General features: G+C 45.6%; 4 protein-coding genes and 1 non-coding gene across 5 annotated transcripts; 3 read left to right on the top strand and 2 right to left on the bottom strand.

The window, feature by feature from the left end:
- Positions 1–101688: 101688 nt before the first annotated feature.
- ABTB3 (ankyrin repeat and BTB domain containing 3) lies at positions 101689–417288 on the top strand. Its single transcript, XM_047066948.1, has 17 exons — positions 101689–103294; positions 283924–284073; positions 300196–300400; positions 338171–338323; positions 365650–365815; positions 368478–368567; positions 370502–370603; positions 372556–372649; positions 372766–372901; positions 373622–373842; positions 375402–375580; positions 390578–390683; positions 395506–395608; positions 398156–398237; positions 405202–405270; positions 407042–407155; positions 415137–417288. Exons 1-17 carry the CDS (start codon positions 102157–102159, stop codon positions 415344–415346), a joined length of 3318 nt encoding a protein of 1105 aa, XP_046922904.1. The 5' UTR covers positions 101689–102156; the 3' UTR covers positions 415347–417288.
- LOC124502758 (U6 spliceosomal RNA) lies at positions 126464–126569 on the bottom strand. Its single transcript, XR_006960019.1, has one exon. It is a non-coding gene; the product is annotated as a U6 spliceosomal RNA (small nuclear RNA).
- A 20392-nt stretch (positions 417289–437680) lies between the features above and the next one.
- PWP1 (PWP1 homolog, endonuclein) lies at positions 437681–460605 on the top strand. The gene is made up of 15 exons (XM_047066668.1): positions 437681–437844; positions 440319–440377; positions 440746–440930; positions 442519–442604; positions 442705–442801; positions 448245–448355; positions 449204–449334; positions 449954–450015; positions 453232–453328; positions 453991–454052; positions 455488–455599; positions 457163–457253; positions 457344–457465; positions 458464–458569; positions 459342–460605. The coding sequence occupies exons 1-15, from the start codon at positions 437773–437775 to the stop codon at positions 459449–459451; spliced, it is 1503 nt and encodes a 500-aa protein (XP_046922624.1). The 5' UTR covers positions 437681–437772; the 3' UTR covers positions 459452–460605.
- An 18395-nt stretch (positions 460606–479000) lies between these two features.
- PRDM4 (PR/SET domain 4) lies at positions 479001–504872 on the bottom strand. Its single transcript, XM_047066500.1, has 12 exons — positions 504741–504872; positions 504274–504540; positions 502013–502146; positions 499348–499533; positions 496471–497265; positions 492200–492349; positions 491128–491246; positions 490045–490130; positions 489307–489434; positions 488138–488452; positions 486598–486766; positions 479001–480684 (listed from the first exon to the last, which is right to left on the bottom strand). The coding sequence occupies exons 2-12, from the start codon at positions 504282–504284 to the stop codon at positions 480372–480374; spliced, it is 2406 nt and encodes an 801-aa protein (XP_046922456.1). The 5' UTR covers positions 504285–504540; positions 504741–504872; the 3' UTR covers positions 479001–480371.
- A 16580-nt stretch (positions 504873–521452) lies between these two features.
- On the top strand, positions 521453–521974 carry ASCL4 (achaete-scute family bHLH transcription factor 4). Its single transcript, XM_047065495.1, has one exon. It carries the CDS (start codon positions 521453–521455, stop codon positions 521972–521974), a length of 522 nt encoding a protein of 173 aa, XP_046921451.1.
- The last annotated feature ends 21124 nt before the right edge of the window (positions 521975–543098 follow it).

Raw genomic sequence — 543098 nt, forward strand, 5'->3', positions numbered from 1 at the left:
TCTTTCTCTGACTGACTTATTTCACTTAGCATAATACCCTCGAGTTTCATCCACATTGTTGCAAATGGCAAGATTTCATTCTTTCTCACTGCCAAGTAGTATTCCATTATATATAGAAACCACATCTTCTCTATCCATTCATCAGTTGATGGGCATTTGGGCTTTTTCCATAATCTGGCTGTTGTTGATAGCACTGCTATAAACATTGGGGTATATGTGCCCCTATGAATCAGCACTCCTGTATCCTTTGGATAAATTCCTAGTAGTGCTATTGCTGGGTTGTAGGATAGTTCTATTTTTATTTTTTTGAGGAACCTCCACACTATTTTCCAGAGTGGCTGTACCAGGTTGCATTCCCACCAACAGCTCAAGAGGGCTCCCATTTTTCCACATCCTTGCCAAACTTGTTTCTTGTGTTTTTGTTTTTAGCCATTTTGACAGGTGTGAGGCGATATGTCATTGTGGTTTTGATTCTATTTCCCTGATATGAGCAATGTTAAGCATCTTTCCATGTGTCTGTTGGCCATCTGAATGTCTTCTTTGGAAAAGTGTCTATTCATGTCTTCTGCCCATTTCGTCACTGGATTATTTGATTTTTGGGTGTTGAGTTTGATAAGTTCTTTATAGATTTGGGATACTAACCCTTTATCCGATATGCCATTTGCAAATATCTTCTCCCATTCTGTCGGTTGTCTTTTAGTTTCATTAATTGTTTCTTTATCTTGATGAGGTCCCAATAGTTCAATTTTGCTTTAATTTCCCTTGCCTTTGGAGACGTGTTGAGCAAGAAGTTGCTGTGGCTGAGGTCAAAGAGGAAATTCCCTGTTTTCTCCTCTAGGGTTTTGATGGTCTCCTGTCTCATATTTAGGTCTTTCATCCATTTTGAGTTTATTTTTCTGTGTGGTATAAGAAAGTTGTCCAGTTTCATTCTTCTATATGCTGCTATCCAGTTTTCCCAGCACCATTTGCTAAAGAGACTTTTTTCCATTAGATACTCTTTCCTGCTTTGTCAAAGATTAGTTGGCCCTACATTTGTGGGTGATTTGAACTCAGCAGTCTGGCTCCAGAATCCTTGCTCTTGCCAAATGATGCTTGGACACCTTCTGTTCTGGTAGCTTCACTTAATTCTAATCATCTTGGTGACTTATGCAATGGATTTCCCTTTCTATCACCTCCCCTATTCCTAAAAGCACTTCTGTACTTCTATTCCCTAAAATCAGTCAAGGCCAAGTGCAGCAATATTCCCTACTGTGGTATGTGGCGTGGAGGGAAGAACAATGGTTTCTGGTCATACAGAATCCTGCAAATATGCCCTTGAGAAAAAAAAATTAGGAACTGCTAAATCCTTTACGCTAGAAGAGGAAAAATTAAATCGTTTAAAAAATGAAAATTATTCCCATAATGTATTTCAGCCAAATAATTAAAGTGTACTCATACATTAGTTACACTTCAAGGCTCTCCTTGCCCTGCTTTGCGGGGCTCTCTTTTTTTCTCCAGAGTTAAGTGAGGACAAGGTTTTTGAGGTAGAACTAAATTCCATTTCAAGAAAAGTCTCACAAGGCTGGTTAGGCAAAGATTCCCATCCAAAAGAATTGCCTAGCCAAGCAATTAAGTCACCTTCAGAAGTTACTAACTTCCAGTTGACCTTTGTGGAAGCCAGAGCCACAGTTATAACACACAGGTTTGATTTTTAAAAAAAAATCAAACTCCCCCTCCAGAAAAAAAAAAAATGTATCCAGCACTTAAACTTGGAAACAGTACTAAGCTAGGTCCCTCTTTTTAGAATTGCTGCAAATGTTTTCATATCCTGTTGACCTTAACGGTGTCCCATCTTTCAAAACTGAAGCCTGGATAATTTCCTCAAAGCTGTTTGCTTTGTCCTTGATTAGCTTCCCAGGATAATTGTCTTCACCTTCTATAATATGTTTTGGAAACATGGACTTCCCTAGGTCGTCAAGCATTGGCTACTGCTAGAAGGAGGTTTACTTAGCAGGACATGTCACACCTCCAACAGTTCCAAAGACTTCTAAAGCAGAGAGGAATCTCAAAGACCATCAGATCATTCTCCTTACCTTTACAGATGAGGAAATGGAAGCTCAGAGTTTTTGTGGGAAGACACCAAAGGATTTTAAATAGGGATGGGCCAACAGGGCTCCCCTGCCGAGATCACTTATTAAGTCTATGGGTGATATAAAGCAAAGAATCAGACTGCTACATGTTGGAACAATGGGCCCAAACCAGCATGATGAAATCCAACAAATAGTAATAATAAAGCACTGCTTCTAGTCACAGAACCAGCAAAGTTCCCCAACGTGGGACAGATGAGGTTTGGCTGACCCCAATCTCTGGATGAGCTTGCAGAGACAAAGGTCAGCCAGATGTTAAAAATCTGAATTAAATTCTGATAATGGAATAATCACATTGTGTTAGTATATGGATAAAGGCTAGAAGGACATGTAAAAAAGCTCATGGTAGTTATTTTTCAGCAGTGGAAGTAGGAGGAAGAGAGGACTATATTTTTCACTTTATATACACTGTATTACCTGACTTATTTTATAATGAGCATTGTATTAATTTTGGAATAAGCAAATCTTAAAGGCTTAAAAAAATAGTGATTAACAAAAACTGAGGCTGAAGGAGAGTTTCCAGAGGAAGAACAGGAATGTCCTAGATAGATTGTATGGGATGTCTATTGTCTAGCCTTGGACATCACAGGGATATAATAAATTAAAAGTACTATATTCAGGGGGCACTAGGGTGGTTCCGTTGGTTGAAACTCTGACTTTGGCTCAGGTTATGATCTCACCGTTGGTGAGTTCGAGCCCCACGTCGGGCTTCTTGCTGACAGGGTGGAGTTTGCTTGGGATTCTCTCTCTCCTTTCTCTCTGCCCCTCACTGATTCGTGCTTTTCCTCTCTCTCAAGATAAATAAACTTAAAAACTTTTTTAAAGTACTATATTGAGAAGGAGAGCAATCAAAATAGTGGAGGGGGCTGGGAATCTTAGGTCACAAAGGAGATTACTGAACAAATTTAACTACAAACGTTGGAAACAATGGGGAGTTATTGTGTATTTCATTCTGCAGAGACAGTATAGCAAAATCCATTCGTCCATTCATTCATTCAATACCATAAACAAAGTGTATCTTCCTTAAAAAAAGCATTTGAGAAAGTATTTCCCCTGGCAAAGAAACAGACTACTTTAAGAAGGATAAGTTGCTTATTCTGGAACATATTCATAGAGCAGTTGGCTGATCAATTCTCAGAGACAGACACCTGCATTTTTAAGGAAGATGGACTAGGACATTTCTAATGATTCTTACCAGTTTATATTTGTATCATTTTCCTGCTCAAAAATACTGTGAAGGCTCCACATTGCCAGCCCTGCAAAGGAAGGTCAAATTATTCACCGTGACATTCAAGGCCCTTCAGAATGTTGCTCTGACAGCCTTTCCCAGTGTGTTTCCTACTCTCCCCATTAGGTACCCACTTCCTAGCATCCCTGGCCCATTGGTCAGGCACCTTCTGGCCTCCTTGCCTTTCTTTTGTTCATACTGTTCTTTTGTAAAATGCCCTTTTGGCTTTTCTTAACCTAGTGAAATACAACTCATTTTTCAATTTGAATCATTGACTACTACCTTGCTTTAGGCGTTCCCTTTCTTCCATACATCACTTTTCAAAGCTGACATTTCCTAGAAGGAGTTCACAGTCACACCAGTAGTCTACAGGTGGGGTCCAAACTTCCTGGTTGATCAGTGCCTACATTTGTTAGAGGTTAAAAATATAAAACACTATGCTGATGTCACTATAACACCTCTAATACGGTGTGACAGTTAGTTTTCGGTGCTCATATATCTACTACTACACATGGACTCCTTGAAGTCAGGACTGTGTACGGTCAAATCCAGATACTCTGGGCTTCAAAAAAAGGCCTGTCACCTCCATAGTCACCTGGAAATCTGAGCTGAATGAATTAATGGACTTTAAGTATCTCTCATTCTAGGGGTGCCTGGGTGGCTCAGTTGGTTGGGCATTTGACTTCAGCTGAGGTCATGATCTCATGGTCTGTGGGTTCAAGCCCAGCTTTGGGCTCTGTGCTGACAGCCTGGAGCTCAGAGCCTGAAGCCTTCTACGGATTCTGTGTCTCCCTCTCAATCTGTCCCTCTGTCTCTCTCTGTCTCTCAAAAATGAATAAACATTTAAAAATTTTAACTATCTCTCATTCTATTCCTTACCAGCTAATTAAAATTTCCAACTTCAGGAAGTAGTTATCTCCTTCGTGCTTAGAGACTTTCGTTGAAATTGGTATAATGTACGAATGTGGTATTTCTTACTACTTTAGGGGTCTTCAGGAACATTCTGAGAATACACCTAGTTGATGCAAAGAGGAGGGGTACCTGTGACTGCCATTCTCAGAGGGGGCAGTATAAGGTCCAATGAATAAGAGTCTACTTTAGAGCACAGTCCAAAGTAAGAGTCCAACAGATCTGGCTTTGAGTTCTATCTATGCCAAGTATTAGCCATGTGGCCTTGAGTAAGTTACTACTGTAGCTAAGCCTCAGTGTCCTCATAAAAAGAGAATAAAAATGGTACCTTCCTGGGGGTACCTGGGTGGCTTAATCAGTTGAGCATCTGACTTTGGCTCAGGTCATGATCCCCTGGTTTGGGAGTTTGAGCCCTGCATTGGGCTCTGTGCTGACAGCTCAGAGCCTGGAGCCTGCTTCTGATTCTGTGTCGCCTTCTCTCTCTGCCATTCCCCTGCTTGTGCTCTGTCTCTCAAACATAAATAAACGTTAAAAAAAAAAATTAAAAACGGTACCTTCCTCATGGGGTTGTTGGAAGGAAAATTTTGTAAGATCCTGCATAGAAAGCACTAAGCCCAATGCCTGCCACACAGTAAGCACTCCATAAAAATAGATATTATTATTCCTGAGTGTTGGCAGCTGTAAAAACAACCCTGGATTCATGAGCAACTACTACCTGTTCTCACTTCTCCTGACTGCTCACAACACTACATGCACATATTTATAGTGCCTGGTTCCTAAAAGGCATTATAAGATGTTGAATCCACTCAAACACGTGTTTTAATATTCGGAGCATCGGCTTCCAAAAAGAATGTGCTTTTACATTCGTTATGTTTAACATTGCAGTTTTTGCCTTAAATCCATCACCAAACTGACTTGACCCATTTGTATTAAGCCCTTTATATGAGCAGAACATTGTGGCTTGTGCTTACTCAAATCCAAATGAAGGTCTAAATCTGAAGAAAGAAAATCACCTTTTTAAAGACCCAAACTCCATGAAGAGAGAAAGTAGGCCAAACACCTACTGGACAACCGGTTGGAAAGGATCCACCATTTCTTTCAACTTTTGTTACTTGCTACTGGCACTAAAATAAATCCGTTTGTGCCAACGCCTGTTATTTTCCCACTTTCAAAGAAGGTCAGCATTCAAACAATACAGAAGATTCTGGGTAGGACCTCATAATGGTGATCACTTCTTATGGAAAGGTTAAGTCCTGGTTCTCTATCTTTCTGGCTGTGTGATTTTGCCATACGTCAACCTTTCTGAAGCCCATTCTTGTTTTCCAATCTCTGAAGTGGGGATGATAATGTAACTTTGCCAGCCCCTTAACAGTGACCCAGTTTTCTTTCCAAGCTACACAATGGGAATAATTATACCTACCTCAGAGTTTGTTATAAGGACTAAATGAAAAATGTATATGTATATATAAATACATATTAATTATACTATATACTACATGTATATAGTATATACTACATGTATATACTATAAATACATACTAATTATTAGTATATACATGTAATATATACATACTGGTGTATATTATATTAATTATTTTATTTATATATGCACATGCATGTATACTCTTCCTCATTGCTTATGGGGTTATTGTAAGGACAGAAGGAATTATGGAGTGTGACATGTCATGAAAGCATGCTGTGACCTACAAAATATTAGACAAGTCTGAAGTGTAATAATTAATGATATAGATGGTATAATGGAAGGGATTTTTATGAGGCAGTTCACTTGTTGAGGTGGTGAACCAGGAGACCTATGTGGGCAATTGATCGCACTTATTTGCTGTACTGATTGGCCATCCCTACTTTGCAGAACTTTCCTTTAAATCTTACTTTGTTCTTGTTTCATAAATACTCGTATTGTATAAAATTATAAGATGCAGGTAAGCAAAGACAAAAAAGAACTAGAAAAGTCACCCAGAATCCTGTCATCCGGATACAATTTTAGTGTAACCCTTCCAGACTTATTTCCATGCAGGCATGTATTTGCATTCATTTTATATTTATTTTATTTTATCTATTTATTATTAGTTTTAAGAGAGACAGAGAGTGCACAAATGGGGGGAAGGGGCAGAGGCAGAGAGAGAGAATCTTAAGTAGGCTCCACACTCAGTGTAGAGCCCAACATGGGGCTCAATCTCACAACCGTAAGATCATGACCTGAGCTGAAATCAAGAATCAGATGCTCAGCGAACTGAGCCACCCAGGTGCTCCTATTTTATTTTCTGTATGCTTCTGCTTGTGTTTATTTTTTAAATGAAATCATCCCATACTGTTTTATGATCTCATTTTTTTTTGGCTTAACAGAATGTCTTGAGTATCTTTTATTGTTAATAAATATGTTTCCATACTTTTTAAAAACGTATAATATTGTATTATTGTATAGCATAATAGCTGTAAAGCTATACCACATTCTATTTAATCACTGTTGAGTGTTGAACCGTGTAATTTATTTCAAATTGTTTACTATTTATAATTGAGGCTATTTATGATAGGGCTAAGGCTTTGATCACGTCAATGGTTATGATTGTAAAAGTAAGTTGAAGTAGAATTACTGACTAAAATATACATACCTTTTTAACAGCTTTATTGAGGTATAACTTACATACCATAAAATATACCAAAAGGGTACAATTCAATGGTTTTTAAGTAAATTTATAGAGTCATACAATCATCACCATGATTCAATTTTGAAATGTTCCTGTCAACCCCCCCCCAAAAGTTCCTTCATGCCAAATTTTCAGACAATCCTCACTCCTATTCCAACTCCAGGCAAATACTGATTTGTTCTATGGATTTGCCCTTTGTGGAAATTTCATATAAGTGGAATCATACAATATTTAGATTTTTGTGTCTGGCTGCCTTTCATTTAGGATAATGTTTTTGAGGCTCATCTAGTAGCATATATCAGTTACTTCATTCCTTTTTATTGCCGAATATATTCCATTGTATGGATACCCCACAATTTGTTTATCCATTTGTCAGTTGATGGACATTTGAGTTGTCTCAACTTTTTGGCTATTGTGAAAAATGTTGCTCTGAATATCCACGTACAAGTCTTTGTGTGGACATGGGCATATGTTCCATATCTCCAGTAAATACCTAACTGTGGAATTACTAGGCTATAAGATAAGCTTGTTTTTAATAAGAAACTACACATTGTTTTCCAAAGTGGCTGTACCATCTTACATTCCTATCAGCAATGTATGAGGGCGTTGGTTTCTTCACATCCTTGCCAACACTTGATATTACCAATCTTTTGGATTGTAGCTATTCTAGGGATGTGTAGTGGCATTTCACTAGAGTCTTAGTTTGCATTTTCATAATTATTAGTGATGTTGAACATCTTTTCAGATGCATATCAGCCATTTGTATATCTCCTTTGTAATGTGCCTGTTTGAATATTTTGCCAGTTTTCAGGGTTTTTTTTTTAGAGTTGCGGGAATTATTTATGTATTCTGGATACAAGTCCTTTATCAGATATGGGATTTGCAGATATTTTTTTTTTAATTTTTGTTTTTCAACGTTTTTTATTTATTTTGGGACAGAGAGAGACAGAGCATGAATGGGGGAGGGGCAGAGAGAGAGGGAGACACAGAATCGGAAACAGGCTCCAGGCTCCGAGCCATCAGCCCAGAGCCTGATGCGGGGCTCGAACTCACGGACCGCGAGATCGTGACCTGGCTGAAGTCGGACGCCCAACCGACTGCGCCACCCAGGCGCCCGGGATTTGCAGATATTTTTTATCTCAGTCTATAGCTTACCTTTTCATTGTCCTTCGGTGTTTTGTTCTTTTTTTTTTTTTTTTTTTAAACTTTTTTTTTTCAACGTTTATTTATTTTTGGGACAGAGAGAGACAGAGCATGAACGGGGGAGGGGCAGAGAGAGAAGGAGACACAGAATCGGAAACAGGCTCCAGGCTCTGAGCCATCAGCCCAGAGCCTGACGCGGGGCTCGAACTCACAGACTGCGAGATCGTGACCTGGCTGAAGTCGGACGCTTAACCGACTGCGCCACCCAGGCGCCCCCTTCGGTGTTTTGTTCTTGATGGTGTGGTTAATGGAGTTGTTTTCTTTCTTTTTTTTTTCTAAGTTTATTTATTTATTTTGAGAGAGAGAGAGCATGAGTGCACATGAGCAGGGGAGGAGCAGAGAGAGAGAGAGAGAGAGAGAGAGAGAATCCCAAGCAGGCTCTGTGCTGTCAGCACAGAGTCTGATGTGGGGCTCAGTCAGACACTTAATCTACTGGGCCACCTAGGCGCCCCAATGGAGTTCTTTTCTCTTTTTTTGTTAAAATTTTTTTAATGTTTATTTATTTTTGAGAGAGACAGAGTCAGAGTTGGGGAAGGGCAGAGAAAGAGGGAGACAGAGAATCCAAAGCAGGCTCCAGGCTCGGACCTGTCAGCACAGAGCCTCACGTGGGGCTCCAACACGTGAACCGCGAGATCATGACTTGAGATGAAGTCAGATGCTTGACTGCTTAACCGACTAAGCCACCCAGACGCCTCAATTTTCTTTTCTTTAATGTTTATTTATTTTTGAGAGAGTGCAAGCAGGGGAGGGGCAGAAAGAGGGGGACAAAGGATCCAATCCGAAGTGGGATTTGCACTCACCACAGTGAGCCTGACACAGGGCTCAAACTCAGGAACCATGAGATCATGACCTGAGCTGAAGTTGAATGCTCAACTGACTGAGCCAGACTGGTGCCCCATGGAGTTGTTTTCTTAGTTTCATGTTTGAATTGTTTGCTTCCGTATACAGAAATACAGTTGGTTTTCGCGTTTGATTTTATTTCCTGCAAACTTGCTAAAATCACATATTACTTCTAGTAGGGTTTTTTAAAAATGTTGGTAGATTTCTTAGGATTTCCTTTTTTTTTTTAATGTTTATTTATTTTTGAGAGAGAGAGAGACCGAGTGTGAGTGGCGGAGGGGCAGAGAGAGAGGGAGACACAGAATCCGAAGCAGGCTCCAGGCTCTGAGCTGTCAGCACAGAGCCCCACACGGGGCTCGAACTGAGGAACAGTGAGATCATGATCTGAGCTGAAGTTGGACACTTACCACATGAGCCATCCAAGAGGCCCAGATTTCTTAGGATTTTCTACATGTAGGATTTATATTTTTTTCAACTGAGGCAAAATTAAATAATATAAAATCAACCATTTTAGAGTGTACAGTTAGGTGTCATTTAGTATATTCACGTTGTTGTACAACCACCAACTCCATTTACTTTTAAACATAACACCCTAAAAGAAAACCCCATGCCCATTAAGCAGTCATTCCCCCTTTCCCCCTCCAAACCCTGGGCTCTGACAACCATTTACTCTCTGTGGATTTACCTCTTCTGTCTTCCATATAAATGGAATCATACAAGATGTGGCCTTTTGTACTTGACTTCTTTCACTTCACATGTTTTCTAGATCAATCTGCGTTATAGTATGTATGAGTACTTCATTCCTTCTTAAGGCCGAGTAATATACTGTATATACACATCACATTTTGTTTATCCATCAGTCATTGATGGACATATGGGTTGTTTCCATCTTAGGACAATTGCAAATAGTGCTGCTGTTAGCATTTGTGTACAAGTATCTCTTTGAATCCCTGTTTGAGGATATACCTTTTGTGTATATACCTAGCAGTGAAATTGATGTATTCTACGATAATTCTATTTAGCTTCTTGAGGAACCACCAAACTGTTTTCCACAGCATTTGTACCTTTTTACACTCTCACCTGGAATTTATGAGAGTTCCAATTTTTCAATCTGTACCAACACTTACTATTTTCTTTCTTTCTTTCTTTCTTTCTTTCTTTCTTTCTTTCTTTCTTTCTTTCTTTCTTTCTTATTATAACCACCCTAGTGGGTGTGAAGCAATATCTCATTGTGGTTTTGATTTGTATTTCCCTAACGAGATCATGTTTTGTAACTATATTTTTAGCTGTTTTCTTAGTGATTGCTTTAGGAATTACAATAATGTATCTTAACTTATCACATTTTAATTGAGGTTATTCCTGATTTAATTTGAGTGAAACATAGCAACTTTGCTCAAATATATATTCGTTTTATTAGCCCTTATTTGTGCCATTGTCATATGTACTGCATCTACATATATTGTAAACCAGATAATACAGTGTTATAATTATTGCTTTATATAATCTTCTGTCTTTTAAAGACATTAAGGGAAGAGAATATGCTTATATGCTTATACAGTCTTTTCTATTTACCCACATGCTTACCATTGACTTCTTTCTGTCATTCATGTTATCACCTGGTGCCCTTCTCTGTGAGCCTATACTTATGCTTATACAGTCTTTTCTATTTACCCACATGCTTACCATTGACTTCTTTCTGTCATTCATGTTATCACCTGGTGCCCTTCTCTGTGAGCCTAATGGACTTCAGCATTTCCTCTAGGACAGGTCTCCTAGCAACACACTCCTTCAATCTTTGTTTATTTGAAAGTATCGTTATTTCCCCCTTCAGTTTTGAAGGATAGCTTTGCTGGATATAGAACTCTTTTTCAGCAGTTTATTCTTTCAGCACTTTGAGTGTGCCATTCCCCTCCCTGTTGCCCTTTGTTGTTTATTTCTTTTTTTTTTTAAGTTTATTTATTTATTTTGAGAGAGAGAGAGAGTGTAAACAGGGGAAGGGGCAGAGAGAGAATCCCAAGCAGGCTGTCAGTATGAAGCCCAACTCGGGGCTTGATCCCATGAACCATGAAATCATGACCCGAGCTGAAATCATGAGTCTGATGCTTAGCCAACTGAGCCACCAAAGGTACCCTAGTTTCCCATTCTAATGATTTTATCCTGTGGATCATCGACTGAAGGCTTAAGTCCTCAGCCTTCCAGGACACTCATCTGAGCATCTATTGTGTCATGACGATTATGCCAGATTTCTGAGGAACCAAGAAAATGAACTTCTCTCTCTCCCTGATCATCTGTTTTTAATTACCTTCAGCTGAATAATCCCTAATAAAACTCATGGTTATCTCCACAACCTTCCTCCAAACTCCTAATTATGTTTATTCTAAGCACAGCACTTATACACCATTTTAGATGCCTAATAGGGGCGCCCCTGCCCTTTGTTGTTTCTGAAAAGAAGTTAGCCATTAATCAAATGGTGTTTTCCCATAGGTGATGTAATTTCCCTCTTGCTGCTTTTAAGGTTTTGTTTCTGTTTTTGGCATTCAATAGCTTTGACTATTAAGTGTCTAGGTTAGACTGTCTTTGTGTTTATCCATCCGACATAGGGGTTGTTGAACTCTTCAGGCCTACAGATTAAAGCATGCAGGCTCCTAAGTAGATAGACATGCATGGACTACTCACCTAGCTCCTAGGACTCGCTCATGTCCAGTATCTCCCTATTAAATTTCTGGCTACTCCTCCATTCTGCCACTCACCCCAACCAGCAGTGTGACTTCAAACTCTCATAACTGTAGATTTTTCCTGTTTGTTTTCTACCAAGTTTGTTACTTTTATTGACAATACTGCTGGGCACGGGTTTTCCTGCATCCACTCCAAGTCAAGACCCCTCCAATAGCAAAGCTACTGCTATTCACAGATTGCCCTGCCCTGAAAGCACTTCTGTGCCACGAGCTAGGTGGAGGGATGGGAGTAGTTCCAGGCAAGAATGCCATAGACTCTTTCTGTAAGACTGATTCTTAACCGAAGTTTAGCAGTTTCTCATGAGTAAATAGGTTTCAATTTTGTGTTTTCCTTTGCTCAATTTCCACAGTTCTGAAGCTATCATTTTTTAACAATTTTGTCCAATTTTATAGTGGGGAGGGGGGCAAAAGAATTTGCCTACATCTTCTGTCTGCCCTAGCAAGAAGTTCTGCACATGCATTTTTTATACTTTTGATACAGAGAAATAAATTGCCCTCCAGAAAGATTATACCAATTCATGCTCCTGTAAGTAGTATATGAGAGTACCAATTTCCCCATAATTTTTCAGGATTGGATAATAGCATTAAATAAATCTATCAAAATTTATAGGTAAAAATTTTACCACACTGTGGGCTTAATTTAAACCTCTCTAATTATCATTACTTCAAGGATCTTACTTGAGAAAAGGATGAGATGATATTGTAAGTGTTAAAATCCTTTGGATGTAAAAAAAAATTTTTATAGAAATGCAAGCCATGTATTACTGTCTTGCAATGCTTAAAGTTTGACTGCAAACCAAAATAGTTCTCACAAATCCTTGTGTTCAAAATGCTTGTGATAAGCCCAGTAAGATCCCTGCCTTATATATGGAGAACTCAGGGTTTAGTGCAGGTATCATACCCACTTTGGGGGAATATTAGCAATGATGTTCCAGAAGACCAAAGTCAGAATAATTTCTCAGTAAATGCAGGAACTACAGGATTTGGTAGGAAATTGGGGAAGACAGAGCACAACTCCACCCGGAAAGTAGGTGTTTGCAGACAGTTCTGACATGGACTTAATATCTGAGAGTGTCAAGACAACAGTTCTATGACAGCGTCCTAATACTTTCCAGGAATGATGTGTGCAATGCTGAAGTTCATTCAGCATTTCCTCTGAAGGAAACAAGGGAATAAGTAGGAAAATCCACAGAAAGTCCATGAAACCCTGGAGATGGAAGACATGGACTTTTCTCCTTATAGCAAAGTATACAGTCATTGTAGAAAATACAGGAAATTCAGATACGCAAAAGAACACACTTCTACCTACGGTCTCATCACCCAAAGACAACTGAGTTTGTACATATACCAATTGGTTTTATGTACGGGAAGGGGAAAAGAGGAAGAGCTATGTTGTAATCCAGGTGGGTTTGTTTGTTTTAAACTCCGATAATCTTTTAGTCCCTCAGCTGGGACAGGAGGCTGCTAAGGAGAAGTCAGAACAGCAGAACCTGAGCAAAGACATCAGAATCAATTTTCAAAAGCCAGAAGGTAAGAAGCCGGGGAAGAATCCATCTATATTAGATAATGGGACTTTCCATGCCTGGGAAAGTTCCTGTTGTGTGAACAGAGAGGTGTAGAACAAAGAACCATGAAAGTAGACTAAAGCAGCTCAAACAATCTGTGGTTATGGACCAATCTTAAATTTCTGATCTACCTTAGACTGATGCTTTTGTGAAATAGAAAAATTACACATGTGGATGTCACAGCAATTTCAAATTGCTATAAACTACTCTAAATTTCTGTATTTATTGCAGGCTGATAATACACAGCTGGAAGACCAGCATAGTTCCATGGGTAGGACTGTACTAAACTACTGTCTCGTTAGAGTGACAATTTAGATATCAATAGGGATAAAGACAGTTGCATGGTAGTAAATGCTTAACTACTGGCTCTTGGTGGGGGCAGAGGAAGTGATTTGTAACATTTGACAGTTTTCATGGTGTAAATACTCCCACCATGATAGATTTCAAGCTACCAAGGTGAAGCCAATGAATGAAGAGAGTAGATGTGCATAAGATGTAGGCAGCATACTATGATATAAAGAAAACAACAAAACGGTGTTAACAGCAGTCATCACTACAAAAATAAAATCCATAACCTTTAAACCTGCAGAAGAAAAGCCACCCAGTCCAATGGAAAGCAAGAAAAGAAGATAGAAATCTCCTCCTTTTCTTGGAATATTTCTCACATTATATAACCTGCCCCTTAAGACAAACCACAAGTCATTCTGCAGGCTTCTACTGCAGCTTAGATGTGACCTAGGCTCAGCCAATCAGATGGCCTTCCTCTAGACTTCTTTTCAGGGGAGACCATCGTGAGAAAGCTATGTGTAAACCTCGGTGAAAAAGATGCCCAGATCTCGGCAAGTAACAGCGAGGGGAAACTAACATCAGTTCCTAACCTCATCAGTGCAAGCTCTGTGTAGACTCTATGGTGAATGGTGGCTTACACTGGAGGAATCCCCAACGTATGGTTTGGAGACTGACATCCTGACCCTCCTGGAGAGACTATGAGATTCCTAATAAGATTAATACATTGCCTTTTCTCCTGAAACCATTAATAGATTTATTTGTCTGCAACCAAGAGCAACGATTGATTCAACATCTCCGCTCCATTTTGAAAATAACATCTTTGTTGAGATATCATTCACATACAACTCACCTACTTAAAATGTATGAGTCCATGGTTTTTAGTATATTCACAAAATTGCACCATTATCACTGCAATCGGTTTTTAAATTTTTTTCTACATTTATTTATTTTTGAGAGATAGAACACAAGTGGGGGAGGGGCAGAGAGAGAAGGAGACACAGCATCCAAAGCAGGCTCCAGGCTCTGAGCGGTGAGCACAGAGCCCGACTTGGGGCTGGGGCTCACAAACTGGGAGAGCATGACCTGAGCTAAAGTTGGACGTTTAACTGACTGAGCTACCCGGGCGCCCCTCACCACCATGTTTTTACATTTTCCTCACTCTCTAAAGAAATCCCCTACCCATGAGCAGTCACTCCCTACAGGTGCAGCTACACTTGCACCTCCACCCCTAAGTCCTGGACACCACTAACCTACTCTCGGTCTGTGTGTTTGCCCATAGAGAGCATTGCATACAGATGGGATCCTGTATTATGTAGTTTCTTGTGATTGGCTTTTTTCACTTAGTTTCAAGTTTTTAGGGTTCATCCATGCTGTATGGTTTTTTACTTCATCCTTTTTATTGCTGAATAACATTTCAATGTGTAAATATACCTCATTTTACTTATCCATTTATCAGTTGATGGACATTTGGGTTGTTTCCACAATTACGAATAACGCTGCTATGAACATTTGTGTCAGAGTTTTTTTGTTTTTTTTTTTTTTGAGTGTAGACATATGTTCTGGGTATACACCTTGACGTAGAATTGCTGGGTCATACGATAAATCTATGTATAACCTTTTAAGGACTTGCCAAACTGTTTTTCAAAGGGGCTGCATCATTTTACGTTTCTCAGTAATTAGAATATAAGGATTCCTCTTTACCTCTGTGTCAACACTTGTTATTGTCTAATCTTTTTTATGACAACCATCCTAGTGGTTGTGAAGTGGTATCTCATTGCGGGCTTAATTTGCATTTCCCTAAGGGCTAATGATATTGAACATCCTTTTATGTGCTTATTGGCCATTTGTAGATCTTCTTTGGAGAAATGTCATTCAGATCCTTTCTCAATTTTTAAATTGGGTTATGCGTCTTTTCATTGTTAAGTTTTTTAAAAAAAATTTTAATGTTTATTATTTTTGAGAGAGAGAGAGAAACAGAGAGCAAGCAGGGAAAGGGCAGAGAGAGAGGGAGACCCAGAATCGGAATCAGGCTCCAGGCTCTGAGCTGTCAGCACAGAGCCCAATGCAGGGCTCAAACTCTCAGACTGCGAGATCATGACCTGAGCTGTAGATGGCCACCCAACCGACTGAGCCACCCAGGCGCGCCTCATTGTTAAGTTTTAAAGTTCCTTATGTATTCTAGATACAGATCCCTGAGCAGGTATATGATGTGCAAATATTTTCTTCCACTCCGTGGGTCATCTTTTCACTTCCTTGGCATACATCTCATTTTTATTTACAAAACAGAACTAGTTAAGCCTACTGGCAAAATCACAAACACAGATGGTTTATGAGTATTTAGAAATTAAAGCTAATATGGGTTCATTGAGAATAAGTACTAACATCATTTCATTTTGTTCTTATACCCTTACTGTCCTTCTGTTGCCTTTTTCTTACTAAAAAATTTACCTCCTCTTGCTATGAATATTAATTTTACTTCCTATTTGGAAGCAGATGTCAACTCTCCATAAACCGCGATATTCTAATAAAACTGGAGTGGGTTATCTTATCAGGTGGTGAACTTCTAATCACTGCAAAATCAAGATGAGGCACTTGGACTGACCATCTGTTAAGATGTTACAGAGGAAACACCTGAATTGAATTACATGGTTTCTAAGATCCTCTCCTAATTTGAGATTCTAGTCATTAATTCACTCTTGTATCCATCCATCCGTTCACTCTTTGTTCCAAGGAAAACTTTACAGGTCTTCTAGGAATTCATAAAATACCACAAGAGAACACAAATTGGAAAAAGCAAGAGAGAGAAATAATAAGCCAGGTTACAGATAGCAAATGAAGTCAAGAGTTAGGCAAATACAAAAGGGCCTGTCTTCCCAGCCTGTTTGTTGTTAGATGGAAAGCCACATGTTTGGCTTCCAGTTTTCTAGCAGTCAGGGCTGGGAGTAAGACTTGATCAGCTACACAATTTACAGTGCCTTTTAGGCACAATTCTTGGTTCTAGGACCAGAAAGAAATGTCTCCTGATCCCAGCCCCACAAAATTGGCACTTTATATTACAGTATTTCTTTTTCCAGGTCCCCTTTGGGCTCTTAATCATTTTGCTAACTGCCGTCTCTCTCACATTAGGCGACACTTGGGAATACTGACAACCCCGAAGCTGAGAGCTATTGCCCCACAAATGAAAATAATAAAAAGCCTTTCCTCCTTAGAGTTCAACGTATATGCCCTCTTTGCTTGGCTCTTATAATGATGCCTTTTGAATAATAACCTCAACTACCATTTATTGAGCATACAGGCACTTCCCTATCTTGACCTCAAGTCTTCATAATAACCCTAAACAAGATAGCATTTGCCTGTTTTATTGAGATGGGGAAACAGAGTCAAGGGAAATTATCTGTCCAAGGTCACTCAGCTGGTAAGTAACAGAGCCGGATTCAAACCCGGGTGTGTCAGTCTCTCTAGACGGTCTTCCTTCAATTGAGTATAATCCCATTGCTGTTTCTTTTTTCCTGATGGCATTTTTAATCACTTCCTAAGTTTTTTGACCTTTATCTGAAGACCTCCATGTTGGTCAGGCTAAAGGTGAATCTGCAGTAAGGAGTTTTTTTGTTTTCTTTGTTTTTTGTTTTTTTCTCTCATGTGAAGTCCAGAGTTGAGTGAACTTTACTGGTTCGGAAGTAGAGATGTAGGAGTTGCATTAGTCACCACGGCTCATATATCATTGTGTGCAATGGACCTTTAGCTCGCATTCTTCAGTGGCTGCAAGGGACCCTGGCAAATTTTAGCTCTGGCTGGGTGATTAGGTGCCCAGCTAAAATTCCATGTGCTTGTTTGGATGGGGGTGAGGTTCCATTACTTAAAAAGGAAGAAGACAGGGGCGCCTGGGTGGCTCAGTTGGTTAAGCCTCCAACTTCCACTCAGTTCATGATCTCATGCTTTGTGAGTTCCAGCCCCGCGTCAGGCTCAGTGCTGACAGCTCAGAGCCTGGAGCCTGCTTCGGATTCTGTGACTCCCTCTCACTCTCTGCTCCTACCCACTTGCGCTCTGTCTGTCTCTCTCTCTCTCTCAAAAATAAATAAATTAAAAAAAAAAATTTTTAAGGAGAAGATGGTCTCGAGGGAATGATTACAGACTTCATCACAGTTCCCCAGGAATATTTCTTGTCTTTCTGATACTGAGTTTTATTATGAGTCAGCATTCACCCACCAGTGGCCAGACTGTCTTTTTGCCATTTGCTTTATATGTGGCTGAGAAATGGATGCTGTCTCTTGGGTTTCACAAGTTCTCTTCACTTTCATTTCTTCTCTGCCCACCAAAGGAAAAGTCATTATGCACACAGAAATATTGAGCTGAAAATGATTTTCTGATTTTACAGATGGGGAAATTGGGGTGCAAAGTAAATGACTTGTGTAGGGTTACTGGGATATTAAGAAAGGTGGGACTTGAACCCGGGTGTCCTTCTTCCATCCCACCCCATGAATATAAGTCCCTCCTCACCTAAGCCCCTTCCTTGGCCATTTTCCTGCTGGAGGGCAATGCCAAGAAAACGAACAACACATTTGGAAAGATTCAGAAGCTCTGAAGTTTTTCCTTAGAAAATCATTAAAGGTGAGGCAAATCAAAATACAGACAAATCCTTCCACCTAGATAAAGCACAGTAATGCTCATTTGAAAACCGGTAGAAGCACTCCAAAATCACTCCTCGTTATTTCCATGCTTCCTATAAATCTTCCTGACACCCCTGAAGACATTCCCCTTCACCAGGATTGCTGTCTGGTCTGCTCATTGACATGAAAGGGTTACTCCATGCCTCGGAAATTCCCATATCCATTAGCACCATGAGGACCCAGGATGACATTGCTTTTTGTCCTTTCTTCTTTTCTTAGCTCAAATTCAATGTACTTGAGGGGCTGGAGGAATTCCATGAGCTCTAGAGTCTGGGTGAAACAGCCCCTCAACAGCATAGCAATCAGACAGGCAGGCTGTCAATAGGTCTGCTCAGCCTGGTTTTTCTTCACTGAGGAGAGATGAAGAACAGAGGAGGGACACAGAGGGCCCTCGTTTATGTGTCGTAGGTGCTCCTTTTAGGAGTATGTGTCTGAGAGGGTGTGTGTCTTGGGGGGATTGGAAGGGGATGTGGGTATGATTTGGGTGTGTGTTTTGTCTGAGACAGAGGAAAAGAAATAAAAGGAGAGAACGAAAAAGAATTCTAGAATGTGTGTCAGAAGTAAAATTGAAGAGGGGGCAAGAGGGGTACAGAAGGACTTAAAATGAGTGTGAGAGAGGGAAGGTGAATAAAGCACAAGGTGGAGGAGAACTCTTGATGGGAGAGAAGTGACTTAAGTGTCAGTCCATCCATCCTGCAGTCAGTCAGTCACTGGCAGTGTTGTAAAGGCTGTAGGAATCTCAGATGTCTAGAGGTCATGGTCCCACCCACAAGGAGCTTATAAGGAGTTGGGAAGGGAAGCCTGGGTGGCTCAGTGGTTAAGCGGTTAAGCGTCTGACTTCAGCTCAGGTCATGATCTAAATTTGTGAGTTCAAGCTCCAAGTCAGTATCTGTGCTGACAACTCAGAGCCTAGAGACTGCTTCGGAGAGTGTGTGTGTGTGTGTGTGTGTGTGTGTGTGTGTGTGTGCGCGCCCACTTCCCTGGCTCATACTCTGTCTCTCTCAAAAAAACCCAAAACTTAGGGGCGCCTGGGTGGCGCAGTCGGTTAAGCGTCCGACTTCAGCCAGGTCACGATCTCGCGGTCCGTGAGTTCAAGCCCCACATCAGGCTCTGGGCTGACGGCTCGGAGCCTGGAGCCTGTTTCCGATTCTGTGTCTCCCTCTCTCTCTGCCCGTTCCCTGTTCATGCACTGTCTCTCTCTGTCACAAAAATAAATAAAAAAACGTTGAAAAAAAAATTAAAAAAAAAAAAACCCAAAACTTAAACATTAAAAAAAAAAACTTAAAAAAAAGGAGTGGGGGAGACACAGGAGAAAGACCCAAGATTTCCCAAGAGCCCCAAGGCAGGGGGGAAAGTGAGAGCCAGTAAGGCTGTGGGGAGAGACTAGCTCAAAGAGTTTGCCTGGAGGCAGGATGGGGAGGAAGGCGGATCCTGCTCCAGCGCTGAGTTCAACAAGAGGCCACCATTAAATAAATTATAATAGTCTACCATATAATGTACCACCAGGAACAATGATGTAGATGCGCACTGATAAACACTGAAAGAGATCCACAACTTATTATGAGGTGGGAAAAAAGCAGGAAACAGTACGTTATGGTATGGGGCAATTTTATTTTTAAAATTGTGTATTTAGATACATGAAAAAATAGCTGGGAGGAGATACATAAAGTTGATAACTGGTTATTTTTGGATGGGAGGATCTTGATTTCCTCATTTTTCCCCCCAGTGAGCATGTATTTCTTTTACGTTCAGGAAAAGAGGAAAGAGAATGTGTGTAAGAAGGAGAGTGCCAGGGTGTGAGATAAGAGCAAGCGCTTATCAGTTCTCTTTTGGAGAGTGCAAAAGGCTCTGCCTGGAAGCCAGAAACTAAGAATGACCACCCTGGCTGTTCCCCTGTGGCTCCCCTCTCCTCCACTTCCCTCCTCTTCCCTCCTCCCCTTTTCCTCTTCCCCCTCCGCCCTGCCCCCACCCCAGCTGACCCTTGGGAAGGTTGCCTCCCTCACCCTAGGCAAAGCTGCACTCTGCTGGAATGTGCCCTTGACCCCCGGGGGAGGAGGAGAAGAAGGGAGGAGCAGTGGGGTTTCCATTCAGGATTTCCCCCTCCGGTCCCCAGGCAGCAGAACTGAGTCAGGTCTGGGGAACAAGAACACACACGTTCTCTTGCTCAGATGGACTTGGAAGAGGACTTTGTCTTGCGTGACACTCAGACTGGGAATTCTTACGGGGAAAACCTGAGGAGCTCGGTCTTGGCAGCTGACTAATGTGAAATTCATGCCCTGATGGACTCTTTTAAAGTATGGGTTTGAAGTTTGCTCACACTGCTGAGGCCACCTGCCACATGGGCAGGGGCAACTCAAAAAGCAGTCAGCCGTGGGGCTGGCAGAAAGGGAGACAGTGATAAATACCCTTCGGATTTAGCACAGGTCCCAGAAGGTGGACTTAACATGGACTTTCTTATTCACGTCCATCTTGCTCCCGCCATTACTGGACTTGCTTCTCCGTGCAAGTGAGTTTTTATACATTATGCACATCAACAAATCTATTTAAATCACTATTTAAGACACAATTGCTGACAGCTGCTCTGCTCACAAACGGTGGTATAATTTCTGTCTAGAGGAGACGGCTTTTTGTTTAGTACAATTCAATTTAATTAGGTGTTCAAGCAAGCACCCCTCCCTGTGCCCCCTCGCACCCCCCACCAAGGATGGTTGAGAAAGTGAGGAGAAAGCAGAGAGAGCTAAACTCTCTGACAGCAAAATGAATAGAAATTCTGGGGCTTGGAGAAAGGAAGGGTTTTTGAAAAGTAAGTGAAATTTGGGGCACCTGGGTGGCTCAGTTGGTTAAGTTTCTGACTTTGGCTCAGGTCATGGTCTCCCAGTTCGTGGGTTCAAGCCCCACGTTGGGCTCTGTGCTGACAGCTCAGAGCCTGGAGTCTGCTTCAGATTGTCTCCCTCTCTCTCTCTGCCCCTCCCCCACTTGTTCTTTTTCTCTCTCTCTCTCTCAAAAATAAATAATAAAAAAAAATTAAATAAATACATAAAAGTAAGTGAAGTGGTGGCAAGTGTAGATGATCTAGAAAAAGGCGGGTGGAAGGTCCCAGTGTCTGTGGTGGCTTAAGGACACCTAGAATAGTTTTTATATTCAGTATTTTTTTTTTTAAGTAGGTTCCATACCCAATGTGGGGCTTGAACTCACAACCATGAGATCAAGAGTTGCCATGTTCTACCAGACAGAGCCAGCCAGGCCCCTGTTACTGTTTTTAAAATCAGTTCTGACACTCTGTGGCCCCCTCAGTGACCCCCATTATAAAGACCATTATTCAAGAGAAAGAGTGTGGCACCAGTGGCTGGAAATTGGACTCTGGGTCCAGGCTGCCCAGTGTGAGACACAGCTGTGTCACTTGGCACAACCAGAACTTGGAATAAGTTCCCTGACTTCTTGAAGCCTCAGTTCCTTCCCCTGGAAAATGAAAGGAATGGTATTTGTGGGGATTAAATTTGTAAGGATTAAATGAGATCAGCTGTATAAAGTACTTAGGACAGGGCTCGGCTCCCAGTAAATGCTCAGCAAGTGGCATTGATGGTAATGGAGAAGATAAAGATGATAGTGATGATGGTGGCTGTGACAACACAGTGGTTCCAGCTGGGTTATGCAGTATTTCATCTGCCAGTATGTAATATCAACTGAGAAACCATAGAAAGGAAGACCTAGCCGAATGCTGGACTTAGACAAATCAGTGGACTGGTTATCAAAGTGCGGTCCATGGACCTTCAGCATCAGCATACCTGGGAACTTGTTACAGGTGCAGGTTCTAAGCCCCCAACTCCAGATCTGCTGAATGGGAAACTCTGGGTGTTGACCCAGTAATCAGTAGTGGGACAAGCCTTCCAGATGATTCTAATGCATGCTTTAAATTTGACAACTACTGGATTCGTGAATGCTGTTTTAGGGTCTTTCATGAAAGGTGCCACGTTGCTGGAGGGTTAGTATTTTCACCCTCGTTCAGATGCGAGTAGTGTACAATCATCATAATTTCACTGCATATGATTATAAATAAAGATATGGTGGAGTCAAAATTTACCCAGGTGTGAAAAATAGTGCTTTAGTCTTCTTTTTTTAAATGTTTACTTATTTATTTTGAGAAAGAGAGAGCATGAACAGGGGATGGGTAGAGAGAGAGGGAGAAAGAGAATACCAAGCAGGCTCCACGTTCAGACCGACAAGGGATTTGATCCCACGACTGTGAGATCATGACTTGAGCTGAAATCAAGAGTCAGATGTTTAACTGACCGAGCCCCAGTACTTTAGTTTTCTACAACTGATCTCTTGCTCTGCAGTTCCCATTCTCGGGGTGGGGGGAAGTCTCTTTCAGTTTATCTCATCAGCTTATCAATTCTGAGTTCACACTCCTTTGGGGGATTTTTTTTTTCTTCTCCCACCACCCCTTGCAGAAGATGACATCTGGGTGTAAGGGGGAACTGAGGCAGCCCCGTGGATAAGGGAGAGGTCTCTGTGCAGGCGTGGTGTCCTCACTCTGTGGCTATGGCTCATGCCCTAGGCTCACAGCCCTGACTCTGCTCTGAGGCTCTGTGCTCTGGCACTTGGGCTGGGTACCTGGTGATGGTGCTGAAAGCTGTGGTCCCTGGTTCCCCATGGCAGCCTAGTCATTCCAGTCCTACTGCCTAGACCTTAGAATGCTAGCAACTTGGACAGCAGACAAGAGCCTAGACCAACCACCTCAAACCAGGGAGAAATCAAGGGAAGAAATGCCGTTAGTAAGAAAGGACAGGCACCAATTTATCCCATAGCTATTTGCTATACTTCCTTTTTTTTTCATGAAAAGCCAAAAGGGAAGACATCTGTCTTGGAAATTGAGATTTAATAAAAGCAGGTAACACTTTGGGAGCCCCTGGTTGTTATAATTGCTTAAATATTCGATTCAAGATTCTTCCCAGAACTCAAGGTCTAGGGTATATGACAAGACACATCAGGAATTAAACTACTTTTTACTTTAGCTAGAACAAAAATTAAAGTCTCAGTAAACGTGGATTTAATATAAACCAGACCTTTTCTATGATTGTAGGCCACAGTCTCATTCTCTTTACTATTTTCTAGAATATGTACTAGATTGAAATTTTTCATTTATTTAGCCTTTGTTATAGGCAGTGAAAACTTAAAATTTAATATTTCATTTTTCTTTTTTTTAATGTTTATTTTTAAGAGAGAGAAAGAGACAGAGTGTGAGCGAGGGAGAGGCAGAAAGAGGGAGACACAGAATCTGAAGCAGGCTCCAGGCTCTGAGCTCTCAGGACAGAGTCTGACGTGGGGCTCAAACTCAAGAACCGCGAGATCACGACCTGAGCTGAAGTCAGACACCCAACTGACTAAACCACCCAGGCATCCCTAACATTTCATTTTTCTTGATTCTTCTGTTCTACATGAGTTGTAAGCCACTCAAGGACAATAATTATAATAATCATAGCTGATAATTTGAAAGGCTACTGTGTAGCAAGAGGGTTTGTCAGGCAGGGAGGACTAGGTTGTGCTGCAATTACAAATGACCTCAGATTCTCAGTGGCTTAACCAAACAAAAGTTTTCTCCTTGCTCAGTGTGCTCGTCCTTTGGGATCATTGGGCAGCCTCTGCTCCAATGGGCTCTCAGGATCCAGATTGTCAAAGGGACCTGTGCCCCCACAGTCTTCCCAGCAGAGCAAAGAGGATGTGGCCGATTGTACGGCATCTCTTAAAACTTCTGCCAGAAGTGACCTATCAGTTCTGTTTACATCCCATTGGCCGAAGCAAGTCACATGGTCATATTTAACTTTAAATTGGGAAGGTGCAATCCTACCCTGTGCTGGGAAGGAGGAGAAATATTTGGGGAGCAGCACTAATGATTATACCAAGCATTGTGTTAAGTTCTTGACTCATGTTGTCTCCATCTTAACAAGTCCCTGATGGAGGAGCTGTGTTAGACCCATTTTTTTTCAAATAGTGTGAGAAACCAAGGTATCACACTTTGTTTTGTTTTGTTTTTTAGAGAGACAGCACATGCAAGTGGGGAAGAGAGAGAGAGAGAGAGAGAGAGAGAGAGGGAGGGAGAGGGAATGAATCTTAAGCAGGCTCTACACTCACTGCAGAGCCCAACACAGGATCTCATGACCGTGAGATTATGACTTGAGCTGAAATCAAGAGTCAACCCTTAACTGACTGAGCCGCTCAGGTGCCCCAAGGTCTCACACTTTGTAAATGGTGGAATGGGATGGGAGACCAGATGCGTTGCATTCCAGTATCTGTGCTTATACCCCCAAAGCTAAATTGCTACTTCAAGAATAGTTGACTTCACTTTTGTTGAGCCTCACAGACTATCAAGGCACAAAGTTTAAGTGTTTCATCCACTTTTTCTCATTTAACTCCCACAAGTTTGTGAGGTGGATTCACTCATCAGCTGATGCTGAGGGAAACCAAAGCTTAGAGAGGTTCTCACGAGGAAACTTGACTCTTGTCCAAATCCAAGGACAATTCTCTTAATGTGCACTATGCTTCAGTGTGAATGTTCTTCATGAGAGTCACTTGTGGTGCTATTCAGATGCCAGCTCCTGGACCCCATCTGACCTACTGAGTCAACTTGCCGGGGAGGGCCTTGGGCATGACAGCTCCAGTACTCATGAGAGTTTGGGATCCACAAGCCTGTCGTCACTCTCACTGATGGCTGACCCATTGCCCCTGGCTTAGCACCTTGTTTCTCTGGTGGCAACTCAGTCAAAAACAACAAGACTCCAGCTCACCACCAGACCCAAAAAGGTGATGATTTCTTTGTCACTTTGCCAGCACTTACACGAAAAGGTGAATAAATGAATACATTCAGTACCAGGTTCCTGAGCAAAATCCTTGCCATCAACATTTTTTAAGACTTAAGGCAATAGGGAGGGGAAAAAAAATCAAGATTATTTCTCACTGAAATTAACTCCACAATTTAAGTCATAATTATAGAACCCATTTCTTACCTAAAGCGAAATCCAAAGACATTAAGATTCCGTGAGCGTAGACAGTAGGTCCCTTTTCCCCCTCCATAGCCCACAGGACAGCAGCTTGATCCTGATGCTCAGAACACAGGGGAGGGCAGATCTACTATACCCAACTGTTAGGTTGAGCAGGTGCAAAGTGAGAATGCCACTCACATAGCCTGTCATGTACCTGCTATGAGGAGGGGTCACAGATATGAGTCAAGAGACCTGAGTTTTGAGCCAGTCTCAAGCTTGTGTGGCTTGGGCATGTCTCTTAACCTTTCTGGACCTCTAAAATGTCACGATTTTGTGAGGTGAGATATAAGATTTTACAGATTATTACATTTATTGAACACTTTATATGCCACGAGCCCTATTCTAAATGCTTTAAGTCATGTTAATTTCAAAATAACTCTATGAAGTAAGTGCTACTTTTTTTTTCAGAAGGGAGACCATTTTGTTGCCTGCCCTGGACTGATGCCTGGTGTGGGTGGGGCAGGAGGGGTTAGGACCTGTTCTGGACAATAAAGGTACCCTCAGCGGATGGGGGCCATGTCACCAAGCAAGGGCGTCTTCAGGCAGCCAGTGCAAAGCTGGTCCATCCAGAGTAGCACCTCCTTTGCTGGGGCGTGCAGTGTGCGTAGAAGGTGACGTCCACACCATAGTTGACAGACACCGGAGGGAGGCCATGTAGATGTCAGAGAAGCGCACAAGGCACCTTGGGAAGTAGGTGGGGCTATGGAAGGTGCAGAAGATGCTCCCACACAGAGCGTTGAACAGGGCCTGGGTGATGCACCTCAGCTCCTGACTCTCATATTTATTCATTTTTGAGAGAGAGAGAGAGAGAGACAGAGAGAGAGAGAGAGAGAGAATGTGAGATGTGAGTCGGGGAGAGGCAGAGAGAGAGGGAGACAGAATCTGAAGCAGGCTCCATGCTCCAATCTTTCAGCACAGAGCGCGATGCAGGGCTCAAACCCATGAATCGTGAGATCATGACCTGAGCCCAAGTCAGATGCTTAACTGACTGAACCACCAGATGCCCCCAAAGTAGGTACTAGTCTTATCTCATTTTTACAGATTAGTAAATAGGCACAGACGGGTTAAAGTACTTGCGCCAGGCCTCCCAGCTGCAGCGTTACAGGGACAGGATTCAAATGTAGGCAGTCTGGCTCCCTAGCTTAATACTTACCCCATGTGCAACATACTCTGTTCTACGGTACTTGAAGACAGCAGGTATAACAGGGGGCCTCCAGAAGGAACTTAGTCCAATTTACTCAGGCTGGCCAGACCACAGTCAGTGGTAGTTCTTGGCTCTGGGTGATTAAAAGGAGCATAGGCAAATTAGAGGCATTTCAGAGAAGGCTGGTTTGTACAACAAGGGGGCTAGAGCCCTGTCAGCAATAATAAAGTCATACTTATTTTGTGCCTGACAATCCAGTGCTTTACCTGGATTGTTTTATTTAAGCCTGTATAACATCCCTATGCAATAGTCTTAAAATCATTCCCATTGGATAGAAAAAGAAGCTGAGGCACAGAGAGGCTTAATAATCTGCCTCCACACAACTAATAAGCATGAGGGCCAGAGTACAAACCCTGGCTGTGTGAATCCAGTCTGTACTTTAAACCAGCGTGGTGCACAAATCACCAGGAGATCTTGCTAAATAAAACTCACACTCTGATTCAGTAGATCTGGGGTAAATTTGAGATTTTGCATTTCTCACAGCTCCCAGGTGATGTTGCAGGTCCTTAAGCCACTTTGAGTAGCAAGGATTCCCAGCACTCAACTTGACTGCCCCCAAAGTGAGTGGTGTTGGGAGGAACTAAGAGCGTCTGGCCTCCAGGCAGCTCAGCGGGGTGGAGTTGAAGAATGTCATGACTGTCCCCAAGTATTTAAGGGGCCTCCATGTGAAAAACAAATCAGATTTGACTTGTAGAGCTCCAAGGGACAGAATGACATGGACATGTCTCTATTCCCTGCCATGACATTTCCCCTGAGCTTCAGACTTCTATATCTAACCGCCTACTGGACCAGTCACTTGCATGTGTCCTTCAGGCAACTCAACCTCCAAAGTCCAAGTACACCCATTGTCTTCCCCATAATTTTCGACCTCAATCTCTCACATGAGGAACTTGGAGCCATCCTATACCACAGTCAGTTACCCCAACATCTGGTCAGTCCTCAAGACCTGCCCATTTTACCCTCTATTTATTTTTTTCAAAAATTAAAAAAAATGGAGATATAACTGACAAATAACATTATATTAGTTTAAGGTATATGACATAATGATTTTGTGTGTATTTTGTGCAATGTTCACCACAGTAAGTTTAAATTCCATCACCACACATAGTTACACATTTGTTTTCTTGCGATGAGAACTTTTAAGATCTACTCTGTTCTCAACCTACAAATCTATCACACAGCGTCGTTAACTGTAGTCACCATGCTGTACGTGACACCCCCAGGACTTCTTTGTCTTGTAACTGGAAGTTTGCACCTTTTGACCACCTTCACCCATTTCCCGTTTTTGCCCACCCCCAGCCCCACATTTGGTGACCACCAATATGTTCTCTGTATCTATGAGTTTGTTTTTATTTTTGTTTTTAAAGATCCCACATATGAGATCATACAGGGGTGCAAGGGTGGCTTTGTTGGTTGAGCGTCTCACTTCTGCTCAGGTCATGATCTCACAGTTTATGAGTTCAAGTCTCACATTGGGCTCTGAACTGTCATCACAGAGCCTAGAGCCTGCTTCAGATTCTGTATCGCTCTCTCTTTCTCTCTCTTCCTCCCCCCTGCTTGTGCTCTCTCTTCTCTCTCTCAAAAATAAATAAGTAAACATTTAATAAAATAAGTGAGAGTGTACAATATTTGTCTTTCTCTGACTTATTTCACTTAGCATAATGCTTCTGTTTCCTTAATACATCTTCCCTCTGTTTTCTCTGCCTTTATCAACTATTAGCATTATTATCTCCTGGCATTTCTTCCCTGAACTAGTCTTCCAGCATTCACCTTGGCCTCCTGGCCTCCAGTCTGATCTTGACTCCTTCCTCCACACTTTGGTTGCCAGAATCATCTTTCTGAGGCCCACGTCTTACCAAAGATCTCTTTGGTTTCACACCTATCTGTGGCCCTAACTGTCCTCAGGATAAAAACCAAGGTCCTTAGAATGACCATGATCCTTCTCAGTTTGACCTCTGCAGATTTTTCCATCCTGAGTTCCTTCCATGTCCTATCTTGCATGCTAACCTCTAGTGACACCCGGTGCTTGGTGTGTTCCTCAATACCTCCCTGAGTTGCCTGCTTGCAGGTGTCAGGCAGGCTGGTCCCACCCCTGGAAAGATCTTCACCTGTCCATGCTTAGTCATCTAAGTCTTAGAGAGGCACTTCTCCCCCTGGAAGCCCTTATTGATCCTTTTCTGGGTTCCTGGGTATATTCATTTTAACATTATCCTAACTACAATGTCCTTAATATATTAGTATCTAATATATTAAACTGCCCTGGGAAGGTGTCTGTCTCTCTTTCTGGGGAGCGTGCAAACCAATCATAGGTATATCTCTTCCATCTTACACAAATATTTATTGAGGCAATGCTGCTTGTTTAAAAGAAACTTGGCAGGGCACCTGGGTGGTTCAGTCGGTTAAGTGTCCAACTTGGGCTCAGGTCATGATCTCACATTTAGTGAGTTTGAGCCCTGCATTGGGCTCTGCGCTGACAGGGTGGAAACTGCTTGGGATTCTCTCTCTCTATCTCTCTCTCCCTCCCTCCCTCCCTCTCTCTCTGTCCCTCCCCCACTCTCTCTCTCAAAATAAATAAACTTTAAAAAATAAATAAGGAAACTTGGAGCTGTCTTAGACTTTCCTTTCACTTCACACCTACATGTAATCCAACAAGTCCTGCTGGTTCTACCTTTAAAATATATCCAGAATCCAATCACTTCTAACCCATTCGCTGGCTGGCCTAGTGCATCAACCTCCCAACTGGTCTCCCTTCTCTCCCTCTTCTCCGCCATTTTTCTGTTCCCACACAAAAGCCAGGTGATGCTTTGAAAACATCAATTAGCTCACATCACTCCTCTGCTTGAAAGCCTCCAGTGGGTTCCCATTACACTTAGAGTGACATCCAAGGTCCTTGGCATGGCCCTCAATATCTCTACTGTCTGCCTTCACATTCTTCCCGGATCTTGCTCTCCAGCCTTTCTCTCCTGTACTCACCACTCACCAGCCACCCCCACCTTCGTGCTGTTACTCAGATATGCCAGGCAGGCATCTGCTTCAGGACTCCATCCTTGATGCTCCTCTTTCTAGAATGTCCTTCCCTCATTCACAAGGTGCCCTCACTCCAGTCAGGCCTCATGGTCCCTTCCTCATGGTGACCTTGCTTGACTTCCTTGCTTGACCAACCTTTTTAAATTGTACTCTTCTCACTCCCCTCACCTTGATTTAGTTTCTCCATAGCACTTAGTACTGTCTTTATATTTGAGTGTGTATGTGTGTGTGTGTGCATGTATATATACACATCATAGTAATTGTGCACCTCTCTCACCAGAATCTAAGCTCCCTGGGAATAAGGACTTTGTTTTGTTTTCTGTTGTATTCTAGGACCTAGAACAATGCATGGCCCATGGTAGGTGCTTTAGGAACTTCATGAATATTTCCTGAGTAAGGCCAGTGAGTGGAAACTCCAGAGAGACACTTTTCAGTTCATTAGAAGGAAAGACTTCCTGTCATTGGAACCTGAAGGTGGAAATAACTAGCTCTGTGTCGGATAAATCTCTTGTCATGGAGGAACATTTAATTCACAGAAAAGCTGAACAATAGTTGTCTCATGGGCATGCATACTGGAGGCTTAGAGCAGCTGGGGGATTGGATGAGATGGTCTCTAGTATCCCTCAAGGCTTTGGCTGTATTTGATTTCATGCACCTGCACCCGTTCCTCCAGAAACCCTGGTGGGAACCCTTGAAATTGGTTGAAGGAGACTGGATGCCAAAAAAAAAAAAAAAAAAAAAAAAGCTCACAGTGAAATGCTTTTCAACATAAAATTTATTTTTTTGTTTTTCAAGGAAATATATGATCATTCAAAAAATTCAGAAAGTAGGAGAAGAAAACACACACACATAATCCCACCAGATGATCACTGTTAATATTTTGTGGTGTTTTTTTAAATATATTTTTTGTGTTACTCTATATAGTTATATATTTTACATATATGTGTGTATATGTGTGTGTGTGTGTGTGTGTGCAATCTATTACTGCGTAAGAAATCACACCAAAACTTCGTGCCATAAAATGGCAATTTTATCATTCATGGGTCGGGAATTCAGGAGTAGCTCAGCTGGGAGTTTGGGCTGGGTGGTTCATGTGATTGCTGTCAGGCTGGGGCTAGACTCTTGTCAGTGGCTTCTACACTTGGGTCTGGTGCCTGGGCTTGAGGATTCAAGTAGATGGGACTTCTCAGGTATCTTTCTCTCTCTCGTTGTGGTCTGCCCACGTAGTCTTCAACGTTTATTTATTTTTGGGACAGAGAGAGACAGAGCATGAACGGGGGAGGGGCAGAGAGAGAGGGAGACACAGAATCGGAAGCAGGCTCCAGGCTCTGAGCCATCAGCCCAGAGCCTGACGCGGGGCTCGAACTCACGGACCGTGAGATCGTGACCTGGCTGAAGTCGGACGCTTAACCGACTGCGCCACCCAGGCGCCCCTAGAGAGAATACTCTAATGAAGTTCCATGTACCCAGCATCCAGCTTCATGACATCCAACCCACGGATGGATGGATTTCATCTATAACTTGCTTACTCTGCCTCTCGCATTAGATTAAGTAAATCCCAGGTATCACATCATTTCCCCCATAAATATTTTAGTATGCATCTATAAAAAATAAACATTGTTATAAAACATAGCATAAAATCACTATAAGACCTAAAATATTCTTTACTATTGAATATCCAGTCAATGTTCATTTTCCCACTTGTCTCATAATGTTTTCTTTTAATTTTTTTAATGCTTATTTATTTTTGAGAGGAAGAGCATGAGCAGGGGAGGGGCAGAGAGATACAGAGACACAGAATCTGAAGCAGGCTCCAGGCTCTGAGCTGCCAGCACAGAGAGCAATGTGGGGCTCGAACTCCTGGACCACGAGATCAGAACCTGAGCTGCAGTCGGATGCTTAATTGACTGAGCCACCCAGGCGCCCCACTCATAATGTTTTTTTTTAATTGGTTTGTTTGAAGTAGAATCCGAAGGACTATAAATGGAATTTGCTTGATGTGTATCTTAAGCCCCTTTTAATCTATAGATTTATCCTCCCTTTTTTTAGTTTTTGTAATTTTTTTTTTGAGGAAACTAGGCCACTTGTCATACATAATTTGCCATTTCCTGAATTTTGCTGATTGCGTCCCTTTGTTGCTCAACACGTTCCTCTGTCCCATATATTTTCTGTGAATTATTAGTTAGATCTAGAGAACTGGTCTGATTCAGGTTTGAGTTTTGGCAAAAAGTAATTGACAGATGACAATGTATATTTCCATTAGGAGCCTTGCTATCTAGTTGTCTCTTTTTGTGATGATCACTGCTATTGATGACCACTGCCTAGAACCATTGTATCTTTACAGGGTTTGCAAATTAGTGATTTTAAAAAAATTATCTCGGGGCGCCTGGGTGGCTTGGTCGGTTAAGCGTCCGACTTCGGCTCAGGTCATGATCTCACGGTCCGTGGGTTCGAGCCCCGCGTCGGGCTCTGTGCTGACAGCTCAGAGCCTGGAGCCTGCTTCGGATTCTGTGTCTCCCTCTCTCTCTGCTCCGCCCCTGTTCATGCTCTGTCTCTCTCTGTCTTAAAAATAAATAAACATTAAAAAAATTTAAAAAAATTATCTCATCCCTTCTTTATTAGACGGAATATATTCCATAAAGAGAAACTTGTCCTCATCAACTGTTTGGTTACCCTGAAGAATGTCTTTCCCTTTACTTACAAATTTCAGAACGATGAGCTGGTGTACCAGTTTGCTGGGGCTGCCACAAGTACCATAGACTGTGTGACTTGAACAACAGAAATTAACTTTCTTGTAGTTCTGGAAGCTGGAAGCCCAAGGTCAATGTGTCGGCAGGACTGCTTTCTGCTAAGACCTCTCTTCTTGGCTTGCGGATGGCTGTCTTCTCCCTGTGTCTTCACATAGTCTTCCCTTTGTGTGTGTCTGTGTCCTAATCTCCTCTTCTCATAAGGATATGAGTCGTACTGGATTAGGATTCACCCCATTTAATGTTAATTACTTCCTTAAAGGCCCTATCTCCAAATTCAGTCACATTCTGAGATAGTGGGGGTTAGAACTTCCACATGAAATTTAGGGGTACACAAGTCAGCCTGTAACAATTGGTTTCCAGGCATTCTCCAAAGACAACCAATGAGGGATTTTTTTTTGCCCCTTAGTATCCATATGAATTTATGGATTTTAACAGATTTGATATATTTAGCCTATCATAGTTTTTATTTTTTATTCTTATTGATGCTTAAATTGTCCCATCTTTAACTAGTGGGAGGCTCTTAAAGTTGGCTTCCGACCCTTTTAGACATGGTTTTTGATTTGGGTAGATTTCTTGCTTTCTGGCATTACAAAATGTTCCAGACTCGTCTATATATCTCTTGCCTCAGACATAGAATCAGCCGTGTCTCCAAATAGCCTTGTTCCTTTCCTGGGAAGTAACAATTAGTGCCCACAATAGAGGTGTGAGGCATGCTCAATACTACCGGGTTTGGCTATGAAATATTCATGGTTTTTGAAGTAAGATGTCAAGATATTGATGGGAGGTGGTGATGATGGTGCAGTAACCACAAAACGCAAACTCGTAGCAAGGATGGGAGATACTCTTCTACTTACTACAGACTCACTTCACTGATTCATACTTTCCTCTCTCACAATTTCATCTAGGTTCACAAATATGAACCAAGGGATCACTGTGGGTAAGGTACTCACAATGTGCAGAGAACCAAAAGATGAGTAAGACATGGTTCCTCCCCTCAATTTGGTTTCAATCTAGCAGAGGCACCCACATGCCATTATTTTCATTGGGTTGCTTTAATAACATTCAAGTACTTCAGTATAGGTCTAACATTTATTTTGGCACTTCAAACCCTGGTTCTGAGAGTTAGTCACAGTTTTAAATGAATTAATCCTTATTAAGCCCTCAGCCCAGTGCCGTATTCATGGTAGGGCTCAGTATGTGTCAGCATTTGCTGGTTTACTGCCTGTTTGCACTCCCACCCATCCCTGTCCTTCCTGTGCTCTACTCTGTATTTGAGGGAACTATGTTTCCTGGACTCCTTGACCCTATAGCTCCCAGGAAGCTTCAGCCATGGGAAGCTCTGGTGGGTTTGGGGAAAGGCCAGAGTATTTATTCCTCTTTTTTCTGCATCCTGTGGCATCTCCTCTATGGCTCCAGCTCAAATCCTACTATAATTTCAGCTCCTGCAGGACAGCCCCTGCTGTCTTTCCAACCCTAACAGCATCCTTATGGGCGTCTGTTTGGTGTCTTAGCTCTATTATCTCCTGTATAACCTGTTTCCTATATTGAATTCCTTTTGATTGAAAGACTCAGGTGGTCTATGTTTCCTGGATGGAAGAGTTGGCCACTGATATTAATATTACTATCTCATTTAACTGTATCTCAACTCTATCAGGCAGATGCTATTATCATCCTCACTTTATGGATGAGGAAACTGAGGTAGAGGAAGGTTAAATAACTTGTCTCTGGTCACATACTTAGTAAGTGGTGGGGCTGGGACATGAACCTGACTCTTGATGTGCACAATTAGGTAAGACAACCATCTACCCACTTGCTGTGCTTCCAGGAGCCTCTTCTGACACTTTGTAGCTAGTTCCTAAGCTGAGGAGTAGCACCTCTGGATATCTTGGGGTTATTTTACCCATGGGAGTTTTTTTGGGCCATTTTCTTGCAAAATTCCTCTCTTTGGGAACTCATGAATGAATAAAATGTCTGTGGTTCAGTTCTGCATTGCTCTGTTTTAGTGATTTATTGATAATTTGGAAGGCTTTACTGTCTAATGTGCAGGCATATAATGGACAGTTGATTAAGTGCAGGGTTTGTGGTCGTGTCTATAAAACACTGAGTATCGGCTCTCAGAAGGAATGTAATTCTGCATGATAACACAATTTCTCTGGTGTATCCAGAGTTAAGTGACAATACCCTTTTCTAAAAATCCATTCATAATAGTTCTAGGAATCCCCGTGTTACACAAAAGATGCTCAAAATTTAGAACACCTGCCTTTGAGTGGGATGAAAAGTGAGAGAAATCTTTACAAAGTGGAAAATTACTATTGTTCCCTAGAGCCTGGTATGAGAAATGGAACATCAGATTAATCTCACACATGAAATACAAAGTATTAAAAATCCCTATCATCCCAGAAAGGCATTAAACATGGACACTGATGAAAGATTACTTTGGTTCAGAGAACTGGGGCTTTTTCCGTACAACAGATTTCATTGTTATTACCAACAAGATATTTTCTCTCTCCCCCACCCCCAACTCCTTTTTGTTGTTGTTGTTGTTGATATTTTGCCTTTTTCATCATGAAGCCACTCTCAGGTTTTGCCAGCCAGTTAGGTAAGGGCCCACGTCACCTTGGCAAGTCTGGTTAAGCTGATTATATGACGGGGTTGCTGGCTTTGTGGATTCTGCCTTTTGTAGGCCCCAGCCATGAAAAACATTTCTGTCTAGCACCTTGGGTGATTTGAAGATTGGTAACACATTCCCCAGTTTGGTGTTTCTACTGTAAACCATACTGAAATGAGATTCTTTCGCCAGGACTTTCGAAACAGGATACAGTTTCAACAGAATGCTAGAGAAATGTCAGGAGAAAGACATCCTATGGCCCTCCTCACTGCCTCAGGAAACTAGTGAATCCTTTCTTTATGGTCTTTTCCTGTTTCTCAATTCAAGGCATCCTCTGTCCACAAGTATACCAAAGCTGATGGGGCTCAAGGCCACATCTAGTTAGTAAGTGTAGAGAAATCATCCTGTAGTGTTAATTCCTTAGCAATTTCTTTCCTGACCACTATGCGTGAATGCAAGACACTGTAGCCAATTAACTTGCATTCTATTCAGAGACAACTCACCTGATAAGTCTGTTAAATTCTTTTCTGTGGGAATTCGAAAGGAACAAATCAAAACCAGCTCAAACCCATGAGTCTTATTAAATCCCAAACTCACTAAACTAGAATCATGAGGCCAGGTGTGGTGTGCAAGCCCATGCTTGAATGAGGTATTAGAAACAGGCTGTGTTGACCTTTCAGATTCTCTGCCTCCTTATCAATAATGCAAACCACAGCCCTCACAGCTTAGAGCAGGCATGGAGCAGAGAACTCCTAGGGATCAGGATACATCTCTACTCCTATTCCATAAATATATATATATATATATTCCATAAATAAATATGGAGAAAGGGGCCTCATCTCGACCAAGGGTCCAGGCCCTGACAAGGGCTGAGGAATAATTAGTGGGGAACAAAAGGAAATTATCAGCCTATTTGCACACTTCAGAGTATGATACCATATCAGTTTTTAGCATGAAGCTGAGAACTTTTCCAACTTACGATCATCAAATTCAGAAGAGTCTCCAGGTTTCCAGGCTTCCAGCCTTATCATATCCAGTGAGCAGAATTCTTGAGGCCATTGTGGAAATAAGACTTTGCTGTAACAGTCAATGATTTACAGTTAATAACTGTGAATCTCCTCCTTTCAAGAGATGAATTCAAAATGAATTAGAATCTTCTAGTACCAATTCCAAACACCCAGGATATGGATTCTCATTGGCTCAGCATGAGTCATATGTTTATAGTCAGCCAATCAATGTTGGGTAAGGTGACAGAGCCCTCATAGAACATACATGGCTTCCTGGGACTCATTGCTGTGCGTGAGGAGGCAGACTAGGGTCCTTATGAATTGAGCATAAGCTTCAGGTAGTACATACTATGATTGTCTTGCAAAAAAAGGTCTGGGTGGCAATTCCTGTTCTTAGAATAACATGTCACTAACACAATACCTTCCTTGAAATTCCCCACTTTCTGGTTTAATTGTACTTTGAAAATTAAGGACATCTACTGTGCTAAGGGTCCTAGATCTTAGTTTTTGAATTTTGCAATATGGCTGCGCATTTCTCTGTATCTGTCGCTAGGTTCAATATGAACTAGATTCCACCAAAATGATAGCTACATTAGACAAATCGCCAAGCTGTAATGCATAGTTACTGAGATACTCCAGACATTTTCAATCTCTCATCCTTTGTTCTTGCTGTCTTCTCAGCCTGGAATAGCCTTAATAAATCCAGCTATTGAAATCCTATTCGTTATCCCTTAAGGCACAATTCAAGTGCCAATTCCACCCTGAAGTCTCCCTTGATCCTCTCAAGTTTAGAGTTGCCAGATTTAGCAAATAAGAATATAGGATATTGGATTAAATTTGAATTTCAGATACACAATGAATAATTTATAATACTCAAATATTTCACTGGACATACTTAAAATTCATTTGTTGTTTATCTGAAAGTCAAATTTATTTGGATAGGGGCGCCTGGTGCTCAGTCTGTTAAGTATCTGATTCTTGATTTCAGCTCAGGTCATGATCTCATAGTTCCTGGGATAGAGCCCCACATCAGGCTTTTCACTGACAGTGAGGAGCCTGCTTGGGATTTTCTCTCTTTCTGCACCTCCCCTGTGTGCGTGCTCTCTGTGTCTCTTTCTCAAAATAAATGAATAAACTTTAAATTATTTTAAAAATGTATTTGGATATTCTGTATTAAAAATTTTTTAATGTTTATTTATTTTTGAGAGAGAGAGAGACAGACTGTGAGAGGAGGAGGGGCAGAGAGAGAAGGAGACCCAGAATCCGAAGCAGGCTCCAGGCTCTGAGCTGTCAGCACAGAGCCTGACGTGGGGCTCGAACTGGGGCTTGAACTCACAAACCATGAGATATAAGCTGAGCTGAAGTCAGACACTTAACGGACTGAACCACCCAGGCGCTCCTGGATATTTTGTATTTTTATCCAGTAACTCTACTCCCATTGGAGCAGAATTGTTCCCAGCATTTTGCCTACACTCTTTTTTTTTTTTACATTTATTTTCTTCTGTCATGGATTAGTTGGATGTCCCTGTTTCCTTCTTTTTTCACTAAATTGTAAGATACTTGAGTGCAATACTGAATACTTGAGTATTGTTCCTTTTTCAAAAAGACTTTTTTGGGGGTGGGCAGTTTTAGGCTTACATTAAAATAAGGAGTGAACTACAGAGATTTCTGGTATAACTCATGCCCTCACACAAGCATAGTCTCCCCCACTATCAACATCACTCACCAGAATGGTACATTTTTCACCAAGGATGAACCTACATTGACACATCGTAATCTCCTGAAGTCCATAATTTACATTATGGTTCCTCTTGGCATTGTGTATTCTGTGGGTTTGGACAAATGTTTAATGACGTGTATCTTTCATTATAATATCAAAAAGTGTATTTTTACTGCATTAAAAATCCTCTGTGCTCTGCCTGTTCATCCCTACCCTCCTTCTGATCTTTTTATTGTCTCCATAGTTTTGCCTTTTCCAGAATATTATATGATTGGAATCATTTGGTATGTAGCCTTTTCAGATCTTTCGCTTAGTAACATGCATTCAAGATTCTTTCTTGTTTCTCATAGCTTGATAGGTCACTTCTTTTTAGCACTGAATAATATTCCATAGTCTAGATATACCACAGTCTTTCCATTCACTTACTGAAGAACATCTTGGTTGCTTCCAAGTTTTGGCAATTATTTATAAAGCTCTATAGACAACTAAATGCAGGTTTCTGTGTGGACATAAACTTTCAAACATTTAGGTAAATTCCAAGTGGTGAGATTGCTGGAACATATGGTAAGAGTATATTTAATTTTGTAAAAAACCCACCAAAGCGTCTTCCAAGGTAGCTATACCGTCTTGCATTCCTGCCAGCAATGTATGAGAGTTCTTGTTGCTCCACATCCTCCCCAGCATTTGGTGGTGTCATCAGTACTCTGGATTTGGGCCATTCTAGTAGGTGTACGGTAGTGTCTCATTGTTTTACTTTGCATTTCTCTGATGACATATGATGTGAAGCATCTTTTCATGTGCTTATTTGCCATCTGTCTATATTTTTTGGTACGGTGTCTGTTAAGGTCTTTGACCCATTTCTTAGGCAGACAGTGTGTTTGCTTATTGTTGAGTTTTAAGAGTTCTTTGTGGGGCACCTGTGGCTCAGTTAGTTGAACATCCAACTCTTGTTTTAGCTCAGGTCATGATTCTAGAGTCATGGGATTGAGCCCTGTGTCAGGCTCTGCACTGAGCATAGAGCCTGCTTAAGATTCTCTCTCCCTCCCTCTCTGTCCCTCTCCCCCACTCACACACTCTCTCTCAAAAAAAAAAGTTAAAAAATCTTGTATATTTTGAATAACAGTCCTTTATCATATGTATCTCTCACATATATTTTCTCCAAGTCTGTGGCTTGTCTTCTAATTCTCTTGAGATTGTGTTGCGGCGTAGAACTTTTTAATTTTAATGAAGTCCAACTGATCAATTATTTCTTTCATGGATCACGTCTTTGATGTTGTATCTAAAAATGCATCACCATACCCAATATCATCTAGGCTTTTCCCTATATTATCTTCTAGGAATTATATATTTTTGCATTTTACGTTTAGGTCTTGGATCCATTTTTGAGTTGTTTTTTGTGAAGGGTGTAAATTCTGTATCTAGATTCACTGTTTTGCAATGTGGATGACCCAGCATCACTTGTTGAAAAGGCTATCTTTACTCCACTGTATTGATTTTGTTCCTTTGTCAAATATCAGTTAACTGTATTTATGGGAGTCTATATCTGGGTTCTCTATTTTGTTATATTGATATATTTGTGTATTCTTTCACCAATACCAGACTGTCTTGATTACTCTAGCTTTATAGTAAGCCTTGAAGTCTGGTGGCATCAGTGCTTTACTTTGTTTTTCTCCTTTACTTTTGTGTTGGCTATTCTGGGTCTTTTGCCTCTCCACAAAAACTTTTGAATCAGTTTGTTGATATCCATAAAATAACTTGCTGATATTTTTATTTGGGTGTCACTGTATCTGTAGATCAAGTTGGGAATGACTGACATCTTGACAATTATTGAGTCTCCCTTTCCATGAACATGGAATATTTCTCCAGTTATTTAATCTTTGATATCATTCATGAGAATTATATAATCTTCCTCATACATAACTTATATATATTTTGTTAAATTTATACCTAAGTATTTAATGTTTTGTGGTGATAGCGGTATTGTGTTTTTAACTTTAAATTCTATCTGTTCTTGTTGTATTATTCTTTATTTAACTCTGTACTTCCCACATTATATAGGAGAATGTCTTATACACAGCAGAAATTAATAACGATTTGAGAAAGTAAGTGAAAAATTTGTTGAAATAGGCTTTTGGCTGTCACATGTATGAGTTATATGTTGCAACCAAAGTCCAAACTCTACTCTCAAGTAATAGGAATACTTGCTAGTACTAAGTTAGTATAACTTAGTACAGTTATATGCCAGCCACTGTACTAAGCCACTATATGAAGCTGGTATAAAGATGGTATAACCCTATCTCACAGATAAAAATACTGAGGATCGAGAGGTTGAGATAAAAAATATTTTTTGAGGTAATATGCCAAAAGTCACAAAGTTAGTAATTGGCAAAGTCAGGATTCAAATCCCAGGTATGCCTAAATCCAAAGCCCATGTCTTATCTACTCTTCTAAAAAATCTACTTTTACACAAAAGAGAGACTGAGTGGGTTTCTGTTTTTGTTAGAGTATTGATTCAGCTTTTCTTTAGAGAGATCAAAATTACAATGGATTAAATGAATAGAAGTTAATTGTCCTCTCACGTATAAATCAGAGCTGTTCGTCCAGGGAGATAGGCAGTCTGCTCCACAAGGTCACTCAGAGACTTGGTTCCTTCTATTTGCTGCTCTGCCATCCCTTCTGCTGCTGCCTTTCCTGCACAATTGATGTCAGATCACCGCATTGACATTCCAGTCTATGGGATGGGGAAAATACGAAGTGAAGGGCAAGCAACTTCCTCTTAAGGACGTGATCCAGCTGTTGTTCATGCATCTCTTCCACACATATCCATTGGCCAGAGCTTAGGCAAAAGGCCATAACTTGCTTCAGGAAAAGCTGGGGAATGTAGTCTTCAGGTAAGTGTCCTTTACAGGACAGGGTTTCTCTACTGGAAAGAAGAAGGGGGGAATGGGTATTGTGCAGAAACAGCAGTTTCTGTGATAGTCATCTGAGTAAAGGAGGCAGAGCAGTTAGAGTGAGAAAATTTGAATTCAGAGAGCTGGAGAGTCAGGGAGATGAGAGCATGTAAGTAAGGAAAGTTGTAGAAGGATCACTTAGTTAAGGGCTGTGCTGCATTTTCACATCTCCCTGAACTCCCTAAGGTCAACTGTGAGGGTGGGTGCAGTAGACATTTGCCATTCTTTCTGGCCACCCAATACCTTGAAAACCCTTCCTATGTTTGAGAAGTGCTCCTCTTAATGAATCAATTTCCCCATCTACATTCTAACTGAAGCCAGAAACTTGCTTTTCTAGACTTTTTGGTAGCCAGGATACAGTCAATGGGATGCACCTGCTCTAGAAAATGAGCTGGAAACTAGTGAAGCAGAAAAGCAGTTTCTGGGTAGAATCCATTCTGAGGAAGATGCTGGCAAACACTTCCGTTTACAAGAAGTAGAGATAGAGGCTCCAGCAGTAGCATCTAGTGCCCAACATTAGTGTTGTCAACTGAAGGGGCTGTGTGTAGGAGTAGCAGCAGTAGGGGCATGTAGACTAAATAACTGTCTTTACTCTTCACTTTCTCCCTACAATGGAAGCCATGCTTTTGGACATGTGATTTCCAGTGCCTCCCATGACAGTAGACAGAGTCTGCATTCCAGACCCATTGACCTTGAGCTTGGCTGTATAATTTATTTTGAGACATAGAAAGTAGATGGAAGGGACAGTGTCTAAGTTTTATCTAGACAGAGGGTCTAAGAAGCATGGCAACATTTCCATGAGCCCACTGGAGTCTCGACACTCACTATGAGAACATGTGACACATAGCCATTGTCCCTTCAACCTGGGCCTTAGAATGAAGATTCCTGAAATAGACCTGAACCTAGCCTAAATTCTGGACCCAAACCTCAACTAAGCTCAGCTGAGCCCTGGTAAGATGAGCCAAACCACAACCGACCCATGAAGATAAAATAAAATGTTTGTTGTTGAGGTTGGAGATAATTTGTTGTTATGTGGCTTATCAAAGAGGAAACGTGATTAATATAGTATTCCTACTGGAGTGCTTCCAAGATATGATTTGGGTAGGGCTGATATTCAGCGAATCTGTCCCAGAACAGCTGTAGAGGTTATTTGCCATTTTACACTATTCTGATTAATTGAAGCCCGTGTCACATGGTTGTCAAATATTTGACAATCACCACTAGGTCTGGTTGTCTCTGGCCACATGGCCATCAAACATGTTTCTGTAGCCTTTCTGGAGATTCTGTGAGGTACCTAATATCCTCAGATAATTTTTCTGCATAAAATAGGAGTAAGTATGTTTCAACTCATAAATTAAAACCCTAACTAAAAGAGATGAGAATGCCAAGGTCAGGGCCAAGAGGGGGTCTCTCTCTTCCTTCAGTGACCACAGCACATTTTCAGATTTGCTTTGTAAAAGCATTTCAGTACTTTCTATCTTTGGACTTTGGGTAAAAATGTAAATAACCTAAGAACTCTGATCCTACATTTTATGAATTTGGCACCAGTACTGAAGACTCTTCTTCCTTGGTACCCCTGGGGCAGATTCTTTTTTCAGTCCAGTGGAAAGAAGCCTTGGCCATGATCCAAGAGACCTGTGCTCCAATCCCAGTTGTGCCAGAAATATGTGTGACCTTGAGAAAGTGACTTTATTTCTTTGGGTCTTAGCTTTCCTGGATGCTGAATCCCAGGACACTAACATCTGCTTTCCTTTTGGTGATGGTGGCCTGGGGAAAAGAAATGATGGGAACATATCAGAGAAAGCCATGAGATCTAAATATATGCAAACTGTATGGCATACATCTCTGTTTAATACATAGTCTGGCATTAATTATATACAAATGTATATGTAAGCATACACAATAGTCTGGAAGGAGATGTGCAAAAATGCTCTTTGTGGTTTTCTCAGGGCTCTGAGATTATGGGTGATTTAAATATTCTTTTAAAAATGCTCCTGCATTTTCCACATTTTCTATAATAAGCATTTATTATTTCTATAATAGGAAGATTATTTTTAAAAGAAAAAAAGACTCTAATGTACTAAGTTAATGTAGAGTATTTTTTATGAGCAGTTCTCTCAAAAGCACTTTGGCTCCAAGTAGGGCTTCTCCTCAAGTAAAGTAAACATAAGGAGAGGCGGGAGAAATGGGGAAAAAACGGTAGAAAGGAGGCGCCCACACCACAGTCAGGGCACTAACCCCTTGAGGGAGGGAGATGAGGAGAGGGGTGTGGAATAGGGATCCCCCTTCTAAGCCCAGGGAGCCCCATTGTAATGTGCACCCTGAGTCATGGGATCATTCATCACCAGTTAAGCCACGATCGCCAAATGCACAGGAAGTCAAGAAGAAACCTGAGCCCCAGTATTAGCCTGTCGGTGAACGTTGTTCCTGTCTCCCAGCACAGGGCAATCAAGGATCTGATTACACACATCCTCAGGAAATCCTCAGGAAATAATCTGGGGCACATGACCCTGGTGAAGAGGGGCCAAAAACTTTCTCTGGGCTTTGGGGTTTTTTGAGGTGTCTGCAGCAACCATCTTTCAACAAGATTTTCCCAATATAGATTCGATGCCTAAGGAGATGAGGGAAACTGAGGCTGTAGACTGAGGGTGGGCACAGAGGCCACAGGGTTTGGTTGGGCTATTTGCCACCTCATTCCATCCCATCTTTACTATTTCAACCCCCAACAAGACAACCTGGCCCTGCCAAAAACGACAAAAATGAGACAGAAAAATCAGTTTTGATCCTATTGCTTCTCAAGCCTGAATAGAGACATCTCTCTCCTCCCCTCCCTCAATGCATATGCTTCCTAAAAGTTGACAGATTCATTCCACAAACCTTTTTGGAGCACACAGTATTTCAAGGCCTAGCGCAAGGCTAGGGATATGAGGTGATGTCCCCACGGTTTTGGTCCAGTGAGGGAGATAAGCGGACACACAGGTTTCAATCCTGACTGGAGGTTCTCTAGAATTCATAACACTAGTTGCTATTATTTATTGAAGGTTCAATACACACCAGGCATGTGCTGGATGCTTTACATATGTTATCCCATTTAAGCTTCACTCCAACACTATGAAGTAGGTACTATTATTGTCCCCATTTTATAGATGAGAAAACTGCAGCTTGGGGAGCTTAAGTCTGATGTCACACAGGATTACCAGCAGAGAAGCAAATTGTGTGAATCTAACTTGCCTGGCTCCAGCCCCACCTGCTTAACCCCTCATCTCTATAGCACAGAGGGGGGAGCCAGAGGGAGGGCAGTCCACACCACCTGGGGAAGATCAGAGAAGGTGACTCTCAAACTGGGTCTTGAAGGATGAGCAGGAGTTTGATAGGCGACAAGCAGGCAGGAAGGGAATTCTAGGCAGTGGAGCAGAATATTCTGAGGCAAAGGGTAGAGATGCAGCCTGTCTTCTTCTCGAAATACCAAATATTCTGATGCAGCTAGAAGGCAGGGGGGCAGCAAAGGCAGGCTACGAAGGATAGGAGCCTGTTGAGACCATTGGATCAGCAACTCCCTTACCTGGTGGCTTAGAATCATCACTGACATGTGGAGACACCAGCAGGCAGGGTGTGAGCCAGCAGTGGTCCCTCAGGGCCTGACGATCCCAGCACAGCTGGGGCTCCTTTCCAAGGAGCTGAGTTGGGTTTTTTCCCAAGATACTCCCTGGTGGATCTGAAGGCAGCCTGTCTCAGGGCCAGATCAGCAGCTGTAGCTGGAATGCAAGAACGTTCTGGCAAGGAAGGACAGGAGAGTCTTTTACCTGAAATTCATGGTGGTCAAGACTGCCGGCTTTGTCTACAGAATGGTGGATTCAAAGCCTCCTCCGTTCACCTACTGTGTGACCTTGAGCACATCACTTAGCTGCTCTGCCCCTCATGCATGTCTTATTTAAATCTGGGACCCATTATACCTATTTCTTAGGCTATTTGTGAAGAAGAAACGAAGCCATTTACATCAAGTACTTAGCACAATGTCTTGCACAGAGTAAACACTCAGTTTATGATGGTCTTTATTATAAGCAGTTATGGCTATTACTCAGTCGATGATCATTCAGCAAAGAATCATTTACCATTTTCTTAAACCCAGCACCAGATTATAGCCATGAACAAGGAATACAAAGTTCTTACCTACCTAGAGCTTATATTCTAGGGAGGGGGACAGACAATAAACAACAAACACATGTAATAATTTCAGATAGTAATGAGCAAACAATAAAAGGTTAAAGAGTGAAATGTTTGTGTGTGTGCATGCGTGCGTGCATGTGAGCTTTAGATAAGATAATTAGGTACATTCTCCTTGGTAAGGTGACCTTTGGGCAAAGACCTGAATCAAAGGAAAGTGAATCTCACGAAAATCACATGAAATCTCATGACAACCTCATGAAAATGTAGAGCAAAAATGATTCAGGCAGAGGACACAGCAAGTGTAAACGCCTGGGGGCAGGACAGAGCTTGACATATTCAAGAAATTGCCAGAAAACCATTAACCTGGGAGGAAAGAGTGATAGGAGATGAAGGAGATGATGGTAATGGTAACAACATTAACAATAACAACAACTCGTATTGGACACTGGCTTAGATAGATGATTCCTACTCATCTTCACAACCACTCTATGAGGAAGGGGCTATTGGAGTTCCCATTTTACAACTGGGAAATCAAGGCTCAGCCAAGCAAAACGATTGCCCAAGGACACGCAGCCAATATAGAGCTGCAGAGCCCATTCACATCACTGCCTCCTCCAGCTTCCCCAGGAAGGCACTCGACTGTGAATCCAGCTCTGTATGTGTGAGGGATACCCAAGTGCGTGTGAGTGCATGTGAGTGTGTGTGTGTGTGTGCATGCATGTGGGATCAGAGGAGGAGGACAGTGAGAATTACACGTGTATCTCAGCTGTTAGTTTGGACTAACACACAAGCGTGATGATTAATGCATGACAGCATGTGGTTATGTGACAAGTTGTGTGGCACTGACACTGGTGCCTTAGGAATTGTCTAGAGAAGAAAGAATTGCTACAGGGAGAAGAGAGGGAAGGATGAAAAGTAAGGACCCCAGACTACACTGCTGGGGCTCATACCCCAACTGTGCCACCTACCAGCAATGGGATTTGGGAGCAAGTTACTTAAGCTCTCTGTGCCAGTTTCCTCATTTCTAAAATGAGAATACTATAATAACAATACCTACCTCTCAGAGTCGTTCTGAAGATTAAATGAGTTAATGCACATAAAGCACTTAGAATAGTGCCCAACAGAGTGTTGGCCATTATTAAGATTTTTTTTTTGTCTTTTGCTATTTTGGTTCTAGACTTTTTAAATGCCTTCACCAATAAAACACACATGTTCATGGGGTGCCTGGGTGGCTCAGTCGGTTAGACGTCCAACTCTTGGTTTTGGCTCAGGTCATGATTTCACGGTTGTGAGATCAAGCCCTGCATCAGGCTCTGCAGCTGAAAGCATGGAGTCTGCTTGGGATTCTCTCTCTCCCTCTCTCTCTCTGCCTCTGCCCCATGCTCGCTCTCTCTCTCTCTCTCTCTCTCTCTCTCAAAATAAATAAAAAACATTAACATACACGTATTCGCTAATGGCCTCCTTATTTATAACCTATCAGTGTAGTCCTACTATCTCTCAATGTTACAATTTCAATATAGGTGATCCACCCCCCTCCCCACCACCTGACGCCTTGGTGTTCAGTTTCTTGAACTTCTTCCTTCAATGACCTTCTCTTCCACCATCTCTCCATTATTGTACCCCATAGCCACATCCATCCCTAATCTTGATTTCTTATGTCCACTCTCTAGCTACTAGTGTCTTTCTCTAAAGTACCCCAACTGCAACAATCCTGTCCCCACTGGGACCTCCAGTTTATGGATCTTACCATGTCACTATCCATGGCCAACCATTATAGGACTATAATAGATACATAATAGTATATATATACTGTATACCACATATGTATACCATATATGTTTATGCTATACACATATATACTATGTATATTACATACTCTTATATGTACTACAGCCTTTATAGCATACAGTATACATTGCCTTAAGAATATCCTCAACACCTTTGTCCCCTCTAGCTATGTCATCCTCTCTTGGCAAAAAGAAGCCCTAGTTAAATCCAGCACCACTGACTCCATGTCCAAATTTGAGCAACTAAACATGGCTGGGGAAAAATCACACACACACTTCTTTCTGGTTTCACTAGAAATTCGTGACCACAGACTTCACATGATATTTCTCCAGTAAATGCATCTCTCACTGTGCAGATGAACTGCGCTTCTATCTGAAGGCAAGCCCTCCTTCTGCACATGGGATTGCATTCCCTCTACCAAACGGCATCACTTCAGCAGGTCTCTCCTCTCTGTCCTGGATTTCCCCCCTCTGCAGGGCCATTCATAACAGCATGCAAACCTGTTTTCTTTCTTTCTTCTTAATAAAACTGTATCTAGCCTCACTGTGTTAGTTATCTATTGCTACATAACAAATCGCTCTCAAAACTCAGCAGCTTAAGACAACAAACACTTATTATCTCACAGGTGTTGTGGGTCAGAAATCTGTACATTGTTTCACTGGGTGTCTCTGGTTCAAACTCCCTCACAGGGCTGCAGTCAAGTTGTCTTCTGGGAAGGCAATCATTACAAAACTCCATGGGAACGTGGTCCATTTCCGAGCACATACACGTGGCTGTTGGCAGGCCTCACGTGTTTTGTCAGCTGTTGGGTAGACACATCAGTTCCTTGCCACATGTACCTCTCCATGGAGAAGCTCACAACATGGTAGTTTGCTTCCCTTAGAGCCACCAAACCAAGAGGATAAGCCTTTTTACAACCTAATGTTGGAAGTGACATTCCATCACTTCTGTCTTATTCTAGTTGTTAGAAGCAAATCAAGAAGTCAGCCTAGGAGAAATTATACACCACTGGTGGAAATGTAAATTGGTACGGTCATTGTGGAAAACAGTATGGTGTTTCCTCAAGACATGAAAAATAGAATCGCTATAGGATCCAGAAATTCCACTTCTGGGTATATACACAAAGGAATTGAAAGCAGGGACTCAAACACAGATTTATACATCTATGTTCATAGCAACACTATTCACAATAGCCAAAATATGAAAACAACCCAAATGTCCATTGATGGATGAACAGATAAACAAAATGTGGCATACACATACAGTGAAATATTATTCAGCCTTAAAAAAGGAACGAAATTCTGATACCTGCTATAACATGGATGAACCTTGAAGATACTATGCTAAATGAAATAAGCCAGTCACAAAAGGACAAATATTGTGTGATTCCATTTATAAAAGGTACTTGGAATAATCAAATTCATAGGGACAGAAAGAAAGTAGAACAGTGGTTGCCAGGGGCTGATGGGGAAGGAGGATTGGGGAGTTAGTTTTTAATGGGTACAGAGTTTCATTTTGAGAAGATGAGAAAGTTCTAGAAATAGTGTTGATGGTTGCACAACAATGTGAATACACTTAATGGCACTGAACTGTACACTTAAATTGATGAATTTTATGTTAAGTGTAGTTTACCACAATTTAAAAAAATTTTTTTAATGTTTTATTTATTTTTGAGACAGAGAGAGACAGAGCGTGAGGAGGGGAGGGGCAGAGAGAGAGAGAGGGAGACATAGAATCTGAAGTAGGCTCCAGGCTCTGAGCTGTCAGCACAGAGACCGATGCGGGGCTTGAACTCACAAACTGCGAGATCATGACCTGAGCTGAAATCCGACGCTCAATGGACTGAGCCACCCAGGCGCCCCACCACAATTTTTTTTTAAATGAAAGGAAAAAGTCAGTCTACACTTAAAAGAGGGCATGAATATATGAACACAAGGGCATGAATACCAGGACACAACTCTGATGGGTGGGTAGTTAGGGCTATGGTGTGTATCCTCGTTGGAGGCAGTACACCCTCAACCAGATGAAAATGGATTCTTGGTAGGAGGGAGGACCGAAAATATCTTACCTGTATTTTATGCATAAAGCACAGATATACACACAGCACATAAGTAGATGGATAGTATATCCATATTATTAACATTTCATAGGGAATCTATGAGGGGAAAAAATGTTTTAAATTCTTCCTAGATAGGCCCGTAATAACACTGGGGTAGGGCATAAAGCTGATCACTTCTGGCCATAGTGAGATGAGGTGGGTTTGAGGCAACCCAAGATCAATGATAAGAATCCTTTACACTGATCTTCCTTTATAGAATTTACCAAGGGCTTTCATATACGGGAGGTGTTCTTAGCTCTAGATCTGTGGACTTTTAAGTGATAGTGAATGAGCTTTGGGTGAAGGAATCTGGGACCCTTCTGAATTGTAGGCACAAACTAGGTACGCTTGTATGAAGAACAGTGAAGCATAGCCATTAAATCACTGAGTTTGAGTCAGATTACCTGGGTTCCAGTTCTGCCCTTGCTGCTTCCTAGGTGACTTGGGTAAGTTGCTGAACCTAAGTTCATACCTACCTAGGTTTGCTGTGATGATTAAATAAATAAAGCTTCTAGATCAGTGACTGGAACATAGTAAGTGTTTAGGAAATGTTAGTTATAGTTATTATGCGTGTTAATATTTCTGAGAAGAGAGTATATAGATTTCATAAAACTCTCTGAAGGGATCCATGACTACCAAAATGTTGAGTATCTCAGAAGTGTAAGAGCTATTCTCATCAGAAACAATCTTCACTTTGCTGATCCACATCCAAAGAACCACCATGATCTGTCTATTCAATTGCTATATCTATGACCTTAGGCTTCTCATACCTGGACCACTTCAAGAACCACCTCCCCGACACCTCCTTCCCACTACTCCATCTCTTTGTCTCCCATATTGACCTCTTTCAATTGTCTGGAATTGTTTTTGTTGTTTATTGGTTGGATTTTTAAAATTTTCAAGTCCTATCCCATCTCTCATACTGAAAATCCTTCAGTGGCTCACCCTGACTTTTAGAACCAAGACCAAAATACTTTGCATGACATAGTTCATGACCTGGCCCTGTTCAACTGTCCTGACTTATGGAGGCACACTCCCCACCTCACACTCTGTGCTAGAGTCATCCTGTTCCTACTCCTCTCCTGCCTTCGTGACTTTGAGGGTGCTCTTCTCTGTCTGGAATGCCCTTGTCTCTGGCAGCAACTCTCAAGCTCAAAGCATTGCTTGATATTTCCAGACAGACTTATGTGCTTTCTCTATGTGCCCCTTGAATTTTAAAACAATTTTTCATTGTTTTTGTAGTTATTTTTTCCCCAATTTTTGTCTTCCCAGAAGACTGTGAGCTCCTTAAAGACAAGGATCAAATAATTCCATCTTTCATCCTTGAATGCCAAGTTCAGGGTCTCCCACTTGAGTAAGTGAATGAGTGAATACATGAAAGAATGAATAGACAGTTTAATAATTTACCCAGGCTTAAATGTTGTAAGTGAAACAGCCAAATCTAGAATCCTGTGCATTCAGACTCTGATCATATGTGACAATAAAAACAATATTTTCTCATATGAGAATAAAAACAAGTTGGCCTAGCTTAGTCAAAGAGAGAAAAATATGGCCCCATCTTGGAAGTCCAAGGGGTGGGTTTCAGTCTAGGTACAGCTGGCCTCAGGAGGTCCAGCATTCTGTCTCTGTCTCTCTTCCCCTCAGCTCTGTTTGCTTCTCAGCTCGTCATTCTTCTGTAGGCTTCATCCATTAAGGATGGACTCTATCAGCAATAGGCTAGCCCATCCTTAGAGCTCCATGATTCTAGAAATAACAGAGAACAACTACCTCTCCTAGCAACCGTAGAGCAAATTACTTGGAGGAGGTCTGATTGGCCTGCTTTGGTCGTGTGTCTCTCCCCTTCCCCCATTATACCAGTTGTTGTAGCAAGATGGGGTGTCATTGTTGGCTGAGATTGAATCGCATGTCCATTCTTGTAATCAGAAAGAAAGTAAGGCAATGTGACTGACAGTCTACTGGCATCAGAAGAGATGGAGTCTGTACAGTGACAATGGACAACAGGGTGCAGGGAGGACAGAAGCTGTGTATCTTCATTTTAACCAGTATTCTCACTGTTACTTCATGGAGGCTCTTCAGCCAAAGGCAGGCAGAGCAAAAAACATTTGTTTTTATTTGCATGGGTTCATTAAGGGTGTGGCTGAAAGGAATTATGGTTGTTCCTTTCAGTCAGTTTTGTTTAAATGTGACTGATTTGAGGAGTCTCAGCTGTTTGGGGGAATAAGCACATAACAATTTTATTTATTCTGTTCACTGTCCCCAGCCATACTGTGTTAAATCTTTTTTCCCTACTGGGTAGTAGATCCCTCATCAAGTGCATGAGCTGATCCAATAATTTCCTTGACACATCAGATGATTGAAATTCAGTTCAGTCCAATTTAAAACTCTTGCTCTGAATGTCCATTTCAAATTCCCTGGCTGCCCTTTCCCAAACAGGGCATTGTGAGCTGCTACTCTTCCTTTTTTGTTTTTTGTTTGTTTTTGTTTGTTTGTTTGTTTGTTTTGCATTTGGGAGTTGTGGGGTGGGTTGGGGGAAAGGGGAGGAGGGCTTGAGCAGCATCTGGTTCACTTCCTTCCCCTTCCTTTTCTTGGGACGATTCCTTATAGGATATTAAGGATCAGGAAAAGGAGATGAGCTGGTGGGGGTGGGGAAATGCCCTTGGTCTCCTCTATTTGATGAGGTGCTCTCTGTGTAGATGACATGTATGGTTTTCTGGGGGCAATATTGAGCTTCATCCAGACCCCTGCTGTCCATGACCCTTTAATCCCCTGCCAGTGGCTCCTCACTTTGTGGGACGGAACATCCCATCTCTTGGCAGACTTGGACTACCCATGTCTCCTGCCTCTTCCTCTAACCCCCTGCTCCATGACATGGAGCCTTGGAAATCTCTGACTTCCTCTTTGACATTCTCAAATGGTTGCAGGGAACTGGGCTAGGGTGGAAGATGCATCATTTTCTTCCTAAGCACATTATCCATGATCCTTCTCTCCCTCTGGTCAAAACTATTGCAACAAGGGGCCCCGGGGTGGCTCAGTTGGTTAAGCGTCTGACTTCAGCTCAGGTCATGATCTCACGGTTCATGGGTTCGAGCCCTGCGTCGGGCTCTGTGCTGACCGCTCAGAGCCTGGAGCCTGCTTCGGACTCTGTGTCTCCCTCTCTCTCTCTGTCCCTCCACCATTTGCACTCTCTCTCTCTCTCTCAAAAATAAATAAACTTCTAAAAAAATTTTTTAAAAAGACTATTCCAACAAGACTCTTGACTTTACAAGCCTCCAGGTGAGAGGCCTCTGGGTGCATGCATACCCCAAAACAGAGCTGCCACTAAGTACACACTGCCTTTTGCAGACCATTAAAAGGCACTTCCTCTGAGTGGACAAATTACCAAAAAGTTCCCCTTTCTCATTGCTCCTCGGCCCCTATTCACCCCCTCCACCAGGCATCCTAATGCATGACAAAGATGTACAATCCTGTGCTGCGGCTTTCCCAAATTCTGGGGTACACATGTCAAGTTCGGCCAAGAATCCCCTCAGGGTATGAATACTGGCTGCAATTCCATAAGCATCCAGAGAGAGAGAGAGAACAGGTCTCCTCTTCTTGCAGGCACCCCCTTTTTTTTTAGTTTTACCTCCCCTCAATTTTCTAGGATAGCTGTTCTCATAGTGTGATCTATGGATTCATGGGGTGTTTAAGACCCTTTCAAGGAATCACAAGGTCAAAAATATTTTCACAATAAATTATTATTTGCTTTTTTCACTGTGTTGACACTTGCACTGATGGTACAGAAGTAATTGGTGGGTAGAAATGCTGGCACCTGAGCATGAATTAAAGTGGTGGCACCTGAGGGTACTAGCAGTCATTGGATCCTTCACCACCGCACACTCACCAGGACAAAAAAAAGTTCTAGTGTCACTTAAGAAAGTCTGGATGAAATAGTAAAAATGATTACATTTAGTAATCTCCAATCCTTGATATATGTCTTTATAATAATATTCTGTGCAGCAAAGTGGGAAGTACACACAAAGCACTTCTCTACAAGCTGAAGGATGACGGTTGTCTTCAGAAAACACATTCGCAGCTGAGTCATAGGTTGAACTTAGTCACTTCTTTCATGGGACACCATTTTTACTCAAAAGAATGACTGGCATGCAAACACTTGCTATCCCAACTTGGGTATCTGACAGCTCTTGAAAGTGTACCAAGCCTGCCGCTTCCAGGAAAAATAGCTGATGGGATTTGTTGCCATTGATAAAAGTTGAGTTTTCAAACAGAAGTTGGCATTTTGCAAGACTTGCATTCGAAACCGTGAGCTTGATAGCTTCTTATATTTGAAGACTTTCCTGATGGCACCATGGGTGCTGATAACAAATGTGATTTTTGACTAGTATTATGAAGTATGTTAACTTAAATAGCTGCTTAACTCCGTGAACTAATGTTTCCAAATGACTGATCAATGAATGATGTGATAAGATGTGGGTAAAAGATCTGTTCTGAATACAAGACAGACTGACGGGTTTTAATATAACAAAGTACAAAAGACATTTAAAAAGACTAGTTTGGTTTCAGATTCCACATTGCAAATAACCCTTTGAAGTTACTATTTGCTTTTTGTTTGTTTTTTACAAATTACCACTTGTTGGGGCGCCTGGGTGGCGCAGTCGGTTAAGCGTCCGACTTCAGCCAGGTCACGATCTCGCGGTCCGTGAGTTCGAGCCCCGCGTCAGGCTCTGGGCTGATGGCTCAGAGCCTGGAGCCTGTTTCCCATTCTGTGTCTCCCTCTCTCTCTGGCCCTCCCCCGTTCATGCTCTGTCTCTCTCTCTGTCCCAAAAATAAAAATAAACGTTGAAAAAAAAAAAAATTTTTAAAAAAAAAACAAATTACCACTTGTTGACTTTTGGTATAATATCAAAGAAGAATATTTCCAGTTATGTAAAAAGCTATTAGAATATTCCTCTTTTCTGAATGCATAATTGTGTGAGGCCAGATTTTCTTCATATTCTTTGATCAAAGCAACCTAATGTAACAGAATTCAGAAGCAGACCTGAGAATCTAGCTGTCTTCTATTAAAATGGACATTAAGGAAATTTTCAAAAGTGTAAAACAAATATGTTAACTAACTTGAACTTAAAAAAAAAAAAAGAGAAAGAAAAATGACTTGAATTATCTAAATGTCCAGCAGTAGGTATTTGGTATATCAAATCATAGGATACTATACTATAAAAAAGTATGCTTTATCATGAGAAAATGTTGCTGAATCAGAAACACACAAACACAAATATAAAACAATGGTACTCTTATCATAAATTTTTTGTTTTGGGAAAATATATTTTTCATTAAAATTTTATTTATGCTAGCATGTCATGGGTTTATTATTATTTTTAAATGCATTAATAAGTAAATAATTTAAATATTTCTAGTTTTAATTTCTGATACTGTGGATGTTCCTAGATAGAGCTTACATAAGCATAAGCTCTTTGGGGTTATCAAAAAATTTTAAGAATATAAAGGGGTCTTGAAACTAAAAATTTTGAGAACTACTATGCTAAGAAGTAGGGAAGCATCCCTCCCATCCACTATAGAAGAAAAAGGCTCTGACCCCAAGTGCAGTAGGACCCACTAGGCTTGTGATTACCCAGACCCCCCACAACCTCTCTCCTCCTGATATGGAACCAGTCCTTCTGCTGCTCTTGTGAAGTTCCAGATGGTTATGTGGCCCAGTTGTTTGTGGCTCTATTTAGAAGGTTGGGTATTGGGAACATTTCTTCGCTCTTAGTTGTCAATTCTTGTCAATGATCGTTAATAGTTTGAAAGTATTTATTTTGTTTTTCTGTGGGAGAATAGTTACTTGGTTGTAATGCAGATTCAATCTCATTTTTCAATATTCATTACCATTTTGGTGTGACAGTCAAGCAAAGCTGGAAGATAGGGTGATGTTTTGAAAAGAGCATAGGCTTTAGTTTAGGATCCCAGTTTCGCCATTTACAGAGTATTTGTGGCAAATTACTTAACTTTTCCAATCTCTTTTTCTCATCTGTAAAATTAGAAGAAAAAGCCCTGCCTTCCAAATTGCTTAGAGATAATATGTACAAATCATCTGATACATAACAGCCAATCAAATGAACTACCATCATCATCACCACCACCATCATCATCACACTAGGACAGGAGTTGGGAGAATTTCTGTTGGAATCATGAGACAAGCAGCCTAAATTCTTTTTGGTGCACTTGCTAAATTCTTACTGGCCTCTTACTTCCTTTCTCCCAGGAAACTCAGGTTTATTTCTGAATACCAGGGAACGGCAGATCCATTGGACAAGATGAATACCTGTCACTCTCTTCCTTGTTCTGTCTTGACACAGAGGAATTGATTCCACCCTGGGTGCAGGGTCATTCTCCCTACAGAGACTTTTCTTCTTGCCTCCAATTCCCTCCCAGGCAGACACCTTTCTACAGCCTTTTCCTGAAGTCTAGGCCCCAGTGTGGACTACTAGAATGGACCAAAAGGACCCACCACTGGATACTATGTTTGGCCAAGAGAGGAAAAAGTAACAACTAGATAAATTTTGTGAGGTGAGATTTGCTAAATAAAGACCTCTGTGTAACTGCAGAGACTGATTCCTCAGTATTTTTATTTTTATTTTTATTTTTTTAGGTAAGTGCTCCAGGGGGGGATTTTTATGGAATGGTGCATGAAAATGGTGCACTTCCTCATGCTGCTGCAATAGAAGCCCTGGGTCCCTTTCCTAGCTGAGGGAGGCAGATTAATGAGTTGGGGAATGTGGCTGCTGCTTCTCAGCAGCTGGCTCAATTACCTCTCCTGTTCAAACTGTGCTTTGGGCTTTGGAACGCAAGCCTGGTGGAGTTCTGACCTTGTTAGAAGACTTTGTTCCTTCACCGACGCTGCCTACTTTTAACCAGAATATGCCCTTGACTTCTCATAGGTAGGTTTGCTGGAACCGTCGTTGTGAAGGAGTTGTCCAGGGAGTTTATTAAAAAAAAGAAGAAAAAAGAAAGGAAATAGGTGAGATTATGAGGATGTTAACAAATGAGAAGCTCTGGGAGGAAAAACTATAATTAGCTGGGGAAAAGATACTAGTGCACTGTATTCTAATGAAGCATGTTGGTGGGAGTGGTGGCTTGTCCAAAGAGCTTGGTCAGAAATCATTTGATTCCAAGTGACAGAAACCCACTCCGGTTAGTTCAAGTAAAATGTGAATGTAATGTAAGGCATTAGGCACAACTAAAAGACTCCTAACCTGAATAGTAGCAAATCAAATCCAGCCACATAGTAAAAGGATATTATGGTGCATCCAAGATAGATTTACTCCAGGAAGGAAAGCTAGATTTAACATTAGGAAAGTAATCAATGTAATTTACTACATTCACAGAATAAAGGGGGAAAATCATAGGAGCATCAAATAGATATTGAGGGAATCTTTGCTAAAATATCTAGAAGCGCATCAAGGTTTTGTGAGGCATGAAGCTGATACAATTTCTAATTCATTAATTAAAATTATGCAAAATTTTCAATGCAAAATACAAAAGGCACAGAAGTGTTTATTCAGTATAAGAAATTCCAACAAATTACAAGTTGTAAAAATCTGATAAATTCCACAGGGTTCTAAAGCCCAAAATAATAACAAATTATTTTTATTATTTAATTGTCTGACCTAACTCTGTAATATTTTTCCTTACATTTTTTTTTTTTTTTTTTTTTTGCTGAATAAACCTTCAGTCACTATTTTTTTCTGGCAATTATTTTTGTAATATTTTCTATAGAGAAAATGAAAAGATAATTTGGTCTTTTTTCTAGCATGATTTGTTTTTAAAATTTTATTAAATATTTAGACATACATTAGAAAAATATATTTTATCTTCACAGCTTGTTATTGGTAATGAAATGTAAATCAGATTGTTTTCAATTTGGAGAAAAATCTATCAAATTTCTTTCATATGTGAGCTCTAACATTTCAAAGCATATAAAATTTTCTTGTAGCTATTTTTAAGTACTCTTTGAATTTTGATGACACTCATTAATCAATAGGAGTATTCATGGAAGTCATTCCTACAATAGGACAGCAAGCAATAACTCAACTACTCATGGACATGATTGAAAAGTACATAAGTATCTCCTACTGAACACAAAACCAACTGTATTCACAATTTAGTTTCTCCTTTATTAGATCCCTCAAAATTCTCATGGCCATTTAAATGCTATATAACATAAAAAGAAGTAAAATCACAGTAAGCTGGGGTAGAAAAACACAGTGATTTTAACTGATTGTAGTAAGTATATCTTTTTCACGTTTCGCAAAGTATCTGTTCATGTAAACACATTGCTAGGGCCTCTCTCAGAGCCTTGAAGAGCGTCCTTGGAAGTGAGGTATCCTGAAGCTGAAGTCTTATTAGCTGTATTATAAATCTGCTTCTATACACTTATTCATGTTAAAAACTCTTAGCAAACTAGGGATAGAAGATGTTTCAGCCAACTATTATTAGATAACAACCTACCATAAAATACTAGTGATATAAAACAATAAGCACTTATTTCTTTTTTTTTTTTTTTTAAATTTTTTTTTTTTTCAACGTTTATTTATTTTTGGGACAGAGAGAGACAGAGCATGAACGGGGGAGGGGCAGAGAGAGAGGGAGACACAGAATCAGAAACAGGCTCCAGGCTCTGAGCCATCAGCCCAGAGCCTGACGCGGGGCTCGAACTCACAGACCGCGAGATCGTGACCTGGCTGAAGTCGGACGCTTAACCGACTGCGCCACCCAGGCGCCCCAATAAGCACTTATTTCTTGTCCATACATTGAACAAGAACTTGAGGGTTGACTGGAGCAGCTATGATTAAATTTATGGGTCTGTGCATTAGCTGAGGTGTCTCTTCCTGTCTTGTCACATTCTATGGCTCAGGATACCCAGGTATGTTCTCCTCATGGTGATGGCAGAGGTTTAGAAGTACAAGCTCACAGCACAAGCACATTTTAAGTCTCTGACTATGTCACATTCACTAACATCCTTTTTGTCAAGGCATCCCACATGGCCAACCCCAAGCATATCACACGGTCAGCCCCAAATCCAAGGGAGGTGGGGAATGCACTCTGCTTTCCTTGCAACAGTAGCAAAGGTAAGGATTCTACCACATTCATTTACCACAGGAGTAATAATTGGTACTATGTATCATGGAAGTTAACATCCTAAATCTGATAAAGATATCTATTAAAAAAATTCTACGCAAGCATCATACTTAATGATGAAATATTGAAAGCCTTTCTCTGAGATCAGGAATGAAACAAGGATGTTCCCTATCACTACTCCTATTCAACACAAACTACAAGTCTAGAAAAAGAAAAAATAAAGACAAAAAAATAAAGAAAAAATATACATAGCAGTATAAGAATTGGAAAGAAAGAAACTGTCATAGTCATAGATGACAAGATTATGAACATAGAAAGTCTGAAAGAAGCTACAGATAAGCTCCTAGAATTAACAAAAGAATTTTGAAAAAAACACCAAAAAAATGAATTTAGCAAGTTCATTGAACATAATACATATAAATATAATATAGTATAAATTGTATTTCTATATATTTTACTACAGATAAAAATTACTTTTTAAAATTCCATTTACAATGGAACCAAAATATATCCAATACTAAGGATAAGTGAAATGAAAGGAGTTCAAGACCTCTATGCTATAAAGTACAAACTACTATTGAAAGAAAGTAAACAATGCCCCAATAGAAGGATATTCCCTTTTCATGAAGCGGTAAACTCATTCTTCTAAAGATGCCAATTCTCTGAAAGTCGATCGATGCAGTCCCAATCAAAATCTCAGCAGGGTATTTTTTTCTTTCTGGAATTTGAGAAGCTGACTCTGAAATGTATGTGGAAATGTAAAGTGCTCGGTATGGCCAAGGCAATCTTGACAAAGAACAACAACATTGATATTCAGGCTTGTTATAAAGCTACAGTAGTTAAGACAGTAAGTAATTGGCACAGAGATAGACAAATGGACTAATGAAAGAGACAAAAATGATCCAGAAACACACCCACACTTGTGTGGGCATTTGATTTATGATAAAGGTGGCACTGCAGTTCAGTAGAGAAAAGAAGGGCTTTTCAATAAATGGTTAAGCTATGTCAAGGAGTTATGCATATAAAAAATCTTGGCTTCCACCTCACATGAAAATCAATTACAGGTGGGTTATATAAAAGATAAACCAAAGCTTTTAGGGAATAACATTTGAGAATATTTTCAGACCTTAATGGTCTTTATGGACAAAGGTTTTTTGTTGTTGTTGTTCTTCAGGGGTTTTTTGGACAAAGGTTTTTTTGAACAGTGTGCAAAAGGCACTAACCATAAAAGAAAAGATTAATAAACTGAACTATATTGAAATAAAGAATTTTTGTTTATCTAAAGATTTTTCTAATTAAATTTTCTAAATTGTTGTTTATCTCTTTTGTTAAGGGAGTGAAATGCAAGCCAACGAGTAGTAAATGATATTTGTATTAGATACGACCAACAACACACTTGTATCTGGAATACATAAGGAACTACAAATCAAAAAGAAAAGGCACAGAACCCAAATGTTTAAACTGAAACTTTAAAAAAGAGAAGGATCTCCAAATAGCTACTGAATATACAAAAACATTATTATTTCATATTAATTAATATTAATAGCATTCACAAAGGAAATGCTAATTAAAACCACAACAAAATATCCCTATATACCCACCAAAATGCCTAAAATGAAAAAGGCTGATTGTATCAAGTCCTTGTCAAGGTTATGGAGAAATCGGAACTCTCATACATTGCTGGTAGGGATGGAAATTGGTACAACTTCTTTGGGAAAACTTTCTGCCATATCTAGTAAAGCTGAATGTATACATACCCTAAGACCCTGCAACCCTTCTCCTAGGAGTGTGTACTCAACATAAATGAGTCTACATGGACACCAAAAGACATGAACAAAAATGGTCATAGCAGCATTATTCTTAGCTTTTCCAAGTGACGATAATCCAGATGTCCATCAGCAATGGGATGAGTACATGAGAGGGGTATATTCACTCAATGGAAATCTAGAGAACAAGGAAAATAAGCGAACAGGTTCTACATGCAGTAACATGGATGAATAGCATGAAGATAATATTGAGGGAAAGAAGGCAGACATAAAAGAATACATATGATATGATTCCATTGATATAAAGTTCAATACTAGGCAAAAGTATGACAGAACATTGGTTACCTTTGGGAAGGATGGAGGGAGTAGTCATCGGAAGGGGACATAGATGCTGGTAATGTTCCGTGTCTTGACCCAGTTGGTTGTTACAAGGGTGTTTACCCTATGATTGTCCATTTCTATGTATATGTTGGTTACGCTTCAATAAGAATTGTATGTCTGTATGTTACATTTCAGTAAGAATTTTATTTTTTTATTGAAGTATAGTTAACATACAATGTTACATAAGTTTAACAATTTTACTGTTAAAATGTTAACTATCATCATCATCATCATCACCATTATTATAAGGGACTGGTGAAGGAAGGCCATGAGAAACCAAAGTGGCTTGGGTGGATTCATACCATATATGTGTTTCCTCAAACCTCCCCTAACATTTCAGGGGCCTGGGACAAGGATACATATAGAGGCCCAAATACCATTTACATAAATATTTAAAAGTTAGGGTGCCTGGGTTGTTCAGTCAGTTAAGCATCCAACTCTTTTTTTTTTTTAATATATGAAGTTTATTGTCAAATTGGTTTCCATACAACACCCAGTGCTCATCCCAAAAGGTGCCCTCCTCAATACCCATCACCCACCCTCCCCTCCCTCCCACCCCCATCAACCCTCAGTTTGTTCTCAGTTTTTAAGAGTCTCTTATAAGCATCCAACTCTTGATTTCAGTTCAGGTCATGATCCCAGGGTCATGGGATCAAACCCTACATAGGACTCCTCACTGAGCATGGAGCCTGCTTAAGATTCTTTCTCTCTCTTCCTCTGCCCCTCTCTCCTGCTTGCTTGTGCGCACGCTCTCTCTCTCAAAGAAATACTTTAAAAGTTATAAATTAAGTTAAGAGACTATTAACTAGAATATGTTCTATTTTCTACTCTGAGAAATATGCCTTTATACTGCCTGGAAGGCCAGGTTAGAATTTAGAATTCTCAGTCCTCTCCAAGTTTAGAATTATCAAGGGACAGCCTGGAGAAAGCAGTCCCCAGCCCATAACTCACCCTACCTCTCTTACCATCTCCAGATCTCTGCAGGGGGCCTCACACATTCCCGTGAATATGCTAGTCTGCACATGCTAGCTTCTTCCACACCCCAGCAAACAGCTTCCCTGGGGCCACCCAGGGTGTAGTCCAGCTTTGGGTCTAGAGAAGAATGCGGCAAAGCCCTGGGAACAGATTCAGGGACATTACTGTAGGGGATATAGGTCATGGGTAATAAGAGCATGGTGTAGGAGGATGGCATGAAGCCTCTGAGTAAATATGTATCCTTAGCCTCATGGACTCCTCACTCTGTGTAGAGGGGCAGGGGCAGAGGAAGCTCAGAATGGGACCCACAAAAGTTGGGGTCAAGGGTAGAGACTCTTGTCCAGTTTTAAGGAAAATATTGCCTTTTCTTACAAAAAGCCACCTATGTATTTTTCAGTCATTAGAGAGAGAGAGACAGAGACATACTTTTAAGTAGGGTGAGCAATTCCACTCAATGAACGTATGAACTTGTACAAATCCCCATCAGGATATAAATACCATGAATCTATTTTGTTTTCCTCACCACCATACCCCTAGAACCTGGTGCCTAGTAGGTCTCAATGACTATGTGACCAAAAATGGGCTCTGCCGTTCCTTCTGTTGTCATCAGAAACTGTACACTGCCCCTTCTGTGAGCGTCCTGCTGAGGCTGGTGTTGATACAGATGTGTGTTTTGAACCACTGTGGAAAGGGAGTGAGGTGGGGCTGGCCCACTGCTCCTACCTAGTAAGAGTTGAAGAATTTGGAATTATGGGCTGGATAAATGGTTGTTTAGGCCAGTGTTTCAGGGGGTCCAAGCTCCCCAGAAGCTGTATGCAAATATATGAGTGTGGGCGAATGGTCATTTTCCTGGGGAGATGTCTGTGGTTTTCAATGAAAATTTCAAAGGTGTCCATTATTTCCAGAATGCTAAAAGCTGAGCTCTCAGTAAAACTTCTTATTTTACAGATGGTGGGTGTGTGGACAGGAGGTACAGGAAATCAAGGTCACTCAGAGCTCTACTTAAATCTACTGATTCGTGAAGCTTTATTTTACTGCCTCATAGCAGAACTCAGTCAGGGAGGGTGAAAGAAATTGTTCAACTCTTCTTTGCAGTGGTTTTCAAATTTACTTATTTTTTAAAAAAATATTTTGGGAAAATGCAAGTAGGGGAGGGACAGAGAGATGGGATCAGAGGACCCAAAGCAGGCTCTACACTGACAGGCTGACAGCAGAGAATCTGACGTGGAGCTCAAATTCACCAATCGTGAGATCATGACCTGAGCCAAAGTTGGACACTCAACCAACCGAGCCACCGATGTGCCCCACAATGGTTCTCAAATTTAGCTGCACATTAGAATCAGGAATTCATGGTGGGCAAGGTCGGTTTTCCTGGCTGCACACCCAGGGTTGAAAGTCACTGGACTAGAATATTTCATGAAGAAGAGTGTTGCAGGGGTGGTGGGGTGAGATGTTAGTGCCAAGCCTTGCTCTGTGAGTCTTCTAGTCCCAGAATTCTGACTCCAAGAGTCTAGAATTTATACGAGGGAAAAGACGTAAATCAAAAACAAAGTTGACTTCATTAATGGATGACCAGGTGTCCAATTACCCCACCACCACTCATGCAAATTAGGGCTTCCCTGGAAGCAGAGCTGGATCAATGGACTTCAGCTGGGAAACCCCAGTAGGGCTTCCTGTTTCTTTTCCCCTAAAAAGACAGCATAGCCCACAGAGCACACCCCACTCAGCTTACCTACATGGGCACAGGTTGGGGCACTGGCAGAGAGAAGAGAGGATGGTTGGCCCAAGGGTAGCGCCGCCTGGTCTCTGCCATACCCATGTTTGTGTATTCTCTTACTTTGCCAGAACTTTCCAAAGAGAAGAAGTGGAAGAAAAAGAAGGTTGCCCGAGTCACTTCCCAGACCCTCTGTTGATGGCAGGGGAAGCCCAGGAAAATCCTAACCCTGCTGACCACCTATAAAATGGTCTTGACCATGGCAACCTCACTCACTAATGACATGTGGCCCAATCAACTTCTCAGGTGCATCAGATTAGCAATTACTTTCCCATTAGGTGGAGGATGGGGCGGGGGGAGGAAGGAATTGGAAAGGAAAGAGAGGTGCTCTGATATTGTAACTGAACCTAGATCTGTCTGCCCAGTGTGCAGCAAAGGTAATTCCTGAGACATCAGGTATGCAGCAAGGAAGGGGTTTATTTGAGAGGCAGCCAAATGAGGTGACAGGAGGGAAAGCCTCAAATCTGCCTCCTTGCAGGAGTAAAGAACAAGGTGTTTTGTTTTTTTTTTTAAATAATCATAGAGGTTGAGATTACATACATTTTTTTAAGTAGGCTTCAGGCCCAGCATGGAGCCTAATGCAGGGCTTGAACTCATGACCCTGAGATCACGACCTGAGCTGAGATCAAGAGTTGAACATTTAACCAACTGAACCCCAAGATTACATACATATTGATGAAAAGTGCAGGGAAACATAACTGCTCATGAGGAAGGATGGAGCATGAACATTGAACAAACATATATGTGACATACATCCCATGTTCACTTTGGGGTGGAGACTTAACGTCAGAATGAGGCAAGATTCAGCCCCCTGACATCAGGAAGTTATCTTAGGACAAGGGGAGGGGACTATGAGCATGCGCCAAGAGCCACTATAAACTGGATGGGGTCTTGGGCTCATTATCCTCAGTAAAGAATGTAGGGCCTTGCTTGTTCACAGGCTGGAACCATATCAGTTGATCTTAAATCCAGGCTTCTGCAGAGACAGCTAGTGCATTTCTTAGTAGGGTTTGAAAAGACACAATAGGTGATTATGGAAATACAGTTCTCTGAAAAACAAGCTTTAATTTTTCTGCTAGTTTCAAACTTACTAACCCTAAGGGGCATGGTTTCAGCCTGGGAGGGAGAAAATCTCCCTTCATCAGCAAAGAGACAATGACAACATAGAAGGATGAGAGTTAAGGTCAGAGTTTCCTGGGGCATAGAGGAAACATCTGACCTGCATGGGGCAGAGAGTTAGTGGCCAAGGACAGCTCAGTGGAGGAGGTGACTCTTTAGCTGAATCCTGAAGGAAGAATGGATATTTTCCAGATGGACAGGAAGAAGGAAATGAATTTTCACACATGTTATGGCATAGAGGTTGGAGTAATATGGTATTTGAGAGGATTAGAAGAGTTGAGTCTGACTAGAATGTAGACTGAATGAAGAAGGTGTATTTGTAATGGGTCATTAAAATATAAGAATTAGGCATGGCTACCATGGAATTTGCTTAGAATGAATGACCCCCCAAATTAAGGAAATTCTTAATCTTCTTGGTTTGGAAAAATTCCACTAATTTTAACCAGCTTCTCTTTATTCACTAGACTCTGGATATTATCAGAGAACAAGATTGCTTTGAATTTGACTCCATAAGAGTCACAAATAACAGTGTCTGACTTTTCATAAGTTCTGAATTAGTGTATTTCAAATAGGCTTTCTAGGCCACCACAGGAGAATCTCAGAATTATGGAAAGTTATTGAACTGGCCTGTGAGTAAACACAGCATACTCCTCAAAGTGGAGATGTTTTGTGCAGGTTACAGAGAGAGTGTTCTTGAGATCCTGTGTTGATTCTGATACTGTGAAATGTCCCTCAGGACAGCGTGTGGTGAAGTAGAAGGACTTTGGAGGCTGACAGGCCTGGGTTCAGATCCCAGTTTAATTACTTACTAAGCTGAGCGCTTAAGCAGGTGATGTTGCCTCTCTAAGCCTTGATAACCACATTAATAATGTGGAAATAATACCTATCTCATTAAATTGTTGGGAGGATTAAGTGGGAAAAACGTTTGTGGACAGACTGTCATAGTCAAGGCTCTTTTCATTATAAGGAATAGGAAGCCACTTAAACTGGTTCAGCTGAAATGAAGGAACAGGAAATACAGTACAGAATTTTCAGGAAGAGGAACTAGGAACTGGATTTTCAGAATCCAGGCACATCCCTCATCCCCAGGGGCCACCAAATCGGTTTATGATGTCCCAATTTTTCCTCTGTGCATGTTCTCCCCTCTTTGTTCTCTTCAGCCTGGCGTCCTTAGCTTTCCTGGGTTCCCTTCCATCTCTCACTCTTTACCCTTTCTCTAGAACTTTCTATACCCCAGTCTTGCCACAGAAAGTGCTGTTCAGTTTCCTTGTGTCCAATGCCGTATTTCTGGGAGAAGAATTGGATTGACTGAGTTCAGGCCCAGTGTCCCATCCCATAGTATAAACATAGCCCTCTGTAGGCACACCCCCTCAGCTCTGGATGGGGGTGATTCCTAGTGAGAGGGCCTGTGGAGTGCAGACACCAGACATCTCAGCTACAAGCACCCAGCATACAGTAGAAGCACAAGCAATATTATCTTCCATCACTTTTCCTTGTTCTTACTCTAGCAGGTTTCCATAGTGAGCCCCACGCAAATTCATGATCATCTTTAAGTTCTTGCTTTTCCTTGCCTCTTAAGAATGTCCTCCATCCTCCATCCACCCATCATCCATTCATTCATCCATCTGTCTGTCTTGATCCCCCCTTGTCCTATCTATGTCTTCTTCACCTTTGCAGGCAACTTCCTCCAGGAAATCTTCCCTGATATCTTCAAACCCTCTTGATCCTTTTCATTTCTGTTAATTCCTTGGAGTCTTTAACACATAATTTAGCATTAAATTATAAAAGGGATTTTTGGATTTTTCTCTTAATCTTTTGAAGATGTTAATCTTGTTATTTCTTTTTTTTTTAATTTTTTTCTTTTTTTAACATTTATTTATTTATTTTTGAGACAGAGAGAGACAGAGCATGAATGGGGGGAGGGCCAGAGAGAGAGGGAGACACAGAATCTGAAGCAGGCTCCAGGCTCTGAGCTGTCAGCACAGAGCCTGATGCGGGGCTCGAACTCACAGACCATGAGATCGTGACCTGAGCAAAGTCGGACGCTCAACCGACTGAGCCACCCAGGTGCCCCTAATCTTGTTGTTTCAACTAGATTATAAATTCATTCAGAACAGAGAGTATCATAGTGCTAAGCACAGAGAAGAACAAGAAGTATGCACTCAATGAATGGAGAAAATTATAGCACAGTAAATGTTTTATAGTAATGTTTATAGTTGAATTGAAATAATTCAGTCTAATCTTGATTTCAGAACTGAGATCAAAATACAGGTAGTACTTTTGGTTGATTGAATATAAAAGATAACATGGTGACTAAATATTATTTATGTAATAGAGGAATCCTCTGCAATCATACTATGGAATAGTATTTGAAGAATCACAATACATTTGACCTGGAAGAGAAGAGAGAAGTGATCTAGGACACGCTATTCAGGTCCATAGATGAGGAAATTCTTTCATAGGAAAAGGAAGTGATTTGTCCAAGCTCACCTGAGTATTTTGTGGCACAGCTAGGACCAGGCTCCACATTCTTCTGCTGTTATGATTTTCCCTTGCACTCCACTGTCCAATTCTTACCTGCGATCTTAGGGGTTTCTATCCCTTCCCTTGACCATGCACCTGGCACCATGTAATAGATGAGTACCAGGCTCGTTTGTCCTTCACAGCCTTAGTTATGTACTCCTTGCCCTCGTCCATTCCTTGTACTGCATCCCTTTTCAGCCTCTTCTTCCACCTGTCTGTTTTTACTTCTGTTCACTTTGTCATTTTTTGCTTTGCCTTGCCCTGAGGACTAAATGGTTGGCCTTGTCTCCTTGGCTATAACTTTCATTCTGCTCCTGACCTCTGACTGGTATAGATACACTTCCCAGTTCTGCCTAGCCTCAGGAATGGGTATTACCCACTATTGGCGAGTTTATGCATCAATTTAACACACATTTACCATGCATGTCTTCTGCAAAAGGTTCTGAATTCTGAGGGATTCAGAGATGAATAATAAGGTCGTAGTCACCTCAATAAGCTCATAATCTAGCAGTGAGAGATTGACATTTTAAAACAATATGGCAGATGTATTCATCAAAATGAGCCTGGAGTGGTGGGAAGGTGCCAGCCAGGGAAGACTTCCTGGGTGAGGTGTTCCTTGAGACGAGATATTATGGACAGATAATGGATAAGCATTAGCTGATGAGGCCGTGGGGTGGGGGTAAGAAGATATGCCAGCAGAAGGAATAATACAAGCAAAGGCATAAAAGCATGAAATAGCAAGAAGATGAAAGAAATGACAAGCACCCTAATAGTTTTTGGAGGATTAAAAGGAGGGCAGGGGGTAGTGTGGAATGAGGCCAACAAGGTGGGTGGGACTCATCTACAAGTAAGAGAATTCTGTTGGGATTTAAGGAATAGATGACACCCCTGTTCCCTACCCAAATTCCTAATTAATTGAGAAAAACCCCAAAGAGTCAGGCATATGGAGATAAAAATGTCAGCTTTACTGCTGATAAAACAATAAGCATGGCTTAGATCCGGCCAAATTGCTTGCTGATGCTTCCCAGTACTGAACTTAATTCCCAAAACGTAGGCCTCTCCTGTGGGGACAGATCTGCTTAGAGCTGATGAGAATGTTCTGTGAGCCTCTGGCCCCCAAAGAGAGAGAGGGAGAAAGATGAAACTGACGATGTTGACTTCAGCTTAAATCCTCCAATCAGGTAAGGCACTCCTCCTCTGGTGAAAGAGGGCAAAAGTGTTACTCTAATGGCAGTCCCTCCACTTGGAAACTTGAAGCAATGGGGAAAGGAGGTTCCCACATAACACTTATCCACCATTTCATTATTCACCCATTGTGTACTGCCATGCAGAATACCTTCATTCCATAAGTTGGGACTGGACAGAATCAGAATTGGTTTGGGAATATTCTCTAATGGAAAGGGTAAAGGACATGGAAACCTCCACCCTAGAATGTTGTGATTGAAATAAACCCTAAAACTCATTGAATCTGGTTCTCCACCAATGATTGAAAATATCTGTAGCATCTTTCTCCTGCCAGATGGCCATTCACTCTCTGCCTGGATATCCACTGAAAAGAAACTTGCTGTCTCCTACAGCACAGGCATAGCAAAGAAAATGGCTGGGGCTGACTTAGGTGATATAGAGCTCTCTACAAGATTTTGCTGATACTCTTTGTGTTTATTTTTTATTTTTATATCTTCTCAAATTAGTAGGCCCTTGATAGATATTTTTTGAATGATCACATGAATAAATGAATCTTTCAGTGCTAATATCTGATATGGCTACAGATATCAGGGTCATGGCTTAATTAATCTGTATTGGTCACAAATCTTTCCCTGAAAGTAACATAAACTCAATTCAAACTCATTAAAAAAAATTTTTTTAAAGCATGGGGTGGGGAAGGGATATGGAATTTTTGGCCCCACATAATCAAGGAGATGGATGGACAGGTTGGCTTCCAGGATGTCTGTCACAGGGGATCTCAAATGCTGTTATGTCTCTCTACTCCTTGTTCTGCTATCTCTCCTTGTCTGGGCTTTATTCACCCTCTGGTGGGGTAGATGGCCACCAGCAACTCCAGGTTCATTCAAATCCATGACTAGAATAGAAGAAGCTGAGCAGTGATTGGTTCAGCTGAGGCCACATGGTCATCATTGAACCAATCACTATGACCAGCAGTAATTGACCCTCTTATTGGTCCATCTTGTGTGACCATGGCAACCCCAGAGGCTATAGTATGGAACATGACTGGTAACATATACCAAAGGATTGTTCCCCAAAACATAGGAGGGACAGTTATCAGTTGAAGAAGGGGAGCTGTGGAGGCCCCCAAATACCCATCAGATGCCAGCTACAGAACTCAGTCTCCAATGTCTAAGTGTCTTTGCTGTAAGGCATCCCTTCCAATTATGAGAGCTTCTTCTTATCATGGAGGCAGTGGCTCAAAAATTGAGTAGCTAATTTTTTTTCAGGAACAGAAGTTGACATAGTGCATGTTAAAGACACACAATATGTAAAGACACACAATATGTAAAGACATACACAGTATGTAAAGGCATACATACATTTACATACACACAATGTATGTAAAGACACACAATATGTGCTGGGGCCTGATTCAAAGAGTCCAAAGCGAGGTGGAGAATTCTGAAGGAAGGCAACAGCTGAGTCAGCCTTGATAAGAAGCCTAAGGAAAATGCCAGAAGGGAGACAATGAACTGGTTTAGTAAGAGAGCGGAAAGACCGGATAGCTGTGATCTTGCTTTTATTCACAAAACTCATCAAGCACTAGTAAATCATCAGCTTGTGAGCAGGTTAAAGTACAGTGGAGGTGGCCTCTGTTTGTACTTGTGCAGGTTTTCAATGTGTGCAAGTCTTCTGGAATCATTAATTCTCCCTCTAAGAAGTCATTAAGCATTCCTTAAGTCCAACTCCCACCCTACCTCCAAGTAGAAGCCCAAAGATCTTGAACAATTAGACCAAGGCCATATAGGATGTGCCTTTGATTTTAGGCAATTATTCAAATATCTGTGGCTCCAACAGTGGTTCTTAATGGGGGCAACTTTGCCCCCTCAGTGGTGAGCCCCTTCAGGCCTTGTCCCAGCTACAGTGCCACCTTTCCTAGGTAACACACATGCAGTGACAGATCCATGTGGGGGCGGGGTACAAAGTTCCGGTTGTCTTGACCTATCTTGGTATAGCTCTGAAGGGCTAGTCTATATTTAGTACTCCCCAGAGGTTCAACAGAGGCTGCTGTTGAGCCTGCATCACAGCTCAGCTTATCTGTGCTCAATCTGCTTCTTTTCCTCCCTCTCTCTCACACTTGAAAGGTCCCAAGGTACTCCTTAATAAACATCCTTGCATGTAAAACTTCTGGGTTCCTGCTTTCTAGGAGTCCAACCTGCCACATCCTGCCTATAAAGCTATGATCCAGCACCTGCCTCCCCCTCTGGTGTCCTATCTCATAAATCTCCCTCTCACTGAGTCCACTTTGGCCACATGGACCTTCTTTTGATGTCTCAGGGTCTGCTCACTTCTGTTCCTTTTGTCTGTGAAGCCTTCACTCCCTCATCCTTCAGGATTAGCTTAAACATCACTAATCTGGAGATGATTTTCCATGACTACCTCCACCCCTGTCCAAAGAAGATGATATTCCCCTTTACATAATCCCTTTCGCTATCCTCCACTTTTCCTTTATGGTGCTTAGATCCATTAAGATGCTTTAGCTGTAATAAACAGAACACCTGACTAAAAGTAACTTAAATAATAGAGGTTTATGAGTCTCATTTAATAAGAGGATTGAAGGCAAATCTAGAATTGGTGCAGTGGCTCAGCTCTGTGGTTGGGGTGAGAGAGGGCAGCTTTGTGCTCCCTGAAGTTTCCTTCCATGTGGAGGAAGTTCAATCATTGTAACTCCTGGCCTCTTTATTCTCCTTTACTGTCTCTGTCCCTGGGGTGGAAGAGTGGCTTCTCTGGTAGATTTGGGCAAGCTCCTCTTGTGGCAGAGCCTGCCACATGCAGCACTCATTCTCTGCTGCTCTGGGTGTGATCTGTAGTGCCAAGTCTGCCTAACTTGGGGGCTCAAACCTAACTGGTTCTCCCATTAAATTATATCCCATACCTAGCACTTATCAGCAGCCAAAGATGATATTTTCCCCTTCATCCTTCTCCATTATCTGATTTCTCAATCTGTTCAGAACTCAGAATGGGAAAAGGGAAGCTATTCATTGGGCTTCTTTAGAGACTCCAATGATGCCATCAGGAACCCAACTATGGCTGCTCTGCCATCATCCGTGTGTGTGACCAGAATGTCCCTTAGTGTCACAAGATGGCTGCCACAGCTGCAAATATCACGCTATCACATGACTGCATCCCAAGCAGGAAGGACAGGAAAAGGGACAAAAGGGCTATTCTTTTATCAGGGAGGAAAATATTTCCCAGAAGCCACCAGTAGACTCCCCCTCATGGCCTATTGGCCAGAACTGGGTCACATGTCCACTCCATTCCAGTGACTGGCAGAGCAAAATGGAAGTATGTTGACAGTTTAGTTCAACTTACCTAAATTTTGTTGAGTCACTTGGAACTAGGGATATGGCCCCAACCAAATTCAGGGTTGTGTTAGCAAAAGAAAGAAGGGGGATGGTCTTCAATAGGCAGCTACTAGTGTTTGTTTTGATGCATTACTTGCTACTCACAATTTGCCGTTGAGTCTTTCTTGGTTTGGTGATTCATTAATAATCTGACTTCTCCTTTCCACCTTTCTAATTTACATCACACGAGTCAGGATGGGTGGCTGTGTTGTTCAGTGCTGCGCCCTCAGTACCTATTACAGAGCCTTCCTCAGGGTAGGCACTCAATTAGTATTTGTGGAAATGTATGAACAATTGCATGTGCAGAATCACTGTGCATTGTAGTAAATCAGAAGAAATGTCAGACACACCCCTTGTTTTCAAAGAGTTTACGGTGCGGATAAGGCAAGACTAACACATTTAAGTCATTTTCTATAACTATGAGACAATATGTCGTCCTTTCTTCTTCCATTGAATGTAGACTTATTGAATGTCTACTATGTGCAGACACAATGGTAGGTGCTGAGGATGGGACCAAGACTTGATCCTGTCCCTAACGGTGAAAGGGTAGTGGAGACATGAAAGGGAAAACCACCATAATAAAGGTAAGTAGGAAGGCTGGTGGGGCAGGGAACAGGAGGTGCTGTGTTGCTCTATACCCTCAAATCCAAAGGATCCAGTCCAGGGCCTGGCACCTTGTAAGCCCTCAAAAAATAATGGCTCTTGTCTCAGGGAAAAAAATATCCTCTCTCCCTCCCTCCCTCTCTCTCTCTCTCTCTCTCTCTCTCACACACACACACACACACACACCTTACCAAACATCCAGAGCAGGCATTGTTGGTTCCACTTTGCAGATCAGGAAATTGAGACCCAGAGAAACAAACGACCTTCGTACAAACGACAAGGAACAGAGCCGGGATAAGAACTCAGCTCTGCTGATGGCTTGCTCCTTGTTTCTGCTCCTCCCTCCCTTCCTGGTGAGGTGACCAGCTGACATCAGATTCTTAGTCTTGGGAATTGTTCTGTGTCTGGTGTCCTCACTTGACCCACAAACATTTAAATCCATCTCCTCACATGTAGTACAGAAGCCAACATTTCCCTCCTGTCCTTCAGCTAGCAATCCCAGCATAAGCGAATGAAAAGAGCCAGTGCTGGGAGACCAGGATCTAAACATGTAAGATTTATTTTCTCCTTTTCTTTTAATGATGGTATGTCTTTTGTATTTAAGCACTAATTATAATTAGTCACTTCCTAGAAAGTGTGCAAACAGCACAGCACAGCTGGGAGCCTGCATAATTTAAACATTATTGCTAATCTAACTTCACAGTCTGGGATTGTGTGGGTTTTTACAAAAGAGCCCTCAAACGCTGCAAGGTAGGGGAAAAGGTCCTTTAGTTTATTATCAGCATCTCTCCCCTAGTTCTCTGCAGGCCTTTGTATGGATCTGTAAGATTTCATAGGAAAATGGTAACCAATGTCCTCAAAATATTGAAATACTATTATTACATTAAGCTTTCAAAGAGCCTTGGTTTGCCGTCTCCCAGCTACAATTTTCATCGTTTAATGAGTGTGAATAATTCTTCTCTAAATCACGTGTATAGGAAATAGCATTTTCTTTATTTTCTTTAAATCACCTTAATTATGACACTGGGCCCTTATTCCACTGGGTTGTGGGAAATTTAGTCTCAGATTGTACTGTGGATTCCTTTAGGTCCCAGGGTTTTAATAGAATCTGGGAGGGGCTCCTGGGTGGCTCAGTCAATTGAGCATCTGACTCTTGATTTCAGCTCAGATCATGATCTCACAGTTCATGAGTTCGAACCTCCATCAGGCTCTGTGCTGACAGTGTGGAGCCTGCTGGGGACTCCCTCTCTCCCTCCGTCTCTACACACCCTCCCTCAAAAATAAATGAACAAACAAACAAACAAACAAATGAACAAACTTTAACAGGATCTGGGAAGCTCAAGTGGTCAGGTGTTCTCACTGTCCTAGTCTGAGGGTAAATACTTGCCTCTGGGCCATTCACAGGGTTTGGGGATCTTGCTGGATGGGCCCAAAGTCTCAGGGTCTCTGTCTCAGGAACACTGATCAGCTGTCCTCCCAGAAGCTCTTGCATGTTCTCAGAATTGGCCACGGAGCAGTTTGTGGGTCTCTGCCACATTCCGTGGTCAGTGCTCCTCTTCCTGTCTGGTTAAGTCCTCCTCTCTCAAAAGTCTCTCTACCCTCCCTTCTTTTAGGAGGAGACTGACATTTTCTCTTCAAATGGCTGATACTTGAACAAAAGATGGAAAAAACTGGTTCCAGGTTCTTCAACTCTTCCTCCCTGGAAGCAGGCACTGAAGTCTTCCCAGCTCCCTGCTTGAACTGCAGGAAGGGAAAAATTGGGGAGGAACAAATACAAATCAATCTTTTAACATATTATCCTTCTACAGTCTTTACCAACCAGTAGGACTCAACCCAGAGAGATTTACAGGAATGCTCTCTACATTTATTGAGCAACATTTATTTCACATTTCTGATATACAATGCAGTGTGCCTGCTACTGCGGATACAGCCATGTGAAACACTGCATTATTGACCCTAGGTCTTCACCCATCCCTGTATTTGCACCCTCTGCAGTGTGACTTTGCAGTTGCCCCTGCTAAAGGCAGAGTGTATGTTCCCACTCCACTGAGATCAGTCTTGGCCATGTGGCTCACTTTAGTCAATGGAGTGTAGACAGAATGGCCAATTCTAAGACTAGGCCTTAAGCAACTTTGCTTTCACTGCCCCTTGCACTTCTGTCATTGCCACGAGAAAAACATGCCAGTGGCTCTAAAGAATAAGAAACACTGTCAGCTTGGAGTTAAGTTCAGTGAAGAACAGCCTCAGTCAGTCAAACCCCAGCTGACCTGTGGATATGTAAGTGATAATAAATCATTGTTGTAAGTTACTAAGTTTGGGTATTGTTTATCACACAGCATTAGCTGACCGATACAAGTGAATGAAAAAGACATGATTTTTACCTTCATGGAATTTATAGTCTAGAGAAAAAGACAGACATTAAACCTGTGATTACACAAGCAACTTTAATAATTGTAATTGTGATGATGTCATGAGAATACAGAGTGATGGGAGAGTATGTAACAGGAGCACCTGGTCTAGTTGTTTTTGTTTTGTTTTTGTTTTTGTTTTTGATAAGAGTAACACTCAGCCTCCCTATCTGTAGCTGATTAATTTTACTCTTGAATTCTGTCACATAATTAACACTGTCACGTTTGTATGAGCCTTTAAGCTACCTTAACTCTGAGAAATTAAGCAACAAAAATACATGAATAGGTACTGATAAGTATGGAAATATGAGATTCAATGTGCTCTCAAGCCACTGGGGGCAGGGGAAGCAATATACAGGCAAACTAACAATATGAAATGGCACATCATTAGTCTAAGAGTGTCTTGGGGGGCGCCTGGGTGGCGCAGTCGGTTAAGCGTCCGACTTCAGCCAGGTCACGATCTCGCGGTCCGGGAGTTCGAGCCCCGCGTCAGGCTCTGGGCTGATGGCTCAGAGCCTGGAGCCTGTTTCCGATTCTGTGTCTCCCTCTCTCTCTGCCCCTCCCCCGTTCATGCTCTGTCTCTCTCTGTCCCAAAAATAAATAAACGTTGAAAAAAAAAATTAAAAAAAAAAAAAAGAGTGTCTTGGGTAAACCCTGATGGACAGGTGAGGTGCACATCACTTGTGGCCCACACCTTATATTTTTCTATCCTAGAAGAAAGGAGTCTGCCTCTTTAGGAAAGCTCAAAATCCCACAGGGATATGCCAACAAGACATTCCCCAGATGCAAGTGGTCTTATGGGAGTATGTCACATTCATTAATACCAGCAGTACAAGATGGAATGGGAGATGCAAAGAGGACCAAGTGGAGCAGTGAAAAAAGGACATCGGTGCCAGGCCAGCCCAGATTGAGGCCCAGCTCTGCCATGCAGTGGTCTGGCACCTTAGGCAAATGATGTAACTTCTTGGAATCTTGTTTTTCTCAGCAGGGAAATAGGGATGACCACTATGGTTGGGGAGCTCACCAATATCTGGTTCCCCTCTTCTTCCTGAGCACAGAGCCTGACTATATTTGCAGTTAGGTATGGCCCATGACTGAGTTCTGGTCCATAGAATGGGAGAAGAAATGATGGAAGCCTTTTCTAGAACCAATTGACAAAAATCTCCCATGTGCAATCCTTATTCTCTTTCCACATCTTCCAGCTGAATAGAGAGAATCCTGGGAACCCAGAGGAGGGTCCAGCCACAAGGTGGAAGGATTCTGGGTCCCCAAATAACTGGATGGAGCAGAGCTCCCCACTGCCTAACCCAAACCACATTGATCGTGAAGTGAGCAAGAAATAAACTTTCCTTGTGTTCAAGGACTGGGATTTGGGTATTGTCTTGTTATAGCCATTAACTTTCCTGATTCATGCAATTATCTACTTTGCAAGATTGTTGTGACAGTTCAGCAAGCTTATCAAATGCTTAGCTTAGGGGCTCAATACATAGTCATTGTTACCATCAAGATTATTGATAATTCCTGGGGCGCCTGAGTGGCTCAGTTAGTTAGGCGACCGACTTCGGCTCAGGTCATGATCTCACAGTTCGTGAGTTCGAGCCCCAGGTCGGGATCTGTGCTGACAGCTCAGAGCCTGGAGCCTACTTCAGATTCTGTGTCTCCCCTTCTCTACCCCTCCCCTGCTCACACTCTGTGTCTCTCAATAATAAATAAATGTAAAAAAAAAAAAAAGATTATTGACAATTCCTATAAGAATGCTGCTATACAGATGATCTGGGGCTTTGGGGGCATGGTGGTTTCCTGATTGACCCTCAGTACCTGACTGTGGGCCCTGCCAAGTCACTGAGGTTATATGAAGTCTGAAGTTCTGGGAGACCTGGTCTTGGAGCTCTCTGATACCTGCCCAGAGGCCAGGAGACGATTGGCCAGTGCAGGAGACTGAGGGGAAATGAGAACAGGCTTGCAAATAGATGCAGTCATAAAAAAGCAATGCAGTTGTCTCTAGAATACAGACAAACAGAGGATTTAAGTTCCCAGAAAGCTCTGTTTTCCTTGATGATGACTGATGTTGGAAATGAGATGCCTAGACATGGCAAAGCCACAAAGTGCCTTCTGAATCAACCATGGAGCCAGCCTTAAATGCATTGTAGGGATGCTCTGATTCTCAGAGAGCCATCCATCTTTGGGTATATTGTATCTGGTAAGTCAATTAACTAGTGTTTTCATTTAAACAGAATATAGCATTCTCCAACCCAGAACTTGCAAATTGGCAGCCCAGCTGTTAAAAAATTGAGCTAGTTGCCAACTTTTAAAAACTGGAAGATTTTAGGGGCGCCTGGGTGGCTCAGTCGGTTGAGCCTCCAACTCGGCTCAGGTCATGATCTCACGGTTGACAAGTTCGAGCCCCGCTTCGAGCTCTGTGCTAACAGTTCAGAGCCTGGAGCCTGCTTCAGATCTGTGTCTCCCTCTCTCTCTGCCCCTCCCCACTCATGCTCTGTCTCTCTCTCAAAAATAAACGTTAAAAAAAATCTTTAAAAAAAGATTCATTAAAAAAAAATGCGGCGGGGGGGGCGCCTGGGTGGCTCAGTCGGTTAAGCGTCCGACTTCAGCTCGGGTCACAATCTCGCGGTCCCTGAGTTCGAGCCCCGCGTCGTGGCTCTGGGCTGATGGCTCAGAGCCTGGAGCCTGTTTCCGATTCTGTGTCTCCCTCTCTCTCTGCCCCTCCCCCGTTCATGCTATGTCTCTCTCTGTCTCAAAAATAAATAAACGTTAAAAAAAATGGGGTGCCTGGGTGGCTCAGTCGTTTGAGCGTCCAACTTCGGCTCAGGTCATGATCTCGCGGTTTGTGAGTTTGAGCCCCGCGTCGCTGGGAGCCTGGAGCCTGCTTCGAATCCTGTGTCTCCCTCTCGCTCTGCCCCTCCCCCACTTGTGCCCTGTCTATAAAATTTAAATAAAATGTAAAAACTGGAAGATTTTATATTTGAATATACATATTTTTATTTCTACTATCTCTGTAATAATCAAATGACCTGTAATGCTGGGCCCATATTTCCAACTGCCCATGATTTTCTGGTGCTGAGTATCAGCTGCCCCCATTAGATGTGACAGACACTATAACATTTGCCTCTGTACTTACCCAAGCCTGTTTTACCATCTACACGACTTGCCTGGCCCTAGTAGTCTTTTAAGTTTGCAACCCCTGCCTTAACTAGCATGATAAACATGACTTTGGTACATGGTATAATTGTTGGTGGTTATGATTTATGGCTACCATCTTCATGCCAATGATATTTTGAAATGTACTTGTTTATTTGTTCAAAAATGCTAATTGGGTAGTTGCTGTGTGCAATGCACTGTGCTGGGCATTTATGGTGACACAAAAATGAATGGTGTTCTCAAAAAGTCCTCAGTACAATAAGGGAGATATAATATATACAAAAATTCTATGAAAAGTCCCTAAAATATCAATTTCCAGGGAAGGACAAGAGGAAGATTTATTTCCTCTGAGAAGATAAAATAAAGCTTCTTGGAGGAGGAAGTATTTATGCTGGGCTTTGAAGGTTTGGTATGATTTAGGTGTATAGAAATTGTGGGGATGGACTAGGAAGGGGGAACAGCATAGGCAAAGGAATGAAGGTATTAAAGTACTCAATATGTACAATGAATGACCAATAATTAAGTCTCATGGGAGCGTAGGATTCATGAATGAGATTGGTAGGAAATAGAAGTGGAAAGTTGGATGAGACCAAAGCATGAAGGTTTGTGAAGCACTTGAGAGAGTTTAAACTATTTCTGTGGACAATGGGGAACCACTGAGAGATCTGGAGCCAGAGAGGGCCAGGCTCAGAGCTATGATTCAGCGAGAAGAGTCCAGAAATGATCTGGAATGCAAAGAGAGAGACCAGAGATTGCTGTAATTTTCTAAATCAAAAGTAATAGATATCAAAACAAGGTCATAGCCATCAGAACAACAAGGAGACAATGGAAGTGGGTGATACCAAGGATGTAAAGTCTCTGGGATTTTATAAGCAGTTCATTGCTGGGGGCCAAGAAACAACTTGAACTGAATGCTTCTGGAAGTGACGGCATAAATGGAGAGTGAGGGAGTGGGAAGTGTAGACAACTGTGAAGAAGGGTGGCTGCAAAGGAAGGAAGGGGGAGAGCCTGGCAGGGGAAAGAGGACTTTAGAATAGGGAGGCTTGAGCACATCTGTACCGCACTTTGTATTCTAAGGAGGATGCGGTGTCAGGCAGGGCTTTAAGGGGCAGGAAGAGGAATCAATGAGGGAGGGCCTCCTAGGAAGGAGAAGGTGGGACCAGAACACAGGAAAGGGAAATACTCTCAAGTGTTGCCTGACCAGGGAGAGGGATCTTTACCCAAATCAGCCACTGTTGGCCTCAGGACCGTGTTTAACAGGTAGGACACCTTGACCATTTATATCTGCCAAAAGCAACACCCCTGGGAAGTGCCAGCCAGGAGGCTCCCTCTGGGCCTCTGGTAACACTAGCCTGACAGTTTTGTAACTTCTGGTTATCCTTTTTAATGCACCACCTGAAAAGTGATTTACAATCAAAATATGTTGTGCCCCAGATAACCCTGTCCTCTGGTCCTTCCTTATAGCTGATTCAACTTACTAACCATAGCGGCTCTCAACTCAAGGCTCTATGAAAGCTCTTATACGCCTTCCCCATGCCGTGCTTTCCATAGCTGCTTCTATTTCCTTTTCACTTTAATTTTTTAAATGTATTTATTTGAGAGAGAGAGAGAGAGCAGAGGAGGAGCAGAGAGAGAAAGGGAGGGAGGGAGAGAGAGAGAGAGAGAGAGAGAGAGAGAGAGAGAATCCCAAGCAGGCTCTGCACTATTAGTGCAGAGCGAGATGCGGAGCTCGATCTCACAAACCATGAGATAGATCATGACGTGAGCTGAAATCAAGAGTCAGATGCTTAACCAGCTGAGCCCACCCAGGTGCTCCTTTTTTTCGCTTTTATTCTCTCTTCTCCATACATATAGATGATGATTCCACCTCATAGTTGCAGAGAGAGTATTTAATATCTACAAAATGTTTTTTTCCTTGATTCTTCTAACAGCCTTACGGGGTGGGAAACCCCACCCATGGGGATTAAAACCCATCCCACAGATAAGGAAACTGAAACTCAGAGAAGTGGACAATCTTGTGCAAGCACTGACAGGCAATACATTGCAGAGCTGAGATGTGAATCCAAGATTCTGAGACTCCAGAGTTCTTGCTAGAAGGAACTAAGCCATTCAAACATTCCATCTCAACTATGGATTTTGAGGTTTCAGGAGTTTAGATTTAAGCACTTTGAGCTTGAATGTATATCAGTTATCTACTGCCACTGTAATGCTGTGTAACAAACAGCCACAAAACCTCAGCAGCATAGAAAAATAAACATTTATTAGCTCCCAAGTCTGCATGGTCCATCTGTTCTGGACTGGGCTGATCTTGGCGGGGCTCACCCCTGTGCCTGTGATCAGGTGTATTTTGGATAATCAGCTTAGCTGATTTACCTGCACTCACTCACAGGTGTGGGAGTTGGCTTGCTGTTTGCTGATCCAGAATGGCCTTGAATGAGACAGCTGGGTCTCAGCTCTGGTCTGTGTGTTTATTCTTCCAGCTAGGCCAGATATGTTTTACGGTGATGACAGAGGAAGTAGAAACCTGCAAGTGTTTTTTCAACTCCCTGCTTGTATGACATTTGCTCACAGTCCTTTGGCCAAAGTAAAGTCACACATCCAGTCCATATTCTTTTTTTCTTTTTTTCTTTTTTTTTGTTGTTGTTGTAAATTGAGGTAAAATTTTATTTTATTTTTTTCAATATATGAAATTTATTGTCTAACTGGTTTCCATACAATACCCAGTGCTCATCCCAAAGGGTGCCCTCCTCAATACCCATCACCCACCCTCCCCTTCCTCCCACCCCCCATCAACCCTCAGTTTGTTCAATTTTTAAGAGTCTCTTATGCTTTACATCCAGTCCATATTCTAAGTGAATCTTTATTGAGAAGAATTGGAAAGTCACATGGCAAAGGGAATGAATAGAGAGAGGGGAGAATAGGGACCACTAACATAGTCAGCCTACCATTTGGAGATGAACGTCCAGATTGAGATTTTCTTATTTCTACAGATTGACTAATCCACTGACTATTGCAGCTAGAAGACAATGTTTTTCAACTTCAGTGGCTTCCCATGGCAGAGTAAAACCCAAGCTTGTTCCCATGACTACAAGGCTGTCCACTGCCTGGCCCCTGACAACTTCTCCAAAACTCAACTCTGACCATTCTCTCCAGCTATCTCCATGCTCCAGCCACACTAGCCTCCAACAGGCCCAACTTTCCTGTCTCAGGACATGGCACATGCTGTTTTCTTCTCCTGGAAAGCTTCCTCACCCCAACCTACTCTTCACCCTTTGTTTGGTTGCCCCCTCCTCATCCTTTAGGAGTCGGATTCAGTGTCACCTCCTCAGAGGGGACTCTCTATGACTCCTGACCCAAAGTTTTGGTCTCTACCTCAACTTTGGACTCCTACTTAGCCCTTATCCCCTTTTGCAGTAATATTCTTTATTTGTTTACCTGTCTTCTCTACTGTAATGTAAGGTCCAGAAAGCAAGGAACCATATCTGTCCATTCACCATTATTTCCCTGCACCCAGCACAGCACTTGACACATAGTGTATCCTCAACTGACACATGAATGAATGAATGAGGATCTTTGATAGAGGGTTTTCTTTTTTTTTAATGTTTAATGTTTATTTTTGAGAGAGAGAGAGAAAGAGAGAGAGAGAGCATGAGCAGGAGTGGGGCAGAGAGAGGGAGACACAGAATCCGAAGCAGGCTTCAGGCTCTGAGCTGTCAGCACAGAGCCCAATGTGGGGCTCGAACCCACAAACTGTGAGCTCATGACCTGAGCTGAAGTCAGACGCTCAACCAATTGAACCCCCTAGGCACCCAGGGGTAGAGTTTTTCTTGCAGATAAACTAAAAATAGAACTCTCTGGACTTGGAATTCTTGGTCTGGCATCCCCAGAGGCATCTCCATGACCTTAGAATTTCTAGATGCTTGGCTTATCGGTAAGAGCAACATTACAGAATGTCCTTCCACTTGCTTGGTGGGCGGTGGGCGGTAGGAGCAGAGCAGGATGAGCAAGCCATCCCAAAGTTTTGGGAGAGCCATGGAATCTGTGATGGGGAAGGAGTAAGTGCCACAGACCACAAGAGATGGATTCAAGGAATTGGGGCTCTCGACCTACGCTGCCACTATCCTGCTGTGTATTCTTGGGCAAGTTCCCTGGAATCTGTGTGCCCCAGATTCCTGATCTGTGAAAGGGAGTAATGATCTCCAGCTTATAGAATTGATATGAAGGTGAAATGTACACGGTTGAGCACATCTCTCAGAGGACCAAGTTCAGGCCAGTTCAATAAGGACAGGTTCTCCATTATTACCTCTTTCCTAAACGGTTTCCAGGTGCTTGTCTTTCTTTTCACACTCCTCTGGAGTGCACATCACTCCGGGCCAATTCCTAGCAGCACAGGGTGGCCAGAGACTCTCATTTCAGACCACGGGTCTGCATCTACTGCCAAGGGCTGAAATCATTTCTGAACAAGTGTAGGATGTTACTCAGCAATATCCCTAAGCCGATGGCCAGACTGGGAAATGGTGCAGACATTGGCAAACACTGGCGAACAAGGCCTTCCACATTGCGTAACTTATCACTCCATGTCCAACAAACTGGTGGGGGAAAGAGACCTCAATGTATTAGCCCTCACTGGAGCCTGACCCTCTGCCAGTCACGTTCACAAACATTTCCTAATGGAGGTCTCACAGTGATCATGGTATCATCCCCATTTTACAGATCAAGAAACTAAGGCTCAGGGACATGAAGTGTCCTTAGTGTCTGACTTTTATACAAATGAGCTACTGAAAATGTGTGTGTAAGTCAAATGTTATAAGAGACAAAAGAGGGGAGGCTTCTTTGTTACAAACACTGGAATTCCTACTTATGCATCGTCTTTGATGATATGATTCCTGTACTTGGTACATGTTCTTTCATTTGGTCTTTTCCTTCGCAAATGAATATGATTGGCCAGATTATATCAGTAGGTGTCCAATTCAAGCTAAAAGTGGGCTGATTTGTCTACTCCGTGTTCTCCCTGTTGGTTCTTAATAGTGTTACATTTCTGAGAGTTATATTTCTTAGTGCTGATATCAATGTCATCAATTTTCTGTTTTCCACTCATTTTTAAAGAACAATGAAGGGAAAATGAAATAAAATAGCTAACATTCTTTAAATGCCTTACTATTTTGTGCAGGACTCATAAAAATGTGTAGTTCGTTCATAATCATGTATGCGGCATAATCAAGTATTTTCCTGAAAAGAGAGAAATTCTGTTTTGATTAGGCATGGATGAGAACCCAATCCTCCACTTAGGAATTTACATGTCTGAGGCTGAAAGGAATTTTCCACAGACAGGATTCTGTTTCCCTACATTTTAAGCCTTGTTTCTCCCTCAGCACCCACTCCCTTCCAGTACCAGGCTCTGTGGGACAGTTTCATAGTACTGTGCCATCACCAGCCGTGCACCTTCAGGTCACGAGGGATGAGTGTCACAGTGTGTTGGAGGAATGCTCTGGAAGCCATTTCCACAATGGGGCGGCAAGCAATAGCTTAACCATACGCATCACTGACTGTGAACAGCCTAACATTCCACTCGATCCAAACTAAATGGTTCTTCTTAGACCACATCTCCAAAATGCCCATGACCATGTCAATGCCATCTGATACGAAGGAAAATAGGAGAGAGAGAGGGAATATTATTAAAAGATCTTCCTTGGGGTGCCTGGGTGGCTCAGTCGGTTAAGCGTCTGACTCTTGATTTTGCCTCAGGTCATGAGCTCACAGTTTGTGAGGTCGAACCCTGAGTCAGGCTCTGCGCTGACAGTGTGGAGACTGCTTGGGATTCTCTCTCTCTCTCTCTCTCTCTCTCTCTCTCTCTCAAAATAAATAAATAAACTTTAAAAATGCCTTCCTTAGGCAAATTAAATATTTCTTTATTCATTCATTCATTCATATGCAGTCCCATTGCTAGGGGCTCACCCAGAGCCTTAGAAGAAACCTGTACATGTGTACCTACATAGCTGAAGCCTCAGCAAATTCACGGTAACCCACCTGTGCTGTCACAGCCAAAATGGAGCAGCTGGACTCTGTATGTTAGTAGCAATGAGCACTGCAGATCATGGGTGGGAGAAGCATGGGAATGCTAAGAGAATTAAGTGAGTGATAACATGGTACAGGGATCAGCAATCATGACCCACAGGCCAAGCCAGGTCCACTGCCTGTTTTTGCAAATAAAGTTTTATTGGAACAGAGATACCCTCACTCATTTACGTACTGTCTGGGTGGGTTTTGCGTGGCAACGGCAGCATGGAATAGTAGTTGCAACAGCAACTCTCTAGCCTACAAAGCTGAAAATATTGACAATCTGGCATTTTATATAAAAAATCTGGGGAGGGGCGCCTGGGTGGCTCAGTTGGTTAAGTGTCAGACTCTTGGTTTCAGCTCAGGTCATGATTTCACGGTTTGTGAGATGGAATCCTACATCAGGCTCTGTGCTGACAGCATGGAGCCTGCTTGGGGTTCTCTCTCTCCCTCTCTCCCTATCCCTCTCTCTCTCTCTCTCTGCCCCTCCCCTGCTCATACACTCTCTCTCTCTCTCGCTCTCTCTCTCTCTCTCACTCTGTGTGTGTGTGTGTGTGTGTGTGTCTCAAAATAAATAAGTAAACTTAAAAAAAAGTTTGGAGAGGGGCGCCTGGGTGGCTCAGTCAGTTAAGCGGCTGGCTTCGGCTCAGGTCATGATCTTGCAGTCCGTGGGTTCGAGCCCCGCGTCGGGCTCTGTGCTGACAGCTCAGAGCCTGGAGCCTGTTTCAGATTCTGTGTCTCCCTCTCTCTGACCCTCCCCTGTTCATGCTCTGTCTCTCCCTGTCTTAAAAATAAATAAAACGTTAAAAAATTTTTTAAAAAGAAAAAAAAGTTTGGAGAAAACTGTGAAGGTCTTGAAGATGAGAAAAATGAGGTAAGAAAAACCTAGTGCTAGATCTACACTATTAAGATTTAATTCTGGTTCCATCGTTTCCTGACTGTGTGCCTTTGGGCAAGTTACTCAACTTTTCTGATCCTCAATTTCCTCATCTGTTAATGGGGATACTAGTTCTTCTATCATAAAATTTGTTATAAGGATTAAATGAAACGTTCTATGTAAAGTGCTGGTACAGTGCCTGACATAAAGCCAGGGCTCAATACATGGCTGTCATTAGGTGACGGCTACAAAGATACCAGTTTTTTGGTTAAAATATTGTTGGCTTAGGTAGAAGTATTTTACATGCGCTGTGAAACTCCATGGTTCAGTGCTGGTGCTTTGCCCCTTTAGAAGTTCTCATTGTATTTCACAGTGATACAGCTGGGGCAGCTCAGGGGTTTTGATGTGATTAAGTACTCCCCTTTGTCTCTCCAGTGACTCAATTCCATACCACAACCAAGGTCTAGAACGTTTTCCTGTTTGTCAGGACACTCACCATTTCCCTACAGTCAAGTGTATTCTCTAATTCTAACATTCATTCACAGTGTCTGCTTAGAAAAATTTCTCTATTTTCTAAGGACACATCAGCCATGGGGACCCCATTGCTATGCAGTTGCCACCTTACCTCTCCTTTCTTTTCTCATACCACATCACTCCTCACCATCTAGTACATAACCTGGGATGGGGCTGGCAGAAGAAACCTTTTCAGAATAAACCTGAGATCAGTCAAAGTGCTTTGGGCTGCAAATAAAAGAAAATCCAACTAAGTTTGGCTTAAAGAGTAGGATATTTATTCATTCATTGGCTCTCATAAGCCTAAATCCAGAAGTAGGACGGTTCCAGAGTAGGGTACTTGGGTAGCTCAGCAACATTTATAAGGACAGCTTCCTTCCAGTGTGTTGGCTCATGACCCCAGGATAGCTGCCCCAGCTTCAGTCATCACATGCTGCTGGCAACATCAAAAACAGAGGAAGATTTCCATGAAGCTAATGAAACTTGAGCTTGAAGGTCTCTCACTTTCCCAGGTCCCTTCAAAGCCCAGCAATGTCCTCGGGTGACCATATACCTTTGCGAAATTTTTGGAAAGAAACTGTATGTGCATTCTTTTACTTGAAGAAGTTACTTCAAATTATATAAGCTTTATGTCCCACAAAATATGGACCCATCCCTGGTCCTGAGACAGCAAAAAAAAAAAAAAAAAAAAAAAAAAAAAAAAAAAAAAAAAAAAAAAAAGCAAAGCAAAACAAAACAAAACACACCAAAGACAAAACAATAACAACAACAACAAAAACCTGTCCTAACTTGTGTCCCTTTTCTAAGAATAAAGACAAGCTTCCTAAAAGCTCCCCTCCCAACACTCCCCTTTGCATCTCATTGGCCAAACTGTATCACATGCTCGTGCTGTAATTATTACTTGGTGTGTTGGCCCAGGTCCTCTAAGAAGCAGATGCTGGGGTAGGATAAAGCATGCTAGAAATGCAACAGGGGGGACGTCTGTGAGACAAAATGGGGTGGGAGCTGGAAGGCACAGGGGAACCAGCAGACAGTAACGTGGGTCTGACCCTGGGTTAAGGAGAGAGAGCAAGAGGAAGGTTGGGTGAAAGCACCTTGCACTGCAGTGTAGCCTAAGGAATGTTCAGCAAGGTCCTCCTGTGGGAGGAGCCCTGTGTCTCCCAGAAACAAGCCTGCCTGAGTATCCCTGCCACACTCTGTCATTGGCTGAGAGCAGCCCAAGGGAAATGTGAGTCATGGTCAAAGCAGGGATGGATTTTTGAGCATGGCAGACAGGCTGATGTCCAATTACACTACCTACAGTAGGGGAATCTCAGAGGCATATTCTCATGGCCACTGCATTTAGCAAGGGGAATGAGAACCCCACAGCTGGCTGACAGAGACCAATAAGGATTCGTCCCTGGGGCAGGGAAGGGGCCTGCCTGGGGACTTGGCCACTCAGAGCAGGGAGAACAAAGTGAGGATTCCTCTGAGTGGAAGGAAGGAAGGAATGGTGATGGGGAGGCCTCAACAGTGTTTGCCGACCTCCCTCCACCCCACCCAGCATGGCTCTTGTACAAACAGGTGGCTGTTGAACATGTCCATCTCAGCTTTATCTGTATCAGACATGGCTGCTTTTTATCAAGAGGCTTCCCTGTGCCCAAGGCCAGCATAATGTGTGAAGTAGACAGGAGGAAAACACCTTCTCCATTATTGCTATCCAAATTTCAATGTTTGTCATGAGCCTGTTCTACCGTGAAGCCAACAAAATGCCCAGATCCCAGGTCTCATTCTCTGTAGATCACCTGAGCTGGGGGCTGGGCTGCTTTTGGTTTTGATTTTTGTGGGTGTGTGAACCTTGGTGTCCTGTGTCTCTTCCAATTTGGCTAATTGCTTGTTGCCTATTTAAAATCTCCCCCACTGTTTCAATTAGATAAAAAGTTCTGCTTGGCAAATCAGGTTGCAAAACACTTGGGGTCCTCCCCTCTGGAGGGAAGGTGGGTGTCATTAATTATGCACGGGGTATGGCAGGTTGAATAAATCATCTGAGGAACACTGTCATACTCTTGTCGATGATTTGGAAACCAAGGAAATATTTTATGTGACAGGAGCCTGGATTATTGCAGCCATCTCTGAACTGGTCTTCCTGCTTTCCCTCATGCCCTCTACCCCCTATTTTTATTCTCTACCCAATGCCCAGAGTGACGCTTACACTGATCTACAAGGCCCTGTATGAGGGTTCTGCAAACTATGGCCCTCCAGCCAAACCCAGCTGCCTGCTGCCTGTTATAAATAAAGGTTTGGAACTGCCGCACTTTTTGTTGACATGGTGTCTTCGGCTGCTTTCTTGAGCAGTTGAGCAGTTGCAGTGGAGACCACATGGCTTGCAAAGGCTCAGATCTATTGACCCTTTACAGGAAAAGCTTGCTGACCCCTGCCCTAATCCCCCTCAATTCCCCACTGCCACTGTCACCTGTCAGACCCCACCTCCTCCTACTCTCCTCCCTGCTCACTTTGTTCACTCCACACTCAGCCCTAAGCTATTCCTCTGACTGAGCACACATCCTTCCACCTTGGCTGTGGCACTGGCTGGTCCCTCTGTGAGAATATTCTTCCCCTTAGTATCTTTTTGGTCTGCTATATCCCTAGGGCCTAGAATTGTACCTTGTACATTGTATGTGCTCAATAAATGTTTGTCAAAGGATCGCACATAACGTTAAAGGCTCAGAATTCTGCTGCCTCACAGAAGACCCAAACAATGTTGGCTCATTCAGGCCAGTCGGTGGCTCACAAGGCCATCAGGGCCCCCTTGGCCCCTCCAGGTTTCCTCTCTGCCATCTTTGATGGGTGGCTTTCTTTTCCCCATGGTGACCTTGTGGGCATAGGATGTTCACTCCACCTCCGGCCTCCCTTTCATGTTCCAGGCTGGTGAAAGAAGGAAGTGATGGCGAGAAGGAGGTGATACTCACATCAAGAAAGCAAATCTTTCCCAGAAATACCTCACAGATCTCTGCTTACATCTCTTAGGCCAGAACTGAGCCCCACAGCCACTCTCAGCTGCCAGAAAGGTTAGAAACGTGGTCTTATAGCAGGACATGTGACTATCTTGAAGAAAATCAAGGTTCTAATGGTAGGAGAAAGGAGAGATGGATATTGTAGAGGTGACTTATAGCGTGTGCCACATCAGGCATTTGATTTTCACACTTAGATACATATACGTGAGCGTCTAAATGCCTATATTCCATTTATTGCAGGCTTCCTATATACCATCATATATATTCAATTCTGCCAACAATCCTGGGAAACCAATACTAGCATCTCCATTCTGTGGTGAGGATTATAGAAGTCTCTGTGTCCAGGCTTAGTGGCCTTAAGGAATGTGTTCTGCTCTACACCGCTAACAAGTAGTAGGGGCAAGACTTGAAAACTAGGTTGCTGGTTCTAAAGCCTAGGTGCTCCTGGCCACATTCATTCATTTAGTCATTCAACAAATACGTACTTGCTGCTTCCAGTGTACCAAGCACTGTTGTAATAATCGTATTTCTTATGTTGAGAAAATATTTTTCAAATTGAAACATGTATGGCCGCTGGACCAGTGAAGGGTAATACAAAGAGATTAAAATATATGTGCCTTATCTCTTTTTATTTGTGTGTTTCCTCTGAAAGTTTCTAGACAAAGAACTCACCCCTGTGCCTCCAGTGTCATGTGACTTATTTTAAATTTCTCAATGGATTTCATTCATGTGCATGTTATTTGTTTAACGAGATTATAAATTCCTGGAGGTTGAGGATGAAGGACTATGTCTTATTTATTACCGAGTTTCAGTCTTAAGCTTGCCTACAGTTAGGACAGTGATGGCCACACTTGGCTCAATAGATACCTTTTTGATGAAACAGAATTAGTATCAGGCAAGGTTTGGGGCTGAACGCAACAGAAACCTGCCCAGAGTGATTTATGCAGGAGAGGGATTTGTTGGTGGGAATTTGGGAGGGGATAGCTCAAAGACCCAGCTTCAGAGCATAGGCGGAACAAAAAGAGGTTGGAAAAAATATAGCGAAAGTCATGGCTTCTTAGGCTGATACCACTGGCACCACCTCAATTGGACACTCGATCTATTGGTGCTGAACATCGACTGCTATACCACACTGGAGTGATAAACAGCCCCAGCATCTCAATGTGTTAAATGACAAAGATTCATTTCTCATTTCTATTATATTTCTACAGTGGTGGACAGTGTGACTCTGCTCATCAGAGTCACTCAAGGGCCCAAGCCAATGGAGGCCTTGTGCTTCCATGATTCCAGAATCTGGAACAGAGAAGGATAATTGTAGCCCACCAACCTAATCAGCTCTTAGAGCTTTTTTGCAGTAGCGAGCTACATCCCCTCACATTCCCTGGCCAAAGCAAGACATATGACCATGCCCAATGTATTGGGGGTGGAGAGGGGAGGGTTGGGAAATGCAATTCTATGAAGTGCCGTGATTAAGAATTTTTTATATTTATGATCAGCTTTGATGATTTCACATGCTCCAATGCCACTTCCACCGTGAATGCTTGCTCGCTAGCTCTGCACTTTGTGCGACTCATTTAGAATTCAAAATCCTGGAGTGCCTGGCTGGCTTAGTCAGTAGAGCACGCGACTCTCGATTTCAGAGTTGTGAGTTCAAACCCCATGTTGGGTATAGAGGACACTTAAAAAAAAGTTCAAAATCCTGCTAGAAGCAATCCTCCAGCCAAGGTTAGGTCATGTCCAGTGAGTGCTCTGTCAAGGAGGGACATGAGGTAGGGCACATGTTGGTCAGTTGAAAGACCACAAACATGACAGAATGCTCCTCCTTCTTTTTTTGTTATAATCTGTACTGCGAATCAATTAAGCGTCCTTCTCCTAAGGTGATACCTCTAAAAGGGATTCTCAGATTTGGCCTAAACTCTAAGGTCTTCTTTTTTTTTTTTAACGTTTATTTTTATTTTTGAGACAGAGAGAGACAGAGTATGAACGGGGGAGGGTCAGAGAGAGGGAGACACAGAATCTGAAACAGGTTCCAGGCTCTGAGCTGTCAGCACAGAGCCCGACGCGGGGCTCGAACTCACAGACCGTGAGATGATGACCTGAGCCGAAGTCAGCCGCTTAACTGACTGAGCTACCCAGGCGCCCCAAACTCTAAGATATTCAAGGAGACAGTGCTAGGTACTCAAAATATATTTATTTTTTTAAATAATAAATTAATAAATTAATTGTGCCTTATTTATTTTTATGCCCTAGGACATAGCACTCAATACGTCTTAGTTCTACATGTTTCCTGAAGTGTTTTTCTAAATTAAAAGCTATTACTTGAAAAAAAAGTTAGGAGGCCAAATAAGAACAGATAATCCTGGGTTCATCCAGTCATTCTTTATGGTAGACAGGCTAAGTGGTCATGATCCTATCTCTCGGTAATCACACTGTTGGGTGTGGGTTGGGTTTACTGACTCACATCTAACAGACTGTAATGGAAGTGATGGGATGTCAATTCTGATATTAGGTTATTAAAAAAACTATGGCTTCCATCTTGGGTACCTTCTCTTGCCCTTTTGCTCAGAGGGAAACCCGCTGTCATTTTGTGAGCTACCCATGTGACAAGGAGCTGAAGTCCTCAGCCAATAATTCGTGAGGACCTGAGGCCACCAAGGGCCACATGAGTCATCTTGAAAGCGGGTCCTTTCCGAATGAGGCTTGAGATGACTGCAGCCCGTGAGATCTTGAGCCAGGACCCACATTAACTGCACCTGGATTCCTGACCCACAGAAATTGTGAGGTAGTCAGTGTTTGTTGTTTCAAACCACTGAGACTTGGGGTAATTCTTTTTTAAAAAAATATTGATTGATTGATTGATTGATTGAGACAGTGGGGACAGAAGCAGAGGGAGAGAGAGAGCTGAGAGAGAGAGACAGAGAGAGAGAGAGAGAGAGAGAGAGAGAGAGAGAGAGAGAGAGAGATCTTCAACAGGCTTCATGCTTAGCATGAAGCCTGACATGGGACTTGATCCTACAACCCTGGGATCGTGACATGAACTGAAATCAAGAGTTGGATGCTCAACTGACTGAGCCACCCAGGTGCCCCTGGGGTAATTCTTTATCAGCAATAGACATCTAGAACATTCTTCCATTTATTCAATAAATATCTAATAGCAGTATATGAAGCTCTTGGGACACATTAGTGAGCACAACAGAACTGACTTCTGCCCTTATGGGGTTTAAATTCATTTAAACATGTTTCTATGTTGTAGGAATAGACAGAGCTTTTAATATGCAAATGTTCATCATGAATCTTTAAGAGAGGGAGAATGGGTCTCTAGCTTTTCAACTCCTTTTCCTCTGCATTTTATAGGGCAAATGTTTTATGGAACACACATTGGAAAATTCTCTATTAGCTAAATGAGTAAATGAATTAAAGTTGTAATTTCAGAGGCTTAAGCTCCCCTGCAAAAATTTCAGAGTATGCCCCTTTTTGTTCATTATAGGCTTAATAGCTATTCTTTCCCTGGACCCCATGCACACTCTGCTAATTTGCTTAGCAAACATTGACTGATTATCTACTGTGTTGTAAGGCACTGAGAACACCAAATTGTTGCTTGGGTGATGGGGTTGCTGTATTTCTAATGAAGTATTTTTGGAAGTTCACTAATTGTTTCATTTTGTGAGTAATGGTTTCAGCCACAATATTTGGGCAAAGAGCAAAGGAAAGTAAGAATGGGATTGGCTAATGTTAAAATCAAAGGTTTGCTGAAAACACTAATGTGTATTGAAGCAAGGCATTGTCCTCAAGAAGAGGAGACATAATCGGTATTGAACTAGTGCCCGAAACACTTCATTGGACTGTATTTAAAGTGTTTAAAGAACTCTTGGAATAAATAAAGCCCTGAAAAGGTCTTTCAAAGTGAAATGAATTCTTGGCATGCTTTTCCCTCAACTACCACTGCTGTCCCCATACAGCCCACTTCAGAGAAGGCCAGGGAAACAGGGCTTGTCTCTTAACTGTCTAACATGGACCAAGTGTTTCATATTTGGGGTGGAAAGCAGGAGGGGTAGCTCATTTAGGAAAAAGATTGAAATGGAAATCCTCGTTTGTCTTTGGTGCACTGTCCCTTGGAATGCACGTGACATTTCCAGATTTAATAAAGTAGTAAATGTCCCGGGACCACCTCTCAGCAAACAATGTCCCATTTCTATCCCTGGAAGGTATTTGAGGTCTGGTCTAGAGCTAAAGCAATGCTGGTGTTGGCAAAGGTGCAGAGAAATGAGATTGAGGGTTTCAAAGTAAAATGTGAAGATATAAGATAAAATATAGGATAATATTTATCCACCAGAAAATAGGGCAGACTTTTTTCACTTGGCAAACTCAAACGGAAGAACTGACTAATGTAACTATGAGAAAAGAAAAATCTTATGCTAGATAGATAAACAGACAAGCAAATAAATAAACAAATGAATTTAAAGGGGGAAAATGTCAGGGTGCCTGGCTGGTTCAGTCAGAAGGGCAAGCGACTCTTGATCTCATGGTCATGAGTTCGAGCCCCACATTGGGTGTAGAGATTACTTAAGTGCATAAATGAATAAAAACTTTTTAAAAAATAAAGGGAAAATTCAAGCCACAAAGAAAATAAAAACGTTATGCTAGATAGACACATATATAAATACCTACATAAGTTTAAAAGGAAAAATGACAAGCAATGGAGAATTACCTGCATTACAGAGAAAGTTACATTTTTATTCTAGAAGTCATTCTTAAAAATTATTAAGAAAAAGACAAATATCTTAGGATCTACCTCACACCACCCCCTCCAAAAAGGAAATGATGTAAACAGGGTATTCTTACAAGCAAAGCTATAAAAGACAAATATGTGAAAAATATTCAGCTAAATGAAAAATTATTCAAATAAGTGTTAGATACTCTCTTGAGAGGTAATAGTGGAAGGTAGATCATGACAGTCTCTGGATTAGGGCTCCCTGGGTTGCTGCTCCCCAGCTGTGTGACCTTGGGCAAGCTGCTGAAGCTCTCTTTGCTCATCTGTAACAAGAAGGTTATAGAGTGATTGCAAGGGTGAGGCAAGGTGATGTATGTCATATGCTCGGAATAGCACCTTACACATTTGGAATGGCATATAAATGTTAGTTATTATTCCTCTTATTAAATTGATAAATATAGAAATGATAATAGCCGTGGTGTCAAAGGAGCGGTGATGCACTCTTGTACACTGTTAGTGGGTATAAAGTGGTACAATCTTCTCCGAGGGCAACTTAGCATCATGCATCAGGCTTTTCTAATGTTGCACTGCCTTGGACCAAATTCCACCGTAGGAAGTTTTCCCAAGGAAATAAGTCAAATATAGTTAAAAATAGCTGCAATGATTTTTTTTTAGAGCTGTGTACAATTAGGCAATCCTGGAAAGAACCTAAATGTCCAAAAATAATAGATTCATTGAACAAATTATTGGACATCCATTCAGAATTCTTTGTAGGCGTCAGATGAGCTAATGGAAAAAACAATACAAAGGATATTTGGGGGACAAGTGAAATATGAATTGTATGTCGGATACTGTTAATATATCAGTACTATTTCTTGGGTACGATAATGGTTCTCTTTGTAGGAGAATGTAGTGTATATACATGCGGTGGGAGGCATGCTGAAATGTGATGATCTTTGCAGCTTACTTTCAAAAGGTTCTGAAAAGAACCAACATATGACACACACACATACACCTTTCACAGAGAGAAAGAGCGAGAGAAAGCAAATGTTAGAAATAGTGAATCTGGGTGAAGGGTGGATTGGGTGTTTGCCTATTAACTTCTCTGATTAAAATTTTTCAAATTAAAAGTTGGGAAAATGTAAAAAACACCTAAGGACAGAGAAAAGTAATATGTTTTAGTGAAAAAGGAGCTTTCAAAGCAATATATACAATGTAATAATAATAATAATAATAATAATAATAGTAATATTACTATAGCAGTAGCTATTATATAACCCCTGATAAATACTTATTGGACGGAGCCTTTCTATGTGCCAGACATTGTGCTAAGTATTTAAACGCATTGTTTCATGTAGCTAAAACCCTATAAAGTTATGAGGCATTATGATTTTCCTGATAGAAAAAATTAGTAGTCAGAAACTCAGAAGTTAAAAACTTATCTAAAAACCACACAACCAGCCACTGGTAAACATGAATTTTTATGACCTCAAGTCCACACTCTTAACTACTAGTCTTCTGCACAGAGAAAAGAACAGAAGGCTGTTGCAGCTACTGACAATGGTATCAGTAGCTAATGATTTTCAATAAGGGTTAATGGAAGTACATGTTCAATGTTAAAGAAGCAGAGCAAAGAGAAAGACTAGTTCTACAGGGCAAGACAGGATGAGTGTGGTAGTTCTTACCAAGTGGTAACATTTGAGATGGGCTTTGAAGGATGCATAGGAGACCAATAGGAAAAAAAGGGGGGGGGGAACATTTAATACAGAGAGAATAGCATGAATGAGGAAGACACATAGTGAATTTAAGAAAGTATAATTAGTTTGTAGAGAGTGTGTAGGTAGGTAATGAGGGTAGATCGAAGTGAATGAGATTAGATTGGACAGAATCCAACACTACTCCTTTCTGATGGCAATGGAATTGTTTCAGAAAAATATCCCAGGCAGCAGAACAGAAGTGAGTGGAGGGGAAAATGAGAGTGGCATCAGGGAGACCAAGTGCGGGGCTCCTGGATGGTCCTAGCAGGAGGCGACAAATGACTTTACCGGGGTAAGGACAGTGGGAATGAAGAGGGGACAGAATTAAAGCTTCCACTTCTGAATGTCGGTAGCATTATGTTGGGACACTCCATAATAGATACGTGTCTTGAAATATATTTTTATCTGACTGAACTGGTCCTTTGCTTGTTTGTACTCATATCTACCCCTGCCCTTCTGATCGGCTTTGTCTACTTTGTATCTCAGGAACTACCTTTCCCAGAATTCCCTCACCCTCCAGCTTCTTGGTGGGTTTGGTACTGGCAGAAGATGGGGGATGAGGGTTCATGAAAAGCGCAGAGTTTTTTGGTTTTTGTTTTTGTTTTTAAATTGTTTGTTTGTTTATTTATTTATTTATTTATTTATTTTTAAATTTACATCCAAGTTGGTTAGCATATAGTGCAACAATGATTTCAGGAGTAGATTCCTTAATACCTCTTACCCCCATCCCCCTCCCTCAACTCCTCCACAGCAACCCTCTGTTTGTTCTCTATATTTAAGAGTCTCTTACGTTTTGTCCCCGTCCCTGTTTTTGGATTATTTTTGTTTTCCTTCCCTTATGTTCATCTGTTTGGTGTCTTAAAGTCCTCATGTGAGTGAAGCCATATGATATTTGTCTTTCTCTGATGGACTAATTTTGTTTAGCATAAGACCCTCCAGTTCCATCCACGTAGTTGCAAATGGCAAGATTTCATTCTTTTTGATTGCCGAGTAATACTCCATTTTATATACATATATATATACCACATCTTCTTTATCCATTCATCCATCGATGGACATTTGGAGCCCAGAGTTTTTTAATCCTTATCTGTCCACCTCAGGTTGTGTTCCTGGCAGCAGCTGTGTCTCATTCATGCGCCCAAACCCTGCCAGGTAGCCCCTCCCAACATGCAGCAACCTCTCCTGCTTTGCCTCCATTGTGGTTCTAGAGCGTGTCCAAAGGCTTGGTTTCTGAGTTCTGGTAACACTATCTCCCATTCCCTCCAGGGTTGAAGAGCACCTTCTTGCTGATGCTACTTTCCCGGTTGTCTCCTTCCTGTCCTGTTTAGCTACTCAGCTGTCCCATTTCCTCTGTAACTGATTCTTTGTATTAGATCCCCTCAGATGGAAACACGGTAGAGTGGTGTCTGTTTCCTGGCTGAATCCCCCACCTGGAGCAGAAGTTCCCAATGGACAAGGGCTGTACCTCTCCATTTTTAGAATTGCAGGAGGAGGGATACAGCAAGAAAGATTTGATTGATCTTGGCCTTGGATCCCAACGATAATCTTCATTAGCATCCTTGTGTGGAAATCTGAAAGAAGACACACAAGGAAGGGGAAGGAGCTGTCTTCCTGGTACTTTGTTTGGGTTACGGTGCAGTTTTCACACACCCATTCATCATTCATTCAACAACCATGTATTGAGTGCCAAGTAAGTGCTGGGCATATAGCAGCGATCCTTTCCTTGCAGAGCTTACATTTGAGCAGAGGACTTTGGTACAGCAACACGCCGCTGGTAAGAAAGGGTCTGCCCATTTTCCCTAGAGTTACTACCTGGAGACCCCCATCAGATAATCTGTCTAGGAGGTGGAGGCTTTCAGGTGGAAAATAACAACCGTATCGTTTGGGGGGCCAGACGCTGCTCTAACGATCCCATTCAATCATCACAGACCACCATTGAGGCATGTGCTATTATTATCCCCAATTAAAGATGGAAAACCGAGGGGCGCCTGGGGGTGGCTCGGTCGGTTAAGCGTCCGACTTCGGCTCAGGTCATGATCTCACCGTCCGTGAGTTCAAGCCCCGTGTCCGGCTCTGTGCTGACAGCTCGGAGCCTGGAGCCTGTTTCGGATTCTGTGTCTCCCTCTCTCTCTGCCCCTCCCCTGTTCATGCTCTGTCTCTCTCTGTCTCAAAAATGAATAAACGTTAAAAATAAAAAAATTTTTAAAAATAAAATAAAATAAAGATGAAAAACCGAGGCATGGAGAAGCTGAGGGATTTGCTAGAAGGTAGCAGAGCCAGCTTCAATCCTAGGTGGCGTTGCAGCTCATGCACAGTAGATGTGTAGGGAGCATGTGACAAGGCACCCAACATGTGTGAATCCAGCTGAATGAGGTTGGTTCACGTTATGGTTGTTGGGTCAGTTGCCGTGCTTGCTGTTTGGCTTCTAGAGTGCCGAAGGACAAAGGATTATGTTACTACATTGATTAACAGGTAGGCTTCAGAACAGTACGCAGAAAATACTTTAATTTTCTTTTGGAAATAGCTTTCTGGCTGTGGTATAAATGATATGTTTTTGTCATAAAAAGTTCAGAAGTACAAAGAAGAAAGTTAAAAATCATGGGGAAAAAAAAAGAAAAAGAAGGAAAAAATGGACAGAACTAGAGTAAATAAAACTCCTTTAAAAAAAAAAACACCAGAAATCCACCAAACTAGTTATAGCTATTATCTCCATCTTTTTAGGCAAATTTACATACTTATATACATATTTAGCTCTACGCAAAGCATTTTACACAAATGGGATCATATTACATATGCAATTCCAAAACCCATTTTCAAAAACTTCTTCACTCCAATACAGCGTGGCAATAAAGACCACCACCATTATTCTTTGCAAGTGTTTAGTGTTCCCATGTATGAATTACTATAATTCATTTCATCAGATCCAATTGAAGGACATTTAGATTGTTTCCCAAAGTCCTATGTGAAAAAAAAATTACCAAGAGCATCCTGGATACTTCTGAAAAATTCACAAGAATCACTTTGGGTAACATCAGAAGATACGATTTCTGGGAAATCACAAGGAATTCATATTGACATTTTGATATATATTGGCAAACTGCCTTCCCAAAAGATTGCCCCAGTTTATGCCCCACCGTGACACACATTCATCATGACTGAATTGATAAATCTTTTTTAATCTGATAGGCAAAATAATCCCAGCAATTTAATTTTGGGGGGCTTTTTTTGTTTATTCTTTAATCTTCAGTATATGTTTACTGTCTATTGGCATTTCTTAGAGGATAACATATGTAAGACTTCTGGTTTCAAAGAAGAGAGTTGTTTCTATGCAAAGAGGTCCATCAGAGCATTACTTATACTAGTTAGAAACAACCAAGAGAGGAATCAATACACCAATTAAGATACAAACATGTGTTGGAATATTTTGTAGCCACACAAAAAAGGATGTTTTGGATAAGTATCTAATAGCATGTGGAAATGATTATACTATAAAGTTTGAGGAGCTTTTTTTAAAGTTTATTTATTTTTGAGAGAGAGAGAGAGAGAGCAAAACAGTGTGCATGACCGGGGTTGAGGCAGAGAGAGAGGACACAGAGAATCCCAAGCAGGCTCTGCACTGCCAGCACAGAGCCCGATGTGGGGCTCGAATTCATGAACCGGGAGATCATGACCTGAGCTGAAATCAAGAGGCGGACGCTCAACTGACTGAGCCACCCAGGTGCTCTAAGGAAATTTTTTCAGGAAAAAAAAATCAAAATGCAAAATAATTTACAGAAAATTCCAACTCTATTGAAATACATATGTTTAGAAGAAGAAAAGATGGGGGAAAAATTAGACTAGAAAGGAAATGCAAGAAGTTGTTAATGTGGATGACCTATGTAAGGTGGAATTTTGGATTATTTAAATTTTCTTCCTTATACATTTTTGCAGACAGTGAATTTTCTAATATATGGAGCTAATATTTAACACTTGGTTGACGCATTCACTATTCTCACTGTCTAAAGGTCATTCACCCACAGATGTTTAACATTATCATTAAGGATTTATTTTAGTGTACAAAACGGACATATGCTTTGATTTATCCATAATACTAAGGAATACGCCCATTAGTGCTGGCACTGTATTAGAGGCCAGATCCTGTCTTTTGAGGAGTGTGCCCCTGGAAGGTGAGAGGAGGCATTGTGCGCAACATCTACAGCATAAGAGAGACGAGCACGTTTGCTGAGATACGGGAAAACCTTCTACAGGAGGCAGTATTTCAGCCCATCCTGGAAGAAGTTGGATTTTATATGTAACAGTTGTCATTCTCCCCTCTGACTTTATAAGACACAGGTGTTTATTTTTTTTTTAATTTTTTTTCTCCGTTTTTATTAATTTTTGGGACAGAGAGAGACAGAGCATGAACGGGCGAGGGGCAGAGAGAGAGGGAGACACAGAATCGGAAACAGGCTCCAGGCTCCGAGCCATCAGCCCAGAGCCTGACGCGGGGCTCGAACTCACGGAACGCGAGATCGTGACCTGGCTGAAGTCGGACGCTTAACCGACTGCGCCACCCAGGCGCCCCAAGACACAGGTGTTTATTGCAGAGGATCAGAAAATGTGGAAGATAACAGGAGACATTTACAGGGTTATTGTCACATGTGGGATACTGTGTTAATTTCTTATATGGAAAAAAATCTTACTTAACCCCCAGCAACCCTATAAAGCTGGATGTGATGACTTTGTGTATTTCAAAGGCAAGGAGAGGGAGCACAAAAGAGATTAAATGAGTGAACACTGGGTATGTGGTTGGGAAATTGGCAGAGGCAGCACTGGAACCCAAGTTGACCTGGTGCTACAGAAGAAAATAAATTAGTGTTAAGCTCATTCTTTCAGCTTCTTTTTCCCCCATGCATGAAGCTTTCTCTTGTCTTCTTGCGACCTGCACCACTGGGTGGGTCTCACTCAAGCATGATCAGCACATAGGTGCTAACTGAAGGCATATGAGTGGGTGAGATCACCAGGGAAACATGCAGAGGGGAAGAAAAAAGGACCTGAGAACAAATCCCAAGCAACAAAGATGGATATGCTTTCCCAGGTCTGGACAGGGTGGAGAGCAGGCAGCATGGGGAAATTTTCACAGTCATGGCAATCTTGGAGCTGGATCTTAGAGGATGAGAAGTTTGCTAGCTGGAGAACAGGGAGCCAAGTGTCCTGAGCAAAGGAAGGGAACAGCATCTGCAGAAACATATGGGATGCAAGGGATAACACGGTAATTTGGAAAACCAGCAAGTGATTTTAGTATGGCTGAGCATAGAGATTATGTGTGTGAGTGTGTCTGTATCTTTGCATGTCTATGTGTATGTGTGAGTGTATCTATACATATGTGTCTATATATATGTGTGAGTGTATCTGTGTGTCTACGTGAGTGTGAATATATGCTTAGGAAGTTAGCCTGATGATACAGAATCTGGAGAAAAAGGCAGGGGGCAGGGTTCAGCTCATTAAAGACTATGTATCCATGTGTTAGTTGGTTTTCCAGAGAATCAGATATATATATATATATATATATATATATATATATATACACATACATATGTATGTATGTACATATATACATATACATGTATACATATATACATATACTTCTATTGGTGTTCTGCTTCTTTGAAAAAACAGAGAAAAAAATAGAGAGATTTATTATGGGGAATTGAGTCATGTAAATTATAGAGGCTAAGAAGTCCCACAGCCTGACGTTTGTGAGCTAGAGACCCAGGAAAGCTGGTGGTGTTCAGTCCAAGTTCAAAGACCTGAGAACCAGGGGAGTCAATGGTGTAAATCCCTGTCTGAGGGCTGAAGAATGTACGTCCCAACTCAATCAAGGAGGTGGGGGGAAAAGTAGTGAATTCCTCTTTCCTCTACCTTTTCTTCTATTTGGATTGGACGATGCTCAACCACATTGGGGACAGCAATCTACTTTACTGAGTCCACAGATTCAAATTCTGATCTCATCTGGAAAGACCCTCAGAGACGTACCCAGCAACAATGTTTAAACTGGGCACCTGTGGCCGGCTCAGGTTGACAGACACATAAAATCATCACAATCCTTTATAGAAGGTTTGGAATTTTATGGAAAGAGAGTCTGGAAACAGAGTGGAGAGATCCCTGAAGGCCAGCTAATTGGTACAAACTTTATTTATCTGGAAGGCAATGGGGGAGCCTTTGAATTTTTTTTTTTCAAGAAAGGAATGACAAGGTCAGAAATGGGCTTTTGGAAGATCCTGGACTGGATGGTTTGGAGAAGAGGCAGGAGAGAAGAACAGGTGGTAGAATATTATAATAGTCAAAGTAAAAAGTGATGAGTATATGTACTCATGTACTCATGTACTCATGTACTCATGTAGCTACAGAGGGTAGTGGTTTGTTGGGGGTGAAGGGATGAGTGGATTGGGGATGATCGATAGGAGAAACATCAGACGATCTATGGGGTTATCTGGGAAAGTCCATTTGAACCAACAGTTTGAACGCATGTCCTTCCTTCCTTTATCCACCCATTTACAGCACACATTTACTGAGTGACTATTTTGTGACAGGCCTATGCACAGTGAACCCCTTGGCCAGTGTGCAATCTAGAAACATTATCATATTGTAACGACCTAGTGTTAAAAGGGCCCAGAAATCAACAGCTTCAGAATGGGGGTAGGCAGGTGAAGTCCCCAGGTGGGTACTGGGGGATCTGGACTACCTTTCTGTAGGAGGGGACTTCTAAGCTGAAGGAAGAGGGTCCCGAACCTCAGGCAGAGACATTGTGTGGGAGCTGGGAATCCCCTGGTGGGAAGGGTATCAATTCTGCCCTGGTGGGTGGAGACAAATAAACAAGCCCATGACATTTGATACAACTGCAGCTAAGTCATGCATACATGTGATATCTTTCTTTAGTCAAAAAACAAACCTCTCATCCGTGCAAATTTACCCTTTTAAGGCTGAGCTGTCTGGAACTACATGCACCATGATGGCAAAGTGGGACTGGAGCCTTCCCTCCAGCCCACCACCACCCGGGCCTTTGAAGGATGGGTGCAGGGTCGTCCTTCTGGCTATTGAAAAGAACCTACTTCATGTGCCCTGGTGGCAGGTGGCTCAGGTCCTGAGATTCAGCCTTCTAGTGGTATCCATCGCCCTGGCCTCTCAGCTAGCTGGCCTGGTTTCTAACCTTCCCTCCACGTTGAGGCGAACTAGGGCTGAAAGAGGGCCTCAATTGGTATGGGGACCCAAAGATGGGGGAAGGGTAGAGGAAGAAAAAACAGGCTTTGCGTATGAAAGAAAAAAAGTGAAATCCGAAACTCAGGGGCAGGAAGTGACCCCAGGCAGACACTTTGTGAACCACTGGCGGGTAGCACACCTCGGTGGGTGGGGGTCACCTGCCCAACCTACCACCCTCCCGTCCTGGTACCAAAGCAGGAGACTGAGGGGCAGGGACAGCAGCAGAGGGACAGTATCCGCGGCTGTTCGTTCCCACAGACCCCCCGTAATTGCCGTGCCGCTGCCCCCCACTTCCTGCAGCCTTGGTCACCGCCGGGGGCGTGTGTGAGGGGCGGGGCTACGTGGAGCAGAGGAATTTAAAAAAAAAAAAAGGCGAGATAATTAGCATCCTCTAATCCCATTGGCTCTCCGTCGGCCCTGCTTTACATACGCCCGCCCTGCTGGCTGCCAGGGTGTTGCGGGGTTCGGCAGGGTTTGCAGCCGCCGCGGTAACTGCTGCGCTTCAGTGCAGGGCGGGCTGGCGCTCTAGCGAACCTCGGGCCGGGAGCCCGAAGCCGGGAGCCGGGAACCGGGAGCCTGGACCCCGGAGCCAGCTGCCGGCAGAGCTGCTGCTGCGGCGGCATCTGAGTCCATTTCCGTCCTACGAACACTGAGGTCGGCGTCCGGCGGCTTCTGCGCTCAGCAGGGCCCAGGGAGGAGCGGGTCAGACACTTTTTATTTTATTTTGGAAGAAAGGGGCGAGTCCCGGCGTGAGCTTTCCTCCCGGCCTCGCTCGCTCCCCAGTGCGCCCCAGCTCCCGCCCGGGCTCTGGAAGATGACTTCGGGGTCTGCCCGGTGTCTACCAGCGGCGGCGGCGGCGGCCCGGGGAAGCAGCCGAAAGTAGTAACACTTGGTAGTAGCGGCTGGTGGAAAAGTGAACCGAAGCAGCGCGGACTCGGCTCTCCCCGCGCGCCGGCTCCCGCTGCTCTCGCTGCTCCTTCCCTGGCGGCCGCAGCATGAAGTGGCGCAGCGATGGCCAGGAGAGGTAAGAAGCCTGTGGTGCGGACCCTGGAGGATCTGACGCTGGACTCGGGTTATGGTGGCGCGGCGGACTCGGTGCGCTCCTCCAACTTGTCCCTGTGCTGTTCCGACTCGCACCCGGCGTCTCCGTATGGCGGGAGCTGCTGGCCGCCTCTAGCTGACTCCATGCACAGCCGGCACAACAGCTTTGACACCGTCAACACTGCCCTGGTGGAAGACTCCGAGGGGCTGGACTGCGCCGGCCAGCACTGTTCGCGGCTGCTGCCGGACCTCGACGAGGTCCCCTGGACCCTCCAGGAGCTGGAGACGCTGCTGCTGCGCTCGCGGGATCCCCGGGCAGGCCCGGCGGCCCCCGGCGGCCTGCCCAAAGACGCGCTGGCCAAGCTGTCGACGCTGGTGAGCCGGGCGCTGGTACGCATCGCCAAAGAGGCGCAGCGCCTGAGCCTGCGCTTCGCTAAGTGCACCAAGTACGAGATCCAGAGCGCCATGGAGATCGTGCTGTCCTGGGGCCTGGCGGCGCACTGCACGGCGGCCGCGCTGGCCGCGCTGTCCCTCTACAACATGAGCAGTGCCGGCGGCGATCGCCTGGGCCGCGGCAAGTCTGCGCGATGCGGCCTCACCTTCTCTGTGGGCCGCGTGTACCGCTGGATGGTGGACAGCCGCGTGGCGCTGCGCATCCACGAACACGCCGCCATCTACCTGACGGCCTGCATGGAGAGCCTCTTCCGGGACATCTACTCGAGGGTCGTGGCCTCCGGACTGCCCCGGAGCTGCAGCGGCCCTGGCCCGGGCTCCAGCTCCGGCCCAGGCCCGAGCTCGGGCCCCGGCACGGCCCCCGCGGCGGATAAGGAGCGGGAGGCGCCGGGAGGGGGAGCGGCGAGCGGCGGCGCCTGCAGCGCAGCCAGCAGCGCCAGCGGGGGCAGCAGCTGTTGCGCCCCGCCGGCCGCCGCTGCTGCCGCCGCAGCCCCACCGGCTGCAGCCGCCAACCACCACCATCACCACCACCACGCACTCCACGAGGCGCCCAGGTTCACCGTGGAAACGCTGGAGCACACAGTCAACAACGACTCCGAGATCTGGGGGCTCCTGCAGCCCTACCAGCACCTCATCTGCGGGAAGAATGCCAGCGGTAAGTGGCCGCGCGGGTGCCGCCTCCTCCCACCCAGCCCCTCCAACTCCGGTTGCAAGTTTGCCTCGCACCCTCCCCCCCGCGTCGTTCTGGCCACCCACTGCTGTCCCAGGCCTCTGAGAGGACCGCAGAGCTGGAGGCGGCCCGAAACTCGTCTGTTCACCCCCGCGCTAGGAATCCGCGTACTTTACGCGCGCGGCTCCTAAGGTTCCGAAGTCCCGGAGCGCACAGTTCTGCCCCTACTGCAGGGCGGGGCGGCGGCTGCCGCCTGCTGACTGTGGGAAGAACCCATCACCATGTGGGGGCACAGGTTTGATCATTTGCCCCTAGTACGTATTTCTGCCGTAGCCCTGTGCTTTGTTTTGTTTTGTTTTTGACCTTGAAGATGCCAAATTCTCGGGCGCAGGACTTTGGCTGCTTGGAATTACGGAAGAAGTGCATTCCTGCTACTGCCGCCCAGTTCTCATACTTCCCTGCGCCCTCCGGGACCCTATCTGTGCGCGGGTGTAGGAGAGGCCCCGCGGCCGTCAAGGCAGAACAGTGGAGAGATCGCTTGGCCTAGAAACTGTGGGGGAGAGGTGTGTGTGGTGAGAGGGTCGAGCGGGAAGACTTCTAGGTCCCAAGTTTTCCCGGGGCAGTTTTTGGAGGCTAGAGCGCACAGCTGGTGGGTGCTGCTCGACGGACACCCCCTTCCTCAATATCCGACCTTCCAGCTCCTGCCTCTCTCCGTTCCCCGTGGCAGGGAGCTGCAGCTGTCACTACTTGCCTTAAGGAGCGCCACTGGAGACCCGGGCAGGATGGGAGTGGGGCGGGGTTCTGGAGGGGGCTGTCAGTTTAGGGCGTCGTTTCCAGCAGGTTCTGTCATCCCCTCCCACAACCCCCGTTTTGGAGGCGGGAGCTGGGTGGGTTTGAACCTGCAGTTCTGGCGGTGGAGGGGGTGGGGCCGGGGGCTCTTGTTTTCGAGAGCTCGAGCTGGCGGTCCTGCCTGTCTGCGAAAGCCAGAGCTAGACACTTCAAAGCTTCAGTTTTCCACAGGAAATGGTAGAAGCGTAACTGGAGACTCTAAAAGCGAAATAAAACTTTGCTACATATTCGGTGGTTTGGCCGGAGATTGCGTGGTTGGAGCTGAAATGCAGTCTTTCTGGGTAGATTTCATTCATGTTGCTGCCTGTCGGTTTCCCGGGGGCTGAAGGAAAGATGCGGCGGGCGCGGCCCGGCCTCTGGGGGTGCCAAGTGTGTGCTTGTGAGTGTGTGCGTGTGTATGTTAAATGTGTCTGTGAGTGTGCGCAGGAGAGGGCAGGCGCGCGGGGCTCCAGCAAAAGCCCTTTGGAAACTGGCCCTCCAGCTCTCGGTCCTTTCACCTGGTTTTGATCATCGTTGGGGGAGGAGAAGGAAGGAGCAAAGTGGGCGTGGGGGTGGGGGAGGGGCGGGATCGCGACTTCCGCGTTGATCTGGAGACTCTCGAGGATCTCCTGGCCAGAGCCCTTCCCACTCTGCTGCCAGCCGAGGGCGCAGAGGCTCCCCCTTACCTCCCCCCCAAACACACATGAAATCCTGACCGAGGCGGAAACCTGCAGGAGAAGGTATTATTGATTGGTCTTTGTATAAGCTTCTTCAGAAGGGGGAGGATTCACCTGAAAACCCCGGGACCTGTGGACTGGACTGCTCTGTGTATGGAATCCTCCCCTCCCCCCCCCCCCCCAAAAAGCACAGAGGGCTTAATTTTCCTCCCACCAGGTGCGCCCACCTCCCCTGATCGTACCTCTCCCATTACAATCATCCTTAATTCTTACTGGCCCACCAAACCTTTAGCCTCCTGCTGGGACTGGACCTTCCTTTTAGTAATCTCTCACAGTGTTTCCTTCCGAGTAAGGAGCATTCCCCTTAGGGGGCGCCAGTCTTGGGATCTGGGAATCTGGGCAACCTGCTCCACCCGCGTCTTTGCCATTCTCTTGAAGTTAAGACTTTAGCTGACTCTCCTTCTTGGGCCTCAAGTTTCTTCATCTGTAAAATAAGGGCGTCCTGTAGCTCTGTCTGTATTAGTAACCTCTGAATTTTTTTCAAATTGGTTTTACTTTTATGATCTTTAACATCTTTTAAAGACAGTGTTTGTATTTATCCTTTTCGGAGTGAGTATAATTTAAGGAAGGAGAAGACCACAGAGTTGGTTTTGGGCAGGGTGAGTGTGTGGTGATTGGGGTTTGCAGCCATCCAAGCGTTTACCACACCACAGAGTTTAACTCCTGGGTGTCGGGGCCCCTTCAGCCATTTCTTAGTATGAGATATACTGTAATTTCACTGTGATCTATCTCTTTTCTTTGAGCTTGTCTAAAATGGCAGGTCATTTATGCAGAAGAGAAAGGAATGAGCAATTAATTTCTTAGGTATCTGAAACATACATTAAACATCAAACCTATTAAGCTGTTTTGCATGGCAGCCTTTCTGCTCTGCCGGCCTTATTAAGGAGCCCAGTCCTCACATGATCGATTTTTTCCCCCTTTAACTTCGCAGCATCACTTATTTCATTTGTGAATTCATTTATTCGTCAATATTTATTGAGCCGTTAGTAAATTTAAGGACTGCGCAAATATGCAGTACACAGGTAATAACGGCCAACATATATCCAGCGCTATTCAGATGACCCATTTGATCTTCAACATTCCCTTGAAAAGCTACTGCTGTTATCCCCATTATACAGAGGAGGAACTGAGGCACAAGGAACCTAACTGTTTTGCTCTTAGGCCATCCAACCCAGTTGAACAGAGACCCTTTACAGCCTGACAGTCTTTCTGTGCCAACACATTACTCTTGTTGTTTCTTTCAAACTGAACTGGGCCGTACTAGATTATTACATTTTTATAATCTCTACCAAAGTCTAAGGGAGCACCTGGTACACAGCTGGAGCTTATTAGATGTCTGTTAACACCTAGCATATAGCAGATGCTGAGTACTATTTGTTGAATGAATGTAAGAGGCCCATTAAATCTTTGGGATTTAAAATTTACCCATCAGCATCTATAATCAACTCTCTAAAGGCCTCTGAAGTCAGACTTCCTGGATTTGAATTTCAAGGCTGTCCTGTTCTAGCCGTGTGTTCTTAGGCATGTTACCTAACCTCTCTGAGCCCCATTTTCTTCAGCTGTAAAATAGAGGTGATTATTAGGATTAAATGAGATTACGTGTATAAAGGCATTACACTCTGGTGCCTGACACATGGTAGGGGCCAAAATGGTCATGGTAGTTGTGATAATCCAGGCACAGTGGTATCACACATCTTTATCTCATCCAAATGAACTCCTCTCTGGTGTGGAGAGAGCCAGCAAGGTACAGGATTTTACTTGGATCCCCCTTCCCAAAATTCCCAGAGTCAAATAATTCATTGCACCCATCTCACGGATTGGCTCCATGGGCTCAGCCCCCACTGCCAAGGTCACAAAAAGATTGTTTTGGTCAAAAGAAAGTAGCTTATTTTATTTGCTGAATTTTTTATTTTTTTAATGTTTGTTTATTATTTTGAGAGAGAGAGAGCGTGAGCAGGGGAGGGGCAGAGAGAGAGGAAGACACAGAATCCGAAGCAGGTTCCAGGCTCTGAGCTGTCAGCACAGAGCCCGATGCGAGGCTTGAACCCACAAATGGTGAGATTATGACCAGAGCCAAAGTCTGCTGCTTAACCAACTGAACCACCTAGGCGCCCCTTATTTTTAAATAAGCTGTATTATTTTTAAAAAGGCATGCTTAGTGAAGTGCTAGGGAACTTTCCAGGTAATAGAGTTCAGAGGTGTATGCATTTGTTGAAATGGTATTGCACTGTAAACTTAAGAATGTGTGTTTCACTATATTTTAAAATGTACTTTAGTAAAAACAAACAAACAAACAACAAAGACATTAGGAAAAAAAAGATAGACATCCTTGACTGAAATTTTGTTGTAATGCAGAGAGAGTTTGAAGGGAAGACTGAAAGAGGCAGTGTGGTGTGATGAAAGGGATAAGGACTTTATACTGGGAAAGACTTAGCCTCGTATATCAGCTCTGCTGCTTTCCAGCAAATGACTTAATTTTGCTGAATTTGGTTTTCTCATCTGCACAGTGAGGATTACCAAAACAAACAAAAAAGGCATTAAAAAAAAGGGAAGAAAATCCAAATCTACCACATACAGTGATTAAAGGATTAAATCAGATCAAGTATGTGAAAACACCTGTCACATAGTAGGCACTTAGCAATAATGGCTTCCTTAAAAAACTGATTATTCAGGCTGCTGATTTTGAATAGTCTCTTTCATTCAAGAATCCCAAATCACTTTATAAACATCAATTAACATGGGCCCCAGCCCCGGCAACACTGGCTTGGTGGGTAGGATGGTTTTCAGGTCTTTTTCTTCGCCGTTGCCCCCTTAGATTCTGTTGTGCACTGAATGGCTTACTCAGCAGTTTTCCTGTCCCCTATCTGGTCATGCTGTTCCATGGTGCAGTGTTGCTGTGCTGGACAAAAATGTCACAGAAGAAACCTAGCTTCTTCCAAAGAATAGCAAAACTATCTCAAGAGTCAGCCACGGCAGCGTCTGTGCTCACAGAGCACGTTTTTAATTAACTAGCTGAATGTAAATGAAAACTTGGAATTTGGGTCAGTGGAGGGTTATTTGGTTTCCTATGCAGACTTGCCAGTTCAGTGCTGGGGCATTTGCAAGTAGGGTGTTTCATGGAACAGAAAATAAAAATAACAGCAAAATAAAATGAGGAGGGATCAACCCGGAGACCTGGTGTCAGGAGCCTCATGCTGATGGCTTTTGAATAGGAGGAAGGCCTCCAATTCTGGGTCTATCATGATTAGTGACCTTGAGCCAGGCACCAAAATCACCTCTAAAGTTGGTCTGATTATCGTCTACCGAGAGGTCTGACTTCGAAGTCGGGCACACCCATAACTTGCAAGCTTTCCTATCAGTAAAATGGGTATTCTAATAATAGTTACAGGTATGTAGTGCTTATTACATGCCAGGCATGGTTTCTCTTTATTATAATCATTATAATCACATTCGCTGTTATAAAAGACAACCCCCAAATCTCAGGAATTTAACATAATAGAAGGTTGTTTCTTACTTGCTAAAGTCTGATTGGGAGAGGAGTGATGGGGGAGGAGAAGGAGGGTCAGTTAGGTACCAAGATTGATGGGTTTGGCTTTCTTTACCTTCAGTATGTGGCCTTCAGGGCCATACTTGGACATTCATCTAGCCAATAGGTAGAGAAAGGAGAGAGTAGAGATCTTACGAAAGGTGTTTCCGGCTAAGCCTGGAAGGGATCTCCATTGTTTGTGCTTGTATATCCTTGGTCAGATGTGCCAGGGTTTCTCCAGCCACCAAATATCTGCGTGTATCCTTCTTCTCTCACTTAAAACATGTTCCCCTTCCCGAGGGAGGACACTAATATTCTGTGCAGTCATTGCTTGCAGAGGAAAGTTGAGGATCTTTGGGTGAAGCTGAGTTCTAGCCATTGGATTGTATATGGCTTCTCATGGTCCAGGGAGCCATGAGCCAACAGAGACATGTTATCTGCCCCTCTGCAGCCATATCCCACATTGGAAAGGGCAGGGTAGCCGCAGTAAAACTCCCACTAGGAAAAAGCAGCAGTGGAAGACACACACAAGTCACTGGGTTAGTTCTTCTGAAACCTTGGCAAGCAGGCACTGTGTAGTTGTGCCCTGGAAATGGGTGATGTTCCTTGCTTAAGCCCTGAGTCTGCTCCTGGGAGAAATTTCCTGGTTTCTTGTTCTCCATGCTCCTGGCTCTGCCTTGTGGTGGGAGGATTGTCTTTGTCCATTTTTTTTTTTTCTTGGCCCTTCCTGAAGCAGGTCCTGAGGGGTATGACCAACCTGAAGCTCTAAATCTTCTGTAACCTAGTTCCTTCCTGCCCTTGAACTTCTAGGGGCCCAAGGATTGTTTTAATGCTGTAACAGTAAAAGATTTTTAAAATGCACGCTTAAGAGATTTTGCCAATGCAGTTCTCTTAACAACTTAGTAGGATTTTCATCAGTGACATCGAATGTGCCGATAGCCACACCCATAGTCATTTCCTAGAGCTAATTATCAAACTGGATTATTTCTTCACTTTCTTACCTGGATGCCTTTCTTTATCTCCCCTTAATGACAGCTACCTTGCAGCCACCAGGCTTATGCGGAAGCTTATACCCTTAATCTGATCATTTGTTTCACTTAAAAGTCTTCTCAGTCTTTACTCTTATTGTTTGGGGTCTAGAAGTCATTGTCTTTTTCAGCTCCTCTTTCTTACTAATGCCTTGCTAAACTCAGCCAGGAGCAATAAAGCAAACTATTACCATTTTTTTTTTCCTAAACATCTTTCTCTAGAGCCTATAGGCTCAGTTGGCCCAGTTTCTGCCTCTGAGTCGTCCTAGGTGACAGTTAACATTTTACCACTGTCCAACATGAGGCTGTCCAGTTTCCCAGACTCTACTATCTGACTTCCAAGCCAGGACCACATATTTAAGCACCCCACTTCTGGTACCAATTTCTTTAGTAGTCACGGTGATGGTAGCTGTTAGATCAGATCAACCATAACATCTTAGTGGCTAAACACAAGAAAAGTGGTCGTCTCATTCATGTTGAGAAAAGTTGATGCCAGGGCAGGGAAGTGCTTTGTTCCACAGAAGTTGACGGAGGTTCTGCCTTCTGGAACATTTGACTCCCCAGAACTTCCATGCTCGGGGACAACAGGAGTGTGGAAGAGTGTAGGAGGTTTTTATAGGACAGTCTGGATGTGAGTATATCAACTCCTTCCACATTCCAGTGACCAGAGCTCAGTCACATGGCCTCACCTAGAAACGAGGGGGCTGGGAATTATGGTCTCCGGCAGGGTAGCCATTCCCAACTACAATTCTAGATTAGAAAGTTGAGGAACAAAAAGTTTCAAGAATCTGTCTGAGGTGACACACCTCACAAATGGCTGGGTCAGATTTGAACCCAGGCAGTCTGGCTCTGGACTGCCCCTTAGGATATTTGTGAAGATTAAAATAATATAAAAGAAATGACACAGTGTATACAAAGTGTCTTTCCCAGTGTCTCATGGTAAGTAAATACTTTATACCTATCATGCTTTACGTTTATTATTATTGTTATTGTCATCCTAATCCGGAAGTGGGGTGTGGTGTGGATTCATGGTGAATCAGTATGAACCTTTTAGGCATGGGAAGAATATGAATCCAAAACGAGTGGGTGCCCTAGGAAAAGTGTATTATGTACCTGTCTTTTCCCCTCCAGCACCCCTTGCAGAGGGGCTAACACTTGCTGGGCCAGGTAGTGTACTAGCAGGGCGTTCCAGAATACTTCCCGCAGTCTTCACCCCATTCTTGTGAAGTGCGTGTTTCGTCTTCCCATTTTACTGGGGAGGAAACCCGGGCTCAGACAGGTTCAGTGGCTGGCTGAGTTGCCATAGGTACTGAGGGGTAGAATTGGGGTTTGGGCTTCAGAACCTGTGCTCTCTGAAGTGCTACAAGCACCGTGCTGAAGATGAGCCTCCGAGGGGATCCCAGCTCTTTTCTCAGCTCGTGCTGGTTTTCCCCATCCTGGCTGCCCTGTGAGGTTGCTGTGTAGCCTCTTCAGCCGAGGCCTCGGGGCGGTGGGTGGCTTTGTGGTCTCCAGGGGACAGCTCTGTCCATACCCTGCCTAGCTGGGTCAGTAGACTCAGTGCCAGAAGGAGGGTGGGCCTTCTCACTAGAACTGAGGGCAGAAATCTGTGGCATGATGGAGAATTTGTCCTGGCCCCCCTGAGAATCCCAGCGCTGGAGTTTTCTCAGACTTTAGAGTTAGTGGACCAAGGTGTAAACTCTGGTGACCTCGGGAAAGCCAGGTAACCTTTCTGAGCCTGGGTTTCCTCATCTGTTAAATGACGATAATGGTAGTACGTCCTTATGGTGTCATCGGGAGGATGAGTTAGTTCATGTAGAAGTCCCTAGAATAGGTAGTATTGGACGTATCACAAACACTTAATGTCTGGTAGCAATTATTATTATTATCAAATGTTTAAGAGGTGCCAGCTTCCTTGCTTAAAGATCTGCTTCCTGAACCCTGCTTCATGTATTGAGTAAAAACCTTCAAACACTCTGCCAGTAACCAGGCTCCCAGGGTTTGACCACTTAACTGGTTGTATGATATCAGACAAGTTACCTAACCTCCCTGTGACTCATTCTTCCCCTTTGTTAAGTGAGAATAATAATAAAAGTGAATTCTTAGGGAAGTGTCTGACATGTAGAAATTGCTTGATAAATGTTGGTGTTGTTTTATTATGTTCATTATGATTTTTTCTGCAGGCACTATGTTAGATGTTAAGTAACATGGTCCCTGACCTCATGGAGCTTGCAGGCCTGTAGTGAATTATTTTCATCATGAATAATCATGTAGGTATACAACTGTGATGGTTGCTACAAAGGAGAGATACCTGGGGTAGTCAGGAGTAAGGGAAGGCTTCGATGAGGATGTGAGGCTTGAGTGAAGTCGAAGAATGACCCATTTGGTTGAAAAGGTAGAAGATACTCCATGATGCAAGCAGAATGTGCAAAGGGCCTGTGGCAGAAGGGAGCATGGTAAGAAGGAGAGCAGCATGGCTGGAATGGGAGAACAAAGTGAGAAGAGCTGGGTGGAGGTTGGACCAAGCCATCTTCCAGATTAAAGAGTCTTCTTTTCCCAAGGACACTGGAAAACCTTTGAAAGGTTTTAAGGAGGGCAGCTCTATGATCAGATTTGTGGTCTAAGAAGCTCATGTAGGCTGCAGTACTGAGAACAGATAGGAAGGAAGGGGAAGGTGAATGTGGGAAGGCCAGTTAGATATTGTTATCAGCCCCATCCTACCCAAGAAGAATCTGAGGCTATGAGACATTTCGTAACTTGCCCAGAGTCTCTGAGGCAATGAATGCAGAGTGGGGATTTGAGCTCAAGTCTGAGGGACTTCAGATTCTCCCTTTCTCCCACCCATGTGGTAGCATTCCTGGGGAGCATTCCATTCAACCCTCACAATTTTACAGGTAGGGAAACTGAGGCTCAGAGTGAGACTCCCCTTGCCCAACGTCACAAGGTCTTACAGCAGAGCTGGAACCAGTACCCGGGCTTCTGGATTCTTAGCCCGTCTCCTATTCTCTGTGATGCATTGCTTCCTCCAGACCAGCTCACTCCTTGGGGGCAGAGAGGGCTGAGAAGCTGCGTTGTTGACAGCAGTTTTCGAGATTAATTTACAGCCAGGCTATACCATCTCTAGCTTTTACTCTGCGTATCACAGTAAAAGAAATGCTAGTCCAGGAGCATGGGGGAGGTTCCCCATTCGCTTGCGACTGAGCCAACGAAAGCAGTTACTTGCTATGAAGATCAGGCATGCTCCATGCGGAACCATATTAGCCGCTCCCCAGTGCGTTAACATCCAAAAGCAAATCAGAGAGGCAGTTTGATACCTTAAAAAACAATGCTCGTGTCAGAAGTTGAGGCTGCTTGGATTAACTGGGTTCTTTTGGGTGGCGTGTGTCATTGTTTCTTCCTAATCCCAGCCCATAGCACCACCCAGAAGTCAGGATGTGCATGCGTAGGCAGACACAAATTACCAATCTCTCTCTCTCTCTCTCTCTCTCTCTCTCTCTCTCTCAATGGCCTCGGAGAATTTCAAGTACTGGGGAACAGATACAGCGTTTCCTTTCCTCGGCCTCCCCTCTGGCCTCTTTTCTTGGCCTCCTGCCCCTCCTACCCCTTGCAGCCTTACCTTTGCTGAGTCTGAGGGCTAGGGCCTGGGCTCACCCTTGTGAGCAACAATGGACATGGTCCTGCCCTGAGAAGCTTGCAGACCTGAAGTAGGTTTAGTTTATCCACAGATAATCACCCAAATGTAAAACTGTGCCCGTGACCATAGCTCCTCGGCAGAGGTTCACAGGGTCGTAGGACAGAGTCTCCTCAGACTGTGGGGTGAAGTCTGGGGAGGCCCAGCTGGCCGTCCTGTGTGCCTCCAGGGGTGACTGGGGATACCAGACCTCCGGGGATCCTGGGTGGGATTGGGGGTTAAGATTCGTGGTTACCTTCCCACAGTCATGTCATCGGGGCCGGGAACGGAGCTGGGAATCTCCTCTCAATTCTGAATTCTGCGTGTGCCCCACTCTCTTTAGAAACCTACCCCACCCCTCCCCCCACTCTCTCCATTCTGCAGCTGCCATTTTCAAGGCCAGATGCTGAGTCTCCAGATGCTTGTTCTTCCCATTCCTGGGGCGGGAGGCTAAGCGAGTGGCCAGGTGTGGGGCGCCCCCTCTTTCTCTTCCCCTCTCCATCTCCCGGGCTCCTTCCCTCCTGGTCCTGCTGCTGCCGCTGACCCTCTTGCTGTTCCAGGTTTTCCTTTCCCTTAGCGTGAGAGCTGTGGAGGAAAGAGCGACAGACCAGGAGCAAGCTGGAGATTTTGCAGCCTCTGGTGGTCTCAGCATGTGGAACCCCTTGGGGCAGCTGGGAGCCTGCAGAGTGGGGGCTGGTGGTAGAAAAGGAGGGGGTGCAGGAAGGTGCCTGAACCCTCTAGCAAGTAGGAGGGCTTCTTCGGCTCAGGCCTAACCGGGTTTACATATGCTGTGTGGCCTGGGACAGGCCCCTGACCTCTCTGAACCTGTTTCTTCTTACAAGAATGGGAAATAATGATAATACTAGGTTCTGGTATTCATGCTGCCATAAGTGTCAAACAAGGCAACACTTTGGAAAACAGTAAAGCCTGGAATTTACTAATGGGAAAAGGTAACATTTACGGAGTGTTTATCACTGTATTAGGGCTTTCCTGAGAAACAGAACCAATAGGATATATAGAGATTATATATGAGGCGATTTGTTATGGGAATCAGCTCACACGGTTGTGGAAGCCAGAAGGTCCCACAATTTGCCAGAGCTAGATGGAGAACCAGAAAAGCAGGTGGTATAATTCAGTCTAAATCCTGAAGCCTGGGAACCAGGGGCCACTGGAGTCCGAAGGCCTGAGAACCAGGATTTGCTGCCCTTTAGCTTCCCAGTGGCCTGTGTGAAAAGAGCCATCGTGAGCAGATACACAATTCACAGTATGACGGATGAGACAGAAATAAACTAGCTGCTGTAACTTTTCCTGCAATTTAGGCCTGAACGAAATTTATCAGCAGGAGACTAGAAGCAGTTATTAAGTGGCACTTAGCAACCTCACATTTCAGCCCATAGTTGTTAAGAAAGAACAAAGAGAGCCTCCTCTTGATTGCAAAGGGTCTCTCTCCCCTGTCTGTCCCCCCCCCCCCATACCTTACCGAACATCCAGTTGTGGTATGTGAGTAAACAGAAGGCCAGGGATGGGGCAGCATATCAGTGTCCCTCCTGTGTTCTGGAGGAGGGTCTTAGGGTCAGAAGTTGGCCTGGAAGCTTCTATCTGTGTCACATGGTCCCTAGAGACAAGATATGCATTCATTTGAGTAAAAGTATATAAATGCTCCTCTGGGGAAAAATTAGCACCCTGTGCACTGTACCTGTAGATGTGGTCTTCAGCAAGCCTGGGTGCGAATTTGGGGAGGGCAGAGAGCGCTGGATGGGGTCTGGGCTTTGGAGAGATCAGCACCGGTGTGGTCAAATACCATCCTCTTAAGGGTTTAAAAACAGAAGAGGGGATGAAGCCCACTGTAGAACAAGCTGTGTGGTCTCAGGCAAGTGATTTAACCTCTCTGGACTTTTTTCCTTTTAATTTTTTTTTAATGTTTATTTATTTTTGAGACAGAGGGAGATACAGCATGAACAGGGGAGGGTCAGAGAGAGAGGGAAACAAAGAATCCAAAGCAGGCTCCAGGCTCTGAGCTGTTAGCACAGAGCCTGATGTGGGGCTTGAACTCACAGACTGTGAGATCATGACCTGAGCTGAGTTGGAGGCTCAACCGACTGAGCCACCCAGGTGCCCCTGGGCTTTTTTTTTTTTTTTAATTATTTATTTTGAGAGAGAGCAAGCTGGGGTGGGGCAGAGAGAGAGAGAAGGAGAGAGAGAGAGAATCCCAAGCAGGCTCTGTATTTATTGTCAGTGTGGAGCCCAACACAGGGCTCGAACCCAAGAACAATGAGATCATGACCTGGGCTTGAAACCAAGGGTCAGATGGACGTTTAACCTACTGAGCCACCCAGGAGCCCCTGGACTTGTTTTCTTGTCTAAAAAATCCCAAGAGTTTCAAGGCTCAAAGGATCATCAGTTGTGATAGCGATCTGTAAACTACAAAATAATCATTTGTCCATTCATTCATTCATTTGACAGATATTTGTTGAGGGCCTGTTGGGCAGGAGGCATGGTTCTGAGCACTTAGCATATATCAGTTCACAGACAAAGATCTTCATAGACCATGAATTCTAGTTGGGGGAGACCTTAAACAATAATTGTAAGTAAGCAAATATAGGATGTTAGAAAGCGATAACTGCCATAGAAAAGGTAAATCAGAGTGAGGGGGATTGGGAGGGCTGGGATGGTGAGTTGTAATTATAAATAGTGTGGTTAGGGTGGTCCCACTGAGAAGGTGACATTGGTGCAGACAGGTGAAGGAGGTGAGAACTTTGTGTGAGTATCGGGGCGCCTGGGTGGCCTAGTTGGTTAAGCATCTGACTTCATCAGGTCATGATCTCACGGTTCGTAAGTTTGAGCCCCACATCTGGCTCTCCTCTCAGCACAGAGCCAGCTTCAGATCCTCTGTCTCCCTCTTTTTCTGCCCCTCCCCAGCTTGTGTGCACTCTCTTTGTTAAAAATAAACAACAAAAAAATTTAAAAAATTAAAAAATGGTAATGCAAATACTAAAAAAAACAAAAAAACAAAACAAAACTGTGTGAGTACCTGAGGAAGGAGTGCTGTTGGCAGGGGAACAGCCAGTACAAAGGCCCTGAGGCAAGAGTAGCAAAGAAGCCCTTGTGGCAGAGAAGTGTAGGTGAGCCAAGAGGAATAAGAAGTGAAAGCAGAAAATTATAGAAAGCCAGGTTGGGCAGGTCCTCATAGGCTGTTGTAGGCTTTGGCTTTGACTTAGTGAACAGGAAGCCATTACAGGATTTTCGGTAAGGATTTGTAGGTCTGACTTATGATTTAAAAGGATCACTTTGGTTGCTGGTTGAAAACAGGATGTAGAAGAGGAAGAGTGAAATGAAGACCACCGGATAGAGGTTCTTAAAATAACCCAGGCAGGAGATGGTGGTGCACTAGACCAGGGTGTTAGTAGTGGAGGTGGCTAAGAAGTGGTTGGATTGGGGTCATAATGAAAAGGAAGAGTCATGGGGCGCCTGGGTGGCTCAGTCAGTTAGGCGTCCGACTTTGGCTCAGGTCATGATCTCACAGCTCGTGAGTTCAAGCCCCGTATCGGGCTCTGTGCTGACAGCTCAGAGCCTGGAGCCTGCTTCTCATCCTGCGTCTCCCTCTCTCTCTGCCCCTCCCCCGCTTGTGCTCTGTCTCTCTCTGTCTCTCAAAAGTGAATAAATTTTAGTTAAAAAAAAATTAAAGAAAAAAAAAAGGAAGAGTCACAAAGACGTTGTTGACACATTGGCGGGGGGGGGGGCGGGGGTGGAGGGTGCGGTCAGGAAAGGAGAGGAGTCAAGGATGACTGCAGGGTTTTTGGTCTGAACAACTGGAAGGATGGAATTGCATAAACTGAGCTGGGGAAGACTGGGGAATGAACAGGTTTGCAGACGGCAGAGAGATTGGGAGTCCAGTTTGGAACATGCGAAGCTTAAGGAGGCTTTGAGATCCTTAGGTAGAAATGTCAGCTAGGTGGTTGGATAATCATGGCTGCATTCAGGAAAGACTTTGGTTTGCAGGTATAAACTTAGGAGTCAGAAGCATATAGATGGTTTCTAAAGCCATGAGACATGACAAAGTCCCCTAGGGAATGAGTGTAGAAGAGATAGGTGGGCCAAGGGCTGGGCCTTTCCGTGGGCCAGGCCGAGGAGGAGCCAGCAAAGGACGCTGAGAAGCAGGAGCCAGTAAAAAGAACAGAAATGTCCTCATAGTCAATGGAAGAAAGCATCTAGGAGGAGGAAGGGCTCATCTGTGCCTTGTGGCCTGCGAGGTAGTCACCACCATCATGTCCTGAGCTGTGGGGGTATTTTCGCCTGCCACCCCAGGGACCACTTTGGGCCCGGGGAAAACAAGCAGGATCAAGGTGCCTGGTGGGGACCACACCAACTGCAATGAACTAGGAAGATGTTTGGTATGTTTTCTCAAAGGGATGGAGGCAAAATGGTCTCAGTGTGTCATCTATAAACTGAGGGGATTAGACCAAATCACTGACTTCAGACTGGACTCTCATGGTCTGAAAGTTCTATAAAGGGCATTCAGGTAGGGAGGCTTCCCGTCCCACCCTGCACACTCACTTCACCAGAGCTGCTACCCTTCCATCTGTTCTAGTATATTTGACTTTTGCATAAGATGCATTTGAGAAAGGGATTCTGTTTGTTGCCAAATAGAGTCTGCAAAGCACTGGTCTGGAAGATTAGCAAGTCCTTCCTGCTCTGACATCCTAGGAGGCTCAGCTACTCAGAGAGCAGGGATGCCACCATGTGCCTGTTTCTGTGCTTTGTTTGGCTTTGGCTGTGGAGACCAGGAGGGTGTGTCCCCCTGGGGCTGGGAGAAGCACTGAGCCAAGTGGAATAGGGAAGGGAGAGTTAGGTAGGTGCTGTGCTTGGAACCTTGTAGAGCTCCAGGATCCCAAGGGGATGGAAGAAAGAAGAAGAACCATTATTGGCAACAAACAGAACTGGTAGGATGCAGGGTCCAATTAGATGCTTCCAAGTCTAAGATGTCTCCTCTCTCCCCCTCCTCCTTATTGTTTGCAATTCTGCTTTTCTCCTAATGCAAAGCTCTTCTTTTTATCCCCCTTCACTGTTGCATCCTCACCTCCTGGGTGCCATTTTTGATACAAGGGAGCAAAGGTGGAACTCATCAAAGTCATCTCTGAACCAAAAATAACCCTGTCCAGCCAGACACGTCCCGACCTTCCAGGTCAAAGTGCTTGCTTTCATTTGTCAGTGCTGCTACATTCACCTATGGCTCTCAGGGGTCTGAGGTTTAAAGCTGGCTTGCCTCTGTATTAAAGAAATATGTATATTTTTTTCCTAATCAGTTCCGGGAGTAAATCAGTTTTACATCAACCAAAGGATCAGTCCTGAATTCCTAAACCCCAGTGTAGAAGATGGGGGCTTTGGGATGTTATGGCTTAAGTTGTTTGCTCATTAAAATGTCTAATCTGGCTGATGTTCTGGGGAGGAGTCTGTATGGCGTATCTTGCTATGTAGCCAAACGTCTGAGATCAGACAGCCTGGGTTCACAACGTGGCATCATCCCTTATTGGCTGGTGGCCTTGGGTGAGTTCTTCTCTCCCGGCCTTAGTTCCCCCCCGCCCCCCCCAGCGCATAGGAAGGTTTTGGGGCTGGGACGAAATGCCATGATACTTATGAGCACTTAGTGTGGGGCAGTGAGCGCTTGACACATGACAACTATTATTGCTGAAATTCTCAGTCCCTAGTCCCCTGAAACCTCTACTGTACCACCCATCAGGTTATACTGTGAACAGTCCACTTCCCTGTCCATCTTTATAGGCCAGGCGATTTCCTGTTCATTTCTGGGTCTCTAGTGGGCACATAGTTGGCACTTACACAGATTTGTTCAATGAATGAATGAGGCCATGGAACACAAGCTCCATGCGAGCAGGGTATTTGTATATTTCACTCCCCACCATCACCCCGAGACTTAGAACGGTGTCCACACATAGTGGGCACTGAGTAAATATTTTGTAGTCTGTGAAATGAGCCATGGATCAATGAAACTTCACTAACAGGCAAACCAAGAGCCTGGAGCTAACCACTGGCCAACGGGCTGGGAGTCTTCCCCTGTATTTCTAAATTCCCAGCCCTGAAAAACTCTCCTTTTCAAAGCTTGCCTCTCTCTTTGAAGAAGAGAAAAAGAATGGTTCCTCATTATTCCTTTATACCCACTTTCCTCCTGTGAGATGGCACCTTGCTCTCATTCAAAGCTGAAAGCTGTATCTGCATATAGACTCTTGGATCTTCGAACTGGAAGAAGCCACACAAGGCTCCTGGTATAGCCCTGCTGCCTTCAGATGGGTGTCTGATGGAGTTTGCAAACCAGACATCTGAGAGCCAGGGGGATTAAGAGATGTGCGTGGGGCCGCACCACCGTTGGCAGATGAGCGGGTCAGAGAAAGTGGAAGGTCCTCACTTCACGGCTGGACCTGGGCCTTAGCTCCCTGAATCCCAGCTTGGTGTCCATGCTGCCATACTGCCCCAGGGAAAAAGAAACAAGGCTTTGTTTCCTTTCCTCAACTGTGATTCAACCCTTTTTCTTGTTGATTGAGGTCCGCCTTGAGTCAGAATCAGTGTAGAGCACTCTCCAGACATTCTCTCAGCTCGGTCCCTCCAGCCCCACCGATGAGGTCAGTATCTTTAGTGTGCCCCGCACAGCCTGGGGAACTGAGTCAGAGAGGCTGAAGAGACCCACTGAGGGCCGTGCTGTCAGGGTGCAGGAGCTGGGAGTCCCGCCCTGGCCACCTGGTGGGCCATTGGCAGGCTGTCCTGTGACCCATGCTGGCCGTCGGCAACAAGGGTGCAGTGTGACCCGTGAGAACTCCTTAAATGTTCTAATAACACTAAGACTGTGTCTAGACCATGATAAGACAGCTGGTCAGTTCCACAGCGGAAAAAAAAAAAAAGAATCAGCGATTAGACGAATAATCAATTTAATCAGATTGGCAATGTGGAATTGTAAAGAGAAAGCAACCGTGTATCTATTCCCACCCCCAGTACCCCCCACCATGACTCAGTGTTTGTGGTTTTGTTGGTCTCTCTCCATCTCTCTTTGTCCTTCATTTGAGAAGTAGTTCAGCGTCTACTAAACACTAGGCACTGGTATAGGAGGAAAAGCACACGTCGCTACCAGTATATAGTCCAGTTTGGGGATTACAAAGACCAGGACCACTTTTTTCCCTGGAACAGTGTGACACTTATTGATTCAAATGCTTAAGCTGAGCCAGTTTAACCTGATGCTCCTATTGACTAACTCAGGTCTGTGTCGTCTTCCCCCTTCCTCAGGGAGCAAACTCATCTGCCAATTGAGTAGCCTTGAAGCAAGGGTCCCCTGGAAGAGAGGAGGAAACGTTTGCTGTTTCTCAGGTTGCACTAACTGTAATTGTGAACCCCACAGTGCTTGTTACTATTCATTCTTTAGGCCTCCACAGTTTACAAAATTCCATCAATTGTTTCTATCAGTATTCCTAACAGCCCTGCGTATTAGCATGGGTGGTAGGCATTAGTGGCCTATTCTGAGGGTGCCAGAGGTGACCTGTCTTGCTCAAGGTCTCTAAGTAAGTGACAGCATGGGGCAGCTGTTTGAATCCTAGTCCGGTGCTCTTTCTGTGCGTCCCAAGTCGGCCCTTTGTGCATTGTGGGTGCTCAAGAGTTGTTTTTTTTTTTTTAATTTTTTTTAATGTTTATTTATTTTTGAGACAGAGAGAGACAGAGCATGAACGGGGGAGGGTCAGAGAGAGGGGGAGACACAGAATCTGAAGCAGACTCCAGGCTCTGAGCTGTCAGCATAGAGCCCGACTCACGGACCATGAGATCATGACCTGAGCTGAAGTCGGACGCTTAACCGACTGAGCCACCCAGGCGCCCCTGTGGGTGCTCAAGAGTTTTGAGAAACTGGATTGAATATCCCAAGGCAGGGAGAAAGAGTACACAGGGGTCCCATCTGAAGACTAACCAGGATGTGGAGGTTACCCCAGCTTTTGGCCCTCCTAACCTTTGGAGATGTGGGGTTACTGTGCCCTTCCCCTGCAGCCTGTCAGGTCAAGGTTCAATGGAGCCTTGAATCTGACCTTGGCCCCTACCTTTACATCTTCAGCCATTGCAGGAGGCTTCTCATGGGCTTCAGATGCTGCTGCTTGAAGGTCACAAAGTCCATGGGATGTCCACGCAGAAAGGAGGAGGGTTCCTGCTGTGCTCTGCAGGACACAGCCCCTTAGCCAGCTTCCCACGGGCCCAGAAAGAATGGGCTATGAGAGCCTCTCCACTTGACTTTCTAGAGGAATCTATGGCCCAGCCTGAGCAAACTCTTTCTGAAAGAAAGCACAAGTTCAGAGGCTCTCGAAGGCTGGTGTGCCTTATCTCAGCTGTATAATCCATCCTGTTCTTGTATACAAGAAGTTGCTCCGTGTTGCACTGGGCACTTGAAAAGAGGGGGTGTGCCCAGTGGGAGACACGCTCCCGGACAGGTTTCTTGCCTTTGTTTTCAGTTTGCCAAAAGTTTTCCATTGCAAAGGCTTGTCACAACTAGAAATCCTTACGTATTCTGTGCACAGGGTCTCTGTTATGGATCTTAATCATTCATCATGTTTTCCTTAAAGTAAAATGAGTTTTCTGTGAAAGGAGAAGTAGGAGGTTATTGATAGAACATCATATATCAAGGAAAGCTTCAGTTTGTTTCCATTTGGAAGAAGTGAGGGCAAGTGTTTATTAACTTCAGCAGTACCAGGAAAACAGGCAGCCATTGTGTGTGTGTGTGTGTGTGTGTGTGTGTGTGCACGCACATGTGTGTGTGCATGTGTGTGTGTATGCGGGCCTACGTTAGTCCAGCAGACTTGTCAGAAATCGGGCATTTGCCAAGGCTTCTGATCTTAGTTGAGTTTTGATAGCTAAAATTGGCAGACTGTCACGTAGGTAGTTTTAACATCTTCCTTATTCCAGCCTCCCTGCCTTTGGAGGCACCGTCCCACATCACGCCCAGACATACCCCATCAAATTTATATTATGGCTGGAAAAAAAATTGTAATGATTTTGCTTTTGGAATTGTTTTGCCACACGTACACCTCATTTTTCGGTGGGCTCTGATTTCTTTGCTGTCATCATGTATCCTCAGGAATTCTTGCAAAATGAGAAAAATCTAACCAGCCCTTCCCGTCCCCCCCCCCCCCCCCCGCCGAATGTAATGAAATTGTAATGAATGTTGACGTCAGCAGTTCATGATGTTGACTTCATGTTACAGGTTTTAGCCGCTTAATTACACAGCTATTCATTATGGCTTTGCGGTTTTCTTTTCATGTTTTGGAGCTGACAATTTTCACTTTTAAGGCTTTGGGTATTTTTGTAGGCCCAAGAAGAGGCCCAGGAACTGAGTTGCCTAGTGGGAAAAAATGATCCCGTGCTGGTGACATTAAGAAACCGAGTTGAGATCAGCCTCAGGCCACTCTGAGAATTGCACTGCACATCTCACACGTATGTACACTCACTCACACCCAGTCTCACATACACACTCACATTCATACTATGATGCAGTTGTTGAGATAGTTAGAATCTAGCACAAAACCAAAGAGCGATTCCTCTCCAGCTTCTCCCTGCTCGCTGCTGATGGTGCCTTGCGTCGTCTACAAATCCGGACAGGACAGGCAATTTGGTCCATGGGTGTTTGGGCTTAGCGGTGTGGCCCTGCGGTGTGTTTCCTTCCTTGTACAATTCACCAGTCCCTTTTCCTACAGCTCCGCAGGCACTGACACAGCCCTTGGGGGGGCTGATTAAGCGGCCAACCTTCCCATTTTAGAAGAACAATTGAGCACCAGACAGAAAAAACACTCCTGGGAGGCTCACCAGAGACTTCCCAGGAATGAGCCCTTCCCTAGCTCAGTCACTATAACGGTCTGCACGTTCCCATGTGTGTCTTCGAAGACTTGCCCAGGGTTGTTTTCTTTCTTTCTTTCTTTTTTTAATCAGGAATTTGGTGAGGAGGAGAAGGGCAGTGCTGGGGGCTGGAAAGACAACCATGAATTTGACGCACTTGATGCCCCTGGGAAGCTCGTGCGATTCCTCAGGTGCAGGATGATATGAGCTGCAGTGGAGGCTGGAGACAGCCGGCCACATGGGGGGCAGGGAGGCAGACTCCCAAGCTACCAGTAGCTGGGAACTCTGTGAGCAGAGGAGCCGAGGATGCTGTTAGCACACGCCCGAGCTCAGCCCCTGCATAACTGGGCCACGCTGAGCCAAAGGCGTGATGGGGATTGAGTCACTGGGGCCCTGCCACTGAAAGCCACCTGTAACCACTTTCATTCATAGCTCTGTTTGGAAGGTGTTTCTAAAGCACTTGCCTTGTGGCTGGTCTTGTGCTGGGAGCTGAGGATCCCTCAGTGAATGGGAACAGCATTACCCTCATCTGTAAGATGAGGAAGGGAGTTGGGTTTTTGGTGGATTTCAGACTTGGTAGCAACCCTCATGTTTGGAATGCAGCCTTTCTGGGAACCTAAATATAGGAAACACAAAAAAGCAGATCTGTTTTTGTTTGATCACTATCCCCTTTGTGAATAGTGGACCCTACTCCAGTATGGAACCCAGTTTGAACACCAATGGGTGCGATTATCCCCAAGGAACCTTCCAGGAGCCCACGCTATTCTAGAATTCTGGGGTTTCCTGATGACAGGTGAGTTCCCTTCCACTCCCAGTCATCATGATCCTGTGTCTGGAATCCCGGACTATCCATCGGCTGAAGCTATCATCCTTCTTTGCCTATGGATGCCAGATTCATGTTCTGTTTTCCTTTGGGGGATGGGAGGAGTCTAAGTGCTGAAGCTTCCATCCGAGAAGCCTGCTTGCAGGAGAGGGGAGGAGGGATGACACGTGGTCAGTTGCTCTGTCTCTCTCACCATTCAGAGTGACTCTCAGCTACAAGGATTGTGGTCATACCATTGCCACCATCATTCCACCTGCCACATGGGCCAGAGCCACTGACCCCCATCTCCGACCAGAGTGTCTCAGGACCATACAGACCACAGTCAGCCTCCTTACTAGAGCCTCACCTTAGTCTTGCTCTTCCTGTTCAGTCCATCCCTCCTGGCACCCCAGCCGTGCTCTGAGTACTATTTCCCTATTGGCTACAGAGTCAAGTGCAAGCTTCTCATCCTGGTACATCCTAATACCTGCCTCAGTGGAACCTCTATAGCTTCCAGGCTACTCCCATCTTCCCCCAAACACTTCATTCCTAATTCCAAGCTTCTGCTCGAGCAATCTGTCCACCTGGAATGGCTCCTTCCTTCCCCTCCTCTCAGCTGCATGGCTGCAAGTCAAGCCCTACATCCTTCCTGGGGCTGTCCCAGAACAAGCAGATTTTCCCTTCTTTGAAATCCCACAGCCCTTGCCTTTGCTGTCTGAAATGCTTCATATGTGGATCACATGGGTCCTTTTGTTGGAAATCTTTTGCTGTGGCTTTGACCTGCATCTCCCATTACCCATAAGCTCTTCGAGGGCAGAGTCTGGACCTTTCAATTCTTTTGCTCCTTTCCCTGCCCTATGCTCAGTGAAGATATTACTTGATCAAAGCTTCCAGAATTAGAGCACAAACCTATGTAGTATCCAGTTAGAGCATTCCGATTGCTAAAGGTGGCCAGAATTGAAGGTGCCTTTCTTGACCAATAAGCTTGATTTTAATTGGCCAATCTGATGTCAGATTGTGTTTGGTAGCTAGTATCAGAGACCAAACTAACTGGCTTTAAACAAGGCAAGGAGTTGTTTTTCCTCTCTTATAAGAGCCCAAGGCAGGTTGGCAGTTCAAGGTCAGGTAGGTGATTCTACGGCATCTCAGGTTCCTTTGTCTTTCTGCCCTGTCATCTTTAGCACATGGTTTGCATTCTCAAGGTACCTCATGGCCCCAAGATGGCTGCTACAGCTCCAGTCATCATTTCTGCATTTTAAGCATGATAAAGAATGAGGAAGGGTGGAGAAAAGCCCTTCTTTTAAGGAGCCTCACTGTTGGCCCCATCTATTAATTCTGCTTATATCTCTTTAACCAACGCTTGGCCCCTCTGCAGCCACCATTTCTCCAAGGGAGGCTGAGAAATTCAGTTCTTTAGCTGGACATATTTTTCCCACCATGACTCCCCAATCAGAGTGCTCTTACTATGGAAGAGGACAGGAAGGGATATCGATTGGGTTGGCAGCCAGCAGTGCCCATTGTAGCTGGTGAATGGCACCTGTTGTTTTTCAGGCTGAAGAAGTGCCTGTCAAAAAAGGCAACAGATATTTCCAGTTCATGCTTGCAGCTTTTTGCCAGTGAATCCCAGGACTTCAGAGGTTGGGTTTCTCTGAGATCTCATCCTCAGACGAGTATTTCTTGAATGATTCACCCTGAGCCCCCAAAACCACTGGATGTAATTGGCCTCATAAAGGGGTGATGGCTGACACTCTTGTCGTGGCCAGCTCATCCTTTAGCACTGAGGAATGGTCCTGGTGTTCTGGGTCACTTTAAAGATTTGCTAAAGCGAACATGGAGACAGGCCATGCCTTCTGTGTTAAAGTCATTGTCCCTGTACTTGATAATGAACATAATCTTGATTCCACACAATTTTGAGCTTCAATACAGATTTAATATTTCTGTATGTTTTAATTGAACAACCTGATTATATTGATAAAAGTAAATTCTGATTTTCAAAAATGACTGATTTGCTTTTAAAGTCACTCTAGTACATGGGGCGCCTGGGTGGCGCAGTCGGTTAAGCGTCCGACTTCAGCCAGGTCACGATCTCGCGGTCCGTGAGTTCGAGCCCCACGTCAGGCTCTGGGCTGATGGCTCGGAGCCTGGAGCCTGTTTCCGATTCTGTGTCTCCCTCTCTCTCTGCCCCTCCCCCGTTCATGCTCTGTCTGTCTCTGTCCCAAAAATAAATAAAAAACGTTGAAAAAAAAAATTTAAAGTCACTCTAGTACATAAAAGGTCTCTAAAAGAAGTTGCAGTTGCTCTAGAAAGCACTCGTGATTTTATGGTCAGACCTTGTTTATTTCCAATGGAAGACAGTGGTCTTCCAGCCTGGTCATTTATCCTGGCTCACCAGAAGCTTCAGCTGGATACCTCTCTTGCTTTTACTGGCCCTCAGGAGGTTCTGTCTGTCTGGAAGGGGAGTCCCTTTTTACTTGCCTCTGTTTGCAGGATATTTAGTGTTTGGGGATGAGTGTGAAGTATCTTGTCGGTGAATCACCATGGACTGTCTCAGGGTTGAAAAGATGGGCAAAGTCAAGTGTGAAGGGGAACAGAGGGACCCTTTATAAATAAGTGGACACTTCAGTGGGCCTGAAAAATACATCTTTAAGGCCCAAGACCAAGAAGATGCTCCATTCTCTGATTTTATGTTATTTTACTTAAAAAAGTATGGAAGCTTCACGAATTGTGTGTCACCCCTGCACAGGGGCCACGCTAATCTTCTCTGTATCCTTCTAATTTTAGTATGTGTGCTGCCTAAGCGAGCCCCGTTTCTCTGATTTTAGAACTCTCCATGAAGGTAGACTTCTGTGAGAAACGATTTTTTCTGTGGAGAGAAAGGGCTTGGTATTAGTTTCAAGTGATAAAACATCCAACCCAGACTTCACGTAAACATAAAGAGAAGGGAAGTATTGGCCAGTGTAAATGAGGAGTCCAGGAACAGGATTGGCTGCACGAGCTGCTTGGTTGAGGACTCCCATCTTGACCTCAGACCTCAGCTGCCCCTTGCCCTTTTCAGCTGTAGCTTCCTCCCTGCGTGGGTTTATCTTCAGCTCAGCTTCTCGTGTGCCAGCCAGTTGGCTGTTGCTACCCCAGACTTGACTTCCTCCTGTTAAATCAGGACACGAGAAAGCACTTTCCTTTCCTCATAAACACGTCCTATGCGCTTTGATTCTGACCAGATGTTGGTGGAACCCATCCCTGACCCAGTCACTAAGGTGAAGGTTTGCCCGTGCCAGAATGAGGCTTCTTCCAGAAGCAGGGTGGTCCCAGAAAGCTGGAAACCATGCAGTTGCAACATCCAGAAGCTCCAGAGAATGAAGGTGGGATCTCGAATGTCAGAGAGGGGAGTTTTTATGGGGCTCCTGGGGCTGCAGCAAGAAAGCCATTATTTCAGGCCGAAGCTGATGGATGGTTAATACTGGTCTCAGTCCTCATCAGCAATGTTCATTCATTCCTTTGTTCACCCATTCATCTAGTTCTTTCATTCACAGCACACACATATCTCATGCAGTCCTCATGGGAGTCCCATGAGTGTCCTTGGCCTGATTAGACCCAGTGAGGTCATGTGACTTGTCTAAGGTCTCATTGTCTATAAATAGTGGAATCATGACTCACACCTGGCGCTTTTGAGGTGGTTTGTACCTATTCCCACTCAACTGCCCTGCACAGTGGAAGACAAAGGCCCTTGCTCTGGAGCAGGGATTTGACCGGGGCATGACATCGGTAACTCTGAGATCCCTTTTGGGTCTGAGTCTATGATTTTGGGAGAGATGGAAGGTCTAGAGTTAGGTGGGAGCAAGACAGAGAGGATTTTGGAGAAGCACTCCCACTGAGGAAAGCTAGGAGGTACATGAAGGGGCATCCCAGACCCGAGAATGGCCTTTGTGACAGTCCTATGAAGGTATCCTATAGCCAGATCTCAGTTACAGGAAATATCACAGAACAGAAAGTCCTTCAAACTGAGACTGCTCCTAAATTTCAGACAATACAAAGTAAATGCAATTTTTACTAAAGACGAAGATGCTGGCTTCCCAGACTCTATCCCCGGGTGCCTGAGAGTAAATAGCCAAGGCCACAGGATCACACCCCCATTCTGGTCCTGCAGGGAATGAAGAAAAATACATCAGGGCTCCCTGGCACCAGACACAAAACTGGAGTATTTTTATGCGATGTTTTTACAGTGACTGTCATAACCGGCAATATTCCTAAAACTTACTGGGGATAATCGTAGTTTTATTTCATCCCTGTAAAAGTCTTTTGTTTAGAGTAGCATGTAATATTCTATAAATTTCCATGTAAACTCTACCCTTCCGCTTTTCACATGGGCCAGGTAGTACCTTCAGCTGATGACTCAGGACATTTTGGCTTTATTTACTAAAGTAGTCCTTCTAAATTGGGGGAAATTAAATTCAATCTGAGCCAGTTCAACCCTGCAGAATTTTATTGAGCTGTGAGCCTCGCGCTGTTCTAGATTAGGGGATGTAAAACTAAATAAAATAGAGTTCCTGTCTTCAAGGGTGTTTCAATTAACTAGTGCTCAAGCCAAACTACCCCAACACTTAGTGGCTTAAAGCAACCCATTGATTTTGCTCTCAGCTTTGTGCATAGGGATCTGGAAAGGGCTCGGTCGGGCAGTTCATCTCCGATGCACACGTCTGGCTTGCACATCCCTGGGGTTGCCAAGAGGTGGGCTAGAGGAGTCACTCCCAAGATGGCTTCCTTACACACACGGTTTGGTGCCTTGATGCTTTTCCACCCATCTCCACACAGCATCTTGTCCTCTGGGGCCTCTCCACATGGCCCCACATGGGACTAAACGCAGCATGGAGGTCTTAGGGTAATTGCCCTTCTGCCATGGTGGCTGGCTTCCAAGAGTTGGAAGGTAGAAGCTTCCGGTTCAGTTAACGGCTACATCCCAAACTGGTGCGGAGTCACTTTCACAGTTGGCCAAAAGGCACAGCACACAGCCCGCTTCCAAGGGATGGGGAGGAGCCCCACATCCATGTCGGGGAGTGGCAAGGTCACGTTGCAGAGGAGCACGTGCCACGGGACAGATGACTGCAGCCATTTTGGTAAAATGCAATCTGCCACAAGGACAGCAAAACGTGCGATTTAACAAATTATAATGCGGGAACATAACCCCAACCGTAACAGCACCAGCGAGTCAAAAGAGAGGGTGGGGTAATGGGCTCTCTAGCGGGGTGGGAAGCAGGGGGAAATGGTCAGAGACATCCTCTGCGGGAAAGAGGCAACTGAGTTGGGCTGTGAAAGATGAATGGTTTGTGCATTTCAGAGAGAGGGAATAGTATATGTGTGAAGACGTGTGGTGGGGTCCTTGAAGGGCTTACCTAGAAATACCCCCCACCCCTGCACTTCATTACTTGTATTTAATTTTAGTTGGGTTTTTATGTTGTGTGTGTATGTGTGTGTGTGTGTGTGTGTGTGTGTGTGTGTGTGTGTATCTGTGCCCATATATATTTATTATTTTTCTTTTAAAAGAGACCTCTATTCAGTCTTTCACTCAGCAGGTATGTTCTGAGCACCTAATGTATGCCAGAGAGTGTTTTAGGCGCTATGGCTGTAGTAGTGAAGGAAACAAAAGCGCTAAACAAGAGGGACTGTTCATGAACTTCAGGTCTGTGATGGAGACCTGCAGTAAACAAATGAATGGTGATTCCAGGTAGAGACTGCAGGGGGTGCTCTTTTAGAGGGGGCAGCTGGGAGGCCTCTGGGGGTGGGGGCCCTCAAGCAGAAGTGAGGGGTTTGGGCCGAGAGTACCAGGCGGAGGGAGCAGCCAGGGTGTGAACCGCTTTGGTATTTGCCCTCTACCTTGCAGTGTGGCTCTCTGTGAGCCTGCCTTGCTGCCCTGTGAGCTTTCTGAGGTCACAGGGCTGGAGTGGAGGTAGGACCCCCGCCCTGTGCTCTCTGTCTGCTCTGAGCTCAGAGGAGGGCGGCTGCAGGTGCGGGTGGTCAGTGTCCAGGCCTTGAGCTCCAGCGCCATGGTTTCTCAGGATGGTGAGCAACCTGCTCTGTCCAGTCCCCTACCCCCGCCCCCCCGCTGTTCCTGGCACCAGGAGATTTGTTTTCACTTAGGGAGAACCTGGTCTCATCTACCGCATCAGTGTTGTTCCCAGGAAGCTGGCCCTTTCCCAAGAAGAAGAATGTGGGGCAGCAATCTCGCTAATAAGGAAGTGTGGCTGGGATTCCAGGGAGGGAGTGATGACTCAGAGTAAGGTGCATAGCGGGTTCCCTGGCCGCTCACCGTCTGCATGCATGCATGCCTTCTTTCATTCATTCCCCAACATGGATGGAGCACGTAGATGGAAAGGTAGAATTTCACAGTCAGATCTACCACCGCTAGCTGTGCAATCTCAGCAGGTTATTTAGCTTCCCTGAGCCTTTGTTTCTTCAACTATAAAATGGAAACATGGGTATGATTTTTCAGAGTCGTGAGGATGAATTGAGAAGAAACCCTGGGGTTAAGATTGCCATAGTTGGCAAATAAAAAGGGTGCCAATGAGAGGATGTGGGGAAAGGGGAACCTTCTTGCATTGCTGGTGGGAATGCAAACTGGTGCAGCCACTGTGGAGAACAGTATGGAGGTTCCTCGAAAAACTAAAATTAGAGATACCCTATGACCCAGCAATTGCACTATTAAGTATTTACCGAAAGGATACAAAAATACAGATTAGAAAGGGTACATGCACCCCAATGTTTATAGCAGTATTGTCAACAATAGCCAAACTATGGAGAGAACCTAACTGTCCATCAACTGATGAATGGATAGAGAAGATGTGTGTGTGTGTATGTATGTGTATGTATGTGTGTATATGTGTGTGTGTGTGTGTATATATATATATATATATATATATATAAATAAAACGTGTGTGTATATATATAATGGAATATTACCCAGCCATCAAAAAGAATGAAATCTTGCCATTTGCCACAACGTGGATGGAACTAGAGTGTATTATGCTAAGCAAAATAAGTCAGAGAAAGGCAAATGTCCTATGATTTTACTCATATATGGAATTTAAGAAACAAAACAGTTGAACATAGAGGAAGATATGGGGGGAAGAGAAGAGAGGGAAACAGACCATAAGAGACTCTAATGATAGAGAACAAACTGAGGGTTGATGGAGGGGGGTGGATGGGAGATGGGCTAGATGGGTGATGGGTACTAAGGAGGGCATTTGTTGTAATGGGCCCTGGGTGTTGTATGTATGTGATGAATCACTCAATTCTACTCCTGAAACCAACATTGCACAGTGTGATAACTAAAATTTAAATTAAATTTAATTTTTAAAAAAATGGTGCCAAAGAAATTTTGAATGTCAGATAAATAAGGATTATTTAAAGTTTATTTGAGAGAGAGAGAGAGAGAGAGAGCAAGCAGGTATGTGGGAGGGGCAGAGAGAGAGGGAGAGAGAGAATCCCAAACAGGCTCTGTGCTGTCAGCACAGAGCCCAAGGCAAGGCTCTGTCTCCTGAACTGTGAGGTCATCACCTGAGCGGAAATCAAGAGTCAGACACTTAACCGACTGAGCCACCCAGGTGCCCCAGGAATATTTTTTACTGTAAGTTATGTCCTGAATATTGCATGCGTATCTAACATTCAGGTTTAACGGTGCATTTGGTATTGTAGTTGGCAATCCTACCTGGGGATAAAGATGCAGGGGGAGATGCCTGACTTTGAGAAGCATATCCTAGTGGTGGGACAAGCATGAAGAACAGAATTGCAGTGCAGGGCAATGTGAGAGGTACCATGTCAGAGGTATAGACAGAGTGCTGTGGAAACACAGACAGCGCCCTTCAGGCTCTTAAGGAGAACATCCAGACTCACTCTTGCTGGCATGCTTGTTGACCATCCCCAGTGACCGTGGGATTAAAGCCATGAGAACACAAAATGCATACGCATTAGGTGAGGTAGAGTTCCTGTTTGCTTTCCATCCAGTAATCCAGGAAAATGAACTGTTTTCTTTCCTCTCAAAGCAAAGGGTGATCTTTGTTGATCAGGAAACAATCTATTTCTTCTACTCCTTTTCTATAGGCCATTTTAGAATAAAATGAAATTAATTTGGGGGAAAAATCACATTGTTCCCCGACTTTATGGGATGTGCATCCCTCAGATAAAATGCTAATAATTCATTATTCTGCTTCCCTGGAGATCTAGAGGTAAATTTGCGATGTGCCACCCAGAGATCTAAAAGGAGAAACACAATTGGAGCCTTTGGTTCCAAAATAAAACCTACCCAAAGCTGCAAGCATCAAGATACTGGGGGAACAGGTTGGGAATATTTTTAAAAAGGTGCTATCTGCCAGACGTTCTGGTCTTCCCTTGCAAATGAATGACCTGGTATGGAACATGGTCTGATCCGCATTATTAAAGCCTCCCTCTTCTTTCCCAGACATGGAAGGGGATATTTTAGATTGAGGGGGGTTGTTTGAAAGCCCTGAAAGTCCTCAGTTTGCTTTTAGTGAGATCTGAGTTGTGCCTTGCACAATAGCGAGGGATGGGAGGGAGCCAGAGGTAGGATTTGTGCTGAAGAGATTGGCAAAGGGGAAAGCCTGGGCCTGGGGCCCAATGGGGGCAGGGAGGGGAAGGAGGGTGCATCACGGAGATATGAAGCATTGTTCAGTTACAGGATTCACAGCTCATTTTAATTGATCAGCTAGTGCCAGGCCCTGTGCTAAGTACTTTCCATGCTGAGTCTCTTTCATCGCTACCCACACGTCATGCGGTATGTTCCCCCAGTTCCCATTTTACAGATTGGAGACCCAACGTGTTTGAATCACCCGCCCACGGCCACACAGCTAGTAAGTAGCCCTGGGCCTTCTGATTGCAATGCAAAGCCCTGGGCTTAACCGCTGTGTTCCACCGCATTTTGCCATCAGACTTTCTCCTAAAAGAGCATCCCTTTTGCTGCGGGTTTTTTTTTCTCTGCCTGCTGTAGCTGGTGGAGGGTTGGCCTGGCCTCTAATGACCGCATGCTTGTGAGCTGAGGAAAGTCATGGGCATCCGCCTCCTCCTCAGTAAAATGGTGGTCCAGCTGAGTGAGCAGGGGCCCTTTCCCGATCTGAAATTCTGTGTCCTACTCATTCACCTCTTCATTAGTTGATTGATTGATCCATTCATTCATTCATTCATTCATTCAATAAATATCTCCCTCATGCCAGATATGTGCTCCAGATACACTGGCGAAGAAGCAGCTGGCTCCTGCCCTTGCAGAACTTGGGGTCCAGGGGACAGACAGCTGAGTAAACAGGCTATTATGGTACAGGGCGAAGAAGGGTATCAGGAAGGAGGCATGTGTTTGGCATGGTGGGGTCAGGTGAGGCTCTGGTGAAGGGAGGGACATCTAAGGTGAGAGCTGAAAGAGGTGCAGGCGTTGCATAGTCTTAGAGGGAGCAGTTTGTGCAAAGAGAGGGCACACATGGAACCCTTAGGGAATCCAGAACAGTGCCGACTGTCTGGACAGAGGGTGGAGTGCGGGGGGGGGGGGGGGGTCGCAGCGAGGGGTGGGGCATAGCCCGGAAGAGGAAAGGCCTGCAGAAATAGACCAGGGTCATGTTGAGCAGGACCTTAGAGGCCCCTGGCAGGAGGTTAGTGTTTGCCCTCAGAGCAGTGGGCAGATAGTGAAGGTCAGGATTGCCCTGTACAGTTACCCAGGTTGTGTCCTGTACAAGGGTGCCAACTAAGGGGGTGCCTCAACTCACTAAGGCATGGGCCCCAGGACAGGGCCTATGCCTGCCTGGAGGAGGGCGCCTTTTTCTCATTTTCATCAAGGAGCCTTAAAGGCCGACGCTATGCTCGGTATCAGGAGAATGATGTGATCAGATTCCTGTTTTCAAGCCTTTTCTCTGATTGTGGGACTTTTTGGGTGAAGGATCAGGCCCGGGGAGGAGACTGGCAGAGGCTGTAGGCAGAAATGAGATGATGGTAGCCTGGGGAGACAGCTGAAATGGAGAGAAGGGAATGGGTTTGAGAGACACGGAGGAAGTCTGTGGCCTGTATGAACCACCTGGTTCTCATTGCCTCCTGTGAGTTAGTGAGATGAGGAAATTATTTCAGGAGCAGAAACACCGAATCTTGGAGGAATGCAGCCTGGAGGATAAGTGTTTTGCCTCCAGGCTATTGAGAGCGCCGGAGTTGAGGTGTGGTCTCCCTCTCTTCAGCTCCAGCTCAGATATTTGATCCTGGCCAGGCTGGAGGCCAAGAGTCAGGAGACCCAGGAATTCAGCTCATCTTAGGCTGCTCGTCTGCATTTCCAAATGGCTTTCTCCCTGCCTCTCTTTCATTATACCCTGATCCCCAAACATTTGTGGAGTGCCTGTTGAAGTGACTGGCTCTGAGCGATAGAGCACCCTAAGGCACAGTCTCAGCCCTCAAGCAACTCACCAGTGGGGCAGTAATGAGCAGACAGGTGACCATTGAAGACTGCCTGAGAGAGGTGCCCAGGGAATGTTCCAGATGATCAGTGTGTAGGGAGGCAGAGCACAGGGGTTACTGACATGGGATCTGGAGTCAGACAGAACTCGGTTCAAATTCGGAAAAACACTTCCTAACTGTGATCCCAGGCAAGTCACATAACCTCTCTGAGCCTCCGTTTGCCCAGAGTAAACTGGGGAAAGTAAAATGCGGAGAGGAATACTTAGTAGTTTGTCTTAAGGATTAAATAATTCAAGGCACGTACAGGGTTTAGCACAGTGTCTATGAGAGGGTAACCGTTTTTCATATTGATTGGGATGGGCCAGTTTATTTGCATCTTTGACGTATGGTCCTGTGAGTTTTGACAAATGCATGGTCAGGTAACCAATACTGCAGACAAGAGACTCTTCTAACCTCCCCCGCAAGGTCCCTCGTTTTATGCCTTTGTACTTAAGACTTCCCCATACATTGTTTTTAACTTGGGGTAATTTATTATCTCTTGGTTTTTGTAACAGCTTTTTTTTTTTTTAATGTTTTTATTTATTTTTGAAGAAGAAAGAGAGAGCACGAGCAGGGGAGGAACAGAGAGAGGGAGACACAGAATCTGAAGTAGGCTCCAGGCTCTGAGCTGTCAGCACAGAGACCGATGCGGGGCTCGAACCCATAAACTGTGACATCGTGACCTGAGCTGAAGTCGGACGCTCAACTGACTGAGCCACCCAGGTGCCCCATAACAGCTTTTTTGAGATATAATTCACATACCACACAATTTACCTGTGTAAGGTATACAATTCAATGGTTTTTAGCGCACATATTCACAGTTGCATGACCATCACCACAGTCTGTTTCGGGACGCCTTCATCCCCCCTGAAGGAAGCCCTACACACAGTCTGTTCCCTCTTCCTGTGTCCTCCTCCCCTGCCCCAGCCCTTGACAACCAGTCATGTACTTTCCGTCTCTAGGATTTGCCTATTCTGGGCATTTGGTACAGGTGGAATCCTATACAGTCTGGGCTTTTGTTGACTGGCCTCGTTCACTGACCAGCAAGTCAAGGTTCCTCTGTGTCGTAGCATTTATATGTACTTCATTCCTTCTTATGAATGAATAATGTTCCATTGTTTTGTTTTGAGAAACAGAGAGGGGTTGGTGAGGAGAGGGGGCGAGGGAGAGGGGAGGGTGAGAATCTTAAGCAGGCTGCACTCCCAGTGCGGAGCCTGACCCGGGGCTTGATCCCCCAGCAGGAAGTGAGATCATGATCTGAGCCGAAATCAAAGTCGGAACTTAACTGACTGAGTTAAGGCGCCCTATGAACAATCTTCCATTGTGTGGATGTGCTGTATTTGGTTATCCATCTGCCAGTTGATAGACATTTGGGTTGTTTCTGCTTTTTAGCTATTGTAAATAATGCAGCTACGAACACTGGCATACACGTTTTTGTGGGGACGTGTGTTTTCCTATGGAATTACTAGGTCACGGGGTGCCTTTCGAGGAACCGCCAGATTGTTTTCTGCAGTGGCAGCACCATTTTTCAAATCCACAGTGAGTGTCTGAGGACCCCTTTCCACATCCTCGCCAACATTTGTTACTATCTGTATTTTTTGATGACAGCCAGGCTTATGGTTATGAAGTGATGTCTCCACATACCGTCTCCACATCCTTACCTTTAACCCCAGGCAATCCCTGGCTTAGTCTCTGGCCCTCTGGTTTTGCCTTCTCTGGAACGTGAGAGCTGTAACCATACCTGGGGCTGCCTTTTGCTTCTGCTTCGCGCACCTCGCATAATCACTTGAGATTCATCCGTGTTGCTGTGTTAATCGCTGAGCTCCATTCCATTGCGTGGATGTTTCACCCTAGGAGCCCCTGCTCTTATGCACAGCAAAGTTGGAGGGACCCCCTTGCCCACCTGAATCAAAGACTTAAGTCTCTGCCCTTGCCAGGGGTGTTTGGAGTTTGGAGGTCTTTTCCGAGGCCCTCCTGCTGGGCCATCCGTGTTACAAGAGACCCAGCCTGTTAGAATTTCTGTGCTGTGGCTCTGACGTGCCGCTCAGGGCAAGGTGCGGTGCCTTCACGGGTGGGCTGCAGCCCAGTGAGATCGGTGGGGCTGGGGCCCCGGGAACAGCTGCTGCTTGGAAGCCTGGGCTTCTGCTGTCTGGCTGCCTCCTGTCTCATCAGGCCCCCCCCCACCCCCCCAGCTCCTTGGGCTCATAAATGAAGCCATCTTCTCATTCCCTTATCTGTTTTCATGGCTGGCTCTCCACTCAGGGCTTTGAGCACTTGCCACTTCCCTCCCCCCCCCAAACCAAAAGTGCAGCAGTTTTCCAACCGTCTATTACAGGCACAGGGAGAATAGGATGGCATGATAATAAAATGACAAGGAATCTGCACCTACAAGGTTAATTATCTACATCAGCATCCATGAGGTAGACATAATCACTTTATGCAGGAAGAAATCAAGGCCCCGGGTGAGTAAATAACTCATTCAGAGTCACCATGCTGGTAAGCAGCAGGACCGGGATTTGAACCCCCAGTGTTTCATTCACTACCAGTGTGTCTGAAACCTCAGTCATTTGCATGGCACCTCCATGAGTTCCTTCTACCCCCTGTGCTTTATCTCACATTTTTATTGTAATCAACGTCTCACGAACAGGTTTTATTTATCAAATACACATCTACTGCACAAATGCATGTGACACAGAGGGTTTGATGTGCTAGTTGTATTTTTTTAAATATATACGAAAATAAACACATAACCCAGAACAAAAGTGTTTATCTGCATATCACATAAAACCAGCTCATGTCCACCAGCGATAGGTGGGCCGCATTGGCAGAAGCGAACGGCATGGTGTGCAATGAGCTGTTTACAGGTCTTTTCTCCCTCGACGGGGAGTTACAAGTAGGCTGGGCCTGTGTTTTCTTTCTCGTGGCATCCTCAGCACCAGGCACTGTAACAGACCCATCACAGGGACTTGCCACATCATTAATGACTCAGCAACAGAAGGAAGGGAGGAAGAGGGGCACAGTGAAGAATGAGTGGCTTGTCCCCCTTGCTTCCTGAGAAGACTGGAAGGAAGCCTCTTTCCCTGAGCCTTCTTTCCCTGAGAAAGGAAGGCTGGCAGGGAGCTGGGTCCTGGCACCAGGGAGGTGGGGGGTGCGTAGAAGCACTGATGGCCTGAGCCATGGTGGAAATGTTGGGAAGCTGGCAACACATCCATCCAGCCCCCCTTGCTTGTGGCCTGTGGGACTGTGGGTACTCTCATCTCAACCACTGTCCTTCCTGCTTTGATCCCTGAATGTGGGGAAGTCAGCCAGTAGCTGGTTGTTTCTCAAGTCAAAGGTCTTCCTTCCCATCCTGTGTGCCACCTGCTGCTTTCCCCCCTGTGCTCGCCAAGTCCAACGACACTCCAGACAGATTCCACACCATCTCCTCTGAGGAGGGCACAAAGCAGCAGTCTCGGGAGCAGTCCACACCACAGAGCTGTGTTCCATATTTGGATAAGTCGGGAGATCTTGTAGTGAACCAACCAGTCGGCATTTATTGAGGACCTACTATGTGCCAAGCACTTGGCTTAGTGGCCCTGAATTCTCTCCTACTTTTTATTTTATTTTTTAGTGTTTATTTATTTTTGAGAGAGAGAGAGAGACAGGAAGGGGAGGGGCAAAGAGAGAGGGAGACGCAGAATCCGAGGCAGGCTCCAGGCTCTGAACTGTCAGCACAGAGCCTGACGTGGGGCTTGAACCCATGAACTGCGAGATCATGACCTGAGCCAAAGTCAGATGCTTAACTGACGGAGCCATCCAGGCTCTCATGAATTCTCTCGTACTTTAGAATCAGACCCTCTAGACATAGGCACTGAAGCCGGAACTTGATTTCTGAGCTTGAAAGGAAAAACGGGGATGCCTGGGTGGCTCATTCAGTTAAGTTGTCCAACTCGTGGTTTTGGCTTAGGTCATGATCTCACAGTTTGTGAGTTCAAACCCCGTATCGGGCTCCACACTGACAGTGCAGAGCCTTCTTGGGATTTTCTCTCTTCCTCTCTCTCTGCGCCTCCCCTGCACTCTGTCTGTCTCTCTCTCTCTGTTTCTCTCAGAAATGATAAATACATTAAAGAAAAAGGGGGGGGGGGCAAATATTTACTGAAGCCCAGCCGAGGTGGAATTTGAATTTATTCTTGAGAATACACAGATAATAAGTTCCTGCCCTCAAGGAGTTCAGGGGGTCCAAGGGAATCTTCCTGAGTTACAGCTTTGGGAAGTTGCATGTGCATTTGTCAGTGTCTTGAAATGTCATTGCATTTGTACCCTTAGACAGCCAGCATATTACAGGCAGGCAAATGTCGTCCATGAATTCAGCCAGTAGTTATGGAGCGTCTTTTGCAAGGACAGCAAATGTCTGGCACACCTGTGCTTCTGTCCCTACCAGCTACTCCATGGCAGGTGTCCTGGAGATGGCCTCAGCATCCTTCAATGTCCCAGGTATTCGAGTTGGTATCTGAAGGGAAATCTAAAGCCTCTGCTCTGTTACTTGAAAGGCAGTGGGGCTAAAATGTCCTTTGTTTCCCGAAACGGTGTTCAGAGCACCGTCTGGTGCCTTACAGGCTGCGTGTCATCCAACTCCAGGCCACCATTCACCCAGGCTGCCCTGTGCTCAGCAGCTTATGGTCCCCCTGCAGGGCCCTGATGGGGTGGGAGATGGTAATTGAAGTTTCCGAGATTAAAAAAAAAAAAAAAGTTTATTTAGAGAGAGAGCGAGTGAGCAGGGGAGATACAGAGAGAGAGGGAGGGAGCGAGAATCCCAAGCAGGCTCCACAGCACCAGTGCAGAGCCCGACGTGGGGCTTGAACCCATGAACCGTGAGATCACGACCTGAGCAGAAACCAAGAGCCAGAAGCTTAACTGACTGAGCCGTGCAGGCACGCCAAAGTTTCTGAGCTCTTAAAACTCTTACTTGGCAAAATAACAGAGTTGGCACCCGTGTTGTTGATCTACAACTATTGAAAGAATTTACTTGTCTGTAAAATCCCTTCCTTTGCTTCCTCTGCCTTCCCCATTCTCTCTGCTTCCTTTCCCCCCCATCTCTCCCTCCCTTCCCTCTATGCTTTTGTCATTCTCTCTCTTTCTTCCACAAATATTAGATTACCTACAGTATGCCAGATGCTATTCTGGGATGCAGCAGTAAATTCAAGAAAAATCCCTGCCCTCATGGAGCTTACAGTCTAGTCAGAGAGACAGAGACAAAACCAATGATGTAAATATATAGTATGCTATGTGAGGATAAGTCCTACAGAGAAAAATAAAGCAGGGAAAAAGCCTCACTGAGAGAGTGACAATTTAGTAAAGATTTTCAAAGAGGTTAGGGAAGAGCTATACAGATAACAGGGGAAGAGTCTTCTAGATAGTGGGGATAGTACGTGCAAAGGCCCTGAGGCAGGTATGTGCCTGGTATGTTTGAAGAATAGCAAGGAGCGTGTTGAGCAAGTGGAAAGTGTAGATGAGTTCGGACGAGTAATGGGGGTAGGGGCCAGACCTTGGAAGGTCTCAAATAATGGTTCTCAAAATTTAGTCTCAGAACCACCCCAGATCTGCTGAATCAGAAACCCTGGAGGTGGGATCCAAACCTTTGTTCAAACAAGCCCTCCTGCGGGGATTCTGATGTAAGATCCACTGTTATCAAACATCTAGGCTATTCCTAACCATCCCTCAGAGTCTGATGTTCCCTCTGGTGGGTGAGATTGACTTGACCTCCTGACCTCAAGAAATGCCATCATCTTAGTCTCTGGAAGTTGATATTCACACTAATAGAAAAGGTCAGATGCTGTGCCTACACTTAAACTGGAGGGGACAAAAGGCGAGAGGCAGGAGTGCACGGACTGATGCTCGGGAGGTAGGATCATTGTCAGAGTAGAGAGACCCTGAGGACACCCAATCCTGGCCTCAAATTTGTCAGAGAAGACCAAAGCCTACAAAGGGGGAAATGACTCCTAAGTAGATACACGTAGAGTCCCTGTGGGTCCTCTGGACTTCTAAGCACCTGCTCCTTTTCAGATTGTGCCCACAGGCTCAGAGCTTTGTAGTACCTAGAGAACACTGGTACTAGATAGAGGTAGGTGATGGTGGTGGTGTAGGCAGACATAGAGGGTGTTAGTGGTGTAGCTGGTGGTGGTGTAGGTAGCTGTAGAAGGTGTTGATGGTGGAGGCAGATGTTGGGGGTGTAGGTGGACGTAGGGGTGTGGGTGGCATCGGTGAACGTAGGGCATGTTGGTGGTGTAGGCGTAGGGGATGGTGGTGGGGTAAGTAGGCGTAGGGGACATTGGCAGTGCAAGCAGGTGTATGGGATGCTGGTGGTATAGGAGAGCATCACAAAGAGATGAGAGCTGGTTGGAGGAGGGTGGGGACAGGAGACACCTCATCAGGGGTTTTGAGGGACCAGGGCGTGGACCATTTGAAGAGTCACAAGAGTTTTGCTGGTGAGGAGCGGAGCCAGTGGGATAAGTATGAGAGCCAGATCAGAAAGCCCTCAAATGCTATGTCAAGCAGTTGGGACTTTAACCTTTGGCAGGGAAGCCCCCCAAGCCCCACGTGCCCACTTCCCGTTAGTTGTTTCCAGGCTGTTCCAGGCTCCTTGCTTGGGTCATCACCTCCCCTCGCCTGCCAGCACACCAGTCCTGCGGGGGCTCCTGGGCCCTGCAGAACCCTGACCTAACTTCTTTCAGGACAGAACGACCAGACCCTCAACTGCGAAGTCAGGGAAGACACGTGGTTGTAGGAATACAGTCATATTGACCTAATGGCTCTGTTTCCAAAGAAGCAGGAAGCAGAGGTCGAACCCTTCCGAGGAGTTCTCGCCATCAGCCACCATGCACCTGGCTTGTTGAGAAATGAAAAATACCCTTTAGAAGAAATACATGTCCATCAGGGAGAAATTGGAGCATTTTTACATAATCAATACATGAAAAATTTAAGTGACCCACCATCCCACCACCTGAAATGTTAACAACTTGTATATTTTTTCCAAATGTTTGTAGGCGCTTAATATTTTCCTTACAAAATAGTACATATTGTTCTGTGCTTGCCTTTTTCACTTTTCAGATTATGAACATCTGTATATGTCATGAATGTTCTTTGGCAACATCATTTTCAATTATTGTACTGTGTTCTATCTTATGGTCAGTTCCCTAATATTGAATACTTAGGTTGTATCCCATTCTTTTGATTCTATAAACAGCTCTGGAGTGAATTACCGTGTGATACAACTTTTCATATGTGATTGGTTATATCCTAAGGATAAATTGCTAAACGTGGGATTGCAGGGGTTGGACCAGCCAGCTCATAAAAGGCCTTGAACGCCTGCCAGTTAGACTGCTACAACAATCACTGAGGTTGGTGGCAGTCCAATAAATAACACCTCCTTTCTCTACCCCAGTTCTAATACAGCTGATGTACATAGGATATGCCAGGCAGATGGAGATGAAAATATCGCTTTTATACCTAATAAAGACTAGTTTGGAGAACATGGCTTCGATATGCAGAAACAATGCCCTTCCTAATACTGGACCCTGAAACCAATCAGCCGGAAGTACGTACTCGTGGGCCGTGCTGGAAAACAGCAGCCCTCCCCCCAGAAAGCTATGGCAATGCAGGAGTTCAGCAGAATGCTTGCTTCCTACAGGCAGCCGGCTTCCAAGGAGAAGGTGAGCTGATGGGCTGAGCTGTGCTTGCCCAGCTCTCCCCACAAACTCACCAGATGAATCACTCTGACTCCCCAGGGAAGGAGTGAGTAAGAGGGTAAGAAAAGCGAGGAGTGTTATACAAATGGATGTCCCCCTGCATGGCAGGAAACAACAGGAGAGGGCAATAAGTGTTCTCTAATAATTATTATTAAAATGACAGCTAATTTGTATGGCGCACTATGCTAGGCTTTTTTTGCATGCATTTATTCCTTTGATCCTTCTAACAATGAAATGGATATTTTGGCCATTCCTGTATTGTAAATGAGGCTTAGAGGATTAAGCAACCGTGTCCCAGATCTCCTAGCTGGACGAACACGAAGGAGCTGACTCCAGAGACCACTCTCTCTCAGTCGTTAGTAATGTTTCTCTCATCATCGGCATCCTCCCACTTTTGAAAGGTTTGACAAGCCCTAAACTTAAGGGAAGAGTCAGCTAAGAGCCAGACTGGCCAGCTTGTTGGGGCCCCTGGGGTGAAATGGCGTGCCCCTCGCAGCATTCCGCAGACCTTCCGACCAGCCCTGTTCCCATGAAATTCATTAATTGCTTTGGAAAGAACCACTTAACCAAGTATCCTAAATTGCAACCAGCAGCGATTATAACGGACTGCACACAACAGAGGGGACCTTGACAAGTGTCCTTGCTTCAAAGAGGGCCGAGAGAGACACACTCGCGTTCACAATGTGCAGTTTCTGATGGTTCCATGTTATCTTGAGGATCTCAGCAACTCATTAAAGATTTGCTTCGATTTAGGAAGAATATAATGAATCTGTTAAATATTTTTTTTAATTAGGAAAAAACATGTATGGGGGGGGTGGGTGAGAACACTAATTATACTTTTAATTGTGCCGATGGCCCTTTGGGGTAACCTCTAAGGGATTGGGTAAAGAAAGAGAAACTGAGTTTTTCTTTAAGTTGTTTTCCCCCATTCCAGGCAATTCTCCAAAGAACAGTCACCTCTGTTGTAACCCATTTTCAGTTTAACTGCTTTTACAAGCAGAAGCTAGGCTGGTTTTATTTTTTTCTTTTTTAAAGCAGGCAATTTTGGTGTTTCTTTAAGTATATGTTCTTATAATTCTCTTATTCTTTAATCATTGGCTAAGATGTATCAAGAAACTTACAGACCTCGATGTTTATGCATTAGTATATCTGATTAAAAATGTTAGTGAGGAAATACAGGGTACTGATAAAGAGCATGGATTCTGAAGTCTCCGCTGGTGAGGTTCACAGTTGGCTCTACCTTTTATTAGCTGTGTGATCTTTGTCCAGTTACCTAGCCCCTCTGTGCTGTAGGTTGTGTCTGTCAACCGGGGATAATAGCACGCACATCACAGAACTGATAGCAGGATTTGTTGACTGTTCGTCAAACCAGGCTAGCTTATGCTACTTACCCTGCAGTAACAGACAAATCCTAAATCTCAGAAGTTTGTTGCAACCAAAGTTTATTTCTTACTCTTGCAAAATCTTCCAAAGATCTGGATGACTTCCAGTGCAGTTGCCTTCCGTGTGTTGGCTCAACATCCCCCAGGCTGCTTCAGTTTTACAGCCCCTTCGTATCAATGTGCTTTCATGCTTGCTACAGCGAAGAAGACAGATGACGGGAAATTATGTACTGGCTTTCAAATGCTCAACAGCCAGTGACACGAATCACTCTGCTTGCATTTCATTGGCCAGAGCCAACTGCATGGCTGTGCATAAATTCAAGATGGCAGAAACGGTCCAGAAGCCTAGGAATATGGGTGAGCTGTGCTGTGTCCACCACCTTATGTGTGGTGTTTATTCGAACAGTGCATGGCATGTAGCGAGCATGAAACACGCGTAAGCTTTTATTGCTGAAGGCTCCTCCCGCCAAAATATAATTTTAATTGCTATTGAGGCTGCTTTGCTTTTCTTTTTAGATTGGGTCTAAAGAATAACTTGCACACACTTCAAGAGGTCCAAATAGACTCCCCTGGGTGGCAGTGGGGGTAGCTCACTGTCACGGCAGCTGCTGTGTAGCCCTCTGGCACTTGGTAGACGGCACACGTTTGAGAGTTCGTGTTAGCAGTGTTCGAGAACACGGGCGTAGAGTCGAGAACACGGGCGTAGAGATGGACTTGGGTTTGAATTCCAGACCAACACCTACTAAATGAGTGTGTCCTTGACTTAGGAAAGGTGATCGAACTGTTCCTTGACTCAGTGTCTTCACGGCTCAAGTGGTCATAATAATGCTCGTGGCACAGGGTTGCTGTGCTAATTGAGTGAGGTAATGGATATAAAGTGTTTGCAGAGCCTGATGCAAAATAAGTGTGCCTGCTGTGTGTGCTGTGATAGCAACGTGATGACTAAGAGACTCTCCTGCACCCTCAGCTTGCTCATCTGCAAAATAGGAATAATAATACTTACCTTTTAGAGCTTTTCACATCACATACGTGGACACTTAATACACAGAGTAAACACCAAAAAAAAAAATTTTTTTTCCCTTTCTCTCCACCTGCTTCTTCATTATGTCAGATTTTGGTCCTGAGCTAGCCAGAAGGGAGGCTTCTGCGTTATCTTCTTCACCCTTTCCCTGACTCCCAGTGTTGTTGAGGTAAATGAGTGGATGTAAACACCTACGTAGCAGTTACTATGTAACTAGTGAATGTTGGTTTCCATCACCCTCCCCCTGCCCCACCATGTCCTCTCCTTGCTAGAGCACTATTCACATGATGACATAGAATTCCAGACATCGGGGAGGGAGGTGTTTCACGACCTCAGGTGGGTCCAGCTGGGCACTGCACAAACCCCAACAGAGAACTGCCCGTTCTATCTGCTGCAGTGAACCTACCCACCACAAACTTAAAGGTACATTTCACTCACGGGAGAGTAGCTTTCCTCTCTCAAGGAACTCGACGACTTGCAAAGGGATGCTGGCAGCCAACAACCACCTCATGCTGGGATCCAGCGACAGTCAGCTATGGTGCCTGCGGGACATGATGAGCCATAGTAGGGATACTGCAACATGAGAACACGCCATACGTCCCTGATGATAACATCACTGCCACCAGTACCTTTCAAGCCGCACGCCCTCTTCCAGAAGGTGTCTGAGAATGTGCCACCTTCTCTTTGAGGCCTTTTCTTCCCCTTCCCAGCCCGTTGGCCATTCCTTGCTCTGCGCCCTTTGTGGACTTCTGTCAGTATCTGTTGGTACGTCTTCGGGAAGAGAACTGGACCTCGTTCATCTTGGCACCCAAGACACTAACACACAGTAGGCAGTTAACAGATGATGGTTGAATAAATAATGAAGGGAGGAAATCAGGGACCTTGGAAGCAACTGCTTTCCAGAGAAAACTTCTTACATAAGCTCTTTGGATGTGCGTCTCCTGGGAAGGGAAGAGTGCATATTTTTCTCTTCTAATGTCTTTAAAGAAAAAAATAAAGGAAAAGCAAAGGAAAAAAGGAAAACTCTACCACCAGGAAGCACTGCAGGGTACCATGTGAGTCTGCGGAAGAAGTTCAGGCTTAGGGGGAAAGCACACGGTGATTGATTAGTCATGCCTGCTGGGGAGAGGGCTGGGAGGAGGACAGCACTTTGCCTGACAGCTGCCATCTCTCCTAAACCCTTAACCAGCGGCCAAATTAGTGAAAATGCAGCTTAAACAGTGAAGTATGGCTTTTTCTTCAACTTTTAATTGGGACATTTAGCAAATGTGTTTTACTATTAAAATGAAAATGGGGTGGAAAATAGACTTCATTTTATAATCCATACTGAGTATATATTGGTTCTCTCTCAACAAAGTATTTTTTTTTTTTAATGAATGAGAAGAAAAGTAACCCCCTATATCTGAATGATCGATTATTCTTTCTGGCTCGAAAAGGAGTTGATGGCAGTCCTAGGGACAGGGACGAGGGACACTGCTTACACACCAGAAGCCTCCTAGAGGGGTGGGTCGTGGTCCTGGGTGATGCTTGGCTTTAAAATCAGAACACCTGTGTTTTCCTCCCAACTTTAATTGAAAATTTTTAAATTTTTTTTAATGTTTATTTATTATTTTGCAGAGAGAGAGACGGAGCATGAGCAGGGTAGGGGCAGAGAGAGAGGGAGACGCAGAATTGGAAGCAGGCTCCAGGCTCTGAGCTGTCAGCACAGAGCCCGATGCAAGGCTCGAATTCATGGACTGTGAGATCATGACCTGAGCTGAAGCTGGACGCTTAACTGACTGAGCCACCCAGCTGCTCCAATTGAAAAATTTTAAAGCTACAGAAAATTTGAAGGAATAGGAAAATGAATACCTGTGTACCCTTTGTCTTTACCTTGATTCACCAGCTGTTACTATTTTTTGTCTCATTTGCAAACTCTCCATGCCTTGCTCTCTCTTTACACACCCACATACTCTGGTTTTGCTGAACCGTTTACAAGTGAGTCTCAGCCATCATGATACTTTTACCCCCAGTCTTTTTTTTTATTTTCAATTTTTTTTTTCAACGTTTATTTTTGCGACAGAGAGAGACAGAGCATGAACGGGGGAGGGGCAGAGAGAGAGGGAGACACAGAATTGGAAACAGGCTCCAGGCTCTGAGCCATCAGCCCAGAGCCCGACGCGGGGCTCGAACTCCCGGACCGCGAGATCGTGACCTGGCTGAAGTCGGACGCTTAACCGACTGCGCCACCCAGGCGCCCCGTACCCCCAGTCTTTACTACAAATGCTTCAATTGCATTTCCTGAGAACATGGACATTCTCCTATATAATCCCAAAACCATTATCACAATCAAGAGATGTAGCATTGATAATATTATCACATCCCCCCAAATTAGTACTGATGCAATAATACCATCTAGTATTCAGTCCTTTTGTAATTTTCCTCAAATGTCCCAAGAATGACTTTTACAACTATTTAAGCATCTAGAAAGCAATGCATTACATTTGACTGCTTTATCTTTTTAGTCCCTTCTAATCTAGAACAGCTCCCCTGCCTTTCTACATTTTCATGACTGTTCTTGAAGAACGGACTACGTGTCTTGTAGAAAATCCCACGTTCTGGATTTGTCTGATGGCTTCCTCACGGTTATAGTACGTGAAAGATGCTTGGCAGGAATACCCACAGGTGTTGCTGTGTACTTATTCCTGCGTCCCATGGGAGCATTTAATAGCTGGCTGCCTCACAATTGGAAACACTGTTAGACGTCTTGGTTAAAGGTGATGACTATAAGATCTCTCCATTGTAAAGACTCGTTCTCCCTTTGTAGCTATTCAGTAATTTGTGAGTGATACTTTGAGAGCATGTGAACATCCTGTTCCCCAACTGTCCTTCTCCCAGAAAGAAGTCTTTTGCCTCTGTTGCTGATCCTTACCTGAGCTGATTATTATGCTGAGGACTGCAACATGGTGGTTTTCTAATTCTGTTGTTCCTTCCACATTGATTAGCTTGCATTCCAGAAAAACCGTGGGTTGATTACTTACCCTCTTTGAGCTTTAGCCTACTTATCTATATAATGAGCATCATAAGAGAATTGATATAAGGATTAATCTTGAATATGCAAGCACCTTGTATCACATGTTTGATAATTGAAAGGAATTACTATTATTTACATTCTGGGCAGGGGTGCCTCAAATAAAATGAATGTACTTATCGAAGTTGGTGGTTTCCTGAGGAAAAAGAGTAACTAAGAAGCACATAAACAGTTCAGTTCAACAGATATTTATAAGCTTCTGCTGTGTGCCTTATCCAATACCAGGCATGGAGATAAATAGCTCAGTGCCCTGAATTAATTCAATGCCGACGGGCAGGGACTCGGACTCAGGTCTGCCTGACTTCAGGCTCAGCCCTTTCGCACCACACCAAGGAGGGAAAATGATGGCAGTGAGCCTCTCCAATGAGCTGTTTGAGCTGAGCTGTTTGTCTTTCAGTGTGTTGTGCGTAGTCATTGCTGTGGTGTGGAGGGAGTGGATTTCCATCTCAGCCTCTTCCTCCTGAACCCTACGTCCTCCTGGGACCCAGCAAACTCAGACTGCCAGGAGCACTTGACTAAGAGCCTTGTATCATCTCCTGCTGCTGTGGGCCTGAGCTGGCCATTCGTTCTCAGCTCAGATCTTGTCAGGAGCCACGACTGCTCCCCACTAGGGAGAGGATACAGCTGATCAAAGCGATTGGCCTGGAGTTTGCCACTGTTGGTGTATTTCTGTTCTGTGTCTCCAGTCAGGTTGCTTGTTTCTCTGTTCCCTCAGGAGGCATCTTCCCCCAGATCACAGAGAAATGGGAGATTGGTGGTAGCTGGTGTGGCTGTAGTTTATCTCTTCGTACCAAGGAGGTGTGGGAACTACAGAGATTGTGAGGTGAAGCCTGTCTGGGTCAATGAACGCTTGGGGAAAAGTTCATTCTTTTTTTATGGCTGAATAATACTCCGTTGTATATATCTACACCACTCTTTATCCATTCATCCATCCGTGGACACTTGGGATGCTTGTATAATTTGGCCATTGTAAATAATGCTGCAGTCAACACAGGGGTTCATGTATCTTTTTGAATTAGTGTTTTCGTATTCTTTGGGTAAATACCCAGTAGTAGAATTACTGGATCCTATGATATTTCTACTTTCAAAATTTTGAGGGGTTTCCATACAGTTTTCCCCAGTGGCTGCACCAGTTTACATTCTCAGCAAAAGTGCATGAGGGTTCCCCAGCTATGCTTCAAAAATTAAAAAAACAAAAAACCCAAAAACACAAAACTTGGTGGGGAAAAGGGATACACTGTGCTAGTAGAAGACAGATTGGCATGCAGTATTTAAAATGCATACAAAGTCAGGGGCACCTGCTCAGTCGGTTAAGCGGCCAACTTCAGCTCAGGGCATGATCGTGTGGTTCAAGAATTCGAGCCCCGCGTCCGGCTCTGTGCTGACAGCTCAGAGCCTGGAGCCTGCTTCCAATTCTGTGCCTCCCTCTCTCTCTGCCCCTCCCCCTCTCATGCTCTGTTTCTCTCTCAAAAATAAATAAAAACATTAAAAAATTTTTTTCAAATGCATACTAAGTCAACCCAGAAGAGTTATTTATACTGTTTCCTCTTTCCTTTTCTTTTTGATCTTAGATAGAATAGAGAGTTGAGTTATTCATGCTCACAGATTCATGGAAGTTTCATCAACCTTAGTGCAAGGCGCTCTCCTGTTTTCGTTCTTAATTTTTTTCTTTTCCTCTATGATCTTCCCTCTCCTAAAGGGACCCCTCTAAGGTGTTTGAGACCCTCGAACAGGTATGTGTCTATAAAACGTGTTGTTGCTGTGTGTTTGTGTTTATGGAAATGATACTGCACCTGGGAGCTTCTTCTGTACTGACCGTTTTTCGCCATATTCTCACCATGGTTTTAAGATCTATCCCTGTTGTTGGCTGTACGTCTGCTTTATTGCCTCTCACAGCTGCATAGGTGCATCTTTCAAGGTAGGTTAAGTTATTCTGCAGCAATAGCACCAAAATCTTAGTGCCTTAAAATAATAAAGGTTTACTGTTTGGCCATACTCCATGTCTGTCCAGTTAGTAGAGCTTTGTTTCACATCTCACTCGGGGACTTTGGGTGACAGAGCCTCCTCCTTTTGCCACAGCAGCATGAGGAGAAGGTGGCCACCCACTGGCTTGTAAACAGAAGGTGGCAAACAGCACACTGGTCCCAGAAGTGGTCCAAATAGGTCCCATGGTCATTCCTACCTTCAAAAGGGCTGGGAACTGTAACTCTACCATGAATCTAGAAGGAGGAAGACTGAATAATTGATGAATGGTGCTAACAACTACCACATAGAAGGTACCCACCATATATTGTATTTATTCATTTAAGGATAGCTAGTTGCTTCCAGTTTTCCACTACCACACACGGTGCTGTCATGAATACCCTCTTACTTGTCCCCTTAGGAACCTGCACAGAATCTCTCTCTGGGCTTTATCTCTAAGTGTGGGTTTATTGGGTCATAGGATTTATATGTACTTGGTTTCAGTGATCACTACCAAATGAGTCCCTAGAACGGTTGCATAGATCTCAACCATCACCTGGAGTGCGTGTGGGTTCCCATATCCCTCCCCCAACACTTTATACAACTCAGCATTATCATTAAGCCATTCTAGTGTTGCAGCTACATTGCAAATCTCTTTCTCCACTCTGCCATTTCCCTGTTAACTTTGTCCACAGTGTCTTTTGCTGAAGAGAATCCCTTAATTTTGATGTAATCAAATCTATCAACTTACTTTGCTTTGTGGTTTGTGCTTTGCGAATTTTATTTAAGAAGCCCTCCCATACCCTAAGTTCAGAAAGATAGTCTCATACTTTATTCCGTTAGCCTTGGAGTTGTCTTTTCACATTTAGGTTTTTCATCTATTTGGAGTCTACCTTTATGGGTGGTGTACAGGAAGGATCCAAATTCATTTAGTGATCCAGTTTTCTCAACATTACTAGAGAATCATTCCTTTCTCCACTGATACAAGGAACAACCTTTATCATAAATCCATTTCTTCTCTGTACGGGTTTATTTCTGAGATTCTGATTCTCTAGTGAGTGCTCTGAACTTTACCATCCACAGGCAGAAGGAGGCTTTGTTTTGCAGAATTTGTGTGGTGTGTTTTGAGTGGTGGAGCCTTGATGATTTCCCATAATGCTGAGAGGTGGTGAGGCATAATGAAATAAACAGGAACCTTGGGGTCAGATGAACCTGCGTTCAGTCCTGGCTCTACGACTTACTGGTCATGTGAACTTGAGCATCTTCTTCAACCCCTCTGAGCCTCTGTTTCTTCATCTGTAAAACAGGGATGATAACATGTACCTCCTAGGAGTGTCCTAAGAATTAAATGCTGTAATATATGTGAATGCATACCACTTAATAAATGTTATTTCCTCTTTGATCATCATGTTCCAACAATAACGATAATGATACTTTAAGCTAATTCCCCAGGCCTCACCAAGCTGTAGGTATATATTACCCCAACTCCCCAGATGTCATTGCCTCTTACCTCTACCTGCCTTACCTCTGCCTCCATCACTTGCATTCACTTGTTTCTGGGTGTCCCCATGGTGGCCCATGTGGCCTCATGAAAGCTTCCCATTGGCCTTCCCACCAGCACAACCATGGCACTGCTGAGGTTTCCATGGGGCACCTGCTTTGTCGAGTGGTATGAGGCTTGGAGACAACGGCCTGGCCCATGGTAGGTGCTTAGCTCAGCATGTCGAATGAGTCATCAGAATCTTCCTGCTGCCTTGCAATTTCTGCACAGGGGCTTTAGAAACATATAGTATTTCTGCTTTGCTTTCCTTCCCCCACCCCTATCCCTTTTCCGTGACGTGAAAATAAAAATGAAAACAAAATAACGCCAAGTCTCTGGGCCACAAGGTGTAAAGGAAGTACCAGAGGCTTTACAACCAGGCTCTGGGATGGGCAGCCTGGTGGGGTTGCTCAGCCTATGATGCTGGTAGTACTTTGGTTTAAAGGCCACACAAAGCTGGCTCTGGAAAGACACATTTCTGGCTGTCTTTCAAAAACAAGCCTTGAAAAAAAATTTTGTGTGTAATTTAAGCTTTTGCTCCTTCGGTTGTGGTTCTGTTCTGTTACCTTCTTCCCTGAGTCTTGGAGGACTGTCATTCTAGGTGAGAGGACATAGCCGTTCCTCCTGACAGCACACTGGCCAGGAAGGGCCACCACCTCCTCCCGATATGGTGGCCCTCACAAGGTGTGAACCTCCCTGACCCACCTCCTCTTCTCCTCCCTAATCACTGTGCTTTGAAGCACTGCTTGCACAGCAAATCCAGAACACTCTTCCCCCCCCCCCCCCCACTTTGTGATATTAATAAAGCATTTCTATTCCTCTCTGGATTCTGAGACCTGTGTGCTCGTTTTGGCTCAACTGAAGCTTGACTAGCAAGTGGGAATATCATTCTGGAGCTTTGTTGTGTCAGACTGAGACTCAAGCCCTTCTCTGGGTTGCTTCTGCCTTGCCCACAGGGTTCTTCAAACAGCCTACAAAACGGTGGTGGGCAAGGTCCCCGCAAAAGGAGACAGGAAGTCTGCCCCAAAGCTGTTGCTGAACAGTCTCTTGAAGGACTGGGGTCTCTAGGGTCCCTCTCTAGGGTCCCAATTCTTAGGACACTCCAAGGAGGTACATGTTACCATCCCTGTTTTACAGTTGAAGAAACAGAGGCTCAGAGGGGTTGAAGAAGATGCTCAAGTTCACATGACCAGAAAGTCATAGAGCCTGGACTGAACGCAGGTTCATCTGACCCCAAGGTTCCTGTTTATTTCATTATGCCTATCCAGTCCCTGGGAAGGGAGAATTTGACTGGCAAATCCAGTTCTAGGGTGAGACTTTACCGCTCCCTTACCAGGTTCCCCAGGATGGCCTTGGTGGAGCTTTGGGGCAGGAGAGGGGCCCTTGGCCCAGAGTGCTGCCCTGATTCAGAGCCAGTCACCTTCTGATTTCCAGTGGTGGCACCTTGGCTGAGTCTCTTTCTCTTGCCTTTTAAATACTTCTAGAGTTAAGGAGGTAAATAAATACACACTTAACATTATGCAATTACATTTTTTACTTCTCTTCCATTTCCACTTTAATAGTGGAGCATAGCTGCTATATTTCTATGTTCAAGGTTAGAAGGAAGGACATAATTCACTCTTAAAGCTATATGTCTACTTAGTTGGTCTCTACTTAAGCTTGGATGACAAAGAGACTTGATATGTCTCTGAACCAAGAAACCTCTTGGTTTCATTGTTTATGGCAGACACAATTAATTGAATGTATGACATATTCTCACCGAGCTCAGATGGGACTTCAGAATCCTCAACACTCTTCTTGGCAACCACTGTTGATCAGAGTTGTCGTATGAAATGAAATCTTCATGCTGTCCTGCCTGACAAATAGTCATCCTCTTCACAGTCCTTTGTTAATTATCAACTGGTACTTTGTACCTTATGTTATTAATTAGGTATATGTTTGACTTCACTACTACACCGTACGTCTCTCGAGAAAAGAATCTGTACCTGACTCCTCTCTGCATCATCCCAGCTCTGCCCTATCGTCATCTCCAATGATTATTGGTTGGGTCAACGAATGACTGCCTTCCCACTGAGACTAAGAGGACAGTGTTGAAATTCTTCTCACAGTCAGCTCTAAGTCTTGCTGCCCTCTTCTTGGTGGTACTTATCCTGATGCCACAGCAGCGATACTGATATGCTTATAAGACCAAGGAAAGCATGGGTTCCCCAGTGGCCCAGTAAAGAGGTCCTTTCTGCAGACCCCCGACAGTCAGAGCGATTGTGAAACATCAGGGAGATGTTTCCTGACACGGCAGGAAGGGATATCAGCAATGCAAGGCCAGGGACCATAAGGCAGATATTTCACAGGCGGTGGGGATGGCAGATACTCATTTAGTAACAACATGGTAGCAGTTTGGCCCCATGAACCTGTGCCACCCCTGGCTTAGGTATTTACCCTGGGGGATGATACCGTATATGTTGCCCTTCATATCACCAGAGGGTGTGTCTACACTGTGCACAGGCATCTCGCTTGGCACCCGTACTAACAGCCCTAACAACACCAAGCATCAGAGATTCAGTTATCATTGTATACTCTTGCTCCTAAAATGAATGAAAGCCAACCAGTAATTATACGATAAAAGCTGACAGCACATTAAACCCATTTCCTGCCCAAAACCAGAACAAAGCGGGGACAATTTGTCTCATGTAAATTTTGCAGTACAGGAAACCGTCTCCCCTGAGCCAAAATGCAACTCAACTTGGCGTCTTCTTCCCCTTAGTTCCAGCAAATGTGTGGCGCTGAGAGGTTGCATACGAGGGCATGACTTGTGTCCTCAAGGTGTGTACCACCTCAAAGAGTGTCCACACGGCTAACTCAGTTGTCTGAGTAACTCTCTGACCTTGTCTCTGACCACTCAATCCATGCTCCCTGTATTCCAGCCACACAGACCTACCACTACACCTAAGGATGAGCCCGTGCCCTGCCCAGGGCCTTCTCTCATCATATCAGGCAGCCATTGGTTCACCCCCTCACTTCCCTGTGGTCTCTTCTCAAATGTCACCTTCTGTCCCCGGTGACTCCATCACTCTTTTCTCCTGTCCTACTTATTTTTCTCCTTAGGACTTAGCACCAACAGACATCTATCCATGTCCTTGGTATTTGTTCACTGTCCACTGTTCTGGAATGTGAGCTCCAGGGACATTGTCCATTTGCTGCATTGGTGGGTCCTCAGTCTTGGAGCAGGGTTGCTCGACCTCAGCACTACCGACAGTTTGGGCCAGATAATTCTCCATCGTGGGGGGCTGTCCTGTGTATTGTAAGCTGGTGAGAGGCATCTGTGGCCTCTCCTCACTTAGATGTCAGCACCACTGCCCCACCCCCACACACATTGCTAAATGTCCTCTGGGGAAGGGACAGAATCACCTCTGGTTGAGAACCACTGGCCTAGAAATGTTTAGCATGGAGTAAACACAGGTGTTAGCATTTATTCACACTCCCACCATGTGCCAGTCACTGGGCAAGGTTTGCATCTGTGTGCAGGTGGAACAGTTCTCACCTTGTGGGCTGGTTGTAAGGTTTAGTGATAATAGCCATAAAGCCTCTAAAGCAGTTCCAGACGCTTCGTACTGGCTGCTTAATAAATGGCAGTCATGATTATGCAGAGGCTCTGACCTGACCCCCATTTGCCCTCTTAGTGTTGTCACCCACACCCCCACACCCCCACACCCAAGCCCTTCCCTTTCGTAGATAAAGAGCTGAAGGTGAGACAGCAGGAGGAATTGCCCGAGAGGGTGGCATCAGCCTTGGGATCCCTACAGTCCTCGAGAGAGGGGAGATCTGACACAGCCCCCAGCCCAGTGCCTTATTTATGCTCAGTAAATATTGGTGGAAGAATTGAGTGCACAACCCAGCAAATAAAAGTCAGACAAGGATAAATGCTGGAGTGGAGTCCATGCAGAGAACTCAGGACGTGCCGCAGGGAGGCGTTCATTCTGGCAGAGAGGACGTTAGCGGAATTACCGGGAGTCTCCCGGGCAGAGGCCCGGTGAGCTCGAGGTCGGGTCTCCATGCATGAGTCCCCGCGGCGGCAAGGGGACTGTCTCACTCAGCCCCCACGTCCGCTGCAGGAGCGGGCAGAGCAGGGGGCTGCCGTCAGCTGTGCCCCTCCTCAGCCGGCCTCCCCAGAACGCCCCCCCTTCTGCTTCATCAGAGGGATTCTTTCTTCTCCCCCCTGTGCTCCTTTTCCAGATCGGAGGCTTTGAGGCTCGCTTGGTCCTTTGCCTTTTCTGCTTCCCACCCCGTGCCGCCCCTGCCTGACTTCCTGGCAGACACAGCCCCAGCTTCAGAAGTGCCCTAGATGTCTAACCTACATTTCCTTCCCCTGCTGCTCATGCTGGCCAGGCCCCTCCTGGAGCTGCAGAGATTTCTACCCTGCCCTACAGGGCGGGTGGGCTCTGAGACCTTGCTGGTGTCCTCTCTGCCTCCTCAACCTCCCAGACGGGGACCCTCCCCGCACCAAACCCAAGATCCCGCTTTCGCATCTCTGCGCTTTGGCGGGCCAGGGGGTGGCACTTTTCTCCAGCCACCGTTCTCCTTGACCTTTTCCAAAGGAGCTGCGTTCTTTGTCCCCAACAGATGCAGCCCCTCCCGAGCCTGCCAGGACAGGATTCTTGGCCTCCCCGCCCGCTGGTGATGCTTCGGGTACATAGAGCGAGCCCCAGGACAGCTTTTGCTTCCCGGGCCTTGGAGGAGTTTAAGACTCAAGCTGGTGGCCTCTTAGTTTATGGCCCTGAATTTTCCCATGTTTTTCTGTGGCCACCACCCAGGTGAAGGCTTTCGGAGTAGTTTCCCTTCATGGTGAGTGATCTGATTATCCCACACTCCCTGGTATCCAGACTCCTCGGAGAATGGCACTGATTTTCTCTCCTGGGCCCCGAGTAAGTGCTTTGGGATGGAGGACAGGTTCCTCTGGGGAGAGGTTAAGCCTTTTTGGCCTCCCCTGGTGTTTGGAACAGAAGAGGCTTCTAAGAGGACACAGAGAAACTGTTTAGCAACTGACACCTTGCTTGCCATGACCGAGGAACCTCCCGAAATGTTTCTATACACAACCTGTGTTAGGGTAGAGCTGAGAAACAGAAAGCTCACTGCGGTGGACTGAGGCAAGCCGTTTCCTCCTCTGTGCCCGGTGTGTAATAAAGACCACAGCTGCCTTCCACTGAGTGATTACCGGATGCCAGGCACGGGTGTTGTAGTCACGCCTATAGGAGCTGATGTGCGAGATACTATCAGTGGACCCATTTTACAGATGAAGGGCTTAGAGGGGTAAGGGACAGGTGCTCCACAGGAGCTCAGGCCAACATCTCAACCCCGGCCTTGTGTTTTCCTGCTCTGTTTTTTGTTTTTGTGTTTTTAGGTTATAAAAACTTTCTCTTTTTCTTCTCCCCGCTCTTCAATGGGGAAAAAGAGTCAAGGGCTATTACCTAGACTGTCTCAGACACCGAGAGGAGCTGTGGGGACCCCCTCAGGCCTGAAGATGCTCCATGTTGATGGTACAGCCCTTGGCTCCTGTCCTTTTTGGAAACGGCCTCACTTCAAGAGAGCACCTGGGGTGAAGTCATGCGCCCTTCCTAGGCAGCCCATACTCGTTGACCAATTGACGTAGGGATATAAAAGCCAGTCCCCACCCACCAATTTAGGACAGTTCTGAAGGGTCATCCTAGTTTCTCCCTCTGCTCTGTCCTGCCTCTCACCTTCCCCCTCACCCAGGGGTCAAGCCCAAGAGCACTCCTCTGCGTGTACATATAGTGTGTGTGTATGTATATACATATGATATCATATAGATGATATGTAGGAAATAGATATCCTCTATGTAGGTAAGTCTGCATGCTCATATCCGTCCCCTCTTCTGCTTCTCAGGGAACCCAGCCTGCCACATACCCTCCCCCCTGCATCCCGTTGGAAATGTCTTGGGCCTCGGAGGGCCAGCATGCGTTGGTTGAAGGTCTGGAACTGTTTTCTGGCAGTGATGACCAGAGGAAGGGGACTGGCCAGCATCAGGCTCCGTATGGTTCTCGCTGTGGTGCTGAGTTGTGATGTTCCACTGCTGAGATAAGTCTTTGCTGGGCCACTGTAAGCCCACACTGTGGCATTAGGCAAAGGCCTGCTGGGGACTGGATGGTCTGGAAAGGGAAAGACAGAATAGGATCGCCCTTTTCAGATTTCACCATAGCCCACCCAGGCAAGGGAAAGACCTTGTTTTGGGTAGGTGCTGGGATATTGGCCAAGCCTAATACATAATCTGTGTTCTGCCTGTTCACTGTTTATGTCTGGTTGCTTTAATTGCAGCCCTGCCCTGGACTTCTTTCAATACCCTCCTAGTTTCCAGAAGGACCATGAAATGTAGTAGATGGTCAAGAAGTGTGGAAGAAGATAAATGAATCATGGGGGGGGAGGGGCAGGAAGCAGGAGAAGGGAGGAAGTAGGGAGTATAATCTCATTAGAGACTTCAGGAGACTCAGCCACATGTAGCTTTCTCAGCCATCAGTGGGGTGCCCACCCTGTGCAGAGCTGATGCCAGGGGCTGGAATATCAGATGATTCAGCCTCGTCCCTGCCCAGAAAATGCTGTGACTCAGCCTTGGGCACGTCACTTAACCACTTTCTCTGGCTTGGCTGTACTCAGACGTGGTCTGTTAACGTTGCTCTACTAGGAGATATGGGTGATGTGATGGTCGCTCCTTACATCTTACCTGCTCATGCCTTGGACCCCCACCTCCCTTACTTTACACATCAGTCAGCCTGGCTGTGCTACCACCAGAGCGTTTCCCATCCACCAAGCCTTGTGCTCAAAGCAGTTTATATACACCATTCTATTTAATCCTTGCAACAGTTCTATAAGGCAGGTACTATTATTAACTTCATTTTATAGACGGAGGCTCTGGGAGGATCATTTGTCCAAGGTCTCGTAGAAGTAAATGGTGGAGCCAGGACTGTCTACCCACACAGCCCGTTCTCCTGGTGGCTCTCCACCTGGGGGTGCCCACCTTCCCATCATTTTGGCTTCCACCTTGGCACCTTGACATGCCCCATAGCGGGGCCCTCATTCCCCATGAGCTTCCCGGTTCTGCCTCCACATACTGGTCCTTCTTCCCTCTGTCTTCTTTCTCGTCCTCATCCTGACTGTTAATGCCCAAATCTACAACTGCACTGGCTCCTTCTGCCTTTGGGAACGAGAATGGATCTTCTGTCACTTGTGAAAATGCCCCATGACGGGGCTGTGGCTGCACACCCTGCCCTGTGGACAGGCATCCGGGTCCTCGGGAGGGTGTAAAATGGGAGTCACTAGGGTGCGGCATCCACTGATGTGAGGGTCACTCCTGCTTTACTGCACAGAGTAACAGAAGGTGCCAGAAAGAATTTAAGATGAGGGGCGCTTGGGTGGCTCAGTCGGTTGAGCGTCTGACTCCTGTTGTCAGCTCAGGTCATGATCTCAGGGCCATGGGATTGAGCCCCACGTTGGGCTCTGTGCTGAGTGTGGAGCCTGCTTAGGATTCTCTCTCTCCCTCTTTCTCTGCCCCTCCCCCATTTATGTGTGTGTGTGCATGTGTACTTTCTCTCCTTCTCTCGACATAAATAAACTTTTTGGGGCACCTGAGAGGCTCAGTCGGTTAAGCATATGTCTTCTGCTCAGGTCATGATCTCATGGTTAGTGAGTTCGAGCCCCACATCCGTCTCTGTGCTGACAGCTCGGAGCCTGGAGCCTTCTTCAGATTCTGTGTCTCCCTCCTTCTCTCTGCCCCCCCACCCATCCCCCGCTGCTTGCACTCTCTCTCTCTCTCAAAAATAAACATTTTTTAAAAAGCCCTTAAAAATAAAGGAATCTGTAAAAATAAATAAGCTTTTTTTTTTTTTTTAAGTTGATTTCTGTTCCCAGTGGCAGGCAGTGTGGGGTGGTGGTTAATTAAGTATCTGAGCTGTCAAAGTTGACATTCTGGATTTACCACCTACCTGCTGAGTGACCTTGGGCAAGTTAATGAATCTCTCAGAGCCTCCAATTCCTTTTCTATACAATGGGAATAACACCAGTGGCTTCCCCTATAGGTTGTTGGTTTGGAGAAGGTATGAGACATTGCATTTAAAGCGTGGGTTTCTCTAGCTGGTGCAGAGTAAGGGCTCTGTTAACAGTCTTTGTTCCAGCATTGTTTCAGTATTGGCAGACAAGCCATGAATTGAGTTCCCCACACTTGTCTCCCTGAATCCCTTCCTCTCTCACTCCCTTTCTTCCTTCCTCAGTGTCGGGCACAAAGCCTCGTGCCTGGGCAGCGGGAGACAGAGATTGACAAAGAAGGGCCCAACTTTGAGGAGTTCATAGAACCTTCCAGAAGAATGAGGATCATGGATCAGGCTGCCAGGAAGCTTTGGCTTGAGGCTGGGCTCCACTCCTAGCCTGCGACTCGGGGACGAGTCGATTTCTCTGAGCCCCGGGTTCCCTCACCAAGCAGCAGGCTCGCTCCCATCCGCACAAACGCCTGGTAGTGCTGTGTGTGTGGCTGCTGTGTCCAGAGGGGAAGCGTCCTCTCGCCATCCAGGTGCCTGTGGCCACAGAACCCTCAGGCCCCTTGCCGGGTCTTGCAGGATGCTGAGAGTCCTGTGTGACCCTAACGGACCTGCTCTAACTCCCGGCGTGCAGAACAACAGAATGGGTTCTCGGCACTGGCACGCGTGCTCCGAAGTGAGCACTAGTAAACGGACCTGGGATTTATGAATGGGTGTCACTGGCCTGCTGTTCTGCGTTTTATCACCAAAGATTATGGAAGATTGGGAGCTCTTATTTCAGCAAATGCTTTATGGTTTTCATTACTCTCTTGAATCTCTGCATAATTGGCTCGGGTAGGAGATGGAGTGCGTTTGTTTCCTTGTTTGCATTCTTTTTCCTTCTGTGTAAACCAGTGAAAATCACCAAAAGGCCAGCAAAGGAAAGCCCTGCCCACACCAGAGGTTGGCTGCACGTTACACTTCCACAGAGTTGGCTCCCTTCTTTTTTTTTTTTTTTAAAGTTAACTTATTTATTTTGAGAGAGAGAGAGAGAGCAAGCGTGAGTGGGGGAGGGGCAGAGAGAGAGAGGGGATCCCAAGCAAACTCCATGCTGTCAGCTCAGAACCCAACACAGGGCTGGATCCCATGAACCGTGAGATCATGACCTGAGCAGAAATCAAGAGTCGGACGCCTAACCAACTGAGCCACCCAGGCGACCCTGGGCCCCCTTCTCATTCAGGAAGCAGTGGCATGGCTTAGGCTGAGTGAATTGCAGCCTGGGTCTCTGTGCCTGTGTAGACTCACAGATACCATTGGCTATTTAGACCACACCCTCTATTTATAGATGGGGAAACTGAGACCAAGAATTAGGAAATGATCTGTCTGGGGCTGACTTAGCTAACACCTACTGAACACCATCCCCTGAGTCATTTGACAAATTATTTTTGGGTACCTGCTGTGTGTGATTAGCTAGGATCAGAGAGTAGCCTTGTTTCTTTGTTTGCACTTTTCCTCTTTAACACTAAGCGGAGCTGACATTCTGGCACAATGGTCTCTAAATCAGAGCGCATGCATGAGTGTGTAAGGTGATGCACCAGGGGGCAAGAAGAACATTCTAGAACATCCCTTCCTAGTAATTGTTTGCTCGTCTTTTTGGTATTTCTACATTTTGTATCTATCTTATAAATAACTATATGATAAAGGAGTGCAGCAGTGATTAGGTATAGTCTATAATTAAATGTAACTGTATATCCATATACTGGGAAGGTATGTGATTAAAAAACATTTGGACACTGTTGGTTTCGTGGATGCATAGCCATCCCTGACCACTCTGGCTAGGCTAGCCCTACCTCATTATCTTACCCCATTCCTCTGCCTCTTGTCGCCTTGAGTCTCCCTGACGTTACATTGTATTTCTGTTTGTTTCTTGTCTGCCTCCCCCACTAGAAAGCTCTGCATGGTTGGAGACTGATTTGCCTGCTGTGGCCTCTCTCCAGCACCTATAAGGCTGGCCGTACAGTGGGCTTGCAGTAAATATTTGCTGAAACAAATGAATGGGTGTGGACAGGTGTCACTGCAGGTGGGTGAATACACATGCGCATCACGGTGGGCTACATACAAGGTTAGGGCAAGTGCATGAGGCTAAAGGGACAGAGAGGGAGTGTCTGACCCAAGACTTAGGAGAGGCTTAGGCAGGAGCTGCCTGAGCTGGACCCTGATGGGTAAGAAAGGAGTTGGTCAAGAAAGAGGAGAGCTCCAAGTAGAGAACAGCAAGGCAAAGACAGGAGAGGGCAGGGTCTTCCAGAAGGGTCTGGAGGGCTGGAACTTGGTCTGTGCATCAGAGAGTGGTGCAAGAAAGGAGATTAGATTGGTCACCCGAGTCTTGCTCATTGTTTTCAGGAATTGAGGCTATATCCCGAGGGCAGGGAGGACAGGTTGGTCTTCAGTGTGGTGTGTGGAGTGAGGACCTAGCAGCCCGGCTGCCTGGATTTGCCTCCTGGCTCTGTCATTTCCGAATAGTGTTTAACCCCTTCTGCCTCAGCTCCCTCATCTGTAAAATGGGGATGGTAATGGGAGCAGCCTCAGCGGGGTGTTGTGAGGACTAAATGAGCTAATTTATGTAAATCACAGAGATTGTTCCTGGCGTGGGATAACTGCTCAGCAAGTGTTACTTATTATAATTCATTCAACAAATATTAATTGAGCATCATGCTGTTCTCCAGGCTGGGGATACAGTCGTGACCAAATCATACATAAACCACGCTGGCATGGAGCTTGCATTCTAATCAGGGGGAAAAATGATAAATGAATAAATAAGTTAACAAGAACAAATCATACGGTGAGAAGGCTAGGAAGAGAATTAGAGTAGGGATATGTAGAGGTGCCTGGGAGGGTGGGCATCCGGGAAGGGCCTCCTGGAGGAGGTCACTTACCTGTGGTGAGATTGGGAGTGTGCAAGGGCCCCAAAGAATCCGTGTGTTTGGGTGTAGCAGGGAAAGGGGAGGAAGGGGATGATTCGGGAGAGGTAGGTCAGGACCCGGTCTTGCCAAGGTCAGGGGTTTGGGTGGAAAGGCACTTAAGGGTTTAGGCAGTGATGGGATTTGGCTCCTTTTCAAAAGATCCCATGGGCACGGTCTGAACTCATGGCAGAATAGGAGGGAAAGGTGAGATGGAGAAAGAGATGGGCTTATCTCTTTCCTTGTTCTTCAGTTCCTTCACCCGCCCGCACCCCCCGCCCCCCCCCGCCCCCGGGTGGCACCTTCGCCTGCCATTGCTACCAGCGCCCTCATGTTGTCTCCCCAGCCCATGTCGTGCTCCGATGCTTAGTTGGGCAAAGTTCCAAAAGACTGCTGTAGATTACTTGGTGGCCCTTGGTTTGGGGGCGAGATCAGCTAGCAAGCATATGCCACATTTGGGGTGCAGACCCACTCCTGAAGTCGGGGTACGTGGGCCTTGCCCATTCTCCCGGCACGTTTATCGAGTCTAGGACTATCACCATCACTGAGATGCCTTCCTCCAACAGCTCGGACTTTTGCATTTGTCCCTCGCGCCTTGTTGACCCCGGGGTTTTGGGAGGCAGCTTGGTGTGGGGATTTTTTTTTTAAGTTTTATTTACTTATTTTGAAAGAGAGAGAGTGCAAGTGGGGAAGAGGCGGAGAAAGAGAGGGAGAGAGAGAGAATCCCAAGCAGCCTCCCCACCACCAGCGCAGAGCCCAATGTAGGGCTCGAACTCACAAACCGCGAGATCATGACCTGAGCCAAAGGCGGACGCTTAAGTGACTGAGCCACGCAGGCGCCCCGACTTGGTCTAGGGACTAAGCAGGCGGGCTCCAGGGGCAGGCTGCATGGGGTGCCATCCTGCTTCTTCTGCTCCTTTTCCGTTTTCTACATTCTAGTGTCCTCCTCTGTAAAATGAGGATAATAATAGTAATTACCTCACAGAGTTACAAGTGAGTTAATATTTATAAAGCACTTGAAATACGGCCCAGCGCAGAATAAAGGATCAATAAGTATTCACTGTTACTATCAGTATTATTTTCCTGCCTGTTCAAGGGGAGAGGCGCCTGTTCGCTGCCCGCCTCTCCGAGACGGCTGTAGTATTAACAGGAATAATGATTGTCGACTGTTTGGAACTTCGCAGAACAAAAGCACTGCATAAATACACATGATTATTATTGTCATCTTATGCTTTGCTGGGTGGGCCTATTGTGTGCTTGGTTGATTTATGGAAATGGTGTGTCCCTGGTTGATCTGAATTAGTGGCAAGCAAGTTTCAGACAGTTTAGATAATAACAGTGTCTTCCATCTGCTCAGGGTCCCTCATTCTGAAAGCTTCTAGAAGGCTAGGCAAGGTGGGAGAAAGGGAGCCCCCATCCAAGTGCAGACAGGCATGCCCCCATTTGCCCGTCCACCCAGCGATCCACATCGGGGCCAGGCTCTGCTGGGCTTGCTGGGCCGCAGACCTGCACACTGTGGTCCCCACGAGAGAGAGGACGAGTGTGCACCTTGTGAGATCAGCAGCGGCTGAGGGCTGATGGGGTCAGGGGCTCGTGCAGAGCGCAGGGTCGTGTTCTGAAGACTTCTGTGTATTGACGTCTGTGATACTCCACATCCTGGGAGACATTCCATTTTGGGAATGGAAATCCTGTCCAGAAAAGAAGCCTTGCTTGGGGCCCTGTAGCTAGGGAGAGTGGAGCTGGGATTTGAACTCCGGCAGCCCGGCTCGAGAGCCAGCAACATCCTTAACCAGCACATGGCCATTTCTAGCCAGGAACAAGAACGCTCTCCAAGTCTCAGTGAAACAGGTTGACTGGAAGCCAAGGACACTGACCCAAAATTGGGATCCCGGTTGGGTTTCCTTGGCTTCCAAGGTGCATCTTGGGAGGCATCTTGGGTTGGGCTTCCTGGAAAAGCAACTCTGAGATTTGCATGCAGGAGGATTATTGGAGGGAACTCCTGGGATCAGCTCTGAGAAGCAGCAGCAGACGGAGGGAGTGGCTGAATTGCAACAGAGGCCTCAGCCAGTGACACGGGGTGGGGGGTGGGGGTGGCTCTGAGTCTGGAATGTCCCTTCAGACCTGTCTTCAATTCAGGCAAGGGGGCCATGCCTTTGTAGCTCCACATGGACCCGCCATTAGACACAGCTGTCCCTGGGGGAGGGCGGTGTGCGACTTGGGGCAAGACCCTCCCTTAGGCTGAGCAGTTCCTAGGAAGGGACTCAGCTTCTGGGGGCAGAGTATCTTGAACCAGAGAGCCGTGGGAGGAAGCCCCACAGTCTCCACTACACAAGGCATTGCTGACTGTGACCAATTTTATGGGTTTTTTTTTAACCACTGTGGAGTCATTATGGAATCACTGTGGAATCAGGAGTCATAACCAGGAACCTAGGTGAGAGCTAGGACCTTGTTTCTCTCTCAGCCCCCACGTGGCGTCACCTGTCAGGCCGCTTCTCCTTCTGTGTATCTGTGATTGCCGTCCTGGTTTCAGCACCCCTTCCTGAACCGCATTTAGGCTCCGGAGCTCACGTGCTGGGCGATGGGAATGAGCCTGGCCTTTCAGGGAGGTGACAGAAGTTAGCAGGATGAAGAATAAAAGCTCCCAGCCCAGGCTCTGGCGCATTTAGAGACACCCCACTAGTTCCTTTTCCCTTCCTTGAAGGAGGTCATTCGTTCTTTTCATCGTTACTCACCCCCCCGCCCCCGCTACTTACTGAGTGAGTGCCAGCTTCTGAGATAGAGCAGTGAGAAGGTGGGCACGGACGGACTCCGTCCTCACGGGGTGTGCCGTCTTCTGGACAGACAGACAGACAGCAGACATGTTGCCACGTGGGATAATTTCCGGTGGTGACGAGCGCCGTGATGAAGACACAGCAAGGTGTTGAGAGAGCCACTGGGGGGCTTCCCGGTGGCACGAGCCAGTGACTGCCACATGTTCACGTCCCTTCTTAGAGCCTGACAAATACCAGCTGTGTGAACTGACAGTCTGGCTCAAATGCCCTGGTCAGGGCTGAGGAGCCTGTCTTTCCTCCCTGCTGGCTGGGGCGGGGTTCCACACGGCTCCTCCGGAGGTGTGCTGGCCTCTGCCTGGCAGGGTTGACCTGTTCTTTGGAAAACCACCCCTGTGGTGCTTGACCCAGTACCATAGAGGATCAGATCGACTCTGCCACCATGACAGCTCACGGGGCCTGATGGCTGACCACCTCCCCCAAGTCCAAGTTCATTGCCCCAACTTGGGCAATCACGTGGTGCCATTTCCTTGCAGGCCTGCAAGTCCTTGTGAGAACAGCCCTGCCCCCCACCCTCCTGCCGTCTCCACCCACATGCCCAGCCCAGCCTGAGCTAGACCCGTGGCAGGGGCTGGGAAGGGGACCCTGGGGGCTTTGAAGATTCCATCGAGTTTCACAAAGCCAGGGTTTAAGCTTTGTGACCAGAGCTCGGCCCAGTCCTGGTTCTGCCTTGTGGTTCTCTGGGTCTTAGTCCTTTTTCTATAAAGTGGGGATTAGGTGAATATATTCTTGTTTGCCTCTCCGGGTTCTCTCCTGCCTTAGGGCCTTTGTACAGACTCTTCCGTCTGATGGAATGTTCTTCTTCACCCCTTTCCCTTTAACCTAATGGACTCCATTTCTCTTTGAGGTCTTAGTCAGTCATCACACCTGCCGAACCAGGTCAGTTCCCCATTATCCACTCTCATCAGCCTATGTAGGGCTATATTCCATCCCTTTGTCACCGGTCGGTTGACATTTGTGGGAGTCTCGCACCAGTGACATCCTTATATGGCCGTAATGAGGGCAGGCATCTTGTCAGCTTGTCTGTGGCTATATCCCCAACATGCAGCACAGTGCTTGGTGTTTCACAGATGCTCAGTAAATTTTTGTTGCTGAACGACTATTCAAATGAGATGGTGCAAGTAAAGACCTTTATAAACGTAAAGCGCTAAATAAAAGGGACGTGTTTTAGGATCAGCGGGATGGTAGCATTCACCCAGGGGAAGCATCTCACCTTCTTCAGAGATTTGTGTTAACTCTTCTAGAACCCAAAAGAGCATTTGCCCGGCTCTATCTTGAGTCACACTGTGCCCAGGGAGCCAACAATCCTGACTGATCATTACTTGGCCTTTGTTGTAGCACAGGCGAGAGCAGGTGTTCCTGAGCCCCTGGCAGACTGACTTGCTCATCCTCTCCCTGAAGTTGCCACACACAGCTTTCTAATTGTGTCATGTCACAGTGATATCCTTGGTGTGTCACAGCAGCCTGGGCCTCCCCAGGTGGGTGGCTGAGAAGTCACAGGAAGTGGGAAGTGTGTGTGTGTGTGTGTGTGTGTGTGTGTGTGTGTGTGTGTATGAGAGAGAGAGAGAATGCAGAAGGGGATGGTGTGGATAAGACAGGCAGCTGCATTCCAAGCCCACTTTAAACATTCACAAGCCTGCTGTTGCAGACAGGTCCCTCCTGCTTCTCTTTGGCAGTAGGCAGGCTCTGTCCCTTGGTCAGTCTGTCCTGATGTCAGTATTTGTCAAACAACTACTGTGTGCCCAATGTCAGGCTAGGTGCTGAGGACTCAGTGGTGACACTGTAGGCAGGGTCCTTGCCAGCTTGCAAAGCAAGCTGTCCAGTGGGGAGACACGTGAAATGAACCAGCAGATGTAGTAATGACATGGCAACATGTGTTCTAGGTGCTGCAAAGATGGGGGACAAGATAGGTGTCTCACTTTAAAGTCCATTTATTTATTTGTTCAACAGTATCTTGAAGGACCTAGAAGCATCTGTGCCAGGCAGGGTGCTAGGTTAATGAGCGCGTTTCCTCGCTGGAACCTTCCTAGACCACCAGGCAGAAGTGACTTTCCTCTGAATGACCCACAACACCTGCCCCTCCCATCTGGGATTTGGGGGCTCTTGGCTTATTCCAATTGGTTTCAGTTTAGCGCCGATGCAATCACATATCAAGAATATTCAGTATATCAGGCCTTGGCTAAGTTATGGGCAGATGAAGACGAAAAAGATGCCTGCCTGCCCTGTAGCATCTCACTCGTACAGGAGCTTTGTTGCTTTTTTTTTTTTGTCCCCTGTGATTTAGGACCTTGTTTCACCAAATAGTTTGAGATTCCCCCTTCCTTCTCTTTCTCCTCCTATTCCTCCTTCCTCTCCTCTCCTGTGCTCCCCCTCCTGCCTGAGCCCTGGTTCAGCCTCCTTGCAGTCCTGGGCTGGGGACCGCGTGAGTGTCATCTGCATAGCACCAAAGTATCTCCTCTGTTGGGGCGTTCCTTATGCCCTAGCCTCCATACCTGGGCCCACCGAGGCTCTGGTGACAGCTGTAGAGTGCTAGTCAGTGCTCAGAAACAGAGGGTGCTCATGACCATGTTGGTGACAATGGGGAGGGTTATTAGGACCCATGCTTTTCCTTCCTTTTGTGGATACATTAATTTAACAAGGATCAGATGAGTTTGCTCAGATTTTGTGTTCCTTGGAGGAAGAGCGTTTAGAGTTTGTTTTTCCATATTGGAATGAATCAACATTGAACATCAGAGTTCAATTTTTTAAATTTCCTTTTTCAAAGGAGCAACGTGAGAGGCAGGGAACTGGCCTGTGGTAATTGGGACTATACCTGTGCCCCTGGGGGATCCCAAGCCAGCTTTGTAGAATGCTTGGGGTTGGAAACGGAGCCAGAGGCTAATGCGATTCACCTTGACACATTTGCAGCAATATTTGGGGGGAAAAATTAATTAAACAGAACTCTGTGAGGAAGCTGTATCACTCAGACTGTTCCAGTCTCTCCCCCGCAGTAGCTCAAAATGCTTAATTCTCATGTATTAGGCATTTCGTATCTTTCATCTCATTTAAGCTCACAACAACCCCTATAATCCCATTTCACAGATAAGAAAACAGGTATCAGCAGGAATATACCCAAGGATCACGTGGCTTATAATTGACAGAACCCAGATTCACAGCGAGGCCATTTGACATCCGAGGCCACGCACTGCCCCACAGTGACATCCTGCCCTCAACAAGAACTCCTTTACATTGCACTCTGACACTGGCGTGGTTACTCAAACTCCTGGGTTGGGTCTCCTCCCATACTCCGGCTCAGAGTGAATATATCGGTTATTAATTGCTATGTAACCAAGCACCCGAAGCATAGTGACTTAAAACAACAACCGTCATGGGGCGCCTGGGTGGCGCAGTCGGTTAAGCGTCCGACTTCAGCCAGATCACGATCTCGCGGTCCGTGAGTTCGAGCCCCGCGTCGGGCTCTGGGCTGATGGCTCGGAGCCTGGAGCCTGTTTCCGATTCTGTGTCTCCCTCTCTCTCTGCCCCTCCCCCGTTCATGCTCTGTCTCTCTCTGTCCCAAAATAAATAAAAAACGTTGAAAAAAAAATTTAAAAAATAAAAAAACAACAACCGTCTTATATCCTGGAATTCTGGGTAATGATGGAGCTCAGCTCAGTGGTTCTTGTCTCCAGTGATGTCAGCTGGGACTGGAGACAGCTCAGGCTCTCTTGGACTGGCACGTTGAGGATGGCTCACTGCCATGGCTGATGTCCTCATGGGAGAGGGTTGCCAAGTCTGAGGTCAGGCAGGACAGCGAGGCTCCTGGGAGCGTGTGTCTGTCCTCCTCCCCTGGTAGAAGGCTGCTTCCTTTTCACATGGCCTTTCCTATATATCTCTCCACGTGGTTTCCCCACGTGGTCTTCCCAACATGGTAGCTGGCCTTCTTACGTGGAGGTTCAGGGACCCCAAGAGCTCAGAAGCAGAAGCTGCCAAGCCAGAGTCCTGTCCAGACGCAACATGGGCAGAGACTAACCAAAGGCATGGCCCCAGGGGGATCAGAGCAGTCAGCGCCCCCTCTGGAGACCAGCCACCGCAGTGAAGCGGGTTCGTGCCGATATGGTTGGTTCTTCTGAGGATGGAGAGAGTCCACGGCTGGCAACCTCAGGTAGTGCTTCTTGGAGGGAGTGGGGCTTACAGTGGACCTTGAAAAGTGACTGGGATCTAGAAAAAAGTCTGAGTTCTGGGGCAGTAGTAGTTGAATTTGTATAATATATACCGTGTGCTACACAGGGCACTTACAGTTTTAATTTAACTCATTTAACCCTCAAACAACTCAAAGATCTGGGTGCCATCATTATTGCCACTTTACAGATGAGGAGACTGGGGCACAGAGAACTGAAGTAACTTGGTCAAGTTTACACAGCTCCTAAAGTCGCAGAGCTGGATTCAAACCCAGGCAGTCTGGCACCTCAGTGACTTTACCACCCTCAGAAGGAGGGCTGATTTTGAGGAGCTCTTCATGGGGTGGGGGTGGGGGGATATCAGGCAAAAAAGTTTGGCCAAAACCTTGGGTGCTTGTGGGGGAGGAATGAACAACATTCCTAGTTAACTAGTTAACATTCCACATTAACTAGTGCTTAAGTGGTGCCCGATTTGTTCCCAATTAGAGCCCGTCTCCTCTACGAGACTGTATGCCCCATGAGGATAGGAATCCTGTTCTTTCGATGAACCGGGCCCAGCGTCAAGTACACAGTAGGCACTGAATTGAAGTGAAAAGTGGAGGTCATGTTCATAGAGAAAAGGCACAGCCTTTTTTACGGGCTCAGAGCTTTCTCTGACTCACGAAAGCTCTACCTCCCTGTGGAAGCTCCTGACAGACTCACAGTGGACAGATCGCTAAAAGGCCAGAGGAAGTAGGCAGAGGGGGAACCAGGAGGCGTTTGGGCTCCTTCAGGGTGCAGTCTTCAGAGCAAGAACCGTTGGGGAGGCGACAGGGGAAGCAGGTGTGCTGGACGTGCCCATCCCGGGCCTCGGCAGTGCCTCTGCGGCAGCCGTCGAAGAAGCTGGTGATTGGCATGGGGGGGTGGGGGGGGGGACTCAGGAAATGCTTCCCTGAGGGGTGCCGGGCAGGGGGATCAGGCAGTGACAGGAGCTCCTGCTCTGCAAAATGCAATCATCAGCTCCCATCTTAAAAATAAATCTTTTGTGGTGTTCTAATGAGGTCACAGGAACAACACTGCTTTCTAGTAAGAAGAGGGAGCAGGGCTGAGGAGGCAATCTCTGGGTCTCATTTCACATCTCGGCAGAGGTGCGTAGGGTGCGGGGGCTGCCAGGGAGAGCCAGGGAAATGAGGATCCCTAAGCATCCGGAGTCTCCCTTTTGCCATTCTTGTGCTCCGTAGCAGTGTAGACAGGAGACAAAAAATAACGACGGGGCCCTGAGCTCTAGCACTTACGGTAGCTGCTCAATGGCAGTGACTGTGGCCAAGCACCGGGTGATGCCCTCCCCAGAGGTGATGCCATTTAATCCTCACAGCCCCCCTCCCTGGCCCCACTTTACAGAGTCATGCCTGTTGCCTGGGTCATAGTAGGCTCTCCATAAACGTTTGTTGAGTCAATGATTAAACCAAAGCGCAGAGAGGTGAATTCACTTCTCCAAAGTTGCACAGCTAAGCGGGGTCCAGATTCCCACCCAAGGTTGCCTGACTCCAAAGCCAGGGTTTTTAACCATTGCTTATTGAGCCCTTTTGCATAGAACTTACCCAGTGATGCTTCTCAAAGCCCTGCAAATAACCCCCAAAAGTGGGTCTTCTGCAGGCAGTTTGTACAGGGCATCTCACATAAGTCTTCCAGTAGATGTTGAACATGTCTCGTGTTGGCCCATTTCTCAAAGGGGGAGACTAAGGCTCAGAGGAGATGACCAACTTAGCTGGGGTCAGAGTGATAGATGACAGAGCTCTGGAGTCGAACTAAGAATTATAAAAGACATTTCATTAGGCAGTTTTGCATCCTGTTGGCTTAGTACTTCCTCTGGCACCGCCATCTCTGTCCGTTCTGGTCCCGGCCACCCTGATAACGAGGGTACAGCATCACTGCAGGTTCACCTGTGAGCTGGTCTGCACAGCCTGTTTGGGGATGGGCTTTAGAGCCGAACGACGGGGTTCACTTCCCGGCTCTGAGACCAGCCATGTTTCCTCACCTTGTTGTGCCTTACTTTCTTTCCCTGCAAGGTAACGCTTTCCTCATGGGGTGATCGTAATGCCGAAGGAACTTAATGCCTGTGAAGCATGTAGAACGGTGCCTGGCACAGAGCACGTTCTCAATACGTGGTAGCTGTCGTCATCACCACCAGGATGATCATCATCAAAAGCATTATTCCCCTAAATAGCGGCAGGCCAGGGACTTCCGTCGGGGTGGCCTGGGGACTCCCAGCAGAACCAGTGCAGCCCTGCGGCCAGCCCTGGAGGGCCACTCTGTGCAGAGGTCCTGGGGTTTTTACCAGGGTCCTTATTCTCCTCTCCGGCCTCTCTGTGGAGTTCTGAGCACCCCCACCTGCATACCTGTCCTCCCTTGCTGTCTGACCAAGGCAGCCGATGCATTTGCAGCCCACTGCCACCCTCATCAGCAGGTGGCTTCTGGAAGTGCTCTCATTGTCCTCACCTGTCAGACCCAAACACCTACCTGCACTCTTACTGAGCTTTATTCTCTGCCCTGCTGCCTCTGGGTTTGCTCCTTCTTAGGCTGGGGCTTAGGCTGGGGCTTGGTTTCCTGACCTGGCATTTAGGTTCCCTGCTCATGCTGTCTAGGGGTCCAGGCTGTTTGCCTCTGACCTTGGCACCCCCTCCCTCCAGTGCACACACCCATCTGGGCATTCACCTGTGCTGCCGGCACCCCAGCCAGTAGCTCCAAATGAGTTGTGTTAAACGTGTTGAGCGGTGCTCTGTGCACTGTTCCAGGTCAGCTTCCTGTGCCAAGTGTGTCTAAGCATTTTCTCCATTGCAAGCACCCCCACTCAACCCTGGTCAGGTGGGTGCTGCCACCCACCCCATCCGAGGATCTTTCTGGGTGTGTCCATGGCCTCCCAAGTTGGCCACACTCCCTAGGTGCTGTGAGAGTGTCACATCTCCCCCCCCCCCCCCCTTCACAAGCAGGGGCCAGCTTGGGTCACATCCCTTACTCTATGGCTGTTCATTCCTGGCTGCCTCCCCTCTCCCACCCACCGTCTCCCGAGTGCCCATTTCTGTACAGGATAAGTAATTCACAGAAGGGTGGACCAGAGACACTCGGAGCATGGTGTGATGTGCACCAGGAAGCTGGGCCTGGAAGGATGCCCGAGGTGATAGGACCAGGGCCTGGGCACCGTCCCACAGTGGGGATAAGCATTGAAGGTGTGGCCCTGGCTGGGACAAACACATGTTTCCTGTTAGCTCCTGACCCCTTCAGGTCCTCCTGGCACTGCCCTGCCTAAACCTGGGAGGTCCAGGGCCAAGTGTGCCCAGCCCTTGCACTGCAAACCCTATGCAACCCAGCCTAGTCCGCCTCTGTCTCTCCTCATTGTCTTCTGCACATTAATAATAATACATTCCTCATAAAGTGGCCGTGCTGTTTTAATGAGTTAATCCGCATGGAGAGTGGAAAACAATGCCTGCAACTCATGCACTCTGCCCCACCTTCTCCCGAAATTCCTGCTTCTCTCGTGTGCCCTGAACTTGCCCCACCCATGTCTGTAGACCCAGGTTCAAAATCTGCTAGCCTTGTGAGCCTGGGAAAGTCATTTAACCATTCCAAACCACAGTTTTCTCATCTGTACGATGGGGACACTTCTAAGAATGTTGTGAGGACTGAATGAGGTATAACACATTGGAAAGGTTCATTCGTTCAGCACAGATAGACTGTGGTGGGCGTGCAGAGCACTGGACAAGACAAAGTCCCAGGATCTGCCCGGGGGGGTGGATGTACTCCTGAAATCACTAGTGACTTGGATGATTTTTCTCATGTGATGAATTTTAATTTGGGGGATTAATTCTCTTTTCAGTAATTAAAAGTGCAGAGAATATAAAACCCCCTACTAGAATTAACAGTGGTTAAGAATTTCACATATTTGCATGATTTTCTGAAATGAAAGAAGGGAAACATTTTAGTTAAAGCTGAAATTCCTCGTTAGTCACCCTTGGTCCTTCCTTCCTTCCTTCCCTGGAGGCAGCCATCTTGAATTTGGGGCAAGTCTTACAGTCTGTCTTTATATTTTGCTTTCTCTGTGTGTTCATAAATGACAGATGGTCTTTAAAAATTTTTTTTTAATGTTTATTTATTTTTGAGAGAGAGAGAGAGAGAGAGAGATCGAGCCCAAGAGGGAGAGGGGCAGAGAGAGAGGGAGACACAAAATCCGAAGCAGGCTCCAGACTCTCTGCTGTGAGCACAGAGCCCCATGCAGGGCCTGAACTCACAAACCGGGAGATCGTGACCTGAGCTGAAGCCCAAAGCTTAACCGACTGAGCCACCCAGGCGCCCTTCAGATGGTCTATTTCGTGTTACATTTACATGTGTAACATGGAACTGTAGGTGGTATTCTGCAACTCTTTTTTTTTTTTTTTTACCCAGTATTGTTTTTCCAGTATATCCATGTTGAAACATGGAGTCTGCTCATTGATTTTGATCGCCACATGCTATTCTGTAAATTCCCAACCTTTGCTATCCCCCAGGGCTTCAGTGATCCAGCTGATAAGCCTCTCCTTGGGCTCCCATGGGAGGTATTCCTAGAAGTAGAATTGCTGAATCATAGGGTGTGCATGTCTGCAGCTTGGCTGGCCAGTGCTGACTTGTTTTCCAAAGTGTTTGTTCTGATTTACTGTAGCAACGTATGAGAGTTCTTGCTTCTCCACATTCTCACCAATGCTTGGTATTATTAGACTTTTTAATTTTTGCTAATCTGATTGGGTGTGGGATAGCATCTCATACTTGGCTTTACCTGCATATCTCTGATCACTAGTGAGTTGAATATTATTCCAAGTTTTCTGATATTTAGGTCTTCTGTTCAGTAAAATACCTATTCAAATTCCTTACCCATTTTTTTTCTACTGGGATGCTTCCCTTTTATTACCTGTGTGTGTGTGTGTGTGTGTGTGTGTGTGTGTGTGTGTGTGGAATCTTTTGATAAATCCTGGGGACTGATTATCCACTACGTATGTTACAAAAGCCTTTTCCCAGTGTACTGCTTATCATTGGGCTTTATACATTAGGGGTTTCTTTGTCATGGTCAAATTGGTCAACCTTTTCTTTTATGATTATAATTTTCCTATCTTGGTTAAGACCTAAGACCATAAAGAAACTCTCTTATATTTCCTTCTCATAATTTTGAAGTTTGTGTTTCAGTGTCACTTGTGGATGGTGAATTGATTTGGAACTTATTTTTGTGTGTGGTGTGAGGTAGGGGTCTCATTTAATTTTTTTCCCCTAAGGAAAGCCATTTGTCCCAATACCTTGGTTTAAACAGCCCATCTTTTCCATACTGTTCTGTAATGCAAGTTCTGTTCTATACTGATTTGACACGTATATGTGGGTCTTTTTCTAGGCTCATTGTTTTGTTTTGTCCGTGGATATAAATTATTACTGAATCCTAATTGTGGCAAATGCTATGATAGAAAAGCCTAGGATACTATGAGAACTTACAGCAGGGTCATTGGCCAGGACTTTCATTTCTTTGCTGTCTCTCTTCTGCTGCTTTCTTGGCTTTTATATGAATTATGGACTTCTTACTATCTAGCCTGGCTGCCTTGTGTGAACTGTCTGCCCTGGCACTGGGTTGGGGTTGGGGTGGGTCCCCACTTGGAGAAGAAAGCCTGGCTCATTGAGCAGTGACAGATGCCACACCACTGTGGGTGGCTGTGTGCAGGCAAGTCCCAAGTTTGTTTGTGGAAGCTGGTGTTTATGCACGCCTGCCTTCACTGGGATAGAGCCATTTTTCAGAGCAATTTCACGTGGCCGCAGGCCCATCCACACAGAGATTAGGTAATGCATGTGCACAACAGCACAAGTTGGCTCCCAGAAAAAAATTTAGAGTCTCCAAGCTCATTGGCAGGACCGATTAGCATTTTCCAACTGAAAGAGGAGGCTGGAGGTAGATTCCCAGGATGGGTTCTCTTCAGGCCAGGAGCAGAGCCCATCCATTGAAAAGCAAAGCACTCTGGTTGCCTGCGCCACTCCAAGGGACTGCATTTCATGTTGCCATCTCCCTGTGCAGCAGCATTTGCCTCTGCTCCAAGGCTTTCAGAAACGTCTCTTCATTCCCCGTTTCTGGTTCTTGCATTTCAGGATGTGGCTGAAAAGTTCCCATGCTGCTCAGTCTCTCTTTAAAATACAATGCGTGCATCTTGGGAGACCAATAAATCGGGGCTGGGGGAACTAGAACTAGGTGGTTGTTTACAGTTTATACAGAGGGTCTAAACTCACACAGCACAGAACTTATTTAACAGGGAGCTCCACACAGCTCTGTGCAATTTACAAAGCACAGTTTGGCTCCCCAGTACCTTCTAAGAATCAGTACACTCAGTAAAACCTTAACATGCTGGACTCTGCAGACCAGACTTGGCATTGACTTCTGTGATCCCAGACAAGTTACAGTGGAGACCTATATTATATGCGGTGGGGATGACGGAGATTAAGTCTAACATCAATGTATTAAGTGAGAGTCCGTTTTATCCTGGAAAAATCCCTTGCATTTGTCTGTAAAGTAAAATGTACAGATACAACATTCTCAAAACAGGTCCATCCCAGCTAGCTTTTTTTCCATCGCTGGAGCAGATTGCTGTTTCTTTGCTTGAGCACCAGATGAAGTAGGTGGGGTGTGTGTATAGAGGATGCATTTGAAAACCAGTTCTCTTTAAACAGAAGCGCAGCTGGCTGGGGAGGAGGGGTGCTGAGGTGCCCACTGAGCACGTGCTCTGAGAGTGACTTTTTTCAACAATATTTAAGTCACACGGTGGCCTGTTAAGACCATCAAGAAAGGAGCCATGTGGAAACAGGCTTCCCCAGCAGGGGCATGGCTCGCCACCCCCAAACCCATTCCCTCCAGTGTTAGAATCTGACTCTGCCTGTGTATTTGAACAGTGGACTCATACTCAGGGCCAAGAGAGGAGACTGTCTGAGCTGCTGGGATCCCTGGAGGAAGCAGCAGACTCAAGATGCCCATCTCCCCTGTACTCTGGGCATGAGCTCATCGACTGAAGACTGAGCAGAATCACCTGTGCCCAAAATGACAATAGTCATCATATCACTAGTATTCCAGCAGCTAACACTATGTGTCCGGCACCATTTTAAATGCTTTATATACATTAACTTACTTGCTAATATGTGTGTAATAAACACCTCAGTGTGCACCCCCAGATAAGATCTCCTGGGACACTTACTTAACCAGACAGGTTACCAGCCCCTCCACTGGAATTTCTGGTTGAGTAGATCTGGGTCAGGGCCCAGGACTCTGTGTGTGTGTGTGTGTGTGGTTTAAATTTATGTATTTATTTTGAGAGACAGCGCAAGTGGGAGAAGGACAGAAAGAGAGAGGGAGAGAGAGATAATCCCAAGCTGTGCAGACCCTGATGCGGGGCTTGAACCCATGAAACCGTGAGATCGTGACCAGAGCCAAAGTCGAGTTGGATGCTCAACCAGACTGAGCCACCCAGGCACCCTAGTACTCTGTGTTTTTAATAAGCACTCCAGGCACCCCTTATGTACAGATGGGTTTTGGACATGCGTAATCATTATTTCCCTGTCTTTGTTCGTTCCTTCGCTGAGCTGGTATGGTGAAATTTGTGTCAGTTTGCATGCATATGGCTACCCCACCGGACCAAACCTTTCTGAGCCTGAGTCTCCTCTTCTGTGAAAGGGGAATGGTCACAGGATCTACTTCCCAGGGTAGGTGAGAATTCAGTGAGATAAAGCGTTCAAAGCGGCATGTCTAGTACCTGGGAAGTGGCCAGTGCTCCCGCGTTTACTGTCGTTACTGTTACTTGGGGGTGCACAGAGCACACAGAGAGACTCACACCCCTGCACTGGTGTTACCTGGTGGAGTGGCCTTTACCCAGTTGACTGCTGGGAACGTGCTCAAGCCGATCTCCTTCCTCTGGTTCTTTACATGTAGATCCGGTGCCCAGAGGAAAATGGATTGGCAGAGAATGGATTACTTCCTGCCTCCCTCCGCAGCCCTGTTTCGAAAGGCCCTGGTCAAATTAAAATGCATTGACTGAGTTTGTCAAGGAGCCACCAGCCATCTGGGAAGGCCCATCCCCTGCCTCCTGCCTGCCGTGTGTCAGGCCGTGGCCGGCCATGCCACATTCACATGCCGGACCACGCAGAGCCAGGCCTTCTCTTGTGGCCACATCCCGGCTCCCATGGAAACCTGGGGTTTGGTTCTGAGCCTGAAGACAAATGAGGTGGCTGTCTGTACCATGTTCCCAAATGGGTTCTCTTTCATGTCCAATATTTTCTCTGCCTATTGTAGAGCCTCGGCCTCAGAAGGCAAAAGCAAAAGCACAAAAAAGGCCAAATGGAGAAATAGACCAACGGAAGGGGAGCCAAGGGGAGGTGATTACATAACCCCGGCAGCCAGGCTGTCTGCAAGCCCTATGACTTATTTAGCTGTCTGTCTTTGCGGGATGTTAGACTCCATCCTTTCCAGCTGGCTCTCCCCTTTGCTGATTACATTAACACTCAGTAATTAGAGGACATAGACACCTCTGTAGCCACCAGTATTCCCAGTGGCGGGATGAGGATATTCAACACCAGGAACGCCCCATCGCTGGCCTGCACACGGGTCCCTGCCCAAGGGTCTCAACCGTCTGTGACAAAATGAGACAGAAATAAGGTTAAAAAAAAAAACCCTGCAAAATCTGTACAGTTTGAAGGCTGGTGCTTGATCTTGAGCTGATGCGAACAATGTCCTTTAAAAAATCCAAAACGATGGTGATACTAATTAGTGGTTGCTTCTGTCATTTTGATATGATTCAAAGTTGGTCCCTAATACTGCTCTCTACTTTGGGGAGAAATTCCTGATCTCTGAAATCCGAGGGTCTGAGAACCACTGCTCTCTCTATAAAAGAATAACCTAATAAACAGAATAATGTGGTATAAAAGGATTCTTCTTTCCTTTTTTAATCCCACATGCATAGCGGTTTTAGCCTCGGCCTCTTCTCTTTACACAGTAGGTGATAGCCGCTCAGAGACGCCTGCCTGTGTTCCTCCTGCCTTACTTCCCCGTCTGCTCTCCAGGTCCTTGGGAGCCTTGGCTCGGCCCTGTCTTGAGTCTTAAGCCAGTCTTGGTGAGGATGAGAGTAAGAAAGTCACTATTAAACAGCCACCAACTGCAGCCTTCCTCTGACATCCTAACTACTTGACATACTTTACTGAGTCTCTGTAACAATACTGGGAGAGGGGTACTATGAATACCATCCCTGTTTTACAGTTGGGAAAAGTGCGGCTCAGAGAGGTTAAATCACTTACCCGAAGCCACACAGCTTTGAACGGCAGAGCTGGGGGGCAGACCCAGGCAGCCTGACGTGGAGCCCGTGTGCTTAACTACTAACTACACTCCCTCGTGATAAAGCATGGCCAGGGAGAAAGGTAGGCCTGGATTCCAAGCCCACCTTTACTACTTGACAGGCTACATCTTTACCTCTCCGAGCCTCTGCTCTCTCATCTGTAAAGTGGTCCTCGTAACAGCTGCCTCCCCCGGATGTGCTGAGGATAAAGTGAGGTAATGGAAGGCCCTCGGGATGGGTATCTCCTTGTCCTTCTCCTCCCCCGGCCACACCCGCTGGGCTCCGAATGGCCCCCTGGGACTTCTTCACCGCCATTCAGTCCTGCAGCTTGCTTCTCACAGTGATTCAGCCGAGCTTCAGCTTCCCCACACGTTGCTTTATTACCTCTCTCAAGTTCTGACCAGCACCCCGAGCTGCTGCCTCCTCCCCCAGGATTCTGATTGGTGAGAGGTGGGGGTGCCTGCTACCACCCCACCCCCACCCCTGCTTTACCTTACCCCAAGGCCTTGCAGACAGAATTCCTAACTAGTGACATCGTGTTCTCTCTACTAACCCCTAAATACCTCCTCTTTCTGGGTTTGCATCTTCATGGCCAGCCCCATGGATTGGAAATGTGGGGCCAACAGTTTCTAGGATGATAGCTGTGGCTCTTGAGTCTCTCATTTGCCACGTTTCACCCCTTCCCCAAGCTGTGTTGGGAGGGGAAGCAGGGTGGGTGGACCCCAGCCACAACATGCCTTAGGCATGGATCCTTGCCCCTTCGTCTCAATTTGTTCCAGGTTCCAGAGCCCCTGTGAGCCTTGGATGCAAATCACGTGTTCTGCTTACACGGATGACCTTCAGTGTGGCACCTGTAATGCCCCAGGCATGTCCCAGGCATGGTCTGTAGATCACAGATGTAAGCAAATCCTCCTGAATGCTTGTGAGGTGGGTCCCATTAACTTCCATTTGGTGGACGAGCAAAGCAAGGCTTGGTGAGGGTGGAGAGATGTGCACATCACCCATAGTCTGTTACTGACAGATCTGGACTTGCCGAAGCCTTCCTGGTTCTAGATATTTCCGTGCCTGGCACAACACAGGCCAGAAATGCGGTGGGTTGTTTAAGCAGGCTGTCTGTTTCCAGAATCCATATGGAAAGTTTGGGGGATGGGCACCACCTGCCTACCAGCTACCTCTGCCCAGATGTGCCTTCACCTGTCCAGTGGGCCTTGGTTTTCTCATTATTCAAATGGGCCTACTGATACCTACTAATACCTCCTAGGGCTGTAGGGAGAATAAATGAGGTCGTGTCTGCAAAATGCTCACCAGCAGTTGATCCTTAAAAACGTTATTCCCCTTACCCTTGACAAAACCCTCCATCAATGTAGCTACATTCTTGTTTAAAAAAAAAAAAAATACAGCTCTCTAGGGGCCCAGGCTGGGGTCTGTGAGGACTCATAGAGAGTCCTTTGTGATCCCAGATTCCCAGAGTGCAGAGACAGTGCCTAACAAGCATGTTTAGTAGGAACCCTAAGGATGTCAGCGAGAGAGGACCCTTTCCCGGCCCCCTCCCCAAGTCAGAAGTATGCAGACAGAGGGGGCCCAATAAAATGCCCGGAATCTTTGGAATCGGTGTAGAAAACAAATTCAGTGGCAACCAGATTTTATTTTAATGATCCGTGTCCCGTCTGCTGGAAAGAACTCGTTTCTACGGCAGAATCTTTCCATATTCTCGTGAGCAGAGGGAGAGTAACCAGCGATACCGCAGTTGGAATTGGCCCTGTGAAGACAGAGCTTCTCCTCAAGACGGTGTAGCAGCTGTGCCCGCGCCCCACTGCCTCTCGTGAGTTCCTCCCTGTCACTGCGCCAATCTCTTTAAAATGCATAATAGACACAGATCTGCTCAAGATTGCCTTTGAAAGCAACTCTAGCAGCTCACATAGTATCCTGAAAGATGGAGTGTTTTGTGAATAACTTGCTGGATTTCGGTTCTCCTGGGACTTCCTCTGGCTTCTAGGAATAATGCCTACCCAGTTTTTCTCCCGGTTTGGGGAGCACTGATTAATGGTGCTGTGACGCGCATCGGAGGCAGGCGCTTTTTCACTGCCACTGCCGGCCCTGATGGATGGCACCGCCTCTTCCCTGGCTGGGGCGACCTAGATCGGGGCGCCCTGTCCCCACTGCAAGCCTTATTCATCACAGTGGCTACAGTGTGCCAGATGCCCGCTGTGTTTGAGGAATCGTTTGTGTGTCTGAGCTCGTATAAACTTCACAGCCACCCACCCACAAGGAAGGCACTGGTATTACTTCCCCAGGCCTCACATTAGCATGAGATGGCAGATCCAACCAGGGTGCAAACCTAGGCTGGTGTGAAGCTGGGGCCCTGCTGTTTTGCCACAACACTGTGCTTTGGCGAGCAGATCTCGGGAGTGATGTTAGTAGTGGAAGTTAATGATGGGAGTAGATCACATGTTGATATGATTCATCAGCCTTAGGAGGCACCTCCGTCTGGGCCGTGGCATGCAGGTGGCCAGGTTGTGCACTGCACAACTCTAGAAGGTACCAGTCACAGTGTGATCTATGTGCATGGTGCCCTCTAGAATTGTGTAGTGCACAAGCTGCACAGCCATAATGTCTGCCCTGGGATCCTAGCTGTTTTCAGCTGTTTAGTCAGAGGGAGGGCTCAGGAGACTATACACTGCTTCATCAGCTCTGGGTTGGACAGCTGGCTCTGCCACTTTTCATTCATGTGACCTGGGACAAAATCCTTAACCTTTCTGTGCATCAGTTTTTTTCATCTATAAATCAGGGAATGAGAGCGTTGTCTTCCTCCGAGGGTTAGTGCAACGATTACAGTTCATCTATACACAGTGATTGTGACAATCACGGCCCACAGTAAGCACCCCATGAATGGTGGCTGCTCGTGTGTGTGCTGTTGTTTTTGTAACCTGCACAACCTGGCTTCCCGCTGTCTCTGTCACCCCCAACACCCTCTTGCCCAGTCAAATGGCTTTTCTTTCCCCATAGATTCCTCCTCCTTTCCGACCTTGGGGCCTCTGCTCGCCTAGAATACCGCAACATTTTTACTATGTCCAGATTCTACTTACAAGGTCTAGCTGGGGTACTGCCTCTTCCATGGGGTTTTCCCTGATTTCCCCAGGGGGAAGCTCCACCTCCTCTGCTCTGATCTCTCACAGCACATCACCCATGACTACATTTATGTGACAGCCATGGCACTGTATAAAGTGCCCCCCCCCACTAGACTCCGAGCTGGTTGAGGGCCCTCCAGGTGGTCTGACCTTGCCTCTCAGTCCGCTTTGCCCAAGGCTTGGCACATGGTAGAACTTTAATAAATGGTTTGTGTTTTTAGTTGAATTGGTAGATTAATGCCCTCCTAATGGTCACCTAACAGCAGGAGCTTTGCACCTGATGCACATAACCATGTTTCTTTTTTTTTGTTTGTTTTTGCTGTTGTTGCTTTTTTAATGTTTATTTTTGAGAGAGAGAGAGAGAGAGAGAGAGGGAGGGAGGGAGGGAGAGAGAGCATGAGTGGGGGAGGGGCAGAGAGAGAGGGAAACACAGAATCTGAAGCAGGCTCCAGGCTCTGAGCTGTCAGCACAGAGCCCGACGCAGGACTCGAACTCACGAGCTGTGAGATCATGACCTGAGCCGAAGTCAGGCGCTTAACCAACTGAGCCACCCAGGTGCCCCTCTTTTTTTTGTTGTTTTAAAATAGAAACTGTCATCATTTATTTGACCTCATTTTCTTCTTTTTGGTTTCTTTTTAATCGTTTAAGTTGTTTGTAGCATGTTCACAGCCATTGCTGTCCCATTCTAGAACATTTCTATAACCTCAGAAAGAAACCCCAGGCTCATTAGCGATCTTCGTCTCAAGTCTCCCCCAGCCTCTAGCAACCGCTAATCTACTTTCTGTCTCTCTAGATTTTCTTATTCTGCACATTTTGTGCAAGTGGGATCATAGAGCATGTTGCCTCTGGCTTCTGGCTTCTTTCTCCTGGCCCTTGTTTCTAAGGTTCATCCGTGTTGTAGCACGTATTGGGAACCTCACCCCTTTTTCTGGCTGAATAATATTCTTCTGTGTGGCTAGACCACTGCTTCGTTTTCCATTCACGAGCTGATGGACATTTGGGTTGTTTCACTTTTGGGCTGTTGGGAATAATGTTGTATATATAATCATGTACAAGTTACTGTGCATCTTCTCCTTTTCATGCTGCCCCTGATATTTCTGTGCATTCAGGCAAAGAGCATGAAAGGGATTGTTGCCAAGGGAGATGAGACAACTAGGGTTTATGATCTGATAGGGTCCACCAGGTGCCGGGCTCTGTCCCAGGGGCTAGATACCCATTATCCGCGATCTCTCTTAATCTTCCCAGGGCTCTGTGAGATTCTCAGAGAGGCCAAGTGCCGTGCTTAAGGACATGAAACCGATAGGTAGGGTTTGAACCCACATTTCTGTGACTTTAGAGCCTGTGTTCATACCACTGTCCAGTGGTGGCTGCCTCTGGGAGGGGAGTGAATCCACTTAATTAAAGATGCTCCTTTCTTCTTCCCAAAGAACACGTGCCTGACCAGCCTCGCCACAGACAGTCATGGAATAGGGGTGCTCTGAAGGGACCTTGTTTGTCCCTGGGCCACCCCAGCCAACATCGTGGGCCTCTCAGACCTGGGTCACCTAAAGCCTGACATTCAGTCCACGGATGCCTCGAGGAGGCTGCTACCCGCCAGTGTCCATGAGGATTGACATGGATGGAAGAAACCAAGTGTGTGTCCCAGGGTGGGGCTGGGCAGACCGGCCAGGAGCGCCAGCTGAGACCGGGCAAGCAGTGAACGTGCCATGCTCTGCTGTCCAGGAGCGCTGGGCAGGGAGGGCCCATCACACTCTGCACACACTGTGACAAGTTCATACGGCCCGCCCTTCTGAAGATGCACACAGCTGCTGCAGACCCTTCTGCCGGGGTGTGTGTGGAGCATTGCCAGTGCTGGTGACAACAGCTGAGCATCTGAAGGGGGCTCACTCTTCGCTTCTTTTCAAGGGAGGGGATACAGGACCAGAGGCTGGGGTGATAGCATACCGCTGTAAGGGCCTTCAGGGTCTCGAGGAGGAGTGAAGTGAGAGGACTGGCAAAATGGAAAACTGCGTGTGTCAGGGATATCAGAAGCCCCTGCAAAAAGACAGAGGCGAGGGCCACACTGCAGCCAGGTCTTTCAGCAGATGGGTGGGGCGGCAGGCCCCTTCCAGAATACTGATGATTCCTCTAGATAGAGCTAAGTCTCTTTGGCCCAGAAAGCTGAGGATCACAGCTTCCAAAGGATCCATTTGAAGCTGTGAAGGGGAAGCAGTCTCTTCCCCAGAGGGTGGGCTAAACTGGCCCACAGGGTTGTGTGTGTGTGTGTGTGTGTGTGTGTGTGTGTGTGCGCGCGAGAGAGAGAGAGACAGAGATCAAGACAGACCCTGAACTAACTGATGAGTGTACATGGGCTCCGTCCTGAGAGGCCTCATAAGGTCTGATGTTTCTTTTTTTTTTTTAAACGTTTATTTATTTTTGAGACAGAGAGAGACAGAGCATGAACGGGGGAGGGTCAGAGAGAGGGAGACACAGAATCTGAAACAGGCTCCAGGCTCTGAGCTGTCAGCACAGCGCCCGACGCGGGGCTCGAACTCACGGACCGCGAGATCGTGACCTGAGCCGAAGTCGGAAGCTCAACCGACTGAGCCACCCAGGCGCCCCATGGTCTGATGTTTCTTGAACCCCTGCTATGTAACAGTGTCTTGGGAAATGCTCTGTCTCATTCATTCCCTGAAAACAACCGTATGTGGTATTAATTTTATTTTACAACAGAGGAAAATGAAGCCCTGGGAATAACTCTTCTAAGGACGTACCACCGGAAGCGGTGGTGCTGTGATCTGGACCCAGGCTTGGGGTGCCAGAGCCCAGCTCCTTGGTCATTAGCCCCTCGTGCTTCCCCCTGGCTACATCTGGGGCTTTGCCAGCCTGCTCTTGGCCCCCCTGCCCAGGTGGTCCCGATCTGGTCCCCGCTGGGTTCCTCATTGCTGAGTGACCTTGGGCAAATCAGTTTTCCTCTCTGAACCTTGGTGTTCTTGTCTTTAAAGTGAGGGGTTGGCACAGAGCAAGGGTTTTCAAAGTGGGTTCCACAGACTCCTGGCATCCTATGATCCCACAACAGTGACCTTGTTATTTGTTCTGTTTATCAGATTTCTGTGGGAGACTTTGATTAAAGGCTTCTGGCGGTTATAAATAAACAAAAAAGTAAACACGAAAAAACGCTCCAACTAGATACTAGGCAGCCTCCCAGCTTCGGCTACCAAAGGTCTGGAGGAGTAGCCCTGAACTCCCCACCAGCAAGCCCCAGGAGAGTCTGGACCTGTGTGCTGGGGTTGTATTAGTGTTGGGGTGGAGGGTCCCCAAAGAAGTCAGCCATGAGTGGGCTGGGACAGAGCAGATCTCAGGATGACCCTGAGGAGGTGGGGTCACCAGAGTGGCCACAATGGACCAGGGCAGTGTTTCCCAAATTCTAGTAATCAGAGCACTAAGCCATGATTTTTGCCACATCCTGTGGTGCAAGAGGTAGGAGAGCCTGATGGTTAGGAATCAGGCTGCCTAGGTCTTCTACTTACTACCTGCTGCCTTGGGCAAGGTACTTAATCTCTCGGAGCTCAGGGTCCCTGTCTGGATGGTGGGGGTGACAGCGGGGTGTGTTTGTGGTGTTGTCATGACTTAATACATGCAGAGCATTTGGCCCAGTACCTGGCCCACACTAAGGGCTGATTATTACTTAAGCAGCGTGACTTCGGCTCTTCACGTCTGTTTAATGGGGATAATGATAATAGCAGCCTATCCGGGTCCTCGTAAGGATCCGATAGTAAGTAGCCATTAAAGGGTGGCAGTGGTCCCTATCGTATTTTCCTTTAAATCTAGGCACATCTCCTTTATTGAGCCTCATCCCTTCTTGGAGGCAGCCACCATCCAAGTGTCGGGGACTGGCCAGGGGTCAGTGCTGGCACAGTTGCCTGGCTCGTCCGGCCATGCGGCCGCAGGAGAGCAGTATTAACGGCAGACACGTGAAATCCTCCAGTCTGGGCCAGAGCCAAGGCGGGCGTCTGACCCGCCAGCTCACACCGGGAAGGGAAGCCAGTCCCTGGGGGGGGGGGGGGGGGCATGCTGTAAATAGACACACGCGCTGGCATGGACCCCGGCCAAGGAAGGCCTCCCCGCCTGCAGTTGGTGGAGCCGGCTTCCTCCGTCGCCCTGCTCTCCGCGGGCCTGCTCTCCGCACGTCCTGGGAAGCAGGGATTGAACTGGGCGGTTAGAGATCCAGGTGTGGGTCCAGCTCCCTGCCTTGGGCGTGATGCTTCCACTCTCTGACCACAGTTTCCCCATCTGTGAACGAGGGCATGTTCTGGATGACCTGGGAGTTCTCTTCTTTGCCCTCTCTGGTTTGTGTATGGCGGGGGGGGGGGGGGCAGGGTCAGGTAGTGGTTAAGTCGGGGTCGGGGGTGGGGGAAGGAGTCATACATACTCCCGGGTTCCAATACTGACTTTGCCACTTCTTAGCTGGGGGATAAGTTACTTAACCTCCCTGGGTATCAGTCTCATCGTCTGTAAAATGGGCTGGCCGTTGGGTTGTGATAGCACCTGTCCCAGGGTGTTGTGTCAAGGATTATGAGGTCATACATGCAGAGTGCTCAGTATGGTGCCTGGCACCAGCAGGACTCCACCAATGGAGCTGATGACTTACCCACCCGCTCTGTAACGTTGCCCATCACCCCAGGATTCGGGGTCTTGTTGCTGTTAAGCCCAGGAGCCTCCCCAGCCTAAAGTCAGCTCAGAGTGCCAGAGTCGCCTCAGCCAATCCACAGCCGCCGTTCACGGAGCGCTCCTTCATTTGCTCATTCAGCCTGCTTAGTGAGCACCTATGAGGAGCCAGGCACCGTTGCAGGCGCTGGACGTATGTGAGTGACCAAAACAGGTAGGACTCCCTGTCCTTAGAGAGTGTAGAGCCTAATGGGGGGAGACAGACACTGAACCAATAAACAAGCGGAGCGTACGCATGAATCTCCGGGCCTTGCTTTGGAACCACCATAGGTGACTTTCTGATGCCCACCACCCCCATTCCTGGCTGACACTCCCTGATCTTTAAAGTCCTGCTGTATTCCTGCAGGAGTTCTGAGTCGCACTCCCAGACTAGGCCCTCACTCCGTTACTCCAGTACTCGCGCTCTGGAATCAGTCGGGCGTGGGCTTTGAGTCCTACTCACACCAACTCTCTGGCTGCTTGACCTTGGGTAAGTCGCTTAGCCTTTCCCTTCCCGTTTCCTCCTCTTTAAAATAACATTGCCCACATCCTAGCACTGTCACGGGGATTAAAGGAGTTAATATATGCAAAGTAGGTGTGTTGGGCGGCTCAGCTGCTTAAGCTTCAGACTCTGGATCTCAGCTCCGGACTTGATCTCAGTCTCATGAGTTTAAGTTCCGTGTTGGGCTCCATGCTGGGTGTGAAGCCTACTTAAAAAAATAAAAATAAGTTAATGTAAAGCATTGAGAACAGTGTTCACCCCTGTATGACTTTGAACACGTTACTCTTTGAGCCTCAGTTTACTCGCCCGTAAAATGGGCATAAAATGGTACCTAATTCATACGGGCACTTGGAAGGCTGAAATGTGATGATGTATGTACAAGGCTTGGCTTAGCATGGATCAGATGCTCCTCCTCCTCTCTTGGATTGATTAATTATTGCTGAGTAACAAATTACCCTAAACTCGGTAGCTTAAAACAACAATTTATAATTGCTTCCGTATATGAGAGTCAGGGGAGGTAGCAGAACTACTCTAGGCTTGACTGTGCCACTGTGCGTTTTAAGCTGGGGGTCCAGCAGGATGTGGCTCCTTGCTGAGGTCTGGGCTTGGCTCTGCTTCCTCTGTCTTTGTCTTGGGACCTGTCTGAGAGAGCGGTAGCTCTCACTGCACTGCAGAGCTGCAGGAGGGCAAACATGCAAGACCTCTTAAGGCTTAGGCTGGGACAATACTGTCCCTTCCACCTCATTCTGTTGCTAGAGCAATCACATGGTCAAACCCAAAGTCAAGAAGTAGAGAAATAGACTCTGGTCCTTCAGTGGCGGGAACTGCAAAGTCACACGAAAGGGGGTGTGAGTAAAAGCAGGACTGAGAGAGAATCAGGGGCATTAATGGGGTCGGCTGGGCCTCCCGAGAAGCCCCAGGAGAGGGCCAGTGTAAGAACTGCAGTGAGGGGCAGTGATTTGCGTAGGTATCATTTTTCTGTTCTTTAAAAAAAAAATTTAATGTCTTATTCATTTTTTTGAGAGAGAGAGAGAGAGAGAGAGAGAGAGAGAGGGAGATTGGGGGAGGGGCCGAGAGAGAGGGAGGCACAGAATCCTAAGCAGGCTCCAGGCTCTGAGCTGTCAGCACAGAGTCCGACGCGGGGCTTGAACCCACGAACCACGAGATCATGACCTGAGCCGAAGTTAGGCACTTAACCAACCATGCCACCCAGGCACCCCTGGGTAGGTATTTTCGATTATATCATGGGGACAGTAGCCCCGAAACATTCATTGGGTTGCTGCTCCAGAAGATGTCTTCCTTTCTGCACCCGCATTGCCCCGGGGACATAGTAGGGGATCTTCTTCCCAGGAATGTTGTGGGAAAATGAAGGATGAGCGCAGGAGGGCTGGATGGCAAAGCCCAGGAATGCCTCTCCCCACCCCCGCCCCTCCATTAAATCTGTCCTTGCAATGGAATAAATAAAACTGTCAGCTGGAAAAATGAGGGGCAAGCCGACCAAATATGATAAACTGTCTCTTGCTGTGTATTGTACTCTCCACAATAAAACCCCAAGTGGATGCTAAAAATGTGTGCAGCTTTGTAAGGAGACAAGCGTGCTCTGTGTGGCCGAGATTTTCTGAGAAAGGTAATTTAACTGCAACATGCATAGAGGGGAGAGATGCAAAGAGCAGGAATTTGGAAACTGTACAGCAGGTGTTTTTTTTAAGAAATTGATATTGTTGGTTATTTTTCTTTTATTAAAATCTGGAGTCCAGCGGATTGCTGTCCCATCCTTATCTGGCTCATTCAAGGCATGTGTTGACATTTCTAATTTGCAAATTTAAAGATAGTCAGGAAATGGTTTAAACACTGGCAATGGTTGGGGAGCTCTTTGACTCTTAGTGACAGGGGCTCATCTCTGGGAAGATTGCGGGGGGGTGGGGGCGGGGGGACGGGAGCCAGACTGGATTTTAGGGAGACCTGGGAATAGCCAATATTTACTGAGCACTGAGTGATGGACACTGTTTCTAAGTGTTTTACACATGTATTTTATCTTACATTAAACCCGTGAGTTCCATTTTGCAGATGGGAGCAATGAGGCACTAGAAGGTTAAATAACTTGCCCAAGTTCATGCAGCTCCTGAGTGGCAAAGCCAGCCTTGGTCCCAGGCTCCTGCCTGAGCTTTGGTTTTTCAGTCTTGTGTAGATGTCCTGCCTACCTCGTGGGTGTATTACCTGGACTCAATGCTAGGACGCCTCGGCCCTCGCTTTTCTCATCTGTAGGACTGTGAGCCTTGGACCCGTCATCTCTGAGTCAAGGGTCCACTAGCCCAGGGGCCCCAGGGAGCTGTGCAGACTCCAGCCTCCTCTCACTGTGTTCCTCAGCCCCGCAGGACTGATCTGCTGTGCCTTGTGGGGCGAGATTGAATTCAATGAATGGATGGAGTGGTTTATGAACTTCTGAGCTCCATCCAGCCACGCTCGGCCAGTGGTTCTGAGGGCCGGGAGCAAGTTCCCTTGTGGCCTATTGTGCTGAGAGCTGAAGAGGCAGTGACTCAGTTTGTGCTCGCCTGGAGGATGTGAACTCTGACTCCTTGAGACAGATGAGCGACTTCAGTGTCGTTTGGGACCTATTGGCCTTATGACAACAGTTGGCAGTGTTTATAGGGCGGCCCTGTATTACTCTCCTTTACTGCCGCCATCAAAAGCAGACATTTATTGAACTCTCATTGGATGCCAGGCACGGCGCTAACACTGGATACAACGCCTCGTTGTATTCCTGCGACAGCCCGAGTGGTGGGCAGAATGACGTACCTCCCTACTTTGCAGATGAGGAAGCTGAGGTTTGGCAACTTCAAATAAGATGCTCCTGGCCACGTGGCTCATGGTCTGAGCTTTGCTCCGATGCCTGAGTCCACACACTTCCATTGGATATTATATATCCAAGCAGGAACACCTCAGTCTCGCAAGGTTGAAAGAGGCAGTGAAGGAGAGCCATTTGTGTTTTGTGTCTCCCGTGGCAATGTCAGTCGTGAAATTGCATTAGCAGAGGAGTACGGAGATGTAGAAGGTCTGGGCAGGGCCTCCGAGATCTCTTTGTTAGTTTGCAAATGAGAAAACCGAGGCCCAGAGAGATGCAAACCGTACTGGGGACACACCAATTAATGGTGTGGGCAACCAATGGTGGAGGGCAACGTGAAATTCGGCGGCCGGTAGAATTTTTGAATTCCAATGAGCATCAGTTTTTGTAAGACTCTTTTGAGTAATAGGGATAATATGGTATTTGGTAAGAGTCGTAACACATTTCAGGCTATGCAGACAGCCCTTCTGTAAGCAATAAAAACAGTGTTACAAGCATTATCTTAGCGGGGGCTCTAAGCACCCTGTGTGGGTCACATGGACCAGGGAAGTTAGCTTCATTCTGTAGGGGAGCGATACTTTCAAAATATCAACCAGCTCCTGTCGCCCTCCCAATTAGAGCTCCTTAAAATCTCACCATCCCACTGCTCACTCTTTACAAAGTCCTAAATTAGTGACATCTAAACTTTTTTTATTGTGTTCCCCCACGAAAATAATTTTAGCGTGTACCCTCATTCTGTGTATGTTCATTTAGAAATTAAATACCTTCACTAGTAGCAATAATATGGTGAGATTGAGTTTGATTTCCTTCTGCCTTTAGATTCAGAAGTAGATGTAACTAAAAGCTGTCACATTTTTTCCTGCACCTTATTGGTCATCCTGCACAGCCTGGTGCCTGCCTTTCTTCAGCATCATCTGTCACCGTCTTAAGCCACACACTATGCTCTGGTCACACGTTTTCCATCTGGATCTCCAGGCGTGGTTCAGCCTTTAGACCTTTGCATTAGCCCTTTCCTCTTCTTGGAATGCTTTTCCCCTTGCTTTTGCAAGGCTGGCTTCCTGACACTCGGGTCTTATTTTCTTTTTTTTTTTTTTTTTTTTAATTTTTTTTTTTTTCAACGTTTATTTATTTTTGGGACAGAGAGAGACAGAGCATGAACGGGGGAGGGGCAGAGAGAGAGGGAGACACAGAATCGGAAACAGGCTTCAGGCTCCGAGCCATCAGCCCAGAGCCCGACGCGGGGCTCGAACTCCCGGACCGCGAGATCGTGACCTGGCTGAAGCCGGACGCTTAACCGACTGCGCCACCCAGGCGCCCCATCGGGTCTTATTTTCAATGTCACCTCCTCCAAGAGGCTCTCCATGACCGCTCTATCTAAAGCTGCAATCGGCCATTGTCTCTGACACTGCCCATTTTAATGGTCTGAGTACCACTTATCACCATCTGATATTTTTTTTCTTGTTGGTAGGCTGCCTCCTTTGGCAGAAAAGCAGTGCTGGCCACAGTGGGAGAGCTCAGTAGCTAGTTACTGGGTGAACACACACACTGAGACTCAGAGGTTAGGGCACTTGGCGGGGCCATGCTGTCCATAAATGGCAGAGCTAGGATTTGATCTTTAACCCTTGTGACTTCAAGTTCAAGGGGCTTTGCATCATGCCCAGCTGCCTCTTGTCCTTTAGAGCCGGCCAAGAGGTGTTTGAATCCAGACTGACTGTTTGAGTTTGAAATCTGTTATGATGTCAGATGACTATGGAATTTGAAAGGAAAAAAAAAATGACTGGCATTTTACGCTCTGTTTCACAGCCAGCCAGTAATGGGAGTTTGGAAAAATTCCGGAGCCTGAAATAATTCAGGCAGGCCCAGCTGCAAATTGGAAAAGTCTGTGGTCAGGAACCGCAGTAGGTGAATGCAGCCTGGGGAAATGCTTGGCCCACATGTCCTAACGGAGCCCAGAATCTAAGCAGATCCACCAGAGTGGATGTGTTTATTGTAGTAAGAAAAAGGGTCCTTCAGCCCCCCTTCCATTACCTGTGTGGTTTTGAAGCGTGATGTCAAGAACTAATGCCTAGGGGCGCCTGGGAGGCTCAGTTGGTTAAGCGTCCGACTTTGGCTCAGGTCATGATCTCACGGTCCGTGACTTCGAGCCCCGCGTCGGGCTCTGTGCTGACAGCTCAGAGCCTGGAGCCTGCTTCGGATTCTGTGTCTCCCTCTCTCTCTGACCCTCCCCCGTTCATGCTCTGTCTCTCTCTGTCTCAAAAATAAATAAACATTAAAAAAAAATTAAAAGAAAAAAAGAGCTAACGCCTAGATAAAGAGATCTGGAATATCCAATTTCTTCCTGCCTTCTGTTGAGCACCTGTAGTGTGAGAACCTATTAGCAAATTCAGGAAATCCCACTAGCTGGCCCTTCCTCTGCCATGAAGGCACCACACCCATCCCTTGGGCCTGGGGAAGGAGGTAGGAGGGCAAGGAGTCCCCAGCAAAGAGGATGAACCCCTATGACCTTTTGAAGACTAAATCGTTCATTTTGCTGCATAGTTTGTTAAGGAACCAGCCACCTCCCTGTGTTACCTCTTGTTCTCTTTCCGGGAGTGACCCCCTTACATTAGAGCTGACAAGCAGCTAGTTGTCTGGCTCAGGCAGGTGTTTCCATCTTCATTTCACGGCATGGCTTCTTCATGCAAGGCCTGCTGGCCCCTTCTCCCCTTCCTATTGAGCACAGGACCCCTAATGACGAACGAACAGGCAGAATCAAGAGGGTCAACTGTGATACCTGATGGCAAAGAAATTAGCAATTGATTTTTCCTGCTGGATCTCCCTCTTCCCCATCCTGTCACTGAAACCGTATTGATATTCTGCTATAAGGAGATTTCCTGCATTCATCCATCCAGCCATGGGTCCATTCATTCATGGTTAAAAGTGCGGCCTTTGGGGTCAGACAGACCCACCCACCTTGGCCATCCCCCGGCCTTGTGACCTATATTAGTGTCCTTGGGCTGCTGGAACAAATTACTACAAACTCAGGACCTTGAAACCACAGAAATGTATGTATTGTCTCCTAGTTCTGGAGGCTAGATCTCCAAAATCAAAGCGTTGACAGGCTGTGTGCTCCCTCTGAAGGCTCTCTGGGAGAATCTTTCCTTGCCTCTTCCAGCTCCTGGTGGCTCCAGGCTTCTGACAGCAGACCTCTAATGTTTTATTTTTGAGAGAAAGAGACAGAGAATGAGTGGGCAAGGGGCAGAGAGAGAGGGAGACACAGAATCGGAAGCAGGCTCCAGGCTCTGAGCTGTCAGCACAGTGCCCAACACGGGGCTCAGACTCATGAACCACGAGATCGTGACCTGAGCCGAAGCCGGATGCTTAACCGACTGAGCCACCTAGGAGCCTCAACAGCAGACCTCTAATCTCTGCCTCTGTCTTCACATGGCCACTTCCTCTTCTGTCTCTTATGAGGACCCTTGTCATTTGGTTTAGTGTCCTCCCCCTGCAGATAATCCAGAATGCTCTTAAGATCCTTAACTTAATTACATCTGCAAAGACTCTTTCTACATTCATAGATTTCACCATTCAACTCACTGTATGACCTTAGACATATTATTAAGTCTCTATGAGCCTCAGTATCTTAGCCTGTGTAATGGAGATGCCTCTATTCTAAACCTCACAGGGGTAATATGTGGAAAACCCTATCAGTGCCCGTACAGAGCTCCTGTTCCATCAGTGGCAGTTACTCTTCCTCACCGAGTGTCCACCATGTGCTAAGACCCGGTGCTGAGCTCGCACGATAATCCCCTGAGAAGTGAGACCCCCTCCCCTTATGATACAGCTGGCAGAACCTGTGTTAATTCCTAGGCCCACCTGAGGCCTAACCAGCTATGCGAGTACCCAGCAGAACCTAGTTCTCCGGAATGTGTATGGAAGGACCCACCAGTGGGGAAAAGTTGTGAAAACACTTCTAGAAAGTTCCTCAGCTCATCCTAGGAGACCTTTCAGGGAAATAGAAGAAATCAGTGCCTGGCTATTGGAAAGCACTCTGGTCCCGCATCCTGTCCTCCCACCCCTGCCAGCCCACCTACCCTCGCCATCATGTTTTTTATTCTCAGGGTTTGGAATTGATGAGGACACTTCTCATCCCCCACAGAGTAGGTATTCCATGAGCGACAGGGGTGCAGACATTCTAAGGGCAGTGAACGGCATGTTGTGGCCTAGAAACCAGGCAGCCAGGAAGGGAGTTGGCGTGATGGAAAGCTGGCATTACAGAGAGCTAGCAGGAGTGTTCATCTCTGCCCTTCATTTCCCTCCTATGACCTTGGGCAAGACTTTGAGCTCCCTTAAGGCCCAGATACTCAGCTAGAGATCTGTGGGGTTGATTTTGAGCAGTAGTTTTCTAACTTAAAAAAAAATAAAAGGCAGTAAAGGTTTTAAAACCTTTCCTAGAGAGGCATGCCTGGGTGGCTCAGTCAGTTAACCATTTGACTTCAACTCAGGTCATGGTCTCATGGCTCAGGAGTTCGAGTCCTGTGTCTGGCTGTGTGCTGACAGCTCAGAGCCTGGAGCCTGCTTCAGATTCTGTGTCTCCCTCTCTCTCCACCTCTCATGCTCTGTCTTTCTCTCTCAAAAATAAATAAAACAACAAAAAAATTGAAACCTTTCCCAGAATCCCATTTTGTGTAGCCCAGTGTCCACGGAAAGCTGCTGTCCCCAGTCCTACCCCCGTTCAGGGTCAGTGGCTGCTCCGTGATTTTCTCCAAGTGTCTGCGTTTGCTTCCTCATTTGCCAATACCTCCTCGGTCTCAGGATCCAGAACCCACCCCCTTCTTTCTCTCTCAGGAACTCCCCTTCACTCCAGGAAGTTTTGTGGACTTTATGGTAGGTGTAAGGAAGCCACAAGAAGGGCGTCACATCCTGGCCCACGCTGGACTTCACTCCCGGGTCAGATGGTACCACCCGCACCTGTCCATAGGTTCCACAGCCTGTCAGGAGCAAGACTTCTGCTGGATGTGAGCCATGACCCACAAGTTATGGGTGTTGGGGTTCCTGGTGCTAATTTAGTTCTTTTCTTCTCATTTTTCCTTCAGACTATTTTCCCTACCACCACTAGAGTTGTCTTTTTCAAAGATAGATCTGATCATCCCCCCCAACCCCCCCGCCCACCTAACCAGGCTTAAACATCCCTGGTGTTCTCCCTAATGTTTACACAGCACGTTCCCAGATCTCAGGCATGGCCTCAAAGGCCCCCACTACTCTTCAACATCCTCTCCAGCATGTAACCTGCATGTACTATGTGGCCAAGTCCCCCGCTTGGTTTTCTAAACCCAACTGTACCTATTAGGCCTCTGTGCTTCTGTGTGCACAGTTCTTCCTGTCTGGAATGCCCTTCCCCATGGTAGTAGTTTTCTTTGGCTGCTGTAACCAATCACTGCAAACTCCGTGGCTTAAAATAACACAAATCTATCACCTTAACAATTCTGGAGGTCAGAAGTCTGAGGTGGGTCTTAATGGGCTAAAAGTGAGGGGCAGCAGGGCTGTGTTCCTTCTGCAGACTCCAGGGGGAAATCTGTTTCTTGCCTCTTCTAGCTTTCAGAGGCTCCTACATTCCTTGGCTGGTGGCACCTTCTTCCATCTTCAAAGCCAGCAATGATCCGTCTTTCCCAAGTGGCTTTGCTTTGACTGCTGCTTCCAACATCCTATCTCTCTCTCTTCCTAACTCTCCCCCTCCTGCCTTCCTGTTATAAGGACCCTTATGATTACACTGAACTCACCTGGATAATTTCCTCATCTTAGGATCCTTCATTTAATTACACCTGCAAAGTCTCTTCTGCCTTGTAAAGTCAGATATCCACAGGTTCCAGGGCTTAGACCATGGGTATCTTTAGAGGCCCATTATTGCACTTACCCGACCTGTCTTTTTTTTTTTTTAAGTTTATTTATTTTGAGAGAGAGAGAGAGAGAGCGCGCGTGCATGAGCAGGGAAGGGGCGGAGAGGGAGAAAGAGAATCCCAAGCAGACACTGCACTATCAGCACAGAGCCCGATGTGGGGCTCGAACTCAGAAACTGTTAGCCGAAATCGAGAGTCAGCCGCTTAACCGACTGAGCCACCCAGGTACCCCACCCCACCTGTCTTTTTACAGGGATTGGATTAGACCTTTGGGGGAAGTCAAATGTTTGCTCCTGTCTATAGCATCCCTTATGTTTCCCAGACAGAATTACTCTTTCATATCTCTTTCACTCCGTGGCATTTGGGCATCATTCTGTTAACAGATGTACTGCCGGCTCTTATGGTACTTGAACATGGTCCTGCTCCCTTGGCGGAATGTGAGCCCTTTGGAAGCAGCATGCTGAGACTTTATTATCTTTGGGACTCCGTGTCTTCCATAGTCAAATATTTGAGGAATTGGTTGCATTTGTCTTTCCTTCCAGAGGCATCTCAAGTGCCACCCCCCACCATGCTCTTCTGTTCCCTCTGAAACATGCTTTCCCTTCTAATGAAGCCCAGCACTGACCCCATCCCGGTGCAGCACAGGGGCTCAGTGGATACTGAGACACTGACCGTGTCTTGTGGCCTCCGATCTGCATAGTGAAGCCACACCTCACCCAGGTGTTGGATTGGAAAGTGGTTTCGTTGTCAGAACTACCCTGACGGAACAGAATCATACCCAGGGCTTGAAATACTCACCTCCAGGAGACAGCTGAGCCCATGGGAACTACAGGTTCCTATTTCTCATCTCATACCCATTCCCAGGTGTCTGCACATCAACCAGAATTGTCAGTAAACCTGCCCGCACTCTCCAGATTGTTTTTTTCTCTCCCTCCCTGTGCTGCTGGGCGGGAGCGATTGGATGTGCATAAGGAAGAATGCCTTTAGGAGGAGGTGCCTAGACCTCTCCTGGGGACTCTGCTTCCCCCAACCCAGGCTGTTTCTTTGCTCCTCTGTTCCCAGGTAGCAGATGGCCTGGTAATTTAATGCAGTTAAGGGGAGCAGGTTGCTGGAATTTAATTATAAAACAGAACCACTTTGAGAACGCTTGTTCTTAGAAGCAAATTGGAGGGCTGGATGAGCAGGGTCACTGGGTTACACAGCCTGAGGGGCTACGTTTACAACAGAGCCCTGGTGAACTGCTCCCGTGGAGTTGTGTGGAACACGGCCTCCATGGCTGTGTGCAGTGAGTGGCCTGTGTGCCAGGGAGAGATGTTTGTTCTGTGAACTTCTCTCTTACGCCACTCCTCCAGGCTCTGTCTTCCTTGGTCTCCTTGTAAGATTGGTGCAGGCCACTGGGGGGCACTTAGAATAAAATCCAGATCCTGTTTCCTGGCCGAAGAGGCCCTCCACGCTCTGCCCCGTGCCTGCCTCTCCAGACCCTCCCAGCACCAGCCTCCTTTGTTCACTGCACTTCTGTTTCTCCACTATGCAGGCACGGTTCCTGCCGCAGGATCTTTGCACTTGCTACTTCCTCTGCCTGGATTGGTCTCCCCACCACCAGGTATTCCTGTGACCACCCCCTGCAGGCCTCAGCTGAAAGATTACCCCGTTGGAAAGAACTGCCTGGAACACTCTGTTTTTCTTGCTCCCCAAATTAGTCAGCTTGGGCCACCATAATGAAAAGCCATAGCCTGGGTGGCTTAAACAACAGAAATTAATTTTTCCTTCACAGTTCTAGAGGATAGAAGTCCAAGATGAAGGCTTCAGCCAGTTTGGTGTTTGGTGAGAGCTCTCTTCCTGGGCATCAGATGGTGGAGGGGGTGGTCCGGGTAAGAGTGTGGCAGGGCATGGAGGAAGAGAGCCCACTGGTGTCTCTTCTCACAGGTACACTCATCCGGTCAGATCAGGACCCCATCTTTATGATCTCACTTAACCTTAATTACCTCTTTAAATGCCCAAATACACTGGGGTTAGGGCTTCAACACATTCAACATACGAGTTTTGAACACTTAGTCCCTAACACTCCCTGTGGCTACTCCACCGCTATCCTGTTACCCTCAGCTCCTTACCCCTTCTGTGCCTTGGCTTCTCTCCTGTGGGCTGACGTGGCCTTACCATATGGGATGGGAGGAGTGAGTTATTGCACGAGGAATACTTAGACCAGAGTCTAGCACAGAGGAGGTGCTGGGTAAATGTTAGTGAACTTCGTTATCACCCTCATTAACTTTCGGTCTAGATTTACTAGCACTTGAGGCCTCAGAGAACACTCATTTGCACGCTTGCGGCAAGAACAAGAGAGGACCCGATGAAGGAACAGAGTCTGGGGAGGATCTGGGGGAAGGGTGTTCGTGGCAGAGGGAGCCTCGGGGACAAAGGCAAGACACAGCATGGCGAGCAGAGAGAGCCGGGCAGAATGGCAGCAATAGAGCATCCGTTTGAGGAGGGAGGTGACAGTGGGCGGTCACAGGAGACCCTGTGGGCCAGATTGGAAGGCTGGCCAAGGGACACCAGTGAAGGGTTTCCAGCAGAGAAAGAGTGGTCAGATTTGCATGTCAGAGAAACCACCTTGCACTGTCTTCCCCACACAAGGGTCGAGCCCAAGGCAAGGGTCCCCTATCACTTCACTGAAAATGCCCTTGCAGGGGCCCCCAGTTTGCCAACCCAGTGGTGAGGTTTAAGGTGATGTCCTTCTTGATCTTTCTGCCACACCTGACCGTTGCCCACACCGTCCCTCCTGAGTCTCTTCATCCTTGGCTTCTCTGACTCTGACTAGAAGTCCTGAGAGGCAGTGCAGTGTGCTGGAGAGAACCTTCCTGAGTTGGAACCAGGGCTCCATTGAGGTCTCCATTGTGGAGTCTCAGCCAAGACTGCCTACTAACTCACCTTCAGAAGCTCCTTTGGACTCTGCAGATTAAAAGACCTGCCTGGGAATTGAGGTTAATTAAAGGCATCGAGGCCACTCCCCTGCCACACCCATTTCTTCTCTCTCCTGCCTTCCATCTCTCCTCCTGCCCCTACAGGTAGGAATCCTCCACTGGAGCTGCCTGAATCAGTATTGCTCAGATTACATAAGCCTTGGCTACCAATTTTTCTTGTCTCTTCTATCAACTTTCTAAGCGAGTTTTCAAAGAGAAGAGAGGTCTCAGAGCCCCTTTCCTGGGGAAGGTCCACTGGAGGGTTACTGTCTGAGGTTTTCTCTGAGCCTTTTTCTCCCCCAGGTGAATCTCTCAATATGCTGAGTCTACGGAGGAAAATTTTGCCTCCAAGAGAAGGTGCAAGAATAGGACAAAAGCACAGTCCTACTGAGAGCTTTTTTAATTAGCCTCATGCACGCATCGATTTTCCCTTCCTGTTAAAACTTAACATCTCCGTAGTTTTAGAGAAAATTTGCCAGTTTCTCTAAATTGCATGCGGTAAAAGAAAAAAGGAGAGATTTGTTGCCAAGTGAGGAGGAGGGAGGGGATTTCCCTTAAACATGCAGAGCATGGGGACCTCTCTGCTGGGGTCTTCCAGGGCAGTACTGACCAGATAATATATTGGTGCCAGAGGACAGTAACCCCTCCGTGCTTCTTTAATGAAGAGAAAGAGAATCTGCTCAGACTTTTCAGGATTTAAGGCAAAGGGAGAAAGACCACAAGGCTCTTCTGCTAAGAGTCAATGTGAAAAGTGCCAGAATGATGTGAGGGGGAGGAAAGTTGCCAGCTTAGCCTTGAAGTCACCCAGAAGACCATCGGAGCCACCTCTTAACAGCAGTATGCCTTTGCTTCTTCTGTGGAACCCCAGTGTCTAAAAATAAAAGTTGAGCTGCTCTATTGAAGCAGGGAGGCAGCTCCGAAGTGCCCCCCACCCCCACTCAGCCTGAAGATGAAATGTACTTTGGAAACCATACATCTTGTCCCGTCGCTTCCTTCACACATGGGAAAATGGATGAGCCAAAGAAGCTGTGCATCGCCCAAGCTCATTCGTTACCTGCTCAGCCCTCACTCGGACTCTCAACAAATGTTTACCCAGTGCCCGCGACATGCCTGGCACTGTGCTGGGCCCTGTCCTCATGAAACTTACAGTCCAGTGGGGGGGGAACACAGGCAGTGTACAAACGGAAATACATGTAATGTCAGGTGGTAGAAAAGGCGACAGGATAAAGTAAGGCCAGGGGGTAAGAGTGAGGGGGCTGTTTTAGATGGGATGGTAAAGGGTGGCCTTGAAGAGGTGGAATTTGAGCAAAGAGAGAGGCCGGAAAATATGGGAAGAAGAGGGTTGCAGACAGGGAGAGGCAGGTGCAAAGGCCCTGAGGTGAGAATGTCCTTGACGCAAGCAAGGACCAGCCAGGAGGCCAGCCTGCCCAGGGCTCAGGGAGCGAGGAGGGGGTAATGGGAGAGGAGTCAGACAGGGAGCCAGCCAGATGGAAGGCCTTTGGATTTTATCCAAAGTGGGGTGGGAGCCATTGAGTGGTTCTGAGAAGAGTGACCTGGTCTGAGTGAAACTGCAGAAAGATCTTTCTGCCTGCCTAAGTGGAGAATCAGCTATGAGGGATAAGAAGGGAAACGGTGACACCAGTAGTTTAAGTGAGAGGCCTTGGTGGCTTGCACCTTGATGGTAGCAGTGTAGGTGATGAGAAGTGGTAAGATTTGGGATATATTCTGAAGGCAGATCCAGCAAGATTTGCAAGTAGATTAAATGAGGGGCGCCTGGGTGGCTTAGTCAAGTGTCCGACTTTAGCTGAGGTCATCATCTCACGGCTTGTGGGTTCATGCCCTATGTTGGGCTCTCTGATGACAGCTCAGAGCCCTGGAGCCTGCTTCGGATTCTGTGTCTCCCTCTCCTTCTGCCCCTATTCCACTCATGCTCTGTCTTTCTCTCTCTGTCTCTCAAAAATAAGTAAACATTTAAAAAATGAAAAGAGAAATTCTGAAACCTCCTTTGTACAAAATATAGTGTCAGGTTACAGGAATCAAGATCCTTTTGCTTGTAAGTACAGAAACCCAACTCAGCATGGCTCCCGTAGCTAAACAGTATAGCCATACACAGGTTTCAGGTATGGCTGGTTCCAGGAGCACAGATCTTACCTTCAGGATTCAGTCACTTTTCTTTTCATATCTTAGTTTGGCTTCATTTCTCACATGGTAGCCCCCAGCAGCTCCAGCCTTAAATGAACCGTACAGCTAGCAATTGCCATAGGAAAAGGATAGGTCTTCCTTAAAGGATTCAATAAAATGGAGAATTCATCAACCTTACATCAGCTGGGTATACCTAACTGGATCACTGTGTCCAAGGAAATAGAATACACTGATTGGCAACACTTGCCATGTAACCAATCTGGAATCGGGAGAAACATACTTCCCCTCCCCCAGTCCAGAAAATAATTGTGCATTCCTAGGAGGATGGAAAATGGGTGCTGAGTAGGCAAAAATACCAGTTTATAGTACCTGGGAATAAGTAATGTTTTGTACTAAATGAGAATTTTTCCTTCTCGTTTTTTCTCGTGTCACAAAACGTGCTTTCCCAGAAACACAAAAAGTAATTGTCTGGATGAAAACTACAATGTTCTGGATACCGGTTTTGAAAGTACTTCCCCCCACATTATCCAGCTGCAGAACATGATATCTGCATGCCAAGAAAAGGAACCTGAGCCTGAAAAACTGGCAGTCACATGTTCTCTAGCCACCTGAGGAGCCCAGTGAAAGCAAAAAGAAGCACCATATTCCCTACATTCAGAAGGGACAGAACACTGTACGGAGCTATTGTGTGTGGAGAAGGGAGAATCATAATAGCAGGGAGGTGGGCTGAGTGCGGGGCGGGAGAGGAGGCGGCTCAGAGCACAGTGGGCCATCTCGGCACAGAGCTCCCAATTTCGAGCCAGTGATGTGTGATGACCTCTGCACATCAGGTTTTCTGTGAAAAAGAGTGGCTGGGTCGCACTGAATTACACAGACACAAGTTTTACGACAGCGTGGTACAGCTCCCAGCCTTGTCCTCAGCAGCTCAGGCGGTTTGGCCTTGAGAATGCAAGCTGGACTCGTTTAAAGAAACATTCTGAGAAGGTGCTGTTTTCGTTTCATTAAAATAACGGTTCCTCCATCGCCTCTCTTGCTTAGAATGACATCCGATCACATCCCCGAGTTACTTGCTTTGGGTAGTTTTTCTCTTGCCTGGATTTCATTTGCCTCTGGGGTTGGTTGATTCTTGCCAGTTAAGAAGCTCCCCAAAGCCCCAGATTTGCCCGGGAAATTGTTAACTTGCATCTTCCTCCCCACCGTGGCGCCATAAGCTGGGCCACGTGATGTGAGAGGGATCGGCTGATGCCATTACCTTGAGAGGCTGGAGGGGGCCCTTAAGTGTTGCCAAAAGACACACACGGTTCCAGCTCCCCGCCCTGGGGACAGCTCCCCCGCTACCTTACCTGAGGCCGCTGCACCCTGTGGATGCTGGGGTCTAATTCAGGTTCAGCAGCATCTCCAGGGCATCCTCAGGAATTTTAAGTGTTTACTTGGAAAACAGCGCCCCCCTCCCTCCCTCTCCCCTCTCGGCCCCCTGCCGTGGAACATCAGATGGCAGAATGGCTGCTCTGTGGCACGTTCAGGCCCATATTCCTTTTCCCATGGAAGTGCTGGGTGAATTTAGGATTTGGGGGGAGGGATAGGAGGTGCAAGGAAAGAATTTAAGCTGTTTGGCTTAACGGAAAGCTCCGAGGCTTTGGAACCAGCCAAGCACGGATTCAAACCCTGGCTCCGGAACTTAATCGGCTACGTGGCCTTAGGTGTGTGGCTTCATCTCTGGGAGTCTCCGTTTCTCCGTCTTTAGAATGGGCGCATGCCCATTCTCTGACGTAGACTGCTGTAAAAAATACATGAAGCAAGATTCCTAAACCTTCCTCTTCAGCCCAGACCCCTCTTCTGGCCTAGTCTGAGGTACCACCAGCTGCTGCTGGAGGGGCCCGCTTGAATGACCCACAGAACCCTAAAACTTAACTCACCCATCAGAGCTGATAGCCCATCTCCCCCATTTCCACCCTCAAGGCATCTCTTCCAGAACTTATCCAAGACTCCTATATATCCGTTACCCAAGGTGGGTGGGCCAAGCCTGTCGGGTTTCAGCTGCTCCCTCCTCTGTGTCCCTATGGCTCCAGAATTAGTCCTGACCCAAACACCTCCCAGGAGCATCCAGTTCATCTCTCTGCTGGTCCAAACGGCAGCCAGAACATCTTCTCTAAAATGCAGATCTAGTCATATGGCGCCCTGGTTTGCCTTCCGTGGCTCCCGTTACCCAAGCACAGAGCCCCCTTAACCTGCTAGGCCCTTCCTGGAGTCCAGTCTCATCTTTGGCTGCCCTGCAGCCCTCTGGCCATCCTGACCTCTGTGAGGTCCCCAGAGGAGACCTTGATGTTCCCTGCTTCCGTGCCTTTGCCAGCATCCCCCCCTCCCAGGAACACCATTCCGCCTTTGTCTCCCTGGCTTGCACACACCTGCTCATTCTTCAAGATCAGCTCAAGAATCACCTCTTCTATTATTCAGCCATAAAAAGGAATGAAGTATTGACACATGCATGCTACGATGCAGGGGAACCTCAAAAATACTACTCTAAGTGAATAGAAGCAAACACAAGCAGCCATATGCTGCATGGATTCCATTTACGTGGAATAGCCAGGAAAGGTAAATCCATAGAGACAAAAAGCAGATTGATGGCTTCCAGGGACTTAGGGGTAGGGGGAATGGGGGCCACCCAGTGGGTCTAAAACTTCCTTATGGGGTGATGAAACGTTTCGGAACTACATAGCGGTGGTGATTGTACAACATTAGGAATATACTAAATGCCATTGAATCGTTCACTTTAAGATGGTTAATTTTATGTTATGTGAATTTCACCTCAATTAAACAAACAAAAAGAATCGCCTGTTCAAGAAGACTTTCTGAATCATCCAGGTGGAACAGACCCCTCTGTCAGAGCGGCCCCAGTGCCCACCATATGCCATCTAGATTTTCATCAGATGTCCCCCAGGACTTCGCTGCACTCATTTATTTCCACATCTGTGCCCCCAGCGGCCTGTGAGCTCCTTGAGAGCATCCATCCGGCTCTATCCAGCCTGCACCCTCTGGAGCTTGCGCTGGTCCAGGCGTGCAGGGGCATCTCAGATGGTGTTAACCCTTCCACCCTGCCTTGTCTTCCTGGAAGGTTGTAAGCTTTCAAGTCCTCCTGGTCTAGAGATGGGGGGAGTCCTGTACCCACTTGGGTTTGACTTCCTATCATTGTGTAATGAGACTCTGGCAGTTCATTCTTCCCAGGGGGGACTATTCTGGGCTGCAGAAGGCCTTTGCATTTTCCCCCATGGCTTCCTGGCCCACCTCCCTCCCACCCCCAGTGAGGGGGGTGTTCACAGTTCTGGGCGTAGTTGTATAAATGCTGGTGTGTCTCCTTTTCGGCTCCTCTCCTGGGTGCTTCCTTTTTATTTACTATCCTCCAATTTTGTGTCATCAGCACTTCACAGCGGTGCCGCGTCCCTCTTTTGGAGCAGTTTCGACTGACGGAGGACAGAACTGGAGCCCAGTAGTGGCCGGCTGGCCCCGTTGTGTCTGCGCAGACTGTAGGTGGAGGGATAGGGACAAGGATGGGGGAGGGGTGACTCCAAACCTGCAGTGGTGGCTGCCAGCCTGTTGTGAGTCTGTGTGGATCCCAGCAGGTGGCCTTCCCCATCCCTGGCGGGACATGGACTTCAAATCCACAGGTGGAGTGGGCTCCTCCCCTGCTATGGCGGCACCAATTCCAAAGCTAGGAGGCAGGGGGCACTGCTGGCCTCTCTTCCTACCCACCTGCTGGATTTCCCTTCCTTCCCTGGTCACCAAGGCAACATCCAGATGGCCCCTACAGCCCCCTAGGTGGCTCTCTTGGCCCTCTTGACGAGGTGGGTTGTCCGGATTAGCTCACTGGCACACGCTAGCCTTGTTGAGGGTCAGCCCGGTGGAGAAAGGCAGCTGTCGTGGAGATGCAGGGTCAGCACTGCCTTGACCCTGGGAGGCAAGAGGGCCTGGAGCTCGGGCTTGCCTTCTCCCCCCATCATATTCTGCTCCATCACTCAAACCAGAAACCTGAGCAAAGCTTCGCCCCCTCCTCACTCCACTCCCGCCTCTGCCAAGTTCTGGGGGTTCTGACCTTGCAATTCCTCTTTAATCCATCACTCCCTCCTGCCTGCCGCTGTGGCCCCACCCTTAGGGCACCATCCCCTGTGACCTGGCAGTGGCCCTTTACTCTCCTGCTGCTCTCTCAGCGTCATCCATTTTCCCTGCTGTCCCCAGAGCCACTGTGGTGGTTTTCGTGTTGCCGTTGTAACTTCGTGGCTTAAAGCCGCACACACATACACATTCTCTCACAGTTGCAGATGGCAGAAATCCAGAGTGAGATTTACAGAGCTACAGACAAGGCTCAGCAGGGCTGGTTCCTTCTGGAAGCTCCATGGGAGAATCTGTTGCTTGCCTCTTCCAGCTTCTAGAAGCTGCTGGCATTCCTTGGCTTGTGGCTGTACCCCTCCAGTCTCTTCCTCCATCATCACATTGCCTTCTCTTCCATGACCTCTGACCCTCCTGCCTCCCTCCTCTAGGGATCTCCATGATTACATCAGCCCCACCCAGATAATCTAGGACCATCTCCCCATCCCTAGCTCCTGAGTTTAATCACCTGTGCAAAGTCCCTTTGTCCTGCAAGGTAACATATTCCCAAGATAAGGATGTAGGTATCCTTGGTGAGGCATCCTTATTCAGCCCACCACAGCGGCTTCCTCAAATACTCACCACGTCTCTCTTTAGAAGTTAAAGATGGCTCTCCATTGTTTACAGATCACAGTCTAATTCTAACCTTCACAATGGACTGAGTGTTGACCTTGCACCCAGCATGTTAGCGCCTTCCCACGAGAGTAGGAGTCCCCCAGGACACCCTTAACCCACTTGACGCTCCTTGTCTCCACCCCATTTTTTTCCCGAGGGTGCCAGGTCCAGCCAGGCCACCCCACTTCCTCCCTCCTCGGCACGACGAAGGTTCCCTCTCTCCCGGAGGAAGCTTGTGCTGGTCCCTTGAGTGCCTGGACTTCCCCTCCTGACCTTCTCTGCCTTTCAGACCAAACTCCTTCCTCTGACTCTTGCAGCATCTGGCACACAGCAGTCAGGAGGTGCTCCGTAGCTGCTTGGTGAATGGCTGAACAAGAGGTGGAAGAAATGAGCAAATTAATGTATTACTAAGGAAGACCAGCTTACCCAATAAGCCCTGAAATTCCTGGTAGATTTTAGCATAATCAACACTGCCCAACACCTCTCACTCCCGACGACAGGTGCCGTCAGTGACCTGGCCCTGTCCTTGGTCCCCTCCCACATACTCCTGCATATCTGCCCTGCATGTCCTCTGGCCATGGGGGCATTTCAGCCCGCAGCCAGCTGGACTGGTGGAAGTATTGGGAGTTAACACCCCAGGAGCAACCCTCTGCCAATGAAGGATGGGAATTGGTGGCTAAAACACCGTTGTCCTTGCCTCCTTGGTGGGACAGCTTTGGGGTGTGCTCAGAGCCTCTCAGAGGGTTCCCAGCAAGGCTGAGCCCCAATTACCCATAGTGTAACCCTCTTATCAAGGCTTCTTTGGGCTTTTCTCCCCGCTTCCTCACGGTGCCTCCCAGGATCACCTCCCGAATCATCAACTCCCACCTAAGTCCCTGCCTGAGGATCTGCTTTTGGAGAAGCCAAACGAAAACAGTACACACGGTGAAGAGGCAGCATCGGGTTAAAATAATACAGTCTAACATTACTGAGAGCTTGTTAGGTGCCAGGCACTGTAAAGCGGGTGCTACTGTCGGTCCTCCTTTATAGATGAGAGAACCAAGAGGGGATGAGATGGGTTCCCAGTCACGTAGCTGCCACGTTGCTTCCCTAATCCAAGCACCTAGGGCAGAGGGCACAGAGGTCCAGGGGAAAGAGAGGGAGGGGAGGCCATCGGTAAGGGAAGATTCGTTGCCAGAGTGAGGGCAGAAGGAGGTGTGGGGTTGTTTCTGTGGTTTAAAGCACAGGAAAAGCTCTGGTCTTTTCTCAGCCACAGCTGGCAGGCTCCACTGCCTTCTCTCTGCGTCAGAGTTGAGTCAGCTGCCCCAGCCTGGGTGGTGCCTAGGGGAGGGACCAGCTGAGCTGACCCTGGGCTGCACCCCACCTCCTCCCACCCACCACCGGACCCGCACCTGGACGCCCAGGTCCGTAGCCCCTCTGTCTCCTCCTTCCTCTGGGCTTGAGATGAGAACCACTCTGCCGTCAGCCTTGACAACTGGCCGACTACACTTGTCAGCCCACGCCAGTGGTTAAGTTTTCATTCTCACGCCTGTTCTGCCCTCTTCCCTGGGAGGTAGGGAAGTGGAGTGTGTGGTGAATCACAGCTGCCTCATCCGCTCACCTGGGCCGAACGCGTCCTTACCCTGTGGGCTGGGCTCTCTGAAGCTCTGGCCCTCACCTGCCAGGTTTGAACCACAAGGTCAGCTCCGGAAAAACTGCTCATTTCTCATTACTCCTCAAGCTGTTTCTCAGCGAATGAGGGTTTCTCAGAGATTCGGCCATTGAGTTAGGTTTTGTCCGGAGCTCAGGGCACAAAACAGTCTGTTTCATGGTTGTGTACATCTGGTTTCTCTTCACAGATATGCATGGTCCAAATCAGCCAGAGTACATAAAAAGCTGTTAGCCTGTCACTGGTCCACGCACGGGCCTTGCCGTTTCTGGCAGTGGGTACACGTGGCAGGTGCGGCCTTCTGAGATACAAGCATGTCCTTACCAAGTACGGCACACCACACTTACTGCTCATAAGTGTTGTGTCAAATTAATCTTTAAATAGCACATTGTATTTTTTAAACACTTTTCTACTTACTAATAAGCATGAAGAAAAGGGAAACTAAAACACCAAGATAGTAAGTTTCTACATTTGTGTGGGAGTCTTTCTAGTCTGTTCTATGCTTAGAGCTATTAGTTAGAAAATCTGGTTATACGGAGCATAACCATGTACCGTTCCCTTCTTCATTTAGTAGTGTGTGATGCCTTCTTTCTTGCCGTAAGTCTTGCTTATCTAAAATATCATCTTAAAGTACTGCTTTAGATTTTATCCAACTTTTAGGGAAGATTATTTATTTACTGGACATTTTGCTGGACATTTAAGTTGTTTCTCCTTTTGTACTTTTGTAAATAGCATAATGATGAGGGTGCTTGAACATGACATTTGCCCATGCATCTCAGATTATTTCCGGAAGACACATTTCTAGATGGGCAATTACTAGATTAAAAGGTGTGAAAAAGCCTTTTGCTTTTGATGTTTGTTGTTTAAATGCTACACGTGAAAATTCTGCACAACTTGTACTCTAATAATCAGTGTTCAGGAGCACCCATTTCCTCACAGTTTTGGCTTTCTGGATTGGATGGTCACCACCAGAGTAGACTCACAACTTGGGCCCCTTCTCTCCAATACTTGTCTTGCTTCCACCTATCTATCCGTTCATCCTTTTCTCATTGTGTTGGCTACAACTTCCAGGATAGTGTTGACAAGTAATGGTGCTGGGTCGCTTTTTCTTGTACTAGAATGTAGTGGGAATACCTCAACAGTTACATCATTAAGTATGATGTTGATGATTAGTTAGAGACATACTGCCCACAACAGTAAGAAAATGTCCTATGCTCTTGGGTTTTCAAATCTTAGAGCAAATTATGAAAATATCTTTTGTCATGTACAGAGAAAATCATTTGTTTATCTCCTAGGATCTATCAGTGTGATTGAACTATATTCTTTGCCTAATATTGAGCCATATTTTATTATTAGAATGAACTATCCCCTTAGTCAAGACTTATTGTAATTTTTAGGAGATATCACTGCATATGGTTTCTTTCTTTCTTTCTTTCTTTCTTTCTTTCTTTCTTTCTTTCTTTCTCTTTCTTTCTTTCCTTCTTTCCTTCCTTCTTTCCTTCTTTCTTTCCTTCTTTCTTTCTTTCCTTCTTTCTTTCTCTCTCTCTCTCTCTCTCTCTTTCTTTCTTTCTTTCAACTGAGTTGAGGGGCGCCTGGGTGGCGCAGTCGGTTAAGCGTCCGACTTCAGCCAGGTCACGATCTCGCGGTCCGTGAGTTCGAGCCCCGCGTCGGGCTCTGGGCTGATAGCTCGGAGCCTGGAGCCTGCTTCCGATTCTGTGTCTCCCTCTCTCTCTGCGCCTCCCCCGTTCATGCTCTGTCTCTCTCTGTCCCAAAAATAAATAAACGTTGAAGAAAAAAAAAAAAAAACTGAGTTGAATCCTCAGCAGCTTTTTTTTTTTTTAAGTTTATTTATTTTTGAGACAGAGAGAGACAGAGCATGAACGGGGGAGGGGCAGAGAGAGAGGGAGACACAGAATCGGAAGCAGGCTCCAGGCTCCGAGCCATCAGCCCAGAGCCCGACGCGGGGCTCGACCTCCCGGACCACGAGACCGTGACCTGAGCTGAAGTCGGACGCTCAACTGACTGCGCCACCCAGGCGCCCCTTGTTTTCTTTTTTTAAATGGTTCTTTATTTTGAGAGAGAGAGCACACAAGTGCACTCATGAGCAGGGGAGGGACAGAGAAAGAGGGAGAAAGAGAACCCCCAGCAGCCTCCTCACTGCCAGTGCTGAGCCCCACATGGGGCTGCATCTCAGGAACCGTGAGATCATGAGCCAAAATCAAGAGTCAGACACTTAACAGACTGAGCCTCTCAGGCGCCCCTCACTGCATATGGTTTAAGTTTGTGTTAACTTTATAAAATACACGGAGAAGCTTCCTGGCTCTCCGTTCTCAGAAACACACACCATAAACATGTGAACATGTAAGTGCTCGTGCTCCTGCTGGATATTTCTAGTAAATGAGTCAGGGTCTGTCTGACCTGGATGAATGGAAGGTGGAGGCTGCAATTCTGCGCTGAAAAATGACTCACTCGATTTGATTTCTGTTCTTGTTAAACACTGACCAGTGGGAGGAAAACGCTCATTCCGATTCATAAGTGGACTTATTAGCTTAGTCACTTCGGCACTCCTGAGAGTTTGGGCGCATAGTAGGCACTTTAAATAGTCAACCCAAAAAACTACACGTTGTGACTTTTTTTTCCCTGGACAAGTATGTAGGTCAGGTCCATGCAGCCGCAACTGAGGTTGTATTATGTCCCTCCACCCACTCCGTCCTCCCTTGTGTAGCCAGGTGGTACTGAGGGTGGAAAGCCCTAGAGGTCAGAGGTCACTCTCAGGCTTAGGAGGCTGACAGGGTTCGGGAGAGAGGGCCAGAACCTTTTTTGCTTGTGGGAAAAGGGTAAAGTGTAGGATACAAGTGGGCTGCACGCTGATTTTGTGTGTAAGACCCTGGGGTACATTTTAACCTCTTGGAGTCACCATCAAACTATGGGGTCCTCAATGAGGTGGCCCCTCAATTCCTGTGGAGGCATGAACCATCCGCCCCTTACATTAGGAAGGCCCTGGCGTTCTGTAAGTCTTCACAAAGGACCTACTGTGTGTTTAGAGCAGGCCTCCAAGGTGCTGAAAGTAGCAGGTAGGACCCTGCTCTCATTTCGCAAATCTTCATGGTGGCCCCGGTTCCCAGCTTTGTGTCTGGGACAGAGGTGTGCGCTGAGAGTTGCTGAATGGATGGGGGGGGGGTCACTCGGAGCCAAGCACTGGGCCAGTGAGGGTCATCGCAAGTAAGGAACAAAAGGACCAGGTGTTTCTGAGTGTGTGCTGTGGGGGATCCCTTTGGGGAAGTTGTTGAAATGCAATGCCTGAGCACTGTCCAGATTTCTGTATCAGAACCTCTGCAGGAAGGGCCTGGGAATATGCATTCCCAACAAGCTCCCCCACCCCCACCCTGCCAAAGGTTCTGACGCGCTCTTTAATTTGAGACCCGTGCGCTAGGTGATGATTCTTAATGAGATTCTGTTATGAAAAGCTTCCTTTTCACAGCCCACTCATTAACAAGCACACCTATTTGCCTGCCTCTTCTTCACGGCAGAGCAGGGTTAACACTTGTTCAAGACAAGAAGAGCAATGGAGGTTTCTTGAAGGTGGCTCTAATGGATTTATCCAAATCACAAAGATGAGTTATAATTAGAATCTGTAATTACCCAAACAGCTGTTGGGGAAATAGTAAAGCAGGACATAGGCAGCCTAGGAAGGCCCTACAGGGCTTGATGGGCAAGGCAGTGCTGGGAGCGGCCCCCGTGGAAGGACGTCCAATTTGCCAAGTGCCTACTGGGTGCCACTCTGGGTTTATGATACATACCTATTCTTGTCTTTAAATCCTCATAACAGCCATACAGAGGGTAGGTGTCTGACCTAACCTTGCCTTAGGTTGAGGCCCCCAGAAGCAGACTCTGAGCAAGAATTTGAGTGCTAGGGGCGCCCGGGTGGCTTGGTCGGTTGGGCATCCCACTTCGGTTCAGGTCATGATCTCTGTCTGTGCTGACAGCTCGGAGCCTGGAGCCTGCTTCAGATTCTGTGTCTCCCTCTCTCTCTGTCCCTCCCCTGCTTGTGTTCGTTCTCTCTCTCTCTCTCTCTCTCAAAAAAAAAAAAAAAAAATTTGAGTGCTAGAAATTTACATGGGAAGTGAAGGTAGAGGAGTGGAGACATGACTTAAGGAAGGGAAGAGAACCAATGAGGAATGTGTGAGCAAGCCAGCTACCAGTGGGTGACCACAGCTTATTTCCAGCCAGCACAGAACACACATCTCAGAATTATCCTACCTGTGGGGCAAGGCACAAGGGCTGGGGTATTTATATGCCAGCTTCCATCAGCCTCAGATACTCCATCCAAAAATACTTAAAGCAGACCCAGGATTCAGATGCTAACTATAATTCCATGTCCAGGAACCATTTCTGCATTAGGAATAAAAGCTGACAGAGACGTGGAAGAGAAAATAACTAATTCTGCTCAGGATGGGTAACCTAGGAGGTACAAGGTGGCTCTCGAGTGTGACCAGCACCATCCCTAGGTGGTCTCCTTGTCCCCCACAAATATATCCGTGTGCCCCTAACTTAGCTGAAGCTTCTTTTTTGAAAGCGTGAGCTTTGACTGTGTTACAAAAGCAAACAAACCAAAACCATACTTGCTGAATGTAGATGAAACACAAGGCCTCTAGATTCTCTTCTAACGTCTGTTGCTCCCCCCCCCCCCCACCTACAGGTGTTCTTATGGAAATGTCATCGGCCTACACCGGCCATTTCCCTGGCTGCTTCCACGAAACACTTGTGGGCGCATATTCCTGGGTCCTAACTTTAATCCAAATGCTCTGAGAGAAGCTAAGTTGTCTTCGCAGGGTTAGGGACCCCAGGCACATGAGAACCCTTTGTTGATAGCACCCTCCCCCCTCACCATCACCGTCTGTGGTTTCAGGATTTTTTATTTCTTTGATGATACTTAACACATTTCGCAATAATCTTCTTTATGCATTCGTGGACTTTTATCATCTGCCTCCCACGCTCTGGAATGAAAGAACCACAAAGACAGAGATCCTTTCTGCCTCATTTGGCCTGGTGCACAGTAGGTGCCCAGTAAATATTTGTTGACTGCGTACACAAACACAAATGTGAGGGGCCATTATTTTTCCCTTTGTTGTTAATATAGCTTTCACAGCCAGTCTCCTGTGTAAAAACATTTGGGATGTTTCCAGCCTTCCCTTGTTTTATTTTTAAATTTTTTTTCAACGTTTTTATTTATTTTTGGGACAGAGAGAGACAGAGCATGAACGGGGGAGGGGCAGAGAGAGAGGGAGACACAGAATCGGAAACAGGCTCCAGGCTCCGAGCCATCAGCCCAGAGCCTGACGCGGGGCTCGAACTCCCGGACCGCGAGATCGTGACCTGGCTGAAGTCGGACGCTTAACCGACTGCGCCACCCAGGCGCCCCAAGCCTTCCCTTGTTTTAAATGATGCCCTCTCTACGAGATACTTTGGTCTTCCTTTATTATTTCCTTAGAATATAATTCCTGAAGTGGAGATAGGGGGCCAGAGGGCATAGCCGTGGGCTGTCCAGAACTTCCTGCACTGATGATAATGTTTTATGGCTGTGCGTCTGCTATGACAGCCATTAGCCACGTATTAAGTACTTAAAACGTGGCTAGTGTGCCTGGGAAGTTGAATTTTTAACTTTAAAAATGTTTTAGTTCATTTGAATTTAAGTAGCCCCCTGTGGCGAGTGGGAGCCACACGGGACAGCGCAGGTACAGACCGTTTTAGATTCTTTCTCTGTATTTCCAGAGCATCTTCATCAAAATGCAGCCAACTGCTGTGCCGCAGCATGGCGCCCACGCACCCGTGTCCCCATGTCTGTCCACACGGAGTTTTCGTGATTTTTTTCTCAGCCACAGTGAAAGGAATGGGAACCTGGGACACATCACCGGCTCATTTTTTCATTCAGGAAATGCCTACTGAATGCTCTCCAAGGTGTCAGATGTGGTACTCAGAGAAGAGAATTCAAAAGTGACACTTGGGGTGCCTGGGTGGCTCAGTCATTAAGCATCTGACTCTTGATTTTGGCTCTCAGGTCGTGATCTCATTGTTTGTGGGTTCGAGCCCCGTGTCCAGCTCTCCTCTGACCATGTGGAGCCTGCTTGGGCTTCTCTTTTTCCCTCTTTCTCTGCCCTTCTCCCTCTCAAAATAAATGAAAAAAAAAATTTTTTTTTTTAATGATCACATCATTTCTAATATGCCTCTTTGGTTGTCATCTTTCTTTTTTTTTTTTTTTTAATTTCTTAATGTTTATTTTTGAGAGAGAGAGAGAGCGCATGAGCAGGGGAGGGGCAGAGAGAGAGGGAGACTCAGAAGCAGGCTCCAGGCTCTGAGCTGTCAGTGCAGAGCCTCGCGTGGGGCTTGAACCCAAGAGCAGGGAGATCATGACCTGAGCCAAAGTCGGACACTTAACCGACTGAGCCACCCAGGCGCCCCAGTAAACACTTTTAAAAAAGTAACACTCAACCTCTGCCCTCAAACAGCTTATTGATTCCTTTCAGGAATGATGTGGCAAATGCTAAGAGGCCTAATCAAAGGCCAATGGGAGTACTGAAGAGGGAGGGACAGGCTGGGCTTGGGGCTTTGAGCATAACCTGCAGTTAGCTCTGGGACTGTTTTCTACGCCACTAATGTGGTCACGTGGTCTAAACAAGGATTTGGGGCCACTTCTGGGCGAGATAGGCAGTCAGGAGTATGGTTGCCCTATTGGGATTTCTGGAACTTGCAAGGGTGTGAGGGCTTCCCATGGCAACACAGTCAAGCCGATGGCTGACTCAGGGCATCCAGGAGGCTTATCCTGCCTGCCACAGTCTTCCAGATGCAACAAGCAGGCAAGGCTTAAGGGAATTTGGACCTAGTGGGTAGAGACTCCGGGTGTTGAGCTTGTCTCTCTCTGTTTTTTTCACAGTGCATAGTGGGAAATCTACTAGTTCTGCTTATTTAGCACACAGCTGGGCTCCTGGCACATAGTAGTTGCTTGACAAATCTTTACAGAATGATTGCAAGAATAAATGAGTGAATGGGTGATGAGTTGTGTGACCCTGGACAGCTCTGGGCCTTCGTGGAGGTCTGTGGTGTTTGGTACTTTGGGGGTCCTTGTCCCTTTTGAGAGTCTGATGAAAGCTGATGAAAGCAGACACTTTCCCCCCCAAAATGCCCGAGTGCCCAGTCACAGAGATTTTTGTGTATGATTTCAGGGGTGGAAAGCCATCCCCTGATGAGCATCTAGGGGTCCATGGATCCTTCTTGAGAAAGCTTGGGCTCCAGGCAGTACCCCAGCTCCTCTGGGTAAGATCTTCTGATTATGTGTATTAGTTTCCTCCGGTTGCAGTAACACATTACTGCAAACTAGGTGGCTTAAAATACAGAAATTTGTTCTTTTACAGTTCCAGGGGCCAGGAGTTCAAAGTCAAGGCGTTGGTAGAGCGCAGTCATTCCAGAGGTTCTAGGGGAAAATCGGGTCTTTGCCTCGTCCAGCTTCTGGCAGCTGAGTCGTATGTCCATTTGCGGCCACATCCTCCAGCTTCTGCCTCCAGGGTCTCATTACCTCCTCCTCTTCTGTCTATCTCCAGTCTCCCCGCTGCTTTTCTCTTATCAGGACACTAATCATTGGATTTGAGGCCCACCTGGATAATCCAGGATGATCCCCTATCTCAAGATCCTTCATTTAATCACATCTCAAATAAGGTCACATTCACAGGTTCTAGGAATTAGGATGTGGACATATCTTTGTGTGTGGTGTGGGTGCAGCATTCAACTGACTACTGTCCCCTTTGGGGATGAGGGCTTGTTTTCCTTTTCTTACCCTTGTCCCAGTACTACCCCCAAACAGCCTTGACCTTGGTTGGAGCCACTCAGTGAGAACCACAGCTGGCCTCTCCGGAGGATATTCTTTAACGGGGAGGCCATTGAAAGGTGACCCAGAAACTCTGAGTTGCTCTGAGCTCAGGTCTAAGGTGGTACAACCAGGCCCCAAGGCACAGATTCTCTCTGGGTTACAGTGAACACCATGGAATGTTATTTTCTGGAAACGTGATGGGGGGGCTGGGGGGCAGGTTTCACACAGCACCCCCGTTTTCATGCATTACCAGGTGTAGAGGGGACTGTCTGAAAGCCATTCCACTGAGGACGGAGAGCCATCAAATTGTGCCTTTCCAGGCCACAGAAAAGAGTTTGCCTTAAAAAAAAAAAAAACAAAAGTCTTATCCCGACTCCGCAGAATCTCGTGATGGAGGCTGGAGTGTGGTGTTAATCTCCAATGGAGCTGTTTGAACCCTCACCTGGACCCTGCCCTTTTCCTGCTCTTCCCCTGTCTTAAGCCAGTCAGAAACTTGTGTGCTGCAGCCTTGAGAGACACGAGGATATTCTTTACATGCTCAGTGCTTTATCCTCAGGAAACGCAAAATACCTGTGCTTTCTGGAAACCTATCTTCCAACAGATAAAAGGCATCAGCCCTCTGAGAACATCTCCCTTTTTCTCTTTTTTGTTTTAACAATAAGCCATATCATTGCCCCCACTCCCCCTTGGGTTCTGGGAGCCATTTAATTTAGCGACCCCCAAGTTCTCACCAAAGATGAGACAAAATGGCACATTAGCACCAGGTCCTTTGTAATGATTATCTTGATGAAAAAATACATTTCAGCATCAGGGGGCTACAGCTGCTTGCCTCTCAGAGGGCAGTTGCTCTAGGTAAAATAGCTCTGAATGCCAATGAATCGCACCACCTTTCAAAAAAATTCTTATCTAATATCAGTTTAGCTGAAGAAAGCATTCCTACTTGTGCCAATATTAGGCAATTAGCAATGGTAATGTGTTTTGCAAACATAAGGCATCACACATTTTATTTTATTCTTGTGGTTGTTAACAGCCATATAAGTGTGGCTAACATTTGTCTCTTGAAGAACAAACTGTTTGTTACTTGAACATAGACAGTCACCCACACACACGAAGGGCTAATAATTGCACGTCTTTAATGGTGCTATAATTCGTAGATAATAGCACTTCAGATGTCTGCGTTTTTTTTTCTTTTTCCAGGATTTAACCTTAGCCAGGCATGCCTGGCTTAATAATAAGGTTGGCTGTCTCCATCTGACATGAGCTGGGTCTGAACTTTAGCTCTGGGAATGTTTGGAATGAGTAAGGAAGCATTCAGACCAATTAGCTTCTCATTTCTCAACTTGGTCCTCTTACTCCCAGAGAGGGATCTGCAGGTCAGAAATCTCACCTCTACCTGTCTGTGCGGTTGTTGGCTGGGATGCTTGGGCTACACATTCCCCTCTGGTGAGCCCTTAGAGATGCCTGGGGTCCCATCGGTGGGCTGGGCTCCCGTGTGCCTTGGGGACCACATAGGAGGGGCTAAGACCACCAACTGGCCCCACCTCTCCTCATCCTCTGCTTCTCCCTCCCCTCCCCCCATTCTCCTGGACCAGCACAGAGGTCTCCTCCCTGCCTCCCCTCACACTCTGGCCCCTCCCATTCATCTACACAGAGCAAACAGAATAGGTTTTTTAAATGTCATCCTGCTGCCGTTATTTCCCTATTGCTTTATCCATCAGTGGCTTCCCGTTGTGCCTAGAATAGAATCTAAATGCCCTTATATGACTTATTTGCTGGCATGATATTTAGCTGGTATTCATTGGGAGGGCCATATGGTTTATTAGAAGTCTTGTCTGGCTCATGACCTAGGAACCCCTCCACCCCACAGCTCCTCGTAATCCATCAGCAAAGGGTTAACACCTGGAGCATCTGGGGCCTTGGGGGCCCCTGCCTCAGCACCACGGTCAGCATCCATTTGGATGCTGTGTAGGCCTGTGAACTATTCTGACCATCACCAGCCTGTAAGGCTGTACCTCATCTGACCAGCTTTCCCCTCCAGCTTCAGCCCTTTGCCTCCTCCATTCAGCCACACTGATCTCCCTCAGTTCCCAAATACCTCAGGCTCACTATTGCTTTCCAGAAAATCCTCCATGTTATTCCCTCTGCCTGGGAGTTTCCAGTCTCCAAGCCTTTTTCATCCTTGCAGCTGCCACTTCAGAGATGACATCCTCACCATGCGTCCTAGTTAGGGTCCCTCCCTAAATCTCTATCTCTGTGCCTTCTTTATTTCATTCATAGAAATTGGTGCAGTCTTGGTTACTTTGTTTGCTCACATGTTATCATCAACTCTCCTGCATGGAGAATGTCTGCTCCATTGGGCCTGGATCCATGTCCGCGATGATCACATTTGAACTTCCCAACTGCTTAACACAGCGCTGGGAACCTACAAGTCACATGGTAACTATTTCTCAAATGGAGGAGAGAAAGAAGGGGGCAGGGAAAGGAAGAAGAGGAAAAAGAGACAGCATAAGAGAATGGAAGGGGTGGCCCCCAGCGGTATGAGAACAATAACGACGATAGCTACATTGAGTGGATGCTTACACCATGCTGGACCCTGCACCAAGGGCATGACATGTTTAGTCTCCTTTAAATTCTCACAATGACCTGTACGAGTTTTGAGTATGTCTCCCCTTTTACAGAAGAGGAGGATGACACTCTGAATTGGAAGCTGGGCGCTGGAGGAAGAGCCAGAACCAGCCTCTGATCTTGTGGGGATGATAAGCCAGTGGTTCTCAGACTTCAAGTTGAGATTCTTAAGAGCTTAAGAATCGCCTGTGGTATTTACTTAAAATGCAGAATTCTGATTTCACCCCAGAAGTTCTGATTTCAGTAGTTCTGGAATGGGAGCCCTGGAATCAATTTTTCTTTTTAACATCCTTGGTCTATAGTCTTGTTATTCTTGAGGACAGTGAGGGGTCATCCTTTCATTGCATTTGTAGGGTCCAGCATGGATTACATAACTGGTGCTCAGTAAACATGACCTAAACGGATAGACGAGTGAATGAATGAATGAGTGAAGGTTTTCAATTTGGATCCTTGTTTTCCAATTAAGGTAGAAATTTCTAAAGTAATTCAGGCCCTGTTAGAATTTAATAGAATGTTCTCTCCAGTCCCTTCCCTCCTTTCTGGTCTCTAACCTAATTTGTGTTTGAAAAGTAGAGAAGACTACAGATTTCACTTCATTTTTTGGGCCCTTTGGAAGCCAAACATTTTCTTAGTTGCCATTGAATTGATTTTGAAGGCTTATTATTTATTTTGCCAAATATCTTAACATCTGCTAGTGTCTTGTCACCAGGCTCCAAAATTTTAGGAAGTGGAGTAGTGGAAATTCAGTAGTGGAAGAGGTCTATGAGGTTTTTTTTTTTTTTTTCCCTTCCTCCCATTTTTCCTTCCTTTCTTTTCCTCCCAGCTGGTAATGGTTCCAGGATAGGTGGTAAGGGACTCATGAAAAGCATAAAGCATGTAAATCCTGTGACATAATTGTGCTTCCCAGAGGCCCGGGGGGACTCTTAAGTAAAGAGCTCAGAGGAAAGGGTTGGGGGCATTTGGCCTGCTTGCCGCCCTGGAGTCTCCTCTCCTCCACCTGATGTACATGATTCCCAGGGCAGCCATGTTTCTGTTACACGTCCACAAAAGGGTAGGATGCATTTGGTCGGAAGTTGGGAAAATGAATGGCATAACTTGTTCCCTTGGGTTCCTCAAGAGCAAGAGAGAAGCTTGGAAAGACCAAGCAGCAGGCCTGGCAGAGGGACTGGCCTCCGTGGGAGGCCATCAGGGAGAAACAGGCAGTGGGGACGCCAGAAACTGGAGGAGTCAACCAAGGAAGCATGTGATTAGAAGGACAAGCCACTCACTCATTCACTCATTATTAATGCACTAATTCCACAGCTGTTTATCAACCCTTGCATTGTTTTGTTGATTGCCCTTAGCCTTAGCATCTAGAAAAGAATACAAGCATGAACATGACAAAGTCCCTGCCCTCTTGGAGCTTACATTCTAGGGGAGGAGACAGAAGGTAAATGTATACATAAATACATAAATAGGTAGTTGGGTAAATAAGTAAATAAATGCAGAACATGTTGGATGGTGATGAGTTTTATGGAGAAAAAGCCAGAATAGGTGAGGCAGAGAGTTGCTGGGACCGGAGAAGTCCTTGAGAAGGTTTCATTTGAGCAAAGGCTTTGGTGGGGGGTTGGGTTCTTGAAAAGCCGACTCTGAGACAGAGATTCTCATGAAAAATCATCACAAATTTAATGGCTCAAAATAACACTAGTTTATGATTCTTACAGTTCTGGAGGTCAGAGGCCCTAAAGTCAAGGTAGAGCTGTGTGACTTCCAGATGCCTTAGGGGAGAATCTACTTCCTTGCCTTTTCCAGTTTCTGGAGGCCAGCTGTGTTCCTCAGCCTGCGGCCCCTTCCTACATCTTTAAGACTGATAGCATAGTGTCTTCAGATCTCTCTCTGCCCCTCTGCTTCTGTCATCCCATCTCTTTCTCTGTGCCTCATCCTCCTGCCTCCCTCTTACAAGGACCCACGTGATTATATTGGCCCCCCCCCCCAGGTAATCCAGGAGAATCACTCCATCCTAAGGTCCTTAATGTAACCGCATCTGCAGAGTCACTTCTGCCGTGTTAGGTGACATCCTCCCAGGCTCCAGCCCCATCTTTGGGGGCCATTATTCTACCTCCCACGGATGGGAGGGCATCCCAGACGGGAAAAAGTGCTTTAACTAAAGCAGAGCAGATGCAGTGTTGGTGATGTGTGAATGCATCCTCAGAAAGGCTCCCCTCCTAGGTGAGAAGTGGGTTTTGGCTCTCTGGAGTTCCTAGATGGAAGGGGCTGGGGGTTAGTCTGGGTAGAAAGGTGGGCTGGGGACTTGTTCCAAAGCTACCATATTCTGTCGGGTCTGCTGTCTTTACTTGAATGGTGTGTTTGTTAGTGGTGGTTCATGAGGGGCACAGTTTGGAGACAGGGGAGGGCCTTGCACCATGCAAACTGGGATGGGGAAGAGGCACATCTTGGGTCAGGTTTTAAAAATGACAGAGACTGGAAATCTAATGTGCACTAGAGCAGGGACACCAAACTCAATAAATGAGACACCTCAAAAGACCGGGATCATTTCCTCCTCTGGTGTCCCTCACTGTGTGGGCAGGGAGGCAAACTGCAGGTGACCATATGAAAGTCAGAGAAGCCCCTCTGTCCTTCTTGGGTTGAAAGAGCTTCATCCCAGGCTCCCTCAGCCTCTGTATCTGTCCCCAGAGTGACCCGTGACGCCGGTGAAGTCTCTAATCCCAGAGAAAAGAATTGCCTTCCAAATGCACTGTCCGATAGACTTGGGGTGGCAGGATAAGGCTGGACTCAAATTCTGAAGATTTGTGTCCAGATCCCAACTATCTTGCTGCCAAACTGACAGTGGCCCTGGGCAAGTTTACTTAACTTCTCAGCGCCTCAGTTTCCTCATCTGAAACATGGGGATAATAACTTGTGAGGAGATTGGATGATGTAATGCTTTGAAAAGTGCCTTCCAAATAAGAGCTTTGTAATTTTTGAAAGAGTAGACTTTTTAAAAAGCATAGTCTCATTCTTTGAAAGGTGGTCATCCACTCAGGATCTCGTAGCCCTCCTTAGTTAACTCTGTGTTCTGGAGCAGTCTGTTCCAGAACATTAGTGGTAATAGAATGTATGGTCCCAGGCTTCTGCTCCCTGGCTAAGAAGAGATGGAGACCATTAGGTTGACTTTTTAAACCTTGTCTCCACCTCCCTAAGGCCTGCCTGGTTCTTCGTGTTGGTGGTCACCTGAGAATCCGAGTCCCCCAGACCTGTACCCCAAGCCAGTGGTTGGGGGTAGGCATAGTGAGAGAGTGAAATGTACCCTGATCTGCACGCCAGGATGTTTCAGGCAGCCGGCCACATTTGAAATTTAAATAGCTGCTGCGCTTCCCCAGACTGCATTAACTTTCACAATGACCAGGGAGAAAGGTTCACGATGGAACTCATGGGTCAGCCCGTGTATGGGTTTTGTCCCTGTGAATTATGGGCCCGTCCCCAGTCTCCTCTGCCGAGAGAGAGAGAGGGAGATCAGAGGCACCAAGCACAGCCTCTTTGTTAAGTACTCCTGCAAGCTAAAAATTGTGATTTTGAACTTGCTTATTAGGGCCAAGAGAGAATGGAGCCTTGGCCTCTGACCCGCATCCATGTGGGCCCGGTGATGGTGGCCAGGGCACGCTCCAGGGGCCCCACGCTCCGCTTAGCCTTCGGATGTTGTTCTCTCCCAAGTATTCATGAAAGAGCTGATAACTAAACACGGGTGGAAGACTTTTCCAGAACTGTCTTCAATGTACTTCAGGGCAACCCTGTAAAAGTAAGTTCTGCAATCCCCATGTTGGAGATTGGAAGAACAAGGCCCGGATGGAAGCCAGAATCTGACTAACCCGAGCTGGCAACCATCTCCCAAGCCAGGCTCTGCCCCGCAGGGTGCGCCGTGTGACGGTGACTTGCACAGAATGCGACCCTCTCAACCTCCGTTCATCCACCTGCAAAAATGAGGACCGTTTACTGACGTCAGGGGTTGCTGTGAGGAGTAAATGAATGAAAGTGTGGAATGGTGGGAATCGCACTGAGTGACAGCTGTGTGCTTGGCTGATTTGCCTAAATCCCACCTGAGAAGCGTTCCGTGAAGCCAGTCTCGGACCTGTAGTTCCACGCTCTGCCCCCAGGAGGCGCCATTCGGAGTCGGAGCTCTAACCCAACTGCTTTCACTGTAGTTGGCAGCCAAAAGAGGGCGGTTTCCAAAGAAATTAGAAGAGGTGGGAACAAAATCATTTAAACTTAAAGCAGAACTCCAAACGGAGTCCAAGGCAGGGCCTGCAAAGCACCCACCGTCAGCTGCATCTGTGAACCGGGGCAGGGCCTACATTTATTCGTTGTGGGGCCTCGGGACCACACAGAGGAGGTTTCTTGAATCAATGCATGAATGAACGAATCCAAGCAGAATCTGGAGAATCGTGCAGAAGCCTAGTACTGATTGCTAAGAGGCAGGAGGAGGTGTACGAGGAAGCCTTGGCTTGAGCCAGGTGACCTGGGACCACTCTGGGGTTGCCATTTGCCACTTGTGTGGCTTTGGGCGAGGCACTCGTGTCTCTGGGCCTTTAGGTTTCCCACTGGTAAAGTTGTAAGTGGGGGCCGGCTAGACTCCAGAGCTTTTCAGCCAGTGTGCAAGGCTCCAGGAGGCCCAGGCCACGGAGAGGCTCTGCGGCTGGATTTCTCTTCCTCTGCTGGTGGGCCTGTCTCGGAGCACAGACAGGCCCGGTGCACTCCAGTGAAGCAGCACTCCTGATACCTAAGCTGCCCGCATCAGCATCCTGTCTCCACATGGCATGCGGGACAAGTAACAAATGGATGTCCCAAAGTATAGGCTGCAGAGAACCTCCTTTGCCTCTCATGGCACTGCCTACATCTTCCTCCCTGGCCCCGGGGGCACCGAGCCTCTCAAGGGATGGCCCCACCTTCCACTTCTTTGGAATCTCTCCAAGCGCCACCCTGTGTTGGCCATGGAGCCTAATAGCGTCAGCAGTCATGTGCTGTCTGCATACCCTTAGCCACATCACTTAATTTTTCAGTGTGCTGTTTTTGCGTCTGAACATAAGGGTAATAAGATAGTCATTTCCGAAGAAAAGATGTTAAGTTTAACCGAGATGGCAAGTGTAGCACCGTGCCTGGTATGCAGTAGGTGCTCAATAAATGTCAATGCTCTGTCTTCCCTTAATAGCAAACTTTTGCTGTCCAAATGACTAATGTACGGTTGCTGGATTTCTGAGTCATGACCAGCCCATCGGGATGGGTAGGAAGTGATTTGAAGCATTTCTTGGGAGTCACTATTCTGATCTATCTTATTCTTACAGATCTCTCTCTCTCTCTCTCTCTCTTTCTCTTTCTCCCTCTCTCCTTCCCTCCCTCTCTTCCTCCTCTCCTTCCTTCCTTTCCTCCCTCACTTTTTACTTCTCCTTCCTTTCTCCCTCACGCCCACCCTCTCTCCCTCCTCTTTCTCCTTTCTTTCTTTCTTTCTTTCTTTCTTCCTTCCTTCCTTCCTTCCTTCCTTCCTTCCTTCCTCCCTCCCTCCCTCCCTCCCTCCCTTCCTTCCTTCCTTCCTTCCGTCCCCATTTTCATCTATCCCCATAAGAAGGCAGAAGAAAATTCAAATTCCCCCACTGGGTTAAGATACATATCATTAAAAAAAAAGTATTGAAATAATTCTGAATATCCTCAGATCAAGGAATTCAACATTAGAAAAAAATGGTGCCCTTTTGCAGGGAGGATGGACTCTGGAGCAGCCCCCAAGATATTATGTGACTGTCATGTACAGCACACTTTGCTTTGATAGGTTTGAAAGAAGTGACATTAAAAAGAGAAGAATATGGCACCACAGAGGATGGATTTTTGTCCTCTTGCTCACGACTTAATTTGAGATGAGGTTGGTATGCTTTGATACCTCTTTTTGTCCTCTTCCTTGCAAAATGTGTGGTGGAAACTTCGTTTCTATTTCAGCTGGAGGCTGAGACTCCAAAGGTGAGCCCATTTACAGCATGTTGAAGGCAGGGTTGTCTGCGACACCCCATCACCCTCCCGCTGCTTTACGGGATGCTGAGCCCTTCGAAGGGCTGCGTGAGATGGAAGGATGTGCTCCCTGGAGTTCATAAATAACTGTCTTCACCTGGCCCCTTCTAATTCATCCTCCGCACACATGCCGCAATGCACTGTCAAAAACGGATCAAGTTTTGCTGCAAATTCCCCAGGGGCTTCCCACTGCCCCCAAAGTCTGGGCCCCTTAGCACGACTGACAAGGTCTTCAGGATCTGACCCCTGCCTGCTTCTCTAGATGCATCCTTCTGGGCTCTCTCCACCCACCCAGTGCTCCTCCCAGCCAGCCAGATGCACGTGTTCAGTCCTGCCTCCCTGCTTTCCACGACCTCTCAGCTGGGATGTCCACACTCTCTGTTTAATTCCCATTTGCCCCTTGAGACTCTGCTCAACTATCAACATATTGGGTAAGAATAATACTACTAGAATAACAATAGCCAACAACCAACAATAGGTATTAAGTGTTTACTGGATACCAGGCACAGAGCTAAGCATTTTATATACGTTTCTGCCTGTAGAGTATTCACGGCCAAACCATTATTAGCCTTTGATCCCTCATTTTGATAAAGATGTGCTTCTTTTGTGCTCCTGCAGCATCCCTGGTATAGACTGGATCATAATTATTGACTTACTTCTCTGCCTCCTGCACAGGACTGTGAGCTCATTCATTCATTCACCCATTCATTCATTTGGCAAGCAAACGAATTCATTCATTAGCGAGCACCGATTGTGTGACAGACACTATGTTGGGACTAGGGCTAAGAGTGACTCAGACAGATGAAAATATCCCTGCCCTCATGGAGCTTATAGAACTCTTCAGAGGTGGGTCATGGAGGGGAGATTCTTAAAAATTTAGAAAAATGTGTCAACAAAATAATCACCGGTTGTAATAAGTGGTGGTTGGAAAAAAAAAAACAAAACAAGATGGGATACAGGGTAATGGGGCAGGGCTGAAACACCTTTAGACAGAGTGTCATGGAAAGCTGCTTGGAAGATATGACATTTATATTCAGAACTAAAAGAAGAGAAAGGAACAGCATGGGGAAATTGGTCTTGGGAACAGCATGTGCAAAGGCCCTGTGGCAGGAAAGAGTTTGTCATACTCAGGGAACTGAGAGGAGGCCTGGTTGGCTAGATAATCACGAGCAAGGGGGAGCTGCATCAGGTGACATTAGGAGATACTGGGGCTTGAGACCAAGGTTAGGAGCAGGGATTTTATACTAAGAGCTTTAGGAAGTGATTGGAGGGCTTTGAACAAGAGAGTGATATGATTTATTTACATCTAATTCCTCTGGAAGGAGAGAGTGGATGGGATGGGGCAAGAATGGAGGTGGGAAGACCAGCTGAGAGTTGTTGGAGCCCCCAGATGAGAGGGGTTGGTGGCCTGGAGGAGGGGTACCAGTGGGGACAGAGACACGCACAGATTAGAGCTAAGTTTTGAAGGTAAAACCCATAGGACTTGCTGTGGTTCAGCATACAGGGGTGGGGGGTTGGAGGGATCATGAGGACTCCCAGATCTCCAGCTGGAGAGATTGAGGGATGGCAGCATTGTTCACGGAGTGGGAGGAGTACAGGGACAGGAGGAAGGGAAGTCAAGAGTGCAGGCAGAATGCACAGATTTCTTACAGGTAGCTATGCCTCACTCCCTGCACACGACCCCCAGCACTTAGCCCTGTGCCTGGCACAGCAGGTGCTCGGAAATGCTTGTTGAATGAGTACATATCGAAGTCCATCTGACCAGAGGGGGCTTCGGTTTTGATCCCTGCTGATGCAGATCTGACTGGGGATACGCAAAGGACTCACACTTGAATAGGCCACAAGCAGGAAAGTCTAAGTGATTTGCAGGCCATGGTGCAAAACGACAATGCAGGGTCCCTGGTTAAAAAGTATTAAGAAGTAAGGGGCGCCTGCATAGCTCAGTCGGTTAAGCATCTGACTTCAGCTCAGGTCACGATCTCACGGTTTGTGGGTTCAAACCCTGTGTTGGGCTCTGTGCTGACAGCTCAGAGCCTGGAGCCTGCTTCAGAGTCTGTGTCTCCCTCTCTCTCTGCCCCTCCCCTGCTCATGTTCTCTGTCTCTCTCTCTCTCACTCTCTCTCTCTCGCTGTCTCTCAAAAATAAATAAACATTAGGGGCGCCTGGGTGGCGCAGTCGGTTAAGCGTCCGACTTCAGCCAGGTCACGATCTCGCGGTCCGTGGGTTCGAGCCCCGCGTCAGGCTCTGGGCTGATGGCTCAGAGCCTGGAGCCTGTTTCCGATTCTGTGTCTCCCTCTCTCTCTGACCCTCCCCCGTTCATGCTCTGTCTCTCTCTGTCCCAAAAATAAATAAAAACGTTGAAAAAAAAAAATTAAAAAAAAAAAAAATAAATAAATAAACATTAAATTTTTTTAAAAATATTAAGAAATTCAAGTCGGTGTCGGCAGAGCATCAGCCAAGCACGAGGTGCTGTGGGACAGGAGCCGGTCCTGCCCCTAAGTAGGAGGCTCACCTCTTGCAGGCGAATGTGAATCCACCCAGGGTTTCTGAGATTAAGTCTGAAGAACTTTCCTTAGAGGCAGCAGGAGCCCAGATACGCGAGCAGCCCAGCCTGCGTGTCCTGGGGAACAGTTCAGCTGTGCATCTGTCCTGGGTGACGTGTCCTCACTGCCTCCCAGGGCAGGCCGTGCTGCAGCAGGCCGTAGATGGATTGGGGGTGGGAAGGCAGGCCGTCAAGGGGCTGGTGTCCTTCCTGGGGCAGGAGGAGGCAGTAGCCCTGACCTCTAAGCTCCAGGCCCCAAAGGCATGGAGACCCCAGGGCCCCCATGCTGGGGGAAGGGATGCATTTTCACTGCTTTCCTTTACTCCCCACTTTCCTCTAATATTTGTTAACATTCAATTCCTCCTCTGTTAAATTAGCTTACTTTGAATTATAATGAATAGTAATAGCAAATGTCCTGAGCTCTTGGCAAGTGTCACCTTATCCACAGGTGGGTCATATTTAGCCTGAGGTCACACAGCTAGTAAGGGGCAGGAAAACCCCCACAAAACCCAGTGAGTGGTTTGAACTGCTGTCCCTCTGCTTCCAAAGCTGGGGCAGGGGGCCGCATGGCTGGGAGAGGCTTAGGCAAGTCTCCTCACCTCTTTGAAAAACTCTTACCTCCTTCGGTTGTGGAGATGATTACGGGAGTCTCCTGTGTCTGACGTGGGGAAGGTTGTTTGGTTCATGTAATGCCTCCTGGTTCAGGGACGGCATATGCTCAGATCCCCTGCTCATCGGAGAATGGCAATAGGTGGGGAAGAAATACTTGAACGTCTGGGTTTGTGCCCAAACCCAGCGAAGAGTCAGATTCACGCTCCTTTTACACCTCCCGGCTTTTGCCCATGCTGGTCGTTCTGCCTGCAGTGCCCTTCTCCCGCTCAGTGGGTGACCCCGCAAGGCCCAGCTGTGATGGGATTATTTTTTGGTGTTGTTTCTTCCGCTGGACCTCGAACCCCTGGAGGTGTGAGCAGTATCGCACTCAGTTCTCAGTATGTTGTGTGTCCTGTGTCAGTTAGGTATTGCTGGAGAGCAAACCACCCCAAAACCCAAATCACGTAAACAATAAGGATTTATTAATACAAGTTTCGGGGGGGGCACAGCCGGATGGTTCTTCTGGTCTCCGCTGGGATTTCTCATGCATCCTCTGAGTCAGGTGTAGGTCAGGGAGTCAGTCCTGTTTTCTGGGCTGGGCTCTCCCCCACAGTCCGTCAGGCTGGAGCAGGCGAATCAGGTTCATTCACGTCGCCACGCTAGGGCCCCAAGAAAGGAATAGAACTCGACGAGATTTCTGTAGGTCTAGACTCAGAACTGGAGCACCGTCACATCCACTGCATTTTTGTGGCCAAATGAAGTCACCGGGTCCGGCCCAGAGTCAGCGTGGAAGGGCACTACCAGAGAGTATGGGTCAGAGAGGCCTGAGGCACTGGAGACACGGTCAGTGTACGATAAATGTTTAGTAAGTAAATAAATAGGCACTCGACACGTGGACCAGTCTAAGCCTTTGCCGTTGCTAGAGATTGTTTGTGTCCCCTGCAAAATTTATTTAGCCTGACCCCTAACGTGGTAGTGTTTGGAGGCAGGGCCTTGAGGAAGGGTGGAGTCCTCATGAATGGGATTAGTGCCCTCATAAAAGAAACCCCAGAGAGTTCCCTTGTTCCTTCTGCCATGTGAGGGTATACTGAAAAGCCAGCATTATGAACCTGGAAGCAGGCTGCCACCAGATACCGAATCTGTCAGTGCCTTGATCTTGAACCTCCCAGCTGCCAGAACTGTGAGCTTTGTTTTTATTGTTTGTAAGTCACCCAGTATAAAGCACTGAGTTACAGAAGCCCAAACTGAGACGTCGATATTAACACACTGGATCCTGATACTAACTGCCTGAAATAGTTACTAAGCTTTTTGTCCCCATTTTATACGTGAAGAAACAAGCACAGAGAGGTTATGTAATTTGCCCAGGTTCACACAGGTAGGAGGTGGTGGAGCCTGAACTTGAACTTGAGCAGTTTGGCTCTAGTCATCATGTCTAAGGCCACTGCGGTAATCTTACTGCCTCTCATTAATCCTGGGCAGCCCTTAAGACTGTTCAGAGCCACTTCTGCTGGCTGGGAATAATTGTTTGACAAGCTCATTTTTGATGGCAGTGGTTGTTTTAAATCTGAGGGTGTGGAACTTTGAGATATGGCACTCACAGCCTCATTTAAATACAGATGGTTTCAAAGGCTATCCCAAATGTTAATGCCCGCCAGCAGAGCTGGCTAACCGAAAGACAGACTCCGAAGTTTTATTAACTGTCACCATGGCAATTTCGAAGACATTGGTTATGCCGAGAGACTTCCTGATACTTCTTATTCATAATGGCGCTGGCGGGTCCCAGGCAAGCTGATCTATGGCTTTTAATCAACTAATGGATGGGGTCTCTGGGTACAGATACACAGTGTTCAATCTAGTTAGAGCACAAAGGATTCTGTGAGCAGAGCTGTCCCAGCTCCCAGCCTAGGAGCAGAGCCTTTCTGGGCAGACAGCGAGAACACGGCCCAAAGAACTTGATAAAAAGCTGCAGTGTCACCCACAGCCGTGGAGGCACGGCCTCAGCTGCCTGCTGTGTGCCGAGCCTCACACCCTGTTCCTCTGCCTGTACTTTCCTGCTTGGCCGGGTGGGCCAAGGGAGCCAGCGGCTCAGTGCTTGGCCGGGAGAGGCCGTCAGTGCATTGCAGTAACAACCAAGGCTTTGGCAACACAAAGAAATGGGTTTGAGTTCCTGCCCTGCCCATTAGCGTCTGTGTGACCTCGCGCAGCTTGCTTGACCTTGCCAAGCCCCAGTTTCTTCTCGTGTAAAATGGGAATAATAAGGTGGTGAAAATTGAAACAGGTGATGCATCTAACTCTGCACAACACTGGCTGCGAGAACGTGCTAACTGCTCCCTGCTGCCGTCTTCATTGCCTTCCTCCCCCTCATCTCCCCCTTCCTGCCGGCCGGATGAGAAGGGGGGTACAGTGTACTGAGCCCCTACTGTGTGCCAGGCACTGCTGTGGGGGTTTTATGCAGGCTCTGTTATTTCATGGTCACACCTCTCTGTGGGATGAAGGGGTTTTAACTGTGATTCGACAGATGAAGAGAATGGGTTCAGAGAAATTGAGTGGCTCACGTAAGGTCACGCAAGCAGGGGCAGAGCTGGAGCTGGAGCCCAGTCGGCACTAAGACCAAGATCCACACCCTTCAGGCACTTGGCAGTCCGGTTGGACCCCGAAGAGCAGCCCCATCGATGCTGGTCTGATGGGTCAGGACGGAATCTGGTGGGATGTGTCTCCCTCTGCAAGTCCTCAAGGTGGAAACCTGGCCTGGTCAGGCCCGTGGAGATAAAGACCCAAGAGCATCACCGCTAGAAGGGAGCTCTACTCCCTCATGCCTCTGATGGGGAGACCAAGACCCAGAATGGTCAAGTGACTTGTTCCAGAGCCATGCAACCAGCTGGGGACAGAGCCAGAACTTGAACTCCAGATGTCTGAGGGGGCCTCCGTGGCCGGGCAAAGGTGAGGGAAAGCCAGCAGACAGCCCAGTTCATCTGGGCACGCCCCACCCTCCCACCTCCCCTCTGCTGCCTCCCATGAATGAGGCCATGGAACATAGAACCATCCTTTGTCAGGGGCCCTGGAGAATGAGGCATTTGCCCTTTATCTGCTGCCCGCTCTGTGCCCCGCACTGGGATAGATGCTGGAGCTTGGTGGATGCCTTGGAATTCTTAAGAACCCTGAGGATAGGGGGCGTGTCTCCCTTACCTCATCTCCTGCAGAACTTTGCAGGGTTCTTTCCCAAATAATAATAACAATCCAATAATAATAATGACAGCTGATGTATACGTGAAAGGTTGGCAATGTGTCAGGCACTTCAGATTCACTCACTTGACCTCCTCACAACCGTATGGGATATGCACTGTTATTATCTATCCCCGTTTGACAGATGAAAAAAGTAAAGCCCAGCTACACTTAGGTAATAGGCCGAAGGTCCCACACCAGGCAGTGAGGAGGCAGATTCGATTCTAGAAAATCTGAATCCAGAGCCTCACGTTCCCATGCTGAATCTTGTAGTAAATTCACCCATTCATGTATTAATTTACCAAATATTTATTGAGGTCTGGGTAACATGGCAGACACTAGGGATTCAGCAGTGAACAAAACAGATGAAAATCCTTACTCTCTTGAACCTTACAATGTAGAGGGATAGGCTATAAAATGAAAACTAAAATACATAAGATGTTAGAGAAAATTGCAGGGAAGGAGCTAGGGAGTGCTGGGGGGTCAGATTTTAAGAGGCTGGTCAGAGACAACCTCAAAGATGAGGTGATTTTGAGCAAAGGCTTGAAGTGAGGCCCATGTGCCCTTCTTGGGGAAGAATGTTCTGGGCAGAGGGAACAGCAGGTGCGCGGCAGCCCCCAGGCGGATAGGCACAAAGAAGCCAGTTATCAAACTCTAGTTTATAGCCATTTATCAAACAGGCGAGGCTCTGCCTGCGCTTTCCCTCCACCCCCCCCCCCCCCCCCCGCCCCCAAGCGCTGAGATGTCCTTCCAGGCGGCCCGGCCCTCCGAGCGCCCCCTGCAGGCGGGCTGAGCTCCTCCCTCCCGTGCTCCAGCCGCCCAACCGCATCTCCCTTTCATCTCTCGCAGGGCCTGCGGTGAAGACGGAATTAGCGGAATTAGCGCCAGGAGTCTTCGGGAGGAGCCTGCAGGGAGCTTATGTGGGGGGACTGCAGGAAGAGGGACCCGACAAACTCAGGCTTCTCTTGATTTTTTGGGGAGAAAACAAGCTGGCTCCCTCCACCCTGCGGGGGCCCTGCACCTGTGTCCCGGGACACTCCCTTACTCCTTCTTACCGCCTTCAGCCGCAGTTTCTCCCCAAACCCCCAACAGGTTTCCAAGCCACCTGTTTTCTGTTGCAAACTCACCAGTCCCTGCCTTTTCCCTGGTAAGAAAATGGAAAGACAGAAAGAGCCTTGGATTTGGGGGAGAAGGCCTGGGATCTAGGCCCCACTCTCCACTGAGCAGCTGTGTGACCTTAGACAAGTGGCCTAACCTCTCTGAGCTGTTTTCTCATTGGAAGATGAGGAAACTCCGTCTCCCTCCATGGCCATTGTGAGATTACACTGACATACTGGCTGGGAAAATGGTTTGAAATCTCCAAGTGCTCCCAAATAGGGGCCACAGTGTTGCTTCCTTTTCCATGCTACATTGAGGGGACTGAGGGCTCCGTGAGGCACCACTGAGAGAGGGTCCCAGGGACGGGTTGGGGAGAAGTACTAAATAATTTAAGTCCTTGCCCCCTATACTGGGTTGAATACTGTCCCCACCCAAAATTCGTGTCCACTGGAGCCTCGGAAAGTGACCTTATTTGGAAAGAAGGGCTTTGCAGATATAATTAGTTAAGATGAGGTCATGCTGGACTAGGGTGGGCCTCTAATCTGGTGTCCTTATAAAAAGAAAAGAGGACACACAGAGAACAGACACCGGGGGAAGAGGCCATGTGAAGACGGAGGCAGAAACGAGGGATACAGCCATGAGCCAAGGAGCTCTACGGTTGCCGAAAGCCACCAGAAGCAGGACGAGGCCTGAGACGGATTCTCCCTCCGAGCCCCCAGAAGGAACAACTAGGGTGACACCTTAATTTCAGACTTCTGAGAACAGATTCTGTTATTTTAAGGCACCGAGTTTGGGGGGGGGGTTGTCACCACAGCCCTGGGAACCAAATACCCACCCCTCCCCTTTGGTTTTTAAGTCCTTGCCTCTTAAGGCTTCTGAATAATCAACTTCCTACTTTCCATTTGCCCTGAAAAAGAAAAGATGGTTTTGAGGGTAGGAAAGCTGGGGAGGTGAAGGACACCGATAAGCCTGGAGTCGGAAACCCAAACCTCAGAGATTCACAGCAGCCCTGAAGCCTCCAGAGGAAGAAAATAAACCAGGCCGGGAGCCGGGAAGCTCTTTGCCGAATCAAGTGTCCTCCTGCTGGCACGATTCCAACGTCGGCCAGACTTAAAGCTGCTAATGAATAAATAAGGAGGGCCAACCGGAGCCATGGTTCCTCTGGAGAGTTCCGTCTGATTTTGCATCTCGGGTTGGGGCAAAGAAGTGGGTGCCCCAAGAGAAGATGGTCTGAATGGGAGGAAGGAGTCCGAGCCCCTTTCTGTTTCCTGTTGCCCTCAGGATCCCTGGGAAAATTGCAAGGCTTAAATCAGCTTCCGTTTGGTGGGGCTCTGCAGATCCTGGGAATCTGTAAATTTTGCATTTTTTATTTGCAGAAAAGTTGAAGTCTCATTTTCATTAACACCTTTGAAAGAAGTGAGATTTTAATATTGGTTTAATATTCAATGACTACAACTGTCTGGAGTGCATTTTGGGGCCCTCCTGTGATTTCTCTTGTAGTTAGAACAGTTTTTGAGAGTTGAGAAATCCTCTGTTTTGGGAGAAGCAGAAGCTTCCCTGGGAACTAAGGGGTGGAAATGTGAAAGTCAATCAACACAGAAATTTGTGGAGCCCTCCTGTGGGCCTGGCATCGTGCCCCACTGCATGGGCAATTTGGAACAATGAGAACCTGATGGTGGTAGTACTGGGGACAGTGGCGGAGGCGATGACGGTGGCGATGGTCATTGTCACGGTCCTTGATGATGCTGGTGTTAGTAACCTTTAGTGAGTGAGCACCGGCTAGGTACTTGGCCACAGTGCTAAGCGCTTTGCATACATGAGTTCGTTTCATCCTTACAAGCTCCCTATGAGGGAGGTTCTGTGATTCCCCCCATTTTAGGCATGAGATGACTGAGGCACAGAAGGGTTAAATCACTTGCCCAGAATCACACAGCCAGTAAGCAACTGATCTGGGATTTGCACTAATACAGTCAGACTCCAAAGCCTGTGCCTAAGCCACATAAACTCGGTGTGCGATAAGGACTTGCAATAATAATGATAAGAACAGCAATAACAGGTGTGATCTGTTAAGCTGCTACTTTGCACCAGGCATGTGCTGGGTGCCTCATAAACATTCTCGTTTAATCTCCTCAACAACCCCACAAGGGGCTTACCCTCATTTTGCAGATAAAGAGCCTGCCCTAATGCTGTGTGAAGGGGCCTCAACCAGCCTCCCTTTCCGTTTCTGCTTCTAAAAAATGCCATCCCTGCCTGGCATCAGCAGAGATGGGGATTCTGGTCCCTACATTGCCACGCTGGGAAGATCCACCCCCATCTCTGGGCCTCTGCTGTTCCATCTGAAAATAAGGGAGAGACCAGGTGATGGCCACAGTTCATCTGAGTCTGCCCAGTGGGGGAAGCACAGGCTCAAGGGGCTGGTGGAGCCACATTTGGGGACAGTTGCAGTCGGGCTTTGCGTCTTACATTGTGTCGGACCCACAGCCTTCTGAGGGGGGCCAGTGCAAACTCTGGTCAGATGTAGTTAGCTACAGGGTGAAGGTTGAAAAGGAATTTGAGGGCCATGAAATGGGTATGTGGATTGTGTGTGTGTGTGTGTGTGTGTGTGTGTGTGTGTGTGCGCATTGCATGTTACAGTGTTCAGATAAGGCGTCTCTGATGAGGTAGTGTCGTTTGAGCAGAGATGCGAATAAAAGGGAGGATCTGAGCCATGTGGTTGCCTGAGGGAAGAGCACACCAGGTAGAGGGAACAGCAGGTGCTAAGACCCTGGGGTCTGAGTAGGCTTATCTGTTTGAGGAACAGCAAGGAGAGCAGTGTATTTAAAGTGGTGATTCTCAATCAGGGGCCATTTTACCTGCTCGGGGACATTTGGCAATGCCTGGAAATATTTGTAGATGACAGCTGGGTGAGGGGAGGGAGGTGGTAATGCTACTAAATGTCTACAGTGCACAGGACAGTCTCCCCCCCCACACACACACACACTAAAGATGATCTCTGATCACAAGTATCAGTCATGCTCAGATTGAGAAACCCTGATCTAGGGGTGGGGGGTGGGCAGGAGAGAGAGTGTTGAGAGTTGAGGTCAGAGAGGGGCTAGATGGGGCCCAAGGACCATGGCAAGGATTGCAGTAGCATTTGTCACAGTGTGACAGTAATGGCTATTATCATCAGTAGCGGTAGTATATCAAACTCACGCAGAATATGCTGCAAACCATATAGTGTTCTGAAGACTTGGTACATATTAACTCATTTAAAACTCATGACTCCCCCAGAGAGGTAGGCACCATTACTATCCACATGTTAGGGATGAAGGACCCAAGGCAAGGAGGTGCAGTGACCTTCACAAGGTCACATGTTTAGGTGATAGAGCCCAGGATCTGACTCGGCAGTCTGGCTCCAGAGCACAAACTCACGGTCACCAGGCTCTACTCTCTGTGTTAGGATCATCTGTGTATGTCTCTGTTCCTCCCCCACACCTGTGAGCCCCTTAATACCTTTGTATCCCCAGCACCCAGCATGGGAGCTGGCGCATAGTAGGGACTCAATAATGGCCTCTTATATGCAAACGGGCACGCAGATTTAAAAACAAATTCGGTCCCTTCATTCTGAAAGTGGAGGCATCCAGCTTAGGAGGCTTAGGAACGGAGAGGGCAGGAGGACAGACAGGTGAGGCCTACCCTCATGTACATGCCAGGGAGGAAAAGTTACAACCAGGAGCTCTGTGCTGAGGTCAAGCTCACCACTGTTGTCCCTTGATCACTAGGCTGCTCTTGGTGGCTCATGCCTCAGGCTCTGGGCTTGTCCACCTGATCTCATGGGCTTGTCTTGTCACTTCCTACCTTACGTATTCCCAGGCCTGACATCCATGATCCCCACTCCCAGAAAACACACATGTGCATGCATGTGCACACGCACACACACACACACACACACACTCCTCTGTTTATGTCTTCCCTGCTCTTGTAGGAAATAACTCTTCTCTGCATTTTGTACTGCCTCTCAGGGCTATTCGCTTATCATTCATTCATTCATTCATTCCACAAAATCACTTATCAAAGCCCTACTATGCATCCAGCATTGTGCTAGAGACAGAGGACACTGCTAGGCAAAACAGACAGCGCAGGGAAGACAGACAGTAAACAACTGTAATAAGCAGAGCCATTTTATACGAGGCTATTAAATAACCGATCCTCCAGAGGGATGCTGCCTGCTGTGGGGAAAAGTCTGGATGAGCAGCTTGCGGTAGAAGGTGGGAGCCTGAGGCCCAGGGGATGGGGTGGGGGGGTGATGGGAAGGGCCTGCACGAGGGAAAAGTGAAGGAAACAGGAGTCGGAGTTAGGTCTGCTCCTGTGAGGGTGGAACAGAAGCAAGAAGAAAACAGGGTGAGATGGTCGGAGGCTTGGGACCCCAAAGGGTAGAGGAGTAAGGCATCATCCCGTGGGGGACATTTAAGAACAGGACCCTCCCTTTAGTTTGAGATGGGCTGTATTTCTACAGTGGAAACATCACCTCCCTTCCAGCCACCCCAACTGCGCGTGTCTAGGATAGTCTGCTCTGCTGATGTGTGCTTTGTGAGCCGGATTGGTGGTGGGCCTTGAGAAGGTGCTGGTCCTTGTGTGAATGAGACAGCCCAGAGGAAGAAGACTGGAGGCTGCAGAGGCCCGCGGACTCTGCGATCTCCAGACAACTTGAGGGAGGCTTTGACTTCAGAAGGGCGTGGAACTGGGAGCTGGTGCCTGGCTTGTCCAGATCCCAAAGAACAGGCAGGGTCTGCTGGCATCTGGTCAAATGCTCAGTGGAAAGTGCCCCGAGAGAGTTAACCAGGAGCCTTGCAGCTCTGAGCAGGGCCAAGAGGGACACAGCAATTCATTCTGTGATCCCAGATCAGATCAGTACATGCCTCACCAAGGAAGGGCTTCTGTAGGATGGATACGAGTTGGCCAAACAGTAACAGGAATTGGGGGGCATTCAAGGCAGTAAGGAACAGTATTTGCAAAAGCCACAGGAACGAAAGCCCCCGGTGTGTTCAATAACCTGCATGGTTGGCTCTCGGGTGTGAACAAAAGCGTGTGAACACCACTAGGTCTGGGGAGGTGTGCTGGGAGCAGCCTCTGCAGGTCTTTGCATCCGTGGAGGTTAACTCTTCAGAAGTTCCCACATATGCATGCATTTGTTTTTCTTTCAGTAGAAAACCTTATTTTCATTGCTTTTTACGAGTAGGCAAACAAGTCTTAAAATATTATGAAAGCCAGATTTCCAAACTCAGCAAGCCAGTTTACATCCCAGTCCCAGACAGTAAAGCATAAGATGCATTTGGGATCGCAGGGTAGGAACACAACAACGGACTCAAAGGCTGTGTGATGTGCAGGGGCTGAGAGCCCAGTTCGGGAGGTGGTTGGCTTGGGGATAAAGCCTGCCTCTCTTCCCCGGCTCTACCTTTCCACATTTCACTCTTCTCTGCAGAGTAGGGCTTCATAGTCCATTATCTGCAACTCCAAAACCCAGAAAGCTCTGGAAACCAGAGGCGTTTTTTCCATACATTGGCAGAAATTAGTTCGGTGGCTCAAACTGGCCCATAGGACACAGGGCTCTTGTAGTCTTATTATTCCAAGTGAGGTTATCCCTACGAGTTGTTGCAGATGTGTGCAGGTGATTGACTACGGGCTTCTTTCTGGATCCTCTGTGTGTAATATACAGCAGTAATATACAGCAGTCCACTGTATCATCTTTCTGAAATGCAAACATTTCTTAATTCTGAACCGCATCTTGGCCCCAAGGGCTTATGGAAAAGGGATTGGGTGTCCATAGTGTCAATCTCGTAGGGCTGTGGAGGGAGATAAAAATCAAGTAAAGCACTTAGAACAGTGCCACACAGCACATGGTGGACATTCAGTAAAGGGCAGCTGTCCGTGCGGTTAGTTTTGTGAGCTAGAGTCTTAGCCAGAGCTCACTGTCTGCAGAGTTGGGGGGCCGCGAATGGAACAGCCAGGTGGGGTAGAGAAGCCATCTGCGTGACGGCCGGCCTCAGCTTAGCTGGGACCACATAAAAGTGGGTCTTTGTGCTGTGCAATTGCGGAGAGCAGCCATCATGCCCTCTTCTGGCCAGTGCTCCCTGTGGGCATGCTGTGCCCGCAGCAAGACCAGCCCAGCCTGGCGTGGTACAGACAGCCTACAAGCTCCTGGCAGCCTGAGCTGTCTTGTCACCCTCTCGTCCTCAGCGCCATCTGGGGCACTCGATAACTGTTCACTGAGTTGAATCCCATCTATTGACTCCTAAGCAGATGCTAACTCTAGACCTGCTTAAGATGCTGCATTCGTGCGCAGCCCTGAGACACACATGCTCACACACACACACACACACACACACACACACACACACACACACATGCACGCACACACACACCAAGATCCAGTCTGTATTTTGATGCACTCGGGGATCGGGAGAAACCAGCTTCTTGAAGTGGCACTCATTTTTCTCCTGCTTTTCTCTTTCAGAGAAAGGGACTTTAGGGAAAGGACAAGGAGAAAATGCTTTGTTTTACATCAAAGGTTACCCCACCTTTTGTGTACGAGAAGAACGGTTTCCCTTATGCATTTTTCCCCCTTTCTGGAGCCACTTTGCTGCCTGCCATCGGCTAGTAAACAAAGTGCAGAGGCGTGGCTGGCTTCAGAGGGCTCCAGATGTGGCCACCAGCCGATCCCTCCAGATGTGATCCACTTGAAGGACCAGGAGTCCCCAGCCACGTGCAGGAAGAGGCAAAAGGAGATGCCTGCAGAGACCCCCTGGTCTTTGCCTTGACTTGAAAAGTTCTTGGGCTTTGCCAAAACTTGCCCATGCTTTTTACAACCAGGACATGCCAGACCCATCCTTTGCCCCTGGATTTTCACATATGAGCCCTTCCTGCAGGAGCTGAGGTCAGCTGAATTAAAAGCAAAGCATGCCTCTCAGAAGGCTGGGCAGCAGGGAGCTGGCATTGTGTTAATCAAGCCAAAAAGGGGAAAATCTGAAGACCAAGGGCTCCCTGGAAGCAGTGAGGTAGAGCTGGAGTCAGCCAGCAGCGTGGGATATTTATTTTTCACTTCTGTGGGCCTGACAGGGAAAAGGGCTTCTTCCCCCTTTATGCTGAGAGAGAGGGAAGCTGGCCAGGCAGTGGCCTTGTGATCGGGTAGGGCTTAAGGGGGCTCTGCCTTCTGGCAGGGGCCACTGAGGCCATGGAAGTTGCAGAGAGCCAGGGATGTGAGTGTGAGCGACACATTGCTGGGGGCTGCAGGCAGGGGAGAGAGACCTTGAAGATGACCATGAAAATGAATGGTGCCTCTTCAAAGGTCCTCTGTGGGTGAGGCTGGGTGGGGAAGGACGAGCTATAAAGAGGAGCAGTCCCTGGGTTATGGGTTGTGGGCTGAGTGGTTCTTCCTACTCTGTGAAGGGAAAGAAGCCATCAGGTATTAATATACTAGGTTTTTCAGCAAGTATTTTATTGAGCATGTACGATGTGTTAGGCGCTGTTTTAGGCAAGGGAGATACAGCGATGAACAAGAGAATGAAGACAAGATAATGTAAGCTTCGTGGAGTTTACATTTTGGTTGGGGGGGGTGGGGGATAATAAGAAAGTCAACAAATACATAAATACTATCATTTCTGATTTGGATAAGTGCTAGGTAAAAAAAAAAAAAGCAGGATATGGGAGTAGGAAGGAGGTGGGTGTTCTCCCTGCTGCTCTTGACCTAATAGTTAACATGAACTGAGTGTTGACTCTGCACCACACATTTTTTTCTAGGAGTCTTAAACCTGTGGTTTATCACATTTAATCCTCATGGCCACTCTATGATCTGAATGGTGTTGTTCACCTGTGGCCACAGAGTGTGGCCACTCCGTGCTCTGTTTTTGTTGTGACACCTTCAGGATAGTTGAGGCTTGGAGCCACTAGACCCAGGTGACCTTGCTGAAACAGGGTCCAGCAGACATGAGCAGGGCTGTCTGACCTCAGAGAATTTCATCCAGGTCATCCAACCTTCCCATGCCTCAGCCTCCTCGTCTGTGAAATGGGGATGGTTCGTGTGGGGATCTTAGGGGTTCAATAAATAACACCTCTCTTCCCATACTCCCTCTCTCTCCGAGAGAGAGAGAGGGAGAGCGAGCCAACTAGGCAGGCAGACAAGGATAACGATATCGCCCTTCTGATGGGGGGAGGCTGGGTTGAAGGTGGCTTCCCTGTGGAGCCACAGGGGGCTTCGTAACGCCAGACCCTAGCCCTTGGCAGCTCCGGACAGATTTGACCGTCCCCCGGAGGCACAGAGCCTGCCCCTGTGAGGTTTTGCATAAAGGGATCCCACAGGCGGAATCTGTGTCTCCTGTAGCCACTCACTCCCAGAAACAGACAAGAAGGGAGAGAGGAAGGAGATGAGCTTCTTCACCACCAACATGGCATAGCCTGGGTTCCAGTGCTGGCTTTGCCCTTTACTAGTTATGATGACCTTGAACAAGCTGCTCGACATTTCTGGGACTCGAGTTTCTCATCTTTAAAATGGGAATGACACTGGCCCCCATCTCATAGGGCTCCTGTGAAGAGTAAATGAGGTGACACATGTCAGTCACTTAGGACAGGGCCTGGAACATACCGGGATGGAGACAGTGAGGTGACAGGCTGGCTATTGCCATCAAAGCCTTCTACTCTGAAGTACAAAGCCAGAGGGAGGAGGTCCTTCCACCAGCAAGAGTGAGCTTATAAAGACTCACCTGGTTAATATGAAGACAATGCCTGACACATAGAAAGTGCTCGATAGATAATAATAGTTTGAACCGTATGGGATTGTCAGTAATCAGTTCCTTTTTGACTTACAGAAATGGCAATTTCATATGGTCTGACCCAGTAGTTATTACTATTTCTTAGCAAGGTGCTTCTGGCAAGGACTCAATAAATGTTTCGTTCCTTCCTCCCAAAAATCTGGTCGGGCTAAGCCAATCTTGGAGGCCCAGGGAAAATGGAGATTCCCACCCTCCCTACCTCCACTTTGGCCCAATGTTCCTCTGGCTGCCCTGGGCGTTGGCCCTGGGCATTGAGGAGGGCCTGGGCCGGCCATGCTACCCCCCGAGCAGCAGGTGTGACAGGTGCAGTCACAGGAACCAGCATGGACACGGCCTTTCACAGAACTGGATACACCCAATTTATCACTCGCGGCCAAGCAGGCTACCATCTGTGGGGTCACCCCTGGGCCTTGTCACTTAGCGCATATGCTAATTAAAGGCAAGATTAACCGACCCCAGTCTGGTGGCACCTCTCCCAGTGCCTGCCTCTGACTGGCTGGACCTCAGCTGAGAGAGGCTGTCTCTGCTTCTTGGGATTGTGGCCAGAGAGGAGGAAACCCACCCAGAATGGAAACTCAGGGGAGAAGGCACTGAGCCATCTGGAAAGCTGGAGTTAGCTGGGTGCCTCACTGGCCATCTGGGTGAAATGAGAGCTTGGTCTAATGGGGGAGAGACGGGGGGGGGGTGAGGTGTGGCAGTCTTAATCCCCCTGGCATCCCCAGCACCTTAGAACAGTTGTTGAGAATTGTTGCTGTCAGAGAACAGATGTGAAGGACCCAGCGTGCAGACATGAAGGAGGCAGTCAATGAATAATAAATTGTTGAATGGCCAGATGCATAGGTGGATGGGACTGTATGTATACAGTTGGTGCTCAGTATGTTTTTTCACATACATTATAATTATATGTACATTATAATCATAATACAAATCCTTACGTGGTGCATTGAGTCAAGTACTACTCTGAGCATTTATATATATCGATATCGATATAGATATAGATGGCAACTCAATGGATTCTCATAAGAACTTTACGAAAGATTTTATCACCTTGTTTTATGAATGAGGAAACCAAGGCAAATTAAGTAACCAGAGTGAAGTCATAGGACTGAGGAGTATTAGGGATGAGAGAAGGATCACAAGATTTGGGACTAGAGGGGTTATCTGGGTGAACCTACAGGGTCTGCTCTCCATTTCCCTGGAATCTTAGGATTGGGAACAGAAGCAGGGGTGCCCACTGCAGGTCAAGGGGAGAAGAAAAAGGAGTGCAGGGGAGAGGATGGAGTTGTAGTAAAAGCAATACTGGTAGACACTGAGCCCTAGCTGTGTGCCAAGTTCTGTGCTGAGCCATTGAGGTGTGTCATCTTAGTTAATCCTTAGGGCAGTAGCACCGAGAGGTTTGTTCCAGTGTTGTTCCCAATGTGTAGTCTTTACAAATGGGACTCGTTGCAAATGGCCCTGGAGTCTGGGAGGGAAACGTAGCAGCAGCTTCTCTGTCAGCGATCCAGAAGCTCGGGCTTTAAGATGGGCCAGCGGGGCTCTGTGGGCTCATCCATCCTGAAGTCCGTGGTGGGGTGAACTCTCCGTGCCTCAGTAGCCTCATCTACAGAATGGGACTCAGAACGCCTCCCTCATGGAGCTGTGAGGCTCACCGGCGTGGCGGGTGCCAAACTCCCCCTCGTGCCTGGAGTTCTGAAATGTTGGCTCCCTTGCCTTAAGGCTTTCTTCCTAGACAACTGCACATGGGCTCCAATCATTGAGGCTCCCACACCTTCCTCTTGGACCTGGTTATAACCCTGCCCCCTGGAGTAGACAGAACAGCACGATCTCCCCGCTTTTTAGATCTCCCCGTTCTTTAGAACTAGTCACCCCGGCTCCTGGCCCAGCGGCGTTTGGGGGCTCCTCAACGCCTCCTAAACCTAGAAGTAGAGTAGCCAGTCATTACCAGGAAGGATACTGGGAACCAAAGAGAAAACACCACGGGGCTCTTGAACTTGTCTTGTGTGACAGAGCCCAGACTCTCCATCCATCCCTGTTGTTTCTACAGCAAAGGCAGATCCAGGCTGGAAAAGTCCAGAACAAGGCAGTTAAATTGACGAAGGGCTGTGAGTGGCCGCCGTGGATGTGAACAGATAAACCTCAAAGGCCTCTCCCATCCAGGAGGATTAAGGCCAAGAGAGGCTAAGGTGGCACCCTATAAAATGTCAAAGGGAAGAGGTAGTTAGAGCAAACACAGGATCGTAGATGCCCCTATCTTGCCAGAAGCCATCAAAGCTTCTTTAAATCAAGGCACATCTTTAGGGAGAGGGTAAAAACATGGATCCTGAGCCAGACCGCTCAGTTTGAACCCTGCCCTGCCACTTATTAGCTGTGTGACCTCAGGCAGATTACTTGGGCTCTCTGTTCTTCAGACTACAGCTGTAAAATGGGCTAGTGGATAGAACCTGCCTCGCAGTGCTGCTCTGATAATTAAATAAGATACTATCTGGAAAGGGCTTAGAACAAGGCTGGGCACAGACACAGGAAAGGTTGTACAAACATCGGCTCTTCCTGTTGTCGTTATTGCCCCTGGTGGGAACATCGGCTGTTCAGGTCAACAGAAGTTGATCTGTTCCTCTACTTGGGGCTGGGCGCTCACGGCAAAAAGAGGAGCGCTACCCGGAGGACCTCACGGGCTGGTGAGATAGGGCGTAATGACAAAATTGAGCGCTGAGAGAGGTCTAGCTGACTCTGGGGATGTTCCGTGGAGTTCTTTGAGGAAGTCAGAGATATTTGGATATGACCTTTGCCTCTGCATGTCCCTTAGCACCATCATCAGAGACAGGCCCCGCCAGATGACAGAGGCCATCCTACTCCAGTGCGTCCAGGGATCAAGGTGAGGCCACAGCAAGCCAGTAGCTGAATGAGGACAGAGGAGTCCCATGTGGCAGTTTTTTGGATCCCTCGTCTCGTACCTTTTTTTTTTTCTTTTTTCCGTTCATGGACATCTCTGGGGCAAGACTGTTTTTAACTTGAAGTGTAATATACGTACAAAAAGTGCACACATCAGAAGTATACAGCTCCACGAATTCTCACTGCTGGAACACACCTGTGTGATCAGCCCCCAGACCAAGACTCAGAGCATGACCGCTCCTCCCCTGTATCCTCTTCCCATCACTGCCCCTTCCCAGGGCAATGCCATCCTGACTCCTGCAGCATGGATTAGTGCACCTGTTTGTGAACTTCCCATAAATGGAAGCATGCAGGGTGTATACTCTTGTGACCGGCTTCTTTTGTTCAATATTATGTTCATTTGATGTAGCCACGTTGTTGCGTATAACTGTATTTTATCATGCTCCATGAAGAAACCCCACTTGGATCTATCCATCTGACTATTGATGGGCATTGGATTGTTTCCAGTTGGGGGCTACCGTATATGGTGCTGCTGTGAACATTCTAGAGCATGTTTTTGGTGATGGTTTGCCCACAGTCCTGTTGGGTATATTACTGTGGGTGGGATGGCTGATTTCTATGTGCTTGGACCTCCAGCATCAGGTTTGACAGGAGCCCCTCAGCTCGCTGTCTCTCTAATGCGGTTGTGACCCTGAGTCAGGCCCCTGGGAAGGAGCAGCGTGAGAGATTTATAACAAGATATCGACACATTTAAGGGAGAACTGCTCCGAACAGCAGGCCCTTTGTGAGTGATTAAAAGCCATGGGAAGCAGGGATGCTTGAGCAAAGATTAAGAAATCAGAGCCTGTCTCCTGAAATGGCTCAGCCTTGGGGCAGACAGGCTGGGACTGTGGGCCTGTCGCTGGACCAGTGATGTTGGGAAGGAGGTGGTTAGCCACACAGGGAGGCAGGGCATTAGAGAAATCGGAAAGGTTTGAGATTGGGATGCCCTTGGCGCTAGGACAGATAAGGAGGGGACAGCCAAATGTACATTGAATCAGGGTGAATAATATGATGAACCTGCCTTTGGTACCACATTTTACCAACCTTGAGCACAGTGCTTGGTTCCCAGCCCCCCAGGGCTGCAGAAGCGCCCCTGAGGTGAGTTTAACACAGAGATCTTATCCTTCCACTGAATCACATTCTCCCAGGCTGGGGCCACGGGAACAATACTTTTGTACCAACCCCAGTAGTGATTCTGATGCCCGGCCAGGTCTGGAAACTACTGTTGAAAAGCACCAGCCTCTTTGGCCCGCGCTGGGCCCCATCAAAAAGGGACTCAGCTTTCTTAACTCACAACTCCTAGCCTTGGCCCACTCCCTGACTTACCTGGCTCTCCCAACACCGGGCTTCTCAGGATCATTTTTTTCCCATGCTCCTTATCTGGCTGCAGCATTAACTTCACTCAGCAATGGATTTGCTGGAATGTCCATCCCAGCTTGGTTTTAAACAACACGCCTTCACACTGACCTCCCTCTGGTGCCTTTTGAGGGACAGCTTCACCCCAGGTCCCTGATCAGGAAGCAGTCTCTGTGTGCTAATGGGCTCAATGGAAGTCTGACTAGACCTTGACCTTTCCCAGCCTGTTTCCTTACCTGCAGCCTGGAAAATAATAATAAGGCCTCGATTCATTTGTTGTGATTACCGAAGGATATGGTGGACATAAGGGACCGAGCATGACTCAGCTGATGGGTTGGGTGCTCAGAGCACCAGTAACAGAAGGAACCCAAGGGTGAGTGCAAACCATTTCTGTTGCCCGGGGCTTATTGTCCCCAGCCTCCTGCCTGGGAGCCCTGCTGCAGTCTTGTCCCCTCCGGTCCTTCTGCACAGAGGGATCCTAGTAGAGCCCAGATCTGACCCAGACCCTCCTGCACTGTGACCCCTCAAGAGATCTACGGTGAATCGTCCGCATCTCTGTGCCAGACCCTGGGATGTAGGGACTTTACATGAGCAGTTTCACTTCCTCCACACAGCAAACCAGATGGCACTGTTGTTGTCCTCATTTTTAAAAGTGAGGAAACTGAGGCACAAAGAAGTCATGACGAAGCTGGGCCTTGCACTCAGGGCATCTTACACCAAAGCCCACGTTCATTCCTTTGTACCGATTTGTTCTCTGGCCTTGCCCCGGCCACCACGGGTAAATGTCTGACAGGACAGCATGCCATGCCAGCTGATGGTTGCACCATGCCTCAGGATAGGACTGTCTGGCCTGGCCAGAGAACATCTTTACAGTTCCCCAGGCCCCTGGAGCCACCGTGTTGGCATCGAGATGTTGGTTCTTGGTGGCTGGGGATTAAAGCGATAGATTGCATTTCTGCCGGATGGGGCAAGATGCAAACATTCCTCCAGCAGCTGGGGCCCTGATTTGCTTAGTTTGCAGAATCAAACCACCACTTCCTTCAGCAGACTGGGTGGGGAGAGAGACAAGCAAAGGAAGGGGCCCTGCTGGAGGAGGGGAAGGGCAGAGGGGGCGGGCTGGCTGGCCGGGGCCCCTGCTGTCCAGGTGGAGACGACTGTGCGCAGGGCTGACTCCAGCTGCTCAGCCCATTGCCTGCCCCTCCCTCGTGACGATTCCTGGCGAGCCAGGTGCCCAGGTGCGAGCCAGCAGCCACCAAGCTGTGTTCTACCACCCTACGCCCTCCTTCTAAACTGTAACCCAGAGACTTGAGCGTCCTGAAAAACCAAGGATCCTAACGCCGCCAGAGTGGAAAATGAGCACCTTGGAAATCACCTAACCATCTGTCCCTCATCTTCCCCTTTGGGTGTCAAGAGGCCTGGATTCATCCTGGCTCCTCCTTTGCCTGAAGGTGAAATCGAGACATGTCAGACAACCTCCTAGGGTCTCAGTTTTGCCATCTGAAAAATGGAGATAATGACAGTTCCTCCATCATTAAGGTTCTCGTAAGAAGTAAATAACATGTGAAACGCATCGAACACCATGCCTGACACACAGCAGCTGCTCAGAGTCGATAGTCCTGGTTCAGTTCACTGGGGAAAACAGCAACATCATCCACTTATTTATTCATTCACTCCCTCGCCCCCTCTTCCGTTCTGCAGATATTTATGTAGCACAGCCTGGGTGTTGTGAGTATCTCATAGCATCAGTACTGCTACTAGGCCTAGTAACACCCGGGACACCTGACCTGCCTGGGGAGACACAGGCTGGAGAGAGATCAGGACAGGCTTCTCAGAGGAGGTGATGCTTAAGCTACGTTGTAGAGTCTCCGTAGAAATTGGTGGAAGATAGCGAGCCAGGACTGTAGGCCAGCTGGACTTCACCCCCAGCTGGACTGTGAGCTCCTTGAAGGCAGGGAACATATACGTGTGAGGACATGCGTGAAGTTTGCGTGCGTGCATTTGCTTGCTTGCTAATTTGCTTATTTGTGCATGTATAAATGCACATACCTACTCCTTGTTCATTTCATGCCTGTATACTTGTGCCTGATATGCTGTTCACATAGTAGGTGCTCAATAAATACATGTTAAGTTGAATTAAAGGAAAGCAGTTTTGTTTTCCAGTTGGAGGGTCCAGCCTTCCGAGGAAATCCGCATCAGCTGTGTCCCCAGGACTGCCAGCGCTCTGTGCTGGCTCATGAGGGGCATTTAAATAGGTCTGTGCTCTGGCTCTGAGCGTGTTGGTTCTTTGTGCTTAAAACTCGAGGCACTGGTGTTCGCGCTTTGAAAGATGGCACAAGGCCACTTCCGTCTCTCACCTCTGACCGAAGCAGGGCCAAGGGGGCCTGTGGCCTGAGAGAGGCCTGCTGTTGCCTTTTGCACATGACCACGATACAAAGTTCAACAAATAGGTCAAGAGACATCACTATGAAAAGCAAAGGAATGGAAGGCTGACCACCTCTTAATACTTGTTAGTGGAAGGTGGCAGGGAAAGCGATTTTCTCTTGGGATGGGAAGGTCATTAGCAGACACACCGGCACTTAAATTTGTTTCTGCCAGATGCATCAGTTGGGATGGGAATATCAATCTATTTCCATTGGTAGGCCTTTGGAAAGATGATGCTAGAATGTACTCTTTGTATTTTAGTGTGAATGCTTATATATATGTCATCTTGGTATATGGGCAGACCTGGAATTTTTCGAAACTTCAAGCTCAAAACTGTTACTTTATTTCATTCTACTTTATTTTATTTCATTCCATTCTTAATTCTGTTTTATCTACCACCATGTTCCAAAATGGATTAAAGTTTGCTTTCAAGGTTATATAAAGATAAACTAAATGTGAACTCAGTGACAGAAATAAAAGAAAAACAGAGGTGAAGACACAAAAAAGAGCCAGAAATGAGATGAATTTAGAAATGAACCCTCTACCACTCTCTATATGCTTGCTCTGGTGAGCCGTAAACGGGCTCCGAGCTTCCTGGAAGGCATTAGGAAAAGGGGAACCTGGTCAGTTACACTGTCCCAGTGGCAATCAAACAAGACCGTTGATCAGAACAAGCAAAACTGTGGCTGAAATTGACCTGAAGGGATTTCTTCTGAACCCTTTGTGGAGAAGAAAAGCCTCCCTAGAAAAATCCTTACAGAGAGCCTGGCGTTGTGTCAAATAGCTCGTCCGCTGTGGTAATAACTCAGCATAGGCCTTCCCCAAAGCACAGATGCTGCTCCTGCTAATTATTTGGGTTGGTTTAGTATGGGGATTCTTGTCCCGGAGCTGAAACTATATGCAGTGACTTTAAATTGGTCTTTAGTTATATGCCATACATGTTTGCTTTTAAGAAGCCACGATCTTATTTGAGTTTTGAAAGCTGGGAGTGTTGGTTGGAGAGGAGCTGGAAGGGAATACAGGGGCTGGGATCCTGTTGACCAGGCCCCACGGTCAGGCATGAAGGGAGGGCCCCGTTGCTCTGTTTTCTTTTCTTTTCTTTTTTTTTTTTTAATGTTTATTTATTTTTGAGAGAGAGAGAGAGAGAGAGAGAGAACGAGCATGAGTCGGGGAGAGGCAGAGAGAGAGGGAGACAGAGGATCCAAAGCGGGTTCTGTGCTGACAGCAGCAAGCCCGATGCAGGGCTCAAACCCACGGACTGTGAGATCATGACCTGACCCGAAGTCGGATGCTCAACCGACTGAGCCACCCAGGTGCCCCCACATCACTCTGATTTACTGCTGTGCCTCCCATGCTTAGTTGGGTATTTGGCACACAGTAGGTGCTCACGGTAGGCGTTTGGTGAATGAATGGGGTGGGATGTGGCTTGAATAAGCAAATACATGAATGTTTAAAGAAAAGAATCAACCAATCCGTGTTAAGACAGTGAGAGTAGACACTGCCAAACCATTTTTCCTTTTCCATCATCTGAAGAGTTTGAATAACGAGACAATGACTTAAATCATCTCAGGTAAAAATTCAGTCTCATCCCTCCATTTTTATAGTTTATATAACTAGTGTGTTTTGGGGTACAGGGGCCTTGACACCCTTCTCATCTCATATCTTGGAGAGAGGACTGTAGTCTCATCATAATCTAGAATCCAAGAGTAGTCCGTGCCTTGGCTGTCCCAGATTCCCACCTTGTTAGCCCCCGACACCCCAGAATGGCCTCGGGCCCAACCAGCTCCTAAGTACGCCCTAATACACGCTAAACCAGGAGTGCTAGCCTTTGAACCCCTGAACCTGCAGACATTTGAAACTGATTGGGGAAATGGGATTTGTTTGAGACCCTTCCTCAGGGATGTTCTTTCTAACTCTGCCCCCCAACTTCTTCCCTGCTCCCTGCAAAGGATTTTAAAATATTTTGAGAACCAGCAAGCTTTGAAAATTGTGCATACGTTTTCTTGGCCCAGGGAATGGCAGACACATCTGGGCTCCAGATGTTTTCTGGGCCTGCAGTGTGGTAGCCAATCCCAGGTGGTTGCGGACGGAGCTCAGACTAAACAACAGATAACCCCGCATAAAGGCACCTTTTAGATTCCTGTGTGGGCTTTGCCACTGTCTTCTCCGGATCCAGGATGCCCCTTGAAGGACTACCCAGGGTCTCTGCCTTGAGAGACATCACAAACACACCCTGTTAGGGTAGAAGTGTAGAGGGGCTCAAGAGCCCGGTGGCCTGGGCTTGAGTCTCAGCTCAGCTCAGCTGTGTGATCTCAGGTGAGTTACTTGCCCTCTCTGCATTCAATGTGCACGTCTCTATAAGAGAGCTCATTGACTCCGCCTTCCAGGCTGCAGTGGGAATTATAGAGCAAATGCATGTAAAATGCTTAGGACAGTGCCTGGCACCTGCTGAGCACAAAGTAGGTGTTCGCTGTTATTATTTCTAATGAGCTCCTCCTCTGGAGGCCACTAAGGAATTAGAAGTTGGTCCATGGCCTGTAATTGGTCGTTATCAATTTGCCTCAGCCCTGTGGAAGTCTTTTTTCTTAATCTCTCCCCAGGGCCTGCTAATGATGGCAGTGATGATACTGAAATTTACTGAGCACCTCCTCTGTGCCAGGCACTGTGATATAAGCATTTGATATATATTTGACATATATAAGCCCATATGAGATCCTATAGCCTGGCTTAGTGCCTGACACTGTGTTTAATGCGTGCAATAATTCTTGGAAGGAGGCACTATTATTAGCTCCATTTTTCAGCTGAGGAAGAGAAGGCCCAGAGAGGAACTGAGGGAGCAAGTGGTGTCTAGGACTTGATCCAGGATAGTCAGCCTCAGCCGCGGAGGAACGCTCTCAACCGCTACGCAGAGGAATGTCCTTGGGTCCGAAGCCGCTGCTGTGGGATACAGACAGAACCTATGATGCCAGGTGCTACAGGAACTCAGGATGGGCACAGGTTGTGTCTCCCTCCAGAGGAGGGGGCCTTTGTGAGCCGGGCCTCAAAGAGGGTAAATAGAAGTGAGGATGGAGAAAGGCATTCCAGGTACAGGAACAGCATGAACAAAGCTTTGTAGGTAAAAACCTCAGAAAACGTGTAAGCACTGAAGTAGTTAGCTAGGGTGGAAAATTGAAACAGGACCTAGTCGTGAAGAGCACTGGGTGACCGAAAAAGGATGCAATCCTCGGGAAAATAGGGAGCCAAGGAATATTTTTGAGCAGAGGAGAACACGCGCATACCTGTGCCCTAGGAAAATTAACCTGGCAGAGGGAACGTCAGGTGGAATGAACAGTAGAGAGAATGGAGATCATTGGATCTGATGGTACCTTACTTTCCTTGCAGCCCTAAGGCAGTGAGGTCTCCCCAGTTTTCCAGAAGCGGGGCTCAGTGAGCTCAGATGGCTTGTCCAAAGTCACACGGCCAATTAAGTAATACAGCCCAAACTCCAGCCAGGTCTTCTGACCCCAAGTTCTGTGTTCATTCTGCTCAGACCCATGAGAAGGTCTGAAAGGGTTAAGCCCCATGAACCTGAAAGGATTGCCGCTCTAGCCATAAGGGGTCTGAGGATTCTGACATCGTAGACAGAATGGTGTGTACGTGTGTCCTTGTGCCCCGGTGGCATTTGATGCAGGAGATGGCCCACTCATCAGCATCTTAGATGAGTCTGTGACCGTGATGCATCGAGAATCACACCCAAAGGTGAAGGCCAGAATTCTGCAGGGGCAATCCCTGGAACCAAAAAACAAGACTAAAGAGAAACAGAGAAATCAATTGACTGATTTTGGTGGGAAGAGGGAAGGATAGAGGTAAAATGATCACTTCAGGTTTAGGAACGAAGAGTTGTCCCCTTGGCTAATCAGTATTTTAGAGCAGTTGTTCTCAATCACAGATGACTTTGCCCCCCAGTGACACGTGGCAGTGTCTGGACAGCTGTCATAACTGGGGGGGGGTGGGGGGTGATGCTATTGCCGTCTCATGCTTAGAGACCAGGGATGCTGCTAAACATTCTGAAATACACCGAACAGCCCCCCAACAGCAAGAATGATCTTGGGGCGCCTGGGTGGCGCAGTCGGTTAAGCGTCCGACTTCAGCCAGGTCACGATCTCACGGTCCGTGAGTTCGAGCCCCGCGTCAGGCTCTGGGCTGATGGCTCAGAGGCTGGAGCCTGTTTCCGATTCTGTGTCTCCCTCTCTCTCTGCCCCTCCCCCGTTCATGCTCTGTCTCTCTCTGTCCCAAAAATAAATAAAAAAAAAAAAAACGAAAAAAAAAAAAAAAAAAAAGAATGATCTGGCCCGTAATGTCAGTAGCGTTGAGGATGCAGAACCATGCTTTAGAGAACAAAGGAAGTCCCGCCTTATGGATGTGCACAGAGGCTGAGCAGGGCTACTGGCTGCATGCCTTCTATTGCTAAGCTTCCAGAAGAGGCTGAGGGCTAATTAGCATCCTATGGAGTCATAGAATTGTGTGTGGTGAGCAGGTGCATGGAAGGCTTCGTGATATCCCTTAACCCTCAGTACAAAAGGGACCATGAGGATCCAGGTCTGACCCAGGAAGCCCTGCCCGGCACTCACTTGGCCTGATTTTCTCTGGACACCAGGGTGCACCTCTTTCCCATTAGCAGGAATTCTGGAGTTGGCTGAAGGTGGTGGCCCTCAGTGCAGACTCACAGCACAGCACTGGAGGAGACCTGGGACCTCACTGAATCCTCCCCCCCCCCATGTTGAGCTAAGGCACTGAAACCCAGGGGGAGGAGCTGACTTGCCCAAGCCTGGGGGTGCGTATCCACGTGGGATCCTCTGGCAAGTGGAAAGCCTGCTCAGACTAGACTAAACCAAGTGTCTTCGTTCAGTAACGGGAACGTCCAGGTTTCAGCTCAGGCACAGCTGGATCGGGGGACACTGACAGTGTCATGAGATCCTGCCTCTGGCCACCTCTTGACTCTGCTCTGCTATCTTCAACTCTGCTCTCTCCTTGAGGCATTGCCTCCCTTCGTGCAGACAAGATAATCACTGGCTTTCCAGGCTGTACCTTCACAGCTTCAAGTAAGGAGGACATAAAGTACCTCTCTGCCCGTGGTCCCCGAGAAAGCACATTGTGGCTCTGAATTAGGGAACATGTCCACCGCTGATCCAGCCTCCGGGTGCTGGAAGGAATGACCAGCCCAGAACAGACAGAGAGTCCACACTGCCTCTCTGGCTGGACGGAGTAGGAAGGGGAAGGTCCTTCACAGGGAATTTGGGGGTGCTGCTGCCGGAAGCAGGGGGAGTAGACACTGGGTGGACCAGAAGGACACATGGCCACCACCCCTAGCTGGTAAGCATCCTGCCTTTTCCACTCTGCCACAGCCTCCTAAGGCAGAGCTGCTGCCTCTCAAGGTCCCACCCTGGTCTTGTCACCGGCCCAAGGGAACAAGAGGTGGGGGAGAGCTGGGAGACGGTGGCCCAGGGCTGAGAGCTCAGCCCAGTGACTGGCCAGTGACTCAGAGGTGGAGGACAGAAGAGCCTGGGTCCAGGACTTGGGAAATGACTTCATGCCCTTAGTGCCTTCCCTCTGGTAAATATGAATAGCATGCACATTGCCTTCGTTAGTTCCCACTCCAGGCCACGGGTCGAGTGTAGGGTATCTCCTCCCTGAGACTCCCCACGCACACACACCCCTTACCTCTCCACCCCCCCACCCCCACCCCGAGCTCCCTCTGATGCTTACTTTAATCCCATTTAATCGTAGGGCACATGGCGGGGGGTGTGGAGAGGATGGCTCTCACCATATGGATGCCTTGGCCCCTGCTTTTGCCAGGGACCAGCAGGTTGTCAGACCCTGCACAGCAGACACTCCCTGCCCCTTCCCAGGCACCCCCAGCCTCTCTCCCTGCAGTCTCCTTCTCTTCCCCAGCAGATCTCTGGAAACTCCTTTACTGGCATCAGCTAAAAGCTGAACAAGCTTGGTTGGTCTGATTCCAAACTGCTTTCCCAAAGCTCTTTCCAGATATAGACAAGATGGCTGGTTAGATGGACCCAGGCTGTTTCTTTTTAATCGAACACACACCGTGAATATCGAGTGTGCCTCTTGTAGAGAACTATCTGGAAGTCCTTCCGTGGGTGTCCACTGAGTGCTTTCTCTGTGCCATCCACTATTCTGGGTGCTGACGATGGCGAAGGAGACACAAGAGACAACCACCCCTGCCTTCACAGAGCTAACTGTGAATATGTAAGAAGTCAAGCAGATAGTATGTCAGATCAGAAAAGCTCACTGGGGAGAAAACAGCATGGGTTGGGGGACTGAGAATGCCAGGGGCAGGGGCTGTGGCTTCTGCCAGGAGTTCCAGAGCCTCCAAAAATGTGGCATTTGCAGGGACACCTGAAGGAGGGGAGGGAGAGAGCGGGAGATGTCCAGGGAGAGGCTCCAGGCAGAGGATGGGTCCAGGTCTCGCCGGAGGGTAAGCCGAAGGAGGAGTCTACCTGCACGTTCAAGGAGAAGTGAAGGGGCCGGGTCATGGTACATGGAAGTGGTCCAGCTGGGAGGGAGACGGCGGACGAGCCCCAGGGGTCGTGGACCCCCACACACCCAGGCATTGTGAGGACTTCAGCCTTTACCCCAGTGTGGCGGGGGCACTGGAGGCTTTTGAACAGAGAAGGGACCTGAGCAACTTTTTTTTAAGACAGAATCACCTCGCTGCTGCATTGAGAATAGAGCCGGGTGGGGGAGGGAGCAGGGATGGAAGCAGGGAGACCACTCCTGGGGCCATGGCAATAGTCCCAGTCAGAGATGGATGGCGACACCAGGGTGGTGGCAGTGGGGATTCTGAGCTTATTCTGAAGAAGAGGCAACAGACAGATTCGATGTGGATGTAAGAGGACCGAGGAGTTGAGGCTAGGCTCAGGGTTTGGGCTGGAGCACTGGAAGCACAAGGAAGACGCTGGAGGAGATTTGGGGCAGCCATAGGTCAACAGGTCAGTGTGGGACATGTTCAGTGTGAGATGCCTTTAACAGCAAGTGACGATGTCCGGTGCATATCCACCGAGGTGAGGAAGCCTGCAGGAGGCGTGCTCTAGGGGTTTCAGAAATACCTTCATACACGTTCTCTCCTTTAATGTGTACAAGAACCATAGGCTGGTAGATTAGATTATGCCCATTTCAGAGATGAGGAGACTGAGGATCACGGGGTAAGTAACTGGCCCAAAGTCACAGGATGTACCTATGGCAAAGCAGGCCCAGCCCCTCTGATTTCAAATCCATTTCCTCTTTCCTCTCCACATGCTGCTCCCCCAGGATTTCAAGAGATTTGAAAACTAGTGGACGGGGTGCCTGGGTGGCTCAGTCAGTTAAGCGTTTGACTTCAGCTCAGGTCATGATCTCATGGTTTGTGGGTTCGAGCCCTGCATCGGGCTCTGTGCTGACAGCTCAGAGCCTGGAGCCTGCCTCGGATTCCGTGTCTCCCTTTCTGTCTGCCCCTCCCCCCACTCAAGCTCTGTCTCTCTCTCTCTCATAAATAAAAAAAACATTAAAAATTTTTTAAAAAACTAGTGGAGAAACAGAAAACCAGTGAACGCTATCACCTTTGTCCCCACTAAGGGAGGAGAGTCCCCATCTGCAGCTCCAGACCCCAGTCCTAACCTTGCCACTGCTGTGTCCCAGGCAGACAGGGGCTGTGGGGGACAATGGCACAGGTACCACTCCCAAGATCAGAGCAACAGGGCCATCTGGTTCACGTGATGCTTTTTCTTTCGTGCCTCTTTCTGCTGGCTCTCTGCCCTTTGCTTCCTAAGAGGGACACTCTTTAGGGGACCCTGGGTGTATCTGTCTGTGTGTATCTGTGCGTGTTTCTGCACCTTGGAGGCCAGAACAATGAAAATAGGTGAATGTTTGGACTCGTAAGACGAATAACCCAACCTTGCAAATAAATCAGCTGTTCTACCAGCCCAAGGGGGGATCCACCTGCAGGGCAATAAATGAGATCATTGTTTTCTTTCTTCTTTTTTTCCCCCATGTTCTCTTGACATACAGCATAACTTTGTCTGGAAAGCGATGTTTCCAGGACTGCACAAAACTAGGGATGAAATTATTTTCATGAAAGAAAACTCTATCTCTGTGGTTAATCTGAAGAAATGACTTCATATATCCATTTGACTCCTTCAGTGTTTCTCTGATGCATGCCTAGTGGCAGAGTCTTTCTGATTTGAGTTCTCAATAGCAGAACACGTGAGCTGTGGAGGGGACAGATGTCCAAGCCTGGAGCAGGAAAACTACCTGGTTGGGAGTTTGTGCGGAGAGCAGAAAGGTACCCAAGATTCTTGGATGCTCAATAATGTGCTTGACATGGCTCCTTAGTATCCATTGCCTCATAAAATCCTTACAGCAACCCATTTTACAGGTAAGAAACTGAGGTTCAGGGTGGAGCCCCGGTCATGCTCCAAAGCCCATGTTCTTTTTAGTACCCCACATTTGTAAATTCCATCCTGGCCACACGGACAACATTTGAAAAGTCTACCCAGGTGTGGGGTCAGGGGACACAGTGAGGGCCCCGATGCTGACAGACATGGGCCTTAACACACCAGCCCAGCCTTTCCTGGTAGAACCCATGTAAGGGTCCGGTGACCCGACTGGGACATGAACGGCGGCGGAGGGGGGAGGAACATGAACGGGGCGGGGGGAGGGCAGGTTCAGAGCACCAGCATCTGTCCTACCTCCCTCCTCAAGGTGGCACGCATTGAGGACTTCTGGAAGAGGCTGGCTTTGTGCCATCCAGAGCTGCCTCTTCTTGAAATTCCTTGGCCCCCAGGAATGTCAGTCAGGAGGGGAAGATGCTGGAATGCTGTCTCTGACACGGGCTGGGATGTAGCTGTGCTGTCTCTGCCTCTTTGTCTCTCTGTCTCTCTATCTCTATGTCTCTCTCTCTCTCTCCCTCTCTCTCTGTCTCTCTCACACACACACACACACACACACACACACAGCTTTAATAAAGGGATGATTATCTGTGCATTAATTTTCCCTCTAGTTAGTTTTAAGAAGTTTTAAAAAAATGTTTACAACTTTGCTGTGGAAGAGCCTGAGGATCAGTTCTGCACCAAAACAACAACAACAACAACAACAACAACAAAACCCAAAAGCACTAATCTAAAGGACCATGGCATATTAAAAATATGACATATTTATCTGCCATAAATACAGGTTTGTGTCCCCTTAATCCTCTTAACTCAGAGGTTGGCAAACTATGGCCTGAGGCCTTGTTTTTGTAAATAAAGTTTTATTGGAACAGAGCCATACTCATTCAACAGCAGAACTGAGTAGTTACCACTGAGATTATATGGCCCACAAAACTGGAAGTATTTACTGTCTGGCCCTTTATAAAAAAAAGTTGGCTGATCTGTAAGACACAGACACACTCTCTCTCTCTCTCTCTCTCTCTCTCTCTCTCTCGCTCTCTAGCAAACTCCTATGAATCCTACAAGATCCAGCTTAAGTAGTCTGTCTGCCTAGAAACCTCTTAAACCACCCAGGCCCAAGACAAAGCTAATCATATCCTTCTCAGGCCCCGCAAGGGGCTCCAAAGAGCAAATAGACATTGTTCGTGGAACAATGCATGCCAGACATTGTTCTAAGCATGTCACGTGCTTTATGATCACTATTTTACAGATGAGGAAACCAAGGCACAGAGAGGTTAAGTGACTTTCCCACAGTCCCACAACTGTGAGTCGTAGTTTAGCCCCAGGAAGTGTGTCTTCGGAGGTCAGTTTGTTTACCATGTTGCCACAGGTAGTTATTATCCCCATTTTACAGATGGAAAACAGAGACTCTTACACAGCACACATTCCGTTGTGTTATGATAAAGTACATCCAAGTCTATCTCTTCGCAGTTTTTCCTCGAGGGCAGAAACGCTCTTCCTCACCCCACACCCTAGTGCCTGGCACATAGGAGATGCTCAGGGACTAAAGGTTAAGGTGGGAGCAACTTTCTGGAGCGTGAGCTCCTCGAGGCCAGGGAGGTCAGCTTATATACCACTGGAGCTCCAGTGCCCAGCACTGAATTTGCCTCAAAGAAGTGGGTTCAGCAAATGGGCGAGAGAGGGGAGAGTTTTTCTGGGAATAGGAAGCCCTCCTCTGACTGCCTCTGCTCTTCCTCACACTTCTTGGCTGGGAAAGGTTGGCCAAAGCTCTGTGCCAGGATCTGTTTAACTTGGCTGGAAGGCATTGCCAGGAGAAGGAAGGGATGTCACCTGCCGCGTTCACTGGTGTTCAGACTTGGCCACATTTTCAAAGGCCTCACTGATTGCTCATGAGGAGTATGTCTGCATGAAATTCTGCCGGCACCAGGAAATACGTCGGCAGATGTAATTTTACTCCTTTCATTCCAGTGGGGTTGATCTTTGAGGAAAACCACTGATTGACATAGACCCCGGCTACATTTTTGCAGTCACAAAATCCTGGTCATTGCCAGAAAGACTCAGGGATCATCTGGTCCATGAGAGGTAAAGGACAATTTTTGTTTAATCCCCAAAATAAAAATGGTATTTGATCACCATCAGTTGAGTATTTGAGCAGCACCCAAAGGGTTACACAGATTACAAGGTGATGGGCATTCAGGGGAGAGGGGGCCTGCCCTTGGGCTGGCTGGGGCAAGGCAGAAAGACTTCCTGGAGGAGAGAAATTAGAGGCAAGCTCCTAGGAAGGCATGCAATTCAGTCAAGGAGAGGAGGAGGGACAGCATCCCAGGGCAGAGGTGGGAGATCAATGGTATGGTTCAGGTACAGGGGGCTGCCATCAATGAGACGCGTCTGGGGAGTTATAACTGGAAAGTACTGGGAGATTCAAGGGGGACAGGGAGGCCAAGAGCGTGGTTCCAGAATCAGACCTGACTTCAATTCTCCGCCACTACGTTTGGTGGCTGTATATCCTTGTCTGGCAACCTAAATCTCTTCGTGCTTGGGGGATGGTGGACATGGGCTATGACTCGTTTGGGGTCTTTGCTACTATGCAAGTTGTAGCTGTGTCAGAACTCATCCAGCTGTATGCTTAAAATGGATGTTTTGTGGTCAGTAAATTATTCCACAATATAGCTGATCTTAAAAGGAAAAGACCTCTTTGTGCCCCGATTTCCTCATCTGGTCATCCATCTTTCATAGGAACAGTGTCAGGGTTGACCAGGACAATGCCTGTAAACCGCTTACCCCAGTATTGGCTCAGTGTCAGTTAGGAGTACTGTTATGTTATGGTTGTGTAGGACCTTAAAAGCAAAGCTGAACACTTTGAACTTGTGTCTGGTAGGCAGAGGGAGCCCCTAAAGCTTTCTGAGCAGGGAAGAAATCAAACGGTTTTTTGTTTAATTGCAGTAAAATAAACATAACATAGAATTTACCATCCTAACCATTTCTAAAGTATACAGATTAGTGGCATTAAGTACATTCACAATGCTGTTCAATCATCACCACCATCCAAAATTTTGTTTTTAAGAGAGGAATTAGGCGGGATGACCCAGAGGAGAGAGATACTCACGGGTGGCCCCTGGAGAGGTCTTTGGAACTGTGCATGCGGGGATGTTACAGGGATGGAAAAAATACATAAGAGAACTTAGCACAGAAGAAACCATATGATTTGGTGAATAATTGTATAAGGAAGAAGGAAGCATCAAAGATGACTGTAATTTCCAAGAAGAAATAAAAGGAGGGGCCCCTGGGTGGCTCAGTCAGTTAACCAACCAACTTCAGCTCAGGTCATGATCTCAAAGTTCATGAGTTTGAGCCCCGCATTGGGCTCTGTGCTGACAGCTCAGAGCCTGGAGCCTGCTTTGGATTCTGTCTCCCTCTCTCTCTGCCCCTCCCCCACTCATGCTCTGTCTCTGTCTCTCTCTCTCTCTCTCTCTCTCTCAAAAAAAAAAAAAAACATTAAAAAAAAAAGAAATAAAAGGACATATCAAGCTCTCTTTGAAATACTTTTATTTATAGCATATTATTTGGCTTAAGATTCTGGCGGTCCTGATAACACAGAGTGCTGGTAAAAGTATGCTGAAGTTGTCACTTACGTATATCACTTGGGGTACAACCTTTAGAAAACTAATTTGGCAATACATGTTAAAAGCCTTTTAAAAAAATGGTTCTTATCCTGATCCAGTGCTCTGAATTCCCGGAATCCATCCTCAGAATAATCCAGACTTCAGAGAAGCTGTGTGTGGGTTGATATCCATGAACTTAATGTTGTTGGATTTTGAGTAATAGCTCCCAAGTGGAAGCCACCTGACTGTCTGTCCCCACCTAACGAAACAGTTCAAGGCTTTGAACCCTTAAATTTTTTTTCCTTTAATGTGTTGCAGGGCTCCATTGCATAGGGAGGTACCCTGAGGCATTTAAGTTATGCTTTGACAAACTATATTTGTATGCAACAATTAGGGCATAATTGGCCCTTTGCAAAAGTCCCCTCATAGGTGGATGGAGCTGTGTCCACAGACTCCTAATATCCTAATCTTGCCCTGGCTGCCCTGACATGACTGAGGGAGTGACCCCCAGATTCCAGTGACTGCAAGAAGGGAGCTGTTCCTTAGCCCTCCTCCACCTTCCCTGGCTTACTGTGTGAAAGCAGGCCTGCCTAGGGAGAATTTCCAGTCCCCATGGCCAGTCTGTGCTCCTGAGAGGGCGGATATCGCGGGCAAATCGTGGACAATCCCATCCTGGGTGATAGCCCGACTGTCATCACTGAGACCAAAAGTGCTCCATGAAAAGGGTTGGAAGGAGCATCATCTATGCACTTGGGTAAGAATATTATTCCATCTGGACTGGGAAAATGGTGGCATAGCACTGCCTCCAGCTTTCTTAGGTGACAGGATCAGAAATGATAGTGTCAAGGGCAGAGGCATGTGGCTATTCACCAGGAGGAAGCCAGCCCAGGAAGCTCTCACGCCCTTAGGAATTGAATTGGAACAAATGCCCAATAGGAGTTAACTACAAAATAAAAGTCCTTTTCCCTTGGTACATTTATAAAGTTTATAGAGCACTTTTACTTTCTTCATCTCTTTACAACAGTCCTGTAAGGAGGCTGGGCAGATGTGACTGGCCCCACTTCACAGAGGGAGAAACTGAGGCACGGTTGGGCAAAGCAGTTTGCTTTTTTTTCTTTTTTAATGTTTATTTATTTTGGAGAGAGAGCAAGCAGGGGAGGGGCAGAGAGAGGGGGGACAGAGGATCTGAAGCAGGTTCCATGCTGAGAGCAGTGCGGGGCTTGAATTCACAAACCATGAGATCATGACCTGAGCCAAAGTCAGATGCTTAACCAACTGAGCCACCCAGGCGCCCCAGCAATTTGCTTTCTTGACCTACAACGAGGATCAGGGGAGAAAGAGTGCTGTCATATGTTAGCCACTCAGTGTTTCCGGGACTGGGCTAGGAGCTTTTAAATAACTGCCTCACTTAAATTCAGTCTTTACAGCCACACTTGGCTATTGATAGCCCCTTTTGTAGATGAGGAAAGAGGCGCAGAGAGGCTGAATCACTGGCCAAGGCCACACAGCTTGTGAGAGAGGCAGAGTTGGGATTAGAACTCAGATCTCCCTGGCTCCAAAGCCTGCTGGGGCCACACCTTTACAAGAGTCATTGACGCTTCTTAATAGAACTATACATCTGAGTAGGCAGGCCCCTGTGGCCAAGGAATCAGGTGCTCCCAAGACCGTGGAGAAGAAGACCAGCTCTCCACGCTTGTCATTTGTTCATAATGTAACACGAAGAATAACCCCTTGGCTACATGCCTCAGCATGTCAGTGTCCTGTTGATGAGAGCAGGTGCACAGTCCTTGTCTTCACACCCTGTTCTTCAGGTCTGCTCACAACATTACTAAACCGGAGGGACTGTGGTGACAGAAGTGGGCAGTTTCCGCAGTTTCCTTTTAAAGGCAGTCATTCTTTCTTTCACAGATTCGATCATTTATTCATTCAACAAACAGCAGCAAGATGTTTGGGTTTTTTCCCAGACCTTGAGCTAAGAACTGGAGCTGCAAATGGAATGGAACGCACTCCTTGCCCAACAGTGGAATAGAGGATTAACAGTGAAAAACCGTTTCATGCAATGATGGGATGAGTCGTGGTGCTGTTGACAGTTGGGGTCCAGGGGCTTTGGTGGGAGAGGGCTGTAAAAAGGAGCAATTTTCTGAGGAGACTTTGTTTCTAAAGCCCTTGGATGAGAAATGAGATTTTGAGAGTAGAAAGAATCCCTTGTCCCAGCCGCCCCTCCCCCCCCCCCCCCCCCCCCCCGCTTTCTGGAAGCTTCCTTTCATGTCCACCTGTTCACACCTGCTAATATAATTCATTGACCATGCACCATCTTCTCATCTGAGAAATGGGGGTGATGCTACCAATTATCATGTGCCAGCCCTCTCCGTCTTACAGATGGGGCGGCTGAAGATCAGAGACGAGAGGGCCTGGCCCAAGGTGCCCTCGGGAAGGCAGGCAAAAGGGCAGGATGTTCACTCGCCTCATCCAGGCTCCAGAGCTGGCCTCTTTCCCACCAGAGCCAGTACCTCTCACAAGGCCAGTGCACAGGTGCCCCCAGCCACAGTTTAGCCACAGTGGCCAAGCCCCACCCCCACCCACTTCCCCGTCCTGTGCATCAGGCCCTCAGACTGTCCCCTGCCTCCCTTGCTGTCCTCTCTTCTTCCTCCCTCCTAGATGCTTCCCTCTCCCCACCGTGAGGTCTGCCCAGTCCTTCTGGAAGAAGCCAACCAACCACCCTCAACACAACCAAAGGAAACAGTGTCGCAGTTCAAGCTAGCCCCATTTGGGGACAGCCGCAGGGAAAAACCTTGTGCTGACTTCTCCGTTTATTTATTAGCTTTGTGCCCTTGGGCTGCCATCCGCCTTCCAGGGGAGATAACCCAGCCGAGGTCGGCTGCTGGTGCAGAGTAAGCTGAGAATCCGGAAGCAACTCCACATTACTAAGTGCCAGCCAGCATCAGTGTTTAGTTGGTATTGTTTTCACAGTGCCGCTGTTAAGATCAAAATGATATTAGATAAACAGGAAGCACGTTAACCCCCAGGCAGTGCTGGAGAGAGGAGCTCTGCTTCCCCAGGGCCAAGCAGGAGAGAAAAGAATTCTCTTCCTGATAGAAAATAGAGGGAAACGGCCAAGCGCTAGCCCAGAGGGGTAACGTGGGGCTTGAGGCAGCTCTTTGGGCCTCTACACCCAGGGTCCCTGCAGGGAAGCCTGGACAGAAAGACGGAGGCGGGGCTGGCCTCACCCTGTCCCTTCCCTGTCTCAGGTGGGTGGAGCAATCATGCAGAGGACAGCCTCAGCCTGGAACAAGGAGGTGTTCTCCGGGCAGGACATCCCTAACGGGAAGGTCAGGCCAGAGCACGAAGGCAGACCCCTGGCACTTGTGGGTGGCATTTTCCCTCCAAGCGGAATCTGCATCCTCAGCCAAGGAGCCCCAGAATGCTGGAAACTTCTCTCAGCCCCTGAGGCTAGCTTCTGTTATGGGGAAGGAAAGGAGTCTGGCATTTCTTGAGAACTTACTCCAAGCTCGGTGTCTTTACATAGGGGTTATGGTTTGAATTGTGACCCCTCAAAAGCCCTAACCGCCCCCCCCCAACCAGTACTTCAGAACGTGACCTTATTTGGAGATGGGTTTGTTACAGAGGTAATTAGCTAAAGATGAGGTCATCCTGGAGTCGGGTGGGCTGCTAATCCAACATGACTGGGATCCTTACAAAAAAGGGAAACTTGAACACAGATGCACATGCACACAGGGAGAGCAGGAGGTGACGATGAAAGTGATATTTCTCCATTCCAAGAATGCCAAGAAACCAGCAAATCACCGGAAGCTCCGGGAGAAGCATGGGACAGATTCTCTGTCTTTGCTCTTAGAAGGTGGCTCGACCTGTTGAGTGTCTGACTCTTGATTTTGGCTCAGGTCATGATCCCCGGGTCGTGGGATCGAGCCCCATGTCGGGCTCTGCACTGAGTGTGGAGCCTGCTTGGGATTCTCTCTCTCTCTCTCTCTCTCTCTCTCTCTCTCTCTCTCTCCCTCCCTCCCTCCCTCCCTCTGCCCCTCTCCCCTGCTTGTACTCTCTCTCTCCCCTAAAATAATTTATAGATGCATACATACATTAATAAATAAGGAACCAACCTGCCAGCACTATGATCCCAGATGTTCAGCCTCTAGAACTGTGAGACAGTAAGTCTGTTGTTCAAGCCAGTAAGGTTGTGGTACTTTGTTATGACAGTCCCAGGACAGTAAAACCGTATCTTACCTTCTTAGACCTCACAGCAAGCCTGCAAAGGGAGGTATTGTTATGCACACTTTACAGATGTAGGAATTGAGGCTCAGAGGGGTCAAGTGACTTGTTCAGAGCCACACGGTAATTAAGGAAAGAGGGCAGATATGAGCCCAGCCCTGTTTGGTTACAAGCACACAGATGATAGGATCTTGAGCATTGAATTCTGGGTCTTGGTTGGAAGGAAAAGGGATCTGAGAAGCACTGTGAGATTCCCAGAAAGCACTAGGCATCTAGGCGTTCTGGGCCCTACGAATGAGTCCTGCCAAGTCCCTCCTTTCTCCCACGATAGTGGGGGCTGGGCAAGAAAAGGCAGGACTAGCCCCAAGGGTTTCGAGCTGAGTCGCTGGTGAAGTGTCTGGGAAAGTCAGAGGTAGGGAGTTGACCAGACATCAGAGGGAGCCCCACAGCCTGCTGACCGAAGGCCAGGGGCCAGAAGACTCTCCCAGCCCAGGCTGGGTGTGGCCAGGGAGCCGAGTGGCCCCAGCTCTAAGGCTTGACCTTGCAGGGGCCAAGAGCCAAGAGGTCATTGGAGTGTCCACCAGAGGCCTGGGGGAACCTTCCCCTCCCTCTCTTTAATGTTCTTCTCCTGCAGGCTTTCAAAGCCTGTGCCTCTCCCCCGCTGCTCTAGAATTGCCGAGTTATTCCCCATAGCCCTCCCGCTCCCCTTGCCCCCTCCCTCAAGCTTGAGCAGCTGTCCCCAGGCAGCACCCCCCTTTGCTCTGCACTGTCGCTCCCCCTTTCTTGTATCTGGTGCTGTCAGGGGAGTCTGCCTGTCCTACAGCAGGGCCCCAGGATCGTTCTTAATCAAGGCACGGAAAGATGGCATCACAGTCCCCCTGGAGTCTGCAGAACAGGCCTTTTAAGCTCTGTCTCCTGCAGGGGGATCGTGGAGGACACAGGGGAGCTGTCACTAACAGAGCCAGGGAAACGACTAGATAGGGAGCAGACTGGCAGTCGCTTCTTAGGACCCAGGGGAAGGCAGGGGGCAGCCAGGACCCCCACCTGCCCCAGGGTCCTCTCTCTGAGGCATTTGGAAACTGAGGCTTGCTGTCCACAGGAATGCCACCCCCTCTCCCTTGGTGACTGGGAAGGGGGAGTGGATGGGGGACGTGCCGTGTTTTGCCAGCAGCAGAGCTAAATTGCAGTTGGGGTAATTACATTTTGCCTTAGTCATGCCTCCCGCTGGACCACTTGGCCAGTGTCCGGCCTTCAGGGGGAAGGCAGGCCCACTTGTACTGGCTTAGCCACACTGTGGTGTTCCTCTGCTCCTGGGCTCTGCAGGTGCACCAGGCTCCAGGCAGGCAGCAGTGGGGCTCTGGGGCCCAGCTTGGACTCCACACCCTGGGGGTGATGGGCCCGGGCACGCCAGCCCCACCTGGTGAAAGGCCCGAAGAGGGCAGCTTCTCACTGTGCCTGAGTCCTGGGTGTCTGGGTTTCTGTGCGGTTTTGCCCCGGACACATCACGCTCCCCTGCCTCTGTTTTCTTATCTGTAAGATGGGGATAATACCAGTGGTGACCTCCTCTGGTTACCGTGCAGATCCCACGAGATAAGACTCAAAGTATTTAGAATGGCACAGAGTAAGTATGAAATGACAGTTAATTGTAGCAATGATGGTGCAGATGACTCAGTCCCCACAGTGCACCTGCTACTACAGCTGCTGTTACTACTATAGTACTAATGCTACTGCTGTTGTTATTATTGCTACTCTTAATTCCATTATTACTGCAGCCACTATCTGAGCTGGGACTAATACTCCCACTGGGATAAACACCACCCTGTAGGATATCCATTATGGCTACCAAGTTTATAAAGCTTTGGAAACGTCAATGGTCTCCCATTGAACTTCTAAAACGTTACTGTGGGGGTCAAGACTTTTCATATATAGTTCTGCATCTTGCCCCCCAGGCTCCTGTCTTCTCCTCGGGCACAGCCTCCTGCCCAGAATTTCCACCAGGAGTGTCCCCTCTACCCCGTTTCTCCCTCTACCTGGACCAGCTCCTTCCCCCTTTATTATTAATGCCCTTCCCTTTTTAAAATCGCACACTCCAAAAATCTCAGCTCAAATGTCACGTGAAGTCTTCCTTGGCTGGGGAGAGACCGAGATGCAAAATAGGAAACCATGTTTAATCAGAAATCAGGACTTTAGTGTCCAGGATGACAGCAAGAATGGAGGCAGGAAACACTCCCAGTTCGATGCTGAGAACTGGGGAGAAGCCAAATTAGGAACCTGAAGCAAGCTGCATCCTTCCTTCTCCTGGAAGTGGTTCATTCCCACCTCAACCCTCTGGCCCAGCGGGCAGGAGTGATTCCCCCTCCTCACGCTAGAACATGGAGCCTGGCCCTGCTCCGTGAGCCCCTCTTGTTTCCCTCCACGTCAGGAGGGCCTGGAATCTCAGGCACATCCCCAAAGCGGAAGTCAGTCTCCGTACAGAATCTGAGCCAGGGCCCACAAAAAATCCCTTCTTCGATGGGCTGCAAGGAACGAACACAAAGAGTGTTTCTAAAAATAAAATGACAGAGACCGTGATCTCGAGGCAAAGAGAGAAGTGTCTGGAAGAAGTGAGAAAGAAAACTATGAAAAATGGCATTCTTTGGTCATCTCTATTTCTGCATTAAACTCTGGAATTTACCTAGAGAGGAAAAAGTCAAGGCTGATGGAAGTTTCCTGACTGCAGACAGATCCTAAGATTTAAAGTGAGACTTGCTGTCTGGGCTTCTAGAAAGATAAGTGATGTTCACTTCAGAATGACTCCATCAGGCCCCCTGAGGAGCTTTGTAAGACTCAGCCTTAAAGTTATAGGGCGCATCGGTCTCCTGTAGATGCTGTAACAAATCACAAGCTTAGTGACCTAAAACAACATAAGTTATTCTCTTACTTTTCTGGAGATCAGGGTCCAAACTGAGTCTCACTGAGGTAAAATTGAGGTGTCGTCAGGGCTGTGTTCCCTTCTGGAGGGTGTAGGGGAGAATCCTCTTTCTTGCTTTTTCCAGTGTCTAGAGGCTGCCCCCATTCCTTGGGTGGTGGCCCCTTCCATCTTCCAGACCAGCTATGGTCAGCTCAGTCTGTCGAGCACTGCATAACTCAGACACTGCCTCTTTCCATGTGTAGGACTCACATGAGTACGTTGGGTCCACCTAGATAGCACAGGACAATCTCCCTATCTTAAAGTCAGCTGATTAACAACCTTAATTCCGTCTGCCACTTTAATCCCCCCTTCCCGTTCCCCCTCTCCCAGCCAGGTAATTTAACATGTTTGCAGGTTCAAGGGGATAGGATATGAACATCTTTGGGGACCATTATTTTGCCTACCACACAATGTTAGGAATATAGGATTGCATTCTGATTTTTTTTAAATCAGTAATTCATGCCTGGAATTGGAAGTGGCTTTCTATTACCCAGAAATGGGACTCAGCCAACTTAGTGTGACCTCAGGAAAGTCGCTTAACCTCTCTGGTTAAACCTTTGTTTTCTCATTTCCAAAACTAAGAGTTTAACTGTAAGCTCTCATGATGAGTGACCATGGCTTCACCATCTCTCCTGACAAGGGTCTGGCACATAACAGGTGCTCAGGAAATGTTTGTGCTGACTCGGGGGCAGGGGCTGGACCTAGGGCGTGTAAGCCCTCCCAGATTTCAAGGCTTTCATGACTCACAGTTCTAAACAAAAAACACGAATTTTCAAAATGGGTATTCATATCTCTCAAGAAACTCCTCCTAGGCAGAAAGCGTGTCAGTTTTCTATGTGGCACAAATCTTTGTACTACAGGGCATTTGATTACACACACACACACACACACACACACACACACGCACATTAAATGAATGGATGGACACTATAAATGTGTATGTGTGTGTATATATATGTATGTAAACATGTATATGTATATACACACACAGGGTGAAAAAGTGTGTGTGTACATATGCACACATGCTTGAGTCTAACCTTTAATAATAATAATGCCGAAGGGAAAGTGGGTGATGGGCATCTGTTGGGAGGAGCACTGGGTGTTGTATGGAAACCAATTTGACAATAAATTATATTTAATATAATAATAATAACAATTGTCAAATGCAAAGTGGTGTCGTAAGGATTAAAATAGTTAAGACGTGCATAATGCTTAGAATAGTGCCTGGCTGATGGCAAGTGCCACAAAACCTTAACTATTGTTTTTCATCATTGTTATTATTATCTTGACACGATGCTGAACGGATGTGGAATTTCCATAAGTCACCCTGCTGTGGGAAAAAGAGGGATCCTAGCCATCTGGGGAAATCTGGAGCAGCTTGCGGGAGGAAGTAGCATTTGAGCTGTGCCTTGAAGGGAAGTGGAAAAGCTCCCTGTAAGAGGCCAAGGGAAAGGCATTCTGGATGGAGGAATCTTGCGAGCAGAGGCATGCAAATAGAGAGCCATATCAAGGGAAGTGAGCCCCTCTGTCACTTTAAAAGTCGTGCGACATTTGCTTGGACAGCTAGGTAGGGTGAAGGTCATGGAGGTTTAAATGCCTGGCTGAGAAGTTTCCATCGTATCTTCCAGGCAGCGGGGAGCCACTGAAGGTTGTTGCAGTTGACAGGGTGGTCATGGGCTCTAAGTCTTTGCTCTAAGCAGAAGGGGAAATCAGTCCTATGGCTGTGCCAAACAAATCCCCACAAACTGGGAGGTTGGAAACAATAGAAATGTATTCTCTGGAGGCCAGAAGTCTGAAATCAAGGTGCTCGCAGGGTCAGTTCGTACTGGGGGCCTGAGGGTAAATCTGTGGGATGCGTCTCCCAGCTTCTGGCTGGTGTTCCTGGGCTTGTAGGCACATCACCACAGTTTCTGCTTCCTTCTTCTCTACCTGTCTCTGTGTCTCAGATCCTCCCCTGCCTTTCTCTAAGAGACACATGCCACTGGATTTAGGGTCCACTCTAATCCTTAGTTACATCTGTAAGACCCTTTGAACAAGTAAGATCACGTGCCAGGTGCTCCATGGTTAGGACACAGATGTGTCTTTTCAGGGCCATCATTCAACCTACTACAAGTGGCTATAACAATAGTCTGGCACGTTGTCTGCACTTGAACACCAAATTCTTGCAATCAGATGGGATAGAGCTTCCAGAAGTGTGCGAGTGGCGTGGAGCCCTGAGTCAGCTGTTTTTTTTTCCGTGGCTCTTCTCATCTGTAAAGGTAGATGGGGGCGTATGGGGGCCAGGCTCAGTGGAGGGGGGGGGCAGCAATTGTGAGTTGGGTTATAACTGAGAGGTTCTCAACCTGGATGCAGATTAGAATCACCCAGGAGAATGCTGAAAATACCAGTGTCTTGGCCCCGCCCCCAGAGGTTCTGGTTTAATTGGTCTGGGGTGAGGACCAGGTGTAGGCACTTTCTAAAACTCCCCAAGTTGTTCTCGCATGTAGGAAGGGTTTACTTAACTGCCAGGTTTTCAGCAAGGGCAATGTAGTGCCAAGGGGGTAAAAATTGGTTCGTGGGAAACAAATTAACCCTTAAGCACCACAGTGGTTTGTGACACTCCAAAGGACCAGTGTATCTATGGTATTAAAATTCCGTGGGGTGGGGTGTTTAAAAATGTAGTGTATTAATATGAAATCTGAGGTGCAGTAAGGCCAACAGATCAGGCAGATAGATAGTTTGAGAAGACAGTTTGTTACTCTTGGTCCCCAAGAGCATGTGTGTGGCACATCACACCCTGTGGGTGGGTAGGCAGGATGGGGTACACCAGGACAGGTCAGGAGGCAGAGGGGAAGGGGGAAATGTAGGGAAATGAGTCTTTCTTTTTTTTTTTAATATGAAATTTATCGTCAAATTGGTTTCCATACAACACCCAGTGCTCATCCCAACAGGTGCCCTCCTCAATGCCCATCACCCACCCACTGCTCCCTCCCACCCCCCATAAACCCTCAGTTTATTCTCAGTTTTTAAGCGTCTCTTATGGTTTACCTCCCTCCCTCTCTAACTTTTTTTTCCCTTCCCCTCCCCCATGGTCTTCTGTTAAGTTTCTCAGGATCCACATAAGAGTGAAAACATATGGTATCTGTCTTTCTCTGTATGACTTATTTCACTTAGCATAACACTCTGCAGTTCCATCCACGTTGCTACAAAAGGCCGTATTTCATTCTTTCTCATTGCCAGGTAGTATTCTATTGTGTATATGAGCCACAATTTATTCATCCATTCATCAGTTGATGGACATTTAGGCTCTTTCCATAATTTGGCTATTGTTGAAAGTGCTGCTATAAACATTGGGGTACAAGTGCCTGTATGCACTCCTGTATCCCTTGGGTTAATTCCTAGCAGTGCTATTGCTGGGTCATAGGGTAGATCTATTTTTAATTTTTTGAAATGAGTCTTTCTTGTGGTTCCCACTAGAAGGAGCTGGTGAGGCAGGGGAAGCAGATTTAGGATTGACTGGTTTAAAGAATTTCAGTGGGCTCTGGGGCATAGGGGCTGTGCCTGGCTGTCTGATACCTGGCCCTGGGATGATTAGGGCAGGGGGACAGTGACCTGGAGCTTGAGAGCCTAATGAAGGAGTGTGAGCTCTGGACTGGTTGGTTCACATTTGAAAATTACTCTCACTGGCAAGTAGTTTGCTGTCAGGAACTGGCTATCCAAGGGAGGGGCAGACCCTCTATGGTCCCTTAGGCCCCAGACGTCAGAGCATCAGAATACCAAAAATAAAAGTGGAGGTGGGGGACAGGGAGGGAAGAAAAGGTCCAAGAAGGCTTATTGAGGGGAAGGGAATAATAACAAATAATAATAATGATGATAATAATAATAATAATAATTAAAAGGGTGAGAAACCTTGAGTGACATCTGGGCTACTTCATATATTCCTCGATAGAACTCCCAGACCAGGCGCTGGGGGAGAACTCTCTCTGGAAGCATCCTTATCCAGATGTATAGCTGGATTTGGCCCCGCTTCGCCAACAAGAACCATGTGCTCACTTCCCCAGGGGTCCATGGCCTCTTCCAAAGTGCAATACCTTTTAATAGCAGCAACAAAGGAGAATTTAGAGTCCTCTTGTGGTTTATTTTGCTCAGCAATCAGCTGCTGAATTTAACCTAATGGGATTCTAATGTTTTTAAAAGCCAATTTAGTAATCTTTGTATTTTGGATGGATTGTGAAAGCCCTATTAGTTATTTATATCAATGTGTATGTGGAAGGCTGCGAATGGCAGATTTATGCTTTTATGTGCCATTAACATCTACACTATGTTAACAGCAGCATTTAGCCAGATCTCAGAATGTTGGCCTAATCTCCTCTGTGCCTGTAAACACACACACACACACACACACACACACACACACACACACACACCCCTCTGTCATTCTGTGTGGTCAGCCATAGGGTATTTCAACTGATTAAACATCCTAGTGAATAGTTCCTCACTATATCATATCAAATAAGTGATAAGTTTATAGTCACCAGGCTGTTTAATTAAAGATAATCAGTCTTGGAAGACTTAGAATACAATTAGATATACTTAACACTAGAGCTTGGTTGAACATGATTTAATCTTTCTTGGGTGATTCAGGATCTTACAGGCCTTGGGGGCCTTCGTTATGAATATAAATGATCTTCATGCTCTTACTTTGCAGAAGCTCCCTTGGAAAGAGATTTCTAGTTGAAAACCTGCCAAGCACATGGGCTTCCACCGTGGAAGGTACCCTCACAATTACCTGGAAGTGGTTTCTAGACATCCTGGGGATAACAAATCTGTGGATATTTGTCCTTGGCATAAAATGCTCTGGCAACTGGTACGAAATTCATTTTGCGGCCCCCTTTTATTTCTGTAACAGAGAGAAATCCTCAGTGGGGTGCTAATGTATCATTAACACCTTTCTTTACAACTTACCGTTCTTTTCCATCAAGAACTCTACCCAGGACTCACTTATTAATTCAATGCGTAAATGTTTATCAAGCAAGTCTGAGTGAAACACAGTAGAAGTGGGGAATTGGCAAGAGGTGGTAAAGCTAAATTTTTTTCAGGGTACATAATGCATATGCAAATAATGAATCCAGAAGTTTTTGTAAATAGATACACCTCCATACCACCTCTACCATTCATCATCTCCTTCCTTCGCTTTCTAGCGTGACCACCTTCACTAGTTGAATCATATTCAGATACTTGAGATTTAGAGTTAAAATTAAAATGGGAAAGAAACAGTTAAAATGGCCTCAACATACCTTTCAAAAACAAAAGGCAAGGGGTGCCTGGATGGCTCAGTCAGCTAAAGGTCTGACTCTTGATTTCGGCTCAGGTCATGATATCATGGTTCATGGGACTGAGCCCTACATCAGGCTCTGTGCTGACAATGCAGAGCCTAGTTAGGATTCTCTCTCCCTCTTTCTCTTCCCCTCCCCCCCCCCTCATTCTCTCTCTCTCTCTCTCTCTCTCTCTCTCTCTCTCTCAAATAAACTTTTTTTAAAAGGCAAAAACTGATAGAACTGCAAGGAGAAACGGATGAACCCACTATTATAGTTGGAGACTTTCACATCCCTCTATCAGCAATGAACAGATCCAGCAGTAAGGACACAGCTGAACTCAACTTGGAAGACTTAGAACACAATTAGATATACTTGACACTAAAGCTTGGTTGAACATGATTTAATCTTTCTTGGGTGATTCAGGATCTTACAGGCCTTGGGGGCCTTCGTTATGAATATAAATGATAAAAGTCTATCAATCAACTGGACAAAAATGGACATCTATGAACTACTTCATCCAACAACAGAATGCACATTCTTCTCAAGCTCACATGGAACACTCACCAGGTAAGAGCACACGCTGGGCCATGAAACACACCTTAACAAATGTAAAAGAATAAAAATCATATAATGGCTGTTCTCAGACTACAATGGAATCAAACTAGAAACAGAAAGCTGGAAAGTTCCAAATACTTGGGGGTTAAATAACACACTTCTAAATAACACATGGGTTAAAGAAGAAATCTCAAAAGAAATTTTAAAACTACTTTTAACTACATGAAAATGAAAACACAACTTATCAAAATGCGTGGGATGCAGAGAAAGCAGTGCTTAGAGGGAAATTTATTGCAGTGAATGCATATGTTAGAAAAGAAGAAAGATGTAAGATCAATAATCTAAGCTTTTGCATTAGGAAACTAGAAAAAGAAGAGCAAATTAATCCAAAGTAAGCAAAAGTAAAGACATAATAAGAATTAGAGCTGACGTAAATGAAATTAAAACCAGGAAATCAATAGAGAAAATCAATGAAACCAAAAGCTGTTTCTTTGAAAAAGATAGAATTGATAAGCCTCTGGTCAAGCTAATGGCTAACTAAGAAAAGAAGAAATTACTAATATTAGAAATGAAAGAGGGGACATCACGACAGATCCCATGGACATTAAAAGAAGAATAAAGGAATACTATGAATAACTCTATGCCCACAAATTTGATAACCTCAGTGAAATGGATCAATACCTTGAAAGATTCAGTCTACCAAATTCACACAAGAAGAAATAGACAATCTGAATAGGCCTATATCTATTAAAGAAATTGAGTCAGAATAGCCTTCCAAAACAGAAAGCACCAGACCCAGATGGATTCACTGATGAATTGTCCCAAACATTTAAAGAAGAAATTATACCAATTCTCTACAAGCTTTCTCAGAAAATAGAAGCAGAGGGAATACTTCCTAACTCATTCTGTGAGTCCAGCCTTACCCTAATACCCAAACCAGACAAAGATATTACAAGAAAACTACAGACAAATATCTCTCATGAATATAGATGCAAAGATCCTCAACAAAATAGTAGCAAATCAAACTCAATAATGTATAAAAATAATTATACACCAAGTAGGATGTATCCCAGGTATGCAAGGCTGATTCAACATTCAAAAGTCAATTAATGTAATCCATCACATCAACAGGCTAAAGAAGAAAAATCACATAACGACATCAATGGATACAGAATATCATTTGACAAAATCCAGCTCTCATTCATAACAAAAACTCAGTAAACTAGGGAAGCGCGGAATTTTCTCAACCTGATAAAACTCTCTATCGACAAAATATCTACAGAATCTACAGCTACATCATACTTCATGGTGAAAGGCTTGAATCTGTCCTACTAAGATCAGGAAGAAGGTGAGGATGTGCCCTCTCACCACTGATTTTCAGCACTGTATTGGAAGTCCTAGCTAATACCGTGAGACAAGAGAAGGAAATAAAAAGGTATGCAGATTGGGACGGAAGAAATAAAACTGTCTTCATTCACAGATAATGTGATTATCTATGTAGAAAATCCAAAAGAACCGACCAAAAACTCCTGGAAGTATTAAGCAGTAATGGCAAGGTTCCAAGATATAAGGTTAATATAGCATTGAGCTCCTTAGTATCTGTCCAAAGGAATAGAAAATGTATGTTCACATAAAACCTGTACATGGATATTTATAGCAGCTTTATTCATAATTGCCAAGACCTGGAAGCAACCAAGATTTTTTTCACTAGATAAATGGATAAATAAACTGTAGTACATCTAGACAGTGGCATATTACTCAGCGGTAAAAAAGAAATGAGTATCAAGCCATGAAAATACGTGAGGAACTAAGTGAAAGAAGACAATCTGAAGAAGCTAAATACTATATTATTCTGGAAAAGGCAAAACTATGGAGTCAGTTGAAAGATCAGTGATGGGCAGGGATTAAGAGGAGAGAGGGATGAATAGGTACAGCACTAATTTTATGAAGGAGGAGGAACAATTGAATAGCAGTGAAACTACTTTGTATGACATCATAGTGGTAGATGCATGTCATTCATTATGCATGTTTCCAAATGCATAGAATGTGCAACAGCAAGAGTGAAGCCTAATGTAAACTGTGGGCTTTGAATAATAGTGATGTGTCAGTGTAGCTTCTTCAATTGTAGCAAATGTGCCATTCTGATGGAGATATCGATAATGGGGGAGATTATGCATGAGTGGACATAGGGGACATGTGGGAAGTCTCTGTATTTTATGCTCAATCTGGCTGTGAATTAAAGCTGCTCTGGAAAATAAAGTCTATTAGAAGGGGAGGTGGTGAGAAAGAAGAAATGAATAGGGGCCACCTAAATTTAAAATACACCACTCCAAACCCAGAACTCAAAGAGAGTCAGACTAGTACATTTGCCTGTGTTGAACAAAAACAATCCTACTTGAAAAATACTCAAAGGCAGGTGACAAACTAAGAAAATGTGTGCATGGCGCATGTCAGACAAAGGGCAGATTTCCTTATTATAGAAAGAATTATACAAATCAGTAAGGATCTGATATTTCTATAGAACACTAGGCAAAAGTATGCAAAAGCACTTCCCAAACAAAGGAAAACAGATGCTAGTAGCTGTGAAAAAGTTGTCTTGCTCGTAATTACTTGAGATCAAATTAGACACAATTTTTCAGCTGTCACATTGGTTAGGGTATGGTGCACACACATGTACTTTTTCTTCATGGTACTTCACACAGTTGCACTTGTACATTTATTTGTGTGATTACCCAAGCCAGACTTTGTTGCCCGAGCCAGACTTTGAGCTCCATAAGGGTAGGGCTTGTGTGTTGTTTGTCTTGTCTGCAAATTGTACATTGTCTGGGCTCAGTAGCTATTTGTGAATGAATAAGTCAATAAATGAGAATGGACAGAAAATTCTGAAACCTTACACGACAGAGAACAGTGGTTACTGGTGGAGAGGAAAGGAGGTTGCTTTCAGTATACCATTTTATCCCCTTCTTTGCGTTGAAGTTTTTTAAATGGGCATGGATAGCTTTCTAATTAATGCTTTGAAATTAGCTAGCTTACATTTTTTTTAAATTTAAATTCAAGTTAGTTAACATAGCTTACATTTTTTTTTTTAATGAATGGCTAAGATGGGTGAAAGATGAAGAGTGGACAGAGGATATATGGAGGCAAGCTTCCAACTTCCTACATTATCTCAATATGTTGATAAGGAAGCAAAGAGTCAGCCTAGGCGGGATGCTGTCAACACAGTGTTGAGGGGTCAGGAAATCCAGCCACGTGCCCTGCTCAGCCACACCAAGGGGCTGGATAAGATCTTGAGGCTCGGACAGAGACGGAGAAGGATCAAGTGGGTATCAAGGGTCCAGGAAAGCCAGAGGTCAAATTTGAGACACCCACTGAGCCAGAAAAGACCCCCAGGCAGCACTCTGAGTCCAGGAGATCTGAGAGGCAAAGAATGGTATGGGGCAACGTGTTGATCTGGGTCTGGTGGCAGCCTGAGCAGGGTGCCATTCTCTGCCTCTGTCATATCTCCCACTGACTATGGACGAATCTGGGTGTTTGATGGTTATTTTGTCCAGAACACCAGCAATGAGTCCTGACCTCCTGGAGGCAACAAATGAGGCCAGAGGACTCAACTGTCCCCCTTCTCATGATGTACAAGCCCCTCAGCAAGGCACTCAAGCCCATCCATGATCCAGTCTCCACCTACCTCCCTAGATACCACCTCACTGTGATTTTCAGTCCAGTGCCCCAGCTGTAGGTGCTCCCTACAGTGCACCAGGAGTTTTCTTGCCTCTATGCCTTGGCTTTTGCTGCTTTGTCTGGTTTGCCCTTCTCTCCTTCACCCCCTAATCCAGTTCACCTAGTGAACATCAGCTCATCTATGAAACCTTTCCTGACACACCACCCAGGTGGGGAATATCCCGATTCTATTTGTGTCATCTGTGTAGCATGTATGGACTTCTCTTATAGCACCTGTGACACTCATGAGCATGTGTACTTACCTCATTAGATTATGAGTTTCTCATAACGTCTCAGGACAGGGTCTGTGTCTTACTTTTCATTGTAATCCAATCTGGCAGATTATATGGGAAGGAAGGAAGGAAGGAAGGAAGGAAGGAAGGAAGGAAGGAAGGAAGGAAAGAAGGAAAGAAGGAAAGGAAGGAGGAGAGGGAGGGAGGGAGGGCAGGCGGAAGGAGAGATAGATGGATGGGTGCATAGATAGATGAATAGAAATTAAGCTCCACAAGAGCTGCTACTTTGTTTTGTTTCCTGCTGAATCTCCATTGCTTAGCACAATGTGTAGCACATAGTAGATACTAAAAAAAAAAAAAAAGCTTAATTAATTAATTACCCTTTAATTGATTAAATGATGATCCATTACATAAACAGAAGTTTGAATGGATGGATAAGTGGATGGTTGAGCAGATAGATTGGTGGATGAATTTGCATTATAAGTACTCAAGAGCAAGATGCACCTTGATGTAAGACAAGAGAGTCTCCATTGTCCATAAAGCTGTCTCCTCATTATTTTACTCTGGCCTGTTGCCACGTGTTTATTGAAACATCAGAGACCAGTTTTTAACTCAAAACACTCTAACACACAACTTCCCTGTCAGTCACACCCAGAGCTGAGGTTTATCACTACCGTGTGACTCAATACCCATTAGTATCACTGCTGTATAGTGAGCAAGGGAGATGTTTTTCAGAGAACTTCCAGAAAGCCACAGTCCATGTCCTGGGAACCAGATGATCTCTAAAATCTGACCTCTGTCATTTCCACAGCTACCCAAGACCTAGCTGGAGGTCTAAAATGTCCTTTAGGAGGAGTCAGGGACTCCTGGGCTTGCTCACAAGCCCTGCAGGGACCCAGGCGTTCATCCCTACAGAGACAAGGACACTGGGAAGATGAGTCTCCTTCTCCTTCTAAGCCCCTATGAGATGCATGTAGCTCAGGACTCTATAGGAGAAGTTGCAAGGATAATGCGATAAAGGGAGAACGCTGGGAGAGGAGGGAGGACGAGGGGGCATCCAACAATCTTGTAAGGATATTTAATAATGCTCCCTAGGGACAGGGAAGAAGAAACATGGGGGGAAAGCTATAAGTCACCATGGGGCTTACATGATAAGGCTTTGCTTCATGGGAGGTGAGGAGAGACAGCAAGAAAGCCTGCCCAGCATCTCCTCTGGGGTGTCCAGCAGATATCTCAAATTGAACACAAGAAAGCCTGCCCAGCATCTCCTCTGGGGTGTCCAGCAGTTATCTCAAATTGAACAAAACTGAACTCTTGATCTTCTCCATAAGCCTGCCCCTCCCACGATGTTCCCATTTTGGTAAATGGCAAATCCATCCATTCAATTGTATAGACCAAAAACCCTGGAGCTGTTCTCAGCTGCTCTCTTTTTCTGACACCCTGCACCCGATTAGCAACTCCACTGGCTTTACCTTCACATTGTGTGGAGAATCACTTTTGCACCATCTTCACTGTTACTACTGTGGTTCTGCACTGGCCTTTCCCTACAACCTGTTCTCCACCCACCAGCCCTCCAGAAAGGTCAGGGCACATCGCTTCTCTACTTAGAATCCTCCAGTGGCTCCCATCCTCCTCAGAGTAAAAACCAAAGTCTAGAGTCGCCCACGAGGCTCAACCCAAACTGCCCTCAGCACTTCTCTGGCTCGATTGCCTACTACTTCCTCCCCTTCTGTTCCTTCCTCCAGCAAGAAAAGCTCACCCCTCTTGAGGTCTTTACCCTTATGATCCCCTCTGCTGGCTTGCTCTTCCCCCAAGATATCAGCCTGGCTCCCATGCTCACTTCCTTCATGTCTGTCTTCAAATGCCCCCTTCTTAGTAGGACAGACCTGCTCCTGGACCCAGCATTCCCCATCCTCCCGTTCTTCTCTTCTCCATGGCACTTACCAGCCAACCAGCTACATATTCTACTTACGTATTTGGAACACACGTACCAAGACAGCAAGGGCTTCCAGTATTTTGGTACGGGATTCCTAGTACCCGGAAGTGCACCCCAGCATCTAGTGGGTGCTGAACCAGTACTTGCTGAATGAATGGATGAATTAATGAATGAGCAGAATATTTTGCTTTTGTTTCTTCACAGTCCTGTAACAAGTTGATTTTCTTATTTATGCTCTTAGTGTCGCCTCACTGTCTTGGTGTGCCTCGTACCACACACAGTGCCTTAATGACAGCATGGCTGCCTCTGTGCCCTGCTCTCAAGGCTGACACACCCAAACTCAGATTCTAATTAGCTCCCTTGTTCCTGAGCTGACTGCTAGGGAAAGCTGGCTGCACCTGGCTCATATGGGGAGGGCAGGCTATGGTGTCACCTTGGGCCACTTCCTCCTTTGTGACCCTACCTTGTCCCTGACTCTCTCTGCCTCAGCATGCAGCAGGTACACCAGCTACAATAAGCTGTGGTTTCATCATTTCTCAGGATCTCCCTCTCTGGACTGGGAACTCCCTAAGAACAGGGTCTGTAGCTTTTTTGAGTCTTAGGATCTCAAAAGTGACATTTGAATTGGGCCTTGAAGGATGAATGTGAACTTGCTGGGCACTTAGCGGAAATGGCAATAACTAGGTCTAGGTCTGATCCTGAGGACCAGGAAGAAACGGAGATAGTTGGTGCAGACCACTCTTTCTAGGATTTTGTCTGTGAAAAGGAAGAGAGAGAAACACGGTAGCTGGAAGGTAAAGGTTTAGTTTTTAAATCTAGACCCTTTTTAACCCAGGGCCCTCTGTCCCTGTCTCCCAGTCCCTCCTTCTGCACACTCTGTTTCCATCTTGTTCCCTCTTCTCCAGCCAGTTACATGCAGAACACATGCCTCTGGGCCTTTTTTATTCCTTGGAATGTCCTTATCATCATCATCATCATCATCATCATCATCATCATCATCATCGTGAGCTATTATAGTGAGCTATTTACTGAGGTATTTATATGGCCAAGATTCACATGTGTTTACTTATTTGATCACCCAGTGGCCCTATGAGGATTGCACTATGACCATGCCTGTGTTATTCACAAGGAAACTGAGGTACAGGGAGGCTTGGGTGACATTGCTGTAAAGTGGCAGAGCTTCAATTCAACCTAAGTATTCATTTGGGGTCCAGATTCCACAGTCTCACTCCACAGCTATAGGGTGTCTGCTTCCCCAAGTCCCAGCCCCCATGTTAAGCTACCCTGGGAAACTTCCCTGAAACTCCTGGTCCAATGTGTGCTCACCTCACTGTGCTCCCTAGTGAGACCTCACACACGCCTCTGCCCTAATCCATCCCTCATAGTGTTTCCGTTGGTGCTGGGTCTGTCTCTCCTGCCAACCAGGAGCCTTTGAGGGCAGAAATGTGTCCTGTTGTCCTTGTGGGGCTCAATGTTTGTGGTTTATCCCTAAGTATCTTCATGTTCTTTCAAGGTCAGCATGTTTATTCCATTTAAGTACTTCAGGCTCCATTTATGGGCATGTTATTGAACCCGTTTCTGAAAATTCTCCATCTTTGTGTTTTCTACCTCGCATTTCTTTTGATGGTTTGACTTCAGAAGTCCTAAGAATTTTCCCTTTGAATGTAATTCATTATGAAGGAAAAATGAACCATGGTCTGGGTTTATTCTAATTGGAGTATGGCATGCCTGTCACACATGAATTGGTTCGCCAAGCCAGCCCTGAGTTTGTTTCCCACTGCCAAGTATCTTAAAGGAAAAAGGGGTTTTCAAGCCAGTTGTGCAAATATTTTTAAAAATCTGATAACTTCCTATCTTGCTCCTTAATAAGTTTAACGGTAAAAGAAAGCCTTCTGGCATCATGTTATTGAATTCCTAAATCTTTAGCTTCGAAGAACTTCACTTGGATTATTAGCAAACATTCATCGACCCCCTTTTCTGTGCCAGGTTGTCCATATATATTATCCCATTATGGCCTCCCAGCCATGCTAGGCAGTAGATAGCATCAGACTGCTTACAGAGGAAGAAACAGAAGCTCAGAAGAGCCAAGTCGCAAGCCCTGTGCCACACAGCTGGGGTTGGGCACCACAGAAATCTGAACCTGGCCAGGTCTCACTGGTACCCGTTCAAGGGTTGGTCTGCTGAACGCCAGCTGCTTCCTTCCTGTTTCTTAAAGCTGGTCCTGGTGCCAGGACCCTCCACTTTAAATTCTGGGTATAACTGAGCAGCAAACAAGGTCTAGCTTGGCAGGCGAGGCTTGGAGAGTTTGTTCTCTCCTCTTGCAGCCAGACAGACAAAGCAGAACCCAAGCCTGTGTACTGAGTGCCAAGACGTGCATAATCTCCTTGAACTCCTCCATCACTGTCGTCACCATCGTCATTGAGGGGAGAATGGCTGAGGGCTGGTGGCTGTCTTATTTGGTTTTCTCTTGGTGGGTAAATGGCATCCAGATCCAATAATAGAATGGAACTTGGAGAAGAGCTGAGACGAGAGAAGGGATGGGGGGAGGGGACTTTATATTTGCTGAGGGGCTTTCCTATGCATGTAGGAAGGTAGGCACGTAGGGAGGCAGAAATGCAGCCCTGATTGTCCCCATCGGAGACAGAATGCCCATGTGGTTGGCCCAGAGGAGGAGTTCTCATATTTTATGTTCTAAGCAACCTAACCAAAAGGTTGTCTGTCTCCAGTCCCACAAGATTTTGGAAAGATGATCCTCAAGACTGTTTGAATCCAGACATTAAATAAACAAAACTGCACATTTGTGGGAACAGGGTATTTAGCAGGAGCTTACTATAGGCCAGAGGCTTTAAGGATACGTATTATCTTGTGTAATCACTGCAATAAACCAATGAAGGAGATATTTTAACCCCTCTTTGCAGACATGGAATCTGGGGACCTGGGAAGTTCTTTGTCCAGGTTGCACAGAGGCTGCTGTGGGATTGGAGCTCATGGTTGTGCCAGACCACGGCACCCCACCTACAGCCAGTCCCAAAGCAGAGACACCTGGTTGTAGCTGGGAGGATGGACATTCAAAGGCCATCATCTTTTAGGACCCACAGACCCCTTTGAGAAAGTGAACGAACTTCTCCCCTTAGACAAATGTACAACCCACCCCAAGGTAAGAGAATTTCAGGGAGACCATGACCCCTTCACACTCATTGTTGACCATAGCTGATGATCACCTGCTCCCCAAGGAGGTTATTCCCTCCAGATCCAGAGAAGTCATGTTTGAATGTTGGTTCCCCTGTCTTTGAACTTGAGTCTCAAGCACCAGGCTGTGGCTATCCTTGGCTCCAGTAATGGAAATTGATGAGTAGTCCAAAGCTCTGGCCTGTACTAACTAAAATAACACTAAAATAACATGCTAGGACCTTCCTATTGACCCAGTTCATTTTTATACAAAAAACAAATAATTCCAGTTTATGTATATATCCCAGAGTCCTCCGAAAGAAAGAAAACCCTGGTGTATGATCTTTGCGTAATAGATCATTATAGATTTATTAAATCTTAGTAATCTAGGTTCCAAAGCTTCTTTGAATAATTCTATTTTCACATGTAAATTTGACAACCCTCTTTAAAAAAAGGAGGAAAACTTCCAAGGGAAATTATTTATTCTTATTATAAAGCCTAAAGTAGTCCAAAGCTGGGTTTATACACATTAACTGTGATTTTCATCACAGTTAACATATGTTGACCCCCTATTCTTTGCTCAGCACATGCAAAATGCTTTAATACACATTATCCCATTTCATTGCTTGCCCACAGCAGCCCCTTGAGGGAGACAAGGCCATCATTATGACCTCTGCGTCGCAGAAGAGGAAACTGAGGTCCAGAGAGGCTTTGTGACCTGGCCAAAGTTAAACACCGATAGGTAGTGGCAGAGCCAGGACTGAAGTTCTCTGGGTTCCAGACCACCCCAGTTGCTTATACCTCAAGCAGTGTGTGAAGCAATGTTTCACATGGATGTTTGAAATGAGAACTTGCTGCCTATAATGCAGATTCCAAGAAAGCAATCCTCTGAGTGCATGTAAGTGTCACTTGTACTATAAATTAGGAAACTTTTGTCCTCCCCGACACTCAGGGCTCACTTGTGGAGATGGGTCACCTTTGTTGTGAAGCCCTCTGACCACCACCTCATCCCCTGGAACCTTGAGCTACTTACCACACTAGGTCATGATCATCTGCAGTGAGCTCTCCACAGGTAGTAGTGTTCTGAATAAGAGTCAGGGACACTGGGGACATCCGATGAGGGATTGGACCAACATTCATTGCCATGGCAACGGCTACTCAACTTGGCCTCTGACCAAATGTCTCAGCAGGTGAGCAAGCAGGAAGAAGCAAGGATGACTCAGGGCATCCCAGCCTGGGGTGAACAGGAAGATGACTCATCTATTGAGGGAAGGGAGACAGGCAGGAGGCCCGCCTTGGATGTTGGGCATCTCCGTGAAGGTCTTATCTTCCCTACAAGGCTGAGAGTTTCTGAACTGCAGGGATCAGCTCTCCATCACGTCTCCATCCCACATGGAGCCCCGCACAGGACTAAAGAGTGCCCAGTGAATCTGTATTATCCACTTAATGCCGAGTTGTGTCCTACGACAGTCCACGGTGTTTTCCAAACTGCTCATCATGGCCCATTAGCGGGTCATGAGATCATTTTGGGGGCTGCAGACCAGCATTTTTATTAATAAGATAGAAGAGAAGTGAAAAGGGAAAAAATGACAGTGCGTCCTACGTAGTAAGGATCATGAGGTTTTTTGGGTTTTTTTTCATGGAAAACATGCAAAGTATGTATGGGGTGTGCGTGTGTGTGTGTGTGTGTATATATACACTGGGCTGTGATGTAAAAGGTTTTTTTATCCTGAGTCACAATCAAATGTCTGAAAAATATCAGAGAAAAATTTTAGAAAGACACTTATTTGATCAGTTTCCTGATTGTAAGAATATTACCAGTGACCGTTTATTTTCATTGTTCATCTACTTCTTCGGGATTCATCCAAAAATCACCTACTGGCATGGCCTTCTCCGCTGTGTCATCCTGTTAGGTGTGAATGGGAAACACCCAGGAACAAGTGACTGGCTCAGTGTGTCTAGAGTCACTAATTGGGCAACACGGGTCGGAACTGGTGTGTGACTGGTACCTCCTCACACCTGCCCATCTGCAAAGCAGGAGTCTTTGTTTGCTGAGCCTTTGTAGTTCAAGCAGGCTAAGCAGTGGGCTTGAACTGGTGACCTCTGCATTCTGTCTCCACTCCCCCTACCAGTTGGCTTAAGTCCCTCAGCACCTGTATATTATCACTTGTATCGTTCCCATGTTATTTTCCCATTGGCAGTCTTGTCTCCTTGGTTAGTTTATGCACTATTCAAATATGTCTTCTGCTGCTTTTGTAGCTCCAAAATGCAACCCTCTAACGGGGTTGGGAGTAGAGTAGGCACTCAATAAATGCTTCCTATTTATTGACAACTCCTCATTGTTCAGATCCCTGCTAAGACACCCCTTCATTCCTCCTGTTCTCCTACAGTGGAGCATGTACTATACAGCTTCATGGTTATGTGTGTTAACGGTCTTCTCCTTCGCTTAGACTATGAGCCCACCGAGAACAGAGAGTGTGTGTATTCTATCCATCACCGAATCCTCAATCCCTAGCACAGCACAATACCTGCCTGCCTTGCCCATTGTGTCCTCAATGATCTGCACTTGGTAGTTGTATCTGTTAGTTATCACCAAAGCAATGCTGAGTAAAAAAACCCCACTCTACCTCAAAGGCATACCAAATACATGTTTGTTTTTGTGGAGGAGCTCGAAGCTACAGGGAGGTACTAGATCTGTTCCATGTGTCTTCTCACCCCCCTTCGATTAGCAGACTAGCAAGGGAATGTTCCACTCACGATGATGGCGGAGGTACAAGAGAGCAAGTTTGGCCATACAAGCACTTTCAGGCCTTCGGTTCCATCATGTCCCTTCATATACTTTCTGCCAAAGTAAGTCAGTTCGTCAAGCCCAAAGTCAAGGAGCAAGAAAGCATGCTTTGCATAGGAACTTTTGGGTGGTGTAGGGAGAAGTGAATATTTCTAAATAAGAAACCGAATTAAGTTCTCAAGTTCTTGCTAAATGCTCATGGAATGGAAAAGAAGGGAAGAAATTATTCGATTCCAGGGATTTCCCATAGGTTTTCACCATAAAGTTATAAATGTCCATGGGGACTCTCCTACCTCCTGACATGTAACTCCACAGAGAAAGCCAGAGTTTTGTCTAGCAAATAACAGCCCAACCACCCAGAGTTAAGTTTTCTGGGCAAATAGCGACTGCCAGGAGGCTGCTCAGGGATGCTCAGGGATGGCAGCTGCCTCTGGGAGGGAGAATGGGACAGTGACTGCTGGCTTCTCAAAAGGCATCTCTGAGTGGATAGAAGCCAGGCTGGAGGGGGAAAGAGTGTTCTGTTTTGTGTCCCCTAGCAATGTGTGCACGCAGATGAATACCCACACGTTTGTTAAAATCAGCAGGTCAGGATTCTCAGGAAATCTTTTAAAATAACTAGTCATCACTTCTAAAAGGAGTTCAGAGCCCTGGTCCCCGTGTTGGCTTTGCAGTACCAACTCTGGTGTGGTTTGAGCTTGTGCAAGGCTTTCGCGCCCCTCCTCTGCTTAACTGAAAAATAACGGCCTGTTTTCTTTCGTTCTCTCTCCCCACCCACTGCAGGGGTGCTGTGCCTGCCAGACAGCCTGAACCTTCACAGAGACCCTCAGCGGACGAACAAGCCGGGGGAAATGCCCATGTTCAGCCAGTCGGAGTTGAGGACCATCGAGCAGTCCTTGCTGGCCACCCGTGTGGGCAGCATCGCAGAGCTGAGTAAGTGGATGCCGTTCTCTGGCTCTCTCCGTGCCCAACGTGCCACTGCCCTCAGGACAGTGCTTTGTAACCAACCAGGTGACACCTTTTATTGAGCACATGCTGTGTGCACAAAACGGTGCCATGATAGCCGTGGGGAAGGCAAGGGCTCGAGTCAGACAGGCCTGGTAAATTTCCTGGCTTTGTCACTGTCGTAAGTTTTCTGAGCCTCAGTTTCCTTTTCTATAAAATAAAGAAAATAGGGGTGCCTGGCTGTCTCAGTCGGTTAAGTGTCTGACTCTTGATTTCGGCTCAGGTTATGATCTCAGTTTGTGAGTTTGAGCCCCACATCAGGTTCTGCACTGACAGCCCGGAGCCTGCTTAGGATTCTCTCTCTGTCTCTCTCTCTCTCTCCCCACCCCCTCCACCTCTCCGTCTCTCTCTGCCCCTCCCCTGTTGGTGCTCTCCCTCTCAAAAGTAAATAAACTTAGAAAAATTTTTAATAAAAAGTAAAATAAAGAAAAAATAGTACCTAACTTAAAGTATAGTATAGTTGTGATGATTCAATGAGCTAATGTCCATAGAGAGGGTTTGCCATGGTGGCTGGCACACAGTAAATGGTCTATAAAGGGTGGCTGGTCACTGTCGATTTCCAGTGAGATCCATTTAAAGTGTACGTCCAGGGGGACGCCTGGGTGACTCAGTCGCATAAGCAGCTGACTTCGGCTTAGGTCATGATCTCGCGGTTCACTAGTTTGAGCCTTGCATCAGGCTGTCTGCTGTCAGTGCAGAGCCCTCTTCAGATCCTCTGTCTCCCTCTCTCTCTCTGCCCCCCCACCACACACATACACACTCTCTCTCTCTCTCAAAGATAAATAAGCATTAAAAAAAGAAATTTAAAAAATGTTTATACAAAGCATATGTCAGATCACATCTTTCCTGTTCAGAATCTTCCACTGACTTTCCATCAGACCCATAGGAAAAGTTAAAGTAAGCCCTTACAATTGCTTCCGAGCCACCCCACATATCCCTTCTATTCATCCACTCTCCCCCAAGGCCCACTCCAGCCATCCTGGCCCCTTGTTTTCCCGTGAATATAGCAGGCATGCCTCAGGACCTTTGCACTTACTATTCCCTCTTCCTCGACCACTCCCCCACCAGATAGCCATATGGCTGACTCCCTCATTACCTTCAAGTCTCACACAAAATTATGATACCCTGAAGACCCTTATCCTCCTGTATTTTTTGTTTTTTAACAAAAGTTTCACTGAGATAAGTTTGCCTCTTCAAAGTGTGCAATTCAGTGGGTTTTAATTACTCACTAAGGTATACCAACCATCACTACAATCAGTTTTAGAATACCAGTGTTTATCACCCCAACAAGAAACTTGATAACCATTAGCAATCATTGCCTTCTCCCTCCACCTAGCCACACTCTATATTTGTACTCATTTCCTTTTTTAAAATTATTTATCTCTGAATATATTCTTACAGAGAGTAAGTTGAGATATTTATTTTGTTCACTGATGTAATCCCAATGCCAAGAATACTGCCCGGCACATAGTACGCCTTCAAGAAATATGAAGGAGGAGGGATGGAGGGAAAGAGAGGAAGAGAGAGGGAGGGAGGGAAAGAGAGGGAGGGAGGGAGGGAGGGAGAGAGAGGAGCAGAAAGGCAGAGAGAAGGGAGGGATTGTCAGGAAGGTTGGGTGTCTCCAGTTTGAGCAGTGATTTGCCATGTTTATGCACCCTCTAATTCAGGGCTGTGCTCTTTGAGTCTGGCCATTCAGAACAAAATAATAAAACTGTATTTACTTACGATTCCGTTGATTGCCAAATTACTTGACTGTTATGTTCTTGATGGGACCGGAGCATTGATCTCAGAAATGCTGGATTATGTCGAAGTATGAGTTGGTGTGAAATTCTAGACAGTTCTGAACCATGAAAGATTCAGGGTCCAGAAGGCAACTTGCACCTCTTCCCAAAGGAATTCTTGTATACACAGGACAGGCACATAGCTTGCCCCTCCAGAAAGAGAAGTCGTAGCTGATTGAAGCCGTTGTGAGCCCTGTGGTCATTAGGGAGCTGATTTCCTTGCACCTGAATTTGGAAATTGTGCTTGATTCTTATCAGACCCAGAAGTCACAAGATGCCACCAGTCACAGGGTCTCCAGCTACCAGTTGGCTATTGTTCTTAAACTTCTGGGTGCCCCGGACCCTTTTGACAGTCTGGTGAAGCCTGTGGACCCTGCCTCAGAGTAATATTTTTAAATGCATGAAATAAGTGGACACATTTACAAAGGAGGCTGATTATATTAAAATTCAGCTACTGAGGGGTGCCTGAGTGGCTCAGTCGGTTAAGCAGCCGACTTCAGCTCAGGTCGTGATCTCACAGCTCGTGAGTTCAATCCCCACATCAGGCTCTGTGCTGACAGCTCAGAGCCTGGAGCCTGCTCCGGATTCTGTGTCTACCTCTCTCTCTCTCTGCCCCTCCCCTGCTCGTGCTCTGTCTCTCTTCTCAAAATAATAAACATTAAAAATGAATAAATAAAATTCAGCTCCTAAATCTTTTTAATCAAAATTGCGATGTAGTCATTCTACACTTTTATTAGCACATTATGTAACAGGATCTAACAACAGTTTTGATGACTCCATTATTTTGAAGCAGTGATGTGTGCAAATGATATTTTGAAATCTTCAATAATTGGAAAGGTATAAGAAAGTGTCTGCATTTTAACGGCTCCCCAGAGATTTGGTTGCAGCGGGTCCAAACAGCCCCCAGAGTGGGGTGGTGTCTGTGTGGACATAACCTGGGAAGAGCTCCCTCACTGACTCTGCACTGGCATCCCAAAGGTTTCTCCTGGGATACGTTAAGGATCCCTCTTGGAGTCTGGTTCCTGGGCTGGGGCCCTACCGACTTCTGGCACTCTTCTAAGAAAGGATTTGCTAAATAAATCTGTACTTCACCAAAGCAGGCAGCCTACAGGAGCGGCTGGCCGCATGAACTGTTTTTAAGGACAATTTGCTCTGTAAGCTAGACGCTGTCGTTCTCGTTGAATGTTGACTTTCACATACGAGTTGTTGGCATACAAATGGGGTGCTGCTAATTACAAAGGGGTTTTGTACATTCATTAAGTCAGCCCCACAGAACGTGTGTGCAGAAACACATTGATAAGCCACCTCAGCGACTGGAGGTAATAAAATTGCCTTCTTTTCTGATCTGACTGTAATTTAGAGTGGCTTGCTCTGTGGTCTGAATCAATACAAGCCTTGCTGTCTCTGTGTACATAGAGAGCCGTTCTTCATATTCAGAGATTACTCTACCAGTGTGGATTGTAGAAACTACTGTTTTTCTGCAAGGGCGAGATGCAGTGAGTTCGTTCCCAGACATCCCTGCTCTTCTGGAATCAGGCTGCCCAGGGTCAAGGGCAGAGCCCCTACCCATGGCCTTCTCAGTAGTCAGTAATAATAATAGCAGCAGCTGATGTTACTGAACCAGGGAACTATGATAAATCCACATGAGTTATTTCCAGTGTAATGACTGTTGTCCACACTGGCAGGAATGGAGGCAAGAGGAGAATGAGCAACTTGTCTAAGATCAACCATACCCATGAGCTGGAGGGCTTGGGACTGAGCTTTTCCGCCTCGCCTCTAGACTGCCCTCCCTCTGGGAGAAGCCCGTTGGATGTTTCTACATGTTACAGGTGCAGTGAGGGCTGTGTTCCAGCTCTGAGGATCTGCCATTTGCTCTGTAGGATGCATCGTGGATGCTCTCCTCTAAGCATAATCGGAGGTGCAAAAAGTCACAAAGGATTCTATCCAGATGGGGACCACCCTGCGGGCTGAGACTTCCCCCTATAGCTTCAGACCCTGCCTGTAGCTTCAGAGCATCACATTAAAATTCAGAACTTGGTCAATCAGGATGTCCAGAGCACTTATCTTTGTCCAGCCTATTATGGCTTGGGGCAAAAATACGTCCACTCTTTCTGGAGCACCTACCGTGTGCCAAGTGTCTGAAATAGATTAAAGGTATTCCCATTTCACAGATAAGAAACTGAGACTTGGAAGGATATGTGTCTTGCCCAAGGCCACATAGCTGGTAAGTGGCAGTGATAATTCAAACCCAGTTTTTTCTTTCTCTGCCTTGATTCACTGTGTTCCAATTCAGCTTCACATCACGAACACCTAACACATCACTCCTAGTGTGGGAAATCGCTGTCGCATGTCAGTGAATAACGGGATGGCACACAGCGAATGAGTCTGTGAGAAAAAGATCTGGAGAAAATGAGGGGAACTCCTGATGAAGGTCCACTCGAATATTAAATATTCTATGGAACTGGATTTTGATCTCAGAGACCTGGAACTAAACCTACGTGTGTCTAAAATATTTGAGCACAAAGCTAAATTAGGATGCTAAGAGACCCCCAAACTAACACAGGCTGGGATTTTTTTTTTAACCTTGAGCCCTAGAAAATTTACACGGTGATGCACTGAACATCACAGTTGACCTAGAGACTGGTGGGCAGTTCCTTCAGGCACTCCTTCCCTGAACCAGTGAGCAGATCTGAGGGAATTGGGTCCATCCGGTCTCTCCTAGTAAGGCCATGGGAAAAGCAGAAGTCCTGGATCTTCTTACTTTTGAATCAGCTTGACTCTGCATTTGGCTCCATTCAATGCCACATTTGTGTCCTCTGAGGTCTTACCTCATTTCTTCTGCCTGATGTCCCAGCCTTAGCCACAAGCTCTCAATGAAACCCCATTGGACAGTCATTAATTACAGTGTTTGCTTTCTGTGGTTTAAAGGGGAGAAAATGAGAGCCTCATTGTAAAATGCCTCTTTTTATTGTCTCTTCACACTAAACTGTGAACTTGTCGCTTCCACTCAATGAGGCAGTCAAAATGGGGCCATTAATTTACAACAGTGAGTAAAAAGAGTTTCTGGGTTATCTCTCCTCAGTATCACTAGAAAGAAAAAAAAGCTCAGTCCTTTTTGCTTGGACAAGAGGGTTTCTCTCCTTGTTTGGAATGTAGCTGGGCTCTTTTCAGAGAGTCGTGCTGCCTCTAGCCCCTGGGGTGCACCTGTGACCCTTTCAGGTAGCAAAGTGGCCAGTGGCCTCTTGGTATTTCTCAAATACTCCACTCCACCACAGGGCCTTTGCACTGCTGCCCCTTCAGCCTGTAAAGCTCTTCCCCTGATATTCACAAAGCTCCTCTGTCACTTTATTCAGGCCTCTGCTCAAATGTCACTTCCTCAGAGAGGTCCTCCTGTGACCACCCGCCTCCCCCTCCCCGACTGCTCTGTATACACTCTTCCCGCTTCAATTTTCTTCATGGCATTTATTACCACCTGACATACTGTATGTTTATTTATGTATTTTCTGTCCACGCCACTAAAACTGTAAACCCATGACAGCTGAGAGATTTTTGTTTTAATATCACTATATCCTTAGGGACTGGAACGATGCCTGGCACACAGTAGGACTCACTAAATATTTGATGGAATGAATGAGTGAATGAATGGTAAGTTTCCTGCTGAATCCAGAGTTCAGTCTTCTGTTGCATCTAATGACTTGGATTACACGTGGTCTTTTCATTCTTTCATTTTCAAGGGAAGGGGTTTTGGTGAGGCAGGTTAAACAGCAGTTTATGATGCTGGAGAATGCCTTTGTTTTCTCCTCCATGCTGTGTAACATAAGGCAAGTGACTTGGTCACTCTGATCTCTGGTTTTATCATCTATGGAAAAAGGGTGACGATACTTTCTCTCCCAGGGTTATAGGATGTTTTGAAAACATACTGTAGTAAGTGGCAGCTGAGTGTGGATGAGACAGAGCGGAAGGAAGAAGGTGAAGTTGCTGTCTCCATTGCTGTCTTCTGTTCAAAAGAAGCCTGCCATTGGAATGTATAGCCCTTTGTCCTGGGAGATCACATCTGGCATGCAGGGGGATGGCTAGTGGGAGCTTCTCTGATAACCTGAGTCTGGCAGGTTGCAGCAGCATTTCCCAAGGGTGGGACAGGAGATGATCATAGGTGATACACAAAACACTTTTTATTTTTAATTGCTATGAATTTTTCATGAGCACTAGAAAAATATTGGTTTTCCATTTATGGCACTGATATGAAGCTTCCTTTTACAATGAGTGAAAGAATGAGCTAATTTAAAGAAAAACATTAAGTAGATAAATTGTACCTGCAGCCCACAGATATGAGAGAAGTCCTGATGGTGTTCCCCCATGGCTGACATTTGAGAAACCTGGTTATAAGTGAATTCTATAAGGTTTCTGGAACCAACTGCAGCTGCCCAAACTTAGAGCAGCTAGTGACAAGTGTGTTTGTTATTTTCAGTTCCTGAAGCTGACAGGTGAAGCAGCAGATATGTGCTCTACATACGTGTAGGGTAGTGGTTGAGATGGGGCTAGCGATTGCAGAATACTTGTGCCAATTCCATCTCCCGTGGCCAGACCTCCTCAGAGATGACCTTAGGGCCTCCAGTCAGGAACTAGGCTGATGATGTGATGGTGATGATAATGATGACGATAATGATGGAAGTGATGGTGGTGGTGATGATGGCGATGATGGTAATGGTGATGATGGTGGTTGTGATTATGGTGGTGATGGTGGCGATGATGATGGTGGTGGTGATGATGGTGGTGGTGATGATGGTGGTTGTGATTATGGTGATGATGGTGACAATGATGATGGTAATGGTGATGATGGTGGTGGTGATGATGGTGGTGGTGGTGATGGTGATGATGGTGGTGGCGATGATGGTGGTGGTGGTGATGATGGTGGTGGTAATGATGGTGATGGTAGTGGTGATTATGGTGGTGATGATGGTGGTGGTGGTGATGGTGGTGGTGATGATGTGGTGGTGATGATGGTGATGGTAGTGGTGATTATGGTGGTGATGGTGGCGATGATGATGGTAATGGTGGTGTTATGGTGTGGTGATGGTGATGATGATGATGATGACATTAATGATGGAAGTGATGGTGGTGATGAAGATGATGGTAGTAAGGGTGATGGTAATGGTGGCGATGATGGTGGTGATGGTGATATGATGATGATGGCGATGGTGATGGTGATAAGAAAAAAGAAATAGTGCTGAATATTTATTAAGCACTTAGGATATGCTAGACTTCAAGTGTTTTAAGTGATTTATATGCACTACTTCATTTAATATTATAAGGTAGGTACTATTTTTATCCACCCAATAAATCCATTAGTTTATAAAAATCCCCATTTACAGAGAGGTTAAATAACTCACCCAAAGTCATGCAACTAGTTAGTGGCACATTGGAGGCTCAGACTCAGGCAGTCTGAGTCCAGACAGCATGTTTTTAGCCACCACACATCCTGCCCCTCCAGGAACAGGACAATGAATGAAGCACAGTCTCTGCTCTTGAGGCTCAGTAGGGAAAGCATACCGTGCAAACAATTAACCATGAAACATGACAGAAACAAGTAACATGTTAGACTTTATTAGCAGGTATTGTGGGTACACAGGGGGGATTCTGACTGGGTGCATCCTGGAGAGCTGCATGGAAGAAGTAATACTTGGTCACAGCTTAAAGGTCTTCAGTAGTTGAGAGAATGAGGGAAAGGGCACTCCAAGGTGAGAAAAGAGGAGCAAAAACAAGGAACCTGGAAGTGCAGGGCTAGCTAAATGATGCTCAGAGGAGACGGTTAGTCCAACCAAGGTCAGAGGTGCCCCAGCATCTTGGGGAACTAGAAGGGTGGTACAGGGGTCCAAATCATGGACCTTCTCTTCTTCATTCCCTTGTGAGTTTTCTTGTTCTGAACTTTTCATGAGAGCTTTTGAGAAAGATGTATGGAAAGATGATACTCCAGCCTGACGTAGATGGAAGGTATACGAAAGAAAACATATCACCTTGGTAAGCTTATTATCCTGATAATGCCAAGTCATGCATGCCGTAACTCAAAATTCAGAAACTATAGACAAGTCGGAAGGGAATGCCACCCACAATCCCACTAGACAGAGAAATCTTTGGTCAATATTTTGGAGGTTGTTTGGAGTGTTGGGTTTTTTTTCTTTTGATGTTTACTCAGTGCAGAGTTTTTAAATAACATAATCCATGGGGGAATGGAAGGGGAAAAAATAGTTTCAACCAGAGAGGGAGGCAAACCATAAGAGACTTGTGAATGCGGAGAACAAACTGAGGGTTGATGGAGGGCGGGGAAAATGGGTGATGGGCATTCAGGAGGGCACTTGTTGGGATGAACACTGGGTGATGTATGTCAGCGATCACGGGAATCTACCCCCAAAACCAAGAGCACACTGTATACACTGTATATTAGCTAACTTGACAATAAATTTAAAAAATAATAATAATAATGATAAATAAAATATAAATAAATAACATAATCCTGGTCTCACAGTATGCGATTGTGAATTTCATTTGTTTTTCAACTTTACTTAACAGGAGTATTTTTTTTGTGTTATTTCAGTTCTGTGTAAACATTTTTAATGACTGCATCCATTTATTATTTCATCACATGGATGTACCAGAGCTTATTTAACCATGCTGCTATTTTTAAACATACATTTCTTTGTCAAATTTTGGATCCCATAAAGAAGGTTGGGTGAAAATCCTTGTGCATAAAGATTTGCTGCATTTTGGGTTCTAACACTGGGAAGGATTCCCAGAAATGGAATTACTCAATCAGGGCATGGAGCATTCATTAACCGGATTGCCTCGGTATGGACTTGGAGCTGACCACAGCTGCATTGGGCCGTCTCTGGAAGAAGAGTAGGATGTAGGGTGAGGGCACAGGCATTAGAGTCAGATAGACCCAGATTGGACTCTTGTCTCTGCCTCAGTTTCCTTATGTGTAAAATAAGATTTCTGAACCTTGGCATTATTGACATTTGGAGCTAAGTTCTTTGTTGTGGGGACTGTCCTGTCCATTGTAGGATGTTTAGCAGCATCCCTGATCTCTATCCATAGGATACCAAGTGTCAGGCCCTTGGGTATGACAACCAAAAATGTCTCCAAACTTTGACAAGTGTCCTCTGGGAGGCAAAATCCCCCCAGCTGCAGATTAGTGCTGTAAAACTGGTCTAATATAACACATGCTTTGCAGAGCACATGAAGATTAGAAACAGTGCCTGTGAGGTGCTTACTCACTGTCCCTGGCCCAATGTAGGTGCTCAGTGAATGGCACCTGTTACTACTGTTCGTAACAATAGTGACAGTGACATTTCCCACGCTGGATGCTACAGAGATGACACCCAGGAGGACACCCAGGATCAGCTTGGAGGCCACACCCAACTCTCAGAGTCTCTGGGTCTTTGGTTCTTTGGCCAAGCACCCAGCAGTTTACTGTTCTCCTTCCAGAGGTTACCATGCATCCTACGATTTAGAAACAGAAATGCTCCTCAGATTTTCCTAATGGGGGCCTTTCTCCCTTCATTTCTCCCCCACCCCCCCCGGTTGTTTGCAGCTCAGCTTTCCTCCTGAAGGACTGTGACTGATGTGCTGAGTCAGTTATTGGGGAGCCCAAGTCCTTCCACCTGCACCCCCCCTGGGAGTGAGGGGGCCCTCAGACCCTGCCTCTTAAGTGCAAACTCACTGGAAATCCAGCATCTCTGAAAAGTTCACCCAATAGGTTTTTGTGGGTTTTTTAAAACTTTTTATTTAAATTTTAGTTAGTTAACATACAGTATAATATCGGTTTCAGAAGTAGAATTCAGTGGTTCATCACTTACATACAACACCCAGTGCTCCTCACAACAAGTGCCCTTCTTAATACCCATCACTCATCTAGCCCATATCCCACCCACCTCCCTCCATCAACCCTCAGTTTGTTCTGTATCATTAAGAGTCTCTTGTGGTTTGTTTCCCTCTCTCTTTTTTACCCCTTTCCATATGTTCATCTGTTTTGTTTCTTAAATTCCACATATGAGGGAAATCATATGGTATTTGTCTTTCTCTAACAGACATATTTTGCTTAGACTCTAGCTCCATCCATGTTGTTACAAATGGCAGGATTTCATTCTTTTTGATGGCTGGGTTATACTCCAGTGTATATACATACCACAGTCTTCTTTATCCATTCATCAGTCTATGGACATTTGGGCTCTCTCCATAGTTTGGCTATTGTTGATAGTGTTTCTATAAGCATTGGGGTGCATGTGCCCCTTCGAATCTGTATTTTTACATCCTTTGGGTAAATACCTAATAGTGCAATTGCTGTGTCATAAGATAGTTCTATTTTTAGCTTTTTGAGGAACTTCCATACTGTTTTCCAGAGTGGCTGCACCAGTTTGCATTCCCATCAACAGTGCAAGAGGGTTCCCCTTTCTCCACATCCTCACCAACACTCGTTTCTTGTGTTGTTAATTTTAGCCATTCTGACTGGTGTGAGGTGGTATCTCTTCATGGTTTTTATTTGTATTTCCCTGATGTTGAGTGATGCTTAGCATCTTTTCATGTGTCTGTTAGCCATCTGGATGTCTTCTTTGAAAACGTTGTCTATTCATGTCTTTTCCCCATTTCTTCACTGGATTCTTTGTTTTTTGGGGTGTTGAGTTTGATAAGTTCTTTATAGATTTTGGATCCTAACCCTTTACCAGATATGTCATTTGCAAATATCGTCTCCCGTTCTTAAGCTGCCTTTCAGTTTTGTTGTTCCCTTCACTATGCAGAAGACTTTTATCTTGATGAGGTCCCAATAGTTCATTTTTGCCTTTGTTTCCCTTTCCTCTGCCTAAATGTGAGACAGGAAGCCATCAAAGTCCTAGAGGAGAACACAGGCAGCAGCCTCTTTGACCTTGGCCATAACAACTTCTTACTAGACACATCACCAGAGGCAACAGAATCACCCAGCAGTTTTTGAGAGTCCCCAGGTAGCATCTCACATATAGCCATCCCTTCCTCTGGCCTTGCTGTGGCTCACTCTGAAATCTTGGCCTCCCATGAATCTGTGTGAAACCTCACACTGTGCCCCTGCCCACAGCTAGGGCCACCTTTAAGGACCCTGACATCACAGCCAAGGGCAGAACTGGGAAGTCTGCAATACTTTCCAAAGCTGCTGGCCATTGACCCTGTCTGCCATGGCCTCTGTGCTTGTCCTCACTCTGTGCCCACCAAGGATATGGTTACTGACAGATGCCAGTTAAACATGGGCTAAGCTTTTCTGCCAAAATTCTGGGTGTATCCAAGTCAGCCATGATCTCTGGAGCTCCTGATGAGCTACCAGTGAATGAAGACCCCTTCTCTCCTACCATCATGGAGGCAGTGTGATATAGTGGCTAAGAGGCCCAAATCACAGTGGTTTGAAGCTCAGTTCTTGCACTCAGTAGCAGTGTGACTTAGCCAAATGATTTCCCTGGACTCAGCTTCCTCAATTGTAAAATAGATACGCTATCAGGACCTACCTCATTGGGTTGTGTGGCACCTAAAGGGTATCATGTGTATAAAACTATCAGAAGTGTCATGCCCACAGGAGCACCAAATGTCTGTCTGCTATTGCCCATCAGAGCCTCATCTTCTGGCCCCAGAGCCCAGCTGCTTGGCTTCTACCCACTTTCACAGCTTTCCAAGAAAAGCTCTTTCAGCTCTGCCATCGCCTGGGCTGGAATTCTGATCTGAAAGACCAGGCTTCTGTTGGTTCCATAACCAGCTTCCTGCCTATACGTTGCTGGTTGCTTATGTGCCCCTCCAGGCTCTCTTCCCTTAGGGCAATTTATCTTCCAAGAGGCTGCGGGGTCATTTATGCGGATTGACCCATCAGCCCCCACACCCTCCTGCAGACCAGTCGGACTCTGAGACCCCTCAGCTGGAAGGTCTACTCTGTCAGCAGAGGCTGACCAATCTCCTGAGCCCCGGCCCATGGACTCCGCAATGGCATATGTTTTGGGAGACTTGGGATTTAGCCTTCAAACACTTCACCAGAGTTTTTCAAAGGCCACGCCCTGAGGTAGATTCTAGATAAGTGCCTTTATGGAGGGACTGTGGTGTAGTGACAAAGAACATGAGCCCTGGAGGCCTAGTTGGAGTCACAGCCTGCTACTTCCTGAGTGACACCTGGGCCAATTGCCCCTTGCCTTGATTTTCCCATCTCTGAAGTGGGTGTGTATCCCATATGGTTCTTATATAATTAAACTGGAAAGTGTATAAGTGGCCTGGTAGCAGGTTCTCAATGTATCGTGGTTCCCACTTCTGCTGCCACCTCCATCTACCTCATATCATCCTCCTCATCAGAAAAGTCAACACATTGTCATTGTGCCCAATCCCACCCTGGACCTGCCAATCTGTTGTTTTCTTTCAGACTCCTGCTCAGCATTGGCCGACTGGGCTCTTACATTGCCAGTGCTTAGAGCCGCCCCTTACGAGACAGACTGACATGACCAGCCTAGAAGCAGGCTCCTGGCTTCCTTTTTCCCTCCCTCCCGAGGAGCGTGTTTCTAAAAGATGAAAGGGTAGAGAGAAGAGGGAAGAAGAAGCAGTTAAGGACCTAACTGCACCCCAAACACATGCCTGGGGTGAGCAGCTTTGTAGCATTGATTCCTAATGATGTCAACCCCAGCATGAAGCTGCAAGTCAGGCACTGGGTCAGGGCATGGGCTGGACTGTCCCTGCATGTCCCAGGCACACACCTTCCCGGTCTCGCCATCCAGAGAGAAGGAAGAGCAGTGAGCCTAAGAGAGCTGTTTATTTGGTGCCAACAGTGTGCCAGGCATTTCCTCATTCTGCGTGTGACCCTCACAACCACCTGATGGGGGCGTATCACTTCCCACCAGAGAGGTTAAGCAACTTGCTGGGCTGTACACAGAGGAGTGGCAGAGCTGGGATTTGAATCCCTTCCCCTGCCTCCTACCTAACTTTGAGCACTGGTTCTCCATATTTTCCACCTGCAGGTCCCTTTGGGGTCTTCCCTGTCCACCTACTTCTAAAAGAGAATTTCCTTCTCTCTCTTTTTTTTTTTTTTTTTTCAGTTTCTTGGGCATATTTTCCTGCTGTGGGGAATGGATGGAGACAGGAGGGTCAGGCTCTGAGCTAGGCATGGTAAGATGCAGGGGAGAGTAAGGAAGCGACCCCCCCACTACTCTCTGTTCAACCCCTGCATCTGCTTGCTGTCCAGACATTAAGCGTAGTGGGTTGTACTCTGGTTAGGTTGACCTGCTAAGGCCTCAGGACTCTGACAACATGGAAGTTTCTTTTCCTCTGAAAACCCCTATAAGAAATAGTGGCCACTTGGAATCTTGTCTCAAGAAGGATTTAGAGGCTACATCTACACTTAGTGCATGAGAGCTCTGCAATTGATTAACCATGTCTGCCATGGACATGGAATGGAAAGGGGAATATTTGCCATTTCTACCCTTAGCTGAGACCTCATCTCCATAGTTGACTCCCCTAAGGGGGATAAATGGCCCTCTTGTCAATCTTTTGAGGGAGTGGCCTCACTTTCTTGGCTTTGGACTTTAGGTCGAAGTGTCATGTTAAAAGGTACAGCTGGATGACAAAGAAGTGATAGACTCTGCAGGCCTGGTTTCAACTGGGCAGTGAAGGATTGGGAATGGGGAAGACAGTCTCCTTCCCTCACTGGGGGTTCCTGGACAGAGTAGAGGGACAGTAAATTCCAGCAGGAGTTGATGTTTCAGTCTTGAGTGTGAGAGCAGAATTCCTTCTTCAACATCTTTTCTCTTAAGGTCTTCAGCTGATTAGATGAGGCTCGCCACCCACATTTTGGAAGATAGTCTGCTTTTCTCAGAACTTACTGATTTAAATGTTAAAGGTTAATGTGAAAAATACCTTCACTGCAACCTACAGATTACTGTTTAATCCAACAACTGGGTACCATAGGCTCACCCAGTTGACACATAAAATTAATCATCACAAATATATTAGTTGAGTGTTTCCCAAAGTGTGCAACACATGCTACTGGATGAGTGGAACAGAGAAGTACATTCAATAACATGGGTCATGGAGTGATCCTTTTAAATTCTATTTTATTCAGTCATATGTGGAATTTAAGAAACAAAACAGATGAACATATGGGCAGGGAAAAAAAGGAGAGAGAGAGAAGCAAACCCTAAGAGATTTTTTTTTCCCATGGGAGACTCTTAATGATAGAGAACAAACTAAGGGTTGATGGAGGGAGGTGGGTGGGGGATGGGCTAGATGGGGGATGGGTATTAAGGAGGGCACTTGTGAGGAGCACCAGGTGTTGTATGTAATTGATGAATCACTGAATTCTACTCCTGAAACCAATATTACACTATATGTTAACTAACTAGAATTTAAATAAAAATTTGGAGGAAAAAATAAAAAATGAAAAATTCTATTTTAATTCTCCTTGCTTCAAGAAGAAAGGCTCTATTTGGTAAGAACCCCTAACACTTCTTTAACGCTTGTTGTTTATAACAACAACAAAAAAAAAACAGTATGAGAATTCAGCTATAAATTAATTATATGGTTTTGTTTTCGTTGAATTAACTTTTATAGTGATCTTGTGTTTATGGCAAGTGATGCTGATCATCCATTTATAAGTGACAGAACATTTCCTTCAGACCCATACTTAAAAAAACTAAATGAATCCATTTAAAATTAAGTAAATGAGGGGCGCCTGGGTGGCGCAGTCGGTTAAGCGTCCGACTTCAGCCAGGTCACGATCTCGCGGTCCGTGAGTTCGAGCCCCGCGTCGGGCTCTGGGCTGATGGCTCAGAGCCTGGAGCCTGCTTCCGATTCTGTGTCTCCCTCTCTCTCTGCCCCTCCCCCGTTCATGCTCTGTCTCTCTCTGTCCCAAAAATAAATAAACGTTGAAAAAAATAAATAAATAAATAAATAAAATTAAGTAAATGATGGCACAGATGATGCTTGGATGTAGTTGCACTTGAGAAGGTGGTATAAAATGGCCCAAGTTTGGGGAACACCATCTCAGCCTAGAAAAGACAGGAATTCCAGACCCAGCCAGCCTCCCCACAGGAAGATCCTCCCTGTGCGGCCAGCCTGGAGGCATGCAGATTGGTCTGATGAAGGAGAAGACTCCTTCCCTTTGGAGAAAGCAGGGGAAAGACTAGAGTGTTCCCAGGACTTGCTAGTGCTGGGAAGAGTAAGACAAAGCCCCCCGCCCTCAAGGAGCATGGTTCAGTGCGTGGATTCTGGAACCAGACTACCTGAGTTCAAATCCTGGCTCTGCCATGTATGGCTGCCGTGTACCCTCGAAAAGTTGTTTGACCTCTTTGGGCCTCTGTTTCCTTATCTTTAAAATGGGTATATGAAGGTACCCACTTTAGGGTGCTGTGAGGATTAATTGAAGTACAATATAGTAAGTGGCATTTAAGACTGAGTTTCTATCACTGGGAAAGACTGACAAAGAAATGGCAATCCTAACACAGTGCTCTAAATGCTGTGATAAGAAAGTACAGTGTGATAAACACACAAGGGAGTGAGGGAGATTCCAGGAGGACTTCCTTGAGAAGTTAATACATAAGCTCATACCTGGATGATCAGTAGGAATTAGCCTGGAGAGGAGGAGGAAAAGAATATTCTAGATAGAGGAAATAGCATGTGCACAGGCTCAGAGGCAAGAGACAGTGTAGTCCATGACCATACTTGTGACTGCAGGGAAGACAGTACTGGCTACAGCAAAGGATGTGACAGAAGGTGTGTCCCAAGGTGATGTACACAAAGGGCTTCCTGTGCCTTGTTAGAAGCAGTGGGTTCCAGAAGGGCAGGACTCTAATTATCTTAGCAGCCCTCTGTGCTTCAAGTGCAGCCCAAACCTGGCAAGCAGGGACAGTCATGTGGTGACTGAACAGATGCTTTCCTCTCCACTCGATGTGAGACCTGGAGGTCCCAGAGGACCACTCCAGTTGAATGAGGGAGTCCCAGGATTAAGAATCTCTGCAGAGGGGCGCCTGGGTGGCTCAGTCAGTTAAGCATCTGGCTTTGGCTCATGGTGATCTGGCAGTTTGGGGGTTTGAGCCCTGCATCGGGCTCTGTGCTGACAGCTCAGGGCCTGGAGACTGTTTTGGATTCTGTCTCCCCCTCTCTCTCTCAAAAATAAACATTAAGAATTTTTTTTAATAAAAGGAATCTCTGCAGAGATGTTCAGCACATCTTCTCTGCAAGTCATGACTGCCTTGACAAGGATCTGAAATCTTACTTCTGTCCACAGGTGACCTGGTGTCCCGAGCAATGCATCACCTGCAGCCCCTCAATGCCAAGCACCATGGCAACGGCACCCCCCTGCACCACAAGCAGGGGGCGCTCTACTGGGAGCCAGAGGCCCTGTACACCCTTTGCTATTTCATGCACTGCCCGCAAATGGAATGGGAAAATCCCAACGTGGAGCCTTCCAAAGTCAACCTCCAGGTGGAAAGGTAAGATCTGCCTTGGCTCCGGATGGCCAAAGAGAGGAGCTCCTCTGGCCAACACCACCTTGCAGTGGGTGGGTGCTTTCTCCAGAGTGGCAGAGGGGTACAAGAGGGGAGCCATGCTGGTGGTCACAACTGCACAGTGCCCAGAAACTCGCTGGAGGGGTCCAGGTTGGAATCTTGTGCTCCAAGGGGTGTCTGAGACCCAGGTGGGGTCTTTGAAATGGGTTTGCATAAGGTTGATCCAGTTTGGGTTAAAAACGGCCTGGGTCAGAAAGGTGGATCTGCAGATTCTGAAGGCGTAAAGGACTCTGCTGTGCAGGGTGGCTCCCTTGTGAAGGCAGCTTTGGGGGAGACCAGCTCCTTGGGTGGGAGGTGTCTTCATTTCCTCCTGGCTGCCCTGGGGACTCCCTTGGAGAACCGTAAACACCTGCTCAGCTGAAGTGGGTCCTGAGGTGGCCAGGAGACTGGCTGGCTCAAGCAGAATTAAGGGAAAGGGAAGAAGGGAGGGTTTCCAGGGAGGGGACACTTCCTCAGACACAGCTTCTGACCCTCCCAAGCACAGTCCCTCCACTTCTCTGTGCCTCAACTTCCCTTTCTGTAAACCAGTGGCTGAACTAAGTTGTTTCCAGGTCCCCTTCTGTCTGGAAAGCCCCAGGACGGTTTCACCCTCTCAGAGGCAGAGTATCAGAAACCACACTGGGAACACCCCACAGAGCCCATCTCCCCACAGCGCCTCACAAGTCGGGCCCTGCTTCCACATGAGCCTGTTTGCTGCAACTACTCTGGTAGTGACCCCTTTATCAAAAGAGTGGTTAAGAGAGTGGGCTCAGTGATCCAGAGAGTGGGTTCAAATCCTGGCTCTTCCAGTTAAAAGTCAGAGGAGGGGGAGGGCCTTGGGAAAGCACCCTAACCTATCCATGCCTCAGTTTCTTCATCTGAAAAATGTGGCTACCAAAAGTAAATCCTTCATAAGGCTGTTGGAGGAGTGAGTGAATTGAACAGTGCCCAGCACACGGTAAATGCTCAGTAAAGGTTCACTTTTGCTTCTGTTGTAGATACTATCTGCATTTTGGTGGACTCAATGCAGTTTTCTTTTCTCTGTTAAATGGTTCCAAGCAATTTTGAAATGCTCATTGGCTGCTTTGCTGCTGCAGGAATGGACTGGGGCTTCCTTGGGCTTCCTTTTACAACCATGTCTCTTGGCTTTCATTTCAGGGAAGAGAATGGAGCACGAGTTAGACAAAAGTTGCTGAGTTTTTGTTCCTGTTTTGTTTTTAAGAATCTCAAGTTAGCATGAATATTTCAATCCAGTCTGGAGTTAGCTTCATCAGGCATCCCACGGTCTAGGCCAAATCAGTGGGTACCCTACGTGTATTTCCACATGCCGAAGATGCCCGAATTCAGGGGGCCAAATGCTCCTTGTCCCTGGGCAGAAAATAACTTCAGTCAGAGACACCAGGAGTGCTTTCTGTGAATGTGCAACCTTAGTGCTGAGAGAATGGGAGCCAGCAGCCTCGGCCTGTGGAGCATCTAGCTCTTAGGCATACCCCCCTGACAGCCTGTGGGACAGTGAGCATCTCTGACTTACCTCCTGCCAACATGCACTTGACCCCCAGATGACTCCCTTCCAACTCCAGCTAGACAGCACCTCCTCTGAGCTCCAGAACCTCCTCGTCCTAGTCAGCCTCAGTTTCCCCATCAAGTCTCACACTCTTAGACTGGTTCTTCTCATCACACCTTATTCTTTTCCACATAACACTTACTACAGTTGATAATCATAATTTCGTTACGTGTTCGTTTATTGCCCGTCAGCTTCATGAGGGCAGAGAACACATCTGTTCTGGTTGTCCCTCCACACCTAATGCCAAGCTCAACATCTGGTGCTAGGTGGGGAGTCAGTAAATTTTTGTAGAGAGAACGAATGAACCCATCGACCTAGCTGCCCGTGGAACATGTCCCTTTGTGCGTGCTCACAACTACCCCACATCTGAAGTTATCATCTTTTCTCTGAAACCAGCTGTCCTTCCTTTCTCCCTCATCTCTAAGGGTGGCATCACCAACAACCCAGAAAAGTGGGCCTCGCCCCACACTCTTTCCTCCCCCTCACCCCGTCCTGCAGCCACTGGTCAACGTGCGTTACTGATGCCGCACCTGCAACATCTCTCATTGCTCTCTCCCTTCCTTCCCAGATTGCTGCCACTGTGTGGTTGGGTACCTTGTTCCCTCTTACTTCTGTACTGCATTGGATTTCTAAATGGTCTCCCAGGATGTAAGGCTTAATATCCTCTGACCAGCTCCATCGTCCTCATAGCCATCAGACTGAAACTTCTAGAATAGGAGTCTCATCATGTGATGTACTCCCTGCCCCTACACAACACCCGTGCATGGCCCCATTACATCTTCCCTTACACGGCTTCCACCTTCTCTTCTGGAATCCCTTTCAGAATTCAGAGTGTAGCTGGAGTGGCTATAAGTCTGGGAGACCATCTGAGGTTTCCAGACTTTCTGGGACAAGATGTGAAGATGCGTGAACTTTGAGGGAGAACAGAGTAAAGAGAACATGGCCCAAAATGCTATGGAATCACTTCTGTCTCCGTCTTTCCCTTCTTTGGTTGGTTTTTCAGAGGTCATCACAAAATGCCGAGTGGAACTTGACATTTTTTGAGTTGTGTTACTTTGGTCCTCTGGAAAGAATATGGATTTGGAAACTAGGCTGACCTTTGGCTTTGGGATGCTTTGGCTTTGCATTCCAGCCCTGCTTCTTCTGGATCTGAGACCTTTTTTAAAAAAAAAAAATATGAAATTTATTGTCAAATTGGTTTCCATACAACACCCAGTACTCATCCCGACAGGTGCCCTCCTCAATGCCCATCACCCACTTTCCCCTCCTGCCCACCAAGAGCAACCTACCCCCCACCCCCAGTTTATTCTCAGTATTTAAGAGTCTCTTACGGTTTGCCTCCTTCTGTCTCTGTAACTTTTTTCCCCCTTCTTCTCCCCCATGGCCTTATGTTGAGTTTCTCAGGATCCACATAATGAGTGAAAACATATGGTATCTGTCTTTCTCTGCCTGACTTATTTCACATAGCATAACACTCTCCAGTTCCATCCATGTTGCTGCAAATGGCCAGATTTCATTCTTTCTCGTTGCCAAGTAGTATTCCATTGTATAAATAAACCACATCTTCTTTATCCATTAATCAGTTGATGGACATTTAGGCTCTTTCCATAATTTGGCTATTGTTGAAAGTGCTGCTATAAACATTGGGGTACAAGTGCCCCCTGTATCCCTTGGGTAAATTCCTAGCAGTGCTATTGCTGGGTCATAGGGTAGATCTATTTTTAATTTTTTGAGGAACCTCCACACTGTTTTCCAGGGCGGCTGCACCAGTTTGCATTCCCACCAACAGTGCAAGAGGGTTCCCGTTTCTCCACATCCTCGCCAGCATCTATAGTCTCCTGATTTGTTCATTTTAGCCACTCTGAGTGACGTGAGGTGATATCTCAGTGTGGTTTTGATTTGTGTTTCCCTGATGAGGAGTGACGTTGAGCATCTTTTCATATGCCTGTTGGCCATCTGAACGTCTTCTTTAGAGAAGTGTCTATTCATGTCTTCTGCCCATTTCTTCACTGGATTATCTGAGACCTTGAACAAGCCATTCTTCCTCATTGAACCTCATTGACTGTAAAATGAGAGTGACAGAAGTTTCATGGGACTGGTGTAAGCAGTGAATTCAAAATTGTAGCTAAGACTCTGGTGTCATGCCTGGCACAAAAGGAGCTCTCCTCTCACCCCCCAAAAGAGTAGCTGATACCATACATCTTTTTATTAGGGGGAGCCTCCAAAATGCTGTTACCATTGTCCCTGCAGAAACCTGTGTGTGTATTTCTTCTAGACAGAAAGCTATTTCTCCTGCTCCCTGATGGAATAGGCCTTGGCATTTAGCATCTGAAATCACACATGGAAGGGCTTCAGAGGAGAGATGACTTCTGTTCTCAGTGAAGGGTTTACACCAGCTCCATACCAAAACTTCTAAATAAGAAGTTTCCAGTGGGATATGGACTCTAATTTGGAGTTGTTTTTCTCTCTGTATTTCTCTCTCCTCACTCCCAAAATCAAACAACATTTCCTTAACTCTTTATTTTTATTCTGGCAATGTCAAGTAGGGCCATGGTGCTTATATGGTTTTTCACTAGACTATATTCTTCAGAAAAGGGACTGAATATTATTTGCTTTTGTCCATGCCCAGCAGAAAGCCAGAAACATTTGTTGACTGAAATATGGATTGTTTTATACCTCAAATCATCTCTGCTTGTCAAAAGAGCCTTCCTTGGCTGGAGTATTTGGAAGTAGGCCTACATGCACTATTTTACTCTTTCATGTGGGCATAGCTTTAGAGTTGCTACATTTGTTTTGGATAGTTTCATTTTTCACTGCGGGATTTTTGAAGGAGCTCAGTGCCAGTGTGAAATTTCTATAGTTTAAGTTTTTCCAGAACTTTGGCGACTAGTTTTTGAGCTTCTAAAATCTTTCCGAGCAGCTCTTTGGGTCACTGGAAGCATGTACCAGGAACAGGTCCTGTAAAGAGCTGGAGGTCCAGAGTGAGACAGACAGGCATGACCCAGACCACATGGAGTAGAGTCTAAGACTAAAAGGTCAGACTTAGAATTTTATTCAAGTCAAGTGTTGGCAAATTCAACATGGAGAAGGAAGAGGAGGAAAACATTCTGTATCAAGGAGAATCCAATCTTTGATATCACTGAATCTGATATGTGCCAAAGCCTGGTCACTGGAGATTTATGATGCTCTGTGAAATACAATGCTGACCTTCCAAGTGCCTCCAGGAAGACAGTAGCTTCAGATTCCATCGAAAAAAATAAATTGCTGTTAATTATGGTACCCAGCCTTAGTTTGTGACCTAATTTTTTTAATCCCTTAATTCAGTTTATAATAAAGCTCCCTGAGGGAAACAATCTGCCTCTTATATGTTTTTCTAGAACCCAACATAGTATTTTGGGACATTACACAGGCTTAACAAGTGTTTGTTAAGTTAGTTAAAAATAAATACAACCAGTGTCATCAACAAAGCCTGTTTTGTATTGGAGCATCAGATGTTTTACAAAGAAATCTTAGTTCAGATGTCATCTTTATTTCTGGCTTTCATTTATTCAATATTTATCCAATATTTTGAAGAATTTTCTAAGAAATAGGTAATTCTACTTAATTTTTTCCTAGGACAGAATCTTCAATAATTTAAATTCAATGTCAGAATAAACATATCATACTGTCAATCAATAAATAAAACCTTTCAGGTACCTCAGATATTTTTACTCAAAAAACCCAGATAAGTTTTGTAAGATTTATGATTAGGCAATATTTGTTTTATTATATGTTTATATATAATTATATACTTATGATAAGGCAATGTTTATTTTGTAAGATTTATGATTAGGCAATATTTATTTTAGTAATGATAAGTGTAAACATCTTAATGTAAATGTAAAAAACTCAGATCTGAGGCTACTGAATTTAAATAGAATCATCTTAAGTCTGGGACAAGGTTTTCCTCCCCTATATCATTACTGGAAATATCAGTGATTCCTAGATGTGTTTGGCCATGGATGATTTCAGTAATGGCCAAAAAATGAAAAAAAAAAAATAGCAGGATAAATTGGACTATTTTGTTGCCTGAGGTAGCTGGCAATGCCTGAGAGGTACAGAGATGTGTTTTAACCAGAAGACTAGACAATTAGGTAGTTCTGTCCTCCCCCAGTCTCACTGAAAGCAAACAAAAACATATACTTAGGCAATCCCTTTTGCAAGCAGAACTGTATAAACAGATGTGGTTCACTGTCTACCAGGGAAGCTGGACCTAAAACATGAGTATATAATCACCAATCACCAACTGTTTGAAAGAAATGAAACCATCATAACAAATGAAGAATTTACACTTGAAGAAACAGAGCTAATAAAGCAAACATAACAGACATTAGAAGTTAATGGTACCCGAATACATCTTCCAAGACACTCACCCTACCAAAGGATCACTCCAACACATCAGTTCTTGATGCTTTCTCATCTGTGGCATATATGACAGGTGATAGTCTAAGGTTAACATACTCCAGTGGACATACCAGGGTTGTGTAGAATTCCAAGCATTCTGTTGTAACTCTTCCTCATTCCTTCCCCCTAAGGAGTGTATATCAGAATGCAAGTGGACAGAGATATCCTTGACACAAACAGCATTATTAGTAAAAATACTGTGTTGCAAAGGTTAAACCTACTATGACTGCTTAAAGCAGAAAGATGACCTCTGGGAGGCCCAGTTTAGGTAGATCCTTTCCTCTTCCACATCAGAATTAGACGTTGTGTTAATTCTCTAGCTCTTTTCTCCTGGAAATATGATAAAAATTTCAGTATCAACTACATTACCAAGCAGCATTGCTTATGGTTAGAGTAACTCTTGATTGGTAAAATTGATCTTACCTGCTAGTACTATAAATATTTGATAAATCTCCAGAGCTTTGGGCTTCCCTGATTTCATTGGCTCTTGTCACTGGCAGTGTCCTTGCATGGACCTTGGAAACTATATCTGTGGAGTTGCTACAAGAGATAGTGGGGTTCATAAACCATGATAGTTCTCACAGTCACCCAAGTGGATCTCATCTACTTTCACCTGAGTGTCACCTGGGCAGAAGAGAGCTCTAGGATGGATGGGTGAATTGCTATAAGGACTCCTACTGAAAGGAACATCTGATGCTATCCTGCTGGGCCATGTGCTGGGTCATGTAGTCCCATGAGTCTAAATGTTTAGTAGAGCTTAAGAAGACTTCTGATGGGTGTTAAAGCCAGAAAAGCAGGCTTGGGCCTGCACAACCTAAAGCAGTGTCCAAGTTGTACCCCAGGACTGCTTCAGCAGATACCTCACACCACCAAGGCTGGGCATTGGACACTCCTGGCAGGATCTCTGTCACAGTTACCCATGAAAGCTGAATGTCTCTACCAACACCCTTGTCAGCTTCATGTTCTATCTATGTCATACTACTTGCTTCCAAATCAGTGGTGCCTGGGTTATATGCCTGCACCCTAGCTGCAAAGGAGTCTGGGAAGTTGAATTCCTACCTTGTTGAACCATGGACTAATAATATGGGAAATTCTCTAAACACAGTAAGGTCATCAGTGTTTCCAGGCAGCCGCAAAATTTGACAAAGTTTCACCACACTCTTCTAATTTATTTGTTTTTGTATAAATAACACACAAGTGAATCACGTGTTCAGTTGAGTACTTCTGACCATTGTTAGCCACACATCTCACAACTGATTGGCTTACACACCATAACTGAGAACCAAAATACTGCCTCAACATTAGGATTCCTTAGCCTAACACTCTGGGAACCTTGACAGCAAGGAGGAGAGAGAAGGACTGTTCCTGACATCCTAAGCAGGGATGCAGAATACATTTTCCCAGAGGAGGAATGCTACTTCCTCATCTTCCCAAGGCCAGTGATCATGTCCGGCACAAAAGTCCCATCAAATGCCCAGCCCAGTGCTGCTGAGTCCTGGAGAAATCCAGAGCCAATGGACAAATGGGGACACATGGAGAGGGGGAGACCTGTTTTCTGCAGCGCTGTATGTGGGCTTTGGTGGATTGGCCTGGAATCCCAACACCCATGTAAATGGTTCTAAGAGGGAAAACATGCATGTTGAATACTAAACAATTAACTGGAGAGACAAAGTTTTAAAACAGGATCCATTCGTAACTTGAGCATTGCTGCATCTGGCACAAGGTGAAAGCAACTCTAATCCCAATATTTTTCAAACTGTGGGTTACAGCCCGTTAATGGGCCATTAAATCAGTGCAGTGGAGAGATTGGCAAACTATGCCCCAAAGGCCAAATCTGGCCCACTGCCTGTTTTTATAAAGTTTTATTGGGACACAGCCATACCTATTTGTTTACATATTTTTTATGGCTGCTTTTGCATTTTTGATTAGCTGTGTCAGATGGCTCACACAGCTGAAAATATTCTTTGGCCCTTTCCAGTAAAAGTTTTTTTGACCCCTAATGTTGTGGGTTGTGACCTAAATTTTTAATAAATGAACTACAGTAGGAAAAAAAAAGTTTTCATGAGGTAAAGTAAGTATGTTTTGTGAAACTTTTTTTTTTTAAGTTATATGAATTTAACTAGAGTTGATTAGTTTGCTTAAGGTCATGTAACTAAAGTTGTAGAGCTAGTGTCTGAACCCTTGGAGTCAGGTGCTGGTCTGTGCTCACATTCATTAGGCTGTTCTGCTACCGATGGGGTTTGATTTAGAAGAAATAACATTTGGAAGCCTCATCCCTAATCCCTAGAATTTGTTTCATCATCTTCATGAATGTTTATACTATATAAAACTAATATGTATATGCATTAAATAAAACATGGTAACTACAAAAAAAATAAAGAAGACACTTTGAATCACCCATAAGCACCATGACCGTATAGGGTATATATTCTGTGTCTACATCCAAGTTGTTTGGTTATTTCACAAAATAAGGACCATATAGTACCTGCAGTTTTGTTGATCTGTGTCATTGAGTAGACTTCAAAAGCATGATTTTTCAAGGGACTCTTCCATCATTGGACATTTAAAGTTGAGAGAACTCCAAGAACAGGCATGTTGAACATGTTTTATGATGAAGAAGGTGAAACTGAGCCCCAGCGGGATGAGTGGACTTGTCTGGGGTCATAAATGCACTTGCAGTGGATTTGCAAGGCAGTGCCTCAGTGCCTTTGCACATGCTTTGCCTTCTTCCCAGAACACTGCCTCCCCTCTGTCATCTGGCTCACTGAGTCAGTTCATCCTTCAGGACTGATTTTAGGCATCACCTCCCCCAGGAATCCTTCCCTACCGCCTCAGGCCATGTAGGTGTTGAGGGCCTACCTCAGTGCATAGCATATAGTAAGTGCTCAATAAATGCTTACAGAACTGAACAGAACTGGGTCTGAAACCCATGTGTTCCAACTCCTGGCCCAGAGAGCTGTGGTGACAGTGTCAACTCAAGCAGCCCTCAGCTTGGCACCCGCTATACGCTTCACATGCTCCAGGCCTCAGTTTCCTCAGCTGCAAACAAATAATAATTCCTACTTCATGGGACTGTTTCGATGACTAATGAACTAACTTATGTCAGTGCCATACACACTCACTGGCCCATAGCAGAGAATCCATAAATGGTGGGGATTATTGCTCTCTTAATTCAGGTTGACGTCTTATAGATATGTTCATCTATATAAGGCACTTAAAGTCCAGCATACATTAGGCTCTTTATGGATAATGCCCATTATTATTCTGTCATGGTGCTTGTAACCTGAACATACAATGTAACAGGGCTTCTCAAACTGTAATCACTAATGTGCATTGGAATCCCCTGGGATCTCATTAAAATGCAGATTCTATCCATAGGTCTGGGGAGGGCCCAAGATGTTTCATTTCTAACAAGCTCCCAGGTGAGGTGATGCTGCTGGTCATGGGCCACGCTGTGAATAACAACACATTGTAGTTTTTGTGTGTTTGTCATTCATTTCCCCAACTTACTCCACCCCCCATTTTTAAGTTACATAAGGGCAAGAAATAAGCTTTTATGGCGATTTTTGTCTCTCTGGTCGAGCTTGGCGCACAATAGGCTTTGGGGGCTGCGTTGAGCCTCATGAGATGCTGGATCCCTCTGCCATTTGACGACATGAGCGGATCCCAGAGGTCAGACATGGCCAGCCTGCAGAACTTTGGGGCTGCAACAGCCAAGGAAAGACACTGAGTGTCTGAATATAATGATCATCTTCAGCCTAACAAGGTGGCTCCGCTAAGGTGGCTCAGGGATAGCAAATTAGCGACAAGCGTGCAAGGGAAAGGTGAGGCGGGATTTCACAGGTGTCCAGTCTGGAGAGAGGCAGCCGGGCAAATCTGAAAGCTCACCAGCTTAACACTGTTGAACACCTCTCGCCTCCAGGGCCTGTCAAATGGCTTCGACTCAGGAGTTTCCTGGTTGTTGTGGTGGTTTTAAGTTTATTTATTTATTTTGAGAGAGAGAGCATGAGCAGGGGAGGGGCAGAGAGAGAGAGAGAGAGAGAGAATCCCAAACAGGCTTTTGCCGGCAGCACAGAGCCCCAAGTGGGGCTCAAACTCACAAACCGTGAAATCATGACCTGAGCAGAAATCAAGAGTCGGAGGCTCAACTCACTGAGCCATCCAGGCGCCCCTCGACTCAGGAGTTTTTTCCAGCCAAGGAAGAGAGATTGCTCCTGACCACAGGTGACAAGCTGAGGGACTCGAGTTTAAGAACAACCTTCCCTCCCAACATGCAGGGTCAGTCTGATCAGATGCACGCACTGCACTTGTTCGTTTGAATATCCAGGCCATTTCTGAACCCCGGTTAACTGGCTGCCCCAGCAGTCCGCTCTGCTCTGACACACCTTCTCTTTGTTTTATTGGAAAAGAAGGAAAACCTCGCCGTCGCGCACAGAGACTGGGGAGCTAGCACCATACTATCCAGTGTAGTAACCACCAGCCACGTGTGGCTGTTTGAATGTAAATGAATAAAAATTAAAGAGAACTAAAGTTTCAGCTCCTCAGTACCCCTGTCCTCCTTTCAAATGCTCAATACTTGCCTGTGGCGAGCGGTCCCCGCTCTGGACGGAGCGCCCGGATAGGCTGTCTCCAGCATCACAGAAACTTCTCTTGGACAGCCCTGAACGGGAGACTCAAGGCTGGTAGCACTCCCCTTTTAGAAAAACAGCCCATGGGGGCGCCTGGGTGGCTCAGTCGGTTACGTGTCCGACTTCGGCTCAGGTCACGATCTCGCGGTCCGTGAGTTCGAGCCCCGCGTCGGGCTCTGGGCTGATGGCTCAGAGCCTGGAGCCTGCTTCAGATTCTGTGTCTCTCTCTCTGCCCCTCCTCCGTCCATGCTCTGTCTCAAAAATAAATAAACGTAAAAAAAAAAAATTAAGAAAAAGAAAAACAGCCCATGGAAACCCGCGCTCCCAAAGCAGTCCGGTCTCTGCGAGAGACCAGGGACCAGCTGACCTGCCGAAGCGCATTTTACATCCTCTTATTTTGATCACCTTGCAGCCAAGTGCTTCGAAGCAACCATCACCATCACCACCCCAAAGTTTACAAGGTGTTTGGGATGTGCAAGGCTCTCTTCTCAGCTCATTGGCTCACTGAGTCCTCGCAGAATGTCATGAGTGTGTTAGCACCCTTACACTATTGCTGTCTCTTCCTTCTCTTGAAGAAGGTCAAGCTCAGAGAGGTTGTGTAGCCCGCCCAGGTTACACAGCGAGTCAGGGGCAGACTCTTGCAGGAAGCTTGAGTCCAGAGTTCACGCTCTCAGCCGTGTGCCATGCCACAGGGACGGGAAGGACGGGGGGTTCCAGGGGGAGTGCACAGTGTCCCTCTGAAGGTTAAAAACCTGAAAAATCTCGAACCAGGGAATGTTCTTGTTTTAATATGCTTCCCCCTCCTCTTCCCTTTTCCTTCTGGTATTTTCCCTGGCTGAGGCCTCAATAAATATTGCTCATATAAGTGGAATAATGATAATCAAATCACTTCATTTGATTAGACAGCAGTTAAACATCTCTGAGAAACATGTTTATCTCCTGGAACCAATTGCTATAAACCCAGAACCTGCCTCTCCAGTCTTCATCTCAGTGCTACTTGAACTTTTCAGTTTTTATTTAATTTTTAAAACTTGTGGGCTTTTTTATTTTTTAGAAAGAGAGAGAGCAAGTGAGGGAGAGGGGCAGAGGAAGAGAGAGAGAGAATCTTAAGCAGGGCTCAATCCTGTGACCCTGGGATCACGACCTCAGCCAAAATCAAGAGGCAAATGCTCAACCGACTGAGCCACCCAGGCCCCCCAAAACTTACTCATTTATCACTGAACTTCTTATTCAGTTGTTCATCCTTCATCCATTTATTCAACGAACATGAATTGAGTGCCCGAGCATAGTAATAGGAAGAGCCAGTGTTGATTGAGTTTTTATATGTGCCAGGCACCATTTTAAGTACTTTACATGAATGAACTCATTTGTCCCTCGGGATGACCTCATGATGGTAGGTATTATTGTCATCCCCACTTTATAGATGGGGAAAATGAGTCAGAGAGGATAAGTACCTTGCCCGAGGTCTCAGGGCTCAGTAGTGGCCTCGTTGGGGATTCATGCCCAGCAGCCTGGCCACAGAGCTCACTCCCTTAACTCTACCCGTGGCTGCTGTGTGCCACGCCCTATGCCAGGGAGGGGGGCGACCCAGGGGACCTCACATGGCTCCTGCCCTATGCAGCTCATTTACCATCAGAGAAGGAAAGGGCAAAGGGTCAGAAGGGGCATGCAGATCAACGGCCGAAGGGGATCCGGGAAGGTAGTTTTGGGGCCAGACGGAGGCATGGATGAGATCAGGCAATCCAGGTGGCTCCGAGGTCAGAAGTCTCCAGAGTACCATAGAGCAGCGAGCGAGACCGCGGCAGGGGCTAGCTGACCTTCAGCTGGCTCACAGAGGTACAGCTGTTATGCCAGCTGTTCAAATGCGAATACTTCTCGATGCATTGGTAAAGAACCACCGCCCCAAACGCCCCCACCCCACGTCCCCACCGTCCAGCGCCTGCAGCTAGGCATCTAGGTCCACGGGGGTGGGGGAGGGGCCTGCCCGTATTAAGACCACAGGAGGTAGGCGGTGCCTGGGCCTTACTGATAGTTAAATAATACTTAGAGTGTCACTGCTGAGTTGGAAGTGTGTGGGAGCAAATTATGTCCTACAGGTGTTGGGCCTTTGTTCCCTCAATGGTGGGAACAAAGGGAGAAGGCTTAGCCAGATGCAACGTCCTGCTCAGCCTTCGGGACAGCTGCATCCTCACCGCTGCTGTGGAACCTGTGCCACACCCCACCCCCAGCAGGACAACCCCCCCTCCCCCCCCCCCCCCCCCCCCCGCGACTTGCTCTCTGTGAAGCCCTCTGTGAGTAATTATAACAACACCCGGAGCCATCGTGTGCCAGGCCCTGGGATGAGCGCCACTTCCGATTGCCCTACTTAAACGTCCCCATCACCCTCTGAGATGCTGCAGTTCTGCCTCGTTTCAGATCAGATGGGGAGAGTGAGGCCGACAGAGTTCAAGGACTTGCCCAAGGTCACACGGCTTAAGCTTGAGAGAAGCCGGGCTGGAAGTTAAGCCCACGCAGGGTGAGTCCCGAGCCCGTGTCCTCTTCATCACCTCCCGCGTGGGAGGCAAAGGCTGGGGCCATTGCCGCGGCGGCGTTCTTTTCTTCCCTGTCTGTCTCCACTGCCGGACTGGACTGGTCAGAGGCAGGGACTGGGCTTTGATCAGCTCGTGCTCTCTCTGGCAGGCAGCCAGGGCCTGGCACAGCCGGGTGGGGATAGAAAGACCAATCTGAGTGCAAGGCAGCAGGAACATGGAACCTGGCCTGATGCAGAGGGCTGGTTGGAAGGTTCCTGCAAGAGTCCCCGAGCGTGTGGCTTGACCGAGTGCCATGTCCCATGCCCCCCAGCAAGAGAGGTCACCAACCGGCCTCCTCCCTTTGCCTGAACAATCCCAGGGGAAGCTACATTAGCCTCCTTGGATTTTTTGATGCCTCCTCATTTGCCTGAAACTGCCAGCCTTCTGCATGCCCTATGTCTGGGACTTCAGACAGTGTGCATGAATGTTCTGCACTACAGGGAAAAAAACATTTTTTTTTTAAAGAACATTAGTGAAAATTAGCCCTTGAAGCTGCCCAGTGCAAACTGGGGGCTGGCCCAGCATGGCAAGGGCCAGTAGCAGCCGGGGTGCCTGGGAACAGAAAGGCCTGCCAAGAGGGAACGCTCCCCGAGTTCAGCCAGCTTTCAAACCATCTGCCCTGTGCCAAGTTTCCACTCTGTTTTATCCTTTCAGAAACAGTGATATTGACAGCTTCCAGCACATACCTGGGTTTCACACATTATGGAAAGGAGCAGGGCAGTAGAAATATGGTCATTCGCCTAGGAGACCTAGCATCTGAGTTGATCTTGCATTCTTCAAAGTCGGACTTCCCACATGAACCCCACACGTGTCTGCATGCCTCCTAGTGGAACTTCGTCCTAGGTTTTCATTGATTTAATCGTATTCTCTCCTCCTTCCATTTTGCTCTCCTCGCGGGCTGCGTCTTTTAACAACTGTAATACAAGGTGCTATAAAGTCAAATTTTTATATTATATTTTTTTTTACCAAAAAGTTCCTTTGCTCATTTTTTTTTAACTTTGGTAAATACAGAAAAACATAAGAAAGAAAATTAAAATTGTCTACAATTCTGCTACCGAAATGATTATTGGGTACCTGTTCTCATCTTTGTTTCCAATGCAGAGAGTGAGGCTTTTTAAAATAGTTGTACTGTGTATATATAATTTTATATCTGTTTTTATTTCACTTAATATGCCACAAGCCTTTTTCCTGGTACACTACAGAATGTTCATAAACATCACTTTTAATGACTGCGAGATATTCCATCTTGTGAATGCACTGTAATTTGCCTAACGGTTCCCAGGTTGCTGGTCATTTGGGTCTTTCCAGTTGGTGAATTGCTGTTCTTTTAAAACGACACACAGTAGCATGACTAAAACATCAATGGAGAGGGAATGGATGTAAAAAAAACAAAAGTAGTCTCTTTGGAGTAGAGCACCTAGGGGTTAATTCCTGAGGCTTCTGATGACTCCTCTGAGTGAGAAATTACAGAAAAGGAGAGCCTTGGATGGAAAGCTTACCCAGCCAGATCCCAGATCCCATGTCATTGTGTTTTCCAGGAGGAAACACCTTACGGGAAATGTGAGAAGTGGCCTCCACCTGGTCTGCAAGGTCTCTGGCCACAGTCATTATCAAGATCTCTTGAAACTTTGTGGTTTCCAGGGTCTTCCACACATACAGTCTCCCTAGATTCTGGAAGCGGGAAGACCAGACACAACTTTAAAGACACTGGCTCTAGTAAAGTCATGAGATTTTCCGAAAGCCACACAGTGTGTGACCATGTTGAGACCATAAGGGCTGCTCAGGGCAATCTCTGGTGAACCCCCACCCTGTGTCCTATACTGTTTCTAGAATGGGGCAGAGCATTAGGGCATCTGGATGGCTCGGTCGGTTAAGCATCTGACTCTCGATTTCAGCTCAGGTCACAATCTCACAGTCGGTCGTGAGATCGAGTGGTGAGTATGGAGCCTGCTTAAGATTCTCTCCCTCCCTCTCCCTCTGCCCCTCCTCCACTTGCACTCTGTACTCTCTCTCAAAAAAATTAAAAAATTTCAAAAAATAATAATAAACTAGAATGGGGGAAAGCCTTAACACAGCATCGTCAGAATGCAAGTTTTGAGCTGGCCCCATGCACAAAGTTCATTGTGTATGCCCTTGGCCATGTCCGTAGATTAGGAAGTCTCCATAATTCCAGGAGTCCCTTGTTTGGTGGTCGTGTTTGTTTATTATCCTGGATTTTAAACCACTCTGTTTTTGTTTTCCCTGTGTATAAGAAACATTGCCGATGAGGGCTTCTTCAGCTCTTTCAGATTGGCGTGAGGAATTCTTTCAAGATTCAGCCCGTCAGGTTCTGGCCTGCCCAGGAATTTAGGCAGAATATGCTAGAAAAGAAGGTGGATATTTTCCCAGGCTTCTGTTTCACTGGAAAGTTCAAACTCCCAGGCTGGAGTGAGCCTTTGTGTCAGTCTTCTGTCACACTGTCCCTTATTAGTTCCTTACGCAGAATCTGACCCCTTACTTGGAGACTCTATGGCAGCAGAGTGTGGAAAGAACATTCTGTGAAGAAAAAGGGAAACCAGTAAATAGGCAAAACCAAGGACCAACTTGTTGAAAACACCAACACTGATGGCATATTCCACTGCCTCCAAAATCCTTCCCTGGAGGCACCGTCCCTCTTTAGAGGACCTTATAAGACCGTCTCACAAGGCACTTTCCATGGTTGGCCTCGGATTATAGTTACCTGTCCTTCCTTGCCTGATGGCCGACCACTTTATGCTCCAGTCCACCAATCCAAAGACCAATCAAACAAATATACAAGGATAATTAAGGACAGTTAAACAGACTTTAGCATTCAAGGCTGCCTGGAAAATAGGAGTGTGTGCCCACACTAAACTCCTCTGCTAGATCCAACACCAGGGTCCAGGTTTTAAACCTTTATGTCTTCCACAAAACTCGGCACAGACCCTTGTTCCAAGAAGATGGCCAATAAACAGGGAACAGGTTAAGTGAGCAGCGTGCACAATATTGCCTACTCCCTTTTTCCTTCAGCTACTTCAGTCCACAGACTCCCCTGAACTTGTCCTGCATTTCTTCAACTAAGTTCCTCTGCCTCGATTCTTCTTCTGAACCATTCTCTCTCTCTCTCTCTGTCTCTCTGTCTCTCTCTCTCTCTCTCTCTGCTCCCAGGCTCAAGATGGCATTTCCCAACATACTCCCACCCCTTTAACTGCAGCTTATTCTGACTCATTCTCCCATACAACTTTGCACATAAAGCTTTTTAGGTAGCTTCCTTTCACATTTCTTTTGCATTAGACCAAGAGTTTGTTAAGGGCTGGGACTATTGCAGTATCACCAAGTGTACGAGTTGGTACATAGCGGGCACTCATTTATTTATTCATCTATTCAGCAATTACAGAACATCTACCATATGCCTGATGGGGAACAAATGCATAAATAATAAAGCACCAGTCACAGATAAGTAACATAAAGAAAAATAAAACTAGGTCCTCAAACTACATACGAGTCATATAAGTTGCTGTTTCAACTTATATGGTCTGGGGTGGTCTGGGAAAGTTCCTCTAAGGAGGTTGCATTTGAGGCAGTAAGCCATGTCAATATCTGAGCACAGATCTTGCCAGGCAGAGAGAATAGTAAGTGCAAAGGCCCCGGGACAGGAACATTCTTGGCACATGCAAGATAAGCAAGGGGGCCAGTGAGACTGAAACAGAATAAGTGAGCAGGGAGAGCGTAGGAGATGAAGTCATATGGACTCAAATCTTGCAGTCTTTTGGGCACGTGACGTAGTTTGGTTTCTATTCCATATGTGATGAGACGCTCCATAGATATCTAGAATTATTTGAGTTGAGTAAAGAATTGAACTGAACCGAATTGGGTTTTACTGAACTGAACAGAATTGGGTCTTATCTTAGTATGGACAGCATACAGTTTCTGAACAACGCAATATCCCAAGTCTGTCCTTGTTACCTACAGACGGGAAAGCACTATGAATAATCCCATTTAGCAACTTTAAAACCCGTTAGTGTGTGAGTTCACCTGTTCGGGAGCTGGCACGGCCTTGTATGTTGTGCCAAAAGCCTTGTGGACAGGGTCACATTTGCCAGCCCCTCCCACATACACTAGTTTCATTGTAGTGGCAGAGGGGGTACAGGGAACATCTAATCTCAAGACCCATGTGGTGCTAATGCCTGCCCATCGTTTCCGTTTCATTTCTGACTCTCCTAGAGTCTGAAGTCTTCAAGGGTCACTGGGATTTATTCTGGGCCCTTGGCCAGGGTTTTGGACCTGACTTTTAGCATAGTTTTTACCCAAGCCTGGTTCTCACTGAATCTTAATTATGTGGATTCCTACCCTCAACACAACTGAAAATAAACCACATTTAGCTATTTTTAGAATTTTGCTTGATTCTTATGAAAACATTCCAGTGAACCATCACCCACAATAAAGTGGGAAACCCACCAGAATTTAAGCTAAGCAAATAAACACTTGTGCATTCATTCAAAGAATGTTGAGAGCCTATGAACCAGGCACTATACTAAGTACTGGGGATATAGCAAAGCACTGGATAAGCCCCTGTTCCCATGAAGCTGATGATCTAATGGAGGAGACAGAAGAAACAAGTACACTAATAGAAAATGTCATCTCAAGTAGTGGCAAGCTCTACTATGTGCAAGTTTGGGGGGTACAAAGGTGAACAATTGATGCCTCCACAATGTGGTTGGGGTCATAATACCGTTTATAACATAGTATGCCAATAACAGGGTATTATGGAATGAGTGCTGTATGGAGGTTGACGAGAACAAGTAGCTAACTATATTGTGGGTATGGGGAGTTCTTGGGGAATACATCCCAGAGGAAGTGACGTTTGATCAGTCTCTTTGGGTTTAACTGGATGGAGAGGGTGGAAAGAAGGAGGAGACGAGAGCAGAGCTAAGGCAGGGAGATGTGAGCACGCACGGGTGTTCCAGAAAAGACTGGTCATTTCCTGTGGCTGGAGCACATGACGTTGGGCAGGCATGGAGTGGGAGCATGAGAGAATGAAAACATACATGGGTTGAGGCCAGTTCATAAACAGCCAGGCCAAGGAATTTATACTTTTATCAGATGACCAGATTTACATGTTAGCACATTTCATCTTAACAGCAACGTGAAAAGATTGGAGAGAACAACTAGAATGAGGAAATTGTTATGAAAACAATGCAGTGGTCCAATTCTAGAAAGAGTCTGTGTAGAGGTAGCCAACTGGCTAAATTTGGAGTGTGGGACTCATAGGGTATGGAGGACTGGGAGTCTCTAATCGAACCATCCCCCGGATGTTTGTGTCTCCTTCCTAACGTCCTCCCCACGGGATTGTCCAACCAAGGCACCAGCCCTAGAGACTTCCCTTCCATTCCAGCTTCAGATTGCTGAGACTCTTCTGAGGTCTTACTTATTTGGAGCTGAAATCTGCTCCCAGGAGCTACCACCACTACTTTGTTTGCTCCTTGGGGCTTCTAGAATCCGTCCAATTCCTAATTCAGATGGAACTTTTTGCCATTTAAAGACAGCTGTAATTTACTGAGCGCCTTCTGTGTGACAGGCAAGTTTGCAGGGCACGTATTCCCCCCATTTCCAGATTGGAACCAGGGCTCATGTGACTTGCTGGGGTTTGGCCACTGACCTAGTTAACTGGCAGCACCAGGATAAAAACCCAAAGCTGTCTGACTCCAGAGCCCTGCACTCTTGGAAATAGCTATCAGTTTAACTTGGCAAACATTTACTTAGCACCTGCTCCTATGAAAATCCCTGTCCTCAGGAACATAGAACGGGGAAACCTAATGTAGATAGAAATGGTTATTGATTTCCAGGGCTCCCCATTCTAGTGATTTGGACAATGGAGTCAACACCCAAGTGTTGTGGTCACGTGTACTTAGCTTGGGCTTGCAGTGTGGCTACTTCCGAAGAAGAAGCTAATGAGGTGTTTTACATTTGGTCCATTGCATGGGCCTGGTTTCTGCTGGTGGCACTGGGACAAGCCCAAAGCAGGAGCCACCACCACAAAGTCCATGCTGGGGAAAGAGGGCTATATCCTGGGAAGACACGAGAAGGAGATCTACTTAGAAAGGTGGAAGGCATGAGACCAGTGTGTATAATCAGATTTAAGGAAAGCAAAGCTTTCAACTTGGACACAACCCAGTGGTGAGCAGAGAGGAATACAGCAAGACTGAGAACCTGGAAACAAAATGAGGACAGGTGTAAGGAACCAATGAGAAAAACCATGAGTAGAACCTGTGCACGGAGCATGTGTGCAGGGGCTCCCCCTTTAGGCACTCTGTGGTATTGCTACAGTTTAGGCTGGAGGGCTTAAGGGAAAAGGACAAGACCCTGACAAAGTGAGGGTTTTGTTAGCCGACTTACCTTTCCAGTTGTGTTTTTCTGAACCTGATATTTAAATTGGTAACAACTCAGACTAAATGTGTTAGATGCGTGATGTACATGAAGATGCCTGATGTGTATGTATCTTCCGTATAATTGTACTTCCACACCTGTTGCCTGTTGTGCTCTGGGTGGCCCTACGAGGAAGGACCAGTGGGCATTAATGTCACTCTTCAGAGGAGAGAGAGATCTAAGGGCTAGATGACATCTTTGCCTCATCCATTCGCTGTGCACCCAGCTTCCATGCAGAACCAGCACCCACACCCCAGCCAAATCCAGACATCCTCCCCTGCTTGCCACCCTGCATTCCTCCAACTCAGAGAAAGGCAGCCCCCACATGCCTGGGCCTCCCTTCCTGGCCCAGGCTCATCCCTGGATTCGATGTGCTTTGGTTCCTCTGGTTGGTAATTTCTCTGCCTGCCCTGGGGCTGGCCCTAGAACTCAACCCCTTCACCTGCTGATTTAGAGAGACAGGCTGCAGGACCTCTCCTGAGGGGGGCTGGACAGGTTGTGGTAGGTAGGTAACAGACGCACCCAGTTTTCTTGCCACCTATGTGATTAGCATCCCTGAATGTTCTGCGAGTGTAGGCGGAGAGGGTCACCCTGGAGCACTGCCCTGTACAAGGAGTCCTTTCCTAAATAGTACCAGAGTCCAGCCTACGAAATAGCCCTTTTGCACTTCCTTTTGTTAAAATCAGAAGCTTCTTTTCTGGTTTCTGTCATCTCTCACTTCCAGATTCAGCAAAATGGAAAATTGGTAACGTTTAGTTAGAGAAGTAAATTGCACATATGTTTTCTTCTCATTATGTGGAGGTCCCATAAATCTGCTAAAAGGCCAAATGGTTGTTTTGTGTGGGCACCAAAAGTGCCTCTTTTTACCCTAGTCTCTTCCTTGATTTTTAAGGCTCTCTGGGAATTTCTCTTTTCTTTTCTTCCTTTCCCCATGTTCCTTTTCTATTTTCTTTTTACTGGGAAATTCCTATTTCCATCCCCTACCTTTTCAAAGGACCTCCCCATTCTACATGGTGACACTCTCTTTTTTTCTTTATTATTCCAGTTATTCCTGGGGCTTTGGTATAATCTGAGACAGATGATGTTCTATCTAATAATAATTTTTAAGTAATCTAACTCAGAAAAGGATTTGAGCTAGACTCACAGTGTGAGTTAGACATAACAGAACCACAAAACAAGGATAGCGATACAAAAAAAAATATATGTCGTTAACACTAAAGAACACCTCTATACTGGAAAATCTCTCCTAAGGTTTATTACTGTAATTGAGTGCAAAACTCAGCTTTGAGTTTCCTGGCCTCCAAGGCAAAAAAAGGAAACATGCATTATAAAGCTCTCATCATCTAATTTAAACACACACACACACACACACACACACACACACACACCATAATCTTTACCAAAAAAACTGTTCACAGAAGAATTATTTCTGACTTTAGCACATTCTATCCAAGGCTAATAATACTCTTAGATCTTTCTGGTGATCTGAGTCAGTCACCTGGGATTTTTTTTTAAACACTCTGTAACAAGGTCTACACCTAGGTTACATCTAGGGAAATTATTGACTCTTCTCAGGTCAGTCAGGGTCTTTTCGAGTCACATGGTCACATTTGTAAATAATAGCACTCATTATATAAAGTGCCCTCCACCCCACCCCAGAAAGCCAGTATGAAATCATGACCTTTTCCTTAAGGAAAAGGAGATCTTAGAGTTCATTTGGCCTAGCTTCTCCAGTTCCCAGATGAGGAACTGATGCTTCTCAATGTTCGGTAACTTAGTGCCTCACTGTTCTTTGGAGAACCCATATAATGACTAAGCTTGTGTACTTTGGATTCTTGCAGACTTGAGATCAAATCTCTGGCCCAGTAGCTACAGTATCCTATCTCCCATCTAAATATGCTATATAAGTTACTTAGCTTCTGAAGTTTCTAAGCCTCAGTTTGCTCCTCTGTAAATAGGGATGATAATAATAATTACCTTCCAAGGCTGTTTTGATAATTAAATGCAATAATATATGTTTAAGCTTTTTGCACAGAGCGTGACACATTGTAAACACTCAAGAAATGGTGGGTGCTGTAAAATCCTGAGAATGATGATGATGACGTAGACCATGATAATGGAAAACCTGGATCAAAACTTAGGTTGCCTAATATCTACTGTAGCCCTCTTTCCATTACCCCCTTATACCAGGATTCCTATCTGAAATTATATGCCGACCTGAACCACATCCCTTAGAACTGCACTACCCAACAGGGTAGCTGCTAACCATCAGTGGCTATTTACAGTTAGATTAATTAAAAATAAATATCATTAGGGGCGACTGGGTGGCTCAGTCAGTTAAGTTAATGACTTCGGCTCAGGTGATGATCTTGTGGTTTGTGAGTTTGAGCCCCACGTCGGGCTCTGTGCTGACAGCTCAAAGCCTGGAGCCTCTGCTTCGGATTCTCTGTCTCCCTCTCTGCCCCTCCTCCGCTCATGCTCTGTTGCCTCTCTCTCTCAAGAATAAATTAAAAATTAAAATATAAATACATACAGAAATAAATATCATTAGGATTTTAGCTGCTCAGTCACACCAGCCCCATTCCCAGTGTTCAGTAGCCATGTGTGGTCTGTGGCTATTGTATTGGACGATACAGATACAGGACATTTGCATCATAGCAGATAGTTCTGCTGGAAGCTGCCTTCACGGCTCCCCCCACCCCCCAGCAACTTCCTGATGTCGGTATTTTGTTATTTATGTATTTATTTCAAAATATTACACTATTCTTCTAAGCTACGTGAGAAGGTTCTCTTAACTCTACTGGTGAGTTCCCTGGAGGCCCACAGAGCCTCAAGGGGAGACAAGTCACAGCTGGTCCAAAACACGCTTCCGACTCAGTCACTCTATGGTGGCCCAGAAGACCCGCAGAATCAGCTGTCTTAAGTCTGTTTCCATAGGGTTCGGATTGATCAGGGCTGGAGTACGAATTTAATCCGTCTTGTCATACTGCCAAATGCAGGGTAATAGGAGTTCAAAGGGTTTATTACAAGAGCACAAGAATATCGTTTTCTCAGAGCCACAGCCCGGTGGCACAGACACCAAGGAGGGCATAGGGGAGCCTCTGGGCCATGCTCGGTCTCGCCCTTTTATCCTCCTTTTTTGTAAGGAAGAAAGAGATTCCGCGTGGTGTTTCAAAATTGATCTGTTATTGGAATATTGTTCAGCCATGAGAAAAATAAAGAAAATCCTTCCATTTACAACAACATGGATGGACCTTGAGGGCATTATCCTGAGTGAAATAAGTCAGACAGAGAAATACTGTATGATCTCGTATATATGTGGAACCTAAAAAAGCTGAACTGATAGAATAGAACGGTGGTTGTCAGGGGTGGGGAGGTGGGGGCACGTGGAGAAAGGCTGGTCAAAGGGTGCAAGCTTCAGCTAGAAGATGTGTAAGTTCTGAGAATCTCATAATGTACAACACAGCGACTATAGTTAACCATACTGTCTTACATATTTGAAGGTGGCTGAGAGAGTAGATCTGATATGTGAACTAACCCTACCCTGGTAATCACTTTGCAATACATATGTATCAAATCATCCCGCTGTACACCCCACATTGACACAATGTCACATGTCAATTACATCTCAATAAAGCTGGGGGGGGGAATAGCTAAAATAAAATAAACCTGATTTGTTAATTTTAAATGTGTGATGTTTCCTTGCCAGAGAACGTTTGCAAGGATAAAGACTTTGATATATGTTTCTGACTTCAAGAGCATCTGTGTTATTATTTTTATTGGTTACGTTAATTATAATGAGCTCAAAGCCATTGTCAGTATATTTTCACAAGGTTCATAAACTCAATTTCCTATGACATAGTTTACAGCTTTAAATGAACAAACAATTCATTGTAACAAGTATTTTGATACATGTGGTTTCTGGGAACAGATAGTTTCACGTTTCCAAGTTTGTAGTCTTCAGACGATAACTATTAAAAGGAAAAGTTGAAGTGCCCGAGTGGCTCAGTCGGTTAAGCATCTGATTGTTGATTTTGGCTCAGGTCATGATCTCACGGTTCATGGGCTCAAGCCCTGCATCAGGCTCTGTGCTGACAGCTCAGATCCTGGAGCCTGCTTCTGATTCTGTGTCTCCCTCTCTCTCTGCCCCTCCCCTGCTCTATCTGTCTCTCTCTCTCTCTCTCTCTCTCTCTCTCAAAAAATAAACATTAAACAGTATGGGAAATGATATTAGTGTCAGAATTAGATTTGGCTATGAGTGATAGAAAACCCACATAGCAGGCATTTAACAAGATAAGAGTTTATTTCTCATATAAAAAAGTCTGGAAGGAAGAATCCAGGACCAGGTGTGGCCACCTAAGCAAATGTCAGAAATCCAAGTGCTTCTAGGTTTTCTGCTCTGTCATCATCTACATGTGGCTTCCACCTCCTTGTCCAGTTTTTCTGATTTAGCAACAGCCATCGTGTCTATGTTCTTGCCAGCAGAATGGACATAGACCAGAGAACACTGGGCTTCCTCCTTTTAGGGACCTTTCTAGAAGTTTCACAAGAAACTTCTGGTTAGGGGCACCTGGGTGGCTCAGCAGGTTAAGCATCCGACTCGATCTCAGCTCAAGTCATGATCTCACAGTTTGTGGGATCAAATCCCACATCGGGCTCTGCGCTGACAGAATGGAACCTGCTTGGGATTCTCTCTCTCTCTCTCTCTCTCTCTCTCTCTGTCCCTCTCCCCCCCCCCCACTTGTGCGCACTCTTTCTCTCTCTCTCTCTCAAAATAAATAAATAAATAATTAAAAATAATCTTTATTCTTCCAAATCTTAACAAAAAGAAAGAAAGAAACTTCTGCTTATATTATCATAAGAACCAGTCCCCTAGCTACAAGGGAGACTGAAAAATGTGTGCCAGGTGGTTATGAGCCCAGTTAACTAGTGGGGGGTTTTATTACTAAGGAAGAAGAAGAAAACACATATGGAGGGATACCCAATGGTCTCTACCAGAGTATAAAAATATTCTCTGTTAACTTTGTGAACAGTTACAGCGAACCTTTCATTTTGCATTCTCAGAGGTGTTTTTGTCGATCCATTCTTGACATTTCTTTTCAAATACTTTTCTGATTTTGTGTTTTTCCACTGCAGTTCTGGGGAAAAAGTAAAGTATTGGGAGTTTATACTTTTATTTCAGAAGTTACGAGGCCCTAGGTGGTGTTTCCCCCCATCTCTCCAGTGTGATCCTACCATCCCTCCCCTGCATTACTCTCTCTCCTTCATCTCAGCTCCAGCCACACCAAGCTGAATTCCCCGAAAGCACTATGCCCCAGCCTGCCACTGGGCCTTTGCACATGCTGTATCCTCTGGCTGGAATGATAGTATGTGTGGCTACTAGCCCTGGCTCTGCGTCTAACTGCCTACATATACACCCCAGTACTGTTCCTTATACCTGTGTCCCCTTAGGCAAGCTGTATAACCTCTCTGTGCTTGTTTAAGTATCTGCAGAATGAGGATAATAATAGTACTTACTTTACAGTTCTTGTCCTTATCAAATGAGCCAATGAAAGACAAATGGTCAAAACCATGCCTCACATATGAGCCTTTAATAACAGCTGACTTTGTTGAGCATTTACTATGTGCTAAGCACCTTACAGAGATTCTCTTAATCTTCCACAACAATCCCGTGGAGTGGCCTTGCTATTTCTCCCATTTTACATACAAGGAAGCTGAGGCACAGAGAAGTTCAGTAACTTGCCCAAGTCCCACAGCTAGCTAGTGATGGAGCCTGGGCTCCAACATAGGGCGTTCTGTCTTTAGAACGGGTGCCCTTCCCACCACACCAGCGCCACATATAAAGGTCTCCCTCGTAAGGCTGTGTGCTTCCCTTTACAGATTTTCATGATAACCCTTTTGGAAGCAGGGGCAGGCCCAGGTGATCCCTGTGGGCCCATCCCTGGCCTTTGCCTCTCAGCCTGCCACAGCCCAAGGCCTGCCCTTTTAGGCTTCTGGAACCACTGCCCCTGGGATGTGAGTCCCTGTATCATTTGCCACCTCCCAAATGTTTATCTGTTGTGCCCAAAGCTGTGAGGAAGGTTCTGTGGCACCTCAAACAGCCTGTGGCTTCCCCTCTTCTGAAGCCCCGGCTCCCCTCCCAGGCCATTTATATCCCAGGCCCTGCCATCATCCCAGCCACTTGAGATCAGGTTCCCACCACAGAGGCTCTGCGCCCCTAAGCCAGGCCTGGCCTCGGTGCGGCCAGCAGCCCAGAGTGGGGAGGTCCAGGCTGGTCTGTTGGTCCCTGCGTGGTGTGTGAGGAAGGACTTCGGGGCTGCCATGCATCTTGCAGCTCAGAGCTGGCATCCTCTAGACCTGACGGTCTCCCTTTGAGCGGGCATCAGAACCCCTGCAGAGAACGAACCAGGCAGATGCCCAGGGTGCTTGTCTCAACAATGGCCCTCATCTCTGCAACCTGTATTTTACAAAGAAAAAGGGTCTTTGCAGATGTGATTTAGTCTTGGGTGCTAACAGTGGGGAAATAATCCTGGATTATCTGGGTGGGCCTTGAATCCAATCCCACGTGTCCTTAGAAGAGAGAGAGATTTGACACCCACCCCAGAGGAGGAGATGATGTAAACACAGAGGCAGAGATGGAGAGATATAGCCGCAAGCCACGAGTGCTGGGGACCGCCAAAAGCTGGAAGAGGCAAGGAATGAGCTTTCCCCTAGATCCTCTGGACGGAGCACAGTTGTGCTGGAACCTTGGTTTTAGACTTCTGGCCCCGGACACGGTGAGAGAATACACTTCTGTTGTTTAAGCCACCGAGTTTGTGGTACTCTGTTACAGCACCCCCAGGAAACCAACGCACCCTGCAATCAGGCAGGAAGGCAGGAATATGCATTTTAATCCGTTCCCCGGGTGATTTTGAGGCCCCCGCCACCACCGAGATGCAGCACTAGACGGAGAGTGCAGACTGAAATTCCGGAAGAGCTGTAATTCCTCCTCTCCCCCATTTTTGCTCCTCTCCTGTTCAAACGGTGGGAGACGGGAGCATGTTGGATGCTTAGATGCAGGTGGGAAAGTGCAGAGGAGTGGGGGGTGGCGCTGAGTTAGGGGGCAGGGAGGTACGTGATGGAGCTTCCTCCCCACGGGAAGCAGAGGGAGGCAGGCAGAGGAGAAAACTTCCTCCCCAGGATGGGAGGGGAGCTGAAAGCGGGGCGAGGGTGCAGGGAGGGGACAGTTGTTACTCATATATCATATTTGCTCTGCCTGAACCTGCTGGTACCTCAACCCTCCATTTGCAGCCCTCCAGCCCCCTACATCACCTGCTTCAGAATATGTGACAGGAAAGCCAAAGAAGGTTCCAAGGTCAGCCACAGGGGCCTGTTGGCATGATTAGCAGAGGTCAGCCTCCTCACTCAAGGACCCTTGGCCCTTGCCCCATGTCGGGGAATTTATATAATCACCCCTTGATGGGGCTGACTTCCACACTCAAAGGGCTTGTCCTTTGGGTGTGAAATGGCTTGCTCTTCCCGAAAAGCATAATCCTACCCATGATGCCTTTGTTTCACAGCCCCCAGGCAACGTGTCTACACACTCGGGTGTTGGGAAGCAGTCTTCTGTGGGACCCAGCACCCAAGCTTCCTCCCTGCCCTGGTGATGGTGGGTGACGGTGAAGGGGTTCCCCCATCAGCACAGAAGGAGGAGGCTGCAGGTCTGCTCAGGTCTGAAAGCAGTTAGCGGGCAGAACCCCCTGGTGGTCGGAGGTCAGCCTTTTTCTCTTAAGGCCTCCAGCCGATTGGATGAGGCCCACCCACTTTACAAGATAATCCGCTTTACTCAAAGTCCACCCATCTAAATGTTAATCTCGTCTTAAAAAAAAATACCTTCGTGGCAACATCCAGACTAGGCTTGACCACATATCGGGGTACTGTGACCTAGCCACGTTGACATGTAAAATTAATCATCATAAGATATATTCTTTTGAATAAGAATACACACATAGGATACATTCCCAGGATGATGATAAACACTGTCATGAATACAAAATTCCTATCAGACAGTGGGATGGGCATTTGGGTGAGAACAAACTCCCTGAGACTGAGAACTTTGGTTTAGTAAGACCGTTGGAAGACCAAAGGGGAATCCTGGTGGGAGGCAGAACCCACCTCCCAGGATAAGAGCAGAAATTGCCAGACACCTGCTCTCCCCGCCTCCCTGGCAGTTTGGCACAGGCTCATAAACTAGGCTCACACAGGCCTCAGGAGGTCTGGATCCAAAAGAGCTCCTTCTTCCCTTCCATTGTCTCCTGGGCCTCTACCCCCTTTTGCAAATGACTCACTTCTGGACTCACTTTCTCCTCCTTAAACATGATAAGAGAATTCACCTTCCCTGGTTTCTGGCTTGAGTCATAATACTTCCCTCGGGCCTGGTTACTCGAAATGTGGTCCATACGCTGGCAGGTGCATCATCGCCTGGGAGCTTGTTACAAATGCAGAATCTCAGGCTCTGCCCCAGACCCACTGAATCAGAATCTGCATTTTCACAAGATCCCAGGCGATTCATGTGCACGTTCATGTTCGAGAAGCACCGACCTAGAGCACCCCCTTGGCTTCTCCCACTCCAGACCCTCTGCCAGAACCACCCTCGGGGGCAGTGCAACTGTACTTTGCACAGTGGGACCCTGTCATTCTAGCAAATAAGCCATGGCCACCTCTGACCTCGGCGTCTTCCTAGCGTTCGTGCCCACAATACACGGAGATCACAGTGAATATTGCTATGGAAACCAACCTTGGATGTTGTCTGCTATCAATTTTGCTGCTTTTCCTTCACTCCCTGCATCTCTGGAATTATGAGCTCCTAAATCACACTCGAACACCTAAATTTCTCTGCAGCCTGAGACTTAACAAATAACAAAGATGTAGAGTCAAGGCCACACAATGTATAAAGGAAAGGCCTAGCAACTGCAGAGGTTCGCCTTGATTTAAAAAGCAAAGACAGGAGTGGTGTAGCAAGGCTCTCCCTCCGCCAGCCCAGAGAACACTCGAGTGATGCTAAAAACCACGCCAGTGATGCTGATGAGTGAAGATGCCACCTGCTGAACATTGGTGCCAGGCTGTATACACCAATCCATTCAATTCTGATAGTGCCCTCTGTCTTAGTTTCCTGTGGCTGCTGTTAAAAAAAAAATTGCCACGGACGTGAAGACTCCAGACAATACAGATTTATTGTCTTACGGTTCAGGAGGTCAGAAGTACGAAATCTGACTCACTGGGCTAAAGTGAAGGTGTCAGCAGGGCTGGTACCTTCCAGAGGCTCCAGGGGAGGATCACTTGGCCTGTTCTAGCTTCAGAAGGGCGCCTGCATTCCGTGGCTCATGGCCCCTTTCCTCCATTCATCCAGTAACTTCTCACGTCCTCACATCTCCTACTCCCTTCTAGTTTTTAAGAAACGTTTATTTATTTATTTTGAGAGAGAGAGAGAGAGTTAGAGCAGGGGAGGGGCAGAGAGATGGAGGCAGAGAATCCCAAGCAGGCTTCACATTGTCAGTGTGGAGCCGGACACGGAGTTTCAACTCGGGAACCGTGAGATCATGACCTGAGCCAAAACCAAGAAGAGTAGACGCATAACCCACCCAGGTGTCCTATTCTCCCTTCTTTGACCTTCTCTCCTCTCTCTGCTAAGGACTTGTGATTGCATTTAGGGCCCACCTGGATGATTCCAGGTAGCCTTTTCTTCTCAAAATCCTTAACTTACAATCACATGTGCAAAGACAATTTTGCCAGATAAGGTAACATTGACGAGTTCTAGGCATTAGGAGGGAGACATCTCTGGGGGGATTATGCAGCCCACCACACCCTGTTGAGCAGCTACTGTTATTATCCCCATTTTCCCATGAGAGAACTCAGGCACAACAATTGAAACACCTTGTTCAAGGTCACACAGCCAGAAGGTGGAGCTGGAATCCAGCTCTGGGTCAGCTTCTCTCCAAAGCCCGAGGTTCTAATCCCAACCTCTGCCCTGCACGGCCTCCTGATGACTTTGAACTCACCCGCTGTCGTCAGTACGTTCAAGGAAATGAACTGAAAACCGTCAGCTCTCTAAAGAGTTGGAGCTTCCAAGTGAAATTTGTCTACCACAGACCAAAACCTCAAGGGCAAGGCAGGACTTAAGTCAAACCACAGGTGTATTGGTCTTCTAGGGCTTCTGTAACAAATTAACACAGGCTAGGCGCCTTGAATAAAAGAAACTTATTTTCTCACAGTGCCGGAGGCTGGAAATCCAAGATCATGGTGTCAGCGGGTTTGATTTTTTTTCCCCAAGGCCTCTCTCCTTGGCTTGCAGATGGCTGTCTCTTGCTACCTTTTTCACATCGTGCCCTGCTGTGCACACACACCCTTGGTGCCTCTCTGTGTCCTAATCTCCTCTTCTTTTAATTTTAAATTTGCTTATTTATTTTTAGAGAGAGAGCGCGCATGTGAGCTGGGAGAGGCAGAGAGAGAGGGAGAGAGAGAATCCCAAGCAGGCCCCTCACTGCCAGCGTGGAGCCCGATGTGGGGCTCAAACCGATGAGCCATGAGATCATGCCCTGAGCCTAAATCAAGAGTTGGACACTTAACCAACTGAGCCACCCAGGTGTCCCCTAATCTCCTCCTCTTATGGGGATATCAGTCATACTGAATTAGGGCCCAGCCTAATGGCCTCATTTTAAAAATTGCATTCCGAGGTGCTGGGAATTAGGGCTTCAACATAAGCATTTGGAGGGGATACAGTGCAGCCCTTATGCAGAGGTATTCTCTGCCCTCAGAAACAAGGCAGTTTATGTGTCTGAGGTGAGTTCCAGAGCCCTGTGGACGCCTTCATTCTCAGCTTAAATGCTGGCGCTTCGTTCTTCATCACCCTGTTTCCACACTAACCCACTGCAACCCTATCGGTCCCCCGGCTTTGTGATCCTTGGTTTCCTATGGCTGCTGTAATGAGTCCCCACAAACCTGGTGGGTTAAAACAACACACATTTATTCTCCAGGTGTTAGCAGGGCTGTTCTCTTCTCGAAGCTCTGAGGGAAGAATCCATTTCCTCACCTTTCCGGCTTCTAGAGCTACACCTCTTGGCTTGTGCCCCCGTCCTCTATCTTCAAAGCCCACAACAGAGCATCTTGCTTCAGTATCACCTGTGCCAAATCTCCCTGTTTCTCTTTTATAAGGACCCCGATGACTGCACGTAGAGCCCACCTGGATAATCCAGGGTACTCTTCCCTTTTCACAATCTTAACTGAATTACATCAGCGGTCTCTTTTGCCGTCAACATTCACAGGTTCCAGGGGATAGGACTTGATGTCTTGGGGGCTCTTACTCAGCCTACCACTGCGAGCCTTCCTCATTCATGTCCTGGCCACCCCTGTCATCCCTGGAGGGCCAGTATAGGAGATGATGCATGAGTGAAAGCCCTTGGTGAGCTGCAAAGGTTTTTTCCACCTCAGGGCCTTTGCACAGTTAATGCTGCCTGGAACATCCATGTCTTTACACACTCATTCACAGATGCCACTTCCTTCTTGTCTTTGAGGTTTTGTTACCTCCTCAGAGAGGCCTTCACATTGCTCCACCTAAACCCTGTTTATTCTCTGTCCCAGCACTGACACTGATCACAGTTTGTAGTTGCTTTATTACGTGTTGGTTTATATGTTCCTTATCTGTGTTATCCCTGTTATACTGTTAGTTCTGTGAGATCAAGGACCTGACAAGTCCTGTTCTCTGCTCTGTCTCCGGCTCCTGGAAGCGTGCCTGCAGCATGGGTGCTCTCTAAAGGATTGTTGGATGAATGAGTGACGTTAACAGAGGACATTTCATCAGTTACACACCCATGACATGGTTTGGGTTGTATTCTTTTTTTTTTTTTTAATTTTTTTTTTCAACCTTTATTTATTTTTGGGACAGAGAGAACAGAGCATGAACGGGGGAGGGGCAGAGAGAGAGGGAGACACAGAATCGGAAACAGGCTCCAGGCTCCAAGCCATCAGCCCAGAGCCCGACGCGGGGCTCAAACTCACGGACCGCGAGATCGTGACCTGGCTGAAGTCGGACGCTTAACCGACTGCGCCACCCAGGCGCCCCGGTTTGGGTTGTATTCTTGACCTGATTCTTGAGGTACTGCCTCTGGGGATGCCTGTGGTTCAGTATTCCCCAAATGCAACCATGACCTCCTTGTGGGAGGGCCGTATTTTCTAATCTCTCCAAAGCTTTCTGTCCCCATCATTGAGATCTTCACGTGCTTCTGCCCATCTTCAGGGCGTCTTCCTCAGCCCCCAGGAAACTGGCTATATTTCAATATACTCCAAGAATTTTAGAGGAGGAAGGAACTGAATGAACAGACCCAGGGTCGGCCAACTATGACCCGCCATCTGATTTTGTGAAGAAAGTTTTCGTGGAACACAGCCAGGTTCTTTCACTGACGTATTGTCGGGGTCTGCTTTCACACTATAATGGCCGGGTTGAGTGGCTGAGTCGGAAACTCTATGGCCTACAAAGCCTAATATATTTCCTATCTGGCCTTGTGCAGAGAAGGTTTGCTGACTCCTGAAACAGACCATCTGATCCAAGCCCATCCGCTTTATCGATGAAAACACTGAGAACCTGTTTTCAGACCAGAGCCAGAATCCTGCCGTGGGCTTCTGGTAGATTCAGGGCTAGAATCTGGTTCTGCCGAACCCCAGACAAACCAGGCTCCTCCCACATACCCCACCATCCCCCTTAGTGCCCAGCCCCTCCCCGCCCAAACTCCCTTTCAAATCTCGGCGGTCACCCTCCTCACCAGCTTTCTCTTCAGTGTTTCAGAAAGGCCCCACCCATGTATCTTCTCCATCTCCCACCACTCGAATTGGGGCCCAACAACCTTCCTTAGCCGACTTGCTCTCTTGATGCTACAAGAAGCCCCCCCCTAGGCTTTCTCTTCCCTTCTAGAATCCCTGGTCCCAACCCCACAGACCTTCTCTTCGAACACCGCAGCAAAGATTTCAATGGCCACTGCCCTGGTTGAGTTGACCGTGCCCTCCCTCTGTTCACCTCAGGCCACCCAGTTGGAGTTATCAAACCCCAGAAGGAGCTTATTTAGAATGCACGTGCCCAGGGGCGCCTGGGTGGCGCAGTCGGTTAAGCGTCCGACTTCAGCCAGGTCACGATCTTGCGGTCCGTGAGTTCGAGCCCCGCGTCAGGCTCTGGGCTGATGGCTCAGAGCCTGGAGCCCGTTTCCGATTCTGTGTCTCCCTCTCTCTCTGCCCCTCCCCCGTTCATGCTCTGTCTCTCTCTGTCCCAAAAATAAATAAACGTTGAAAAAAAAAATTTAAAAAAAAAAAGAATGCACGTGCCCAAAGTTAGAGAGGGAGGGAGCCAAACCATAGAGACTCTTAAAAACTGAGAATAAAATGAGGGTTGATGGGGGGTAGGATGGAGGGGACGGTGGGTGATGGGCATTGAGGAGGGCACCTTTCGGGATGAGCGCTGGGTGTTGTATGGAAACCGATTTGACAATAAATTTCATATTAAAAACAATAGAATGCACGTGCCCTGGAGCACCTGGGTGGCTCAGTCAGTTGGGCGTCTGACTTCAGCTCAGGTCATGATCTCACGTGAGTTCGTGGGTTTGAGCCCCGCGTCAGGCTCTGTGCCGACAGCTCTGAGCCTGGAGCCTGCTTCAGATCCTGTGTCTCCCTCTCCCTCTGCCCCTCCCCTGCTCATGCTCTGTCTCACTCTGTCTCTCAAAAATAAATAAATGTTAAAAAAAAAAAAATTTAGAATGCACATGCCCAGACCCCACCCCAGACTTGTTAAACCAAAACTCTGGGGGTGAATCAGGGCCTGGGGAATTTTCAGACATACGCACAGTACCCCGTGATTCTGTTGTGGAGCACACAGTCTAAGATTAACCACTTCACTGAGCCATGGGCTTCACAAGCCTCCTGTAGGCTTTAGTCACTGGAGACAACTTCAGAACAAAGTCGGTAGTCAATGGAACACGGTTCTCTTCAAAAATACATCAGGAGAATGCAGCCTTTCTCCTTCCGTTACCTGCATCCTCTCCTTAACTCAAGGCCCTAGAATTCTTTCCCATCTCCAAACTCCTCCAAAAGAAACATCACAAAATAACACTTTTCCCCCCTCTGAGTAGACAGGATAAGAAGATTTTTAAATGAGTTGCTGGCAAAGAATTCATGTGCTTATAAACTATTGAGGTCAGGGTGACGGAGAGAGAGAAGGCAATGGTGAAAGGAGAATAGGTACAGAGAAAAGTCCAGAGCAGGCTGGAATCCTAGGGTTCAAGGTTTCTTCTTCTGGTGCTCGCCAGCTGTCTTGGTACAGGTGTTATTTTGAAGACAGCAGTGTCTCTTTCTCTCCTCTTCAGTATTCATCAGGAGCTGGCGGCGTGCCCTGGGCCTCGCACCTCACATAAAAGGCAGAAGCCGAAGGGCAGTCTGCAGTAGAGACGGGACGCAGCCCCCCAGGGGCTGAGAGTTCTGGGCTGCGCTTGGGGGGCACCGAGCAAAGGAAAGGCCAGATGGGATGGCGGCTGCCTTGGAAAAACAACCCAGAGGAGAGTTCTCTGAGCGCTCGGGGCTGGCTTCTACAGCGACGGAGACATGGTGACAAAAATAAGTCCGGCTCACCTGAGACAGTAGAATCCAATTCAATTCCAAGTCAGTGTGTGTTTATTGAGTGCCTGATTCAGTTTAGGTGATGGAGAGAACGAGAGAATGAGGGCGACAGCCTAAGCAGCGGGCTGACTCAGGCAGAAATTCCCTGGGAGACTGCCTCCCGGGTCCATGGGTCCAGAAACTCGATTGTATCCATTGTACCCGGTAGGAAATCGGTAAATCTTTGTCTGTCTGGTGAACAAGTATTTATTAAGTGCTTCCAGCCTGCCAGGGCCTTCCTGGGGCCGTGGCTGAATCAGTGAATCTAGCAGGCCCAGGTCCCTGCCCCCAATGGAGTTTACATTCTTCTACTGGGGCATCTGCAAGGCCAGTGGGTAAGGTCGGTGGAGTGGGGTCTATTATAGGAGGGGTCCACTGGGAGTGGATCGTCAGGAGGAATGTTTAGGGTAGGGTAGGATTTGCTCTGTAGTTGGAAGGGTAAGTGGGGTGTGGATTTTTAAAAAGCTGGAGGCCTTACAGACAGGGGACTGAGCTGCGTGGCCGGAAATGAAAATGGTGTGCCATGGAAATTCCGTAACCAGATCAGCTCGTTCTTCTGGGGCAACAGGTGCATGCTGGTAACAGAGCACATGCTGGGAAGTTAGACAAGAGAATGTCAGTACCACATGGGGTTATGGCACACAGGCTGTGTACTCAGACATCTTGGCTCTAACTCCTAGCTCTCACACTTGCTAACCTTGTAATCAAAAGCATGCTACTTACCCTCAATAAACGTCATTCTCCTGATGGAGAAAATAGGCGTAGTCACAACTAGCTTATAGGTTGGTCCTAAGCATTTCAACGAGATCATGAATGGGATTAATTGAGAACGACTGTAAAAAGCTTAGCTGTTGAATGTTAACATTGGATATACAGCTTGCTTTCTAGCAAACTGGAACTCGCCACCAAAAACTTGGTAGGGAGCTCAGGATGCCTGTATACAGTGAGCAGTTTGTTGCCTTGGCAACCCTCCATTTATGACCCTCTTTCCACCCCGTGGCAGCCATGCTGGACTGAATGGCAGCACTGGGGTCAAGGTGAGGCAGGAGAGGTGCCTAGAACATATTTGCATGACCTGGCCTCCTTCAATTTTGCACCCTGAGTGCCCTGCTTGCCTCAGCCTAACCATGGTTCTGCCGAATACAGGAAACATTTTTGGTCTGCACGTTTGTGTGAAATCTGCATTTCTCAAAGTGTGTTCTTTGGTCTACTTAAATCAGCATCATAAGGGCTGCTTATTAAAATTATATTTGTGGGGGATGCCTGGGTGGCTCAGTCAGTTAAGCGTCCGACTTCGGCTCAGGTGTGACGATCTCATGGTTCATGAGTTTGAGCCCCGCGTCGGGCTCTGTGCTGACAGCTCAGAGCCTGGAGCCTGCTTCAGATTCTGTGTCTCCCTCTCTCTCTCTTCCCCTCCCCCACTTGCACTCTGTCTCTCTCTCTCAAAAATAAAAAATAAAAATAAAAAAATAAAAAATTATATTGGTGGACCTGACAAAATCAGCATCTCTGGAGATGAGGTGGGTGGGGCGGGTGTGCATTTTAACACACACACACACGCACGCACACGCACATTCCCAGGCCCTCCACCAACCCTAGAGCAGAAGTTCTTTTTGTGTGTGTGTGTGATAATAATAGCATTATTTTATTTATTTTTTATTTTTTTATTTTTTAAAATTTACATCCAAATTAGTTAGCATATAGTGCAACAATGATTTCAGGAGTAGATTCCTTAATGCCCCTTACCCTCTTAGCCCATCCCCCCCTCCCACAACCCATCCAGCAACCCTCAGTTTGTTCTCCATATTTGAGTCTCTTCTGTTTTGTCCCCCTCCCTGTTTTTATGTTATTTTTGCTTCCCTTCCCTTGTGTTCATCTGTTCTGTGTCTTAAAGTCCTCATATGAGTGAAGTCCTATGATATTTGTCTTTCTCCGACTAATTTCACTTAGCATAATACCCTCCAGTTCCATCCATGTAGTTGCAAATGGCAAGATTTCATTCTTTTTGATTGCCGAGTAATACTCCATTGTGTGTGTGTGTGTGTGTGTGTGTGTGTGTGTGTGTGTGTGTGTGTGTGTATACCACATCTTCTTTATCCATTCATCCATCGATGGACATTTGGGCTCTTTCCATACTTTGGCTCTTGTTGATAGTGCTGCTATAAACATGGGGGTGCATGTGCCCCTTAGAAACAGCACACCTGTATCCCTTGGATAAATGCCTAGTAGTGCAATTGCTGGGTCATAGAGCAGTTCTATTTTTAGCTTTTTGAGGAACCTCCATACTGTTTTCCAGAGTGGCTGCACCAGCTTGCATTCCTATAGAGCAGAAGTTCTTTGAGTGTGACCCCAGACCAGCAGTATCTACATCACACAGAAACTCATTAGAAATGCAGATTCTTGTCTACCTCCCCAAGCTACTGGATCAGACACCTTGTGGGTGGGGCCCAGCAATCTGTATTTTAACAAGCCCTCCAGATAATTTTGATGTGCAATGAAGTCACCCCTTGGGTGTGGGGGGGGGGGGGGGGGGTAAAAACTGCCAGTATCCAGCCCCATCCTAGATGAATTCAATCAGAATCCCTGAGATAGGGCTCACCGGCCAACCCAGCGATCCTGATGGGAGGACAGAGTTTGTAATCATCACTGGAAGAAACAGGAAGTTGGCACAAATGTATTACACTTACAAAGTACGGTCAGCCTGGGGCAGGGTCTCAGTTAATTCTTGCAACAAGCTGGCCCCTGCTGTGGTCTCGTTAGCTGGTGAGGAACCTGAGACTCCCGGAGCTTCAGGGGGTGTGGCCAGGCCCCCAGGCGCCGGCAGTTGTGCTGGCTGTGCTGGGCAGAGCCACCGGGCTGCGGGAAGACTGCGTGGGGTCTTGGATCTTTGCTGTTGGAAGCGTGGTGCTCAGGCAGAGCTGGGGCTGGGAGAGCTCCACGAGGGGAGCCAGGGGAGATGGGAGGGGAGATTTGGAGGACACCTTAGGGCCGGATCCAGAATGGGGAGTCCCAAGTACCAATAACCCCAGGCGTTTTTTGGGTTTTCTACTAAGTGCCAGCCCCTGTGCTTGGTGCTTTAAGTGAGCCATCTCCTGTGTGTTCACATGATCTCTGAGGGAGATAACACTCGCAGGATAGTCACACGGTATCCCTGTTTTGCAGATGAGGAAACTGAGGCCCAAAGACTCCGGAGAGTCTGCCCCGGGGTCGCCGGTGCGGTCACCCGTGCGATCAGGATGTCTCCAAAGGTCCTCCCACCACACGGGGATTCAGAGTCAGGGTCCCCAGGGAAAGCGGGGTGGGGGTGGGGGGGCTCAGGGGCGGGGGTGGGGGGTGGGGGCCGGCGAGCAGGAGGTGGGGCTGAGCCGGCAGCCCCCGCCACCCGGCCGCCCTAACGCTCTCGCGTCCTCCCGCGCAGGCCCTTCCTCGTGCTGCCGCCGCTGATGGAGTGGATCCGGGTGGCCGTGGCGCACGCCGGCCACCGCCGCAGCTTCTCCATGGACAGCGACGACGTCCGCCAGGCGGCCCGGCTGCTGCTGCCCGGCGTGGACTGCGAGCCGCGCCAGCTCAGGTAGGGCCGGGTGGGGGCGCAGCGAGGGGCGTCCTCCCCGGGGGGGGGGGGGGGGGGGGCGGGACCGCCGGCCGAGCCCCGCCCGGCGCCCGCCGTGCGCCCCGCAGACGGTTGAAATGACAGACGCGGGCTTGAGGCTAAGCGGGTCCCCGCACTTCCAGGGATGGAGGAGGACGGGAGCAGGGCGTGTTGGGAACGCTCCGCTCTTGGATGACCAGTTATCGGCCTGCCTGTTTCTGTTCACATTCTTTGAGTCTCATTCTCCTCCTCTCCCTCCCTCCCTCCCTCTCTCTCCCTCTTCCCTCACTCCAAGAGAAAGAAATTATGGTCTTCCTGTAGTTTTCCAACAAAATCTTGCACAGTAAAATTGCTGGCTGGGTGAAAGCACATCTCTGCTTTTTCACATCCGTAGGGATGGCGGGAGCCCTCTATTTCCCGCGCCTGTAACCAGGTCTCTCCCCCATCAGGGTGGGAATTTTTCTTGGGCCACTCGGGGACCCCTCCCCCCCCCGTGCATGGGAACTCATTTTTATCCAAAGCAAAAGAAAGAAAAGAAACCACTCAGCTGAGTCAAAAGCTGGGTCTAAATGCAAAACAGCAGGAAGCTCAGAGGTGTGTATGCATGTGTGTGCTGTCGTCCGGGTGGTCATTGTCACTATTTTCTTTCTATTTTTCTTTCTTCATCCCCCCCGCCCCGACTTTATTAATACATAGTTGACATATAACATTGTGGACCTGTAAGGTGTACAAGGTGTTGGTTTGATACATTTATATATTGCAACATGATTACCACCTTTAAGAGTGTTGGCTAACACCTCCATTCCATCACATGATGACCATTTCCTTTTTGTGGTGAGACCATTTAAGACCCACTCTCTTAGCAATAGCAACTTTCAAGTATATGATACAGTATTATTGGCTATAATCACCATACTGTAGATTAGATCCCCAGAACTTAGTCATCTTATAACAGGAAGTTGGCACCCTTGGACCAACATGTCCCCATGTCTCCCACCCTCTTGCCCCCGGTAACCACCATTCTACTCTCTGTCTCTCTCAGCTTTATTTAGAGTCCACATATAAATGAGAGCACACAGTATTTGCCTTTCTCTGTCTGACTTATTTAACTTAGCATAATGCCCTCAAGATCCATCCAAGTTGATGGAAACGCTAGGGTTTCCTTTTTTCTTGTGGCTGAATAATATTCCATTATGTACGTATATATTTTTTTCGCATCTTCTTTCTCCATTCATCCATTGATACTTAGGTTGTTTCCATATCTTGGCTATTGTGGCTAATGCTGTATTTGAACGTGGGGGTACAGATGTCTCTTTGCAATCCTGTTTTCATTTCCTTTGGATATCAACCCACAAGTGGGATTACTGTATCACATGGTAGTTCTATTTTTAATTTTTTGAGGCACTTTCACACTGTTTTCTATCATGGAATGGTGGCTGTACCAATATACATTTCCACCAAGAGTGCCCAGGGGTTCCCTTTTCTCCACATCCTCACCAACACTTGTTATTTCTTAGCTTTTGGATAGCTAGCCATTCTAACAAGGGTGTGCTGATAACTCATTGTGATTTTGATTTGCATTCCTGAGCATGTGGGGTTTCTAAACAGTTTGGGGTTTTTTTTCCCCTTAGTGTGTGAGGTCTCTGAGTTCTTGGGTGTCTGTGTCCCTGAAGTGTAATGTTTCTGAGCTGTTGGGGGTCTGTATCCCAGATTTGGGGTCGCCCAGCCATTTAGTATGGTCCGCGCAGGATTGGAAGTCCCTCGATTCTTTGTGGGTTCCGCATCCTGGATGTGTGGACTCTGAACCCAGAGTGAGAGTTCTCTGAGCTGTTTAAAGGGTCTGTATCAATGTGTGAGATCTACTGGCTGGTTGGAGCCTTTGTTCTTGAGGGCCCTGAACTGGCTGGCTGTTTCCCCAGGTGTAAGGCCTCTGGCTATCTGGGAGTTTGTATTCTCGGTATATGATCTGCAAGGCAGCTTCAGGTATGTGTCCAAGATATGTCCATCTGTAGGTCTCTGTGCTGTTTCTGTATCTGTTTTCAGATTGTGAGGTCTCTGAAGTATTAGCCAGTTTGTACACAGAGTATAGCATTCTGAACACTTGGGTATGTGCGTCCGATAGAGTGAATCCCTTGAGCCATTTGATGGTCTTTGCAGATCTATGTTTATGAGCTGTGTGGGCATCTTCGTTCAGAGTATGAGAGCTCTGAGACGTTCGGGTGTCTTGTCCGAGGTGTGAGTTGTTGAGCAGTTTGAGGGTCTTCATGTCAGAGTTTGAGGTCTCTGAGTTGTTTGTTAAATGTTTCACATCCATCTGCTATTGGGGATTTGTGAGGAAGAGTGGAGTTTCTGAACCTTTTGGTGGTCTGTGTTTCAAGATACGAATCTAAAATATGTAAAGAACTCATACAAGTCAGTAACAAAAAAACAATCTGATTATAAAATGGGCAGAAGGTCTGAATAGGCATATTCCCAAAGAGGACGTCCAGATGGCCACCAAGCACATGAAGAGTTACTCAGCATTGCTCCTCATCCAGAAAATGCAAATCAGACCCACAGGGAGATATCCCCTGACACCAGTCAGAATGACTATTAGCAAAAAGACAAGAAACAGGTGTCGGCGAGGATGTGGAGGAAAAGGAACCCTCGTGCAGCGTTGGTGGAAATGCAGACTATGGCAGCCACCGTGGAAAACGGTAATGGAGGTGCCTCAAAAAATTAAAATTAGGGTTACCACAGGATGCGGCAATGCCACATTGCTGGGTATCCAGCCGAAGAAACAAAAACACGAATTGGAAAAAATACATTTGCATCCCTATGTTTACTGCACATTATTTGTAAGCTAAAACATGAAGACAACCTATGTCCATCGATGGATGAATGGATAAACAAGATGTGGTGTTTATACACAGTGGAATACAACGCAGCCATAAAAACCAATGAAATCTTGGTTTGCAACAACATGGACGGACCTTGAGGGTATTAGGCTAAGTGAAATGAGTCAAACAGAGAAAGACAAATACCACATGCTTTCACTTATGTGTGGAATCTAGGGAAGAAAAAAAAAAAAACAAACCCAGACTCATAGATACAAAAAACAGATTAGTGGCTTCCAGAGGAGGGTAATGAGCATCGGGCAAAATGGGTAAAGGGGATTAAAAAGTTCTGGGGCACCTGGATGGCTCAGCTGGTTAAGTCTCTGACCTCAGCTCAGGTCATGATCTCGAGGCCTGTGAGTTTGAGCCCCACGTCGGGCTCTGTGCTGACAGCTGGGATCCTGAAGCCTGCTTCGGGTTCTGGGTCTGCCTCTCAATCTGCCCCTTCCTCACTCACACTGTCTCAAAAATGAATTAATGTTTAAAAACAATTTTTTAAAAAAGTACAGGCTTCTAGTTATAAAATAAGTAAGTCACGGGGATGAAGAATATAGTCAGTTATATGTATTAACTGGGGCGCCTGAGTGGCTCAGTCGATTGAGTGTCCGACTTCGGCTCAGGTCATGATCTCACAGTTCGTGAGTTTGAGCCCCGCGTTGGGTTCTGGGCTGACAGCTCAGAGCCTGGAGCCTGCTTCGGATTCTGTGTTTCCCTCTCTCTCCGCCCCACCCCTGCTTGTGCTGTCTCTCTTTCAACAATGAATAAACATATAAAAAAATTTTTAATAATAATAATACGTATTAACTTTGTAAGATGACAGATGGTAACCACACTTATGGTGGTGACTATTTCACAATGTATAACAAGTGTTAAATCACTGTATTATGTACATCTGAAGCTAATATAATACATCGGTCATGCCTCAAAAAATAAAAATAAATTTAGAAAACACCTTAGGACAGACATCTTCAAAGATTTCAGAGGCCTCACACCCTGAACACATACTCGAGATACTTCAGAGGCAAACTTTGAAACCCACACCTTAATGAGTTTGCAGACATCATACCTTGAATACAGAAGCCCAGAGGCCACAGATTCAAACTTGGAACACAAACCCTCAAAGAGCTTAGAGACTTCACACACTGAACACACATTGTGAAAGACTTTGAACTCATACATAGTCACTATTTTCAAATCCCCACTGTGCACCCAATGAGAAACTGCCCTTCCTCTGAAATCCATCTGGCCCAATCGTGTGACCAGGCCACAGAGATTTCCACCCTTCTGATCTGATTGGGGTCTTCCAGGAAATAGAGGATTTACAGCATAAAACAGAGCCCGCCCCCACCCCGGAAACCCCAAAGATGCCCCTTGGCCCAGGAACATACGGGGGCTGATCAAGTCACCATTGCTGGCCTTTATTAAATGCTTTACCATATTCTGGGCACTGTTTGAAGTGCTTTACACAGATTCATTAATATCTAATATTCTCCAAACCTTACGAAGTGGATACTGTTATTATGTCCACTTTACAGATAAGGAAACTGAGGCACAGATAGGTTAAGTAACATGCCCCAGGTCATAGGACTCGTAAGTGGTGAAGCCAGGACATGGATTTAGGTGCCCCAGACCCCCAGGCCCGTAGTTCTAACCACTCAGGTTTCTGTCTAGGCAGCTCCTGCCTACACTGTCATCCCATAAGGGATGACCTTGTCACCTAGAATAACGACAGGTCTTGGGGAGATGCTAAGGGGCGGCCATTTATTTAGCACCTACTGTGTGCCAGTTCTCTCCCCACTTTACAGATTAGGAGGCTGTTGGTGGGACACTTTATAGATGGAGGTACCAGGGGTGGGATCCTTGTGGCTCATGCTCCAAAGCCCATCCTTTGCCCACTAGACTCCCCTGCTCCCTGTGTCCTCGGGGTGGCACCTTATCTGCCTGCTTTCTCCCACCACCCTTGCCTGCCATCACCAGCTCGAATCTGACTTGACCTTGAGGCTCCAGCTCTTCTCTTTGCAACAGTCCTGAGTCTGCTGGGTGTCAGGGAAAGTAAGGTTTTGGACACCTACTCTGTGCCAGGCACTGTCTTCGTGGCATGCAGTCGCCAACAATTGTGCAAGGCAGACTTTTTTATCCCATTTTACAGATAGGAAGGCTGAGGCTAATGGAGGTAATAGAACTTGCCTGAAGTCACACAGCTACTGTGAGGCAGATGAGTTCTAGAATGGAGGACCTGGCCAGTGGAGGTAACAACACTGTCTCCTTGGCTCTCTCCCCTCCCCCCACTCCCAGACATTCACCTTCCAAGTTGCCAGGTAGGCTCCAGGTTCTGAGCCCAGCTGAGCTGAGCCCGCTTCTCTAAGTAAACAGCCCTAGAAAAGTGCGGGTCATTGGGGCTTCTAACAAACGCAGGAACTTGGGATCTCGGTGCTTGGTGACTAGAGTGTCAGTGACTATTAGCACATATAATTACCTACCAGCTGGCCGAGGTTTCCTGGTGGGAGGCAGCCTGGATACCAGCTGGGACAGAGCAACCAGAGTCAAGGATTCTCAGGTCTGATGCTAGTACAGACATTGATTTTCAGAGTGACCTTGGCCAAATGCTGCTGGAGCTCTGCTTTTGTCTTTATTCAGCTACAGTAAAGCCTCACCATGGTGATGGGGTTTATTCAAAAGGAACACCATTTGATGCGGCTGCAGTTTGTAAGCTGACAGGGGTGACCCATTTATTCTTCCTTAATTAAAATATCAGATAATGTAAACCTGGGAAATTCAGCCTTTTATTTCTTCTCTTTTTCCTCTCCTTTGGGAGGTGGGGGAGGGGGCCTGTAGAATAAAAGAAAGAACAAATAATACATGCGGGCAGGGTTTTACATTTTCTTGTTAATAATTGGTCTTGAAACAGTTTAGAAGTACACAGAGTAAATCCTGTTTATTTCCCTGTATTTGTAAGAGGCAATTTTTCTGCTCCAGAGTGGGGCTGTGTTAAAATAATGATAATAAGGGATGTTTTCAAATCCTATCTTAGCTGATCAACAGCATCTACCAACAGGATTTAGGGGTTATTAGAACGATGAGCTCACTCCAGGAAACAGTTACTTTTTGCAAGTATTTCTTAAATTCAAACAGGTTTTGAGCTGTCCCAGAATGGATAAGTTTAGGGAGCGGTAAGGTGCGAAGGGTATCAGGATGGGATTCAGGAGACCAGGGTCGTTACGTTCTTTCCTTCCCTCTTTTGTTACATTTACTGAGAACTTACTAGGTGCCAAACGACACTCTCGATGCTCTCATCTGGGTCTGCTGCTGTGTAACAGGTGACTTCGCCCATCTCACAGGACAAGTTTGCTTCGTGGGGTGGGGAACCCCAGAAGGGAGCCGAATATGAATTTAATGAATTGAACCCTGCTTGACCTCTATTTAAAAAAAAAAAAAATTTTTTTTAAATTTTGAGAGACTGAGCACGAGTTGGGGATGTGCAGAGGCGGAGGGAGACCCAGAACCTGAAGCAGGCTCCAGGGTCTGAGCTGTCAGCACAGAGCCCGATGTAGGGCTCGAACTCCATGAACCTCGAGATCACAACCTGAGCCAAAGTCAGATGCTTAACCAACTGAGCCACCCAGGCGCCCCTGATCTGCTGCTTTTAACCCTTCTCAGGTCTCCCGGACACCTTTTGAGGTTAACAGGCTTTTGCCATTTGTCCAGTTTGGGTCAAACTGGGTTCTAAGGTGAAGGTTGCACCCCAGCAGTACCTGTCCTAAAATTCTGGTGCCTCCCACATAGCCTCTAATGACAGCTGGAGGTTCAGGTTTGTTTATCAACATGTATGGGGGTGCTGGTGGTCCGTGACGCCCTGTGGGGGGCATAGGGAGGCCACGTCAGGGCCATAGCATCTGGTGATCACCGAGTCACCTAGGAGACAGGCATTGTGCTGCTGGAGCTGTTGGCCCTCTTTCCCATGAACATCTGTGGCCCTTTAAGAAGAGTATCGCCCCGTGAGGGGACTTCCGGCCCTTGTGTCAGAAGGAGAGACGCTCTCCATCATTCTCCACCCATCTGTATGGAACCAGGCCTTGTTCTGGGCTTGGGGGGGGGGGGGACAAGGACCCCAGGACTTAGGCACCGCTGGGGAAATGCAGGCAATAAACAACAGTGACAAATGGGCAAGATGATCTCACATAGTCTGAGTGCTGCAAAGACAGGGAAGCAGTGTGGGGTAGATAGGGATTGAGGAGGGAGGGGCGGATGGTCGGTATTCAGAGAGCACCTTGGGCTCCCAAGGGGAAAGACAGTGCCACACTCCTGATTTAAAGGTACACTTGGTATCTTAGGCAGAAGACCGGGAAAAAAACTGGGGGGAAAGGGTTCCATCCGGAGCCACATCCACGCCAGCCATTTCCCTCGGTCATTTCCATATCCACCTCTGAATCCAGACCTGGAGGCCTCCCCATTCCCTCCCTCAGAAGGTCACCTGTGGAAGTGGAGCACCTGGGCCCTGGCATGGCTCTGTGGGCCCCGGAAGGCTCCCCAGCCTCTCACCGAGTCAAGAGCTGTTCTCTCTTCTTCCTTGGAGTGCCCTTGTCCTTGATTGGCTCTGGAAAATTCCTGCAGCTCCCCATGGCCTCTCCAGAGGGGCTGGCATTGGAAGGACAGCCACAGAATGCCAGTCCCTTCCTCACCTCCAGCGGACATTAAATCTATGCTTCAGGCTCCATGGTGACCTGGTGGAGCCACTGCTGTCCCCACACTGATGTCAGTGCATTAGCGCCTCCTGGAAGACCGGAAACTGCCCTCTCCCTGATCCCAGGAGAGTCATGGTGAGGCTAGCTGTTCTCCCCTAACAGTGTCAGGGACAGGCCATGAAGCCTGCTCCAAGAGCTAAGCTAGCAAGGCTGTCCTGCTCTCAGCAGGCACAGACCGGACACCTTCTGTGTGGCTGACATCCCATGTGTGTCCCCCATGGCCAGGCGGGGGGAGAGGCATGTCCCCAAGTAATTACAGAAAATTCTGGTAACTATTATAGGGCAGTAAAGATCTGGCTCCGGGACAGCTGGAAACATACGAGGTAGCTTCGATCTTAATGCTGACGAATGAACAGATTGATCAGGTGGAGAAAGTGAAGAGAGGAGAGGAAGGGAAGTCAGTCTACACGGAGGGGACCACACAGGGGTCCTCAGGGTGGGAGCTCGGGTTGGAGGAAACCTAAGGAATTCACACCATTCAAGCACCACCCCCCTGAGCACCTCCTGCGGGCCAGGCTCCGGACCAGGCACCAAAAATAGGGCTGAGCTCATCTGACTGTATATGCAGGACGTAGGAGCCGTCACAGACTTTTAAGCAGGGAGATGACATCAGATTTGTAGTTTAGAAGGAAGGGCTGGTGGCTGTGTGGATAATGGGCTGAGGCGCGCAGGGGTGGGACCAGAGTCCAGAAGCTGTTTCGGGAACCCAGGTGAGAGCCGCAGGCAGTCGGACTGAGAGGTGGGGAGGGCCGGAGACCCAGTGAAGGTGGAAGCAGCAGGACTTGGTGATGTATGTGGGGTGAGGGAGTGAGGGGTATCAGGCATGGCTCTGGCAGCCGTGGGCTGGGGTGTTTGGTGCTTCCTGGGGACAGAGATCCAGTTTGGGAAGATGAACAAGTCCCCAGGACGAACAGTGGTGATGGTGTCATGACAATAGGAAGGTACTTCATGCCACCGAATGCGCACACTTTAAAATGTTTAAAACGGTAAATCAGTGTTGTATATATTTGACCACAATTTCTTTCAATGGCTGTCGTGTGTTACCAAATGAAAGAGACGATGCAGGATAGTGTCTAAAGTGTCACCCTTGTGTGAAGTATGCACGTATATTTGCTATCCATGTTGGGCTGTCGCTGGAAGGGTAGATAACGAAGCCAGTAACCAGGGTCATATCCACACCCGCGGAGGAGAACTGGAAAATGAGTGTATGGGACTCCTGTGGCTGCTGTAACAAAATACCACAGATAGGATGTCTTAAAACAACAGACACATTGGTCTGGAGGCCAGAAGTCCAAAATCAAGGGCCATGTTCCTTCCAGATTGTCTGGAGGAGGATCCTTCCTTTCTTCTTCCAGCTTCTAGAAAAGCCAGCTATTCCTTGGCTTGTGGCAACACAACCCCAGTCTCTGCCTCCTCCTCACATGGCCTTCTCTCTGTCCAGATTTTCATCTTATAGGGACACCAGTCATGTTGGATTGGGACCCACCCCCGTGACCACATCTTGATTTGCTTACGTCTAGAAAGACCCTATTTCCAAGTAAAGTCACATTCACATGTAAAGGGGTGGAGGGTTAGGACATCAACATATTGAAAGGGGACATAATTCAACCCATCACACTGGGGGACAGAGACGGCAGGGAAACCCATGTGACTGTTGCATTCTGTAGCATGTGGTAACCTGTTCCCCTCACCAAATTTTTTACATTAAAGATTCACCCTGAGGTTTCTGTCTTGGGAGGGTGTGTAGCTTAGGGATGCTTTTAACAAATAGAGGACAAGGACAATATGAGCTAAGTAATAATGGATTCAGTTTTGAAAATGTCAAAGACAAGTTGCCATGCCAGCTGGTTGTCTGCAGAAATGAGAGAGTCCATGTAGGGCTTCTCCACCAGAGCAAGGTTGCCAGTGAGTCAGGTGCTCCCCGAGCATCTAACAGAGAGGAAGCAGAGCTCAGTGGTTAGGAGTGTAGGCCTTGCAGCCTGACTACCTGGGTTTGAGTCCTGGCTTGACCATTTACTCTCCATATGACCTTAGGCAAGTTGCTTACCTCTCTGGGCCTCAGTTTCTATATCTGCAAGATGGGGACAACCATATGCCCACCTCATGAAGTTGTAGGAAGGATCCAGTAAAATAATATGTATTTATTAGCACCATGTAGCATGTAAACCACATAGTATACTTGCGTCATAGTAAATGCACATCGGATATTAGCGATTATCTTTATTTCTCCACTCTGGACCCAGAAGGTTACCTCCTGGTTACCAAAAACAATAGCCTCAGCTTCCTCTGGTAGAGAGCGGAAATAAGTGTCTCAATGACATGTGGTGGTATACCATCTGGGATATGGTTTGTAGCCCAGGCTGAGGCCTCTGCCTTCCTCTCTCTGCTGGTGAGCCAGCCCCCGAGGGTGCAGGAAGAGATTCAACCCGGCCAACTGGCCAGGGGGCCACTCTCCCACCCCAGTGACAAGTAGGAGATTTTGAAGGCCATCAATGGTTAGACAACCACACTTCTTCAAAGCAGTCGAGCGCCCATCACCAGCTGCATTTGTGACCTGAGGTGGGGTCAGCAGTGAGAAGAGACAGCAGAAGGAAAGGAGAATGTGTGTGGACAAAGGCAGATATGGCTCCCCATTGGCAGGGCCTTGCCCCAAGTGAGCAGAAGTTAGGGAAGAGGTTAGGGGGCATAGAATATTCTAGAAGAAAGGGTCTTGCAGCATGGACTTTATCTCAGACAACTGGCTTACTTGGCTAGGGCAGATATCAGATACCTGAGGGGTGCCTGGGTGACTCAGTCAGTTAAGCATCCGACTTCGGCTCAGGTCACGATCTCACAGTTCATGGGTTCAAGCCCCGCATCGGGCTCTGTGCTGACAGCTCGGAGCCTGGAGCCTGGAGCCTGCTTCGGATTCTGTGTCTCCCTCTCTCTCTGCCCCTTCCCCACTCACACTCTGTCTCTCTGTCTCTCAAATACAAATAAACATTTTAAAAAAAGAAGAGGAAGAAGAAGAAATCAGATACCTGAATTCTGGGGCCTACCACAGAGCTTGACACTTAGTTGGGGCCCAGTAGAATGAATGAATGAACGAATGAATGATGCAGAAGGTTGTTACTATGCTGCTACTATACTAAATGACTAAGACTTTTCCTGGACTGACACAGATGAGAACAGGCTTCGACATGGGAGACGTGGGTAAGCAAGTGTGGAGCTCAAAGAGAGGTCGCACTAAGGAGGCCTTTGGGGGCAACGCTGGCAGATGGGTGGCAACTGATGTCACAGGTGCGGGTGAGAGCGTCCCAAGGAAGGGACTGAAGGAGAGGCCTCACCGTGACACGAGGGAAGAGAGGCCCTAGGCCAGAGAAGAGGCAGCGGTCACCAAGGGAACCGAGACGGAGAGGGCCCGCCGGAACCCCAGGTTGCTGTGCCAGCACAGAAGATGCAGACGAAAGGACGCCACCGGGCATGCCGGTGAGGGGAGCACAGCACCCTTTGCTTTCTGCAGCCTGGCGTGGGCGGAAACCATATTGCAGGCGACAGACAGTTTGCCAACACTTGGAATTTGTTCTGAGCTTTCCAAGTGTTAAAAGCAAAACAGAAACACAGTTGATGCTTCACGGCAACACAGAGAACTACATCTTAAATGGCATTTGGGGCTCGCTTCCAAATTGGAGCTTCCGATCCCAGCTGGCAGTTGTGAGGGTGTGTACTTTGCCATATGGGATTTGGCTTCCTGGGAACAGGGACCTTTTTTTGTTTTGTTTTGTTTGGCCTCCTCTTGAGTCTGTTAAATTTCTGTCCAGGGTGCTTTATTTACTTAGCTGCTAGCAAATCTCTCAAATTCTAGTTTAAAATAATACTTACACAGGAATATTCTCTTCGCTTAGCAATTAGGCAACCGTACTCATTCAAAGGCATGTACTTAGTACAAAGTACTTTGTTCAAAACCATGACAACAAAGGTGCTTTGGGTAAGAGCGAAGGAGCGGGTCCCAATCACTCAGCAAGTTTCTAGGCATCACGATGTTCTGTTGTCTGTGCCATTTTTCCAGAATGAACTTCCTTTTCATCAGCGCATTAAATTTCTCTATAAAACATTAAGAATCACCAGACTTGATGATCTCCAAAGGCCTGTCTAGCCCTGAAGATTATTCAGTCTTGTGGCCTAACATTAGGTGTGCGCATGGGAATGACACTTTTACCTGTGGGGGAAACTGAGGCATGCAGAAGGTGAAAGAAACGGGTAGAGCTTCAGCTCACCGTCTCTCCTGTATGTTAGCAGATGATAGAGGAACTAACAATCAAGAACCTGCCTGGGCCAGGCACTGTCCTGGGTGCTTCTCGTGCTCTGCTCCATTCAGCTCTATGAAAGGGCTCGATTTTCCTTTGCACATCTGAGAACACTGGGGCTCCAGGAGGTTCATAAACCTACCCACTATCACATGTAGAATGTGTCCTGTCTTGGATTTGAACCAAGTCTGTCTACAGACTCCAAAGCCCCATTCTCTCTGCTGAAGGGAGTAGCTCCAGTCAAAGAATCAACATCAGGAAGCGTGAAAGTAACTTTGAATGAGGCCCACCTCCTACAGTCTCCAGCCTTAGAATCTCTTAGAAATTTAGGTGCCGGGCGCCTGGGTGGCTCAGTCAGTTAAGCATCCGACTTCGGCCCAGGTCGTGATCTCAAGGTTTGTGAGTTCGAGTGCTGCATTGGGCTCTGTGCTGACAGCTCGGAGCCTGGAGCCTGCTTCGGATTCTGTGTCTCCCTCTCTGTCTCTGCCTCTCCCCGACTCATGCTCTGTCTGTCTCTCTCTCTCTCGCTCAAAAATAAACATTAAAAAAAAAGAAGAAGAAATTCAGGTGCATGGCAGCCTCTTGTGCAAATCTAACATAGCGTTGACCAGTGCCAAAGATGCCTGTGAAGGCTTAACGTGGAAATATGCTGCCACATGGCCAAGAAACCTATGAAGAGGGCTGAGCCTTACTTATAATCCTGAAGTGCATTCAAAACCACACCTAGGCATGCCTTTCACACCCATCAGGTCAGCAAAAAAGTGACAGTCTGATGATACCAGATTTGAGCAAAGATCTAGAACAGTCAGAACTCCAATACATCACTGAAGGGGACTCTGAGTCCACTTTCAAGGAAACTTGGAAACACATAATTCTACTCTTAGGTTTATACCCTAGAGAAACTCCTCCACATGGAAATCAGGTGTTCATTTTGTGTTTATAATTGCAAAATGAAGAAAAGGGAAAAGAAACAAGCTGTCTACAAGAGAAGGAGTAAATGTTCATTCAATGGCATACCGAGTAGCAAGGAAAGTAAATGAACCAGATCTACATGTTATTACACAGTCAAATCCCAGAAATGTAATATTGTGTTAAAAAAAAAAAAAGCAAATCGAGACAGGATTTGTGTAGTGTGCTAACATTTACATAAAGTTTACCAACATGCAAAACAGTCTATATATTATCAGGAATTTAATAAAAGCAGTAAAACATCTAAAGCATGCATGAGGATGATAAATTCAACCTGATGAGATAGGGTAATCTCAGGAAGTAGATGAAATGATGGAATCAGGAGGGGGGTCTAAGGGACTTTGTAATTATAATGCTTTATATATTTATAAATATAATTATAATGGTAAGCATATAGGTGGTCATTGTATTGCTTTTTCTTTTATGTGTGCCTAAATTAATTTATTAACAATAAAAGTTACTTAGCCAGTGTTTGCAACAGCATATTTAGAAGGCCAGTTATGGGATATTAATAAGCATTATTTAAAAAAAAGTGTTAAGCGGTTCAAATTTGGGGAACACTGGCAAAGTAAAATTAAATAGGCTTTAAAAAAAAAAACAAAACTTTCTCCATGCTTTTAACATGCTGTGTTTCTTGTAAATCCCAAAGAGAAGGTTATCCTGTTTAAATATTTTACCATAGAACAAGGGTTGGCAAACCAGAGCTGTCTGCCACCTATTTTTACAAATAAAATTGCCTGGACAAACAGCCATACCCATTTGCTTATTATATAGCCTGTGGCTGCTTTCACACTTTGCTTTCACACAGTGGCAGAGTTGAGTACTTATGACAGAGACCGTATGGCCCACAAAGCCTAAAATATTTCCTAGTCCGCCTTTTACAGAAATCATTTGTGCACCCATCATAGAGCATCCTATGGGGCTGTTGTCACTGGGAATGTTGGAATTGTAACACTCAAACTTTGCTCTCATACCACGGGAACAGGTGTGTGTGTGTGTGTGTGTGTGTGTGTGTGTGTGTGTGTGTTTGTGAAAACTGTTAAATAGAAGACCACTAGTTCTTTCTAGATTCCTTGGGGAATGGGGTGTGTGCTGGTCTCTTTGAATCTCCAGCACCTAACATAATAGGTAGTGGGTACTTAGCACTTGCTGTGTGCTTTCCTGAACTGATTTTAATTTAAAAACCGGTTGCGGAATGGATTCATTAGCATACAGATTCATTAGGTGTAACAGACATGCAAAATACCTGTAGTTTGGATAAGAGAGGAGTTTAAAATTCTCCCTCGTACAAGAATCCAGGCATAAGCAGTCGGGGCTGTTATGGCGTCTCCACCTCAGGGACTCAGGCACCTTCCCTCTTGTTGCTTCACCATTCCTTAGGTGCTACCTTCCTCTGCGTGGTGCCATATGGCTGGTTCCACCCACCGGGACTTCCTCTCTGCCTCTTGGGCAGAGGAAAAGTAGAAGGATAGAGCAGACCCCAGAGACTGCACACATCACTTCCCCTTACTTCCTTCCTGTTGGTCAGCACTTAGTCATTTGGCCACATCTGATCGTCAGGGAGCTGGGGAGTTACCATCTTTCTCTGGGCAGCTAAAAATTCAGGTCCTATAACAATACATGAAGGAGATAAAGAACTCTCTGGGGGACTATAACCAGTCTCTGCCAAAAAGGGATACGTTAAGGCCTTGCCAAAATTAGGGGTGACTCTTTTCTCTAAAGGATAGGCTTTATTTTCGACTCTTTTAAAATAAGCCATGATGCCAAAGCAAGAGATGTGTAATGATGCTTCGTCATTTTCTACTCAAAATCACATGACAGCACATTCAGAAATGAGCACACTAGGTTCATTCTCCTGGGTGTTTGTAGCCCTTGCATTTGAGAGACATCTTTTTTCACATATTTGAATGGACCCAGAATTTGTTTTGCAGGGAGGCAAACACAGTGGGTTTTGCCACTAACTGGCCATCTACTTCTAAAGAGAAGAAAGGTTCCAGGCCCCTTGGGATCTCTCCCAAGGCAGAAAAGATTAGCTGGGAGGAGCACATGGACTCACACTTTCTTTACCTTATCCGAGTCAGGTTAATGAGCCGGCCCTTCTCTGTACTTTGGTATAGCAGCATTAAACAGCAAGTAGACACCATTTTTGGACAAAGATTTCTCCTAGGAACTTTGCACTGTTACATGTTCCATTCGCTGCAATAATATATACTTTTTTTTCCTTAGAAAGGTGCACAGAGAACTTGGTGTGACTTACTTCAGCACAGAACAGTCTCAATTTGTTCATCTTTTTGCTACCCAAAAGAAAAGGAAAAACTCATCCACTAGGGGACTTGAAGCCTATGAAATGGAATGTGGCTTTTTTGGGAAAGTGTGTTGAGGAGGGGGGCCAGGGGCTGGTATCCAAGTCAGGCCTGTCGTCCTCTGAATTGTCATTTCACGATTCATTTCTGAAGCCACCATTTTATTGTCACGCTTACAGAATCCTGTAATGGGAACCGCTCGATATAGAAGAGACAATGCAAAAAAAAAAAAAAAAAAAAAAAAAAACGTTATTACCCTCTCCCAGGATTTCTCAACCTCAACCCGTCTCAACTGTGGACATTTGGGGCTGGATTATTCTTTGTTTGGGGAAGGGGGATGCTGTCCTATGCAATAGCATCAGTCTCCTGTACCTACGAGACACCAGGAGCACCTCATTATTCGTGACAACCCAGACTGTCTCCAGACATCGTCAGATGTCCCCTGGGTGACAAAAGCGCCCCTGATTGAGAATCGCCGCCCTACACAAGCCTACAGGTATCCATAGAGAGACTTGCTAAATGACCCTAGCCGAGGACATGCATTCTGCTCCTAAATGCATCTGTAACTGCTTCAGATTAGTTAACCCTTTTCAGGCTTCCAGTTTCCTGATCTTAGGAAGGTTAGGAGTTGGCCCCAGTGCTCTCTTTCAGCACCGACATTCTGGGATGCTGCAAGCCAAAAGCTGTTAGGTGGTACTTGTATCTGGAATAGGATTTGAAGGAAAGCAGGATACGGGGAGAGGATCTGAAGCGAGGGGCACACTGTGCATGCAGACCAGAAAGCAGCCGGGAGGCTTGTGTGCCGAGTGGGCGGCAGGCCATATTGGCTGGAAGGGCGAGAAAGAAGAAATGGGGGCGCCTGGGTGGCTCAGTCGGCTGAGCATCCGACTTTGGCTCAGGTCATGATCTCATGGTTCATAAGATCAAGCCCCGCACGGGGCTCGCTGCTGTCAGCGCAGGCCCCAGTTCAGATCCTCTGTCCCTTTCTCCCTGCCCCTCCCGCGCTGGCCCTCTCTCAAAACTAAAAAAAATAAATAAAAAATAAAAGAAGAAATGGTTGGGTGATGGGGACCTCTCGGGAGGGGCGGTTACAAGAGGGCCTCGAGTTTGAGGCCTGTGAGTGGGAATTTATGTTTCTTTGGCTTCCTGCACAGCACCTGACATCTAGCAGTGACCCAGGCAGCGTTAGCATAGAATCTATGTGTTTGTGGAAGACCTTTACTAGAACCGACAGGCAGTGGGCTGGGGCGAAAAGAGCTGGGCTCCAGCAACAGCCTTCCCAGTTCAAATCTCAGTCCTACCACCTGGTGGCTCTGTGACCTCGGTGAGTTTCTTAGCCTCTCTGTGCTGTAGTTTCTTCTTCTGAAAGGTGAAGATAAATTGTGTAGGGTTAAAGTAAGGATTAGGTAAGATCATATATATGAATGAGTATCTGTGTGTGTGTATACATACATATTTTACATGTATATACAGACACCCACTCATTCACAGGTGTGTGTAGGACATATATATATATATATATATATATATATATATATATATATATATATGGGTGTGTAAAATTAAAATAGTTCCTGGCACACAATAAATGATATGTGTTTGCTATTATTATTATTATTATTATTATTATTAGGGAACCAAAAAAATACTTTTTACGTTTACTTATTGTCAGGGACAACATGAGCAAGGTGGGGTCAGAGAGAGAGAGAGAGAGAGGAGAGAATCCCAAGTAGCCCCGCACTGTAGGTGCAGAGCCCGCTGTGGGGGGCTCAATCCTACAAACTGTGAGATCGTGACCTGAGCCAAAATCAAGAGTCAGACACTTAACCGACTGAGCCACCCAGGCACCCCAGGGAACCAATAAAATATTCTGAGTGTGGAAGCACTTAGTGCCTTGCACACTGCCTGACAAGTAATAGGTGATCAGAATGAATTAATGAAGAATTCTTAAATCTTAAATTCTTAATATCTGTAACTGACCGCATTCATCCTTAGCTAGGCCCGGGTCCAAACTCTGAGGCCGAGGCCAGGCAGGGCACACACACGAGTGGACCCAGCATGATGAAGGACCACAGAGAGGACTGGGCACGTGGGTGCCCCACATGTAAGTTTTCAGTCTGTTTCCAAACCCTGTGCCGGCCAGCAGCATGGGATTTAGGACTGCCCTGGCCTAGAGTTTGCCCCTCTGCACCCACACCCTGCACCTCTCCCTGCTTCCTGAAACTCTCTTCCAGTCAGACCTCCTGTGCCTTGCAGCAGGAACAGAACGTGGCTGTCTTCGTGGCTCTTTGAGAACCACAGGGCTGCTTTTCCATAGAAGTGTAAACCAGCCAATTCTTGGCTTTGTGCCCCCGTCCCCCACCTCCCCCAGGCTGACCTCCTCCAGGTAGGAGGTCAATAAACTGGGAAACCAGGGCCGGGCACCTGTGGCCCTGGTACACCCTCAGGATCCCCCCAGGCAGCCTGGCCAGTGCAGCCGCTGGCATACTGAGAGCACATTGTCTTGCTTTTATCCTGGGGGCCACCAGACCCTTATAAATGAAACCCAAGAACCTTATTCTCCTACATACTCTATAGCAGTAAACCCCTGCCTTGGACCTACAGACTCTCGTATTCTTATCTAGAGACACAGAAATTAGGAAATGGGAGAAAGCAGCCCAATCTGGCCCTTTAAATTCTAGGAAAGCTATTTTTCCATTCTGATGTATTCGGAGAGTAGCCATAAGGGGCAGTTACTTTCTTAGCTCCTGTATTAGTCAGACAAATGATAAGAGTATCTCAAAGTACAGTGACGTAACTATAATAGATGTTTATTTCTCCATCGTGTAGTAGATCAGCCAGTGCAAGCTCATGGGGCACCTCTGCTCCACAAGATCCCCCTGAAGACCCAAATTCCTTCCATCTTGTTGCTCTGCAATTCCTTTAGAGCAGGCATCGGCAAACTATGGCCCGTAAGTCAGCCTGGCTTTTTTCTTAACAAAAGTTTATGGGGACACAGTCACACCTATTTGTTTGCCTGTTGCCTCTGGCTGTCCTCGAGCCCCAACAGCAGACCTGAGTAGTCCCAACAGAGACCATCTATCCTAAAGCCTAAAATAGCGGCTACCTCATTCATTAAGAAAAACTTGGCCAACTTGGGGCACCTGGGTGGCTCAGCTGGTTAAGCAAGCATCCAACTCCTGGTTTTGGCTCAGGTCATGATATCACAGTTTCATGAGTTCAATCCCCACGTTGGGCTCTGTACTGGCAGCACAGAGCCTGCTTGGAATTCTGTGTCTCCCTCTCTCTCTCTCTGCCCCTCCCCCACTCACACTGTCTGTCCCTCTCAAAATAAATAAATAAACTTGGAAAAGAAAAACTTTGCCAGCCCTGCCTTAGTGCATTGGGCTCACCTGCACAGTCAGAGCTAGGACATGGGCAAGTCTGTTTATCAGCTGGGGAGGGGGAAGTGGAACTTAGTCAAATGGCTGTCACTGACCACAAGGGGAAATATAATTTCTAACCGGACAGCCATGTGCCATGCCAAAACTCAGTGAGGTCAGAAGATGCTGTATTACTATAAGGAGGGGGTGGAGAATGGATGCTGGAAGATGGTGGTCATTGTGACACATTCCTTTCCCAGACGATCCCCTTGGCCACGAATAAGTGTTCGCATGAAATAAGAGCAAAGACAGAGAAGCTAAAATGTTGGGATGAAGCCAGGGAGGAAAGCTGTTGCCTAGTAAGGGATAATACATGAGCACCAGAAAACATGGGATAAACTCAGAGAATGTCCATGCTTGGAGGCACCCAAGAGCTTGACCAGCCTAACACCCCCATTTTCTGGATAAGGAAACTGAGGCTGTTGAAGGAAATGGGATTCATCCAAGATCACACAGCTGATGGGTGGTGCAGCCACGACCTAAAGTCACATTCATCTGAGCCTTTATCTTGGCCATATTTCTGCCTTACCAGTTACTTTCAGAACTGTTCTGTTGGGTCCTACATGCCCCTCTTTCCTGGCAAAGCCTTGACATGGCCTCAGAATCTTCCTTAACACCACACCCCAACCAACCACAACACCATACTCCAACCAGCCGCACTAGTGAATCAGGGTTGGAGCCTGAGATTAACCCTGTTTTCCATGCCTAGTTTATATGTTGCTTCATAGCCAACATATTACCCTAGTTCCCATAGAGGTACTAGGGGCGCTGAGTGCCTGTAATGTGCGTGCTGCGTTTCAGGTGGCTGAAATATGTGCACATCTTCTAGAAATCCATAGTCTGTACCAGCGTTACACATCCCACATCCTCTAGCCACGTGTCTGTATTTGAACAGGGCTCCAGAATAGCCAAAATAGATTCGTATGCACTGTCTCACCTATTCCTCACAAAACCTGAACACGGGTACTGGTTCTCCCCAACTTATAAATGGGGAAAGGGAGGCCCAGAGAGAGATGGGGGAACTTGCCCAAGGTTATGCAGCCAGGAAATAGGCTATATTGGCATATACATCAACATCACTAGTTGTCTCCACCACCCTTCAGTGAGTTCCTGAAGATCCAGATAATGAAATCAGCACCTGTTGTCTCCTTCTCGACATCATAAATCTCTCTAGCATCCCCCCCGAGGAACAGGAAAGGCCAGGGACTCGATTCTCGGTTACTACTTTGAGTTAGGGTTCTGTTCTCATTTTTCTCCCAAGACACGTCCATTTTCAATTACGTGGTCACCAGTGGAGCCAACAACTTGCTCAGTATCCTTCTGTCCGTGTAGCCTGAGAAGGCAGGGCTTGATCTGGCTCGCTTGCTGTGGGACCCCAGCACCTAACCCTGTACCTGCCTGTTGCTGGTGTTCAGTGAACGGTATGTGGGAATGAATGAATCGTGGCATGTCCCCTAGCCTCCGAGTCTCTCGGGGCAGAAATCTCATCCAGGTGGGCTCTCTGGACCCCCCAGTGTGCGTGGCACACAGTAAGCATTCGTTAATGTCAGATTCTGTGGAATTCGGCTGACAGAGTGTGGGAGATCACACACAAACCCAAGTCTGACATTGAGATGAGACAGATCTGGGCTGAAATGGAGGTGGAAGGAGCCAAGTGACTTTAGGACAGGATGCTTAACTCCTCTTGGTCTCTGCTTCCTCGTCTGTAAAATGGGGGTACGGATGCTTGCTTTTGGGGCTCCTGTGAGGGTTTAAGCAGGATGCGAGCGTGGGCTCAGGAGTCGGACCAACGGGGTCGAAAGCCGGTTTCACCACCTATGCACTATGTGACCTTGGGCAAGTGACATAACCTCCATGCCTCAGGTTTTTCATCTGTAAAATAAAGAGAACAGTGCCCAGTCCATTGGGTTATCTTGAGGATGAGGTGAGCTATTACATGGGAAATGGTTAGCATAGGGAAAGCTACCTGTCAATGTCATTATTAGAATTAACTAGAATGTGTTAGGAAAACTGTAAATCTTCACTATTTCTCTGACTACTGTTAATATCTTTACTCTGTTCCAAGGCAACTTAGGTGATCTCAAGCCCTTGGGAACCGTACTATACGCCGAATCACAGGTCCTGGGGTCCAGGGGGCAGAGGGGGGCTGCACATTCCCAGGGTGATCCCCACAGCGGCCAAATACCTCCGCCTGCGCCCCACCATGGTGGGCACTGGTATCTTCCATGGGAGCCGAGCAAAGTGACTCCACCCCTCACATGGCCTCCCCTCCCAAGCTGACCTCTGGCCACAGCCTCTGAGAAAGGCCTGGGAAGTTGCTCTGTCCCGGGTTGCCAGCCTACTGGTAAGACCCAGATGAACAAGAACAAAAACCCTGAAGGGGAAGTGAGAAGCCATGGGAGCCATGGCAGGACTGTCTCAGGCTCTGTAAGCCGGGTCGCAGTGAGGGCCACGCTCAGAGGCAGTGGGCCCCACAGCAGCTGGAAAGGGCCTTGGGGGCAAGGAAAGGACTGGAGAAGTGCGGCGTTGGAGGATGGGGAGGTGGGGGACTTCCAGATGGCCTGATTAAATCCCTGGAAAGAGGACCTACAATTACAAAATGGTGCATTCTCCGTATCGGGCAGTTTTTGTCACGACTGTGCTGGGTGGTTCAAAAGTACGACCTCTGGATCCTTGTCACAGCTGCTGGGGACAGAAGTGCTGCTGTCAACCCTGCTTTGCAGATGGGAAAACAGGCCCACAGAGGTTAAGCCACCTGTCCCGGGTTTCAAGTATGAAGCACAAAGGGATATGAACTCTGGTCTTGAGCGCTGGGTTCCGTCTGCCCCATGGGAGACAGGCTTTGGGGTCGAGCACTCAGCCCTGTGCCTCAGTTTCCTTGTCAGTAGAAAGGGAATAATGATAAGACCTTCAAGGAGAGGTCAGTTGAAGTGGGAGGAATTGAGCACCTAGTATGCTGCCTGGCACACAGGGAGCTATGCAATAAAGGCTGGCTTCTTTATTACTGATGAGGGAAGGTCATGGTTGCGGGGACTGTTTGGGCCTTTGAGGTTCAGATCCCAGAGTCACGCATGGATGCCCTGTGATTGCCAGCACATTGCTAAAAACTGGGCTGTACAGAGTGGTTATTGGGACAGACTCTGGAGCCAGACTGCCTGGCTTTAAATCCTGACCCCTATTAGCTGTGTGACAATAAGCAAGTTAATTAACCTCTCTCTGCCCCATTTTTCCTTGTCTATAAAATAGGTAAATAACAATAATGCCTTCTTCACAGGGTTATTGTGAGCATTGAACATGTTCATATTTGTAAAAAAAAAAAATCTTATAATATGCCTGGTACACGGTAAGAACTAATAAATATTTATTAAATCAGTAAAATGTGTATAAATGTTAGTGTCCCCATTTTACAGGTGAGAAAATGGAATGAGTTTAAGTTACCTGTGCAGGGTTAGGTGCACAGCATAAGCAGTTGGTGAGGGTAGAGCCAGGTGTCAAACCCAGGCAGTCACACTTCGGAGCCCACACCCTTGGGGACAGGCTTCCCAGAGTTAGCCCAGAGTCAGCGCTCAGGGAGCCTGGGAACCGCCGGCACTTTCTAGCACCCATGGGATCAGGATTGGTCCAGGGCGTGGGAAAGAAAAGAGGGGCTGGGAGCCTGGCCGGGCAGGCCCACAGCACCTTGAGTGGCTCTGTCCTGCCATTTCCTGCTTGTTGAATTATTCCAGAAACTGGACTTTGATCAGGCATGACCCCCGTTCCCCCTTCCTTCCCTTACAGCTTGCTGGCAAAACCATGCTGGGGCATGGCAGTCTCTCTGGGGGCCAGGGTTTCCCCACTGGGAGAAGGACTGCCTTTATTCTGGTGAAAATGGTTAGATGTGGTGTCTATTTGAGACCTTAAGAAACACTGTTATTACAGTGTTCTTCAGTCTCCGAGTCTCTGTATTTGCTTCTTCCAAATTCAGTGTGTTCTCTCCAGTATGCACCTTGCTTGGTGATTTACAATAATGATCGTAATAGGAGATCTGTAACATTTAACGAGAGCCGTGTGCTAAACTCTGTTTCCTTCTAAGCACTGTACATGGTTTATCTCATTTCATCCACACCCAAAATCCTGTGAGGAAGGTATTATTACTAAACTCATTTTACCGATGAGAAGACAAAAACAGAGAGGTTAAGTGACTTGCCCCAAGATCACACAGCTGCTAAATAGCAGAACTGAGAATCAGAGTTCATGCTCACAACTACTATGTGTGCTAGCTTTAAAAATTCATACGTGAGTAAAATGTGTCTGAGGACTCACCAGCTCCCATTCGTCACTGGGAGTGCATCAAGAGACCAGCAGAATGCACCAACATCCCGCCTCAATGCCGACTCCTTCCTAGGGGAGAAAACCCGATTACTTGCCGTGTGTGTGTGCTCAGGCCTGCAGGCTTCCTGGAAAACGTCTTTCTGAAGGCACATTCTTGAAGTGGTGGAAACTACTGAGCCAATCTCTTGGGGCCAGGGCCCTTGAGAAATCAGAGAAATTGACTACCTCGGTAGCTGACCTCTTATTTAAATTGATCACATTTTTTCATGGCATCGTTGAAAGCCACTGGAAGGGAAACCACAAAGCTGATCACCTTCTGGTGAAGCCCCAGGGTGACCGGCTGAGTAGATTTCTGCATAAATAAGTCCCACACTTAGGCAGGCACAGGGGGACCTATTGGTCTTTGGTGGTAGATCCTTCCGAGGCTTTCCAGAGACAGTAAATCGAGCTCTGAGTCGTGTTTACAGGAATGCTGCAGGAATTTAAATTTGGCAGAGTTTAATTCTCTAACAAACCAGTTGAACAGAAACCTTTATAGATGTTTCTTACCTGCTTTAGCCAGTAAAATTCAGTAACCAGAATCGTTACTTACTTTGTATGACTGAGGAATTCTTGAAAAACAGGTGTTTCCTGGGGCCTGCTCTCACGAATAAAGGGCAGGCCGTGCATGGCTTACCTATCAGTTAATGCCACATGCTTTAAGCACATAACACAGGCATAAGATAGATGTGGTCCTGCCCGCAGGAGGCTGACATCCTCATGGAGAAAAGAAATAAGAAGATAGGTAGATGATAAATAGATAGATAGATAGATAGATAGATAGATAGAATGAATAGAGTAGTAACAGATTGTAAAAGGTGCTAACAAAAGGAAGGATGAAATTGTTATAGAAGGCCTCCTTTGGACGTGACATTCAAGCTCCTATTTGAGGGGTGAGAAGGGGCCAGGAGGGGGAAGGGCAAGAATAAAGTCCTCGAGTCAGGAGAGAGATTGGCCAGTGGAGAGTGGCCCCTGCCAAAGGAAGGGTGGGAGAGCAGGGCAGGCCCCACCCCTGCAGAGTCCTGTGGGCCATCCTGGGGGAGCTGGATTCTATTCTCAGTACATGGGAAGGCATTGGAAAGGTCTTATTTAAGCAGAGGCACAGCACAGTTTTATTTACAGTTTAAGCTCACTCTTGCCTTGTGTAAGAGACTGGTTTGGACAGCAAAAAGAATAGAAGTGACAGACCAGTGAGGAGGCCACTGCACTACTAGACGAGAGAGGCTGGGGTTTGGAACCAGTGTGTGGGCAGTGGAGCTGGAGGGCAGTGGACAGATTTGGGATTTGGGTGGCAAAATCAACGGCTGATGGAATGGACACAAGCGTGGGAGAAAGTTCTGGCCTTGAGCACCTGGGTGGACAATGGTGCCATTCATGGAGACAGGATGACTGGGGGACAGGTTGGGAGGGCAGGGGGTGGACGTGTTAAGAACAAGTTGCATTTTGGACATACTAAATGTGAGGGCCCTGGGAGACATCCAGGAGATGCGCTCAAGAAGGCAGTTGTATAGGGGCACCTGGGGGGGCTCAGTTGGATAAAATGTCTGACTTCAGCTCAGGTCGTCATGATCTTGCAGTTCATGGGTTTGAGCCCCACGCTGGGCTCTGCGCTGACAGCTCGGAGCCTGGAGCCTGCTTTGGATTCTGTGTCTCCCTCCCTCTCTGCCCCTCCCTCACTTGTGTTCTTGCTCTGTCTGTCTCTCTGTCTCTCAAAAATAAACACTTGGAAAAAAAAACAGAAGGCACCTCTATATGTGGGCACACCAGCACAATGGAAAAGTGCCAGGTCCCACCGAGCAAGGTCAGACTGGGGTGTCAGATCGCTGGTCAACGTTGGGCAGGTTCCTCACCTCTAGAATGGGGCCCCTATGTCATGGGCTTGTCGTGATGAACCTTGGGCAGGTTTCTCACCTCTAGAATGGGGCCCCTATGTCATGGGCTTGTCGTGAGGATTGTATGACCTAATACATGGAAAGAACTTAGATTTCAAAAGCAAGAATTCAGTAAACATTAGCTTCCTATAATAACAATTATCATCATCTTTGCTACAGTAATTTTCTTGCCATTTGTCTCTTTCTAATTAAAATCAAGGACCTCTGTAGCTGGTAAACACTTGTCCTGATGTTCTTGGAATTATTGGTTTATGAGTCTGGACGCTCGGGGAACACGGGGCGGGGTCTGTGTCTTCCACCTCCTAGCCCCCTGCCATGGTGCCCCCACACAGTAGGTGCCCAGTTACATTTAGCCAGTCACGTGGAATTCAGCTTGACTCCAGAGAAAAAACAAAATGCTTGTTTGAGAGAATTAGTCAAGCATGGAGGATAGCAGAAGGGACTTCGACGCAGACAGGAGAGAGGAGATTGCAAATTCACTGACAATGACGATTCATAGCATCTTTGCTCTTAAGAAGGAGGCTCTTGAGTTCACAAACCAACCTCTTCCTGAACTAGATAATGGTCTTTTCGAAGAAAAGTTTTCCTTACAATTAGTCAAATCTGATACCTCCCCAAGATCTGCACATGCACCTGACCCATTCAAGGCTCCAGACATGTCAACACAACACATGCAAACACCCACCTGTCCCCCTCCAGAAGCCTCTGCTGTATGCCCCAGCACCTTGCCCTCACCCGCTTTGCTCTGTCTTGTCCATTTGGCCTGAAGCTTCTTTCTTAACCACTTTTTTAGGGAACTCAGATGAAGCCTGCCACCCCACTTGGGGTTTCTCCTCTAACTCTGGAGATGCTGGGATCCATGGTCTCTCCTCAGACTCTTTTCATTTTTTTTTTAATATATGAAATTTATTGTCAAATTGGTTTCCATACAACACCCAGTGCTCATCCCAAAAGATGCCCTCTTCAATACCGATCGCCTACCCTCCCCTCCCTCCCACCCCCCATCAACCCTCAGTTTGTTCTGTTTTTAAGTCCTCAGACTCTTTTCAAATCATGACAGATGGCTCTGCCCTTTCCCAAGTCAAAAAAAAAAAAAAAAACAAAAAAACATTTACTTTCAATTTCAAATAAGCAGTGTTTTAGTGTAGATTTGTTCCACACCGCATTTGCTACGGCACACTTCGATTTGCTAAATCTAGCCACCCTCGCTGTAAGAGTCCCAAGTCCAAAGCCCCATGTACCATGCCTTATGGCATAGCTCCATTCTGTGCCCTAGGGGATTGCATCTTGGATGCTGAGGCCCAGGGTCCTTCAGTCCTCTCCCACCACCTGGGGAGCCCTCAGGCGTGCCCAGAAAGTCCTCCGACAGTGTTGGGTGGTCTTGGCTCCCCTGCCTGCCATGAAAAGGTCTTAACCCCGGAGTCCAGGGTCCTGGGCAACTGTGCTTGTACAGATAGGCTGTTGGAGACCTAGCCTGAGACACCCAGCTGCTCAGGCGGGCATGCAGATTAGACCCCACATCAACACCAAGCTTCCAGTCTTTTACTCTGGTTTCTATCTTCACTGTATCAGCTCCCCCTGGTGGCCAGAAGCAAATTCTTACGGTCTCCTGTCCAAGCCCTTGTATCTCCTACAGCTGGGTTTATATTTCAGGGTAGACTTCTGCCCAAGGTTCCTCTGCCAGAAGAGACGAATGATGTATCAGAAACTCAATGAAGAGTCAAGCACACACCTATCCCCCCCCCCCCACTTTCTGAGGCTCCCTTTGTGGTTCGGCCCTCAAATGCTCTCCCCCAGCTCCTAGCCTTACTGATGAACGGGAGCCTCGGTGCCATAAACTTTCTGGAACAATAGCCCCTCTCATTTCCTCCAACGATAAAAAAGAAGGTAGTTCCCTCACAAACGTAAGGGAGGGGCTTGTGCCCTCCCTTGTGCCACAAACTGGCTTAGGGAGAAGCAGAACCAGGAATTCTGAACACCTGGCTCCTTTCCTCAGTTTCTACTCTCTGAATTAGCAAGGGGAGGGGATGAGAGGAGGTTCTGGGACAGTGTTTACTCCAGCTTGTTGGCTTTGTGGCCCTGGGCAACTCCTTTATCTATGTCTGTCTCCCCAGGGTTTAAAGAGGGGTAGCGATAGTACTTGCCTTTTGAGGTTGTGTGGAGATTGAACAAACTGATTCGTGTGAAGAGTTTAGCAGAGGGCCTAGCCCACAGTAAACATTCAGTAAATATTAGCTGTCACCATGCTTAGCTCAGTATGCTGTGGAAGCAAAGAGGAAGACAGATCAGCAGCAGTTATAAAGGACAAAGGATGGAGACATCCAGATTTTAATTGGAGCCTAGGAACAGGCAGTTGACATGAAAAACAAAGGCAAAGGATCCTTGGTGCTTTCTAACTCTCACTGGTCCTCAAGGACCAGTTCCTGGCGAAGCCACTGCACCTCACTGATCGTCTCTCCCTTCCTTAGGGCCGACGACTGCTTTTGTGCTTCTCGGAAGCTGGACGCTGTGGCCATCGAAGCCAAGTTTAAACAGGACCTGGGTTTCCGGATGCTGAACTGTGGGCGGACGGACCTGGTGAAGCAGGCGGTGTCTCTCCTAGGGCCGGATGGGATCAACACCATGAGCGAACAGGTACAGGGCCCGAGTCTCTGAACAGGCAACCCCTCCAACCTCCGCCAGGTACGCTGCCCCACGACTTTGCCAACAGCAGGCGCTGGACACACACTCCCCCTGCTGGTGACTTAGGGTGATTTTTATTTATTTATTGAGTTAGTTTCGGTTTTTAAAATATAAAAATATCCTTGTTCATCTTTATAGAAATTGCACATGATCATTGCAGCTGAAATGGAAAATTGAGAAAAATAGGCCTATTCCAGAAAGGAAATAATGCCATCACCCAGATAGCCATCATTTATATTTAGTATGTGTCCCTCAAGTCCTTTTTTCAGCATGGTTAAAATTAGTTCTCTGCCTGCCTGTCTGTTACTGCATCACAGAACAACTGCAGGAGTATTTTTACAAAACTTTCAGGGTATGTTTGAGATACACAAAAGTCATTCTGGGGAACCCTGGGAGGCACCTCAGAGATATAGGCAGCTATCCCCCAAGTCCCTGAAACTGAGGTACAGGGAGAAGCTCGTGCGTCTACCAGTCAGGGAGACACCATGTGGATGAAGGTGTCACGGACAGAGAAACAAACAGCAGTTTTCAATGTGAGCCCCAGATGGAAAGTCACAAGGGACAGATGGAGCTGTTTCTCATATGGGCAGCTCATGCAGTGAGTTCCAGGGAAGGAATAGCAGCTAAGAATTTTCTTGAGCAACAAGGATCCCTAACACACACACACACACACACACACACACACACACACACACATTTATATTTTTTTTAAAACAGAGATTTATAATATCTTGCCTTTTTCGACAATTTATATTATAGGTACTTTGCAGTATCATTAAATACTATTTTTTAAATCACTTAATGGCGACATAAAACGGTCCTATTATTTGTTCAGTTAACCATACCTCAGTTGTTGGATATTTAGGTTGCTTCCCCCTACTTATATCAATAATGCTGAGTTAAACATATTTACACAAGTCTTTGTTCAAAATCCCTGATTATTTCATTAGGGAATTTTTTTTCATTAGGGAAATTTGTTTTTGTTTTTGTTTTTTTTTTAAGTTTTTAACGTTTATTTATTTTTGGGACAGAGAGAGAGCATGAACAGGGGAGGGGCAGAGAGAGAGGGAGACACAGAATCAGAAACAGGCTCCAGGCTCTGAGCCATCAGCCCAGAGCCTGACGCGGGGCTCGAACTCACGGACCGCGAGATCGTGACCTGGCTGAAGTCGGACGCTCAACCGACTGCGCCACCCAGGCGCCCCAGGGAAATTTGTTTTTAATCGAAGTATAGTTGACACAGTAGTTTCAGGTGTGCAACATAGTGACTCTGCAATCCTATACGTTACACTGTGTTCATCGTTAGGGAAGTTCTTAAAAGTGGACGTAGTGGCTCATAGACATCAACCTTTCTGAAATGACTTTCGCAGAGACTTTGTTTCCTTGTACACACCCTCCAACAACATATGTGTTTCCCCATCAATCTTTAAAAAAAATTTTTTTAACTGTTTATTCATTTTTGAGAGGCAGAGTGTGAGCAGGGGAGAGGCAGAGAGAAAGACACACACACACACACACACACACACACACACACACACACACACACACAATCCGAAGCAGGCTCCAGGCTCTGAGCTGTCAGCACAGAGCCTGACACGGGGCTCAAACCCATGAACCGTGAGATCATGACCTGAACCGAAGTCAGATGCCTAACCGACTGAGCCACCCAGGTGCGCCTCCCTATTAATATTTTCCTTACGTTTTGCCAGTTTTTCACTGGAGCTTTGATTGTCTATTTAGAAGAGCTCTTTACATATTAGGCATATAACCCTTTCTTATACTATGACAAATATGTCTCAGTTTATTGCCTACCTTTCAATTTTGTTTATGTTTTCGGTTTTAGGTCCTCAACACCATAATGCTTTTCCTTCATGATTTCTTCCATTACTTTTACACCTAGAAACAGATCCAGTTAGATGGTGCGAGATAAGCTCTAACTTGCACGTTTTGCCAAGTAGCCACCTTCTCAACACTGTTTATTGAAAAATCCATCCCTCCCTTCTAATGGTTGTGGAACTTCAAAATAAGCAGGAGTCACTGGCAAACATGGAATTCCTAAAAACCATTCCTCATTCACTTGCCTTTTGCTTGTAAATGATAAACCAGACATCAGTGATGGGGGCATGCTCAGAGGCATCCAATTTCCCTTGACACTGGCCAGCAGCTGTGTAGAGCAAAGATGATACTTACATTGTGAAAGAGAAAAATGTCAAGGAAACAGTGTTTATGAGTTAGATAACTTAGGACTGACACCACAGAATCCAGAAAGTTCCCAAGACCTGTAAGTTGAAATCAGCCACGTGTTTTAGCAAACACCCTTAGGTCTCTTGCACCTTAGGACAGACAAATGAAAATACTCCAACTTAAGCAAAGATAATTGCAAAAACGGCAATCCCCCACCTTTTTTTTTTTTTTTTTTGCCTTCATTTTGGTTTTCAAAATAGGGAGGATTGTGACTTTATGAGTCATAAGGCAGCACATTTATTTTTTTAATGCTGGATTTTGAGTACAAACATAGCCACCTACACACAAGTAAGATTTTCCATTTGCTATCGTCCAGTGACACAGCTACCTTGTAAACCTTCTCCATTCTCTGGTTTTTAACCCACCACAGGGCATGACCCCCCTGATGTATGCCTGCGTCCGTGGGGACGAGGCAATGGTTCAGATGCTGCTGGATGCCGGAGCTGACCTGAATGTCGAGGTGAGGGTGCAGAGGGCTACAGGGCCCCTGGGCCTGGCAGTCCCCCAGGGAAAACGAGCAAAGAGAGGGTGGGCTTTTTCTCCTGAGAGCCACCACTGGGGGCGGTCAGTCCAGCAAATAGGTCAAATCAGCCGGTAGATTTCCTCCATCTGGAGGCCCCAGCCCAACCAAATCCCAGGGAGCTGCCCACATGCATATTTCATTTAAAAACAACCAATGAAGCTACAAGAAGCACCAGCGTTCCCTTATCTCAGCTGAACTGAGTCTGATTCTTATTACTGATCCATTCCTTCTGGGATCAGGGCAGGGAGCTCTCTCCTGAGCCATCAGCACATAAGACAGAGCTGCTTCCCATACCCTGACCTAAGGTGTAGCTCCCTCAGATCCTACCCCCTCCCAACCAAATCCTGATTGGTTTGCCTATTGGCTGAGTTGAAGCCACAGGTCCTAAAGCTAATGGCAAAGCTTCCGTGAGGCAGTGTGGTGTATTTATCGTGGGAAGCGCACCCCCGCAGGCTTTAGAGTTTGACACTTAAGCTCAAATTCCGAAACTGCTGAGTCTTAGTAACTTGCTTTTGTGCTGGGGCAGGTGGCTTAACCTTTTTGAGCCTCAGCATCCCCATCCACAACAGGGGGAGAATAATCACACCCATCTCAGAGAGTTGCTGGAAGAAATAAATACAAAGAGGACCTAGCATAAGTTTGGGGCTCAGTCAATCCTGGTTCGCGCACACACACCACGAGGCTTGTGATAGGTGAAGTCACGCTTTTCGACCACGTCCTATCCTGTCTGTCTGGCAGCCCCAGAGGCTAGGAAGGTTGGCATGCTGCAGTCCTAACTCAGCAACCCTATAAAACTTTTTTAGTTCAAAATTAGATGTTCTTGTAGTCTTAGTACTGTGCTTTTTTTAATTAGTGAGTTTTATATTCATCTGAGGAAAACAGGCAATAGACCTAGTTTTGCATCCAGACCATTTTGGATATTATAAGTTTCAGGTACTGGGGATTTTCTTGCCTGTTATGAATCCCCCAACACCATGCAGACCCCTGCAAGGGCTCCTCATCTTTGGGTCCTGGTGGGCTTCTCTGATCCTCTCTAGCCCATTCCATGACTCCTAGCCAGCTCAAGGCCTACCCTGACAGGTGACGAGTGAATTCAGCTGCTCTGAATGAGTCAGACATCACAGCTGTTTGGTCCCAGGGGTGTTTGGGAGACAAGCCATGTGTGGGTGCCACTCCTGAAGGGCCCCAACCTTCAGCTTCCCTGTTGCCTCTCTTTTGGCCTAGAGTGTTTTGAGGCCCCCCATATTGAAGGACCAGTATCAGATTGCTCACTCGTGGTGTGTCCAGGGAAGGTTTTGTGCCCAGGTTTCCAGTAGCATGAGGGTCCTTGTCAACTGAGAAGCCAGAAGAACTGTGAAATGAGAACAGGGTAGGGTGAGCTGTGACCAGATGGGAATGTGACTCCATCAGATGGGTAGTGGTCTTCCCTGGCTTGAAAACTCAAAGCAGACCTTGCCTTGCCTGGGGTTTGCTGCTGCTGAGAATTTCCCCTGAAGGTGCGAATGTAATGATATGGCATCTCATGCTGTCTGACACCCTATGGCTCTCAGAACCACCACCCTTCCTTAAGCAGAAAGAGGGGACAGGCTGGGGAGTTGGCTTGTGGTAGCTGCCATTACAGCTTCTCCAAGGCACCTCAGAGGAAGTCAGAAATCATCGGTTTAATTCCTTTCAGACAAGAAGTAAAAGAGACCTCATGAGGCACAGAGAACATAAAGTCACTACCCCACTGTTACTGACATTTCCCAAAGCACTTCTAGAATGTCCCTCTGTACATCTCTAGCCCACATGCCCAGCCACAGATAGGTCAGATTTGCTAATCAAAATATTGTGAAGGTCACATTTTGAAAATAACTTCAATTTGTTTATAGGTTGTCAGTACTCCTCATAAATATCCATCCGTCCACCCTGAGACCCGCCATTGGACGGCTCTGACTTTTGCTGTGTTGCATGGACATATTCCTGTAGTTCAGGTATATTAATGTATTTCCCTATCCACATCTGACCTTTAATTTTACCCTCTTCCATCATGCAAATCTGTCACCTCTCCCAGCATGCATATTCCCTAAGAGATTCATATTGGTTAATTGCAACTAAATATAGCACATTCATATCATATAAGTGAAAATATCATATGTAATGATCTATATGGCCTGGCCTTAACCAATATGAAACGATCACATACCCACATGCAGCCTCACACAGAAGAGTGGTAAACTTATGAAGTTGTTCCTGGTTGCTCGGGGGTGGGGCCTGAGCTGCAATTTTGTGGATTTGTTCATTTTGCTTGTCGCAATGTGAATCGTGAGACTTGGATGGTGTGAGACCTTAGAACCTCCCCTGAGGTGTGACCCTGGTGTTTGTGTAGAATCTAGTGGTTTCTAACTAGTGGAAAGAAGCATCCCCAAGTTGCCAAGGGAATGATTCTAAATGACACTTGCTTGGATTCTACTTATTGAGAATCTGATCCAAGAGGTCTAGAGTAAGGCCTTTGGATGTGTCTTCTGAAACAGTTACCCAAGGCTCCCCAAGTACGGAGAGATGTCCTCATCCGAGGGCCGTTGGGCATTTAAGTATGTATTGGTTATACTTTTTCTGGCTCTTGTACAGTTGGTATTCAACAAATAGCCATCGAATATATTCTAGATCTTAAACTTGCTCTTCACTTCATCAGGAAAAAAGAACTCAGCATCCAGGTCCATTATCACACCTGGCCTCATGGTGCTGAGCTGTGGGTACATCAGGAATACTTGCTGTTATGTGCTCCAAGCGTCTTAGAAGTTTACAGAGCAGGAAATAAGTGTTCCAGGGACCATGAGGCAATGTTGGAAATCCACAGGAATCTTTTGTTGTTTCCTCAGTCATGGGACTCCTTAGGACAGACCCAAAGTCATGTTTCAGGAGGTTGAGAGTATGACGTGTTATGCTGAGAGCTGAAACTTCTGCCCACTTCACTCTTGGTAGAGGAATATAAGAAAGAAGGGATCGGGAGGTGGCCTAGTGGACACAAATGCCACCCTTAAAGTGCAGTGGCATCCCCAAGCCTTTAAATCAGGAATAGGAGCAGCGGGCAGCCAGGCAAACCCAAAAAGAAGTCAGGCCACCTCTTCACTGCAGGTACACAGGTCCCGGAATGCCAGGAGTCAGCCCTCTCCTGGCTGTGCCCTGAGGGAGCCCTGGATACGTAGCAAAGAAGGTAGATTGCCCCCCCTCCCCATTTTCCATTGGTGGTCCTGAGAGCACATTCACTGAGAGTGAGATCTGGCACAGACAGAATCTCCATCTTGAAGAAGCCCTTCAGGAATGCACAGAATGGAGTAAACTCCTGGATTCTCACTCTGCCTCTTTATTAATTCCTGACCAGGAAATTTAGCATTGGCTAAACTATACTCAGAGCCATCCAGAGTGTTCTAGAAGGCATCCTTGCCCTCATTGGCCCAGGTGGTCTCCAGAGTCCTTCAGAACTCAAGATTCTGTGGTTCTAAGAGATCCCTCTAATGCTCTCTCCGAGGCTTTGTGTAACCGACCCGAAAAGGGAGTCTTCCAGCACTCTGATGCCATGAGCTGCTCAGTCAGCACTTCTGGAAACTTCAATGTACTTATAAATCACCTGGAGATCTTGCTGAAATGCAAACACTCTCATTCAGTTGGTCGGGGGTGGGCCCTGAGAGCCAGCATTTCAAAGCTCCCAGGGGATGCTGATGCTGCTTTTCCATGGACCACACTTTGATAGTCCGAGGTTCTAGTAGATTCGAGGGGCCATCAGTTCATCCCCCAAGGTACAGTTGCCCTCACCCTGTGCACATGGCCGCTGACCCAGAGGGAGGGCAGGAACATTGGCACTGTGCTGACTCCCACCAGCTCTCCTGACGTGTCCTCACAGCACATGTCTTTAAATGTCTCAATGGCCACTCTTCCTCTGCAGCTGCTCCTGGACGCCGGGGCCAAGGTGGAAGGTTCTGTGGAGCACGGCGAGGAGAACTACTCGGAAACGCCCCTCCAGCTGGCTGCTGCCGTAGGTAAGAGTTGCTGATTCTCATCCCGGCCAAGGGTCTCCACCACCTCGGCCCTCGCTGTGTCTGTGACCGTGTGTTTGCTTTATTCGCTTATAAAACCCCCTTCTCTGGGCTTGCAGGAAATTTTGAGCTGGTTAGTTTGCTGTTGGAGCGTGGTGCGGATCCCCTGATAGGAACCATGTACAGGAATGGAATTTCTACAACCCCCCAGGGTGATATGAACTCTTTCAGCCAGGCCGCAGCCCACGGACACAGGTAGGCTAGGATGGGCCAAAGCCACAAGGTCCCAAGTGGTGCTTGTTAAAAATGCAGATTCCCAGGCCTACCCCAGACCCACTATATCTCTGGATGTGGGGCCCAGAGGCAGGCCAGACACCAGGCCTGGCCACAGTGGCCTTCACTGCCAGCTTTCTGCTCAGAGCCAACTTTGTGCAGCGCACATCCACTCAGACTGCCTTGCTTTGTCCTTTCCCGGATCAGCTTCCGCCTCACAGAGATGCCACTCTTTGCCAGCGTTGGTCGGAGCCCGTCACATCAGCTGCCATGAAGTGACAAGGATCCATTTAAAAAATAATAAAACCCCTCGTGTTTGGTTATTTCTTGTCACATGGCCTTCAGGTTTTACCCCATTCAATTTTATTACACATAACCCCATGTAAAGCAAATTCATGTGGGACCCTGTGCAGGTTGATGGTTAAAAGAGCACAGTTCTAGAGCCTTCTGGATACTTGTGGAAAGCATTTAGCTGCTCCAGGTTGTCCTCCAGGAAACAAAGCCAGTCATGCTCCACCGTCTCCTCCACCCAGCCCTAAAACATAGCACCCGTGGTCAGGCCTCTGAAGCCACCACTCCAGAGTTGTTCCTGCCATTCCCTTGTCTCACACGAGTGGTGTCCCCACTGCCCACACCCCATCCCTGCCCCGGCAAAACCCTTCCATCTCTGAGTGTCTTCCTCTCTGGGTTTATGATTGACAGGAATGTGTTCCGCAAACTGCTCGCTCAGCCAGAGAAGGAGAAGAGTGATATCCTGTCCCTGGAGGAGATTCTGGCCGAGGGGACTGACCTGGCGGAGACAGCCCCGCCTCCCCTCTGTGCCAGCCGCAACAGCAAGGCCAAACTGAGAGCCCTGAGGGAGGCCATGTATCACAGCGCTGAGCATGGCTACGTGGATGTCACAATTGATATCAGGAGCATAGGTCAGTCTGGGCACCCTCCGCCACTGGACACAGCATCACTGCCCAGTGCTAGGTGACTCACACACACACGTGCACACACGCACACACACGCACACACACGCACACACACACACACACACACACACACACACACAGAGGCCCAGGGAATTTCGCATTTGCTGGTTGGAGCCCTTCCAGGCTAAACTGCCCGAGCTATCCCCAAAGACAGCATCACCCTTCCAGCCCCAAACGCCTGACCTCAGGTCATTTTCTCATGATTCCCAAACTCTGGACCCTGAGAACTTAGGAATTGGAATCACCTGGGAGCTTGTCTGAATACGGATTGCCAGGCCCTACACCCAGAGGCTCTGCTGTTGAGGGTCTGGATGGATAAAGGCCGGAAATCTTTATGTTTAACAATCATCCCAGGTGGCTCCCAGTGGTTGGGGAATCACTGCCTTAGAGCACCCAAATCACGAAGCAGCGGCCAGGCCAACAGCTAGGACGAGGGCGTCTCTTTGCCAGGCTCACCCACTGAGCTTGCGGGGGCAAAGCCACTCTCGGGAAAATTTGGGGGTGGCTCTTCCTTGAATGAGCGAGCTCAGACCCATCTCCTCCGTGCGTCCAGGGAACAGGCTCGCCCAGTCTTCCCCGGTCTAGAGGCAACAGCCCCGCACAAGAATAGCAGGACCTAGCCTGGGCCTTCAACACACGGAGTGGCAGGTCAAGGTGGGCTGAGGGCCTGAGGAGAGGCCCCCTGTTGCTGCTCTGGACGTGGGCCCCTCTCTCAGGGTAGCTGTTCAGTCTGTGGGATATTTATGCCACTGCCCAGAGAGCCTGTTTACCATAATGATGACGCTCCAGGCTCTGAATGGCCTGCTCGTTATAAACAGTAGTGAGACGCATTCTTCCTCTGTGCCTCACCTCGACAGGGGAGAAGCAAATCACAGCAATCAGCTGCTGGAGGGGTTTCTATTAAAGGAGGAAGAACCTGATGAAGTGCCCACAGATGGGAAAGTTGTTTTGCACAGGGGAGCAGCGGCAGAATCCTCCCGGGTCTTTTTCCGACATACGCGTCCGTCCTGGCCAGTGCGGTAGATGACAGAGTCCACCGATGGGTTTCACCAGCTCTGTGCTCTCGCCTGGTGCTATCTCATCCCGGGCAAGGCACTTCCCTCCCTGGGCTTCTGTCTCCCCGGAAGGCAGAAGGGGTGGAGGTGAATGAAGTCAGGACTCAGAAGTATGGAGTAGGCAGAAGCAGCGTGTGACAATTCCACGTTCTACACGGTGGTTCTAGCTTGTAAAATGCAGCCCCCGCTGATGTGACGAGCATGCAGAGATGGACACCCATAGCTAAGGGAATTGAATTGTGATCTTTAGTTTCAACATCTGCAAGTCTTCAGGGGGAGAAAAAAAATACAAACTACCCTGGCTGTATTCATCCCAAGTCGGTCTCTTGGTCTCGTAGTTTGGTGATGTCCTGGGGGAAGGCCAGCTTCCAGATAAAAACACACCTTCTGTTGTGGTTGTTTTCTGTCTCGCCCTCTCCTCCCCTCCGTGCCCTCCCCTCCCTCTCCCAGGTGTCCCATGGACACTGCACACGTGGCTGGAGTCTTTGCGGATCGCCTTCCAGCAACACCGCAGGCCTCTTATCCAGTGCCTGTTGAAGGAGTTTAAGACCATTCAGGAGGAGGAGTACACAGAGGAGCTCATTACCCAAGGCCTGCCCCTGATGTTCGAGATCTTGAAAGCGAGCAAGGTAAGAGGAGTTTAACGCTGTGGTGTCGGTCGGCGGCAGAGAACAAGCGGGGAGGTCCCCGACCTCAATGGCCCCTTAGCCTGATCCTGCCCTCCGGATACGAATCCTGCCGTCATGGCCCCTGGTGGCATATGTACGTGGCTGACTAAAGCTACTTGTGCAGTCATTGTGGGCAGCTGTTTTATTGAGCACCTGCTATGTCCCAAGACACTTCTAATAACCCAGGGAATTTGCAGGAAAGCTGGGGAGATGCTGCCAACACACGTGCCCCAAGGGCATCTGAGGTTTATGAAGCAATGTTGAATGGTGGCATGGGCTCTGAGGGGTGTGAGTCAGTCAGGGAAGGTGTCAGGGAGGTGCCGAGATGTGAGCAGGCCTGGCCAGACAGATAGGAATCCGGCAGGAAGAGGGAAATGGTATAGCTCCCAAGATCCATGGGATACAGACCTTTCCAGGGTTCCCACAAAGCCGGGCCCTGGAGAAAATTTTTCAGGTACAGAAGATCAGATGAGTCTCCCCCCACTTCCTCCTGGGTCCCCTTACTCCTACAACAGAGAAATAAATGCTGCGGCCCCTTCAGAACATCAGTTCATCCCTTGGGCTATTATGAGATCAGTTCTTAAAAATCTCTTCAGAGTCACTTGTTTGATGATATAGTATAGATGTTCCGTCCCTGCCAGGGGGCCTTTGGCATCATTGCGTGTGTTGCTGGAGAACTTCAAGAATGGACAGCCGTGGCATGCCCATCCCCCAGCCATCCTATCAAGGGTGGAGAGCCAAGGGCAAGGGGGAGACTGTGACAAATGCCCCACCACTGTGGCCATGGAAACACCAGGGTGACCAGGCTGCCTTGAGAGGCTCTGAGGAGTCTGTGCATCAACTACCGCGTACCTGAGGGCTCCCCAGTGGGCCACGAGGGAATGAATATATATTTATATGGCACAGTGGGTCAGAGCATGGACTCTGGAGCCAAACTATAGGGATCCAAACCTCGCTACGCCACTACTAGCCTTATGACCCCACTCAAGTTACTTAACTTCCCTCTGCCTCAGTTTCCCTACCTGAAAATGGGGACAGTAACTATATTGACCTCTTAGGGTGGGTGTGAAGATAAAATGAGTCCGTGCCCTCCAAACTGGCTCTGCAACTTGGTGAGTGCGGTACAAGTGACCCTGTCACGAAGCCGGCCTCGCCGGAGTATGACGCACCTCGAGTATTTCCCAAAGGGTGTTCTGTAAAAGCCATTCCCTCAGCGGGGTTGGTACCAAAGTATTTAACACCCCATTGCAGTGCACGTACCATCCAGCCCCGAATACTGGCCTGAGAGCAGGGCTTTCAGCTGCTTCTACAGGCTAACATTGGTTTACTCCAATTTCTCGCCCGGAGAGCCTTGAATACCCTAATTCACAAAGGCAATCAAGCGTTTCCCGAACTCATTTAACCTCGGAACCCTTTTATAATGGTCTCAAGACACAAATGAGGATTTTTAAGCTAAAATATGTATTTTTTATATTTACTATATGCCTGGCACTATTCTAAGCACAACATAAAGATTAACTCAGTTAATCCTCACAATCTTTGAAGGAGGTGATGTTCTTATCCCCCATTTGACCGATGGGTTGACTGAGGCACAGAGAGGGTGATTACTTGCCCAAGGTCACACAGTTTGTAAGTGGCAGACCTGGGCTTAACCCCAGGCAGCCTGGCTCCAGCACCAGCCTCTTACCCCTTTGCTCCAGAACAGACTTTGCAGAAGTCTGGGGTCCCTCTAAGACACGGGAACCTCTGAAGTCTCAGGAGAAATGGGCCCGTGAACTAAAAGGGCACCGTGGGTTCCCCCACCAGGCTGGGCTGACAGGCTTCCAAAAGAGTGAAGAAGGAAGCATGGAGCCACCTTCTCTGACAGCAGGGATGGCCCCACAGCAAAGCAGCAGCGACATGGCCGGCCGGGCCCGTCTGCTTTCTGAGCCTCGGAACACCTGGCCTGGGGTGCAAAGCAGCTCTCCTTAGGTATTCTCAGCAGCCTATCCTGGCCCAGAGTCTCAGGGCCCCCTGCAGGCTGGATTTGCACTTGATGAAGGCCCCACCACAGGACCCAAAGTGGGAGCAAGAGTGCAGCTCCTGGGTAATGAGCCTCAGTGATTCCACAGAGCGCAAAACCCTATGGAAGCATTTCAAAACCAAACTCTCCCTGCCCCTCACCCTTCATCCCTCTAACATGAATGAACGAGTGAATGAATGAACGAACGAACAAATGAATGAATGAATGAATGAAGCTTTCACCTGCAATTACCTAAGCAACCACTTTAGTGAAAAACATTCCTAAGTCTGTTCCCAGGGTTAGGTGTTCAAACTTGTTTTTGGTTTCTTGGTTTTTGTTTCCTTTTTTCAGACTATAGTGGGAATTCCAGAAATTACTGAGGCATCCTGTGTATTAAGTGAATGTAATCTATGGGTTTTTAAAATAAACTGTATTGGGGCACCTGGGTGGCTCAGTCGGTTAAGCATCCGACTTTGGCTCAGGTCATGATCTCACGGTCCGTGAGTTCGGCCCCGCGTCGGGCTCTGTGCTGACAGCTCGGAGCCTGGAGCCTGTTTCAGATTCTGTGTCTCCCTCTTTCTCTGACCCTCCCCTGTTCATGCTCTCTCTCTCTCTTGGTCTCAAAAATAAATAAATGTTAAAAAAAATTTTTTTTAATTTTAAATAAACTGTATTTTGGAATTTTGGAGTATGACATATGTACAGAAAAGTGCCCAGATCATAACTGTGTAGAGCCCAGTGAATCTTCACAGGCTAAACCTACCTGTGTGATCAGCGCCCGGGCCAAGAAAGAGAACATTGCCAGCACCCCAGTAGGCCCCTTATGCCCCACTCAGCTACTACCCCCAAAAGGACAGCCAATGGCTGGGAGTTGGGAAGAAGGGAGGGGCCTTTGCCAGGAGATGTAGACTAGAATCTCCCCCCAACCCGACCCCACCCCACCCCCATCAGCTGTACTGATCTTCAAGGATGGAGGGAGCCAGGGAAAGGAAGCAGCTCCTTGTCAGAAGGACAGTCTGGGAAAGACAGTGCATTCAAGAGTGGGGTTTGCCCTTATAAGGGTCCAGTGGCAACCCCTACTGGTGAAGTGTGGTATTACACATCATGTACATTCCTGGTGGGAGGAAAAAGAGGTGATTAATTTCCCACTGCTGCCATGTGAAGCCAAGCATTCCCCAAGCATGAGTGATGTTCTTGTGGTCAAAAGAAGACTAGAGAGAGATGATGGCAGAGAAATTCAGAGCGTTGAGAAAGTGCTGCAAAGCTGTGCCCTCCAATGTTTCATATCGGAGGATAGTAGTAGCCACACATCACACAACTGCCTAGCCTAGTTCCTTCTCCATTAAAGGGTTCCTGTTCAGATTTCATCTGCTGTTCTGTGTGGGCAGGTATCTGGTTTCATCAGATAGATAAGTAATAATGCATAAGAACATAGAAATGCAATAAAGAAATTCACTTTATCGTCAACTCCCAGAAATACAGCTATACTATGAAGTGAAGCATACGCCTTCCCATCCTTGACTTGTGTTCATTCATACATTACTTGAAATCTAGTTGCAGATGTGTTTTGCTCCCTTCTCTAAATTTTAACTTCAGAAGAATTCAGCATCTCTAGATTTCCCAGGAGCCAAACAATATAGTCATTTCTTTTTTTTTTATTTTTTTTATAAATTTTTTTTTCAACGTTTATTTATTTTGGGGACAGAGAGAGACAGAGCATGAACGGGGGAGGGGCAGAGAGAGAGGGAGACACAGAATCGGAAACAGGCTCCAGGCTCTGAGCCATCAGCCCAGAGCCTGACGCGGGGCTCGAACTCACAGACCGCGAGATTGTGACCTGGCTGAAGTCGGATGCTTAACCGACTGCGCCACCCAGGCGCCCCAAAAATAGTCATTTCTTAATATACATCTGTTTCAAGAAAGTTCCTGGCCTGTTTCCACCCCCCCCCCCCCACACACACACACACATAATTCCCCAGGGCACTGATCATTCAGCAGTCACACGTGCTCACTATGCTGCAATGGTGATGGGAGAGAAATGTCCTTTACCCTCCTGGAGCTTGCTATGTGCAGGGGAGGGGCAGACAGTAAGCAAGGAAATGAATCAGCAAAAGAGAGAGAGAGAGCCTGATAAATGCTATGGAAAAAAAAAGTGAAATTGGACAATAATATAGTCTCTCTGAGGATGGGGCAACCAAGGCCTAATCTAGACAAGATGTAAGGAAGGTCTCTCTGAGAAGGTAGCATTTGAACAACCAATGAAGTGAGGAAAACCTCCAGCCATGCAGAGGTCTGGAGCAAAAACATTCCAGGTGAGGGAGTGCAGGAGCTAAGGCTCTTCATGGAAACGTGCTTGGTGTGTTGGGGCAACAGGAAGAAAAGCCATGTGACCGGTGCAGTGGGACAAAGGGAGAAGCATAGGAGATAAAAATCAGATTGCACGGAGTCTTTCTCCATGGTGAAAAGCTTGGGTTTCCCTCCACGTGCAGTGAATAGAACACCCCTGGAGGTTTTAGACAGAGACAAGACATGATCTGTGGGGGATTTTTTCTTGTGGTTTGTACACTTTTTCTTTTTTTTTCACTTTTTTAATTGAAATATTTTAGTTTTTTAAACTTTTGATTTTGAGATCATTTTAGATTCACGTGCAGTTGTAAGAAAAAATACAGAGATAGCACTATGTACCCTTTACTCGGTTTCCCCCATTGGCAATCTCTTACTACAGTACCATAAAATATCACAACCAAGATACCGATGTGATATAGTCAACATGCAGAAAATTTCCAGCACCCACAGGATTTCCTCATGTTGCACTTTTCTAGCCAAACCCATTTCCCTTCTGCCCTCACTCCATTATCACCCCCTGGTAACCACTAATCTGTTCTCCATTTCTCTTATTTTCAAGACTGTAATTTCAGTAGAATCATACAGTATGTGACTTTTTAGAACTGGATTTTCTCACTCTGCATAATTCTCTGAAGATTCATCAGATTGTTGGATGATCCCATAGTTTGTTTCTTTTCATTGCTGAGCAGTACTCCATGGCATGGATATACCGTGGTTTGTACAAGTGCTCATCCACTGAAGGACATCTGAATTGTTTCCAGGTCCAAGCTATTACAAATACAGCTGTTCTAAACATTTGTGCACAGGTTTTTGTGTGAATGTGTTTTCATTTCTCTGGGATAAGTGCCCAGGAGTGTAATTGCTAGTTTGTATGGTAGCTGTGTGATTCATTTTCAAAGAAACTGCTAAGGTTTTACATTCCCACCATTTTACGTTTTACATTCCCACCAGCAAAGTAGGAATAATCCAGTTTCTCCACATCCTCACTGTTTGGTGTTATTGCTATTTTTTCTTTTAGCCATTCTGATAGATGTGGAAGTGATATCTCGTACTTTTGATTTTCATTTCCCTAAATAGCTAATGGTGTTGAACATACTTTCATGAGCTTATTTGCCATCTGGCTATCCTCTTCAGTGAAATGTCTCTTTGTGTCTTTTGTCTGTGCTCTAATGAAGTTGTTTGCTTTTTAACTGTTGAATTTTGAGTGATACTAATCTGTTGTCAGATAAGCGGCCTGCAAATATTTTCTCCCATTCTATAGCTTATCTTTTTATCCTCTTTATAGAGTCTTTCACAGAGCAAAAGCTTTTAATTTTGAGGAAATCTAATTTATCAACTTTTCTTCTTATGGAGATTATGCTTTGGGTATCAAGTATTAGAACTTCTTGCCTAGCCTTAAATCATGACTATTTCCTCATATTTTTTTCCTAGAAATTTTAGTTTTATGTTTTCCACTGAAGTCTGTGATTCATCTTGCCTGAGGTGAAGTGTGGAACTTACATCAAGGTTTTTGATGTGTGTGTGTGTGTGTTTGCTTGTTTTACCAATGGATGTTTAGTTTTCCAGCTCCATTTGTTGAAAAGGCTGTCTCTCCTTAATTGAATTACTTTTGCACATTTCAAAAGCCAGTTGGGCATATTTGTGTGAGTCTATTTCTGGGTTCTCGACTCTGTTCCATTGATCTATATGTCTGTCCCCCCACCATTACCACACAGTCTTGATTAGTGTAGCTATAGTTAAATCTTGAAGTTAGGTAGACTTATTCCTCCCATTTTATTCTTCTTTTAAAAATTATTTTAGCTATGTTCTTTGTCTTTCCATATAAATTTTATTTTTTTTCCAACTAAACTCTATCCCTGATATGGGGCTCAAACTCATCACCTCAGGATCAAGAGTTGCATGCTCTACTGACTGAACCAGCCAGGCACCCATCCATATAAATTTTAGAATAAACTTGCTTTACCAACAATAAAGAAATCTTGCTGAGATTTTGATAGGAATTGTGTCAAACTTCTATATCAGTTCAGGGAGAATTGACATCTTTACTATGTTAAATCTTTCAATTTGTGAACTGTATGTCTCTTCATGTACTTAGATCTTCTTTGGTTTCTTCCATCAATATTGTGGAGTTGGCAGCATACAAGTCCTGTTTTGTTAGAGTTACATATACATATTTCTTTTTTTAAGAAATTATAAATATTATATTAATTTTTCTGTCCATGTGTTCATTGCTACCACAAAGAAATATAATTGATTTTTGTATATTTAACTTGTATCCTGCAACCTTGCTGAACTTGTTTATTCTAGGAATTTTCTGTAGATTCAATGGAATTTTCTACTTAGGTAGTCATGTCATCTACAAATAAAGATAGTTGTATTTCTTCATTTTCAGTCTGGCCCTGAAGACTTCTTTTGGGGAGAGTTTTTTTTTTAATTATGAATTCAATTTCTTTAATAGTTACACAGCTATTCAAATTATCTATTTAATATTAGGTGAGTTGCTCTTTTTTTTTTCAGGGAAAAAACTCATTTCATTTGTGTTAACAGATTTATGTGAGTAGAGTTGTTCATCATAAGCCCCTTATTATTCTTCTGATGTAATGATAACCCCTGTATCATTCCTGATTTTGTTAATTTGTGTCCTTTTTTCTTTGCAGTCTTCCTAGAGGTTTGTCAATTTTATTCATCTTTCCAAAGAACCAACTCTGTGTTTCATTATTTTCTCTACTATTTTTCTGTTTTAACCTTCATTGGTTGCTTCTCCTATCTTCATTATTTGTTTGCTTTGGGTTTATTTTGCTTTTCTTTTTCCAGGTTCTTGAGTAGGAGCTTAGATTATTGACTTGAGACTTTTTCTCTTCTCTTATATATGCATTTGATAATGTACATATCCTTCTCAGCACTGCTCCGGCTGTGTACCACAAATTTTGATGTGTTATTTTCATTTTTCATTCAGTTCAGTGTTAACTTTTTATTTTTCCCTTATAACTTCTTTTTTGACTTATGAATTATTTCAAAGTGTGTTGTTTAGTTTCCAGATGTTTGGAGGTTTTCTTATATTTCTGCTCTTGATTTCTAATTTGATTCCATTGTGGTCAGAGAATACTTTCTGTATTATTTTGATTATTTTAAGTTTTTGAGGTTGGTTTTATGGCCCTAAGTATGGTCTATCTTGATATGTTCTGTGGACACCTGAAAACACAGTTTTCTGCTATTGTGGAATGAAGTGTTCTATAAGTGTCCCTAAGATTCTGTTGGTTGATGGTATTGTTGAGTTCTTCCATATCCTACAAATTTTCTGCCTCCTTGTTCTATCATTTCAGATAGGGGTGTTAAGTCTCCAACTATAATTATGGATTAGTCTGTTTCTCCTTTCAATTCTATCAGTTTTTGCTTCACAGATTATGCAGCTCTGTTATTTGGTGCATATATATTTAGGTCTACAATGTCTTCCTGGTGAATTAACCCTTTTATCATTATATAATGCTCCTCTCTGCTTCTGTTCATTTTTTTGCTCTAAAGTCCACCTTATGTAATATTACGGTAGCCACTCCTGCTTTCCTTTGATTAATGTTTTTGTGATTTTTTTGGACCATTATACTTACTATCTGCCATTTTCATTATATTTGAAGTTATTTTCTTGTAAACAGCATATACTGTCATCCACTCTGCCAATCTCTTTTAATTGGTGTATTTAGACCATTCACATTTTATTGATACTTTAGGGCTTAAGTCTGCCATCTTATTTTTTTAAGTTTGTTTTTGAGAGAGAGAGTATGCACATGTGCGTGAGTGGGGGAGGGGCAGAGAGAGAGGGAAACAGAGGACCTGAAGCAAGCTCTGTGCTGTCAGCGCAGAGCCTGAAGTGGGGCTCAAACTCACAAATTGTGCAATTATGACCTCAGCTGAAGTTGGACACTTAACTGACTGAGCCACCTAGGTGTTCCTGTCATCTTATTTTTTATTTTCTGTTGGGTTTCTCTGCCTTTGTTTCTCTTTTTCCTGCCTCCCTGTGGGATAGTTGAACATTTTTTTAATTCCATTTTTATTTGTCTGTAGTATTTTGATAGCTTTTCTATAGCTTCAAGTAGCTTTTCTGGTGGTTGCTTGCAGTATTACATGATATATACATAACAGCACAGTCTACTGGTGTCATCACTTTACCAGTTCAAGTGAAATAATAGAAATCTTACCTCCTTTTATGCCCATTTATCCTCCTCCATTTATGACATAGTTGTTCTTAAATATTTCCTCATTTAGAACATCAGACACTCTTATAATTTTTGCATCAACCATCAAACATAATTAAACTCAAAAGGAGAAAGAAAGAAAGCCTATTATCTTTATCCATACTTCTTTTACTGTTTCTTTCTTCCTGTGGTTCCAAGCTTCCTTTTTTATCCTTTCCTTTCAATTTAGAGAACTTTCTTCAGCCATTCTTTTAGGATAAGTCTCCTGATGACAAATTCTCTTAATTTTCCTTCATCTGAGAATGTCTAGCTTCCCTTTCATTCCTAAGAGATACTTTCACTGGTTATTATTTATTTGATATTTTCCTTTAAATCACCTTACCATATGTTAAATGTACTTAGAAAGGAAATGCTATAGTATTACCATAAATAGAAGGCCCACATCACTTGCAATGAATAGAGAGTACATATCAAAATATATGGATGACTATTTAAAAGCACTTTAGTTTATTATCTGTTTAATTTCATCTTGTACACAATTCCAGTGACAGACGTGGGACTGTGCATTGACCTCATGGGACTCTGTCTGGTGCCCTTCCCATCTCTTTACCTTTTCCCAGGTGTAAGAGAGGCAAAGAGAGGCTCACTGCTCACAGGTCAGCCCAGCATATCCTACACAGGAGGGCCAGTCTAAAGACAAACCGCTGTTGATGATGGATTGAGGCAGAGAACTCACTGCCGGTATCCCCAGAAAGTAACTGTATTTCCACCATCTCCTGATTTTGAGATGCGGCTTTTTTCACCTTTTAGCATTTCACAATTTGAAATGGGTCTTAAAAATGAATGTTTGTTAATGCAGTGAGTTTTTTTTTTCTCTTCCTAAAAGCTGTCATTAATTGTATGACATTTTAGAATCTAGAAAAAGATTGGTTTGAATTATAGGAAATTGCTGTTTGGGGGTTAAAGAATGGTCAAATCTCAGCAATTTCCTTTAATTCAAGCTAATGGCATGTTGTGATGCGCTATCCTTTTTAGCTCTCCTAGCAACCTCACCAAGCAGATATTTTTAATCCACTTCGGAAGAGGACACAGAGACCCGGAGAAGCTGAGTAACTTTCCTAAGGTCACAGAGCTAGTATGTGAGGAGTCAGGACTGGGGCCCAACCCCATCTGGCCCTGCTGTCTATGTTTTTACCACTGGGTAGAAGCCCTGCCTAACCCACCTGAAAAGGACCTTTGGGATCAATCCCAGCATTCCTTTCTGAAGAAGAGAAAATGTTCTGGTATCTTTTTAGGAGAGAAGTGAGGGTCAGAGGAAGAGAGGAAAGATGTCAGCCCTGAATCCACAGGAATCTGTCTCAGGAGGCTCCTGCTAACTGTGGTGTTAAGAACTTCATTCCCTTTTGGTTCTTTGTAGCCACGCGGTTCTGAGTCCTGAGGATCTGAGTTCACCCCATGTGCACACCCAGCATTTTCCATGAGAGACCTGAGTGGCTGGTACCCAGCAGCGTGCCAGTGACAACCGCTAACCAGGTGCTATGTACCTGGGCCCAGCCAAATGCCCACCCATCCCCAGCCCACGCCTCCTCCTTGGACTTGCTCTGGCCTCCCAGCTCAGAGCCTGCATGCACAGACCAGTCAAGCCTTGTGGCACCTTTACCTAAAAGCACTTCTCTTAAATGTACAACTCAGAGGAGAATATAGGTACCTATCACAGCACAACTACCCCACCTACCCATGCCTCCAAAACAGACTGAGCCTCAAGTTTGGTTAATTCCAATCTGCCATCTTCAGGTTTGGGCCCAGAGCTAACCAAACCCAAAGAATAACCCAGTTCACTGCTCCAAACTGACCATCTAACCCAATGGGTCTCACCCCACTAGAGCTCTTAACCGATACTAATTACAGCACCCCTTCTTGCTTAGGGGAGCCCTCCTGGAGACCCAATTCATTTTGGGTGCTGGAGAACTAGAGTGAATGATACCCATAGTCCCCCCTCCCTGGAGGAAACACACAGGAAAGGGCACAAAGCAGACACCTTGACAAACACAGGTGAATTCAAGGACACAGTGGAGAGTTTCCTCTTAGGGCTCCGGTGTCTGAAAGAGAGGCAGCCAGAAAGCCTTGGGAAAGGAGGCAGCAGTTTGGACCCTGACATTCAGAGCGTCACTGACAACCCCTCCCATGGTGTCCGGTATTTAGCAGATGCCCAATAAATATTTCAAGAAAGAATTAAGTCACGAATGGCTGCATCACTTAGCAAATGGGGTAAAGTTCACATTCATGAAACCTTTAGGGGATCAACAAATAAAACCCAGAGAACTGTTGATGTCCACTTTGATCCTTGACTCCCCCTCTTTCCCCTTCTCCTGAACTTCTAATACTTCCATCATAATGATTCTGTTTCCTTATTGGGCAGATTGTTTCCAAGAAGAGACTTCAGTTTTTTAGAATGGTTTTAGATTTACAGAAAAATTGAGAAGATAGCACAGAGTTTCCCCATATAACCCCTAGCCCACACTCCCCTATTGTTAACATCTTACATTAGTATTGTACATTTGTTATAATTAAAGAGCCAACACTGGCACATTATTATTAGCTAAATTCAATATTTCATTCCTATTTCCTTAGTTTTTGTCTAATGTCTTCTTCTGCTCCAGGATCCCATCCAGGATACCACATTAGTCCTGTTGGCTGAGACCACGTTTCAGACTTGGTTTTGGTTACCTTGACAAATTTTGAGAAATACTGCTCAGACATACTACTGTAGGATGCCCTCTAGTGGAATTCGGGGTGTTTTTCTCATGGTTAGACTGGGGTTACGGTTTGGGAAGGAGGACTACAGAGGTCAGATGCCATTCCCACCACATCAAGGGCACACACTCTCCACATGAGTGTTCACTATGGGAGGTGACCTTCATCACCTGCCTCTGGTGGCTCTTGCCAAGTTCCTCAGCTGCAGGCTTACTCGTTCCCCCTTTTCCCAACTGCTCTCCTTGGAATCAAGTCATTATGTGCAGCCATCAGCTAGGTGGGCAATGACACTCTTCCAGATAACTTGTAAGTATTTGGGGACTGTCACTTTGGAACAGTCATGGTCAGCCCTTACCTATACCTCATCAGGTGGTACAACACATACTGAAGTTACCAAGCACGAGCCAGCTGTGGGTTCCGAGAGGAGGGGTCTTGCCCTGCCGGCTTGGGTTACTTTGAATACACTTCTCGGATGATTCCTAAGTACCTTTTGAGTTGATCAGTCAGTCTCCACAGAAGAACATGGGCTGCTCAGGCCTCTCTCATAGGAAGTGGATCTTCATCCCCCCACCCGAGGTGGTTAGACACTCCCTGCTGTAAGTGAGCAAGACCAGCGTCATTCATCACCCAGTCTGTGCGGCACATTTCGCAGACACAGGCCGCCTCTTTTCTGTGAGCTGCAGGTCCTCACTGAGCATGCTCAGTGCGCCTGGCAGACTGGGGTCACGAGGATGATGAAATGCAATCCACCTGAGGCAGACTCTAGATGGGATGTAGTAGTGTTCTATTGCTGCACAAGTTACCACAGTGTAGAGGCTGAAGGCAGCACTTGCTCAGTATCTCGTGGTCTCCATGGGTTGGAAGCCAGGCACAGTACTTCACTGGGCTCTCTGTGTAGGGAAACACAGAGCCCCAGAATTAAGATGTCAACAGGGCCGTGTTCCTTCCTGGAAGCTCCAGGGAAGACTCCACCTGCACGCTCATTCAGGTTTGGGTAGAATTGAGTTCCTTATAGTTGTAGGATGAGGCCCCATTTCCTTGCTGGCTGCCAGCTGGGGATCCCATTTTTCTCCCACTCTTGTTGCCTTCATTCCCCCTCTAGCTTGCCGCGCGGTCTCCTCCATCTCGAAGCTGGTGACAGCACATCAAGTCCTTCTCAGGCTTCAAATCCTCTTCTCCATCCCTTCTGAATTCATCTCCTGTCTCTAATTTTAGGGCTTGTGTGATTACACTGGGCCTGGCCAGATAATCCAGAATAATATACCTATGTTAAGGTCCATTTAAACCATAGTTAGTATCCCTAATTATTCCTGCCAAGCCCCTTCTGCCCCGTAATGTAACGTATTCACGGGCATGGTATCTCATGATATTCTCAGTCCCAGGGATTTGGGGGATGCAGTCTTCCAGGGGGCCATAGCTGTGCCTACCATACAGTGTTTCTCGAACATTAGTGTACATGGGAATCATCTGCAGGGCACCGTATTGCAGATTCTGATTCAATGGGCCTGGAGTGAGAGTCTGCATTTCAGACAGGCTCTCAGGTGATCCTGCTCCTGGTGGTCTAGAGAACACATTTTGAGTGGCAGGCTTTAGACCACGGGTAGCAGATTTACAGCCCCCAGCTCAGAGGTCAAACTCAAGAGAAAACATCAGTACATAAAACCTGTGGCTCGGGGTCCCTGGGTGGCTCAGTCAGTTAAGCGACCAACTTCGGCTCAGGTCATGATCTCGCAGTTTGTGGGTTCGAGCCCCGGGTCGGGCTCTGTGCTGACAGCTCAGAGCCTGGAGCCTGCTTCGGATTCTGTGTCTCCCTCTCTCTCTCTCTCTTTCTCTCTCTGCCCCTCCTCCACTTGTGCTCTCTCTCTCTCTCAAAAATAAAAATAATGAAACATTAAAAAAAATTTTTTTTAACTGTAGCTCTCAAACCTAATAGCACACCAGAATCACCAGAAAACATGTTAAATAAAATACAGATTGCTGGGCCCCTCCAAGTGTTTCTGAGTCAGAAGGTCTGGAATGGGACCTGAGGATCTGCATTTCCAACAAGCCCAGGCAGTGCTGATGGCTGCTGGTCCAGAGACCACACTTGGTCTGTCTCACGGCTTTGTGCGGCGGTTCTCCAAGTTCTCGTTCCTTTGCCACACAAAGCCATTGAGACAGCCAATCACTTTGTGAGTGTTGGGAGGAGCACTTCAGACCATTTGGTCATAAGGTCATAAGGCGTCATCTTTGAAAGCAGAGTCCCTGTGTCCGATAGCAATTGCACCTGTGGGCACCTCTGTGGCTCTCGTCCGAGGTAACCTGGTGCCTCGTGGGATCTCCTCCACTTTCACCAAACGGTCAGTTCCTTTTCACGTGTTGAGCTGTATCCTTCTGCTTCGGGAGCACAGTGAAGCACATTCAAGAATATCTCGAACCACTGACATCATCAGTTTTCCCAAACCCATCTTTTAAAATGAAAAGTGAGCGGGGCGCCTGGGTGGCGCAGTCGGTTAAGCGTCCGACTTCAGCCAGGTCACGATCTCGCGGTCCGTGAGTTCGAGCCCCGCGTCAGGCTCTGGGCCGATGGCTCGGAGCCTGGAGCCTGTTTCCCATTCTGTGTCTCCCTCTCTCTCTGCCCCTCCCCGTTCATGCTCTGTCTCTCTCTGTCCCAAAAATAAATAAAAAAACGTTGAGAAAAAAAAAATTTAAAATGAAAAGTGAGCTTTATTGTTTGTGTTACAGAAGCAACACTCGTTTGTTGTAGAAAATGCAGATAAAAAGAAAAGGGAAAACATTGTAATCCCAGCCAAAGGTAGCTTATTCTGTTTTCCCTGGCATTTTCTATACATACCTGTCAATCCAATATATATGTGGGGTTTTCTTTCCAAAAATACATGGTACAAACTGTGTTGTAACCTACTTTTCTTAATATATTATAAATGTCTTTCTACCTCATCCTCATTTTCAGCCCCTAGATTCAACCCCCTTCACCCAATAAAAAGCATCAAGTGCTGTGATTTGTGGCTTCCCTCCCACACACCTGCAGTTGAAGGGAGACTAATGAACAGCAGTGGGTCCCAAGGGGAAAGAGGCAAAAACGTGAAGGACACGGGGCGATCAGAAACAGACTCCTTTGTCCCTGAGCAATCGGAGGCAGCTGTTACAGAACTCGTCCCCCCCTCCCCCTTTTTTTTTTCTTGGAGAAAGTGATTCAGCTGAGCATTCCTGGATCCGGAAATGCTTCAGCACCAAAATCAAATTTGTAAGAAAGCTGAATCAGGAGCATTTGTGTCTGGGTAATGGAGAGCACAGTCACAGGATCAAAAGGGCTTCCTGCTGCTGTTTTCAGGGTAATTCGCTGCTTCCAGAATTCTGAGTATTGATAAAGGTGTGTTTGGGGTAAAAACTTACTTGCCATTCTTTGAGCTATGAACTTGCTTTCCAATGGATGATACATGAGTAGGGAAAGAAAGGATTTATTTACCAATTAAGCTTTCACCAGTGAACCCACTAGAAACAGACAGCAGCCTCAAGGTGTGAGTTCCAGGTGGGGGGTGGGGGGTTGCTTCTGGAACCTGCGAGAAGTTTGTGGGCCCCCCTCGCCCGGGGACAGGCATTCCTGCTGACAGCTTGGAGGAGGCCACCCAGGGCCTGGCAGCCTGACCTGTGCTTTCCTTTCCGCAGAACGAGGTCATCAGCCAGCAGCTGTCGGTCATCTTCACTCACTGCTACGGGCCCTACCCCATCCCCAAGCTCACGGAGATCAAGCGCAAGCAGACCTCGCGCCTGGGTGAGTGCCTCACCGCGCCCTGCCCCTCGCTGTTGCCTTGTGGTTTGAGGACACAGAGGTAGCAAATGCCCAAAAGAACAGTACCGGAGGACGTCTAAGATGGATACAGGAGTCAGGCAGGTGGTGATCAGGGTATCCTCACATGATAACTGGAGCCTGTACCTTGGAAATGTGGACAAGGAGACCCACCAGTCCCTCTAACCGAGGGATTTTCTCCCGCAGGGACGACAGCCCCAGAGCCCATGCACTTCCTGCAGGCAGGTAGATTCTGGTTCCAAAAGAGGGCAGAGCTGTGTAGGCAGCTCTTTGCCCCGACCGCTCCCCCTCTAAGAAGTCCCTCTTCCTCCCTGAGGAGGAACAAGCAGGGGACAGTGCCAGGCCCGCAGTGTTCTTCTAATGGAGTCCTTCTGCAGGGACCCAGGAGAGGAAATAAGTGCCCGACCCCTCCACCCCACACACACACATACACACCTCACACACACAGATACACGAGTGAGGGGAACATACCCGAGCTGAAGAGACCGGACACTCTGAAATGCCATCAGAGTACCAGGAATCACTTTTTCTTCTGGTTGGACACTGCGCTGGGCTGACCCCAGCCTAGCACTTGACCTTCCCCGTCTCAGGTAACCCTCAAGCCGCCCCAGGAGGCAGGCACTGCAAGTCCCCCCACATCTCAGTGGAAGAAAGGGAAGGTCTGTGCTGCCTTCAGATTCACTTCACGAGCTACCCACCTCCTCCCAAAGCTATGATTCCCTCCTTCTACAGTCCCAGCTTCTGGAATTTTCCAGGAGGAAACTTTCCGTCAGGCAATTATTTCATCCCAAGGGTCCTGGGGCTGCCGTAACCTGGCTGATCAGTCTGGAAATAAAGCAAAGAAATGCTTCGCTGCCTTGAAGCCCAAAACACCAGCCTTCTGTGGCAAGGGACTTTCTCCTTGCTTCCTGGGGAATAAAATATTACAGACAAATCCTTTTAGGATGAAGGTTGGGGACTTTCCTACTTCCTATTGTTTCCTGCAAAGACTGGGAAACATTTGAGAAATGGAAGCATCTGAAAATGCTATCCTTTAACAAAATCACTACGTTTGGAACAGGTGAGCTAGTTTAAATCAGTGAAAAGGCTGAATTCGTGGAACTGTTTTAAAGTATTCTTGCTCCTGTCGTGAAAAAGTTGTTAATTGAAATGACACCAACTTTTTGCTGAAGTGAAAACCCGAGGAGCCACGTCAGATGTTGTCTGTTTTCCTTTCTGCCCATTCACGTGGGCAAAGTAGGACGTACCAAAACCGCAAATATTTCTACCTTGTAGAAAACAGGTATTAATTAAAATGCTGTCAGAGCAACACATCACAAAGACGAAGCAAATTAACAGACTTTGGAAACTGAACGTTACGTTCCCAGGCCATAGCAACATCTGACATCTCAGTGCCTTAACAGACACCCTTGTTAGAGCAAACATTTGTAAGGGCTGTCTCAATGACACAGCATAAAATCTCCTTTCCCGTAGTTATAGGCAAGGAGGGAACATTTTTTCCTTCCAGATTTGCTGAGCTTTCTTTCAGCAATCAAAAGGACCTAGTTTTTAAGGCCAAGCATTGGAATTCCAAGGGTTATAGCATCAACAGAAGAAGAGCAGACTGGAGAAGCTCAAAGCTCACAATATGGAAGAAAAGGGGCAGAACATATTTATGAATAGGTGGAGCATGAACCAGGTAGGGTTGGCATCTTCAATAGAGCATTTCAAACTAGGGTAACTCCCAAGTTGTCAAATAGTGATTCTTTAAGGACCTGCTTTAAAGGGAAGACATGAATGATCAGTCACAAGGGCCAGGCAGGTCATATAAGTGAGTGAAATGGCTTCCGTGTGAGACAATAGGGAGTGGTGGGGACTGTAGCAAACTGGAGAGCACGTGCCTGATTTTTTGTGACGCATTGTCCTCTTGCCTCCCAGTGAATTCTGGGAGAGGATGGTTCAAAGGGCTACAGGCAGGAGAGTTTAGCAATTTGGGAAACAGGAGTATGGCTATCTGGAGGTAGACAGAGTGAGAAGGAGTGGATGCTGAAAAGAGGGAGAACGTCACTCCAAACTTTTAGTCTTTAAAGCAAGCGGAGATGTGAATTTTAGTCAACTCTGAGGACTTCTGTGGCCTCTCTTCTCTCTTCGTCTGGATTGTTTAGACATTTGAGGGGTTTTTTTTTTTCATAAAATATTTTCATGATAGTGGGACTGTAAGTGATTTTGACTGTTTTATGCTTTTATGATATGTTCTAAATTAAAACTTTTTTTAATGGGAAGAGGTGAGGTAGCTATACGTACAGACAGAAGTATGAATGGAGGACCACCATCTGGGGCAGCACAGGGGCTGAGGGGCCATCCTACCTTCAGGGGCTGGAAGAGGAGAGTTGGCCTAGAAGACAAATTCTGGGTCCAGGGTCTGGGCAAAATGGAGCCGGCCAGGGGTCCAAGATAGAGTTGTCAGGGTGTGCCCAGCAGTTGGGGTCATGGCCCCCAGATATCCAGGGGGTTGGTCCCCACTCTTAATGGTTAGGACAGCCTAAACCCAGCCAAAAGAAGCAGCTGGAGTTTTATTTCAGGACAACCCCTGGGGAAGGGCCCATCAACAAGCAAGTCCCCAGGCTAAGAAGGAGCCTGTTGTCCTTGGCAGGATCTAAGAACAAGACTGTGGAACAAGGGTCAAGGCATTCTTCACTCATTCAAAAAAATATTAATTAAGCATCTACTATGATAGTCATGTTTATTGAGTAGTACTGTGTGTAAGCCATGTTGCTAAGTGCTTTGCAAAAATTAACTCATTTAATGCTCACTGTAAATGATGTAGATGTATAATGGGTATTACCATTCCCATTATACAGAAAGGGAAACAGAGGCACAGAGAGGCTAAATAACTTGCCTAAGGTCATAGAGCTGAGATTTCTGGCTTCAGAGCCCACACTCTTCCTATGCGTTAGCACCTTTCTGTTCTAGACACAGAGCAAGGATGTGAAAAGAACAGACAAGGTCCTGATCTCCCAAGCAAAGTCACAGGGAGGCAAAGTAACAGTGAATACTCTGTAGCAAATGAGGCTACACCAGAGGGCTATGAGAGCACAGGTAGGGGATGCTTGGTCAGTCTGAGGAGGGTGGGGGGAGTCAGGCAAGGCTTCTATCAAGAAGCCTTGATAGAAGGTGTGTGCACTGAATCTTGAAGCCCACATGGGGTGAACCAGGTTTGGAAGGAGTTGGAAGTGTCCCAGGTGAAGCACCAGAGGTGGAAGTATGTGGCACTCGTGTAGCTCGAGCACACTGCGGGTTGACGGGGGGATGTGACTAGGGAGAGGCCAGAGAAGGCAGCAGTCTAATCACAAGGAGCCTTGTTAAGAAGTTTGGACTCTATTCTTGGAGCGCTAGGGAGCTATGGAAAGGTTTACAGCAGAGGAGGGGCGTGATCAGATCTGCCTTTAGTAAGAATGACTGTGGTGAGGTGGACCATCGGGTTGGAGGCAGAGACCAACAGAGGCTCCTGCGGGTCCCCAGACAAGAGATCTTGTGGCCTAGCAAGGGCAGGGGCATTGGGGATGGAGAGAAATGGGGCAATCGAGAAACACTTAGGAGCAAGAGGGGACAGTGTTTGTGATAGACTAGATCTGGGTAAGCCCAGGAGAGGAAGGTGTCTTGTTGCCTTCGAATCCTTGGTTTGGGCAACCAGTAGATGGTGGTGCCGTTCACAGGCAAGGAAGAATCTTTTTCATGTGAGCTGAGAATGCAGTTCATCGTGTATCCTCAGACTCAGAAGCTTGGGTGCAGATGCCGCAGAGAGGTAATCTCCCATTTAGAGACTCCTAAAGGTCCCCCCCCACCGGGCCCCGCAGCTCAGGTCAGGGCAGGTGACGTAATAGGAAGCCCCACCAGAGGTTAGGTCCACCTTGCCCTCGTGCAGGGGTCCAGACTGACTCAGGAGCAGAGTGGGGCGGAACCCAGTAGGGGCAGGGATGTTAGTGGATATTCCCAACAAGCAAAAGCACTGAGCTGAGGACAGACTGGCACCTTCAGGAGCTCTAGGTCTCAGAGGCTAAAAGGACAAATTGGGGGGTGAGGGGGGTGGAGCTAGGGATCCTAGTGCTTAATCATGCAGACCCTCCAATCCGAATTCAAAGTTCAAAGCCCACGTTCAGATCCTGGCTACTGCACCTGTCACTGGCTCAAACTTCTGCATGCTTGTTTCCTAACTGCACAACTGACGATGGTCCCTGTCTGCCGGGACCGAATGAGTTTGCATGTGCGCGTGCCAGCTTCCACAGCGCCTGGCATGTCGTAAGTGCTCAGCGAGTAGTGATATACCTCCTTTGTTGTCGCTGTTGATGAGAGCAGGGGACTGGCTCAGTGCCTCTGATTCTGGGAGAGAGGGGCTTGGATTTTGAACCACCTGGAATACAGTGGTAAGGGGGCAGAGTTTCTAGACCCCTTTGCCATCAGGCAGGGAGGGCACCGAGCCCACATAGGAGGAGCAAAGGGGAGGTGGGCATACATTTGCCTTTCCCATCAGAAAATCATCTGCATCAGGCCGTGGCTGAGTCTCCTCTGGGGAAATGCTACTTCTAATCACAAATAAGCTACGGAGATTTCCTATGAAAAAAACTGAATTTCAGTGATTTGAGTGTTCTTTTGACTGGTTCTGTCTCCTGTTTGGCCTCTATCTCGCCAATGAGTATTTTATGACCATGGTTTCCCCTGTCGGCTCTTCTTGGCACTTTCCAGAAGAAAAATGTAAACTTCACCCTTCTCTCCACTAAAGCTACCCTTTTTCCCCTTCCTATTCTAGATCCTCATTTCCTTAACAATAAAGAAATGTCTGATGTTACCTTTCTGGTAGAAGGAAGACCATTTTACGCTCACAAAGTGCTGTTATTTACCGCCTCTCCGAGGTACGTATGGTCAGTTTTGAAAGCAGCTGAATTATGAGTGTGGCTGTTGCTGTTACTAGTCTCTGAAATTCAATTTTGGTGGGATCTTCCCTGGACTGGAAGATGATCTTTTCAAAATCAAGAATTCGAGAGCAAAGTGCATTTGTACAACCATGTTCACAGCAACATTATTCACAGCAGCCAACAGGTTTCAGAAGCATCCCAGGTGCCCTCCAGGAGAGGAATGGACAAACAAAATGTGGTATATACATATATTATTTAACCTTAAAAAGGAAGGCAGAGCTGACAGATGCTACAACCTGATAAACCTTGGGGGTGGGATGCAAAGAAACAAGGCAGTCACAAAAAGACAGACACTGTATGATTCCACTTATGTGCAGAACCAAGAGTGGTGAGCTTCATAGCGACAGAAAATAGGATGGGTTGCCTGGGGCCAGGGGCAGGGGAAGGTGGGGGAGTTGTTCCATGGATACAGAGCAAGTTCTGGAGATTGTTTTTTTAAGCACAGAGCAGCCAGTAGTATAAACAGCAGCGCCTTTGTGTGACTCAGGCAAGGGCACCAGTCCTCTGGGCAGACAGAGTGTGTACCAGGCCCAGGGCTTCAGAGCACAGCGTGAATTGGATTTTAGCTGCCCCAGCCCAGTGCCCTCACGCAGTGTACAACCTGAAATATCGTACACAGCGGCCTGGAACGGCCTGTCCTCCAAATATCCAGGAACTCTGGCGTAAGCCATCCCACACTTATAGGTCTTGAACCTGACTTTTCCTTGACTATGGAGTTGACAGTGGTATCACTCCCTCCTCTGCTACTGCTCTCTCTGCTTTCGATTGGAGTTAAGTTGGCCGTTTAGAGCCGCATTATCCAAAGCGCTGAACTGGGATCAGCAAAGCTCTGTCACAGAGGAAGGCAGGACGCTGAAATGAGCAGGCAGGCTGCTGGGAACGGAGGGGCAGGGGGAGGATGAACAAAGTGATCAGGACACTGGGTACCCAGAAACAGAACCCAATTCTAGGACATTTGCTAATGAATATATGTGACCAACCCTTCCTGGGTTCCTAAAAGCATCCTGGACTCTCCACTGCCTCTCCCCAAAATCACATGCAAACCCCCAGATGTCTGCTTTGCCACAACAAGAAGAATACGCCATGCCTTACACGGTTCTCGGTTATGATGCCGTAGAAAAGCAGGATAGATATCATACCAGTGTTGATTTCTTAGTCTTGACAACCATGGCTGTGTAGGATGTTAACATCCGGGAAAGCTGGGTGGAGGGCATCCGGGAGCTCTGTACTGACTGTCTTTATGACTGTTCTGCGAATCTTATTATTTCCAAACTATAAGTTGAAGGAAAGAACACAGCTTATGCCTAAATGTTTTGAGTGTCAGGGTGTTCCATTGACTGGGTCTGTACCCACTAGGAGCTTACAGTTTTGTTGATCGCAGGAAGGCACATCTGAAGCCCATCAGCAGGTCATCCGTGGGGAGGTCGATAGGTAGTCAACGGTTGTTGATTAAATACCTACGATGCAGGAGATCTGGAAGGGCATAGGCTCTGGAAATGCAGCAGAGCAGAAGGGCGGAGTCCCTGCCCTCCAGGAGCAAAGGTGCACAGGAGGTGGGGAGCACCACGGGTATCAGAGGACCCCGTGAAGGAAGCAGCCTTCATGATAAGTCCTGTGGGACAGACAGATGGGCTTTTAAATTTTTTTTTTTTCAACGTTTATTTATTTTTGGGACAGAGAGAGACAGAGCATGAACGGGGGAGGGGCAGAGAGAGAGGGAGACACAGAATCGGAAACAGGCTCCAGGCTCTGAGCCATCAGCCCAGAGCCCGACGCGGGGCTCGAACTCCCGGACCGCGAGGTCGTGACCTGGCTGAAGTCGGACGCTTAACCGACTGCGCCACCCAGGCGCCCCAACAGATGGGCTTTTAAATGGTATTTGTTCTGTTCCAGTCACCTGTTTGAGAAATAACAGTTCAAACTACTATCTTTAACTTTAAAGTTTTAACTTCAGGGCACCTACCTGGCTCAGTCAGAAGAGCACGCGACTCTTGATCTCAGCGTTGTGAGTTTGAGCCCCACGTTGCGTGTAGAGATTACCTACGCCCAAATAAGTAAACAAAGTTTATTTATGTTTGAGAGAAACAGAGCGTGAGCAGGAGAGGGGCAGAGAGAGGCAGACACAGAATCCTGAACAGTCTCCAGGCTCTGAGCTGTCAGCACAGAGCCCGACATAGGGCTCAAACCCACGAACTGTGAGATCATGACCTGAGCCGAATCAGAAGCTTAACCGACTGAGCCACCCAGGCGCCCCCTAAAAAAAATAGTTTAAAAAAAAAATAAAGTTGTAACTTCAGATTTGATTATGGTATCTTACTGGGGTGGCATTGCATTATGACATCTGTGGATGTACTGATGATGTATTTCAGAGTGGGGGGCAGGGAATACAAGATACTACATGTTTCTCTCATTAGAGTGGTGTTTCTCACAAACTGTGGATGTGTGCGTGGGTCTTTTTATCTCCTTTCTTGTGTTCTTTTTCAGGTTCAAAGCACTCCTCTCCAGCAAACCAACAAATGACAGCACCTGCATAGAGATCGGTTACGTGAAGTACCCCATCTTTCAGGTGAGCCCCAGTTGTGACCTAGGGCATTGTGCTGGTCATCCACCTGTGGGTTAGCCACTGCAGAGTCCTCAATTCCTTGCACACTGGGCCCCTCCTTACACACCTTCCGGCTTACCATCCTTTTATCCCTACAGCATTAGTTGAGCACCTACTGGTTGCCTAGCCCTCTGCTGGGACCTGGGGACACAAGGATAAAGGACATTCCTCCCCTGGGGCGTCACAGGATAGAGCGGGTAACTGAGTGATTAGTCACTTACAATATAATGTGGGGAGGTACCGGTAGGGGACAGGGAGGCGATGTGCTGTGACAACTAGGACCAGGGAAGTTGGAGAAGGTCTCGTATGAGGTGTCAGCTGAAATAGTGAAAGCTTAAGAGAAGCTGGGGAACCCTAGGAAGGCTCGGGGCTTAAAAAGGGGGTTAGAAGATTCTAGGCAGAGAACAGCAAGGATGAAGTCCCAAAACCATGGTTGAGCCTAATGTGATCAGGAGTCAGTGGACTTTTAACGACTGCCCTCCCTCCATGCTGTCCTCCCACAAGCCAGGGTCAGGCAGCCGACGTGGGTGACCTGGGGGTGGGATCTGTGGAATTCTGAACAGAACGTTGTTTCCTGCGGTCCAGTTCAGGAAGTAGGGCCTTGGGAGGAGTGCAGTAAGAGTGGATAAGATTCAGGCAGGTGTGCCAGGGATTCATGCTCTAAGAGGGTTGTTGAGACAACTCAGAGATAATGCGGGGGGGCGGTGAGGGGTGGAGACAAGGCTGGCCATGACCAGGGCCACGGGTCAGGTTTCCAATCTGCACTTGGAAGGAAAGAGCTGCAGCCCAGGACTAAAATGCTGCATTCTCCTATTTAAAATTGGTGTCTATCACATGACTATGGGCAAAGAACCAACCTTTCTAAGCCTCAGTTTGCTCATCTGGTGGATAGGAAAGGGGGAACTGCAGTGGGAGGCAGGGAACAGCATAAGCAAATGGACAAAAGTGGGAAATCATGGGGTGTGTTTGAGGGAAAGTGATTAGCAGTCTATTCAACTGGGTCTTAAGGTATATTGGAGACTGAGAAGACACTGGGACCACTCAGTATGAGCCAAGTGGGAAGAAAGCAGGCCAGATGGTGGCTTTTCCCTGGCCCCTCAGATCCTGCTGTCCAGAGGGCTGCCATGGATATCCAGAGGAAGCCACCATGCCCTCACACTGGCCCCTAAAGCCTATTGAGGTACCTGCATCTCCACCATTAGAGATGTATTTCTTTGGTTATGTTGAAAGTTCAAATGAAAGAATCCTTCCCAAGTAACTATGGGTAAGACACTCTTCTTTGAGCCTCATTTTCTCCATTTTTAACAAGTTAATACCACCTCTATCTATGTCATGGGTTCTTGAAGAGATTAGCAAGTAGGACAACTTGGCAAATTTTTTTTTTTGATGTTTACTTATTTTTGAGAGAGAGAGAGGCAGAGCATGAGCAGAGGTCGGGGACAGAGAGAGGGAGACACAGAATCTGAAGCAGGCTCCAGGCTTTGAGCTGTCAGCACAAAGCCTGCCCGACACAGGGCTTGAACTCACAAACGGCGAGATCATGACCTGAGCTGAAGTCAGATGGCTAACTGACTGAGCCACCCAGGCGCCCCTCAACTTGGCAATTTTTAAGTGGGTTGTTATTTTTCTAACCCATAACTGGTAAACCATCTCCCTACTAAGCACAAGACCCTGTAGGATAGGTTACTATGGACTGAGCATTGGGGAAAGGATTAAAGCAGTTTCCAGGGACAAGGCCAGTCTGGGAGAGCCATCCCATTGGGGTGGGGGTGGCAGAGAGGAGCTGGATCCCCAGTGTGGGACCAGGGAGTTGGCATGCCCCCCCAGACCCAGACTCTCACCCCAATTCCTCACCACATTTTCTACTGAGAGCAAAGTGGCCACAGCCCTTTCTAGAATGGTGGTGACTTCTGAGTTTGAAATTTTCCATGAAACTGCTGCTTTGTTTTAGGATTAGAGTTGGGAGGGCAGAGAAGAAACTTCTGTGGGGCTCCAGCTATGAATGAGGCACTAACCTCTGCTTGCACATGTTTATCTGGATACTTCTTGCCATTTTTAGAGATGAATAAACTGAGGCTCAGAAAACTTAAATGACGTGCCCCAAGTCTTAGTGCTACTTTAGTGACAGCCAGGATTGGAGCCCAGTCTTCCTGGTGCCAAAGCCTGGATGCTTGGTTCTAGAATACCCTTTCTACGGGGGAACAGTGATAATAACAGTGCCCATTTCTTTTTTTTTTTTTTTTCATTTGTTTTGAGAGAGGGAGAGAAAGAGTGAGAGCCGGGAAGGGACAGAGAGAAAGGGAGAGAGAGAGGATCCCAAGCAGGTTCTACACTGTCAGTCCAGAGCCCAATGCAGGGCTCGAACCCACGAAGCCATGAGATCATGCCCTGAACCAAAACCAAGAGCCGGACGCTTAATCCACTGAGCCACCCAGATGCCCCATAACAGTGCCCATTTCTTGAGCACCAGCTATGTGTCAGGCTCAAAGCTGGTGCTTCTCAGCCTCTGCTGGACATTGGAGTCACCTGGAGAGCTTTGAAAATTCCCAGCACCCAGGCTACCAATCAGAACAGGGGCTGGGGCTCAGGTGTCAGTATTTTGGAGCATCTGCCATTGTCCCAGCATGCAGTCAAGGTGGAGACACAGTGCTCTGCACTAGGGTGGATCTCAAGCTTTAACAGGCACCAGAATCTCCAGGGCAGGGGAGGAAGGGGGTTGCTCGATAAAACACAAAACTTGTTGAAATGCAGATTCCTGGACCCCATCCCCAGAGTCCTAGATTCTGTAGGCCTAGGGTGGGGTCCTAGAATTTATATTTCTTACAAGAGCCCAGGTGGTGCTGATGCTGCTGGTCCAGGGAACCCACTGTGAGAACCACAGCCGTACATCATCTCCTTCAGTCCTTCCAGCCGCCCCTCCGGGAAGCTCTTCTCCCACCTACAGCCAGGACACAGACCCAGAGGGAGGAAGGTAGTGGCCCCAGCTCCGGCTACTCATCACAGCCAAGTTGAGGTTCAGACCCAGGCCTGACTGACTTCCAGACCTGATCTCCTAGTTGCCCCCCAACTGCAGGGACTTGGGCCCTCCCACCCCCCTCCCCCCTCCCCCCCCCTCCCCCCCCCCCCGCCAAAAAAAAAAATCACCCGGCCCTGAAGAAAGAATCGTAGGCCCATTCGAGTTTGAGTATGAACTAAGTGCTGGAAAATGCATGCCTCCCCAGCTCTCCTGAGTGCTCGTGAAGGGGGCACTTTTGCCATAAAGCCTGGAACTAATTGGGGAGGTTCCTGTAATAAGAACCTTGTAGTAGGCATTCAATAAATGTTTGCTGTGCAGATTCATTGAACGAGAGACCTACGTGGGAAAGCGTGGCCCCAGAGGAATCCAAGGCCTGTAATTGCTTTTGCCTGGGGAAGGTTTCCTGGCCACATTAGCCTGGAGTTACTGTAATGAGTTAGGAAGATTTAGCAGGCCCTGGGGACTTCTCTGTGTGCCTGTCCCTTCCCCATAAAAGAAGAAAAGCCTCATTTGTGGCTTGAAATAGGCCAAGGAGGGCTGAATCCGACCCAGAGGGAGGCTCCCAGGGGCCTGTTCACTCCACTTCCATGCTGACAGAAGAATTTTAGTTAAATGAGACTGCTTTGAGTTTCCTCCCCACAAGACTGTTTAACATCACACACGGGCAAGAGCAGGACGCAGCTGAGGCTACACGTGGAAGTGGGGGCCTCCGTGAGGCCGTGGATGCCATTTAAATCCTGGCTCCATGCAGGTTGACAGCTGCCAAGGAAAACAACTCCACAAACAGGCCCTTTGGCCTGATAAGGGTTCGTTTCGCCCCCTTTGCAGAAAAGGCTTGTGTTGGCAGAGTCTGACGGCAAGGGACAGCCCAGTTTAAATCCCATTAGCCCCAGGATCTGCATCTGCTAAGGAGCAGCATTTTAAGTCAACAGCCCGACCTCAAATGAATGACCTAATATGATGGAGGCACACTTTGTAAATGGAGAGGCCCTGTATTCGGGGTAGTTATTGTCATGGCTCGTATTGTTGTCATTATCGGTTTGGCCATTGTAAAAGAGAGGCGCTGGGGGGACCCGTTGATTTACATAAGGCCAGGATCCCCCCATTCGCTGACATGATACGTTAGATGCCTGTGGCCCATCAGGATGAGGGAGGGGAGGGTAAACGATGCTGTGTTATCATTTCCCAAAGCCTCAGCCACCACCATCAATGCACCACCATCCCTGTGACGAGGCAGGTGGGCACAGAAGCCCAAAGTCAGTCCGTGGGAGACTCAAACACGAAAGAGGAGGTGAGGCGAGGGCTCGTGTTCCTATTTATTTTTATTTTTTTTTTTTATTTTTTTTTTCAATGTTTATTTATTTTTGGGACAGAGAGAGACAGAGCATGAATGGGGGAGGGGCAGAGAGAGAGGGAGACACAGAATCGGAAGCAGGCTCCAGGCTCTGAGCCATCAGCCCAGAGCCCGACGCGGGGCTCGAACTCACGGACCGCGAGATCGTGACCTGGCTGAAGTCGGACGCTTAACCGACTGCGCCACCCAGGCGCCCCTCGTGTTCCTGTTTAAAGTGCGCTTGCTGAGTGCAGGCACGAGAATGCAGAGAAGGACAAGACATAGACGGTCCCATCAAGCTCTCGTGGGAAGTAACACTGCAGTTGTGGATGATGTGTGCCCAGCCAGGGGTTACAGCTAGGACATCTAAGAAGGCTCCACACATGTGACCACTGAGATCCCAAAAGAGGGGGCCCAGTTCAACAGGTGGAGAAGAAGGGAGGGGCATCCAAGCAGAGGGAACAGCATGGGCAAAAGTGCGGGACTGAAAGAGAAGTGGTAGGTTCTGTTAGAGGCAAGTGGGTGGGAGTGATCAGAGTATAAAAGGCAGATGTTGTCCAGATTAGGATGAGAGAAGGCTTGAGTGACAGAGGAGATCTGAAAAAGTAAATTGATTCATAGCAGCAGTATTCATAACAACAGCCAAGCAGTGGAACCCATCCAATGTCCCTCAGCTGATGAACGGATACACAAAACGTGATACATTGTTCAGCAATAAAGAATGTAGGAGAAGTGACAGCAAGAATGAACCTTGAAAATATTACGCTAAGTGTCATCAGCCAGACACAAAAGAGCATGTGTTGTGTGATTCCACTGATAGGAAATGTCCGGAATGAGCGAATCCATCGTGGTTGTCAGGACAGGCCCAGGAGGAAATGAGACTGGTTGGTAATGCGTACGGGGTTTCTCCTGGGCGTGTTAGATATGTTCTAAAATTAGATAGTGGTGATGGTTGCACGCCATTGTGAATATACTAAAAACCACTGAGCTGTATGCTTTAAGTTGATGTGTTTGCATTATGTAAAATAGACCTCAATAAAGCTGTAAACATACATATTTTTTAAATGATGACTTTTAAACACTCGTGCAAAAGGTAGATTGAGATCAGTCACAAAGGGCCTCGAATGGCCTGAATAAAAACGTGGCACTGCACAGCAGAGCACTACTGGAGAAAGATTTTTCCACCTCAGAGAACACTGAAGAACTAAGATTTATTCAGTTCTTGCCATGTGCCAGGCCCCTGCTAGGCCTGTTGCATATAATTTAACCCTCTTCAGAACCCCATGAGGTAGGTAATGTTATCCCCACTTTGCAGATGATGCAACTGAGGCACAGAGAACCTAACTCAATTCAGGTCCCTCAGATCTTAAGCGGCAGGGCTGCTCAGAAGCTGAGGGGGCCCACGTGCAGGGTCCTTGCTCTTAACCACTGCCGTATGTTGGTCACAGACCACTGGAGTCTGAAGGGACTGTGGAGGACAGCCCAGCCCCAGCGCCTCATTTTACAAGTGTCCAAAGATGGGACATAACCAGTCTACAGATGTTTCCGGCACAACTGCTATGGGGTGAGGCAGGTATAGTCCATGTGTCATAAGGCAGAAGACAGTGGTGGAGAAGAGCATGTTCACCACCTAAAATTAAAGCTTTGGGGTGCCTGGGTGGCTCAGTCGGTTAAGCATCCGACATCAGCTCTGGTCATGATCTCATGGTTCATGGGTTCAAGCCCCATGTCGGGCTCCTTGCTGACAGCCTGGAGCCTGCTTCGGATTCTGTCTCTCTCTCTCTCTCTCTCTCTCTCTCTCTCTCTCTCTCTGCTCCTCCCCCGCTCGCACTCTGTTTCTCTCTAAAATAAACATTTTAAAAAAATAAAAATTTTTAAAAAGTATTAAAAGAAAAAAATTAATGGCTTCATGGGAGGTAGTGACAACCAGTTCTACACACCTGGGGGCCTCATTCTAAAGGGACACCAATTTGCAAAGCTCTGGGACTTTGCACACCATTCAGGCCTCCTTAATACATGAACAAAGAACAGCCTGGCTCAGACTGTTCACATCATCAGTGAAACATTGAAACTGTGGACCCCTAATGGCTTCATCCTGGGTCTTGTCGAGCTGTAATGAGGAGCAGGTGGTCCCATGGGAGCCCAGAGTCATCCCCTGGGACTTAAGTAAGAATCCTGTCAAACTGGGCCATGCTTCCAGGGGAACGACCCCTAGCGTAGGTTCCTTAAACTGCCTGTTTGGGGGCAGCCTGATGGCATGGGAGGTGGAAAGACAAGCCGCGACTGCCATCTGTAGATGGAGAACAGAGAATTGTTCAGAATTGTTTAATGTGATACCGGGCATGCACTTGGAACCCAGCAGAATCACAAGGAGACAAATTTCAGCATGCCATAAGGAAAAACATCCAGCCGGGAGAAGCATCCTAAGTGGAACTTCTCCTACAAGGCAGTGATCAAGCGGGAATGGCCACGCTGGGGACAGGTGTCCTAGAGGGGCCGATAGACTGCCCGGCTGTAAGCTGACGGTGTCTGTGTGCTGACACTGACTGATGCTTTGCTCGCTGTGTCCTTTCTTCCAGCTGGTTATGCAGTATCTCTACTACGGTGGCCCAGAGTCACTTCTCATCAAAAACAACGAGATAATGGAGGTAAGGAAACTGTTGTGTCATCGGGTCGGTGGCTCCTCTGTAAACTCAGGTCACTGGCAGGTGTTGGCGGTGGCTGGGGGGACCTGTGTTGGGTTTTCACTTGGGTGCAGGGTTTGGGGTCCTGCCTCCCAAGGGTTTTGCATCATAGCCCCTTCCGGAAGGCCAGGGTGCTCAGTGCACTTGGAATAGCAGCTCTGTGAAATCCACTTTTAATTGGCTTTGGGGTGGGGGGCAGGGGGGGCAGGTAAAGGAAGTTGCCTGTGGAGGCGGAGACTAAGTCTAGGCACAACTAGGGCTCAGATACCGTCATCAGGAGCTACCCTTGTGACTTCTGTCATTGGAAAACATTCCCCAAATCACAGTGCGTCTGTTGATACAGAAGCCAGGAGCATTCCAGCCAGTTGAGGATGACCATCCCCCCTTCCTGAGTCTCCTTGGCTCTCCCCCATCTGCTGTCGACCTCACCGTTAAGCCTGTCTCCCCTCCCTAATCCAGGGGCCTTGTTTCTGCTCCCTTCTGCCCAAAGCCAAGAGTCCCTGCTCTTTCCTAAACCTGGACCCCTTGTTGGTTTTCCTATTCAAAACTAGAAGCTTTGAACGGGAAGCCAAGATTACTCCGATAATCCTGAGCAAAGGAGCCAGGATCCATTCAGGTGTGTGTGGAGTCCAGGGTGCCTGGCTGATTCGAGATGTCGGAGCACTATCAGTCATTCAAAAGGTGACCCCACACAGGGGTTAAAACATGGAGTCGGAACCAAACTTGGTTTAAATCCAGGCTCTGTCCCTTCTGAGCTGTGTGATCTTGGACATGTTAGTTAACCTCTCTCAGCCTCAGTTTCCTTCCCTGGAAATGGGAATAATTATCTATCTCATTGGATTTTTAAGATTGTAAGAGTTCCTATGTTCAATAAGGTGCTTATCCTTCCCATCATACTCTGAGAACCCTTCCATGGTCATCCCCACCCACCCACCCACAGTTACTCTCTTGCCTCTCTGGACCACTCCTTTGACACTTCTCTACCTCAGGACCAAGCTAACATCTGAGAACGCAGGCTCTTCTGTAACATTTATTTTTATTTTAAAATCAAAATAACGAACGTACATGTAAATCATGTAAATAATACAGAAAAGCTGGTCACAAAAAGCAGCTCACCCAGGCTCCCTCATCCCCCGTGTCCCCATCCATTCCCCAAAGGCAATCCCTCTGAACACTTAGGTCCAAGCTACAGCAGTAATGCAAAGGGACAGAGATCTCTGCCCTCATGGACTGAGGGCGACAGGCATGACATCATGTCTGGGGAGAGAAGGGCTCTAAGGAAAACTAAGACAGGGTCAGGAAGACAGACAGTGATGAAGGGAGATGACCTGAGGCGGGGTGGTCTGGGAGGCTTCTCTGAGGGGACATTTGTGTGGACACCTGGGTGAACAGAGGGAGTGAGCCGCGCCGAAATCCATCTTGCTGACTAATGGTGTTCACCCATATTTCTGGACGTAACAACTTCAGGCATTTTTGCTCGACCCCCTGCTAGCATAGATGTGAATCTGGTTCACTTCAAACCCCTCTCCTCTGCCATCTTCCCCCGCAACAGAGTTCGATCACTCTATCTTAGTGGCTAGTGTTTCCTTTGGGCTTTAAAGTGACATTACCAATGCCTATATTCCCAGCCCTTCACCTTGGGACACTTCTGCGGAAGATAAGGATTTTTCCCCATGATTGTCATCCCTTTATTTCCACCTCCCAGCCACTAACGGGCTCTTTTTATGGTTTTTAGCTTCTGTCTGCTGCTAAATTTTTCCAGCTGGAGGCTTTGCAGCGACACTGTGAGATTATCTGCGCAAAGAGCATCAATACCGACAACTGTGTGGATATTTACAACCACGCCAAGGTAATCAGTCCCACTCTGGCTGCCCTGAGCATGCGCCGTGTACTGAAATGGGTCAGGCTTTTCCTTCACAGGCACGGAGTCAAGGCAGAGAGCTGGTGCTGGCCCGCTTGCTCCAGGCTGAGCCACCCCTGCATTCCTCCCACCATCAGCCTCCTGCTCTAGAAAAGATGCCTTTCCTTTTATGTCACCCCTCCCAAATACAACGAAAGCAGGAACTCAGAAGTTCCCAAAGCAAAGTTGTTCTGAGACAGTGCTTCTCAAATGTTAACGTGAACACGAATCATATTGCAGACCCCGACTCAGCAGGTCCAGGGTGGGCCCTGCATTCTGAATTTCTAACAAGCCCCCAGATGAAGCCTCTGCTGCTAGTCTAAGCCACACCTTGAGTAGCAAGTGGTTGTCGAAGAGTGTTCTCCAGTCCAGAAGCATCAGCATCTTTAGGGAATGTGTTAGAAATGTATATTCCAGGGCCCCATTCCAGACCTACTCTGAATCAAAAACTCTGGGGGAGAGACCCACCGCCTATGGCTTCGCAAGCCGTCCAGGTGATTCTGATGCATGCTCAAGGGCAAGAATCACTGTTCTAGAACTCTGTTCCTGGTGCTGGCTGCGCAGTAGAATCATCTGGGCACTCACTTAAAATCCCTATGCTTGGGACCTATCACAGACCAATTAAACTCACCTCTGGTGGTAGAGCCCGGGGAAAGGTGTTTTCCAGAGCTTCCCAAGTGATTTCCAGTGTGACCAAGGTTGAGAACAGGTTACCAGCCCTGGAGACCCCCAAGGAGTTCTCCTGGTCAGGTGGACTAATCAGAATCACCTGGGGAGAGTCCTGAATGTGTTTAGCCCCCCACCCACAATGGTCTCTGCAGTGGAACTTAGGAATCTGTATTTTTAACAAGCTCCCTAGGCTACTGTTGTGACTTCAGTCCTAAGGCCAGTCATGACTCCAATTTTTGGGAACCATTGACCTCATCTCATCCAATCCATTTCGCATGTAGGGATACTGGGACCGACAGAAGTCAAATAATTTGTCCAGGTGCCATTTTATTTTTGTTTCATGTACTCAGGATGGGCAGATTAGCATTTGCTAGGAAGAAACAGTGAAATGAGTTGAGATCAGGAATTTAAAACAAAAAAGTCTTCTTTTGAGTAAGTGGAGCTCAAGAGACATCTCCCACACCTGCTGCTTTGTAGAGTGATCCTGAAAACTCAGGTTGCATTTGAGATGTTTTCGGTCTTATGCCAACATCCAACAAGCCCTTTTAGTGTGCAGGCGCCTGTGCTAAGAGCCATATTACACCTACTTTTTTTTAAAATAATTTATTGTCAAGTTACCTAAAATACAGTGTAGTCTTGACCTCAGGAGTAGATTCCTGTCATTCATCACTTACATACAACACCCAGTGTACATCCCAACAAGTACCCTCCTCAATGCCCCTCACCCATTTTCCCTGCCCCTCCCAATCCCCCACCCCCATCAACCCTCAGTGTGTTGTTCTCTGTATTTAAGAACCTTTTATGGTTTGCCTCCTTCCCTTCCCCTATGGTCTTCTGTTAAGTTTCTCAAATTCTACATATGAGTGAAAACCTATGACATCTGTCTTTTTCTGACTGAATTATTTCACTTAGCATAACAACTTCGAGTTCCATCCACCTTGTTGAAAATGGCAAGATTTCATTCTTTTTCATCACTGAATAATGTTTCATTTTATATATATACCACATCTTCTTTATCCATTCATCAGTTGATGGACATTTGAGCTCCTTCCATAATTTGGCTATTGTTGATAGCGCTGCTATAAACATTGGGGTACATGTGCCACTACAAATCAGCACTCCTGTGTCCTTTGGATAAATTCCTAGTAGTGCTATTGCTAGGTCATAGGGTAGATCTATTTTTAATTTTTTGAGGAAACTCCACACTGTTTTCCAGAGTGGTTGCACCAGTTTACATTCCCATCAACAGTGCAAGAGGGTTCCCCTTTCTCCACATCCTTGGCAACATCTTTCCTGAGTTGTTAATTTTAGCCACTCTGACCGGTGTGGTTTTGATTTGTATCTTCCTGATGATGAGTAGTGTTGAGCATCTTTTCATGTCTGTTGGCCATCTGGATGTCTTTTTTGGAAAAGTGTCTATTCATATCTTCTGCCCATTTCTTCACTGGATTATTTGTTTTTTGGGTGTTGAGTTTGGTAAGTTCTTTATAGATTTTGGATACTAACCCTTTATCTGATATGTTGTGTGCAAACATCTTCTCCCATTCTGTCGGTTGCCTTTTAGTTTTGTTGGTTGTTTCCCTTGCTGTGAAGAAGCGTTTTATTTTGATGAGGTCCCAGTAGTTCATTTTTGCTTTTATTTCCCTTGCCTCCAGAGATGTGTTGAGTAAGAAGTTGCTGCGGCCGAGGTTAAAGAGGTTGTTGCCTGTTTTCTCCTCTAGGATTTTGATGGTTTCCTGCCTCACATTTAGGTCTTTCATCCATTTTGAATTTATTTTTGTGTATTACACCTTCTTTTTTAATGCTCACTACAACCTTTTTAAGTAAATGCTGTCATTAGTCTTATATCATAATAAGAAAACTGAGGCACAGACAGGGGAAGGAACTTGCTTAAGGTCACACAGCTACTGTGGAGATTTATGTATGTGTGTGTGTGGTAAAATGCACATAACATGAAATTTACCATTTTAACCATTTCTAAGCGCACCATTCAGTGGCATAAGCCCGTTCACATTGTTGTAAAATCATCATCACCATCTATCTCCAGAACTTTCTATCTTCCCAAACTGAAACTTTGGGAACCATTTCCCTTCCCCTCAGGCCCTGGGAACCACCACCTAACTTTCTGTCTCTATGAACTTGACTACTCTAGGGACCTTATATAAATGGAATCGTACAGTATTTGCCCTTTGTGACTGGCTTATTTCAGGTAGCACAGTGCCCTCAGGGTTCATCCATGCTGTAGCATGTGTTGGAATTTCATTTCTTTTTAAGACTGAATGATATCTCATTGTCTGGAGAGACCACATCGTGTCTATCCAGTCATCCATCAGTGGACACTTAGGGTGGTTTCCACCCTTTGGCTACTGTGAATAATGTTGCTGTGAACACAGGACAAATATCTGTTCAAGTCTCTGCTTTTAGTTCTTTGGGGTTTGGGGTATATACCCAGATGGGAAAACCTAGATTTGTCTTACTCCAAAGCACAGGCTCTTAACCTTGCTCTCTGGCCTAATAAATGGTTGAAATATTTGCAATAATCATTGATACACAGAAGAGATCTTCTCATTGGCCATCAGTAAATCAAAATCTACACACTACTTACTACACACACACACACACACACACACACACTAGGTGCTTTGGTTAAATGAGGGTTTTACCAAAATCTGGTCTCTCAGGACACAGCACATTTTTTTTTTTTAATCTTTAAACTGAGTACTCTGCAGAAAAGCATCCAGAGACTGCTCTCTACCCAAGAAGAGAGCCTGATTATGAATCTTGTGGTCCTTCCCCCTCTCCTGGCCACAGACACTCCAATTGTCCTGTGAACCCAGCATCCACAAGTGGCTTTGCCATGGCCTGTCATGTTGTCAGCAATCCATTTTAACCACTTCAGGCTCCTTGGCAGGCAGCTTCCGTAGCTATTGTATTTAATAGTGCAGCCTGATGCAAGAGGAGCCCAGGTTGGGAATACATTAGTGCTATGGGCTTTGAATACCTATGGCAGGGAACTGCCCCTTCTGTTTATGTACCTTTGCAGCCAGAGCTCTGCCTTTTACAGACACGAGACTCTGCCTCGGTCTCCCAGGCCACATCCTGGTGTGTTTCCAATGCAAAAGTCTGCCTTTCGTGACATTTGCATAGAAGACAAGGCAAAGCCAGCCAGCCCCTGCCCTTTCCCCGTTCTGTATGCTGTTGCCCCTGTGCTACAGATACTGCAACACCACTAACGAGCACATGCATGTGGATTCTATTTCTGGCAGATCGTACTGCACATCGAGGCGAGTTTAGTAAAAACGGAAAAGAAAAACCAACTCTTGGTTCAGAACCCCAGGAAACACAGGAGTTTACATGCTAATAACAATGTCCCAAATGTCAACAAGACCTTGGCAACATTACCTCTATACTACATCTAACTGTTTGAGACAGCTGTGGAATTTTATACAGATGAGAAGTCCATCCCATAAATGCATGGCTTAACCATCTTTTTTTTTTTTTTTCCTGGTAAATCTGTCCCAAATTATTCAGTCGTAAAAGGGGGCCTTGAAGCTTCTGATTGCCCTTTCAACCTGAGAAAAAGAAGAGGCTGGTTCATCAAATTGAATCTAAGCTAATGCAGTAAGCCCAACCATGCACTGTGCTAGAAAGAACACAGGTTTGCAAAACTAGGGATTCATTCATTAGTGTTTATTGAGCACCCACTATTTACCAGGAACTGTATTCATCAGAATATAATAAAAAATTAGTAAGACATGAGCTCTGCTCTTGCAAAAATTACAGTCTAGGACAGGGGCCAGCAAAGGTTTTCTGTGGAGGGCCAGGTAATATTTTCACACAGGCCATATGGTTGCCATAGTAATGCAAAAGCAGCCATACATGATGCATAAATGATGGGTGTGGTTTTGTTCTAATAAAACTTTATTCACAAAAACAGGTAGCGGGCCAGATTTTGCCCACAGGCCTGTAGTTTGTCAATCGTTGGCGTAGGAGATGAGAGTTCCCACCCCAGTTCTGTCAGTCATTATTTGTGTGGAGGTAGGCAAGGGTCTGATGTATAGTCACCACTGAATAAATATCACCAAATATAAATGTAAGTATTTATTGTACTTGTTGTTCTCCACTTACACTAACTTGTGATGAGTGACATTTATATACAAAGCAAGTGGCCAGGTGTGGTCAAGGGGGGTGCTCTCTGTGTCCACAGAATCAAAGATAGGCGATTCTGAGCCTCAGTTTCCCCACCTGTACAATGAGGGCTTGTACTCTGTGACTCTAATGTCAGGGTTCATGTTGAAAGAATGAAAGCAATCCTAAGATCTCTCCCAACTCCAGGGTACTGTGCAGCTATGGGAACCCTGGGTGGTAACAAGCCCTCTTGCCTGATAAACCTCACCACGTCTTCTAAGTTTCTCAGAGACTGCATAGTTACCTGCTTCCTAAATGCACTGAAGAGCATCGTACCCTCTGAGTCACGCCATTCATTCTGTGGCTGGGGAAACTGAAGCACAGAAAAGTGATTTGACGTACCCAAGGTTGCACGTGGTTTTTATACACACAGTTGCCATTGGCTCAATGAATGGTGTCAGTGAGTTCATGGCCACAAGCTTGGTCCGTTAGCTGGGCTAGGTTCCATAGACACAGTCAGTTCCCTTTTTCCCAGCCTGGCCACCTACTTTGTGCATGAGGGTCACTGGATACCAGTTGGTGAGAAGGAGAGCAATAAATAGTTTACATTTATAATGACAACTAATATTGAGTGAGTGCTGACTCCAATTGACCATTGTTCTGTCACTCCATGCATTATCTCATTTTAATCGCAACAACAGACTGTTGAGTAAGTATTATCATCAACCCCATTTTATGGATAGGAGTTTGGAGGCAAAGAGAGGTTGTATAAATTGCCCGACAGCCAATAGCTTAGTGGTAAATCTGGGGCGGGGAGGGGGGCAGGGCAGGATCTCAGAAGCCAGAAGCCCCTCCCTTAACTACATTCCTAACCTACCTCTCCTAATTGTGACAAACGGCAGAATCATGGTCTGGGATGCAGGTGTCATAATTCTTATTTTGAAAATGATGCACCTAAAGCTGGAGGCCAAGTGGCCCAGCCCTGGTCACATATTGAGGGAGGTGGGCGAGCCCCAACTCAAATCCAGGTGTTCCAGCTCGTTCCACCATAGATAGCCCTGTTAGCACTGCCTCATTATCATTTCCCATCTAACAATTAAGTGCATCTCTGGGTTTTTTTTTTTAATTTTTTTTAACGTTTATTTATTTTTGAGACAGACCATGAACAGGGGAGGGTCAGAGAGAGAGGGAGACACAGAATCTGAAACAGGCTCCAGGCTCTGAGCGGTCAGCACAGAGCCCGATGCGGGGCTCGAACTCACGGACCGCGAGATCATGACCTGAGCTGAAGTCGGACGCCTAACCGACTGAGCCACCCAGGCGCCCCTCTGGTTTATTTTTTTAATGTTTATTTATTTATTTTGAGAGAGCGCGTGGAAGGGGAAGAGAGAGAGGGAAAAAGAATCTCAAGCAGCCTGGCTCTGCACTTTCAGCGGGGCTCAAACTTACAAACCATGAGATCATGACCTGAAGTCACTTCAGTCTGTGACTGAAGCACAGAAAAGTGTCTTCAGCTGAAGTCAAGAGCTTAACCGACAGAGCCACCCAGGTGTTCCACGTCTCTTGTTTAAAGGACAGGATAGTTCAGAAGGATGATTCAGCATTTGGGTAATTTAAATAAATCAACATTTAAAGAAAGCAGTGGGATGTTATCTCAAGGAGCACTTAAGAACTTCTGAGCTTCCAGTTCATTGCCATAGAGGGACTTTGGAAACTGTAGAAAAGATCTGAAGACAGCCAGCGCACATGTCCGCATTTACTTCTGTGCTTCGAACGTGAGTTCCTCCACCACGCGCACATGAGGCTGAATACCTGGCCTCTGATTAATGGTGTCAGAATGGGGGCAGTGTCTTAATGGTTAAGCACACAGCCTTAAGGATTCAGTTCCTGGTTCTGCCCTTGACACGCTGTGTGACTTTTTGTAACCTACACTCTTGTCTGTTCCCTCATCTGTAAATTGGAGGTGGTAATCTGCCTTCCTTCAGGGAAGTTGAAGATTAAAGGAGATGATGTACTTGAAGTGCCTACTAAGGTGCCTGGCACATTGTAAGCCCCCAGTAAATGTTCACTGTTAGTTCATTACTCCGAGAGTTAACTGCTCACTCATACATCCAACAAACAACTTACCAAGTGTCTACCATCTGTCAAGCCCTCTGCTTCGGCTTATAAAGGTGAGCTAGGTCAACGTAATCCCTTCCTTATCGGCTCAGTCTGTGAGGAACCCCATCTCTAGATCAGTGTCTCAGCCTCAGCACTGCCAGCTTGAGCCACAGGATTCTCTGCTGCAGGGTCTGTCCTGTGCATCGTGGCATGTTAGCATCCCTGGCTTCCACCCACTAGATGCCAGTAGTACACACATCACCGCCACCACCCAGTCGTGACAATCAGATCCTCTCCACACTTTTCCAAACGTCCCCTGGGCAAAAATCACCCCTGGTTGAGAACCACTGCTCTAAATACAGAGAATTGGTAGTCAGTGCCCACTCGGGGTTGCTGTGACAGTCAAACAGGTTAATAATACTCCAAGAGCATAGAGCTGTGTCTGCAACTCCATTCATGTCCCAGTTGTCTACAGCCACAACAAAGAACCGTAGAACCCAGGGGATAAAACAGTAAACCTTCTTCGGCACATGAGTCGACGGGACAGCTGGAAGTTTCTTCTGGTCTCCATGGGCCTTGCTTCTGACGTCAGCTGTCTGGTCAGCTGTGCTTGGCTTTGTTGACCGTGGCTGGACCCTGTCACTCTCTCTTCTCAGTTTCATGGAGCCGCTAACCCTCCAAGCAGGCTCATCAGGGCTTTTGCGCCCGTGACAGAGGCAGGTTTCTGAGCAAGAGTGCAGAAGCACAGACATGGCCACTTGAAGGTAGCTCAGAATCAGCAACTGTGGCTTCTGCCGTGTTCTGTTGGCCTGAGCAAGTCACAAGGCCAAGCAGTGAAGAAATGGACTCCAACCCTCTCATGAGAGAAGTTGCCAAGTCTTGTCCCATGAGGGTGAATACAGCAAAGCCTAGAGAATCAGGGCCATTTTTATAGTCAATCTGCCTTAATAGGTGTTCACCATTATTAGCTGTGCAGGCAGCCAGGTGCATTTCAGAAACATAACCGTCTCCTGCTTCCTCTTGCCCTCCACAGTTTCTTGGAGTCACAGAGCTTTCCGCGTATTGCGAAGGCTACTTTCTCAAAAACATGATGGTCCTCATCGAAAACGAAGCGTTCAAGCAGCTCCTCTATGACAAAAATGGTGAAGGGACGGGCCAGGATGTGCTCCAGGACTTACAGAGGACGTTGGCCATCAGGATTCAGTCAATCCACTTGTCATCCTCCAAAGGTTCTGTTGTATGAAACGTCCAGCGCAGGGAACAGTCCCCTGGGGACTTTCCAGTTCTGCTGCTGCACTGGCTTCACACAAACACATACAAAGTTCACCTGGCATCTGTTTTTGGCTAGGCCAAGGAGCTGCCTCTCCTGCCCGAGCTTTTCTTGAATAAGCAATTCCAGCTCCTGTGTGTTCCTATTGAGAAACAAAGGACATTCCACTGGTCTGCAGATCAGATCTGCAGTGGGGTCCAGGGCTTGAAGGTCAACATGGGACAGCCAAGCCAACCCCATCCGAAAGCACCCCTGGGGCACTTGAACGCCCGTTGCCGGGACCACTGTTAAATGGATGAATTGAGGAGTAAAGGTCATTCGGGTTGCAGGTGGACAGTTGGAGAACTGAACTGTTCCGACCCCAGAGAGTGTTGTGCTCACATCAAGGACCTTAGTAGCTACAGCTCAGCGAGAGTCACCCGTGGTAGCAAATTGGTGAGACTGTTACCAATAATGAAGAAATAATTTGGCAAATTTTTAGGGGTGGGAACTTTTTAAAATGTTCATAAAAAAACACAAAACAAAAACAGGGCAGCCTTGTAGTTTAAAAATCTATTTCTAAAAGCGCAACAGTTCATTTTCAATTGAATCGTGTTTAGGGATCTGTGTTTTGAGTTTTGGTTTTTTAAAAAAAAAACAGTAAGTCGCAGGTCTATACCGTATAAACATGCATCTGACAAGATACTGCTGATATTCTATACAAAGTGAAATAATAATCTTGCCTTAGTGATCATGGTTACACAAAAGAGGTGCACTGCCAATAATTATCTCTAACTCAATAGCTGAAAACAACTTGCATGCTAATTGTGATTTCGGGGTGACAGTAAAACAGCCCCACGTAACAAACATGCATCTGCATGGGCCCGAGCCAGTGAAACATTATGTTTGTGCTTCATTTTTGCCAAGGTAAAAATGTTTCATCACTTCTTGCTAAAAATCCATTCGGTGAAACTGTAACATATTCCTTTCCTTTAACAATGATTCTGGGATGCTTTAGCAGAAATGTGTTCATAGATGATGCTGATCAGGGGCGGGAGGGGCGCGCACGTCCAAGAATTTACTATGAATCCCAAAGTTTTCTCTGTACTCTCAAAAGATGTTAATAGTTTGCTACTAGCCAGAGAATATGACTATGTTAGATTATTTTTAAAGATGAAATATGTATGATAGGAAGGATTCTTTCTGTTTTCTGAGAATGTACAGTATAGGGTTATCTCTGATGAAAGTTCCTATCGACAGGGTTCCGTTTTCTCTGCCATATATTATAAGCAAAAGAGATTGGTGAAGTGCCACAATATTCCAAATAGTTTTTCAGTTGCTGCCTTTTTCTCTTGTCCTTTCCTTGGAAACCTAGATAGAAACGAGAATGACTTTTGCCCTTTGGGGTTGGCAAAGTTTCTTTGGTAACCCTATTTCCTAGCATGCCTTTGGGAAGTTGCGCACAGACCCCAGATTCTAAAAGAGCTGCTGTCATGCTCCCTGAGCCACTGTTCACAGGACTGAGGCCAGGTTACATGGGTGTGATCCCTGGAGCAGCTCCTGGGCCGCATCTGCCTCCAACATCGGCTCTCACGTGATTTGGATACATGAGGCCTCTCTTCAACTTGGTCATTTGCAAACCACCGCAGGCCCTACGATCAAATGAAGAAGGGAGAAAAAAAGAAAGGAAAAAAACTGCCTGCAGAGGAGTCCAAGTTACAGATGCACACAGCACGTGCGTGAGTCTCTGCTGCCTCCTGCCTCCTCTGTGTCCTCAGAAATGCTGCGTGATGTTCCCTTCACCACGACTGACCTCCCCCTGTGAATGTCTAGTGCTAGTTTGGGGCCTCTGGGCTTCGATTTGTGCAGCGGCCAGTCCTGACAGGCTTCTGTTCTAGTTTGGTGTGCTTTCTCTGTCATTAAATGATTTTCCCAAGCCGTGCATCGTGTGTATGGTACGAGTGAGCTCTTTACCCAACAGGGGGAGCCTGAGAACTTCGTTCAGTTAAAAGATTGGAAAAGGTGGCCGTGCAGAAAAAGTCGAGGAAAATGGAGGTACAAGGTAAAAGGTAGGGGCCACCACCTGTCCACTCCGTCAACCAGGGGTTGGCTGTGCAGGCTCGAGTCCCCTGGGTCTGCATATACCTCCGGGTGCCACCCTTGGAGGACCTGACAGGTGTCACCACTTTGCCTAATGCAGAGAGCTAATTCGCCTGCAGAGCGTGGAGTTCTTTCTGGCTGCCATTTGTGTGCCACGATGAAGCTTTGTGGGGGTGGGAAGATGGAGAAAAACGAGTTCTGCCCACATGGTTTGGCTCCCATCAAGGGCCAGCATGACCTGATGCTTGTGGATGGTGGCGGCATTCTGGGGTGGGGGTCACAGCAGGGCAAGCGGCTCTCCCCTTGGGTATCGTCATCACTGAGGTTAAACCAAGTCCCCACCTGATCCACTCTGGCTCCTTGCCCAGCCTGGGCCCCGCTCAGGTCTGGGTGGAGATGAATCCCCCTGGATCATCCACTAGGACTACAGGAAGCTGGGGTGGGGACACCTGGGCCAGTGAGGCCCGGTAGACAACTGACATCACGAGCCCCTCCCCAAAATGCCCAGCCCTGCTTAGCAGCCAAGTTCCGTTTCTTCTTTAAGAAACAACCAAAGCATCCGTGTGCCAGGGGCCAGAACTCTGAGGCCGGGAGAACAGAAGGTCGATTTATTTTTGTGCATCCTGTGTAGCCTCAGGGTGAGTACGTCATTTGATTTATTCCTTTTGCAAAGATAAAGCGTGTGCTGCCACGTTTGTCTTTTACTTGTCGATGGGCAGCGTTGTCACTTGGTCTTCAGTGAAGCCTGTCGCATCTGAGGCCCTTAGCATCTTGGGGGGAGACAGGAGCCAGCCGCAAAGCTCCTTCTGCTTCCATTACAATGAGGAACTGGAAGGAGGGTGGTCGAGCAGCCGCTTGAATAAACACAAGGGCCTCGACTTGGCTTCTGCCCCCAATGCGCACACGTGTAATTCGTTTTCTCTGTACTGTATTTAAATGTCACCCATGCACCCAAAATGGGGGAACAAGGTGGGAGCGCCCATCATAGGAGGCAGAAGCTGGAAGACCGCGTAGGCATACCTCAGGGTCCAGTTAGAAGAAGGGCTTCTAAGATCTCCGCCCCTGAGAGTCTGTAGTTCTGGGATCTGTTTCTCCTGCTCACGTTGTTTGTTCCCGTGAAACCCGAGGCAAAAAGTGTTACTCCAGCCAGGCGTCATCTCATCCAGGGTTGTGTTACCAAGGCTCTGTGGCTGAGCAGTGTTTCACTAACCTCCGGCAGCGTGCGCTGGCAGGATGGATAATCGGGTCAGCGTCCCAGACAGCAGTTTGAGAAAAACTTTTATTTCACCGGCCCTGGGTTCCCTGTCTTCTTTAAATTCAGCGCTCGCTCCCTCCTCCCCTCGCCTTGCCAGTCGCTAGCTTGTGTCCCAGGTGGACAGGCACGGAAGTATCCGCTTCCCACCACTTCTGACTCCCTTTCCGACCAGCCCTACCAGACACCCTTTCCAAGACCGTTTCCTGGGCTTCTTGGCGTGAGGGTTCAAGTCAGGGAGATACTCACCACTGCCAGGCTTCAGGCTCCGATGCAAGTCTGGAAACTTTCACATAACGAAGCCAGTACAGCCCCTGACTGGAACCGAGATATTGGATGAGTCACTCCATCTAGTTGTTGTTCTTCTCTTTTGAAAAATTGGTTTCAGGGCACCTGGCTGGCTCAGTCAGTTAAGCGTTAAGCATCCAACTCTTACTTTCGGCTCAGGTCATGATCTCACAGTTCGTGAGTTCGAGCGCCATGTCGGGCTCAGTACTGAGCGTGGATTCTGCTTGGGATTCTCTCTCCTTCTCTCTCTACCCCTCCACCCACATTTCTTTCTCTAAAATATTTAAAAAAGGGTCATTGGAAAGATTAAGCGAGACAGTTTGCACAGGTCCTACACAGTTAGTAGCAGAGAAAGTAATTCCCAAACTTCTAAAACTAAGCAGAGGGAAGGAGAAACTGATGATTCACACAAGGAAGGGAAGGTTAACAATTTTGCCCTTTGTTTCTAGAACTTTCTACTGTAGCCATTCTGCAGCAACCCACGGAGGTGGGTGATCTCTAGGGTTGTGGTACTTAGTCCAGGGGATATGGAGAAATTCCCCCCAAAACAGCTCGATTGCAATCCTACTTCCTAGCATGGTGCCTCACACAAAGTGAGTGATCAAGAAATGTTTAAGTCAATGGAAGCCAAGTTCAACTTGATTTCTTTCATATAAGTACTATAAATATTTCACACAAAATATTTTCATGTAAACACTAAATGTTAGTACTAAAAATACTTTCACGTTATTACTATATTTGTTAAATATTAGGATTGTGGGGATTCTCTCTCCTCAAACTCCTCATCTACTCAGAAACGTGAGACTTACATTTCTGTGACTCATATGGCATGAGTCCAAGGCTGTCCCACAAATGACCGAGCAGCGACAGACCCACTGGCCCAACTCTCAGTCCAGGGCTGGGGACCCTGGCTCTTTGAAGAGAAGGTAGGTAGCCACAAATCCCCAAAGGAAATCAATACCGAATGTCAACTCCAGAAAAATCTGGGGTCGCTGTCCTCATCAAACCAGCAGCCAGCCCACATCCTTTCCTGCCACTTGAGTGTGTGGACACTCCTCTCCTACCCTTCCACCCAGAAATCCCCCTGGTGAAACTTCATCCTCCCAACCTGACCAATGCCTTGAATAAAGCAGCAGGTGCCTTCGGACAGGACCATTGGGAAGCTGGTACGATGCCTATTTTTTCACCCCCTTTAAAAATAACCCCGCAGATTTTAAACTTCCTGCTTGGTAGGAAAAAATAGAATTTGTACTCAGCAATCACGTTGCACATTAGTTCCCATTACTGATGAGGCAGTGGGATAACAAGTGCCCTATGAAAGGACGTGCCTCCAAGTTTAGCTCCGAATATGAAAAGACAATCTGTCTGCGTGAATAGGCAATTAAAAGAGATGCCCTGATGCCGTTGATGCGTTCTTTGGATGTTGCTGTTCAGAGTTAACCTCGGATGAGTTCTGAATTTTAATGCCACCTCGAACCTCTGGGATGAAGAGTTGCCGGGGGAGAGGGGGGTGGTGGTATGAAGGGGCTCTGCACTGGGCAGCGGATACTGCCCTTGGTCCTGTTGCTGCCATTGGCTACTTGGTGACCTTGGACAGGCCTCTTCTCCACTCTGCACCTGTCTCTTCAACTCTAAATGAAAGTCTTTCCGAGCTGATGTTCTGTGAGCCTAGACTGGACATGTCACACTTTTCTTGCTACGCTCACGTATCAGAACCTTGTGGTAACACCATTTAGGGTGATAAAACATTCCAGATGGCATCCAGGAGGACTTAGGAAAAGGGAGCTAGTGTACAATGTCTTTGGGGTAAAAAAAAAAAAAAAAAAAACAAGAAACCCAGTAAAAGCCTTACGACAAGGCTCCAAGGATGTTTTATTACGAGGATGCATCTCACCAAATCATAGCCCCAAGACCACCGTCTTCTTTGTGTTTTGTTCTTTTCACTTTTTGTTTTTAAATAATGACAGATTCACAGGAAGTTGCAAAGATAGTACAGAGAAGTCCTTGTACGCTTCACCCACTCCCCGTCAATGATTGCATCTTAAGGATCTCTGGTACAATATCGAAACCAGGAGCTCGACATTGTCAACAACGCATGTGTCCAGTTCGATGCCATTCTATCACATGTATAAATCCATTTTACCACCACCACAATCACTGTTCTACACCACAAAGGTGTCCCTGTGCTACCCCTTCCTAGTCACACCCACCCCCTTCCTGCTCCCATACAACCCAGCCCCTGGCAGCCACACAGATCTGAGCTCCACCTCTATAGTTCTGTCAATTTGAGAATGTCCTATAAATGGAACTGTAGAGTAAGTGGCTTTCTTCACTCAGCACAATGCCCTTGAGATCCGTCCAAGGATGCTGGTGCGTGTATCACGGGTCTGTTCCTTTTTATTGCTGAGTAGTATTCCCCAGTGTCTCCTCTCCTTTTAATGAAATGCATGTGCATGTCAGGAAGTATGGCAGCGAGACAGCTTGGCTCTGGCAGCTGATTCTCCACCCATAGCTCCCAGAAGACAGTGACGTCTCCGGAGAGCTGGACAGGACTTTCTTATCCTGCAGCATCCGGGTGCGACCGTTCTGTGCTGTTAGTCCAGCACTTCGGTGTCAGTGATGGATCACGGAGGACCACTGCTCTCACTTGGTCTAAATGGTCTTTCAGCTGTGCAGTGAGGTCCTTCTACCACTGACTGGCTTTTCCAAACATCTCACGGATGGTGTAGGGAAGTGCTTCTCAGACTCACTCTATATGCGCATCATTGGGGATCTGGTTGAAATGCAGGTTCTGATTAAGTAGGGCTGGGTCAGGCTTGTGCTTCCACATTCCCAATAAGCATCTAGGCAGTGCTCATGATGCCCATCCAGGGACCACCCTTCCCACAGCAAAGGTGTCAAGGATGGAAGTCACAGATTCATCTCCAATCCTTTCTGCTGCCAGAATTCACCTGTGGCTCTCATCTTGTCACCTGCCTCTTTGGAATCTCAACCTTGTGGGTTGTTATGAGCCTTTCCTTTCATCCCAGACCATGAAGACATTTTAGGAATACATCTGGGGGGAGGGCACCTGGGTGACTCAGTCGGTTGAGCATCCGACTTCAGCTCAGGTCATGATCTCACAGTTCATGGATTCGAGCCCCCCATCAGGCTCTGTACTGACTGACAGCTTGGAGCCTGGAGCCTGCTTCGGATTCTGTCTCCCTCTCTCTCTGCCCCTCCCCTGCTCATGCTTGCTCTCTCTCACTCTCTTTCTCAAAAATAAACATGACAAAACTTTTAAAATAAATAAGGAATACATCTGGGGAAATCATTTCAAGTTATATTTCCCTAGGTGGAGTGTTTATTATTCACACAAGCCTAAGGAATTATTCACACACTCCACCTTCACTTTTCCTGGTCTGCTTTTAGTCCAGATCAAATGTATTTATTTCACGGGTGTTTACTGATGGCCTAGCATACATGTGGGACCCGCCTCCCTGCTATGACTTAAAGCACCCAACCTCTCCCGCTTTGGTTTTCATTTTCCCTACTGTGTTGGCCAGAGAAGCAAAGAAGAAAACTCTTGTTTATTGTAAGACTGTTTTTACGAGACTTCTTTCTGCACTCCCAAAGGCCTCCTGAGAGTGGCAGGGACACACAGGAGGATCAAGAAGGGACAATCAAAGACAGCTGTCTCTTCCACCTTCACGAAAATTACCTTGATGGTGGAATGGGCTGAGTGAAGCATCTGGTTCGAAATGGCTGCTGGGTGACCTTGAGACTTGTCTGTCGTTTGCTGTGGGGAATGAGTGGGTGGCAAGAAGAAAGAGGGGCAGATTTTATCCATAATTACTCTTTCCTTGTCAAGGGAATGACTGCATTTCCAGTACTTCAAAGGAGTCACCCTCACACATTAAATATTGTTGGGGGACGTTCAGACATTGTTTTCTGTTGAACAAATAATAAGAAAATAATAAGAAAGTACATAAAGTCTTTTTTTTCTAGAAATTCCTTAGACCAGGGAATGAATCTGTCTGTACTCCTGACATGTGAGGGTTTCAACTGACCAGGGAGTTTAATGAAAATCAGCTATGTGATATCATTGCTTACAAGAGCTCATTTAGCTATAGACTACATTAATAGGAGCATGATCACTAGAATAAGGAGGTGATGGTGCTCCTCTCTGCACTGCAGAGATCCCTCCTGGAGTGGTACATTCGGTTTAGGGCCTGTATGAGTCAGGGTTCCCAGCAGCAAGCAACTCTGGCTAATTTAAGAAGAAAGGGGATTTATACAAAGATATTAGACAACTCATACAATTGTCGATGGGCTAGAGAAATCATGTTAAAGGCAGAGCTTTAGCTGGTTAAGCATCTGACTCTTGATTTCTGCTCAGGTCATGATCTCATGGTTCGTGAGATGGGGTCCTGATCAGGCTCCACGCTAACAGTGTGGAGCTTGCCTGGGATTCTCTCTCTCCCTCTCTTTCTGCCCCTCCCCCGCTCAGGATCTCTTGATCTCTCTCTCTCAAAATAAAGAAACTTAGAAAAAAAAAAAACTCAAATAAAGGCAGCGCTGTTAGGAGTAACTTACAAGCCATGACACAGGAAAGGCCTGATAAAGTCACTGCTGCCACCAAATGCTACGAAAGCAGAAATCCATGATGGCAGCTCCACAGTGACCAGGAACTTGATTCCCGTGACTGCTCCTGCCACAAGCACCAACACCATTCCTGCCTCAGGAATTCAACCTGCCACAAAGAGCGATGCCTCCACCTCCACTTGCACCACGAAGTGGAAGCTTCCATTCCTTCACCGTGCCCGCTTCTCAGAGTTTCTTCATTCCAGTACATCCGATTGGCAGAACCTCAGTCACGTGACTGTGCTTAGCTGTGGGCGTGGCTGGGGGCTTCGGTTCTTATTGTTGCATTAGGGAGACAGGACAAACACCACAGCATTCCTATGGAGAAAGAGGAGGGGTAGCCATGAACTCGATAGATGTCCCCTACACTTGATGAAGGTCACTGACTCATCAGAAAATAACCAGAGAGGTTTTGTAGATAAGAATTAGCCTCACTCAGTATGGCTGCAGAGATTAGAGCTGTTCTAATGATGCACTCTTCGATTCAGACTTCATCAAAGCATAAATAAGAACGTTTAAAAGTCAGAGCAAAGCCTTCCAAAGGTGGAATGAGATGACACAGGGGTAGTGAGTTCCCCACCACAGGAAGCATTCAATAAAAACACTGGCCATGGGGCGCCTGGGTGGCGCAGTCGGTTAAGCGTCGGACTTCAGCCAGGTCACGATCTCGCAGTCGGTGGGTTCGAGCCCCGCATCAGGCTCTGGGCTGATGGCTCAGAGCCTGGAGCCTGTTTCCGATTCTGTGTCTCCTTCTCTCTCTGCCCCTCCCCCGTTCATGCTCTGTCTCTCTCTGTCCCAAAAATAAATAAACGTTGAAAAAAAAATTAAAAAAAAAAAAAACACTGGCCAACCACTTGATAGAGATTCAAGCAATAAATGCGGGGGTGGGGGGTAGAATTTAAAGGTCCTTACAACTCAGATATTGTCATTATCAGTTCTCTCCCTCTGATATTAATCCATCTATTTGGCCTCAGAAAACCAATCAATCTTGATATAGAATTTGTGATCACCTCCTTACGTAGAATTCGTGATGACCTCCCTGCCTTCATTTTTTGCCAGTGCTGCATTTTATTAAAGCCTGCCACCCCATTTATCCTCATCATGTTAGTGAGATAGCTGATCAATTCACTACTCTTACTTATCGAATACAGGAGGAAGAGAAATGGTCTACAAAACCTCACCAGCTGGGGGAGAGAAAAAGTAGCTAGGAGCAATTCAGGTACTGAAAAATGGGACTTCTTTTTATAAAGGCAAAAAAAAAAAATGGATTTCAGTAAAGCAATCAAGTTAGGGAAGGGCCATTTCTGACAGTAGAATGAAACCCAGGTATGTGAAATTGCACATGTCAACCCTGCATCCGTTGTGCGTTTTTTAAACCAGACTCGACAGAGAAAAACCGTGAGTCATGCACCAGTTTGGCCACAGGTGCCTGGTGAGTGAGCCCCTCCCTTCCAGCCTCCGTCTTCCCTCCTATAGAATGGGGATGTCACTGCGTTGCCACAGCAGGTGGGAGAGAGGAGGCGTGGTTGAAGCCATGTGAGAGGGAGGGCTGTGTCAAAACGCAGCACACCTTGTTCTCCAGGCAGGGAGAAGCAGGAGGGAAGCTGGGTTTGCTCCTGCCCTGGGGCGACTGCCACCAGTCTCAAGGCTGATTGGCTTACCCCACCTCAGCCTTACCGGCAGCCTCAGCTCCCCGGAGGCCAGCAGAGGTTCTGTCAGCATCCTGCCCACGGCAGCCTAACAGCTCCCCTTCTACCACACTAGGGTCCAGTTTAATTCATGACGCTCCCTTGACAGTCTCACTCCCTGCAGCCCCCAGGGACCCCAGCCCTTTGTTCATCTCCTGCTCTGAGCTCTCCAGTAGGGAATTCTACTAGGTGACTGTCAGCCGGCTGCCACATCTCATCCCAGAGGCCATGGAAACAGTGCCGAGCATCACACCTCTGTGTGCTGCTTCGAGATGCTTCTCTGACTGAAATGTCATTTCCAGTCCCTCTTTTACATCGATGAGTGCAGAACTTGGCAGGGAAGGACAGGGTCGGCTTTAGAGAATGATATCTTGACAGACGAAGGCCCGCCACAGCTCAATCCCGTACATACCTGCTGTGGAAAGACCTGCAGTGTATACAAATAGGAAAACAAGTAAAATCCAACATTGCTCTGACTCAGACATCACAGAACTAACGTTTATTGAGCATCTATCATGTGGTAGCCACTGTACCCAGTGCTTTGTATGCATTATTATCTCCATCCTCTTCTATGATAGGGATTTGTATTCCCATTTTACAGATAGGGAAGCTGAGGTGCAGACGGCAAGGCGAAACGTAAATGCAGTGCTGAGATTGAGTGCAGACTGTGTTAGCTTGACTAATGAGCAAGCTCTAACCCTTCACCGTCCTCTTTGTTTAAAATGCCTCCTTTTGGGACACCTGGCTGGCTCCGTCCAAGGAGCATGTGAATCCTGATCTCAGGGTTGTGGGTTCGAATCCCACATTGGGTGTAGAGATTGCTTAAAAATAAAATCTGAAAAAGGAAGACAAGAATTTTAATTAAAAAAACAAATAAAATGCTTCCTTTCCAGGGAGGTGGGGGAATGAAATGCTTTTCTCCTCTCTGCTGGTTTAAAAAAAAAAAATGACCATTCAAACACATATTCAGAAGAGGAAGAAAAAGCTTTCCGGGCTCAGGGGAAGGTTAATCGTGCGCATCCGTGGTGAGCTGTTATGCCAAGGTCAGCTTCCTCCACATGCAGTTTTGTGTGTGCGTGAGTTTTGTTTGGGCGAGACAGGGGTGTTGAGTGGTATAAAAGTTCAGTTCAGATGGGCCAATATTTAATGGGTCTTGACTGTCACTGGGGACAGAGGTAACTGGGTCCCTCGAAGTGCTCCCTGACACACAGACACAGCCTGGGGACAGACTTGCTGCCAGGCCGACTCCCGGTGTGAAGTGACCACCACCCCTACCACCACCCCCACACCTCTTTGGCAAATGGGCCGTGATTGTCAAGGTCATGCTCAGTGAGGCCATGAGTCAGACAGGAGACACGTTTGGTCCATCGCGCCTCTGAGTCCATATGTTTCCTGTCTCAGGTTTTTCGCTTTTATGGGGCCAAGTTCCCACCAGCCTGGGTCCCTCAGTTTTGCTGATAAGTAGAGACAGCATCAGGGGGAGGTTTCCTAATGGCTGAGTTCGCCCGCAAACAGCAGCTCAGTGATGGGCATCACTGAACCAGGGACACACACACCTAGGAGGCATCTCCTGGCCTCCCAGATCCGTGCTCTGTCAACCCGGGATGCAGGGAGCAGCATTAACACAACCACAGGGAATAATCTGAATGTGGGAGGTTTGGGTTTTAGTCCCTTGTTAGAGCTGAGAAGGACCTCAAACACTCAACAAATTCATAGAGCATTTTTTTAAATTTATTTATTTTGAGAGAGCACGCACGTGCTCACATGCATGTGAGCAGGGGAGGGGCAGAGAGAGGGAGAGAGAATCCCAAGCAAGCTCTGCCCTATCAGCACAGAGCCCTGCGCGGGGCTCGAACTCATGGACCATGAGATCATGACCTGAGCTGAAACCAAGAGTCGGATGTTTAACCAACTGAGCCACCCAGACGCCCCCATCCAGCTTTTTAAAAGAAGAAAGGCCCCCAGAGCCTGCAAAGCGAGGCCTCCCTCGTTCGCTCCTGAGGGGGAAGAAGGTGAACCCCGTGGCCTCTGCCTGCAGTGCATGGACCCGGCTTCTTCTAGTGGCCTCCCCACAGAGGACAAGATGTTCGTTTGCTTTCTCCCGCCACGGTGCTAGAGAAACAAATTTCACTTTCAGCTGCAACCTTCCAGAAGCACAAAAGTAAGCCACCAGAAAGTCCTCAAGCTCAGGACCCTCAGTTTTTCCAGGGTTGTTGGGTTGTGTTTTCTTTAATGAGCCAGTTTGAGCTGCAACCCGGTTCTGTTTGCTCCCGTCTCAGACTATACACACAGCATCTTCACCTTCCGTGGGTATGTTCAAGGGAGCAGAGCACGTCTCTTAGGAAAGGCCACGGATGCTTATATGGATGGAGGAGTGGCGGTGGAGCAGAGAAAGTGCCTGCCTTGCCCCCAGGTGCCAACAACAGCGAGGGCCCCTGAGACGTGGGGCTGGCGCTTGGTTCCTGAGCCAGGGTTCAAGTCTCTGCTGGTCTGTTTCTCTTCTTTGAAATAAAAGAGGCCCCAGAAGGAGCAGCAGCTGGGCTGTAGCCTCTTCGCTGGACAGTTTAAAGGACTTCACCCAATCAGAGAACTCAGTTCGTGTCCCATCCGACCTACCGGCTGCCTACTACTCGGCTTTAACACGTGCGTATGTGACATCGGTGCAGGGAAGCGACCCCCACACGACAGATTCTAAACAAGGCCAGACGGTCTTCCTCAAGTCTGGCGCTCCCGAAAGCCACACGGCCGACCCTCCAAATCCACGGCCCAGACCGTATGTTGTTCAATGTCCCGACTTCCCGCTGCCTCGACGACACCAGAGCTAGCTACCTATCTCCTGGTTTTACGAACACAAAACAAAACACAACCCAGGTCTGTCCTGGGCTTTTTCAGTCCGCTCCTGTGCTCTGCTGACACTTGCTCCTCAAAGTGGGGATCACAGACAGCAGCATCGACCTCCTTGGGAGTCTGTTGGGAAGGGAGAATCTCACCCCCTCCCCCAGACCTCCTGCCCTGGAATCTGCATTTTAACCGGAGGCCCAGACGACTGCTGAGCACACGGAGGGTCTGAGAAAGGCTGTGACTGCCATAGGCCCTTCTGTCTCCTAAGGACACTGAAAACATGCCTGAAAAGAGGATCAGGACCCGGGGAGAAGCGGGGTGGGCTGTGGGGGAAGATCCTTAGGCTGTTTTGTGCATTAGGCCATAATGAGTCATTTGAAGACTGCCATGTTCTCTGAGAGTTTCAGAGACTCAATTGTGCATTCTTCTCCCGCCAACAATTTCTCCCCTGACTAGACGTGGGAGGTGTTTCTCCAGCTGCCGGTGAATGTCTGGTGAATTACCTTACCCTCTGCCGCTTCTTTCCTGCTGTCTCTCACCAGGGGGGACGTTGTGTCAAAAGCTTTGGAACAGTGTGCAGGCAATCACTATTTCCAGCCACCTGTTTCTGCTGACAACTTTAGGAATTAGCTTCTTTATCAAGCACTAGATAAAAATCATTCCACTCTTTATCAAGCATTAGATAAAAGTCATTCCACTCTGGGGGAAAATGTTAACAGAAAGTTAACAGAAAGTTAAGGGCTGTTTGTAAAACCACATACACTCGGGTCCGGTGTGCCAAAAGCAGCTTGTGTCCCAAGTGGGACAGACAGGCCACGACGGGCAGGAATAGAGAAGAGGGTAGACAGCAAGAATTGTGAAGGCTTGAAAAACAATGTTTGAATGGTACACGGAGGGGACCATGTGGCAATCTGAAATGGCTTTCTCAGAAATGTCTTTGAGAGCATGAAGGTTGTAAGAAAAAACTGTGATTTTTACAGAGTGCCCCAAACTCCTAGGACTTCAGTCCTTAGGTTCTGTCTCTACATCCCTATTAATGAAACGTGACCTTTTCATCCCAAGGAGACCAAGGCTTTGCCTACAATGCAACATAGAGAAGGAGAATCGATCAATTATCTAGATAATTCAAGGCCAACCTTCCACCTCAGCTACCTCTCTGTACACAAACCATCATCATGGCCTTCACCAAAAATATCTGACCAGGGGCACTAACCACATGACTGGGACTTGGTTTAGCAAGCCACCTGCCTTGTGCAGGGGGAGGGGGAAGGATTTTGCCCCCAGAGCCATTTAGCAGCGTCTGGAGACATTTGTAGTTGTCACAACCGAGAGAGAGAGATGCTACTGGCATCTAGTGGGCAGAGGCCGGTAAGCTGTTAAACATCCTACAATGCATAGAAGAAGCTCTGGCTCACAGAATTACCCTGTCCCGAGTGTCAGCAGGGCCAAGGCTGAGAAGCTCTGTTCTGGGGAGATGGGTTTGGGTCTCCAGTCACTGCTCAGCACGGTGGTTTGGAAGGAATTTGGGTCAGCATTTCTTCCCCGTAGTTTCCTGGATCACAGGAAAGTCAACACAGTCTCCAGCGATGAGCTCAGATTCTCCTCCTCCCGGAGCCAAGTCCAGCCACATCCAGCTGGGTCATCATGGGCCTCCTCAGACAGCAGAGCCCGCTTTATATTTTCATCTTCCAGGGGATTTCCAAGATTTACTCTTTTGCCAGCCTTCCTACTTTGGCATAGAGCACGGCCTCTGGGAGGTCAAGAGAAACCCACCAAGGTCATGTCTATTTTGGAAGCTCCAGGTATAAAAATGAAGAAAGGCAAGAATAAGATTATAAAAATTTCAATTTGTTTTAAATATTTGCAAATGAGAAATTAATACTTCTACCCCCAAATAATGGAATCAATATATTTGTACAATATAACTGCAGTATCTATAAATTTCATATATTAATTCATAGTGCCCTACAGGCAGGGTGGTCCTGTAATGGGATTCAACCTGGAAAGGGCACAGTGAAAGCTTTCCTTTTTTCAGTCCCACCAGTGTGTCCCTGTGACTATGAACAGGGCTTACTTGGAATAATATTAAAGATCTAAACGTACAGCTATCTGAGCCTATGTCAGAAGGAGCAGCGAAAGTCCAAAGGCAAGGCATAGTAGTTAAAACACAGAAATACTTACATATTTTTATATATGTGTAACTATGTACTTATAGTTAAAACATACAAATACTTATTAGATGTTCTTGTCCTGGGTAGTATTCTGAGCGTGTGTGTGTGTGTGTGTGTGTGCATGATATAATATATATATAATCTAAATATACATATACAGGGCGCCTGGGTGGCTCAGTCGGTTGAGCGTCCGACTTTGGCTCAGGTCATGATCTCACAGTTCATGGGTTCGAGCCCCGCATCGGGCTCTGTGCTGACAGCTAGGAGCCTGGAGCCTGCTTCGGATTCTGTGTCTCCCTCTCTCTCTCTGCTCCTCCCCCACTCATGCTCTGTCTCTCTCTCAAAAAAAAAAATAAATAAATAAACATTAAAAAAAATTTTAAATATCCATATACATACACACACGTATACGTGATCTCAATACTTTGTTGTTGTTAATCCCATTGGACAGATGGGAAAACCCAAATGGAGAGAAATGAAGCCATGCCCAAGGTCACATACCTTATAACTAGATATGTGAGTGGAATCGGTCATGTAAGTAAACTTAGGCAGTTGGACTCCAGAGACCACACCTGTAACTCTGTGGATATACAGCCTCTCAAAAAGAGAGACACAGGTTCAAGAAGATGTGTACGTAGCACCATAAAAGGGCTTTAGAAAGCATCTAGAGGAGATGCAGTGCCAACAGGACAGGTGTTAGAGTCATATGGCTCTGAATTCAAATTCTGGTTTGGACCCTTCACTGTGAGTCCTGGGCTCCTTAATTTAAAGCCACTTTCCTCAGCTGCGGTGTGGTGTCCCCATATGTCCAATGAGACTGTGGTGGGATCTGTGCATTATCCCAGGAGCACAAGAGGCACACAGTGGTGTGATGATAGAACCGAAGCTCAGAGAGAGCAAGTGTGTTGCCCAAGGCCACACAGCAAAGTACTGACGGGCCTCTGAATACCTGGCCTAGTGTTCCTTACACATCAGCTGCTCTAAGCGACTTCATCTATCTGGCCCCCTCCATCCCCTAAGTGTCTTTCTCAAATCGCCCATTTCAGAGCTCCAGATAGGCTCCTCTCACCTGCAGGGCTATGCTGTCATACTTGGTGATCTGTGCCAAACTGGATGAATGGGAGTAAGTAATCATAGAAGCTACACAGTTCAAAAAACGTGGGGAAAGCGTCGCCTGGGTGGTTCAGTTGGTTAAGCTCCCGACTCTCGATTTCGGCTCAAGTCATGATCACCCGTTTTGTGAGATCAAGCCCCAAGTCAAGCTCTATGCTGACAGCATGGAGCCTGCTTGGGATGCTCTCTCTCCCTGTCTCTCTGCCCACGCGCCAGCCCCCCCCCCACACACACACCGCGATTGCTCTCTCTCTCTCTCTCTCTCTCTCTCTCTCTCAAAATAAATAAATAAATAAATAAGCATCAAAAAAAAAAAAAGTGGGGAAAAATGTTTAAATTCCAAACATAATCCACTAGGTAGAGCCACACTGCTGCATTCAAGGAGGCCCAAACTTCTAGGTAAGTGTGAATTTGGCACTTACGTGAGGGACTGAGGTTTCACTCATTCGCTCAGTCATTCATTCATTCAGTAAATATCTACTAAGCACCTACTCTGTGTTACGCACGATGATACAACATAAACACTGTAGCTATGGACAGTGTAATTAGAACCTGACAATTTCTCTGCTTCTGTGATGAATCTCATAGCCAGGCAACAACTTGATCCTTCCATTCACTCCATTGTGATCAGGGGACCAGTGATGTCATTCTCCCACTTCTTCCTAAAATATTTATTTGGCATGGATTCTCCACCAGGCTCTGGGAACTGTAAGGGAGATCAGACACAGTCTAATGGAAGAGGCAGGCATGTGGCTACTGTGTGGTCAGCATGGCCTGTAGGATGACTGATACTTGCAAAGGCTGGCTGGAGGAGCCCAGAACTCATCTTCAACATCCTTTAAAATAAACTCATGTCCTTTCTCCTTGGGCATCCTGAGGGGGGAGATCAAAACCTTTGATCCTTTCTCTGCTTCTTGTCAATAATTGGCTCCAATTTGCTGTCCCCCTCCCTTCAGAAATCTCTGTTAGTGCCACCCAAGTGAGGCTTGAAATGGCAAGAATGAAACTGATTTCGTTACAGGTGGATTACACGAAAGCGTGCACTCTTCCCTGGGCACACATTTCTGCCTCCCCTTCCAAGAGAGTCTGCATGGGTGTAGATGGAACCACATAGACCAATATTGAGAGGCCCGGGCTCTGAGCCCAACATGACGTGTGGTCGTGAATCAGTCACATCCTTTTTCTGGCCTCAGTCTTCTCGTCTGTGGTAGCCTAAATATGGGCACCAGTTAATTACAGACCTTCCCAGCAAGAGATGGTGTCTTTCCCCACTTGCCTCGATCCCAGAGTCAGCCATCCTCCAATCCACACCACATCATCTCCCCTGGATTAGCCATAAGGAGCCTGCCAGTGGTTCTCCCGCAGTCACTCTGCCCCCAATATATGTGCATTTCACGCAGGAGATCAAATGACACGAAAACATAAGTCCTTCATCTGCCACATACCCCTAATCACCTTCCTTCCCACGAACTGCAAGATTGGGCACCGTCTGGCTCCCCGCCACCTCTCTGCTTGTCTTACCCTTGTTCACACTGTGCCAGCCTCAAGTCTGGGACTGTGACCCGAGGACCACACAGCTCGTCATCTCTAGAGAGACTGGAGCCGAAAATCAAGACAGAACCTGAGCCAGAAATCTTAGGAAGTTTCACTTCAAGATGAATACTGAAGTGGTACCCAGGAGCTAGGAGAGACAGGAAACTACTCTTGGAACCTGGCGGAGAAAAGTTTTTCTAAGAGGAGGAGATGGGGGTGGCATGAAGGAGCAGAGAACTGCAGAAACGCTGTTTCTGGTGGAAGCTAAATGGTCAGAAACCTCAGCTGTTGCCCCGTAGCTAGATGGTGAACAGTTGAGTCCCCAGTCAGGTTGGTGTGACCACATTTGCTTGCACATCTTATTTGGTTTTCCCTGAACTTACAGGTCTGATCCTCTGTGAGAGTCTAAACTCCCGTGACACGTTCTCCTTCGTAGCTCCCTGTCTTCCTGAACAGAACTCTGCACAATGATGGCAGGGACAACGTTTGCTGAGTGTTGTGAGCCACAATCCTTCTCGCCAGCCACGCCTGGTAGCAGCACCCCAATTTTCTCCTAGGGCGTGCTCCCTTCCCCACCTTCACCCCTGTGCTCCACATAAGGGCCGATTCCCTCCCTGGCTCCAGAGCTGGACACATGGCTCAGAGCTAGCCAAGCAAAACATCCCTTTCTCCTGACCACACTTACTGGTTCAGGAATGGGCAAGTGACCATTCCAGAACCGAGGAGGCAAAGGAAACAGAGGTGGGGATAAAGACAAGTGCTCTTCTGCTAAGGCTGCAAGACATAAGGATGCTGCAGGTTTTAAGGTGCTGAAGGCCTAGGATTAGCCAACACAGTGGAAGACGGAGACAGAAGATGAGAGAGATCAAGTCCTGCTGACATGGTTTAAGCCCCTGGATCCAGCTGAATCAGAAGCCATTTGTGTCACTGGATTCTTGAATTATATGAGCATATAATTTCCATTTCTTGCCTAAGACAATTAGAATTACTTGTCACTTGCATCCAAAACAGTCCTGACGAATGAATGAATGAATGAATGAATGAATCTACCAGAAAACTTTGGCACAGAGGAAAGGATTCTGCGCTGGGAGCCAAGACAGTGTCTCGCCATTTGCTGTGTGATGCTGGGAAAGTTGCCTGATGACTCTGGACTTCAGCTTAGAGCTCTGAAACCATTAATTTATCCAACAAATATTCACTGGCATTAATTGTGCCAGACACCATGCTAGGTGTTGACTCTTCTGTGGTAAGTTTCCTGTTCTCATGAAAATGGAAATGAAGTTCACTCCTAGAAAAGAAAATTTACATTTTGCATACCTGACTTTGTAAAAATCTGTTTGTGGCACAAGTCTCTAGCACTTGGTAACTGGCAAGGGTTATTATTCTTTCCACTCCTCATCAGCTACTATCGTGGGGTGAGCTGGAGGAGGGGCGAGAAACAGGGCCTAGTACAATGGGGAGGAGGGTACCCAGACTTCACTTCCCTCCCAGAACTCACAGCCAATCGGATATAATGTTTATGAGCCTAATTACACATGGCACCGAGCTAGAGAGTGTACAAGAGCCTCGCTTGGGCCTGGGTCCGATCCTTTGGGACTTTTAGCTCTAAGAATAGTCAACATGCATTTTTTCTGGCCTCTGGCAAAGAGACTTTTTTGAGTCAAATATGCTCATCAGTGTTCCCAAGAATCAGGCTTGGAAACAGAGCTTCTTAAGGTCCATTGCTTTCATTTCTTGTTACAAAGAATTAATGACAGGGCGCCCAGGTGGCTCAGTTGGTTAAGCATCCAACTCTTCATTTTGGCTCAGGTCACGAACGTGAGATCAAGCCCCAAGATGGGCTCTGTGCTGACAGCATGGAGCCTGCTTGGGACTCTCTCTCTCTCTCTCTCTCTCTCTCTCTGCCCCTCCCCCACTTGCTCACACACAAGTGCGTTCCCTCTCTCTCTCTCTCAAAACAAATAAATAAACTTAAAAAAAAAAACCAAAGAATTAATAATGCCAACCACAGTTGGATTATTTTTGAAGGGAATTCACAACTTGGGTTGAAGAGGCAGAATGTCAGGCTTAAATAAGCCCAGTATATGAGTGTAAGCTTAGCAGGCCAAAAATAACCCGAGACCTAGTCCACCTTCTGTGATTTAATTTGCTCATTCGCTTAACAAGTATTTACCAAGTGCCCACTCTGCACCAAACACCATCATACAGCAGCAGCTGGCTCCTAAGAGGGCAGCCCCCAGAGGGAATAGATCCAGAAGCAAATATTCAAGCATAAACCCATTCCTTGTATTCCCATGCACACACCTGACTGAGCCCAACCAAGTGTTAATAAATCAGCCTCTACTAATAAATCAGTGCATGTGCCCTATCCTAAATATAGCACAGGTTCTTGCCTGTTCGTTATTATTGCTGCATTTAAAAAACCTCAAAATTTAGTGGTTTGGTACTTGATGCCATGGAATAGTACACTTAAAAAAGGTTAAAATGGTATTTTACCATAATAAAAAACCTAGGGAAGGATAAAAAAAAAACACAACACTTTGAAACAACTATTTAAGCTCATGGATTCTGGGGGTCAGAACTTTGGGTGGAGCCCAGTGGGGCCAGCTGATTTCTGCTCCGTGGTGTCTGGGTCTCAGCTAGGAAAACTTGAAGGCTGTGGGTGAATCAGTGGTTGGGTGCTGGCATCATCTGAAGGCTCTCACATTTACATGTCTGGGTTGACTCAAAACTAGGGACTGTCTATTGGAGCACCCAAATATGGCCTCTTCGTCTGTGGCTTTCTCACAGCATAGTGGCCTCAGGATACTGAAACTTTTTATAGGATAGCTCAGAGCACCTAACATGAGTATTTCCAAAAAAGGGAGGAAGGAAAGGCAAAACCTGTATCCCATTTATGGCCTAACCTTGGACATGTCACTACCGTCATACTCTATTGCTCAAAGCAACCATAAAACTACCCAGATTCAAGGTTAGGAGGTGGGTAAGAATTAGACTCTGTGTTTTGTTGGGGGACTATCCAAATTACGTTGTAGGAAAACATGTGTGAAGGAAAATATTGTTGCATCCATTTCTGGAAAAATACAATCTGCCAAATCACCTTTTTAAATGGGTCAAAAGCAAAGAAATCACAGAAGAATCAGTTTAGAGAAATAGCAGTGGAAGAGGCCTTAATGAATACATAGTCTGAGAAATGAAGTCCTGAGAGGATCTCTCCTCAGGCTGGTAGAGCACCCAGGGCATTAGGCTGAGTGTAGAGAGATGGTCCTGTCTAGTTGCAATTCTATCAATTCTATCAATTGCCAACTGTGTGTAATCTCAGGCTAGTAAGGCTTTTCACCCCCGAGAACTCTAACTTCCTCATCTTTAAAATGGAGGTAATTCTTGATCATGTTTCATCAGTGTTGTTGTGAGAACCAAGTAAAATATTTTATGTGAAGACAAGTAGGTTGCAAAAATGCCCACAAATTGACCCCCAGGTGGACAGCCCACTTTAGCAATGCAAGAGGTGAAGGCCATGTATTTCCCGTTTATCTTTGCCACCTCTCTCTCCAATTGCAGCCCCTCTCCTGGTTTTGCTTGCCCATCTCAGAGATAGGAGCGGCAGATGGAAGCTCACAGAGGGCAAATGACCTAAACAGAGTCACACAGCCCACAAAGGTCAAAACCCAGATTGTTCTGGGATGCGAAGACTTGCCATCCTACAGTGCCCCAGCCCCTGACATTTTCTACAACAGGTGACTCTGACTTTAGCTGAGAAGCATGACACAGATTACAGCAAGTTTCTAGAGTCACACAGTTACAGGAGGGTGGGACAAAATGCTGGTCCTCGTCTCATGGAGCTGAAGAATGAATCTCCCAAACAACAGAGTGAGCAAAGAGATGAGTTTATTGAGGGAAAGTATGAAGCTCTAGAGTGAGAGCCCAAGTAGGGTCCCAAGTAGGTAGCCACAGAGGATTTCTGTTCCTGACTCTATGGGGACCTTATCAGAAAGTTTGTGAGACTCCATGCATGGTGGGTCTGGAATACTTTTACCCTTTTTTCCCCCCCAAACCCCGCTTCTTCTTCATCCTCCCGCTTGCAGCTGCAGCCTGCCTCCCTGAAGATCCCTGATATCGCCCAGCCTAATGTTAACCCTTTCCCCACTCAACACTGCCCGGGTTTATACTCTAACTACATCAGCTAAGTAAGCAAATTAACAGACGGCTTTTAAAAAGTGCCTTTATGTTTGCGTTGCTACAACCACTACTGTGTACTTAAGTATATAATAAGTGCTAAATGTTTTAAGCTGAGGAAGTAACACCCAAGAATGTGGTGAGATGTAATGGCGGAAGTATCTCCTTGAAATGACAAATCCGTTTTGGAGAAAGATTTAAAAGAAGAAAACCACAAACTTCTACCATTTGTCAGCTTTAAGACTATGGAACTTCAGGCAAAATAAAGACCTATGAAAATCCGCCTCTGACCCCTACAGTTCCAGTTTTATTTATTGCCTCCATGAAGCCTGCAGAGACCGTCCTACGCGGAACAGTCCTAAAAAGCCCATTCAGGTCACACAGCGCGACCCACCCACGTGGAGTTCCTTCACGGATGCTTCCGCTGCCACCCCTTTCCCCGCCCCTTTCCAATTCGACGCCCTGGAATGACGTCAGACGTGGGCGCGGACTCGCGGAAACCAGAGCCCGCGCGTGCGCCCTGCGCAGGCAGCGCACCCGGGCTTGGGCGCTGAGCGTGCCGGCTGGGAGTCGGCGGGAGTCCCAGTGCTGCTGGGGGCGAGTCTGTAGCGTGAGGTGCCCTTGAGCTGAAGACCATGAACCGCAGCCGCCAGGTGACGTGCGTGGCCTGGGTCCGCTGCGGCGTGGCCAAAGAGACTCCGGACAAGGTGAGGCCTGGTCGCTGGAAGGTAGGGGGAGCGGCCTCTTCGCAGCATCCTCGGTCAGCCCCGCCTGGAGAACCGGGACCCTCTACATGCGGACTTGGCCTGGCTGCTGTGACTGGACGGGGTGAGGCCGGCTTTGGCCTGATTGTCGTGAGGAGGCCCGAGGCTCCCCAGGCCTGGGAGTTGGGGGCCGCGCCCCCTCACGGTCCCCTCCCCCGAGTCCAGCCCCACCCCCGAATTGGCCGGCACGTGGACCTCTTCGGTGGGAGGAGGGCGGGGTATTCCTCAGAGTGGGAAATCTCCCCAAAGCCTTGTTGACAGCACCCTGGCTTCGCGCACACCCCAGTGCGTTTTCAGGCATAACGGGAAGAGGGAGCACGTGTGTGAAACGACTTTCCACTCCTGCGTTCAGAGGAGTGAGCGGGGATGAGAGGTGTAGGGTAGGAAAACTGGTGTGGAGACCATGATGCCGTGAGGCCCGGAGTTGAATGAGGAATTTCCTGCAGCGATCCAAGTGAGATGTTGATGCGGCAGTGGGGGATGAGAGGTAAACGTGACACATTATGAAGGAAAAACCTACAGAAGTTACAGAATGGAGGTGTGACTTAAGTTGTTCAACTGATACTGACAAGTGCTTTCTGCGTTTTGGGCATTGTTCAGGGTCTGGAGATAGGCATAAACAAAACAGAAAGATTCCCGTCCTTTATGGAGTTGACAAGTGCATGTATGTCAGTGGGAGTAAAGGAAGGGGCGGGGCGTTGGATTGAATGTAATTGGGCCGGTGATGACCAGAGATGAGAAGTGATAGGAATGTAAGTGGCTGGGACGTCCAATTAACAGGAATGAGGGATTGGAATAGTCCCCGGGAGGTGTAAATTCCACTAAGGCACAGACTTGCTTGTTTTATTCACCAGTGTTTGGCTCCAGTGCATATTTATAACGGGGCCAGAAAATGATCTCATTAGAAGTTACTGAAGGAGGTAATAGTTGTTAGTAAAAAGGGTATGTAGGCTTTTAAAGGCTATATGAGTTCCAAACATGTCAACGTACTGGAACCACTTGGGGGCGCTTCAAAAAATACTGATGCCTAGGATGTCTGGCTGGCTCAATTGGTGGAGCATGCGACTCTTGATCTCAGGGTCATGAGTTCAAGCGTCCCCCACCCCCTATTGGGCATAGAGCTTACTTAAAAAATACCGATGCCTGTGCCCCACTCCCAAATACGTGATGTAATTGGTTTGGAGTGTTAAAAGATTTCCCCCATGTGATTCTGATTGCCAACATGTTTGGGAACTGCTTGAAGAGTTTATAGGAAGAAAAGGTGAGTTTATGCTACAAAATCCCAGAGAAACCCAGATCAATGAGAATAATTAGAAAAATAAGTATCTTAAAAAGGGGGGGCAGTGCCTGGGTGTCTCAGTCCGTTGAGTCCGACTTCAGCTCAAGTCATGATTTCGCGTCCATGAGTTTTTGAGCCCCTCGTCGGGCTCTGTGCTGACAGCTCAGAGCCTGGAGCCTGCTTCGGATTCTGCATCTCCTCTCTCTGCCCCTCCCCCACTAACACTCTGTCTCTCAAAAATAAATAATCGTTAAAAAAAAAAAAAAGAAAGAAAAAGAATTATCATTTAGTTAAACTTAAAAACCCTTAGTTTCTGGAACAATGGAATGTCACCCCTCGAGGATTTCCATATTACTAGAGGTGGTTTAGTGCAAACTGAGTGAGTGACTGATTCATACAAGGATCCCTACCATAAGCTGAGCATTGAACTATATGCATAAACACATAATGACAAGTGGGTTTCTGTCTTCAGGGAGCTTACAGTTTAGCACCGATGGGGTGTTTTAAAAGGTACTGAAGCACTGATTAGGTGAAAGACTGCGGTTTTGAAGAGTGATTCCAATTTTGTACAGGATCTCCCAAGTGGAGAGGGTCTTAAAGGCAGCTAGAAAGATGGAACTGGAGTGTGGGGCTAGAGAAGGGGGAGTTTGGGGTAATCCGTTTGTAAGTGATAGTTTTAGTCTTCAGAATGAATGAGCTTCACAAGAAAGCAACAGCATGATGAGTGAATCGTTGGCAGTGAGAACCAGAAAACAAGCAGGGGAGCAAGGCAAGGATGGTTTGTTTAGGAATACCCACAGGGAAAATGAGAAGTAACCAAGAAGAAAACAGAATAATTAAAAGAAATGAGATGGGCTATCATAGAAGTCAGTTTATGCAAGTCACTCTTTTTTGGAAAGTCTGGGAAGAGGTAGACTGAGCATAATTTTTTTTAACAGTTTGGGGTAGGAAAGGATTTAATTACATAAAGACATGTGAAAACTCCCATTTACAGTGAATTTAGAGAGTCTAGATTGAAGTTTAATTCTTGATGTCTTTTGAAGTTATATTTTACATTAGTTTGCAAACTTCTTTGTAATTCAGAGATTTAGAATGATTTCCTTAGCCATGTCTCAATGAAATGTTTGCTCTCTTACAGGTAGAGCTTAGTAAAGAAGAAGTAAAACGTCTCATTGCTGAAGCAAAGGAAAAATTACAGTAAGTTTAAGATTGTTGATAATCTGGGGCACCTGGGTGGCTCAGTCGGTTAAGCGTCCGACTTCGGCTCAGGTCATGATCTCACAGTTTGTGAGTTCAAGCCCCACATTGGGCTCTGTGCTGACAGCTCGGAGCCTGGAGCCTGCTTTGGATTCTGTGTCTCCTTCTCTCTCTGCCCCTCCTCAACTTGTGCTCTGTCTCTCTATGTCTCTCCAAAAATAAAAAAATAAAAAGATTGTTGATAGTCTACTTTAGGTAGACTTTAAAGTCTAGGTGAAGTGGAAGTCTTAAACAGTGATGACAGGTGGTCTTGTTATTGAATGGTACCATTTGGGTGATTTCTTTATCTTTTTGTTCCCTTGGCATAGAGAAGAAGGTGGCAGTGATGAAGAGGAGACAGGCGATCCTTCGGAAGATGGCATGCAGAGTGCACGTACCCAGGCACGACCAAGGGAACCCCTGGAAGATGGTGACCCAGAGGACGACAGGACGTTGGATGATGATGAACTGGCCGAGTATGACCTAGATAAATACGATGAGGAAGGTGACCCAGGTTAGAATTCACTCACTTCTTCTGGTTTTTAATCACAAGCTTCGTGTATTAGATCATGCTTCTAGTGTTGCAGACCTTTACTGTGAGATTTCGTTGTCCTTTATGCCAGTTAAATAATCTGGCTCAAGGCTCGGGAAGATCGTGTGTTTCCTAAACTAGTTTAGAAAATAAGCTAACCCACTGATTTAAAATCTAAAAAAAACACAGTATCATATATTTTATTGTAAGTAGTGAATATAACCCGTAACTTAGGTTGGGGGATGGGCAAAATGGGTGAAGGGGAGTGGGAGATACAGGCTTCCAGTTATGGAATGAATAAGTCATGGGGAGGGGGATGAAAGTTACAGCATAGGGAATATAGTCGCAGGTACTATAATAGCATTGTATGCTGACCGTCAGTAGCTACACTTGTGAGCATGGCATGATGTATAAGAGATGGGAAATCCCTGTGTTGTACACCTGAACCTAATGTAATACTGTGTTTCCACTATACCTGAATGAGAAAAAAAATTTTTTAATCTGTAACTCGTTTCTCTTTGTGTTAATGAGAGAGGAGTTATTACCCCCATTTTACAGAGAAAACTGAGGCTTACACAGATGAAGTAACATTACCAGTGTGACGCAGCTGCTGAACAGTGGAGCTGAGGGTTGAACATTCTCTTGCTCTAAAGCCTTTATTCTCTCCGTGTGCTTCATTAGATGCAGAGAATAGTGTTTTCCTTCGGACTCGGGGTTGTGGGCCCCTAACCTTGCTCCCATCCTGCTAGGACAGAGTGCCATGGGAATACAAAGAAAGGAAGAGCTAACCCAACCTGCAGAAATGGCATTCAGAAACTGCTTCCTCATTATCCCCACACTATGTGGACTGTTGGCTCTTTCTCATCCAGTTGAAATTCCCATGTCTGTTGCCGGTCAAATGTTCAAGACTGAATCGTCCTCTTCCTTAAAGTAGCTTCCCCCAGCAATTAGAGTATCTTTCTTCTCCTGAGTTTTCCATTATTTGGGGTGTACTCTGTGTCACCCTTGCAGATAATGCCATAAGAGAATGCCAGTTGGAAGTACGTTTAGTGGAAAAGGCACAGTAGTGGTTCTTTCAGAGTCATATGGCAAATTAGCATATCAGCAGTTCTCAGAAGTCTTGCAATAAAGAAGCCCATTTAACTTTGTGAAACTCATCATTTTTTAAATTTGATTTGGCCAGGCCACCCTTATTTGTATCAATTCTAGTGTTTTAGGGTGATTTTATCTCCACATTTTCAAGGCCACCTCTCTGTAGCACTTTTTAATAATGACTACAAGGAGCAAGTTAGAGAATCTGAGCAGAGTTGTAATATTTTCTAAGAGAGGGCTTCACAGTTTAATTCTTTTATTGGAACATTGTGAATACCAAGACTATCAGATACGCAGTCCAAGATCACATATAAATGGCTTTTAAATTCCTGTTGATTACTCAGTATTTCCTTTCCTGACTAGGGATGATCCAGTTAGTTATGAAATAGACAGTTGGAGTTTAGTCTAAATATTGGATACTGTAGGAAAATGCTTTCGTCAAAATGACTTACTGGTTTCAATTTATGAATTTTTACAGATACTGAAACTCTTGGTGAGTCTCTTTTGGGTCTTACAGTCTATGGAAGTAATGATCAAGATCCTTATGTTACTCTGAAGGATACGGTAAATACTTACATGGCTTTTCTAATTATGCTTCTTAGTAAGTCTTTGGGAACCTTACCAAATATATGCTTCCAGTTAATGACTTTTTCTTCCCACTTAGGAACAATATGAACGTGAAGATTTCTTGATCAAGCCCAGTGACAATCTCATAGTCTGTGGCAGAGCTGAACAAGACCAGTGCAATTTAGAGGTGCATGGTAAGTGGGGGACATCGCTTGCAGAAAGGTCCTCTAAGATTAAAATAATCACTATAATAGTTGCTATTATGAGTTTTTAGGTGCCAGGTCCTGCTAGATTTCGTTTCAGTTACGTGGTTAATTACATATAGTCTACAGAAATTCTGGTCATTGTGCCTGGGCGTGTGTGGTCTGGTCTGTCACTTTGGTATCTGGCTTTATTTATGGAAATAGGTCTCCTGGAAGGTGCTAATGGGGTTTTTAAATCTTTTATCTGAACATTTTTGCCAGTTTTTCACTCCCCTCCTCCCATCCTCCCCCCACCCCCCACTGGAGAAAACCTAGAAGTAATACAGAATGAAAATGCAGGAAACAATTATAGTCTCATTACCCTACGGTAACTTGTTGCCCTGGTTTTTTACTGCATTCTCTTTTTTGGGTATTTTCTCTCTATGTGGTAAAGATTACCTTCAAAAGACAGGTTTTTATCCTACTTTCCACAGTCAATTCAAATATTTTTCCCTTTTTGCAAAACATTTTATTTCTTCACAATAATTCAGTGCTAAGGTCTCCATTCCTCTGGTCACCTTTCCCAGTTCAAGGAATGTTTGTACCACTGCCGGAGGTGAATGCTTTGAATCTGAAGTAGCCACTGACTTGAATTTTTCATTTTCATTTGGATTTTTATATCAGATGTATTTAATGTTGATATTTATTCAACAAACATTAAATAACTGTTTTCTAAAAAATAGACCTTCAAGATGTCTACAATATTCTGCCTCTAGATTTTCCCTTTTGTTTTTCTTGCCCCTTTTCCCGTGCACACATCCTCAGACATGTCTGTCCTTCTCCAACAGTCTTCTATTCATCTGTCTTTAAAATTCGAAGCTCTACAGATATTATTAGGCAAAGGCCTTTTATTATAGGAAACATAGCTGCATAGCTCAAAAATTAAAATCTTTAGGGCACCTGGGTGGCTCAGTTGGTTAAGCATCCAACTCTTGGTTTCAGCTCAGGTCGTGATCTCATGGTTCCTGAGTTCAAGGCCCACCTCAGGGTCTGCACTGACAGTACAGAGCTGGCTTGGAATTCTCTCTCTCTCTCTCTGCCCTTCCATCTCTCTCTCTCTAAATAAATAAATACAGAGCTGGCTTGGAATTCTCTCTCTCTCTCTCTGCCCTTCCATCTCTCTCTCTCTAAATAAATAAATAAATAAATACACACACACACACACACACACACACACACACACACACACACTAACTAACTAACTTAAAAAAAATTAGGGGTGCCTGAGTGGCTCAGTCAGTTATGTATCTGACTTGGTTTTGGCTCAGGCCATGGTCTCACGGTTTGTGAGTCCAAGCCCCACATTGGGTTCTGTGCTGATGGCGCAGAGCCTGCTTGGGATTCTCTCTCCTCTCTCTTTGACCCTCCCCCACTTGAACGCACATGCTCTCCCTCACTCTCTCTGTCTCTCAAAAGTAAACATTTTAAAATATATGTATTTTTTAAAAATTAAGATCTTTATGTTTAATGTTTTTTGACATCTTCTAGGTTACTTTGTCACTTATTCGATTTCGTAGCTTGGATTTCTGGAACTCTTTAAGGCTGCCTGCAGGAAGCCTGTAGATTAAGCCATTTTAATCCCATAGCCCATTGTGGATCTATTTATAAAATGAAAAGGCTTTAAATAGCAGATACCTCAGTGTGAAGTTATTCTTCTAATGATCTTTGATCTTTATGTATTTCAAATGAAAACCATGTTGGTGAAATTTTTAAAAGACCATTTTTTTTTTTTTAAATGTCGGCTCTGTGCAGCTATATCTCGCCATCTCTCTCTCTTTTTAAGACCAGTTTTAATTTCAGAAAATTGAAACTGTTCGCATTTGCCATCGATTTTTATACATTCTGTGTGAGCTTACTGGAGTCATTCCTTTGAATTTAGTATCAGGAGTTAAGTTAAATAAAGCAGTTGCATTCCCTCTTCCTTCTAAGCTAGGTCAATAAGGATATATTTGGATTTGGTTGGATCTACAAATTATTCAGCATATCTCTAATCAAGAATGAGTTCAAGGGGCGCCTGAGTGGCTCAGTCGGTTAAGTGTCCAGCTTTGGCTCAGGTCATGATCTCGTGGTTTGTGAGTTGGAGCCCCACAGTGGGCTCTCTGCCATCAGTGCAGAGCCTGCTTCAGATCCTCTCTGTTCCCTTCTCTCTCCGCACCTCCCCTGCTCATGCACATGTGCTCTCTTTCTCTCAAAAATAAACATTAAAAAAAAAAAAGAATTCAAAATTGCACTCTAACGCTGATCTGAATGTTGCTTTGACATGGTTAAAAGAAGATTGTTTTGAAGCATCCTTATCCTTTTTATCTAAAATGTAAGCTGAGTACATTGACCATAGTTGAGATTCTTGCAGGATCACAAGCTTATCATTTTGAACATATATCTCAATGTGAAGTCATACGGAAGTCACATGACATGGAATCTGCTGATCCCAGGATCTATCCCAGATGCAGAAGTTTGAGGACTTTTTTCTTTTTTAATTTAAATTCCAGTTAATATACAGTATAATATTAGTTTCAGGTATACAGTATAGTGATTCAACACTTCCATATACCTGGTGCTCATCACCACAAGTGAACTCTTTAATCCCCATCACCTATTTTACCCTTTCTCCCCGCCCCCCCTCCCCTCTGCTAACCATCACTTTGTTCTCTGTAGTTAAGAGTCTTGGTTTGTCTCTCTTTTTTCTCTGTTGCTCATTTGTTTTGTTTCTTAAATTCCACGTATGAGTGAAGTCACACAGTATTTGTCTTTCTCCATCTGACATATTTCATTTAGCATGATGCTGTCTAGCTCCATCCATGTCACTGCAAATGGCAAGATTTCATTCTTTTTTGTGGTGGGGTAATGTTCTATTGTGTGTCACACTCTACATCTTTTGGGTTTTTTAAGTTTATTTTAAGCGAGGGAGGGGCAGAGAGAGGGAGAGAGAGAATCCCAAGCAGGCTCCGCGCTATCAACACAGAGCCCTCTGTGGGGACTCAGTCTCACAAAACATGAGATCATGAGTTGAAATCAAGAGTCAGACTCTCAACCGACTGAGCCACTCAGGTGCCCCTATACCGTATCTTTTTTATCCATTCATCAGTCAGTGGACACTTGAGCTGTTTACATAATTTGGCTATTGTAGATAATGCTGCTATAAACAAGAGGTGTTATAAATAATAAGAATTCACCATAGCTGCACTTTCAGTTTCATGGAGGAAGACTTTATTAATTATAAGGAAAAGGAAGTATAAGTAAACAAGAGGGAGAGAATTACAGTAAACAAAGAGGGAGAGGTATAGAGAACAGAGAAGGCTTAATACATCAAGTCGGGTACTTATAATAGCCAACCTTCTGGCTGGGGAAGCCCAGCGGCGAACAGCCTGGTTGGAGTCCCAATTGAGGTTCCTGGGTAGAGCGTCCCCCAGGTGAGATTTCCAACTAGCTGCTCCCTAGGGGCAATATATATATATATATATATATATATATATATATATATATATACACACACACACACACACACACACACACATACACACACATACACCACTCGGGTGTGATTTATGTTTAGTCATTAAGTTTGCCTAAGTGCAGTCCCAAGTAAGCTGTTTCTTCCTGTTTCTCTTATGGTATCAACAATCTTAGGAGCCCAGGTGTCTGCATATTCCTCTTCCCTCCCTGATCCATTCCAGGGGGACAGGCTGGTCTGGCTCAGGGAAGAATGTGAGGCACGTTAATCCCTCTTAGTGTCAGGAACCAGAAGGGCCAGTTTTGATCCTGAGGCCAGATACAGAGTGTAAGCCAACTAAGCCCCCATGACTATGTATGTGCAGCTCCAGGCAGAAATGCATAAGTCACACAACATCTGTACAGAACACCAGGGTGCATGTATGTATCACTTTGTGTTAGTATTTTTGTTTTCTTTGGGTAAATACCTAGTAGTGCGATTGCTGGATCATAGTAGGGTAACTCTATTTTTAACTTTTTGAGGAACCTCCACACTGTTTTCCATAGTGGCTGCACCAGTTTGCATTCCCACCAACAGTGCAAGAGGTTCTCCTTTCTCCACATCCTCGCCAGTACCTGTTGTTTCTTACATCATTGTTTAGCCATTCTTAAAGGTGTGAGGTGATACCTCATTGTAGTTTTGATTTGCATTTCCCTGATGATCAGTGATGTTGAGCATCGTTCCATGGGTCTGTTGGTCATCTGGATGTCTTTGGAAAAACATCTGTTCATCTCTTCTCCCCATTTTTAATTTGGATTATTTGCTTTTTGGTGTTGAGTTTTATAAGTTCTTTATATATTTTGGATACTAACCCTTTATCTGATACGTCATTTGCAAATACCTTCTCTCATTCTGTAGGTTGCTTTGTAGTTTGTTTTGTTTGTTTGTTTGTTTTTTAGAGAGGGCAAGAGTGGGGAGAGGGTAAGAGAGAGAGAATTTTAAGCAGCCTCCACTCTTAGTGCGGAGTCCAACTTGGGGCTCAATCCCACAATCCTGGGATTATGACCTGAGCCAGAATCAAGAGTTGGACGCTCAACCAACTGAGCCACCCAGGTGCCCCTGCTTTTTAATTTTGTTGATTATTTCCTTTGCTGTGCAGAAGCTTTTTATTTTGATGTAGTCCCAGTAGTTTATTTTTGGTTTTGTTTCCCTTGCCTCTGGAGACATACCTGGAAAGTGGTCTGAGGAATCTTTTTAAAAAATCCTTGGCCTCTCTTAATAATGCTTCTTTCTAATAAAAAGCATATTTGGAGGAATTTCTGATTGGGTTCTATTTTATCAGTGTTTCATTATATAATTTTTGAAAGACTTTTTAGTCACTGATTTTAACAGTATTTTTTGCTCCTTAACAGTATAACTGCGAATGATAAGGAGCTGATTCTTTTAGTTGTCCGATTCCAATAGTAGTCTCAAGAGCTTTATTTACATTGTTGGTCTCTAAATATTAAAGAAGCAATTTAAAAAATAAAAGTAAGTAATTTTCGACAAGCTTTGAGATTTCTAAGTACGAGTTCTTTCTCTCCAGTATTATTTTCTGTTTCTTCTTATAAGCAGATAGACCTCTAAAAGATCGTAATGAAGTACTCCCTACGGAGCCCTTATGAGTGTTTTCTGTAGCGGGCAGACCAGAAGGTAGGACCGTGTGAACAGTGCGCATGCAGAGTGCTCAGGCAGATGTCCATTCTCTGTCCTTGCTCCTGGCTCCTTGGAGCGCACCAGATGACAGGAATATATGAGATTTGCACAAGTTTTGCTGAGCAGTAACAATTTTGGAGGCTCCTTTTAATGCCATCAAATGTGTCTCACTTTAAGCCCATGGCTCCGGTAGGTTTAATAGGGAGAGTCTGTTCAGTGGGATGTGCTTTCTTATTCTCATGCGATAAAGTCTCATCCCAATATTTTCAGTTTATAATCAGGAAGAAGATTCTTTTTATGTGCATCATGATATACTGCTGTCTGCATACCCTCTAAGCGTGGAATGGCTGAATTTTGATCCTAGCCCAGATGATTCTACAGGTAACTAGAACAACTCAGATGGCTCAGTGTTTCCTGGTCCTGTATGTGATTCCATAGCATAAGTCATGTGTCCTGTGTGAATGTTTTCACAGTTGATGATTTTTTATGAAGTTAATGTTACTTTATGAAGTTACATAGTTCTTAAAACACAATCACTTAGTTGTTTTGAGTCTGCATGTGTCTGGACATCAGATAAAAAAGAGGTGGCTGCTCCACTGAGGGCAGAAGAACAGGGCCTGACAGCATTAGCCTCTGTAGAACTGGGTGAAGTTTAAAAAAAAAAAAAAAAGCCCAGCATAAAATAGCATGAAGTGTCCAGGAGTTTAATGGCGTGACTGTTTTCAGAAAACATCAAGTAAAACCAAAATGAAGAGAGAATTAGGTTCTCATGTTGGTGTTTTTGGCCACAGCTGCACATTACTAGTTGCACCCCCTTCTCCCTAAGAAAGGTGAAATCTGGTAATACTCCTACCTTACATCTTGTTGGCCAAGCTTATTCACATTCGTGATCTGATTAGATCTTCCTCCTCACAACACGGGTGGAGGTGGCAGAGGGTTTTTGTTCTCCTGACTTAAGTGAGGACCCTAGGCCAAGAGACTGAGCCCTCGTTATTCAAATTATTGTCTAAGGACCAGCAGCACAGTATTGACATCACCTGGGAACTGGTCAGAAATGCAGACCTAGGGCCCCCCGCTCAAGAATTTCTGAAACAGAATATGGATTTTAACAATATTCAGGTGGTAACACACGCATATGGAAGTCTGAGAGAAACCACTCTGAGCTGTTACTCTTTCTGCAGTACAGTATTTTTAATTATTTAAATCAAACACCTCGTTTCCTCCTGTAGGAAATTACATTGCTGTGGGAAATATGACTCCTGTTATTGAAGTGTGGGACCTTGATATAGTGGACTCTTTAGAGCCAGTCTTCACACTTGGAAGTAAACTATCAAAAAAGAAGAAAAAGAAAGGAAAAAAGGTAAACAAGTTAATTACTTAAAACTCCAATGACAGAGATAAATTTACTGGTTGGGGGGCGAAGAGAGCATACACTTTTTCAATTAGACACTTCGGTGCAACAGGACAGATAGTTATGAAGTTACTGTAGTTTCTGGTTTCAAAAAGCCCATCCAAGGAAAAACTGATCTCTGATTCCACAAAACTTCCATTGGTACATTATACATCCTTACACAAAACAGTTTACTTACTCTTTGGTTATGATCCTTTTTGATAGGTGGTAATTATTCGTGCTAATATGCTGGTTTTGAACTTTTGAAAAATTTCTATTTAGCCTTCAGTATGTTGAATTCCAAATACCCATGGTATTAATTCCTGTAGCTTTGAAAACTTGACTTTGGGGGTGGGGGGTGATATTTATAGAACTGTACCACCTAGATTAAGAACGACTACAGTTTCTCTTCTGTAAGGAGTATTTATCATGGGTCTCTAATAGGAAGACAAGGTATTTCTGAATCTAGGTCTTCAAGCAAGTTTGCTTAAGATGGAACAATAACCTTAAGATTGAAAGAATCTTTCAAATTAACCCATCAATTACAGGGGGCACTTTAATACAAAAAGTAACTAAACAATTATTACAGAGTTCCTCAGCAGAGGGGCATACCGATGCTGTCCTGGACCTTTCTTGGAATAAGCTGATCAGGTAAAAAGCAATAACATTTGGAGAATTGTTAGAGACTGTAACCACTGTCCTCTCACCTCATGCCTACACCTGTCTCTGTGTTGTGCATTGCGGGTCTCTGTGTCCATGTCTTCTTTCCCTTTCCTGCAGTATGTCCACTTGAAGGCAAGAGCTCTGTTGTCTGTATCCTTGCGGCCCCCACACCACCTGCCAGCTCTACGCTTGGTGGGCGTTCGGGCTCGCTGCATACGTGGCGAGCAGGTGCCCTCTCCAACACCACTGGAAAAATTGTGTGTGTTGCGGCACCCACGGTGCCAAACTGTATCTCTTCCTGGGAGACGTTGCCCTCACTTCATTTAGTTTTCACAAAATCTCACCCACATTTGTTAAAATGTATGTAATTGTGGTAAAATATACATAATATTTACCATTTTTAACTATGTTTTAAGTGTATGGTTTATTGTTATGCAGCCATCATCGCCATCCAACTCCAGAACTTTTTTCGTCTTCCGAAACAGAAGCTATGTGCCCTTGAAACCAGCTCTCCATTCTGGCCACCCCCAAGCCCTACGACCCATCACTCTACTGTGTGTCTCTGAATTGACTCCTCCGATTACCTCATACGGGTGGAATCCCGGTACCTGCCCTTTTGTGACTGGCTTCTTTCACTTAGCGTGAGGTCATCCATGTTGTAGCATGTGGCCAGCTTTCCCTCCTCTTTAAGGCTGAATGATACTCCATTGTACATATAGCCCACATTTTGTTTGTCCATAAATCTGTCCATGGACACTTGGGTTGCTTCTACCTCCTGGCTGTTGTGAATATAATGCTGCTGTTTTGCACATTGGTGTAAATAACATGGGTGTACCAATATGTGTTTTCAGTCCCAGATTTCAATTCTTTTGAGTATATACCCAAAAGTGAAATTGCTGGATCATGTGGCAATTCTGTTTACCTTTTTGAGGACCACTCTTCAAGTGCTTATTGGCCACTTGTATATCTTTGGAGAGATGCTGACTCAAGTCCTTTGCCCCATTTTTGAATTGAGTTGTTAGGGTTTTTTTTTTTATTGAGTTGTAATTCTTTATTCTGGATAGAATCCCTCATCAGATTTACGATTTGCAAATATTTCCCCCCATCTGGTGGATTGCCTTTAACTCCTTTGATAGTGTTCTTTGATGCACAGAAGTTTTTAATTTTGATGTAGTCCATTTATTTTTACTTTTGTTGCCTGTGCATTTAGTGTTCTATCCAAGAAGTCTTTGCCAAATCCTTGTCATGAAGCTTTTCCCTTAAAAGTTTTACAGTCTTGGGCGCCTGGGTGGCTCAGTCCATTAAGCATCTGACTTCGGCTCAGGTCATGATCTCACGGTTCACGAGTTCGAGCCCTGGGTCAGGCCCTTTGCTGACAGCTCAGAGCCTGGAGCCTGTTTCGGATTCTGTGTCTCCCTCTCTTTCTGCTCCTCCCCCATTCATTCATTTTTCTCTCTCTCTCTCTCAAAAATAAATAAAAACGTTAAAAATTAAAAAAAAAGTTTTACAGTCTTAGCTCTTGGGTTTAGGTGTCTGACCCATTTTGAGTTAATTGTTACATATGGTTTAAGGTAAGAGTTCCACTTACTTCTTTTGCATGTTTCATCTGCATATCCTTTATATTCATCCTTAACAGTTACCCCAAAAGACCATTTTCCTAATAGCATAGTCGGCTTGAGGGGCTACTAAGGCAAAGAAGGTAAGCATTAGGTTGAGGGGTAAAAACAAACTGGGTTGTCCGAGGCACATTTTCTTAGCATTTCTATTACACAGGATACTTTGGAATTGTGAGCATTCTGGGGAGGATCCCAGCGTGCTAGCTTACCAAGGGACATCTGCATCTCGTTTGTGTTCGGACCTCTTTAGAGTTAGAACCTTTTGGTGAAATGGACCCAAGAAAGTTATGTAGGTTAGTATCTCCCAAACTTAACCTGCCAGTCAGAATCTTCTGGGTGACCCTTTAAGGTACCAGTTTCTAGGCTCTCATCCTCTCAAGATTGAGTCAGATCTGGAGCAAGGGACCAAAAATCTGTTGTGCTTTGTTTTATTTTGTTTCTGAAAGCTTCTCCAGGCTTTGTCTAAATTGGGCCTGTTCCTGATGAATGGGCAGATAAATAAGAGATCGAATATGAGTGTACCGTGCTTTGAGGAACCTGCTCATTTACAGATCTGAGCTGTCACGGTAATTACAAAAACTAAATTTTTATTATATAGCAGCTGTTACTTTGGGTAACTGGAAGTTTGTTCTGATGGAACAGCCCCTCATCATCAAGCTGATTCCACAGTCCCTGTCCCCAGCCACGGTGGCTCCCTTTTCCCGCTCACATTCTGCCAGCCCCCCTGCTCCTGTCCCGCCCTGTCTGCGCTCACGTCTCCCTCACTGCAGTGCCTCATGTGTCTTCATCCCGAAACTCTTCTGCTTTCTCCATCTTATTTTAGACCTGGGTCTTCCTTTACCCTTTCTTTACCAAAAAGGTGCAGAATGCTTTTAAATACTTTCCATCTTCTGGTGCATAGGGTTTGGGATCATGGTGAAGAACAACATGCTGATGTTGTCTTTGTTGGGGACCTTGGTTTCTCCTAAAATGCTCCCAGTGACCAAATGCATGTTCTCTGCTCCTACTCTTATTGAAGAGTGCTCTTCTTGGGAATGGGTAGCAATTGGGAGTTTTGTGGGGGTGTTTATTTTTAAGCCTCATACAAGAAGAATTTTAATGTGGAAGGAATCTCAGATGTTTGAGAAAGGACTGGGATGAGAAACAAATGTACCGTAAAATTCTTAACTTTCTGCTGTTGGCAATCATTGAATATAAATAAAATATTGGGAATTTAACATTTAGTCTGTGACATGCCAAGGACTTGCATTTTCATATGAATTGAAAAACCAGCTTGTTCATTTTTTGCCAAAAAAAAAAAAAAAAGTTTGCAGGGATTTTGAAAGGGATTAATTGAACCTAGATCAGTGTGTAGATGGCAGAATTTCTGTCTTAGCAACATTGTCTTCCAATCCATGAACATGGGATATCTTTCCATTCATCTAGATACTCTTTCTTTCAGTAATCTTTAGTTTTTTAAATTTGAATTCTTTTTAAAATGTATTCTTAAGTGTTTCATTCCCTTTGTCGTTATTGAAAATGGGATTCTTACATTTAGTGCTCTTGACTTTAAAAAAAGATTACCTGATTTTTCTCCTCCCTTTCTCAGAAACGTGTTGGCAAGTGCATCAGCTGACAACACTGTAATTCTGTGGGATATGTCCTTGGGGAAACCAGCAGCTAGCCTTGCTGTACACACAGACAAGGTATGGTGATTGAGTGGATAAAATGGATTCTAAAAAAATCTGGGACACATATTGGCTACAAATAATCCCAAACATTTATGTATGGCTTTTTGTGAATTACAGAATGCTTTGACATACTGTCTTAGTGGATCCTCACAGAGCCCCGTATGATATAATTAATTACCCACCTTAGAGATGCAGACATGAAGACAAAAAGATGAAGTGACTGGAAACACTAGTACATTATAGCATGTTTACCGAGACCCTAAAAAGAGACAGGGGTGTCAGTCACCAGATGAGGTTAAAGAATGTAACAGATGTGTTACTGCAGAACTCGGGGATCTAATGTGCTGGTGCACATTGTGGGGCTTCCGGAGTGTGTGGAGTTGTCCAGGTAAGCTTGGCCACTCCCTGTTTTGTTCTGCACATATTTAGCATTTGAGGGACATGTGCATTCTGTGAAACACAACTTGAGAAATGCTGCATTATGTCTTTTAAGTGACTGCTTTTATTTGAAAATGTGTTTTGTCCTTTTGACTATGTAGTACGTTTGTTTCTTTAAGTAGTACTACGTTTCAAAGGAAAAATTTATCGAAACATTGCCAAATTGATTCTGTTGAGTATTAAGCAGTTTTACCAAAACCAAACAAACATAGATCTGTTTTTATGTTTCCTTCTTTTAGGTCCAGACTCTGCAGTTTCATCCATTTGAAGCACAGACTCTGATTTCTGGATCCTATGATAAGTAAGAAAACACTGCAGGAGTTATCCCTGTTGTTTATATCCTCTGGATATGATTTAAAAAGTATCACTTGATGCTCAGAATATATTACTGAGTGTTTAAACTTTTATTAATACTTAGTTTTCCCTTTCAACTTTGGTTCTTTCAGTCTGCATGGGAATGTGTTTTTGTCATAATAATGTAGTTCCTAACTAGCAGCTACTTTGATTTTTAGAGGGTGTATGAGTTAGCCATTGCTACGAAACAAGCTATCCCAAAATTCAGTGGCTTAAAATAATAAACATGTATTTCCTATACCACTGCAACATTGAGCTAATCTAGGCTAGATTCAATCGGAGGTCTGCTAATCTTGGCTTGTTTTGGTAGGGCCATGAAGATTCATCTCTCCTTGTGTTTCACATCCTTGTGCGACCAGTGGGCTAGCCCACACATGTTCTCAGGCTGAGGTCAGAAGCTTAAGCAGGGATACCAGGCCTCTTGAGACCTAGGCTCAGAACTAGTATACTTCTGTCTTGCTTTCTTGGCCGGACGAGATCACATGGAGCAGGAAATGAACTCTGCCTTTATGGAAGGATTCCAACATTATTGACCGAGGGCATGGATTTAGGGAGAGGTGAAGAATTAGACCCATTACAGTCCATCACGGAGGGTTTCTAGTCATGTGTCTGCATCTTTTTATGGATTGGGTCTGAAGGTAGAGATAGCTAATAGAAGCAGAAACCAATTAGCAGTCTTTGATTCCTTCTTCTTCTTTTTCTTTTTTTTTTTTTTAATCTATTTTGAGAGAGAGCGAGCGAGCCCAAGCAAGTGTACTTGGGGAAGGAGCAGAGAGAGAGGCAGAGAGATAATCCCAAGCAGGTTCCACACTATCAGCGTAAAGCCCGACGTGGGGCTCATACCCACAAACCAAGAGATCATGACCTGAGTCAAAGTCACATGCTTAACTGACTAAGCCACCCAGGAGCCCCAGGGTCCTTATTTTTTTGAAGAGTGATAGGTTTATATTTTTTGGTTGGGATTCATTCAGAATCACAAAGGTGTATCCATTAGCTTCCCCCAGCACAGAAACCTACTTATAGAGAGTAAATGTAGCTCAAACATGGGTTATCTGGCTCTGAGCACTGCTGGGAAAGGGGAAATTAAGAAGTTGTCCTGTCTTTTGCAGACAGGATTCATCTTGTAAGTGGAGGGTTCAGCCTGGAGACAGTTAAGGCTACTGTGATATCCAGAACCACCAATGCCTTCAAGTGATAGAACCAGAGTCTGCCAGTTAGTGAAAATCAATTCCTCTTTTCTGCTTTTAGAACCTTAAAACTGTCTGTAAATAATTGGATCTCGAGTTCGCAGGGTTGTTTTATTACCATTTCATTATAAATAAACATACAACATATAGAAGAATTGAACTCTTAAAACCCTGACTTTGCTTGTCTGTGTTCAGGTCAGTGGCTTTGTATGACTGCCGAAGTCCAGATGAAAGCCATCGGATGTGGCGTTTCAGTGGACAGATTGAGAGAGTGACTTGGAATCACTTTTCACCTTGTCATTTTTTGGTAAGACTACATACTACTGTTTTGCTTATCCAGGTTGCTAATGACTTATTTTTTTTAAGTTTATTATTTAGAGAGAGAGAGACTATGGGGGTTGGGGCAGAAAGAGAGAGAGGGAGGGAGGGAGAATCCCAAGCAGGCTCCACACTGCCAGCACAGAACCTAATGCAATGCAGGGCTTGAACTCAAGAACCTTGAGATTATGACCTAAGTGGAAACCAAGAGTCGTTCGCTCAACTGACTGAGCCACGTAGGCTAGGCGCCCTAGTAACGACTCATTTTAATTCCACTGTAGAGAGAATTTCTGAAAAGCTTTTTCTGTTGTTTTGTTTTCTTGAGTAGGCTCCATGTCCAACATGGGGCTTGACCTCATAACCCTGAGATCAAGAGTTGGCATGCTCTGCCCGCTCAGCCTGCCCTGTTTTTCTGTATTAATCTTGTGAAGTATTTAGATCTAAAGATAAAAATAATATTCCACTGACATTTCAATCCATGGAGAAATAACATCCCAGCTTTCATCCAGAAGATTAAAGAAAGTGTGGCACATCCATATAGTTCCTAACTTTCGTAAAGTACATATCTAGTGCTTTATAAATGAGAGAAAAACCGCTTTCTTAAACATGTGGACAGTTTTAATAAGGTTCCTGAAACAGTGATTCTGAGAACATTTAATCTCAAAGGTGCTCAGAGGTGCAGTGTCGCTCCCAGCTGTTACCTGAAGCCAGACTCCACTTAACTGTGATCGGGAGTGAGGTCCCAGTTGTATTTGAATGCCGTATTGTACATTGGCTCTCGACACTCCAGCACACATTTCCTGAGGTTATTTGCTGACAAGTTGTCATTGGTACTAAAATCACAAATATTTAGGAAGATGGGAAGGGATTACAATAAAATGGTGTAACCACCTTCCCACGCCTCCCAAAGATGAGACTTCTGTCCTCTTCTGTTTTTGTCCCCTTCCGCAGCCCTGGCTTCAAGACTGAGTCACTTGTCCTTTTTTTCTCCTTTTCCTCTAATGGCTCTTTTGCCCTCAGCCCATATATAGGCTCAAGTCTCTCCCATCCTTGACTAGGTCTGTCTCTACCTAGTCTGTCCCTTTCTTGGAAGTGTAACAACCCCCTGCTGCCTTCCAGTCCTTAGCAGATTAAACCTTTCCACCAAAATGTTGACACCATTCATCACTTTTCTTCAGAAACACAATTTCCTTGGCTCCTCTGACCTTTGTTATGCCCTCCTCCGATTCTTCTGGGAGTTCCTCCTCAACATGTACCTTAAATGACTGTGGCCCCCCCCCACCCCAGGCCTCTGTTCTCTTGGATCTCACCTCTGCTTCCACATCTCTAACTGTAGTCCATACCATGACCAGCACTTTGTCCTCATACCCAACTGCAGAGTTGTCTAAGAGGTGGATTAGTTCACGTAGGAACAAATTCAGCTTGTCCACAAGTAAATTTTGTAATAAGCTCCTCAGGTAATAGCTGGGTTTCATTATAACTTACATTGTTTACCCATTGCTAAGTTTTATTGCCATGTAGCATGATCTTGCCCATCTTCTACTCTTTCCAGGCCAGCACAGATGACGGCTTTGTGTATAATTTGGATGCACGTTCAGATAAGCCAGTTTTTACACTCAATGCACACAATGATGAAATCTCCGGTGAGCAAGAATAGTGTTTCATTTCTTGTAACTTAATGATAAAGTAAATCTTTATGTCAGAGTCTGAACTGATCTTTTATCTTCCTTCAGGTCTTGATCTAAGTAGTCAAATCAAGGGCTGTCTTGTGACAGCATCAGCAGACAAATATGTGAAAATCTGGGACATATTAGGAGACAGGCCAAGTCTGGTTCACTCTAGAGACATGAAAATGGTAAGACTCTCTCTGGGCATTTTTTCTGCTTTTGACCTGTATTGTCATCTTTCCCTAGGAATCACTGCATTAAAGAATGTGGATTTGTTGGGAAGTTAATTTTGAGCTTAGTTCAATTTGGTGCCAGGTTTATGACTTAATCTTTGATTTCCCCTATCTGGCTCCTTTCCCACCTGACATGATTAACAGTTGCTTGGTAAGAAGAGTGGAAAGAGGCTTGTCTGGGATTCAAGTGGAATGGCCATGGTTTTTTTTTTTAACTCTAAATTGAGGACCATCCCAGGAAAGCTTGGACCGTTAGGGCATTGCAGCTATTAGGGTCAGCTTATTTAAGCACTGCCTCTTTGCATAACTAGTTTTGACTACACTGAAATTGATTAGCATGTAGTAGGAAAAATTCAGAAATAACCAGAATTCATTTAGCAAATATTTAAATGCCAGGCACTGAGTTATATAATTGCATATGTAGATGTTTACAAATGTATGTGAGAAGGTAGGTTACAGACACAATTACATGGTACTATCCCATGCTTATATTTAAATGCTTAAGTCCTTATGAGACCTTGTCCCAAAACATGATGGTGATTATCTTAGTGATTTTTATACTTTTTCGTGTTTATATTTTCCATAATGTATATGCATTACCTAGTAATAAAGGTAAAAAAATTAGAAGTTTAAAAAATGATTCAGTGGTGACTCATGGTAACATCATTGCTTAAAAGGGAAAATAAAGTTTCTGGGAATACTGAGATTAGAGACCTGAGTGGTCAGAGTGCACATATCCTCACAGAACAGCCGTATCATGCCGAACTTGTCTGGCTTCATTTTGTAATATTCCTTCCACCTTGACTCTGAACTACTTCATAGGCTTAAAAGAGATACCGGTGAATTGGTTCTCTGTTACCATTCAGATAGGTTCATATAGATAGGAACAGGGCTTTACATTGGGGTTTTTTGGAAAGACTGAAATCATTAACCTTCTGTTTTCTTCTTCCCAGGGAGTTCTCTTCTGTTCTTCCTGTTGCCCCGATTTGCCATTTATTTATGCTTTTGGAGGTCAGAAGGAAGGACTTCGGGTCTGGGATATAAGCACAGTCTCATCAGGTAAGAATCTTAATTTCCTTTTTCTGAACGAGTTCTCTGTGGGCTAACACAGAGTGTGTGGCTCGAGTATATTCGGTAGATCCAGTGTTCATCCTGTAATATAGTCTGCTTGGGAAATAGTCAAGATCACATTTAATTTGGAGATGTTCATATTCACAAATAAATTTGTCTTCATAATTTAAATGTAAACTGCTTTAAAAATATGACAAAATTTGAATTTCTAGAAAAGCTGGAAGGAAATGTAACATGGTCTCAAAGAACAGCCCTCCCCTTCCCAGTGTGAATCATCTGCCTTTTGTCAACTACTTCGTACAAAGTCCTGCCTTCCTCAAGAGACCACTCACCTCCCTTCAGGGGAACCTGGCCGCTTATTTATTATTTGGAGTTAAATAAACACAGAAGACATAGCTCCACTGATTCCTGAATCTTCCATGTGGAGAAAAGGTCCTAAATCCATAAAAAGTTCTCTGCTGGTTATGATGCAGAGAAAGATGAAAGAAGAGACACTTTATCAAGGTGGATTACATAATCCAGGACAAGACAAAACACAGAATAAATGGTAGACCAATCTAAAACACTATTAACATCATTCAGAATGTTACCTTGGACTTCTTGGTAATTTCATTTCCCATTTATAAAGCATTAAATATATTTTCATAAACTAATTTCCACACTAGGGCAGAGAATCATACTGTTCATCTCTACATCTCTATTTTATATTATAGGTTCTTAATCTTCTGATCTGGTAATTTCTTAACTGTTTGTGTTTTAGTAAATGAAGCATTTGGAAGACGAGAGAGGCTTGTTCTCGGCAATACAAGAAGTTCATCTATTAGTGGCCCTTTTGGGAGCAGGAGCTCAGACACACCAATGGAGTCTTAATGAGGATCATAAACTTTTTATTACTTTAACTCCGTTTTTTAAAAAGCTAGCCTAAAAACATCCATGTATGGCTACAGCCATGTAGTGACTGAAACAAATTTTCATCTCCTACTGCCAGACATTCTCCTGCAGCTATGGGGCAGCACAAACAGGGATCTTTGTGCTTGCCTTTTAAATGTGGTGTTTAGGGCTCCCAAATGTGGTGTTTAGGGCTCCCACTGCATTTCTTAAAGAGGGTAATAAAAACAAAAAAAGTCTTTAAAAAATAATTCCTTAAATATGCCATCTGTCATAGGTAACCTAGGTTTGTAAAATAGTCATTTATGGAATTTTAGAAGAACAGTGATTTGGCCAAGATTTCACACTAGCCATGAACACCCAGGAATTGTTCTTCCTGAGTTGATTGTTCTCCAGTTGATGTTCATGATTTTAGAAGTGTTCTCTATGCTACCCGTAAAGTTTAATCACTAAATTAAAAGTGGCCTGCCTTCCCCCCACCCCCAGCATGGTATTCATTGTTATCCAAGACAGGGGGCACAACATTATGATGGTATCAGTCCAACAAGAGGCTAGAACATCCCTAAATATCACAACCTAAATATATAAAGCAAATATTAACAGACCTAAAGGGAGAAATAGTAATACAACAATAGTAGGGGACTTTGGCCTTAACAGACATGTACAGAACATTCCCTCCAGAAGTAACAAAATACACATTCTTCCCAGGCACACACATCACATGTACCACAGAAAGCTTTAATAAAAAATAATTTCCACACTAGGGCAGAGAATAAATTGCAGAAAACTGAAATACCAAGTATCTTTTCTGACAATAGTATGAAACTAGAAAATTACATGAAGCAAACTGGAAATTTTTCAAATATGTGGAAATTAGATAACAGGCTACTGAACAGCCAATAGATCAAAGAAGAAATTAAAACATACCTTGGGACAAATGGAAATACAATATACCCAAACTTCAGGGATACAGCAAGAGCAGCTCTAAGAGAAGTTCACAGCAGTAAATGCCTATATCAAAAAAACAAGCTCTCAACCTAATTTTACAACTCCAGGAACTACAAAAAAAAAAAAAAAAACGAAGCCCAAAGTTAGTAGAAAGGAAGGGAATAAAGATCAGGGAGGAAACATGTGAAACAAAAACAGGAAAAGATCAATAAAACCATGAGCTGGTTTTTTGAAAAGATGGACAAACCTTTAGCTGGACTAAGGTAAGGAAAAAGGATGCAAACTCAGACACGAGAAGGAAGTTAACTGATACGCCACCAAAATGCAAAGGGTCATAAGCGACTTCTGTGAATATAGTACAACAAATCAGACAACCTAGAGGAAATGGAAAATTCCTCAAAATATACTACCTACCAAGTCTGAATCATTAAGAAACAAAATCTAAAGGGACCAAATTACTAGTTAGATCAACTCAGTCATCAAAAACCTCCCAGTAAACAAAAATCAAGGACCAGACAACACCACGCGTGAATTCCACCAAACATTTGAATAAGCATACTTAATCTTCTCAAACTCTTCCAGAAAATTGAAGGGGAGGGAATACTTCAAACTCATTTGATAAAACCAGCATTACCCTGGGACTAGACTAGAAAAGGACATCACAAGAAAATTATAGGCCAATATCATGAACATAGGTGCAAAAGTCCTCAAAACACTAACAAAATTCAACATTAGACGGATCAGACATCATAATCAAGTGGGATTTACTCCAGGAATGCAAGGGTGGTGCAATACCTACAAATTAATCATACACCTCATTACGAAGGATAAAAACAGGGTCATCTTAATAGATGCAGAAATGATATCTGACAAAATTGAATAGCCATTATGAAAATTCAGCAAAGTGGGTTAGCAGGAATATACCTCAACTAATAAAGGCCATATATCACAAGTGTGATATGTTCAGTGAAAAGCTCAAAGATTTTCCTCTAAGATCAGAAACAAGACAAAGATGCCCACTCTCCCCACTTTTATTCAACATAGTATTGAAAGCCCTTACCAGAGCAATTAGACTTTGGAAAAAGTAAAACAACCAGGTCAGACCACCAAAAAACCTGAAACTAATAAAGTTCAGTAAGGTTCCAGTGTACAATAATCAATACACAGAATAGAATATAGTTGTATCTCTATACACTAACAATGAGCTGGCAGAGAAGTTTCTTCATCCCATTTACATTTGCATCAAAAAGAACAAAATAGGAATTTAACCAAACGGGAAGACCTATACACCGAAAACTGTAACAACGTCCACACTACCCAAGGTAACCTACAGCAGTACAATCCCTTTCTAAATTTCGGTGGCATTTTTCACAGAATCCTAAAATCTGTGTGGAACCACAAAAGACCCCAAATAGCCCAAGCAATCTAAGATTTTATTTTCAAGTAATCTCTACACCCCACATGGGGTTCAAACCCACAACCCCAAGATCAAGAGTAGCACACTCCACTGACTGAGCCAGCCAGGAGCCACCAACCAAAGCAGTCTTGAGAACAAGAGCTGGAGGCATCATGCTTTCTGATTTCAAACTATATTACAAAGCTACAGTAATCAAAATAATACGGTATGAGCACAAAAGCAGGTATACAGATCAATGAAACAGAATAGAAAAATTAGAAACAGAGAAGAGCATACAATGGGGAAAAGAGTCTCTTCAATAATTGGTGTTGGTTAAACTGGGTATCTACATGCAAAAAAAGAAAAAACTGGGCCACTATCTTCTACCACATATAAAAACCAACTCAGTGGATTGAGACTTGACCATAAGACCTAAAGCTATAAAACTAGAACATAGGTGGTAATCTTGGCATTGGTCTTGGCAATGATTTTCTAGATCTGACACCAAAAACAAAGACAACAACAATAAAATAAATAGGATAACATCAAATTCAGCTTCTGCACAGTAAAGGAAACCAACAAAATGAAGACACAACCTACACAATGGGAAAAAAATACTTGCAAATCATCTGGTAAGGCATTAATGTCCAAAATATATAAAGAATTCACACAACTCAATAACAAGAAAACTTTAAAAATGGGTAGAGGGGCGCCTGGGTGGCTCCGTCAGTTGAGCGTCCGACTTCAGCTCAGGTCATGATCTCACAGTTCGTGAGTTCGAGCCCCACATCAGGCTCTGTGCTGACAGCTTGGAGCCTGGAGCCTGTTTTGGATTCTGTGTCTCCCTCTCTCTCTCTGACCCTCCCCCACTCCTGCTCTCTGTCTCTCAAAAATAAATAAATGTTAAAAAGAACTTTTTAAAAATGGGTAGAGCACTTGAACACTTTTCAAAAAGATATACAGGTGGCCACAAGTACATGAAAAGGTACTCACCGTCACTAATCAAGGAAATGTAAATCAAAACCACAGTAAGACAGTATCTTACATTCATTAGAATGGCTGTTGTCAAAAAGAAATAAGGGTTACAAGAGTGGAGAAAAGGGAATCTTTCTTTGTGCACTGTAGATGAGAATGTAACTTGGTGCAGCCACTATAGAAAACAGTACATTAGAGGATCCTCAAAAAATAAAAAATAGGACTACCACATGATCCAGCAGTTTTGCTTCTGAGTATTTATGCAAAGGAAACAAAAACACTAACTCAAGAGGATATCTACACTACCATGTTCATAACAGCTTTATAACATACACACACACTGGAATATTATTCAGCCATTAAAAAAAAAAGAAAATCTTGACATTTGCAACAACATGGATGGACCTTGAGGGCATAAATTATGCTAAGTGAAGTAAGTCAGAGAAAGACAATACCATACGATTTCCCTTGTATGTGGTATCTAATTTTTCTTTTAAATCTGAGCTCAGATACAGAGACCAGATTGGTGGTTGTTACAGGTGGGGGTTGGGTGAAATGAGTGAAGCCGGTCAAAAGGTACAAACTTCCAGTTATAAAGTATGGAGATGTAATGTGCAGCATGGTAACTATAGTTAATAATACTGTATTGTATATTTGAAAGTTGCTAAGAGTAGATTGTGAAAGTTCTCATCACAAGAACATTTATAAGTATGTATGTGAGTTGATATTCGCTAGAATTGTGAACATTGCACACAATATGTACAAAAATCTAATCTTAATGTCCTATAACTGAAACCAGTATAATGTTATATGTCAATTATATCTCAGTTTTAAAAAGTGAATGTGAAACGAAGTAAAGATTGCTCTCTGAAGCAAAAGACAGTATATCTTAACTGCTTCTGTCAAGGTCAAACTATGTTACTTCTCTCAAATGAACTACTTCTTCCAACACTAACTTCCTCTCCCCCCAAATGAGTTAAATATAACCAAAAAAAATTGTATATGATGACTATTTTAAAAGCAAATGAAACAGACGGGAACTCTACAGTAGATTAATTGGGAAGTATTCTAAAACAAAACCTGTAAAGAAATCAGAAAAGCAGAACTGGGCAGAGGGAAGAGCTGAACCATTATGAAGTTTCAACAGATGTCCCTTGCAGATCTCTAGTTCCAAAGCTGAAATGACCCTTCACAGAAGTCCTAATTGTGTCACTGTGGCTGAGACATACTCCCATCTCAACTAATCATTTAGTTCAGGCTATCTTCCCAGGCAAGGCAGCTGCCATAAACTGAGCCGTTTCCAGAGAAAAATTCAGCTGTGAGCAGTCACTTGCCAGTGTATGTGGTACCTCTGGAAAGAGCTTATTCATGAAAAGGATTCTAGGTGGTACATCCCAGCATCCATTACACAGTTCAACATCTATTTCCACAGATGCTGGATGGAAATACAGGTCATAGAAAGCCCAGAGGTACTGAGGAAAGAAGTCATTGAGAAAATAATGCACCAGGTGGCGCAGTCGGTTAAGCGTCCGACATCAGCCAGGTCACGATCTCACGGTCCGTGAGTTCGAGCCCCGCGTCAGGCTCTGGGCTGATGGCTCAGAGCCTGGAGCCTGTTTCCGATTCTGTGTCTCCCTCTCTCTCTGCCCCTCCCCCATTCATGCTGTGTCTCTCTCTGTCCCAAAAATAAATAAACGTTGAAAAAAAAAAAAAAATTAAAAAAAAAAAAAAAAAAAAAAAAAAGAAAATAATGCACCAATAGTCAGGAGAAAACATAAAACCCAGAAAAGAACCTGGCATTTGGGACAATTTATTCCTTAAGAATCTTGTGGATTCCAGAAAGTGGCTAAGGGCCTGAGAAAAAGTATAGGTTTTTTTTTTTTTTTTTTTTAACCATGCAGTGCTAGTGGGAAACAAAACCGGTATTGAGAAGGATCAAGTAGGTGGTGCTTGAATACCCGCCCCCCCCCACAAGGCTTTGAGTTGGCCTAGAGCTTATGACTAACTAGAAACTGTTCCTCCCACAAACAGAAGTCCAGCTTTAAATCTTCTGAATTATAATTCATTACTGTAATCCAGGATTACTATTACCCTTAGCTGCCTACCAAAAATGTAAATCTTCTCTGGAGGAAGAAAATGTCATATTGGGCCACACACTTTTATTATAATTTTTGACATGTACTAATCAGGGCATGAAAATAATCATGTACGTAAGGAAATAAAACACAACTGTAAACTGAAAAATATAGACACTAGGAACATACAAGAGATCTAAATAAAGGCCCACCAGAAACATATTTTGCAATATGGTCAAGCAAATTTAAAAATTGAGCATTTTGACCAAAAACTAGAAATTTAATTTTAAAATGGAAAATCTGGAACTGAAAGGTATAATATGAGAAATGGAAAACTCAGTAAGTGGCATTAACAACAAATTAGATAAAACTGAAAAGAAAAGCAAAAGGCCATGTAATTTCTCTGAGAAGGAAAAGCTAATAGTACAGAAGAGATATGTGTAAAAATACTGGCTAAAAAGTTTCCAGAACTAATGACATCAAACCAGATTTGGAAGAACCACTAACCCCAAACAGAACAGACCAAAGAAAACCACATCTAGACGTACTGTGGTAAACTAAAAGCTAAAGCAAAGGTAAGGCACAGCCATGTGAAGCATGAAGGAGTGTATTATCTTGAAAGGAGCAACAATTCAACTCCTGGATGACTTCTTAACAAAACTATGGGAGTTGGGAGATAATGTATAGATTCAAAGTGCTATAAAAAATAGCAGCCAAATTTTAATACTAAGTGAAAGTATGCTTTATGAAAACAAGTGAAAGTTTTTTCAGATAAATAAAATGAGAGTACTTCCTGTCAGGAGACCCACATCAGAGTAAGTGGAACAGGCAAATATTAAAATATACGAAAGAAAAATAATTCTACAATAAAGAGAAACGTTAAACCAAAGAATGAAAATGCCCGGAAGTATACTTAGCCATAAGGTGTTTCCTGATTACTCTGACCTAAAACAAGGGTTGGCAAAGTTCTAAAAATTTTCCAAAAAGTAGACATTCCTTTTAGCTATCTAGTTGCATCTGTCACTACACTTAACTCTGTTGTGGCACAAAAATCGCCACAAACAATCCGTAAATGGAAACCTTAAAAAACAGACTGTACATTCATTCTCAAACACCGAATGCCTATCCTGTGCCTAGTGCCATACAGAGCATGGGAGATTCAGTGTGAATAAGAAAAGTCTTTGCTCTCTAGCTAAGGGACAAAAGTTCTCTTAGGGGACCCGATCCTAACTTAGTCGGATAAAAGAGCTATCAGTCCATGAACCATTAATATTTCCTGTGTGATTCAGGAATATGACATCAAGCAACACCCCGTCTCCTGACCCAGGCCTTTTGCATGGCCTCAGTGATGGCAGCAGTGGTGGCAGCAAGTTGTATTTCACAAGCAGGCCAATATGCTCCTTTAAAACAGGCCCGACGCAGCCAGCGACCAAACACTGCCCACAACAGGCAAAGAGAGCCACAGAAGACAACTGGGCTGAAAGAAAAAGAGGCCAGGACTCAACAGCAGGGCACACACAACACACACAGGAGACACTCCCTGAAGTGCCGGGTACTGGGGAACAGGAGACACTGCATGGCAAGGCACTACCGGACCTCGTCCTCAGAAGGCCATTACTTTCAAGAGCAAAAGATCTCCATCTTTTGATTTCCTAATACACAGAAGCAGAGAAGTAGACAACATGAGGTGACAGAGGAGTATGTCCCAAATGAAAGAACAGGACCAAATCACACAAAAGACCTAAGCAAAACAGATATAAGTAACGTGCCTGATGGAGAATTTAAAGTAATAATCGTAAAGATACTACTGGACTTGGGAAAAGAGTAGAGAACATGAGTGATATCCTTAACAAAGAGATAAAAAAGAACCAATCAGAGATGAACACCATAAATGAAATTAAAAATACACTTGATGGAATAAATAGCAGGCTACAGGAAGCAGAGGAATAAATTAAAGACCTGGGAGACCGAGTAATGGAAAGTAAACTGAGCAAATGAGAGAAAGAAAATTATGCAAATTGAGAACGGTCTTAAGGAGCTCAGTGACTCCATTAAACATAATAGCATTTGCATTATAGGAAGGAGAGAGAGAAAAGGAGGCAGAAAATTTATTTGAAGAAATAATAGCTGAAAACTTCCCTAATCTGGAATGATATTCATATCCAGGTGGCACAGAGATTACCCTAAAAACAAACAAACAAAAAACCCAAGGAGGTCCACAATAAGACACATAGTAATTAAAATGGCAAAAAGCAGTAACGAAGAAAAAAAAAATTAAGTAGCAGGAGACCGTTACATACAAGGGAAATCCCATATGGCTATCAGTGGATTTTTTTCAGCAGAAAATTTGCAGGCCAGAAGGCAATGATAGAATATGTTCACAGTGCTAAAAGGGAAAAATCTGCAGCCAAGAATACCCTATCCAGCAAGGCTATCATTCAGATTAGAAGGATAGTTTCTCAAACAAAAATTAAACAAGTTCATGACCACTAAACCAGCTCTACAAGAAATATTAAAGGTGACTCTTTGAATGGAAAGACCATAAGTGAGAGTATGAAAGGTAAAAAAACACAAAAGCAGGAATAATAAACATTTCTGTAAAAATCAGTCAGATTCATAAAATAAAAGGATGTAAAATATGATGCCATCTACCTAAAATGTGGGCATAGGGGAAAGTAGTAAAGAATGGGTTCGAACTTAAGCAACCATCAACTTCATATAGACTGCTAATGCAGATGTATGCAAATCTAATACTAACTACAAATCAAAAAGCAGTAATAGATATGCAAAGAATAAAGAGAAAGCAGTCCAAATATATCACTAAAGAATGCCCATAACCTGGGTGGCTCAGTCGGTTGAGAGTCCGATTTCGGCTCAGGTCATGACCTCACAGCTTGTGAGTTCGAGTCCCACGTCGGGCTCTGTGCTGACAGTTCAGAGCCTGGAGCCTGCTTCTGCTTCTGTGTCTCCTTCTCTCTCTGCCCTAAACCACTCGCAGTCTGTCTCTGTCAAAAATAAATAAACATTAAAAAAAAAATTTAAAAAAAAAAAAAAAAAAAAAAAAGAATGCCCATAAACCATGAAAGAGAGCAAGGATCAGGAAAAAAAAAAAAACAAAAAAACTACAAAAACCACAACAAGTAACAAAATGGCAATAAATACACATGTATCAATTTCTTTGAGGTGCCTGGCTGGCTCAGTTGGTAGGACGTGAGACTACTAATCTCAGGGTCAGAGTTCGAGCCCCATGTTGGGTGTGTAGCTTACTTTTTAAAAAAATTAAATAGGGGCGCCTGGGTGGCGCAGTCGGTTAAGCGCCCGACTTCAGCCAGGTCACGATCTCGCGGTCCGTGAGTTCGAGCCCCGCGTCCGGCTCTGGGCTGATGGCTCGGAGCCTGGAACCTGTTTCCGATTCTGTGTCTCCCTCTCTCTCTGCCCCTCCCCCGTTCATGCTCTGTCTCTCTCTGTCCCAAAATAAATAAAAAACGTTGAAAAAAAAATTAAAAAAAAAATAATAAAAATAAAAAAATTAAATAGTGGAAAAAAATACTTTGAATGTAAATGGACTGAACACTCCAATCAAAGGACATAAGGTGACAAAAGATATTTAAAAAAAAAAAAGACCAACTATATGCTGCCTACAAGATACTCATTTCAGACCTAAAGACACCTGCAGATTGACAGTAAGGAAATGAAGGAACATTTATCATGCAAATGGATATCAAAAGAAAACCAGGGTAGCAATGCTTCTCTCAGACAAAATACTTATTTTAAGGTTTTATTTTTAAGTAATCTCTACACCCAGTGTGTGTGGGGCTTGAACTCACAACCCTGAAATCAAGAGTCCCACGTTCTACCAATTGAGCCAGACAGGCACCCCCAAACAAAATAGACTTTAAGGGGCAACTGGGTGGTTCACTCAGTTAAGCATCCGACTTCAGCTCAGGTCATGATCTCGCTGTTTGTGAGTTCGAGCCCCACATCAGGCTCTGTGCTGACAGCTCAGAGCCTGGAGCCTGCCTCAGATTCTGTGTCTCCCTCTGTCTCTCTGCCCCTCCCCTGCTCTCTCTCTCTCTCAAAAATAAATAAATGTAAAAAAAAATTTTTTAAAGAAAACAGTCCCATTTACAATTATGCCAAAAACAATAAAATATATAGGAATAAACTTAACCAATTAGAAGTGAAAGACTTGTACTCGGAAAACTATAAAACACTGATGAAAGAAATTGAAGATGGGGTACCTGGGTGGCTCGGTCAGTTAAGTATCTTACTTTGGCTTAGGTCATGCTCTCACAGTTTGTGGGTTTGAGCCCCACATCAGACTCTGCTGACAGCATAGAGCCTGCTTCAGATCCTCTGTCTCCTTCTCTCTCTTCCCCTCCCTCGCTCGTACTCTCTCTCTCTCAAAAATAAATAAACATAAAAAAAAGAAATAAATTGAAGACAACGTACACACAAAAAAATGGAAAGACATTCCATGCTCATGGATTGAAAGAATATTGTTAAACTGACATACTACCCAAAGCGATCTACAGATTTAATGCAATCCCTATCAAAATACCAACAGCATTTTTCACAGAATTGGAATAAACAATCCTAAAATTTGTATGGAACCACCAAAGACCCAAAATATCCAAAGAAATCTTGAAAAAGAAAAAAGAAGCCAGATATTACAAAGCTGTAGTAATCAAAACTGTGGTACTGGCATAAAAATAAAACACATAGATCAATAGAACAGACAAGAAAACACAGAATTATATGGTCAATTAATCTTTTACAAAGGAGGAAAGAATATACAATGAGAAAAGGACAGCCTCTTCAACAAATGGGGGTGGAAAACTGGACAGCTACATGCAAAAGAATGAAAATGGACCACTTTCTTACACCATACACAAAAATAAAACTCTAAATGGATTAAAGACTTAAATGTGAGACCTGAAGCCATAAAAATCCTAGAAAAGGGCATTGGCAATAATTTCTCTGACATTGGCTATAGCAACATTTTTCTAGGTATGTCTCTGAGGCAAGGGAAGTAAAAGCAAAAATAAACTATTGGGACTACATCAAAATAAAAAGCTTCTGCACAGCAAAGGTAACAATCAATGAAACAAAAAAGACAACCTACAAAATGGAAGAAGATATTGGCAAATGACACATCTGATAAGGCGTTAGTATTCAAAATATATAACCAACTTATACAACTTAACACCCAAAAAACACATAATCCAATTTGAAAATGAGTAGAAAACATGAACAGACATTTCTCCAAAGGTGGCATCCAGATGGCCAAGAAACACATGAAAAGATGCTCAATATCACTCATCATCACAGAAATGCAAATCAAAGCTACAATGAGATACCACCTCAGACCTGTCAGAATGGCTAAAATCAAAATCGTAAGAGGGGCGCCTGGGTGGCGCAGTCGGTTAAGCGTCCGACTTCAGCCAGGTCACGATCTCGAGGTCCGTGAGTTCGAGCCCCGCGTCAGGCTCTGGGCTGATGGCTCAGAGCCTGGAGCCTGTTTCCGATTCTGTGTCTCCCTCTCTCTCTGCCCCTTGCCCGTTCATGCTCTGTCTCTCTCTCTGTCCCAAAAATAAATAAACGTTGAAAAAAAAAATTAAAAAAAAAAAATCGTAAGAAACAGTAAGTGTTGGCAAGACTGTGGAGAACAAGGAACCCTTATGTACTGTAGGGAATGCCACTGTGGAAAACAGTGGAGGTTCGTCAAAAAGTTAACAATTACCCTGCAACTCAGTAATCACACTACTGGGTATTTACCAAAACACAAAACAAAACAACAACAAAAACCACTAACTCAAAAGGATATATGGGGGTTTCTGGGTGGCTCAGTCGGTTGAGCATCTGACTTCAGCTCAGGCAGGTCATGATCTCATGGTTCATGGGTTCGAGCCCCATGTTGGGCTCTGTGCTGACAGCTCAGAGCCTAGAGCCTGCTTGGGATACTGTCTCCCTTTCTCTCTGCTCCTCCCCGGCTCACCTCTGTCTGTCTCTCAAAAATGAATAAATATTTTAAAAAGAATTTTTAAAGGTTATATGCACTCTTGTTTATTGCAGCATTATTTACAATAGCCAGATTATGGAAGCAGCCCAAGTGTCTGTGGATAGATGAATGGATAAGGAAGATATGGTATACATATATACAGTGGAATATTCTACCACACAATGGAATAAAATCTTTACTTTTGCAACAACATGGATGGTGCTAGAGAGTATAATGCTAGGCAAATAAGTCAGAGAAAGACAAATACCACACAATTTCACTCATATGTAGAATTTCAGAAACAAAAACAAAATAAAAACATGATAACTCAAAAAACACACTCTTAACTATAGAGAACTGATGGTTACCAGAGGGGAGATGGGTGGGGGGATGGGTGAAATAGGTAATGAGTATTAAAGACTACACTTATCATTATGAGTACCGAGTAACTGTATAAATGTTGAATCACTATATTGTACATCTGAAACTAACACAACACTGTATATTAACTATACTGGAATTAAAATTAAAAACTTAAAGAGTAGAGGAATATATATCATGCAAGTGCCAAAATTAATGTGGTATGGCTATTTTGGTATCAAAATAGACTTTAAGGAAAGACACATCATAAAGACAACATCCTTTTTATTTTATTTTTTTATGTTTATTTATTTTGGGAGAGACAGAGTGAGAGTGGGGGAGGGACATAGAGAGAGAATCCAAAGCAGGCTCCAGGCTCTGAGCTGTCAGCACAGAACCCAACACGGGGCTCAAACTCATGAGCTGTGAGATCATGACCCGAGCCAAAGTCAGACACTCAACCAACTGAGCCACCCTGGCACCCCAAGACAGCATCCTTCTTATAACAATAAAAAGATTGGTCCCACAAGATACATTTCTAGATTTTTAAACATTCAGAAACACAGTTTTAAAGTACGTAAAGCAAAAATGACAGAACTAAAAGGAGAAATAGACAAATGTACAATCAGAGTGGGAGAACTTAATATATACCTTTCTTGGTAACTGATTTAACAAGGAAACAAAAAAGTAAGTTGATTATCAAGTTAACTATCAAGTTGACTTAACAGCTATTCATAGAACAATGTACCCAGAATAACAGAACACACATTCTTTTCAAGTATGAAAGGAACACTTCCCAAAATAGTCCCAATACAGGGCCATTAAGCAAATATAAACAAATTTTAAAGAACTGAAATTATTCAGAGTATGTTTTCTGATCATGGCATTAACCTAGAAATCAATTTGAAAAGAAACTAGAAAACTCCTGAAAATTTGGAAATTCAGGAATTCATGTATAAATAATCTAAGTAGACTGTCTAAGGAGAAAGCACAGCAGAAATTAGAAAACATTTTTAACTGAATGACAATGAACGTAAGGCTCGTAACATCTTGTAGAATGTAACTACAACTGTATCAAAGAGATGACTTTCAGCCTCAAATGCCTATTAGAAAAGTCAGTTTTCAGTAGTCCTCATAAGATGAAAAAGAACAGCAATTTAAATCCAAAAATGTAGAGAGAAGGAAATAATAAAGAGAAGAAAATCATGTCATAGAAAACAAACATACACTACAGAAAATCACCAAAGCAAAAAATAGATACTTTAGAATGCTAAGAAAATTGATAAACCTATGAGCTGTAGTGATCATAAAAAAACACACGTTATCAACATCAGGAGCAAAAAAAAGGGACCTTACAGGTCCTATAGACATTGATAAGATATAGAACAACTGCATGTAACTAAATCTGAACATGTTTAGAAAATGGGCAAGTTCCTAGAAAAGCATAGTTTACTAGAACTGATACAAGAAAAAATGGAAAACCTTAATATTGAGGCAAACTTCATATTCCTATCCAACTGCCTAATAGACATATACGCTAGGTCAGAGAACCAGGAATTATCCATGACTGTCCCGATTAGTATCTTCCCTCTGGTAGCCATAAGGCTGATATGGTGATAAACCAGAAGCAGAGTCTGAGCCAGTTACTGATTTACAGCACAGGTTGGACTCACAGTTTCAACAGATTTCTTAAATGAAAATTATTATATTTCAGTGGGAAAAGTACAATCCCGAAACAGGGAATGGTGATACTTGAGAGAATTCCAATACTGTAACTCCAAGTACCCCAACAGAAGCTCCTCCTCCTCCCCTATCTAATGAGAATGGTTGACTTTCTTGAATACCCTCTTAATGACCACACCAAAATAAAATTCCAATTCTCGTTTACCATTCATACACCTCTTACTGCCTCTGACCTCTGACTAAGCCAAACCCTGGAAAAGAAGGCTGACATATTAAAAGAGTTGCAACAACTTTCTAGCTCTTGAGGAATACATGTCAAAAAAATTCTGAGGATACTAAGCCAGGGGAAGAAAAACATAGTTTAGATCAAGCTGAATTGATTGAGTACATTTCATAGCAAGTGATCAAAGGTGAAGGTCTAACACCATTCCAGCACAATTCTGTGTCCCATCTTCTAACAGTAGCTGGGTTCTCGCTGCCTTGAAACGCACCCAGGTCATATAACTAAAACTAAGATCACATTTCCTTGAGGATATGTTTCCTGCAATATTTCTGATACCAATTACTTAATCAATATTTGTATTTTCAAACAACAGAATCTCCTCAATCTAGTTTAAGCAGTATCGTAAACTCACAGTATCATTGAAAACGTTTGATAGGATTCTAGGCTGAATTCTAGGAATGACTCCCAATCCCATAACTGTAGAAGTAAACTCACCAGGCGCAACAGCTGCTTTTATGACCAAGGAGCTACCTGCCACGTCAGAAAACCTCCATCCATCACAGCCACTAGCTCCCAGATCACATCACCCTTGGTAAGAGCCAAGCCTGCATAATAAACAGATGCCTCAGGCCTTGCTTCTCTCCCCACATAACTCAGTTCTGAATCAAAATCTCATACAAGTCATCTGATCAGAGGAACTTTGGTTTTGTTTGGCATCTTAGCTCTGGAGGAGTCTGGGAAGCAGGTTTTAGCTTTAGCATAGCACAGGAAAGTATAAAACGGGACTGACAATCTATAGTATATTCTTTATACAATTCAGGGTTTTTTAAGTATTAGATAGATAGATAGATAGATAGATAGATAGATAATAGAAGGTTAGACAGCATACTTTTTCACTTAATATATTTTGGAGATAATTCTATGTTAACATATGGATTACCTCATCCTTTTAGATAGCAGCACTGTATTGCTTCATATGGATGTGCCATAACTTACTCAACATCACCTTTCTGGAGGATACTTAGGTTTCTTCCATCTTTACTGTTTAAAACAATGATGTAGTTCTTCATCCTAACCACACACCTGTAACAATGGCCTAGGATGCTGTCCATATGTTTTTTTTTTTTTTTTCCTTCCTTTTTAGAAGCTTGAAATTGGGTTTCCTGGTCAGAGCCATTGTTTTTACTTACACATGCACCTCTCCCCTTGCCACCCTTAAGGTCTAACATGTTCCTTTCCCAAAGAGTATACATGCTGACACGCTTACTTGCATTTGTGGAATTTCAGATACAAAATAGCCTGGTTTACTTTCTTTTTGCTGCAGCATATCTGAGTCAGTCATCTTGAAAAAGTCCCTAATAGAGCACTGTGTCCTCTCCCACGCTTTTGAATAATTCATCTTTCGTAGAGTGCCAGTTCTCTAAACCAATTAAGAACAGTGGCTCACAAAGGCATTCTCTGTTTATAAAAATGCATTTCACAACCCCAGGGTAAACATACAACTACTACAGGGAGAGTGTGATGCCCGCTGAAATGAGCAGTCACATCATCAGATTAACGTGAAAAAGAAGCTAGAAGAGAAATATACACATTTTAAGAAGTGCTCCCAGGTAGCAAATCATTGAATATGAAATGCAGAAAATCGTAATTTTTCTGAACTTCATTTTCACCATTTATAAAATGGGGTAAAACCCACTTTCATAACGCTCCTTAAGGACTAAACATTAAACTAAAATAGCCTACTACTACTGGGGTGCCTGGGTGGCTCAGTGGGTTAAGCATCCAACTTCAGCTCAGGTCATGATCTCACAGCTCCAGCTCAGGTCACGAGCTCACAGTCCGTGAGTTTGAGCCCCATGTCGGGCTCTGTGCTGATAGCTTGGAGCTCAGAGCCTGGAGGTTGGAGCCTGAAGCCTGCTTCAGATTCTGTGTCTCCCTCTCTCTCTGCCCTTCCCCCGCTTGCTCGCTCGCTCTCTCTCCCTCTCTCTCCCTATCAGAAATAAACATTGAAGAAAAACCTAATAAAATACACTAGTACTATTACATACTAGATGTACAAGTAAATGTATCAAAATGCCCTAGGACCATGTTAGCTAAGAAGGGCTGTAAGTTGTCTATTGACCAACTTTTCCTAACATTAGTACCTTTCTCCTTAAGTGATTTTCTCTTATTCTGGCTATAAACTGATTATATGTTTGTCCTACCCCAAAGCCCATCTCCAGCCTGTGCCTCAGCAGGTACGCAGCCAGGACAAAAGGGCAGGGGGAGGTGCTCCAGCAGAGACCAGAGACCAAAGCATGCTTTTCATGAGCTTCCTAATTCGTGTATACACATATGCTTTGTGTAGTGGAATAGTTTAGATTTTGTGATTTCCTTGCAAGACTTGTAACCTGGATATATGCCATGGTGAGATCCCAACTTTCACCGAGCCACTGCTGAAGCACCAACAAGGCACACACTACCGCTTACTAGCCGTGGAACCGTGTGCCACATAATTCTGCACCTCAGCCTCTTCTTACGTAAAAATAATCACAGGTCACCGTGCAGAGTAAATGTTATTTCTAACGCATTTAGAACAATGCCTGCCACAAGGAAACAGTATCACTGTAATCAAAAATAAAATAATCAAAAAGCAGCTATTGATTTGGTAAGCTAGGTATTCTCTAAAATTTTTAGTCCTGGATCTCAAATGCATCGCCCCATCTTCATTTATTACACCTAGACCCAGTTCTCCCCCGTTTTACTAGGCTTCTCTTACGACTTTTTCACTCTTGATCTTAGATTTTAATAATACTTATACCTGTAACACTCACCATGGTATGGCTTGCATCAGGTACAGACGTCTACAACTGTATCTTCTGTGGTCTCCAATAGAAGACTCCTGCGGACGGGTTCAGGATCACCTGGGGAGTCCAGGAGACTCATCAGTAGGTCTGGGGCTGACCCAGACACTCAACATTGTTTAGCTCCTTAGGTGAGCCAACTGTGCAATCAGGTCTCTAACATTCTGAGTTCCAGGGGGCAAGGGCAGAGTCCTGGCTGTTCTGTTGTCCTCTACAAAGCCTTACACTGTGCTGGCGCTTAATAAATGTTTTGTTTTTAAAGATTTTTTATTTTTTTACTCTTGTAAAGTTTACTTGAGAGAGAGAGGGCAAGCATGAGCAGGGCAAGGGCAGAGAGAGGGAGAGAGGGAATCCCAAGCAGGCTCCATGCCGTCAGCACAGAGCCCCATGTGTGGGCTCAATCTCATGAACCGTGGGATCATGACCTGAGCCGAAATCAAGAGTCAGATGCTTAACCAACTGAGCCGCCCAGGCACCCCAATAAATGGTTTTGGAAAAGTTGTCCTTGTGTGAGGACTACACAGGCCTGGGGGCCTCCAGGACTCTCAAGTGTGTATACGCGAGAAAAATGAAGGAACAAAAACATAGCTGAGAAGTGATGCTATCCCTTTCAGAAGTACAGAAACCTGCCTAGCGGCAATACATTCCACTACGAACTGTCGCTGCCATTCATGTTGCGAGTGATAAACTGTAAAGCTAAGGTTATAGTTATAATCACTGTACTGAAAGCTGTTCGTTCAGCATCCATCATAAAGGTGATACCTTCAGGTGGACAGTGTCTAGCTCGCCAGGGCTGCCACAATAAAGTACCACAGACTGGGGGACAGAAACAACAGAAATTTTCTCACAATTCTGGAGGCCAAAGGTCCGAGATCAAAGGATCAGCATTGTTTCCTCTGAGGCCTCTTTTCTTGTCTTACAGACGAGTGGTTTCCTTCCCGTGTCTTCACACGGTCTCCCTGTATCCAGATTTCCTCCTCTTAATTGGATCAGTCATACCAGATGAAGGAACTCAGTTTTAACTGAATCACTTCTTTGACGACTTTATTGCCGAACATGCTCATGTTCTGAGGTATTACAGGTTAGAATTTCAATATATGAAATTTTGGAGCAACACAATTCAACCCATAATAGTAATCACTGGTATACCTGAAGACTCATTGAGTATTTGACTCTACGGGGTAGCGTTGGTGATCAGATACCGTAAGTTTACAAACCTGATGAGAGGCTGACCACTTCTGGTATGCTCAAGACACAAAGGAGGGTTTACTAGGAAGCGTGTATGGGGCACCTGGGTGGCTCAGTCGGTGGAGCATATGACTCTTGATTTCGGCTCACGATCTCACGGTGAGTTTGAGCCCCGTATCAGGCTCCACATGGACAATGTAGAGCCTGCTTGGGATTCTCTCTCCCCCTCTCTGCCCGTCCCCCTGCTGTCTGTCTCTCTCTCTCTCTCAAAAACAAACTTCAAAAACAAAGCAAAAAAAGAGGAAGTGTATATATAGGCCAACAAGCTGAAGAGGTTGAAGGAAACAAATTCTTGTCACCTCTTTGCCCTTTGATGTGCTAAGGACCCGAGTTCACACACACAAGGTTATAAGCAGCTCACCTTTTAAAGAAGGAAACACCAAGTACTATATACACTCACGTACAAGAAAACTAAACCAGCTTCTAGGCGTGGCCTTGAAGACTCCAATCATGCCAGTTTTACTTGTTTCGCTAAAACCTGGAGCATCTTGAGTCAACGACAGACTTTAAGGCTAGAAATCTATGTGTGGCTGATTTAAAACTGAAAGACTATTAGCTAACACTGCTTTCTGTACGTGGGGCACTATAATAGCCCTTTAAATAACTAGTAATTAGTATTAAATAACTTTAACATCGAACAGTATTATAAAATGGGAACTCTTATTATTCTCTATTTACAGTTAAGTAAACAGGCATAAAGTGGTTGCAAAACTAGGCTAAGGATACGAACCATCATGCAGCAAGGCCCACGCTGCAGACATTCAGCAGGGCTCCAGAGCCCACACTCCTATCCTGTCTCTCAATGTGACTATCTTCCAACAACAGACTGACCCCAGCAGCAGCAACAGATGAGGCCACCTTTAATAGGTAGAGAAGGCAGAGTAAACTCTCGTCAAAAGGGCAGTTACCAGGCGGTTCATTTTCTGGGAACAACTTAGAACGTGCCATTGAAGTCGAAGAGGTAAAAAAAGGAGAGGCGGCGCGCCTGGGTGGCTCAGTTGGTTAAGCGTCTTGATTTCCGCTCAGGTCACGATCTCACGGTTCATGGGTTCGAGCCCCACACTGGGCTCTACGCTCACATTGCAGAGCCTGCTTGGGATTCTCTCCTCCTCCCTCTCTCTCCGCCCTTCTCCCACTCATGCTCTCTCTCAAAAGAAACTAAAAAGATTTAAAAAAAAAAAAAAAAGGTAAAAAATGGAAGAGACAGTTGTAAATAAGCAACAGCTACATTCTCAAACTATTTTCCAGGCTTCCTGTTTTCATACCAGGCTTAACTATCTGTTTTGGCATTTCAACCAGTGCTGGGAAATGAAGGAATTTAACCCAGCCTGAGCTCCCGAGACAGAAGGAGCAAGGGGGCCTGTAGTTCCAGCACCAGCAGTTTCCTGAGAACAGAGGTGGCCGGCCACCAGGATGCCTTCAGCAAAAGGCTGAGTTTGGAGCTGCCCCAGTCCCACCAGTGCTGCCTGCCAGAGGCTTCATGAGCCAGTATCAGCAGCCAGCCCTCACCCCATCCCTCAACCGTAGACCTGCCACAGTTCTCCAAGGAGGCAGCATAGTAAGGGACCCTCGGGGAGGAAAGAAGCAGGAGAGGAGAGTGGGAAACACAGGAAAAATAGTTTGATCAAGCCCTGTTATGCAGAAATACATTATCTCAAAGTTATACTACTTAGGAAATACTTTCTCCACTTCTAACCTTAGGGGGAAAAAATTATACCTGATTTTTCCCTAAATGACTCATTCTTCTTCCTCCACAAAATGAGATTACAAGCAGAATCCTGTATTTTAAAAAAGGCTTTTATTTTAATCCTTCCTAGAGGAATACAGATTTGAATGAAATACATTCATTCCATAAATACATTAGCAGCAAAACCTTCCTACCAGAGTCCTCTCTGCTCCAGCCCCAAGGCTGCACCTTAGAGCAGGCGCACGTTCTAGCAACCGTCAGCTCAGGGATGTGTCTGCCTCTTGCTGTGTAAACAGGGTATGCATGTGAGACCAAGTGAAGGACCGGAGGGATGAACTAAGCTGGGACCCTGAAACACACCCATGTGGTGACCATTAAGCCTTCTACACCTTCAAAATCCTTTCGCACCTGCCATGCTTAACAGAGATCCTTCACCACGGACAACTGAGGTCTAACCTTGCAAGTGCCCCAATGTGTTTGGAATCATTTGTCATTCCGTGCTGGCAACATTTTCATGGTGTCTTGTTCTTTTTCATAGCATAAATCAGATACAAAGGATCTTTCCCTCATTCCTTCCACGGTCCAAGATACCACTTTGCCAGCTGAGTCCGCATGTGCTTGTTGTCAGGAGATTATCCAGCAGGCATTACTTGGCTCACTACACCTCCGGGTCCCCTTTGTCTAGAGGCTGGAGGCTTTACTGGAGACAGACACATGTCTGAACGTACAAGGATCTCTAAGGAATAATAACCAGGTGGCTCAACCTGGCTTCTGCCAAAGCTAGTTTTCTGGACAGTGGCCCAAGTGTCTCTCCTTTTCTTTTCTCCACCATTGCCTGCTGCCTGGCTAGTCCTTTTTAATCTGCCCTCTCTAGGCATCTGCTGAAATTTTGGGAAGCAAGGTCTACCCTAAATTCCCAAGAAGCCAAGAGAGATTAAGGCAGGTGTTGCTTTAACCTTGTTAGCTGCAAAGTAACAAGCTTACACTGCCGTGTTCCAATCCACTCTGGGATGACTTAAGTCACGATAGTCTACATAAAACGAAACACCGGAACCACAATCAGCAATCAGGATGGCTGTGAGGCAGGGACCAAGTCATGGGGCTGGGAGGAAAATGGAACAATGGAAGAATCTAAAATAAATCTGATTGGTCTGGGCAGAGGACAGCTCTGACTCAGGTATAAATGCACCACCTAGTTTCCCATGTAAATAAAGAACAGACTTCAAAAGCTGACGCTTTCCTCCCCATACATCACTTAAAAATAGGTTACCTGCTCTCTCTTCCCAATCTGTTCTAAAGTGTTTGCATTAGGATACTCTTCTCTAAGTGCTTTATCCATTCCCAGTCTGCTTTGACTGTCGGCTGGAAAAAAAATCAGAAACCATTTTATACAAAAACCACTGTAGTGGATAACTAGTTGTACGTTTTTCCCTTTTGCATTTTCCATCCAAAATAGTTGGCTTTTATTTATGTGCCGAGAGAGACTCATCTGCTGAATACACAGCACTGTTAATTCGACAGTCTTCTGTCCCCACAGAGTCTGCTAGCTCTTCCTCCTCGGAGTCATCCTCTTCTTCCTCCTCTTGTGCTGATGAACTGGAGGTGGGACCTTTGCAGGTTTTCAGGTGGCGGGTGAGATGATATTTGGTAAGATAAGCCTTTGTACACTTTTCACAGACATAATCGCGTTTTCCTTCGTGAGAATTGAGGTGTTTCTTTAAATGATTTGTTCTCAAGAACAGCTTATCGCACTTGGGACACTTGATCTGGCGCTCTCTAAGAGGAACACAAGGAAAAACCTTTGACTTGGGGTTACACACAACAACCGAGGCACACAATTATTCTGCACAACCTCACGTCTTTGTTAGAGGAGCTCTACTCTTCTGGAAATCAGGCTTTTTTTCATAGCAAACAGCAGAGTCATAAAACATTTTTATAGTTTAAACAGCAGAGATGGATTCTGCCTACCTGTATGTATCTCCTTTGTGTTTAATGTTCATGAAATGCATTCAAGTTGCTGTGAGAACGAGTACTTTGCTCCTTTCCACTGCTGTGCGCTACTTACAAATATACCACAACTTCTCTGTGGTACTGGATTTGTCTACTGTTTATGGATGTTTGGGTGCTTTCCAATTATTATCACAGGCAACAGTACTATGAATATTTTTATACTCGCATGTTGTTCTGCATATGCACGAGTTTCTCTAGGGCACGTACTCAGGGCGCTAGAGTTAGATGAAGGGATATGTACATCCTTAGCTTTACTGAATAATGCTAAACTCTTCTCCACTGTGGTGGGGTTTTTTTGTTTGTTTTTTTTAAGATTTTATTTTTAGGGGCATCTGGATGGCTCAGTTGGTTAAGCATCCAACTCTTCATTTCAGCTCAGATCATGATCTCATGATGCTCATGAGATCAAGCCCCACATCGCACTAGGCACTGGGAGAGGAGACTATTTAAGGTTCTCTGTCTCCCCCCTGCCTATTCCCTGTTCAAGTGTGTGTGCGCAAACTCTCACAAGCTCTCCCTCAAAAAAAGAAAAAAAAAAGTAATAATTTATTTTTAAATAATCTCTACACCCAACATGGGGCTTGAACTTACAACTCTTGCTGTTGTAGAGCAAGAGTTGCATGCTCTACTGACAGAGCCAGCCTGGTGCCCCTCCAATGTGGTAGTACGAATATACATGTCCATCAACAGCCACTTGAGAGCTCCTGTTGCCCCACGTTCTCAACAGCTGGAAGATTCAAATTTGAACATTTGTGCCACCTGGCCAATACATAATGGGATCTCACTATGGTGTTAATTGTATCCCATACAACAAAAATTACCCAGCTCAAACTGTCAGTTGTATCAAGGTTTGAGTAATCCTGGCTTAAACATTTGAGACAGAAAAAACAGAGATCATGAAAACCTGGAATTTTTTAAATCTAGTTGAACAAGGCTTAACAAAGGCTCAGTATACAAAACAGGTAAAAGAAGGTTAAGATCCTCGAAGAGGTAGGGTGCAGTGAGAAGTTCTGAAGCCTGAGCCCGTTAGCATTTCTACCACCTTCTCCCAGCAGGAGAGGGCACAGAGGGATTCTGTGTAGCTACAGGATATGGAAAACGAAGTCCCTGCCTTCAAGGGGTTTATGTTCTTTTTTTTCTTTTCTTTAAAAATTTTTGAAGTTTATTTATTTTGAGAGACAGAGAGAACTAGTGGAGGACGGGCAGAGAGACAGGGGGACAGAGGACCCAAAGCAGGCTCTGTGCTGACAGCAGAGAGCCCAATGTGGGGCTCAAATTCACGAACCATGAGCTCATGACCTGAGCTGAATTCTAACACTTAAATGATTGAGCCAGGCACCTCTCAAGGAGTTTATGTTCTAATAGAGGAGTTATACCATAAACAAAAATAAAAAACATGATACCAAACAGTAAAAAGTACTATGAAAAAATGAACCAGGTAAGAGCAATGAAGTTCTATTTTAGATAAGATAGTCAAGAAAGGCTATTCTGAGATGACAACATTTTTGAGCAAAACCTGAAATGAGACAGAAAGACAGGGAGATGTCTAGGGTGGGGGGATGTCTAGGCACAAACAGTTCAGTGCAAAGGCCCTGAGACTGAAGTGTGTTTAGTATGCTGAAGTATCTTCAAAGGGAAGGCAATGTGGCTACTGCAGAATATGAGGAGAAAAGTAATGAAGATGAAGTGGGAGACACAGCACTACCACACCATGAAGGACTTCCAGACTATGGTAAAAACCTTCTAACCCAAGTATGATGGGAACGACGGAGAATTGTGAGCAAAGAACGTTAACAGTCTGACTTGTGTTTTAAATGGATCATTCCGAGGGTGCCTGGGGGGCTCAGTCGGTTAAGCATCCGACTTCAAACCAACTTTGTGGGTTTGAAACCCGCATCAGGCTCTGTGCTGGCTGGCAACGAGGAGTCTGCTTGGGATATTCTCTACCCTCCCCCCACCCCCCCGCCAACTCACACTTTCTCTCTCTCAAAATAAATAAACTTAAAAAAAATAAAAATAAGCTAAATAAATGGATCACTGTGGCTGCTATGACAGAATACAGTGTTTTTATGTGTGTGTGTGCCTGGGTAACTGTGTTAGGGAATGCATGAGAAGAGAGCAGGAGCAGAAAGGGTGGCTGGAAGACTACTGAAATGGTCCATACAAAAGAGGCTGGTGGTCTGGACTGGGTAAAGCTGAATGAAGAATGGAAGACTGAGTTAAAGATGGCTCCAAGGTGTCGGACTTGAGCCACTAGGATGAATGGTGGTACCATGTACCGAGCTGGTGAACACTGGGGGAAAATCAAGTTTGTGGAGGTAGTATTAAGAGCTGAGTTTTGAACACACCAGCTCTGAGTTGCTTCGGTGGACATCCAAAATTCAGAGATGGTGACTGGTTAGATACAGAAGGTTGGAGATATAAATCTTAAAGCTGATATCCAAAAACCAATGGGACTAAGAAGATGGCCTAGGGAGTAAGTGTCCCTGCTCCTGTTCTCAAGTTCCTCTTTCTGAAAGGACAGGCGAAGTCAGTCTCTGCTATGTGCCTCACACTCTCCTCACACTGTGGGAGGGAACTCCTCCTGCATTTGGCTTTAGGGCTGTAGCCGGGTTTTCTTCTAAGAAGATAAAATGCATTCTAATAGTACTATATCCATTTTGAAATGTCTAAAGGTAAAAATACAAACATCTGAAAATTTTACCAATGACCTCCATAGGAAAGGAGCTGTGCTGACAGCTCAGAACCTGCAGTCTGCTTTGGAATCTGTGACTCCCTCTCTTTCTGCCCCTTCCCCACTCATACTCTGTCTCTGAAAAAATAAATGTTTAAAAAAAATTATAAATAAATAAACATAAAAAAATACTTTACATATTGCATTATGCTGTGAAATGGCTACAGAAAAAGCAAGTGCAAATTCAGGCATCACGTGAAAGAAGAGAAGGTCAAGGTCAATGAAGAAAATAACTCCATTTTATTAATGTTCATTTCTGGGTACCAAATTTGAAACCAGGTGATGAGGAAAAGTTGCAGAAATTAGAGGCATGAAGGCTGATGAAAAGAGGGCTTAAAGGGAACATGACAGCAATCCCAAGTATGAAAGTCTGTGAATTAAAAGACATATTAAATTTACGGGTATCATTCCAGAAGACAGATGTAGCATGAATGGAGGCTGACATAAGTTGATTCAAGCAAAACTTTCCCTCAAAGTATATCAGTTGTATGGTATTCAAGAAGAAACTATTTAACCAGTCGTCAGAAACACTGTGGAAACAAGTGGAGCATTTGGATGAACTCAGTAGCTCTCAACCCTGGCTGGACATCAGAGTCACTTGGGGAGCTTTTAAAAAATAAAGTCCAGGCCTCTCCCCCTAACCAACTAAATTAGAATCAGTGGAGGTAGGGTCCTGGCACCAACTGGTTTTCACATTTTCTAAGTGATTATTATGAACAGTGTTACAGGTTGAATGTCTGTGTGCCCCACCCCCCAAGAAATTCATGTTATAGACATAAACCACAATGTTATGGTATTTGGAGATGAGGCTTATGAGAGGCAATTAGATTTAGATGAGGTCACGAGGATGGCACCCCCATGATGGGTAAGTGTCACATGAAAAGGCAAACAGACCAGAGCTCGCTTGCTCTCTCCCCAATGTGAGGACAGAGCAGGAAGTTAGCTATCTGCAAGCTAGGAGAAAGGCTCTCATCAGAACCCAACCATGCTGGCACCCTGATCTTGGGTTTCCAGTCTCCAGAAGGTATTTTGTTATGGCAGCTCAAGCTGACTAACATAAGCAGCTGGATTAAATGACGCCAGAGATCTCTTTCAGTGCTAATATGTATATTCTATACAGTATTTGATAATTAGTGTGTCTAATTTCCAAAATTCACACTAATAATGAAACTATTTCATGAAGACTTTGTTTTAAAAAGTCATTTTGAGCATTATAAATGTAGACCTAGACTCCTTGTTTTAGTGTCTCAGGCTGCATTTGATTAGGAATCAGACAAAAGAGCTAATATCTTTACTAAGCCTTATCAGAATATCAAGTTTCCATTGAACATAACTTTCTAAATAGTACCTCCCATAATATAAGCTAATATTTTCTCCTTCTTCTGACACTTACTAAAAGCTCAGGACCACAAAATCTGTTCTCTTCTCTTTACCAATACTGTTAACTACCAAAGCCCAGACATTTAATTACACTTGGATTCATGTAATTTAAAAAAAAAAATTTTTAAGTTTATTTATTTTGAGAGAGCAAGTGAGTGGGAGCAAGGGAGGGGCAGAGGGAGAGAGAGAATCCCAAGCAGGCTCCATGCTATCAGCACAGAGCCTGATATGGGGCTCAATCTCACAACTGTGAGATCATGACCTGAGCTGAAACCAAGACTTGGACGATTAACCAACTGAGCCACCCAGGCGCCTCTCATGCAATAAATTCTTTTTTTTTTTTTTTTTTAATGTTTGTTTATTTTTGAGAGAGAGAGAGACACAGCGCGTGCGTGCGTGCGCACATAAGGAGTGGAGGGGCAGTGAGGGGGGTGGCTGGGGAGACACACACAGAATCTGAAGCAGGCTCCAGGCTCTGCACTGTCAGCACAGAGCCAGACATGGGGCTTGAACCCATGAACCATGAGATCATGACCTGAGCCGAGGTTGGATGCTTAACCAACTGAGCCACCAAGGTGCCCCTCATGCAATAAATTGTTAATGAGTCTCCTAATATTTGACCTTCTCCTTCAATCCTTTATAAAATGGAATATCTCACCTTGACATTTTTCCTCAAAGTCCTTCAACACTTGTATAAGAGTGTGAATACACTTAACATTACTGAACCGTACACGTAAAAGTGGTTAAGACAGTAAATTTTATGTGTTTTTACCATAATTAAAACACACACATGGCACAGAACGGTGCCTGCGACATGGGGAGGTAAAATCCTTCAGTGGCTCCCCATTACCTCCAGAATGAAATTTAATTTTCCTAGTTGGATAAAAGGCTCCTGACTTTACTGCCGCCTCTCTCTCCATTGTTCTCACACGCACACTGTGCTCTAACTGTAAAGAACCACTTGCATTCCACAGTCCTTCTCGTACATGTATTTCTAAATATGCCTTTCCTCTGTCTAGAATACTATTCCCATCCTTTATCCTTCTCTGCCTCCCTAAATAATTCTAACTTAATCTTCTTTAATACTTAGCTCAGACTACCAGGAGGCTCTCCCAGACACCCTGGCCGGGTCAGTGACCCTCTTCCACAGCCTCTCAGGATCTGATGCTTACTCTGACTGCAGCATGGTATGGTAGTGCTGTACTGTTCTGCTTCTCTTACCGGACTTCGAGCTCTTTAAAGACAAGGTCTGTGTCTTTTATCTCTGTATATTCACCAGTTGGCATAATGCTGGACATCAAGGAGATACTTAAATGTTTGTTAAATCAAATCAGACTATGTGTTGGAAAAAAGCAAATACAGAGAAGTGAAAAATAAGAAAAATAAAGCAAACAAGTAAAACCTTCCAGGATAAAACCAAAAACTTAGGTTTCCAACCTTTGCTTGGCTGTGTGGACACAAGCAGTGGCTACCAGGGTGCCAAGCCAGGAGGCACACAACGGGTCAGTGCGAGCGAGCACTCGAGTTCACCACCCCAGGGGCGTGTTGGCTGTTGGAGGACTTACTGTGTGTGGATGAGTACGTGTTGCTTGAGGTCCTGCCTCCGCATGAACAACTTGTCGCAGTAATCACACTTGAGATTCTTCTCACCCGTGTGGATAACCATGTGGGACTCAAGGTGAGCCTTTTGGGTGAAAGACTTGTCACACAAAGTACATCTGTAGTTCTTCTGACCTGCACATGAACCCAAATTGCCACACTGTGACTAACACAATCATTAGCACTCCCAAGATGAACAGGCACACGTATGGGCATGTGGCAGAGGCAGAAATGAAAGAACTGACTGGTAACCGGAACATCACTTTCTAGGGCTGTCTACCAAGAACCAGTCAGAGAATATGAACTTACATTCTGTGACTAAAGCCAGGGAAGCTAATAATTCTGACCTCCTTCTAGGACCACTTACCTGGATGTATATAAATAATTTTTTACTGTTTATAGCTGACACAGGATATAAAATCTGAAAAAAAAAAAAACTACTTATAAGCCTAGAGACCAACCTAACTCAACTATGTTTAAAAAACCTCATAAATTCTAGCACCTGTCGACAAACATACTTTTACAACCTAATTTATAGTTTTCCATTTTTTAAACATATGACCTCATAAACCAGGGATGAAATAAAATACTAAGAATGCAGAAATAAGATTACTCTAAGTCAGGGGATGGCAAACTTTTTCTAAAGTCTAGTCTGTATCTTAAGCTTTGTGGGCCATACAGTCTCTGTTATGACTACTCAGTCTTAATGCAAAGGACAAGAAAGAATTTTACTTTCAAAGATTTGGAGAACCAATGACTCAGACAACAAAACTAAAACTTCATCAGATATTTTGTAGTATGTATTTTAAAAAGTGTTAAAACAAAGGGGTTGGTTTGCATGGAATTTAGAAAACAGAACCTCAAAAAATAGAATTTGGCAGTGTTTACTGAGCAATATTCACAGGAGAGAAACTGGTTCTGACTGGTGTCTAGGAATGAGCTCTCATGAAGGCTCAGAGTGTTTCCTTAGAATTCCCTTTGCTTTAACGTCCAAACGCAGGGGCACCTGGGTAACTCAGTCGGTTAAGTGACTTCGGCTTAGGTCATGATCTCATAGTTGGTGAGTTTGAGCCCTGTGTTGAGCTCTGTGCTAACAGCTTGGAGCCTGGAGCCTGCTTTGGATTCTGGGTCTCCCCCTCTCTCTCTGTCCTTCCCTGCTTGTGCACGAGTATGCTCTTTCTCTCTCAAAAATAAATAAACTTAAAAAAAAGTCCAAACATGGATCACCTTTCTAATTCAGTACATTTTCCCAGTCACCTTCACACTATGGGGTGGGGAGGGGGGACCTGGAATGGGGAACACTGTAATAACTGGAGGTAACACTCTCTGAGGAAGCATAATTATTCCACCCAGATTTATCACCCAATGAAGTCCTGCTGACAGCCAGCTGGATTCATTCTCTAATATCTCAATTCTATACCCGCAAGACTATCTTGTTGCAATTTCTTTACTACCGCAATTTCTAATTGTCGTGAAATTCCATTTTGATGGTCCAATATAACGTACCTGTATGTATCTTGAGGTGGGTCCGCAGGTTGCTAGGATCACTAAAAGCCTTGCTACAGAAATCACACTTGTGGGGCTTCATACCCATGTGACCCATAAAGTGGACGTGAAGTTTGGAAGGAGAGATAAAAGCCTGGGGGCACATGGAGCACTTCCACTTCCTCTCTTTGCTGTGGCTTGGTCCATGGCTGCTGCTGTGGCCCTGGCTATGAAGATGGTTATGGATGTGGCTGGTAAGGTGAGCTTTGAACTCGGTATAGGAATTGCACTCCTTGCCACAGTTACAGAGGTGCACATCTGGGTGTTCAGGAACACCTTCAAAAAAAAAAAAATTACTCAATGTCTTCTCGTAGTTAAATTTTAAAACTCGTTCTGGGTATTAATAATGTTGCTTGCATTCTCTGTTCTACCAAAATTTCCACCTTGCCCATTACCTGTAAAACTAAAATGTCTTGTTCAATACTCCCAGCATCTCACAGAGCATGCCAGACACAAAGGAAGCACTTGGTAACACTGGATTGTAATACATCTTTCCCAGGCAAAAAATTTTTTTTTGTTAAAAAAATTTTTTTAGTGGGGCGTCTGGGTAGCTCAGTGTGTTAAGCATCTGACTTCGGCTCAGGTCATGATCTCGCAGCTCGTGAGTTCAAGCCTCATGTCGTGCTCTGTGCTGACAGCTCAGAGCCTGGAGCCTTCAGATTCTGTGTCTCCCTCTCTCTTGTCCTCTCCCCCAATCGCACTCTGTCTCTCTCAAAAATAAACATTAAAAAAATTTTTTTGGTAGTACAAACTTTTAAACTTGTCGTCATGACACAGGGCAAAGTAAAAGACTATGAAGATTAAATCCATTAGGGAGATTGTCTGTTTTTTATGAATTTAAATTACAATGGTACTGGCTCAAAAAGCAGCCTCAGGAACTTCAAATACCCCAAATCAAAATCCTAACGCAAAAGTTCCTTTCATATGAATACTGCTTAATCAGTAACATTCAGTTTATGAAGAACCTCACAGATTTCAACACTTCTAACATAGGGTAATATCCTACTTTTATATATACGAACGTATATAATTTGGTTCACCTAACATGTAAACCATTACCAAAACTACTTCTGGTCCTTGTTGTTTTTACCATGCTAGCTTCAGGAGAAATAAGTCTTACCGTAACTTACCAATCTGCTGAGCATAATCCCGGCTGTAATAAAAAAGCAGTTCATTTTCAGGAGGGATATCTTGTGAAGTGCAGAAATAGATTTTTCCATCATGGGGATAAGCCACCAAATTCTGTTCTTCCCGGTTCCTGTTATCACATTTAATAGATCAAGCATATCAATTTTGAAATATATGCTAAACACATCATATCCCTAGAACAAAACTCTACATGAATACTTAGACATAACTATTTTCTTTAGGTTATTTTTCCAATTCCCTACCCTAGTGATTAGGAGGGACTCATATAGAAACAAAATTCATACTTGGGTATATCAGCTGATTGCCCTTTATAGTCAGAAACACTAGAGAGTCTTTCACCAGAAGGAAAGTTAATAAAATGAAATATTAAGAGCATATGACAAAGACACAGAGATAGAGAACTGAACAAGAACTACAACAGCCTGAGGGTTGATTAATAGTGGATATAAAGAGAAGGTACCCACTTGCAAATTCAATGATAACTGTATCATTGCTTATTGTTTAAATAAACTAGTTTAAAAAAGGATAGTTTCTTGTGTTTTGACTTACAATTGCCATTAATCAGCAACTACTGGAGGAAAGAAGGTAAAAAGCCTTAGGCCTTAACATATGTTCAGACAGCAGTATAATCTGGACCCTGACTCTTCCCTATTTTATGCAAAGCTTCCTACTGAAAAACATTCAAATCGTAACTATTTCTTCATCCAGACTACTCTTACCTGGCTTTGCGCACAAACATCATCCAATTACATTCATTTTCATCAGTTGTAATGATGCAGAATTCTAGGACACCGTTGTGGTATATCTGTCAACAGAAGGTAAACATACATATCAAATGAACTAACAGACAATACAAAGCGCTATTAAACTTAGGCTAGCAACAATCGCATTTACTCTGCAGTAGATCTCAGCTTTCATAGTCAGTGTGGAAATCCATGGTTGCCTTCTCACACGTTTGTCATTCCACTAGTCCCCCGTTTCCAGCAACGTCATAAATACCATCAGAGACTGACAGTGCTCAAGGTACAGAATGACCTTGCTTTTGATTATTCACATTTTGGCCTGACTGGAAAACACAGAAACAGTCTACTTGTCTTCATCACCTACCACATGGTGGAGGTGGATCACTGAATGGACAAAAAGGTCAGAGAACCATCTCTTCTCATTCTTTTTCCACTGGACCTAGCGTTCTTCTGTGTTCTTCCTGGAAACCAAAATTCAAGTCCCCAGTGCCAGCAACACCATACCTTTCCACTGATCACAAGACCAACCTTCCTCTCACTCCAATTCTGCAGGCATCATTCCCAATCTATTGACTACAAGTGAATCTCTACAAACATGTTACAGGAATAGCTATTTATGTCAAAACCCTGCATTTCCAGCCCCTCCCATTAGAAAACTAGAGAAATGGTCTCAGCTTCCAATCCCAGAACTGTTTCTCAAGCTATTTGAGAAATGTTTTTGTTGATTACAAAATAAGACTTTCATCATATAAACAAAGTCCATGGCCTCAGCTGCCACAAGTAATTAGAATGAAGAATTACTGGATTATCTAACAAAAGAAAGACTAAAAACAGTTTATCTTCTAAATTCAATAGCTGGTATTTTGCTAAATATTATAATTTGGTTATAAAGAACAAAAAGGACATAATATTAAACAAATGACTGACAGGTGAATGGCACCGTATGAGTCTTGCCCAATTTTGACTTTTACTACGTCACTTCTACTGCTTTTACACTTTTAACTACATCAGTGTAATAAAAAATTCCAAAAGTCACAGAAGAACTTCATGAACGCTGACCTTCCATATATGGTTAACCGCCTTGTCTGTCCATTCTGCTACTTCCATGGAGTGACTCTGCTGGCCAATGAGAGGCCCAAAGCAAGTCCGCACAGGAATGGTTTCTCCAGTCCATACACCTAGCAGGGGAAAGACACCAACTACCCAGTCAATGATTTAAACATCTAATAGGATATACAATAGAGAGTAGCTTAGCTCACGTAAAGAATCTTATCCTCAGTGAACCAGAACTAACTGATACTCCAGCACTCCTGTGAGGTAGCTAAGTTTTATGGGTTCTATCCTATAAATATGGAAAATGTAATCAACAGATTAAAGGGAACTCAGAAGAAATATGCAGAGTAAGAACCACTATCAGAAATTCCTAAACCCAGTTTTATACACAAGGAACCAAAACAAGTCCTTCCCAAATGACTAGAGAACATTACTTGATGATAAAAACATAGACCAATTACTGTAAGTCAAACTTATGAAATCATCTGTGCTTAAAGCACTGCTCTATATTATCTAAGCTTTTTAATGCTTTCAACTGACTCATACCCAAACTACAGCTGAAAAATAATGAACCTAGTTCGGTATTTTCAAAGAAAAGGCACAGTAATTTAGAAACCATTTTAAATTCAAATATGGGTAACCAAACTCTGGCAGTCTACACTTCTTATTCCTTTCTCCTAAGGAGTATTAGGAAATTTAAAAACACTTGATCTTTTTTTTGTGACAAAAGGTTATCAGTGGTGAATTTTCCATGTCTTAGAGAAGAAACTTAAGTTTCGAGAAGTGTTTTGTCATAATTGTTAGAGGATGATACAGCCAAGAATCAAAGTCTTCAGACTCAGGCCAAGAGTTTCTCCTTTATTCAATTTTGATTCTAAGAAAGGGGAATTTTCTCAATAAAGTTTCAACTTGATTTATTGCTATTACTACACAAATGTTCCTAAAAGAATAATGCTTAAGCCATAAATTAACTTTTGATCAACCAAATAGTGATGAAATTACACCTATCCACTTTTACAACTCTACACTACAGAGAAAGAAGAGCACTGATGGGCTTTGAGAGTTCCAAGGTTCTTACCAACTTCTGCTCCCACAACTGACTGGCGAAGAACAAGCTGCTTTGGGAGAGAAAGCCTCGCCCTGCTCTCTATTGGAGTGTCAGGAACAAAAGTCACTGGTCCGTGATCAGGGCAGTCTGAGGGATAGGCTCGGTCACAGAGCGTGCACCCTATGGATGGGAAATTTGAGAGACACAAACGGGGTTAGTTCAAGCAGCCTAAATTGCCACCTGCTTTTTAATTTAAATGCTAATTACTAAAACATAACCAATAAAAAGCAAAGTTCTAATAAAAATATTCTGATCAAACAATCACTTTCTTACACTAAAATACATATCCCAGTCTTAGATCTCTGACAGGATCTGAATTTTTTTTTTTAATCCCACAGGACAATTTTACTATTCAGTCCATAAGAGACTGATTGAAAAGTAGATTACTTTTTACACTAGTAAAAGTAGATTACACTAGATTACTTCAAAAATGAATTACATTATTCCTTACATTAGGTAGATACCTTTACATATGATATCTAGAGTCCCAAGATTCCAACTCTACCCAACTATATGAGGACAGTGAGTTGAAATGCTGTCATGCAAGGCCAAAATGGAGAGGACAATACAGGTCAACAGAGTCAGAGACAGCGGCACCACTGTTCACTTTTCTTTCACTATCAACAAATTGGTCAACCAGGTTTTTATAACAGATTCTTTTTAAAAAAAGGCGGGGGGCAAAAAATGCTCTTTGGGACGATAGGTAGAATCAGATTCTTGCAGACATGTTTGCTTAAAATTCTTAATTTCTTACTGTTCATACTGTCTTTCTTTTTTGCATTGTCAGAAAGGGTGCTGCCTTTATATACTGATCTCTATGCTTACTGTAACTTCACTTTTACAACAAGTGTCATTCTCTGTAAATCTTCTGCTTTTTTATTTCTAAGGAAGAGCATACATGACCCCTTTTTGTCAATGATTATGTTCAAACTTTCCGAATTCGTCCACAAATAGTTGGAATACATAAACCTTAGAACCACAGCCATCAAAGTGTCTTTCTCCTAAGCAATCATTACACATTTCCACTTATATGACATAAAATATCAAAGTTTTCATATTTAGGCAAAGCAGAGATAATATCTTACTTCAACTACTACTTGACTAAAAATTCCTTGAATATTAAAGATGCCCTACAGTTGGTGAGAACTGATTCTCCAATGCACTGAAGAATCCATGTTAAATCTCCAAATGAGATCAGATTTCATACCAGAAAAATGCTTAAAGGCTTCTCTGAGAATACACAAATGGCAAATAAGAACAGACAGAGGTCCAACATTGTTGTCACTGGGGAAATGCAAATCTAATCCACAATGACATGCCACCTCACAGCCACTAAGATGGCTATAACAGAAAGTGTTTAAAAGATGTGGAGAAATTAGAACACTCATACACTGATGTTGAGAATTGAAAATGGTGCAACTACTTCAGAAAACAGTCTGGCAATTTCTCAGAAAGTTAAACATAAAGCAATTCTACTCTTTTTTTTTAATGTTTATTTATTTTTGAGAGACAGAGAGAGACAGAGTGTTGGGGGGGGGGGGCAGAGAGAGAGAAAGACACAGAATCTGAAGAGGCTCCAGGCTCTGAGCTGTCAGCACAGAGCCTGATGAGGGGCTCGAACTCACAAGCCATGAGATCATGACCTGAGCCAAAGTCGGACGCTTAACTGACTGAGCCACCCAGGCATCCCAAAGCAATTCTACTCTTTTTTTTTTTTTTTTTCAACGTTTATTTATTTTTTTTTGGGACAGAGAGAGACAGAGCATGAACGGGGGAGGGGCAGAGAGAGAGGGAGACACAGCATCGGAAACAGGCTCCAGGCTCTGAGCCATCAGCCCAGAGCCTGACGCGGGGCTCGAACTCACGGACCGCGAGATTGTGACCTGGCTGAAGTCGGACGCTTAACCGACTGCGCCACCCAGGCGCCCCGCAATTCTCCTCTTAAACATATATCTAAGAGACTTAAAAACATGTTCATACAAAAACTTGCATATGAATATTCATAGCAGCATTATTCTTAATAGTCAAAAGTAGAAACTAAATGTTCGAGAATGAAAGGTAGATAAACAAAATGTGGTTATCACCACACAATGGAGTAGTACTCAACCATAAAGAGGAATGGGGTACTGATCCATGCTACATGGACGAGCCAGGACATTATGCTAAGGGAAAGAAGCAAGACAAGGAAAGCCACAGGTTGTATGCTACCACTATATGAAGTGTCCAGAATAGGTGAATCTATAGAAAGATTAATGGATGCCTGAGAATGATGGCAGGGAAAGGAGGAGGGGAGGAGAGGTTAGAAGGGAAGGAATGATGAGTGACTGCTATGTGGGGTATCTGGGGTGATAAAATTGTTTTGGAATAAGATAGTGGTGCTGGTTCCACAACCTTGTCAATATACTAAAAGCCACTAAATTGTACAATTTAAAATGTATATGTGAATTAAAAAAAAACACATAGGAGCAAGAGGTTCTGCATACCCATATAAAAAAGGATCAATAGGCTTATTTAGGCCACCTCTTAACTTCTGCTAAGTTAATGAGCCTACATTCCTAAATTATTTCAAAATTATAAATTTCAGACTTTAAAAGGTTAACATAAAAGTCCTCCTCACTGCTTGGCTTCTGAGGCACCAGAAGCTCTGTCCTACTTTTCTGACCCTCCTGTTCAATCTACTTTGGAAGCTCTTCCTCTGCCATCGCATCTTAAAATCCCTAACCCTCTTATATGCCATACTCGCACTAGGAGCTAATTTCACTCCACTTCCATGGCTGTGATTAACGTCCTAATGCTGAGGATCCCTAAATATCTGCAGACAGATCTCTGTGTTCCAGATTAAAATTCTCACTAAACACCTCTACTGGGTATCTTATAGACACTAAAATCAACAGGTCTGAAACCAGACTCACCATCACTCCTCAAAAAAACAAACAAAAAATAGAAAACTACAATAAAAAACAACAGTCCTCCTCCGCCATTCATTATCCTAAGGAGTGGAACCACTACCCCCTAGTCTCCTGCCAGAAACCAGGGGTATCTCCTTAACCCTTCTCTCCCAACTTCTGTAAATATACCCCACTTTTCCTCACCATCAATCCTTCTATTTTAGGTTAGAAAATCACCTTTCACTTAAATTACGGCATCATCTCCTTTACCTGCTACTTGCCTCTAACAAACTAGCCCTCACCTTGCAGCAGAACCCCCATCCCAAACCTCACTCCTTCAGATCCTTGACTGGTCTTAGAAAACCCTTTGTGTTCTGGCTCCTACTTATTTCTCATCACCCCCATTTTATGCTTCAGCAATTCTGAACCATGTAACATTCTCTTAGTTCTAGGCACTTATGGGTGGCAACTCCTGTCTGGGATGCTGTTCTTCCTGATCCTCTGCTGCCAACACCTTTGATGTCCTTTGAGTCTGTGCTAACACATACACAGTGTCCCCTGATACGTCTTCCCTATTGCTCCCATGGCGTTGTTAGATGCCCACCTCAGGCTCCTTTAGACCTGGCACTTAACCCCACCTTCCCACTTATCATACCATATCTCGACAGCCCCTTTACTTGCCCACGCTTCCCATCAGATTATAAGCTCGTTAAAGGCAGCTGTCCTCTGCTGCAGACTGCTTTCTACCCCGTGTCTGGCACAGAGGCCAGCATATACTAAGCACTCAACATGTTTCCTGCATGAATGACGCATGTAATGACACCAACAAACCAACAGTTTTTCTATTGCTTTTTGTTATTCTTGACCCATAAAAAGAACTCTTACATGCCCAACTACAGTAATTTATACGCAATCTGAGCAAAAATAAAATTTGCATTTGTATCTACCTACTATTTCCATAGGGATAAAGAAGTACATGTGATCTAATAAATCTTATGTTGAAAAAGCACACAACCTGACACACAGAATACCTCAGAGAACACCTCACTACAGTTCTACAATTAACTCTATTTTTGAAACACAGGGATAGTCTGAGAGTATCTGTAAAATACAGAAGGAAATGACTATGGTTTCATTACTTCAGGATACTGTAAGAACCAACAAAATGACCGTATGTCATCTGACTTACTTAAGAAAAAGCCATTAACATAACGGACAATGCACAAAGAAAAATTCCAAAGTCTATTACTTTCTATACTCCCTTAATCAACACCTGACTTTGTGATTAAATCTGTTAGAGATGATAGCCCTTTCTACCAATATTTCCAAAAGAAAAAGGCTAAGCACACTCACAAATTGTAAACAAGGTTGCCATATTTTCCTTGTTTGAATTGGAGTCTTCCATTTGCAGTGAAGGTGGTACAAAAGAAAGACTGTCTGAAGATACATCTACATGACCTGTCCCCATAGCAACCTCCTGGGTGATGGAGGAGACAGCCACAGGTTCTAGGCTTAGGCCAACTTCATGGAGGGAAACAGATTCTAAGGAGGCGAGGTTGTGTGAGGTAGAGAGTGCCACGCTTACAGAGTTGGTGCTCATGGCCACGGTGTGGATGGAGTCACTGAGGGCACTGTCAGACATCCCGTTGACCCGACTTGCAATGTGGTCTGTCTCCATGACCACAGGGAGCTCCAGGCCATTCCCATGAATGGGTATCACACCACCATGTCCTACAGTGTCTGCTGCAAGGTTGTTGCTCACAGAATCTACAGACAGAGGTTCATGACTTCTGGAGCCATTTGGGATTTGGGCATGCTCGCCTGCAACTCCGTCCATTGTAAGCTCTTCTGCCATTCCATCTGTAGAGATTGGGCTGGTAACCCTAGAGACGTTCTCCATAGTGATTGTTGTGTCCAAGGCCACCTCATGGCCATCACTGGGATGAAGACTTTGGGCACCATGTGTGTTCACAGAGCGAGAGTCTATTGAAACAATGCCTGGTTCTAATCCAACATTTCCATTGGACTGATAGGGATCTAGAGCTGAAGCGTTATTGGCGATAGATAATGCTGTATTACCATCAACATTTATAGAGTTAGGGTGGATATACTGAGGTGGTGGTCTGTCAGCTAAATAAGATAAAATGCCTGAAAAAAGAAGAAGACGAGATTTTAGAGACTTTTTAGTACATTGTTAAATATAAGGAATTCCAAATCTTAGAAGCTACTTTCCTTAAAGATGTAACTAAATTGATCTCTTATCTACTTCTTTGGTTTAATTAACATATATGCTTTATAAAAATAGCAACATAGGAGTGCCTGAATGGCTTAGTTGGTTAAGCATCTGACTCCTGATTTCAGCTCAGGTCATGATCTCATGGTTCATGAGTTCCAGCCCTGTGTTGGGGCTCTACACTGAAGAGCAGGGCCTGCTTGGGATTCTCTCTGTCTCCCTCTTTCTCTCTGCCCCTCCCCAACTAATGCTTGCTCTGGCTCTCAAAATAAATAAAAACTTAAAAAAAAAAAAAAAAAAACTTTAAAAATAGCAACATAAATAGGCCATAAAATAATCTCCTACCTATTTGGTTTAACTGATATATACCTTACAAATAGCAACATTCATATACCATAATTCAGTTTTCCCTGTGAAACTCAGAAATCGTAAAAAAAAAAAAAAAAAAATTAACTATGTTCCTTTGAAGTCACTGGAAATTGAGCATTTAAATGACACCTTTAATATATATACAGTTGGAATTCCTGAAACCTAAGATACTGAAATTTCCTCTATTATAGTTAAAAGGTAAAAGGATTTAAAAGCAGATCTTCCACATGAAAATGTTAATTAATTTAATAAAATTTAATTAAATACAACTAAGTTTTAAGTTATTAAACTATCATAACACATTACGGTCTATTCAAAATAAGTCACAATTGTATCTGCTTTATTAAAACCGAAAGAAACATTTAAACACTCATGCTTGTAAGGATGTGGTCAAATGGTACTTGCTGCACTGCCAGTGGGAATGTAAATTACTAAAACCTCTTTGGAAACTATATATACCTTAATATATAAAAGTATACGTATACTCTTAGATATATATATATAAAATTAAATATATACAAGTACATACATACTTAATACATATACTCATGTGCAAGAGCATATGAACCCCAAAAACACTTTCATAGGCTCTTGCACAAGAAATTCCACTTAATGGTAATCTTCACTAAATGCATTTCATAAATATTATACACAAAGACATTCCTATAATAGTAATAAGAACCTGGAAAAAAACCAAACTGTCCAACAATAAAGATTAATATAATAACAAACGATGGAATATCCATTCAGTAGACTGTAATGCAGCATTAAAAAGAATAATTACAAAAACCATGCAGAAGTTAGGAAAAATAACTATGTAAAAACACAGGAAAATATTAAGTGGAAAAAAGGACACACAACCATATAGAAAGTACAGTCTTAGTTATGAAAAACAGTAAAAATCTATACACCAAAATAAAAGACAGGAAGAAAGTACACCAAGAAGATGGATGATAGGACTATTGGTGGTTCTTCTCCCCATTTGCTAAATTTTCTGAAACATACACTGAGAATAAGAAGTCAATAAACTTAAAACCAGTAAACCTTAATTTATAATAAATAGTGACACTAGCAGGACGTGTGGTTGACAGGAATTACAACTGCAAAATTATGAAAATTAAATCAAGGAAACACTGGAGGAGAAAGGAAAAAAACTGTTCATCTGTCATTAAGAAATCATGCTTAGTCTGGGGCGCCTGGGTGGCTCAGTTGGCTAAGCGTCCGACTCCGGCTCAGGTCATGATTTTGCGGCTTATGGATTCGAGCCCCGCGTCGGGCTCTGTGCCAACAGCTCGGAGCCTGGAGCCTGTTTCGGATTCTGTGTCTCCCTCTCTCTCTGACCCTCCCCCATTCATACTCTTTCTCTGTCTCAAAAAATAAATAAACGTTAAGAAAAAAATTAAAAAAAAAAAAAAGAAATTATGCTTAGTCAAACTGCCATATTAATAATGTGTGATCTGTATACGCTAAAAGGAAAAGTACAAAAACATATAAAGATTTTTTCCCCACCTAGAGATTAATATCTAATACTGACAAATAGAAAATCGGGTTATTCAAGTCTTCAAGAAGTGAAGTTAATAGGAGGCTCTATTCTTTCTTCAAATTTCCCAAATAACTATAATACTTACCAGGTAGAATGGTTCTGAAGTAACTGCTCTCCAGGTGGGGGTAAGGTGGTGGAGGTAGGGTGTAGTTTCTTTCAGGTAACCCACACATCACCCCTCGATCCCCAATACCCATTGGGAGCATCAGAGACAAAGCAGAAGGCAGAGAGCTCAGGGAGGGACCCAGGTTTGGAATTGCCACTGGCAGGCCTACAAAAAAGTTTTTTTTCTCAATTAAAAGAAAGTTAAGTACTTAAAAATTCTCTCAATAATCACTAGCTAAACTCAAGAAAGTTTCTGCAAATGGGGAAAAATCTCACCTAAAAGCCCTTTATATCCCCAGACAGGAAGTGTTGTGCAAATATCCACAAACAGGCCCTAAAGTTAGTTCTCAAGTTAGTTTTAAAATGGCCAAGTTGATCCTCCAGTTGTCTGTATTGCTTTTAAGTACTAAAACATTTAATTACAATTAAAAACCTAGTTTAAATAAAATTTAAAAGAACAAATCATACAGAGATAAAAATGGGAAAAAATACCAAAGCTCACAGGAGTAGTCTTTGAGTAATGATATTACAGATTTTTAATTTTTTTTTAATGTTTTTATTTATTTTTGAGAGAGAGACAGAGCATGAGCAGGGGAGGGGCAGCGAGAGAGGGAGACACAGAATCCAAAGCAGGCTCCAGGCTCTGAGCTGTCAGCACAGAGCCCAACACGGGGCTCAAACTCACGGAGTGTGAAATCATGACCTGAGCTGAAGCCGGACACTTAACCCACTGAGCCACCCAGGCACCCCTACAGATTTTTTTTAACCTCATTATTTATATTTACCATTTTATATGGTGAGAATGTTTTACTGTTTAAAAATTCTTAGCCGGGGCGCCTGGGTGGCTCAGTTCGTTAAGCGTCTGACTAGGCTCAGGTCATGATCTCACAGTTCATGAGTTCAAGCCCCAAGTCAGGCTCTGTGCTGATAGCTAAGAGCCTGGAACCTACTTCGGATTCTGTGTCTCCCTCTCTACCCCTTGCCTGCTCACGTTATGTCTCTCTCTCTCAAAAATAAATACACATTAAAAAAATTAAAAAGGAAATTCTTAGAGGGGTGCCTGGGTGGCTCAGTCAGTTAAGCATCCAACTCTTAATTTTGGCTCAGGTCATGATCTCACAGGTTGTGAGATCGAGCCTCACATCAGGCTCTGCACTGACAGCATGGAGCCTGCTTGGCATTCTCTCTCTCCCTCTCTCTCTCTGTCTCTGTCCTTCCCCCACTTGTGTGTGCATACGTGCTCTCTTTCAAAATAAATAGACTTAAAAAAAACTTTAAATAAAATTTCTTAGATATGCTTCTACTTGGAAGTGCAAAACTGTACAAATATAGTCTTTTGTACATATGCTGTATTTCATGATTTAAAAAAATTCAAACTTTAGATTGTATCTACCTTGGATTATATCTGCAAGGTGTGGAAACGACTCTTACTGTACCTAAGTATAATAATGAATACTGACCAACTTGAGCAGTGATTTATGTTTGCCCATGGCAATATTTTTTAATAGGCTTTTCCTCCTTAACGAGAGTGTTCACTAAAAGGAATGCCTAAGAGATAATCAAATGAACTCACTAATAAATTGTTTAATTTCTTTTGTGGACACTGAAAGGAATGTGGAGACCCTAGTTCAGATGAATTTATTTAACTGCTGCACAGTAGTAATTAAGCAGGCAATTCCCTACAGAGAACTATTTAAACAACTTATAGATTTAAAATATCCTTAGGGGTGCCTGGGTGGATCAATCGATTAAGCATCCATCTTCAGCTCAGGTCATGATCTCACGGTTTGTGAGTTCGAGCCCCATGTCAGGCTCTGTGCTAATAGCTCAGAGCCTGAAACCTGCTTCCGATTCTGTGTCTTCCTCTCTCTCTCTGCCCCTTCCCTACTTGCATTGTTTCTCTCTAAAATAAATTTTAAAAACATTAAATAAATTCTAGGGAAAAAAATACCCTAAACATTAATTCTTATTTCGATAAAGTCCATTACGATGTCACAAATCTTCAATGACCACTAGCTTACCACTGTAAGAACGAACAGCTTATCTCTTTTCTATTTCAGTAGAAAAAAGAAAATAAAGCAGATAAAAAGGTTTTAAATGTACAGTGATAGAGAAAATGGGAGCTTTTTCTGTACAACTCCTCTCTGGATACTGAGGCTCCCGGGGAGCCCTACCTGGGAGCTCTGTCTCTGGCATCTCCTCTTATAATTCTCAGCCTCATGCATTTGCGGTTGTTCCCGGTTTTGGATGTAATAGAAAATAAAGCTCAATTCCTCCTATTTACTGAGAATACTTAATAGAGTAACTTTCATTCTCTTCTATTAACCCAGGGACAGAGCGCCAAGGGAGTGAACCAGATGAATGGGTAATCCTAGAAAAAAATGCCAAGCAAATTACAGCTCTAGGTAACAGGCCACCCACCCCACAAGAGGACTAATCAGAAAAAGCTGCCACTCCTGTCCACTAGAACTCCAGGACTCCACAAAAACATTGCTTCCATTATGCTGCCACTCGTGGAACTGCTGTTCACACCTGCCTGGCTTCCCCTTCACACCCGTAAAGGGGCTTTGACCCCCTGCAGGCTCCATTTAGAACTGATAATACAATTAAGTGTTCAAATCCAGTCGCTCTCCCTTCCCACTCACCTGGGGCAGGGATGGCATTGTGAGTGGGTGAGGCAGCCAACCCTAGGTGACTCCCTGAGCCTGGCAAGGCATTGCTCACAGAGGATGAAGTCAGCTGCTCCATCCCCACTGGGCTCAGGTTCATTTCATTCATCCTAGGAAAGAGCACACACGAGTTAGGCAAAATCTTACCTCAGTGATTCCGTTTTAAGGTACTGCACAACCTGAGGCAATCAGGATAGGGAAATGAGAGCGGACCAACTACTAATTCATTTTTATGCTCACAGCTCTCAGACAGCGAATGTCATATTCTTTCTAATCATAAAAACTCTGGGATTCAGAGACGTTAACTCAGTCAACGTCACAAAGCAAAAATATGATTTAACTCAGGTGTGCTTTGTTTCAAACCCTACGCACACTACCTGAAGCAAAGCACAATCCTTAGAGCACATGGCAATAAGAGTTTGTTTTTGTTTTTTTAAATACCCAAGCTTTTTCTTTCACAGTATTTTCTCCAAATGGCCTATTACTTCAAACCAGACTTTTGTAGATGGTTTGGTTTAATTCGCTCAAAAGAATTTTTACTAATTCTTTTTACAGGAGTTATAGTGATACTGGGTCTGAATTAAATTATTAATAATGAGGGGCACCTGGGTGGCTCAGTCGGTTAAGCGTCCGACTTCGGCTCAGGTCATGATCTCGTGGTTTGAGAGCTCGAGCCCCGCATCAGGCTCTGTGCTGACAGCTCAGAGCCTGGAGCCTGTTTCAGATTCCGGGTCTCTTCCTCTCTGTGTCCCTCCCTTGCTCACGCTCTGTCTGTCTCTGTCTCTCAATAATAAATAAATGTAAAAAAAAAATTTTTTTTGAAATATGTGATCTGGATGAAGCAATGCATCTTCATCCTTACTAGAAAGGCAACTAGAAGCATAGGATAAATGAGGTGCATCAAGGACAACACATTAATAACAGTACAAGTATTTAATTATGCTATAAAAGAATGCAAAAAAAATCCTATAGCCTAAAGAAACAACAGCTACCTATAATTCTGAAAGTTTCTAGGTGAGTTTGTTTAAAACGGACTTTTCCTGTAATTTCTTACAGCTATAAATGTAATTAAAACTCTACAACCACCAGAGCAATAACCTATAACAAATGGCTACAATATTTTTTTTAAGTAAGCTAAAAGTCTATAGCTCCAAATCTCAGTCTAAAAATTCCTGAATTTAATCTGTGTACCTAATCTCCAGATAAAAATCAAAATGGTGTTTCTGGGTTGACTCCTAGGCCTTCTTCTCAAACCAGTTCAAACCAGAGTTTAGCGTGAGGCTCAGCAGATTTCTGCTTTGTCGTGAGTCACTGAAATGTGATGACCTCAGCAGCCATAAACCAAAGGTAACAAATATCCCACGGAAAGCAAGCAGATGAAGGGAATTTACAATAAGATCCAAAGACTCTCATTCTAAAGTGCAATTCTATTCCACCTACCTTTTTCATACGGGTTTCTAGGAAGCAAGCTTGGAAGAAGAGCTAAAAATCAAGATACCAAGCTCTCTCTTCTTCCCTACTCATTCCTGGCAAAATCATTTCCTTCACACTTCTGCAGTTTGTATGTGTGTGTTTCTAACTGACTTACAGAATAAACCATTTGCCACTTGCTAATCTTACAACTTTTTCTTAGAATGACATATAAAAAGCTAACTGAAATGCACCCACTTTGCAAAAGGCATGGACAGGTTCAGCAACTTCAGTGAATTCGTCTTCCTCATCCTAAACGTACAGCCTATGAAAGGGTCCCAAAACAACAGCCAAATGTAACTCTATCTGGCACCGATCTGTACTGGCATGGTATCATCAAGTACCTGAAATATTTGCATGAAACCTGCAAAACTAAGAACTTAATTCCCCCACATTACCATCTGAGCCACAGGGTAACCAGCAAAATTCAAGGTGAAGCATGGTATTAAGCTAAAAATACACTCTGGAATCCAGATCAAGATATTAAACGCTCAAATAACTCAAAGGCACAGGGCAAAGGGGTGAATGAGCCAAAAATCAACGTGTGGCTATCTAAAACGATTCGCATTTGGAGTAAATTTGGTTGCATGAGGCTGGATTCAACCCAACTCTGGTTTCTGGATTTCTGGTCTCCTTTGGGACGTAAATCCATTTGCAAATCGCACCTGTAACCTCCCTCGTGGCACCAAAACCAAAGAAAGGCACTCTAAACTCTGATTTGCCAAACGCTTCCCAAAGATGTCACCAGCACAGGGCCCATCACTCACCTGTGATGCATCTGCTTGGGGCCAAGTGTCAGAGAAAAGAACACACGCGCGGCGGGGAACCGGCATCAGGGTTTGCGTTCCAGGGTCACGTGCTACCGCATCTTGCTTACAACCGCTGCACAAACGCGGCCCCTCGGCCCCGCGGCCGCCCGGGGCCGCCCAACTTCTCCCGAGGGCCGGCGGCCGCGCACCCCGCCGCGAGATGGGGCATGCCGGGGGACACCCGGGGCTTTTCCTCCAGAAACTTCGGGAGGGGGGCTGCCCAACCTGGGGGTGGGAGGGAGGAGAGGACAAGGGCGGTCACCAAAACGGAGTGGATGCAGTCCCCGTCCCCTCGCCACCGGCGCGCCCGGGCGCTTCGGACACAGCCTCCCAGGGGCGGCCGACTGACTCGCCCGCCCGCCGGCTTGAGGCCCGCAGGCCCAGCCGCCCTCGCCCAGCCCCGGCCGGGCCCGCGCGCAGCCCACCTGCCGGCCGCGCGGGGGGCGCGCGCGCCTGCCCCACCGCTTTGTTCCTCATCCGGGCAGAGCTTGCCTCGGGCCCTCCCCGCCCGCTCGACCCCCGCGCCCCGGGGGCCGCTGGCCTAACGTTTCCCGCCCGGCCCGGCCCAGCCCGCCGACTCCTCAGGGCCGCACCCTCCGAGGCCCGTTTCCGGCTCCTCAGCCACTCGGGGCGCCTGCCGCTCCGCCCCTCGTGCGTGCGCCCCTCCCCGCCGTGGCCCGCTAGCGGCGACTGCGTTCCGGCGCCCCTCCCCCAGCCGAGCCCCTTCCGCGCGTGCGCACCGAGAGGACCCAGGCCCGAGGGGTGCGGGGCCCGGAGAGGCTCCGGAGGGAGCGTCGCGTCTCAGGCCGGCTGGATTGCGTCGAGCGCCGAGCTATCGACCCACAGTTGCTAGGCATCCAGCGCTGCAGAGCATGTATTGAGCGGGTTCTGAGTCCCCTAAATCCTCAGACTCGGTTTCAGTGTTCGTAGCGTTCTCCTGCTAGGGAAGCGTGGGTCCACGCAAGCCCAAAAGATTCGAAGTAAGGGACTTAGCCCAAAGATGTTGGCGCTGTTGCCCAGGAGGAATTGGGACTCTATCCTGAACAGTTTTCACCTTATGTTACACCTGAAGGTTGCCCAGTTTCCCTGCTTCAAGTCATAAATAGGGGTGTGTGGGATTTTGTACAAATTTTCTTCCCCTTGTCTCTTTGCCCTTCTTCTCTCCTGCATGCCAAGCATTGTGCTAAGCTCCGGGAATACTGAGGCGGACAGTTTTTCTCTAAAGCCAAGTTCATGAGCACTGACATTAGAACTACAAACAAGCGGCCTGGTAGCTTCCACACCAGCAGAGCAGCAGAGACCCAGGAATTCCTCCTTTCATTCAGGAAACATTTACTGAATGTTTCATCTCAAACATAGTAATACAAAATAAGACCTAGGTCTTAACCTTGAACAGCTTGTAGTCTAGTGGAGACTGGTGGGTGCTGAAAATATAATCCCAGGTAAAGGGCAAAGGCATGCACAATGTTTTGGATGAGAGGTGGGAGTGGTCTCAACTCAATATAATGTTTCCTTTACCTTCTCATAAAAAGAAAACACATTCCAAATGAGGAAACTAAGCACTTAACATTGACAGGTCATACTGGTTTTGCTCTCTTGGTAACAACAAATAGAAGTCTAAATCAGGAAAGTTATCATATCACAAGTGTATGAGACACAGTATTCCGTAAAATGCCACTTCAAACCTGGGACCTAGAGAATGATGATGTGTCTTATAAAAGGCTGAATAATTTCACTCTGGTTTTCCATGCCTATTCTTTTTTTTTTTGTAAGTTTATTTATTTATTTTTGAGGGAGGGAGGGGCAGAGAGAGAGGGAGAGAGAGAATCCCAAGCAGCTCCTCACTGACAGTGTGACGCCCAATTTAGGGCTCAAATTCACAAACCGGGAGATCATGACCTGAGCCAAAATTGAGACTAGGACACTTAACCGCTGAGCCACCCAGTCACCCCTTGAACAGTTTTATTAATTTCAGAGATGTAAAATTCATGTAAAAAGTCATGATTACATATAATACATGATCACATATAACCTAAAACTATAATAGTTACAGAAGAAAATATACAAGAAAATCTTTGTAACTTTGATAAGACACCAAAATCAAGAACCACTAAAAAATTGACAAATTGAACTTCATCAAAATTAAAGCTTTTTGTCTTGAAAAGATGCTATTAACAAAATAAAAAGTCACACCAGAAATGGGTATAAAATATTTGCAAAACAAATATCTGACAAGCGACTCTTATCTGGAATATATAAAAAGAGCCCTTTAAACTCAATAATAAGAAGGCAAGCAACCCAAATTTTATAGGTGGGCAAAACATTTGAGTAGCCACTTTACCAAAGAAGATATGCGGATGGCAATTAGGCACACAAAAGGATGACCAACAGAATTAGTTATTAGGGAAATGAAAATCAAAACACAATAAGGTAAAATGGGCAAAGTTTAAAAGTCTATAACAACTGTTGGTGAAGATACAGAATTGGAATTCTCACACTTTGCTAGCAAAATGCTACAGCCATATCAGAAAACAACTTAGCAATTCTGTATACCATATGATTCAGTAATCACATACGTAGGTATTTACCCAAGAGAAAATAAAAGCAGATGTACAAAGACTTGTACACAAATGCTCGTAGAAACTTTGATAGTATAATAGTCCCAAACTGTAGACAGCCAAAATGTCTATTAACTGGTGAACGAATAAACAAATTGGAGTATATCTCCATAGTGGAACACTACTTGGCAATAAAAAGGGGCACAATATTGATATGTGGATGAATTTCATCCTTCATACACAAAAGACTACCTATTCTGTGTTTCCGTTTATATAAAATTCTAGAAAAGGAAGAACTATTGTAATAGAAAACACGTAAGTGATTGTCAGGATTTGGGGATGAGTGGGAAGGATGAGACTGCCTATAAAGAGGCATAAGGAAACTTTTAGGGGCAATGGAAATTATCTTGATTGTGGTAGTGGTTACACAACTGTGTCCACTCATAACAATTTGTCAAACCGCACACTTAAAATTGGTGAGTTTTACTATATGTAAAAATACCTCAAAAAGTCAACTTTTAAAAAGTGATGTCATGGGGCACCTGGGGGGCTCAGTTGGTTAAGCATCCAACATCATCTCAGGTCATGAAATCATGGCTCATGGGCTCAAGCTCCGTGGAGGGCTCTGTGCTGACAGCTCAGAGCCTGGAGCCCACTTCGGATTCTGTGTGTCTCTCTCTGCCCCTCCCCCACTTGCACTGTGCCTCTCTCTCTCTCTCTCTCTCAAAAATAAATAAACATACATACATACATACATAAAGTAAGTAAGTAAGTAAGTAGGTAAGTAAGTAAGTCATGGTCACCAAAAATTGAAGGATCCTAACCCTATTCCCTAGACTAGATTAGGTCCACTGTGTGCTCTCTCATCATTCTTATCTTGATTGTAATTACTTGTTTCATTTTCTGTCTTGCCAAGTAGATTTTAAGTTTTGGGAACAAGATCCATATCTATCTGATTTAATGCTACATGAGATAATACAACACCTGACATATACTAGGTGCTCAGCAAATATTTGATTAATAAATGAAAGTCAAACTGGCATAATCCTAAACTATGCTTATTAACTTGCATATCGCCTTCCTTGGGACAATGCCCAAAGCAATGAATGCCCAAAGGTTGCCTAAAGAGATGATTTAGGGTGACTTGTCACTTTAAGGAGATAGCAAGGACCCAGTGAAGCAATAAAAACAATGAGAGAATTACTGATCTATCAATAGAAATGAAGAGTGTAGCTGTTCTTTCAGGACCCAAGTGTTCAAAAGACTGTGGAACAAAAAATGTAGGTTTGCAACCACAGAGTGAACCCTAGAGGTAAGTGTATATAAGAAAAACAAGATGGGGCCCCGGGGTGGCTCGGTCGATTAAGCGTCTGACCGGCTCAGGTTGTGATCTTGCAGTTTGTGGGTTCAGGTCCCACATGGAGCTCTATGCTAACAGCTCAGAGTCTGCTTTGGATTCTGTGTCTCCCTCTCTTTCTACTCCTCCCACGCTCATGCTCTTTCTCTCGTTCTAAATAAATAAATAAATAAGCATTAAAATTTTAAAAAGAAGAGACAAGATAACAACCATTCACATTTCTGCTGGATGGAAAAGGAAGAGGCAGAAAGCAAATTAACTTTAAACATTATCTTCTATCACTAAAGATATGGACAAGAATGGGTAAATTGGGGCCTGGATTGGGCTGCTCAGAATATCTCTTTTTTCACTTAACTCTAATTAAGGTATAAAGCCCTGCTCCTGACCTCTCATGTTAGGGACAGTGTGGAAGTATGACTTTTTATGTGGATACACCTGTTCTTTGGCATTTTTTGAGATTCTCCCTATATGCCTGAAACAATTATAATTTATTGTATCGGATTCTAACTGACTCATTTCCTTATTTAATATTTGCAGAAAGGCATGGGAAAGCTAGAATTTATTCAAAAAACATTTGTTGAGTACCTACTATATGCGAGGTATTGCTCTAGGCACTGGGGATACAGCAGTGAATTAAACAGGGGGAAAAATGCCTCTCTCTAAAGAGCTAACCAACAAGTAACTAATTAAAACATATAACATTCTAGATGGCAATAAATACCGTGACAAAAGTATGGTAGGGAAGAAAGTGCTGGCAGATAGGGGCTGCAATTTGAAATAACATAGAGAAATCATCATTGAAAAAGGTCAAATTTGAACCAAAGGAGGTGAGAGAATGATCCATGTGCACATCTAGAAGAAGAGAGTTTCAGTCAGAGGTAAGGGAAAATGCAAAGACCCTGAGGCAAGAGAATGTCTGGCAGGTTTGAGGAATTGCAAGAATGCCAATGACACTAGAATTGTACCTCCTACATGGCAGCCATTAGCCACATGTGGTTATTAAGCCCCTAAAATGTACCTAGTTCAAATTGTGTAATTATTTTAGGGCAAGAGAGTAAAATAGAGCCACTGTGTTAATGGCTCCAGTTTTGTACTCCTCCTTGAGACCACGCCCTTTGCAAGGTGACTTCACAGCTCATCTCAGTATCAAGTAGAATCTTTTGTTTCTGCCCCTTGATTCTGATTGGCCATACTAGACATTTACTAGAACTCAGCCTAAATCATTGCCCTTCAGGCTCAAGAACTAAATAAATACTCCTTGTCTTAAGCTACTGAGCCTTGGGATAGTAAACTTGGTGGCCACTCTGAAGGAGGCTGGCTTCCTTTCCTTGGATGCCACTGATTTTCTGCCACGATCTTTGGAAACTGTTACACGGGTATGAAAGATTCAGCTCTAGTATTTGGAACATTATTTCTCTTGGGTTAATGTTCAAGCACAGGCATACCTCATTTTATCGCACTTTGCTGATACCATGTTTTTTTTTTACAAATTGAAGGTTTGTGGCAACCCTGTATCAGTCAGTCAATTGGTGCCATTTTTCTGACAGTATTTGCTCACTTTGTGTCTCTGTCACACTTTGGTAATACTCCCAATATTGCAAAAGTTTTCATTATGGTTATATTTGTTATGGTGCTCTGTGATCAGTGATCTTTGATGCTCCTATTGTAGTTGTTTTGGGGGCCAAAACCTCACCCATATAAGATGGTAAACTTAATTGATAAATGTTATATGTTCTGACTCCTCCACCAACCAGCTCTTCCCCCTTCTCTCCCCCTCTCCTTGGGCCTCCTATTCCGAAACATAACAATATTGAAGTTAGGCCAATAAATCATCCTACAAAGGCCTCTAAGTTTTCAAGTGAAAAGAAGAATTGCACGTCTCTGCCTTTAAGTCAAAAGCTAGGATTGATTAAGCTTCGTGGAGAAGGGATGCCGAAAGCTGAGACAGGCCAAAAGCTAGGGCTCCTGAACCACTTAGCCAAGTTGTGAATGCAAAGGAAAAGATTTTGAAGGAAATTAAGAAACGCTATTCCAGTGAACATACAAATGGTAAGAAAGTGGATATGGAGAAAGTTTTCACTGATATGGAGAAAGTACGAGTGGTCTGGACTGAAGATCAAACCAGCCACAACATTCCCTTAAGCTAACGCCTAACCCAGAGCAGGGCCCTAAGTCTCCAATTCTGTGAAGGCTGAGAGAGATGAGGAAGCTCTGGAAGAAAATTTTGAAGCTATCAGAGGTTGGTTCATGAAGTTTAAGGAAATAAGCTGTCTCTATAACAAAAGGTACAAGGTGAGGAGGCAAGCGCTGATGTAGAAGCTACAGCAAGTTCTCCGGAAGATCTAGCCAAGATCATTAATGAAGGTGACGCCAGTAAACAACAGATTTCAGGGGCGCCTGGGTGGCTCAGTCGGTTAAGCATCCGACTTCAGCTCAGGTCACGATCTCACAGTCCGTGAGTTCGAGCCCGACTTCGGGCTCTGTGCTTATGATGGCTCAGAGCCTGGAGCCTGCTTCTGATTCTGCGTCTCCCTCTCTCTCTGACCCTCCCCCGTTCATGCTCTGTCTCTCTCTGTCTCAAAAATAAATAAACGTTAAAAAAAATTTAAAAAAAAACACAACAGATTTCAGTGTAGACAAAACAGTCTTATGTTGGAAGGAAGAAGATGCCATTTAAGACTCATAGCCAGAGAGGAGAAGTCAAAGCCTGCTTTCAAAGCCTCAAAGGACAGGCTGATTCTCTTGTCAGGAGATAATGCAGCTGGTGACTTTAAGTTGAAGCCAATGCTCATTTGCCATTCCAAAAATCCCGGGGCCCTGAAGAATTGTTCCAGATCTACTCTGCTTGGGCTCAATAAGTGGAGAAACAAAGCCCGATGATAGCACATCTGTTTACAGCGTGGTTTACTGAATATGTTGAGCCCGCTATTGAAAACTGCTCAGAAGAAAATATTTCTTTCAAAATATTCCTGCTCATTGACAATGCACCTGGTCACCCAAGCGCTCCAATGGAATGGGCAACCAGGTTAATTTTATTTTCATGCCTGCTTAATGCAACATCCCTTCTGCAGCCCATGGGCCAAGTTTTGATTTCAACTTTCAATTCTTATTATTTAGGAAATACATTCTGTAAGGTGATAGCTACTGTAAACAATCATTCCTCTGATGGATCAGGGAAAAGTCCATTGAGAACCTTCTGGAAAGGATTCACCATTCTAGATGCCATTAAGAGAACATTCATGATTAACTGGAAGAGGTCAAAACATCAATATGAACAGGAGTTTGAAGAAGTTGATTCCAGCTCTCATGGAGGACTGTGAGGTTCAAGACATCAGGGAGGGGAGTAACCCCAGATATGGTGGAAATAGCAAGAGAGCCAGGATTAGAAGTGGAGCCTGGACATGTGACTTCATTGCTGCCATCTCATGATAAAACTTGAATGGAGGAGGAGTTGTTTCTTATGGATTAGCAAAGAAAGTGGTTTATTGAGATGAATCTACTCCTGATGAAGATGCCATGTAGATTGCTGACATGACAACAAAGGATTTAGAATATTCCATCAAATGAGTTGCTAAGCAGCAGCAGGGTTTGAGAGGACTCATTCCAATCTTTTTTTTTTATTAAAACAATTTTTTAATGTTTTTTAAATTTATTTTTGAGAGAGACAGAGCGTGAGTGGGGGAGGGGCAGAGAGAGAAGGAGATACAGAATCCCAAGCAGGCTCCAGACTCTGAGCTATCAGTGCAGAGCCCGACATGGGGCTCAGACTTGTGAATCATGAGATCGAGATCGTGACCTGAACTGAAGTCGGCCGCTTAACCGACTGAGCCACCCAGCTGCCCCACGACTGATTCCAATCTTGACAGAAGTTCTACAATCCTATCAAACAGCATCACATGCTACAGAGAAACCTGTTCATGAAAAGAAGAGTCAGGCAACGTGGCAAATCTGACGGTTGTCTTATTTTAAGAAATTGCCACAGCCGCCCCAGCCTTCAGCGACCATTGCCCCGACCAGTCAGCAGCCATCAACATTGAGGCGAGACCCTCCACCAGCAAAAAGACTGTAACTCGCTAAAAGCTCAGATGACGGTTAGCATTTTTTAGCAATAACATATTTTTTAACTAAGGTATGTACATTGGGTTTTTTTTAGACACAATGCTGTTTATTGCAAACTTACTAGCCTGCAGTGTAAACATAACGTTTATAAGCACTGGGAAAAATTCATCTGCCTTGCTTTATTGTGATGTTCGTTTTGTTGCGGTGGTCTGGAACTGAACCCGCAGGATCTTGGAGGTACTCTATAATGTGCAGAATGGCTTATTTTCCAAAGGTAGCAGATGCAGGAATGGAGCTGACATAATCCTATGTGTTCTGTTAACTCTTGAGACCTCAGAAGCAGAACACATGTGGCACTGAACGAATTCAATTTCTCAGATCTGAAAGAACTCTATTAGTTTCAGTGCAGGAACATCTAGGCTGTGCCTGATGAAGGAACCCTGACTCTGCCCAGGCTTTGGTGGAAGACCCTTTTAGGTGAGCCTGAGCAGAAGAAGAAACTGGGGGGAATGATCTGTGGAGTTTAACCTAAGAAATTTTGATGTTACCTTCAAATTTTAACCTATAAGCGTAAGGCTAAGGTTATTTAAACTTTGGGTTTTTTTTTTTAATTTTTTTTTCAACGTTTATTTATTTTTGGGACAGAGAGAGACAGAGCATGAACGGGGGAGGGGCAGAGAGAGAGGGAGACACAGAATCGGAAACAGGCTCCAGGCTCTGAGCCATCAGCCCAGAGCCCGACGCGGGGCTCGAACTCGCGGACCGCGAGATCGTGACCTGGCTGAAGTTGGACGCTTAACCGACTGCGCCACCCAGGCGCCCCTAAACTTTGGGTTTTAATTTATCCCTAGCAATTTGATAATGGGAGATGTCTTTTTAAATTTGCAGTATTCTCTTACTGATGATTTATTTGATTATATAACCTCCAGCAAGCTATATTGGAATGGTCTCCATTAGAGAAAGGAAAAGATTCAGGAATGAGTTAACCCTAGCACACCAGGCTCTGGGGTTCATTTAACTAATGTATTGTTCTGATCTATTTTAGAGATTTTTTTTTTTAAGTTTATCTGTTTATTTTGAGAGACAGAGAGAGGGCAGGGGAGGGGCAGAGATTGAAGGAGAGAGAATCCCAAGCAGGCCCCGCACTGTCAACGCAGACTCCTACACAGGGCTCGAACACATGAGACATGACCTGAGCCAAAATCAAGAGTCAGATGCCCAACCCACTGAGCCACCCAGGTACCCCTATTTTATGGATTTTTAAGGGGCAAAAACTAGACTGTGATTCTAGGGTGATACCCAAAAGAGTCATAGTTGCCATTGAAGGAGGGTGGAAACTGGGGAGGAATAGATAAGAACATTACTAATGACCTCCAAAAATTCCAACAGTAATGATAAAATAAAATTTTAAAGTACCTGAAAATTTAGCTCTAAAGAAGTTCCGTGCGTTTTTTGTTTGTTTGTTTTTTGGCTTGGGGGGGGGTTGTTTTGTTTTGTTTTAGAGAGAGAGAATGTGAGAGCAGGGGAGAAGGAAAGAGGGAGAGGGAGACAGAGAGAGAGAGAGAATCTTTAGCAAGGGCTCAATCTCATGACCCTGGGATCATGACCTGAGCTGAAACAAAGAGTTGGATGCTCAACTGACTGAGCCACCCAGGCTTAATTCCACCATGTGGTTTTTTAATATGGGTTTTACCAAATCTTCAAGGAATAATTTCCACCATTTACCAATGGTTCCAGAGCCTAGAAATAGATGGACAGCTACTCAACTTATTAAGAGTTTGATGGGGCGCGTGCGTGCCTCAGTCGGTTAATCATCTGACTTCAGCTTAGGTCATGATCTCACAGTTTGTGGTCGAGCCCCGTGTCAGCCTCTGTGTGGACAGCTCAGAATCTGGAGCCTGCTTCAGATTCTGTGTCTCCCTCTCTCTCTCTGCCCCTTCCCCCCTCATTCTCTCTCTCTCTCTCTCTCAAAAATAAATAAACATTCAAAAAAAAATTTTAAGAGTTTGAAATAATCCTAGAAAAATCCTAAAAAATCCCAGAAAAGGAGAACATAAGAAGATAAAACTATGAGCCAATATGACTTGGGACTGTAGAAAAAATTTTTCTAGTGAAATATTAACAAATTGAATCCAGCAGTATACTAAAAGAATTATGACCCCATAAGGTTTAATCCTAGGAATGCAAGACAGCTCAACCATAGCAAATCTATTGTCATAATTCATGGCAACAATAAAGAAGAAAATATACATGATTATCTTTGTAGATACATTTGATGAAATTTAATAGGCATTAAATACTGATAATACTCTTAGCAAATTAAGAATAGAAGAAAATGTCCTTAATTTGATAAAGAATATCTCCTATACGGTGGAACATTAGAAGCCTTCCCATAAAAAATACAAGGATGTTAACTATTACTACTATGATTAGCATTGGACTGGGTTTCTCAGGAGGTGAAATTTAATAAGAAAAATAAATGGTGGGGTGGGTGGGTGCCCGGATGGCTCAGTCAGTTAAGCATCTGACTTCAACTCAGGTCATGATGTCATGGATCATGAGTTCGAGCCCTGCACTGGGCTTCTCACTGACAGTGCAGAGCCTGCTTGGGATTCTCTCTCTATCCCTGCCCTCACCTCCCAATAAATAAAGTAAACTTAAAAGAAAAAAGAAAAGGAAAATAAGTGAATTACATTAAAAAGAGGAAACAAAACTATCATTGTTAGTAGACAATATGATTATAGTTTAAGAAATCCTAGAAAATCATTTTTTAAAATTAACCATTAGAATGATCTTAAGTGGGATGTTATTTCACAAGTGAACACATTTATCAACATTCATTGAATTATATATTTAATATATGTACATTTAACTGTATGTAGATTTTGTCTCAACCGAAAACCAGTAGAAATAATAAGAGGTCAGTGAACTGACTGGATTAAAGATGATCATTCAGGGCGCCTGGGTGGTTCAGACAGTTAAGTGTAGGACTCTTGATTTCCATTCAGGTCGTGATCTCGTAGTTCGTGGGTTCCAGCCCTGCCAGGTTCCATGCACTGGTGACATGAAGCCTGCTTGAGATTGTCTGTCCCTTCTTCTCTCTCTGCCCCTCCCTGTCCGCCACTCACACATGCTCTCTCTCTCTCTCAAAATAGGTAAATAAACTTAAAAAAAAAAAAAAAGATTAACATGCAATAAATCAATAGCTTTGAAAACCAGAAAAGAAAGTTCTATTCACAATAGCAACCAGACCTATCAAATGTCTTGAGATAAATGTAATAAGAAACACATAAGATCTGCACTAAGGGGCTGCCTGGGTGGCTCAGTTGGTTAAGTCACCAGCTCCTGATTTTGGCTCAGGTCATGATCTCCAGGTTTATGGGATCAAGCCCTTCCTCAGGCTCTGCACTGACAGCACAGAGCCTGCTTGGGATTCTCTGTCTCCCTCTGTCTCTGCCCCTCCACCTGGTCTCTCTCTCTCACACAAAATAAATAAATAAACATTAAAAAATACATAGAAAAAGAGATCTACACTAAGAAATCTGTGGAACTTTATTAAAGGACAAAAAAAGAAGACCTGAATGAATGGAATTGTACTATGTTCATACAGGAGTCAATGTTTCAGAAAGTCAGTTCTCTCCAAAATTATTCATATATTTAACACAATCCCAATTAGAATCCCAAATTTTATTTCTGTGTCTCCTTACAGATGTCAAAATTGCATGTTACCTTCTCTGTTCTTCTTTCCAGATTTAGACCTCCTGTTCAACAATTGTTCCTCCAAACGAATTGGGCGGTCAGCCATCTATTCACCAAGCCTTGTGCTTGTCCCCTTTCTCTAATTCACACCAAGCTGCCAGACGTAGACAAGGAAAAGGCTTTGCGAAACTTGGGGCAGGAGAAGGTAGCCTTAAAGAAGAGAAAAAAGATAAAAGCCATAAGGAAAGGATGAATGTATTTGACTACAGCAAAATATTACATTGTTGCATGACCAAAGAGTGCATAGACAAGGTTAACATGCAAATAGTATTTGAGAAGGACAGAAAAGCTGGGAATAAATTGTACCTAAATATTTGCATTTCTTTAAATCTTGCTGTAAGTTATCTTTTTTTAAATGTTTATTTTTTGAGACACACACACACACACACACACACACACAGACACACACACAGAGTGCAAGCGGAGGAGGGGCAGAGAGTGAGGGAGACACAGAATCCGGAGCAGGCTCCAGACTCTGAGCTGTCAGCACAGAGCCCAACGCGGGGCTCGAACCCACGAACCATGAGATCATGACCTGAGCTGAATGTGGAGGCTTAACCGACTAAACCACCCAGGCGCTCCTCTCGCTATAAATTATCTTTAAAATAGAATGGAATGGTGTGGGTAAAGGATACATGAAAGTTTTACCCTTTTGGATGACAATTTGACCTTCAGTTAACTTTCTGTTTTCTGGCCCTCTGAAACATGATAAAGAGAGAATGTCAGCTATGTCATTAAGCAACCTTAACTTACATTAAAGCAATCACCTGATTGGTAGATTGCATCTGGACTGGCACAACTATAAATACCGGATGGGGGAGTATAGCTCTGGGCTTCAGAATGTGAAGCCTCTTCCACTGGCCCCTGTGACAGGTCCCTGGAAGCTACACCTGTGGGGTCGTTACAAGAAATACTGGCTCCTGAGGGGTGTGCGACTTCTCAGTCAGGACAGCTGGCCACATGGGTCTGATGTGAGTCTTCTTTCCTTGCGTCTGAGCTGTTACTTGGCTCCAGGGGGTTTGGGAGTAGCACCTGTGTGGATTGCTGCACAGATTATCACAAGGACTCCTGGGGAGGTAGAATGCCTAATTCTGCTCTGCTCCAAGCGCTGTTCCTGATCTATATCCTTCCAAGAAAATCTGATGTCACATGTGGCCCCCGTAGTCTTAATGAGTCCCCGTGTTTAGTTGTATCTAAGAATACCCCTCGAGGATGTTGCACATGAGAATACAGATAGCTTATACCTGAGCTGTGTAGAACAGGACCAACGGAATAGAATCGGATTCCGTGATCAGTTTGATCATGGTTATCTGCACCTGTTTCTATCATGAGGTCATAACATGTGTTTCTCTGTGTCCCCTTATGGCAGCTGATGCAGACTGCAGGTATGGGGACAGACAGGTATGTAATACCTCTGTGCCACCAGCCTAGGAAAACAGAATCTGTAATGTGATATCAAACATTTCGGAAGAAGAGCCGATCTAAGTCTTCATCTCGCGTGTTTCAAGCAGGTGGCAAGGGCCCGCCTGAATTTTAGGGGTGGAAGTCCACCTTGGCCTTAGAGATACCTTTGAATCTGCTGAGCCTGATCTACAGTGAATCTCCATTTCCCCTTTTACAGGCAGATCCGAGTAGGACAACCAAACAGAGTTTCAATTGTCCTTGGAGGTTTAGTGTTTAGTCCCTTGATCTAGACATAACTATAACATACCTAGACTTGATCTAGATGGGAGACATCTTTAAAGTTGGAGAGAACATTTGTCTGGGTCAAAACTGACCAGAGAGATGGGGAGTCAGAACCTCCTCTTTTGATCTCCTTTGTAACAAGAACGCAGCCCCTCCCCACTTCACATTGTGAAACAAAACAACGTTTTTCTCACTGAAGAAGCTACCTATTTCAAATGCACTCGCACCTTCAAAAAGCCTAAGGAAGACTAAGCATTCTTCATGACCACGTCCATACCTCATAACGGTATTCGGACCCTGTTAAGGATGAGTAGAGAACCAGGATTTGACTTTTTCTGATGACATTTCAGTAAGAAAAGAAAAGAAAAAAAAGTCTTGTAGGTATTTATTCCTCAGAGACAGAATTTATAAGGAGCCAGAAAACCTGGCCCAAGACCTTTACATTATAATGATAAATACAAAAGTAATATGTGCTTTTGGAAATGGATTAAACAGTAGAAAGATCCATAAAGAAAAATGCATAACACCCCTTCTCCCCAAAGCCACCTTTCTTTGGCAACGAATGACAGAAATTTACTGTGAATCTTTCCACTTCTCTGTGTGCACATAAACACATATAAAGACATATATATCATGTAGAACAGTTTGTTTTAAATTCACACCACATATATTATCCTTAATTTGCTTTTTTTTCACTTAACACATTATGTATAGCTCTGCAAGTTCTTATATATAGCTCTAGCTCATTATTTTTAATAATAGCATAATATTCTTAAAGTATTAGCCCTGTATTTTTTTTTTGTTTTTAAATTTTTTCAATGTTTACTTATTTTTGACAGAGAGAGAGACACACACACACACACACACACACACACACATAAAGTGTGAGTGGGGGAGAGGCAGAGAGAGGGGGAGACACAGAACCTGAAGCAGGCTCCAGGCTCTGAACTGTCAGCACAGAGCCCAATGCGGGGCTCGAATGTGTGAACCATGAGATCATGACCTTTTGCTGAAGTCGGAGGCTTAACCGACTGAGCCACCCAGGTGCCTTGTCCTCCCACTATTTTTAAAAAATGTTTATTTATTTTGAGAGACAGGTTGGGGAGGGGGGTGCAGAGAGAGAGGAGAGAATCCCAAGCAGGCTCCACAATATTAGTGCAGAGCCTGGCATGGGGCTTGATCTGTGAGATCTGAGCCAAAATCAAGAGTCAGACGCTCAACCAACTGAGCCACCCAGGCACACCCAGCCCTCTCTCTATTGGCGGACATCCCAAAAGCTTGTAGCAATTACGCTTCTGCCCCTTCACCAAATTCTTGCCTGCCCTGGATGTTAACAATCCTTTTACATTTTCCAATCTGAGGATGAAAAATGGCATTGCTTACCTGTTTTCTCTTGTCCTCATTTCTAGTCTATTCTCCAGTCTGCAAATAGAGTAATTAAAACATTTTTTTTAAATGTTTATTTATTTTTGAGAGAGAGAGAGAGAGAGCAGGGTAGGGGCAGAGAGAGGAAGACACAGAATCTGAAGCAGGCTCCAGGCTCTGAGCTGTCAGCACAGAGCCCAATTTGGAGATTGAACTCACAAGTGATGAGATCACCACCTGAGTTGAAGTTGGACGCTCAACTTACCGGGCCACCCAGACACCCCTAGAGTAATGTTTTTTAAAATAAAAATCTTACCATGTCACCTTTCTGCTTAAAATACATCATTTATGTCCCTTCACTCTTTTTTTTAATTTCTTTTTTAACGTTTATTTATTTTTGAGACAGAGAGAGACAGAGCATGAACGGGGAAGGGTCAGAGAGAGAGAGGGATACACAGAATCTGAAACAGGCTCCAGGCTCTGAGCTGTCAGCCCAGAGCCCGACGCGGGGCTTGAACTCACGAACCGCGAGATCATGACCTGAACTGAAGTCGGACGCTTAACCGACTGAGCCACCCAGGCGCCCCTATGTCCCTTCACTCTTAGAACAAAGGGCAAAATCCTTAACATGGCCCAAAGCATCTTGTGGTCTAATAGTCTTTCTGTCTCTATGGTGGGCTTGTCTCCCAACAGGAAGGACTTTTCTATGGATTGTTCTCAACTCTACTGAGAAATCAAGGTGACACATTAGGTTGTTTCCTGGTACAAGCCTCCCAGGGAGTTTTTAAAATGTGACTAACTAATGCCTAAAAGGAATCATTATTTCTATTTCATTTGCCTTGATGGAGGTGTTTTTGCAGTTGCTTGGGGCAGATCATTTAGGGTAAACAGGTAAGCGCAGCACTTGTCAAAAAAACATGTTAGGGCGACACCCCGGCTCCTGAAGAACAGACTGAAAGTCTGATCGTAAACGTAGGGGGTTTTTGCTTCTCTTGTTTTTAAGTTGGACTTTTAAAAGTAGAGGCTGCCTTTAATGTGCTGGTTTGCGGAACAAGAGATCTGATTTTCAGCGTGATAACGCATTTTTTGACATTAACCACTGTTAGATTTTTAATGACACTTTTATCTTCAAAGCCCTTCACCAACACGGATGGATTAATTATTCTCTCTCTCTCTCTCTCTCTTTTTTTTTTTTTTTTGGTTGTGTGTTAAAAAGACAAGTCTTCAAAGCCATCATCCTTGATCCTTGGAGTTGGGGATCTCCACCTTTCAAATGTTGCTTTCCTGCCCCCAAGGGAGAAAATAAATTGCATCTTTGTTTCTTAAGACAAAAAGAAGAACACAATAGAAATACATTCTTTGCACTATGGAAAAATGTTCTTCTATCCTGGGTGGGATTAGAAGAGGTCGGCAAGCAGTGTTTAACCTGTGTTTACAGTAAGCACTGTGAGAAATAACTGGCTGAAAGTGTTTGTTACTGTTCAACCTTTTGATGTGCTCTTAAAAAGTAGCACAAATCCATAAAACGCCTTGCGATCAACATAAGCGGGAACACAACATTTGAATCCATCTACTCGTTGCTAAGGTATAGCCCTTTCCTCTTCTCTTCAAAACATGTCTAACTGGGCTTTTAAAAGATTTGGTTTTGGAGAAGAAAACCCTCAAGCCTGCCCGGAGGTCCTCCTTTGCTGGACACATCTTACAACCACAAGGGAGCAGTCTTTCCTTTGATGAGGTCTTCCCTCCACCTCCACAGAAATGGCAGAACAAGCGTAAGTTTGCACACCGTCTGAAAGAGATTTCCATTAGCCCTGGACGCCGGAAACCGCAAAGGACAGTCAAGTGTTGATTTTCAAGGGGAAAGCCTTCGCTAAACTTTCGCCCAGCCGCCAGACCTGTTGGTTCCTGGGAGGGGCTCTTTGGAAACCTCGAAGATTCCTACACTCTCGAAGACCCAGAGCGGTGGATTACGGTAATTGAAAAGCTTGGGTGGTTTTGAAAGATTACTCTGTGTGGTGTGCGCTCACATTTCCAGGCTAAGGGGACCGAGCAGAGGAACCCCTTTTGTCACCTTTTGAAATAAGATCAGAGGGGAAGACAGGATCTGAAGTATGGATTAGGAGGTCCTAAATCTTTGCTTATCACCTCCGCCTGGATCATTATAAATGATCGAGTAGTGCAATGAATTTAGGAAATCATGCAAAGTTTCCTTGCAGTCTGTCCTGGAACCAGAAATTAAAAGCCCGGCTGTGCCAGGCTGTCTGAATGGACCAGCACCTACGCTGTGAAGATCTGAAGTCTCGTCTTGCAAGAGATCGGTCTCTGGGGTGATTTGTTTGCTTCCCGGCGAGGGATGGAGAAACGTAAGCCGGCCGCACTGCTGCCCCTGCGGTCGTGCCACCTCCGCGGCGAGCCCCTGGACCTGCCGGGGTCCCTGCCCCGCCTCCCCCTCCGGGACCCCTTCAGGGTCTCGTGGCGTCTCGACGCCGCGTGCTGGGAGCGGGCGCCCCAGGACTGCGCCGCGAGGCGGTCGTGCCCGCCGCTGCCGCTGGACCGCGCCTTCGAGCCCGCCTTCCTCCGCCGGCGCAACGAGCGCGAGCGGCAGCGGGTACGCTGCGTGAACGAGGGGTACGCGCGCCTGCGAGACCACCTGCCCCGCGAGCTGGCCGACCGGCGGCTCAGCAAGGTGGAGACGCTCCGCGCCGCCATCGGCTACATCAAGCACCTCCAGGAGCTGCTGGAGCGCCACGCCCGGGGGCAGGAGGGCCCCGCCGGCACCCGTCCCCCGCGCGCCGCCGAGTGCAACAGCGACGGCGAGTCCAAGGCCTCGTCGGCGCCCTCGCCCTGCAGCGAGCCCGAGGAGGCGGGCAGCTAGCGCGCGCCCGGCCCGGCCCCGGCCCTCCGCGCCCGCTGCAGCCTTGGAGCCCCTGCAAGGGTGGTTTGCATTTCTTGAGCTGGTTTTTTAATCCAGGGCTAAATTTTAGGAAAAAGAAATGCGAGTCTTCCGGCGGGGAACGTGTCTTCTGACCTTTCTGGCTGCCGCCCCCCGACCCAGGCCCCAACTGGGTATGTGCCTGCAGACTTAAAGGTGCTTATTAAGGAAACTCTCCAACGGTACTTCTCAAATGCACACTGTACCGGATCCTGAGCACCTCACTCTAAAAACTCAGAGGGCGATTGGAATTTCCCAGTCAGCGCCGTGGGTACGTTATGCACATAAATATTGACTTCAAGCCAACCTTCACCGAAGAACTTCCCAAAAATGAATAAATAAAAGACAGCCCTTAAGACGAAAGGAAGGTTTTTCCTGCATTCCTTCCTTGGGGAGTTGTATTTGAAATTTAATTGACACGGTCGTTTTGGGTGAAGGGGACTCCAAGCCGGCACTTGAGCACCCACACAGAGCCCGCTGCTAGCCCAGCGCAGGCTGCGGACCGAGTTCGTGCCTGGTGGTGGTGCGGCCCACGTGCTGAATTTGATACTTCCGGTTTTATCAGAAAGTGGCCATCTGGGGGGCGCCTGGGGGGCTCAGCTGGCTGAGCGTCCGACTTTCGCTCGGGTCACGATCTCGCGATTCGTGGGTTCGAGTCCAGCGTCCCGCTCTGTGCTGACAGCTCAGAGCCTGGAGCCTGTTTCTGATTCTGTGTCTCCCTCTCTCTCTGTCCCTCCCCTGCTTGTGCTCTGTCTCTCTCTGTCTCAAAAGTAAATAAACATTAAAAAAAAGTTTCTTCTTAAAGTGGCCATTTGGAAACTTGGTAGCATTTAGGCAATAGTAACATATGTTAGTGTGCTAGAACTCAGATTTGTATAAAAACTTATTTTCCTCTCCGTTGTTTTTGTCCACTGGTTTTTCATTTTCCTCCCCCCCCCCCCCACTTCTCACTCCACCTAACCTTTGGTTAAATTAAAGTGACATCCCTGACTTTATAAAAAAAAGAAAAAAAGAAATGCATAGATGGTGGAACAGGATGGACTGAAGTTGGTATGTTCTCAGACTTTCATCCCCATGAGGACTTCTAGATGTACTGGAATTACCCAGTGACTTTGGCTTTGTTCTCAAAAGTCTTTGAAGAACATTTAATTCTGGTCATTTTTGTCTTAGAAACTATTATGATTTAAGTAGATATGTCAAGTGCTTGTTGACCTACGAAGATAAACTTCCTCTCTCTAAAGCTGTTTTTTTTTTTTAAGTTTATTTATTTATTTTGAGAGAGAGAGAACGAGCAGGGGAGGGGCAGAGACAGAGACAGAGGCGGACAGAGGATTGGAAGCGGGCTCTGTGCTGACAGCTCATAAACTGATGCAAGACTCAAACTCATAAACTGATGCAAGGCTCGAACTCACGAACTGGTAGATCATGACCTGCCCTGAAACCAAGAGTTGGAGCCTTAACCAACTGAGCCACCTAGGTGCCCCTCTAAAGCTCTTTTCTAATAACTTGGATTGACCTTTCCACAGAGGCAGTCCTGTATGGTGGTGGGGAGTGGCGCCAGGACACAGGAAGGAGAGAAAACTGGGTATGATTTCATCCCCCAGACTGGCTCATGAGGTAGGCCAGATGTATCAACTTTTTACAGATGTATCAACTGAGAGAAGTTAATGTTCAATGAGTATCTTTTATGTGCCAGGAATTTTTGTGTGTGTGCTTTTTACATGTTGTTCTTTTAAATTCTCATAAATCTGGGGGTGGATGTTACACATATTTTGTGGTTAAAAATAATGAGGGGCGCCTGGGTAGCTCAGTCTGTTAAGCGTCAGACTCTTGATTTTGCCTCAAGGGCATGATCTCACAGGTCCTGAGATTTGAGTCCCAGGTTGAGCTCTGTGCTGACAGCATGGAGCCTGCCTGGGATTCTCTCTCTTCCTCTCTCTCGTTCCTTCTCTGCCCCCCCTCTCTCTCAAAATATATAATAAAGGTTTTTGTTGTTGTTTGTTTGTCTGTTTTTAATGAGGCCTTGTCCAGGTTTGTGTTGCCATGGTTAGTTGAGCTGTGACTCAATGCTGAGTTTGTCTGACCCTAAAGCCCAGGCTTGCTGTGTCCCTTTCTATACCCTCCCTTGCTCCTCCTTTGCTAGCTGAGTGACAGAGCAAACATTTCTTAACCTGTGAGCAACTCAGTTTCCTCTTCTGTATTGTTTCACAGGAGAGGGTATAGAATACCTTGGTAGTCTGCAAGGTACTAATCAATGGTAAGTTAGTAGTGTATCATCTTTTGGAGAAAACACTATTACTCAGTTCTATGGAGAGTAAAGCCTGACCAAAAATTATCTCTAGGTGGGGGTGCCCAGGTGGCTCAGTTAAGTGTCCAACTTCGGCTCAGGTCATGATCTCACGGTTCATGAGTTCAAGCCCTGTGTCTGGCTGTGTGCTGACAGCTCAGAGCCTGGAGCCTGCTTCAGATTCTGTGTCTCCTTCTCTCTCTGCTCATGCTCTGTCCATCTGTCTGTCTCTCTCTCTGTCTCTTAAAAATTAACATTTAGGGGCGCCTGGGTGGCGCAGTCGGTTGGGCGTCCGACTTCAGCCAGGTCATGATCTCGCGGTCCGTGAGTTCGAGCCCCGCGTCAGGCTCTGGGCTGATGGCTCGGAGCCTGGAGCCTGTTTCCGATTCTGTGTCTCCCTCTCTCTCTGCCCCTCCCCCGTTCATGCTCTGTCTCTCTCTGTCCCAAAAATAAATAAACGTTGAAAAAAAAATTAAAAAAAAATTAACATTTAAAAAATTAAAAAAATTTTTTTAACATTTATTCATTTCTGAGAGACAGAGACAGAGCATGAGCAGGGAAGGGAGAGGGAGACACAGAATCTAAAGCAGGCTCCAGGCTCGGAGCTGTCAGCACAGAGCCCGACGTGGGGCTCAAACTCACGAACTGCGAGATCATGACCCAAGGTGAAGTTGGACGCTCAACCAACTGAGCCACCCAGGCGCCCCTAAAAAAAATTTTTTTTCAATGATCTCTAGGTGGAATTAGTGTGATTTCTTCAGTGTGTCAGAAAGAGGACAGAGTAACCACATTATATTAGGATTTTACCTTCTATTGCAAGGTTCCAGGGGACAAGACTTGACCTGTGGAAACTGAATCCATGTTAAAACATGTAATTACTAGTATTTGTAACAATGGGTTATAGTGGTGTCTGTGTTTCTGGCTGCACAGATAAATGCTTTGCAGTGATTCACAACAAATCTTTACTTTTTCTTTTTAAAATTTTTTTTAATGTTTATCTTCGAGAGATAGAGAGAGAGAGAGACAAAGTACAAGTGGGGGAGGGAGAGAGAAGGGGGGAGACACAAAATCTGAAGCAGGCTCCAGGCTCCGAGCTGTCAGCACAGAGCCCGATGTGGGGCTCAAACTCATGAACTGTGAGATCATGACCCGAGCTGAAGTCGGATGCTCAATGGACTGAGCCATCCAGGTGCCCCACTTTACTTTTTCTTAAGAACCACATGGAGTCTTTTAGTTTGAAGGATCAAGATGTAACCCTGCTCTTACCCGTTACTTAGTTACAGCCTCTCAACACCTGTAATATATCCGTTTTGGTCTCCAGGCAGGTTCTTATTCTATATAAAGGTTTCAGTGAAGCAAGACCAAATGAGATATATTTACTACTGGGAGGGGGGAGGGAGCTGGAAAACTTCCTGGCTTGATTGGAGGAACAGCTAATTAACCAAGGTTGTTCATAACCTTGAGAAACTTCTTAGGGGTCTTCGATGAGCAGTAATAACACTCTCCATTCCTTTATTCTGCTCTAGCCACGATCAGCATCTTGACATTCTCTTTTCTACAGTAGGAATAATAACAATAAAAGAGTATGTTTTGTTTAATCTGGATACCGTGGTTGCTTTTAAATGTGGGAAAATGAAATAAAGATTTTTCTTCATCCACGTCTCTAAAATAAATGTGTAAAATGTGTGAATAAATATAATATACCTTGCTGAGATGAGCGGTTTATAAAGAAAAGGACAAAGGTGGTTTTAAAGGAGAACTTTATTGTGGATAAAAATGCCTCGAGAGATTTTTAATGTGGTTTTGTTCAAAGCCCTACTGAGAATAAGGCAATGACTTTGAGAAGCCTTTTGGGAAAAAAAAAAAAAAAAGCAATAAAATTCCATCAAAATCATAAAACTTTTTTTAGAGCAAAAAAATCAGGCCATTTTTCTGGAACCTTCCTGATGACTTATAGGAGGAGCACTAATCCAGGAATGAGACCTTTAATTTTTTTTGAATGTTTATTTATTTTTGAATGTTTATTTATTTTGAAGGCTCCAGCTTAGAGCCTGGAGCCTGCTTCTGATTCTGTGTCTCTCTCTCTCTTTGCCCCTGCCCCCCCCCTCCCCGCCCCTGCTCTGTGTCTCTCTCTCTCTAAAAGAAAAACCAGGGGTGCCTGGGTGGCTCAGCCAGTTAAGTGTCTTCAGGTCATGATCTCACGGTTTGTGGGTTCGAGCCCCATGTCAGGCTCTGTGCTGACAGTTCAGAGCCTGGAGCCTGCTTCAGAATCTGTGTCTCCCTCTCTCTCTGCCTTTCCCCTGCTCGCACTCTGTCTCTCTCAAAAGTAAATAAAACGTTAAAAAAAAAAATTGAAGGAGAGAGAGAGAGCATGAGCAGGGGAGGAGCAGAGAGAAAGGGAGGCACAGAATCCAAAGTGGGTTCCAGGCTCTGAGCTGTGACCACAGAACCCGATGTGGGGCTTGAACTCACAAACCGTGAGATCATAACCTGAGCCAAAGTCAACGCTTAACTGACTGAGCCACCCAGGTGCCCCAGGAATGAGACCTTTAATATGTTCGATCTTCCCTTTTCCTGTGGATGAATGCTTAATTAACCATTAGACAATTTGAGTCTTAACAAGGACAAAATAGATTACAAAAAAGTTAAGTAAAAACAATGTGGTAAGCAGAGTTTTATGGAAACAGTGCATCCACAAAAGAAGAAACATTTACATGTCCTTTAAGATCTTTCCTGTTTTTTTGGGGTTTTTTTTGCCACTCAGCCCAGACATACCCATTGATTATACTGTATTTCTTCTAGAATATTCCCTGTGGTTTGTAACTCTGACTAGTCGAATCTCTGTGACACCCTACAGCGTACCACCCTGAGGGTGCAAAGGAGGAGGCTGTGGATTGTGGCAGAGTGTGCCTGGCCTGTGGCGTGGTTCAGCACTGCCATCACCAGCCCAGTGACCTTGGGCAAGCCCCTGACTTCCGTGGTCTCAGTTCTCTATGCTAGGACACGTGAAGTTTAGATTGCATGATCTTTTAGGCTCTTCCAGCTCTAGGATGCCATTCAGCTAACATGTGCCGGGTCTGGACTTGAGGAAACAAGTGTCGGCAAGACATGCCTGCTTCCTGCTACACAGTGCGGGGACAGTTTCTGTATCATCTTTTCCCGCTAGAAAAATCCAGGTCCAGAGCAGCAGTTACTCTTTTCTGAGTCCTTGTTGCTGTTACAATGCCCAAAAACAAAACAAAACAAAACAAAAACTACATAATTTTTTGTTGAACGGAATTTGAAGAACCTTGCAATCTGGAGGGAAAAGTGGTATGAAAAAAGGTATACATGGTATATCTGATGTCCAACATGAAAAATGGTATCTGGGTACAGGAATGCCTGGGTGGCTCTGTCAGTTACACGCACAATTCTTTTTATTCTTTAAAACAATTTTTTTTTTTTACATTTTATTTATTTTTGAGAGACAGAGAACAATGGGGGAGGGACAGAGAGAGAGGGAGACACAGAATCCGAAACAGGCTCCGGGCTCTGAGCTCTCAGCACAGAGCCCGATGCAGGACTTGAACTCATGAACCAAGAGATCATGATCTGAGCCAAAGTCGGACACTCAACCAACTGAGCCACCCAGGTGCCCCAAGCATCTGACTCTTGATCTCAATTTAGGTCTTGATCTCAGGATCATGAGTTCAAGATTTGCACTGGGCCCTGTGCTGGGCATGGAGACTACTTGGAAAAAAAAAAAAGAATGAAAAATGTTATCAGGATACAGAGAAGAGAGGGAGTTATTTCAGCTTCAAGTGAGTAGAAAACTAGGAGGAAATGCTTTTGGGGGTGCAGCACTTGATAGGTGAAACGGAATGAGGATTATAGGCAGAAGATCCAAGGGTGAGGAAACAGGTGCCTTGGAGGCAGGAACTATGTTTGGAGAATAGAAGCTGAGTAACAGGAGACTAGGAAGATTCTAGGAGGCATTGAAATCCAGGCTGAACTTTAATTTTTAGACAATGGGGAACTATTGAATTTTTTTTTTCTTGGAGAGAGGGTGAACTGTTCAGTACTGTGGTTGAGGATCAGTGTGGTGGCAGGAATCAGCAGACCAACAGGATATTACAGTAATGAAAAGAGAGGGAGGGAGGGTCTCTGCCAACACAGTGGCCCTGGAAATGGGGAGGAGGGACGGGCTGGGAGGGGATGTGGTGTGGCCCCTCGGAGTGGGGGAAGGGAAGAGGGAGAAGTTAGAGATAACTCCTGTGAGCTGCCATCAACTGAAACAAGGAACACAGAAAGAGGAGCAGATTTATTCATTTTTTTTTTACATTTTTTTAACGTTTTGAGACAGAGAGAGACAGAGCATGAATGGGGGAGGTGCAGAGAGAGAGGGAGACCCAGAATCCGAAGCAGGCTCCAGGCTCCGAGCTGTCAGCACAGAGCCCTAAGTTGGGCTCAAACTCATGGACCGCGAGATCATGACTTGAGCCGAAGTCGGATGCTTAACCACCGACTGAGCCACCCAGGCGTCCCAAGAGGAGCAGATTTAAAAGGTAAAAGTTGTCTGTTGGAGATGCTGGATTACAAACACTGACAGGCTACTTCTGTCCGCAAGCAGCTGGAAATGCCAGTGTCGAGGTCGGGAGGGAAGACCAAGACAGCTGTGGATTTGGGAGTCGTTCACCTTTGGGCAGTAAGAGGAGTGGCTTCGAGCTCCCAGGCTGAGACTGAGGGGAACATTAGGAGAAAGCTGAGGCAGGTCTCACCGAAGGAGGGGCAGAAGAAGAAATGGCTTTGAAGAGGACTAAGAGGTTGGACGGAGAACCAAGCTAGTGTGAGATCACGGCAATTACAAGCAGGTGTCATTTTTTTTCTTTTTTTTTTTACAAGCAGGCATCATTTTATAAGAAGGAAGAAGTGGCTGACAGCATCTTATAAATCAGAGGAGTCAGGGAGTTTAGGTGTGAGGGGCACTGATTGGATTCGGCCACTAGAAGATGGCTAGAAACCTTTGTAAGGGCATAACAGGGGCGGGAAGAGAAAGCAGAGGTGAGGTTGAAGCCCGCCCTTTCAAGATGCTTCTCAGCGAATGAAAAACACAGCTGGAATGATGTAAAGGGGAAGCCAAGGGAGGAAAAGATGGTGTATCAAAGGCAGCTCTGAGCCTGCGGTCTGACAGGTGAAAGAGTTCTAGTTGATTCAGAGGCTCATAGGTGACAAGGCTTCAAGGAATCTCAAGTAAGGGGAGGGTCCTAGGAATTGGAAGAAGATTGACGAACTGGAAGGGCAGGGGGTTGGAAGGTAACAAGTTAAGACTAAGGTAGGTGTTTACGTCTCTCAAAAGATGGAATAGGTGTAGGCAATGGCAAATAAAATGAGAAAAAGGTTGTGTGGAAGTAGGACACTGGGTTTAGTATTGATCCTTAGGTACTGCCTGGCTTTAAAAGCATTGAGATAATGGTGTTTAACGACTTGGTTAAAAAGTTGCACAAAACCCTCTGTGATGACATAACACTTTAAATGATATTTGTGGGACGCCTGGGTGGCTCCGTTGGTTAAGCATCCAACTTCAGCTCAGGTCATGATCTCATGGTTTGTGAATTAGAGCCTGGCGTCGGGCTCTGTGCTGACAGCTCAGAGCCTGGAGCCTGCTTCAGATTCTGTGTCTCCCTCTCTCTGCTCCTCCCCTGCGTATGCTCTCTCTCTCTCTCTCTCTCTCAAAAATAAATAAACATTAAAAAAAAAAAAAGTCAGCGATGGTGCCCCTGGGTGGCTCGGTTGGTTAAGTGTCCAACTTGGGCTCAGGTCATGATCTCGCAGTTTGTGAGTTCAAGCCCCATGTCAGGCTCTGTGCTGACAGCTCAGGGCCCAGAATCTGCTTCAGATTCTGTGTCTCCCTCGCTCTCTGCCCCTCCCCCACTCATGTTTCTGTCTCTCTCTCTCTCTCTCTCTCTCTCTCTTAAAAATAAAATAAAACAGGGGCGCCTGGGTGGCGCAGTCGGTTAAGCGTCCGACTTCAGCCAGGTCACGATCTCGCGGTCCGTGAGTTCGAGCCCCGCGTCGGGCTCTGGGCTGATGGCTCGGAGCCTGGAGCCTGTTTCCGATTCTGTGTCTCCCTCTCTCTCTGCCCCTCCCCCGTTCATGCTCTGTCTCTCTCTGTCCCAAAAATAAATAAACGTTGAAAAAAAATTAAAAAAAAAATAAATAAAATAAAATAAAACATTTAAAAACATTAAAAAAGAAAAAATAGCCTAGGGAAAAAGAACAGAGTCTGGAGAGTAGAATTGGGATGCCCTTCAGTTAGCCAGATGCGTAGAGATAGTGTCTGCTCTTTTGGCCAACAGTTTTTGATCTGTGGGGAATATAAAGTCAACCTTGGCGACCTGAACCTACCTCTCATTGTCTTGACTCCAGGGGTTATTCCGCTCTTAGTGGAATTTGAGAGCAAAGTCCCACGAGGCCAAGGACAGCATTTCATGGGATGAGTCAGCGTTACCCAGCTACAACCAAGCCAAACAAGGTTTCAGATGGTGCCTCTCAAAAGCTTTTGAGCTGTTTCTGTCTAGACAAAGGTTTTCTTCAGAGCTTCCAAAGTTATCATTGTCATCTCCAAAACTGGGTGGCAATGAGACTTCTGATGGAGATGTGGACTGGTGGAGTCCTTCTCTGCAGAGCGATCGCTAGAAAGGCAGACTCTTTCCCTAGGCGAGCTCTCTGGACCCTTCTCTGTCAGCCACCGCCAACCCCGCCATCTGCTCGTCAGGCACACAGGCTGCTGGGAGACAGCAGAGGTGCCTAAAAGGGCTTTGTGTTTTCCTTATTGGCCCGTGAAACCATAGAACCATTTCTAGCTCTGTGATTATTATCGCTGTGTTGTGTATGAGCTTCACTGGCAGGCTCCCTGGGTGGTGAGATGGGTTTTTAATCCTTCCGTAGTTATTTAGCTGTGTCCTCTGGTGAAAGCCTGTCAGCAGCCTTTTCATGTTGGGTTACTCATTGTCATTAACCATGGCCGAAGTGAAACCACAGCTGCTGCAGAAGGAAGTGCGTCCAGACGATAAAAACTCTCCAAACTGGTTTTTGCCTCCACAGCAAGCCTTGAGGGGGGCCACTCCTGAAGACATTTCTCCTTTCCCTGACAGTGGGGGAAAAACCTCTCTGAAGGAGGAATCCTATCTCCCGGGTCATGGGACTAGAAAGAGCCTTGGAAAATGTCCTGATGCAGCTCCGGGGGTTTTAGTGAAATGAAGGCTTAAACCGTGCAGGGTCAAAGCGTATCTCTTCTCTCCTAAAAGACCTCTAATTGACAGAAATTCTCCACCAGCTAACATTTCCTGGGGGCCTTCCTAGACGGCAGGCTAGCCCTTTATATGTAGTATTCTCACCTGATCACAATCATCCTACGAGGTATGTATTGTGTATCACTCCCATTTTATTTTATGTTTTTAAAGTTTATTTACTTATTTTGGTGGAGGGGGGGCAGGGGCAGAGAGAGAGAGGGAGAAAGAGAATCCCAAGCAGGTTCCACGCTGTCACCTCGGAGCTCAACACGGGGCTTGAACTCACAAACCATGAGATCCTGACTTGAGCCGAAGTTTGATGCTTACCTGACTGAGCCACCCAGGGGCCCCAGTTCCTCATCTTTAAAATGGAAGTGACATGGGACGCCTGGGTGGCTCAGTCGGTTAAACATCCGACTTCTGCTCAGGTCATGATCTTGCAGTTTGTGAGTTCGAGCCCCACATCGGGCTCTGTGCTGATAGCTGGGAGCCTGGAGCCTGCTTTGGATTCTGTGTCTCCCTCTCTCTCTCTGCCCTTCCCCCACTTTCGCTCTGTCTCCCTCAAAAATAAATAAACATTTTTTTAAAAAAGGCAAGGAACTGAAGCTCAGAGGTTAAATAACGTACACAGAAAAGTGGTAGCAAAGTAAAATAAGTCATACAGAGAAAGACAGATACCATATGTTTTCACTCTTATGTGGATCCTGAGAAACTTAACAGAAGTCCATGGGGGAGGGGAAGAAAAAAAAAAGAGGTTAGAGAGGGAGGGAGCCAAAGCATAAGAGACTCTTAAAAACTGAGAACAAACTGAGGGTTGATGGGGGGTGGGAGGGAGGGGAGGGTGGGTGAGGGGTATTGAGGAGGGCACCTGTTGGGATGAGCACTGGGTATTGTATGGAAACCAATTTGACAATAAATTTCATATTAAAAAAAAAAGAAAAGTGGTAGCAAACCATCTTCATCCATCCATTCATCAATTAGCAAACATCAATTATCTACATGGAGGAAGAGAGTCAATAAACAAACGTGAATATATGTTTCAGGTGGTGATAATGACTAAGAAGAAAAACAGAGCAAAGATTTTTGTAATTCAATTACTTTCCATCCTTATGTTCAGGAAACACATCTTCACAGTGCTGAAGCAGGGCCGTGTAGACGTAAACAACTGGATAACTTTGAATCATAACAGCAAATCTGAAGACTGACATTAAGTAAACTCTTCTTGTTTAAGACCCATGGTTACCATACAGCTGAATATCTATGTAAAAAAAAGAATAATAATGAGGGGCAAGAGAGTAAAGTGTATTTGGGATCCTGCCTGACCAGGGGATCCCAATCAGCCGCCATTCACATTCACAGCCACCAAGCTTGATGCGGGGCTGTAGAACATTTCCCTATATTTTCGTTTGAGCTCTGAAGGGAGAGCAAAGTGTTCTCTACAGAAGGCCCATGACTTCACCTTGACAGAGTAGAAAGAACATGGATTCCAGTCCTAACTTCAGTGCTTACTGACTGTGTTTCCTTGGGCAAGAGACGTTACCTCTCTGGACTTCTTTCCTCATCTGTAAAATTAAGGATGAGAACCTATTCCATCTCATAGGGCTGTGGTAAAGGGGAAATGAGTCTACATAAGTGAAAGGTTCCTATAAACTAGAAAGTGCTGTCATCACTAGCCATATGCAAGTCCGTTCTCTGGAAGATAGGGATAGCTTCGCAGAGAAGTACAGCTACTCTATCCACTCTGAGGAAAATTCTTTTCAACATAAAGTCGGTTGATGAGATTCTGAAGTAGAATGATGGATATGGTGACGTACTAGGTTTTCTAACGTTGTATAACGAGCCATTCTTAGACTTAACGATGGCAGCAACTTGTTATCTCTCACCATTGAGGCTGTGGGATTGACTGGGAGGTTCATCTGCTGGTCTCCCTGAGGCTCACGGTTGCTGTCAGAATGCAGCCCGACTTGCCGATGGCCCCACACGGCCTCTCTCCATGTGGTCCTTCATCCTCGAGGAAGTCTGGGCTTCTCTCTATGATCATCTCAGAGCGGCAACAGGAGAATGGAGGCTGTCAGGCACTGGAGGCCAAGCTCAGGAGTCACACAGTGTCTGAATTCTTTTGGCCGAAGCCAGTCAGAAAGCCAGTGCAGATTGGAGAGACTGCAGAGAGGTGTCCAGGGTAGGAGAAATTTTCATGGCCATGTTGGTGATTGACCTACCACACATACCTTTTAAAAAAATGTTTATTATTTATGTAATTTTTGGAGGCGGGGGGAGAGAGTGTGCACGAGTGGGGTCGGGGCAGAGAGAGAGGGAGCGAGAAAATCCCAAGCAAGCTCTGAGCTGACAGCACAGAGCCTGATGCGGGGCTCTATCTCACCAACCATGAGATCATGACCGGAGCTGAAATCAAGAGTCAGACGCTCAACCAACTGAGCCCCCCAGACATCCCTACCACCAATACTTTTATATGTCATCACAGTCTATTTTTAAATTATTTCAGACTTACGTTAATACTGCCAGAACAGTACAGAGAACTCCCATACCTCCATTCACCCACATCCCCCAATTGTTCATATTTTACTGCATTTTTTCTTTTGCCCACTCTGATTACGTGCTAATAATCTTTAGTCATTTTTGGAATCTTCAAACATGATGTCCCAGCACCCTTCAGCACTCCAGTACATATTTTTCGCAAATGAGATCTCAAGTGTGTTTTCTCCAACACCACCAAGCAATTCTCCAATTCTCAATGGACAGTAGCGTGTGTCCTACAATTTAACTCAATTCTGATACTAACTACTTGGAGATAGCCTCAGTCCCACAAGACTGCCCTCAATTCACATATCAACTGTGAGTCCAGGTTGTTGCCTGTGATTCTGACTCACTGGCTGTATATCAGAGGTTCCTCTGACTCCTCTCTTCAGAGGGGGACCCTCCTCTTCTCATCAATCAATTTGCTAGAGTGGCTCACAGAACTTGGGAAACCAGTTTACTGACTAGATCACTGATTTATTACAAAGAATATTAAAGGATATGAATGAACAGCCACATGAAAACATCCATAGAGAGGTCTGGAAGGGTCCTAAATAGAGAAGCTTCTGTTGCTTTGGAGTTTGGGATGGTCCGCCCTCCTGACATGTGGCTGCATTCTGGTTCACCAACCTGGAAGCTCTCTGAACTCTGTCCTTTTGGGTTTTTATGGAGGCTTCATAACATAGACATGATTAATTAAATCATCAGTCATTGGTGATTGAAGTCAATCTCTAGCCGTTCTCCCCTCCCTGAGATCAGAGGTGGGGCTGAAAGTTACAACCCTCTGATCATCTGGATGGTTCCTCTGGCAACCACCCCTGTCCTTTGGGGCTTTCCAAAGTCCCCTCATAAACCTAGGTGTGATTGAAAGGGGCTTGTTATGAATAACAGACCCCTTTATCACAATTGTCTTAGAAAATTCCAAAGGTTTTAGGAGCTCTGTGCCAGAAACCAGGATGGAGACCAAATATGTATTTCTTATTATAAATCACAACCCCACACAAGGATACTAACATGCATAAACACCAGATCAAGAAGTCAACATTTATATATCACTACTGACCAATTTACAGATTCTGCTCAAATTTCACCACTGTCTCAAGGATGTCAGTTTTTTCCTTTTTGGTCCAGGATCCTATCCAGGAATACATATTGTCATGTTGTTCAGACTTCTTCAGTCTGAAGAACAGCCTCTCCCTGTCTTTCATTTCCTTGACAGTTTTGAGGGTACATACCTTCATTCTGTAGGAGGACCCTCAGCCTGGGTCCATCTAATGTTTGCTCACGACCAGACTCGGGCCATGCACTGCAGAGAACATCCCAGAGATGTTGCTGTGCCCTTCCCAGTGCCTCATGCCAGGAGATATGACTAGTCCTATCGTTGGCCATGTTAACCATGACCACCTGTTTATGTTGGTGTCTGCTCTGGTTTCTCTACCTCAAATTCACCTTCTTCTTCTTTGTAGTTGAATAGTATTTGGGTAGAGAGAGGTAGCCCAATATTATGCCAATATCTTGTTCTTCACCAGACCCCCATCAATTAATTAGCCTTGGTGTTCACTGATAACTCCCATTTGCCCCAGTCATCCCCACAGTGGCTGCCAAATGATGATTCTCCATTTCCATTAGTCCTTCCATACTTATTAGCTGACATTCTTCTATAAAGAAGGGCTTCCCCTACTCTGTTATTAATTTACTCATTTATTTTTATCAGTTTGGACTCATTCCAGAGGGTTGTAACATATTAATCTTATTATTTTTGACAAATATTGTTTCTAGTTATTGAACTTGTTTCTAATTTGACTGGGGGAGGAGGAGCCCCTTCAAACTGGTTCCTTTTGACATGTCCTGTCATTAATTGAGCATTTGATTATTTTCTGGTACAAGATGACTCTCATCTCTCTCACACACACACACATGTGCGTGTGAGCGTGCACGCACACACACACACACACACACACACACACACAAACCTAACAAGGATTAAAACCCACAAATGACATGCAAACGTTTGTGTGAGTGTACATTTTTCTGGGGAGAGAGTCGAGCCTGGCTTTCATCAGATTCTCAGAGAAGGTCCCCAACCTCTGAAAATTTATTTAAAAAAAAAATTTTTTTTTAACGTTTATTTATTTTGAGACAGAGAGAGACAGAGCATGAACGGGGGAGGGGCAGAGAGAGGGAGACACAGAACCGGAAGCAGGCTCCAGGCTCCGAGCCATCAGCCCAGAGCCCGACGCGGGGCTCGAACTCACGGAACTCGAGATCGTGACCTGAGCCGAAGTCGGTCACCCAACCGACTGAGCCACCCAGGCACCCCTGAAAATTTAAAAACCATCACTAATACCTCAAGGAATTCCTAGCGATTTTTTCAGATCAGCCATTTTTCAGGTTTCTTATCAGGTAGCTTGGAGGGGCTTTAGCCCTCTTGCTACCTTAATTACTTCCATCCGAAAACAGTCTCCAGCTTATGGGAAATGCTCAGTGAATGTTAGTTGTTAAGACTGTGAGGGAGGATCCTCTGCTGGCAGTGGGGGGCTAGACCGTTCAGAGTCTGAGTCCTGAGTATCTTAGTGGAATTTCCAGTCCAACTGGTTGTAGAACTTAGTGAAGTAACGATAATGAAAAAAAAAAAATGTTGCCACTTGGACCTTGAGGAGGCGGGTGTTACTTCCCACTGTGCCCCAAATAGAGGTTTCTCCAGTGTTATGAACTCAGCAACACAGCACCGGGACAGCCCTGGCATGCGAAGATGTCCCGTGGAATTATCCAGATGGTCCTGGCTGCTTCAGTGTCCTCCCTCCCAGTCCCCTAGGCTGTCAGTGGTTAGTTTCTTTCAGTTAAGATGGGAAAATACGTGTTCTTCTACACATCCCACACCCGAGACGATTTTGCTCTCTCTTTCCTGAAAGGCCAGAGCATGTGAGGTTTTATCTTCAATGAGTTGTGAATTGTTTGGTGGGGTTCGTTTCACTTTATCACACTTCAACAGAATATTTACTGGAAGCTTCCTACAGGCAGGATTAGGCATTCTGTTGCTGTCAAATGTAAGACAATGTGAGGTGTAGGAAAAGCTCTCAACCAAAAACGAGAGCCCTTCACTCTGGCCCCAGCCCCTCAGCAACTTGCTGTGCGAAGCTGGACAAATTAGCTGAGGTCTCTGAGCTTTGTTTCCTCATGTGTCACAGGCAGCTGGATTATGGGCTGTCACAGTCAGTATTATGTAACTCTACCTTATTTAGTTCCTGCAATAGTTGACTTTGCAAATGTTTATCTTGTTCCCATGTGTAAATGAAGAACACCATTTAAACTTGTTTCCTCTTTGAGAGAAGGGACCTCGTCTGCCTTTGTCTTCCGCTGGGTCCCCAGGACCCAGGACAGTACTCACACAGCGCAGACACAGTGAACCCGGGGGGCACCATCCTGCTTACATGGTGTTCACATTCTTCTGGGGAAGACAAAACAGAAGTACAAACTTCCAGTTATAAAATAAATAAGTCATGGGAGTAAGTACAGCATGGGGAATATAGCCAATAATACCGTAAGAACTTTTATGGTAACAGATGGTGACTACACTTACCGTGGTGAGCACTGCATGATGTATATGATTGTCAAACCAGCCACTATGTTGTATACCTGAAACATACTGTATGGTAAAAGTACATTATAATAATTTTGTAAGGTGACAGATGCCAACTAGACTTATCAGGATCATTTTGTAAAGTATAAAAATATTGAATCATTGATGTACACCTGATACTAACAGGTTCGTTCTTTCTTTTCCTTCCTTCCTTCCTTCCTTCTTTCTTTAAATTTACATCCAAGTTAGTTAGCATATAGTGCAATAATGATTTCAGGAGTAGAATCCAGTGATTCATTCTCTACATATAACACCCAGTGCTCATCTGAACACATGTCCTTAATGCCCCTTGCCCATTTAGCCCATCCCCCCACCCCAACCCTTCCAGCAACCCTGTTTTCTCTCTATATTTGTCTCTTATGTTTTGTCCCCCTCCCTGTTTTTATACTGTTTTTGCTTCCCTGCCCTTATGTTCATCTGTTTAGTATCTTAAATTCCACATATGAGAGAAGTCATGATATTTTTGTCTTTCCCTAATTTTGTTTAGCATAATACACTCTTGTTCCACCCATGTTGTTGCAAATGGCCAGATTTCATTCTTTTAGATTGCCTAGTAATACTCCATTGTGTGTATATATGTATACACACACACACATATATATATATACATATACATATACACACACACACACACATATGCTGTATATATGCCACATCTTCTTTATCCATTCATCTGTCAATGGACATTTGGGCTCTTTCCATACTTAGACTACTGTCAATAATGCTGCTATAAACATTGGGGTACATGTGCCCCTTCAAAATAGCATACCTGTATCCTTTGGATAAATTCCTAGTAGTGCTATTGCTGGGTCGTAGGGTAGTTCTATTTTTAGTTTTTTGAGGAACCTCCATACTGTTTTCCAGAGTGGCTATGCCAGTTTGCATTCCCACCAACAGTGCAAGAGGGTTCCTCTTTCTCCACATCTTCACCAACATCTGTCGTTGTCTGAGTTGTTAATTTTAGCCATTCTGACAGGTGTGAGGTGGTATCTCATTGTAGTTTTGATTTGTACTAATAGGTTTCGTATGTCAATTATACCTCAATTAAAGAAATAGAGGCATAAAGTAGTCAAAGAACATTCTTTATGTTTATTTATTTTGAGAGACAGAATGTGATCAGGGGAGGGAGACAGAAAGAGAGAGAGGGAGAGAGAGAATTCCAGGCAGGCCCCATGCTGTCAGCACAGAGCCTGATGTGGGGTTTGATCTCACAAACCATGAGATCATGACCTGAGTGGAAATCAAGAGTTGGGTACTTAACTGACGGAGGCACCCATGAGTCACCAAAAAGTATTCTTTAGTTGAACCTACATTGAGCAAGTTAAGCTTCCTGGGGATTTTCAGTGGGTTTGTACTGACATGAAATCTTTGTTAAGGGCATAAGTCATGTGAGAATCACATAAGCGTTACTTTGAGGATCTTTACAGCACACGCTCTTCCAAGTTTGGTAGGAGAATATTTACTTTCTTAGGGCAAATGGGAATAAAATGAGAATAGTATGAAAAATGGGAATAATAGCATCTATTTCATAGAGTTGTTCTCAGGTGAAAGGGAGTAACTACATGTAAAAGTCTGTCACCAGTGCCTGGGACACAGCAAATATTATGAAATGGTAGCTGTTGTTTTGCTATCAAAATAGTCACTTGCCCAAATATCCTATTGAAACTGGTTAGTGATTTGCTGGTCACTAAGTCCAACGACTCTCAGATTTTCGTTTCTCTGCAGCACCGAACGAGGTTAATTGAGAAACTTGCTCCCATTTCTGTGGCCACGCTGTTTTATAATAGTCTATAGATCTGTTCCTGCTCAGTCCCTGCAGACTGAGCCTTGAGGGTAAGAACCAGGTCACCAGCCCCAGCAATCAGGACAGAGGCCGGCTCATTGTGGTTCTCAGGAATTGCCGAAGGACTGAGAGCACCACCAAGGCAGAGACAGTTCTGCTAGTCTTGTGTCCTGGCCTTGACTTCTCGTTCTCCTCTCCTCAGTAAGCAGAGCTGTACCCTAAGACTCACCTGCAGCCCTCTCATCTCCAACCTGGTTCTCCTGCAAACCTCGTTTTCTCTGAAATCCAATGATCTGTTTAGAGTCTCTCTTCTGAGCTCCTGTAATACAACTTCAGCTGTCGCCTTGATGTCCTGTAGCATCTTAAATTCAACAGGTCTAACTCCAAACTCACAGCCCTTAGGAAATCAATTTTTCCCAGCACTTCCTGGTTTCTGAGAGGGGGACCACCTGTGTTCAGTACCCCGGGCACAAAATCCTGGATTCACTGTCAACTTGTCTTTCTACACTTCCGTCGTCTTATTGCTGTATGAGCTAGGAATCTTTTGGTTGCAAGAAATTTCAACTCAAACTGGCTTAGGCTCTTACATAACTGGGAAATCCAAGGATATCCTGCTTCCACACACAGATGAGTCCAGGAGTTCCAGTCCAAAGTTACAGGGGCTCCTGCTTTTCTACCCCTCAGCTCTGCTTTCCTTTATGTGGGTCCCATTCTCAGGCAAATTTGCTCCATGTGGCACGATGGCTGTCAGCAAGTCCGGGCTTCCATCACATCCTCCTAGCAACACCAGGGGAAAGAGAGCACCCTGTTGTCAGGTAATACAGAAACCCTACCCCGGATTAGCTTTTATTCTAACTGGATCATGTGCAAATTCCTCAGTTTCTGGGGCTGGGGGCTTGAGGTGGAGGAAGCGATGCTGAGTATCCAGGTCCGGGCCTAGCGGTGGAGTCGATTCATCCAAACCACATGAACAGAGACTGGGGGTGGAGTGGTTGTCTAAGAAACATATGGGTCTGTCACCAGGAACAAAGAGGACTTATGTGGGGGAGGATACCAGCTAAGGAGACACCTGCCACAGTCTGAGAGATGACAGATGAGGATGAACAGGTAAGTGATGTGGGCACAGAAAACGAAGAGAAGCATCTTAAAGATATCCAGGAGTTAGAACTGACAAACTTGTATGAGGGTGAGAGAGAGGCAGGAATCCAAGATGACATTAATTTCTGGCTTAGGTGATCAGTAGGTGGTAACGTCTTTCCCCAGACCTGGAACATATTTTAAAGGAGGAAAAGTGACGACTGAGTTTACATGTTCAGTTTGAGGTTTATGAATCCTTAGGTAGAGATATCCAGCAGATGTGGGCTGGAGATGAACGTGGGGTCACCAGCCATAGGTGATGGTAAGTCATGCAAATGGGTGAAGATGAGCCATGATGAATGTAATGTCCACAGTGAGAAGATGGCGAAGACCTAGCCCAGTGAAAACATTTTAAGGAGTGTGCCAAGAGTGGTTAACAGCCTCGAATACTACAGAAGGTATATAAAAACTAAATTGGTCCATCTAATTAGCAACTACAAAATAACTGGTGACTTTGGTGAGTAGTTGCATTGGAATGGTAATGGCACAAGCCAGGATTAAGCAGAATCAAGGATGGGATGGGAGCCGAGGAAGCACAGGCTTAGGGCAAAGGTATGCCTCTGAAGGAGCTTGGCTGTGATGGAAGATGGGACAGAATATAATGTCTTTCCCCCAAAGCACGCGTTCTTTGTGGTTATCAATCAACACTTAAATTGCTTTTAGTAGCTTTTATTTTAAGCATATGCACATCTGTTCTACATTCTCAACTAGACCAAGTTCTTTTTCTTTTTTTCTTCCTTCCTTCCTCCCTCCCGCTTTCTTTTTCTTTTTCTTTCCCTTCGTTCCTTCCTTTTCCTTCCTTCCTTCCTCTTTCTTTCCTCTCCGAGAGCAAGCACACATGCAAGTGGGGGGACAGAGGGAGAGAGGGAAAATCTTAAGCAGGCTCCATTCTCAGTGCGGAGCCCAACATGGGGCTTGATCTCGTGACTGTAAGATCATGACCTGAGCCAAAATCAAGAGTCAAATGCTCAACCAACTGAACCACCCAGGCTCCTCTAGACTGTATGAACTTCATTAGGACCAAGAATGGTACTCTGCACAGTAAAAATACAATGCTTGTCAATTGATAAAACACGAATTTTGAACTGGAGCAAAGGGTATCCTTACATCAGTAACCTGTCTTGGTGCCAGGCTACCCGGTTTTTCTTCCACTCTGGGAAAGAAACGTGCAGCAATTGAGGTGGGGCAAGTCCAGAAGACCTTCTAAAGCTGACACTCTAAAAGTGGGAACATGGTTCCACGGTGCTGGAGTCCCTGGAGGTGCTTGGTATTTTGAGGCTCCCTGTATTTTACGGACATGTGGACTATAAAACAAGGCAAAAGGAGAGGCCTGTTTCACACATTCATCCAGCAGAATAAAGCCTTTATAGTTCATCACAGAATCCTTAATGGTGGTCAGAATCTCTGACCTGCCTCAGCAAGGCCGAGCAATCCCATTTAAGAGATGTTTGTGAGTACTCCACATTAAAAGTTCCAGACTGGACTTGGGTGGTTCCAGTATTGAATAGGAAAAGCAGCACAAAATGGTTCCAGGAGCTAGTGTGACGTCAGGAAAACAGCATAAACATGATAGTCACAAGACCTTGTTCTCTATGCCTCTGTCATTAGTTGGGTGCCCTTGGGCTAGCTGCTAGACCTTTCTGAGGCCATATTCTAATTTGTTATTAGGGGATAATACCTACATTGCCAACCTCATTAAACTCCAGTGAATGGCTCACATAATCATCCTTTCTTTCCTCAGTAAGAACTAAAACTTTATATAAAAGCATTGGGTTAACTACAGAGCAGGAATGGTGATTTTTAACCTGTTAAGTACCTACTATATGCTTGGCACTTGGCTTATGCACTGCGTCTCTGTGAGGTACAACTGAAATCACCACTCACTTCTCTGGACATGACCCTCTCCCGTAACATTCTCCTCTCCTTGGATCACTGGTGTTTCACACAGCAGATACCAGTTTTAGAACAACAGCTTTTAAAGATCCAGATCTATTAAAACCACTTGGCAGTATTCCCGATGTGCCTGATTCGTGATTAACAGCATCTTCATAATCAGCAAATCCAGATGGCCACGGATCATGTTCTCTGGATCTAAAAATCCCACATAGTCGAGCACTGGAGCAGATGCAAAAAGAATGATGGAAGTTAAGACGTAAGTACAGATGTGTGAGTTGTGTGCTGGAATTATAGGCACAGGGAGCGGCATGTGTCTCAGCAACACAGGTGAGGTCTGCGAGGAGCTTTCAGAAATAGGAGAGAGGAAAACTTTATCATGAACATGGGGAAAAAATACGCAGTCTCAAGCAGGAAAAACAGGAAAAGCTAAAAGAAAAAAAAACCACTGTGCTTCGGTGGTTTTTGAAGGTTATATGAAGTATAACTTGGAGATCAAAGTGGGATTTGCAAGATGAATT

Source organism: Lynx rufus, unplaced genomic scaffold, assembly GCF_022079265.1.
Source record: "Lynx rufus isolate CCGP_SWC_20201006 ecotype Redwood Valley unplaced genomic scaffold, mLynRuf1.p SCAF_7, whole genome shotgun sequence".
NCBI lineage: Eukaryota > Metazoa > Chordata > Mammalia > Carnivora > Felidae > Lynx > Lynx rufus.

What these genes read in the sequence shown, in the direction of transcription:
- PWP1 (XM_047066668.1), top strand. Translation starts at nt 437,773, where the DNA reads ATGAACCGCAGCCGCCAGGTGACGTGCGTGGCCTGGGTCCGCTGCGGC. An exon ending in AGAAAAAGAAAGGAAAAAAG is followed by an intron (nt 449,335 to 449,953) that starts GTAAACAAGTTA and finishes CAATTATTACAG; the next exon opens with AGTTCCTCAGCAGAGGGGCA. An exon ending in ACTCTAGAGACATGAAAATG is followed by an intron (nt 457,466 to 458,463) that starts GTAAGACTCTCT and finishes TCTTCTTCCCAG; the next exon opens with GGAGTTCTCTTCTGTTCTTC.
- ABTB3 (XM_047066948.1), top strand. Translation starts at nt 102,157, where the DNA reads ATGGCCAGGAGAGGTAAGAAGCCTGTGGTGCGGACCCTGGAGGATCTG. An exon ending in TGCGAGCCGCGCCAGCTCAG is followed by an intron (nt 338,324 to 365,649) that starts GTAGGGCCGGGT and finishes TCCCTTCCTTAG; the next exon opens with GGCCGACGACTGCTTTTGTG. An exon ending in TTATTTACCGCCTCTCCGAG is followed by an intron (nt 395,609 to 398,155) that starts GTACGTATGGTC and finishes GTTCTTTTTCAG; the next exon opens with GTTCAAAGCACTCCTCTCCA.
- PRDM4 (XM_047066500.1), bottom strand. An exon ending in CCACCTCAAGATACATACAG is followed by an intron (nt 486,767 to 488,137) that starts GTACGTTATATT and finishes GTTCATGTGCAG; the next exon opens with GTCAGAAGAACTACAGATGT. An exon ending in CACGTACTCATCCACACACA is followed by an intron (nt 480,685 to 486,597) that starts GTAAGTCCTCCA and finishes TGTTCCTCTTAG; the next exon opens with AGAGCGCCAGATCAAGTGTC.
- ASCL4 (XM_047065495.1), top strand. Translation starts at nt 521,453, where the DNA reads ATGGAGAAACGTAAGCCGGCCGCACTGCTGCCCCTGCGGTCGTGCCAC.